At 45.8% G+C, this 480,410-nt stretch overlaps 5 protein-coding genes across 5 annotated transcripts; 3 read left to right on the top strand and 2 right to left on the bottom strand.

Moving 5' to 3' along the window:
• Positions 1-13,530: 13,530 nt before the first annotated feature.
• EMC7 (ER membrane protein complex subunit 7) lies at positions 13,531-24,958 on the top strand. The gene is made up of 5 exons (XM_054400477.1): positions 13,531-13,766; positions 17,157-17,276; positions 20,089-20,227; positions 21,205-21,285; positions 24,340-24,958. Exons 1-5 carry the CDS (start codon positions 13,531-13,533, stop codon positions 24,490-24,492), a joined length of 729 nt encoding a protein of 242 aa, XP_054256452.1. The 3' UTR covers positions 24,493-24,958.
• Positions 24,959-35,242: 10,284 nt separating this feature from the next.
• Positions 35,243-37,554, top strand: LOC128966813 (fibrinogen-like protein 1-like protein). The gene is made up of 2 exons (XM_054380671.1): positions 35,243-35,390; positions 36,854-37,554. Exons 1-2 carry the CDS (start codon positions 35,243-35,245, stop codon positions 37,552-37,554), a joined length of 849 nt encoding a protein of 282 aa, XP_054236646.1.
• Positions 37,555-43,657: 6,103 nt separating this feature from the next.
• On the bottom strand, positions 43,658-45,268 carry CHRM5 (cholinergic receptor muscarinic 5). The gene has a single exon (XM_054400476.1). It carries the CDS (start codon positions 45,266-45,268, stop codon positions 43,658-43,660), a length of 1,611 nt encoding a protein of 536 aa, XP_054256451.1.
• A 3,517-nt stretch (positions 45,269-48,785) lies between these two features.
• AVEN (apoptosis and caspase activation inhibitor) lies at positions 48,786-148,333 on the top strand. The gene is made up of 7 exons (XM_054400697.1): positions 48,786-48,988; positions 49,243-49,303; positions 75,060-75,234; positions 143,821-143,891; positions 144,346-144,441; positions 146,443-146,800; positions 147,869-148,333. Exons 1-7 carry the CDS (start codon positions 48,786-48,788, stop codon positions 147,985-147,987), a joined length of 1,083 nt encoding a protein of 360 aa, XP_054256672.1. The 3' UTR covers positions 147,988-148,333.
• Positions 148,334-148,445: 112 nt separating this feature from the next.
• RYR3 (ryanodine receptor 3) lies at positions 148,446-397,747 on the bottom strand. Its single transcript, XM_054400698.1, has 104 exons — positions 397,697-397,747; positions 340,202-340,321; positions 338,266-338,373; positions 336,165-336,239; positions 334,288-334,366; positions 328,422-328,534; positions 327,871-327,970; positions 324,321-324,414; positions 319,367-319,441; positions 317,838-317,994; positions 310,670-310,843; positions 305,041-305,162; positions 303,208-303,376; positions 301,215-301,350; positions 299,793-299,888; positions 298,413-298,531; positions 297,037-297,170; positions 296,162-296,403; positions 293,374-293,566; positions 290,081-290,297; positions 289,787-289,891; positions 288,166-288,269; positions 287,688-287,771; positions 285,460-285,619; positions 284,581-284,728; positions 282,184-282,389; positions 281,326-281,500; positions 279,434-279,642; positions 277,421-277,605; positions 275,928-275,964; positions 275,465-275,625; positions 274,822-274,987; positions 274,039-274,125; positions 272,845-273,071; positions 270,240-271,041; positions 269,130-269,330; positions 268,493-268,595; positions 263,629-263,766; positions 259,490-259,763; positions 256,895-257,009; positions 254,306-254,435; positions 252,530-252,633; positions 250,380-250,515; positions 244,825-245,005; positions 244,269-244,380; positions 242,050-242,170; positions 241,060-241,229; positions 240,139-240,359; positions 237,096-237,186; positions 234,931-235,071; positions 232,685-232,848; positions 231,163-231,241; positions 229,567-229,656; positions 227,319-227,468; positions 225,432-225,494; positions 224,351-224,426; positions 224,061-224,184; positions 220,621-220,736; positions 219,688-219,755; positions 218,841-218,962; positions 215,704-215,753; positions 214,953-215,013; positions 212,881-213,119; positions 211,616-211,697; positions 208,447-208,577; positions 207,283-207,603; positions 206,261-206,501; positions 203,050-203,137; positions 202,820-202,912; positions 198,223-198,237; positions 194,473-194,643; positions 193,559-193,618; positions 191,601-191,732; positions 186,179-186,291; positions 180,598-180,694; positions 178,943-179,052; positions 178,067-178,118; positions 177,145-177,198; positions 176,767-176,866; positions 176,124-176,203; positions 175,803-175,879; positions 174,776-174,849; positions 174,515-174,532; positions 173,935-174,015; positions 172,848-172,936; positions 171,735-171,863; positions 171,262-171,366; positions 170,156-170,237; positions 168,221-169,545; positions 165,875-165,930; positions 164,892-165,060; positions 164,145-164,231; positions 162,679-162,873; positions 161,922-162,052; positions 159,118-159,160; positions 158,422-158,549; positions 156,659-156,719; positions 155,464-155,610; positions 154,283-154,417; positions 152,254-152,410; positions 151,935-151,999; positions 151,730-151,830; positions 150,147-150,198; positions 148,446-149,373 (listed from the first exon to the last, which is right to left on the bottom strand). The coding sequence occupies exons 1-104, from the start codon at positions 397,745-397,747 to the stop codon at positions 149,278-149,280; spliced, it is 14,613 nt and encodes a 4,870-aa protein (XP_054256673.1). The 3' UTR covers positions 148,446-149,277.
• Positions 397,748-480,410: the final 82,663 nt, after the last annotated feature.

Raw genomic sequence — 480,410 nt, forward strand, 5'->3', positions numbered from 1 at the left:
GTTTTGTGCCCAGATTTCTGGTACAAAGGGAAATAGGTGGTTGAGAATACAAACCATGCAAATCCTGCTCCTGGTGTGCAGTGATTCCAGGTCTGGTACAATGCACATTCTTTGTGAGAGCAGTTGTGGGAGGAACTTTGTGTGGGTCTGCTGCTGCATTAGAGGAGGGGAGACAGAAGCAGTGTTTTGTAGCCTTGCTAAAACCCAGACAGCTGCAGTCAATTTCTGTCTGAGTCTGCCTTGCACACACAGCAATCCTTGTAGGCTGGAGGGGAGGTTTCATTGCAGTCACAGACTGAGCAAGTTTATGTTGGTAGTGCTCATCTTCTGCTTCTCAACACTTGGTGGATTCCAGCTTGGTTACATGACTTGGGGCTTGTCTTCAATCCTTGCATTTAGTTCCATCCTGTTTCCCAACCCCTGCCATGCATTCCATGGTCAGCACTTAAGGATGTGATTTCTTCTTTGAGATGAAATACACTGTGAGCATATATTGCTAGAAGTGGGGAGGAGAAAAATCCAAGCTGTAACACAGGGCTAGCTTTTCCAAATGTTCCTTTTGAAGCCATTCTGAGAACTTGAAAGCTTTGCAGAGATATTTTGTTAATACCTGCTATTTGAAGTGGACACTGATGGCTGCAAGTTTGAGTTTGAACTTGGTTGGAAAAAAAATAAAGTGTTTTCACTCTAAATAACCACAGCTGCAGTATTTGTTTTTTACATTGGTGTTTGTCTTTTCCTTGCTCACTAATGGACTCTGATCCTAACCTGCCATATGGGAGGCAAGAGCTGTAGCTCTGCCCCTTAAAGGGACAGAATAGAAATAATCACACAGACTTCAGCTGTGGCAGACAAGACAGGGTGAGGGAGCTGGGTGTGTTCAGCCTGGAGAAGAGAAGGCTCTGGGAGGACCTCAGAGCTGCCTGCCAATAGCTGAAGGGATCCTGCAGGAAGGCTGCAGAGGGACTTCTCATCAGGGTGTCCAGAGACAGGCCAAGGGGGAATGGTTTGAAGCTGAGGCAGAGCAGGGTTAGAGTGGAGCTGAGGAAGAAGTTCTTCAGTAGGAGGGTGCTGAGACTCTGGCACAGGCTGCCCAGGGAGGCTGTGGCTGCCTCCTCCCTGGGGGTGTTGAAGGCCAGGCTGGATGAGACCTTGAGCAGCTGAGTCTAGTTGAGAGGTGTCCCTGGGCATGGCAGTGGGGGTGGAGTAGATGAGCTCTGAGGTCATTCCAACCTGAGCCATTCTAGGATTTTTTTGAGTAGTTTGGTTTTGGTTGTGGTATTGGTGAGCACTGTGTGCATTGCAAAACAACTCAGATCTAAAGGTGAAGGTAATGTTACTCTCCAATGCTGCCTGCTCTTGGGGGTGTAGGTGTTGGAATCCATCTGCACCCTGGCATCATTCCTGAAGGTTACTTGCAGTGTCAAACAGCTCTTGTCATTCGGGGTTATGGCTCTTCTTCAAGCTCTATTTGAGCTTCACTTTGAAAAGGTCTGAATTAAGTTTGGGTTTTGCAGTTGCCACTTCAGTTTCAGATACTCCATGGATTGAAAGACTTGCTCAGGCACTACAGTTGTGTTCCAGCTTCAGAAACACAGTCAGCCACTGTCTACAGAGACAGCAGGCTTTCCTGTCACCTCTCTTGTCCATGACACAAACTCGTTTTCTGCAGGAGTTCAATCATTTTTGGAGGCACTGTTTCACAGGAGGATTATTGCCACATCCAAGAAGCCTGAGAAGTTGCACAAACAGCTGGTAGAGGAACGCAGATTTCCTCACTGCCACATTGTCTTATCACATGTGAATCAGTTCTGCTCTCACAGAGTCACAGAATGGTAGGGGCCAGAAGGGACCTCCAGGGATCATTCAGTCCAACCTCCCTGCCAGAGCAGGAGCACCCAGCATGGGTCACACAGGAACACATCCAGGTGGGTTTGGAAAGTCTTCAGAGAAGGAGACTTCAGAACCTCTCTGGGCAGTCTGCTCCAGGGCTCAGCACCCTCACAGGGAAAAAGTTTTCCCTCCTGTTCCCCTGGCACCTCCTCTGCTCCAGCTTGCCACCAGTGCCCCTTGTGCTGTCCTTGGCCATCCCTGAGCAGAGCCTGGCTCCAGCCCTGTACATCTATCCCCAGCAATGAGGACAGCCCTCAGGCTCCTCTGTTCCAAGCCCCAGCTCCCTCAGCCTGGCCTGACAGGAGATGTTCCACTGCCTGCAGCAGCTCTGGGGCTCCGTGCTGGATTGTCTCAAGCAGTTCCCTGAGGTCATTGTTGACCTGAGGGCCCAGAACTGGACACAATGTTGTTACCTGCTTAGCCCAGGTGAAGGTGGAATGCTGGATTGCTGGGGAGGTGAACAACTAACAACTTCTGGCTGTAAGGTGCTGTTTTCATGCTGAGGAAACTACTGCGGGGAGTGCAGAGAGGAACTGTTTGTTGTGTATTTGGTTTGGAGAGCAGAAGTCTTTTAATTCTCGCTGTCTGCTAATAGCCTCTTGTCTTGAAGCCGAAAGGTGCAGACATTGTTGTGTGCTTGTGAACAATAAGGTGAAGTTTCTGACTGAAAAGAAAAACCAAGCCTGTTGTGTTAGTTCATTGCTGTACAGGTAAAACTTTATTTTTTCACTTTAAATTAAAACTAGTTTTTAAAATTAGTTTTGTTTTTTGGTTTTTTTTTTTTTTTTGCAAGGTTCTGCCTATTATTAGGGAAGCAGTAAAGCAAAGCAGGACTAAAGAGTAGCTGGCACCTTCTGTTCTCTGCCTTGTGCTCTGATAAGTCCAAAAGATTCACATTGAAATCAGCCCAAAGGAGTGGGGGTCAGTTGGAAGCATTAATTGTGGAGCAGTTCTATGCCAGCAGCCAAAGTTAGCATAAGAATGATCTGGGTGTTGGTGGTGCAGCCCCTGGCCGCTGTAGCAACTGTCATTACATTTTCTTGGGAAGGACTTTTTGGTACTTTAAAATAGGCTGCTGAGGGAGGCTGTGGCTGTCTTCTCCCTGGGGTTGTTCAAGGCCAGGCTGGATGAGGCCCTGAGCAGCTGAGTCTAGCTGAGAGGTGTCCCTGGTGGGGAGGTTGGAGCAGATGAGCTCTGAGGTCCCTTCCAGCCTGAGCCATTCTGGGACTGTAAGCCTGTGACTTTGTGTGGGTTTTTTGGGAGGCACCACCACTCTCGGAGGCTTTCTGCTTGAGAGGAGTCATTTTGGAGATCAGGATTTTTAGATCTGCTGTTTGGATGGAAGGGTAATGCTGCAAGGGAGCCCTCTGAAAATATTTACTGGCTTCTGAGTGATGGCATCAAGAATCATGACAGGGGCTTGAGGGCTTAAACACAGGCAAACGTCTGAGGCCCATGGCTGCTGTGTGCCTGCCTGGCTGGCTGTTGCTGCCAGGAATTCACCTGCATAGAATTCATGCTGAGGGAGGGTTCTGTTTTGGATGTCCCCCAAGAAGGGTGCCTGTGACAGCTGGAGATTCAGCTTGGAAGGCAGAGGAAGCCTTTCCAGTCCTGTGTGCTGAATTCCACAGCAGGGAGGCACTTCAGAAGGGCAGGCTGGAGACAGAGAAGTCACATTTGCTCCCACTTGCTGCTCTTCCACCCCTCTGACATGCTGGAGCATATCTGCTTGGCTCAGCTCCCAGCTCCACACCCACCTTGTCACTCAGCCAAGTGAGAACAAAATGCCTTCATCTTTGGCACACCTGGTTTCTCAGGTGTGAGGTCTTGTATCTCAAGTCTTCCAGGTTCTCACTACAAACCAAATTACAGTTTAGTGCCATCACACTGGAAACTCAGAGGCTGCTGCTGTATGAGTAACTCAGGGCAGCTGTGGGTGCTGCCACCATCTTCACCCCCTTATCCCAACACTGGAGGAGCAGAAGGATCTGCACTGGAATGGCTGTGCCAGGCACCAGCTGCTCTATGGTGTGGACGTGTCCAGGTGGGTTTGGGACATGAATATCCACTAAGGACTGCAAACACAGGTCTGAATGCTTACATCTGGTGGACTGGGGACTAGAGAGAAGTCCTACTGTGGAGAGCTGAGTGGCTTTTGTTGGAGGGTTTTTTCTTACTCACCCCTCTTGCTCCCCACTCTGAGTACAGGCCTTTGAATTATCTTTTTTTTTTTTTTTTTTTTGCAAGCTTTACACCCTTTAGGGTTCTGTGACCCCACAGAAAATGATCAGGGAGCTGGGCAGTGAGGCCATGCCTTGTTCACAGCACTGTAGGCACCTGTATCCACTCACTGCTGTGAGCTCTCCTGCCTGCCCTAGAATTTTAGAACTCTGTCAGTTCATGATCCCTGCAGCCAAGGCTTCCCATGAGCTTCACATTCCCCACCAGCCCCTCCTTGCTGGTGAGAACAAGGTCCAGCACCACACCTCTCCTCCTTGGCTCCTGTATCCCTTGGAAAGGAAGTTATCCTCAATGCATTCCAGGAACCTTCTGGGTTGCTTATGGCCTAAATGAGAATTTATCCTCTGGTGACTCAGTCAGATCCAATTGAGATGGAGCAGTTCTCATACCAAAAATTCTGCTGATGTGGAGGCAGCTGCAAGACTTCCTCCATAAACTCACCAGATCTAAACTCACAACAGGCTTCTGTATTCAGAAGTCCCTTTAGCTACAGCCCTTGGTGTCCTTACTAATGCATTTTTTCTTGACAAAATGGTTCCTTTGCAGCATTTGACCTCGTGCTATTTTCCTTCCTTGACAGAGCAGGTTCTGTCCATTAGCCCTGCAGACCCTCTCCAAGATACTGCTGCCCACATTTCCTGCAGAGCCCTCAGCTTTTGCAGGCATTTATTGAGTTGTATTTTGGCTGGTAGATGTATTCAGACCCAGAACTGATTGTAATGGCCTGAAATTGTCTATTGACAGGTGCTTAGGAGCACTGTACCTGGTGGTCAAAGCATCATTAGCAGTAGCTTTGCAAGACTGTAATTGAATTTTACCATCTCAACAATGAGATGCTTTAGTGAGAGGAAGAACTCAGATCTGAGTCAGAACTCATCTGTGTCAGGTGGCTCCAACAAGCACAACCTTTTGCTCCCACATCCAGTACTGATAAAAAACGAAGGCAAGCAGTAACTGCTGCTTTAGATGATGAGTTTCAGTATTTCCTACCACAGCTGCTGTCTCCTATCTATTACTTTTTCTCTCATGGCATCACCAGCAGTCAGTTGTGCAGAGTTGTGGTGTGCATGGAGTGGCTGCAGCACTACTCCCTGATTTGCTGTTCCATGTGAGCTTCAGGCAGAGCATCACCTCTGCTAAGTGGCAGAATGGCTCAGGTTGGAAGGGACCTCAGAGCTCATCTGCTCCAACCTCCCCACCATGCCCAGGGACACCTCTCAGCTAGACTCAGCTGCTCAAGGCCTCATCCAGCCTGGCCTTCAACACCCCCAGGGAGGAGGCAGCCACAGCCTCCCTGGGCAGCCTGTGCCAGAGTCTCACCACCCTCCTACTGAAGAACTTCTTCCTCAGCTCCACTCTAACCCTGCTCTGCCTCAGCTTCAAACCATTCTCCCCTGTCCTGTCTCTAGACACCCTGATGAGAAGTCCCTCTGCAGCCTTCCTGCAGGATCCCTTCAGCTATTGGCAGGCAGCTCTGAGGTCCCCCCAGAGTCTTCTCTTCTCCAGGCTGCACACCCCCAGCTCCCTCAGCCTGTCCTCACAGCAGAGCTTCTCCAGCCCTTGGATCATCTTTGTGGCCTCCTCTGGACTCTCATCAGCTGCCTGCTGGGCTGCATGAGGGCACTGCTGGCTCCTGGGGAGCTGTCAGTAAGTAAAGCTGCTGCTGCCAGTGATGCCTGGAGTTCACCAGATGTCTTACAGAGCTTCCCAGGGGAACCTGCTGTCAAATTCAGTTACAAATAATGAAAGCAAGGAGCTAGAGGGGCAGAAGAGGCATTTGAAGGTGACTTATTCTACGGTTTTGGGTTTGGGTTTTGGGTTTGTTTTGCTTTGTTTTTTTGTTGGTGGTGGGATTGGGTATTTTGGGGGGTTTTTTGGTTGGTTGTTTTTTTGTTTGGATTGGTTTGGGATGGTTTTTTGGGGGGTTTGTTGTTTTAAAAAAAAACAACCAAACCAAACCGCCAAACCAACAACAACAAACAAACCCAGACCAAACTGCTATGAGAAATACCATAATGATCTCTTGTTATAGCTCAAAAAATTAAGGAGGAAAACCTTGTATATGTCTAAAGCTATGAATTATATGGCATGTACAGGACTTCATGCTGCTCTTGGAAAGGTTTTATATGATAAATCTTGGATTCTGAAGCTGAAAATGACTTAATTTTAAAAGTATGTATGAGGGTGATTAGACTCTGGCACAGGCTGCCCAGGGAGGCTGTGGCTGCCTCCTCCCTGGGGATGTTGAAGGCCAGGCTGGATGAGGCCTTGAGCAGCTGAGTCTAGTTGAGAAGTGTCCCTGGGCATGGAGGGGAGGTTGGAGCAGATGAGCTCTGAGGTTCCTTCCAGGCTGAGCAACTCTGGGATTGATTTAAGACCACAGTGCTGATCTGAGCAATGGCAAATCCTGCTTTGGGCTAAACTCTTGAAGTCAAGAAGCCAAAGGCAAGCAAGAAGCCCAGAACGCCTGAGAGTCCTCCTGCAGGCTCTTGTTTAGCTGCGGTGCAGGCCTGAGCCACACAGGAAATGCTGCTGCTGCCTGCAGAGCTGCTCCGCACCGGCCCCGGCCCCGGCCCCGGGGCAGCTGAGCCACACAGGAAAGGGCAGCAGCACAGCCGGGAACAGGCAGCTGAGCCACACGGGGAAGGGCAGCAGCACAGCCGGGAACAGGCAGCTGAGCCACACGGGGAAGAGCAGCAGCACAGCCGGGAACAGGCAGCTGAGCCACACAGGGAAGGGCAGCAGCACAGCCGGGAACAGGCAGCTGAGCCACACGGGGAAGGGCAGCAGCACAGCCGGGAACAGGCAGCTGAGCCACACGGGGAAGGGCAGCAGCACAGCCGGGAACAGGCAGCTGAGCCACACAGGAAAGGGCAGCAGCACAGCCGGGAACAGGCAGCTGAGCCACACAGGGAAGGGCAGCAGCACAGCCGGGAACAGGCAGCTGAGCCACACGGGGAAGGGCAGCAGCACAGCCGGGAACAGGCAGCTGAGCCACACGGGGAAGAGCAGCAGCACAGCCGGGAACAGGCAGCTGAGCCACACAGGGAAGGGCAGCAGCACAGCCGGGAACAGGCAGCTTAGCCACACGGGGAAGGGCAGCAGCACAGCCGGTTACAGGCAGCTGAGCCACACGGGGAAGAGCAGCAGCACAGCCGGGAACAGGCAGCTGAGCCACACGGGGAAGGGCAGCAGCACAGCCGGGAACAGGCAGCTGAGCCACACGGGGAAGGGCAGCAGCACAGCCGGGAACAGGCAGCTGAGCCACACGGGGAAGGGCAGCAGCACAGCCGGGAACAGGCAGCTGAGCCACACAGGGAAGGGCAGCAGCACAGCCGGGAACAGGCAGCTGAGCCACACGGGGAAGGGCAGCAGCACAGCCGGGAACAGGCAGCTGAGCCACACGGGGAAGGGCAGCAGCACAGCCGGCCACAGGCAGCTGAGCCACACGGGGAAGGGCAGCAGCACAGCCGGGAACAGGCAGCTGAGCCACACGGGGAAGGGCAGCAGCACAGCTGGGAACAGGCAGCTGAGCCACACGGGGAAGAGCAGCAGCACAGCTGGGAACAGGCAGCTGCTCTGCCCTCCATTAGAGGTAGATGATGTCTGCAGCTCACCACAGCCTTCCCCTGAGCTGATGCCAGGGCTGTTCCTAGCTCAGGCTGATCGAGACAAGCCTTGCTGAACCTCATTAGGTTCCTCCCTGGACAGACTGAGAGCTGGGCAGAGAGGAACCTACTGAGGGTCAAGAAGGAGAAGTGCAGAGTCCTGCACCTGGGAAGCAATAATCAACTGCAGCAGGACAGGCTGGGAGGGGATCTGCTGGAGAGCAGCCCCAAGGAGAAGGACCTGGGAGTGCTGGTGGATAACAAGTTCTGCATGGCACAGCAATGTGCCCTGGGGGCCAAGAAGGCCAAGGGGGTCCTGGGGGGCATTCAGAGGAGTGTGTCCAGCAGATCCAAGGAGGTTCTCCTTCCCTTCTCCTCTGCCCTGCTGAGACCTCACCTGGAATATTGCATCCAGTTCTAGGCTGCCCAGTTCAGGAGGGACAGGGATCTGCTGGAGAGAGTCCAAGGGAGGGCTGCAAGGATGCTGAAGGGACTGGAGCACTGCCTGGGGAGGAGAGGCTGAGAGCCCTGGGGCTGGTTAGTGTGGAGAGGAGAAGACTGAGAGGGATCTGATCAATGTCTATCAATAGCTGAGGGCTGGGGGTCAAGAGGGACAGGGACAGGCAAAGATTTCAGGGCAGAAGAACAAAAGCTGTGAGGACAGGCTGAGGGAGCTGGAGTTGTGCAGCCTAGAGAAGACCCCAAGGGGACCCCAGAGCTGCCTGCCAATAGCTGAAGGGATCCTGCAGGAAGGCTGCTCTGAGGTCCCTTCTGGTCTGAGCCATTCTGGGATTCCATGGTAGAGCATCCTACAAAGTCCTTGCAGCCACTTCACATTGCTCTGGCCTCCTGTCTCATGTGAACCAGTTCTGCACAGCATATGAACTCTGCCTTGAGCTTGCAATACAAACGGAAATGCTTTTTGTGGTGCTGTATTTACCAATAGTGCAGTAAAGGAAAAGAAGACTTCTGCATGTCCCCTTGTAGGGGATGTGATAATGCTGTGCTCTCTGGAGGCCACCTTGTGGCAGCATGGAAGTACAATCCAGATATAAAAAGCAACACAGCATTCAGATACATCCCAAGAGGTAAGGATTTGAGAGCAGCTGTAATTGGAGAGCAGATGTTGCAGTGATGTGTCATTCTGGCCTCACAGGGATGATTGCAGGTGGTGTCTGTACAGGCAACAACTTAGGAATCTGAGGATGTGTGTGGCACCATTCTCTGGGGCATTGCTTCTTGCATGGACAGCTTCAGGGATGCTGCAGCTCTGAAGCACTCTGCCTGCATGGTTTCAGCACAGCTGCTGCTTGACAGAGGCATAGGCACAACTTTTACAGTGAACAGGAGCAGTCACAGTAGGGTAAAACCAGCTTCCAGCATACAACAAAACCTCGGGGATGACATCTGTGTCTCAGCAATTTCCAGTGCTCACCTCGGGTGGAAGCAAACGAAGGGGTGATGAAGGTTGGTTCTCTGAGGCAGAAAAGCCTTCAGTGGTACATGGACGTGCTGGAGAGGCAGAGTTGCTCTGACAGCTACTGAGCTTACAGGGAATTAGGAGATTTTCTGCCCCAACATGCAGCAGTCCATCAGAGATGGAGTGTAGGATAATTATCTAGGGCACTTGATGAGCAATCTCTTGGAAGCAGACTGATGCTCTGGAGCAGGTCATGCAATGCCTGTAAGTTGAGCTAGAGCACCCCTGCTACCAGGACATGCTGAGGGAGCTGGGGGTGTGGAGCCTGGAGAAGAGAAGGCTCCAGGCAGACCTAAGAGCAGCCTGCCAGGACCTGAAGGGGCTCCAAGAAGGCTGCAGAGGGACTGTTCCCAAAGGCCTGCAGGGACAGGATGAGAGGCAATGGTTTGAAATGAGAGCAGAGCAGATTGAGACTGGATGTGAGGAACAAGTTCTGCACCAGGAGGCTGCTGGAACACTGCAGAAGGGTGCCCAGGGAGGTAGTTGAAGCTCCATCCCTGGAGCTATTCAAGGTGAGGCTGGATAAACCTCTGAGCAAGCTGATGTAGTGGAGGATGTCCCTGCTGACTGCAGGGGGTTGGACAGGTTGACAGTTGGAGGTTCCTCCAAACCCAAACCACTCTATGACTGTAAGTCAGGATGGCAGCCTGCCTACCTTTCTACCCCAAGTCAGAATTAGGACCCTCTCAGGGCAGCTTACATTCAGAACAGCACAGGGTCTGTCACTGAATCCAGGCTGCAAGCCTGAGTTGTTCAGTTGGTGTTCTGATGTTAAACATTTCCAGTGCAGCACTGTGGAATGCCAGGAGATGGCATCATGATTCCATGCTACAATCGATTGACTTTCAAAGGGAAAAAACCCCAACCAACCAAAAAAATCCAACCAACCCACCCCCTCACCCCCACACCTCACACCCCCCCAGACACAAAACCCAAGCAGACAAAAATCCCAACAACTGCCTTCTCCCAAAAGACCCTAACAACACCCCCAACACTGCTGGAGGAAATGAGCTGCAGATTTGTGTTCACTCTGTGTTTAATCACAGTAAAGCTCCTGGTGAAGCAGAGAACTCAGCAGCCACCTGCTTGTAGCCTTTCACAGTACCTGTATTCTGAATACTTCCTTCTACCTTCAGCTTGTGTGTTCTAGAAGATCTGCTTGCAGGGCTGAGCATTTTGATTCTTCTCACCTCTAATTAGTTTTTTTTAAAAAAAGAAAAAGATGTTGGTGTGAATATTCTGACACACATCTAATTCCCTTTTTCCTATCAGACAGGTTCCACTGGTTGGTTCCACTGAACACTTTGGAACCAGCATTGCTGCTCTTGTGTTACCTGCACCCCTAGACTGGGGACTGTCTCAAGGGCTACAGTAAGGTAATAGGTTGAAGCTGCTCCCTGCTTGTCTGCTGAAAGTCAACATGCATGAATCACACACAAAACAGACTGTGGGCTGCTGCTGTTTCTGCTCCTGTGCATGTGCAGTGCAGTAAAGCAGTATCAGTGTCAGGCTCATGCTTTCAAAGCAAAGATGTAAAGAGTGGCCCTGGTGCCTGCAGCTTTGTAGAAAGAGAAGCTCTCAGTGCACTTGCACTGCAACATTCAAAGGTGAATTTAATGCTTTGCTAGTGGTGAGCTATAAGAAAAGAAAAAATATAGCAAGTTTTGCTACCAATCCAACTGTGAAAATGATTCCACACAAAAATAAGTCCTGCTCTGTATTTTTGTGAACTCCTTTCAGCTGGAGCTGCAGATGGCAGTGTCAGCAGTGTGATGGCATTGCAGCACCCTCACTGCCTCTTTGTTCAACCCTTCAGGGGCTGCCAGCTCCCATCCATCTCACTGACAGCTCTGTAGCACCAGCTGAAATAACCCAGACCAAACTGAGGATGTGCTTGTGAGCAGGGCACAAATGTTAAGAGCCCTGCTGTTTTCTATGAAGCTGTTACTCAGGGAGAGAATCCATCAGGGAAGAGACTACTCTAAAACACAGAGGTCATCCTTGATTGTACTTTCAGGAGGCTGATGGAATTGTTTCAATTGAACTGAAGCTGTTCCTTGGCAGTTTTCTCTCTCTTCTGACGAGGGATTCACTTGAAACCAAGCTGCTGACACAACTTTGATAACTTTGAAATTCCCCCCAGAAGAACAGTCTGGGCAGCCTATTCCAGAGTCTCAGCACCCTCCTACTGAAGAACTTCTTCCTCAGCTCCACTCTAACCCTGCTCTGCCTCAGCTTCAAACCATTCCCCCTTGGCCTGTCTCTAGACACCCTGATGAGAAGTCCCTCTGCAGCCTTCCTGCAGGATCCCTTCAGCTATTGGCAGGCAGCTCTGAGGTCCCCCTGGAGTCTTCTCTTCTCCAGGCTGAACACCCCCAGCTCCCTCAGCCTGTCCTCACAGCAGAGATGCTCCAGCCCCTGGATCATCTTTGGACTCATTCCAACAGCTCTGTGTCCTTCTTATGACTTAAACCAAGCAACTGCATTATCTAAATTCTTTGGTTGAGTGAATCCTCAGAACTGCAGGGCACAGCCATTCTATGTGTTCCTACAGCATCCTAACAGTTTCTTGAAGGTATTTTAAAAACAGGAGCACTTTTACACCAACTGTCTATTAAAAAAAAAAGTCACTGTGAAGCTGTGGTGTTACACTGGAAGCAGCATTGTGTCTTTGGCTTTAACATCAATCCTGCTGTGCAGCAGTTTTATTGGAAAGTGCTTGCATGGAAAAAGCCACACTCAAAGTTACTCAGTCCAGAGAAGCTGCTTTCTGACACTGCTTGGTTCCAGCACTCTTAGGTTTCCAACCCCCAAACTGTTACAGTTTCTTGCTTTTGTGAGCTGGGGACAGATGAACGTCACTGCTAATCTCGGTTGTCTCCAAAGCAGACACCTCAGGAGTTCTGCCAGAGGAGTAATTCACATGATGCCACCCACAGGGGGTGATGTGGGAGTCGTGGCTGAGGGCCAGGCTCATCATCTCCCAACACATTCTTGCTTAATGAGTAAATGTTTGCGAAGTGGGCAGTAATTAACTCTGACCTAAGAGGTAGGAAGGACGTGAGTGTAGCCACAATGTGACAATGGAGGTGTAAGAGGACATGCTGGGCACAGGCAGGGCTAGGGGGATCTGTGACAGCCCTCCTCTAACCCTGTGCCTGCTTACTAACATCTGCTTTCCATAGTGGTTATTGTACTGTCCACAAGTTCCTAGTTACTCATCAGAAACAAGTTGCAGACAAGTTAAGTAATTGGTTAAAACACTTGATTTAATGAGCAATTTTATTATTTTTCTGGGGGTTTGGAGGTACCTTTTTCCTAGACAAAGCTTGTTATGCTTTGTATGATAACTTGCAATATTTAAACTTAAAATATCTTCTATATTCTTATGTAAATAATGACGAATGTTTCCAGGGAATAGACATATATTTCTCACACATCTATGTTCTTCAGGTTCACGTTTATTTCCTTCCACATTCAAGTAGTAAATTGTCTTATCCTCTGTCTTTACTCACACACTGAGAATCAAAGGAGCCCTCCCAACACCTACTCCTTTTCTGGTTTTGGAATAACCTAATTGTCGAAAAACTGTGAAGGGGGGCAGGTTCTCTAGGGTGCAAGCTAGCCCTGACAGAACGTTTTTAGCAACGCTGCTGCTTGTAGGGCCAATGACCACCGCAGGGGCTGCAAGATCACAGCGATCTCCGTGCCTGCCAGCCCTAGAGCAGCTCTGTCTCCACCTCCCCCTTCATCTCCAGTGCGGGGCAAGCGCCCCCGCGGCTAGTGCTGCGCGGGAGGGAAGGGGCAACCCTGCAGTCCGGGCTCTTGGATGCAGCGGCGGGCAGGGCTCCACCGTGCGCAGGCTTAGCCGGAGCTCCCTGCGGAGAGCTATGACCAGCCGCGGCTCGCCGCCTGCATGCTGGCAACCAGACGGATCCCCGCGGCTCCCCACACAGCAGAGCCGGCGGCGCCACTTCCGCCTCGCTCTCATTACCCCGCGCTCCTTACGTCACGCCACGACGCCCCTCTCACCTCCCTCTTATTAGCCGCGCGCCTTACGTCACCCCGCGCCGCCCTTTTCACCTCGCTCTTATTGGCCCGCGCTCCTTACCTCACCCCGCTACGCCCCCTTTGCCTCGCTCTTATTGGCCCACGCTTCTTACCTCACCCCGCGACGTCCGTTCGCCTCGCTCTTATTGGCCTGTACCCCTGACGTCACTCTGCGGCGCGCCCTCTCCCGCTCGCGTATGCCCGGCTCCCCGCGCGGAGACAGGCGGTCGGCCGGGGCCGGGAGGGCAGCGGCGCACGATGGCGGCGGCGCGCGGGGCCGCGTGCCTGCTGCTGCTCTGTCTTCTGGCGTCGTCGCTGCCCGACGGCGCCTGCGGCTCGGAGGCGGCTGGGACGGCCGAGTCGCCGGGCGGCGCCGGCTCCGGGGAGCGGTTTAAGATCGAGGGCCGGGCCGTGGTGCCCGGGATGAAACCGCAGGACTGGATCGCGGGGGCTCGGGTGCTGGTGGACGGGGAGGAGCACGTCGGCTTCTTGAAGTGAGCGACGGGTGGGGCGGGAGGGCTTGGTCCTGGCGGGGAAGCTGGCGGCCGTCGGCGGGCTGGGGCCGATGTCGCCCTGCGCTGCGGGTGCCGCCCGGAGGTGCCCTCCGCGCCTGCCCAGTGGCGGCCGGAAGATGGCGGCGCAGCTGTAGCTGGGCTGAGAACCGCAGTGCTGAGGAGAGGAACATCCCGCAGGCAGCTCTGGCCTTACTCCTACCCTTGCACCTCACCGCTAATGCGGTAGGAACGGCCAGGTTCAGAATGGGATCCTGCCGTGCTGTCGGTCTCGGCCTCCCGCATTCGTAACCGAATGGGTGACTGCGGCTGCGGGCCTTTAGGCCGTCGGAAAAATGGAACTCCCTTTTAATTAGAAAAAAACCCCAACCAACAGAAAAAAAAAACCACCCCTCAAACAAAACTGCCCCACAAAACAAACAAACAAAGCCCAACCAAACACGTTTGCTTTAAATCTGGAGTACAGGATTTGGTCTCAGCTTTTGTGGATGCACTCCTGTCTTTTTTAAGACCTAAGCTTAAGTATTTAACCGTTCTGGAGAAATGTTTGAGGTGTAGTTAACTCTTGCAGTGCGTGCCCAGAGCTTTGTACCAGTGTAAGCCACTGCAAGGGACATGGCTTCATTGCTTCTCCCAGGATCGTGCACATTCTTTGGAAGCTCTGAAGAATCACTCAGCCTCAGGAGGGAATGGCTACATTCATATCAGCGAAGGATCTGGAGATAATAAGCTACAGCAATTGTCTTCTGAATTAAGAGCTGATCTCATAGTTTGAAGTGTAGGAGCTTGTTTTAAAGTGAGGTTTATTATTTTTAATGTGGTGTAAGATGTTGCTTTTAACATCATGGCTAAAAATGAGAAGCTCTGTAGAGAGTGAAGGTAACACCACCTCCTAAATACCAATCGGTTTTAGTCATTGCAGTAAAAGGTGAACTGCATTTTGGCTCTGGGAGCTGTTGAGAGGTGAACACAAGAGGCTGGACTCTGCCAAACTTGCAGGATCTTGGCAGTGTAGGGACCTGCTAAGCCAGGTGTGGGAGCCTGGCATATTTAAGAGCTGATGTGATAAATACTATGGAGTTGGTGAGTTGGCAGTGTAGGTGTATGAAATATGAGGAAATACCTAAGAGAATACCTTGCTCATGACAGAGCTCTGGCCATAAAGCAAATTACAGCTTAATGCCAAGCAGTATTACAAGGTTATAAACACTTGTAGATGGACCTGGTGTGTTTTAACAGAAATACTTTAATAATGCTTGGGGGCTTTTATTCACTTGTAGTAAGCATAGTGCTGGAAGGCAGCACACCTGTTAGTAAGAAGTGGGTTTGAAGAAGTGTTTTCTGCCATAACTGGTATTTCAGGCACAGGAGAAAGGTGCTTCCCATCCAGGGGGAAACATTTAAACGTCTTTGGTATAGCAGAAGATCTGTCTGTCACCGTCTCCCAGGCAGGTTTTGATTGTATATTAGATGGATGCCATTCCAGTCATCAAAAAGAGGGAAATAATTCTATGACGTAGCAAAGTTACTTTCTGAGTATTTCAAATGGCATTTTTATAAATCTTACTGCTTTCTCTCTACTGTAAGAAAAATTCAGCTTTTTTTTTTTTTTTTAAATTCAAAAATGGCAATATTTGAGACCAGTATTACAAAGTGAGAATTTACTTTGTCATACAAATCTTTAGGGGAAAACAAAAAAGAAAAAACAAACCAAAAGCAACCTATTAATTGAATTTTCTCAATATAATGCTGTAAAGAATGAAAAAATAATAGGAAATGGCTGGGAAACACCCTTGCCTATTCGCAGTAGAAGGGGATGTAAGCATCCAGGGAGGTCATGGAAGCCTCATCCCTTGGAGGTTTTTAAGGCTAGGCTGGATGTGGCTCTGGGCAACCTGCTCTAGTGTGAGGTGTCCCTGGGCATGGCAGGGGGGTTGGGACTGTATGATCCTTGAGGTCCCTTCCAACCCTGACAGTTCTGTGATTCTATGATTGTTAGGGGCTTAAATCATCACAAGGCATTAGTCAACACCACCCACTCAGTATTTGCTGCTTCCTCCTGGAAGTTCCTTAAGTGATGTGCAGCTATGAGGGAGAACTTTTGTGAAGGACATAAGGACAAAATTCTTCTTGAGAGTTCACTTTTCAGAGGATTCATCTTCCTTGCTTTCTTGATGCAGGTTTCTGATGGACCAGGGATTTACAACGTTTTCTGCCCCCTTGGAACAATTTTTTTACCTTAACTTTGAGTCTTATTTCTAGGAGAGCTATCTTTGATATTAATTCTAAAAGGGAAGAGAATGCTAGCTCTTACTTTTAGGAGAGGTATCTTTTATTTTTAGGAGATACATATATTTTATGTTTAGGAGAGGTATCTTCTATTTTTTGGAGAGAGAGCTATTATTTTTTGGAGAGAGCTATTGTTTTTTTGAGTGATACCTTTTATTTTTAGGAGGGATTATCTCTTATTTTTAGGAGGGATATCTCTTATTTTTAGGAGAGATGTCTTTTCTATTTTGAGGATAGATGTCTTTTAAGGGGAGATCTTTTATATTATATTTAGGGGAAATACATTGTTTTTAGGAGAGATCTTTTATTTTCAGGGGAGATATCCTTTGTATTATTTTTATGGGAGCTATCTAAGAGGGTAGTGAACACTACATTCTATCTTTCTGGAAACTTCTGGAAGCATGTAGAAGGCAAGCTGCATGCTTCTGTAGTCTAATTTAGTGAGAACTGGTGCTGAAGCTTTCAAGTATCCTTTTACTAATGTTTTCAGTGAGTATTGAAGTTTCATACTTTAAAATAAAAGCAGTCTGTCTAAAAATCCCTTCTGTGTATATGTTCAGAGCTCTTAGTTTCCTTCATGTTGTGATAGAGCTTTCCAGCGTGGGCTAAGTCCTGAAGGGAGCAATTAAAAAGTAAAAAAAAAAAAACCAACTTCTTGTGCAGCAAAGGCACAAACTGCAATTTGGTGAATTTTAAGTCATCTCTAATATCCACCCACGCTCTGTAGGATGTCAGTTTGGGGTTTTTTCACTTCCAGCAGAAGTACTGAAGCAAAGTAAACTTCATTGGACATGTGCTGGGAAGAGGAAGGAAGGTGGAAGTTGATTCTGCCATCGAATTGATGAAATCTAACCACTTTAAGTCTTACTTTAGGCTGGTAACTGACTGCTCCAGGACAACAGTGATTGGTGATTCTGGTGATCTGAAGGGTGCTGAGCAGTTTAGATTTTCCTTTTGGTCCTTGTAGTGATGTGTATTTCTCCTATGCAATGATACTGTTGCATTCTTTCTTTAAAAGCAGTGCAGCCCTGTCTCGTCTGCTGGAGCGTACTGAGATGGAGTGGAACTTGCTGTGTTTTTCAGGACAGATGGCAGCTTTGTGGTTCATGATGTACCTTCAGGATCTTACGTGGTGGAAGTGATATCCCCTGCTCATAAATTCGAGCCTGTGCGAGTTGACATCACTTCCAAAGGCAAAATGAGGTGAGCCTGGGTTGCTTCTCTTGATCTGTTCAGTGGAAGTAGTGCCACCAGGACTGCAGACCTGCTGCTCCATTCCAGGCCTCTTAGCTTCTTTTAGCATCACTTCTAGGAGTATACTTCTTAAAATTCAAAGTCTAATTTACTTTTTTCCTCTCACATTTAAGGCCTTAAATAAGATGAAATTAATGAACTCCTTCTGTTTCTTTACTTCTGTTAGTTTCTTAGGCAGCTATCCCAAAATCTGGACTAAATCAGTTAACTGCTTTCTCTTTTGCCAATATTTTTTTTTTGCTTTCCCTTTTTTCCTTTTTTTTTTTTTTTTCTTTTTTTGGTAAATGTTGTGTCAGGTTTTGACACAATGAAATTCTAATGTCTTTCCAACTCTAAATTCTAAAGTATTACTGTTCCTTCTCCATAAGGTACTCCTTACAGTTACTGGCAAAAGCTAGTAGTTGCCAGCCTGCACTATTTCTGTAGCATTGTTTGCTTTATTTTTAATGTTACATTAGCACAGAATGTTAGGGGTTGGAAGGGACCTCCAGAGATCATCCAGTCCAACCCCCCTGCCAGAGCAGGAGCACCCAGGGCAGGTCACACAGGAACATATCCAGGTGGGGTTGGAAAGTCTCCAGAGAAGGAGACTCCACAACCTCTCTGGACAGCCTGCTCCAGGGCTCTGGCACCTTCACAGGGAAAAAGTTTTCCCTCCTGTTCCCCTGGCACCTCCTCTGCTCCAGCTTGCCCCCAGTGCCCTTTGTGCTGTCCTTGGCCATCCCTGAGCAGAGCCTGGCTCCAGCCCTGTACATCTTTATCCCCAGCAGTGAGGGCAGCCCTCAGGCTCCTCTGCTCCAAGCTCCAACCCCAGCTCCCTCAGCCTGGCCTCACAGGAGATGTTCCACTGCCTGCAGCAGCTCTGGGGCTCTGTGCTGGACTCTCAGGCGGCTGCTTGAGGTTCTTCTTGACCTGAAGGGCCCAGAACTGGACACAATATTCTAAATGTGGCCTCACCAGGGCAGAGTAGAGGGGGAGGAGAACTCTCTGGACCTAGTCACCACAGCCCTTCTAATCTACCCCAGGATGCCATTGGCCTTCTTGGCCACAGGGCACATTGCTGGCTCCTGGGCATCCTTCTGTCCACCAGGACCCCCAGGTCCCTTTCACCTTCACTGCTCTCCAACAGGTCAGTCTCCAACCTATCCCTAACACCTTCAGCTGCCCACCTGTAAGGGCACACTATCCAGAAATACAAATACATGGCTGATTCCCATTTACCATGGAGATGTTTGTAGCTCATTTCTCTCTACAGCCACATCTGCAGTGCCTTAGCTCCCAAGTTTGTCTTTTACAGTGTCTTACAAAAGCTGCTGTTAGTTTTTAGGACCACAAACATCAAGATAAACACTTCAGCAGTATTTTAGGGGGGGTAAAAAATAGAAATCCCAAACTAAAAACTGAAAAAAGAGTCTGTTGTTAATAATGATGGTGAGGATGATGATAGTAATAATAGCAGCAGCACAGTTTGAGCTTAGATTTTATTTTCCAAACTTTATGACTGTTTTTTCAAAACTTTATTAGGCAGTCCCATTGGCATCAGAATAAACACTTGGTGAAATGGTCCCAGGAGTGTGTTTAACCTCTCCTTTAGCACTGTGTTGGTGTCTGAGGGCTAGAGGTAACAGAAAACAGATAGGAAATGGCTATAGAGCAAAGTTCCAGTCGGCTTGGCATGTGCAGCAGCTAGAAACTAATGAGGAATAGAGTTGGGAGATGCAGAAATAAAATGTCATACATGGGGAAAATGGCAGCTAGGCTTTCCTGAGAGATGTTCTGCCTTTCAAAAAAGTACAGGAATGCTTAGGAAGAGCAACCAACATCTGGATAACTGTCCCTGAAAGTCTAAAGACAGGTAGATGTGGTGCCTAGTGAAATGGTTTGCTGGTGCAGGTGGCAGTGCTGGGTTGGTGCTTGGACTTGATGACCTTAAAGACCTTTCCCAACCTACGTAATTCTGTGATCTACTTGAAAAATCTCAGAAGCTCTGAAGAAAATACATAGTCATAAAGTAGGAGGGAAAGAGATTCTAGGGATAAATATTTGGTGAAAATTTCAGAAGAAATTATTTCTTTTGTAACAGGCAGAAGTCATCCTGGAGTTGGACAGGGTTGGTAAATGTTCATAAAGCATGAAAAATAGCTGGAGAGAGAGCTGGAGGAGAGTACAAAGTAACTGTCTAAAGAATACCTGTGAAGAGCTGTGGAAGGGCCTTATCAAGCCCCAGGTCCAGTATGGATAACTGCCAAGTAATGCACTTGGGGAAAAGGTGGCAGTAACTTCATATGGAAATAGTTGTTGCCCCAAGCAAACTCTGCTGAGGCTACACCACACTGCTCAAAACCCTGCCTGCTTTTAAAATATTGTGGCTAATCTTGCCTGTTACCAAGGGGAGCAAAAGAGTGTTGGAGAAGTCCCATTTGAACAAAGAGGTCTGCTGGCTCTGATGTGCAGGTCTGCTGGCTCTGATGTGCAGGTCTGCTGGCTCTGATGTGCAGGTCTGCTGGCTCTGATGTGCAGGTCTGCTGGCTCTGATGTGCAGGTCTGCTCTCCAGATCAGGTTCCTCAGCCTGCTGGAAATGAAGGTGAAGTATCAGTTGATTCCATAAAGTGTGCTGCTGAGAAGTTAGCTTCTGAAAGGGAAGCTTGGCTGGCAGTGCCCAGCAGGTAGCTGTGTCTGCTCTGGATAGGAGGCCATGTGTGTGGTGTTTGTTCTGAAGCTTGTGTCTCTGTTCCCAATGACTTCCATCTTGCTGCCCAGAGCCAGATACGTGAATTACATCAAAACCTCCGAAGTGGTCAGGCTGCCATACCCGCTCCAGATGAAATCTTCTGGGCCTCCTTCATACTTCATCAAGAGGGAGTCTTGGGGCTGGACAGATTTCCTCATGAATCCTATGGTACGTACCAGCAACACACAAAGGTTAGAGATGTGCCTCAGAATACCAGGAGTGAAACAGCTCAGCAAAGCTGTGCACACTTGGCTCTTCTGAGAGGATCTTTTGATCTCTTTGGGGTTGGTATGTTTAGAAAGTTTTGTATGACCTCTCCTCCCGTGCACAGAGCCATAGAATGGGATGGGTGGAAGGGAGCTTGAAGATCATCTAGTTCCAGTCACCTGCCATGGGCAGGGACACCTTCCACTAGCCCAGCCCAAGGCCTCATCCAGACTGGCCTGGAACACTTCCAGGGAGGAGGCATCCACACAACCTCTTTTATCTTTTAGCTGAGGATGTTTTTCAGCTATGTATAGGGAAAAAAAAAAAAACACCAGGCAGAGAATTTGAACCCAGTTGAGCTTGAATGGGACATTATTTATTTTTGGAGGAACATGTTACTGTGCTTCAAGTCTTCAGCTTCAGGTGCTGCAGAGGACATCAGTGTATCAGCCATTTTACCTCTGTACTTCCTGCATTTCTTGCTGCTTTGCTGGCAGAAACTGAGAGGCAAAATGCAGCTCTTCCCTGCAGTAATGATTCAAATGTGTGTTCTTTAAACAACAATTGAGGCTGAATTAAATCAGAAGCTTTGCAGTGACATAAATCTCCATCCACACCACTCAAGTATCCTCTGAAAGCGGCCCCTGGTCCATTTTCTTGGACAGCATGCTGGTGGTGTAGTGTGGTGATGAACAGGTGGCAAGATTGTAGTCTGGAGAGTTGGAAGAGGCCCCAAGCACTGGCTGCAGTCTGCTCTGTAAAGCACAGTGCTACTTCAGGAGCTCTTCCCTGACAGCTGAGTGACACTGCCTGCCTTACTGACTCCCAGTGCAGCAGTTCCAAAATCTGCCTGTTCAGCTGAAGGCTTCTTGTCACTATGTCTGAAAACATCTGGAGCAACACACAAGCTGAAGAAATATTTGCTGTTCTCTGTGTAGGTGATGATGATGGTTCTTCCATTACTGATATTTGTGCTGTTGCCCAAAGTTGTCAACACCAGTGATCCTGATATGAGACGGGTGAGTACCTTGGGGGAGGGAGAGAGAGCAAAGATTTCAGGTACAGAAAGGGAATAAAATTAAAAATGGACTTAACCTCCAGTTATAATTCTTCATGGACAGAGTTTATTCAGTTGATACAGTGCTGCTCTTTCAACAATGAGCATTTAATAGAGTCACAGAATGGCCTAGGTTGGAAGGGACCTCAGAGCTCATCTGCTGCAACCTCCCCACCATGCCCAGGGACACCTCTCAACCAGACTCAGCTGCTCAAGGCCTCATCCAGCCTGGCCCTGAACACTACCAGGCAGGAGGCAGCCACAGCCTCCCTGGGCAGCCTGTGCCAGAGTCTCAGCACCCTCCTACTGAAGAACTTCCTCAGCTCCACTGTAGCCCTGCTATGCCTCAGCTTCAAACCATTCCCCCTTGGCCTGTCTCTAGACACCCTGATGAGAAGTCCCTCTGCAGCCTTCCTGCAGGATCCCTTCAGCTATTGGCAGGCAGCTCTGAGGTCCCCCCAGAGTCTTCTCTTCTCCAGGCTGCACACCCCCAGCTCCCTCAGCCTGTCCTCACAGCAGAGCTGCTCCAGCCCTTGCATCATCCCTGTGACCTTCTCTGAGCTCCAGAGCTTTCTGTTTTCCTTCAGCTGGGGACACCAGAACTAGAGACAGGATTGAGGGTGGGGTCTCACAGGAATTTGCTGCTGAACAGCAGAGCACAAAATGCAATTGTTTAGCACAGCAGGAGGTGTTTCTGCAGAGCAGGAGAGCTTCTCAAAGGTTATTGTTTTATCAACTTTCAATTGATTTCTGCACTGTCTTTAAGCCTAGCACTTCATTTTTAGACCTCACTTAACTAGCATGAGGTGTGTTGAGAAGGGTCTGATGTGGGGTTCTCTTATCCACCAACCTAACCACAGAGTTGATTAGCCTGTTAAATGCAGATGTAAGATAACCCACAGAGTTGACTAGGCTGTTCCTGCAGGTGCTGCAGGGGAGTGTGTGATGTGGAGTCCTCATGTAGTCATTAAATGTTCTGTTTGTTGTCCTCCCATCATGCCAAATGACGAGTAGCAGAAGGCTAGGACAAAGTGGAGCTTCAAGGTGTTTGCTAAATCTTTTCTTAGCTTTAGAAGTATTCCTTGTCTGTCTGGGGGCTGCTTGTGGAGGGCTTGGTTAATTTAAACTCCTTTTCCTTTAAATGACCACTGTCTTAAGTAGTGCATTATAGGTATCTGAGTCCATTTTGGGGTGGGTTCTTTGTGCTTTTGTTGTTTTTATGGGGTTTTTATGTAATGCCTATAAAAATCCAGTCAGAGCTATGGAATGCTCTTTTGGCTTTCATTTGGGCTCAGAACAGGAGACAAAGATATGCTGGATACCCATGGCATCTTCTTCCAAAAAAGCTGAACTTTGGAAGTTGAACTTGTAGAAAACAACCTATTCTTTTCTTTTTTTCATTGATATGACAATGCTTACAGGGAATCCCAGAATGGCTCAGGTTGGAAGGGACCTCAGAGCTCCTCTGCTCCAACCTCCCCACCATGCCCAGGGACACCTCTCAGCTAGACTCAGCTGCTCAAGGCCTCATCCAACCTGGCCCTGAACACCCCCAGGGAGGAGGCAGCCACAGCCTCCCTGGGCAGCCTGTGCCAGAGTCTCAGCACCCTCCTGCTGAAGAACTTCTTCCTCAGCTCCACTCTAACCCTGCTCTGCCTCAGCTTCAAACCATTCCCCCTTGGCCTGTCTCTGGACACCCTGATGAGAAGTCCCTCTGCAGCCTTCCTGCAGGATCCCTTCAGCTATTGGCAGGCAGCTCTGAGGTCCCCCTGGAGTCTTCTCTTCTCCAGGCTGAACACCCCCAGCTCCCTCAGCCTGTCCTCACAGCAGAGCTGCTCCAGCCCTGGGATCATCTTTGTGGCCTCCTCTGGACTCTCTCCAGCAGCTCTGTGTCCTTCTCATGCTGGGGCACCAGAGCTGGAGGCAGGATTGGAGGTGAGGTCTGAGCAGAGCAGAGTCAAGGGGCAGAATCCCCTCTCCTGCCCTGCTGCCCACACTCCTCTGGCTGCAGCCCACCACACAGCTGCCTGCTGGGCTGCATGAGGGCACTGCTGGCTCCTGGGGAGCTGCTCAGCACCCAACACCCTCAAGTCTCTTTCTCCAGGGCTGCTCTCAACCCACTCTGCACCCAGCCTGGATTTGTGCTTGGGACTGACCCTATCCAGTTTCAGGCAGTTAATGGTTTAGTAGCTGTGCTGGTAGAGATGTGAACCACAGATGGAGTATAGGTGCAGTAGCTTCCATAAGGAAGCTTTTGCTTTGTTAGTTCCTTCAGAACAGTTCAAGCTGGATCATTCTGAATGGTAACTAGAAGGGCAAGGAGACAATCTCACAGTAAATTGGCAGTTATTCTGGGCATTATCCCATTGTGGATGTGCAGTTCAGCTGTTGGATGCATTGAGCTGCTTCAGGGTTTGTTTTATTCTATCCTAATGGGTTTGGGCTCATAGAACCACAGTGCAGAACTCTAAAGTTACAGCAAGCTTAGCTGGATTAAAATCACAGATTAAAATCCTGCCTTCCATGAAACAAAACTGAGCTGCTGTATACTTACAGCTTAATGTAGGCCATGAGTAGGGCACTAAAATGCTTAATCCCTCCAAACAGCTCCAAAACTTTCTGAGATTGAGGAGAAATAATACTCATTTTAAAATGCAAAAGGAGGGAAAATCTATGAGAACACAGATCTGAAAACCCAAACCAAAGCTTCAGTCTGGAAACAAAGGAAATAAGGAATGGCATTTTTTTGTCTTCTGGAAAATCCTCATGTATTTGATGGTTGGCTGGCCTGTAAGACTGCTTAAGACGTGGTTCCCTTTTGCCATCCTGCAGTGCTTTTAGCGTGGGGCTCTTCTCTCTGTGTGCAGCTGGGCATTGGCTGGGGGTGCATAACAACGTGTGCCAGTGTGTGCCCTGGGCAAGGTGGCACAGCTTCCTGGTGGGCTCTTTCAGCTGCTGCCTCCAAAACAGTTGTTGGGGAGCTACTGACATCAAGGTGATCTCATTTTGCACACAGGAAATGGAGCAGTCCATGAACATGCTGAATTCCAACCACGAGCTGCCGGATGTCTCCGAGTTCATGACAAGACTTTTCTCCTCAAAATCTTCAAGCAAGTCTGGTAGCAGCAGCAGTAAAGCAGGGAAGAGTAGTTCTGGAAAAAGGAGGTAGCTAAGCCTTCCTCCTAAGCCTGGTTTGCACATCTCTTTGTCACTCAGTACCACGTTCCCTTGTCTTGAGACAGCCACTACTGTCCCCTTAAATCAGGCACAGGCTCCAGGGTGTGCTGCAGCTGTGCTGTCCAGCTACTCTCAGTCTCCATAAGCTGGCTTGTACTTGACAGCAAGCAAAAGAGGGCCATGGCTTCAATCCTGTATCTGTACAGAGTTAGTGATGATGCTGAGTTCCCTGGGCTGTTCTGTAGAGCCTTATTACAGGTTATATACTAAACAGTAATGAGTGTCTTAATCATGAGACTGTATCAAAAAATTCAGCAATGACAGAAGTGGAGTTCAGTCTTGAGGTGACTTTAATGTTTTATATTTGCTGTTGAGTTCTGCAATGAACAAGTCATTTCAGAATGGGAGTGGTGGGTTTGCTGAGTTAAGCAGTTTGCTGTGTCATCTTGTCATATGTGTCACATATAAAAGAATTTTAACTTACATTGTTTGCTGCCTGTAAACTTCAGTTCAAGGACTTTCTGCTTTTCATTGCCCAGTTGCAGTCTGGTCTTTCTGCTGGAAACTCGTTGGGGTGGGAGGAAAGCAAAGCATCCTGCAGCAGAAAGCATTTTAAGCTCTTTCAAATGAATGATGAATCCAAGGTACACAGCATGATGAGCACTTAGCTTGGATCTTTCTAAGTCACTCAGACCACTTCTGCAGCTCTTGGTGTCTCACTGCTGTCTGTGTCATGCATTCATCTCAGCAGGGTGGCTGCAGGCCAGACACAGGAAGGTAAATCCCACTCTGCGTTTAAACTGTGTTCCAAAGATTGTGTCTCTCTCTAGCTATGCTAAGCCACTGGCCAGGCTTTGCTCTGGTAGTGCACCTGTGTGTCTCTACTGCAGTATCTTTCCAAGCTAGCCAGGAACTGCAGGCAAAAGTTAACAGAAAATAAAATAGTTTTGCAGTGGATGCATATATGTAAATAGAAACAACAGCAACACTTACAGACCCCATGAAAAACTCTCTGGAACCTCTTCTCCTGAGCATGGAGCTTTGCTGGTTTTACAGTTGTTAACTTCTTGGCTCACAGTATCCATGCAGTATGAGTAATGTGTATCTGATTCCAAAGTGGTATTGAACATGCCCCTAAGGGACTCCTGAAACAATACATTTGGATGCATTTGTCCTGCCAATGCAAACATCAGCAAGGCCAAGTGCCAGGCCCTTGAGGCACAACAACCCCAAGCAATGCTGCAGGCTTGGGGCAGTGTGGCTGGAAAGCTGCTGGCAGAAAGGGACCTGGGGGTGCTCATGGCCAAGCAGCTGAAGAGGAGCCAGCAGTGTGCCCAGGTGGCCAAGAAAGCCAAAGGCATCCTGGCTGGGATCAGCAATGCTGTGTCCAGCAGGAGCAGGGAGGGGACTGCCCCCTGGGACTCAGCTCCGGGGAGGTCACACCTGGAGTGTTGTGTCCAGTTTGGGGCACCTCAGTCCAAGAGAGATGTGGAGGTGCTGGAGCCAGGGCAGAGGAGGGCAAGGAAGCTGGGAAGGGCCTGGAGAAGAAATCTGATGAAGAGCAACTGAAGGAGCTGGGGATGGGTAGTGTGAAACAGAGGAGGCTGAGGGGAGACCTCATTGCTCTCTGCAACTACCTGAAAGGAGGTTGTGGAGAGGCTGCTGCTGGTCTCTTCTCACAGGTCATTAGTGACAGAACAAGAGGGAATGGCCTCAAGCTATGTCTGGGGAGGTTTAGACTGGACAACAGGAAAAACATTTCACAGACAGAGTGGTCAGGGATTGGAATGTGCTGCCCAGGGAGGTGGTGGAGTCCCCAAGCCTGGCTGTGTTTCAAGGTGGTTTGGATGTGGTGCTTGGGGCTATGGTTTAGGGGTGACCTTTGCAGAGTAGGGTTGTGGGTTGGACTTGGTGCTCCTGAGGGTCTCTTCCAACCTGAATGTTTCTGTGATGTTGTGGCCTTGGCTCAGAATACACACTCAGTAGTATGCTGTGCAACACAAGCTGCAAAAGAGTAACTACTTGTTCTTAGGGTTAAGCCAACATTTAACATGTTGAAGAAAAAGTAAACCTTTTTTTTATTTTTTAATCTTGGACAGTGAAAGATTTCAGTATTTGCAAAGTAAGCTGCACAGTTCTGGTCTGGTTTTTGTTTCATTTTAATGGTCTTTTAAGGTTTTTTTAAAATCTAGATATTAAGTAAAATCCATCCAATAGAAACAAGAGGGTATTTGGATATTCTTGCTGGAAGGATTTACTCAGTGTCACCACCACCCCAGAAACCTACCTGAGCACTCCCAGGACCAAACTTCTTGTTGCCTAATGCTACTCTTTCAATCCTGTACACCATTCCTCTCCTTTTCAGACACCTCTGAGATTTATACAGACTCACAGAGTCAACCAGGTTGGAAGAGACCTCCAAGACCGTCGAGTCCAACTGATCAGCCAACCCTAACTCATCAACCAGACCATGGCACTAAGTGCCTCATCCAGTCCCTTCTTAAACACCTCCAGGGACGTTGCTGTTTACAACTACCTGAAAGGACATTGTAGAGAGGCTGGTGCTGGTCTCTTCTCAGAGGTAATTAGTGATAGAACAAGAGGGAATGGCTTCAAGCTATGACTGGATAGGTTTAGACTGGACATGTGATCTGTAGAAGTAGATGTGGTCTGCTACTGAACTCATGCCAGTTACAATGGGACCAACTTTTTGTTCATTTAGAGCTGGAGTCTGTGTGTGTGTCTGAAGTGAGAGAAGAGGTTCTAGCCAGAGTGCCTTGGTCACTTCTAATGTGCCACTAGGCAAAGCTTATTTGATAGCTTTCGCAGAATCCCAGAATGGCTCAGCTTGGAAGGGACCTCAGAGCTCATCTGCTCCAACCTCCCCACCATGCCCAGGGACACCTCTCAGCTAGACTCAGCTGCTCATCCAGCCTGGCCTTGAGCACCCCCAGGGAGGAGGCAGCCACAGCTTTCCTGTTGCAGTTACTGGTGTAATGCAAGGCTGTTTTTCTGCAGAAAGTTGATGCTTGCTGTAGTTCAGTTTTAATCCCCTATTTTCAGCTTTTTAGTCGTCTTTCTTCCATGTTAGGTGTGAGCTCTCCACATTCCCAACAAAGATTAGCTTCCTTCTAGTGAGGCTGCTTGAGATAAGGTAAGACAGACAACTGAAGGAGCTGATATAGCAGCCATTAAAGGTGTACAGAATCTGCTTGGACTGTAGAGGGGTTGATTTCCTCAATGCCAGAAGGAGGAAGACTTCCTTCCTCAGCTTGGACTGGCTCATCCTGCTGCCTTCCTCCCACAGGTGTTGGGTACTTTCCAGGCTTTGTCATTCACTGGCTTAAGAGAAATCTGTCCATAGTTCTGCTGGATTCCTGTTATGTTGTAGAGGGTTGAATCAGCTCATAGAAGGATCGGAGAAATGCCAGAAGCAGAGGAAGGCAGTCAGGAGCAGGAACTCCTCTCTGTGTCTGGCAGTGAGTGCGATCCAGTGGGCTGAGTGCAGCTGAAGGGTTTGCAGGTGCAGAGCTCAGGTAGCCATGCCCTGAGGGAGAGGGCAGGTGGGCTTGTGGCAGGCTGTGTGCAAGGCAGAGGAGATGAATCTTGCTGAGCTCTGTTTCAACAGAAGATGGTTTGAAATAATTCTAGCAATTCCTTCATCAAAGCTGCTTCACTTCATACATAAGGCAGAAATGTGAATGTATAGGTGTCTCACCTCTCTGCTTCAACAAAATCCTTGGGGGTGCTCCTTTGGATGAAGTGGGGGTGCTGATGGCTCTGTAAATGGGGGGCGTTGCTTCAAAAGGAAAAGTTGGCTTAGGGTGAAAATGTGTATTTGTGAAGGGGACTTAAAACTCGTGCCTGGAGCTCTGCTGCAACTGTTGGGCTTTGTACAAATCACGATTCCTGCTCCAGTTAGTGTGGGAAGGATGAGAAGCTTGTCTTGGCTAATTGTAAGGATGAATGTATAACAAATACCAAGCACTCAAGCAGTGTGGCTGGGAGCTTGCTGAAGAAAACCCAGTGAGTAATCTCAAAGAGCACCTTTATTAAGCATTTAGATCTAGTTCTTTGTACATATTTTTTTAAAGCAACGCTTTTTAAGCCCCCACATGCCAAGAGTTCCAAAGCAATCTAGGCAATGTGAGTACATCTTCTTTGCCAGGTTAGTGAGAAGTGTATTCAGTCACTGAGGTGCATTTAAACACTTCCACGTGGCTCTCCCTGGACCTTTACCTGCAGGAGGCTTGTGTGTGCTAAGTAGCTCAGAGAGGACAGCTTGCTTTACAGTTTCATGGAAGGACCCTGCTGGAGGATGTCCCTGCTCACTGCAGGGGGCTTGGACGAGATGACTTTTGGAGGTTCCTTCCAACCCAAACCATTCTTCAAAGCTTTTGAGATTTTCAAGCAGACCACAGAATCCTGGAGGTTGGAGAAGACCTTTGAGATCATCAAGTCCAACCATTAACCCAGCACTTTTGGAGGTCCCTTCCAACCCAAACCATTCTTCAAAGCTTTTGAGATTTTCAAGCAGACCACAGAATCCTGGAGGTTGGAGAAGACCTTTGAGATCATCAAGTCCAACCATTAACCCAGCACTTTTGGAGGTCCCTTCCAACCCAAACCATTCTTCAAAGCTTTTGAGATTTTCAAGCAGACCACAGAATCCTGGAGGTTGAAGAAGACCTTTAAGATCATCAAGTCCAACCATTAACCCAGCACATTAACCCAGACCACCAGCAAACCATTTCACTAAGCACCACACCTGCCTATCTGTTGGAGACTTGTGTGATTCTGTCGCCCTGTTTTACAGGCTGAAGGTGGCAGCAGTATCTTAAGGTACTAAAGGATTTCACTTCCACTTTTAAGACACTATGTCTGACCTTAATCCTGCTGCTATTGACAGTTTATATTCCTGTAGCTTTTTGTTTCATTTGAAACTTAATCCTTTTAGGAAAATAACCAATATGAAGTACAAATAATGGGAATTCCTTGGTGGCAGTGCCTGGGTTTGTGCTGATGTCAGAGTGCAGTAGGGCTACCCAGCTGTGTATTATGTTTGTTTAATGAACTGAAGGAGAATAGAAGTGTTTCCATCTGCTGTTGATGGGCCTCCACTTGAGGGCAAATGCAGATTTACTGCAGAAAGGTTCAAAAAATAGACACATTTTGCACATCCTTGGGTAGGGCAAGTGTGAGATGCTTCTGTGGCTTAGGGGCATGGGCAGGTCCTGTTGAAGAGGCTTCAGTGTGATCTGTTGCTGGGTAAGTGGCACTGAGCCTGCTCAATGCCAGCAAGGTCTCATCAGCTGCTCAAGGCCTCATCCAGCCTGGCCTTCATCATCCCCAGGGAGGAGGCAGCCACAGCCTCCCTGGGCAGCCTGTGCCAGAGTCTCAGCACCCTCCTACTGAAGAACTTCTTCCACAGCTCCACTCTAACCCTGCTCTGCCTCAGCTTCAAACCATTCCCCCTTGGCCTGTCTCTAGACACCCTGATGAGAAGTCCCTCTGCAGCCTTCCTGGAGGATCCCTTCAGGTACTGCCAGGCAGCTCTCAGGTCCCCCTGGAGTCTTCTCCAGGCTGAACACCCCCAGCTCATCTTTGTGGACTCACTCCAACAGCACATGGGCTGTGGTAGCTCCACATGATAGGCAGATAGGCAATGATGAAAAGCTTCTGGCCTACACTATAGGAATGTTCTTTGGGCATGTGTGTGGCCTTGTACTGCTGTAGCACTTTCAGATGGTCCCCTCTGGGTCACTGTCATAAATGGCCTAGTTAGGAGAGGTCATCAAGCTAAGCAGACTGAAGCAAGGGTAAGTAAATGAGAGTTTAGACCATAACCCTGAGGTCTGTGGAGAACTGTCCTCGATTTCTGAGTTCTCTGGGTGGTTTCAGAATGAGTGACTGAAAGAGGCATTGCTGCTTTCTGCTCTCTGCAGCTTCCTAACACCACAGTTCCTTAAGACCTTTCAGCAGGCACTGAGCAGTCTGACTAATTCTTATGATGTGAGCTCAGCCTCTCTCCTGGGAACAGCTGTGGGCAAGGCAATGCCTTGTTTTGGTAGAAGTTCTTCTGATTCCACCCTATCCACCCCCTGTGCATTGTTCACCTTGCTCTCCAGTTTCTTAACAGGGGGATCAGGAAACAAAGTGATGCAGTTGGTGTGAGCCAGTGAGACCTGTGAGGGCCATCCCTGCCAGGAGGGGCTGCTTGCACAGGCAGCTGCACCCCCTCAGCACGGTAGGAAATGGCTGCCTTGGGTTGTTTGGTTCTTGGGGGTTTAATTTTTTGTTTTTCCTTGGTCTCATCATCAAAATGAGAATTTAATTTATTTAAAGCCTCCCTTATGTTCTGAAGCATGGGTTTCATGATCCTTCCAAGCATTTCTCATGCTGGTGGGTTGCTCTAGACACAAAGCTTCCTTTTTTTCTCCTTTTTCCTTTTTTTCTTTTTCAGCAATGCATCTTCAGCCGTGAGGTTGCTGGAGAGCAGGAGATGGCAGCGACTCTCTGGAAATGTGGTGGTTGCCATGACAATGCTCCCAGCTGCCTGTCCCATAGCAAAGAAGCATTTTCAGGCTCCTGTAGTACAAGGTTAGGCTCCAGTGTTTCAAACTGCAGAGTGTAGCTAATTGATGCAAGTCAAAGATCACAATATGGCTTACTGAAAATCTTTGGGCTGAATGAATCCAATATTGGTGCAGGTACTTAGCAAATACATTTTGTTACTTGGTTTTGATCTGATACTTGAGGTGAAACTGGTGCATTGAGATGTGTTGAAATCTGTGTAAGACCCAACCATACCCCTGTGAGGTAGTCCTTAAAGGGCTGAGGAAGAAGTTTTTCAGTAGGAGGGTGCTGAGACTCTGGCACAGGCTGCCCAGGGAGGCTGTGGCTGCCTCCTCCCTGGGATGTTGAAGGCCAGGCTGGATGAAGCCTTGAGCAGCTGAGTCTAGTTGAGAGGTGTCCCTGGGCATGGTGAGGAGGTTGGAGCAGATGAGCTCTGGGGTCTCTTCCAACCTGAGCCATTCTATGGTTCTGTGATTTTCAGTGCTGAAGCATTATTCTCCAAGCAGTTGCTGAAGAGCAGAGGTAAGTCAGGACTTGTGTTGTTTTTCATGCCCAGACACAGATGCCTTTCTGAGCATGAGTGAGCAAATGCTGCTGCCCTCCCTTCTCATTAAATGCTTCCCACTTCACTTCTGCTCTGCCAGCTCAGCTGAAGGTTTGGAAATCCACAGAGAGCCAAACAGCAAGAAAGTAACAAAAATTGGGAAGATGGGGGAGGAGATAAACAGTGATGGGAAGTGTAGGAATCAAAGGCACAAACCAAAGATGTACTCTGCTCTGTGTCAGGGTAACATGGGAGCTCTCAGTACGCATCACCAGAGTCAGTGCTGGTTTCTGGAGTGCAGAATACAGACAGTGGAAAGGTTCCTTCTCCTGCTCTGCCTTTGCATACAGGGACATCTGTGTCTCTTCAGGGCACTTTATAATTTCACAAGCTGCAATGCAGTATTCCATGGTCTAGCCAAGGTTTTTAAAGCCTGGTTCTAACCAGAAACCAAATACATCAAACACACAGATCCCAGAACTTCCCTGCAGTGTATTATGCTGAAAGCAGAGAATGTTCTGAGCTTCCCTGCTGCTGACCAGTGCTAGGGAACAGGCACTGTTCTGCCTCACTGTGTCCATCCCTCTGTATAATAAAGCCTTGCTGAGACTGTAAAAATGTGGTGACTCTTAAAGGTTGCAAGGAAATCTTCCCTCAGATGTTTGCTGTGTGTATTTAGTCACAAAACCTCCCCTGTGCTTTCACTGAGGAACAGAAGTTCTGCATAGTACAAATCCTCAAGGAGAGGACAGGACTTAAATTCTCCATCAGTTTTCATTGTGGCTTGTTGCAGGGATGGAATCTGGTCTAAGTGGGTTGCAGGCTGCATCCATGGCACAAAAACTTGAGTTGGCTCATCTCAGAAAGGGTATAGTATAGATTAGGCATCAGCCAGAGGCCATGCAAATAGATAGGCAGCAACAATTAACTCACCTAATTCCTTACAGCTTTGAACTGAATTCATAGGTCACAGAATCAGCCAGGTTGGAAGAGACCTCCAAGATCATCCAGCCCTAACTCATCAACCAGACCATGGCAGCAAGTGCCTCATCCAGTCTCTTAAACACCTCCAGGGGCACTGACCCCACCCCCTCCCTGGGACCATTGCTAATCCAGATAAACTAAACCAGAAACCCGCTGACCATCCTGTGGTGCTTTTGGCTTTCCCATTTTATAGCTCTAATTGCTTCTGATTCATTCACACTCGAAGCACCAACCACATTTATGGCTGGTAAGTCATTTTCTGAACTCAGATCCCTTTCTGGTTCTCCTTATTGATCAAGGAGGTTTAATTTAGTGACTAAGCTGTTTCAATCCTTATGGCAGAACTTTGTACTTTGTAATTCCAGTGTAGTATGGCAGACTGAAGTCCAGCAGAGGCAGCACAGTGTGAAACAAGATGCAGTTTTGCTGCACTGGAGATAGCATCTTGGGCCTGATCTCCTCACCTGGACTTAAGCAGCAGGCAAAGTACAGCTGTAGAGAGTGAGCTCACTCATTTTGCTTTGCCAAGCTTCTCCTGGAAGAGGTAAGATGCCTGCCTAGTGCTGTTTTCCTCTACTGCTTTCTTTATAATACCAAGGTCTAATGTGGAATGAAGTGGATCTGTAAATCAGTTCAATGTGTAAATGTGAGGGAAGAAAAAAGGCTGAGTCACTCAAAAATGCTGAAAGAAAACCAGAGATGTCAAAAGAAATAACTTTAGATCTAAGTGTAATGATGCTTGTGGATTAGCTTTTGACTTTAAGTATCTGATAAGGTAATAATTAATACTAGGAAAACAAGAAGCTTTCAGGGCAAAGGGAAATGTAGTCACAGTAGGACTGAAATGCTTCAAGGGAAGCTCTGTGCCAAACTTTCTGGAAGGCAGCTTTCCAGTTTGTTCCAATCCCAATGTCAAGAGCCCAGCTTTGCCTAAAATAGCAAATTGTTTGTTACTAGGAAGTCAGAATCATTACTGAATGCTTTTAGGTAGAGCAGAAAATTCTGGTTTGCTGCTTTTCTGTGTGATAGGGATAGAAATTAACTCTCAAAGCTGAACTTGATTACAGTGATTTATCTTGGGCACTTAAAAAAAATGTGTGTTGAATATTTTTTCACTCTGGATCTGCTGCTAAGTCATTAGCTTTGTAAGAGATGTGGCTCTGGTGCAGCAGAAACCACTCTGCAGAAGGTTGCTGGCCTCTGTAGACTCTGCTGATGCTGGCAGGAAATAAACTCAGGGCAAAGAGCTGTCTGCTGGATCTGTTTCTGCCTTTGTCAGAGCCACTGTGGGGAGCTCAGTCCTAAAAAATAGAATAACATAAATTTTAAAAGAGTTTGTCTAAAGTCTTAAGTAAATGTGTCCTTGGAGAGTATGGGAAACATTTATTACCCTGAATCCAGTCTGGGCTGTCTACAGAGAAATTCCTCTTCAGTCAGGCTGGGATTTGAGGATGCCAGGATTTAGTCAAGCCATATCCTAAGCCTTCTTGCTGCAGTGGATGGAGGGTTACCAGATATGCAGCCCCAAACAGGGGACAAAGGGAGGCTCAAAACTCTTTTTATTCAATATTCTAAACCCTTCTGGGTTTGGAAGAAGCTGAAGAAAACTTTTTTCTGCTTTTTTGACAATGGGCATTGTTCTTCTTTTTTTTTTCCTAACCTGATTTAAACCTGTGACCTGCTGTTGAAAGCTGGAGGTGGGATTTCGTCAAAGACGTGGTGTAGATGTGCTGAAGTGAGATCTGCAGTGCATGGAAGTCTTCCAGCACTCACAAGCCATGCCCTCAAGCACTGCTTGCACTACAGGCAGCCAGCAGAGCCACTCTCATTGCTTCTGCCAGTTCAGCCAGGAGTGCTTCCACCTCACTAACACTTTGGATTCAGTGAATAAGCAAAATTAAGTTTTCATGAATGTAAGATTTGCTTTTGCTTTGTCAATTACATCACATCCTGTGAGGACAGGCTGAGGGAGCTGGGGGTGTTCAGCCTGGAGAAGAGAAAGCTCCGGGGTGACCTTAGAGCTGCCTTCCAGTAACTGAAGGGATCCTGCAGGAAGGCTGCAGAGGGACTTCTCATCAGGGTGTCCAGAGACAGGCCAAGGGGAGAATGGTTTGAAGCTGAGGCAGAGCAGGGTTAGAGTGGAGCTGAGGAAGAAGTTCTTCAGTAGGAGGGTGCTGAGACACTGGCACAGGCTGCCCAGGGAGGCTGTGGCTGCCTCCTCTCTGGGGGTGTTGAAGGCCAGGCTGAATGAGGCCTTGAGCAGCTGAGTCTAGTTGAGAGGTGTCCCTGGGCATGGTAGGGAGGTTGGAGCAAATGAGCTCTGAGGTCCCTTCCAGCCTGAGCCATTCTAGGATCCTATGATTACTTTCTAGAGCCCTTCATTCCCCACAAAACTGCACTATGTTTCATTGCCCAGCATGGCACAGTGTGACAAGTGAGAGATGTTCTAAGAGTCAGACGAATAACCAGTCAGAAATAGGGGGTGAGGTGCCAGGGAAGATGGAAGAAGCCACTTGTGTCAGAGTCTAACTCTATTAAAGCTTCTTCAGGACTTTCATAAGGCACAACTCTTTGCATGTTCAATCCCAATCTGTGTTACAGCTCTGTGCTGCTGCAGGAGGACTGACTCAAAAGGAAGATGCTGCTGAGAAGCTCAGCAGGATTGGTCCTGCTCTTACTCTCTCATTGCACTGTGCCAGAGAGTGTTGCAGAGGAAGTGGCTTTGGCCAATGGGCACCTCCTCCCCCAGGGATCCAGCGTGAGGCTGAGCAACAGCAATGAGCAAGGTACTGATGGAGAGAGAGACTGGCTTGGCTGCATGTTGGGGGTTGCTTCAGTCCTCTATTGTGGCATTTCCATCCAGCTCATTGGGAAGTTAGCCCAGCAGAAAGACTGCAGAGTGAACACATTCTGCCCAAAGACCAGAACCTTTAAAACCTTCACTCAGCTGCCACCTAATTCAAGGGCAATGAACAGGTTTGGGGAAAAAATATTTGTGGCATTTTAAGATTATTCTTAGAATAATCATATCTAGATTACACCTGAGACCTCAGCACCTAAATCCCACTGGGATCTATAACTGAGCCATCCCTCTGCCTGCATAGCTTCTGAAGCCCAGCTGGGGAGGGTTTCCAACACACTGAGCAGAGCAGATCCCACCCAAAGAGGAGTGGATTGATTCCTTTTCCTCGTCTGACTGATGGCACTTCAGAGTTTATAAACTGTGCTGTAACAAGTAGCCTGAATGCCATCACCACATCCTGGTCAGCTCTATGTAGAAGGGAGTGCTTCCAGTTCCTGCACTTGCTTCTGAGTCCTGGGCAGGACACTGGCTGGCATCCTTCTCTGCACAAGGAACTGGCTGTGTATGAATTGCTGCATCCAGCAATGTGGATTTCAGTAAATGCTGTTGTGGCTTTTAGGAGCCTCACAGTCAGCTGTAAGCAGCAGAGCACAGTGCCTTAGTCTCAGAGATGCTTGATCCTAGACTAGAACAAGAAAGTACTTTATGGGCAAGTTGCATGAAATCCCCCCAGTATAAATACTTCAGCCTAACACATGGGGTGATCCTAATCCCTCCTTGCCATGCTTCTCACCCTCTGACTCTACCAGAGAAGCAATAAAGGGGAGAGGCATTTTCAGCTCTTTCTCTGCCATTGGTGTTCAGCTCTGCACAGCACTGTAGTTCTGTCTGCAAGCCTTAGCCTGGAGTTGGAGTGACAGGAACTGCTCCTAAGATAATTCTCCCATATCTGTTAGTTTTGTTTCAGCAAGAAATGTGCTCAGAATCTCTCCCTTTTCTGCGTGAACACGTGGCACGTTTGAATGCAGTGGTGTTTGAGAGGCCCAAAGTGTAAAGTGGTTAAAGAGAAATTGGGTAAGGCTTGCTCCAGTAATCAAACACAGTGCTCCAACACATGTCACAGGGAGTTGCAAGCTTGCTGCTTACTCAGCCTGGGAGAATACAGGAGGAGTAGCAGTGGTCTGTTCATCACTTCAGGCTTTTCAAACACACTCCTGTCCAAACTGCAACATCACACTGCTGGGGTGTGCTTTGGGGGACTCCTTAGCACATCCTGCCCTGAAACATTCCCCCTTTAGCTGAGTGGGTGCCCACCAGCTGGGATGCAGTCAGAGTCAGCTTCCAGTCAGAGAGCTCTGAAGGACGGAGCCAAACATCTAACATTTCCTACTGGACCAGAAATTGACTTGAAAACTCTTCCCTTTTTTTTTTTTCTTTCCTGCTCAGACTACCCAAGGGATTGTTTTGAGATCTTTCAGCGCTCCAGAGGCAATGCCAGAGATGGTCTTTATGTCATCCAGCCCAAGGAGGAGCCAATTGTTGTCTGCTGTAACATGCAGGATGGTGGCTGGACAGTAATCCAGCACATTACAGCCAACAGCACGCTGGACTTTGACAGGACCTGGCAGGACTACAAGCATGGCTTTGGCTCTGTCCATGAGAACCACTGGCTAGGGACTGAATACATGCACCAGCTAACCAGCAGCCCTGTGCACTATGTCCTGGGAGTGAAGCTTGTGACCCTCAGTGCTGAAGTCCTCTGGGGCCAGTATGAGCCCTTCCTTGTGGAGGCTGAGGAGTCTGAGTACCGCCTCAGGGTTGGGCTCTACAGGGGCAATGCCACAGATGCCTTGACCCAGGACACCATAGCTTATGTCCACGACAACCAGAAGTTCACCACCAAGGACAGAGACAACGACAACTACTTCCAGAACTGTGCCAAGCTGGAGCTGAATGGGGTTCCTGGGGGAGGCTGGTGGTACAATGCCTGTGCTGGTGCAAACCTGAACCGCAGGAACGCGATCTACTGGCAGCAGGACTGCAGCAAGCAGCACCTCTGCAAGTTTGCCTGGATGATGGTCAGACCCAGCCACCACAGCCTGGCACACCCAGCCAAGCCCTGCTCCTGTCCCAAGCTTGAACTGTAGATAAGCCACCTGCACTTTGAGAGGAACAAGGACTCTCTGTCCAGTGCCCACAGTGAGCTCACCCTGTGTGAGTAACCACGCTAATTAATCCTAATTGAGAACTGAATGGGGGCCTCTGCCAGGCTTGCTGATAGAAAGGCATCCAGGGCTGGACCGGGACACAGACAGCTACCAACCATACAAGTGAGAAGTCACTGGCAGAAAACTGAGGCCTCTATCAGAGGATGTTATGATTAATTTTGCAGGATTTTAGCCATCCTAAGAGTCAGGTCTGAAATGCAGGTTTTGATGTCTTTATGAGATCTACAGGAGCACACCTCAGAAGGTTCTGCTCCAGCAGCACTGGGCACTATTGACCTCCTGTGGCTGCACATCTTCACACCCCATGCAGGCAGGACATTCCCAGTCAGGCACCTCTGCATTTAGGAGATGCACACTGGAGGAGTTTGGGTACCATAAGGCAGCACCAGGCCTCTTCACCTGTAGTGAAAGGTACTTAATATAGAGAATTGGAATTGGCCTCATCGTCCACGGTTTCCTTCCCCCTTCACTGACTTTTTTCTTCTTCTCTACTTGTCAATGATCCCATACACAGTGAAGTGTTCAGCAGAGGCTTTTCTTCTTGTGAGAGTGTCCAGAGCCAATGGGATGTCAGCTTTCCCATCTGACGTTAGTGACCCAAAGCTTGCAGCTCCCCTGACTTTCTCCCCAAGCAGCTGTGTAAACACGTGCCTGAGGAGATCAAACTGATTTCACAGCTGTTTCCTTCCTGCTCTGGGCTTTTCTGAGTATGACTCCATTTTCTTTACCATCATTTGAACTGTTGCTTCTCCCTATTTTATGATGTCCTTCATCTTTCTCTTCTCGCAGTACCATTGTGAGACAAGAAGGCAGTGTTGGCTTTATGTCTCAGCTGCTAGCTTCAATTCTTCTGACACTCAGCCTTGACATTATTTAAACAGTGCCTTTTGTCTGATGATAAAATAGAGACAGAACCTTTAAACTTCCAGAGAAATTAAACTGGTTAGAAAATAAATAAACAAAAGAACTGCAGGGTTTATCACCTTGAAGATCTTATCTTCTTTTACAGCCACTTGGGTTACTTCACACATTTCCATATAACTGGGATAGCTGAAAGACAACTGAGGACTTTTAGTTGTTGCATGATATCAAGTGTCAGGACAATAATGAGAACATCTTGTGTGTGTTCTTAGCTCTTTTAATTACAGAGAGTCACCCAACAGATACTGGCAAACTCCTGATTTTTTAATTTAAAAATGGAATCTCATTGTTTCTATGAGAATTTCCGAGAGAATGAAATCTACTGGGTTTTGATTGGGGTTCTTTTGTTGGTGGTTTGGTTTGGGGTTTTTTGTTTTGTTGTTGAGAAGACCAAAAGTGCCAGGATTCCTGAAGAAGATAAATCAATTGGGAAGTGGAAAAGCCAACAAAGCATTTTTTATTTTTCACAATGGGCTGCAGCATTGTCAGGAAAAGATCCTGGCCAGTGGGTGAGGCCAATGCTCATCTACTTTTCTGCAGCTGATGTTTTTTTTTCCCCCTGAAATTGTGCTCAAAGACAGAAGTGTGATAGGGACAGAAATGGAGGGCAGCTGAACTGAGTTTGTGTCAGTGAGTCAGTTTGGTATGGTTTCTGCTGTGACTCTGTCAGGATGCCTCCAAAGCTTCAATGAGGATACAACAGAATCACCCCAGTGCTGCCAGCCTCCCACAGCTTTTGTTCCAACTCCTGCCAACACAGCTGGATTCTCACTCCTCTTCCAAAGTGTGTTTGGAATATCTTGAGATGGAAGTGCACTACTCCGAGCCAGCAGGCTGCACCTGATCCTCAAAGATAAGTAACCTGCTCTGCAGTCCAACCTTGGCCTGTTTTGGAGGGTTTGGGGTGAAAGAACTGTGGAAATAAACTGTGGAATGTCTTGGCAGCCAAAATCCAACTTCCTCATTTTGGAGGTGCTCTCTAGTATGAACTGGAGCCCTACAAACCCCTGCTGACACTGAATTCCAGGATGGGAATTGGAGGAAAATGGAATAATATTGCAGAGAATCATGGAATCATAGCAGGTTTTGGGTTGGAAAGGATCTCCAAATGTCAACCAGTCCAGCCCCCTGCACTCAGCAGGGACATCCTCCACCAGATCAGGTTGCTTAGAGCCTTGTCCAGCCTCACCTTCAATATCTCCAGGGATGGAGCCTCAACCACCTCCCTGGGCAACCTGTGCAGTGTTCCAGCAGCCTCCTGGTGCAGAACTTGTTCCTCACATCCAATCTCAATCTGCTCTGCTCTCATTTCAAACCATTGTCCCTCATGCTGTCCCTGCAGGCCTTTGGGAACAGTCCCTCTGCAGCCTTCTTGTAGCCCCTTCAGGTCCTGGCAGGCTGCTCTTAGGTCTCCCTGGAGCTTGTTAATTAACTATTGGTATTTTCTTTTTTTCTTTTCCCTTTCTTTTTCCTTTTTTTTTTCAATTTAATTAAACTAAATTCCTGTTTGTCTGTATCATTGTAAGTTTCATTTCAAGTTCTAATTTCAGACCATTGCCCCTTGTCCTGTCACTACAGGCCTTTGTAAAGAGTCAGTCCACGATGGGGGATGAAGTGATAGAAAGCAGCTCTGCAGAAAAGGAGTTGGAGGTGCTGGTGAGTGAGAAGCTGGACATGAGCCAGCATTGGGCACTTGCAGCACAGAAGGCCAAGGGCAGCCTAGGCTGCATCCAAAGCAGCGTGGCCAGAGATGGAGAGAGAGGATCCTGCCCCTCTGCTCTGCTCTGAGGAGACCTCACCTGCAGTGCTGCATCCAGCTCTGGAGCCCTCAGCACAGGAAGGACATGGACCTGATGGAGAGAGTCCAGAGGAGGTCATAAAAATGCTCAGGGGGTTGGAACACCTCTTCTAGGAACAGGCTGAGGGAGCTGGGGGTGTTCAGCCTGGAGAAGAGAAGGCTGCTGACCTAATAGCAACATTCCAGTACCTGAAGGGATCCTGCAGGAAGGCTGCAGAGGGACTTCTCATCAGGGTGTCCAGAGACAGGCCAAGGGGGAATGGTTTGAAGCTGAGGCAGAGCAGGGTTAGACTGGAGCTGAGGAAGTTCTTCAGTAGGAGGGTGCTGAGACTCTGGCACAGGCTGCCCAGGGAGGCTGTGGCTGCCTCCTGCCTGGGGGTGTTGAAGGCCAGGCTGGATGAGGCCTTGAGCAGCTGAGTCTGGTTGAGAGGTGTCCCTGGGCATGGTGGGGAGGTTGGAGCAGATGAGCTCTAAGGTCTCTTCCAATCTGAGCCATTCTAGGGCTCTATGAAATACAGATAACCAGATCACTCTACACTGTAAAAGTCTCACAGCAGTTTTTAAAGGTACAAAGTATAGTTTGTAAACAAAGCAGGATGAAGTTCTAAGTGATCCTCTACCAAGCATCACAGTTTCCATCTTGTGGTTGTGATTATTGTTGTAAAGAACAGGCAGCATCCAGAACAATCCAGCATCACACAGCTCTTTATGCAGCTCCAGCTATTTACAGTGTCCCCACGGCTGGCCATGTGTCACATGCTGAAGTGCCAGCAGCACAGTTCAAGCACACATTTCACAGTCACATTGAACCACCACTGTGTGTTCCTACACATTGCACGAGCACAGTGTCCATAAACAGTTACACAACACTCTTGTTCCACAGAAGCCAAGACCAGCAAAAAAAAGAATAACCAACCATTGATTTCAGGAGAAGCCAGGGTGCTACTTTAGCAACGACACAGCAGCTAGCTGGAAGTGTCACTACCTCAGAGGGCCACATTCATTTGCTAAGGATCAGATAACCCCACGACAGTCACCAACTTGTACACAGGTTCTGTACACAAGGGAAGCTCAGGGTAGCCATGGGAAGCTGATGGCAGGGTCTTCTCCAGGACCCAGCCTTTCCTTTGACAAGCAATCATTTTATGCACAACACCCCAACAGGCACAGCGTGGTGTGGTATGAAATCAGTCATGAGGATGTAGAGAACAAGTTGGTACATTACTGCACTGCTGATCTGTCACTGCCACAGTTGTCCCCTCTGGGGATAAAACATATTAATGACTTGTCCTGTGGTTATTGACATGGAGGGATTATTTATCTGTGGGGAAACATTTTGATGGGCTGATAGTTTAATAAATGATATTAACAGGTTCGCTGAGAGCCATGACTAATGCATTCCCTGAAATGTGCCACTGGGCTGTGTCACCACTGCAATGTAGGACTCAAGCATGTAGTAGATACCACATAAAGAATGGCCCAAAGTACTATCCCAGGGCATCTTCCCCCAGATGTTGAGGGAAAGGCTGGAACTGAATCTGCACTCTGTAGGTGGAGATCTTTTCCATTTATTCATCAACATTTGTTTACTTTAGGATTTCATTCCTATGACTCCTGCCACCACCAACTTTGTTTTCTCCTGGCCTTTTTTGAGCTTTCCTCTTTGTTCCCATCACAGGAGCCAGCTTTGTTCCAGTGGTCCTTTAAAGCAGCTCCTTGCTTTTGCACTCAGTCTGTGCTGCAGGACTCCTGCTGCTGTAACACAGACATCAGTCAAGGACAGGCAGTGCAACCTTGTCACAGAAGTGTCCTCACAAACCCAAACCTCAGCAAAACTCAGCTAGTGATCAGAGACTCGGCTCACTGTGAACAGGCCAGCACAGCCCAGGCCCAAGAGCCACAGCTCTCAGCCCCTGGTCTTGTAGCAGATACGGTTCTGCTGGACCAAAAGACAGTGACTGGAGGCACCTTACATTTGCCAACACCTGATGTTGTCTAGCATTTTTCAAGCTATTTAGAGATAAAAAGTGCTATGAAAGTGCAAAGTATCAGTTAGAGTTTTATAGAAATATTTCTAAATTACTTAAAAAATATTTCTTCTTTCAGAGATGCCAATATCAGATTATTTCTTCTTTCACTGGTTATGATAATTTCAGAAGATAGAGCTAAATGCACTGGGCATCAACACATCTTTTTTCTTGTTATGCATCATTTATGCATCTTGTTACGCAATAGTTCCTCTTTACTCTCATTTCCCCTTTGCTCTTGTGAGACCCCACCTCGAATATTGTGTCCAGTTCTGGTGTCCCCTGCATAAGAAGGGCACAGAACTGTTGGAATGAGTCCAGAGGAGGCCACAAAGATGATCCAAGGGCTGGAGCAGCTCTGCTGTGAGGACAGGCTGAGGGAGCTGGGGGTGTCCAGCCTTGGAGAAGAGAAGACTCCAGGGGGACCTTAGAACTGCCTTCCAGTACATGAAGGCATCCTACAGGAAGGCTGGAGAGGAACTTTTCATCAGGGTGTCTAGCAACAGGACAGAGGCATTGGGAAACAGATACATTTGGGTGTATCTGCTGACCATCACCACTTTTTACAGTGACTTGCAAGGTGGAACCAAGATTGAGACTTCTTCATACACAAAATACATCATCTGCTTTCCTCCACTATGAGCCCTTCCTGTGTCTCCAGAAATGTCACCCTTTGAAGTGGACATTCTCTCAGGATGGCATTCTCCTACAATTTGAGTGTTCATTTGGAGTATGGTGAATCTCTCTAGCCAGTTAGTACTGGACATCACAACATTTCCCTCTTTAAATAGTCCTTGTTTCATTCCAGCAGCAGGGGGAAAAGTCTCACAACAGTGGCACGAGTTCCATTGCTTGGTACCTTGAAAACTAAACAGACAACATGGCAGCAAGGAACCCCAGGAAGAACTGTTCTGCACTACAGGGAGCTAGACTGGATGGCCTGGCCTGGCCTGATGACTGGGTGAGCATCCCACTCTAATTTCTACTAGTTAAAAACTGACTCCACAGACTCTCAGGCTGAAAGAAAGGAGACCCCATAGACAGTAATTTTAATGCAGATCTGCTGCATAATCCAAGCCAGCCTGTGCTGCTCGCAGCAGCTGCTGACTCCTTTTTATCCCAAGCACTCCACTTTCATGCAAAATTTTTATGTCTCTGCAGATTTTTTTTTAACCCCTAAACAAACAGATCAAGAGCTTTGAAAAGACAGAATTACAGTCACTTTGCTAGGTCATGTCAAGACCTCTTTTCCCCTGATCCCCTGTTGTCACAGCAGTCATGGCAGTCTGCTATTGCCCTGCCAGTAGAGTTTCTCCTCCACCTTTTTCTTCTTCCACTGGCAGAAAAGCAGCATCTTAAAAGTCTTCCTGAAGGTTTTGTTACAGAGGGCATAGCACATGGGGTTAACAGTGCTGTTCACATAGCAGAGCCAATACCCAAGGTGCCAGAGCGTCGGGGGAATGCAGTCAGAGCAGAAGGTGGAGATCAACACCATGATGTTGTAGGGAGTCCAGGTGAGGATGAAGGCCAGCAGGATGGCGCTGAGAGTCTGCGCCGCTTTGCGCTCCTTCACCAGGACCATCCGCTTCCTCTTGGTGATCTGGCTGGTGATGTTGGGGTCCATGCTTTTGACGGAGGGCTCCTTGGACAGGGCAGCAGCACACGGAGTGATCTTCACCTTGCGGCAGCCGTTGTTGGCTTCCCGGCTGCCGTCGGCCTTCACCACCAGCCGGAACTTGTAGGCCACACACTTCTTACCTCTCTGTGCGTGGCCTTTGGCAGGTGACAGGAAGTATTTCTGGCTCTCAAAAGCATCTTCTTCAGGCTGGCCTTTGCCAACTGCAGCCACGCTCTCCTTAAACTCTTCCACCTCCCCCTTCGATGGGCTGGTGTAAGTTACTTGGAAAACTGCATCAGAGGCCAGTTTGTCCTCCTCCTCCTCCTCCTCCTCTTCCTCCTCCTCCTCAGAGGCGTAGCTGCTGCAGGTGGTTAGCTGCTCAGCCTTGGCCCACTCGTTGCACGTGCTCACTGCCTGGGACACCTTCACCGTGGCTGATGTGCTTCGACTGGATGAAGACCAGGAAGCCTGACACCTCTCTCTTTTGGCTAAGTTTTGCTGCTTGCAATTGAAACAAGACTTCAGGAAGGCTTTCTGAGGCTTTATCATCTCAAACTCTGCCACAGACTCGGAGCCCTGCAGCTCAGCGAGGTCCTTGGTGCGTTTCTCTGTCTCTTTGTAGATGCGACAGTAGAGAATGGTCATCACAGACACCGGGATGTAAAAAGCAGCAATTGCAGTGCCAAAGGTGATGATGGGCTCGTACAGAAACTGAATCTGGCACTCCTCAGGTGGCACTGTTCGCTCACCCACAAAGTACTGCCAGCACAGGATGACTGGTGCCCACAGCACAAAGGAGATCAGCCAAGCCAGCCCAATCATGATGCCGGCTCGCCGGGGCGTGCGTTTGGCCCTGTAGGTTAAAGGCCTGGTGATGGAGAAGTACCTGTCAAAGCTGATCACCAGCAGGTTCATCACCGAGGCGTTGCTAGCTACGTAGTCCAGTGCTAGCCACAGGTCACAGGCGAGGCTTCCGAGAGACCAATGGCCTATGAGGATGTAGGACGTGTAAAGGTTCATGGAGAATGTTCCAATGATGAGATCTGCGCAGGCGAGGCTGAGCAAGTAATAGTTGTTGACGGTTTTGAGCTGACTGTTAACCTTAAAGGAGATCATTACAAGAATATTTCCCACTATGGTTATTAAGCTTACGATTGCAGTCACGGTGGCAATAGTAATGACTTCCCAGAGGCTGTGCCCTTCCAGCTGCTTATGGTTGATGGATGAACTGTTTACAACAGTAGAATTGCTGAATAAATTTACTTCCATTCTCGTTCTGGGTGTACTGTCAGCAGGATCTTAGCACTGGGCCATGCTGCTTTTTGTACTAAAAAACATTCTTTTGGAGGCAGCTGTAAAGACAAAGGAAAAATAGAAAAAGAAAGCAGCTCATTAAATAGCAAAAACTTCCATTAGAGTTACCAAAACCCCTTTGGAAAACAATCTATCAGTGTATTTTTTGCTCTCTTCTTGCACTTTGATTGCTGTCCCTACCATTGTGCACAGAACTAAAGCCCACACACGTGCACTCCACAACAATGTGTGCTGGCAGCTTAAGGCACTCCTAAATGTAATCAAAACAACCATTGCTGCTTGAGCCAATCAATCACAGCAGCTCCTGTATTTTGAATATGTTAGGAGACACTCTACATATTCCTAAAGACAGACAGCTAAAGCTTTGCAGTGCAGTAAAGGCAGTGAGTCACTGTGTTGTTTCCTACACGACTATGCAGAAGACATATCAAGGTTTCAGCAATTATCTCTGGAAAATACAAAGTCACCAACAACAGAGAGTAAGAGGAAAGTTGCATGGGGAGATAGGAATTACACTGGCAGGGTGGCAGCTGGAAACAGGTGTTAGCTTTGGAGCAGCTGAGGGGGAATCTTTGAGTTAGGGAAGCAGGCAAGGCAAAGAAAATGCCTTTGAAAAAGTAAGTTAAGCAGGAAAGACTTTACTGGGAGATCTTGGGAGAGAAGAGACTGATTGGGTGAGGTGTGGGAGTGCAATTTGGCTAGTTTGGGCTGAGGACAGAAAGGATTCTATGAGTCTATGATAATATACGCCCTGACCACCAGTATACTTGGCTCTCTGCAGCTTTCAGAGCCAGCAGGAATTGCTGTCCTGACACAACTGTTCTTGAACTGAGCTGGGCAGGGAGATCACTGGCAATATGGTATAGAAACTAGAATCCATTTCTAAATAAAAAGTGCTCTTGCTATCGTCATGCAAAGCCTTCCCTCCCTAACGAGCTGATTTACTGTGATGCTTATAAAAATTGGCAGTAGCTGACCTGCTGATATGCAAAGACTTCTTCTTGGCATGTTGACCATTCCAGTCATCTCCTGGTATTCCGTCAGCTTTTGTCTAACAGCTCTATTAACCATTTGCAGTGGTACCTTTTTGCTCTCTCTTTGTGCATCGCTCAAGGCAATTCTGCCTGTGAATGGGACTTCTGTGTGCTATGGTAACATCGTTTATATTAATTGTCTGTCATCAGAGACAATAATAACAGGGAGTTCAGGAATAAATTCCCAAATGAAAACGCACATGTACACTATCATGACTTTGCTATCTGTCTCATTATAGTTGACACACGAGCTCCAGGCTTGTGAGTTATAATGATATTTCCTATTTGTTGCCAAATATTAGTGATTTTTTTTTCAATCTAGCTGTAAGTATGAATTAATGGGAGCTGTTAAAACTTGTACATCTCATCAGCTCGCAGTTATCTGCAGGCAGATTGTTCTTGTCACAGATTAATTGCACCACAGATGCAGGCACAGCTTGGGCTCACCAGCTTTTATTAACTCTGGTTCAGCACTGGGTCTGCCAGGCCCGTGGCTGGCTGCACAAGAAATCATTCAGATGCCTTTTGCAACCTGCTTGCCAGTGCTGTTCCCTCTTACTCTATTTATGTGCTTGTGTGGCACCGGAGTCACGCTAAGCTAATTTACTGATGTGCTGCACTCTGTGCCCCGGAACCAAGCCGCCCTTGGCACAGGTTCGGAGACACAACCGTCCATGAGTTTTGGCCATGTGTGACTGTTTTAATGTGTGTTGGCAGGTGCCAGCTGCTATGGCTGAGAGCCATCAGACATACCTGCAATTAGGGATTTGGGGAACTTCTCTGAAGGCAGCCTGAGTGCCCACCTGGTTCACACAGAACAGGACAAACCAGTCTAGCTCTACGGCACAAAGCTGTTCCTGTGCCCATGCTCTGCGTTCTCAGAGCAAGATGCTCCTCAAGAGGCTGCTCACATACACAGTGCAGGCTTGTGTGCAACACTGACAGATGAAGCTCAGTTGCTTTTTCCCTCATTTGCTACTGAAAGTTAACTTTGGATCCTGAACTTGGGGCACAACAACCCCATGCAACACTATAGGCCTGGGGAAGGGTGGCTGGGAAGCTGTCTGCTGGAAAAAGACCAAGTAACAAGCAATAGAAAAGGAAATGGCCTCACCAGGGGAGGTTTAGGTTGGATATTAGGAAAAATTTCTTCACTGAAAGAAACTGGCTGCCCAGGGGGATGGTGGAATCACCATCCCTGGACATGTAGATGTGGTCCTTAGGGACATGGCTTGGTGGTGGATTTGGCAGTGTAAGGTTTACTGGACTCAAAGATCCTAAGGGTCTAACTTGATGGATTCTGTGGTTTTGTATTTACTGTCACTTACTGGCATCATTATCCAGACTGCTAAGGTTACATTAACATGACTTTGCCCTTGCTAGAACTCACTATATGGATTTGAGAGGGATACTTTTTCTTCGCTGTTGTGCAGCCTGATTGAGTTGCAATATAGCAGCCAGGTTGTGGTGCTTCAGGATGTGGTTTAGTGGGGACCTGACAGTGTTAACAGTTGGATTCAAACCATCCTAGAGGTCTTTTCCGACCAACATGATTCTGATTTGCACGTGGTTGGTGAGACAGGAGTGCTGTTTTGGAAGCATTAAATGTGTTATGCTTGAAACGGAGGTGCAAAGCTATTTGATGTGCATTCGTGACACCGGCAAGGGTGCCTGTGGTGCCTGCCAGCAGCTCGCCTCAGACAGAGAGGGGCAGGCCTCGGGGCACCGCCGGGCAAGCCTGGCCCCTGGGGCTGTGCGGCGCAGGCAGGGGGAGTTGCCAGGATGCTGAGGGGACTGGAGCACTGCCCTATGGGGAGAGGCTGAGAGCCCTGGCGCTGTTCAGTCTGGAGAAGAGAAGACTGAGAGGGATCTGATCAATGTCTATCAATATCTGAAGGCTGGGGTCAAGAGGGAAGGGACAGGCTCTGCTCAGTTGCACCCTGGGATAGCACAAGAGGCAATGGAGAGAAACTCCAGCACAGGAGGTTCCACCTCAACACGAGGAGGAACTTCTTCACTGTGAGGGTTCAGAACACTGGAACAGGCTGCCCAGAGAGGTTGTGGAGTCTCCTTCTCTGGAGACTTTCAAGACCCTTCTGGATGCATTTCTGTGTGAGCTGTGCTGGATTCTATGGCCCTGCTCTGGCAGGGGGTTGGACTCGATGATCTCTGGAGGTCCGTTCCAACCCCTAACATGCTCTCATGCTCAGATCCCCGCCGCCAGGCTGGCTGGCCGCTGGGGCTGTGCAGCGCAGGCAGGGGGAGCTGCTGAGGACGCGGGCCACGCGCCGCCATTTCCCTCTCTCGGCCTCCGCGGGCGTCCCCTTTCCGGCAGTAGGCGGAGACCGGCGTGGGCACGGGCGGCGCGGGGGAAGGCTGCGGCCCGGCCATGCAGGCTGAGCGGGGCGGCAGCCGGCCGCGCAAAGAAGGGGGCCGGCATGGCCGCCGGCGGCCCGGCGGCGCCGAAAAGGCAGCTGAGCCGGTGGCTGAAGGAAGCGGCACGGACAGCCAAGGCCGCGGAGCAGGCGGGGGCCGGGGAAGAGGCGGCACTCACGGGCACCGAGGAGGCGGGGGCCGAGGCAGGCGAGAGCCGCGAGGTCGGCGGGCAGCGCCGCCACACACCGCCCCCCATCTCCGCCGGGTAAGCAGGAGCAGAGCCCGCCCTCCGCGGTAGCGGGGGGAGACGGGGCGGCCCTTGGGCGTCGGGCACAGCCCTTCGCTCTCCTGCTCCTCCCCGAGGTGGAGCCAGCCTAGCAGCGGCCCGCCGTGGCCCTTGGGCTTCGGGCACAGCCCTTCGCTCTCCTCCTCCTTCCCGAGGTGGAGCCAGCCGAGCAGCGGTCTCCCGCGGCCCTTGGGGTTGGGGTGCGACCCTTAGTTCTCCTGCTGCTTCCCGAGGTGGAGCCAGCCGGGCAGCGGTCTCCCACGGCCCCTCCGAGGGGCTGAGGTGGTGGGGAGGGTATGTGGGGCGTTCGGACTGGCAGCGTTACCTTGGCTTGGCAACTGCACTTCCCTTCCTTCCTTGGAACAGCAGCAGCCAGCAGCTGCGTGCTGCAGGGGGAACTGGAATTTTCTGGCCAAAATACGTTTATAATTCTGTGCTGAAAAACACAAAGCTGATTTCGAAAAGTGCATCTGAAAAATACATCTCTTTGCCCACAGAGATGAGGAATTGCTGGTCGGTTTTGGCAGAGCTGATGAGAAGTTTGAATGAAGGTGTGTCTTGTCCGTCCTGCGGGATTAGCAATGCAGACGTGGCATAGCTGCTCTTGCAGAAGTGGCATCCGTGTTGCTCTGGATACATGTACTTAACTTGAACACAGGTTAATGGCTGTGCTTTGACTAATGATGAAATGTTTTAGCAGTTTATAAGTAGCACAGACATGCCGAAGTTTGCCACAGCTACGCCTTCAATTTCCTGTAGAGATATTTGTATGCTTCCTAGTATTCACCACAGCATGAGATCAACACTGGACCTTTAAAAACAGTTTCCATTTATCAGTGCTCTGACACGACTCCATTCAGATTGCCTTGCTTCTGGTAGTGTTGTTGCAGTGTAGGAACCTGGGATGTCCCTGAACTGGCAAAAAGATGACAATGATGACCTAATACTGATTGGTTTTGGCAGCACAGGGAGCCCTAATGGAGATGGACCAGCTGCTGCCCTATTTGCAGCATTGCATAGATTAGATTCACTTTGACTTTTATGAAGCTGTGACTTCCATTTGGCCCAGCCAATGTTTTATCTGTATTAGAACTCTCACAGCTGCTGGTGGATTTTAAAAAAGTGTTAACTCTTCATCCCTCTTGTGGTTGTCTGGAGATGCATTTTAGCACTCAGGATGTGAGAGATAAAAGATGCAGTGGGATCAGTGCTGTTAGCTAGAGCACTGCTTGGCAATTTCACTTGTAAGTGATACAAATTGCTGAGTTCATTCTGATGTGTGCAGGCAGGTTTGGATTCTGGGTGTGAAACAATAATGCTCCCTTATCAGCCACAGAGGGAAATCCAGCAGTTGTGTTATCTAAGTAAACTTCTATCCTGGAATGATTTTTTTTTCCAAGTCATTCAGCCATTTGTTGCTAAGTTCAAATGCCTTTGTGTCTGTGTTCTCTCTGGTGGTGGTGAGCCAGCAGAACCCACTCTGTTATTTAAAAGGTACACTCAGGAAGGGAATTATGTTTTATGTATTAATTTTTGTCTAGATTGCTGTTTGATAAATTTCGGGAAGCAGGTAAAAAATCTGTATTGGGACAGCTTGCACTATCTTTTGCTTCATCACAGTGTCACTGACTCTGGCATGCTCTCCATCTTAGTCCAGTACAGTGTCTTGGTTTGGTTTTGGCCAGGGTTGGGTCTTTAGAAATGAAGCAATAACTAAGATTTCCCCAGAACTTTACTAAAGATTATTTAAGTGTAGTGCTCTTCCTGCACTGGAAGCTCCTGATATTGAGCACTGCATGGTCTCTTAGCACACCTGCCACAAATCTTGTAGCAGCTCGAATGGGACTGGCTTCCAAAAACCCAGCCATGGTGTCCACAGCTGTGCCAGTCTGCAGCTGCTGCTGTTTAGTGTAACCTCTGCACCAATCTCATTGTTTACCACAGGGAGGACCTCCTCCTTCTATCCTCTTCTGTCTTCTGTCTGCATGGCCAGACAAGTTCCCTTGTACTTTCTTTGGTGTGTGCTAGCCTGTGTTTTCTGAAAAGACTCAGCTCTTCCCAGGTAGGAGATAATCCCCTTTTGTTCCCAGTTAGTGTTCTCTCTTTTCAGCAGTGCCTTGTTTCACACAAGTGTGCCAGCTCAGGAAGAGTGGGTGTCGGCCCAGAGTAAGTGTTTGTGTGTGAGGAGATCTGGCTGTCTTTCAGCAACAGCCTTCAGATCTTCTCCAGTGGGGATATGTAAATTGCAAACCTGGAGGGCTGGATAATAACATGGGAAATGTGAGTGGTCTCACTACATCGCTCTTCTTGCTGCGTGCTTCTCTGAAATTCTCCTTTACTGTTTTTTCAAATGGGTTTTGAAATTCACTGGAGAAGGGAGGCTGAGCAGGCTGTAATTTTGTAATACCTCAGGTTTCCAAGGGCAATTCCAGCCCTTTTGCTTTCTGGGGTGAGAACTGTGGAGGATTATACCCTGCATTTCCACACTGCCAGTGTCAACTGGGCATTTTGGAGGAGTTTTCCTGATAGGTTGGGATCGTTCTAGCATTGCATAATCAAGATTTAGATGACCTGTTATTATTTCCTGAAAATAATTCTGTGTCCAGGCTCTTCTGTAGTTTTAAAGCTATGGCAAATTTACCATTGTGTCTGTTTATAACCCATTTGTTGATAAAACACTTGCTGCTGAGTTGGAAATTTAAGTAATTCTTGCTGGCTCTTTAGTCATTGCCTGAGAAGTTTGTCCTTTTTTGTGTCTTCAGTTACAAAAAGCTTTATTACAGAATCTACATTAAATTGTATTAAATAACTGTATTTGGGTTTCTTGACTGCTATGGAGAGAGCAGTAAAATGCAAACAAAGTTAGAGGTGAAGTGTGGTAATAAATCCAAACTGCATTAAAAACTCTTGCAAAAGCTGTACAGTTTTGACAGGGAAGTAGAATTTGGCATTAACTTGCACCATATTTTGGCAGCAATATTTCTAAGGCAGCTGCCTTCCTTTCGAACCACTGCTGAGGGCAGCTGCCTTCCTTTCATACCACTGCTGAGGGCAGCTGCCTTCCTTTCATACCACTGCTGAGGGCAGCTGCCTTCCTTTCATACCACTGCTGAGGGCAGCTGCCTTCCTTTCATACCATTGCTGAGGGCAGCTGCCTTCCTTTAGAACTACTGCTGAGGGCAGCTGCCTTCCTTTAGAACTACTGCTGAGGGCAGCTGCCTTCCTTTAGAACTACTGCTGAGGGCAGCTGCCTTCCTTTCTAACCACTGCTGAGGGCAGCTGCCTTCCTTTCATACCATTGCTGAGGGCAGCTGCCTTCCTTTCATACCACTACTGAGGGCAGCTGCCTTCCTTTAGAACTACTGCTGAGGGCAGCTGCCTTCCTTTAGAACTACTGCTGAGGGCAGCTGCCTTCCTTTAGAACTACTGCTGAGGGCAGCTGCCTTCCTTTCATACCACTGCTGAGGGCAGCTGCCTTCCTTTCATACCACTGCTGAGGGCAGCTGCCTTCCTTTCATACCACTGCTGAGGGCAGCTGCCTTCCTTTCATACCATTGCTGAGGGCAGCTGCCTTCCTTTCATACCACTGCTGAGGGCAGCTGCCTTCCTTTCATACCATTGCTGAGGGCAGCTGCCTTCCTTTAGAACTACTGCTGAGGGCAGCTGCCTTCCTTTAGAACTACTGCTGAGGGCAGCTGCCTTCCTTTCATACCACTGCTGAGGGCAGCTGCCTTCCTTTCATACCACTGCTGAGGGCAGCTGCCTTCCTTTCATACCACTGCTGAGGGCAGCTGCCTTCCTTTCTAACCACTGCTGAGGGCAGCTGCATTAATTTCTGGCATTCATTTCAAACCTGTGTTGGTTTCTTTCAGATTTGCTGGGTTTGGATATTTTAATTTGGTTGTTTCTAATCATGTGTTTGAAGCTACAGGAGGATGTTATTTTTGCCCTGTGCACCAGGGAGAGGAAAGTATAGTGGTGGCACGTTGAAGTCTCATTGTTCTGTGAACCAGTGGAGGCTGGACACCACTTTACCTGTTTTATACTGCTGTGATTGTACTCAGATTCCCTCGGGTTGGTAATGGGCAACCAACTGCGCTACTGGCAAAGCCCGAGAGACAGTGCTGGTTGAGTGAGTTCTCCCCTCCTCTGCTGGGTGCTAATGTAGGAGATCAGTGTTGTTCATGAATAATTGACTTGCCCATACGCTGCCTGGTAGGCCCAGCTGTGGATCAGAGTTATAGATGAAAGCTTTTATTCTTTCTCTCAGCAATTCAGGAGAGCGCTCCCTGAGGAACTCCCCAGCTCCTCTCTTAAAACAAGATGCTGCCTGTCTCAACCATGGAATTGGTTTGCAGAGCACAGAGAGAAGTGTTGTTACTCCTTGTGAAGAGGAGAGAAGCTCTTGCACTCACTAGGTCTTCCTGTAACTAGGGTGTGTGTCGATTTGCCTGGCGTGGTTACTGAGGTTCTGTGCACTCCCTCCCAAACGAACCCAACTCCCGTTATGCCCAGCTGCTATACCAAATGGCCAATTGCTTTGGAGATCTCTCATCTTGAATCATTTTCCATTGGGTTTGTCTACTCAGTTCATCTACTCTGCGTTAAACAAACCAAACAGGGTTACAAGTATTAATTTTTAGTAAAATTATGTGGAATTGATAGTTAAAGGTCCGCTTGAGATCGGCCCAATATTATCCTCCACTTCTGCCTTCTCTAACTTTCTTGGAATTCCTATTTTCTGTATTTGTAGCATTTTTAAATTGCTCTGTGAAATATACAAACAAAACCAACTTTATGAACTTGTGGACCTGGTGCTGGATTTTATTTTGATGATCCTTGCCCACTGCCTGTTGAGGAAAATTCCTGTCCTTTCTGTTTATTACATTTGCAATTCACTAAATGTTCTTTCAGCCATACCCTCCATGTGCATGTGCTGTTACTTCAGTGCAGTTGGAGCTGGCAGGTCTGTTTCACTGTTCCTGTGTTGGCTTTATTGGTACAGAGTGGAGGTTGACAGACCCATTTTAGTGCAAACTTTCTCCTTTATGGTTAGCTCCAAGATGGCATCGCCTTTATTTAGTGTTTATAATATCTTCATTCCTGTGGTCCATGTGCATGTAGGACTGATGTAAGAAAACATCTAATGCTGTCAGCATCACGTAAATTTGTCCTAATTAGTGTGAGCTAAACCTTCAAAGTCTAAGCAATTGCAAAAAGCCATCTGTTCACAGGCACAGGAACAAAACCTTGGGTTTTTCAAATACAGACACATTTGCTTTCCTTGAGAACACTGTAGCAGAGCTTGTGCAGATAAGGGTATCACAGATTTTTGGGTTTGGAACACAATAAATCTTTTGATGTTTTATGTAAATGTGCTCAAAAGCAACTAGGAAACAGCTTTGATTAATGTGCATCAATTTGTGAGCTGTACTTGATTACTAATGATGTGTGACGAGCTTCTCTTCTCAGGATTGTCTCTCCTAAGATGTGAAGAGGCACTAACTGATTATGAATGAAATGTGGATTATTTTACTCTGAGTGTGTTGATTTAGATTAAGCCTCTTGAAATGTTTGTGAACAAGTGGTTAGAAACTTCTTCAGGGTTGGGTCAGTGTCAAACTGCTGTCGATGAAATAGGCTTCTGCAAGCCTTGGCTCTGTGTCTGCTTGTGCACAGTGTTTCTATTAATAATTCAGATGAAGGAGTAAAATATACAGTGTTAAGATTTGCAGACGGGAGGTTGGAGCACAGAACAGCCTCAACAAATGGCAGAAACAGCCTGTAGCAGGGTGTAATTCAAGGTTAAATATAACAACTACATTTACACAGGAAAAATCTACAGAGGTATGTGACTGGTTAAGCTGCAGCTCTAAAGAAGGGAGCCACAGCTTCGTGGCTGAGAAAGTATCGATTAGCAGTGCAGTCACACTGAAAAACTGATTCTGCTTCTGCAAGATTTGGAGCAGCTGAGGCAAGTTCTGAGAGCAAGACTGAAGCAAGGTGTGAGGCTGAGAAGATGGGACACTTTGGGGAAGCCTGGGTAGCAATGTGGCACAAAGTGGAAAGGTTGATGCTAACAGATCTGTTTAGTCAGGACAAGAAAAAGAAAACACTATTAAAGAGGAGGAGGTTTCCTTTGGGCACTGAGAACAAAATTGTGACTGAAGGGGTTGACGGATTGTGTAATGCATTGTGTAGGAAGTAAATGGAGATCAGTACTGAAAACTATTGTCAAAGGTTTTGAGATTGTGGTGAAGGTTACTGAGGCTGCTCCGCAGAGCTGCTGTGTAACCACTTGTCAGAGCCTGATTTTCTTTTAGCCTTGTTTTCTTTCCTTTTTTCAAGGTTATCTTTGTAATGGAAAAAGATAAACACATTTTATCCAGCCAGAGTTAATTTATTCTTTTCAGCTTCAGGATAATAGTGAAACCTGCTTTTTCCAGCTCTGGGGTTTGCAATCTTTCATAATACCCCCTGAACGTTTAGTGTGGAATGGTTTAGGGAGGTTTATTGTGATTCCTTCATGATGTTTTACCAACTTCCCTGCTGGTTTAACTTGGGATGCCTGTACCGAAAGCTTTCCATTACACAGCTGAGCATACAGCATCATTGCTGCATAACAGCTTTGTGTCTGACTTTTAAAGTTGTGTTGGTGACTTCCTTGGGAAGAACTTGGGTATTTTTATAGTTTGGATGGCTGCACATTGCTGTCCTCACCTACATAAATGCTTTTGTTCCTCTTTTTCCCCTCAAGTCCTGGGGGCAGGAATTTGATAGCTTTCAAACCGGTTGCCCCCCAAATTTACTAGCTTAACCAAATCACTTTATAGCTCCGTATTTTGTTAGCTGTGTGAAACACACCTTTAAACCAGAACCTTAGTTAGAGTCAAATATCCTATAAAATGGAGTGGATTTTGTCCAGATGGGATGTCCAATGGTAACACCGTGAACAATGGTGAAGCTCTCCCAAGAGCTTCCCATCATAATTAAGTGAACATCTTGGAATTTAGGGAAACCCTAAGGCTACGGCTGTAAGAACATCCATCCATCTTCAACTGGGTTTTGGCTCTGCAGCCGTGCTGGTGGCCACCAGCAGATGGGGCAGGCGGCCCAGCCGCCACCCGGCGGGTCGCGCTGCCCGTGCAGAGAGGGAGCCGGCACTGGAGGCTGAGGTAAGGATACGTGCCCGGCGTGGGTGCGAAGGTTTTTCTCGTCCCCTGGTGATGTTTTCTGAGCGTACAATGGACCGTATGGCAATCACACATAGGTATGAGTTATTAGGACTTGCCACTGGGTATTCGTTGCAAACGTGACTCCAAAGGAAAGTTATTTGCAAGTAGGGAACACTTGGTAATTCTGAGCTAAAAAAAAAAAAATCTTATTGTGCTGCTGGGATGAGTGGCTGGTCCCAGAAAACATCAAACATCAGGTCCATCCAGTGAGACATAGGAGATATTTATGCCAAAGAGCACACAAATTGGTAGAAGTGATGAAATTTAAATAAAAAAGTGTTCCACAGAGTGCTGCTGCTGTTTCCCTCACAAAGCAGCTGGGTGGTGTCAGGACCCCAGTTAGGGGTTTCCAGCCAATCTAATGGTGCTGCACTGACTTTTCTGGCTCTCAGCAGGTTTCACTGTATTTTAAAGAAACAAAGAATTACTGGTTATTGATTCAGTGGTGATTTAGAGCCTTATAACAAGTACAGAGGAATATTTCTTAAAGGTTTTCATAATCAAAGGATTTCAAGTCAGTGTGATTTGGTGTTTTTATGGCAAGACATAGAGGGGATCCATTTCCCACTGTTCTTTTCCATGTATGTGATTCCTTTGTGCTTTTATGTGCTTGTGATTTTTCACTCTTTTTTCTTTTTTTTTAACTAAGGCTTTAAGTCTTCTGCGGGTGGACTTAATAATACATAGTGCTGGTGAAACCCATAAATCTGCTGAAGTGTGTGAGAACCTTGCCTCAAGTCCTGTTTCTATTCCTGCTTCACTTTTCCCAGAGGCTAACCATAGAGTTGCAGACTCTACAGGCTCTCTTTAACCCTGGAGTATCTTGCAGAGCGAGGAGTGGTGATCTGGGCCCACAGCTTTTCCTAGGCTACTGCTCTGTCACTGGCATGTTGTGAGATCTTGATGTTTGTCTTGATGATTGCTTGGCAAACTTAAGGGTTTGATTTTTCAATGTTATTTATTTATTTTCTATGGTTTTTCAGACTGCTACTCAAATTACTCAGGCCTTGAGCAACCTGTTCCAGTAGAAGGTGTCCCTGCCCATGGCAGGGGGGTTGGAACTAGATGAGTGTAATACTGGTGGACTCCAAGTGGTTTCCCTGCTGATGGAACAAACCACAGGGGAGGTTGTCTATCAGCTGTCTAGAAAGCTGAGCACTGTCTAGAGCTCACTGCTGCAAAATGGATGTAAAGTCCTCCTGCAGTTAATGTTCTGTAACACCTAGGGCTGGCAACCAGTGCAGACTCTTGCAGGCAAAGTTGTGATGTGCATAGGAAATCCTGGGACTATCCCAGCAAGTACAGCCCAGTATTCCTTTACCTTGCAGGTAATTTGGATGTTTGTACTTTCAGCCAGGTCAAAATCATTCTTAGCACTGTTTCCCAGTGGTGCTGAGATCATTGTGCAGCAACTCCTCCTTTTTAGAACGACACTCTAGATCAGTGGCAAAATGAAATGACATTTTAACTCCTTGGTTTTGTAATGGTGTTGGGTCTGCAGACAATGATTCTTTGCTACTTTATTGCATGTTAGGGAAGCACATTCTTTAAGGCTGTTTAGGAAAACATATCTTTCAGAGTATTTCCTCCCCACCCCTCTCCAAAACAGTCAGACATGAAGAGGAAGGAGTGTCTGAGATTTGCATGGTGATTCCCCAAATGTCTGCAGTGAGTGGCGTTCAGGTCTGATCAACAACTAACAAAGGGACTTTTGAGTGAATGCGAAGACATCAGTGGTCCAGCATCAGCTGGTGGGAGGTGTAAAACAGAACATTACTGTTCTTGAGCCTCTCAAGAGGCTGATAGTCACAGAATAAACATGGAGTTAAAGTGTTGGATAGGTTTGCATCTGTTTGGGTAGATTTATTTGAGCCTTGTTTAGTGATACGCTTTTCACAGATGTTCTCTCTAGATAGGAGTAATGTTGGGGGTTTCTTGTTTGGTTGGGTTTTGTGGGGTTTTGGGTTTTTTTTTGGCAGCTGTATAAGAAGCATAAGAACTTTTAAGGATATAGATTTTTCTTTTCATTATTTACATATTGTAACTGGCTACACATGACTAATTGTTTGAATGCCCTGTATGACAATTCATAAATCACTGTGTTTTGTTACTGAAGTAAGTAAGACAGCTTCTAGAAGCATACTTGGTGAGCATTGGAGCAGTGACAGTGTAAAACCTTCAAGAAGGGGTTTCTTTCTGTTGTGATTCTGGAGATGTTTTTCCCTTGAACTGCAGCATCATTGCTGCTATGCAAAGCATAAGTTTCAGAATAGGATGTCTCTCTGGGTTAGTTCTATCTTTAGCTAGCCCAAAGAGATGAGTTCCAGTATCCCAACTTTTATGAAATGTTCTTAGGATTTCATCCCTCTTTTCAAAAAATCTCATCCTGTACAATAAAGATTAAAAACTTTTTTTCCCCCCTTCATGCTACCTGTTCTCTCAGCTGCCCTTTCTGCTAATTAAGCTTCTCTTTAGCTTTGGTAGATCTCTCTAAAGGTCACCAATAGAGCAGACTAGTGAAGAGGATTACTCTTTGCAGGGATATTTTTTCTCTTTTTGTGAAAGAACCTCTCTTGAGGCTTTTCTTTCCTCAGTCTAAAGAAAAAAAACCCCAGCGTTAGCTTTTCCCTTTTCCCTCAAGTTGAAAAATGGTTTGTAATAGAAACTTGAACTCGTACTGCTAGAGCTATTGTGAGCCTTAAGGAAGCAAATTGTTTCTGTTAATGAGACACAATGCTTTGAAGTCACTGGAGGCCTACTTCAGATTCATCAGTAGGTGAACACGCCAATGCGAGAAGTCAGTGAGCACACAAATGTGTGTGACCTGACCTCATCCCTATTAACACCTGTGAAGAAATTATCTTCAACTCGCTCTGAGGATGGGATACATTTAACTTTTGGAGCACTACCTAATCTTACTAATGCTGTTGAAATATCACAAGTGTAGTACACAAGATATTCAATCTGAAGATTTTTGTGTTTGGTTTTGCATTTCATTAGGTATAGTCTGGGACAAAAATGAAACATATAAGCAAAAGTTTTTACAAATACCTATAGTGACTTGTCTGCACTGGCTGCCAAGGATTTCAGTGACTTTTACAAATGTTTGTTTTCTGCTGAATAATTGGAAGGGGATAAGATCTCATGTAAATTAAGTGAAACCCTCAAGAAGAAGTATAATGAAAAGTGGTTTAATTGTTTCCAGTGACACAGCAAAGCAGATTATTGTGCTCCTCAATAATAAATGTTTATTTTCCTGCCTCATTGTATTCTTTGTTAGTCACTGCAAATACTGTTTATGATGCAGAGAAAAATGTCTCTTACTGAAGTAATGTGTTATTTTGGCTGCTTCTCAAAGCAGAGCAAATCAGCCCTGTGTTCTGCCACTTCACATTAGAAGCTGCTTGTGCACAAGGTTCCAGAGCCATTAGCCCTGATGCTCTGGTGTGAAAGGGCAGCCAGTGGATCTGCAGAGCCTGTTTGAGAGGCAGAGTGCAGGATGGAAAGGTTCCAGTGTGCAGTGAGGAGTGAATGAGGGGTTTGAAGCATGGGAAGAAGTTCGAACTGCGGTCTGTTTGCTTCCCACTTTCAAATGCAAAGTGCAGTCAACTGGGTTTGTTTGTTTGTTTGTTTTCATTCTCCAGTAACCTGCCATGGGACTCTAAATGCTTTTGGAACTGAATTTCCCTCAGTTGCTTTACTTCAGTCCCTTTGTACTTTGTGTAAAAACATGATACCCTTACCATGACCCAACAGTCATTGCAATCTGGGGAGGTCCCCACTGACTGGGAAAGGGGACACATAACTCCCATTTTCAAAAAGGGAAAAAAGGATGAGCCAGGGAACTACAGGATGAGTCAGTCTCACCTCTGTGCCCAGTAAGATCATGGAGTAGATCCTCCTGGAGGCACTGCTGAGGCAGAAGAATAAGGAAGAGGTGATTGGGTACAATCAGCATGGCTACACCAAGGGCAGATCCTGTCTGACAAGCCTTCTGTGACAAGGTCACAACACTAATTGATGAAGGTCAAGCAACTGATGTCATTTACCTGGATGTGAGCAAAGCCTTTGACACTGTTCTGTACCACATCCTGGTCTCCAAGCTGGTGCAGTCTGGGGTTGATGGATGGAGCATTCAGTGGATGAAGAACTGGCTTGATGGCTGCACCCAAAGAGTGGCTGTCAATGGCTCCATGTCCCAGTGGAGGCCAGGGACAAGTGGAGGCTCTCAGGGACCAGTGCTGGGACCAGTCTTGTTCAGCATCTTTTTTGGTGACATGGACAGAGGCATTGAGTGCACCCTCAGCAAGTTTGCTGATGACACCAAGCTGTGTGGTGCAGCAGACAGCTGGAGGGAAGGGATCCATCCAGAGGGACCTGGACAGGCTGGAGAGGTGGGCACAAGCCAGCCTTAGGAGGTTCAAAAAGACCAAGTGCAGGGTCCTGCATCTGGGTCGAGGCAATCCCAAGCACAAACACAGGCTGGGCAAGGATTGGCTGGAAAGCAGCCCTGAGGAGAGGGACTTGGGGGTGCAGGGGGATGAGAAGCTCAACAGGAGCTGTCAGTGTGCACTTGCAGCCCAGAAAGCCAACCAGAGGGAGGTGATTCTCCCCCTCAGCTCCACTCTGCTGAGACCCCACCTGGAGAACTGCATCCAGTTCTGGAGCCCCTAGTACAGGAGAGAGCTGGAGGTACTGGAAAGTGTCCAGAGAAGGGCCACGAGGATGAGCAGAGGGCTGAAACTCCTCTCTTATGAAGACAGACTGAGAGAGTTGGGCAAAGAGAAGGCTCTGATGAGACCTTCTTGTGGCTTTCCAGTATCTGAAGGGGGCTACAAGAAAGCTGGGGAGGGACTTTTTAGGGTGTCAGGGAGTGACAGGACTGGGGGGAATGGAAAAAAAATAGAAATGGGTACATTCAGAATGAATATTAGGAAGAAGTTTTTTGCCATTAGGGTGGTGAGAGACTGACACAGGTTGCCCAGGGAGGTGGTGGAAGCCTCATCCCTGGAGGTTTTTGCAGCCAGGCTGGATGTGGCTGTGAGCAACCTGCTGTAGTGTGAGGTGTCCCTGCCCATGGCAGGGGGTTGGAACTGGATGAGCCTTGAGGTCCCTTCCAACCCTGACAATTCTGTGATTCCATGATTCTAGGCATTTCAGAGCATTGGGAGTTACTGTATTTTCATGGGGTGTGGGAGATGTGACTTGAGATGCATTTGTGCAGAGAAGGGAATCAAATTGATTTCCACTTTCTGGCTAAAATGCTGTCGTTATGCAGCAGCTGAATAAACAGGGATTGTGTTTATTTACACTCTCTCTCCAAGGTGCTTTGTTTTGCTATTTCACTCTCTTATGCCCCAGTCCCCATCTCTTCTTAGGTCGTTTCAGGGCAAACAGCTATTTTTGCTGGAGAAAGTTCTGTGTTTCTGTCACAAATGTACAGTGGTGATGGAGCTGGTAAGGGAGTTTGAATACTGCCTGCATTTCTTTTGCCCTGCAGCAGGTGATAGCTTTCAGAACAAGTGCATGACACACATTGGTGGTGGTATAAAATTCTGCTTCTGACTTACCTGAGTCAGGACAGAGTGATGTCTTTATGCCCTTTGTAATCTGTGTTGTGCTGATATTTTGATATATAGACAAAATCCTCAAGTATGTTCATCATTCATTCTTAAACTATTTTCTAGCAGCTGGGGACATCCTGCTCTAGGAGCTCCACTATTCCTACACCACCCTTGAGCTATACTGCTAAAGAGCTTGAAGACAGGGAGCAGGGTATGTTGCTGCCTTTTGTTTTGGAGGAGCATCAGAGAGAAACATTTTCCATCATACAGCTGTCTTTTGAACTACAGCACATGTGAATTCTACACAAATCTATCTCTAGGAAGCAAACCCACCACAAACCAGACCTTTAGCAGGGATTTGCTGCATAATGGGACAGTACTTTGCAGGGTGCCTGAGGGAACTCTGATTAGTTCCTCCTCTTTGCTGAGCTTGTGCTAGGAAGGAGATTACTGCCTTGCACAGAGAAAGTTGATAATGGAGGGCATGAGTGGCTGCTGGTTTTGAACTGTCAGGGAAAGTCTGCCATGATTATGAGACAGGTGTTGCAGTCTCTAAGTTTGGAAGCATGTCCTTGGAATTACATGTTTGCTCATTTCTGCTTTCCTGGCATCACTGTATTGACTTAGGGTTTGCAGACATCTATGGAAATGAAAAGGAGAAAAACAGCTTTGAGTGGCCTAAGACGAGGAAGAAGGGGCTTGGTGTCTATTTCTCAAGTGGGTGGTTAGTACTCTGTGTGTCTTTGCTGATTTCCTGCTGCCTAAAGAAAGAGATTATTTTTAGGATTGGTCTCAGAAATGCTGTTTAAAAGTCTGGGAGTTGAGGATGATATCTTTTTGCTGTAATGTTGCTGGTCATACCTGGTTGTTTTGTCTAGTGTGACCTGATTTTTTGATCAGTGTCATTCAATTTATATATATCCTGTTTGCTTGTTCCTTCATAGGTGGTTTTGCATTCAACTTTATAGCTACACAAATTTGTTTGCACGTTAGGCAATCTGCTTTCTATCCTTAATATCTTTTATATCATCTGTTGGACATCAGTTTACTCTCTGGCTCTGCACTGGTCCTCAGAATGATGCCTTTTTGACAGCCCTTTCTGAAAATGTCATCAGAAGAGGCTCTTTGTAAGTGCAGCCCTATGGCTTCATCATGCCACACCACCAATGTGATAAAGCAAGTTAATTTAAAAAATGCATAATAGCTGGATCTGCCACTTGGACACAAGGGCAGGAGAGATGTGAGGGGTTTCAGTAGAAGGTGAAATTAGAATTGGGAAAAGGCAGTATATTAGCAATGAAAGATGAAAAGTGTAGGGAATGAGCTGCTGACAGTGTTGCAAACAGAGCAGGGAGGAGAGCAGAATGCTGTCCCCTGTGATTTCTTTTGTAGTACCTTATAGGGCTTCCTATTGATAGTGCCTCCTTTCACAGCTTAATTTTTCACCATGTGAGTATTTGTTTGCAGTGTGCTGTTGTTATGTGATAATTGATCTGAAGACGTGACAGATGTTGAGTGTTTAAGATAGAATTTCCCACTGTGACCCAAAGATCAATACTTGTATCCTGAAACTCTCAGATGATGCATTGCATGTCCGGGTGACCATCCTAAAGCACTAACTGAAAAAGGAGACTGAAACCAGCTGCAAATGGTCTAAAGTTCTTGTTGGAAGTTTTACCAATCAGCATAAATATTTGTAGCAAAGGATCCTTCTGAAATGTTGAAAGATGTGAATCTGACAAGGCACACCTGTGCCTGCAGAAGGATTCCATGGAACAGGAATGGCAATGGAGAGTCAAATGTTTAGCGGAAAGAGAAAACAAACTCTGCTTTAGAAGAGGAAGTTTAACATTGCAGGAAGTTTAAGCCAAGGACACGGCTTACACTTAGCCAGGCTAGTGGAGAACTGCTGCCGGATATGAAGAGGGGACCTGCTTCCCAGATCCCTTGTTTCATGGCATGCTTCCAGCCTGTCTAACCACTGTTTGTGCTTCTCTGACATGAACTGATAGGAAGAACTTCAGCTGGCAGAGTGCTAGCAGTAGGAAATGGAAGAAAACTCTTGATTGTTTTCCTGCCATGCTATAGTTAGCTGTACAGTTTCAAAGGATACTCAGCTGGTTGGTGTCTTGCAGAATGTTTTTCTGCTTTAATGCTGTGCAAGTTGAAAAAAATACATCAGTGTGGGGAAATAACATTAATTATTTCCATGGTTTGAAATCCTGAGAAAAAAATAATGTGTTTGCTGATTTACAAAAGAGGTGCATTTAAAACCCTCTACACTTTTAACTTGGTGGTAAATATTATCAAGTTAAAGGTAGGAAATGGTTATTTTTTTAGTCAAGTGTAAAATGTTTTAGAGAACACTTAATTCTTAATATATCAGAGCTGAAATTTTTTGAAAGGTGGTTTGTTGGGGGTTTTTGTTTGGATGGTGGGTTTTGGGGGATTTGTGGAGTTGTTTTTCTTTCTTATTTTTCTAGTGACAAAAGCAATACTGTATTGAGATATTTTGCCTTGCATGAGAAACCCTGACGCTTCTTCGATATGTTGGTTTTGATCTTGGTAGAGAATTGCTGGATTTGTGTTCACAGAATCACAGAGAGTTAGGGGTTGGAAGGGATCTGGAAAGATCACCCACTCCAACCCCCCTGCCAGAGCAGGGTCACCCAGGGCAGGGTACAGGAACACATCCAGGTGGGGTTGAAAAGTCTCCAGAGAAGGAGACTCCACAACCTCTCTGGGCAGCCTGCTCCAGGGCTCTGGCACCCACACAGGGAAAAGGTTTTCCCTCCTGTTCCCCTGGCACCTCCTCTGCTCCAGCTTGCCCCCAGTGCCCCTTGTGCTGTCCTTGGCCACCCCTGAGCAGAGCCTGGCTCCAGCCCTGCACATCTTTATCCCCAGCAGTGAGGGCAGCCCTCAGGCTCCTCTGCTCCAAGCTCCAAGCCCCAGCTCCCTCAGCCTGGCCTCACAGGAGATGTTCCACTGCCTGCAGCAGCTCTGTGCCTCTGTGCTGGATTGTCTCAAGCAGTTCCCTGAGCTCCTTGAGCTGAGGGGCCCAGAACTGGACACAACATTCCAGATGTGGCCTCAGCAGGGCAGGAGAACATTTCTCAACCCACTAGCCACAGCCTTTGTAGTACACCTCTGGCCACAAGGACCCACTGCTGGCTCATGGGTGTCCTTCTATGCATCAGGACCCTCAGATTCCTTTCCCCAGAGCTGCTCCCCAGCAGCTCAGTCCTTACCCTATGCTGTTGGTTTTGCTCTCTCTGTGTGTATGGGATGCTGACTAAATATTAGACTTGTCTGTAGACCTGTTCTCCAAACTTTACTCTTTTGAGCAGACTCTCTTAAGTTTATGCAATGACCATTGAGGGTCAGAGTCAATACTCAAAATTTCCTCAGTTCTGCTGGTGGCTGCAGCTTTTTAAAACATGATTAGTCATAATTTACTTTATGATTGATCTCATTGCAGGAGTACAAAGCAGTTCCTAGCAGATCTCTTTCTTGAAAGGGGCTGTCTTACTGACTCCTGAAGATTAGCAAAATAGTAATATCTTCTTTAAAGTCTCTTCTTAACTCTTAAACTGAATATATGCCCTCAATAACTTTGATTCCTTGATGTTACAGAACTCCTCCTGTGGGTGTTTGACAAGTTGTTTGTTGTTAAAGCTGTTCATATAACTGCTTTTGCAATTTCAGAAGTGCTGGAATAGAACCACCAAATGGAACAGTAAGAATTGGGTGCATGATTGGAGGTTTTCAAGCCCTGAGTGAACAAAGCCCCAACCTGCTCATTCTGGTTTCAGTTCTGACCTCTTTTTGAGCAGGTAGAGGGACAAGGTGACCTCTTGCAATCCCTTTCAGATTGGATTAGTCTATAATTCTGTGACATTAACACATAAGAATTGAAGCAATTTCTGAAGACAGGCAGTCTGTAATGAAGCTCAGAATGTTTCTGTTTAGGAACAGCAGAGTTGGTAAGAACAAATAACTTTCTGCAGAACTTTTCCTTAACCTACCCAGAATACTAAAACTAAATGTATGTTACAGGTTAAGAGCTACCCAGAATACTAAATATCTGTTACAGGTTAAGGCAAATGTCTTAATTGTAAATAAGTTTTTCCAGAGAATTTGAGAGAGTCCGAGGGGTGGACTCTTCAAGGGGCTGAACTGAACAGAATAATAAGAGCTATCTTTATCCTATTCCATTGGCCTGTAAATGTTCCTATAGAGTCTGAAAACACAGTGTGTTTCTTTGGCTCTCTGCTGTTTTTTCCCTCTTTGTTGCCCTCTGAACTTTGCCTCTGCTTCTCTTGCACTGACTGATTGGGTTATAGCAGTGGTGCAGTGGGGAAGGTAAGGCAGCATGGCCTTCAGGCTGTGGTCTAGACAGAGGGGTCTGTAAGGGGGGGTTAGCTGGGTTATCGTCTAGTTTTATATGTAAATATATTTTTGTATATGTTTATTACCTTTTATGACTTTTTGTTTGTTTTTTTGTAAATAATAATTTCATTTTATTTGCAAATTCTGCATCCTGTGGTAATTTCCTCCCTGGGGTTAATTCCAAATTGTGTGGTGGTTGAAAACCAAACCACCACAGTATCACTTGGTCTTAGAATATGACATACAAGTTCACCTCAGTGGATGAATGTCTGTGCAATACATCCAGCCCCTGATTCGGGCAAAGTCAGCCTGGACACAGGAGCAGGCAGTAGTCTGGGGGAAAAGGCTATAAGCTTGCTGGCTGTCCTCTTAGTTTGTGAGGTTTTCTGGAAAGCTGTTATTCCTGTCAAGACAGGCTTCTGCTTTATGTCTGCACTCTTGGTTTTGATGAAGGTGAGAAGCACAGGCAGCTTTCTTAAGGAGCTGTCAGTCTGAAAGGAGTTCAGAGCTGGCAGGTTTTGTGCAGGTCCATGTGACAGTTGGATATAAATTCCTTGATGAGTTTGTGTAATTGCAGTAACTTTCATATGATTGTTTCCACTGCATTAAGGAAAACATACAGTTGGTCTTGTGTTGGTGGAAAGGCATTGGCTAGGCAAGTTTAGAAAATCAGAAGTCTCTTTATCTGTAGAGAGCAGCTGAACAAGGCTTCTTCCAGGCTCTTTGCTCACAGCATGACTCAGCCCTGGGGAAGGACTTGTGCAGTAAAGGCAGCTGCTTGGTTCCCTGTTGAGTTTCCCAGTTAGTGTAGAATGAGTGCTGAGTCTGTCATGACACTCTTCTCACAACAGACCCCAGCAAGCGCCCTTCACTTCAGACTTTTAATCTAAATGAGTAGAGCTAAATTCTAGCTGCTGGCTTTGTTGTCTTCAGAATCCTGGATCTAATGAGCAAAGTCTTGCAACAGGCAGTGTCCAAAAGAAATCCTTACTTGACAGGCTTTACCAAGTCCCCAAGTCCATTTGTCTTAGAGAAGAGAGCTTTTGAGACTTCCTCCTGTGAACATGCATTGCATGGTTATTAAGTTTATTTATCTTTGAGTCAACAGTCTGAAAACTGCTGTCTTGGGAAGCTGCAGTACAAATCTTCAGCAAGGTGTGGCAGAGGTTGGTTCATTTTGATGCAGCTTATGTGCTGGCAGGGCCAGAGGTATTTCTGAGAGGGCAGTGGGAAGTGAGCAGCAGAATCTGTGACATCTTCTCTAGTTCCTGGAAAGGTCTGCCATTGACAGCAGTGGTTACAAATCAAGTAACCAAGCTGTATCCCTCTGGGGCTACCCTTTTTTTTTTTTAATTTTTTTTTGTTCTGCCTCAGTAAGTCTAAGGAAGATATTTAGGTTCTAACAGAAGCTCTTGTTCCAATTCAGTGAGGCATAAGATTTGTACAAAATATGGCTGTAGCTTGTGGAAATAATATTAATGATCTGTGAGAAGATGAGCTGTGACTTGTAGCCTCCTGGTGCTTGCTCGTGTTACAGCTTTACTGAGTGCAAGGAGTATTTTTAGAGGTGGTTTTTTTCACTAAACTAGTACTGAGAAAATAGTCTCTTTCTTCTGCAATTCTTAATCAGCTGCAGTCATTCACATCTCACACAGTAAGTGGGTACTTGGAGGCAAAATAATGTGGGGGCCAAGATTTTATTTCCTTTTTCATTGTTAGTGTGGTGAGGCATGTGTCTGTGGTGTGTGTTGGCATGCTTCATGGCACCCTATCAGATAGAGGAGTATGGAGAGAATTATAGAATGGCTTGGGCTGGAAGAGACCTCCAGAGCTCATCCAGTCCAACGCCCCTGCACTCAGCAGGGACATCCTCCACCAGATCAGGTTGCTCACAGCCTTGTCCAGCCTCACCTTGATCAGTTCCAGGGATGGAGCCTCAACTCCCTCCCTGGGCAACCTGTTGCAGTGTTCCAGCAGCCTCCTGGTGCAGAATTTGTTCCTCACATCCAATCTCAATCTGCTCTGCTCTCATTTCAAACCATTGTCCCTGGTCCTGTCCCTGCAGGCCTTTGGGAACAGTCCCTCTGCAGCCTTCTTGGAGCCCCTTCAGGTCCTGGCAGGCTGCTATTAGGTCTGCCTGGAGCTTGTTAATTATTGTTTGGCAATTTTAAAATTAACTAATTGATTTAAAAAGTAAATTCCTATTCGTCTGTATCATTGCAAATTGCATTTCAAGTTCTGTCACTCTGTTCCAGCTCTGTCTAGACAGTTTCATAATGTTCTGTATTATTTCTTGTAGGCAAGAATATCTTGATTCTAAATACCTACGAACATGCATCAGGATCAACAAAATTGTACTAGTACCTTGTCTTCTGTAAAAATATCTGAAGGGGGCCTACAAGAAAGCTGGGGAGGGACTTTTTAGGATGTTGGGTAGTGATAGTAGTAGGGGGAATGGATCCAAGCAAGAGGAGGGGAGATATAGATAAGACCTTAGGAAGAAGTTCTTCACCATGAGGGTGGTGAGACACTGGCACAGGTTGTCCAGGGAGCCTCATCCCTGGAGGTTTTTGCAGCCAGGCTGGATGTGGCTGTGAGCAACCTGCTGTAGTGTGAGGTGTCCCTGCCCATGGCAGGGGGGTTGGAACTGGATGAGCCTTGAGGTTCCCTTCCAACCCTGATGATTCTATGAAACACATTTAAAACTGCAGTTCTGCTTTCATTTGCCATCATTCTGACTCAAGGTTGTGTTTGTCTTTACTACACCATCCAGTTTGCATTGTAGAAAGCCCACTGAATCTCCACCACTATAGACCAGAGAAAGTATTCCTCTGCTAACTTTAGATTTCATGTTAAGAAATCTCTAATTACTCACAAGAGAGAGAAGAGGAACATATGGGACATGTATCTGGGGCTGGCAATTAGGTAAATATGGAAAGTCAGAACAAATGTTTTACTAGATTGTTATACTATATATAACTATCATAAAGTCTAAGCCTATCAATCATTGTAATAGAGAAAATTAAGCTGTCAAGGGATTCTCCTGTACCTTTCTGGATTTAAGGTTAAAAAGTGCATTTAATGATCACTGTTAAAAAAAGAAAAAGATGTCTTTTGGAGATTGTGTTAGATCCATATTATGCTAAGTTTAAGAATCTCTACTGTTTGGTCACACCAGCAGTGACTTTGAACCATTCAATTAAAAGTGGGATGGTTTTCCAAGAACAATATAAGTCATTTCAGTGTAACTAAGTCTTTCCCATTTCCATTTCTGTCTGCCTAGAGGAACAGAGGAAACACTCAGGCGTTACTATCAGCCAAGCTACCTTACTTACTGTCACTCATACAAGCCTATGTGTGCAGAGTGTTATTCTGTGGAACAGTTTAAGGTGCAGAGATTGCCAAGTGCTTTGTTGCTTAGTTATATCTGGGGGGGTTGACCCTATGGCTTACAAGTTCCATCCATGTAAATTTGAGTGTAACAGGTGCTGCTCAAATTGGGATGAGGAGGATAGGTGAAATTGTCTCTGCACAACATCTGACATCTTCCTATTTGAAATACAAATGAGGAGGAGATAGATGCCTATGCATGATGCAGCTGATAGCCTAGGTCAGATTCAACCCAAAGGATATTTTAGTCTAGGTCAGATTCAACCCAAAGGATATTTTAGTCTAGGTCAGATTCAACCCAAAGCATATTTTCATTTTTTCCTGCTAGCCTTTTCCCCTGATGAGAATGGAAATTGGGACTGAGAAAGATAAACCTGAATGTTGTTGCACTTGGCGACAGCCTTAACAGCAGTTTCCAAGACGAGAAGAAGGAGTGTGAGGTGTCCCTGCCCATGGCAGGGGGGTTGGAACTAGATGATCCTTGTGGTCCCTTGCAACCTTGACTGATTCTAGGATTAAGGAATCAAAACAGAAGTTTACTCAAGGAATTGCTATGTACTGTTGCTGTTAGGGAGAGGAGCAAATGTTGGGAGTAAAGAGTGTTTAGCACGGCCCATGAACAGGCAGGTGTCCCTGCATGGCAGTGGCCAGCTGCTGTGGACTCATGTAGATATGTAAGGTGCCTGGGCTTTTGTAGCTGAGTATCCCCAGTGAGGAGTGGGAAGGGTTAAGGACTTGGGTATGGTTTTGAGAGGTGTAACATTCAAAGCAGTAACACAGCAGTTGCAATAACAAAGGGGAAGAGTAGCACTTGATAAACTTATCTGTAAAGAGTTGCTAAAGATCATACAGTCCTAGAATGGCTCAGGTTGCCAGGGACCTCAGAGCTCATCTCCTCCAATCTCCCTACCATGGGCAGGGACACCTCTCAGCTAGACTCAGCTGCTCAAGGCCTCAACTAGTGTGAGGTGTCCCGGCCCATGGTAGTGGGGTTGGAACTAGATGATCCTTGAGGTCCCTTCCAACCCTAGCAATTCTATGATTGTAGCTTGGCTACTCAAGGCCTCAACTTGGCTGCTCAAGATCTTAGGTGAATTGAAAAAGGTTGTTGCATAAATTTGGGAATAGTTTGATAGATGAACAAAAAACCTCCAACTGTTGTCATATATTCTACAAAGTGAGATTCTCAGGAACAAAATTGGGGGAAAGCCTACAAAAGAAATTAGAAAGGAAATCTAATAATGCATGATAGCTGCATGATGGGGCAGGGCAGGTGGTCCAAAGAAAGGCAAACTGAACATCTGTCATTGCTGTGTTCCTCTCAGTCATTGCACAGCACTGGAAGTACTGACAAAATTTAAATGTTTCAGACTCTTCCCACAGAGTTAATAGAACTGGACAGGAAGAGGGCTGTAAGCCTGAGCTCCCAGTGGCTTCCCAAGGGTCATAAATACAGTTTAAGAAAGCCTTCATGGAAGCTTTTAATGTGCTTTTGTTTCTTTGAAAGGGCTGTGAGCAATTCTTGTTGAGTGTTTGCGCACGTGTGCTTAGCGTGCTAGGGCTGACTGCACTTACAGTGAGGAGTGGCTGAGTAATTGGAGCAGGCTGTAAGAGGTCACTGCTGCACTTTCTCCAGCCTGTGCTTCAGCCTTGGTTTGATCCAGGCACTCTGGCTTCCAGGGAAATGCAAAAGGATGACCCTGGGGGAATGGTCTCTTCAGAACAATTCATTGTGACACCTTCATTCCTGCCTCCTGTGCATCACCAGGTTCTGTGTAAGAAAAGCCAACCGGGCAGGCTGCTTTCCTGTTCTCCAAACCATCCTCAACTCCCCATGCACAATTGGTGTGTAAAGGAGGGTGGAATAAAATGTTCTTTGTGGTGGTGGAGGCCTGCAGATTGGAGTCCTGTGTGCTGTGCATTTGCAGAGTCAAAGGCTCTGGTAAAGGATGCAAACACATTCTTTGGTGGGGGACCTTAACCCATGCAAGCTCCTCTGCAGGCAGCTTGGCTCTTCCATTCTTGGTCGAATGACTCTGAATTTAGTGTTTAGACAGAGCTCTGTATTTTTACTTTGGTTGTTTGTTCATCTGATATGCAAACCAGTCTGCAGCTTTCTGGGGGCTGTTCCTCCAGGCTTCTGCATACTTCCTCCCCTTTCAGAATCTGAGTGAAATGTGCAGATGGGATCCCATCTGAACCAGAGGCACAGCAGACAAATCCTGCACCACCTGTGGTATCACAGTGTGTTACAGCATGCAGCAATAACGTCTAGATCTAATTCAATACTGTTTTTCTTCTTACCTGAGTAATATGGTTTTAAAGGTTATATTTGAGTTGGCTTCTAGAATGTATTTCAGCTTGCATCATTTGCTATTTGAGGATGAGGCAGGAGGGAAGTTGTTTTATTTCATTCCACATAGGGCAGATGTTTGCTCTGTATTGATCAAGACTCATTTTCAGTAAGGTATGATGGCAGTGGTAGTGTGTAGTCTGGCTAGAGGCTAGAACAGGCAGCTAAGAGGATGGAGATTTCTTTGTGTTAAATATTCAAATGTGGTCATTTGCATTGCATCATGTAAAACTCTCTCTTTAGTATTTATTGGAAACGGAAGCAGGTTTGGACCTGAAGTTTCCTCCTTTCAAAAGCAAACCTGGGCAGGCTGCACAACTGCTTTTAACACCTGAGAGTTTGGGGTTTGTTTCTTAAAATTCAAGTTAACAATTTTACTTCTAAGAAACAAAATTTCCTTGAGGTGTGTTGTATGACACAGCTACTAACAGAATTGGAAACATAATTTAGTCCAGTTTAAGAGAAAGCATTTGAATTCATAGCAGTTTGCTGGAAGCTTGCTAAAATAAGAAGGTAAGGTGGTGATGCTCCTGTTTTGTTTATGGAGAGCTGCAGGAGTGTATCGAAGATCTCCAAAGGTCCCTTCCAACCCCTAGCAGCCTGTGATCCTGTATCCTTTAAAGAGGTCTGTAGTAGTAACTCTGAGTTATGTCATAGTTGCCTAAGGGGATTCTAATCTTATCTGAAAAACACACCCAAAGCACAGCCCAGGCCTGTCTGTGTGGTGCTGTTCTTGCTTTCACTTGTGAATTGTGTCAGCTCCAACACTAGGCTGCCTGGATTGGAGCAAGTGATTCCATTTGTAGAAGAGTAGGAGATAAAGAAGTTGATTCTTATCTTGATATAGGGAGATTGAGCCTTTTTCTAGGGAACCTGTAGTGCTGGCTCAGTCCCCAGTCCTGCAGGGGTTTGACTTTATCTCCTTGCTCTCTGATGATTTTATCATTCCTTCATGCTGTTCCTAACCAGATCTCTACAGCAGTGCTGAGAGAGGCTGGTTTATGAAATTAGAGACTTATTTTTCTTGGCAGTCATTAATCTAGTTCAGATTTTGCTACTTGTGTGACATATCTGGCAGGCATTTGTAAGCCATCAAACACAGGAGAATCTAATCCTCAGCATCAGGTTTTGCTTTCAGTGAACATCAGTGTGGAAGCCATGCAACAGTCTTTGCTGCAGCTTTGGGTCATTTGTAGTATATTTTCAGAGCTAAGGTGTGGGGATGCTCCACTCAGACTGCTACTTTTGACTTTTTTGGTCTTCTCTTTATGATGACCTACTTCACAGTGTTACAGTACCACAGTACATTGGAGGTAGGAAGGGAGCTCCAGAGATCATCCGGTCCAACCCCCCTGCCAAAGCAGCATCACCCAGGGGAGTCTACACAGGAATGCAACCAGGTAGGGTTGGAAAGTCTCCAGAGGAGACTCCAGAACTTCTCTGGGCAGCCTGCTCCAGGGCTCCATCACCCTCACTGTAAAGAAGTTTCTCCTCATGTTGAGGTGAAACCTTCTCTGTCCAAGCTTGAACCTGTTGTTCCTTGTCTTACTATTGCTCACCATCGAAAAGAGCTTGCCCCCCTCCACTTGACACCCATAATACACTTGATACCCATAATACTTGTACATAAATAGAGTATTTGGTTTGCAACAGGAATTTCTTTGGCATTGGTAGAAGTTTTTCTGTTGTGTACTTGGACACTGAAGGAATGTGAAAGTCTCGAGCAGTTTGTCCTTGTCTAGCTGAGCCAAAACATAACTACAAAAAGCTCTTCCTGATGGATTTCTAAAGTCAGTCTAAACCAGGTGTGGCATTGCTCTGTGGCCTTTCTTTAGCTAGGAAGTGATGAGAATGTATAGCTAATGAAGCCAAGGCCCTCCTTCATGCCAGTGCTTGCTGGGGAGCTGCAAAGGTGATTTTTGCTTATGGATATATAATCATTTGCTGAAAGGCAGCTTGCTTTTTAAATTACTGTATACTGAATGGGAATGGCTTCACACTTCACAGCAGAGCAGATAAACTTGAATTTGGCTGCTGTGGTGATGAGGAATGTACCTAGTGGAACGGTGAAATTGCATCTTGTGACCACAGTACTGTGGCTTGTGAAAGGAGGGGTGGAGTAAAGGAGAGCAGAGAGAGTGAAGCTTTTCAGCAGGAATGCTTGGGAGTGGGCATGGTGGGAATCTCTTCCTTCTGGACTTCTTTATTCCACTTCTCCAGAGCTTTAGACTGCTGCAGAAAGTGTTCTTGTACAGAACTGTTGTGGATGCTCCCAGCTCTCCTCTTGCAGGAAGCAAATCTTTCTGCTTGGGAGCTGATTGTCATTCTAGCTGAAGCCCAAGCTCTGGGAGAGGAGAGCTTTGTTGGCAGAGGATTCAAGGAAGGGGAGTTTTCTGTGGCTGTTGGGTACTTTTGGCAAATGCCTGCTCTGCTTGCATCTCAAGCTGACTCTGCAATGAGTTCTCCTTTGACCATAGAGCTTTGTAACGCTTTAGGCTAATAGCTTGACTGCCAGTAGTCTATTTAATGTTCCTGTGTGTATTTCTGTGAAATTACTTTCATGAAGGAAATAATTTTGATTAATTATTCCCTATTACTTGACTTAAAAGCCTATAGTTGGTTACAATGGAAATCCTTACATGGCTCACCTTTTGCAGGTGTTTTTCTGCAGTGTTTGTTATGTTCTTGTTTCCCTGTTCTGCTCTACAAACATAATTCCTTTCAGTTGTCCTTGGTGTCACTGCAACACTTGGGCAGAGATACTGTAATTAATTCTTAGTTTTGCTCCCACACATTGCTCTCAGTTCCAGGAAGGAAGCTGTTCATGAAGGGCTTCCAGAATAAGAGGGCAACCAGTGGAACCTGCATCAGTGTCACTGCTTGACCCCTGTAAGAAATGAAGCTTCACTAGGTGCTTTGATTGATACTCTTGATGAATTTCATACAATTCAGGAAGGTGGTGGCACCTGATCTAAAATTCGGACAGGCATCCAGGCTGGTTTGTCTTTCTGGGTTTTAATTCTGTGGTTGGAGGGCTTTTTTGTGTGAATGACTGTTTAAATGCAGAACAAAATGCTGCGGGGTTGCAATGGCTTAAACTCTCCATTTAAATGGCACAGGTAGAGGAGGACGAAGATACTGACTCGCAAGAGGAAGAAGAGAAGGAAGAGCAGAAAAGCTATTCAAGAAGAAAGATTTTGTCCAACTGGAGCCGCTATGAGGATACAGAAAGAGAAGGAGAACTTGAGGAACCACAAAGAGGAACAGACTTCAGTGTCCTGCTGAGCTCAGCAGGTCAGCATTTTCTACTCTACAGGGAATTGTTTACTTTTGCATTTTGAAATGTTGCTGCCTTTCTGGCTGTTGTCCTTGATGATGGAATGGGACCCTAGAATACCATTCCTGCTTGTCATTGATGTCTTTAGAAGTGTTCCAGGTCTCCCCTGGAGCACCCTTGTAGCATACAGGCTGCAGCACACTGTGGCAGGTGGGAGTAAAACAGGACTCCTGCCTTTCTAGCCTTCCCATGACACTGGGTATGGCTCTGAGGGGTCAGCAGCCAGCTACTCTGAGCCTGTTCTTACTGACAGTGAATTTCTTACTGAGCTTGGTCACTGGTTTGCTTTCCAGAGAACAAAAAAGGTTGCTGGTATGGCTAAAATCAGCAGAGCAGTCAACAACTGCTCACTGTTCTTTGCTTGGACAGAGTCCTCTAAGCAGCAGTGTACAGATGTGTGCATGAATAACAAGCATTAATCACCTTGAAAATAAGGATCGGGTGTTTTCCCTTCTTTAGAAGAGATAAGAGGAGGAGGAGGTAGAGGGACAGGCTATGCTAGATCCTTTTGTCTCTAGCTATGTATGAGCAGTATGGGCAGTTGCACAAAACCCAAGTTAGCTGAGGCTGTTTGAGGAGCTCTTGATGTGCCAGTGTGTTGGAACAGCATCAGTAAAAAGATGCAAACAGTGTATTACTGGGGGGGAGGTGAGGTGCATAACTAGGAAGCATTCAAGTCTAAATAAATGGATATTGAGCAGTTCTGAAATCTCTCAAGTCTAAATAACTGGATTTTTTCAGCTACAGCTTGGAGGGGGGTGTTAGAAATTAGCTACATTAAAGAAACAAGGACCAGAGCTTAATGTTGCTTGAATTAAGAATCACAGATTCACAGAATGTTAGGGGCCAGAAGGGACCTTGAAAGCTCATTCAGTCCAACCCCTCTGCAGAGCAGAATCACTTAGAGCAGGTCACACAGGAACACATTCAGGCAGGTTTTGAATATCTCCAGAAAGGAAGACTCCACAGCCCCCCTGGGCAGCCTGTTCCAGGGCTCTGTCACCCTCACAGTGAAAAACCTTTCCTCCTGTTTCCATGGAACTTCCTATGCCTCAACTTCCACCACTGCCCCTTGTGCTGTCATTGGGCATCACCCAGCAGAGCCTGGCTCCAGCCTCTGGGCACTCCCCCTGCACATCTTTATCAACAGCAATGAAGTCACCTCTCAGGCTCCTCTTCTCTGAGCTACAAAGCCCTCAGCTCCCTCAGGCTCTCCTCATAAAGAAGATGTTCCACTCCCCTAATCATCTTTGTGGCTCTGTGATGGAGACTCTCCATCAGCTCCCTGAGGTCCTTCTTGACCTGAGGGGCCCAGAACTGGACACAATACTCCAGATGTGGCCTCACCAGGACAGAGCAGCAGGGGAGGAGAACCTCTCTGGACCTACTAACCTCAGCCCTTCTAATCCACCCCAGGATGCCATTGGCCTTCTTGGCCACCAGAGCACATTGCTGCTTCGTGGTCAACCTCCCATCCATTAGGACCCCCAGGAGAGGGGCAGATGCTGGGTTGTTTACTGTATTTTTATCAGTAGTCGAGGGAAGTGGGACATTTTTTCTGAGAGAGGGTAGGGGAGAGTTTGTAGATATTTTCAAAGGCTGAGAAGTCTTTAGGGTATTTTATTTTATGTTTTTCACTGGCTTCTGAAGACACACATTTTGTTTTTTTTAGTTTTTTGCCTGTGCTTCTAGCTTGTCCCTGCCTCAAGCCAGTCTCCAGTGCAGCACTGATTCTGTCTTTTCAATCAAATGTTTAGGCCTGAGTAGTCCCAAACTGTCTCTGAGTGCAACTCTTTGCTGTCAGCCTTTACCTGCCTACTGATTCTTCCTATTCTCCCTTGATTTTTCTTCTTGTCTGTGTTTCCTATTTCTGGTGGTGGGACTTTTCTCAGTCTTTTGTTGTGAGCCAGCTCCCTTCCACATGTATTCACTGAAATCCAGCTGTGTCAGGTATCTTCTGTCCCTTGCTCAGTCCAGTTCTGCATTGTCCTGACTGGGATTCTCATTTGGCCTCGTTTTTCTCCATCCACTACCATGCTTTCTGTTCTGCTTAATTCCTTTCCTTGCCTAGTCAATCCCAGTTTATTCTTTCAAGCTTCCAGTTCTAGTTTCCACTCCAAGCTGTTTTTTACCATTTTCCCTCCACATGCTCTGTCGATAGACTTTAAATCCTACTCAGCTGCTCAACATGAAGTGACAGAGCACTGTTTTCAGTTATGGCAGGGACATCAGCAGAGGTGAGGCTGCAGAAATACGAAATGCAACAATTGCTGTTGCACCTAGTGCCTGGTAAAGGCAGACTTTTTGTCCAGTGAAAATCTGTCCCCTCGCTCTTCATCAGAGGTTAGAGGAAATTGAATTGCACATTAAGATGCCATGCAGTCCTGAGGATGGACTGGTAACTGGTTGTAAGGCCAGCAGATTTTGCCAAGAGGCACATACAAACTCTGCTTTCTAGAGGCTTATAGCTTGGCTCAGTCAGGTCAGATTGTTAATGATATGAGCAGAGCATACCTCATGCCAAAACCTTGCCCTGGCTGATTCCGGGCAGGAGTGTGCTCGCAGCTGTGCAGGAGGAAGAGCTTACAAGAGGTTTTTTTTTTCCCCAGGTCCTTTCATAGAAAACTGTTCCAGCCATTCTCTGATGTTGTTTAAAAGGTGGTGGTGAGGGGAAGGTGAGGAAATGCTCCCTGAAGCAGACAATTGACATGGAAAATTTCAGACTGACCAGTTGAAAAAGCAGCTGAAAATAGTCCTGAGTAGGAACTGCCAGGTGGCTTGAGAACAGCTGAGGTCAGTAGCCTGCCAGAGGTTTTTTGTTAGGGCTTATTATATTTGTGTGTAAAGTAGGGTGATAACTTTAGTGTTTCAGTCTATTTCCCTTTTTTAGCATTTTGTAATTATTTTTTTTCAGTTAGCCTCCAATATACCTAAGCAAACTTTCCTGGCTTCAATGTCTAGCCGATGCAAACTACAAGTGCATTGCAAAGCCTGCAGGGAATGTGTCTGGAATCAATTGAGTAAAAATGCTGTTGGAGCATAAAGAGCCAGAGAAGTGGAAGTGATAGGATAACTTCACTTTGCTAGAACAATCTTGCCATTTTTGGAGAGTTCTTCTCATTCTGTGGCTGACAAGGGTTAAGTCTTCCAAAATAGATTTAACTCCTTCATGAGGCTTTTGGCTGTGAATAGATGCTGTAAGTTTAGAAATCTTCTTTTACAATCTTGTTACAGAGTTGATCAAAATATGTTTGGGGGCCTGATCACCTTCCTTTCTATGTGGTAGGCATTGCCAGTGCATCCCTGCCTCAATACCAGTGCTGAGTCAGAGGATGTGGTGATTATCAAGATGATCCAGTACCTGAAGGGGCTACAAGGAGGCTGCAGAGGGACTGTTTGCAAAGGTCTGCAGGGACAGGATGAGGGACAATGGTTTCAAACTAGAGCAGAGCAGATTTAAATGGGATGTGAGGAACAAGTTCTTTACCATGAGGCTGCTGGACCACTTCAACAGGGAGGTAGCTGAGGCCCAACCCTGAAGATGTTCAAGGTCAGGCTGGACAAGGCTCTGAGCAACCTGATCAAGTGGAGGATGTCCCTGCTTGACTGCAGGGGGATTAGACTGAATGACCTTTGGAGGTCTCTTCCAACCCAAACCATTCTAGGATTCTATAAAAAAATATAATTTTGGATATGATTTTTTTTCCATTTGTATTTTTTGGCCCTCACTGAATAATTCTGATAGACTTGAAAGGTAAGAAAGAAAGGCACTGTGCAGTTCAAAGCAGGCTGGCAGAATGGGTTTGCTATTGTAAGATTCCATGGAATTGCTGTATGTACTCAGCACTTGAATGCAGTAGGAAATGCACAGGAAGTGGAGTGGGATGGTAATGAACAGTGAGTACAGCAGTTGTGAGGTAGCAGTTACTTTCTCTTCCCTAAGCCCTCTTGTTTTGGGTTTTTAGCCTCTTGCTTTTTGGCTGTTCCATTGCTGCATTTTTGTCCTTTTCATGGCTAATACATGGGTGAGAATGAGCAGTCCACAGAATGCCATTGGCTGGCTTGGAAAAGCTGAACAGATCAACTTGTGGAGCAAGCCTTGTGTTAAAAAGAGATAATTTTTTTTTTCCTTCAACTTTTCTATCTTCAGTCTGTACTGAGAGGGGCTTGAAAAAAATAGTAGAGTGAGGAGTAAATGAGTTTTCTTATTTTGCATGCTAATTCTGCTCAAATGAAAAGAATGGAAATAGCAGGGCAGGGTTCAGCTACTGAAACAGAATTATTTGAGTTTTAAAATTCCAGAGAATAACTGAAAATCAGTTTTCATTACAGAACTGCCTAACTCATTGTTGGATTACTAAATCTGTCTCAGGGGTCCCACTTATTTGTGCTATGTGATTGCCAGCATCTGCTGCTTTCCATTTTGTGTGTCTGTTGTGAAGTGATTTCTGTCCCTGTCTCCATAGAACCCTGTTTCTGCATCTCTGTACCCCTGAGACATCTAGGATGCTCAGTAATTGTTGTTTATCACTTCTGGAAGCATTATTACCCTGAGAAGGGAAAAGGAAGGATTTTTTAAATCCTGTTTTGCATGTCTTCATCACTGTGTGTAGAAGAGAGGTGTTTGCAACCAGTGCATTTCCCTTGGTCAGAAGTTCAGCAGCTGCAGACTTCATGTGCTTGGTGTTGACCAGGGGACCTAAATTTTGTGTAGAACATCCAGGTATTGGTTACTGCTTAATCCTGATCAACAGCTTTAAGATGTTGATACTAGGTTACTGGGCTTGAAAGGAAATCACTCTGCTGCAACTGAGGACTGGTAAGAAGTCCTCTGAGTATTCCTGGAACACATGCTCCCAACAAAAGCAGTGAAGGGAATGTGCTCTATTTGCATCTTTCTTCATGTGTTTTTTGTTTTGGTTTTTTTTGCTACCTCATTCCATGAAGGTTCTCAGGGCTTTCCTGACTTACTTTCTTCCAGCCCTATTCCAGAACATCAGAATTGTCCTTTTTCTGATGGTCATGTTTCCCATTTCCTATCTGTGGAGGCTCTTCATCCAAATGGTCTCATTTCCTCTTGCACAGCTTTTAGTTGTGACAGTTATGCCCTGGGCAGCCTGCAGTGTTGGACTTCTTGATAGATCTGACAGGCACTGCTGTCTCACATACCTGCAGGTGTCTGAAATCAGCAAAAATGCAGCTTCTCCCTCTCTCCTTCCTAGCCAAAGTAACTTTCTTAAACAAACAGGAAAAACCCAAACCTTCCACAATAAAGATTTGCAGTAGAATCACAGGACTTGGCATCAGTGGAAGCTGGTTCTCCATCTGCTCAGTGCTTCCTCATGAACTGTTTCTAACATTACAGAAATTCAGCTTTTTTGTTCTAATCAGACAAGCTGTCCTCTTTTTTCAGGCTGAACTAAAAATAGGAAGTGCCAGATTTGAAGTATTAATTCGAGTTCCTTGATAAATATATGTCCCTGTAGTAGGCAAACTGTGCTCCTTGTCTGTGTTTTCACATCCCAAGTTTGATCTAGAAGGGACCCCAACCTGTCTGCCTGCAGTATAATGTGAATGCATGCCTTGAATCCCTAGAAAGGTAGGGTAACATTTCTTAGTCGCATTTTAGCATTCTGATGTCTTAGAGCTATGTGACCATGTCACTGATAGCACTACAAAACTAATGCAAATAGAAAGCTCTTGAAGGCTTCAGTGCCTCAGAGTGATTTGTGTGCTTCACGATGGAGAATCAAACAGGGTAAGATTCACAGACTCAAAGGGTTCATAGTTATTCCCATTAAAATCAGTATGGGAAGATTTCTTCCTTTCTTAGTTTTTCGTACCTGGATTGCACTCACTCATTTGCCAGGTTCCAGATTTCTGGACTGGAAGTGCTTTCTGACCAACATCCTTCTCTGATCTTGGCCCTTCAGCTATATAGTGATGGTATGCCTGCTGAATTGTATTTCATAGAATCACAGCACAATCTGGGTTGGAAAGGACCTCCAAAGCTCATCCAGTCTAACCCCCCTCTCCACTAGAGCAAGTTGCTCACAGCCTTGTTCAGCCTGACCTTGAATACCTCCAGGGATGGGGCCTCAGCTACCTCCCTGGGAAACCTGTTGCAGTGTTCCAGCAGCCTCATGGTGCAGAACTTGTTTCAAACATCCAATCTAAATCTGCTCTGCTCTAGTTTGATACCATTGCCCCTTGTCCTATCACTGCAGGCCTTTGGAATCAGTGTAAATAGGTTTTGCTGATGAAATCACAGATCAGTAAGTTCAACTCTGGAACAACTTGTCCTTATTCCTCACTTGCTGTTGTCCGTCTACTCCTTGAATTTGTAGGCTTGAGAGCTCCACAAAAATTTCTGCTCTTCCAGTTCCCTTCGAATTTCCCTTTTACTCTATGTGCTTTGTGATTTTCCTTGTTGCTGTGTATTACTTTTGATGAATTTTAATCTTTTCTTTCAAATTCCTTTTTACTCTTCTTATTCTGAACCACTTAAATCAGCTGTGCTAGGTTGTAAGCTTTTTAGAGCAGGGACTTTCTTTTTGCTTGCCCAAAGTATTGGTTCTTTTCCAGTAATGACAGTAGTAGATACTACTTCTATGGTAATAGTAAAAGATGCTAACTGATTTAGAGGAACTGTGCTTGTTCTAATTGTAGGACTTTTGTTCCATCTTTCAGCAGCCTACATTAGAGAAAGAAATGAAAAATTGAATTTTTATCAAATTCTAGAAAGCCAGAATTTTTTTTGTTTGTTTATGGTTAAGGGTAAGACTATGAGATGCAGCAGATTGGTTTAATTGAAGAAGCCAGACTTCATTTGCTCCTCTGTTTCTCATAAGGGTAAATTTAGTCCTAATATCAGTTTACAAACAAAGAAACAGTGAAAGGAAGGCTCCCTTGTTCATTGATGGATGCTCCAAAGCAGTGAAGCAATCAGAGTGCATGGGAACTGCCATCAGAAGAGACAGGCAGAGCTGTTCTACCAGCAAGGTCCTCAGAAGTGTGTCTGCAGGAAGCAGTGCTTGGAGTGAAAGGAGGGCTGTGAAGTATGCAGTGCTCTGAAGGATGCAGATTCCATTTCTTCTTTAACTGCAGGAGCAACTTCTCTTCTTATCCCACTTGTGGTCCTGAAGTTCCTCCTGGTGGCTTGACCTACCCTAGTCCTCCTCTTCTCTTTTCAATGCTTTGTGAGTCACACTTATTCATTTTGTTCTCTCCCTGATCTCAGCCTGTTGCTGAAGAGTTCCCAGCTCCTCCGTTCAACTTCTGGTCTATGCTTTCTCTTGATCCTTCCCCTGCCCCACGTTTTTGAGTCTGGCCAAATCACAGGTTGGCTCCATCTGTTTTCTGTTCTTTTGCCTATTGTTCACTCTCAGCTCCCCTGGGAGAGGCATCTTTGACATTTCTGACTGTTGTACAGGAGGGAGGCTCTTCTGACCACTTAGGAAGACTTTGGTTTCTTTGGTTTTTCGATTGTTTGGGGGTTTGATTGTTTGTGGTTTGGATTGTTGGGTTTTTCATTATTGGGGGGTTTGTTTGGTTGGTTGGTTTTTGATTGTTTGGGGGTTTGGCTTGTTTGGGTTTTTGGTGGGTTTTTGATTGTTTGTGGTTTGGATTGTTTGGGTTTTTCATTATTGGGGGGTTGGTTGGTTTTTGATTGTTTGGGGGTTTGGATTGTTTGGTTGGTTTTTGATTGTGGTTTGGATTGTTTGGGTTTTTCATTATTGGGGGTTGGTTGGTTTTTGATTGTTTGGGGGTTTGGATTGTTTGGTTGGTTTTTGATTGTTTGTGGTTTGGATTGTTTGGGTTTTTCATTATTGGGGGGTTTGGTTGGTTGGTTTTTGATTGTGGGGTTTTGGATTGTTTGGTTGTTGGTTTTTGATTGTTTGTGGTTTGGATTGTTTGGGTTTTTCATTATTGGGGGGTTGGTTGGTTTTTGATTGGGGGTTTGGATTGTTTGGTTGGTTTTTGATTGTTTGTGGTTTGGATTGTTTGGGTTTTTCATTATTGGGGGGTTTGGTTGGTTTTTGATTGGGGGTTTGGATTGTTTGGTTGGTTTTTGATTGTTTGTGGTTTGGATTGTTTGGGTTTTTCATTATTGGGGTGGTTGGTTGTTTTGGTTTTTGATTGTTTGGGGTTTTGGATTGTTTGGGTTTGTTTGTTTGTTTTCCCAGAGGAGTTACTTTTTGTCTAGATTTGGGTAATTATCTCGAAGCATGCCAGAGGCCTTGCCAAAGTCTTTGTTTCAAAACAGAATTTATATTTACTGCCTGTTCCACCTTCAAGAGATGTCTCCTGTCCTCTTGTTGCCGTTCTTGCAAACCACGGTCTCTGCCTGTGTAAAAGTGTGAACTAGAAGCTCTTTGAGTAAAAAACATGCTTGAGGGAAGAGGGACAGAGTAGGGTGTGAGTGGGGAGGAATTATTTTTTTCCTTGCTACTGACTCATTTGCAACCTTTCCTGGAATGTGAATCAGATGACCTTCCTGTGATGGTAACACACTCATCAGCTGGGTTTATACAGTGTGGTGTTCCTGAATCTGATACAGATCATTTGGACTGTGAAACTGATCATACTCTCTCCATTTCTTCCTAAGCTGCTGCCTGCAAGCAGCCTGCTATAATGTGATGTTTTCTTGACTATGTGCCTGTGATTCAGCAGACAGAAAATGTATCACTGAGGAGCACAGATCAGCTAAATACAAAATGTAAGGGGACAAGATGGAAGAGCTAAGCGAGATGGAAGGGCTTTAATAACATGATATCGTTCTCCTGATTTGTGTCATAAATGTTTTGTGTCCTAAAGGCTAGAGACCATAATTGCAGATAGCTATAGCAAAGGCATTTGCATTTCAGTCACTTGGTTAACTTCCTGTGGTCAGAATGGGGATGTTGCAAAGCTGAGGATTTTAAATGGACGGTTCTGTGGTAACAGGAGGTAAACTGGGTTAGATTTCTCTGAGTAAATAAAGTGCTAGAAGTGCAAGAGTAGTAGGCCCAGAGAGAAAGTCTTTCAGGAAGAGATACCCTGTTTGTAGTCTTCATCATCACCTTTCTGATGCCCAGGGAAGTGCACCAAAGTGGCTGTAAGTGAAAGCAGCTCTTCTGCCCTGGCTCCTTTAGTGAGGGAGTCTGGGCAGAGTTTTCCCTCTAGATGCACTTTGTGTTTCTGCAGTTGTTAGAGAATGAAGTTCAGCACGACAGATGACAAATGTCAATTGGATTTACACCGTAAGGCTTGCTTTGGGCTACCTCTCTTCTTGACTGAAATCCTTAGATGCAGACGTAAGAGTGACACTGGCAAGGCAGAAGTTATGCTGAAGAGGCAAATGGCCTTCCAGGGCAAAGAGCAGGCCAAAAAGATGCTTTGAATTTTTTGTGTAGATATATTTCATAATGCAAGTTGCTGCCCTATCTGACTGATTGGAAGACAGACTTGTTCTGAAAGCCACTAACTGCATCTCACTTGACTCTCTTGATGTGTGTAGAGGGCTTTGTCATGACATGTCTGTGGGCCCAGGGGTTGAGGGGGAGCAAACTGACTGACTGGGAATTGAGGCAGCTTACCCAACCCAGCAACATTAGGGCAGTCTGACAACATTAGTGCTGTCTTTTGTTCATTACTCAGGGTTTGCACATAATACTACACTTCCTTTTGGGGGAAACTCATCAACTGACCTGGGAAGATAACCTTAAAACACAAGTAAAGTCCTTTCCAGAAGCCCTTAGGACCTTCAGCATTGCCAACTGCCACAGGTCTCTGCTGCTTACTTCAGAGACTTCTAACTTGATCTGTCTCCTGAAAAACCCACGAACCCTGCTCCTTGTCACTTTTTATTGCATGCAGGGAGCAAGTTGTAGGGGCTGGGTGATTATCCCAGAAGCCTTTCTTAAGGCTTAGAGCATTCACACTCTCTTCATCTCTCACTCTGTCTTGTGTCTTGGCCGTGGTTGATTTGTGTACATATTCCTTTTCTCCCCTTACCTTCCAAAGCAGGCTTTTCCTGTTTAGAAAAGCAATAACATCTTTCTTGCAGCTTTCTGGTGCCCTTTACAGGGCTCTGTTGCCCCTAGGACAAGACCTGCACTTCAGTAGTGGTTCTGTTTGATCTGTGTTTGCAAGGAACGCGGTGCCACTGGCACAACATTGTGAGTAGAAGGTGTTTGCATGTTCTCTTCCATCTCATGGTGTCACCTGTCACTTCAGATGGGGGTGGGTGCAAAAAATGACTTCTGTGCAGGTGGAGAAACTGACTTGTACCCCAGGTGACAAAATACTTTCATTTGCCCCAAAACAGGCTGGCTGACTCTGCTTTGTTTCAGCTACCTGAAGTGGACTTGTATTGGCTTCCCCTGCTCCCTCACATTAAATACCAAAGTCAACCCAATCTGTAGTTGCTACCAGTCACATTAGGGAATTGGCCTTGCTTGATGATATTTTTCATCTCTAATTAATTGTGTATGTAATTATTAATTGCCTTAGGCAACATCTCAGTCCCTGCTAAACCCTGAATTCTCAGGAAAGCAGCTATAATTTATTTTGGATTGTCATTTCCTTTTGTACATACTTAGAAGGAACCTAGTGGTATATGGCTCATGGAGATGTTGGGTAGCAGGTTGGACTTGATGATCTCACAAAAGTCTTTTCCAGCCTTGATTCTGTGTTTTGTTTCTTGCACATCCCTGCTTCTCTTGGCTTGGTTTTGATGTTGTTTGCTATGCAGCTGTGGAGTTCTTATCACTAACAACATAAGGAGTTTGAATTGCTTTGTATTTTGCTTTTCCTGTTGATAATAAATGCAGGTCACCCCCACCCCCTTTGCTGCAGAAATTCCTTTGAAAGACACAGCTGTGATACAGGTTTGACACATCACCACACATGGGCCTAGCTTCCTGACTGGACTGCAGGAGTAGTGCAGAGGAGTTGGCAGGAACATGGAATGGAACAGAAGTGAACCAGGGAAATAGTGGGGTTGATATTGGTAGTAGTAAGGGGAGAAGCAAGTGCTCCCTTTGCCGTGGTAGCATGCATGTCTCTTGGATTAAATTGGATTAAATCCAGATGCCTGCTGCTGATGTATCTTAATGCACATTTGCAGTTAGAATATTGACAGCAAGTCCATCTTGTAATGTAAATAAAAGACTGCAGTCTCTTGCTTGAAATGTTTTATTCTGTAACTCCACATGATTCCCTGACCCTTCCATTACCCTTTTTCTGTTGCTCTTTTCATAATGCCTGATTAAGTTTTTGCTCACTTTTATGTTTATATATCCTCTTTCTAGCCCCCAGATAACTCTTTTGCTCTGAGTTGTAGTTGTATATAAAAAAGGGGTAGAGGGAGAGAAAGGGGAGGCAGAAACCTCTGGGAAGAACGACCTAGTCACTCAACTGTGAGGCAACCAAATTAACTTGTAGAAATGTAAGCTTCAACCATCGCCTCATCCCTGGAACATACAAGCACACTTGTCAAAGAAAACTGAGCTTTGGAAACCTGTGGACAGTATCATTTAAGTAGAGACAAAACATTTGAAAGTCTCCCAGGTGTTTGAGTTGGTTATGTTATTGTTGTGTTAAAAAACCCAACCAACAACAAAACAACCACCACCTCCTTGTAATCCTTCTAGTGCCTGGACCTCAGAGTAGTTTATCTGTATCTGCTCAGCTGAACACTTTGCCTTTGGCTGTTCATTTAGGAATAGTAGAGTCCTATAATAGCTCTTGGGGCTGTCTTTTTGCAAACCTTTATATTTAAAGTGTTCTAACACGCTACCATTTTTTACTGCTGCATTGCTTATAGGAAACTGAAGAGGTGAACAGTGGAACCTTTCTGGGAAGCAAAATTGGAGTATGAATTACACCTATGTTTACAAACCTGCTTGGTAGAGGGAAAGAGTATTTGTGGTCTAAATTTTAGCATGAATAAAACCAACCTGATGGACACTTTTTAATTTCAAAAAAAACCCTCACAGTTGCAAGTGCTTTACAGTGGTGACAGATGCCACAGACAATGGGTTTTTTTTCAATATGTGTAGCCTAAAATAATCTGAGTTATATTCCTCAGATCTGTCAATCTCCCAGACTGATTGCAGATTGTAATAATTTCATTCAGCAAAGACTAGTGAAATAAATTTGGTTTTGCTACAGAAATACCTCCCTGAGCAAGCTACACTACATGAGAAAAAGCTGCTGTAAGGCACTTTGCAAGAGTGAGGCACTGAACAAGTGCACTGCAAATGCAATTTCGTGGCACTGGAATTCAGTCAAGAAAGGAAAGCACAGCAGATCAGGGGGAACGTGAGGTGGCCATTGTGTGTTCTGGTGGCAGTGTACACCTGTCATAGCAGTCAGAACGCTGTGGTGACCACATCATGGCGTTGGGGATGTTGTATCTCCTTTACCATAGCTAAAAGAGTTTTGAGCAGCTTGTTTTTTAACAGGAGTGTGTATGAGCCTTTAGGAAAATGAGCCTGGTGTTCTGTATCTGAGTTTTGACAGCTTGGCACTGTTAAACATCAGAATCAGTTCCCATTTCCTCCTCTTTTTGCAACACTTCAAAAGTATAGAATGTTAAGTATGTAGTGCTAGAATCACAGAAGGGTAGGGGTTGGAAGGGACCTCTGGAGATACCTAGTCCAACCTCCCCAGCAGAGCAGGTTCACCTGCAGCATGTTGCACAGGACAGTGTTCAGGCAGGCTTTGGATGACTCCAGAGATGGAGACTCTGCCACCTGTCTGGGCATCATGCTCCAGTGCTCCACCACCCTCAGTGATGCTTGGATGGAACTCCCCATGTTCAAGTTTGTGCCCATTACTACTTGTGCTATCACTGGGCACCACAAAAAAAGCCTGGCCTCACCCCCTTAAAGTGTTTAAAAGCATTGTTAAGGCTCTTCAGCCTTCCCCAAGCTAAAGGGCCCCGGGTCCCTCAGCCTTGCTTCAGAAGACAGCTGTTCTAGTCTCCTCAATCACCTTTGTAGCCCTTTGCAAAGCTATGCAGATATGTGAGCTGCAGAGAGACAAAGAGAGTGATGTGTTTGTTGCAAACAGGGAGAGGGGTCTTGAAAGCACAGAAACAGATGCAAGTAAGGCAAGGGTGAAAAAGATGTCCAGGGGATAGGCTGGACCTGTGGGCAGACTGGCCTTTTCTTCTTTGCACAAGATGAGCTTGCACACACTTGTAAGGGAGAAATGTATTCATTACATGGACATCCTGTTGTCCACCAGGACTCCTAGGTCTTTTTCTCCAGAGCTGCTTTCCAGCAGGCCAGCCCTCAACTTGTACTGCCCCATGGGGTTATTCCTCCCTAGGTGCAGGACCCTACACTTGCCCATGATGAACTCTGGATGATTACTCTCTGCCCAACTCTGCAGCCTGTCCAGGTCACACTGGATGGCAGCACAGCCTGACTGGGTGCCAGCCACCCCTCCCTCTTTATCAGCAAGCTGGCTTAGGGTCCACTCTGTCCCTTCATCCTCCAATGTGTGTATAAAAGCATAGAATTTTAGTAGTTAGCTGACACAGAATTTGCCATCATTTTGGTTTAGACACTAGAGGTGAAATACTAACAAGAAACATCTTTGTTTCTTCACTTTTTAACTTCCAAACCATGTGAAATAGAAAACATCATAAAAAGTAAGTTTCAGGGCTGGGACAAATTTAAGGAAGTGAAACTTTCTGCTGTTTCTCTCCCTGACTCAAATCCCTTGCAGATTTGAAGAGCAGACTGAGATCTCTCTAGTTGCTGCTGGTAGCTGGAAGGCTTTGCACAGCATAACCACTGAAACTTACTGAAACCATTTGTGCTTGGGAAAACTTTGCTGCATCACATGAGCAGTCTTAACCAGGACAGTTATGAACTAGCTCGAGGTTGAATTAGGGCCCATCTCCTCGTAGAGCTATGCTCAGAAGCTGCTGCCAGTCTTCATTTAAACAATTTCAGTGACAGAACATGCCCCTGAGCTCTTGGAATGTTGTTCCACTGGACCTTTGGATTGATCAGATGTGCATCTTAATTCCTCATAATTCTGTATAGCTGAGAAGTGCAGAGAGCTGCAGAAACCCACACAGATGACACAAAACTGGGTGCAGACAAAGTGGTGTACGTGGGGGGTGTGTGGGAAACAGTCCCTTAGCCCATTTAAGGACTTCTCAGGTGATTGTTGCTAATCGCTGCTTGAAAGCAAACAAACCCTAGAAATTAGGATGAGAGCAGAGAGCAAATCAAAAGACACACCATGGAGTTACTTCATGACCAGTGACACAGGCACATGGGGGAACTGTTTGTGATTTGGTCTTGGAGACTCCACAAAGAAACAGCAGCACTGAAGAGGCACAGCCAAGGGCAGCAAGACACTGACAGGAGCCAGCAGTGCAGGCAGCTGTGTGCTGGGCTGCAGCCAGAGGAGTGTGGACAGCAGGGCAGGAGAGGAGATTCTGCCCCTTGGCTCTGCTCTGCTCAGACCTCACCTCCAATCCTGCTTCCAGTTCTGGTGTCCCCAGCAGGAGAAGGACACAGAGCTGCTGGAGAGAGTCCAGAGGAGGACACAAAGATGATGCAAGGGCTGGAGCAGCTCTGCTGTGAGGACAGGCTGAGGGAGCTGGGGGTGTTCAGCCTGGAGAAGAGAAGACTCCAGGGGAACCTTAGAGCTGCCTGCCAATAGCTGAAGGGATCCTGCAGGAAGGCTGCAGAGGGAATGGTTTGGAGCTGAGGCGGAGCAGGGGTAGACTGGATCTTAGAAAATTCTTCAGTAGGAGGGTGCTGAGACTCTGGCACAGGCTGCCCAGGGAGGCTGTGGCTGCCTCCTCCCTGGGGGTGCTGAAGACCAGGCTGGATGAGGCCTTGAGCAGCTGAGTCGAGTTGAGAGGTGTCCCTGGGCATGGTGGGGAGGTTGGAGCAGATGAGCTCTGAGGTCCCTTCCAATGAAGCTGTTCTGTGATTCACATATGAGGTGTGGCTGAGGATGGTATGAGTAGAGTGGAACAGAGGTCTTCAGCCTCACAGGCAGGTGACTGGGTTTGAATGGTTTGTCGTAGCTGCCAGGGTGGGATATGGTGAATAAGAAAATCTTGTGGTTGTTTCTAACACAAGTGGCAGGGAGTACTGAGTGGAGCTGACTGGCAGCACATTTCAAACAAAGAGAGAAGGTAATTCATGATCAGATATGGAAGTCTGTTACAGGATCTCGTGGACATTTTATGCAGGTTCAAAAACCAACTGGAAAAATACTTTGATGATTATCTTATAAATAAGGCATCATCTCTGGCTGCAGAAATCTCTGAACTGCAAATAGCTAGAGGCTGTCAGAGTGCTTCTGAGGAAGCAACTCTCTGTGTGTGCTCTGTTCTCAGGCTTCCCTACACTTACTCTGTTGGGCACTGCTGGGCAGAATTTGGAGCTTTATGGAGTCCCTGATGTGATCTGGTGTGACTTTGCATGAATGATGTCCTTCTTTCTTCCCTGTCTGTAATCTGCAGAATTGATAAAGTAAAGCTTGAGATGGTGTCAGTTCAGAACTGTTGGAAAGTTTTCAGCCCCTGTCAAGGATTGACTTTTCTGTAATTTAAATATTTTCAGCAAGATCTCAGAGCCCATCACAATTTGATCTGTAGTAGGGGGGTAGCAAGCTGAATTCCACTGAAGCAGCAGTACTGCTCAGTTGGAGACACTATACAAATGGGTATTTTTAATGGCTCCTAATTGTAGGAGTATTGAAGCCCAAAGAATGCCTTTCCTGGACACTGAGAAAATGTCCTAACATGCACCAGGACAGGTTAGAGACTGCCCTGCTGGAAAGCAGCTCCACAGAGAAAGACCTTGGAGTGCTGGTGGGCAGCAAGTTCTGCATGGGACAGCAAAGTGCCCTTGTGGCCAAGAGAGCCAATGGGATCCTGGGGTGCAGCAAGAAAAGTGTCCAGCAGGGCTGGGGAAGTTCTTCTGCCTCTCTACTCTGCCCTGCTGAGACCACAGCTGAAATCCTGTGTCCAGTTTGGGGCTCCCCAGTTCAAGAGAGACAGAGACTTGCTGGAGAGAATCCAACAGAGAGCCAGGAGGATGATTTGGGGACTTGAGCATCTCCCCTGAAAAGAGAGCCTGAGAGCCCTGGGGCTGTTTAGTCTGGAGAAGAGAAGGCTGAGAGGGATCTGATCAATGTCTATCAATAGCTGAGGGGTGGGTGTCAGGTGGAGGAGCCCAGGCTCTTTTTGGGTGGTGCACAGTGATAAGACAAGGAACAATGGGATTAAGCTTGAACACAGAAGATTTCACCTCAATATGAAGAGAAACTTCTTTCCAGTGAGGGTGCCAGAGCCCTGGAACAGGCTGCCCAGGGGGGTTGTGGAGTCTCCTTCTCTGGAGACTTTCCAACCCCACCTGGATGTGTTCCTGTGCAGGCTGCACTAAGTGATGCTGCTCTGGCAGGGGGCTTGGACTGGATGATCTCTGGAGGTCCTTTCCAACCTCTGATACACTGTGAGACTGGATACTGTTAAAATGCTATCAAGTGTGTTAGGTAAATGCAGGCCCACATGCTTGACACCAGTCTTGGAAAAAAAGAATGGAAAAGCTGATACCAGATATGGTCAATGAAGATGTAAATCGTGGAGTCAGGTCTTGCTAAAAGTTGGTCAAGGACCAGCAGTATCAGAAAAAAAGAGAGGGCTGAGCTGAACAGATGTTAAGTGGAGGCTGTAGGGCTGTGGGGTTTGAGTTCTCAGGAGTCCAGGCTTACACCTGCTGGAATAAAGCTTCCTTCTGTGCTGGTGCTGCCTTCTCGTATCAGGCCACTTCCCAAAGCAGTTCATGTGTCACAAATGTACATAAGCCCTGGTGCTCTTAAGCCAGAGCTCATTTTCATAGGGGGCTGTACAGATGTTTTGCCAGACCTAGCTCTGCCTGTCTATTGCACGACAGAAGGATGTGAGTGTAACCAGTACTGGGCAGCTTGGCTTCCTGGAAGGTATCTCTGTATGTGTGGTTGGAAATAGTGCACAATGTTACTTGCAGGTATTTACAGTGCCTCGAGTTTGTTTACAGCTCCTCAAGTCTCCTGATGATTTTGTTCCTTGTCGCAATAACTCTTGGAGGTGGGGATTTATTAATTGAAGAGGCTTAAGAGAGATGTGAATGGGTGTGGTGAGTTTTGTGTCCATCTGTAGTTGTTTTCTGTGAGGTTCTGTAAGTGATATCTCTAAACAAAAGGGTAAAGTGTGGAAGTATCTCCTGTTTGACCTGGAACAGCATCATCTCAAGCAGACACGGGTGTGAGTGCAGAGGACAGACCAACAGCTGAGCAATGTGGATAGCGATGAGTCTGTACTGCTACTTACTGTTTCTCTTAACTGGTAACTGCCCAGAAGGGGCACTTTGGATTTTTGTCTCATTTGCATGATTTATACAAGGCTCATTAAAGCTCTGCTACACCACTTTGACCTTTGTCAGCTGCCGAATTAGTCGAGAAGGGAATCCTGTTTGCATGGACTCTGTGTCCCACTCTGCTGAGCAAGGTGTACTGTCTTCAGGCACTCCACTGTAGTTATTTTGTGGCATGGTTTACTCATTTCACATAGATGAGCATCTTAATACAGAGAGGAAATGAAAAGATATCCTTGTTGGGTGCTTAGTGATCCTGGAACGACTGATTATGATAGCATGGACAGGAAATCTGGGCTCGGTGCTTTCAGGTGGGGTGGCTTTACATAATGACACCTTTTGGAAAGCAGTCTGTGATAGACTTATTTCTGGCTGCTTTCGGAACTCAGTAATGAATTCTTGATGACTTACATGAAAAACTATTAATGAATGCAGCTCAAAAAAAAATAACTTACATTTTCTTTACAAAAGCGTTATCTGGATCCAATTCTCCTTCCTGCCCACAAGCTTTCCACTTGTTCTTAGTCCTCTCATTTTCAGCAGAGCTTACGAAGTCCTTAACTGCAATTCTCAGTTCAGGAACTTAACGAAACATGAAGTTTTGAGTAAGCTTTTTGAGAGTTTCACTGAAGAATAATAAGAGTTTTCTTAACTAGGTATGTTGGATAGCAGTTATGTTTGGATTTTGGCATGAATTTTCTGCTTAGTTTTTTTAAGCCATGATAAACAATACCTTTTACAAAAGAGGAGGCAAAAATGCTGGAAAAAAATAACTTTTCTGTCTTAGTAAATAGAAAAAAAGTGGTGTGAAAGCAATAAAAACAAAGATGTTACATGCAACATCCACAGGAAGAAAATGTTTCCAGTGTGAGAGCAGGAACTTGGAGACTCAAACTTTGAATTACAATTCTTGTTTTTCTCTCTAATGCTGAACTAGATTCAACAGGTGCAGATCTGCCTTGTGAAATCAGCTGACAGAAGTTGTGCTATACCTGCTGCTCGTTGCAGGTGTTACTGAGCTGTAGGAGGCTTGGATGGTTCCAGTTATGGAAGTGTTGAACTGGTGCTGTTGAAACTTTGAGCCATATTGGTTTGTATTGTACAGAGCCTGCTTCTTAACTCAGGTTTTCTCTGCTATGTTAGATGGAAGACAAAGTGTCAGGACATGCTGTATAAGAGCCCTGAGGAGGCAGGAAGAAATCTTACCAGACTGATGTAATAAGTGAAGTGAGGCATAGGAGGAAAAGACTGAGAGGTGTTTGATCGAGCAGCTGTGAAGAGAGCAGAAAAGGGGGAAATGTAGAGTGCTGGAACTTCAGCAACAGCATGGCTGAGTGGCAGGTCCACTAGCAGAAGTTCCCATCAATTTCTCATCAAATGCAGCAAATGGGAAAGTGGAAAAGGGTTAGAATAAGGGAAAGTACTTTGCCTGCGTTAAGCGGAAGGCTTAAGCAGGAATTTTCAGAGCATATGAACGGTTTAGAGAAGGTGCCCCTAGCCTGGATGTCAAGGGTGGGATATTGTAGCAATAATTTAAAATGGATGAATTCTTCTACAGTAATATTCATGAGATGACCCTGCTCCTGCAGAAGCTTTCCCACATCTCTTTCCTGGTAGGAATTCATTGGTTTTGGGAATGTGGTGTTGACTCGATATGAGACAAGGCTCAGCATAGCAGTGACTTAGGGTTTGCAGTCTGATGGCATCCTCTCAGTCTTTGGTGAGTACATTTAGTCTTCTGGCACTGTCTGTAGCTCATGAACCCTTTGTGTGGAAGGGAAGGGTTCAAAAGACATGTTTGTGAGTGGCAGATGAGTCTGTCTTTAGCAAGCAGCAGACAAGAGAGATTCTTCAGTAAATTAGCAAAACGTGAGAAAAAGGATTGCTGGATACATAGAGAAGACAGACTAAATAGAAATGAGGGAAGGGATGCAGAGAGGAGGGGGGAAATACTCAAAACAATGCTGGAAAATAAATACTGTCCTAGTAAATAGAAAAAATGTTGTGAAACCTGTGGAAACAAAGATGTAGCTTTTCCAAGCTAATATTGCATACAGAATGGGCCAGTGTGATAGTATCAAACGGTGTGTTAAGTGCTGTGTGACTGCTTGTGCTTTTTCAGTTCCAAGGGGCATGGGGGTTTGTGTGAGCACAGGTATCTTTCTCCAGGACTTGTAAGTGTAGCTTTCTGGCTAACAGGTCCTGTGTTCATTTTTCAAGCCCTGTTAGGTGCTAGAATCCCATTCTCAAGTGTTTTGCATATTCCTTCCAGGCAGGATTCATGTCTGTGTGGCTCATGTAGCGGATGCTCCAGAGCAGTGAAATCAGTGAGGAGGTGACCTGAGCTTCCTCCCTTTATATTTTCCTGAGGCACTGATGTCCAGCATTGTTACTAAAACTCTGGACACAGGACTTTGGGCTCTGTGAACATGGTGCTGCCTCCTTAGTGTGCTGTACTTTACCTTCCATAAATAACTAACCAACCCTTCTGGCTTGATTTAATAGCCTTTGCTATAAACAAGGCTTCATTTCCCTCTAATAAAAGATGACCTTTTGCATTTACTACTGTGGTGCAAAATGTTATTAGCTTTGCCAGATTAAATAGGTAATGAAGTGCAGTAAATGTTGTTGGGTTTTGGGCTTTGTTGGTGATATTAACAGAAGCATGGCTTTTTAGTCATTTATTTTTTCTTAAACAGCCATGCATGGAAATAGATATTCAAATGTTTAGAAACGTTCAGATCTTAGGAAATATTTCACTCCAGTATAAGTCGAGAGAGAAAGCAATTAGTGGTTTTCCAGAGAGAAAGCAATGATAGTTTTCCAGAGAGAAAGCAATTAATAATTTTCCTTTTGAATGACCCTTAATATCCTAAGAAAGCTGTTACTTGAACAGGAGAGGAAATCTAAGAACATGAAATATTTGTCACAGAAGGATTTAAACTTTTGTACCAGTATAATGAAATTTTAAATTCACTGAGTTAGTGCCCATACAGTAAAGTACAGATGGATAGGATAAACAATTAAAGCAGTATATGAGATAAAAACTTACCTAGGAGATATCTGCTGGAAGCTTTATCTGTTCTCTGTCAGTGTGCTGAGCCTCTCTCAGCAGACAGGAAGCTTTTTTCCCTTTGCACTGCATTGTGCACTCTTGTCCTGTGATTTCTTTTTCCACGGTGCCTCGTTGTTTGCTGCTGCTTCGCCTTCTGGTGTGGGTTGTTTCCAGTTTATTTCCAGGTATCTCCCATTGCTTCCACATTTAGCAGTTTTGCTTATTCTGCCCTAATCACGTAACAGAAAAGAACCTGGGAACTTTGCACCTTCCCCCTGGCTTCAAAAAGGAAAAAAAAAAAGGGCAAATGTACTGACCCCAGTTAATTCAAGTATCCTGCACTCCTTTAAAAAATCCAGCAAGATTCACTATCCAGTAAATCCCAGCTGTTTGCTGCTGCTTTTCCAATGCTGGAAAGTTATGTCCCTACACATTTTGGTAGCCTCCATGTCTCAGATTTTTATAGAAAATAGGCAGGATTAGTAGTCATTAGATCTTAACTTTTAACCCAGGCAACATTATCCTGTGAAGGATGATGAAAGTCTGCCTCTCAGCTCCTTATGCTTCTGCCAGACACAGATGTGAAATGCTGCTTTCGATCAGAGGGGAGAAAAAACCTCCCAAAGGGTGTAGTGTTTTGTCATGTCTCAGGACAGTGAGCACACATGGCATCAATGAGCTGCAGAGAGGAGCTATTCAAGGCAGCCACTGAGCTGACAGGATGACGCTTCCATACATAATAGAGCCATTAATTACTGCTGGTGATGGACAGCAGGATCTCCTAGAAGGGAAAAGCAGCAGATGATAGTGCTGGGTTTGATAGGTGCTCTGTGCTTGAACAGCTTGTCATGTAGAAACAAATCCAGGAAAAAACTGCTGCTGTGGGCTGTCATCAGCTAGAAGGACCAGAGGTGTTTTGCCGTGGTAGGTGTCACGCAGAGGGTTAAAAACTCCATTCAGGTGCAGGGCTATTCATAGCTTGTTATGGAAAGGATGAGCCCAAAGACTTGCTTTAAAAATCAGAGCTCGTGTTTTGCTTCATTTGGGGAGGCTGGCTGCAGCCTTGTGGGTTTTCACTTCTAATTTCATGTGCAGATGAAGCCTACACATTCAGGAGAGTTTTATCTTTTTGTTTCCTTTTTTTTTCCTTTTTCTTTTCCCTCCATTTTCTTTCCCCCCTACAGAAAGCAATATTAGTGCTTAAAAAAAAATGTTTTTCAAAGGACTGTGCATATGAAGAGGCTGTTCAAACTCATTACACACTTTGTATCAAACAAAGACTTCTGACTCACAAATCCACTGCTAATTAATTTAGAAATTTAAATTGTCTGATTTAATTAACTGCTCTCTTGAGGTTAATATGGAGGAAATAATATAGGTTGAAAAATTCACTTTATTGGACCAGAAGCCCTTCATAAATCTGTCCTAAAATATGATAGGTAAAATCTTCATTCACTGGACTGATGTTGTTAGGGACAACATATGCTGATTGTGGGGAAAATAAATGTAGCATATGGAACTTTTCCATAGAATGCAATTTTGGTTTTTTTGTCCCTTGGAGCCTTATTGAGTGAAAGTGTTCTTTTTAATTCCTTGACAAGAAAATGTTTGCAATCGATTTAATTTTGCTATCTGTATGCTGAAAGTGAAGAAGAGATAAGGTGATGAAAGAAAGAAAATACACTGTTTACTGCAGAACTGGAGTGAAACATGAACCAACCAAAAAGCTGGTGAAGGGAGAAGGGGCTGCTTCTACAGGTGCTTACTGGGAGTGGGAGAAACTCCTCTCCTCATTTGCCATAGTCTTGTTTCATTGAAACAGCAGAGCTGTCTTAACCTTACTCGTTATGAAATGATGGGGAGCATCTGGATAAAGCTTTTTTGGTTTATTCAGTCAATATGGATGAGCACAGTCATGCCTTTGAATAGCTTCTGGAACACCTTTGGCCTCTAGCTTTTGTGCTAACTCCAGACCAGACACAAGCCTAGTAGCATACAGTGGCTGTAACTTTAAATCTGAGTTGTCAATCTTGTCTCTTTAGATAAGGAGTTGAGTTGCCAAGGATACAATGGGTACATGATGTAAAGTCCATGCTGAAAGTACTGAAATGAGGCATACTTGCTGAAATGTTGTTAATGCTTTCTGGCTCATGATGTCTGTTCCCAAGAGCTTAATGCATATCCAGGTTTGGTAGCCTAACCTGAACTGAAAGCATTCTAATGTTACTGGGCTGGTTCATAGAGATGCTGATTCGGATGAAACCCTTCCAAAGGACTGGAATCTTACCAGCCACAGTCTTTGTGTACATAGCAATAAGATAACTACATACAGTTTACATTCTCAGATAATTCTTTCAGGAGACAAAGAGCAAACACTAGCCCCAGTCTGCTCCCCCTCCTTGCAGATCCCAGCACAGGCACTCGAATGTGTAGTCTGTGATTGCACCTGAAAGAAGTCCTGAAGCACAAAATAATGCAGGCTTTTTGTATGTATGTGTGTGCAAGAGCACACATACATATTTATGTTTTAAATCCCCTTATTCCCTGTCTTCAGAAGTAGATAAGCCAGGCTATTTGTGTGGGAGTGCCCAAAGTATTCTGCTGTCTTGAGGCTGCAGGCGAGGGTAGGCTTGGCTAAAGCAGCATGTTAAAGTTCAGGGGATGGCAGTAAGGCTGTCATCATGGTGTGCAGCCTGAGTCTAAGAATGCAGATGGTGGTGTCAAGAATTAAATTCTTAAGGACAGACAAGCCCGATGAGGAGAGGCTGAGGGAGCTGGGACTGTTTAGCCTGGAGAAGAGGAGGCTCAGGGCAGACCTCATTGCTGTCTACAACTACCTGAAGGGAGGTTGTAGCCAGGAGGGGTTTGGTCTCTTCTCCCAGGCAACCAGCACCAGAACAAGAGGACACAGTCTCAAGCTGTGCAGGGGAGGTTTAGGCTGGAGGTGAGGAGGAAGTTCTTCACAGAGAGAGTGGTTGGCCATTGGAGGGAGGTGGTGGAGTCACCATCCCTGGAGGTGTTCAAGAGGGGATTGGACATGGCACTTGGTGCCATGGTTTAGATAGGCATGAGGTGTAGGGTGAGAGGTTGGACTGGATGATCTTTGAGGTCTCTTCCAGCCTTCTTGATTCTATGATTCTATGATTCTAAATTGGTTAAAATGTTCAACTTTGGGGATAGCACAAAGACAACAAATTGTATTTTTAGAATGGGGTTCTGCAAATCTGTTTGGTCAAGCTACAGCAGGAATAAGCTTTATATGTAAGATGCTGAACTGAAGGGGTTCAATGACATCAGCATTGGAGAATGTTGCAGGTATGTCTGGAGAAGCAAAAGCTTTGAGCATGCACAGCTATAACCTGCCTTGTGGCTGGGTATCTGCTCTGTGTCAGGCAGTGTGTGGCATGTGAGTAGTTCTTGCAGAGGTTGATCACCTTCCACTCACAGAATGGGGCAATGAGGGCTTCCATGTCTGTAAATAATGGCACTTAAGATGAAGTTCCCATACTTCTACACCAGGAGTAGGGAATCAGAGGGGACTGTCTGTTTCTCACTGCTTCATTTCATCTGCTTCACAGACATGTTTTCTGCATTACTTTCTGATAACAGAAAAGTTAATTTGTGGTGAGGAAAACCATCCTGTTCATCTTGGACAGACTTCTGTTCCAGTTCCTTCTGGTTTTTGAGTGCTTAAATCATAGAATCATTTTGGTTAGAGAAGACTTTTAAGATCGAGTCCAACCACCCTCTCAACTCTGCCAAGTGCCTGTTATAGCCAAAAATGTCAAATTAGGTACTATGTAACTTTGGTTAATATCAACATTGCAACTTCAAAGCAGATCTGGGGTGAGTAATGCCCTTCCCTGTTTTAAAAAGACTGGTTTTGTAAAGTTGCCTAAGAAGTGAGCAGAGCAGTCAGCTTTCTTGGCAATTGTTCTCCATTTCCAGTGTGGGAGCACGGAAATGCCATTGCAGTCTTGGCCATATTTGCTATTTCACAGTCTCACAGTATATCAGAGGTTGGAAGGGACCTCAAGAGATCCTCAGGTCCAACCCTCCTGCCAGAGCAGCATCACTTAGTGCAGCCTGCATAAGAATGCATCCAGGTGGGGTTGGAAAGTCTCCAGAGAAGGAGACTCCACAACCTCTCTGGGCAGCCTGCTCCAGGGCTCTGGCACCCTCACTGGAAAGAAGTTTCTCCTCATGTTGAGCTGAAATCTTCTATGTTCAAGTTAGAACCCATTGTTCCTTGGCTTATCACTGTGAACCACCCCAAAGAGCCTGGCCCCCTCCACTTGACACCCACCCCTCAGCTATTGATAGACATTGATCAGATCCCTTTCAGCCTTCTCTTCTCCAGACTAAATAGCCCCAGGGCTCTCAGTCTCTCTTCAGAGGGGAGATGCTCAGGTCCCCTGAGCATCCTCATGGCTCTATTTGCAGTATCAAAGCTGATAGCTTTGCAGGTAATCTTCAACTGTGAGCCTGTGTTAGGTCATACATGACTGATAGTTATGGATTCATAGAATGGTTTAGGTTGGAAGGGACCTTAAAGATCATCCAGTTCCAACCCCCTGCCATGGGTAGGGACTCCTCCCACCAGTCCAGGTTGCTCAAGGCCTTGAACACCTCCAGGAAGGGGCCATCTACAGGGCAACCTGTCCCAGTGTCTCCCCACCCTCACTGTAAAGAGTTTCTTCCTAATCTCCAGTCTAAATCTGCCCTCCTCAAGCTTCAATCCATTCCCTCTCATCCTGTCACTACAAGCCCTTGTAAAAAGTCCCTTCCCAGCTTTCTTGTAGCCCCCTTCAGGGACTGGAAGGCCACTCTGAGGTCTCCCTGGAGCCTTCTCTTCTCCAAGTGTTTTCTTCAAGTGTTGATGAATCCAAAGATTCTTAAGTCTGAAAGGCCAAGTGTTACCCCAATGGTCTGAAACCCTGTCAAATATATCAGGGAAAACCATCTCTCTGATCAAACTGAGTGATCAGCACAGCCCTGTGTCAATAAAGTGTTTCAGCAGATGATAAAGGTCTGTGGTAACTACAAATGTTAATGCTGCAAATAAATCTGAAAGAAAAGTAAAAGAAGCCATTATGTTAGAGAATCCTAGAATGGTTTGGGTTGGAAGGGACCTCCAAAGGTCATCCACTCCTAACCCCTCTGCAGTCAGCAGGGACATCCTCCACCAGATCAGGTTGCTTAGAGCCTTGTCCAGCCTCACCTTGAACATCTCCAGGGATGGAGCCTCAACCACCTCCCTGGGCAATCTGTTGCAGTGTTCCAGCAGCCTCCTGGTGCAGAACTTGTTCCTAACATCCAATCTCAATCTGCTCTGCTCTCATTTCAAACCATTGTCCCTGGTCCTGTCCCTGCAGGCCTTTGGCAGCCTTCTTGTAGCCCCTTCAGGTCCTGGCAGGCTGCTCTTAGCTCTCCCTGGAGCCTTCTCTTCTCCCTCAGCTCCCTCAGCCTGTCCTCATAGCAGAGCTGCTCCAACCCCCTGAGCATTTTCGTGGCCTCCTCTGGAGCTGCTCCATCAGGTCCATGTCCTTCCTGTGTTGAGGACTCCAGAGCTGGATGCAGTGCTCCAGGTGAGGTCTCCCCAGAGCACAATGGCAGAATGCTTCTAAGCATGCTGCAATTTGAGAAGTTCTGGAGAGTTTACTTATCTAACAAATAGCTGTGCACATGGCAATCCCTGTTACTGGTCTTCTGAGTGTTGTCATTCAGCTTGTAGAAGTCTGATCACCTACTGCAAGTGAGGTGCTCACTGTAGTGGTTACTGTGCAGAGAAAAGGAGAGAATTGATCAGAATGTTGAAATTGCTGAGGAGCTAAGGTTCTGAAGAACACATCCTTCCTATTGTCTATTCTTTTGTTGCCTGTGAGTATTTCCTGCTTTTGTGAACAGAATTATTACCCTAATTACTCTTCAGTCTTATTATTTCTTCACTTTATCCTGGGTGTGTGTGTGTGAGGTGGGTTTTGTTTTGATCTCTTATCAATAATTATTTGTTACTGCAGATAAAAGAGTTCTGTTCTGTCAGTGGCATATGTGATTATCTTCCAGCTACATTAAATTCCTCTGCAAACCTGTAATTTGCAGTGCTCAATAGAGAATACATTGTAAAGTTCTTTAAACAAACAAACAAACAAAGGTCTATATAAAGGAAAACTGTTTTCAATGTTTAAATTTTTGCCATCTATAAGATAATTAATGCTGAGTAATTTCAAATTTCAAATCGTGACAACCTGAACCTTTAAAATGAGTTTGAATTTCACAGGGATATCTGCTAGCTCTCAGTGAAGAGAGATCCTTTAGCACTGCTGAAAATGAGGCAGTTCCTCATCAAATGGGTCTTCGTCTGTGCTGAAAACTGGCTTAGAATGCCAAACTCAAAGGAGAAATTGACTGAGGTAGCTCAGAGGAAAAGGAGTTTTTGTTACCTAGGAAATGAGTAAGTACTTAGCACAAGTCTTACCCTGTCAGACAGCTGAGGGCTTTTGTGTTTCCTGGATTTTAGTGATGGCAGTTCAGTTTAGACTTGAAACAAAGTGACTTTAATGGGAAATCCTTTGAGAAGAAAGGCAAAGAAGCTGTTTTGCACTTTCCTGCTGGAAGGTTGCTAGCAGATGCCTTGAATAGAACCCTGTGATAATGATGATTTCTTTCTAGAACTGTTGGTTGCTGCTAACATTTTGTTGGAAGGTTTATCCAGTGAAATTTTACTGGAATAATAATTGCAATGAAACTATAAAATGTTGTTGTTGTTTTTTTTTTTTTTTTTAGGAGAAAGGTAACTAATATACTGGCACAAGTTTGAAATGATGTCTTTTATATAATATACTTTGTGCATCTCTGTGTATTCAAAGGTGTGCCTTCCTGTGGGGCTTTCCCCCATTATTTTCATACTGGAAACACCTGAAGGTTTCTGCTTTTGTCTAATGCAGTGTTAGGGAGGACAAGCGTGGTGGGTTGACTTTTTCATAAATATTTCAGCTTCCATTTTATTTTTAACCACACTTTTATCAAAGGATCAGCACTGGTGGATGTGCTGTCAGTTTGACTTAGATTACAGCAGGGTGCTGTTACTAAACTCTTCAGATCAGTAATAATTAGGAAACTGTATGGAAGCTTGTGCAGTTGTGCACAGTTATTAACTTGTGATCTCAGGTGAACGTGTGCTCAGCAGATGCTGTCCAGATACCCTTCCATACACTCTATTTTTGTTGACTCTTGGTAGCTGCATGCATCATATGGATTATGTCCTTGGATTCCACTAGGGTGGAACCTCTCCCCCCTCCCCTGTGCTGAAGGGAAAGTTTTCAGTTAAATCTTTTATTGTCTGAGTAAGGAGTGATACCAGTGAGCACAAATTTGTGAGGAGTTTGGGGAGGGAGCTGTCAAAGGTTTGTAAGTTTTGCTTAGGTGCACTCTTTGGCTTTCTCTCCCAACTTGCTCATTCTGGTTGCCATAACAACTTGGTAATAGCGATGCATTTGCTCTGTAGTTAAGGTTGTGTCAGCACTTCCATTACAAGTTACTGTTTTCAAGGATTTGTAATCTATCCACAGGCTTAAAAATGCCATCCAGTAAGCCTGTGTAATTGGTTTGAATGTGATTTGGCTTACTGTAAGGCACCCACGTGTGGAGGGCTCTATTGTCTGATCTCTGGTGGCATAGCTTGTGGTTTCAAGTGTTTGGTGGGTTTTTTTCTTTTTTACTGAGAAGCAGCAAAATATTTTTAGTCTAAAACTAATTTTGACCGGTTCCCATCTGCCAGAGGCATGAGAGTCAACACATTCTCTTGCTCTGCCACAGTGCTCCCTCTGTAGTCAATGCATCCACTTCACCCCATCTGTTGCTGTTAGTGAATAGGTTAGAGTGAGCACCCACCCTGCTTTTCTGGGAAGCAGGAGAAGTAGAACCGTTTCAATAAGGCAATGTCATCTCTCCTTCAGAAATAAGCATCTGACACCTTCAACACTTTTGTAATTAGTTGATGTGAAATAAAGACCAGCTATGTTACAGGCTGGAGGATGTTTGAAAAGGGAAGGGGGAGCCTGTGAACAAAAGCTAGTATTGCAAGGGAGTCAGTTACTCGGTGTAGCTACAGTGCCTGTTGTAGACTTTGAGCAGGAGATTGTGCATCCTTTTAGTGCAGCCTTCTGAAACCTGGAGGTTGCTTACCCTGGAAACCCCCTCTATGCAATTCCACACTTTGCCAAAGATCTGCTTCATGCTCTCCAACTAGTGATTCCACTAGGAGCTTGAGAAAGGAATTGTTGAAGGACTTTCCTCCACCCAAATAGATTTTGTTTTGTTTTGTTTCTTTTTAAACACAGTAGTTTCAGGCAAATTTACAAGACACAGAACTTACTACCCTGATTAATTATGTATTGTATATTTCTGAGGATTTCTGGGGGGGTTGTCTGCCCTTTTTTCCCATTTTGTAACCTATCTTATTGCCAAATGTGCTGCAAGACACTTGTCCCTAAGCCACAATGATGCCTTTTTGTAGTAGAAGACAACACTACATTAAGCGGCTTTAGAAACCGCTCTGGTTTCATGACTCTCAAGTTAGAAGGGAACAAACTTTCTGCTTTTTAATCCATTTTTGGTTTGATTTTACTTTGAATGAAAGTCTTAGTTTACAGACAGTGACTTAAATTTGAGGCAAGTTCTTTTTTTAGTTCACCTGTGTAACTTCCTCAATGTAGCAACCAATAATGTAGACATTTGTTGGTGTGCTTCAGTTGATTGACATTTGAAAAACTTCAGCAGCATCTGACTTTAAAAGACTGACTTGATTTGATGTTAATGGTCTGCAGTAAGTGGAGGTATTCATTTCAGAGGCCGATTTCTTTGATTTTCTTTTTAAAGGAGAATCTGGTTTAAACTTTGAATGTATTAAATGTAATTAAATCATCCTATTTAGAAAGTCTTTGTTTAGGTGTATCCTACAGTGAAGAAGGATTGTGGCTACTCCTCAGCTGATAAAAACTAAGAGTTTTTGAAAAGCTCATTGATGCCTTTGGCACAGACCTGCTGTTTGGCTCTAGGCACGTGAAACAGCCTGGATTTCCTATGTCCAAGCACTTTACTGCCCTTTTATTGCTTAGTTTGTTTTCCCCCTCCCTTCCTGACTAACTGTATCCTTTTTCTATTATGGTTTTGATACCATCTTCACAACCTTTATTTTGGAGTGTTTTGGTTCCAACTGACTATTAAATTTTGAAGGCAAGAACCTATAAATGTTGGAAGAAAACCCACAACTTCTGAATAAAGAAATTATTTCTTTTAAAAAGCTACTTTTCCCAGGTTTTACAGAAGTCTGCACTTGTTATCCTATCATCTTCTGTTAGTTTTCTACTTCTTTTTCACTCCCCACACCCTGAATTTCTGTAGCTTTCAATTTCAGAAAGTTCTTTTATCTGGAGGATTAACTTTAAGCCTCAGCGTGATTGGTTCATTCACCTTAGTTGTTTTCTAGCTTCTATGTTCTGTTTTGATTATAATCTTGAAAGATTTGAACGGTCTTTTTTAAGCTTTTCAAAGTTTGCCTCTCTCTGACAAGTCAGGATTCATGGAAACCTTGCATCCTTTGCAGATTTACAGCTAACACAGATGCACAGATTGCACCAGGTTGGAAGGGACCCTCAAAGGTCATCTTGTCCAACCCTCTTATCAGAAGTGATAGGAAGTTACAGAGATGAGAAACTTCTTCTGAGTAAATACCTGAAGAGAATCTTAGCTTAATATTAGCTTGGTACTCTTCTTCAAAGTACACTGCAGAGCAAATATTGAGGAAAACTTTCCAAGGAATAGTTTAATGTTGCGGGCTGTGGGTAAGCTATAGGCTGGCTGCATTTATTTTGACATTTGTAGTGGAACTCTCTGTAGCTATGGAACTGACATTAATTCAAATCATGGAATCCTAGAATGGTCTGGGTTGGAAGGGACCTCCAAAGGTCATCTAGTCCAAACTCCTCTGCAGTCAGCAGGGACATGCTCAACTAGATCAGGTTGCCCAGAGCTCTGTCAAGCCTCACTTTGAATACCTCCAGGGATGGAACCTCAACTACCTCCCTGGGCAACCTGTTGCGCCACCGAGAGTGCCTATGGAAAGGCCAAAAGGTCAGAACAGAGGAGAAACTTCCCTGTGTCCCTGCATGACAGATTGTCTTGCAGTCTGAGTTGTGGGGTTAGTTGATAACTTGGCTCTTTTGCATTTTACTCAACACTTCAGTATTCCAGTAGGGAATTCTGGGAGTGGAGCTTTACCATCTTTGCCCACTCATGGAGGAGGGACCAGGATCCTGTCTCAGGAAAAGGAAAAAGCACCCCGCAACACCCCACACAGAATAGATGACTCTTCTATAGTGCTCTGTGAAAATAGTTTCCATAGGTTGTTGTGGTGGAGGTGTTTTTCTGCTGGGGATTTATTGGTGCAGAGGTGGGACCTAGAAAAACTAAGCAGAAGACCCTTAAAACCCTTTGTGACAGATTCCTTATTGTAACTGAATGCATGAAGTGTTTTAAAATGATTTCAGAGTGTTGAGGAAGATGGTGGGTTTGTGCCAGATGTATCCTTATGATTTTATGGATGCTGTGTTTGCAGGAACTAAGGGAAGAGAGGGGAAAATATAATGACTACTGTTTGCATCAAGTAACTGTCTCCACTTCAACATTTGAGTAAGCAAAAGGAGGACAAACTAACCTCTCTGCAATGCATTACTTACCTGTTTACACGCTGGGTGTTTGAACTCCACTCAGTTGCAAGTTTTTTGAATTGCATTTTTAAAGAGTTTGTAGATGAAGATGTCCTAGGAGAGAAGTGGCCTCTTGGTGAGTAGCACTGGGGTCATGCAAACTGCAGCCTCGAACATGTGTTTGGGCATGCAGCTCTGGTTTGCACTGAAACTGCAGGTCAGAAAGTGTTCCATAGACCTGCAGCTGCTGATTGGTGGCCACTGCTCCCCTCTGCATCTGGGCTGGGAATGTACAGTAGGAAAGAGGCAATGATTTCCTAGTTACCTAGTTAGTTAAATGGTACTTCAGGGTAATGCTCTCAATTTCCATTCAACTAGGGAATTATGGAAATATTAAGACTTTGTTTTTTTCATGATATGCTGTTTTGAATGACTCAGTGTGAGAATGCATTTGTCAGCTGGGTTATGCATCTCATGCTCTGTGCCTTAGCTCAGACTTCTTTTTAAGAAATCTTTATATTTTCTTTCACTTACACAAGTGTCAGTTCTCAGAGGGGAGCACAAGACTCCTGCCTGGTTTTTATCACATGATCTCCTGCCACGCTGCAAGCATGCTGGCAGTGAAAAGCCTGCTATCTAGTCCCCTTCTGCCAGCCTGCTTGTGAAGCAGAGAAGATTTGCAGACTAAAGTGGCATGGGCATCACGAGCTGGGTGACAGGCAGCAGGGCTCTGCAGAACTGAAGACCCCACTCAGGCCATATCTTGCAGTACCTTTAGGACACAGATGGGCATTGACTCAGGTGCACACAGCTGTGTGCCTGTGTTAGCACTGACCTGGATTGCCCATTCCCATTGTTTTGCCTCATGCCTGGACCTCCTGCACTTGATCCTGGCATGCACCTCCTGCACCTTCTAGACTTGATTGTGTATGGTTGAAAGAGCTGCTTTTTGGGAAAGCCTGTGATGGTGATTGCCACTCTAAACCAGAGCTGAACATTAGCATCCAACTCTTGCAAAACAATACATCTGGTCAGTTCAAATGTGTCTGATGGAGACATGGCCAACTGTGTGCTGAGATGAAATGGGAAGTTAAGCTGGATCCTGTCATCCTGAGCCTTTGAGTACCGTTGGAATTGCCAGATTTGCTTCCTGCTGGGTATTTCAATGGAGAAGGGATCCATGAGGCTCTATCCTCAGATGGTAGAGGGTTGTGTGTGTAGGTGACAGTTTAGTTGTTCTGTCCTTTGTCTTTCCAGGAGGTTTCTTTGAGCTGCCTTTTCAGGGTGCTGTGTCTTCCCACTCCCCTGCTTTTTACAACTTGAATGCAACTTTGGGGGGGGGGTTATTTCTCTTTCCTCTGGGAGCTGGGAAAAGTAGTTAGGGTATCATGAAACACAGTTTAACAGAGACACATAAAATTAAAAAATTAAATCTCAGAATGTCAAGGTTGACTGCTATCTGTTTCAGCTTTTTTTTTTGGCTGGAACAGGGAATGGAAAAGGACCAGCTGCTAGGAGGAAATGCGACCTAGGAAATCCCTGCATGCTCTGTCAGGAGTTTAGGAACAGATCAGAGGAAGGAGAGCAATTTCCTACACTCTATCAGCCAGTGAGACACTAGGAATATTTTGAGACTTTTTTGTCTGTTAGTTGAGACAGTTCAAAGGCATTTGAATGCTTTTGTATTTTTATTTTTTAAGTATCATTCATTAGATCCATAGAGAATTATTCATGCTTCAGAGACCTCCCTCTCCATCAGCCACTTTCTGATTATCTCAGTAACAAAACCTGCAAGAAAATACCTTAAATACCTTAAGAAAATGTCTTGAATATATTATGCCCAGCAGTGCTTTCTGCCTGGGAGGAAAGACATGCTGTTTGTTTAAATAATTACAGATTAAATTTACCTCCAACAGCCTAGGAGATGCTGCTATCTGTAGGAACACCTTGGTGAACAATCCTGGCTTTGAAGCCAGTCCAAGTGAGGATGGCTGGGTAGAAAATGTACCCTCTGTTAGGAAGCATGGCTTCTTTTGATCACTTCTGGAAGCAGAAGAGATGATGGATGTTTTCCTGGTGCAGCAGAAGGGAGTTGTAGAATTGGAATGAGAATCATTCATAATGTAATTTGGGCACGTTGCTTTACACATTTGATTTCCTTTCCAAGTCACTGTAATCCTCTCTGCAGACCATGCTGGACAACTTCAACATTTGTTGTATCATTGTGAGATAATCCACAAGCTGTATGCTCAAAAAAGTGAAATTGTACCTCAGTGAAAAAGTGGAGACAAAATGTCATGGCCATTTGGATGTCCTTTAGTGGATTTTGTGGAGCAAGCAAGCACCTTCTTTGGAGAGAACCATGCTTCAAAACAGCATTGCAGTAATCAAACATAGAAGGCTTGTCTCAGGTAAACCTTGATTTTGTATTGCTGATAGTGAATTTGAAATAATAATTTTGGGACTGAAATAGGAATTTCTCCGAATTTCAGAATTTATACTCCTATAAGACCTTGTAGTGGATATGAGGGCTGCTGCTTTAATGATGAGTGATGATATGTTTGTAGTAGAATGTAAAGAAGAAACTTCTTGAAAGCTGAAAGTGAATGCTAGCATGTACTTCTTGTCTTGAAGATGTTGAGGTGTTTTTATTTTAAAAACAAATTAAGATGTTAATTCAGCTTTGGTTTGTGACACTGCCTGGGTTTTGCTGGGACAGAGTCACAGCCCAGCTGTGCTCTGAAAGCTGCTAGCAGTTTTCAGTCTGCCAGGGAGCTGACTTGGAAAGTTTGCTGAGGAAGGGACCTCCTGCTTGGGCTCTTCTTCACTCTGCTCCATTTCCTTTTCCTAAGGACTGCCTTCACCTTTACTGTGACCTTTGCTGGGCTGAGTATAACTTTATAATATTGGCATTGGTATCAGTTTGGCTGCTTCATTAAATCCATTTTCATTTCAACCTGCAGCTCTTCTCTCCTGTTGTTGATTCCTCTGATGAGGAGGGGTCACTGAGTGATAAGGCAGCTGCTGGGGTTCAGCCCCAGGTATGGACTAAGTGTAGACAGGGACTCAGAAAGACAAGCTTTAGACAGAGGCAGAGATCACAGTCTCACAGTATATCAGAGGTTGGAAGGGACCTTCAGAGATCCTCAGGTCCAACCCCCCTGCCAGAGCAGCATCACTTAGTGCAGCCTGCACAGGAACACATCTAGGTGGGCTTGGAAAGTCTCCAGAGAAGGAGACTCCACAACCCCCCTGAGCAGCCTGCTCCAGGGCTCTGGCACCCTCACTGTAAAGAAGTTTCTCCTCATGTTGAGATGAAACCTTCTATGTTCAAGTTTGAACCCATTGTTCCTTTTCTTATTCCTGTGCACCCCCCAAAAGAGCCTGGCTCCCCACTTGACCCCCACCCCTCAGCTATTGATAGACCTTGATCAGATCCCTCTCAGTCTTCTCTTCTTCAGACTAAACAGCCCCAGGGCTCTCAGGCTCTCTTCACAGGGGAGATGCTCAAGTCCCCTAAGCATCCTCCTGGCTCTCTGTTGGGACTCTCTCCAGCAGGTCTCTGTCTCTCTTGAACTGGGGAGCCCAAACTGGACACAGGATTGCAGCTGTGGTCTCAGCAGGGCAGAGTAGAGAGGCAGAAGAACTTCCCCAGCCCTGCTGGACACTTCTCTTGCTGCACCCCAGGATCCCATTGGCTCTCTTGGCCACAAGGGCACATTGTTGTTCCATGCAGAACTTGCTGCCCACCAGAACTCCAAGGTCTTTCTCCATGGAGCTGCTCTCCAGCAGGGCAGCCTCTAACCTGTCCTGGTGTCTGCTGTTTTTTCTCCCAGGTGTAAGACTCTGCACTTGTCCTCATTAAACTTCATGAGGTTTGCCTGCAGCCAGCTCTCAGCCTGTCCAGGTCACGTTGGATGCAGCACAGCCTGAGGGGTGTCAGCCAACCCCCCCAGTTTTGTATCATCAGAACTTGCTGAGGGCACTCTCAATGCCCTCAGCCAGGTCGTTGATAAAGATATTGAACAAAACTGGACCCAGTACCGATCCCTAGGGACACCACTGGCCACAGGCCTCCAAGGTGACTCTGTGCCACTGATGACGACCCTCTGAGCTCTGTTGTGGAGCCAGTTTGCAATCCACCTCCCTGACAGCCATCTGTGCCACATCTCCTGAGCTTTTCTAGGAGGATCTTATGGGAGGCAGTATCAAAAAGCTTTACTGAAGTCAAGATACATGGCACCCACCGCTCTGCCCTCATCTACCCACTTGGTCATAACTTCATAGAAGGCTATCAGTCAGACAGGATCTCCCCTTGGTAAATCCATGTTGGCTACTCCTGATAACCTTCTGGTCTTCCATGTGGTTAGAGATGACCTCCAGGATGAGCTGCTCCATCATCTTTCCAGGGTGGCTTGCTGGTGGGAATCCTGTGAATGTGACTGTTTCCCAGATAGGGATTAATTAGCTATTTAATTTTATGATCATGTTCTTAAATAGAATAGATATAATGATGCCCCCAGTGGACTCTTCTACTGAAATCAGGTTTTAATTTTTTTAGATGAAGTTCATGTATGCCTTTTGTTAATAAAATTAGGAAATCAAATAATAGGAAGCTGTAATATTAAACATTTCTTCTGTAAGTATGACAGAGCCAATTCTTGCCTGGTGTAGCTGGTTGCATTTAACAGCAGTAATGCCCGTCTGCTTCTCAGGCTTTCTTGGCACCTTCAGTGCACTCCAAGTTATAAATGCTTCAAATGGTAACTGCAGGTTGGATAATTTTGGTTTACTGAAGCCCTTATTGGAACACACTGTTCTAACAAACTGTAACTAGACAGAAGATGTATTTATATTCTTTTGGGGGAGCTGAGCAGTGAATTTTCTCAACATTTATGATTAAATAATAAATCTCTTCCTTAGAAACTTTGGCACCCAACAGAGAAAGTGGGCTGTTGCAGAATGTATATATTACATTGTGAAATAATCTTCAACTGCAGCTGTGTCCTTAAAAATGAGATGTAGTCATTTATTGTCCAGGAGACATTGTAGTTTATTGTGATGAAAAAATCAGTTGAGGGAGGATTGTTGCCATAATTACGCTGCTCTTACCATTTCTACACTCCTGATCCATAATTTATTTTGGTGGAAACCCAAGGAAAATAATTTTGAGAGAGTGGGGACTGTGGGGGGAAAGGAGGGGGAAGGAGACATTTTAAAAGCCAGAACCCCAAACTACAGAAAGTCTGAATTTGGCCTGGTAAAAAGAAACTACTCAGCAGTTTGTAAACCATGCAGGTGTGTTCTTGAGTCTTTTGGGAGGAGTAGAAGGAAGGAGGTGAGCCTGGGGTCATCAAGGAACTAAGCAAGAGTCTGCTGTGACAAAAGCAGAGTGGAAGCTTGTGGAAGGCTCTAGAATAAGCACCACTAGAGATGCAGTTCTGTTGTAATGATCTCTGGTACAAGTTGGTTTTGAAGAAATATGGGCAAAGAAAATAAGGAAGGAATTGTTCTGCTGCTAAGCAAGTTGGTGGTAGGTAAAAGTAGGAAAAGGGAAGCTTTGAAGGTCTCTTCTTGCATCAATCCACAGTAATTAGATTCCCTCTGACTGGAAAATGAACACATTTGACAGCACTTGGAGTATTGGGGATGAGAGAGAAAAATTCTGGTTTACTTTGCCCTAGGCAACTACTTAATGACCACTCCTGGAGGTGAGAACTGTGATGAAGCATCCATTGGAACAGTCCAACCATTGGCATGTTGGAAAACAAGATGAAATGGGGATTGGACAGGAGGAGCTGTAGGGATGTTACAGGGTCACAGGATAGCTCAGGTTGTCTGAGTCCACAGGAGGTCTCTAGTTCAGCTCCTGAACAAGAACAATGTTGGCTGTGATCAGATGCAGTTGCTGTTGGAGGAGGCCACAAAGATGATTCAAGAGCTGGAGCAGCTCTGCTGTGAGGACAGGCTGAGGGAGCTGGGGGTGTTCAGCCTGAAGAGAAGACTCCAGGGGGACCTCAGAGCTTCTTTCTAGTACCTGAATGGATCCTGCAGGAAGGCTGCAGAGGGACTTTACATCAGGGTGTCTAGAGACAGGCTAAGGGGGAATGGTTTGAAGCTGAGGCAGAGCAGGGTTAGAGTGGAGCTGAGGAAGAAGTTCTTCAGTAGGAGGGTGCTGAGACTCTGGCACAGGCTGCCCAGGGAGGCTGTGGCTGCCTCCTCCCTGGGGGTGTTCAGGGCCAGGCTGGATGAGGCCTTGAGCAGCTGAGTCTAGCTGAGAGGTGTCCCTGGGCATGGTGGGAGGTTGGAGCAGATGAGCTCTGAGGTCCCTTCCAACCTGAGCCATTCTAGGGCTCTGTGAATGACGTTGGAGTAGGTGAGCCTGCTTGGGAAGGCAGAAAGTTCTGGGTGATCACAGGAAGCTTGTTCAAGTGCTGTGATTTCATAGTAGCCTGAGAAGCAGCTCTCCCATTTAATTTGTCACTATCAGTAGCTGTTGAAGATGACGTTGTGTGAGGTAATGAACGTGGCCCCACATACCATCAGCTGTAGAAATGAAAGCAGGGGAGAGAATATGAGCATGTGTGTCACCATTTCTCTTGCATTCCATTTCAATCTGTGCATCTTTCATTGCTGAAGTGTTGAAGTTCCGTTCTCATGCAAGGCTTGTTTACATTTCTCCCAGTCAATGATATTGTTTTCATCTCTTCTGCTCATTGTTATCTTGTTCCTAGCTGCTGTGCTTTGCCTGTGCTGTATAAAGTGTTACCACATTGCTGGCAGTTGAAAGTGAAGTGTCTGGTGCCCCTGGCAGGCATAGACATTACCACTTGTACTTCTTTGCTGTTTCTCTTCATGATCTGCCTTTTAAAGCTCTATTTCAGCATCAGATTGGTTGTTTTGTCACCTTATTAAATCATCTTTGAGTTCATAACCCCCAGTGTGGTGAGCAGGGTTGAAACTGTACCTGTGATTACAATAAAGAGTGTAAGTGTCATGGGGATCAAATGCAATTCAGTTGTGCTCTGGGCCTCAAGAGGACTCTCTAATTAGTGTGTGTTTATATTTTGATTACAAAGCAATAAATACTTTTGATTAGAGATCCTCAGTAGAAATTAGGAGCAATCCCTCTTGTCATTTGTGTCTAAGTGATAGGCGTTAGATTATTAACAGCAATATTTGTATCAAAGGTAGAATTTATGTGTGCTATGTAGGAGGGATGCTTCAGTGTGGTGGTTGGCTCTGAGGAAGCAGGAATCTGTCCTGGGAAGACTTCTCCTCCATCCATAGCCCAGACCAAACCCAGCTCGAAAGACATCTGTGCCGTGCCTCTGTGTGTATTTGGCAAGTGTGTGTGAGGTGTTCAATGGCCTCAGGCTGCACCAGGGCATGTTTGGGCTGGACATTAGGAAAAAAGTGCTGACAGGCATTAGTCAGACACTGGAACAGGCTGCCCGGGGAGGTGCTGAGTTACCAGCCCTGGATGTGTTTAAAGGTTGTTCAGATATGGTTTAGGGTGACCCTTGTAGAGTAGGGTTCAATGGTTGGACTTGACGATCCCAAAGGTCTTCTCCAACCTGTTTGATTCTGTGATTCTGTGTAGTGAGAACCAGGCTGCTGCTGCCTTCACGTCTTGATCACCATACGTGCATGAATGGCTGGCTTTAGCCCAGACAGCACCACCAAAATACAGCCAAGGGGATGTCACCATGAAGATGTATCCTACAGCTCATTCCTTTGCTGCCCACGTAAGCACGGCAAGATTTGTGCCCAAGTCTTGAAGAGCCTTCGGTTTTGAAGAGGCATTGCTAGCCAGGATTTCTGCTCTGCTTGTCTTCTCAGAAACTTTGCAGTATGCATAGATCTGAAAAAGTCCTCATTTTTGTCTTTAAAAGGGTCATTTAGATTAATATCCAAATATAATTTCTGCTTTCAGGGATTTAAGAAACTTCTGTATTTTTGCACTGATTCTTAAGAACTTCAAGGCTAAATGTCTAACTCCATAAGTATGCTGTGTGTGAATAATTACCTTGGCAGGAATCATGTTGCTGAGCATTTATTCACTATATATTTATGCTTGTTTAATGTTATATATATATATAACATTATATATATATATATATACATATATATATATACATGTATATATATATATATATATATATATATACATATATATATATATATATATATAGTGTGTGTGTATATATATATATATATATGTAACATTCTATATCTATATTAGACTGAGGTTAGAAAAAGCAAACGATTCTCAGCCAGTTCTAATATAGAAAATAAAAAGCTAACCAGGTAGGATAAGTTCAAGGTGCATTCTGTATATGTGCATCTGCTCATGCAGAGTTAGACATAGTACTTGTTTTATTTGGATCAAATATGGCATTAAGGCATCTACTGTGATGTGAGCTGAATCCAAGTTCAACCAGAGAATACAAGGGGGGGAAAAAAGGGTTCAGTGACTGCTTTCTGCTGCTTTCTGCTCCTCTCTTCTCTTGTAGCTGGTATCTATAGCTGGGTACAAATGAGAGACTGTTAGGGCTGTAAATATGCTTTTTCTCTCTGACATGTTTCCTGCTGGTTGCTTGGTTACCAATACTTTGCCACATACATGCAAGCTTGTTCTTCTGGCATCACACTTGGAGCTTTAATGAGAAGATGCATGATCAAAATTCAGCTTTTGATTTCTTTGCACCTTGCTAGTGAGGGTTATGTGACTTGTCTCCTAGGTCATTTGTGTTTTGGTTGGGGTGTTTTGGTTGGTTGTTTGGTAGTTTGGTGGGGTTTTTGGTTGGTGGTTTGTTTATTTTTTTATTTGGGTTTTTTTGTTTGTTGTAGGGTTGTTTGGGTTTTGTTTGTTTGTTTTAAATGTATGAAAATTAAGGAAAACCCTAGAAATGATGTGCTTGAAGGTGGGAAGCTCTGCAGAGGGATTGTGACAGGCCTGCATCAGTGGGCTGAGGTCCACTGGCTAAAGCTCAACAAGGCCAAGTGCCAGGTCCTGCACTTGGGTCACAACAACCTCATGCAGTGCTACAGGCTTGTCCCAGAGTGGCTGGAAACCTGCCTGGCAAAAAAGGACCTGGGATGGTGGCTGAGAGCTGGCTCAACAGGAGCCAGCATTGTGCTCAGGTGGCCAAGATGACCAGCAGCATCCTGGCCTGGATCAGAAGTACTGTGGCCAGCAGGAGCAGGGAAGTGATGGTGCCCCTGTACTCAGCACTGGTGAGGCCACACCTGAATATTGGGATCAGTTTTGGGCCCCTGACTACAAGAGCAGCATTGAAGCAGGAGCGCATGGAGCAGGTCCAGGGAAGGGAAACAAAGCTGTTGAAGGGCCTGGAGAACAGGACTGGTGAGGAGCAGCTGAGGGAACTGAGGTTGTTTGGTCTGAAGAAGAGGAGGCTGAAAGACCTTACTGCTTTCTGTACCTTCCTGAAAGCAAGTTGGAGTGAGGTGGGGGTTGGGCTCTTCTCCCTAGTAACCAACGCTGGGACAAGAGGAAATGTGTCAGGGGAGGTTTAGGTTGGAGATTAGGAAGAGTACTGCAAGAGTGGTCAGGTGATGGAACAGGCTGCCCAGGGAGGTGGGGGAGTCCCCATGCCTGGAGATGTTCAAAAAACATGTGGATGTGGCACTTTGGGACATGGCTTAGAGGGCATGGTGGTGTTGAGTTGATGGTTGGACTTGATGATCTTAGAGGTCTTTCCCAAGCTTAATGGTTCTGTGATCCATGTTGGAATAGTATCCATGTAGCCTTCAACAGCTATGTAAACTCATTTGCAGTTATTTCACAGTTGCATTCTTTTAAAGGTTTTAATGCAGATGTGTTTATGATGCTGCATCCAAAAATGAGTCCCACCTCGAGACTTTCCAAAAACACAGGACATACTGTTCTTTGCCCAGTTCAGTTTGCAAAGGTGTGCTCCCCCTCATCTTTCATCCTGGAGACGCTTAGTGATACTGAATTAATGGTAGGAGAAAAGTGAATGCAGGGAAAGAAAAAAAACCCCAATAACAACTTTAAGAAGATATTTTGAGTCTTCTTGCTAAATCTGCGAGATGCTGTAATCTTCATTGCACAGTGAAAAATTTGCATTTGTAAAGTGCTTGAAGAATTGTGCAGAAAAGGTCATTAATCATTTGAGGAGAAACAGAATATAAGGCATTTCTATTAAGTGCAGTTTCTAGTGCTTTCTTCAAGTTTCCTTTCCTTTTCCTTTTTATTTTTTTTTTTAACAGCTATAACAATTTGAAGTTTTCTTAGCCTAACCCTTCTACTGTTACTGTTCTTTATTGTGGTTACATATATTAGTCTAGAACCGTGAAAAACAATCTCTGCTGAGGGCATCCAGAGTGGAACACAATTCATCACGAGTATGAAACAACACATTTGTTTTCTTGAGTCTTCTCCTTTGGTGAGAAATGTGCGCATTCAAAACCACAAAGCATTGCAGATGTACAATTGGGTTAGGATTATGAACACACAGCAGCAAAGGTTACCTTGTTGTTCTTGAAGTGGCTTAGGAAAGCTAGGAAATCCTCTACAGTAAAATGAAGTAATGCTTAAACTCCAGCCTAGATTCTTTCTCAGTGCTCAGTGCAGGTAAAATGTGATTCTGGTTCCTTCTGTTTTTTCCCCCCTGATATTTTAGGCATCTGCTTTAATGTTAGCATTGAAAATGTTGCACTGAAAAACAAATTTAACACGGATAAATGACTAGGTTAAAGTTTGAAATGGAGGTAGTTAATTGTTTTCTGAGGTGCCTTCCTTTCTGGAAGATGATGATGTGTGCAGCAGATGAACTGTGCCAGGAGTCTGATCGCTTCTTTCTGAGCTACCAGCAGAATTCTGATTTTTGAATCCTTTTCCTTGATGAAGTGGTTTGGTACTAAAAAGTCGAAAGTTTCTACAAGAATTGGGAATATTTCCTCCAGTGTCACTTTCAATAGCCATTAGGGAATGGGAATGTGTCTTCAGGAATGGAGCTGGAGGCAGGTATTGATTTGGAGCTTTATAGCTATCTATACGTGCATTGACATTTGCTGTTCTTCAGCTGCTGTTCTTTATTCAATTGCTTTTAACTAATCCTATCCCAATATGCTCTTGGTATCATATTAGAGTTTAGGGGGAGTTTCTTCAAGGCAATGATGCATTTTGTCTGCACCATTCATTCAGCTAATTTAGAACTGTAAATGAACTAAGATGAGCCTGTTTATTAACAGCAACAAGATAAACCCCCCTCAGAGACAGGGGCTTGGGATGAACTGAGCTTTTGTTTAGAGTGCCTTACTTTGCAGTTCTTAGAGGTCTCAAAATGCTGTCTGCAGTGGTTTTCAACAGTGGAAGGCAGAATGTTGCTTTTAAAAGTGCCAGCTCAGGAGAGTGACAAGCAGCAGTCAGCCTAAAGGCAGAAGTGAACATAAAAGCTTCTTTCTTTCTTTCTTTTTTTCTTTCCTCCATCTCCTGAGCTGAGTTTCAGTGTTGTCGTTGGTGTTCAGGCAAACAGTCGACTGAGGTGGTGATCTTAATGAAATGGCAGAAACAGGAAATCCACATCGTAGTGCTGGTATTAATTTTGATGCTAGCTTTACCTTGAGGTTTGTGAAGGGGTTTGCATGTCTGATCAGGCAGTGACTGTATCCTGCCCACAGAACAAGCTCTGGCTGTGCCACTGTTATTTTTAAAATGTTTTCCTGGTGAGTCCGTCTGTGTTGCTCGCACTCCATGTTTTGTATGTGTCTAGCTGAGTATCAGTGACGTTCCCCTGGCTGTAGGTTTAGTTTTGTGTTCTGAAGATGGCTTATATGAGAGGCTCTTTTAAAGACTGCAGTAGAGAGATTTAAGCTGCAGGGCTGCAGAAGGGAGCGTTTAATTTCAACGTCAATGATGGTAATAGCGGAAATAATCAGTGCCGCTTCCTCTGCCCCCTTACAAGCTGAAGAGTCATCTATAGCACTAATTTGTTTATGGAATGCATCTTGCAAACTAATTTACTAGATGGAGTAATACATATAGAATCCTTTCAAGGGTGTTATAGATTAAAGGACAGATTCTGCCACCTTCACTCGTAGGAAGTTCTGCCAAATTCCACAAGCAGTCCTTTAGGGTTTAATAGGAGCCTGGTGGAAGGGGAGAATTCCACTGAAGCAGAACCTCCTCGTTTCCCTTGGGATTTACTTGTATGGCTTAGAGTCTTTGTACTGTTTTCTGCTCTCATGCAAGTAGCTGTGTGTAATTAAAGGAAGAGTGAGCTTTTTAGAAAATATGGTAAACTCGTTTTCTGGGATTACCTTTCAGCTTGCTTCCATCTTCTCTCTTTCTTCCCAGCAGATACTCTGTGTCTTCATTTACATGTAGAGGAATAGAGTGTGTGTGTCAAAAAGCCTTGACAGGAAGATCTGAAAGAGGTAAAAGGGTTATTAAACAGTCAGGTATGAACCATAAATCAGTCAAGTAAGGCAATAATAGCCCATTTTCTAGCCTTCCTCCCCATAATTTATTCATTATTTGGTCTATGATAACATCTGTATGCTTCATAGTAAGAGTCACTGGAAGATAAATTCCTTTTCCTGCAGACTTTATAAAGTGGGTGTTCAGAAATGCAATCTGTTCAAGTTCTGTCCAAAGTCAGTGGCAATGGGAAACAAAATGTGTAACAATTGAATTAGAAAGCAAATGGATATTAAGGTGTCAGAAAACATCAGTTGGGCTTCTGTGATTTCAATTAAAATTGTTGTGATGGTTATAGCCTTCCCACGCTCATATCTTAATGCTTCCATCTTGGAAAGTCATTAACGTGAATCAGAGTGAGCTGAAGACTCTGAAGTGAGCCCAAGACTTGACAGTGACAAGGAAATTTTTAATCATGCCATGAGCTAATACCCTGGTAACAAAAAGGATCTTTTCTGAAAGCTCTTCTTAGAGCCAGATTTGCCCAGGGGCAAGAGAACTAACTGCTCAGTTTGTTTTCTTCACAGTTTGTTTCTGCACATAGTTTGCCTCTGTGTGCTCTTGTCTCTCTCTGGACAGTTGTCAGCCCCTGCCGTTACTGCCTTCGATTTACAGATTTGCTGATTGCCCTGCTAGTTCTTGCCTTCTTGGGTTTTAATAAGAGAATGGGTTTTAATTGTTAGTGCTTTGAGAAACACAGTCAAGGGCTTGATGAGTGGTGGTCACAAACCTTCATGTGTTCAGAAGCTTCACCTGCTGTGATACTTACAGAATCATAGAATCAGTCAGGGTTGGAAGGGACCACAAGGATCATCCAGTTCCAACCCCCCTGCTATGGGCAGGGACACTGCACACTTAATTGAAATCTGCCAAATAGGTCAAAAGTCATGGCTAGGTGGACGAGTAGTATAGCTCATAAATCATGTTTCCCTAGGGATCATTCTTTTAAGTAATTAAATATGTCCCCAAATGAACTAGCTCAGGTGTTTTATGCATTTGGTGGGTTTCTTGCTGTTTCTTGCTGTTGCATTTTTATGTGGTGATTAAAGATGTTGCACTTCAGTTTTTGATCTGGTATTTGTCATGCCCCTTTAAAATCACGTCTTGCTGAAAGATCAATATCCTCTGAAAACATCTTTGTATGAACTGCTTATTGCTTCTTGAAATCAGTGTCAATTGTTTTGGCCACTTAAACTATGCCAAAGTATTTTAGGAATAGCAGGGAGTGTGGTCCTGACTCCCATCGTTAGCACAACAAACTGTTTCAGCCCTGGATGGAGTTAATTACAGCCAAAGATACTTTCATTTCAACTGGTAGGCATACTCCTCCTTTCTCTCATACCTCACTTGAGGCCTGGAATAATTTCAACTCTTGTATTTGTTCATAAAGTCCAAGTTGTTCTCTTTTTGGGAGGATAAATGTAGTCAGCTTATGGACAAGTATTGTTTACACTCATTAGCTAAAGATCATACATGAGCTGGGAAATCTGAGAGGAAAGAACTCACATGTTGGAATTTCTCTGCAAGGGTTTCAGTGCTGAGAGGACTCCACATTCCACAAGGCATCTGCATGCCATATCCTTGTTCTGTCTAAATGCGGGACTAACAGCAGCAAAACATTAAATATATCCTTGTAGGTATTTTGTCCTCTGAAGTGCTTAGTTAGATCTTTTTCTTTTTTACTGTTCTCGGTTCATCCAATGAAAATGTGGGCCTGAGGAGCAGGGAGGGAGACCATGATTTTATAAAAGGCTCCCAAAAGTGACCAAGCTGGAATTTTTCTGTCTGAACTAGACAGAGGTCTCTGATGATTTAAGAGAACAGAATTTGCTGGGAGCTTTTGTTGGTTTGATACAGGAGAAGGATGAGGACGCAGAAGTGAGGGATGCCTTAGTTGTTTTTTGGTTTTTTGGTTTTTTTTTTTTTGCTAGCACTAGTAACTCAAAATGCCAGGTTATGGCCAGCTTTTAATAAGTTAATTAGTAGGATTTGAATGTTATGAGAGGATAGACATGACACAGTCTATTGGTGGAGTAAAATGAAAAAAACAGACCACTCGGTTCAGTAAATTTCTGGCTTAAAATGCAAGCATTAGTTCCACTTCTAATCCAATGTTACTGTAAAATAATTAAAAATGTGTTCTATATTAATAAACATTGAAACACTTAATTCTAGACTTTTAATGCTCTGTTTTCAGGCTGTTGTGAAGTATGATAGAAATTAAGACGTGAGGAGGTTTACATATTCCTTGACATTTTCCTCTGCCCCCCGTTAGTAAATGAGATCATTGGTACTTAGTGTAATGATACCAAATGCTGGTGAGTACTAAGGGTAGCACCAGAGTGCAGGTGAAACCTGTAAACATCCTGATCTTTTTTTCCCCTTTTTTTGCCAGGATAGAACAAACTTGTTCTCATGTTCGGGGATAATTGACTGGTTAACTGTCCTTCCAGTCAGCCATTATATCACTTATGCAAACAGAAGCACTCAGTTCCTTTCACTGATTGCTGTGCTCTGCTGATGGAGTTGCTGTTAGCTCACTTTGTGATTAGCTGTGCAAGGAATAGCGAGGCTGAGAGCTCTTCACTTCAGATGACAGAGTGAAAATCCCAAAGGCTTGTTTGGCTTTGATTAGTTTGTTTGTTTGTTAGGCACAGAGTTTGAATCCTTTCCTCTCAGGTTGTGGTGTTTTTAAAAACCTCTTGATGTGTTTATACCTATATTGATGTGCTGACTCCAGTTACTGGCTGGGGTTTTTTTGGAGTAGATTTCTATTAGGGAGCAGCACAGGCTGCTGTCTGCCTTTCAGCTTCAGTTATTACCAAGCTTTGTCTCCACTTCTTGCATATTGGCAAATAGAGGCACATATATGCTGATTCCTGCTGTAAGCTTCATTCCTCTGAGAGACCTGTGTCAGTGCTGAGGAAAACACAAAATTATTCCTGTGGTTGAAAATTGAGTTGTTCCAGAGGGAGCACAGCCTTGACAATTGTGTTTGAGGATGCAGTTAGAACAGGGAGCCAAAGTGAGGTGTGCTATTTAGGAGTCCTACAGAGTCAGCCATCTAAGAAGAAGAAAGAAAAGGGTGGTTTGGAACTGGACAGCACAACTTCCACTGTTTTTTAGTGATGAAACAGAACTCTTTGTGGTATCTGTCCCGCAGCGGAGGCCCAGCAGGCTAACTGCATCCTGGGCTGCATCAAAAGCAGTGTGACCAGCACCATGAGTGAGGGGATTCTGCCCACCTGCTCTGCTTTGGTGAGACCTCACCTGGAGCACTGCATCCAGTTCTGGTGCCCCTCAGCATTAAGAGGGACATGGAACTGCTGGAGCTGGGTCAAGAGGGCCGGAGAACTTCCCCTGTGGGGACAGGCTGGGAGAGTTGGGGCTGGCTGAAAGCTCAGGGGAGACCTTAGAGCAGCCTTCCAGTACTACTAGAAAGGTGGGGAGGGACTTTGTACAGGGGCTTGCAGTGATAGGGCAAGAAGCAATGGATTAGAGCTTGGGGAGGGCAGATTTAAACTGGAGATTAGGCAGAAATTCTTTATAGTGAGGGTGGTGAGGCACTGAAACAGGCTGCTCAGGGAGGATGAGGTTGCCTGGAGGTGTTCAAGCCCAGGCTGAATGAGGCCTTGATCAACCTGGGCTAGTGGAATGTGTCCCTGCCCATAGCAGGGGTGGTGGAACTGGATGGTCTTGATCCCTTCCAACCCAAACCATTCTGTGATGATCCCTTCCAACCCAAACCATTCTGTGAATCTATGAAAGTGAGCTTCACATCTTTGCTTCTTGTTGGTTGGTTGGTTGGTTGTTTTTGACAAATGTGACTCACCTCCAGGCTTTGTTTTGTATGGATTAAAACTTAAAATTAATCCAGTGCTGTGTAGCCAGTTATGGCTGATTCCCTTGCTACTGAAGTTGGAGAGAGATATTCAGTCTCTCCAGAGGTTTTGTGTTGGATGTCAGTGAACACCTGTTTAGTTAGTGAAATGCTGTCTTTGAAGTCCTGACTATGGTCAATGAGACAACTGGACCTTTAGACATGGAGCAAGCTAGAGAAAAGGCACAGCTCCACATAACTGTCTGAAAATTGTCCATGTATATAGCTTGTGTCTTTTGTGTGGAGACTGAAAACCACAAAATAATAAAAATTCAGGGTAAAAGTTAATTTTAAGAGAGGGTCCTACCCAGTTACAGAAAGGCTGCTTAGCAAGTACTTTCTAGAGCTGCTGATACTGAGGAGCTGGTAGGGCTGGTAAAACAGGGTTTATTAGGTAGGCTTTAGAATCACAGAATCACACAGAATCACAGAATTATTGAGGCTGGAAAAGACCTCTGAGATCATCAGGCCCAGCCTATGACCCACCACCACCACATCAGCTAAACCATGCCACCAAGTGCCACATCCAAGCTTTCCTTAAACACCTCCAGTGATGGAGACTCCAGCACGTCCCTGGGCAGTCCATCCCAGTGCCTGATCAGCCTTGCTGTGAGGAACTGCTTCCTAATATCCAACCCAAACCTCCCCTGGCACAGCTTCAGGTCATGCCCTCTTGTCCTGCCACAAGCTGCCTGGGAGCAGAGCCTGACTCCCACCTGACTACAGCTTCCTTTTAGGTAGCTGTAGAGAGTGATGAGGTCCCCTCTGAGTCTCCTCTTCTCCAGGCTGAACACCCCCAGCTCCCTCAGCCTCTCCTCATCAGACTTTGCCTCCAGCCCCCTCCCCAGTCTGGTCGCTCTCCTCTGGACCTGCTCCAGCACCTCAATGTTCTTCCTGCAGTGAGGGTCCCAGAGCTGCACTCAGTGCTCAAGGTGAGGCCTCACCAGTGCTGAGGACAAGGCAGAACTGCATCCTTGGTGCTGCTGGCCACACTGTTCCTGATCCAGGCCAGGATGCCATTGGCCTTCTGTGCCAGCTGGGCACACTGCTGGCTCATGTTCAGCTGCTGCCAACCAGCACCCCCAGGTCCCTCTCTGCCAGCCTGTTATCCAGCCACTCACCCCCCAGTCTGTAGCCTGCATGGGGTTGTTGTGGCCAAAGTGTAGGAGCCTGCACTTGGCCATGTTGGATCTCGTACCACTGGCCTCAGCCCATTGACCCAGACTGTCCAGGTCCCTCTGCAGCATCCTCCTACCCTCCAGGAGATCCACACTGCCTCCCAACTTGGTGTCATCTGCAAATTTCCTAACAGGTGTCTTGATCCCCTCGCCCAGGTCATCGATAAAGGTGTTGAATAGAACTAAAAGCCCTGGAGCAGAGCACTGTGCTGCCAGCATGAGCACTGTGCTGCCAGCATGAGCACTTGACAGTGCCTGCAGCTGTAAGGAGCTCTGTCCATGCACAGCCATGCAACTGCTGCAGCACCAGCACTGCTCTTAAGCAGTTTAATTCACCTACAGAAGAACATGGTATTTTAATGAGGCCTTTGATTTTCCAGGTGTGGAATACTTGTGCTATGGAAGGAACACTTCAGGGTAAAGTGCTTTTAGAAAGTCTTCCTTCTAGCAGAAGAATCTGTCCCAGCCTACGCAGAGACTTAGAGTTGTGTAATAATTGCTTTCTCCCATGAGGCTCCATGGCACCGAAATAAGAACCAGCATGGTTAACCCTCATTAAAACAAATAGATTAATTTCTTACTGAAATGGAAGACCTCTTTTTAATCATTCAGCTTCATGCTATTTAGGCAAACGTTCAATTATTCAAAGGCTGCTGTAATTGAACGGACCAGCAAGGCTCTGCACTTCATTACATTCTATGAAATGCCATGGGGGTTTTTTGATACACAGCTTATTCAAACTACAGTTCTCAGACTATCTAAGCTTTCCTCTTATTGTTGGATGTCAATTTAAGTCTGAAATTTGACCCATAAACTTTGATAGCTAAAATACTTTTGCTGTGAAGTACTCATAAAAATAACAGTGCTTTCAGGAGTAGTCTTGTAACTTTGTGAGCAATGCTTCCCCTGAAGCAGAATTGCAGTCTGCTTCCTGACTGATGCAGATTAAGAGATGTGGGCATCTCAAAGCAAGAACAAATAGTGGGCTAGAGAATCCTAGAATGGCTTGGGCTGGAAGGGACCTCAGAGATCATCAGCTCCAACCTCCCCACTGTGTATTTACTACTCAGAGTGTCTGACCTCCAGGTGCTGGGAGCTGCTGGGCCACAGGGGTAAGGAGTCAAGGGTGACTGTAAGGTTAGTTGTCATTCTTAGCCCCTGAAGTTCAGATTTCTGTTCTGAAAGTTGTCTTTGCTTTGCCTGTCACCTCAGTGGCAATAGCAAGGGAAGTAAATTCTCTGATCCCTCCTTGAGTACATAGTACACTGAGGTGGACCCCCCTCCTCTAGCAGATACACTTGTTCTCAGTGTTCTAGCTAGATGGCAGACTCAAGTGATAGATTCTGCTCAGATGTCAGACCCCTCAGCAATAGAAATGGATGCTGCTGGAACTCCATTCCACTGGCATCTATTTAACAGTGAGAGATACTTTTCTGGTCGAGGAGAAGGCACCAATACTGTGTTAACTGACTGATGGAATGAAGAATGCCTGGAGAATTATTACATAACCTCCAGTCCTTTCTATTTCTGGGTGGGTAAATCATCTGTACCTGTAGCAGTCTTATTTGGGCTGCTGGTGGAATAAAACATTAGCTTGTCTTTTTAAAGTCTTGGTCATCAAATTTGTAGGAAGTTTATCAAATCACAGTGCCTCTTGCTCTCACAGAACACCAAAACTGAACAGTATCTGCTCAGAGCAGTAGCAGTTTAAAAATGTAGCAGTTTAAAAATTATCTGATGAACCTTTGCTGCAGGGATAGAGTCATAGAATGGTCTGAGTTGGAAGGGACCTCCAAATCCAACCCCCTCTGCAGTCAGCAGGAGCATCCTCAACTGGATCAGGTTTCCCACTGCCCGGTCAAACCTCACCTTGAATATTTGCAGGAATGGGGCCCCAACCACCTCCCTGGGCAACCTCTTCCAAGGTTCCACCACCCTCATAGTAAAGAACCTGTTCCTAATAGCCAATCTAAATCTACTCTTTTCTAGTTTGAAGCCATTGTCCCTCATCCTGTCACTGCAGGCTTTTGTAAACAGCCTCTCTCCATCCTTCTTGTAGGATCCCTTCAGGTATTGGCAGGCTGCTATCAGGTCTGCCTGAAGCCTCCTCTTCTCCAGGCTGAACAACCCCAGCTCCCTCAGCCTGTCCTCATAGCAGAAGTGCTCCATCCCCCTATATCAGATTTGTAGGACTACATTCTGGCAGTGTTTAAACCTACAAAGGAAGATTGTGCAGCTCAGATGGCAAATGTTCACCCAGTAAGCAGACTTTGTAACTGGATGCTTGGTCTTGGCTGAGTCATAATCCTCTACTGGAAAGCAAAGTACCTCTGGTGATTTTTTTCATGATGTAGAGAACACTACTGAGGCTCAAAGAGGTGAGCAATCCACAAAATGCTGTCTGTTTCCAGCTGTCCTTTTTCTGCTCTCTGGAATGTGTCTCCGTGACAAAGCATCCAGAAAGACAGCAAGCCTGTGTCATTGCTGGAGGCATGGGGCTTGTATCTGCTTATCTTAGAGGAGGAGACTTTATTACCTTCCTGCTTCCAAAGGAGAAAGGAGATGAACTCAGCTGAGGGAGCTGAATGATTTGAGCTGCTGTGTTGTACTCACATTAGTAACTTTTTTATTTCCATTACCAGCTCAAAAGCAGTAGCAAAGGTACCTCCTTTCCTACAGATCTAGCCAGCCAACTGTGGCAGTTTAGGCTGGGTGCCCCCTGCCACTGCTGCATGAGATACACCTCTGGTGTCCTGGGTGCCCACCCATAGGGGTGGACACAGGAAACGGCGTATTTCTACCCATAAATCCTGCGCCCTATAAAGCCATCTGCAGAGTCATCCTCTTCCTCTTTCTTCCCTCTCTGCTCCCATGGGAGATGTCCTCTCTTATCGGGTAATGCCGGGGGAGTATCTCAGGCCTCTTAGGCCTGACTACGCCTAATGCCAGGAGGAGAATGGAGGGGGGGGGGGGCAGTCTCAGACCTGGCCAGCCTGAGACTTGCCTAGCAGCGGGAGGGGGAGGAAAGAGCCCTGAGGGTTTGGGTAGACCCTCAAGTGGGAGAAGGGAAGGATTGGGAAGCCTGTGGGTACTATGTAAGGGACTCTGTATGCTTTAGGATGTTCTTTGCCACTATGCTGTGTAGTTTTTTTCTGTAGTTTCACCAATTGCTTTTCCATTTAAACTTTTCCATCACTCTCCAATCTGTTTGCATGTGTCATTCTCTTGTCCCTTTCGGGGCAAGAGATGTTCTGGCTGGTCTCAAACCAGTACACCAACATAAAGCTCCTAAGATCCTTACTTGCAATAGATTCTGTTCCTCTTGGAAGCAGTACAGGTGCTGCTTTGACCTTTCAGTAGCACTGGGAACACGTAGGAAGCCTATGCAGTGGTGATGGTCTGTGTGTGCTGCCAGGCTGGGCACTTGTTCATAGCTGAGGTCTGGCTTACCAAAGACATTGCAGAGAGTACAGTCCCTGGAGGTTTTTGCAGCCAGGCTGGATGGGGCTCTGGGCAACCTGATCTAGTGTGAGGTGTCCGTGCCCATGGCACGGGGCTTGGAACTGGATGATCCTTGAGGTCCCTTCCAACCCTGATGACTCTGTGATTCTGAGACCAGCAAATGCAGTCGTTGGTCTGGTACAAGAAGAGAAAAAGTATCAAAGGGAGTCTGCAAACAATACATAGCTAAAGGAGAGTGCTGCTTTTTTCCTTTTGAGTAGCATCTTATGAAGGGTGGCCCTGAAAAGACTGCACAGGAGACCTTTTTACTCTGTTTGCCCTCTAAACTGTGAGGGCTGCAGTTGTGGGCTCACAGAAGCATGAGCAAATGGACTGCTAATGGATGCCAGCCTGCACTGTGTAGTCCAGCTTGCAGTTCCCAGTCTGAACTCAGTCACCTTGCAGATGTGTAGCACCTCATGCAATAGCTTTTCCATTGTTTATTTATAGGTAGGGAAGCATTTAAATGGCTCTACAGCCCAGATGAGTGTGGGGAGGGCTTTTTGTGAAGAGAAAGCAAAACTCTCTGGAATTTTGGGAGACAGGCTTAGCATGGAGTCATGTTTCTGTGATGGAATCAGCTGATCCATGTTTTCCACCTTGAGCTACTGCTGTCAGGTAGCCTAGAATTACTTAACTCAAACTATGCCCAGTTATTAGATTTAGTATCCCTCCCCCCCTGAATTATCTGAATGAGAAAGATTTTATTGCACCATTTCTACTCAGCTTTTCTAACTGTAGAAATAAATACAAGGCAGGTAAGAGAGAATGTGATCAGTGTCACATTTGGACTTCACATTAGCAAATAGTCTCCATGTAGTCAGGGAACCTCTCTGGCAGTTTGTCTGCACCTGGCATGTGTGTGAGGTACAGCTTGGTGTTCTCCTGTTCCCCTCCAGAGGAGAGAACATCTCCCATTACACCAAAGTGATGCCAGCCATGTATCTGGCTCTTCTCCAGTGACAGCTCCTTCACATGTGCAGTTCTGCACCTTTTCCTGAAGGATGCTTTCCTTGTGGTCATGAGGAAAAAGTCTTTCTTGACCACAGTGAACTCATCTGCTGAGAGAAATTGGTGTTAACTGAATTACCGAGCTGTAGCTTTAGTTTTCTTCCCTGCTGTAGTGATGTCTGTTCTGTGGTGGTTACAAAGAGGTTTTGCCATTTTTATTCAGGATAAATAGTTTGGAAAAAGTTCTCTGATTTATTTTTTTTTTTTAGTTTTGTTTTAAGGGGTGTTACAAGCAGCCACCAGCCTCAGCAGCTCCTGAGGATTCCTTCTGCTCAGCTCAGAGACCCTGGGGTCGCTCCAGCTCAGGCCAGTGGAGGTGGCTGCTGCCTTCCCATTGCAGGTTGCACTAGGGAGGGTAATGCTGGCTTTACACTAGGCTGATGGCTTCAATCTTCTCCTTATTACCCTGTTTGGAAAGTCTCACAGTGCAGTGCAGACATAATAAACAGAGAGATTGCTCATGAATTCAGTAGGTGGCATTTCCCAAAATTTCCTGGTGTGCATTTTGACAGCCATAGAAAGAGAGCTCCTTTCTAAAATTATCAGTTGCCAAACTGTTTTGCATTCTGCTGAACTTCATCAATTCATCTGAGGCTGACAGTATTTTTCATCAGGGTATTTTAAATGGGAGTAATTGGTGGTGGTTGTGCCTTTGCTGTCTGTAGAAGCAGAGAGGTGCATGGCAGTGTTCAAGGATCTTTGTTTTCACTTATTGCCCTCCCCCCCCCGCTTTTTTTTTAGGTGCAATACTGACAAATTACTAATCTTGGATGTTGTGCTACTGCATGATGTAGTAAAAAACATTTCTAAAAGCACAGCATTCTGGTTTTTGATCACTAGGTCCAATAGAATGACAACCCATTGTGCCTTATTTCCTTGAGTCCTGTGCTAGGTTGTGCCCCACTACCATTTCTGAGGGAACAGGGACATTTAAGCTTCAATTTGAAATGTATTTGACCAGAAATATCTGATCTTCCCACTTTCTGCATGGCTTTGCTTTTCCCTCCAGTGGTTGCTGGTTCCATGGGACAGCAATGTGCCCTTGTGGCCAAGAGAGCCAGTGGGATCCTGGGGAGCAGCAAGAAAAGTGTGGCCAGCAGGGCTAGGGAGGTTCTGCTGCCCCTCTGCTCTGCCCTGCTGAGACCACAGCTGCAATCCTGTGTCCAGTCTGGGGCTCCCCAGTTCAAGAGAGACAGAGACCTGCTGGAGAGAGTCCAAGGGAGAGCCAGGAGGATGCTTAGGGGACTTGAGCATCTCCCCTGAAGAGAGCCTGAGAGCCCTGGGGCTGTTTAGTCTGGAGAAGAGAAGGCTGAGAGGGATCTGATCAATGTCTATCAATAGCTGAGGGGTGGGGGTCAAGTGGAGAGTGCCAGGCTCTTCTGGGTGGTTCACAGTGATAAGACAAGGAACAATGGAGACAAACTTAAGACAGAAGATTTCACCTCCACATGAGAAGAAACTTCTTTCCAGTGAGGGTGCCAGAGCCCTGGAGCAGGCTGCCCATGGGGGTTGTGGAGTCTCCTTCTCTGGAGACTTTCCCACCCCACCTGGATGCATTCCTGTGCAGACTCCCCTGGGTGCTGCTGCTCTGGCAGGGGGCTTGGACTGGATGATCTCTGGAGGAGGTCCCTTCCTCCCTTTACTGTTCTGTGATTCCCAGGTGAGTCAGCCATCAAAAGTGGCCAGTACCTTGAGCTCCTGCAGTGACTCAGCATGGGGTTGCTGTGGGCAAGGACACTGCAGCAGGCAGGGGTAGAGTAGTGCATCACTCACATCCCCATGAGAATAAAGCGCAAGGGAGCTTTGGCAGTTCAACTGTGCTTTTAATCAGACTTGCAGAGAACCCTAGATGCCCCCATAGGTAACTGAAAATGGAATTATTGCAGAAGTTGACTGCTCTGAACACATTAACTTGGTTGGTCAGTGGGTTGTGGAGTTCTGCAGAGGTACTGTCACAGTCTCACATTGTTGTGGTCACCTTTCACAGGTTCCCTGAAGGGTGGCAGTCCATAGGACTTGTGGTTGAACACCACTGATCTAGATTCTCTGAGCAGAGAAAGTAGGAATGGATCAAAATGTGGTTAGCTGAACTGCAATAACACCTTGGAAGTTCATTTTGGAATTGTTTTGTTAAGCTTAACTCTGGATTTGTTCATGTATCTAATGTGATTGCTGGATCATTCCAACCTTTGTGTTGTCAATTTTTGTTAATGAGTTGAACTTCTGCTCTGATCTGAGTGTTTTCTTGTGGCAAAGGACTCCTGGGGAGGCTCAGATACTAACTGCAGACACTGAAGGTACTCAGTCATGAGTTCTTTTGTGACTTGGAAAACATACTAAAAAAGTATTGTGGAAGGAATTAGACAGCAGGGGGGGACTGATGCTCCTGCAAACCTCTGCATGGTATTGCTGAGCTCCATTGTCCCTTGGAAATGGGAAGGTGCTCAATAGGTGTGCAAGCCTCTGGGAGAGTTTGTGGTTGTGATTCATCTGAAGATCTCTCAATGCAGGGCTCTGGCACCTGCACAGGGAAAAAGTTTTCCCTCCTGTTCTCATGGCACCTCCTCTGCTCCAGCTTGCCCCCAGTGCCCCTTGTGCTGTCCTTGGCCATCCCTGAGCAGAGCCTGGCTCCAGCCCTGCACATCTTTATCCCCAGCAATGAGGACAGCCCTCAGGCTCCTCTGCTCCAAGCTCCAAGCCCCAGCTCCCTCAGCCTGGCCTCACAGGAGATGTTCCACTGCCTGCAGCAGCTCTGGGGCTCTGTGTTGGACTCTCTCGAGCAGTTCCCTGAGGTCCTTCTTGACCTGAGGGCCCAGAACTGGACACAATACTCCAGATGTGGCCTCATCAGGGCAGAGTGGAGGGGCAGGAGAACCTCTCTCAATGTACTAATCACAGCCCTTCTAGTACACCCCAGGATGCCCTTGGCCTTCTTTGCCACAAGGGCACATTGCTGGCTCCTGGTAATCCTGTTGTTCTCCAGGCCCCAAGTCCCTTTCCCCCTACACCACTCTCCAACAGGTCAGTCCCAAACCTATCCTGGGCCATGGGGTTATGTCCCAGATGCCAGACTCTAACCTTGGCTTTGATGGATTTAATTTAGTTTCTCCCCACCTAGCTCTGCAGCCTGTCCAGGTCTGGCTGGCTGGCAGCACAGCCTTCAGGTGTGAGCTGTAGTTCCTGTTGCTGCCATAGCAGAACTTGTGTGAGAGGGCTGTGGGGCAGTTGCTGAGCACCAGGGCTACCCTACAGTGTGGAATGCTGGAGCCAAAGCAGCAAGCTGATGGGATCCACAGCTGGTGCTTGCTCTTGAGCTAACCCAGGCTTTGCTTACCTGGGGCACGTTTGTTAGAACAACCCTGGAGGTGCCTGGTACAAAAGATGAGCAGAAACTTAGATGTGGCTACACCTTGCTTTTTAACAGCACCCCAAGAGTCATTGGGTTTGCCCTTTTCACTTCACAGAAGGAATCTTAATTTCTTTTAATGCAGCTTGGGAATTTTTACTTTAACCAATTAATCTGTAGATTATCCAGGTAGAACCAAATCTGCCAGGTAGAAGACTACCAAATCTGCCAGGTAGAAGACTACCAAATCTGCCAGATACAGGATCACCAAACCTGCCTGCTGGAGGTGACAGTAACTTTTCTTTTTTACAGCATGTTCCTTGCCAAACAGCCAGGAGCTGTAGCTGCTGGGTTATTTTTCTCACAAGTGTGAGCTGGACCAACAATGCAGTGGGGTTCTAAGCTTTTGGTGTGCTTCTTGCTGGTATTTTGGATCTGAGGCAAACGCTTCTCAGCCTGTTGTTCATTTGAGGTGATGCTCAGAGCTCTCTACCAAACCCTTCCATTGCTGTCTTAGGAAGCCTGTGAGGAACTTGCACATGCAAAGAAATACTTCCCAAGCTTTGCATGTCTAAGGATTAGAGCTTTTCTGTATTTACTCTTGGCTAATTTTGGCCTTGCCATTTTATTAACAAATGAGAAGAAAATCCTCCTGCCTTGTTTCCTGAAGCTCCTTCTCCTCTCTTGTTTCATTGCATTAAACAAAAGCTCCTGCAGGCTTGTGTTGTATCTCACAGAACCCTCACAAGTGTAGGAGAGCCAAGCCCTGTACTCACTGCAGCAAACTGCTCCAATGTTTTGGGGCCTGCACTTTTATGTCTAATTTATGGATACTTCTGAGAGATAGTCCCCCAGACAGAGCAGAGAAAGGAACTTGGATGGTGCTGATTTGGCTGTGATGGTACAGAACGTCTTCAGCACGGCGACATAAACAGGGTGTATTGGTCAGATAATTGCCTGCTTTGCTCTAAGCTTTCTAGCAAGCACAGAAGAAGGAATGAAACTGTAGGGTTTTGTGGTTATGAGACTCTGAGGGTGCAAGGAGTGTCCAGGAACGTGTGTGTACCATCAGCAAAAGCTAAGACTGGTTTTAAGTGCTTGAAGTGTAAGCTTGAGTAGTCAGCTGTCAAAACTATTGTAAACTGCCATGATGCAGCTGCTGTGAAAACTGGAGGGAAGGGGGAGGGAGAAAGGGAAATTCTGCAGTCTGTGTGTCAGAGAACCCTGGAATGGCTTAGGTTGGAAGGGGCCTTAGAGGGGACCCTAGAGATCATCTACTCCAATCTGCTCATGCAGGCTTTTTGTCTTTAATTGTTTCAAGTCAGTGACTGTTATTAGGATAAAAATAACAAATTGCTTGAATTAGTTCTTAGCTTTGGTCACTTGTTTAACATTACTCATTACTGGCTTTTTTTTAATATATATATATGGAGAGAGATATATATGGAGAGAATATATTTTTAATATATTTTAATATATTTTTAATATATTTTTTTAATATATATATATGAAGAGAATTTTCTGGATGGAAGTACAATGTGGAATGAAGGCTGATTTTGTATCCTCTTGCTGTTGGTAGATCAGTAAAGATACTTCATGAATTGCAAGGTTTTCAGCTCAAATATTCTGGCAGCCTGCTCCCAGGAAGCAGTGGGTATGTATCCCAGTGCACATGTATGCAGTGCAGCTCCTCTTAGCTAAGCATGCCAGTTAGGAATGAACTTCTCTCAGATGGAAAGGTGCAAGAATAAAGCTGATCTAATAAACTGTGTGGCATGCTCACCTCCCAGGTACAGCACAGCAGTGGACTTGCATGCACTGCTTATGTGGGTAGAATAAACCTTGTGAGACCCCCACCTCCAATCCTGCCTCCAGCTCTGGGGTCCCCAGCAGGAGAAGGACACAGAGCTGCTGGAGTGAGTCCAGAGGAGGCCACAAAGATGATGCAAGGGCTGGAGCAGCTCTGCTGTGAGGACAGGCTGAGGGAGCTGGGGGTGTTCAGCCTGGAGAAGAGAAGGCTCCAGGGGGACCTCAGAGCTGCCTGCCAATAGCTGAAGGGATCCTGCAGGAAGGCTGCAGAGGGACTTCTCATCAGGGTGTCCAGAGACAGGCCAAGGGGGAATGGTTTGAAGCTGAGGCAGAGCAGGGTTAGAGTGGAGCTGAGGAAGAAGTTCTTCAGTAGGAGAGTGGTGAGACTCTGGCACAGGCTGCCCAGGGAGGCTGTGGCTGCCTCCTCCCTGGGGGTGCTGAAGGCCAGACTGGATGAGGCCTTGAGCAGCTGAGTCTAGCTGAGAGGTGTCCCTGGGCATGGTGGGGAGGTTGGAGAAGATGAGCTCTGAGGTCCCTTCCCACCTAGGCATTCCAAGATTCTATGAATAATCCAAATGAATTAGTAGGAATTTTGCTTAAATAGGATGAGGTAAAGATCTTAGACCCATGAGTGCCCTTCTGTGACTTACTACAATCTATGAAGGTGCCATTTGTTCTTTGCTGTAGCTAGCATGAGATGAGCTCTCCAAGCAACAGCAGAAGTTCTGTTGCCTTTTTGAAATATGTGTGTTTTACATAAACTTGAATTGGGAAGAACTTGCAGATTGCTAAGAACTGAGGAAGAGTTGTTGATAAAAAACCCAAACAAAACAACAAACCTCAGTAGTTAGCAGGTAGAGCATTCTGCCAAATTCAGACTTGCAACTGAGTGTTGAGTCTGAGCTGTGACAATCACTCCAGGTAGCCTTTGGCCAAACTGCAAACATTGATTGTTTTTCTGTTTATATTTGCATTTGGAAACATTGCAGAAGTTGGTCTTTGTGTGTAAATTACAAAAAGGGAAAACCTCCTGCATAATCTGCAGAGGTTCTCTCATCCATTATGGAACAGGGATTTTTTTTAACTTCTCACAAGATCAGAGGTCAGAAGAATGTTGGATTCCTCCCAGGCTGTGCTGTCTGAGGTATGAATGAAGAGCTGTGTTCCAACTGGAGCCTCAGACTCACTGCCTCTTAAACTCTAAGCTGTTCAGAAAAGCTCTCGTTTCCTCTTCAAAGTGGTGGTGTGAGCTCAGAGGTCCTGCCTGCCCCAGGGGCTCCAGGCAGTATCTTTGCCCAATAGAATCCATAGGGATGCATCCTTCTCCCTTCTCCAGCAAATCAGGGCTGGGTTTGGCCTCCCAGCTGCTTGAGTCTTGTTCCTCTCGTTTCATATTGTCCTGTTTTCATTCTGTCTCAGTTTCCATCACGTAAAAGCCAGAATCTGAGAGGAGTTCCTTATGGCAACAGATGGAAGCAGATTCCTCTGTCGAGTGCTGCAGTGTGATGCTGTGCAAGTCTTGCTCTGTGGGTTGGAACCTGGCTGTTTTGTCACTCCTTCCACTGATGAGTTTCAGCTGTGCTTCCTCCCGTGGACACAGGCTGTGCTCTTACATAGCCTTGGAGAATCACAGAATGGTAGGGGTTGGAAGGGACCTCCAGAGATGGAGTCCCAAAGCAGGATCAGGGGCTCTCATGAAGGGCCACCTCATCAGGTTTCTTAGCCTGTTGGTCTTCAGGGCTTGAAACCTCTACTCTTCATCTTCCCTTTCCCCCTGTTTAGTCCAGTCTTACAAAAACACATGAGTCCTCTCCCTTTCACCCAAGGCAGGGTTGTCTGTCTGTGTCCCTAGGGACAAACTTAATTTCCTGCTATGTCACAATGCTGCTGCCTGAAAGAGTGAACAACAACAACAACAACAACAACAAGTGAGCCCTTGGTGTGAGCATTTATACATCACCTGATACACTGAACTTCTCTCTCTTTCCCCCATCTTATTTTTTGAATGGTTCTGCCCAAACCCCAGCATGTTTTATGAATTTTATCCTTTGCCTAATCTAGAAAGCTGGTTGCAGTGACATTTAAAAATCATCATGTCACAAATTAGTGACCTGGGGGGAAAAAATTACTCTAGAAAATGTCATAAAGTGTCAGGGGAAATGTAAATATTTAAGATGACCAGCTTAAACTTAATGAAAGATTTGAGCTTAACCTATGGGGAGATCAGGAATGTCACACTTAAATATCAATTTATTGTTTATTCAGTGAGGAAAGTGAATAATGGAGGAGGTGGGGTTGGTGCTTAGGCATGGCCACATTGGGCAGCTGTATTTGGGTGGAACTGTAAAGGCACAGTTTTGTTCAGTGCTTTTTTGCTTTAATATTTTGCCTTTTTTTTTCCTCCCTGCATTCTAAGAGCTATGATCATTAACTATCTGTAAAAATTACACATGCAAAATAAAATGTGGCAAATGGAATGAGAAGGCAGAGAGTCAGCTTGATACTGTCCATACACTTGCCTGTGTGGTTGGGTGTTGCCTCTTCACAGACATTGGTCTGAAAGACTTCTCAGCTGCAGGTGAAAAGTAGCTGTGTGGATTGCCCACTTTTACTTTTTCCCTGCAGGAAAATGACTAATGGAGAGGAAGATAGAGCTCTGCAAGTTAAAAAAATAGCTCTTTGCTTTAATTTCCTGTTGGCTGCCTTGAATTAGACCCAAGGTCCATCTGAAGACACCTGAAGGAAGGCAGCTGAACCTGCTTTCTGGTGTGCTGCTCTCCCAGATACATTCTTGACTTGCAGCACTTCATGGCCCAGGGACATCCTGAGCCAGATGTGGATCTTTGCATTTACAAACAGTTATCTTGTATCCCTCCTGGCATCTGTGGAAACCTGTGGCATCTGCACCACCTGGGGTGCAGGGTGCTCTCTGTGGTGTTCTCCATTGCTTTTGTAATCATCCCAAAGAGTTTGTTTCTGTGAGTGCTGTGGAACACTGAGATTCTGCCTCTGAGTGGTGTTGGCCAGCTCTGAGCTTGCTTTGCAGGTAAGGTGAGAGCTGCAGCATTTTCATGTGTGCTAGTGAGTTCCATTGCCATTTTTAAATCTGCTTTCTCAGTTTGGGAGGTTCTGATGTTCCTTCATCTGCACTGCCCTGAGCAGCTCAGCAGCATCAGCAACCTTTGTTACTTCATTTTTCTCATCTTTTTTTCCCTCTTCTGTTTTAATTGAGTGGAGAGGTTAAAGAGCTAGGACTGCAGAGAACTGGGGTGGTTTCTCTTCAGGTGGAAATTGACAATTGACTTTCTTCCCTCCTACTTTTAGGCAACTATTTACTCATGCAAAATTTCCTCTTCTTTTTCTGCTCTGAAATCTTGAGTGGGAAAGGGAGTGGGCTTGTCAGTGAGAGCTTTTGGCAACACATCTAAATGATGTATATGAAGTAGCTGCTGCTCATGTGCATGGCTTTTTGCTTCTCTCAAGGAGCTGTCTAAGCTCATGCAGCAGAACTTCTCTTTTCAGGCAATGTGTTGACTCTTCCCTGAAAATTGTTTATCCACACAGCCATTGATTTTCTTGTAGTTTCTACTCACTTGTCCATCAAATGCCTCCAGCTGGTATTGCACTGTCCCCAGTCTGCCTGTCCCTGCTCCCAGTACTGCCCTCTGGACCTTCAGCTTTGGGAAGCTTTACAGACCTAAAGGCACTCCAGTTTCTCCTGGCTCCTTTCTTAGTCACCTGAGGTTCATGCAGAAGCTTCTGTGCTACTCTTCTTTTTTTTTCTGGACCTCTTCTAATCTTATCTGTTCTGTTTTCCTGTTTGGACTCTCATTAAACTCTGCTTTGAGTGTTTAGCTGTGGTGGGTTTGGATTTTTTGGAAGCCATTGTGTCCTTTGGCATTTCTTGGTTTCACATTGCTCCTCACTTGAGGAACAGGCATCTCACCTGGGTTAAATCAGTTCAGAATAGACACTCTCTGTTCCAGAAGCAGCACCAGTTCCTGAAGAGCCTTCCTTCCTACTCTTTTATCTGCCACAGGTTTTAAGTTCTGAGAGCACAGACTGCTAGAATGGTTTAGGTTGGAAGGGACCTGGCCATCATTTAGCCTTGATCAGCTGATCCTGCTGTTGGGCCAAATTCACTTTGACTTTTGAAGCTGTGGTGAGCATTACTGTATAGCTGGGAGGGAGTTAATGTAGAGTGTGATTCTGGTTACAAGTTTGCTTTTTGGTTTGCAGTGCAGGCTGCAAATCCTCTGCACAACAACATGTTTGCACAGAGCTCAAGAGCTTCCTACTGGGGTGGGGGTCAAGATGAGGGGGCCAGGCTCTTTTGGGTGATGCACAGTAATAAGACAAGGAACAATGGAGACAAACTTGAGCACAGAAGGTTTCACCTCAACATGAGGACAAACTTCTTTCCAGTGAGGGTGATGGAGACCTGGAGTAGGCTGCTCAGAGAGGTTGTGGTGTCTCTTTCTCTGGAGACTTTCCAAACCCACCTGGATGCATTCCTGTGTGGTCTACCCTGGGTGATGCTGCTCTGGCAAGGGGGTTGGACTGGATGATCTCTGGAGGTCCCTTCCAACCCCTAATGTTCTCTGGAATGAAGAATATAATTTAAAATATGTTCTTTGGGATGCCTTTTTTGCTGGTCAAGAGAATCCTTCTGCTGAGCTGTTGCATAAGCCTTCTGCCTTGCAAGACGTGGCAGCCAGCAGCAGAAGCAGGGGAAATGTAGGCTGAGCTAAAAGGGTTTGTGGTGAGGGTTTGCTGTCTGGAAATACCTCTTGTGTTCCTGGGAAAGAACAGACCCTGCAGGGCCTGCAGTACTACTGAACTCCGCAGCGTCTGACAGCAGCTGAGCTCTTGCAGAGCCCTTCGCTGCTGCTTCTGTTCTCACTCTCTGAACGCTGCTGCTCCTCATCTGTGCTCATGGCAAATTGCATAAGCAGCACATTGCAGCCTGAGTCACAGCAAAAGGAATGGTGACAGTGAGTGCCCTGCCACAGGAGTAGTGACAGTGAGTGCCCTGCCACAGGAGTAGTGACAGTGAGTGCCCTACCACAGGAGTAGTGACAGTGAGTGCCCTACCACAGGAGTAGTGACAGTGAGTGCCCTACCACAGGAGTAGTGACAGTGAGTGCCCTACCACAGGAGTAGTGACAGTGAGTGCCCTACCACAGGAGTAGTGACAGTGAGTGCCCTACCACAGGAGTAGTGACAGTGAGTGCCCTGCCACAGGAGTAGTGACAGTGAGTGCCCTGCCACAGGAGTAGTGACAGTGAGTGCCCTGCCACAGGAGTAGTGACAGTGAGTGCCCTACCACAGGAGTAGTGACAGTGAGTGCTCTACCACAGGAGTAGTGACAGTGAGTGCCCTGCCACAGGAGTAGTGACAGTGAGTGCCCTACCACAGGAGTAGTGACAGTGAGTGCCCTACCACAGGAGTAGTGACAGTGAGTGCTCTACCACAGGAGTAGTGACAGTGAGTGCCCTGCCACAGGAGTAGTGACAGTGAGTGCCCTACCACAGGAGTAGTGACAGTGAGTGCCCTACCACAGGAGTAGTGACAGTGAGTGCCCTACCACAGGAGTAGTGACAGTGAGTGCCCTACCACAGGAGTAGTGACAGTGAGTGCCCTACCACAGGAGTAGTGACAGTGAGTGCCCTACCACAGGAGTAGTGACAGTGAGTGCCCTACCACAGGAGTAGTGACAGTGAGTGCCCTGCCACAGGAGTAGTGACAGTGAGTGCCCTGCCACAGGAGTAGTGACAGTGAGTGCCCTACCACAGGAGTAGTGACAGTGAGTGCCCTACCACAGGAGTAGTGACAGTGAGTGCCCTACCACAGGAGTAGTGACAGTGAGTGCCCTACCACAGGAGTAGTGACAGTGAGTGCCCTACCACAGGAGTAGTGACAGTGAGTGCCCTACCACAGGAGTAGTGACAGTGAGTGCCCTACCACAGGAGTAGTGACAGTGAGTGCCCTGCCACAGGAGTAGTGACAGTGAGTGCCCTACCACAGGAGTAGTGACAGTGAGTGCCCTGCCACAGGAGTAGTGACAGTGAGTGCCCTACCACAGGAGTAGTGACAGTGAGTGCTCTACCACAGGAGTAGTGACAGTGAGTGCCCTACCACAGGAGTAGTGACAGTGAGTGCCCTACCACAGGAGTAGTGACAGTGAGTGCCCTACCACAGGAGTAGTGACAGTGAGTGCCCTACCACAGGAGTAGTGACAGTGAGTGCCCTACCACAGGAGTAGTGACAGTGAGTGCCCTACCACAGGAGTAGTGACAGTGAGTGCCCTACCACAGGAGTAGTGACAGTGAGTGCCCTGCCACAGGAGTAGTGACAGTGAGTGCCCTGCCACAGGAGTAGTGACAGTGAGTGCCCTACCACAGGAGTAGTGACAGTGAGTGCCCTACCACAGGAGTAGTGACAGTGAGTGCCCTACCACAGGAGTAGTGACAGTGAGTGCCCTGCCACAGGAGTAGTGACAGTGAGTGCCCTACCACAGGAGTAGTGACAGTGAGTGCCCTACCACAGGAGTAGTGACAGTGAGTGCCCTACCACAGGAGTAGTGACAGTGAGTGCCCTACCACAGGAGTAGTGACAGTGAGTGCCCTACCACAGGAGTAGTGACAGTGAGTGCCCTACCACAGGAGTAGTGACAGTGAGTGCCCTACCACAGGAGTAGTGACAGTGAGTGCCCTACCACAGGAGTAGTGACAGTGAGTGCCCTGCCACAGGAGTAGTGACAGTGAGTGCCCTACCACAGGAGTAGTGACAGTGAGTGCCCTACCACAGGAGTAGTGACAGTGAGTGCCCTGCCACAGGAGTAGTGACAGTGAGTGCCCTACCACAGGAGTAGTGACAGTGAGTGCCCTACCACAGGAGTAGTGACAGTGAGTGCCCTGCCACAGGAGTAGTGACAGTGAGTGCCCTACCACAGGAGTAGTGACAGTGAGTGCCCTGCCACAGGAGTAGTGACAGTGAGTGCCCTGCCACAGGAGTAGTGACAGTGAGTGCCCTACCACAGGAGTAGTGACAGTGAGTGCTCTACCACAGGAGTAGTGACAGTGAGTGCCCTGCCACAGGAGTAGTGACAGTGAGTGCCCTGCCACAGGAGTAGTGACAGTGAGTGCCCTACCACAGGAGTAGTGACAGTGAGTGCCCTGCCACAGGAGTAGTGACAGTGAGTGCCCTACCACAGGAGTAGTGACAGTGAGTGCCCTGCCACAGGAGTAGTGACAGTGAGTGCCCTACCACAGGAGTAGTGACAGTGAGTGCCCTACCACAGGAGTAGTGACAGTGAGTGCCCTGCCACAGGAGTAGTGACAGTGAGTGCCCTACCACAGGAGTAGTGACAGTGAGTGCCCTACCACAGGAGTAGTGACAGTGAGTGCCCTGCCACAGGAGTAGTGACAGTGAGTGCCCTACCACAGGAGTAGTGACAGTGAGTGCCCTACCACAGGAGTAGTGACAGTGAGTGCCCTACCACAGGAGTAGTGACAGTGAGTGCCCTACCACAGGAGTAGTGACAGTGAGTGCCCTACCACAGGAGTAGTGACAGTGAGTGCCCTACCACAGGAGTAGTGACAGTGAGTGCCCTACCACAGGAGTAGTGACAGTGAGTGCCCTACCACAGGAGTAGTGACAGTGAGTGCCCTACCACAGGAGTAGTGACAGTGAGTGCCCTACCACAGGAGTAGTGACAGTGAGTGCCCTACCACAGGAGTAGTGACAGTGAGTGCCCTACCACAGGAGTAGTGACAGTGAGTGCCCTGCCACAGGAGTAGTGACAGTGAGTGGTGTACGGAAGCAGAGACATGAAAAGGGCAGGAACAGAAGTTAGGGACGTTCCTAAAAGTTGGAAGTGCCATCTTTGGAAGCTTGCTGTTTTCCATTGCTCTCTCTCCGTGTTCAATCCTGCTGACGTGGGAATGTGACTGTGTCTGGATGAGCTGTTCATGGGGTGTGTGAAATTCCTCCTTCAAGGCCTTTGCGGAGCGTAGGTTCGTGTGGCTGTGCATCTCCTGTGGCAGGAGGGGCAAAGGAGAACTGTGCCTCTCCTAGGAAAGGAGACCTTCCCTGGTACTTACCCAGAGATCTTTCTGGAAAATGAGCATTAATTGCAGGTAGGCAATTAGTAGATGCAGCATACATTTATTTATTTGTTTCCTTTTATTGACTTATTGATATATAAAGCAGACTCTGTGGAAGCACTGGAGAAAAGTCATCTTTCCATCCTGATGATGTTCCAAAGCATCCAGTCTGGGCTTTTTCCTGTTGGATTCTTTTTTCTTTAGAAGAAGGCATGGCTTGGCTGGGTGAGAGTCCTTCCTGCAGGAGTCTGGTGTGCCCCACGAGCATACAGGACATGCAATGAATTAGAAGTGCACCTGAGGCATTACAAAAAGCCCAGGTGAATAAATGCTAGAAGATGGTTACACCTCCCTACTTTTCCCTGTGGTTTGGCAAAGCAATGTGCCAGTTCCTGTGCCATTTTGCTGCTCATTCACTGTTTGCTAAACAGAAGCTGGCTGCTGGTTGCACTGTTGAGTCAACTTGCTGTAAGGCTGCACCTCCCCTGCACTTTGGGACAGCAGACAATAGGAAAGCTGACAGCTTTGGGGACAGAACCTTTCATGTTCAGCTTTGGTACTCAGGCTTAAGGGCAGGAATCAGGAATTGCCCAAGGTGGGAGTTGCAGTTAGGCTATTGAGAGCCAAGTGGAACTGAGATGCATGGTTGTTGATAATGCCACTGAAACCTTGCTGTTAGGGATTGGGAAAGAAGGAGCTGTTGCCTCTCAACTAACTGTGGGACTAAATTCTATGACTTGGAGGTGGTCTGCAATTCTCAGAATCAGATTTCATTTCCCGTAGCTAATAATCCACAGATTTGTGTTTGTTGAGGTTTTTTTTTCTCCAGTACAGCTCTTTGTGCTCCAACTAGAAAATGTTGCACAGGCTGGACCAGCAGAACCTTTGCTCTCTTGTTAATGCTGCACCTTTGGCAATCCTCATCTTTTGTGTTTCCTCTGTCACAGACCTTGCCTATTGGTTTGAGTTCCTGGAATTCTTGTGGCTGTTCCTCAATGAATAAATATCTAGGGCTCTCCTTTGCATCCCAGCATATTGCATCTAAAAATCATTACCCAAGCCCCCCCTGTAGTCAGAGGAAGCTCTTAGTCTTGGAGGAAGGTGTTAGGAGGTTAGAAGATCCTGTAGCTGTGAGGAGAGGCTGAGAGAGCTGGGAGTGTTCAGCCTGGAGAAAAGAAGACTCTGGATGGACCTAAGAGCTGCCTTCCAGTACTTGAAGGAAGGCTGCAGAGGGACTTTTCCTCAGGGTGTCTAGAGACAGGCCAAGGGGGAATGGTTTGAAGCTGAGGCAGAGCAGGGTTAGAGTGGAGCTGAGGAAGAAGTTCTTCAGTAGGAGGGTGCTGAGACTCTGGCACAAGGCTGCCCAGGGAGGCTGTGGCTGCCTCCTCCCTGGGGGTGTTGAAGGCCAGGCTGGATGAGGCCTTGAGCAGCTGAGTGTAGCTGAGAGGTGTTCCTGGGCATGGTGGGGAGGTTGGAGCAGATGAGCTCTGAGGTCCCTTCCAGCCTGAGCCATTCTGTGGCTCTGTGAACTAAGGTTATGTGTGGAGCTTAATTAGCCCTGTTTTAAGTTCTCTTTGAAGTCATTTCTTTATGCTTATGAATTCGAGTTCAGGGTTCAGCACCTTTTTTTCTGCCATGCTGGAGTAGGGACTAGTTCAAGGAAGACATAGTCTGGAGGAGTTAGCTACCAGACAAACTGATTTTTAGGACATTGATAATCCTTTCAAGAGAGATTTGCTTGTTGGTAAGAGGTCTGTCTACAGTGCATTGAAATGCACTGTGTGAATATGTATATTCCTAGTGTGTTCTCCAAATTTGCCTTTCCAATGAAAATTTTCCTTGCTGAGTGGCTCCAAGCACCTCCGCACTCAGTTCGGAATTTATTGTGCCTTTTTTCAGTGCCATTTTGCAAATAAGAGATGAAAAGATTTTTCTACAGAACTTTGGCTTGGAAAAGTTTAATATTTTGAATGCCAATGCAGCTTTGTTGAAGGTTCACTGTTCATTAATTGAATTTTCTTCTGTAGGGTTGGGAACTTTGAAGAGAGCTTGTTGTTAGCAAAGATCAACTAAAATATTGGATTGCTTTCCTGCAGGAGATTTCTTTGCACAGTTCCAATTTGCTGACGAGAAAGAATGGGCCAGAGAAAGTGTCTGCCACAAGCAGGTAAGAGATTGGCCACTCCACAGAGCTTGTCTGGCTGATCACTTTGCTGACATAAAGGCAGCTTTGGTTTTCAGCAGTATTCAGGCAAAAACAGTCAAATGCCTATAGCAAGCCCTTTATGAGCATATTCACCTGCTTGCCTGGGAAACTTGTTCTGCTGCTTTCAAATCAGCAGTTCAGGTCCTCTGGCTGAAAGTCCACCTCCAAAAGGACTGTGAGACCAGCTAGATCTCACATTATGTGTATAGAGATCATTTTGGAATAAAAATGTTTTGTAGATGTGGAATTTAAATTTGTCAGTTCCTGGCTTCCATTATTCTGCACATTCTTGGAATACACAGAACAGGGGAATGTAATAACTAGAGTCATTATTAGTTCATCTTTTAATGCCAACCTACTGTGTGTTGAATTCCTCCTTTAATGCCAATGTACTGTGTGTTGAATTCTGTTTCAGTTCTCTGCACTTTCTGTTGATTGCCAGTCCTTGGCCCGGGCTCTTCAGGAACTGCCCCTGCACCTGAGGCTGAATGTCCCTGCTGAGCTTGTGCAGGTAATGCTGTGATTTGCAGGTGTTTGAAGTGCAGCAGTGCATGCAAGAGTGATGCCTTGAAACTTGATCTTCCAACACGAGTGGAATGTATTTTAGGAACAAAAGTGTCTCTAGAGAGCAGCAGGTAAATGGCAGGCACTGGGTGTCCCTCTCTCAGCACCTGGAGTTGAGTAAGGTGCTCTGATGTGCAGCACAGGAGATGGAAAGGCAGGCAGCAGAGTGCTTGACATGGAAGCACTGCACCGGTTCTGTGTTTGTTCTCTTGTCAGCAGCTGTTAGAAGCTTGCACAACCATTGTGAAAGTGCTTCCACATCCTTTGCTGTTCATTATTGTAACTCTGCTTTACCCTTCTGTATTGCACCTTTAGCCCATGAATCAGTTTGCATGTCTTAGAAGAAAATGTCACTTATGCTCTGTAGGGAGGAAAAAACCCAACACAACAGAGTTCTACCTCTACTCTGCCCTGCTGAGAGCACAGCTGCAGTACTGTGTCCTGTTTGGAGCTCCCCAGTTCAAGAGAGACAGAGACCTGCTGCAGAGAGTCCAACAGAGAGCCAGGAGGATGCTTAGGGGACTTGAGCATCTCCCCTCTGAAGAGAGGCTGAGAGCCCTGGGGCTGTTTAGTCTGGAGAAGAGAAGACTGAGAGGGATCTGATCAATGTCTATCAATAGCTTAGGGGTGGGTGTCAAGTGGAGGGGGCCAGGCTCTTTTGGGTGGTTCACAGTGATAAGACAAGGAACAGTGGGTTCTAACCTGAACATAGAAGATTTCAGCTCAACATGAGGAGAAACTTACTTCTTTACAGTGAGGGTGACAGACCCCTGGAGCAGGGGGGTTGTGGAGTCTCCTTCTCTGGAGACCTGTGCAGAGTACCCTGGGTGATCCTGCTGTGGCAGGGAGGTTGGACCTGGTGATCTCTTGAGGTCCCTTCCAACCTCTGATATACTGTGACACTGTGATTAGGAAATGTTTCTTCAGGCTGTGAAAAAGGAACTATTCCTGCAAGGGCAAATGAACCAATGAGGCTTAAATAGAAAACCAAAATTCCGAAAAGAAATCCATCTGCTCAAGCAAGCAAAAAGAAACTTGTTTGTTAGAAGTTCTACTTCTGTTTGGAGTTCACAGGCTCCTAGATTGACTTAGGCTGTAAGGGACCTCAGAGGTCATCTACTCCAACCCCATGCCATGAAGCTGCAGTGAAGTGCAACTCTGCCATTTCTTAAGGGACCTCAAAGCTGTCTGCAGAGAGAATGTCTAACAGACTGCAGAGAAATGCTGGTTCCAAATACAGTTTTCTTCTGAAGAGTCCTAGTCATGGTCTCTAACTTCTGCCAGTGTTATAAATTGCGTTGTGCCATTTGACCTCTGTCTTGTCACCCTTAGTGGTGGTGTGGCCATGGCCAGGCTGCAGTGTTACCAGCAGCAGGGCATCCTGATGGCAGCAGTATTCCACAGCTAGAGGATCAGTGGCCACTCCTTGCTCCACTGTTTGGTGGTGGTTTGGCATTTGGGTTCACTTCTCAAAACACACAGCAAGCTGCTCTTCTTTTTGCTGAATGATTTTCAGCAGCCTGTAGTAAGGTTTGCTTTCCAGGGTTTTGGAGGGAAGGCCCAAGCTGGGGTGTAAGGTTCTGAAGTCCAGTTCTGGCTAGAATCACTAAAACACTGAGAGCATTGATGTGGTTTCCTTACAGAAGAGCGCTTCACAAAGTCACTCTCCAGGGAGTAGCTGTGACACTATGGCACTTGCTGATCAAGCTGCAGTCTTACTCTGATGGAAGGGGCAAAGGGAATTTGTACCTGCAGCTGCTTCTCCGGAAGCAGCACCAAGGAAGCTGCTCTACTTTACTTCCAAATTCCATTCTGCTGGAATTCCTTGTGCCCTCTTAAGTGATGGGATGTAGGAAGCCTGAACACTACAAGCTACATTAAACAGATTAGTAGCTATGGAGTTAATCATCAAAGAGATGAAGTGCTGAAGGGCTCTCTTGTCTCTTAGGCATCAACCCCAGCAGAGCTCCCACAGATGAAATCTAAAGTTACTGACGACAGCAAGAGGAGAGAGCTTCTGTTCCAACGGCCTCCAGCTCCAAGTGACACAGCATTGGTCTCCCATTCCACTGTTGCTCCATCAGAGCCTGGAAGTAAAACTGGTCCTAGGGCAAGTGCAGCAGAAGCCCTTCAGAGAGCCCATGTGCTGTCAAAGCAAGAGACTGACCATGTGGATGAAGAACTGGATTTCCTCCTGACTCTGGATGCTCCTGTGGATACAGAAAAGGGACCTGTGCCAGGTGTGGTATCTGGCACCTCAGCTGAGAAAGAGCTGAAAGACCTGAGCATGGAGTGGAAGGAAAAGGGTAAGAAAGCTTCCTCTTCCCCCCAGCAGCCCCTTAGCTAACTGCCATTGCTCTGTGTTGGTGAAGGCAAGTCAGCAGCACTGCTGCCATCATCTCTGCCACGCAGCAGTGCACACAGCTTTGTGTTTAGCCAGGGCTGGGTGCTGACCCATTTGGTCCCCACTGGAGTTTCAGCATGGCCAGGTCGTTTGAAGCAGAAAGAAAAAATTCTTCTGCTGAACAGCACTTTTAAAAGAAACTAATTAATGTACTGCTAGAGATTGCTAGTAAGAGGAAGCTGAAGAGTTTATGGATCTCTACCAGCCCTTGTTCAGTGTGCTCAGGGTACACACCCCAGCTGTTTCTGACACCTTATGAATCCTACTTTCAAACTTTAGTAGCATGGATTTTTACAAAAGCAAGCTTTATGGCCTTTTCTACATTTAAACTCCTTCTTTTGTTTCATTCCTAGAAGTTAAATGACCCTTTGTTAGTCTTGCTGGCCATGGTTTCCTCCTCCTCCCCAGCCCACAATGCTGTAAAGCAGTTTTTAGCTTCTCTGATTTTTCGTGGGGGATTTTTTTTGCTGTCTGACAACTGAAGCTCAGGATGGCTGAAGCTGCAAGGTGTCCCACAAGCCAGCCAACCCTGATTACTGAAGCCACTCCTCACTGCAGTGGCAGTCCTGCTTTGACTCCAAAGCACACTGTAAAGCCCTTAGGCAAACAGTGCCAACAGAACCTGGAGCCATGCCCTGTTGTGCACTCCTGGTGTGCCCTCCTGCTCCTCTCCTGCAGGCAGCATTGGGAACAGGTGGCAGGGGGGCATCACTTACAATCTGCCTGTGCAGGGCAGGCCAAGCCATGCCCCCCCTTGAACCAGGGGGAAGCCACATTGCTCCTCTGGGCTTACTGAGCTGCCTGTTGGTCACTTTTGCTGCTGTCTCTGGCCTGTAGCTGTGCTGCAGGAGAGAGAGAGAGGTTGTGTTGGAATAGTTAGGTGTGCACTGGAATGGGCAGTGGCCCCTGACAAAGAGCTGCTGGGAAATGGGTTCCAGATTTTTCAGGTCTGTGCCTTTCACTTTTCCAGACCTTTTAAAACCAGCTATGCCTGAAGAGAAGAGTACAGCATTACAGCAGCAGCAGAAGGCATCTAAAACCATGACTGAGGAGGAGCTTGAGGACTGGCTGGACAGCATGATCTCCTGAAGCTCCACTTTTGGACAGCATGATCTCCTGAAGCTCCACTTTCAGATAGCATGATCTCCTGAGGCTCCACTTTTCTCATGAAGAATGGACTAGAGCAAACATTGAGCAGCAAGTGGACTCTTTCAGTTGGATCAGTGTCCCAAATGCCCAATTTTCTTTGCTGGCACCTAAAGTTCTGTGCAACCAAAATTCATTTAGATGAGACTGAAAGTTGTGTGTGACAAGATATTCTTAGAAGGGTCTAAAAGTTGTGATGAATTGAGGATTTTCTTTGCTAAAGAGGCAGGCTGCAGCCTGCTAAGAGAACACTCACTTCGGCTTGTGCTCACTCTGTGTAGTCCTGAAAATAAAGCAATGAACAAACAGTGGCCACGTGTCCTTGTAGTCACCATCCTCAGGCCACAGCTCCAGCAGGCAGGTAAAGGAGAAAGCCAAGCACAAAGGTAAGGTTTGGTTTCTGATACTTTATTGCAGTGGGCACTTTTTAGTAGAAGAAAAAAAAAATGCATAATCCTGGCAGCTTCTACTCACAGGTGACCATAGAGCATTTTGTTATGTGGGGCTAAGAGTTCAGTTCTGTTCCTTTTGATACAGTCTATGTCCTTTAACAGCAGCACCTAATAAGCTGTCATTGAAGGTAGTACAGAAACAAACTTCAAGTGCCATTTCCTAGAGAAAGACAAAAAAAGCAGTACAGATAATGGATCTGTTTGGCTACAACACTAACAAATAAAAACTTTGCATAGCTATGTCTGCAGAGGTTTTAAGGCACTTCATGTTCCAAGGTCACCAAAGTGTTTGAAAATGTTTTCTTTCTAACTCCTTAAAGCTTCTCAAGCTGGATCTTGAATACATTCACTAGCAAATACTGGGCTGGGAAAAACTAGACAGCAGTTAGGTAAAATATTTTTTTTATGAGGCATGGCCTCTGATGTTCAAGTTCTTAAACATTGTGCAATTAAGACACCTTTTAGCCCTTTCAGCTGTACTGCCAGACACCAGGTTAATGCTGTGGTTGGAGAGTTGCTCTCCTTGCAGACCACCTTTGAACAGAAAGGCTCCAGTGACTCTGGCGTGGTTCTTCTCATGAGAATTCCACCAAAAGACTTCTTTTGTGTGTGGTGAGTGCGGAAAGCCTATGAAATCCTGTCGGGTTTTATGTCTGTCCTGAAGTTTGAAGACATTTAAAGCAAACACAAGCTGTGACATTACACCATGAGAAGAAAAGAAGTGTTTTTGTGTACTGGATCTCAACAGTCCATGAGTCAATGACTCCTCCTGCGAGCGACCTTAGCCCAGCTGATCCTCATACTGCTTCCGGAAGCAGTCCCCCGCTGGGAAGAAGTCCCAGCACCTCTCCTGGTACATCTTCCACACAAAGGACTCCTGAAAATGGTGAAGAGCAGTTAGTGTAAGCAAGACTCACAGTTACTGTAAGCAGACACCTTGCAGGAGTGCTCTAGAGAAACTTCTAGCAGGGGCCAGGTGCTGTGCCTGTTTCCATGGAGCAGAGGCAGACAGCTGCTGGAAGGTGAAGCTCATCTTCGGGAGGGCTTTGCACAGCTGCTGCTCTGCACTGGTCTGCATTCAGTACTGATCACCTCTAGGTCACCTTAGAGACACTGTTGGCCATGTGAGTTATCAGTCTAGTGATAGCAAACTGGGGATAAAAAAGGTGCTTTGGTTTGCTTGGGAAAGGTACTTCTGTAGTGTTTGCAAAACAGCTTCTTTGGAAGTAAAAAGGACCTAAGGATCTTTATGTTCATCTAAGGGCTACCAAGACTGCACTTGCACACAAACTGCCATCTACCCACCTAGAGATACTTGGGCTGCACAGACAGTGGCTTAACTACTTACTCTTCAGGGAAGCAACTCCACCTGGTATACTGCAGGGTTTGGTTTGAGAGGTGACAGTAAGTTTATTGGTAACTAACTTGTGCCAAGAGTTCAGTGTGGGGTCTAACAGCACTGCTGCAGCCACCTCTCCCTTTTTTTAACCCTTCCTTTTCTTTCTCTCTCAGAAGACTCAGGGAGGGTAGCATCATCTCCACTCCTAGGTGGTACATCAGTTCCACCTGGTGGTACACAACTACCAGGCTGGAGAAGCTAGAAATGTTGCAAGACGACCTTAGGAATGAAAGAAGGAATTCCCTACTCACCTGGCCAGTGTGCTCTGTTTCATCCTTGTTAATGAGATACATTAAAAAGAACCTGAAACAAGCACATGAAGTGGGGATTAATGCAGGACATGAACCAGCTCTGCACAGCCCAACCTAGGCTGGGGTAGGTGAGGCAGATGATGCCAACCAGCAAAGTGCTGATCCTGCTAGGCAGCTACAGTGCTTGTGTGAAAGGAGAGAACTCAGTGCTCCAGCACTGCTGCTGTGGAACTGCCAAGAGATGTGAGAGCTGCAGAAGTGTTAATGTGCTCTAGCATTGCCCTTGTGTCAGGTGCCTGGAGCCATACCTGCCTGGGGCGGATGCCAGCTCCTATGCACAGGTGCTCCGACAGCTCACCTTGGAAGAAGTTACCATGGCTACCATGCAAGTGGTTAGAGTGTGGCAAATCCTCAGCTGCACCAAGCTTTCCAGAGCCTCATGCTGAGCCTGTCTGCCTGGCCCTGATTCCTCTGCTCACTGTAAAGTAGAGACCTGAGCAGTGTGGGAAGGCTGTGGAGCACTAACAGCTGTCTGGTTCTGTCACACAATCTGGTTGGTTGGAAAAGCCCTTTAAGAGCAGCAGCTCCAACCATTCTCTAATTCTACTGTCTGGTGCTAAATCATGTCCCTTAGCACCACATCTCTGCACTTTCTGAACTCCTCCATGGAGGGGAAATCCAACCATCTCCCTGGGGAGTCCAAAATCGTGTTTGAGAACCCTTTCAGTGAAGAATTTTCTTCTAATATCCAACCTAAACCTGTCCTGGTGGAACTTGAGGGCATTTCCTCTTATCCTATTGTTTGTTACTTGGGAGAAGAGCCCAACAGGCACCCACCTCACTATAACCTCCTTTCAGGTGTGTTACACAGCTCTTGGTTAGCCTCTTGTGGTGCACTGACCTTGGGGTTACCCTTGGCATGTGCTTGCACTGGAGAGAGGAGCAGGTGTGCTGACCTGGCCCTTGCCTAACTGAGGGGCAGCCTGCTTGGGAAGTCCTTCCCTGTAGATTCTCCCATTAAGGGAGTGGCTGTTTTGAATTTACTGTGAGCTGCAGGTTCCCATCTGTCAATGAAGCAATTCAACACAGTAAGAAAAGCTTCAGTTTTGCAGTGCTGCAGCTGCCACTCCAGGAGCCACACTGTTTTCTGTATTTAAAACAAACACAACAAGCTCAGATGCTGAGTTCCAAAGCCAGACTTGCATTAGTTACACCACCAGTGCTCATGTATTTGTCATTTTTGTATGAGTAATTAATGCACCAAATTCCCTTCTGCACTATTCTCTCTGCTCTGTGTTTACTAATGAAAGTAGAGGAGCCCTGGAGACTCTGGCAATGATCTTCACCTGTGCAAGGCTCTGGACAGCTGCTCTGTCACTAAAGAGCTGAGGGGGCAGACTAAGGTAGCTCATGTAAGGTGAACACTTTAAAGATCACCAGCAATGTGGAGTGGAGCTTGGGAGGCCAGAGGGAATGGAGATGTGCCTCAGTTCAGCAGAATTCTGCCTTGGGAACGTCAGCAGTGCATGCACCCAACCTGCTGTGGAGCTGACACCAGTGTTCCAGTAGTAAACTCTACTCACAGGTAGTTTGCCAAGTTGTGTTCTTGCAGGGTGTGTGTTTCAAAGCCATGTGGAGTGGTGTCAAAGTAGTCATTGCCGATGCCACAGATGAAGCACTTGGTCTGGAAGCACAAGGGGGGTAAAAGGAGTTGACCTCAGTCACCATGTGAACTGGTAAAGGCTGGATGAGTAAGGGTAATGGAGAAGGCAGAGTGCTTGCTCATACCTCCATATCTTCTCTCACTTGTTCTTGCTGGTCTCTTAGCTCCCCAAAAGCATCAATAATCAGACCTGTTTCAAACGGCAAAGTAGCAAGGCTTCAGTACGTGGCAATATTCATACCTCAGCTGCTGTCCCTAACCACTGCAACCCAACTAAGGTCCATTTCCTGTGCTTTGCCTTGTGTAAAATAGTTACTGTCTGAAGGAATCATTTTATCAGCTCAGAAATGAGGATTTATAGCAACGTTGTGAGTGTGCCTCACATACAGACTCAAATTCACTGCAGTGAATTCTAACAGGCCCTGCCAGGGTCAGTGACAGTACCTTGAATGATGGCCAGCAGGATGACTATGACAAAGAAGAAAAAGGTGATGTCAAAGACAATCCGATACATCTCGTAAGGGTCTCCAGCAGGATCCTCGATCTCATCTCCAATGCCACCACCAGCTCTCACCCCCACATACATGTGGAACAGGTAACACTGAAAGAGAGAGAGGAAAAGTGCAGCTGGGTTGCCAGGAGTCACTCTGCTTTTTGGTTTTTAAATGGTTCTGCTCTGCTCACTCATTCCCTTTGCAAGCTGCAGTAACCATTCCTCATGTATTACACACTGCACCAAAATGCTCCTCTTGGCTTAACTTGAGGGGATCACAGCTCACGTTTTAAGAGGAGCACTCAGCATCAGCTGTTAGCCTGGGTCTGATTTACAAATAAAATCCCCCCCAGCTAGTCTTAGTCTGTATTTGTTCCCATATTCTAAGGTTTGAACTTGCTCTGAGTAAGCAGAGGCCATTTTTTTAAAGATTTTCATGGAATTCAGAAGCGTTGGCAGGCAAACATCAGCATAAAACAAATCATGACACATTCCCTCCTGTATTTAGCTGGTTCCTGGATAATACAAATGTTGCAATATTAGATGTCTGATTTAGTAAATTATTTATGATCTGGGAACCAGCCTGGGGTCAGTTGGGTGCAGGAGAAACTGCTTTACAGAATTGTTGCTGTGTGTCCTGTTTCTTGAACATGAAAGGCTTCATGGAAAAATCTTTAGAATGTGGCTCTTTAAGCTAAATAGCAGAACAGAATCTTCTGCTGATGTTCCTGCATGAATCACCTACAGAACCTTGCAAACCACCTCCAGGCACACAGTGTGGTTTAAAACCAATGCAAATCTCAAAGGCCAGTGCTCTGAAGTCATATTAGGAAGCAGTGCTGGCATCAGCACCAAACCTGAGCACCCTGGCCTGACACAAGCACACACTGAACAGAACCACACCCAGCCATCTACACTGCAGCTTCCCTGCTGACCTGAGCTGCTGGCACCAGTGCAGCCATACTGGAAATGCACCTGGGAGTGATTCTTTTCCCTCAGTGGAGAGGTTTAAACTGTAATGGTTTCATGGGTCAAGTTACTCCTACACCTCTTTTCTGACCAGCCCACTCTCGTGCTCTGTATCCACTTCAATCATGCTGCTAGGGCACTGCTCATCATTTCTGACCTGTAGTTGGTGTTTGAGAGTTCTAGGATAGGGAAGATCATTTTGTGCAGCCTGGCACAGCTCTTTTCTGAGGGATTTTAGTCTGTCCCTGGCATTTAACAGAGGGCAGAGAGTGACTGTGCCATGGCAGAAATGAGCTGGCTGCAAACTCAGAATATCACATCTTTAGTGCCTGAATTTATGCTGGTTTCTGAGTAAGAAAATTGCCTTTTCATACCATCATGAGTAGCTGTAAAGTGTCTTTTAATATGACCTAAGGGCCATTCTGTGGCAACAGGTGGAAAGAAGAAGGTAACTCAGTCCCATTAGATTACCACCCATAGCAACTTGCCATTTCCCTCTGCTCACCTTTGACTTCTCCAAATCATGACTAACTTACTAATTGCAAGCAGTCTGGGAGCAGGTTTTTCTAACTATTGCTAATGACATCAGACACTTCATGGCACTCAAATCAGGACAGGAAGAGCTTCCACGCCTGCAAATATATTTAAGCCAGCCAGGTTTATTTGTGCTGTTTTTCTGCAGGGCTGACCAGCATGTCACAGAATTTCTTTCCCATACTTTAAGGGTTTGCCATTTGTAAATAACAAAACCAAAGTTGCAGCAAATCAGATGCCAGAGTGCTGAGGAGAAAATCCTCAGCATTTCTCTCTGCTGGTGAGTGTCACCTATCCACTGCTGAGTTTAGACCACCTCAGAGGCAATTTCAAGACCCTTCACATTTGCAGAACAACCTTTAGCAGGAAGAAGCGACCCAAGGAGAACAAAAACCTCCCTCCTTGCTTGTCGTGCATGCTCAGCACCATTTGCTAACTGAGGATGAAGGGTGGAGCAGGCAGTGCTGCTGTACTTACTGTCATCATGTCGTCACACTTCATGTCTGGTTCGTCTTCGTCTTCGCTTTTGTTGTAGAACTTGCGGAAGAAGTTGAAGGCCACCACCGTGTACAGGTAGACTACGACAGCCAGGAGTCCTACAGTCAGCACCAGCTGTGCAGGGAGACATGGCAAGAGAGCAGATTGCAATTCCATACTCTCAGAAAGCTCCCAGCTCAGTGTATTGCCTCAGGAGTGAAAAGGGATCCTCTTGTAACCTTCCCAGTAAGGAGACTACACAGTGGCTGGGATAGCTCTGAGCTCTCTGTGCTGCATGGCTCAGCAGGGAGCTGGGGCAAAAAGTTTTCAAAAACTAAGGGCAAAAAGTATCAAGAACCTGAAGCTGTGTCCATCTCTCTGAGCTATTTTCACTGAAGCAGTGTTTCACGGAATCACAGAATTGTCAGGGCTGGAAGGGACCTCAAGGCTCATCCAGTTCCAACCCCCCTGCCATGGGCAGGGACACCTCACACTACAGCAGGTTGCTCACAGCCACATCCAGCCTGGCTGCAAAAACCTCCAGGGATGAGGCTTCCACCACCTCCCTGGGCAACCTGTGCCAGTCTCTCACCACCCTCATGGGGAAGATTTTCTTCCTAAGGTCAAATCTGCCCTCCTCTAGCTTGGAACCATTCTCCCCACTCCTATCACTCCCTGACACCCTAAAAAGTCCCTCCCCAGCTTTCTTGTAGCCCTGCCCCGCTTCAGATACTGGAAGGCCACAAGAAGGTCTCCTCAGAGCCTTCTCTTCTCCAAACTCAACAACTCCAATTCTCTTTCAACAATTAGTTTTGGAGGTAGATTTTATTACTCTGAGCTTTGCCTGGCCAGGTGACACGTAATCCTATTCCCCCGGCACAATACCCACTCTGTAAGCACAATGTTGCCAAGAACTGAAATCCTCAGCACCCAGATCAGTGTCACTGCTGTGAGTTCTCTCTACCTATCACCAATCAGTTAATCACTGAGCACAGCTGGTTGGGTTCTGCTTCCTGTTCTTGTGTTTGTCTGTCGTGTACAAAACCTCTTTAGCTGTCAGCACTCTGTGGGGACAGGTGATCAGAATTTCACAGGATTTAACATGGTAACATGCTGCAGAGGATCTGTTCTTTGATCACAATCAGAATGGGATTGCATTCCAGTATTTCCTAGGCACTCACCTGTTTGCCATTGTGAGTGACTGAAGACAAAATGGTTCGTAGGGTCTTGAACCCCATGGCAATATCCAGCAGGTGAGCAGCAAAGAAGAAGTTGTTGTAGTGCCCCAGGATGGACATCGTCGTGTACCAAGCCAGGTAGAGAAAGGACTGCAGAGAAGTGCAAAGTGGCAGAAGGTGAGCAGGTGCTAATGAGCCTCACTGGCTGCAGAAGAACCCTTTCTTTAGTCACTCCAATTGTGAAACAAAGCCATCCTGTCAGGATGCAGCTGGAATCACAGGCTCCATGCAATACCTCTAGGTGATGTGTCAAAAAAGCCTCTCTGTCTCTTATCATCATCTCCACTGCTCAGTTAAGGGGTGTTTGTTGCTTACTTCTACTACTGCTATCTCTGATCTTTACATATTTCAATGCAGTCTCCAGCACTGATGTTATTAGCCTTGAAATGCCCTACTTTTAGAACTGTTTTGCTTAGGGAGCTCCTTACACAATAGCTTACATTTTAATACTGATTCTGGAAGAGAGAAGATTCATTTTACAGCTCTTGAGACACTTGACTCAAGTCTCAAACTAAATCAAGCAGTACCTTCAAAAGCCTAAGGTACAAAATCCAGCCTATTCTTTCCACCAGCAGCCCCTTTGATGTGACAGCTCCTGCTGAAGGACAATGGCTCAGTGTGCTTTTAGTGCACAATGCATTTATGCAGCTTCAGCTGATTCACTTTGGCCTTCCTGTTTGGGAGTGCACAAGGGGATGCAAAAAGAGGATTAGCAAACAAACAAAAAAGGAATTTTAATATAAGCTTGGGCCTTTCAAAGGAGAAGGTATGAAAGAAAAGAATTAACCAACCATGTCAAGGAGATGGTTCAACAATCAAAAAGGGAGAACTTTCTGGAGACTGCTTGGTTTCAGCAGCTTGGGTGGCTAGATTGCTTTCTGCAAAATAAATGACTGCACCATTAACTTCCTGAGCGCTGACACTGTGCTCATGGTGAGGAGCTGCCCTTCAGAATCCAAAAGAAATTCTAAGGCAAATGAAAGTTGCTACAAGGTATGTCAGGACAAAATTGTTTCAGGCTCTAGAATGCCTATATTGTGGCTCTATAGTGCAACATTATTTCAGTGTGTTTAAAATAAAGGCAGGTGGTGCAAGACACACAGCCATGCTTGGGGAAATGCCAGCATAGGATACTCACATTATCAGTGAAAACAACTCCCAGCTTCCAGATGTGGTACTTCGTGTCAATGGAGCTGAGCCTAGGAAAGAGAAGGCTGTGTAAATGCATCTGTGTCACCAGGGAGCACATACAACCACCCAGCCAGCCCAGGCACAGCACACTGTGTGCTGAAGGCAGTGAGGCACAGGCAGCTGTTTATTCCTTGGGTGATGCAGGTGTGCACTTCACAGAATCACAGAATGTTGGGGGTTGGAAGGGAACTTGAAAGCTCTCCCAGTCCAACCCCCCTGCCAGAGCAGGATCACCCATACCAGATCACATAGGAACGCATCCAGGTGGGTTTTGAGTATCTCCAGTATCTGGTGGTTTTAAGGCTATACCTTTAATTTTTTTTGAGTTTGAGCAGAAAAGTAAAAGAGTGTAAATAAATCACAACTGGATGTTAAGAAAGAAAAATAATGATTATTCTAAACATTTCCATTGGAGAGAGAGAAACCTTTAAGATTCAGGTCTCAAAACAGAAGTTCAGTGTTCTCTCTGAAGCATTCTAGCATAGGTGCTTCTGCCCTTCTCTTCTGGCTTTGCTTTGGAGGTAACACACCTGCACACTGACCTTGGCTAAGTTATAACAATATCTCTGCTTCTCTTGCCTCTTTCTTTTGGACTAAAAAGGAGGTGGGGAAGAGGCAGGGAACCAGTCTCCTGGTCTCCTTTCAGGGGGGCCAGGGAGTTTTGTGCTGTTTCTGTTAATTGTACATATTTGTAAATATTGTAAATAGTGTATATTTGTACATAGTCATTGCATTCCATTGTAGATTGTAGTTTTTGCTTGTAAAATACAGCCTCATTTGCTTCCAAGCTGAGCTAGTCTGGTGGTGTTAATGTGGGGAGGAGACTTCAACCCACCACACCAGAGAGGGACACTCCACAACCCCCTTGGGTAACCTGTTCCAGTGTTCTGTCACCCTCACAGTGAAAAATGTTTCCATGGAACTTCCTATGCCTCAGCTTCCACCATTGTCCTGTCCTTGGGCATCCATCCTCGGGGCACTCACCCTGCACATATTTACAAACACCAATGAGGTCACCCCTCAGGCTCCTCAGAGAGTGTTCATTAATTTTGAGCACCCAGACACAGGCTGTAAGCCACTGTTAAAAAAATGTAAATATGTGTTTGTTAAAAGTGTGCAATGTGGAGCTCTTGACTTCAAGAGATGTTTTCTGTCTAGTATAAAGTGTTGCCAAACTTACCAAGAGAGAAGGCAATACCTTCTGCAAGGTTTTAAATGCTAGCCATTAGCTGACTTGAAAACAGAAACCTTTCTTTCATGTGCCTTAGGTATCAAAGGAGCCAAATTCTTGTAGTAGCCTAAAACATTTGGCATTTGGATACTTCCAAATTCTGATTTTTTCCTCTGTGCCAGGCATCTGGCTAGTTGTTATCAATACTTCTTCTGTCCTTGGGGCCACAAACTAACCCTGTTGGGGCAGCTAAAGAACTCTTAAGTGCTGCCTTGATTATTTAAAGGAAGAGTGCCTGACTCTAGCAATCAGCATCACCTCAGTGATTATTTTTCTTGCTTTTATCTGACAACCATCAGCAGGTTTTAGAACAAACCCAAAGCTTTTTCATTTTACTTCCACGGAACGAAGGCTTCTCCATTTCAGTTTTCCATGCCAAGGAGCACATCCCCGCAGTTTCAGTATAAGGTCTATTTTATCTTTGATGCAGAAGTTGTTATACCAACATACAGTTTGTCTGTGGAACTCAGAGGTCCTACCATGACACAAGAGATGCTTCTTCTGGTTCACTCTCCTCCACTGGGCTGAAGTCCAGGGCGCTCTTGTCCAAGCCCAGGAGCTCTGCGATGCGCTCCGCTCCGTACAAGTCTCCGTACTTGTTAATAACCTAAGAACAGAAGAGAAGCTTTTGCTCGGAGAACGCCCTTGGTGACATTCACCCTGCTTTAAGACAACACTTCTCAGAGCCCTAAAAGCAATCATCAAGTGTCTGTCCCAATTAGAACTGGAGCAGTCAGACCCGGCCGGAAGGGGGCGGGGGGAGCATAAAAAGCGGGGCAGAAGCATTAGCGGCCATTACCTGCGAGCTTCTGTGCAATTTGCCGGCACTTCAAGTGGCATGGTTTGCTTTTTTTAGGGGGGTGAGGGGGCTTTGTATCCTAAAGGTGACAATGACTGTGAATTAGACCTGCACGGCTGAGTGACAGCGCAAAGTTGTTTCAAAAGCCTGGGTTTAGGAAGGAAACCTCAGCCTTCTGTTCTCCTCCCTCCTCCCACCTACGCTGCAGCTGCCTGCTCACAGAGACATTTACCACAACAATGGCTCCCAGAACACAAATTTCAGTTCTCAATTATTTGCATATTTATGTGCACCGAAGTGCAGTCCACACAGATACCCAAATTAACTGAGGAGGAGATGATTGCTGCGACTTACAAGCGAAATACAAAAAGCCTACCTTCCTTTTTACAAATTTGTCCCAGTAATTGTTAGGAAAGGACCTGCATAGATGAAGCAAAGATAGTTCAAGTTATTTAACTTGTTAGGGGAAAGGAGAAAACAGCCATAAGGAAAAAAACACCCTGCTCCTGTTCACTGCAGCCACCGGGGCAATGTCATTCTCTCACAAACTGCACTTGGAATTATGAGACCAATTTCTTTTCATGTGGACAACAGCTGCTATGAATCATAACTCCTTGCAGTTTCACCTTTTTCTCCCCCTTTTTCACAGCTGCTACAGGGGAGAGCAGGCTAAGTCCTGGCACCTAATGAGTCTAACACCTCACTAATAGCAGGGTAGGCACTGCAGTATCATTCATCTCCCATAAGAATCAATATGGACAATGATTTTCAGAGGGAAATAAGGGAGTCTGGTAGCATAAATCATTTTAAAATTCCCTGGATTACTTTTCAAACAGAGGATGAACACTTGGGAATCAGTGGACAGTTTACCAACATCAAGTTACCATTTAAAAAACACATTAAAAACCTCTGAACACTGCAAATGCATGGCAAGCCTGTCCTCAGGTGGATCTTAGTATTGTTACTGGACCAGGTGAAAAACATTTCTGATTTTAAACTTCAATAGACTTCATCTGAAGAGCATTGTGCATCATCTGTCTCTGAGCAGCCATGCTCAGGCTGCTCATTCAAAGCAAATGTATTGTGAATTCAAGAGAGAAAGAAATGAAGCTATCAATATTAAAGAGGTGTCAGGATTCCTTTACTGAAAACTCCCTTTTTTGAGATTAGCAAGCAACCAGGATGCTTCAATAAGCAACTGGCTTTATGCAGGGGAGATCTTATGACAGACACCAGGATGTGCATCAGCTGTGACCTACAAGAAAAGAGATTAGAGTTCTCTCATATCAGTGACATTTCCCTCATCTTCAACTTGAGATAAAAAACATTGTTCTTGGGCAGTCTTCTGCACTGCAGTGCCCAGGAGCTCCTCATCTGATGGCTTTGGTGTGTGTGATGTCTGTTTGGTGAATGCTAACTTGTAACAGGGGGAGGTTTTTCTCTCCCCATTCCCTCCATAGAACACGGAGTTGAGCAAATGCACAGGAAGGGACAGAAGGAAAAAAAGAGGTGCTTCAGCTAAAGGACAGTGCTGGTAAAAACACCCAAATGTTGACATCAGAAGAGTGAGTTTGCTGAGGGACAGACAAACTTCCCAACTACTGCTAAGTGTTCGACTGTGTTTGTCTAAATTGGAGTTCCGAATAAGATGACTCCAGCTAAAGGCGACTGGTTCCAGTGACTCAGGCCCTGTGTTCTGCTCCAATGCTCTGTGTTGTTTCTCTCCATCATCTCTCAGACTTTTCAGCAGAGCATGCCCCCAGTGTAGCCAGTTGGTGTCTCTCTCTTTTCCCACAAGCCTCTAACAGGATTTATCAAGGTACCTCTTTTGCCCATTTTTGTTTTGCCTTAGAGGAAGTGCATTTCAGTAGATACACAGCACTGGGTACCCTCCAGCAGTGCTTATCCTGATGGTGCAATCCCTGCATTGAACCCCCAGAGTCACTTCAGAGGAAATGATGAGTGGTGCCTGAATTAGCCTTTATCTTTTGTGCAGCTTGAGGAGACAGTGCAACAGGCTCAGCACAGGCTGTACAGCATGTTGTTGGGAGAAGCTGACAGTTTGCTGAGGATAAACTCCCTGCATGTCCAGCTCATTCACTACCCATCATTAAAGACCTGTTGGAAATTAAGCAAGCTCCCTAGCTACCTTCTGCTGTAACCTTACACTATCTGCCAGTCTGTGTTTCTACTGAAATGAAGAGCATTTCTTACACTGCAGGGGCTAGAAACCAAAGCATTCCAGAAGTTCTGATAGTTTAGACATTCTCATTGTGATGAAAGTACTAAAGGCACTATTATAATGTACAGAAATTGATGGTGACTGGAATTTTGGCTGTTTGGCAATATATTGTCCCTCTGGTGGATTCAGTTGACTCTTTTGGCTGTCTTGTTTATCAAATATTGTTTATCAAATATTTACTAACCACAGCTGCTTTGTGACTTTTCCAGCTTTCTGTCCCTCAGTTATGCCAAGACTGGGGCAAGGCAGGAATGTAAGCCTCAGCACACTGGTACCAAGCCATGCTCCTGGTTGCTTTGAAAGAGCAGACTGTGAAGCCCAGCCTGCAGACAAGGCATGGTACTGCATCTCTCTGTCTCACTCCTACAGACTGCTGCAGCTTACTGAGCTTTGCCTTTCTCTTGTCTACATTCCTGTCATTCACTCAGTAAGAGCAGGTGAGTCTCCTACAATCAGTATATGACTGCTACAGTGTTTGCTGATGCATACAACCTGGCAGCAAGTCCTGGCAGACCTGCTCAAACTCCAGGAGTGCTGCTTTATGCTGGATTTACTTCTCTTGTTATATACATTTTTTTTTTCTTAGCAAGAAGTGGGAAAGAAAGGCAAGAGAATGCTGCTGGACAATATCTGTGTGAAATGGAGTGACTGGAAAGCATGGCAGATCTCTTTCTCAAATTTTCTCACTAGTGGCTATGTGAAAGATCCTGGGGAGAGCTCTGGGGCTGGATGCACAACCCCCCCTAACGAGTGCTTATTAACTGAACTGATAATCCAGGAGTTCACATCAGAATCTACTAGTGGAGCACCCAATGCAAGTGGAAAAAAATGCCTTTTAGCTGAAGTAGGTGTCAGGTGCACAAGGAAGGTTCTAGAGCAGTGGCTTCAAGAGCTGTCCTGTTTACAGGCAGGTTCCATGCAGCATTTGGTGTACATACGGAGTGTTTATAACCAGGCGATCCCACTGCCCTTTGATGTCATCTTCAGAGGGCTGCTCCGTTATGTACAGCCCATCAAACTCCAGCTTCCTGGCTACCTCCTTTTCTCTCTTGAACACGACCAGAGGGACCTATGAAAATGACAGTGGACATCTTCGTCATGGTTTATGTCTTTTTAGAAACCAGGGTGCCTGCCTACACTGCTCAGAACTGCTCTTTGTAGTACGATGTATAACCCAACACCACCCCAGCACCCCCCAGAGACAGACCAATGCCTACCCAGTCCCTGAGGGTCAGCCCTTGGATGTCAAACCTTCCCTCCCAGTTTGTATTGCTGAGCCCATATGTTGTTACATGCTATAGAACATTCCTTTGGCCCCTTCAAGTGAGCTGTCACTGCTGTGCATTCTCCCACCTTCATAGCTCCTTCTCCACGTCCTGGCTGAGGGATGCACAGAGTGTGCAAGGAGAAAGGCTGCACACAGTGCCAGTGCACTTCAGCAGTGACCAAAAGGTGGGTGTGGTACCAACAGTGTTTTAACCACCAATCCAAACCATACACAACACTGCTGTGAAGAAATTTAACCCCATCCCTGCCAGATTGAGTGCACGTGGCAAACATCTACATTCTGAGCAGTGAGGATTTGTAAACAACTGCTTACAAATAGGCATTGCAGTACAGCTCCAAAAAATCACTCTGGGACAGAGCTGATGCTCTTTAACAAAAAACAGGTTAGTGCCAGGGCTCAGGACTTGCCTTCAAGCAATAGTATCCAACCACACAGACAAAGGAGATGATTGTATGAACCACTGCCAGTGCTCTGAGAGCAGGTGCCATGTAACCTGTGCTTTCTTCTAGAACAAAAAACACCATGCCATCCTCCTCTTCCTCTTCATCAAAGGAATTCCAGAGATTAGGTTCCTCTACTTCATCAAGTGGCTCTTCTGTCACCTGAGACAAATTCAAGCACAGTGAAATCAGACAATAACCTTTAAACTTCAGCATAGTGACAAATGGTGTTTGCAAAGCCTGCTCATGGGGAATGATGAACAGTCATGGCCTTCAGTTTGACAGCAGAATTCTCCTCATCACCTCAGGCCACTGAAAAGAGAATCTAAAAGCAGCAAGCACAGACACAGGACAGTTTACAAATCTCTCCTTTACTAGTGCCACAGCAAAACCAGAACAAGTAATGAGAAAGGCAAAAAGGCTTTCTTGGCAGAAGCAAGCACTTGCAGGGTTATCTGGTGTGACTTGAGTCAGGCTTTGCTTTGTAATCTGTCTTGTTCCTCATTGCTAGAGCCTAGAGGGAAGCAAAGCTCTCATGGTATGAACTTGTACATGGTCCACAAAGGTTTATTCCTTTGCTTAGTTTAAAGCTTACAAATGAATCCAGTATTTAATCAGTATGTCATAATACTCCAAGCCCTAAAGCTGGCACACTGCCCTAAGTTCTTCCAGCAACTCAAAACACCTGGCCTCTAAAATCAGAGCCCTGAGTGCCCTCCTTTTGACACCTTATCTGAAAGCTGATGTCCTGGTCAGCTCTGCTTGGCTCTCTCTGACACTTTCTTGGCTGTGCTTGCACTGCTAAGCTCTGGTCCTCACTTTGTGACAGAGCTGGCAGTTGGCTGACCCATGAGAGACAGTGAAAAGCAGAAGAGAGTGGGGAGAAAAGGACTGGCATAGACAAAAGCAGACCTCTGCTTAGATCCTTGAAGTCCATCTTCTCTAACCATATGGGATGGAAGGAGAGGTGAGAAGGAAGCCTTAGAGAGCTCTGATGGTCTTTCCCCTGGAATGCTGCACATTCATTCCACCCAATTTTCAAAAGCCTTTTGCATCTTGCCCTCCCCTGTCTCTGAGGCTGTAACTGTTGCAGGAATTGCTTTTCAAGGTATGAGAGAGCAGTCACTTCTTGACTGAATGTTCAGCCAGCTGCTTCTGGTATGTCTGAAGCTTTTGACTGTGAACAACACAACTAGAAAATGTAATACCAGAAAACACAAGATTCAGCAGCTTAGTGCAACTTGCACTTTGTATCTAGTACAAATTTCAATCACAGCAGTTAAATTACTATTTCAACTACCTCATCCCTAAATGCTTTCATTTGTGTTTGAAGGGCTTGCAATAATGGCTTTGTTAAACAAGCTTGAAACCAAGCATTAAGTATTTCTCTGGAAGGAAGCAAAAGCCATTTAATGAACAATGCATAAACTTACCTTGTAAAACAGAAGAATAAAGTTGATGGCAAATGCAACAAATAGAGCAAGAAACCTTAAGTTGTAAAAATTTCTTGCCAAGTAGTGCTGAAAGAAAAGGAAAACAACAAGAAGAAAACTAATTAGAGGTGCCTTGTAGCTAATATTAAGATTAGAGAAGCAGGCAGCAAGGTTTCTAAGAAAGTAAATATGGTGATTTCATACACCAGTTACAGTGAGCAAGGGCACTCCTTGGCAGCCTGTTCCCCCACTTCATGGTAAATGAGATCAAAAATAATGGGCTAAGAATTGCAGCAGGGAGACTGAAACAGAGTGTGAAGGAAAACTTTCTAGAAAGAAGTCTGGAAAAGAACTGCTAGAATGTGGGAATGAATGACTTGAAAAGGCTTCAGAGAATTCATCATTTGAGGTTTTTAAGAACAAAGAAAAACAAATCTTATAAAAAAGCAGAACTACAGATTCTGAAAGTTAGAGAATAGAAAACAGGGAGCCCCTAGGCAGGAGCTCAAGGAGTTAATGGGCCCTGTTAGCCCAGGTAAGGAGAAACTGCACACAGAAACACTTGGATGATCTTTTGAGGTCCCTTCCAACCCCTAACATTCTATGATTCATTTGAGATGTCACAAAAGTCACTGGATACAGGCAGTTGTTTGAAAACGCCTGTCAGTGTCCACTTCAGTGTCACACAGGTGTCTTGTATTGCATAGACAAAAAGCCAGTGACTGGAAGGCCTTCAGGACAGCTTACCAGCATTTTTGTTTGGTAGATTTCCAAAGCTTTGAAGAAGTTTGCCATAACAGCCTCTGGTTTCTCAATTTTCTGCCCATGCCTTCTCTTCTTTTTCTTTGTTTTCCCCTCTTCCAGCTGCTCAGACTGCACTTCCTTTGCCTTATCTTGTTTCTCACCATCTTCCATGCTAAAAGAGAGGTTATGTGAACACAAATACCTAACCAAACTTCTCTGTTGTAAACACCTTCATTTAGAAGGAATTCTTGTTCAGGAAGTCTGCCTTTCAAAGTTAGTTTTGACTGACACTGGGAGAAAATGGTTCTAAGTAAAAGCCTTGAGGTAGACAGCAAACCCAGAGTGGAAAAAGTGACCTTAGTTGCAAGAAGAGAGTTTCTGAGAGAGATCAAAAACATGAAACCAGATCAAAACCAAGGTAGGAGTTACTTTGCCAAGTGTAAAGTGGCTGATTCTGGCCCAAGCCGGTGATGTACAGATCTATGCAATAACAGCAACAGAAACATTTTGGGAGTTCATGTGTATTGCCTGAGCCTGGGGCTGAAGAGAAGAAGTAAAGCTTTGAGGATTTAGTGCCACAGCTGAATCAGAGCACCAAAAAATGATTTCATTCAGTCAAGGCAAGCAGTGTTGGTGCAGAGATGAACGAGGAATAACCAGAGGTTTGCTCCAAGGCTCACACCTTACATGAAGGTGGCAATCACTCCCCTGCACCACTGAGCTGCCTTTATGAGAAACAGATATCAAAATTGTACCTAGAAATAGGGGAATTTAGTTACTGACCTAAAAAAGAGTGAATTTGCATATATGTAAAAGAACATTGAGACATGGAGGTGTGAGGCCTGAGGACCACAGATTTATGTGTGTGCAGTTGTCAAGAGCCACAAAAATCAGATCACTAACAGACAAAGTCCTTGGAATAGGAAGCATTGCTTGGATTCTTTCTGACCACACCATTACCCAGGGATTGTGTAGAAGTAACTTACTCAGCCTTCTCAGCTCCTGCTTTTCTTTCTGCTTCAGCCTTTGCAATTTCAGACATCTGCAAAAAGTATTGGAACTGTCAGAGTGGATCCAGGCAAATACAATTTTGCTTCCTTTGGTTGCTGTTGGCTAAGAAACAAAATAATTCCCACAGTGTAGTTTTGGCATCACTCTGCATTTCTAAAGTGGTTAGACTTTTAAAAAGGGATAGGAAGAGGGCACTTCAGAGATCACTTGTTGACACCTAGCTCTCCTAAGGGTAGGTTGAGGGAAGAAGGAAAGCTCCCTCTCCAGCCCCATATCCTGTGCTCCCTGTTGTCTCCTTTCCAGGCTGAAGAGCAGTTCCTTACACATCATTTGCTCCATACCAAGTTTTGAGAACTTTCCGACTTTCACTGAACCTTTCTTGGGTTTACCACATCTTTTTGCAGGTGTGGAACCTGGTCTCCAGGACACAGGTATACTTTGGGTTCCTGGGGCATGGGAATATTTTGGGGTTCTCTGTCCCTTTCTCAACAATGCAAACGTTCAGTTTGTTTTTTGAGCAGTGTTGATTGGCATTTTCACTGAGCTGATACTTCTGATTTCATACCCAAGCAGGAACAACGAGCTCAAAATCCCACATTTTACATGTCAAATGAGAACTTTTCCTCCTAGATCCATCACATCCCTGAGTTTCATCTGCTCTGTTCAGGCAGCTTTGCAGGTAGCTCTTGGTTTGACTGCTGGGAATAACTCAGCAGACTGTCAGCTCACTGCCTACTCCTCCTCTTTTGTCAAGCCACAGATCCCTCTGGAACCTCACAGCTGAAATGAAATCCTAACAATCTTCCTCATGCACAAGTCCATAGGTGGTTTTGCAGTGTCTCTAGCTCTGTGGCAAGGTCATTGCCCTTATCTTTGTACAGCTGCCTCTGCAGCACACAGGAGGGAATGTCTGTTTCTAGCCACTGGTGTGTTCTGCTAGGGGAGATGCTCAGGAAGGACACTGTGGCTTCCTGAAGGGAACTACTGATTCTCACATTGCTCTTTCTTCTTGAGCTCCGCTTAGCAGTCAGATCCAGTGCTCTAAGTGGATTCACTTGAGCTGTTCATACACACGTGAGCAGCAATTTCTGTGCTAGAGAATTAGCACAAGCAGTACTTTGGTGTCTCACAGGATGATACATTAAAGGTAAAAGTTGGAGCAGTTGCAGAGCTGCCTTCACATGAATGACTCAGAGCATCTCTAGAAATTACTGAGCGGTTTTTTTCAACAGTTACAAACAAACCTGAGGGAAATGCAAAATCAAAACAAAGAATAATCAGATCTGAATTAAAATATTTCCTTCAACTATTGTGAAGGAAAATTCTAAACTATTTTCTAACTTGCTAAGATTCTTCAGTTCAAATAACATTTTTTAATGCCAACTACAGGACATTTATGGAAAACGAGAGAGGATTTTAAAAGACTGCCATTATTAAGTACACATAATTAATAAATTAGTACTGTAGAATGAATAAATATAAATAGAAAAAATCTAATTTGATCAAGGCAATAAACAAATCTTGGGGGAAAGCAATGTGAATTCAGAAGAAACAACTAAGAGGCCATGCAACAGAGCTTTCTCTTGACAGCATCTGGAAAACATTACAAAAAGGTGGATTGATGATGAGAGGAAAGATGTATTTGAATAAGTAGGAAGAGATCTGAAATCCAGAGTGAGACATAATGCCTTGTGAATATGAAAAATGCATTGGGGTTTTGACATTTAGCTCAATCCATTTTTAAACAGCACGATAAATGATATTTAGCTCAGCTGAATGAAACAAAATGCCATCAAAGGGAATAAAGGATGATTATGTGATAAACATTGAAGTAACAATCAATCCAGGCAAGATTGCTTCCAATAACAGGAAGAAAGGATCTGTGTGAGTGTGTGTGTGTGAGCAGCAAAGCACACGGAAGAAAGGCCATGAGGATAAGTTGTTGTTGATATTATGGAGAAAGCAGAGTTTGTAAAAGTAATGGAAGTGTACTGTGACAAACTGGGGTGTGCAGAGTGAGCAGGACTCTAAAGCACTGAAAGCAAAAGCTGTTAGCAATGTTTGCTTTGCATCAAGTCCACATGAGCACCACCACCAATTTCCTGCAGCGAAACCCAAACGCACTGAGCTGCATTCTTCTGCCACGGGAACTCTCCTGCTTGTTTGTAAAGAAGCAGAGATTCTAAGGCATGCCCTCACGTAGAGCTGAGTTATTAATCAGGAAGCTGGCAAACAAGGCAGTATTGAGAGCAGATTCAGTAACATATATGTGTCAGTGTTATTTTCTGCACAGAAATACAGCCCCACTCTGCTGCCCATACCTGTAACCCTTTCTTCTTACAGACTGTGTTCTCCAAGGACGACTGGAGGTCAGCGCCAAGGATTTCTGCGATATCTCCAAGCCCAGCATCATGGCCGTGTTTTGAGCCACCTTCTTTCTTTGTATGGATGCCAAAGATGTCTGAGAGGATGTCAGCTTCTCCCTTTTCACTCTTCACAAACTGCACAAGTTCAGCTCTGATGCTGTGCTCAGCACCTTCAGCTTTTTCTGCTTCCATGACGTCATCGTGGATTCCAAACTGTGTTGGGTCGGGCATGTCCCCTAATATTTTAGTAACTTTAATGTTTTTGGCTCCTTCAACGAGGCCCCCCCCAAACACGGTGCTCCAAAGAATCTGGAAAACTCCCCACACTATGCTAAAGAACAGCTGGAACATCCCTACAAAGAGGATCCAGAAGAAGGAGAAAAAGACTTTCACCAGCTCTTTGACCGTCATCTTCCGAACCTTCCTGTACTGTTTCCTCAGGTTCTTCACAGTGACCAGCTTGAAAAAGTTTGCAGCGTTCCTCTTCACTGCCACACAGGCCATGGCAAAAGCTGAAGCAGATTCCAGGGACTTGTCTTCTTCCTCATCAACTCCAATATCCACCAGATAGCAAGGCTCTGCTTCTTCCTCTTCCTCAGGCCTCTCAGCTGGGTCTGTCTCAGAGATCTGGGATGCTAACTGCATTTCAAAGATGGTGTCCTCACAGAAGTTCACAAAGAGTTCCATTTTCTCCTGCTCTCCACCTTCGTTTACCACATCAAAGATGAACTGCCTTTTGGATTCCTTCACCTGTGGCTTCTCCCACTGCATCCTGCTGGACTCACTGATTTCAAAGTAAACTCTTTCTATTTTCTTGGCCCCACCCATTATTTCAATGCGGCCGAGGTAGGGCTCAAAGTAGTTGAGGACACTTTCTGCAGGTTCCAGCAGGCTCTGGAGCCGCGAATCGTTGGGCATGTGCTCCGACAGGTTTGTTAGCAGCACTGCTACGTTGAACCCAATGTCCTTGGCTGGTTCGTGGAACCTTTCCACAAAATCCACATAGTTAAACATATCATTTTCATCAGCCTCTGCACAGGACAGCAGGAACTCGATCTCGGACTGGATGTATTGCTTCTGAGCCTCCATCGATTTCTGGAATTCCTTCTTTGAAATGATGCCCTTGCCGTCTGGGTCGTACTCTTTGAAAGCATCTGAGCTGGTCAGATCTTTTAACTTCAGGAACATATCAAAGAACTTCAAAATCATTTCTACGTTACTAGATGATTCCACAAGCGTGTCCACCATCTGCTTTCCAATGGTTCCATTGACAACGTTACCTGAACAGTGTGGTACAACAGCAAGTCACTTGCCAGCAACACATTAATGAATCTCACATTCATGCTGAGAACAGAACAGCCACCTGCTTCAGTCTTCACCACTTTTCTTTCAATAGCATAGAATCATAGAACAATCCCAGGAAGGAGGCAGCCACAGCCTCCCTGGGCAGCCTGTGCCAGAGTCTCACCACCCTCCTACTGAAGAACTTCTTCCTCAGCTCCACTCTAACCCTGCTCTGCCTCAGCTTCAAACCATTTCCCCTTGGCCTGTCTCTAGACATCCTGATGAAAAGTCCCTCTGCAACCTTCCTGCATGATCCCTTCAGCTATTGGCAGGCAGCTCTAAGGCTCCCTCAGAGTCTTCCCTTCTCCAGGCTGAAGACCCCCAGCTCCCTCACCCTGTCCTCACAGCAGAAGTGCTGCAGCCCTTGGACCATCTTTGTGGCAGCCTCTTTTTCATGTATGCTTCAGAATGAATATGAAATGTTGGTTGTTTTTTTCCCCTGGCACTACATAAAGGCAATTAACATTTTAGAAATATTAAGTTAATTCTTGTACTTTACATTATGAAGCTGAGATAAACCCAGACAAGAAGAAAACCAGGTCCAACCTTCAAGCAGTGACAACAGCATCACCACCATATCCTTGAGCAGATCGAGCAGTTCTTTAAGCAATTCAATCTGAGCAGAGTCCTGTAAAAACAAAAGCAGTATAAGGTTTTTTGCCTTTATTTTTCCAGAGAAAGACAAATACATTTGTGGGAAAGAAAGGACTATGCAGTATGGTCACCTAAATGTAGCTCAGGGTCTCCCACGACCCTTCATTGCCAGTTGATCCAGGTGACTATCAGAAGTCTTTCACAATATGAAGGTAAGTTACTAGAGCAGAGGTATCAGTATGCTAAAGATCAGCTTTAATAAAGCATTGAGGAGTGTAGATAAGAGGCAGAAGGAACTCACAAAACTGCTTCCTCCACAGATCTGGCAGTATCCATCTCAAAGAACCCATCCTTTCACAGGGAGTATTTAATGGCAGGGGTCATCACTACATGGTGAGTTTAACAAGGAATCGTGACTTCCATCAAGGACCTAAACACTGTTAGGCATCCTCAAGATTCTGATACACTTCTGGAGGCTGGGAAGAAACCTTGGAGGGCAGCAGACACCCCTCAAGAGTGAGGAACAGAGTGTCTGCATTGTTGCATTCAGTGCCCAGTGGCTAGAGTGTCCAGCTACATAAAACAGAAGTGCTTTGCCTGTTTCCCTCCTGCTCTGTGCCTGTGATGAATTAATTAACTGGACAAGCTGATTGACTCGGCACATTCCTGCCCTCCTTGATTCTTTTCTCTTGCCTGTCTTAGCTGTGGCATAGGAACCACACTTTTCATGCTGCTCCTGCTCTGGCAGATCATCAGTTTTTGGCAGCAGGGAGGAAAGGAGCAAACTGCCATCCTCAGCAGAGAAAGGTATCACTGAATTGGAAGCAGTGAGTCTGATATTAGAGAAGATAAGAACAGAGGTATGATTAATGCTGAAAGGAGTGACAGGAAGATACTAATCCTGAGATTCAGGCTTGAGCCACTTCATTACAACAGGCCCAGGCATCACCAGTGGGGATCTGCACAGCTTTCAACATTCTGCTTTACAGTCTTCCACAGTCACTGGACTGCCATTTCTAAACACATGCAAAGGAGGAGTGCTTGGGTGCTGAAAATACCTGGGAAAGCTTCATCTGCATATTGGCAAAGACATGAAGGAAGCCAACAACTGCATCCCACAGCCTGCTATGAGCCAGACTCTGTTGATTACCTATACAAGGGCCCTAAAAGATTAAGAAAAACAGATTTTTATTTATATAAAATGAAATCAAACAAAGCAAAGAAAACAATTTGCTTTCCTCAGATTTCGCCCTGAAACAAATAAGCAAATTTCAAGCTTCCCTGAAGCTACATGAGAAATCTTCCCAAGGTCTCTTTGGTATCTAGTGCACAAATAGTAGACCAAACCATGCTAAACATGCAGCCACTCACATGGTTTAGTATGAATTTTACACTGGGCCAGTCATTTCATGCAACTTTACCAAAATTAAGAAAAATAAAGCCCAATTATTTACAAGTTTATGGCAGGACATGACCAGGTCATGTAATCATAGAACTCCACTGTTAGTACCCTTGTGCAAATTTTGTTTACCTGGATATATTCTGTAAGGGAATTGAAGATTTGTTTGGTGACAGCCAGGGCTTTAGAGAAGTTTCGTTGTCCTGACTCATCAATGACATCCTTTCCTGAATAGTACCAATAGAAGTCACTGATTGATTCCTAAGGGAAAAACACAACCTTCTGTTTGCTGAGCCTGGGTTCTGTATGCAGCATTTACTGCCTGCATTTCTATCACCAACACTTGAGTCATCAGCAGAGGATATTCAGTAATTCCATCTCTTTCTATTTCTCATGACAACAGAATCATAGAAACATAGAATCCTAGAGGGGACCTCAGAGCTCATCTGCTCCAACCTCTTCACCATGCCCAGGGACACCTCTCAGCTAGACTCAGCTGCTCAAGGCCTCATCCAGCCTGGCCTTGAACCACCCCCAGGAAGGAGGCAGCCACAGCCTCCCTGGGCAGCCTGTGCCAGAGTCCCACAACCCCCAGGATGAAGAACTTCTTCCTCAGCTCCACTCTAACCCTGCTCTGCCTCAGCTTCAAACCATTCCCCCTTGGCCTGTCTCTGGACATCCTGATGAGAAGTCCCTCTGCAGCCTTCCTGCAGGATCCCTTCAGCTATTGGCAGGCAGGTCTGAGGTCCCCCTGGAGTCTTCTCTTCTCCAGGCTGCACACCCCCAGCTCCCTCAGCCTGTCCTCACAGCAGAGCTGCTCCAGCCCTTGCATCATCTTTGTGGCCTCCTCTGGACTCACTCCAGCAGCTCTGTGTCCTTCTCCTGCTGGGGACACCAGAGAAGGAGGCAGGATTGGAGGTGAGGTCTCAGCAGAGCAGGTTCAAGGGGCAGAATCCTCTCTCTTACCCTGCTGCCCACACTCCTTTTTGCATTTTAATCTAACTATGGTCCCTGCAGAAGAGAACAACTACATAAATTGTCAAACATCTGGTTTCACATAGAATTCTCATAGACATCTATTTTTTTTAAAGCAGAAGTTACATGAAATAAATTAAATCAGGATTCTTTATTTTATATATCCCTGAAGAGAGGATTTTTCACATTTGATTCCAGTAAGGTGTGGATTGATAAAGATAAGGGAAGGCCAATATTTTATACTTCCCTTTGGCTGTGTTTTTCCCTCACCTGAAGACGCAGCAGATAGTCAACTGTACTAATGATGATGTTGACAGTGGTGGTGTTGCCCATCTGAGTACGCAGGTAGTTCTGAAAGTCTGAAATAAGGAGTGGTTGGGGCTTGGTCAGCACAGGGAGGAATCAAAAACGCAAGGTTAATTCCATATGGAATCACAGAGCATTAGAGGTTGGAAGGGAGCTCCAGAGATCATCAAGTCTAACCCCCCTGCCAGAGCAGCATCACCCAGGGCAGGTCACACAGGAATGCACCCAGGTGGGTTTGGAAAGTCTCAAGAGGAGACTCCACAACCTCTCTGGGCAGCCTGCTCCAGGGCTCCAACACCCTCACTGTAAAGCAGTTTCTCCTCATGTTGAGCTGAAACCTTCTCTGTTCAAGTTTGAAATGGTATCACAGAATCACAGAATTTGTATCCATTGGTCTTTGGCTTATTCCTGTGCACCATCGAAAAGAGCCTGGCACCCTCCACCTGACCCCCACTCCTCAGCTATTGATAGACATTGATCAGATCCCCTCTCAGCCTTCTCTTCTCCAGACTAAACAGCTCCAGGGCTCTCAGTCTCTCTTTATAGGGGAGCTGTTCAAGTCCCCAAATCATCCTCATAGCTCTCCATTGGACTCTTTGTCTCTGTCTCTCTTGAACTGGGGAGCCCAAAACTGGACACAATATTCCAGGTGTGGTCTCAGCAGGACAGAGTAGAAGGGGAGCAGAACCTCCCTAGCCCTGCTGGCCACACTTTTCTTGATATTGTCATGGAGACAAGGAGGATCCATGCTTTTGACATACCCTGTTGGGTACAGATGCTTACGTGGTGGAAAGTGAACTCCAGTAGAGCACAAGGCAATGCCTCTGTACTGTTGTTATCTGTGTGACTTACAGCAGGCTTTACCACTAACCACTGGCACAAAACCTGAAATTGTATTAAGACTTAAAAATTCAACTTGAGCTCTGCATTTCTGCATTGCTGGTATGCCAGTGTCCCCTCAGGAAACTAAATGAGTCAGAGGTGAAATCAGTTGTACTCAGCTGTGTCTAAGCACAGCGTCATTTCCCCCCAAGGAATTCCCTTCACGTACCATTGTTATGCCCTTCACAGAGCAGCTGCAAAAATCTAAATAGATCTCGAGTAAATTCATCATGCTGCAACACTTTTTCACCTTTAAAATACATAAATACAATGATTATGTGACAACTGTTATGATGTAATATGCAGAACACAAACTTACAGCAACCTTTCAAACTGGAATTCTCGTAAGAACCAGTATTGTAAAAGCATTAAAGCAGGTTTAAAGGAACAGACTGATAATAATGAAAGGAAAAACTGAGACAGAAAAAGCAAAGCCAAATTATTTAGCACTTCAATGCATCCACAGTTAAAAAAAAAAAAGAAGAAAGAAAAAAAAAGGAAGAAAAAGAAAGAAAAGAAAGCAACAGGAGAAATATCTCCAAGTAAATGGTTAGTCAGAACTAAAATCATGCCTTAAATATGAATGACACTTCTTTAATAAGCATCAAACTGTTCATCCAAGCTGAACACACAACCTGCTGCAGACCATAAGGCTAAACCTATCTGGGGAGATGCAATGAAAGATTTCTCTGTGTATGTGCAGCACGTTTTGGCAACACCAGTATCAAGAACTGTAAACCCAGACATACCACGCTCACGAACGATGACTGTGGATCAAAGAAAAATAACAAGAATACAGGATAAGAATGTTAGAAGTTACAGTGGTTTGCTCAAAAATCATTGCTAAAGAGTTTGCAACTACAAAACATAGGCAGGACTCAAAGCCTGGAATTACTTATAGCAAGTTTATCAATAGAAACCTCAAGGCCCAGTAAGTAACAGGGTCTAGTTAAAGAAGGAAGTACAAAGGATGTTTTAAGCACTACTGGAATCAATTCCATTCCACTTACGAGTTCCTTCTTCAGTAACCATCCCCAGGCCTTCTGCTTTGTTTTGTCTCTCGAAGGCATTCAAGTCAAGAACACTTACATGGAAAAACAAACAGAACACAAACAGGGTGAGGTACACAGGGGAAGATCAGCTGCTTCTAGGACATCTCTGGAGGCCTTGACCAGCTAGTGTTGATCCACTGGGACATGCATTGCCAGAGAAGTCCTGCACAATACACTTACACAACTGGGAACCTCTCTGAAGGTCCCTTTTGAGCAAGTCCTCACTGAATGGTTCTATATTAAGTGAAGGAATGACAAGATAAATGTCATTTGATCAGGCTGCAGCTACTCTGCAGTAATTGCTGCTGTGTGGGTCACCATTCCTTCCACATTTTTCCTGTCTTCATACAGCTTCTGTGCCCAGTCTGCTCTTGTTGCTTAAAAAGCCTGAGAAAAGTTTGTAAGAGTAAGCAGAAACATCAAGTTTCCCATCTTCTTTATGGGAGTCCTCTGCCTTAAGTAACTGGAGTGAGATGGGAATGGACTGCTCCAGGCTTAGCAGCCAGGTGCCAGCTCTTCAGAAACCTGACACATAGGCAGGGGATTCAGCTGAAGACAGAGATTGTGTGACTCAGCAGAGATGTGCAGAACCCAAAAGCTTAGTAAAGCTCCACTGCCCTGTCTCTTCAGGAATGGCTTTTCTCCACACTTAGAACCACTCAGAAAACTTGGGGGATCTGGGACCAGGGAAGAAGCCATTAGATCTTACACTGAGGGATCTGGGACCAGAGAAGAAACCATTAGATCTTATATTGAGGGATCTGGGACCAGGGAAGAAGCCATTTGATCTTACCTTTCTGGCTCTCTAAACTAAGCCTCCAAAGGTTTCTTTTCTCCTTTGGAAGGGACGGATTACCATTATTATCCCTCTGAGTTCTTCAACCTGTGACTCCTCTAATTTCAATCTAACAAAGCCACCTGCACTGCACATAAGCCACTAACCTGACTAAAACTGAAATGGTAATCATGCAATTTATGCTTTTACCTGCAAGACTGCATTAAGTCAGAGAGACTTTGAAAAAATCCAGCATCCTTCTTCTCCTTGAGGTAGTCCAGCATTTTCTAGAGTGCATACATTGGGGGAGGGGGGAGGGAAGGAAATATTTGTATTAAAATTACATGAATTAACAACTGCCTGAATCAAATTCGAAATGTGTTTGCAGTAATATCAGTGTTACTGTAGCAGAAATAGCCGTTAACTTAAAATGCAATGCACTAAAATAAAGCTATAACAGAACACCAAAATACTCTGAATTACTTCCTTCCTTGACACAAGCAAGCCTCATAGTAGCTAGGAAACCATTACCTGTTGAACTATGGTGTTCCCACCATTGAGAATAGCAATACCAAGTTTTAGTGTTTCCACAACCATGGGTCCTGTTTGACCTGCCAAAACAAGGGTACAGCCATTCAAACTTGCAGTTAGGAACTATCTAAGCAGAAAAGCAGCCTAGAAATTTCACCCAGTACAGCTGCAAGTGACAATTATTTTGCCTGATTGTGTACCATGTAACAGTGGCCTGCCAGTACCTGAAGGGGCTACAAGAAAGCTGCAGAGGGACTGTTCCCAAAGGTCTGCAGGGACAGGACCAGGAGCAATGGTTTGAAATGAGAGCAGAGCAGATTGAGATTGGATGTGAGGAACAAGCTCTGCACCAGGAGGCTGATGGAACACTGGAACAGGTTGCCCAGGGAGGGAGTTCAGGCCCCATCCCTGGAGATATTCAAGGTGAGGCTGGATAGGGCTCTGGGCAACCTGATCTAGTGGAGGAAGTCCCTGCTGAGTGCAGGGGGGTTGGACTGGATGAGCTTTGGAGGTGCCTTCCAACCCAACCCATTCTATGCTATACACTCCATAGGTATAATGACATCATTCACTATATAAAGGTATCCCAGAATTCCTCTGATGAGTGATTTATGAACACTTTTAATGCTTCACAGAACATTACCTTTGCTGGCACTGATCATCTGAAGGACCATCTCAGCAGCTCCACGGTCGTGTAAGCGAGCTTGTTGATACAGAGTTCTCTGTTTTTCCATTTCTTTCTCCTGGGTTTGGAAACAGAAAATGAGAACAGAACACAGACTGGAAGTGACTCAGAAAAAAAAAAGGAAGGTGAGAAGTTTGAAGCTGCTGAAGGCCACCTGTTTCCATAATCCATGGGTTGTTTGCCTGCAGACTTCAGAACACATTGCCTTCCTTCCATGTGAATGAGCTGCTAAAGCAGCTCTCCACACAGTGTGGTACTCTTGCATTTGTTCTAGTGGACATATTTAAAATACTTGCACATAAGGCAATGAGAAAGAAATGCTATTTGAAGTCTCACCTCAAATGTCTTTTCTTTTTCTTCTTCTTCCTCCTCCTCTTCTTCCTGACAGCTCTTTTTATGTAAAAAAAAAAAAACAAACCAGAAATCACAAGATGCTGCTTATTATGAAAAACAGAATGCCTCACTGAACTAGAACATTTCTACCATTTAACTAGAATATTTCTACCAAAATGACCAAAGAAAAGTTTTCAATCAATAATTAAAGGCATTTAGAAGATTGAAAAGCCCTGCAATCACCAATATTGTGTATGAGCACTTCAGGGTATTCACCCAGCTGCACACACTTTCTGTACCTGCAGGCTGTGTGTTCTTGTGTCATCTCTATCTATAGCCATCAGACCTCACAGCCAAAGTCTCCTCACAAGTGTCAGCTGTAATCAATACGTTGCCAAAACTGATTGTCAGATTGGTTTTGACAGACTTCAAATATAAATCATGCAGTAATTACCCCCCGAAAATTAAAGGTAACACACATGTCAAGGCTGACCATGAGTTAATGTTGCTTAAATTTTGTAATTTTTTTTTTTTTTGGAATTTTGTAATATTATTTTGTAATATTATTTTCATGTAGGAAATATTTTGTAATATTATTTTCATGTAGGAAATGTCTCATTATTTATATATATAAATATAGTTATATGGAGTTGGTTATATAGAGGTTTATATATATATATAGTTACTTAGAGGTTTTTTATATATATAAAGATTTTTTATATATATACAGTTATATAGAGGTTTTATAGAGAGAGGTTTTTATATATATATATATAGTTATATATAACTCTGATGAGCATTAAAAAGATACAAATTACAAGTATCAAGCAAGTAAGAAAGAGAAGGAAAAGCTTTAAAAAGCAGCTAAAATTACTGGGAACTATCTGGGAAGAGTGAGGGATGGAGCTGTCGATGACCTACTTACCTTTGCCATCATGGCTGAGTAGGCAATGTATAAAGGATCATCTTCCAATTTGCTATAAAGAGTAAAAAAGATAAGATTATTTTATATGAAATGAAAATGTGTCAAAGTTCTACTACTATTTAAGTACTATTTCTGCTAGGGGGTATTTTATTGAAGTAGGTACAAGTCTACTTGCACCACTCTTCCTCATATTATAAATGGATTTTCTCCTATCAGGCTAAGTCTCCAAGTGTTTAATTAACCAATTTAGAGGTATATTTGGATGTCTCATGTTAGATGAGTCAGGATCCCTGGCTGTTGCAGGTGCAGTTCACTGTTATGGAGGTGGCTTACACTAACTGTAATGGTCAGCTGGCATGGTTGTGTTAGCTCTCCAGAAAAGGGGTGTGAAGTCCTGGAGCACTCCACTCACACCAAATACATTTGCTCATCTACAGTCCAAAGTCAAAACAACATCTGGCACTGAAAGAGATTCAAGCTCATCACCAATGAAACCTTCTCTGGCATACTGACTAGAAAGTACTGAATACCAGAGCAGCATCTGTACACACATCTGTCAGCAGCAGAGAGCAGGGCAGGGCCTGCTGAGTGAACCAGCTGTGCCTTAGGCTGGGTTTCCATGGGGATTCAGGCTCAGTTCTTTCTGTACTGAGTATTTACCAAGCTTTGAAAGTGACAAAAATAGTCAATATTTACTGAAAGGTAAAGGTCATAGGCTGTTTAATTACATAAAAACTAATGAGCTGAGAGGCAAAAAATGGTGTTCACCATCCACACTAATGAATTGCAGCTGTGCTAAATCACTCTGCAGTGTTACTAGAAATTCAGTTACTGTGTGCTGTTACTTAAGGTGCTTCCCAGCACAGCTCTTTTTACCTTCTTTCTGTGAGAGCACTGCGACTGAAGTAGAGGATGATCTGATGAAGTGGATCAGGCTGCTTTTTCTCAGTCTCTTCTTCTTCCTCTTCGTCTTTTTTTGGAGGTGTCTGTCTCAAGATTCATACCAGAATATACAAATTAAGCTTCACAAGTAAGAAAATATTCAAGTGATTAAGTTTAGGAAAGGATTTCAGTGATTTTATCCTGCCCAATTTGTATTAAATTCCAATATTCATCTTATTCAACAGCTTGCAGCACAACCCACACCATTATGTGCCTGCATGACTCTGATGGAGCTGGGGTATTTGATTGTTACTCATACTGGATAGCAAGAGTAGAAAGTTATCATCTGCAAGGTATTGAGAGTGAAACTGGGCAAACCTTAGAGAAACCTTATTCAGCAGAAATTCTGTGTTTCCAGTGGACCAGGATTGAAAGAAGGCCCCAGCTGAATTCCGTAGGAGGGCAACTTCTGGTAAATGGAACTGGTTTTAGTAATATCATCAGATACATCCTATTCAGACTACTGCTTACTACAAACCTTTCCTCCATCATGTCTAGGTAACCTTGATTCAACACAAGGAAAGAATGCTCTTGTCAGCTTCACGCATCTTCTGGCAGTTTGAAACATAAGAGCCAGCAGTGGCCAAAGAGCAGAGGCTCACCTTTACCTTACTTATGCTCTCAGCCCTTTGCAGGGGTGGCAGTTCTTGTAGAATCAGTTAATTATAGCAATAGTTGGAATTGCAGAACTTTGATTTGCTTTCCTAATAAATCTGATTAATGGCCTCATTCTTTCCTTTAGAAAGAAGCAACAAAGTCAAATACTGGGACAATATAGTTGGCCAGAGTAGGAGAAGAATGTATTGGCTGTCATTTTGAAAAAGCAGCAAGCTCCTAGGCCAGCAGGTCTTTAAAAAGCACAATGTGCCTGCTTTGCTTACACTGGAGCACCTCCTGATACATCTTCATGGGATCCATGAAGCCACATGTTTGTTTTCATGGTGTTTAGATACTATGGAAAGAGTCTAAAACATTTCCAAGGGGCCTAACTACAAAGAGGGAAGAGAAGAAGCAGTAGGCTGGCTGAATCAATACTCAGCAGCAAAGTGCTGGAGCTCACCAATCACTTTCCTCAAGTACATAGGTAAACAAAATTTTTGCTGAATATGGCCATATATAGTTGCTTCTCCTTCTGATGTATCAACAAGAGCAAAATTAATTTGTATCAAAGCATAAAATGTTAAAACTAAATGTTATGTGCCAAAAATAAATAAATAAACTAAAGGGGTAAGCAATCGTGTCAAGCTTTAAAAAACAAAAATAAATAAATAAAATATAGGAACATAGGAATCACCATCAAGACAAAACCAGTCTGACAGTTTATCTAATCCACTTCTCCTCCCAAGAGTAAGCAGCCCATGGTTTGTCTGAAGGCATAAATCATCACTTCAGTGCCTTTCAGTGTGCATCGCAGGACCACTGTCTGTTTGACCACAGCAGAAAGCAACCTTATGCCCTGGAGCATAAGGCTCAATATTGGGTAAGTTTATGCATACAGCACACACAAATTAAACACAGGTTGCAGTAGGTACATAAAATTCACACTGAAGTGGGCAGTGGAAAGCATGCCCAGTTGTGTCAGTACTTACAGCCAAATCCTGAACTAGTTTCTCCTCAAATGAATATTCCTCTGTTTCTATCCAATAGTTCTGATAGCCATGGAGGAAGAGGTTAATAGAGCGGTGCCTGGGGGGGTTGTGAAAGTGAGATCAAGAGGGGTAACGGAACAGAGTATAACAGCTCATGTGGTTAATGATTAGTAAGGATACACATTTGTACAATTCTGATCCTCTGATTGGTCAGTGACACCAAATGGAAACCACAGCTGACAGCCAGTGACACAACCTGCAGGTGCTTTACAACATCCTTACTGCTTGTTTTCTACACAGGAAGCATTCCTCTCCTGTTAGAGGCTTTGCTGGTACTCCTCAGAGAGGAAACTGCATGATTGGAGCCTTAATGTGAGCATGGGGAAAATGCACACTGGAACAGCCTGAGGACGAGGGGGTGGATTTACACCTACGAGATGGAAATCTAGCTTGCTAGATTTAGGACTCTGAGACAGCAGAAGGTGGCCAGCAACATCAAAATAATTGTCAAGTGCTTTCCAGCAAGTTATCTACAGACAACCATTGCCTTCTTCCACACAGAGAAGCCTAAGCTCAGCTTCTTTTTTGCAGTCCCAACCTGGGGCAGTATTCCATGTCTTCAAAGGTGCTGGATTAGAAATACACAAAATCTGCCCCAGAAAAGATCCAGCTTGAGACAACTCTTGGCCATATTAACTATTACTATGCAGCATTCATTAAACTTCCCACAGAACACACAGCTCACACCATCATGGCCCAACCATCTCATCTTTGTATTGCTTTCAGGGGGAATTTTGTTTTGGGGTGCACTGCCACAAAGGTTGTTCCACACAGTCTTTGCATTCCCTTTTATCCTGCCCCACCACCAAGAGCCACCCAGGTTGGCTGTACATGCTGGGACCCTGCACATGAGGGAACAGTGTGACACTTTAAAGCTGAGTGTCCTAACCATAAACAAAGAATCACAGAATCACATAGATGGATGGGAGGGGACCTTGGAAGCTCATCCAGTCCAACCCCCCTGCCAGAGCAGGACCTATACCAGATCACAGAGGAACACATCCAGGCAGGTCTTGAATATCTCCAGAGAGGGAGACTCCACAACCCCCCTGGGCAGCCTGTTCCAGGGCTCTGTCACCCTCACAGGGACAAGGTGTTTCCTCCTGTTTCCATGGAACTTCCTATGCCTCAGTTTCCATCATTGCCTCTTGTGCTGGCATTGGGCATCACCCAGCAGAGCCTGGCTCCAGCCTCTGGGCACTCACCCTGCACATCTTTATCACCATGAATGAGGTTATCTCTCAGGCTCCTCTTCTCCAAGCTACAGCTTGGAGCCCTCAGCTCCCTCAGGCTCTTCTCATAAGGAAGGGCAGGGTCCCAGAGCACTGGAACAGGCCACCCAAAGAGGTTGTGGAGTCTCTGTCTCTGGAGACTTTCCAGCCCCATCTGGATGTGTTCCTGTGTTACCTGTGCTGGATTCTGTGGTCCTGCTCTGGCAGGGGGGTTGCACCTGATGATCTCCAGAGGTCGCTTCCAATTCCTAACATCCTCTGATCCTTCTGATCCTATGATTCTGCTTCCCAACGAACTCAGCTAGCCTGGTGATTTATGTTGGGGGTAATTCTCCAATTTGTAGGGGGGGTAATTGCAACCCACCACAAACAGCTACTAAGCCAAGCTGCTGGCACTGCTGACATTCTGGTACCCGATTTCCCAAACTGACCAATCAGAATCCCCTAGGAAAATTGTACAAATTCATGTTTTATGGTAACATCAACTCATGGCTGGGAAGGAACAAGTGTGCGCATAAGCAAGAGGCTCTCCACAAGTTACATTACCGTTAACTTGAGTATAAGCCTGTCATACTGAGTTTTTTCGTGTACTTTTTCCAGCCAAACACGTTGGAAGGTGCTCAGGAAGAAATTGCTAATTTTGTGTCTGAAGAAAAGCATACAGGTTTTCATTGGAGAAAGGCACGAGTAACATTCAATAAAGTATTCTGAAAGAATGGATTTTGCAAACTGGGCATGAAAAAAAAATTGCCACATACAACTTTGCTGGACCTATGTGCACACAGAGGTGACAGACAAGAAGCCAAATTCTTTTACAAAGTCATTTCCTTAAGACATCAAACACAAAATACAAACATCTCAGGAAGAAAAAAATCTATCACACAAGACACTTTTCCAAAGCCATGCATGTACATTCACTAACCACAGAAGATGAAAGTTTAGTATTTCCTAATGTAACTTCCTTTTATTTTTTTTCCTTGAAAAATGTATTTTAAAATACAACTATTCCTTCTGTAGTTCCAGGCACTTCACAGAAAAGGGAGCACTTGGAATACTGAAGTGTTGAAATGAAATTAATTTTTCTGTGATTTAGCAAACATCTACCAAGAGGCATTGCAATTTCTGAAAGAACTTAATGCATAATTATCCTAAAAATTGATATATACAAGGATGTATTTTGAAGAAAATAACATAAAAATGAGAGTAAAATTAAACTATATCAAAAGCCACCTAGATCTCTAGAAAATTTTCAAAAGAGAGAGCTCATTAGAATTATAGAGTCATTATTCACTGAAGATAATTATTTTTCTAGGATAAATGGTGGGAAGGGCACCACCATCATGTTTGCTTATTGTCCTTTAAATTAATTGATTTCAGCCTCAAAATTAGAACTAACACTCCAAACATAATCTAAAACTAAAGCAAGGAATTGTACAAGATAAGGAGAGCTGTATTTGGTACTGCTTCAAAGGGATTTTCATAGCTCCCACAATTAATCACACTCCACCTGAAGTAATCTCCCTACAGTTCAGAGATCATAGAACAGCTCAGGTTGGAAGGGACCTCAGAGCTCATCTGCTCCAACCTCCCCACTATGCCCAAGGACACCTCTCAACTAGACTCAGCTGCTCAAGGTCTCATCCAGCCTGGCCCTGAACACCCCTTGAACGCAAGAGGCAGCCACAGCCTCCCTGGGCAGCCTATTCCAGAGTCCCTCCATCCTCCTGCTGAAGAACTTCTTCCTAAGCTCCAGTCTTAACACTATCAGTTTAAATGGTGGAGGAAGTTCTAGGTGCATAATAGTGTGAGAGCCTTTATCTTCCTGTCAGAATCCTACTTATCTACTCAAAATATGTGTCTATGAACTAACAAATGTTAATCCTTGGGTCTGCAGCTCTCAGTTTGCAATATGCCTGCTGATTGCAGGGGCTTGGACTAGATGACCTCTAAAGGTCTCTTCCAACCTGAATCTAACCCCAAAATGTTTGTTTGGGTTTTTTCACTTTTGCCTGTTTTGAAGTTCAGACACCACAATATTGTCTGAAATATTTTCATTCCTACAGTCTCCTAGACAAAGTAACTGGTAGGTCTGACTCACACTCATATTTAAATTAGGAGTAAACCCCACACAAAATCCACCCTAAAGTTTGAGAAGAGCCAGCATCAATCTTTTTATCACAGGAAAGGTTTTTATTAAAACCACAGATGATGTAAACATTCTACTTCAGTGAATATTATTCCATATATTCCTGAAAATGACAACACAGATTCATGACCCGTTTTGCCCCTTGGCAAGTGGTCCATCAACTTCAGGAAAAAAAATGTAATAAGACAAACAATTTTTACCAGCTGGGTGCTCATCTATATTTGAAACCTTTTAAGAATTTATAAATCCAGAATATGCTTGTTAAAACAATAAAATAAAAGCTCATTAAAATGTTCTGCTGAAATGGGTCTTCTTCAAAACACTTCCTCTTGTTTTACCAAACAAAATTCTTTAATCATAGAATAGCATAGGTTGGAAGGGCCCTCAGAGACCTACTCCAACCTCCCTACCATGGTCAGGGACACCTTTCAACTAGACTAGGCTGCACAAGACCTCAATTTGGCTGCTCAAGGTCTCACCCAACCTGGCCTTGAACACCCCCAGGCAGGAGGCAGCCACAGCCTCCCTGGGCAGCCTGTGCCAGAGTCTCACCACTCTCCTACTGAAGAACTTCTTCCTCAGCTCCACTCTAACCCTGCTCTGTCTCAGCTTCAAACCATTCCCCCTTGGCCTGTCTCTGGACACCCTGATTGAAAGTCCCTCTGCAGCCTTCCTGCAGGATCCCTTCAGCTATTGGCAGGCAGCTCTGAGGTCCCCCTGGAGTCTTCTCTTCTCCAGGCTGAGCACCCCCAGCTCCCTCAGCCTGTCCTCACAGCAGAGCTGCTCCAGCCCTTGCATCATCTTTGTGGCCTCCTCTGGACTCTCACCAGCAGCTCTGTGTCCTTCTCATGCTGGAGACACCAGAGCTGGAGGCAGGATTGGAGGTAAGGTCTGAGCAGAGCAGAGCCAAGGGGCAGAATCCCCTCTCCTGCCCTGCTGCCCACACTCCTCTGGCTGCTGCCCAGCACACAGCTGCCTGCTGGGCTGCATGAGGGCACTGCTGGTTCCTGGGGAGCTGCTCGTCAACCAACACCCTCAAGTCTCTTTCTCCAGAGCTGTTCTCATCCCAACTGAAGATGAAATGGTTGATACTAAACAGTTTGTTGTTATGTTGTACTTAAACCCTTTCATTTCTCTGGTTCTTTACAGATTGCCTGGTGGTAGCATGTTGGTTTACAGGAGTTACTGTAGCCTAGAAGTACTCCTTTTTGTAAAGGAAGGATGTGTGGCTTTTACAGCATATCAGCCTTTTTATTTGTCTGGTGCATATCTAATACTCTTTGGATGTTAGTGGCACAGCTACAGCCCTTTAGCTGTGATCAAGCAAGTAGATTGGCTTTAAAAAAATCATTGGAGAAATGCAACAGAGCTCTTCTTTTAAATACTTTGCAAACAATCTTGGAACAAGAATATTAAATGTGAAAGATGAAGAAGTGCAGAAGATGAGAAGCAATGTTAATTAAAGACATGGTTAGGCTGTAGCTGAATGAAAGGCAGGTTTGTTGAGAAGGACCAGAGCAAAGGAACTGACACCAATGATGCATGGGCTTAAAAAGCTGTTTAAGGCAGTAGATGGATGCAGGCACAGGACGCGCTTTCTCTCAGACTTTGTAGTATCTACATTCAACTGGAGTAAGAAGCAGAGCAACACACAGGTCCAAATGACCATTCTGCACTGCTCTGCCCCAACAGCTGCTTTAATGCATGTAACTTTCTGATGTAGCACCAAAGATTGCCTCAGACAAAGCTGAAGAGCATGAAGCATTCATGCAGTGGGAGAGGAAGAGCCACACAGAGAAAACACCACAAACACAGGAGGAGCAAAAGAGCAGCCAGAGGCAACAAAGGGACAGAAACAACTTCACAACAGTTCTCACAGATAACTTGAGGAACTGTATAGAGGGCAAAAAATGAAGCATTTTGATTTTGAAGCAGTGTCATTCCTACAGCCTTTTCCTCCCCTCCTCCAGGAGACAACTATTTTGTCCCTTTTGCTGTGGGGAGGAATTAATTGGTAACCAATTCTTAGGCCTCCTAACCAAAATGTCAGAGGCCTAACAATGAAGACACCTGTAGGTATAGACACAAAGTAGATCTGCTCTCAGAAAGGTAAGCCAAAGCAGCAGAGGTTGAAGTCCTTTACCTCGGCAGGTTGTACAAGGGTGCCATCCTGAAACACGCCACGACGGCTCGCTTGCGCTGCTTGGAGAGGAGCTTGTGCCAAACAGCCTTCTTGGAGCGCAGGGGTTGTTCAACCTAGGGGGAAATATCTCCCAGTACATACAGTGCAAGCTCTTCAACTTTTATTCCTCTTGTTTTGTTTTATCTGCTGTTTAATGTAGCTACAAAGTGGCACAGAATAGCCGAGGACCTTTAAGATCTTCGAGTCCCAGCCTTAGCCTAACACTGACAAGTCCTCAGCTAAACCATAGTCCTAAGGCCTACATCTAGAATCATAGAATCAGTCATGGTTGGATGGGACCATGGATCATCCAGTTCCAACCCCCCTGCCATGGGCAGGGACACCTCGCACTACAGCAGCATGGCCAGAGCCTCATCCAGCCTGGCCTCAAACACCTCCAGGGATGGAGCCTCAACCACCTCCCTGCACAACCCATTCCAGGCTCTCACCACTCTCATGGGGAAGAACTTCTTCCTCATGTCCAGCCAGAATCTCCCCACTTGCAGCTTTATTCCATTCTCCCCAGTCCTATCACTACCTGAGATCCTAAAAAGTCCCTCCCCAGCTTTCTTGTAGCTCCCTTCAGATACTGGAAGGCCACAAGAAGGTCACCTCAGAGCCTTCTCTTCTCCAGACTGAACAGCCCCAACTCTCTCAGTCTGTCCTCATAGGAGAGGTGCTCCAGCCCTCTGCTCATCCTGGTGGCCCTCCTCTGGACACCTTCCAGCATGTCCAGATCCCTCTTGCAATAGGGACTCCAGAACTGGACACAGAGCTCCAGGTGGGGTCTCACCAGAGCTGAGTAGAGGGGGAGAATCACCTCCCTTGACCTGCTGGCCACACTTCTCTTGATGCAGCCCAGGATCTGGTTGGCTTTCTGGGCTGCAAGTGCACATTGACAGCTCCTGTTGAGCTTCTCATCCACCAGCACCCCCAAATCCCCCTCCTCAGGGCTGCTTTCCAGCCACTCACTGCCTGCTCTACACAGCTCATCTACACAGCTTATCATAGAATCATAGAATCAGAGAATCAAGAAGGCTGGAAGAGACCTCAAAGATCATCCAGTCCAACCTGTCACCCTACACCTCATGACTATCTAAACCATGGCACCAAGTGCCATGTCCAATCCCCTCTTGAACACCTCCAGGGATGGTGACTCCCCCACCTCCCTGGGCAGCCCATTGCAATGGCCAACCACTCTCTCTGTGAAGAACTTTCTCCTCACCTCCAGCCTAAACCTCCCCTGGCGCAGCTTGAGACTGTGTCCTCTTGTTCTGCTGCTGGTTGCCTGGGAGAAGAGACCAACCCCCTCCTGGCTACAACCTCCCTTCAGGTAGTTGTAGACAGCAATGAGGTCTCCCCTGAGCCTCCTCTTCTCCAGGCTAAACAGTCCCAGCTCCCTCAGCCTCTCCTCATAGTGCTTGTGCTCAAGGCCTCTCCCCAGCCTCGTTGCCCTTCTCTGGACATGCTCCAGCAATTCAACATCTTTCCTAAACTGAGGGGCCCAGAACTGGACACAGTACTCAAGGTGTGGCCTAACCAGTGCTGTGTACAGGGGTACAATGACCTCCCTGCTCCTGCTGGCCAAACTATGCCTGATGCAGGCCAGGATGCCATTGGCTCTCTTGGCCACCTGGGCACATTGCTGGCTCATGTTCAGGCGGCTGTCAACCAGTACCCCCAGGTCCCTTTCCACCTGGCTGCTCTCAGCCACTCTGACCTCAGCCTGTAGCTCTGCATGGGGTTGTTGTGGCCAAAGTGGAGCACCTGGCACTTGGACTTGTTGAATGCCATCCTGTTGGAGTCTGCCCATCTGTCCAGCCTGTCAAGGTCCCTGTGCAGAGCCCTTCTACCTTCTAACAGATCAACACCTGCTCCCAGCTTGATGTCATCTACAAATTTACTGATGATGGACTCAATCCCCTCATCCAGATCATCAATAAAGATATTGAACAGGATGGGGCCCAGCACTGATCCCTGGGGGACACCACTAGTGACAGGCTGCCAGTTGGATGTGGCACCATTCACCACCACTCTCTGGGCTCGGCCCTCCAGCCAGTTCCTAACCCAGCAGAGTGCTGCTGTCCAAGCCACAGGCTGCCAGCTTGGCCAGGAGTTTGCTGTGGGGGACAGTGTCAAAGGCCTTGCTGAAGTCCAGGTAGACTACATCCACAGCCTTTCCCACGTCCACCAGGCGGGTCACCTGATCATAGAAGGAGATCAGGTTGGTGAGGCAGGACCTGCCCTTCCTAAATCCATGTTGGCTGGGCCTGATTCCTTGGCTATCCTTTAGGTATGCAGTGATTGCCCCCAAGACAATCTGCTCCATGATTTTCCCTGGCACTGAGGTCAGGCTGACAGGCCTGTAGTTCCCAGGTTCTTCTGTCCGTCCCTTCTTGTGGATGGGCGTCACATTGGCCAGTTTCCAGTCTTCTGGGACCTCTCCAGTGAGCCAGGACTGGTGGAAAATGATGGACAGAGGCTTGGCCAGCTCATCTGCCAGCTCTTTCAGCACCCTAGGATGAATCCCATCAGGTCCCATGGACTTGTGAATATCCAAGTGACTCAACAAGTCTCGAACTAATTCCACATGGATTTCAGGAGTACAACACTGCTCCTTGACCCCATCAACCAGCTCAGGAGGCCAGTTATCCTGAAGTCCTCCTGCCTTACTGTTGAAAACTGAGGCAAAGAAGGTATTTAGAATCTCAGCCTTCTCCTCATCCTTAGTCACAATGTTACCCTCCACGTCCAACAAAGAGTGGAGGCTCCTCTTGCCCCTCTTTTTAGCATTAATATATTTATAAAAATGCTTTTTGTTGTCCTTCACGGAAGCGGCCAGTTTAATTTCTAACTGTGCTTTTGCCTCTCTAATTTTTCTTCTACATGATCTAGCAACATCCTTAAACATATCACTAGTTGCCTCCCCCCCTTTCCAAAGGCAATAAACCCTCTTTTTTTCCCTTAAATCCTTCAGGAGCTGCTTGCTCATCCAGGCCGGTCGTCTTCCCCGCCGGCTCGTCTTACGGCATGTGGGAACTGCCAGTTCCTGTGCCTTTAGGAGCTCCTGTTTGAAGTAGGTCCAACCATCCTGGACCCCTTTCTTCTTAAGGGCTGTTACCCAGGGAACTTTCCGAATAAGTTGCCTGAACAACCTGAAGTTTGCCCTCCGAAAGTCCAAAGTGAGGGTTCTGTTACTGCTCCTCCCTATTTCCCTGCATATTGAAAACTCCACTATCTCATGGTCGCTGCACCCTAGACAGCCTCCAACCATCACATCTCCCACCAGCCCTTCTCTATTTGAGAACAGCAGATCAAGCAGAGCCTTACCCCTGGTAGGTTCACCTAAGAGCTGCATCAGGAAGTTGTCATCCATGCACTCTAGGAACCTTCTGGACTGTCTCCTCTCTGCTGAATTAAGTTCCCAGCAGATGTCTGGTAGGTTAAAGTCCCCCACAAGGACAAGGTCTGATGATCTTGAGACAGCTTCCAGCTGCTTATAGAATATCTCATCGGCCTCCTCGTCCGGGTTGGGTGGTCTATAACAGACTCCAACCAGGATGTCAGTTTTGTGTGGCCTCCCTCTGATTTTAACCCACAAGCATTCAACCCTTTCTTCTGCAACCTCAAGTTCTGAGGCATCAAAGGATTCCCTAATATACAGGGCCACCCCTCCTCGTCTTCTCCCTTGCCTGTCTCTCCTAAAGAGCTTATAACCCCCCAGTGCAGTACTCCAATTGTGAGAATCGTCCCACCACGTTTCTGTGATGGCAACTACATCATAGTTCTCCTGGTGAACCAAGAGTTCCAGTTCCAGTTATCTCCAGAGATGGGGACTCTATCACTTCCTGGGCAAGCTGTTCAAATGCCTGATAACCCTTTCAGTAAAGGATTTCTTTGTAACACCCAACCTAACCTTCCCTTGGCACAACCTGAGGCCATTTCCTCTTGTTCTGTCACTTGTTACTGGGTTGAGCAGGCCTCTTTCCAGGGAGCTATAGAGAGTGACAAGGTCTCCCCTCAGCCTCCTTTTCTGCAGCCTCTACGACCCCAGTTACCTCAGCCCCTCCTCCTAAGTCACATTCTCTAGACCCTTCACCAGCTTTGCTGCCCTTTGGAAATGCTCCAGCACCCCAATGTCTTTCTTCTGGTGAGGGGCACAAAACTGAACATAGAACTTGAGACGTGGCCTCACCATAGCCGAGTACAGCAGTTACAAACCCTCTCCTTGACCTGAAAAAATGTTATTTGGGGGTTTTAGTTCATTTGTTTGTTTGGTTGGTTTGTTTTAAAATAACTAAGAAAGAATACCAGGGGCCTTATATCTAGTGCCTCTCCATTTGTACAGAACACCTGGGATATTGCATCCAGTTCTAGACTCCTCAGTTCAAGAGGGACAGGGATATGCTGGAGAGAGGCCAAGGGAGGGCTCCAAGGATGCTGAAGGGACTGAAGCACTACCTGGGGAGGAAAGGCTGAGAGCCCTGGGGTTGGTTAGTGTGGAGAAGACTGAGAGGGGATTTAATAAATGTCTATCAATAGCTGAGGGCTGGAGGTCAAGAGGGAGGGGACAGGCTCTGCTCAGTTGCACCCTGGGATAGGACAAGGGGCAATGGATAGAAACTGCAGTACAGGAGGTTCCACCTCAGCATGAGGAGGAACTTCTTCACTGTGAGGGTGCCAGAGCACTGGAACAGGCTGCCCAGAGAGGTTGTGGAGTCTCCTTGTCTGGAGACTTTCCAGCCCCATCTGGATGTGTTCCTGTGTGACCTGTGCTGGAGTCTCTGGTCCTGCTCTGGCAGGGGTTGTTCTCGATGATCTTTGGAGGTCCCTTTCAACCCCTAACATTCTCTGATCCTGTGAACAGCTCAAGATGTCAGAGTATCTCACCTGTGGGACCCCTTGGTAAAGCTCCAACATGGTTCTTTTGCCTGTTTCTACCTATGTGCATAAAACCCTTCATTGTGAACACATTTCTGTGCTGCATGACTTGTAAATTCAACAGATTAACGTTATGTGGGACGAGAGCAAATGTCTTCTTGGTTTTAAATTGTGAACAGGCATCTGATTGCACAGCTGCTCCAGCATCCTCAGGTGCAGAAAGAAGAGTTTTCAGCTACTGCAAGCTGCTGATTTCTGCACTGTGCTTCTTGCAACCAAAGTTTTGTGGTGGCAGTTACACCCTGAGTTTTCTCTGGAGCTAAACTGAGGCACTTCAACAGATTCCATTTAAAACCTTGCATAAGTACACATCTGTAGGTGCCTGTGTGAGCATAGACATCCATGTACAAAAATGACTTTTATCCTGAAACTCACTGAAGTCAAAATGCAAGGAAAAATCTCCTGCTGCTTTAAAGCCCACTATAGACATTTAACTTTGTACCTGTTCCAGGTGATACAAAGCAGCTGATATCCTCTGCACACGTTCCACATTTCTCTCAGGGTCAGTAGGTTCATCACTCTTCAGAATGTCTTTGTACAGATTTAGCTGCCATTTCACAGCAGGATCATCAGACTGAAAACCAACACGTTTGGGACGTCAGCAGCTGAGCAAAGAGCTTGAATCTGACTTCCACCACAATTATCCTCATAGCGTAATAAAAAGATGTTACAGATAGCCCTACTTTATCTCTTCCCTTTTAGTCAAAATTAACACCTGCCAGCTGCTCACAAAAATGGCATTAGATTATGCATACAGTTGAGTAACTGACCTGAATTTTTAAGCAAGGTTCTGTATTTTCATTTCATTAAACCACATAAAGCCCCCTGGGAGTGCTGTATCCCATCTGACTGCACTAAAAACTAGGAAGCATATTTACTGCTGGGACTGAGTTTAACTCCCTGCAGGGCTCCTGTACAGTGAGAGGTTGTTTCATGGAGTCTACAAGAGCTGGAACTTCAGTAGGTAAAGACTTACAGCAAAAGGTTTGTGGTGGCTTTGCAAGACAGAAAGAGAAAAGCCCCAACATGTTAAAATTATTTAGTCTGTCCAATTTTAATTTATTTAAGCACAAATTTACAGTACCTAGACAGTCACCTCCTGTGACTGAGAAATGAGTTACTCCTATTATGTTCAAAGAGGGGAGGCAATGATCTAAATTATTATGATGAAGACTCCAGCTTGGTATCACCTTTGGCAGAACATAAATGTGCTTGCAGGACTTGGAAGTATTAAGATTACACAAGCTTTTCTTATTTTATCATAGTCACAAATCCATATACTCTTAGTAATATATTTAATCATTGGTGCAAGTTCAGTTCCAGAGGAGAAGCTGAAATCCTATTGTTTGATTTTCTTCCTGGATCAGGTTGATTCTCAGTAACTTTAGGTTTAAAACTACCACTATCTCAATTCTTCACTCTAATGCTGCAGCTCCTGTTCTGCAAGCGAGGGCAGCTGCTAGGATGCCTGCAGGGCGCACAATTCTTCAGCCAGTGAGTCAGATGTTGCCAAGAACAAAACAACCACCTTCCTAAGGAAAACACCCTGCAGAAGCCAGCCTCCTGACATGCTGGCACCTTTCACAGGGCAATGCCTTTAGCTTACATAAGGGTCTGTACTCTATTGGTGTGTCAGGTTACACCCAGCCCCAGAGGAGGATGGGCTGAAAACAACCTAGCCTCCGGGTGGATGAAGAAACCTGACTCCCAAAGTCTATTCCACTCCCCCTTCCTGTCCACCAAGCCTATTTAAGGGGAGCCATTCTCCTGCCCCTTCCTCTTGCTCCTGCCCCTCCCATGCCCGACAGACCCTTTGCTGTTCCTGCAAGCATGTGGTGGGGCCAGCTCCATGCTGCATCCAAACTCCTAAGGAGTGCATCCAAAGAGAATCCACATTAACATCAAGAGAATCCTACTGTCAGCTGGGCCTGGTTTTGTATTTTTTTTTGTTTACCCCTTTTCCTTCTACTTTTGTAACTTCCCTTTTACTCAAATGCCATACATATTTTGTTAAACTTAACTTTTTTACTTCCAAATTGATTCTAGACTATTTCTTTCATGGTATTACCTCTCTTTTTCTCCTGCCTAATTTGCTTTTCCCTACTGGGAAAAAAGGGAGAGAGGAGGCAATCTAAATCTGTTCCATTTGGGCTTTTGGACTCTGGGAGAGCTTAAACCATAACATCCTGAATTGGAGGCACAACACTACAGCAATTGCTGAAACTTGAAAACCTCAGCCAAAGCTACAGGCAAGCCATTATTGGCAGGAAAAAATATACAGAAGAGAAATGTTAAGTCAATTTTGCTAACAGCTTTTCATTTTTTTTTTATGATAAACAATTGAGTCCAGTGTGCTTTAAGAAGTTCAGATCAGCATGGTTAGGGCAGCTCTTAGATTACCTTTTCCTGCAGGTGTAAGTTGTTACGTAAATGCTCTTTGACTTCGTCGTCGGTGTCCCTCTGCAGAAAGGCAGAAAGAAGCATTTTTCAAATCAGTTTGTGACTCATCTCATGAGAACATGTGGAACACAGAACAGCTTTACTTGAATAAAGCAACTTCACCTCTGTTGTTTTCAAAGGGCTTAAGTTACCAGAGGGGCACAGAACAAAGGCTCTCTCTGATTTTACCACAAACCAAAGATTAAACACTGGTATTTCACTATTTCATAGAATCACACAATGGCTCAGGTTGGAAGTGACCTCAGTGCTCATCCACTCCAACCTCCCCACCACGCCCAGGGACACCTCTCAACTAGACTCAAGGCCTTGTCCTATTTCTAGACACCCTCTGAACCCAGCCTGGTGCAGAGGGTGTCTAGGAATACACCATCTGTGTATCCTGAATCCCTTGCAGGAGGCTTGCTCTGTGTGTAAGGTGTGTAGTTGTTCCTTCCCCTGCCTTTACCTTGCACTCTTCCTTGGTCTGGGGAGGCTGATCTCTGTCATCATCTTCAGAGGCTGCTTCTGGAAACTGACTGTGACTCAGTGATGTTCACCTGCAGTGCTGTTTTGGGGCAGCGGGAGTGGATGTGGCTGGGATTGCCCCGACCCAGATTCTGGACCTTACACTTTGATTTGTTGAACCTCATTTGGTCCAAATGAATATGCCTATGTGAAACTGTACACCACAGACATGGAAACTGCCACAGGAATCATAGCAGCTGGCTATAGACACCACTTTTTCTGGTGAGTGCACAGTTAACTGCTGGAGTTGGTTACAGTACATTGATGTATTTAATGCTATTGACTGCTTAGATGTCTATGCCTCAAAGATCAGTTTGTAAAGTAAAAACTATGGCAGAGAAGACACTTACATGGCTGTATCTAGTCTTGGCCAAAGAGATGAGCTCTTGATCTCCAGGAGTGCACATATTCAAACCAATAGGAAGCATCTTCTTCAGTGCAGCTACAATCAAGGATGTTTGTATGGAGTACAAATCCCCTCTACGTTTTGATTTCTTTCTCTCCTGATCTTGTCCTCCAGACTGTAATAAAAAAATCCAGAAAAGTAAAGGATTGTAAGTCTCTGATGACAAATTTTTCCCACATGCTCTTCCCCTCCCCTAAAGTTCCAAGGAAACTCTTCCTGATGTAGTGCAATTAAATCAGCATGCTGCCTCAGTGGCAGGCTGTACAGCCTTGAGAGGGAAATGTGCAGGAATGCTTTTGGTGCATGCCAAAGCAGACACTGCAGGGACAGGAAGGTTTTAATGGCAGTACATGCTTTTGTGTGCCTTCTACAGGGGAATCTAACTGTATTTTCTTGGTCTTACCTCTCAAATCAGCTAAAAGCTGAGTCAGTCTCAGGGCACACTTAGTTCTCAATGTTACAGAGACAAAATCAGGGCATTTACATTCTTTGTAGAAACTTAGTTACCCAGAGCCTGAATGGATGGGTGGATATGGTCTGATTTGTCTGCCCTGAAGAATGGCAGCATTTCAAAGGCTTTGAGTCAATGCACTAAGGTGCCAGTTAAATAGTGCTCCTGGGGAAAGCACTGCCTTAAAGCTTTGGGCAGCAGAGCTAACTCTGGGATGAAAAAGTGAGGTCTCTTGCATCTTTGGAGATCAGGAGTAACAGGAAAAGGAAAACAAAGGAGACAGAGAAGTGAACAGCACAACAGAGTAACATCTGCCCTAGCTTCTTACCACAGACACTGCAACAGGATTTCACACACAACTTTTCATTCATGACAGGGGGAACCAAAGTCTTTAGAACAGACCCAGAGATCTCATGAACATATGGTAAACAACAACAACAATAACATCAAACCAGGCCAGTTCTGAATTCTGTACCTAGAATAAACTCCTACTACACTCAAGGGGAGTTTGGCCTAAGATAAGATTTCAGGACTGGGCCTCCAGGCTTATGCAACACTACAAGACAGCAAATGCTTGCGTTTAACCCTCCACATCCTCTCCCCTCTGTCTATTAAGCTTTACTGACTACTGTTTTTTTATAACACATTGTGCATTAACACATGAGAATACAGCAGAATCCATTGCAATTTATTACCAGAGTCAGCACTGGGACCACAAAAAAAAAAAAAAAAAAGCAGCCACAGATATTCTGCTCTAGTAAATTTGGCAAGTTCTCCATTCTACAGGATCAGTCTCTGTGTGCACAGCTGGTGTGCAGCACTGGGCAGGTCAGAGGGAACACACAATGGATGTGGCTTCTTTTCCTAAGGAACTAGCAATTGCCAGAGTACTTTGCCTCAAAGCTTTGCTTTTGGCAGTGCCTTAGAAACAGCAGTGATGTAATGGCTAGATCACGACATTCTTTGTAGTGTACACTGACAGCAGACAGACAAATCCCACAATGTGTCACTGTATGCCAGTGGCGTCACCATGCAGATTCAATAAGGACTAGCGTGAGAGATATTAAAAATGAATAAATAAAAATTTAAAAACAAGGAAAATAAGGAGATACATTGGGTTGCCTTCTGCATCTTTGTGCTTGGGGACATTTTACACACCTGGTTTTCTTTATTGTCATTGGAGATTAATAATTTGGTCTGACCAAGAGAGGCAAATCTCAAAACCTGAACGTTTTTAAAGAATGAAAAGAAGATCCATTCTGCCTTTGCCATCATATTCTGCTGGCGGTGAATTCACAGCTCCTACTGATAAATGTGTAAGTAGAGTCACAGACAGAACCTAAACAACAATAAAACTCTCTCTCTTTGGTTCTAATACAAGTAAACAAAATATCATAATTTTATAGAATCACAGAACCCTAGAATGGCTTCGGTTGGAAGGGACCTCAGAGCTCATCTGCTCCAACCTCCCCACCATGCCCAGGGACACCTCTCAGCTACACTCAGCTGCTCAAGGCCTCATCCAGCCTGGCCCTGAACACCCCCAGGGTGGAGGCAGCCACAGCCTCCCTGGGCAGCCTGTGCCAGAGTCTCAGCACCCTCCTACTGAAGAACTTCTTCCTCAGCTCCACTCTAACCCTGCTCTGCCTCAGCTTCAAACCATTCCCCCTTGGCCTGTCTCTGGACACCCTGATGAGAAGTCCCTCTGCAGCCTTCCTGCAGGATCCCTTCAGCTATTGGCAGGCAGCTCTGAGGTCCCCCCAGAGTCTTCTCTTCTCCAGGCTGAACACCCCCAGCTCCCTCAGCCTGTCCTCATAGCAGAGCTGCTCCAGCCCTTGGATCATCTTTGTGGCCTCTTCTGGACTCACTCCAGCAGCTCTGTGTCCTCCTTTGCTGGAGGTGAGGTCTCAGCAGAGCAGAGTCCCTTCTCCTGCCCTGCTGCCCACACTCCTCTTGATGCAGCCCAAGATAGGATCTGACTTCTGGACTGTATGAATGCACTGTTAGCTCATATCTATTATTTCATATATAAAGAGTATTATATGTCTTTTACATCTATATCTATATATCTATGTATCTATTTCCTACATAATTAATGTGACTTTTTGTTCCCTAAATAATTAACTGTGCTAGAAGGACTTCAACTAGCATGATGATATAATCTGGTTCCTTAACAGCACCTATCATCTGGCCCGAGGATTTCCACACAGAAATGGACATTTCTTCAACAAACCTATAGAGAGAAAGAACTGCAGGTTCTCCAGGTGATTTATAATAATTAAATATACAATTGAAGAAAGGACTTATTTCTATTAAAAAAAAATATGTGCTGAAACTTATTAGGAGGATGGAATTGAAAGAATTCCTTTATATTTAAAAAAACGTGCTGAAAGTAGTTAGGATGATGGAATTAATGGTTTTAGTATTTCCAACTCTCCTTAAGCCTTCAGCTCTTACAATGAGACAATTCACTGAATCTTGCCTTATACACCTGGGGAACTTTGACAATTGCAAAGCATGAAATCAGGTCTCTTAACACAACTGCTCACTTCTTAGCTTGTGCTTCCAACTGAATTGATTAAACTCTCCACAGCACCAGGTTTGCTTCTCAGCACACAGGGTGAAGGGAAAGATGTCACACCTCACATCTTTAGTAAAGATCACTTTAATTTTGAAAAAAAAAAAGGTAGGATTTTGACTCTGGATCTTACTTAAAACTTTTTTTGTTTTGGTTCTAGCCTAATCTTCTCTTCATCCACAGACAGGGTATAGCTTAGGGCACAGGTTAGGGCACATTCCTCCTGTACAGTTTGCTTGAATATCATAAGCTAAACCCGTGTTTCTGATGACTCTACTTAGGCATTGCTTTCATGGCTGCTTCAATATATATATATAAAAATCAATACATACATATATATATATATATATAAAATCAATACAAATTCAATATAGATAGATCAAAATCAGAATGCAGAAAGACAGCAGAGGCAGAATGCACATCTAAAGTAACTAGAAAAGGTAAATTTACTACACATTTTAGCATTAAGTAACATATGGGAATGCCAAAGGGAATTTCAGCTGCTCTGGTCCAATGCTATCTCTTTAACTTGGGAACAATTTACAGTAGGTGGAACCTGGGCCTTCGACTTTGTGACGCCACTGCTATGATCAATGGAAGGAATGCTTGGAGCCTGATCACCTCTAAATCTAAAACAAAGACACATCATGCACTTTGACCTGTACCTTTACTTGCATGGCCTGTATGAAAGAAAAATAAAAGGAAAAAAAAAAACCAACATAAGTAAAAGAGATGAAAAGATGAGAATTTTACAAGTTAGTAATAAACTTACTCAGCTTTATCAGGACAACAAAAATAAGTTTGCAGCTAAACCAATACATTGTAAGTGCAAAATCAAATGAGATATTAGTGAAATAAACTTTATTCAGCTTAATCCTTATTAAATGATTGAACATCTGAATTTATCTGTTGCTACTCAGTACTATCATTTGTAGCTCTAGCACACAAGGAAGTACATCTAGTAAGCAAGCACATCAATATGTTAATTACTGCATCTTTTCCCTATATCCTTAAAACGAAGAAGTGGCTGGAACTCTGGACAGTCTGATAATAAAAAATGTTATTTTCATCAATATAGCTCTTCCTATCTCTTTTCTCCAGCAAAATATGATTGAGAAAAAGTATGTTTAGAAATGGCAATCAAAACATCACTGTGAAGATGTAGCATTTAATTTACAGATGTATTTTCCCATTGCACAGCTGATTATGGTCTTTGAAGACAGCCTGAGAGAAAACTTGACTTAAGCTCATATCTCAGCAGTGCTCGTTTTGAGAATGCTGTTAAAAATTCTGCTGTAGCTCTCAGACATGATTTTTCCACCCCTGTATATTATGTCATGTATGTGTTCCATAATCAACACTACATCATCATTGTGCCAGGCAGTCTTAAGTAGCTAACAACAAACCCAGGTAGTGCTGGTAAAACGGCCAAAGAGGCAACTATTACTCATTAGAATCATGGATCAGGCATGGGAAAATACTATTGTTGGTTAAAAATGAACAGAAAAACCTCAAATGCAAACAAGCCTCCCCTTCTTTGATGCTTCTAGCAGTAACTTTATTTTCTTGTGATACTTGAATTAGCCTCTAATTTGAGGCTGAAGCCAAGCTGTTATTAAAATCTGGGTTGATATGCTCCTGTATGTATATCACAGTAAAGAAAGCCAGCTGCAAGTCAAGTATGTCTGAAACACTAATCACCAAATTGTGTTCAGTTAGAATATTCAGTATCTTACTGAGGCAAAAAGAAATTTCAACTGCAAATTTCAACTGTGTGACACAAGGAGATGCTACACAGACCTGGCTCGGCAAGTAAGGAGAAGACATTGATCATAATTAATTTATTCAAGATGACCATCAAAGGAATCCACTCATGATTTACCATACTATATCCAAAGGAATTTAGTCTCTGCAATTGAAACAGTCTCAAAGAAAGGTAAAAATTCTTGCAGAGAATTCAAACATGAAATTCTCTGTTTCTCATACAGTTGCAAGTCCTATGTGTATTCCATATTACACACGGGTGCCAATCACAATGTTGTGGCATCATACAAACTTGGGTTTTATCAGTGCCTCAAATGCCTCTAAAGGTCAAATGTGGGGTTTTTAAAGAAATAGATTAAAAATATGAATAATGAAGGCCAGTCAAAGAAAACTTCAGTAGGATGTGCAAGTGTTTAGGAGCTGAGGTTATAGAGCCAGCCAGGCACTCATTTCCATGTCAAAAGTGCCACAGAAGAATTGACCAGGTCTGTATTGCACATTGGTTATGTAGATAGCAACAGTTATAGCTCATCTTCTACACCAATTAACTGCACAATAAAAGAGGACATCTTTGCATCTCAATCAAAATGGTACTTTTATCAAAAAATCTATGAAGGCTTCAGAGTAACAGGTGGGTGGAGTTGGATATGTTTAAACTCCATTTCCACAGTCTCTCCCAAATCTCTTATCTCAATGCAATCTAAGTTACCAGTCTCTCTCAGACTGAAAGGTCTCTAACTTACCATTCCCCTCCGAGCAATCTGCTGCCATTTTGTTTTAGAAAAGAAAAATCAAAACACTTGCTCAGCTGTTAATACATTGAGTTGAGAAAATATTAACAGAGTTAGTATGGTATCATCAAAATACAGTGAGTACTTAATCACTTCATCGCGTGTCAGGATGAGTCATTTGTGACCACTGCTCTTCACTAACGTGACCTGAATTCTTCAGCCTCAGCACAGTTCAGTTCTGCACATGGCAGGTAAAGATCTAGAACCTTTCACACATGACACACAACACCTTACACACCAGTACTGTCACAGTGTCTTGTATCTCAGTCTCTGCTGTAAGACATGCAGTTGGTCCTCTTTAAGAGACTCCCAACTGTTCTCTCTTGGGACTCTTAATAGCCACTGCTCATTTATACATTCTCCTGCTTGATAAACACTGGGTATGACTGCTTCCACCAAAAATACACAGAGGACCTACTGCAAAAGCAGAGAGTGCTACTCTTCTGTTAGCATATACACTCTCTGAGGGATGCTAAATGCAGAAATGATAAAAATAACGTTCCCCGATGCCACGTCCTCCAGTGATTATCCTCTGAGGATATAAGCACCAAACCTTTCAAGAAACACTGAAATTCAGTTACTTAAGAGAATTTCTTCTTCATTCTAAACTACACAGTCTTAAAAAAAAGAATAAAATTTAAATGTATGCTTTGCTGAAAGTACTCAGTTTAGAGCACTTAGATTGTATTTCATGAAATGTTATCAATCTCCTGCTTAGAAATCCTATCTTGAAAGCCAATACAACACCTCTCAGAGACTCCTCATGTACTGCAGCATGGTATTTAAATCCTTGTGAAACCAATGCCTGTCTAAATGATCAGCTGTTCTGCAATCACTCCTGCAGATACAGAGCCCTATCAATAAAAGTCAGTCATGAATAATACAATCTTCTATTTCTTCCTATGTTAGCAATATCCATGCACATAGATCTTGAACACTACGCTTTGATAGTAATATGCTTACAAAAATGATCTGCACATAAAAAAATTGTAATCTAACTGTAGTGTATATTCCTATGAAGAAAAGGCCAGGCACATATACATCTAGACCCCTCTTTATACACACAAAGATATTTATAAGGATAGATTATGTATAATCATAAATGTCTATTTCAATACCCACAAAAGACATTTGAAAATGGAATTTCAAAACTAAACTCTTTCAAATCTGGGTCACAGAGCTTGTTGGTGTCAAATTCCTGTCATTTTACGCAGATTGGAGCAGTAGGAGGGATACCCATTCATCATTTTGTAAAGGTTTCTTTTGTCATTCCTGCCATGGCAAACTGACTAGAATATGACAGTAACACTTCATATCAGATTTTAATATATTCTACCTGTCTATCTATCTCACATATACATCATACACTGTAGCAAGACGTTAGAGACAATTGAGATTAAATATGAATCACTTGATTCCAGAGCATTTTGGTTTGGGGTTATTTTTAACAGTACTCCTAATTCTTGGCTTATCAGGCCAATTCTAACATACAAATGTTGAAGTATATTTATTAAATGTATGTGTAGTGATTGCCTTATGATAAAAGTATGGAACTAGGTGTTAGACTGTTACTGTGCACTTGGTTGTCAAACAGCCTGGGCTCTTCAAGATCATTACACAGTTTCCAGGAGCTGTGTCTTGGAAACAAGAAAACACATTAGAAGCTTCTTTTTAGCCAAGTATGGAATTCTCTATGTAGTTTGAATTTCACATGAGAAGCTTCCTTTTATCCAAGTATGGAATTCTCTGTGCAGTTTGAATTGCTTTTCAGTTTCAGTCATGAACTAAAGAGAAGCAGAAAACCTGCTATTGTTGCCTGTAAACTTTCCAATCCCAGTTTTCAGAACTTTAAATACAGAACAGCAAAGGAGCAAAAGCTTTAAAAGAGAATGAAGAAACATAATGGCACGTTCTGACTGTCTGTTGACTAAAAGTGGATTTAGAGGAGTTAGGTTAGAGACCAAGTATAGGTAAATAGAAAAACAATGCCCCACCTCTTTTCAAAGTAGGGTTACTCCAAACACAAATAGGAATAAACCAAAGAGTTCTCTCCTACATTTTCCAACACTGATTTGGAATTTACTTCAACTGGCTTCAGCTGAGCAAGGCAATTTTCCTCAGCTAGTGTCAAAGCAGCGTTGTTTTACCTTATGTCACTATAGTATAGCTAACAAACGGACTGCCCAGCCACACTGCCAGCATCTTGTCGTATAGAAAATGAACACAAGGCAAAGGAACGTGGTCCTCCAGGAGAAACAAGCACAGGTGCATGTGTGGCATGCTGTGTGTGTGAGGAAAGACAGCTGACAGAATAATCCTGACTGATGGTCACAACAAAAAGGGCAGGCAAACCACCTTTCTCCATTTGCTTTTCTTAAATAGTCTAACCTTTTTTTTTGCTCAGAAAGATCAACAACTCCTAGTACACACTACACCCCCCATTCTTATGCATGTAACTTCTTCAAGTCACTACCTTTAATTTACTCTTGTGTCTCTGACTGCTTAGCAGGCATTTAGGAAGTACCTTTCAGGTCCATAGCCTGTATTTTGCACGCTAGTTGTCGTGTCTATCATCAAAAAAGTAAAACTAGTTTTGGTTTCTTCTACCACCACAGCAGCTGCAACTAAGTAGATTTTCAAAGCTTTCTTAGAACATACTAAACACATGCTGAAGATTTGACTGACCCCCAAATTTTCATTAACTTACTTTAGACATCTTGCTTTTGGTGTCTCCCGTTAAAAATGCCAAGTTGTTGATTTCATTCTGAATCACAAAGTTTTGTTCTTCTCTTTTGAAATTCTGAAGATTAAAAACAAACAAACAAACAAACCACCAAAACAACAAAACAAACAAACATCAGAAGTTTAATTTATCTGCATGTGCTCCATTTATATTTAAAGACAGAATGGAATGGAAAGTATTACATCTTCTCTTACATGTGATTTACACCACAGGATAAAAACTTCAGCGACCATTCGAAAGAGTTCATCAGAATCCGCATCTGGTTTCTTGAGCCAGTTTGCTCTAGTTACAAGAACAAGACACATTTCAAATAAGACATTTCAAATTAGACCACTAAATAGAACAATCTCTATTTAATAAAATATGGTTTCATTTGTATAGTTAATCCTGGAATTTCATGGTCATGGAATCACAGAATCAGCCAGGTTGGAAGAGACCTCCAAGACCATCGAGTCCAACTGATCAGCCAACCCTAACTCATCAACCAGACCATGGCACTAAGTGCCTCATCCAATCCCTTCTTAAACACCTCCAGGGATGCTGGCCCCACCACCTCTCTGGGCAGCCCATTCCAATTACCAATCTCTCTGTCTGTGAAGAACTTCTTTCTAAGATCAGCCTAAACTTCCCCCTGTACAGCTTGAGACTGTGTCCTCTTGTTCTGGTGCTGGTTGCCTGGGAGAAGAGACCAACCCCCACCTGGCTGCAACCTCCCTTCAGGTAGCTGTAGAGAGCAATGAGGTCTCCCCTGAGCCTCCTCTTCTCCAGGCTGAACACCCCCAGCTCCCTCAGCCTCTCCTCACAGGGCTGTGCTCCAGACCCCTCCCCAGCCTTGTTGCCCTTCTGTGGACACCTCCAGCATCTAAACATCTTTCTTGTGGCCCAGAACAGGACACAGTCCTCAAGGTGTGGTCTAACCAGTGCTGAGCACAGGGGCTGCTCCTGCTGACCACACTATTCCTGACCCAGGCCAGGATGCCATTGGCCTTCTTGGCCACCTGGGCACACTGCTGGATCATGTTCAGCCTACTGTAAACCAACCCCCCTAGGTGCCTTTCTGCCTGGCCACTCTCCAGCCACTCAATGATGTCCTGGTTTGAGCTGGTTGCTCCTAAGAAAACCACAAAGTAGACCTCCAGGAGGTACAGAGTGGTCCAGGAGGTGCACTGGAAAGTGTCATCTTTGTATTTCCTCCCATCAATCCTGTAGCTCTATAAATTTGGCTGCAAAGTGATTGTCTACCTCTTCCCTTTCTTCTCCCTGGATGCAGTGAGCTCCCTTCTCTGGTGTGAGGGGAGGATGGTTCCAGTCTCATCTGTGACCCTCAAGACCTGACTAATTTTTACTGCACAATCTTGGCCTGTGTAGGTCTAATGCTAGGACTAAGGGAAGGCAGTTTCAGGCCTGGCGAGCCTGAATCCAGCCTAGCAATGGGGGGGAAGAGTGAGCCCTGGGGTGTACACTGAACCCCAGGTGGGGAGAAAAGGAGCACTGGGGTTTTGGTGTGATTTGGTGGAGGTTTTTGTGTGAAGCTTTTTTTGCCTTAATGAGCTTCTGTATTAAACCCAGATCATGCATTCCTTTGTATTTTATATGCTTTGCTATGCTCACCACTACGCATTGTACGTTGTAGTATTGTAGCTTGTGAAGAGATTTTCCATTTAAACTTTCCAATACTCCAGTGCTGGGTATGAAGTGGTTTTCTTTTGCCCCAAGGGCATTAGAGCAATCTGTCCTGCTCTAAACCATGGCACATGAGGACCACTTCAAGTTTCCATGACCACAGTTAGACCATTTTTCATGGAGGTTTAGCCCATATCCAACAAAACTCTTAATTCCTGGTTACTCATTTCTGCCTGCCCCTCCCCTGCATGGTGCCAACACTTATTTCTGTGCCTATTCTGTAAAGCAAACTAGAAAAAGAGCAGGCTGAAAAGCAAAATTCATTCTCCAAACATTCCTCTAGTTATTTCTTTTTTCTCCACAATAAAACTTTGATATAAAACTTTAAGTGTTGATCCAAAAGATAATAGTGTCAGAGGGGAAGGAGGAAGAGCACAGGGAAATGAATGAGTGGGTAGAGCTATACGGATTGCCTGCTTCACCTCAGAGCTGCCTGCCAATAGCTGAAGGGATCCTCCAGAAAGGCTGCAGAGGAACTTCTTATCAGGGTGTCTAGAGACAGGCCAAGGGGGAATGGTTTGAAGCTGAGGCAGAGCAGGGTTAGAGTGGAGCTGAGGAAGAAGTTCTTCAGTAGGAGGGTGCTGAGACTCTGGCACAGGTTGCCCAGGGAGGCTGTGGCTGCCTCCTCCCAGGGGAGCATTCAAGGCCAGGCTGGATGAGGCCTTGAGCAGCTGAGTGTAGCTGAGAGGTGTCCCTGGGCATGGTGGTGAGGTTGGAGCAGATGAGATCTGAGGTCCCTTCCAACCGAAGACATTCCATGATTCTATGATTCAGTCCTGGGTCTGTTTGCAGAAGGATGCTCAGAAATCTTGGCCAAATGAACTAACTTGCAGCCCTCTGTCTCTAAATTACAATGCATGAATGTGCCCCTAGATAAGGGCATCTGACAGCAGCCCTCAGTTGCTAACGAACGCTCACTGACCCTTTGCAGGTGGATTTCTCCACAGCCCACTTAAAGCTGAGCTTTTTAAAACTTGGAAGTGTTTCCTTGCCAGCAAGGTCTGACATAGTGAAGACTTGTGTTCATTTAGAAAAAGCTAATAATTCTCAGTGTGAATTGGTTCCCAGCATAAATGATCACACATGCCATGAAAATGCTCCTAACTAGCCTAACATGTAGTAACACCTAAAAACCAGAAATGGGCATGACTGTGTGCAGAACAACCATGTTGCTAAAGACAGGACTGAGATACTGCAGACACTGAGGCATTACAGACACTTCAGGTGCTCTTCTCAAGAGCATCTTGGGGTCAGTGTTGTGGGACAAAAGGAGGGAGAAGAGTAGGCACAGAATAATCCTTCAGTCAACTTCTGGTAATTTCCAAGGCACTACAACACAAATGATGATCACCTTTGTGGTATCAGCTACAAATAGAATGATGCAATGGAGGTAATTTCCCCCCCCCACCCTTGCATTAAGAGTTAAGGAGTTTATCTGAGTTTTTAACTTTTGCATTTGTAATGTCCCTGGGCTGCAGTGGCACACAAAGCAAGGCTGCTCAGGACATGACTTCTCAGCTGTAACAGTGCAGTTCCAAAACTACCAACTAAGCCAAATGCCTCTGAGAAAAAAGCGTGAAAGTGTACAGCATTCTATAAATGCAGATTCTTAACATACTCAGGAGCTGAGTAGCATCGTGTTCTTTCGGATTATCTGGTCAGGGGCTCCAGTACATCAATTAATTAATTAACTAATCAACACGAGTCTACGGAATTATTTACCTGTTGTTGTCTACATAACGTATCAACATTGGATAGAAGGCATAAAGATCTCTACAGAGAACAGCAAACTCATCCAGAATCAGTAGCTCAGCTTCCTGGGTGTCAGCTTTACTGTCTGCTTTCAGTTGCTCCTCTTCCATCACAATCTTTATAGCTTTCTTCTTCAATTTCTCCAGCGTTGGGATAAAGTGAGTTTTGAGCAGGTCAGGCCTGGCTTTGCTGATGATGGGCTGAGCATAAACTATGTATAAAAAAAATTAGAGAACCGTCTGATTAATGCCCAACTGCTGGTTTTCATTCATATGAACTCTGCAGTTCTAGAAGACAAAAGTTCCATTCATGTATTTCTGCAGATCATAAAAGTATTACTAAAACAATGAACCCAGCTTTGTAACAACTGTGCTTATCAAGAGATTGAAAGCTAGATGCTGGGAATTCAGATGATAACTATTCCATCTTACACCAACTCCATTGCCATGCTTTTGGCAAGGGTGTGGGTTTTTTGCACACGATGTCTGAAAATGTTCAAAAGGCAGCATTCTGGAAGAATTCCTTTACCTCTTTTGCTTGGGGCAAGGTAAAATGTAGATGTAGGGTGTAGATCTAGTGTGTACAACCATTAGGAATAGAATGTAGACCACCTGATTTAAAAAAAAAAATATCCTTGCAAGAACCACACTAGAATGAAGGCTTGGGTTTGTTGGCCTGGTTTAAAGGGAGGTTTGTGTGAAGCTTTGGCTTAATGAACTTCTGTGTTAAGCCCAGACTATGGATTTTGGTGTGTTTTATATGCTTTGTGCTGTTGTATGGAGTTGTGAATTGTATTTCTATCGAAATTCTCCAATTCTATTCAATCCTTTGTGTGAACATTTTTTCTTTTGCCCCTTTTGGAAGAGGTAAAAGAGCAAATCTGTCTGGCTCTAAACGAAGACATTATATCATCACCAGGTAATGTGGTAAAGTACAGTGAAATAATCAAGCATTAACAGAAATAATTACTCTTTAAAAAGTATTTCCAGTACCTGCAATTCTTTTCATCCAAGATGCTTCATCTATTCCTAGGTTGTTGTTAATGATTTTCAGGATGTTTCCAAGAACAATGCTCAGGTGCTCAGATGTGATCCTTGTACAGCAAGGCCCAGCACTCTGAGGAACGCTCTCTGTCCCTCTCTCCCACCAGTAGGATAAATAGTTGCAGAGCATGGGCAAGATAACCTCAATTACATGAGGCATTTCTGTATACCTTGCCCCAGACTCTGCTAAATCATTGATCTCCTTTATTAAGCCATCCAGCTGAGGGATTTCTGGACACATCTCTTCTACTGTATCAGGCATACCTAGAACTGCAGGGAAGGGCAGAAAAGCAAGAGATTAGACATTGAAATGGGAGAGAACATCTACACTGATCTCTGTTTAAACCCTATATACAAACAACATTGGCACACAGGATTTTACTGTCCCCAGGGCAGGCCTGACTACGGTGAGGCTCTGGGTACAGACAGGTTTCTCATTTAATAAATGATGACTTTCTGCTGATGTGCACACAGCATAACAAATAGGAACAACAATAACAGGAACAGAATTGTAACACTTTGCTTTCATGCATGCTAAGGCACAACTTTGCCCTGATCAATAATCTAGAGAGATCTGCTTTAGTCTATCAGTTTTGCTTTTTAGCACACTGCATCTCCCCCCTTTATATACACTTGGACCAAGTGTTGCTGTTACAGAGCACAGAACATTAGGGGCTGGAAAGGATGCCCAGAGATCATCAGGTCCAACCCCTCTGCCATGGTTTCACCATAAGGTGTCCTCTGATGATCTGGTGGGCATCCCAGCTATGCAGAAGTCCAGAACTAAGAACTTTTGTCAGAACTTTGGTACATTCTGGGTATTGTTTCCACAAACATTTACAATTTTCCTTTCAATTTGCAAGAGATTAAATCCACCTCAGGGAAATGGAAATGAACAGCTCAAAATAATGGGTGAGATCAAAATTAAATTAGGTAGTTCCTGAACTCTGCACATCTATCTCCCAACAAGAATGCAAGGAGCTCTCAGATGCTTGGATCAGAAACTGAAGGATGCTTATTCAGCAGTTAACAGCCCACCATAATCAGTCATTGCAGCAAAATCAATCAGACAGGAGCAAAGAGCTTCAGCTTTGTTGTTAGAAAAGTACTTACTTGCTCTTTCTCTTGCACTTTTAGTGTTGAAGACAGACAATGGGTTGTAATGGTTGAGAGAAGGTTCGAGGAATGCTACTGGAATGGCTGCTGCAAGAGATGCTAAGCACTCTCCGAGTGCAGGACGCTGTCTGGATAGGAGAGACACCAAAATCACCTCTGAGGAAAAGTCATCACTAGGTTTGCAATGCCTAGCACACACTAGAAAACAGCCTTAGCATCTGTTGCTGACTTAGGTCATCTTTTTATCCCATTTCACAGTTTGGAAACGTTTGATTTCTCACCTGAATGAAATTAAAGTGGTGTAAGAAACAGGTTTTTTAAAGGCAAAGCAGCTGCACCAAAGTACTGGCTATTAAAGGTACACTGCTCCACAGAGCAGCAGTGCTGTGGAGCACCACTGCGACTTCAGCTATAGCAAATGTGCCTGGAATACACACAAAGAACAGATCACTAGCTACATCTTCTTACATCTTTGGGTTGCTTCAACAAATGCCTATTGTCAACACCAATTTATTTTGGCTACCTTGCTTTTTTTCAAGATTTCACTTCTTTACTGGATATTTATTTGTTTAGCTTCACACATTACACCATTTACACAGGGAAATGACGAGAAACGTTACTGCTGCTTACCAAGGACTGATTTCATGGCTTCATGGTACTCTGTCTGCTATGTTCTGAAAGAGCCAACTCTGCACTCCCCAACACAACCTTCTCATTTTCTCATTTGTCTGTTCTACACTAGCACTAAAACTCAGCATCTTGTTAAGTTGGAGGAAGCAACTGGTCCAGTGAAAAATAAACTTCACCACAAAAAAAAACCTAACCAAGCCAAATCAACAGCAAAAAAAAACCCCAGTCATGCTCATCATCTGGCTGCAAAAACACTGTTGCCAGAAAAAAAACAGAAAGGGGTGGAAATGCACAGATGAAGGTCCAAGAAATTCTGAAACAGTTCTTTTCTGCATAAGACCAGACCCACGCTGGCTTAAAAATAAGGTAAGGTACATTTTAAAGTTCTGAAGCAGTGTTTATGCAGGATGCCTTACAGAGTTTGTTACCCTTGACATACAGCTTGGGTAAAGGCAGCACACACGTCTCATCCTTTGAAATCCCACGGGGGTTTGGAATGGACATGGACCTGGTAGAGCAGGTCACAAAAATGATCAGAGGGATGAGACACCTCCCCTTTGAGGACAGGCTGAGAGAGCTGGGGTTGTGCAACCTGGAGAAGAGAAGTCTCTGAAGAGACCTCACAGTGGCCTTCCAGTACTTAAAGGGGCCCTACAGGAGAGATGGGGACAGACTTTTTGGCAGGGCCTGTAGTGACAGGACAAGAGATAACGGCTTTAAAATACAAGAAGATAGATTTAGACTGGATATAAGGATGACATTTTTTACAATGAAGGTGGTGGAACACTGGAACTCCTTGCCCAGAGAGGTGGTAGATGGTAAATTTCGATTTCACAGCTGGGTTGGAATGTGAAAAATATGCATCTATATACCCTCCAATGTTGTTTGCTGCAGGAAAACCAAAAGTTATTGGCACAAGCAATGGCAAATGGCCTCAAAGAACTGAAAAGCATCACAAAAAAAGGATTCTTGCTCGCTTGGATATTACAAGTGACATGATTGACATAATATTACTCTGTTTGCAGGGTGTATGCTCATTCAATCCCACCATTGTTTAGCTTGAATAACTGTTCAAGGCAGCTCAATCACTCACTTCTAAGTTTTGCTGAAGTACTGAGCAGCGTGTTTGAAATCTTGCCTCCCACCCAGACACTGATATCTGCCTACAGCCTTAATTTAAGAGCTTAGAGTCTAGTGAAAACCAAACTAAATGAAATGTGCAATTGGGAACCTCGCACACAGCCCTAGGAGGCTAATTAATATCCTTGGGTATCTCTGCTCTTACCACTCTTCCCCTCTAGGAAGACAACTGCAGTAGGAAAAAGTGATACTGGTAACATCAATTTTTAATGCAACTGCTCAGTGCTTACGGCTCTTGACAATCAATTGGAGGCCTGTACTGTGAGCCCTTTCACTTGAGAGGCACCTCAAACAGATTCACCTTTATCTCCCATGAGAAGAGTCTGACTGCTAGTCAGGGTAGGGCTAATGTACTGCTGCCTCAAAGATCATTTCAGATTCCCAAGCCCCGAGAGTGGAGCTCTGTAATTTAGTGCTGGGCGTATAAATGACTGCATATGGACACAGGAAAGCAAGCTGGTGTACACCTGCAGAGAGGAGGAGGAGGACAGAGACAAATCTATCCATCGAGACTGCTCTTGCATGTTGCATGAAAGAATCAGTGACTGAACTCTGGGAGGCAGGCAGTGGAGACCAGCATTCTTTATACTGGGCAAAGCATCTCTTAACCAGACTGGAGTTGTACTTCCTCCAGAGTAGTCTCTCTCTTAAGTCCTGTGGACCTTCAACTTTTCACTCTAAGAGATCATGAAGAGTGTCTGGCCTAAAGGTTTTAGAAGCACAGGGAAGGCTTACCATGACCTCAGCTCCTGTGTTGTGGTAGACCAGCAATCAGAGCCCTCTTTTCTCAAGTAGCATACAGGGATTGGAGCCTCTTAATGGAAGAGAATCCAGGGCTTGGAACCAGATGCTCAAAGGAATTGTAGACCCTACTCTTTTTTTAAATGCAAGCGGCTGATAAAGTGATTTCCTTTGAAGAGTTAAAGGCTGTCAAAATGCTCTACATATGCTCAGGAATTTATACCCAGCACAACTATTTTGAGAACTCTGTATAGATTCAGGTGTGAAACAGACACAGCCTACTTAGCACTCAGCCTACTTACCACACCAACATGCAGTAATCAGTCTTTGGGAACCTTAATGGCAACCCATGGGAAAATTTAGCTTTTCCCATGGAAAAAACTCCCTGCCATATGCACGCAGCATGAGTTTTCTGCTTTCATTTAGTTTTTGGTTGTGGGTTTGTTTGGGTTTTGGTTTGTGTTTTTGAGTGTGGAATGGAACTCTTTAAGATATCAGAATCACAGAACGTTAGAGCAGCTATAATTCTGAGAAAGTCTCTTTTAAACATGCTCATAGTGTTTCAGCTTCACCTTTTATACTGCTTGATTACCTAAATGACACACTCCTGAGGAAAAAAAAATACAGTTTACATGCCAAGTTTTTCATTCCATACCTTTCAACATAAATATTCTTTCCAGTCCCAAGGGAATAGAGGCTACAAAGAATTCTGTAGCATGAAACTTGTACATCACCCACTAGAGAAAAAGCAGAAGATGATGATCAGCATTTATTCAGCTAAAGACTACTTGATGAAAATGAAACATCTGTTTGACATAAACATGGCACTGAACACTGGTAGGCCCTCCACAGTCCAGTTGTGTCATTTGTCTTCAGCTGATACCTGCTCTGTCAGCTACATTCATCCCAGGAGCAGAAGAGATTCTAAGAGGTCAGCAGACTCTTATTAAGATTGCAGGTTATCATGAGTTGCAGAGGACAAATCTAAGCTGAAGCACACCACTCTGTGTTTAAGCACTAGGATCACCATCTAAAGGTTCCTCACCTTTTCCAAGAAAGGCCTTTCATGGCTATCAATCTTTTAATTATCTTCTGCTTTGGAACTGTGATCACTCAAATACAGACCAAATTTGGGAACAGCGTATTGCTGAATCTTGAGGAGGCATTACAGCATTTTTAAACTAATGGATGCTAAAAACAAGGAAAATTTAAATAAAAGTGGTTTTCAAATGCAAGGGAAAAAAAAAAAAAGAGGAATTGATAATTAATTTTCTCCTTTAATCTAATGAAGTAAAAAAAGGTAACAAAATACAGCATAACTTAATCTTCAACAGGAAACTACAGAGGATCATCTAATTTTCTACAGGAAACTAAGGGCATAATCAAATTTTCTATAGGGAACTATGAATTATAATTGAATTTTCTACAGGAAACTACAGAGGATCATTTAACTTTCTACAGGAAAGTAAGAGCATTATTTAATTTTCTATAGGAAATTACAGAGGACCATTTAATTTTCTACAGGAAACTACAGAACATCATTTAATTTCCTCTAGGAACCTATAGGAAACAAGCCCCAGGGGATGCATATTAGTGAGTATTACTTTTAAACATGCACTAAGCAATAAGCTACTATGCAGCTAACTGCAGATATGATATTGGGAATGTGTTAGAGTGTCACCCCTTGAATTCATGCAGTCACTGCTACAAAGCATTCCTTTCTGCTGTTACAACACAATCAGCAGAAAACTGAAAGACTCACAAAGTAAATCAATCCCAAACCGAAAGACTCACAAATTAATCCCAACCTGAAAGATTTACAAAGTAAATCAAGCCCAAACTGAAAGATTTACAAAGTAAATTAATCCCAAACTGAAAGATTTATAAAGTAAATAATCAATCCCAACCTGAAAGACTTACAAAGTAAATCGATGCCAAACTGGTGCTGTGAGATGTGTTCAAACATGGATGTCAGGATGGGGAGCAGCGCTACAGTGGTGTAGTTGATGTTCTGGGACACTCCCTTGATCTGTGTCCGGGAGTGAGTGAATTTCCCAAGTTTCAGGTTTTCTGAAGTTTTTTCCAGGTCTTCAGCTGCGTTTTCAAAAAAAGAACGTAACCCAGCTTTGACAAGCTCAGAGCCTGATTTCATTACAGTTCTGCAAAATAGTAAGGGAAAAATAGGAACTTTGCAGTGATCCTTAGTTTTCCTAAGGGAAAAACAACAACCTTCCGTCTGCTGAGCCAGGGGTCTGCATGCAGTGTTTACTGCCTGCATTTCTATCACCAACACCTGAGTCATCAGCAGAGGACATTCAGTATTTCCATTTCTATTTCTCATGACAACAGAATCATAGAAACATAGAATCCTAGAATGGCTCAGGTTGGAAGGGACCTCAGAGCTCATCTGCTCCAACCTCCCCACCATGCCCAGGGACACCTCTCACCCAGACTCAGCTGCTCAAGGTCTCATCCAGCCTGGCCTTCAACACCCCCAGGGAGGAGGCAGCCACAGCCTCCCTGGGCAGCCTGTGCCAGAGTCTCAGCACCCTCCTACTGAAGAACTTCTTCCTCAGCTCCACTCTAACCCTGCTCTACCTCAGCTTCAAACTATTCCCCCTTGGCCTGTCTCTAGACACCCTGATGAAAAGTCTCTCTCCAGTGTAGATGTTAGTTACATCCTACCAGGCTCTGCAAACAGCAGCATGTATGAGTGAACTTTACCTCAGCCAGTGACACCTACAGAGCAGTAAATGCAGGAACTGCTTTAAAGTATTTACTAGCAAACCACAACTAAAAATGTTCCTCAGACTTTTTCCTTCCAGTTTTTGTGATCTGCTTTCAGAGAGGATGACGACTTTTCTGCAAATGCCATAGATGGTGAGAACAGTCCTTTCTACAAAATGCTCAAGGGAAAAAACTCTTAATTCCTACATTTTTATGGAGGCTTGCAAGCCAGGATGCAAGCTTACCCATCCTCAAAAGAAACTAAGTCTATAAAAGGCATCTGCAGTACCAGCATCACAATTCCACTCCTTTTTGCATTCTTCTCCAAACCCTTAACTTAGCTTTCCATTAAGGGACTGGAGCTCTGCCTGGGGAGGAGAGGCTGAGAGCCCTGGGGCTGGTTAGTGTGGAGAGGAGAAGACTGAGAGGGATCTGATCAGTGTCTATCAATAGCTGGGGGTCAAGAGGGAGGGGACAGCCTCTGCTCAGCTGCACCCTGTGACAGGACAAGGGCCAATGGAGAGAAACTCCAGCACAGGAGGTTCCAGCTCAACATGAGGAGGAACTTCTTGACTGGGAGGGTCCCAGAGCACTGGAACAGGCTGCCCAGAGAGGTTGTGGAGTCTCCTTCTCTGGAGCCTTTCCAGCCCCATCTGGATGTGTTCCTGTGTGAGCTGTGCTGGATGCTCTGGTCCTGCTCTGGCAGGGGGGTTGGACTCGGTGATCTCTGGGGGTCCCTTCCAAGCCCTAACATCCTCTGATCCTGTGATTTCTGACAGTGAGTTCACTGCCAGGCTGCTGTATAACATAACCAGGCCAGAAATGGGCTCAGATTAAAACTAACCTGAGCTGTGTTTTAATCTACAGAAGTATTTCAATGGTTAACAGCAAAGGCAAATGTAACTATGCTCACACATTACTATCTTCTGCATACTCCTAATGCCTACTTTTCCAATATGCACTAAAATGCCTCAACATCTACACAAATCAATACTTGCAGTTCCAAAGTCTGTCATTTCTATTTCCTAGTGAAGTCTTCAAATGCCCTTGGAAGGGTGGGAAAAGTTTTCAGTTTTTCAATGACAGGCCTTGAACAGAAACATTTAGCTGAAACCCTTTACATGCAATCTACTGATATGGAAGTCAATCTATGAGTTAGTGACCCAGCTGATACCACTGATGAATGGAACAATCAGAGAAAGTGCTCCTGACAAGCTCTGTGACACCAGTGGAGTTTGCAGCTGGGAGAAATGGTGCAACCTTACCTGGTATCCAGAGACTGAGCTAAGATGTGCAAGCAGTTCACCATTGTAGCAGAATCACTCCCTGGTTAGAAACAGATAACATGAGAGCACAGTAAGGATAAAAAAAATGCAGCACAATCTAAAGAGCCAAGAAGTAATTTTGGAGATGCACAAGACATGAGGGAAGTCTCCCACCTTAGTCACAACAGGAAATTAGGGCTGGTTCTTGGGAGGGAAAATTAGGTCTGGTTCTGGTCCTAGAACGAACTTTCAATTTGTCAAATTCATTTCAACCCAGGAGCTCAAGAGAAGAGCTAGTGTCTAATTAGAGCTCATCTTCATCACTTGACCCTGCCACATTCTGAACTTTGCATCTTGTAGCACCTACATTTCTGTTATAATTTACTTACCAATACCTTTGAAAAAGCAAAGTTATTTCTCTCTACATCCCCCTGGCATTCTGAGAAACTAACCTATTGGATTTAACAGTTGGGTGACAGGAATCAACCCAGTCAGTGTCAGATGACTTCTCAAAAGCAAAGGGCATTTTCTAAAGGAGTCAGAAAATCCTAGAAGCTGCTCTTTCTTCCTGCTCCAACACCTCACACATTTTATTAACTGTTATCCTCAGAGCCATATCTAATGCATTCACTAATTGTATTGCAAGACCATTTGGCAGACCTTTGCCTCTGCTTTGTGAAAAGCTTCAGGTAGGAGAGCAGCAATGGTTAGACACAGCTAGAGCAATGGTCATACCTGAGATTTAACTTACCAAAAAGGGAGATCCTATGTCTAACAAGAGCAGCTAGTTTGCAGAAGAGGCTAAAGTAGGAAAGAACAGAAAGAGCACAAGAATGCAAGACAAAGATTAAAGACTGATTGAGAACAGGAGGTCAGGTGTAATGGGAACAGGAAAGAGAAAACACCACAGAGTTCCTGGGAAGTGCACTTGGAACCATCTGTCAAATTACTGCATTAAGCTGAATAACTTATTGAAGCTTCTGAATCTTCTCATTTTCTAAGCTTCATTACTTCAGAGATGACACAAAATTTGAAACTTTCTTTTGATTAGAGTGGTTTGCAACAACTGCATATTCAGGGAACTGCTTGAGAGCCCCAGAGCTGCTGCAGGCAGTGGAACATCTCCTGTGAGGCCAGGCTGAGGGAGCTGGGGCTTGGAGCTTGGAGCAGAGGAGCCTGAGGGCTGCCCTCATTGCTGGGGATAAAGATGTGCAGGGCTGGAGCCAGGTTCTGCTCAGGGATGCCCAAGGACAGCACAAGGGGCATTGGTGGCAAGCTGGAGCGGAGGAGCTGCCAGGGGAACAGGAGGGAAAACCTTTTCCCTGTGAGGGTGCCAGAGCCATGGAACAGGCTGCCCAGAGAGGTTGTGGAGTCTCCTTCTCTGGAGACTTTCCAACCCCACCTCGATGTGTTCCTGTGCCCTGGGTGACCCTGCTCTGGTAGGGGGGTTGGACTGGATGATCTCTGGAGGTCCCTTCCAACTCCTACCCTACCATTCTGTGTTTCTTTATGGCTATTACTTCCAAATAAGAACATTTTGCAGGAACAAAAGAAACTGAATGCCATTTTAGTTGTTTTCCTTGGCTTTCTGCAGGAGATGAACACTGCAAATCTTCACACTATTTAAAATGATTTGGGAGATATCCTTCGTAAATAAAGAAATCAATCTGTGTGTAGCCACTGCTGGTGGTAAGATGAATCTTGAAATACATACAGATGAGCAGAGCTGCTGGCAAGTGTGTCAGACACTTGAATATCAAACCTCTATTTCAAAATAACAGGGTAAGTAAGAGAGAAGAAAAATTACCCAAATATCTCCAGATTAAAGGGGCTACTTCACTTTCTAAAAACAGAGCTAGGCTGAGCTGCCTGTCATCAGGGCTGTACTTCACAAATGGAATCTGAACAGAAAAACATGAAGCAAAGATATCTGAGGTGTTGATAGGGTCTCTAAGTAACAATCAATTGCCACAGCTATCTTTACAATCGTAAGGAAATTCTACACTTCCTAAAAGATGAAAATGAGTCATTGTCACTTGTCTCAGTGAAGAACAAAGAATTATAAGATATTTCTGCATTTGTAACAGCAGATATGCAGCTGAGACACATAACTGCCTTCATGTGCCTCTGGAAAGGCATTTTGTACAACCCTAGCAAGCATCTTGCCAGCTTTATGAAGCTGACCTGACTGACTTTAGAGAGGAAAGAGGAGTGTTCAGAGAGGAAGCATCAACTTGAAATGAACTGAAATGACATCAGAGAATCCCAGAATCGCTCAGGTTGGAAGGGACCTCAGAGCTCATCTGCTCCAACCTCCCCACCATGCCCAGGGACACCTCTCAGCTAGACTCAGCTGCTCAAGGTCTCATCCAGCCTGGCCTTCAACACCCCCAGGGAGGAGGCAGCCACAGCCTCCCTGGGCAGCCTGTGCCAGAGTCTCACCACCCTCCTACTGAAGAACTTCTTCCTCAGCTCCACTCTAACCCTGCTCTGCCTCAGCTTCAAACCATTCCCCCTTGGCCTGTCTCTAGACACCCTGATGAGAAGTCCCTCTGCAGCCTTCCTGCAGGATCCCTTCAGCTACTGGGAGGCAACTCTGAGGTCCCCCTTGGTCCAGGCTGAACACCCCCAGCTCCCTCAGCCTGTCCTCACAGCAGAGCTGCTCCAGCCCTTGCATCATCTTTGTGGCCTCCTCTGGACTCACTCCAGCAGTTCTGTGTCCTTCTGTTGGAACAAAATTAGAGATAGATGGAAGAAAAGCTCTGTCCTCCTGAACCTGAGCTGCCTTTCACAACTGCTGCACTCTTATCTTACTGCACTGTCAGCTATGTTATATAAAATCATGCAAGGCAGAATCATAGGGACTCAAAGCTCACTTGAGAGATGAGAACAAAAGGGTAAGAATTACTGAGAGAAACACAAAGATATGTTGAAAGATAAACTGGAGAATGCAGTCTGTGAAGTTCAGTGCTAGGCTTGACCTTAAATAACAACAGTTAAGCAACCTTTGCTTTCAAATTTTATATCCATTGGAAAATGTAGTCAGCTCTGGTGAAGCTGACTTCTAGTGAAGGAAAGAAAGAGAAAGGTGAGAAACTGACAGCTGAAGTAAGAAATCAGGAGAGTAAAAGACAGCTTGAAAGAATCCAATAGGAAATTTCTCAAAGAAAATAACTGGCAGCACACCTTGAAGGTGGAGAAAGCTTGGCAGTAATAGTTCAAAACCAAAATAAATAGTTATTTCTAAACATGAATTGCAGAAAAATGAAACCTCAATTTTTGTAAAGGCAGCACATCATAAAGGAAAAAGCAGCTGCTCCTTTTTTAAAGGACCTGTGCTGGAATAACTTTGAGTCAAATGGCTGATTCCATCCAAACCTGAACCACTACAGACAGCTAAAGACTGTGAAATTCCAGCAGTTTTTGTGAGGGTGCAGAAGTAATATCATGTAGATAGGAGGGAGCCCATCATTAGCCCTAAAAAAGCTGCTTCATGCTATTGTCACGCCTTCTGATCTCTGAAAAATTGAATTTGAAATCATCTAAGTGACTCAACAGCTTCAACTAGAAGCTGTCAGCAATAATGAAACAGAAACCCACTGGAAACTAAGGTTCATTAGTTCCATTTCTCATAGAATAATTGATTGGGTGTGCTATAATCACCCACAAGTGTGCATCTTAACACTGGAATGGAATCTATTGTATACATAATTAGTATACACATGGTATTCATCCATTATAAACTAAGGAAGTGTACTCACAGTCATTCTGATACAGAACAAATGATTCCCTTTCTATTAGAAGTGAGCTTCTGAAGTTTTTCTTTAATCAGAGACCTTCAATTATCTCTACAGAACCCTCCTGTGTATATCTCAATTTTCTACTTACCTTGCTACCATTTCCTTTTCCTTATTTGATGCATATCCACTGCTGCTGAGGGTTTTTGTTGGAGATGACAGGAAGTAGAGGCAATGGTTTGTAAAGTACTGATCAACTAATGGTAAAAGAACCTAAGAAACACAAACACAAAAGGTAATTTTCACAGAGGGCTGTGGCACATGTAGCAACAATGTCCCAGGTGGTTAAAGTCCACACTTTAGAAGTTGTGCAGCAGTTGTATTCCCTCGTGTTGGACACAAAGCCATTGAAATTCAAACCCTAAGGCTTACAATCCTACTTAAAAGTTATGTAAATACTACAGAGAGTGACAGAATTCTCTCAGGTTTGGATCTAACACTGCAGGATTACTTTGCTCACATTCAATAGTGATAAATATCACTGAATTAAGAGCACTCTTCCTTTCCACTGTTTACCTAACTGTCTAGTACAGCTAGAAAGGGAGAGAGCTTTGAGGCTCTTCTTTGGTTTTTAAAGATCATAAAGGAAACCCTCAACGTTCCTTATTTCCTTACCAGGTACACAAAAGTGTAGTGCATCTTCCATGAGAATTATTAATTCCACATGATAAATGAGCTGCCTTTTAATTTCTGTGTTCTTTCTCAGGCAGAGATATTGAAACATTTTGAAAGATCTGAACCCAGCAGACGCACTGAAATATTTCTGAAGGTATTTTGAAAGGCCTGTTCTGAAAGAACTTTTAACAGATTACTTACCAGGGGAAAAAAAAAGGGAAAGCTGTCCTTGTGTTACCTGAAAAGCAGGCTAATTGCACACACTCCCATGTTCTGTACAGTGGAATGTAAAGGCACACAACTTGAAATATTACATCACTCACTTTGGCAAAGAATTTTATTTCTTGCTCATGTGGAGATTTTTCAGTTTTCCCACTGGTTACAATGGCTTCTACAAGGATACAAACAAGGCAGACACAAATAAATTGCTGTCTAATAATAAACAAGACAACCTCTCTCTGACATAGCCTTGCAAATGTGGCTTTGCCCAAACACAAATAAACCAGCAGGAACTAGCAAGTGATAATAAATGTCCAAGGAGTCAATCTGCAAATGAAAATCAGAGCTTAAGATTCTTAACTGCAATAATCCTAGAATAGCTTAGGTTGGAAGGAACCTCAGAGCTCATCTAACCCCAGCCTCCCCACCATGCCCAGGGACCCCTCTCAGCTAGACTCAGCTGCTCAAGGCCTCATCCAGCCTGGCCTTCAACACCCCCAGGGAGGAGGCAGCCACAGCCTTCCTGGGCAGCCTGTGCCAGAGTCTCAGCACCCTCCTACTGAAGAACTTCTTCCTCAGCTCCACTCTAACCCTGCTCTACCTCAGCTTCAAACCATTCTCTCTTGTTCTGCTGTTAGAGACCCTTACAAAAAGTCCCTCTGCAGCCTTCCTGGAGGATCCCTTCAGCTATTGGCAGGCAGCTCTGAGGTCCCCCCAGAGTCTTCTCTTCTCCAGGCTGAACACCCCCAGCTCCCTCAGCCTGTCCTCACAGCAGAGCTGCTCCAGCCCTTGGATCATCTTTGTGGCCTCCTCTGGACTCTCTCCAGCAGCTCTGTGTCCTTCTGCTGGGGACGCCAGAACTGGAGGTGAGGTCTGAGCAGAGTCAAGGGGCAGAATCCCCTCTCTTGCCCTGCTGCCCACACTCCTTTGGCTGCAGCTCAGGATATGATCATAGTGGTCACCAAGATTTAAACACCAATCCATGTATTTAAGTACCAAGTGTCTGATTGATTTTCAGGCTGAAACCTGCAGCTTACCCAAATGTGCAATGAACTCTTGAGCAGAATCAACATATTTTAGGATTTTCTTCAGAAACTTGAAGGCAAACCTCTTTTCCATGGAGGAAGCATCCAATTCCATGTCATTCAGCCCCCTGTTTCAGAAAGCATTAAGATCACTGGTACTGATGAGGACAGCAGTACAAATTCTGGCAGTCCTACAAGCATCCCATACCTTATTACGGTAATTTGCACAACAAGGAGAAAATTACCTTCCACAGCAGCTCTTAGTTATCAGCTGCACAGCAAGAATTGTTCAATTTCTTCACTTCAGAGCACCACAGTATGGCACAAATGAAGCCATGGGACATTGAAATCAAAAAGAGCAATGCACTGGCCACTCAATTTGCTGCTGGCAGATTTGAGTACCAAATGTTTAGGAAGTCAGCTATTAGAGCTTTCCACAATCAGCTGAAGTCCTAAACTTCATTTCATCAATTAGAAAACACCACCTGGCTAAAAGGGGTGCAGACACTAGAGAGGGATTGAAGTGAGTCAGAAGCAGGGAAGAAGTGAGGAACTGGGAGTTTGTGACATTGAGGAAAAGGCAAGGAAGGAGCGAGGAAGCAGGAAAGTTCTTGGACTCCTTGTGGTATGCAGGAGGTGATCATTTGTCCTAAGATTTCTTAGCACTGATGTAGGAGTGAATTAGGGAGAATATGTGGAACATTTAGACCAATAGTTGAAAAAACAGAAAAATCAAGTGAATCCAAGGAAAAATGTAATTATGTGGGAGAAGGCTGATGAAGCAGAAGTGCAAACAACAAAACTAGCTCATACTGAAAGGTATGTTCCAGACCATGTCAGAACAGGGCTAAGAGGAGAGGAATGGTCATAATCTGGAGGAACAGAGCAGGGAACCAAGGAATACATTCCAATCCCATTCACACATAAAAGGACTCCAACCTTCCATCCTACAGTTTCATTTGCAAAAATAATTACAAACAATTCTATTTGAGGAGTCCTATTTTCCATGCTTTTATAACCTCCTACTAACTGATACATCACATGTGTCATCCAGGGATTTCATACACATCAACAGCTAGGGCTGGCTGGCAGGCAGGCATCTCCTGCTGCCTCACTCTCACACAGGATAATGCAGCCAAGCATTTCTCTGTTTTTAAAGTGAGATCACTCCAGATATTCTCTTCTTGCATTTACAGCAAGCCACTGTTGCTCAGAGATTACATCTCCTTTCCAAAACACTGAAAGACATTGGTAGTTCTGATAGGTAATAATGGCAACATCAACAAAGGTGGTGAGGCCACACCTGCAGTATTGTGTTCAGTTTGGGGCACCTCAAGACAAGAGAGATGTGGAGGTGCTGGAGCCAGGGCAGAGGAGGGCAAGGAAGCTGGGAAGGGCCTGGAGAAGAAATGTCATGAAGAGCAACTGAAGGAGCTGGGGATGGTTACTGTGAAACAGAGGAGGCTGAGGGGAGACCTCATTGCTGTCTGCAACTACCTGAAAGGAGGTTGTGGAGAGGCTGCTGCTGGTCTCTTCTCACAGGTAATTAGTGATGGAACAAGAGGGAATGGCCTCAAGCTGTGACTGAGGAGGTTTAGACTGGGGAGGTTTAGACTGGAGATTAGGGAAATTTTTTTTCCAGCAAGAGTGGTCAAGGATTGGAATGTGCTGCCCAGGGAGGTGGTGGAGTCCCCAAGCCTGGCTGTGTTTCAAGGTGGTTTGGTTGTGGTGCCTGGGGTTTAGGGGTGAGCCTTGCAGAGTAGGATTCTCAGTGGTACTTGGTCTTTTCCAGCCTGAATGATTCTGTAATTCTGGGAAAACCTGTAGAGATTTGAAGCTGCTTTACAAAATGCCATCTTGTTTCTAACACATACTGGGCAAGGCCTAAGAGATTCATCTGTGTGTCATACACACCCAAAAGTGCTTCAAAAAAAAAAGAAAAAAGTTCTCCACACAGAGAGAGGAGTAAAACTCAAAACAGAGGCAGATGGTATATGCAAGGCAGGCATACTGTGCCACCCATACATTTCCAATTATACAGAACTGCCATGTTTTAATGATTAGCCTAAAGTCTTGAAGAATGACATTCTGGAAATGTGATAACTGCAACCAGTGCTTCAAAAGCTTTTCTATATACTTGAAAAGATGTACACATTCTTCTGAAGAAAACCCTGAGCAGAGGATAATCCTGATTCACCCTCAGAGAATCACAGAATCTATCTGCTTGGAAAAGATCCCCAAGCTCATCCAATCCAACCCCTCGCCTCAGCACTGCATGGTCACCACTAAACCATGTCCCTAAGCACCAGCTCCACAGCTGCTTGAACACCTCCAGGGGTGGTGACTGCAGCACTGCCCTGGGCAGACTATTCCAACGTCTGAGAAACTTTTCAGTGAAGAAATATTTCCTAACACCCAGTCTGAACCTCCCCTGGTGCAGCTTGGAACTATTTCCTCTGCTCCTGTCTCTTGACACCAAGGAGCAGAGGCTGTCCCCTCCTCACTCCAACCTCCCTTCAGGGAGCTGTAGAGAGCAATGAGGTCTCCCTCAGCCTCCTCTTCTCCAGCCTGAACACCCCCAGCTCCCTCAGCCCCTCCTCTAGCCCAGGGGCTCCAGGCCCTTCTCCAGCCTCGCTGCCCTTACTGCTTCACACAACTCAAACCCACACTTCTCTGAAGAGCTAGATTGAAAAGCACTTTCACCTGGATGTGTTTCAGTATCAGATCTCAGATTTATTTTCTGATGATCCACGCTGACACCACTTGCTGATATTTTGGATCATCTTCTCATTTAATTCCACTACTGTTGCATTCTCTATTTACTACAATCACACAGTGACTAAACCCATTATCTGTCTGTGCTGTTTCAGAAGTCTTTCTGAACATAAAAATCATGGAATCACAGACTTGGGGACCACAAGGCTCATCCAGTTTCAACCCCCCTGCCATGGGCAGGGACACCTCACACTACAGCAGGTTGCTCACAGCCACATCCAGCCTGGCTGCAAAAACCTCCAGGGATGAGGCTTCCACCACCTCCCTGGGCAACCTGTGCCAGGCTCTCACCAGCCTCATGGGGAAGAATTTCTTCCTAACATCCAATCTGAATCTACCCATTTCTAGTCTTGTTCCATTCCCCCCAGTCCTATCACTCCCTGACAGCCTAAAAAGTCCCTCCCCAGCTTTCTTGGAGCCCCCTTCAGATACTGGAAGGCCACAGGAAGGTCTCCTCGGAGCCTTCTCCTCTCCAGACTGCACAACCCCAACTCTCTCAGTCTGTTTCCAGAGCAGCTCCAGCCCTCTGCTGATCCTCGTGGACCTCCTCTGGACACCTTCCAGCACCTCCAGATCTCTCCTGTACTAGGGGCTCCAGAACAGGACACAGAGCTCCAGGTGGGGTCTGGATTTTGATGTGTGGAAGAGAGATCTCTGTTAAAAGAAGTGCAGCTTACCTAGATATGATAATGCCATTGACTTGAAGGAACTTGAACAGCTCCTGTGCCTTCTCCCGGTCCCGTGACTTCTCCTTGGCTGTCAGTGTGTCATAAGGTACCAATAAAGGGTGACTACCTCCACCTTGAGTAAGTTGAAAGCACTGTAAGTTTTCCTGCTGTGAGCTTTATTATGCTTCACATACAAGAAGAAACTGTTAAGTTTTGATTCTCTTATGTTGTCTTCTTCCAGATTGTTTCTTCTCTCTCATGTTTATTTTTTTGCTATGGGTCCCTGGATTCTGGCTTACCTTTGCTTTCCAACTCCATTTTCTTCTTTTTGGCCCATATGTTGTGATAATTTTCTGCCATTACCTCAACCATTCCCTACATTACCATTAGGAAAAAGAACACCAAGATGCAAAATTAAAAGGTGACAGTTACAAATTCAATATTTCTACCTAGTTTTACAATCTTGAGTAAAGCCTTGTGGTGAGGAAACACCACAGTGAGGATCACAGGATCAGAGGATGTTAGGGCTTGGAAGAGACCTCTGGAGATCATCACGAGCCCAACTCACCTGCCAGAGCAGGACCAGAGAATCCAGCACAGCTCACACAGGAACACATCCAGATGGGGCTGGAAAGTCTCCAGACAAGGAGACTCCACAACCTCTCTGGGCAGCCTGTTCCAGTGCTCTGGCAGCCTCACAGTGAAGAAGTTCCTCCTTATGTTGAGGTGGAACCTCCTGTGCTGCAGTTTCTCTCCATTGCCCCTTGTCCTATCCCAGGGTGCAACTGACCAGAGCCTGTCCCTGTCCCTTCCTTCCTGACTCCCACCCCTCAGCTATTGATAGACATTGATCAGATCCCTCTCAGTCTTCTCCTCTCCACACTAACCAGCCCCAGGGCTCTCAGCCTCTCCTCCCCAGGCACTGCTCCAGGCCCTTCAGCATCCTTGTAGCCAGCAGATCCCTGACATGCCTGAACTGGACACCCCAAAACTGGACACAATATTCCAGGTGGAGCCTCACCAGGGGAGAGCAGGGTGGGGGTAGAACCTCCCTCAATCTGCTGGAGACACTCCTCTGAACGCACCCCAGTGAGCTCTCATTCCTACACTCAACTCTGTGAACTTGGCACAAGCAGAGGGTGCACATCACATGCTGTTTACAGCTCCTTCCCTAGCTTCAGGATCACTTTTCCTAGGAACTCAGGAAGCAGCAATGAGATAAACACTTCAAGTGTCTCCTTTCAGCATGTGCCATGCACCTTTCTGCAAGCACACTCACAAACACACCCACAGAACCTGACAAAATTAGAGTAATTCATAATAAGAACCCAACTCTATTAATTCTTTTCAGCACAACACATGCAAACCACAAATACAAACCTGGAGCTCCCTAGAAAGCACCACATTAGACAGGTCAAGGGGTGCTGGGCTATATCCATTGCCCTGTGGGGGGAAGAAAAAGAAAAACCTCAACAAAACCAAATTACTTGTAGATAAAAGTATTTCAGATAAAAGAGTCAAATACTCAGCAACAACATCTCTGCTGTTGATCTGGTTGGAGTAAAACCATCCACATTTTAAAACTTGCTGGTAGAGCCTGCATTCACCTTTTGTTTGGCAATGTGCTGGAGGCACACAGGATAACTAACAGGACATATCTACTGAGGTGGAAATCAGAAGGTTGCTGCAGAGCCTTAGATCTGTTTGCAACAGATGGTAAGCTGCTAGAGCTATGCTGTTCAGCCCATGACAGACCAATCATGAGTCACACAGGAGGTGCCTTCAAAACATGACAGAACCAGTGTAGCAACAGCCTGAATGAACCAACCACGTGCTGAAGACAAGACATCACAAGAAGGAGTTAAAATAGGTCATTTTATCATGGAGTTTACTGAGTAGGAAAAAAGAAGATTGTGATGTATTTATGTAGTCTCAAAATGTTTGGAGTGTGCAACAAAGCCACTGGGCACATGTTAAATATGAAAGGTCACACAGAAAGCAGAGACTTCAGTCATGCACTGAATGTAAACGTGCTGAACTCCTCAATAATGCCTTTATCATGCAAGAGGAGATTTAGATTGGATGTGAGGAACAAGTTCTGATCCATGAGGGTGGTGGAACACTGCAACAGGTTGCCCAGGGAGGGAGTTGAGGCTCCATCCCTGGAGACACTCAAGGTGAGGCTGGACAGGGCTCTGAGCAACCTGATCTAGTGGAGGCTGTCCCTGCTGACTGCAGGGGGTTGGACTGGATGAGCTCTGGAGGTCTGTCCCAGCCCGACCCATTCTGTGACTATGGTCTTCTCTGGCAAGAAGGCCCAACAGCAGAACAGGTTCAACTGGCTGGAAGCAGAGAGTGAGGGTTACAAAATGCTGAGGTACTGTCTCATAACAGAGTGCTCAGAGGCCACTTTTGATAGGCTAAATTGCTGCTGGGCAATGAACCCAACACAGGCTTAAGGTGTCTGGCCACGATGCTCACAGCTCAGTGCTGGGGCCAGCCTATGCAAGCAATCAGCTCAGTCTTTGAACACTCCTTCCAGAACCACTCTGCCCAATTTGCTGCTCATTAATTCTCATTGTACTGAAGCATAAATGTGTGTTTAATTCACCCCAAGGGGTGCTATAACAGTCCCCCAACACTTGTCATAGTTTTAAACAGCTTTCCCCCTGTGTCCAGGTGGGGTTGGAAAGTCTCCAGAGAAGGAGACTCCACAACCTCTCTGGGCAGCCTGCTCCACGGCTCAGCACCCTCCCAGGGAAGAAGTTTTCCCTCCTGTTCCTGCAGCACCTCCTCTGCTCCAGCTTGCCCCCAGTGCCCCTTGTGCTGTCCTTGGACATCCCTGAGCAGAGCCTGGCTCCAGCCCTGCACATCTTTATCCCCAGCAATGAGGACAGCCCTCAGGCTCCTCTGCTCCAAGCCCCAGCTCCCTCAGCCTGGCCCCACAGGAGATGTTCCACTGCCTGCAGCAGCTTTGTGGCTCTGTCCTGGTCCTTCTTGAACTTAGGGACCCAGAACTGGACACAATATTCCAGATGTGGCCTCAGCAGGGCAGAGTAGAGGGGCAGGAGAACCTTTCTCAACCTGCTAATCACAGCCCTTTAGTTATAATTCAGTTTTTATCTGAGAGACATGACTCCTAACCTCAGAAGTCTTAGAAGTTTCTTTTCCTTAAAAGGAACACAAAACTACCACACTGAGGTATGATTTCTAAGTAAATTAACAAGCAAGCCCTGTGCTTTCTAAGTGTAAGCAATTCCACCCTACCTGGCTGGACTGAGAGATGTTGCGGAGCTTTTCATTTTCCCGCTGATGCATTACTGCTTCTCCACCTTCTCTGGTCCTTTCTAGGCTCCATCCCATGGCCAACATGGTTTTCAGTGATTCTCTGGCAGGCCAACGGTAAATTTCCTTTTCCTTTGAAGAAAATCATGTAAAACTTCTCTGTATTTGGCAAGTCACAAACACCCAATAAAAACCTTCTGTCCTTATTTACAAATTGCCACGTCGGACAGAATTTGTATGTTATATCTCAAGACATGATGTAATTCTTCCTACATGAGAAAGAAGCTTGAAAATACAAGTTTTGGGGGGTTGTTCTTGTGGCATTTGTTGCTGGGATGTATGTCACAAACTAACATCACTCAAACGAGCACAGGAGCAATAATGCAGTTTTCATATGAAACTTACTCACTGAATTTTCTAGTCCAAAATAGATTCAGAGAATGGCTCAGGTTGGAAGGGACCTCAGAGCTCATCTGCTCCAACCTCCCCACCATGCCCAGGGACACCTCTCAGCTAGACTCAGCTGCTCAAGGCCTCATCCAGCCTGGACTTCAACACCCCCAGGCAGGAGGCAGCCACAGCCTCCCTGGGCAGCCTGTGCCAGAGTCTCAGCACCCTCCTACTGAAGAACTTCTTCCTCAGCTCCACTCTAACCCTGCTCTGCCTCAGCTTCAAACCATTCCCCCTTGGCCTGTCTCTGGACACCCTGATGAGAAGTCCCTCTGCAGCCTTCCTGCAGGATCCCTTCAGCTATTGGCAGGCAGCTCTGAGGCCCCCCTGAGTCTTCTCCAGTCTGAACTGCAGGCCAGCTCCCTCAGCCTGTCCTCACAGCAGAGCTGCTCCAGCCCTTGCATCATCTTTGTGGCCTCCTCTGGACTCTCTCCAGCAGCTCTGTGTCCTTCTCCTGCTGGGGACACCAAAACTGGAGGCAGGATTGGAGGTGAGGTCTGAGCAGAGCTCAGGGGCAGAATCCCCTCTCCTGCCCTGCTGCCCACACCCCTCTGGCTGCAGCCCAGCACACAGCTGCCTGCTGGGCTACATGAGGGCACTGCTGGCTCCTGGGGAGCTGCTCAGCAACCAACACTCCCAAAGTCTCTTTCTCCAGAGCTGCTCTCAACCCGCTCTGCACCCAGCCTGGATTTGTGCCTGCAACAGGCTTGATAGCAGTTGAAGTGCTGAGAAGTTGGTCAGGCAAGTGTGCACCATCTGAAAGCAGCAGCACCCAAGGCCTTTCTCAGTCTCCCATAGAACTTGGGCAAGCTGCTCTGGCTCACAACTGCCAATAGCCTGCAGAGCAGGGCAGGCCTGTGGCTGTGTCCCAGCAACACCATGCCACCAGGACATGTACTAAACATAACAGTTTGTAAGGAAAGTGATAATTTTTAATGTCAAAATCTCTAATCCGAGACCATTCAGAAAATTCTCTTTTTTACTGCTTTAATAACAACAACCAACAATTCTTCACCTCCTCTTCAAAGATTTCAAAGCAATTCATGAACCTTGGGAAATTAAATCTTTTGAACCCCTCTTGCTTTTTTGTCATCTCAATTTTCTGAGCAGGAAAGGTGTGGTACAGAGGGACCAAATGTGACTGAGTCACCCAACAAACCACTGCAAAGTACCTAACAGAACTCAAATTCAGTTCACTGTTCTGACAACTGGAAGCCATTCCTGTCTGGTCAGGAAATGCAAACAAAACATGCTTTTCCCCTAATTGAGACACCACTTATGTTTTCTCATTTTCCTCTATTGTCTTCCTTGAAGACAAAATTGCCTTCAGATTCATTAATTACACTTTCACCTGAAACCTAGAAGTTGCTGCCAGTCATCTGTCATCCATGGAGGCCTGAACCCTGTGGGCTTGATACTCTGACTACAAATTGGTCCAGGTTCTTTACCATAGGAGTGGTGGAACACTGTGACAGGTTGCCCAGGGGAGGTAGTAGAGGCTCCATCCCTGGAGATATTCAAGATGAGGCTGGACAATGCTCTGGGCAACCTGATCTAGTGGAGGATGTCCCTGCTGGCTGCAGAGGGGGTTGGACTGGATGAGCTTTGGAGGTCCCTCCCAACCCAGGCCATTTACATCAGCATATTGGTGTTGCTACTCTGAACTGGAAGAATTTGAGTTTGTCTCTCTTCCTTTTAGAGAGTCTGTGTCAATCTGATTTTAAAAGGTACACCAATCAACCTGCTTTGTACTAATGCAGCTGAGATTTTCCTCTTTTACCTTTTCAGTTAGAGTTTTGAAAGGTCTTATCAATGGGTGAGTCTTCATATTTTCATCCAGTGAAACACCATATTTCCATCCAGTGTTAGTCTGAAAAAAACAGAAATGCCTTGAAATAAGAAGATGAGAAGAATACAGATGAGTAATGGCAAACTGGCCAGACAGGTCAGGCTGAACTGCTAACCTCATTGCTGCCACAGAAATTTCTGTTAAGAGAGCACACATCCAGCTGTGGATCCAGGGGAAAAGAACACAGAACACTGCCCTGACGGGCAGATGCCATCTTTGAGGACCAGATCATCTTTGAGGACCAGATCTCATGCCACCAGTTCTGAGCCTAATATACACTGGCCCCTTTCAAACAGACTGATGGATCAAGCTGGTGCTGGCTAAGGTGAAAAAAGTGTCTCTGTGTTTTTCTGGGAGGCTAAATGGAGCAGCACAGAGAATAAAATGATACATTAACAGATCAGGCACTAAACTTAATGACTCTTTTACCTTAATATTAACTGAGATTAATATGTGTATATTTAGATACCTTTCTCTACCAATTTGCAGACAGCCTCACACAACAGAATTGTTAGATTATACAATAGGCTGCCCACGGAGGCTGTGGCTGCCTCCTCCCTGGGGCTGTTCAAGGCCAGGCTGGATGAAGCTTTGAGCAGCTGGGTCTAGTTGAGAGGTGTCTCTGCCCATCGTGGGGAAGCTGGAGGAGATGAGCCCTGAGGTGCCTTCCAATCTAAGCCATTCTAGGATTAATTTGTTATTAATTGCAATAATAAATTACTTAACCCCACCTCTACTTTTTTCCTTGAATAAGAGGTTTAAAATTTACACTTAGATTGCACGAGTTACTCATATCCAAACACTCCCAACATAGTTACCAAAACCTGCAACTCCATCCAACTGCCTTTTGCTCAAATTTAACTTGAGAAGTCCTATTTATTGAAATATGTTTGCAAAATGTTACACTAAAAAGGCTTCAATTAAATGTTTCATTGGAACATTAAAAAGTCATTTAATAACTAATATACATTGTCTTGTCTTACAGCTATTTTGAAGTAGTGGAACAGAAACAAAACACAGTGACAGAGCACTTGGGAAATTATAGAGGACATCAGTACCTAACAGCCTTCCTAAAGCTAAAGAGGAAGAAAAGCTATAAAGAGAGGGGAAAGGGGAGAGGGGAAAAAAGGACATTAGCTTTTGCAGGTGCTCTGATCACAGAGCTGCTGCAGTAAAGTTGAATCTCTCATTCACAGTCACAAAACATCGTTGCCAGGCAAAATGAAGCCAATTTCTACATATTCTTACTTAAAGAAGAAACTAAAAGAAAGAAAAAAGCCCAAACCAAGTATCCCTCTCTCATTCCTGTGAAATTTTTGTCTTGCCAAATTCTGGCTGCTTTGAAAAAGTGACACATTTCAGTGCATGTTCTGGAGCAAATGGTTTGTTCCAGACATCCTTAAAGAAACAGCAGGCATCCTACAGAGGGCCTGTCAGCTAACCTGCCCAGCTTTTCTCTCAGTAGTCACCCCAGGTATTGGTCACCTGTCCTTTTCTGATAGTTGCCAGGCTTGAGAGGGTTCCTACCTTGTCAAAGGACCATTTATCATGGGAGTGTTCTGCATACTTGCTGACAATGTACTCCAACTTCTCTGGAAGCACGAGGCTGTGAAGAAAGGGCAGCACAGTCAGTCAACCTCAAGCTACTGCAGCCTGGCCTAGGAAGAAAATGTCAGTCTAAGAGAACACTAATCAAAATGCCTCACCTCCAGATGAAGGCAAGACATTTGGCTTTGCAACTGCATAACCTACTGATGCTTCTTTTACTGGGATAGGAATAGTATGGATGTTACACATTGCATAATGATGGAGGGATAAGACTTGAATAGCAAGAATCAACTAGCAGTCCTCACTTCTTGAATGGAAAAGTATTAGAAATCTCTATTTTGAAAGCACAGGTGTTCCAGGAAGGACAAGTCTCTATGAAATCATCACATGTGACCTGCTTCCATGTCTCAGGATCAGAGGATGTTAGGGATTGGAAAGGACCTCTGGAGATCTTCCAGTCCAACCCCCCTGCCAGAGCAGGACCAGAGAATCCAGCACAGGTCACACAGGAACACATCCAGATGGGGCTGGAAAGGCTCCAGAGAAGGAGACTCCACAACCTCTCTGGGCAGCCTGTTCCAGTGCTCTGGGACCCTCACAGTGAAGAAGTTCCTCCTGTGCTGCAGTTTCTCTCCATTGCCCCTTGTCCTATCCCAGGGTACAACTGAGCAGAGCCTGTCCCCTCCCTCTTGACCCCCAGCCCTCAGATATTTATAGACATTTATTAAATCCTCTCTCAGTCTTCTCCTCCACACTAACCAGCCCCAGGGCTCTCAGCCTCTCCTCCTCAGGCAGTGCTCCAGTCCCTTCAGCATCCTTGGAGCCCTGCCTTGGACTCTCTCCAGCAGATCCCTGTCCCTCCTGAACTTGGGAGCCTAGAACTGGATGCAATATTCCAGGTGTGGCCTCAGCAGGGCAGAGTAGAGGGGGAGGAGAACCTCCCTGGCTCTGCTGGACACACTCCTCTGAATGCCCCCCAGCACCCCATTGGCGTTCCTGGCCACCAGGGCACATTGCTGTTCTATGGATAAGAGGTTGCTACAGAGCAACTACCAAAATAAAGGTTTTATAGAGTTCAGGCAACAGGTCAATGGAATCACCAGACTTTGATGATCTTCTACCATTTGCTACAAGCAGACACTAAATAATGTCAGGAGTAAACATACTGCAGGTGCATATATCCCAAGCAGTTGAACTGTTGAGTCATAGGGCACACAATGAGTACAGAATTCACTATGCACTCTGAGACACAGTGTGGAAGTATTTAACATCTGGGAAGTATTTAACAATACTGAGAAGAATAGGTTTGGTATCTGGCAAACAGTCTATGGTGCAGTGTTTTGCAGGAGGAAGCAAAAATCCCTACACCACTTCTCAGAAGTACTAATAGCATGACAAAGTCAGCCAGCAGCCAACTCTCCCTCCAGAGAAAAACAACCTTCATAAGGAACGGCAGAAAAATATTTCAGGAAAGGAAATCAGTATCACTTATGTGACTTACTTGGCAGTGCTGACAGGTTTGGGATCAAAATTTCCCTCTGGATCCAGTGAAGTCTGCTTTTCCAAAGTGGCCTTCATTCGTGTATCTAAATAATCAGGGGGTAAGGCACCAGCTATAGCACTTAGACAAGGCAAAGCCATTCGAAAGAGCTCTGGATCATACTTCTGCAGGAGAGATAGGAACTGGTTGGAAAATTCAATAGAAAAACATGCAAAGATGTTAGTGACAACCAAGCAGCTGGATGGAAACATTAGAACATGCAAGCAGAGAATACAAAGCACATTTGAGAAATTCAGCACAGGGCAGAATTATTGCTGCATGACATCTCTCTGGCTTGGTATCAACTTTACACATTTCTAAGGCTGCTCAAATCAACCTCAGAGCATGCTGGCTCTTGTGTAAGTATAGACAGTAAGAGTCACTATGACCTACACTGGAAGGGCCAAGTGCTGCTTGGCTAATTGTAGAAGCACAATCATCTGTCAAAGCCTGTCTCAGCTCTACAAGGACTATCTCCTATCTTCACTGCAGAAGTCATTGCCATTTCTCCCTCTTTCCCCCTAATCTATTCCAGTTTAAATGGCGCTGGTTACATTAAATTGTGTTTTCCTACAGCACAGTCAGTTCATTATTTCCCCAAATTGTCCTGCTAAGAGGTTGAAGGAGCACATCTGCTCTTCTAAACAGCAGTTTTAGAATCCATTCCCTAGCTTTCATATTCCTCACCTGTAAAAGAGGCAGAAAGATACAACTCTCAAAGCTCTCCAGATGATACAGTGCAAGAGTTTGATGGGATCATAAGTATGCAATGAAGTTTGACTCAGTGCACAGGTAACCTGCTCTGATGTTACAACACAGGCACTAATCAAGCACTCATGGGGAAAAAAAAATCTTTTACACTGCAAAAATATTTCTTCACTGTTGTAAACAGGAAAACTCTATGCTCCTATAAACGTGAATTTGGTGTCAAGAAAATGCTGAAGAACAATTTTAAGGTCCACTGAAGATACTTGCTAATAAAATAGTATCTTTATATCATAGCAAGCAGAGTGCCTACGATTTTGAGGCTTTGCCTTCCTCTGTTTTGTTGCAGCACTCTTCAGTGTGTATTGCACAAAGCAAAGAAGTCAGATCCCAGGGTAAATTGCTTCCATTAACCTGCTGGAAGCCATGAAAAGACCACACCTGTAAATGTTTCAGTACAAGGCAGAAGAATGGATAGTGCCCCAGCTCAGCAGTTTTGCACTGCTCTTCTTTACTTGGAACAAAGTATTTACAGAAAGATGAAAATGCTATTACAGAGGTCCACCAGTGCTGGCAGGAACACCCCATCCTCTCATTTGTCTCCAAAAAGCTAAGCTGCACTAATTGCAAACATTTGTTTCGGGTCCTCTTGGCACTTTTTGTGCTTGTGAAAGCATTAAGAGGGTGGTAAATGGCACTAAAATTAAATGCAACAGAGGCTTAAAAAGCCATTCTGGAATAATGCAGAGATCATGCTCACTTCTATAGCACAAATCAAAATGCCTAGAGAACAGAGCATTGAAATCTGCTCCTTAGAACTAGAAGAAAGTGTCAGGGAGAGGCAATGAAAAAAAGTCATTATGGGTCCTGTAGTGAGAACCTGGTCAACCTGATGTCTGAGCACCACCAAGCACAGAACTATTCACTCAGTAAAGAATTTCTCCTATCAAAAGTGTAACTTATTTGGAGACAAACTAGGAGCCAGTGCTATAATCTCAAGATCACACTCTACAACAGGAAAAATAAAGATGTTTATTTCTAAGAAGGTTGCATCAGGTTCCTTAACCTGGGCAGTAACAAGAAAACTGACAAGAGAGAAGTGTGTTTGTGAAAACAGACAGCAGACTGCCTGTCCTTACACCAAAAAACTGACCAACAGATACAATCATCTCATCAATTCCATGTCAGCAAAAAGTATTTTAGTAGAACTAAGCTAGGAGAGAGGCCAACACTGACTTGTTAGTGCAGCAAGCAATCTGCCTCATTATTAGCATCACGCTGTTTGGGTACATCCAGACAAAGATTTGACATCAGAGCATCTCCCAATATTCAGCATTCAAAGTTTCATTAGAGAATTGCCTCCTTAAAAGCATTCATTGCCATCCCTCCCATATTAGCTGGAAGAATTGTTAAAACAGGAACTTTCCACACTTGGCAGGGCAAATTATCAGTGTAATGATTTGATAGGCATCCTACACTGTAATGCCAGCTACAGTCATTACCTTGTGAGACAAGGAATCAAATATTCCCCAGAAAAGTTTTTCAGTTAAATGCAATTCTTCTGCTGCTGCAATTCCACAGCTTCCCATTCCTGAAGGCAGACAATAATATTTCCAGCACTGCTCATAGTGATTTGTCAGAAGCTAGATTTTGAGAAAATAAAAATGCATGTAAAACACCGGGATTGACCAAATCAAACTGCTGAGTGCAGGCTGCATTGCCAGGAGCTCTTTAAGCAGTGGGGTGAGTACTATTCTTTATTTCACACAATCACAGAGTGCAGGGGTTGGAAGGGATCCCCCTGCCAGAGCAGGTCACACAGGAACACATCCAGGTGGGGTTGGAAAGTCTCCAGAGAAGGAGACTCCACAACCTCTCTGGGCAGCCTGCTCCAGGGCTCTGGCAGCCTCACAGGGCAAAAGGTTTTCCTTATGTTCATGTGGAACCTCCTCTGCTCCAGCTTGCACCCAGTGCCCCCAGTCCTTCAGCATCTTTGTGGCTCTGCACTGGACTCTCTCCAGCAGTTCCCTGAGGTCCTTCTTGAGTTGAGGGGCCCAGAACAGGACAGAATATTCCAGATGTGGCCTCACCATGGCAGAGTAGAGGGACAGGAAAACATCTCTAGACCTACTCACTACACCCTTTCTAATCTACCCCAAGTTGCCCTTGGCCTTCTTGGCCACAAGGGCACATTGCTGCCTCCTGGGCATCTTTCTGTCCACCAGGACCCCCAGGTCCCTTTCCCCAGAGCTGCTCTCCAACAGATCAGCCCCCAGTCTATACTGACCCATGGGGTTATTCCTCCCTAGGTGCAGGACCTTGCACTTGCCCTTGTTGAATTTTTTAAGGTTCCTCTCTGCTCAGCTCTCCAGCCTGCCCTGGTCACGCTGGCTGCAGCACTTTATTTCTAATGCCTTATAAAAATGGTCTTTTTACCTTCTTTTTCTTTTTTTTTTGGGACAGCAGCAGAACCCATGCTGTGGAAGCACAAAGCCTGTGTTACACTCAGCTGCTGCTGTGGCATTCTGAGCAATGACATCAAACAGCAAACTGATAAAACTTCAGGGCTGTCACCACCTGAATGCAGATTAGTTCATAGGATAAAAATAGAGGCAATGAAATGGGTATCAGACAGGACATGGGGAAAAGTTTTGCAAATTAAAATTGATTTTCCTTCTGTCCTTTGTAGCTGATGGCCTCAGTGTTATTCCAAACATTGCAAAAGACACCTGCAGGACACTGTGTGGAAAGAACTCTTGCACAGAGGAGCTGTAACATCCCCTTTTAAGAGTTAGCCTCTATGATTCGTGATGCAGTTGCCACATCAGTCCAAATTTACATTCATTACCTCTTTACAACTAAAAAGCCCCATCCCAGTGGAAATTCTACCATTTCTTTTAGCAGCAGACTAGAATCCTGGCACTTTAATTTTTCCTGGAATTTTGTGAGGAAGGGGAAAATCAGAGTGAAATCCCCAAACCAAGCACTCCCCCCTCTGCACCACGCTTTTGCTCCAAAATCGCTGATGGTCCAGAAACGTCTGACCCTGGCAGCTCTGCTTTAGAGTGGAGCAGGATTTCAGTTCTGCCATAAAAAGACCTGCAGACCTAAGGTCAGGCCCTCTTATCCCCCCAGGAACAGCAGCCACATCTGACAGGAAAAGTCAGAATGCAGGTAAGTTATCATCTCAAAGCTGTAATTCTCTATTTACATAACAAGGAGATGAGTAAGACTTCAGTCACTGATCACTCAAAAGTGAAAGGTGAATTCTGTTCCCTGAAGCCCACTTTCTGTGAGCATCACTCCAAATTAATTCCTGGATTATGCATCCTGCCACGAGTTATTATAGTTCATACAGCAGAAAAAGAAATATCAAGATTATGCTAAGATTTAGTTTGATAATTTCAAATATTCCCTTGCTGAAGCAGTAGGAAAAGTCACACAATCCATTTTTCATGTCCTAGACACTGCTTGCATTAGGCATGGTTGCACAGAAACTTTTATCATTATACTCAATTCAAAAGACTTTATGAAAAGAAGAACATTGTTTTCACTTCAGGAGTCATTTCACACTGCTCCCTCTTGTCCTGCTCTGCTTTTCAAGACATGACAACAGCAGATGGTGGTGAAGTCAGTTTGATGCATGTGCAGAAAGCAAAGCATTTACCTTGAGAGGCATTTTACAGTACTCATTGAGGAGGGGCACATCAAAAACCAGCCTTCTCAGCAGCTGCTGCAGCATGGAGGGACGTAAGTGGCTGCAATTTAAAAACCAGAAGTCATCAGTGAAATCCAAAGGGCTCAGTGAACAGGAAAGAAAAACTGAAATCCATTTACACATTGGTTTCAAATCACTAATTAAAGGTATTCTGCAAAGCCAACAGGAGGTGCTTACGGAATCTCACTGTACCTCAGCAACATCTTGAAGGATACAGCACATAAAGATCATAGAATCATCCAGGTTGGAAAAGACCCTTGAGATCATCAGGTCCAACCATGAACATTACTCTACCAAGTTCAGCACTAAACCACATTGCTAAGCTCCACATCTAAATGACCTTTAAACACCTCCAGGGATGGGGACTCCACCACCACAGCCTGTTCCAGAGGAACAGCTCTGCTGTGAGGACAGGCTGAGGGAGCTGGGGGTGTTCAGCCTGGAGAAGAGAAGACTCTGGGGGGACCTTAGAGCTGCCTGCCAATAGCTGAAGGGATCCTGCAGGAAGGCTGCAGAGGGACTTCTCATCAGGGTGTCTAGAGACAGGCCAAGAGGGAATGGTTTGAAGCTGAGGCAGAGCAGGGTTAGCGTGGAGCTGAGGAAGAAGTTCCTTCAGTAGGAGAGTGGTGAGACTCTGGCACAGGCTGCCCAGGGAGGCTGTGGCTGCCTCCTGCCTGGGGGTGTTTAAGGTCAGGCTGGATGAGACCTTGAGCAGCTGAGTGTAGCTGAGAGGTGTCCCTGCCTGTGGCAGGGAGGTTGGTGTAGATGATCTCTGAGGTCCCTTCCAATCTGAGCCATTCTAGGATTCTACCAGTGACCACCTGGGCTCTCTTAAGCAAAGAGACAATAGAAATGGTTGTGCCATGTGAGAGCAGAGAGGAGGGTGCTGGATTTTGTTCAGATTACACAGAGGGGACAACCCAAGCTAAAGAAACAGAATGGTTTCCAGTATGACACTAAAAAGCAATAAAACACTCCTAACCAAAACTGATCTGGGAAATACATTTTGATTATTCCTGAAAGGAAAAAAAGTATCACCTGGAACACTGAGTAAATTACACAACATTTGCTTTTGAGTTGTTGAATTTCAGTCATGTATAGACTCAAAAACAATGTAAAAAAAGCTCCTTTTATACCTCTCCCTCAATCATCACCTTTTCAGGTTCCAGTCTCCTGGTCTACTAAGCTGTTCCAAAGGAGCAAGATTATGTCTTACACTGATCCCCTTTATTAGGCTTTTCTGAGTCTTTTCCATTTCTACTCTGTCCTCTTCATGGCAGTGGTCCAGCGCTGTGCACAAACTGTGCACTGCAGCACTAATTTCACAGTCCACTGCACAGACAAGCAGCACTACAGCTGACGACAAAGATCAGGCATTATGATTCAGTTGGTAATTCTGTATTTCAACTCCTTCAGTGCTCAGTTTGGGGTTTGGATCTGTTTTAGGACTGGAAGACTTGAGGGGCTTTTCCCCCCACCTTTTTCCTTTAAACAAACAAATAAACCACAAAACAAACCAACCACACAAAGCACAACACACACACCCCCCTGCCCCCAGCAAAAGGGCCAAGGTTCTTCAAACCACACAACCAGAAATACAAACACAACAATCTCCTAAGTCCCCAACACACTATCAGGCTGCCAGAGCAGTTTTGTTGTTTGAGCAGTCACTAGGGGTTTGTTTTTACAAGCAATCAGAGCTTCTCTTGTGCACCATAAAGCTGATAGCAACATGACAACTTGAATAACACAGCACCTCTCATGCAAAAAAATGAAATCCGTTTTCTCTTGTGAATAAAGCTCAAGCTCATCATACACTCTGCTCAGTTACTTCATGTGCAAGCAAAATAATCTTAGTCCTACATAATACAGAATCACTGAATACATCTGGTTGGAAGAGACCTCAGATCTTCCAGTCCAACCTGCAACCCAGCACTGAAGGGTCAACACTAAACCATGCCCCTAACACATAAAGGAATTATTAAGATACACATAATACACAAACAAGAACAAAATAATCTTAGTTCTCCATTATATAGAATCACCAAATACATCTGGTTGGAAGAGACCTCAAAGATCTTCCTGCACCTGGGCTGGAACAATCCTCACTATCAATACAGACTGGGGGAGGAGGTGTTAGAAAGCAGCCCTGTGGGAAAGGATTTGGTGGTGCTGATAGATAAGAAACTGGCCAGGAGCAGGCGGTGTGAGCTTGTAGCTCAGAAGGCAAATCCCATCCTGGGCTGCATCCAAAGCAGCACTGCCAGCAGAGCCAGAGAGGTGATTCTGCCACTTTGCTCTGCTCCAGGGAGACCTCACCTGGAGCGCTGTGTGCAGGTCTGGAAGGACCTCAGTATAGGAAGGACATGAACCTGATGGAGAGGGTCCAGAGGAGGGCCACAAAAATGATCAGGTGGCTGGAGCAGCTTTGCTATGAGGACAGGCTGAGGGAGCTGGGGATGTTCAGCCTGGAGAAGAGAAGGCTCCAGGCAGACCTAATAGCAGCCTGCCAGGACCTACAGGAAGGATGGAGAGAGGCTGTTTGCAAGGGCCTATGGCGACAGGACGAGGGGCAATGGCTTCAAACTAGAGAAGGGCAGATTTAGCTTGGATATCAGGAAGAAGTTCTTCATTATGAGGGTGGTGGAACGCTGCCACAGGTTGCCCAGGGAGGTGGTTGAGGCTCCTTCCCTGGAAATATTCATGGTAAGACTCAAAGAGGTCCTGGGCAACCTGATCTAGTTGGGGATGTCCCTGCTGACTACAGGGAGGTCAGACTGGATGACCTCTGGAGGTGCCTTCCAGCCTGGACCATTCTATGATACTATGATTCCATGATACTGTGATTCCATGATTCTACGATTCCAGACCAATCTGCCACTCAGCACCGAAGGGTCAGCAGTAAACCACGTCTCTAATGCACAAAGAAAGGCATTCTTAAGGCACACATAGGAGCCAAAGGGCTCCATTCCCCCTGTCAGCCCCCACGTACTGGCAGATAGCAAGCAGGCATTCCTCGATGGTGTCTCGCTGTGCTTTCGTCAGGGAGCGCCCCTTGGACAGCCGATAGATGGTGTGCAGCATGGAGTCCACCAGGGAGGCGTGGTGCTCGGTGCCAGAGAAGAGGGGAGCACATCTTTTGAGCAATGGAAACACAGCTGAGCAAATATACCTGTTCAGTGCCAGAGCTGCCTCTGTGGTGCTCAGAGAAACCTGTGGGAAGCAGCAAATGATTGTTGGTATTGTATGCCAAACAGGTGATTACGTACTGAGTCTATCAAACATATTAAATATTCCTTAAGTCTCCTTAGCAGCTGGGTCCTGACATGATATCCCCAGTACAGACTGGGACAAAGGCTAGATTTTTTAACTTGGGAAAATCCATGCCATCCACTAATCTCCTGTCTCTTGCCCAACCGCATCCTGAACCAACACTAGCAAGAAGCATTTGTGCAGCTTCCATCTTAGGTTAGCAAAATCATGAAGCATTAAGCAGCACTTTTTGACTCAGTTTCTTCATATCCACATGAATTTTCAGTGTAATTCCTGGAAGCAGACATGAAATTGAAGTAAGGGTGAGGCCTGTTCCAGCATATCTAATGTACTTACTGTATAACTCAAGTAAGACTGGAATAAAAGCCTTCACATTACACAGTTACTTCATAAGGTGCTGCTGAATGCTTATGAGTAGGCTTATGCATGCTAAATGAAGTGTAACTGAATTGTTACTGTTTGTGATGGCAGTGAGTCTATGCTACCCCCTCACTTTTAAAAACAAAGAAACCAAACCAACAACAAAACCCAAAAAACTCAAACAGTTTTGAACTGAAATTCAGTTTCTTCCAGAGCCACTACATCCAGCCCCTGCATCTTGACTCCACATATATATATATATATATATGGAAATACTTACAGTGTCTAAAGAGGCAGAGGCTCTTAGATCTGGTAAAAACCCGACTTCCAGCAGGTGAAGGAGGAAGCTTTGGTCAGTAATCCCATAGACACGGTCTAAGAAGAGCACCATGGGTGCTTTGTGGTCAGGACAGAAGCTTGCAGACATGTCTGGCTCATTCACTGTGCCATCTGCACAGACACAGGATGCAGTTGTCAATGGCAGAGTAACAGCAACCAAGGAATACCAAGACAATCATGCACACCAGAACTACATTTAACCTGCAAAATCACATGGGCAGGGAAAATCCTGTTCTTGTCCAGTTTGTTCCTGTGCTGAAAAAGGATTCTGTTCATCACCTCCAAACCCCTATTATTTTGCAGTTTATTAATCTTTCTCTTTCACTTGAAAGCTACAGGATGATTGGTGTTCTGCTTGCTTCGTTGCAGAAAAGATGTCTATGGTAAAATTAATGATAAATATTACTGCAAATATGAAAATAACTATTAACTGCGGAGTCAAAGAAGGTTAAGAATTTTAATTTTTGTCTCATGCAAGCAGTAGAGAAAGCTGCACTTCCATGCAGACAACTCTAAGCTAATGCATTTGCAGAGAGGTTGTGGAGTCTCCTCTGGAGACATTTAAAACCTTCCTGGACGTGTTCACGTGTGACCTGCTCTAGGTGATCCTGCTCTGGGCTGGATGAGGTCTCTTCCAACCCATAACCTTCTGTGACTCTGTGAAATCAAAGACATGTCTAGATGATGCTCAGTTTGAAAGTGACACTACAAAGAGATCCTGAGGAGGCCATCACTGAAATCCTGGGAAGCCCTCAGCTGCAGGTGTAGCAGCGAGCAAGTCGGACAGCACGAAAGAGAAGATTCTTTTGTTCTGCAGCACGTTTCTGCTTGTACTCAACTACCAAAGCTCATCTATTTTATACCTGAAGGCTTATGTGGCAAAACACCTTTATAAAAAGGTGAACTGGTCTGAGAAAAGGATAGAAGTTACCTTTGTTAACTGTTGACAGCTTTAGTGGTATGCTTATAATACCAACCAAATCCTCAGTTGGCACCAGAGACCGAAGGATCGACCGGATTCGAATCGCTTCCCCTTTTCCACTTTGAATAAGCTGTTAGAAAAAGTTTCTCAAGTAAGAGATTTAGTACCAGGGGGCGTAAGAAACTTTTCCTGAAAATACTGATATTAATATGATTTTTTTCCCAAACATTGGAAAAAAAATGCACAGCAATTCAATGTATCCCAGCACTTGGAGATGTTAGTTTTCAGCTGCTCCTAGTTTTGACATCCTCAATTCACTCTCCTATTTAGAATTTCACAATATTAAAAACCCCTCATAACACACAAACCCCCCACATGGATAAGATTTGTAAACCAATAAAGTAATGACAATTTCTGAATCATATTCATTACAGTGCCAGGTTTGGATCCTGCCTAGTTACACTATGAACAGATTCAAACCTGCCTTATTTACCTTCATGTTTTTCTATTATTTCTATGCAGTAAAACTTTCAAAAGGCATTGCTGGGGTAGGCTGAGGACTGATCTGTTGGAGAGCAGCTCTGGGTGGACAGAAGGATGCCCATGAGCCAGCAATGTGCCATTGTGGCCAAGAAGGCCAATGGCATTCTGGGGTGTAGTAGAAGGGCTGTAGTTAGCAGGTCAAGAGAGGTTCTCCTGCCCCTCTACTCTTGCCCTTCTAAGGCCACATCTGGAACATTGTGTCCAGTTCTGGGTTCCTCAGGTCAAGAAGGACCTCAGAGTTGAAAGAGTGCAGCACAGAGCCGCAAAGCTGCTGCAGGCAGTGGAACATCTCCCTGTGAGGCCAGGCTGAGGGAGCTGGGGCTTGGAGCAGAGGAGCCTGAGGGCTGCCCTCATTGCTGGGGATAAAGATGTGCAGACTCCACATTGCATTAGTGCACAGAAAAGCAGCTCCTCTCTATCTCATTCCTATGAAAATTATTTGTCCAGCTGCCTAGAGGACAGGAAAAGGCCAGTTTCAGAAATGTCACTAAAATGGTGAACACTTTTTTAGCGGAACACTAAAAGCTCATCTTTGCTTTACAAAAATTACCAAAATTTTAGATAAGTAAAAAGCCATAAGGAATCAAAAGACCATGATTACAGTATCACAGTGTAGAGAAATGGCCAGAACATAAAAGGCCATGAGATGCACAAGCCAAGCTATACTGACTATAAACAGGCTGACTTGTCCTTGAGAGGCTGATAAGAGAAAGCTTGGCAGAGCAGTAAACAGGAGATGAAGCCAGGTGTTGGAACTGGAAGGCAGAAAACATTGCTGATACCATATTCCAATCAGCGTCCAGTAACGGGTGCGTGAGCAATGTATGTTAGCCAATTGCAGGTTAATGTTATCCTCATGGACAGCACATAATACTATAAAAGCCTGTGTCTTATAATAATAAAGGAGCAAGATTTTGAACTCAAATTGGGCCTGTGTCTTGACTCTGGCTGAGCAGGACTTCAACTCATATTGAGTCCGTGTCCTGACTCTGGACAATCTCCTACATCACAGTACATTAGAGCCAGAGCAGCATCGCCCGGGGTAGTCCACACAGGAATGCATCCAGGTGGGGTTGGAAAGTCTCCAGAGAAGGAGACTCCACAACCTCTCTGGGCAGCCTGCTCCAGGGCTCTGGCACACTCACTGCAAAGAAGTTTCTCCTCATGTTGAGCTGAAACCTTCTGTGTTTAAGTTTGTATCCACTGGTCCTTGTCTTATTACTGCGCACCACCCAAAAGAGCCTGGCTCCCTCCACTTTGACCCCCACCCCTCAGCTACTGATAGACATTGATCAGATCCCCTCTCAGCCTTCTCTTCTCCAGACTAAACAGCCCCAGGGCTCTCAGTCTCTCTTCACAGGGGAGATGCTCAAGTCCCCTAATCAATCTCCTGGCTCTCTTTTGGACTCTCCAGCAGGTCTCTGTCTCTCTTGAACTGGGGAGCCCCAAACTGAACACAGGATTGCAGCTGTGGTCTCAGCAGGGCAGAGCAGAGGAGGAGAAGAACCTCCCTAGCCCTGCTGTTTAGACCTGATTGTTTACAAACAGCTGGCAGGGAACACATCTGTAATGAAGTCCACCTCCTGAAGGGAAGAAGCCTTTGAACAGAGAAGAGTTTAGTTAGACAGCTGCAGTCCTGCCTACAGCTGCCCTGCCCCTCAGAGAAGGTGCCCGAAGGGACTCACATGCATTTCCGGAGCACAGCGCCCAAGCAGGTCGATGAGAGCTGAGTAAAAGGACATGATTGCATTGCCCATGTGCACAATTTCCTCCTCCTCCTCCTCCTCCTCCTCCTCACTAAAAGGTAAACAATACCAGTGAGCATTTTCCTTAATGCAGCTCTGGAGCTAGGCCTGTGATCCAGAGACTGTTAATCAGCTACAGGGTCTCCGCTAGCTCTGGATTTCCAGGGTGGATTTATGCCTACAGTCAGCAACTCAACAGCAGTATCAGACTTCATGTGAGCCTTCTGCCTTCCTCTTTTCACTTTACCTTAGCTCCATTCCACCACAGCCATTGCCTTCCCTTTGTCCTTCAGGCCTCTTCTGTAACTCCTGCTTCCACTTTTATGGAGCTCATGCTTTATGGATTCTTTATGCCAACTGCTTGTGAGTGCAAATCTTTACTGCTCTGCATTTGTGCAATGCCTTACACAACAGGGCCTGATATGCACATACTGCAAGCATCATTAAGCCAGCTACTAAATCATCCTTTGCCAAACAAGCATTCACCTTTACTTACCCTTCTCTTTTATATGTCTGGGAGGGAAGGTCACGAGCAGGATTCTCTGAGATCCTGATGGCTTCCTGCATAGCTGCCAGCAAACCATTTCCTCCTTCTCCCCTAAGGTCTGGTCCAAAGCACTCTGGCCGTCGAATCAGGAGCTTGACCACAACACTTGCATTTTCCTCAACACTTTCACCTAGAGACCAGAAAAAGCACTGTAAATACTTTCTCTGAAAGGTGTCCATAAGTCAAAAGACAATCAATCACATTTCCCCCTAAATGTTACAAAATATTAAAAAAAATAGTAATAATTCTGTCTCAAATAGGCAGCACTGAATGTGCTTCGTCAAAGCCATAGGGAGGCTTCCAAATGATGGTGAGGACTTGCCTAGCAAATTGTCACTGCACTCAGTCTAGAAAGGCTCACTTTAGAAAGTTCACTTGCTTTGTATGGCAAAGGCTACACTCACTGCTGTAAAAGCCAACCGGTCCCTAGGGCAAGAAGGCTGCAAAGGCAAGGGCAGGAAGGAAGTTTTGACTCCAGTCAAACACCCCCAGCCTCTCGCTCTCTCCTGCAGGACAGGAAGATCACAACTGTCTAGTAGCAAAAGCAGAAGCTATACATGCAGGCAAAAGACAAAGACAAATCCATTCACTGCTTCCCAGGCAGACACTCAGCCAGTTCCTAGAAAGCAAGGCCTCAGCACATATAATGACTGCTTGGGAGGACAAGGGCCATAACCAGAAGGCCGCCCTCTTCTTCCTCTTTTCCCTGAGCTTTTGTTGCTGAATGCAATGCTATGCTATGGGAATATCCCTTTGGTCAAAGTCAGTTCTGCTGTTTGTTTCTCTTCCCAACCTCTTCTCCATCCCAAACCTACTCAACAGGGAAGGAGGAAGGAGGCAGAGGGGGGCAAAGGAAAAGCAAAGAGAGAAGGCCTTGAGCCTGCACAAGCACTGCTCAGCAACAGCCAGAACATTGATGTGTTACCAGTAGTGCCCAAGCCATTAATGAGCAGCACAGCGCTATATAACTACATCCCAGCCAGACCTAGAAGAGGCATGAGAGTTATTTCATTTGTAATGGGCCAGCTGAAGCAAGGGATGTTGCTTAACATCACATCCTTCCTACTTCGCAAGTGGAAAACTCATCTCTGAGTCAAATCTTTTCAACAGAACTAAAGAATAACAAAGTGCACTTTGGGTTAAATATACCTGAAGTAAAAATCTCCTGGGTCTTTCTTCTGCATGTTTAAATACTCATTAGATCTTCTGTTTGCTGTTTAAAGGCTGCAATTGAACATTTCATCTTTTCTGTATGTTATCACATCAAAATCACTTTTATAGGTCATGACTCACCTGAAACAAGCCTGTTTGTAACAGCTTTGTGTGGGAAAATCTATGCATATTTGAAAAGGGAAAAGTGGACTTAACTATTGTATAAATTCAGTACAGGCAGACAGATTGTGATTTAGATGCTTGCTGAATTAGAGTCATTAGGAAAAAGAACCTTTATAGAAATAAACTTCTTGCACATAACTAAATGCTTTGTAGACTGCAGCTAGTGGCACATGCAAGCATGACTGGAATGGTAGTCAGGTCAACAGGTCAGCTCCTGGTTATATGCAGCTCTGGTTACCTTATGAGAATACTGATAACCTGCAGGAAGGTACCAAATTAAATGGGAAAACAAAATGCAGGAAAAGAAACAGGCCAGTCACTGAATTTTTGATGCCTGTATCTGTATTTCACACACAAGCTACAATCAAAGCAGATGACACCAAGTTAGGTGGAGACTTGTTCTACACCAGGGCAGGGAAGCTCTGCAGAGGGACTTGGGTAGATTGGATCCATGGCCAATATTACCAGAAGGAACTTCAACCAGGCCAAGTGCCAGGTCCTGCACTTGGGGCACAACAACTCCAAGCAATGCTGCAGGCTTGGGGCAGTGTGGCTGGAAAGCTGCTGGCAGAAAGGGACCTAGGGGTGCTGATGGCCAAGCAGCTGAAGAGGAGCCAGCAGTGTGCCCAGGTGGCCAAGAAAGCCAAAGGCATCCTGGCTGGGATCAGCAATGCTGTGTCCAGCAGGAGCAGGGAGGGGATTGTCCCCTGGGACTCAGCTCTGGGGAGGCCACACCTGGAGTATTGTGTCCAATTTTGGGCACCTCAGTCCAAGAGAGAAGTGGAGGTGCTGGAGCCAGGGCAGAGGAGGGCAAGGAAGCTGGGAAGGGCCTGGAGAAGAAATCTGATGAAGAGCAACTGAAGGAGCTGGGGATGGCTAGTGTGAAACAGAGGAGGCTGAGGGAAGACCTCATTGCTCTCTGCAACTACCTGAAAGGAGGTTGTGGAGAGGCTGCTGCTGGTCTCTTCTCACAGGTCATTAGTGACAGAACAAGAGGGAATGGTCCCAAGCTGCCACTGGGTAGGTTTAGACTGGACAGTAGGAAACATTTTTTCATGGCAAGAGTGGTCAGGGATTGGAATGTGCTGCCCAGGGAGGTGGTGGAGTCCCCAAGCCTGGCTGTGTTTCAAGGTGGTTTGGATGTGGTGCTTTGGGCTATGGTTTAGGGGTGAGTCTTGTAGAGTAGGGTTGTGGGTTGGACTTGGTGATCCTGAGGGTCTCTTCCAACCTGAACGTTTCTGTGATTCTGTGACACCAAACCAGTGCAGAAACAAGCAGCCAGTTTGTCTTGAACTGACTGTTGTAGCTTTAACAGCCAACAAAATCCAGGGTTAGAAACTGGTTTAGCTGCCAGCAGCCGGGATGGTACCAGGAAGTCAGAGTCAACAAAAGGCAGTGGTAGATGAGATACCTGGGAATGACTGCAGAAGCAGCTAAATACTGAAAAAATATCAGTCTGGTATTTTTCCCACTTAAGATATTAGTAAGATCTTGGTAGGGAGCACAGGATGAGGGGAAATGGCTTCAAGTTGTGCCTGGGGAGGTATTAGGAAAAAAATTCTTCCCTGAACGGATAGTCAAGCACTGGAACAGGCTGCCCAGGGAAGTGCTGGAGTCAGCATCCCTGGAGTGATTTAAAAGCCATGTGGATGTGGTGCTGAGGGCCATGGTTTAGAGAGGGATTTGGCAGTGTTAGGTTCATGGTTGGGCTCAATGACCTTAAAGGTTTCTTCTAACCAAAACAACTTTGTGATTCTATACTCTAGCTGCTGGCTTTGCACACATTCTGTTCCTCTTGTTGTTTCTTCTTTCTTTCTCCTTTTCATCCACCTTATTTTATTATTGCAGGGGAAAAGTGGGATTTCAAATCTGAAAGTCAACAGTTTTAGTTTCATTTGGTGAGAATCAAAGCTAATCTCCAAAGGAATTCCTCTACATACCTCCCTATAGATACAAAATGATCATCCAAACAGGCACCACATTCAGCTGCAGTCCCCAGATGCTCCTGAATTCTTGCAGCTGTTAAAAATTCATCTTAATTTAGGCAGTTTTCAACACACCAGTGAGGGTACTCTGAGGAGTGCAATTTAGAGTAAAAGGAAGCACTCACCAGCCAAAGCCTCTTGAGGTACTTTTAATTTAGAAGGTGTAGGAAAGAAACTCAAATTTAAGCACAAAGGTCAAATTAAACTTAAATGTTACTCTGCTGAAGTTGATAGAAGTTTATCCAGAACTATTTAGTCTACAACTTCAATTTACAGTTTCCTGTAGACTGCATTTGCCACTCAAATCTTATTCTGACCTTCCTTCCATGTCCCTTTTGATGGGATATCAAACTGCTGGAAAAAGGCTTTGGCTTGTCCCAAAGATTCATTGGCCAGAATCACAATTTATTCATGTCTTTACAAGTGTATGTTTGCGGCCTTTATCATCACAACCCAAATATTTTACTTATTTCTATTTGCAATTTTCACAGGATCAGAGGATGTTAGGGGTTGGAAGGGACCCCCAGAGATCATCAAGTCCAGCCCCTCTGCCAGAGTAGGACCAGAGAATCCAGCACAGGTCACACAGGAACACATCCAGATGGGGCTGGAAAGGCTCCAGAGAAGGAGACTCCACAACCTCTCTGGGCAGCCTGTTCCAGTGCTCTGGGACCCTCACAGTCAAGAAGTTCCTCCTCATGTTGAGGTGGAACCTCCTGTGCTGCAGTTTCTCTCTATTACCCCTTGTCCTATCACAGGGTGCAACTGAGCAGAGCCTGTCCCCTCCCTCTTGACCCCCACTCTCCAGACTAAACAGCCCCAGGGCTCTCAGCCTCTCTTCCCCAGGCACTTCTCCAGTCCCTTCACCATCCTTGTAGCCCTGCCTTGGACTCTCTCCAGCAGATCCCTGTCCCTCCTAAACTGGGGAGCCCAGAACTGGATGCAATATTCCAGGTGGGGCCTCACCAGGCAGAAGACACAGAGAAAGCACAGAGAAATTAGTAATCTGACAGACTGTCAGGAGAAGGCTCAAAATCCCAACCATCACTGAAACTAAAACTTAATTCTAGTGACTGGCAGTGAATCCAGCAAAGCTTCCTCTCCACACAAAAGAAACTATCACAGAATCATAGAATGGCTTGGGTGGGAAGGGACCTTAGAGATCATTCACTCAATCTAAGATCAAAGTGATCCAATTATCCAGAGGACTGCTTACATTCCTTTATAAAATCAGCAATGAAACCCACAGACTCTATGAACTCAATAACTTTGGTCTTACATCACAGCAGTTTGCCAAGTAAGGTTAGCAGCTCTGTAGCTACTGGTTTGTCAGCTAATGAACACACTCCAGGTTTGTTTACTGAGCTGACCCGGTTTCTTTCTGTTGCAGGTATTAATTGCTAATTTCACACCAAAGGAGAACAGCCACATTCTAAAAATCCAACTGTTAACAGTTCTTTCCCTTCAGGCTGTGCCACACTTCCCATACTGGCAGATCAGATGGATGGTTAAGCAGACAAGTGTTTGATCTCTTCTCTATTACTAGTTGGGTAACAAAAATTCACACGAACTGGAGGATGCCTTTTGTTTAGTGACATTCAGGTAATCTAAAGCTGTTTCATCATCTTTGTTTCACAAATTTCAGAAGGAGAATGCCCACAGAAGTACAATATGGTTATCAAAGGGAGATTGTTTGCTTAAGACATCAAATTTAGGGTACATAGGGTGCTTGACAAGCACTGATACCTCAGGACTATGTCCAGATGTGAGCTACTGGAAATGTGGAGTTTGAAATGCAAAACAGCTGAATTACAAACCTCTACATGCCCCAGTGCTACAGTGCTCATGAAAGGTCTAGAAACCAGTGCAGCCTGGGAATGCCTATAACCAGCATATGTGGTATATATAAATACCAGTCCACTCCCTGAAATAATTCCTCCTATCCTTGGCTCCCTTAGCAGACACTCCATGAAATGATGTAACTTGCAAAATGAGTGAGGGAAAGAAAAAGCAACTATGAAGATTCAAAACGACTCCAATGAGCAGCATCTAGCAGAAACCTTGACTTGTAAGGAGAACAGCATGCACTGACCTCTCTTCAGCCAGCAGCAGACTGTTATGGTTGGAGAAGCAATTGCAAGGCAAGCTTTGGCTGGGGTTGGGATGCCAAGGAATGCTACTCACTGTTAACAAAGACTGCAAATCTCAGGAAGGAGAGGTAGCGCTCCCCCTCGATGGGGTTCCATCCAATGTCTGGGTATCCTTTAGCCAGGAGCACTGGGCAGCTCTGGAGCCCACAGCCTGCCAGGTAGGTAACAACCTAGAGAAGCATTCCATTAGGCATGGCTTTAGAAACACAACCCTAAAAACAACTGTGAAGCAAAATGATCAAAGCCTTTGCTTTTTCATAACAAGGCTTTTACACCCTGGGTGTGTCACTGGAGAAACTGCCAACCCAGCTCATCATGGCAGCATTCAAGCACTCTTTGTTTATCAAGTTACCTAATTGTGTGGTGACACAAACAATGTGACAAGATGACCAGACGTGGAATGTGAAGAGGAGAAGAGAATCCTGTGGAATTCAGACCTTTTTTAGCAGTACTCCCATTAAAAAAACCCAAACCTATCTAACAACTTTACAAATCACATCAACAACCACGTCTGGCTAATTTGCTACAACAGCAAAATGATTATTGCATCAGGAGCTTATTTACTGCAGTCCCAACCTCAATAGCTATGCAAACAGTGACATTTCTCCAAAGACTGACAAACATCACTGAATAGTGGTTTTAAGAGTGTGAAACCAGGCAGATGATAATTTCTGGTTCTGCTCTCCTCAGGCTATTCTCCCATACTCAACAGAGGCTCCTTCTGTGTTAAGCCATAAAGGTGGTTAACTGTTCTAGTCCAGTTACATAAACCCCATCTTCCATCTTCTGTTCCCCAGTGATGTGCTAGCACATACCACTTCCTTTCCCTCCTGGCTGTGCACTCATCTTCCATCTCTTTTAACCTGTTCTCCTTCCTTTTTACACAAAGAGCTTCCATGCCAATTTTTTGTTGTATCTTTTCACCCACCATTTCTGGTCCATCCTGTCTCTCCTCACATTTCTCTTTTTAACTAACTGTTGCCAATGATTGAGATCCTGGGTTCAGCAGGAACTACCCTTAAAATTCTGTTCTAACTTCACAGAACTGTCAGGGTTCGAAGGGACCTCAGGGATCATCCAGTTCCAACCCCCTGCCATGGGCAGGGACACCTCACACTCCAGCAGGTTGCTCACAGCCACACCCAGCTTGGCTGCAAAAACCTCCAGGGATGAGGCTTCCACCACCTCCCTGGGCAACTTCTGCCAGTCCCTCACCACGCTCATGGAGAACAATTTCTTCCTAACATCCAATCTGAACCTACCCACTTCTAGTTTTGCTCCATTCCCTGCAGTCCTATCACTCCCTGACACCCTAAAAAGTCCCTCCCCAGCTTTCTTGTAGCCCCCTTCAGATACTGCAAGGCCACAGGAAGGTCTCCTGGGAGCCTTCTCCTCTCCAGACTGCACAACCCCAACTCTCTCAGTCTGTCTCCAGAGCAGAGCAGCTCCAGCCCTCTGCTCATCCTTGTGGCCGTTCTCTGGACACCTTCCAGCACCTCCAGATCCTTCCTGGAACAGAGGCTCCAGAACTGGACACAGAGCTCCAGATGTGGTCTCAGCAGAGTGGAGCAGAGGGGGAGAATCCCCTCCCTGCCCTGCTGGCCACACTTCTCTTGCTGCAGCCCAGGCTCTGCTTGGCTCTCTGGGCTGCAAGTGCTCACTGCTGGCTCCTGGTGAGCTTCTCATCCACCAGCACCCCCAAGGCCTTTTCTTCAGGGCTGCTCTTTCCTCTCCTCTTCCATTCTGTTAACTCTTACTTCCATCCCCAGTCTGTATGATTTTTTTTTTTATTAAGCCAAAAGGTGTGCCTCCTTTCTTCACATTCTCCTCTTAAATTTCAAATTCATTCCTCCCTAAACATTACTTCTTGATTTGCATTTCTGTCTTTTTCTCATCATCCTTTCCACCTGACAACCCCAGGGAAAGGATGCAGAAGAAAGCAAGAAATTTTTTTGCTGTTGTGATGGTTTGTTGTTGGTGGTGGGGGAATTTCAGCTCACACCGACACAGCTGTGATGCACACTATGAGGGAAAATACTGCTCAGTCAAATCTTACCTTGAGCTCAGAGCAGGGATTTCTGAGTTCATATAAAAAAAATCCTACTATGACCAACCTTGCCCCTTTCCCTTCTGGCACACATATGCTGTTTAATGAACAGGCAAACAGGTCAGTGATCACTTAACCTTATCGAGATCTGGCTCCTCCAATGCTAATGCAAGCTCATTGTTGTCCATGACCGAGGCTGCTGCAACGTCCAGCGGTGTCGAACCTCTCATCGAAGGAAACGCTGCGGGGGTGAACGGACAGGAATGAAACCCGGCCTGCAGTACCGGCAGGCGTGCGGCAGAGGGCAGCAGTCACACTGGCATCTATTAATAGTACCTCGCACGGCCGCTCTGCACCTGAGAGCGAGGGGAACGGCTCGGAGCAATGCTCAAATCCAGCCTGAAATGGTTTGCGATTTGGCATCCCTATCTATCAACATTCTCAACCACACAGGTTGTTACTGCAGACGAAGAAATCTGTATTAACAACGTAGCAAATCTGTGAAGCACCATACTCTTTCTTTAGCAGAGCAACCTTACCTCTGTCGTTCTGCACAACCCTCCCAGTTCCAGGTTTTCAAACACGCCTACCTTCAGCTAAAGAGACATTTTCAAGCTTTAGTGCTACCTACTCACTTTCTTCTAGTCATACCCCATTCCCTGTGCTTGATATGGGCAATTGCAAGTCACCAAGAACAGATGAAGCACTGTGAAATCACAAACTCCCTGCCTTGCTATGCCTTGTTTTTATAGCCAACTATCCACCCAAGACAATTTTCCTTGTGTTACAAAATCTAATGCACACAGATTAAAAAAACCCATTCATTCCAAGTGAAAAGAATCTTAAATTCATTAGTGGCCTAAACTTTAGAGGGAAGGAAAATGAAACTGGATGAACTAGGGAAGCACCACAGCAAGCACCAAAAAGGGTTAATTACATCTTAGATTCCCAACCACAACCATTATGAACAGGGAAAAAAATGTATGGATGTAATTTCACATTTTCCAAGCCATTAAAAAAAAAAAAAAACAAAACAAACAACACAAAGGAATCTCTTTCTAAGATAATTCACAGGCATGAGGCTGCAAGGAAAAGGAAGAAAACATTTATCACAGAATCATAGAATGGTCTGGGTTGGAAGGGACCTCTGAAGGTCATCTAGTCCACACCCCTCTGCAGTCAGCAGGGACATCCTCAACTAGATCAGGTTGCCCAGGACCCTGTGGAGCCTCACTTTGAATGTCTCTACCCTGGTGGAATATTGCATCCAGTTTTGGGCTCCCCAGTTCAAGAGGGATAGGGATCTGCTGGAGAGAGTCCAAGGAAAGACTATGAGGATGCTGAAGGGACTGGAGCACTGATGGTGAGGAGAGGCTGAGAGCTCTGGGAGTGTTCAGTCTGGAGAGGAGAAGACTGAGAGGGGATTTGATAAATGTTTATAAATATTTAAGGGCTGGGTGTCAAGAGGGATAGGGACAGGCTCTGCTCCATTACACCCTGTGATAGGACAAGGGGGAGTGGATAGAAACTCCAGCACAAGAGGTTCCACCTCAATAGGAGGAGGAACTTCTTGACTGTGAGGGTGCCAGAGCACTGGAACAGGCTGCCCAGAGAGGTTGTGGAGTCTCCTTCTCTGGAGACTTCCCAGCTCCATCTGGATGTGTTGCTGTGTGACCTGTGCTGGATTCTCTGGTCCTGCCCTGGCAGGGGGATCTCAAAGATCTTTGGTGGTCCCTTCCAACCCCTAACATCATCTGATCTGTGGTCTCCAGGGATGGGCCCCAACCACCTCCCTGGGCACCCAGCTGCAGCGTTCATTCATCTCATGCTTCCACTTGCTGTGTAAACTAGCTCTAGTCTGGTGACACCACAGTGGGGACATCTTGTTTTGCTGCTCCAGCTGTGTGACCTACCCAGGCCCACGCTGCTGTTCTCCAGGAGGTAGCTGAGGTGCTCAAACATGGCCTTCTGGTTCTGCCGGCTGATGCGGCAGAAGTAGCAGAGGAACCGGCAACAGCTTGCCACCATCTTGGGGAAAGCGATCTGCTGGAGGGCAAATGGGACAAAGGAGGCAGAGATGTTAATAACCAAACTGCTCCACTTCCCTGGCACTCCCCACAAGGTGATCAGCAGCTGGCAGTTGCTTTGTTTCTAACTGAAGGCCTGACCTGTGTCTCCTTTTAGCTTTCATACTCATTAGGGTGGTACTAAACTAAACTAAACTAAACTAGGCTACTAAACTAGAAAGGTTTACAACCCACTTTGCAGAGGACTACAAGGGACAAACAAGGAGGTAACAGTGGAGAGGGAATTCCCATGAAAGCAATCTGCAATTGCAGTTACACAAGAACTCTTGTCTTAGCACTGTGATTCTAACCAGCTGAATCCCCAGTCCAGCACCTTAGTTCTTGCTCCCCTGTGGCAATTAGAGCTTACAGAGTTCATGCAAAACACTGCTGCAAGGCTCCTACAGTGTCCAGGGCCTTTGCCTGATAAAACAAACCAATAAATTGCATTAACTGTCACAGAATGGCTCAGGTTGGAAGGGACCTCAGAGCTCATCTGCTCCAACCTCCCCACCATGCCCAGGGACACCTCTCAGCTAGACTCAGCTGCTCAAGGCCTCATCCAGCCTGGCCTTCAACACCCCCAGGAAGGAGGCAGCCACAGCCTCCCTGGGCAGCCTGTGCCAGAGTCTCAGCACCCTCCTACTGAAGAACTTCTTCCTCAGCTCCAACCAACCCAATGCTATTAAACCCAAACACAAACAAACCCCAAGGCTTTCCATGCTGTGCATTATGTGCAAGGATTTATCCTCTGGAACGAATTCCACCTGCACTGTTTGTAAGGGGATGGCTCCCAAGCTGCAGTTAGCCATACCACCTCCTGAGATGAGCAAGTGATGCCATTCTCACATTTTCCTGAAAGAAGCTACAAGAACAAGACCAAAAATGATAGCACAGATTTTTTTGATGCTTGCTTCAAGGTTTTTCTAGCAGCATTTCTACCATGCTAGAGCAAGTGCCAGATTCTGCTGCAGATCTGCATGCCAAGGAAACTTGACACCACTGTAGCTTTGTGACTCCTTAAATCAGTGATGGGTTCTGAATCACCAGTATCTGGAAGTTTCCACACTTAAGGAAGAAATGAGAAGTTTGGAACAGATCAAATACCAAATACATCCTCTATTTAGAATCACAGAATTGTCAGGGTTGGAAGGGACCTCAAGGCTCAGCCAGTTCCAACCCCCCTGCCATAGGCAGGGACACCTCACACTACAGCAGGTTGCTCACAGCCACATCCAGCCTGGCTGCAAAAACCTCCAGGGATGAGGCTTCCACCACCTCCCTGGGCAACCTGTGCCAGTCTCTCACCACCCTCATGGGGAGGAACTTCTTCCTAACATCCAATCTGAATCTACCCACTTCTAGTTTTGCTCCATTTCCCCCAGTCCTATCACTCCCTGACAGCCTAAAAAGTACCTCCCCAGCTTTCTTGTAGCCCCCTTAATTTCCCCATTCCCTAGCATTCTGTTGAATGCATATGTGTCAGTTTAAAGGCAGAGTAACTTTGGAGAAGCCTAACCGGACATAACTACTGATAAAAAATCAGAAGTGAAGCAGGCTTTTCTCTTTCTTCTCTTTGCTTATGCAGAATATTTCTGTCCTGGTGCCTCCCAGGTCATCTCAGATCCCAGTGCCTGGCCACTCATTCCTGTGCTGTATTTGGAATGATTTTACAGCTCGTTTTACTTCCTTGATGGTCAGATATCTGGAGAAGCTCCCCTAGTTGGAACTTGATGATCCTTGAGGTCCCTTCCCACCCTGACAATTCTATGAATCTGAAATACAGCACTGCCAGAAAATCATCCCTCACTGCAGGCATTTGCATTTCAGCATTCCCAATTAAGTTGGTGCTACTCTCTTATGAAAATCATTTGATTAGAAAGCTTTAAGCTGAAAAAGTCTATTTTCCCTAGCAGAACCACACCTCCCATAAACACAGGTAACCTATGTCATTTAAAATAAGAACACTGCCATTTAAAGGTCTGGTAAAAGACAAATGAAATACCTATAACCTCTCTCTCACTTCTTAAAAATCAAGTCCTAAAATCATAGAATGGTCTGGGTTGGAAGAGACCTCCAAAGCTCATCCAGTCCAACCCCCTGCAGTCAGCAGGGACATCCTCCACTAGATCAGGTTGCCCAGAGCCCTGTCCAGCCTCACCTTGAATATCTCCATGGCTGGGGCCTCAACCACCTCTCTGGGCAACCTGTTGCAGTGTTCCAGCACCTCATGATAAAGAATGCTGAGCTTCTCCCTCTGGTACTACAAAAACTGCTCTATTTTTAACATTAATCCACATTTCAAAATGGACAAGCAACATCTATCTTCCATGAGGGAGATCTATTTCTTCCTTGGATAGTTCTCCTTGAAGAACACAGTATACTTCCTGAAAGGGTCAAAATGCCAAAGCCACCAGAAAATGCCAGTGAAATTACCTGAGATTTATCTCCTCCAAGCACATTCACCATCACATCCATCACAGTCTCATGCATGCCCAAGACTCTCATTAGGTTAGGATGCTGGTAGAACACCTTGTTGTTCATTATATCCCTAGAAGGGAAGGAAAGGCAACAATGTGGTTTTAGGAAACACCATTTGAAGTTGAAGTCAATGCTGCATTAGTAGAGGTTTCAGGAAGTGTAGTCACATCATTTAAATTCTTAGCTTCCAGCATAAGACAGCTCCACACTTAGCAGATTGAAATGAGGTCAGGCCTCTAGATCTCCAAAATTCTGCAGAAGAATCTAAACTTCTTTCCAAATGCCATTTCTTCATCTTTAAAATGGCTCTTACCATCTGTGCTGTTTAAAGGAAAAAACCTTCCTCTGTGAGGATCTAAGTGGAAATGAATATATTCTGTTATGAGCAAGAGGAGAATGGAGAAATCTAAATGCAATCATGCCTCTGCAGTAACACTCCCTAATTAGTTTTCTCAGCTCACAAAGTAGAAGACAATGAATAGATTTAATATTCAGGGTTAGCTGGCAAGTGTCTTCCATCCATACTTCCAAAATCAAGACCATCTGTCAGAAGCTGTAAGCTGGCACACACAGCCCTCTCCAGGAGGTGCCTGCCATCCTCCCAACACTGCTTTCATAATCCAGACCACAGTTCCTGTGTTTCAACAGGGAATCCAGGGGCTGCTAAGGTTTTAGGTCAACCTGCTAAAAAGCAATGGCAAATAGCAGGCTTTGTGCCTGCTTTAAAGCAACACAGGAACCTGGCAATGGAACATGACTCAGGACAGCACCTCCAGCAATCTGCAGCAACTGCACAAACTCAGCATCAGGAACCAATGAGGGCATGCTGTGACCAACTAACCTAGGAGCTGTTCCCATGACCTGCTCTGTTCATAGGATCACACAGGATGTTAGGGGTTGGAAAGGACCCCTGGACGTCAAGTCCAAACCCCTGCCAGGGCAGGACCAGAGAATCCAGCAAAGGTCACACAGGAACACATCCAGATGGGGCTGGAAAGGCTCCAGAGAAGGAGACTCCACAACCTCTCTGGGCAGCCTGTTCCAGTGCTCTGGCACCCTCACAGTCAAGAAGTTCCTCCTCATGTTGAGGTGGAACCTCTTGTGCTGGAGTTTCTATCCACTGCCCCTTGTCCTATCCCAGGGTACAGCTGAGCAGAGCCTGTCCCTGTCCCCTTCCTCTTGACCCCCAGCCTTCAGATATTGATAGACATTGATCAGATCCCCTCTCAGTCTTCTCTCCACACTAACCAGCCCCAGGGCTCTCAGCCTCTCCTCCCCAGGCACTGCTCCAGTCCCTTCAGCATCCTGGCAGCCCTCCTCTGGACTCTCTCCAGCAGATCCCTGTCCCTCCTGAACTGGGGAACCCAGAACTGGATGCAGTATTCCAGGTGAGGTCTCAGCAGGGCAGAGCAGAGGGGGAGGAGAACCTCCCTGGCTCTGCTGCACACACTCCTCTGAATGCCCCCCAGGATCCTATTGGCTGCAGGGAGCTCAGCTCCAGTTCAGCTGCAAAGAGCAGGCTTTGCAGGTTTTACAAAAAGAATACAATTTTTACAATGAAATAGTAAAGAAAGTGGAAGCTCCTTACAGCTGTTACAAAGGTCACCAGACCATCATGTTCCCTCTTCTCAGAAATGCCATTTTAAGTAAATAGCTTTCTGTGAATTTTGTTGTTGTTCCTTCAGTATTAAATGGCCCCATCTGACAACTGTTCACAAGAGGAGTAACAGACATAGATCACAGAGCCTTCACAGGTATCTTGTGCTACAAGATCTTGACAGGCTTGAGCAGTGAGCCAGTGCCAACTGCATGAGGTTCCACACGTGCAAGGTCCTGCAGCTGGATAGGGCCAATGCCAGGCACAAATCCAGGCTGGGTGCAGAGTGGGTTGAGAGCAGTCCTGAAGAAAGAGACTTGGGAGTGTTGGTTGATGAGCAGCTCCCCAGGAGCCAGCAGTGCCCTCATGCAGCACAGCAGGCAGCTGTGTGCTGGGCTGCAGCCAGAGGAGTGTGGGCAGCAGGGCAGGAGAGGGGATTCTGCCCCTTGGCTCTGCTCTGTTCAGACCTCACCTCCAATCCTGCCTCCAGCTCTGGTGTCCCCAGCAGGAGAAGGACACAGAGCTGCTGGAGAGAGCACAGAGGAGGCCACAAAGATGATGCAAGGGCTGGAGCAGCTCTGCTGTGAGGACAGGCTGAGGGAGCTGGGGATGTTCAGCCTGGAGAAGAGAAGACTCTGGGGAATCAAAAAGTGAATCTTGACACTGGTCAAGATTAAGGTTATCTACTTTCTCCAGAGCTGCTAAAACCCATGCTTTGATGAAGCTCTAAGCATTAGGCTTAAAGGAGTCCATTTTCTTTAGAGGAAAAAATACCTTAGCTTCCAGAAATGTTGACATGTTTGATACAGCCAGAGAGATTAAATGGAAAGATCTGTGAGAAAGCAAACTTCAGGCAGCTATCTGCCTTTCAGTAATTTTCATCAAGGACCTAAAATGAAAAGGTGACAAGAAACTTCACCCAAACCATGCAGTACAATGTTGTTATTCCATACCCTAAGCCATTGATCATCAGCAGTTCTTCCTCTTTTCCCATCCTGACGCTGAGAAGGGAGCGAATCTGGCCCAGTGCTGCCAGCAGGTTGATGGTGTCCTGCACAGAGGCAGCACTGATGGTGTAGGCTTTCCTCAGAGCCTGCAGCAGCTCCCCGATGCTGTCGTACTGCCGGCGCAGCAGGGTGTACATGATCCGAACCAGCTCCGGGTCCTGGATCTCATCCTCCTGGGACCAGCGCACCATTGTCTGGGAGATCAGCTCCTTCAGGGTAGCTAAGAGAGCAAAACACATGAGAAGTTACTTAACAACAAGAAAATGGAAAAAACATGAATAATAGTCAAATATTAGACACCATGTGATGGTTTTTAATTTTTCTTCACAAAGTTCAAGCAGAGAAGGTGAAGGAATGCAAATAAATCACCTTTGGGTGTAAGACAGCAAAATAGTGATTGCTCTAAACACTTCCACTGGAGAGAGAAATGTTTAAGAACTACTACTCAAAATAGGGTTGGGGAGTTGGGGCAGTCTGAGTTCTCAGCTTGCTTGCTGGGCTGTCTGGCTGCTGCTGCTTCTTTTCTGGCTGAAGATAACAGACTCACCTTGACAAAGCTGAGTCTAGCAGCCTCTCTGCTTCTTGACTCTCTGCCTTCTGCCAGGGGGGTCTGGGGGGATTCCTTCCGGTTGTGGGGGAGGCCCCTTGGGGAAGGCCCCCTGGAGGAAGCAGAGGGGGCTTGTCTGTGCTTTTCTGTTGATTGTAGCTATTGGTAAATGTTGTGAATTGTGTCTGTTTGTACAGATTCATTGCACTGCATCACAGATTGTAGTTTTGCTTGTAAATACAGCTTTATTTGCTTCCAGACTGAGCCCCCCTGGTCATTGTCGGTGTGTGGGGGGATTTCAGCTCTCACACTGATACACACTGGCAGACCATGAGGCAGTTGCAAGAGAGCAGAACAACACAAGCAGACCGAAGAGGACTTTTCAATTGGAAGAAGAAGGTTTAGATCCATCAAGATAAGTGTCATGCTCTTGAGAGATGGAAAACATCTACTTGGTGAGACTCTGGAATGGAGAGCTTACAGCTGCCTCCTCCCTGGGGGTGTTGAAGGCCAGGCTGGATGAGGCCTTGAGCAGCTGAGTCTAGCTGAGAGGTGTGCCTGCCCATGGTGGTCCCTGAGGTCCCTTCCAACCTGAGCCATTCTGTGATTCTCTGATCCTTAGTGTCCCAGTCCACATGAGCATTGCTGGTGAGTAAAGCTTAGTTGATTCTGACTCTGAAATTGTCCTTGTAAGCTACATGATATATTGAAATTTTTCATTTCTCCATCCAGCTTTATAAGATGAGATGAAGCACAGCACAACCATTAGGAATGACTGAGATCTGATTTGATAATGCCAGAAAAAGAAAAAAAAAATCATGTACTTGACCATCATCAGCTTAGACTTGGAATAGAGGAATTGGTTATTGAGTTTTCAGTAAACAGTTCACTGGCTGACCAGGATGACCTCGATTACAGCAGAAATGTTGTTAGCTCAGCTTGCCAACCAATTTTGCCAGTGGGAAGGAGGAAATAAAAGCTGTTCTAGACTTCCCAAAGTGCCAGAAAGGAGGATGAGATAGTTGCCTGTTTAAGCCAAATATCCACTTCAGGGTCTAGCCAAGCTGGCTTGAGCAGCTTTTTCTGCTCACTTTCTTTGTTCAAATAAAGGATCTAGATCACCTTCACACAAATGATCTACTTGGGAACATCTCAGAACTGTATGGTGATGCAAACACACTAAGAAGTAGGAGAGGGAGCCCAGCAGGCAGCTGTGTGCTGGGTTGCATTCAAAGCAGTGTGACCAGCAGGTCAGAGGGAAGGGATTCTGCCCCTCTGCTCTGCCCTGGGGAGACCCCACCTGGAGTAGTCTGTCAAGCTCTGGTGCCCCAGCATAAGAGGGACATGGACCTGCTGGAGTGGGTCTAGAGGAGGGCCACAAAAATGATCAGAGGGCTTGGATTTAATGATCTCCTGAGGTCCCTTCAAACCCCTAACATCCTGAGATCCTGTGGAGAACCTCCCCTATGATGATAGGCTGAGAGGGTTGGAGCTGTTCAGCCTGGACAAGGGAAGGCTCCAGGGAACCCTTAGAGCAGCCTGCCAGTACCTGAAGGGGACTACAAGGAAAGCTGGGGAGAGACTTACTACAAGGGCTTGTAGTGACAGGATGCGAGGGAATGGATTGAAGCTTGAGGAGGGCAGATTTAGACTGGAGATTAGGAAGACATTCTTTACAGTGAGGGTGGGGAGACACTGGGACAGTTTGCCCAGGGAGGTTGTGGATGTCCCCTCCCTGGAGGTGTTCAAGGCCAGGTTGGATGAGGCCTTGAGCAACCTGGCTAGTGGTAGGTGTCCCTGCCCATGGCAGGGGGTTTGGAACTAAATGATCTGTAAGGTCCTTTCCAACCTAAACTACTCTATGAACCTATGACTCTATGAATTTGCTCTGCATTTGCCATCTGTTTGGGGAAAGTCACTGTCACTTGGTTAGATCTACACAATGTGCATTGTTGAAGCAGCTCTGTTGTATACATTTTGAAGTTCAATGACCTTGAAAACAAAATTTCTAAGCCCAGAGTTTAGGAAATCTACCTGAAAACTAAACACATTCCAGTCCTTGTTTCAATACATGTTGACTGTTGATAAAGCAGGCCAGGAACAATCACCTTTCCTCTGAAAATAATGCAAGTTCCCTTACTGCCAGCAAAGTCACCTCCTGACTCTCCCAAAGTTTTTCAAATGGCAGGAACTGCTGCCTCCAAATTCCAGCAGGGAAGTCGTTATAGCTACTGCATATCCACTGATTTTTCACTCAAAACAATTTCCCCTTTCAGGGCAATGAGGCAATCTCCTCTTCCTTGATTCTTGCACTGAAATCTTTCCTAAAATAACTGATCATTTCCATTTCCCCTAACTTTCCAGCTCAGTGATTGTCACTGGCTACATAAATACACTTCTGTCAGGAAGTCAATCATCTTACTGAAGCATGTAATTAATTACTCTACCTTCCTGCCTAGGTGGGGAAGGGGATAACCATGGAGCACCTGAAGAGGTCAACCCAAGGAAGAGTTAAGGCTTTTCCTCTGCAAACTGTTAGGTCTTCTGCTTCTTCCATTTCTGCAACATAACTATTCCTTGCACTGACTTGGTTATCAGGTGATTTTATGCACTTGAGTTAACCACCAGATATTTCTACATACAACTTCAGCATTGTCACAGGGTTTTGTACAATATTCCACAAGAAACACCTCAACACCAGGAGACACTTCTTCATGGTGAGGGTGGGCCCTGGAGCAGGCTGCCCAGAGAGGTTGTGGATTCTTCTCCTTTGGAGACATTCCAAACCCACCTGGGATGTGTTCCTGTCTGACTTGCCCTGGGTGATGCTGCTCTGGCAGGGGGGTTGGACTGGATGATCTCTGAAGGTCCCTTCCAACCCCTACCATTCTGTGATTTTCATGAAACAAAGAAATGAAAACCTAATTGCTTCCCTGATAACTGCTCTGTCTGTACAGAGGTTCCCATGTGTAAATGTAACAAACACTTCAGCCAAAATCCTTTAAAAAGCATTAGAGCTAAAAATCTCAGTAAGTAAGAATATAATTCTTTCAAGGCTGCTCTTGCAGATAATTGTGACACTGATCTGTTGTTTCCTCCCTCTATCCCTTTCTACCCTCTTTGGCTCTATCCTGAAACAAAAGTTTGCTACACTTGAGGAAAAAGATCTCCTTGCAATTCAGTTAAAAGATGAGAACAGATGAGAAAGAATCAAACATGATGACTCCAACATGATCTCATCATAGTCAGCAATAGTCCCATGTACTTTCTGACTGCTAATCAATCACAAGTGCACTGCAGAGCAACCAAACATTCTGTAACCAACATTTTAAAACCAAGCAACAACAAACGGTTGTTGCTCTGGTGAGACACCACCTGGAGCTCTGTGTCCAGTTCTGGAACCCCTAGTACAGGAAAGATCTGGAGGTGCTGGAAGGTGTCCAGAGAAGGGCCATGACGATGAGCAGAGGGCTGGAGCTGCTCTGCTCTGGAGACAGACTGAGAGAGTTGGGGTTGTTCAGAAAGAAAGAAAACTTACTAGGAGATTTCTCTTCTTCCTCTTTAGGTTCTACTTTTTCTGCTTTTGGTGGACCTTTGATCTTGTACATTAAGGAACGGAGTTTACCAGTCAAGGAGGAATCTTCTTCTTCCACTTCCTCCTCTTCAAGTGGAATACCTTAACAGATAATAAAACTGGTTAGAAATAAAACTTAATAACTGATGACTAACTACTTTGGTTTTTAAAACAATATCAAAATATATGCAGGAATCTTAACAAGCAAATCTCATACAGGGGAAAAAAAAAAAGAAGCAAGCTCAAACTCAACCACACAAACAACCCAAACCAATTCAAAGTAGAAAGGCCAACAGCTTTAACACACCAGCTACAGTAGCCCCCTCAGATGATACTCATTTCATTACACACACTTCTTATATCCATACTTATAGCATTATAGTTTTCAGTATTAAAGAGGTGACTTAAGATTCACTAAGGCAATGATTTCTGAGGGGTGGGTGTCAAGCAGAGAGGGCCAGGCTCTTTTCAGTGGTGCACTGTAAGAAGACAAGGACCAATGGAGACAAACTTGAACACAGAAGGTTTCACCTCAACATGAGGAGAAACTTCTTCACAGTGAGGGTGCCAGAGCCCTGGAACAGGCTGCCCAGAGAGGTTGTGGAGTCTCCTTCTCTGGAGACTTTCCAACCCCACCTGGATGTGTTCCTGTGCAGACTCCCCTGGGTGATGCTGCTTTGGCAGGGGGCTTGGACTGGATGATCTCTGGAGGTGCCTTCCTACCTCTACTGTACTGTGAGACTGTGATATTTAGCAGCCATATCCAAGTGTATCAACTGTACTGAACAGTGCAATAGGGCAGATGTGCAGAGGCTATCCTGGCAACAGCTGGTTTTCATGAAAACCTGTGCTGAGGTGGCTTGTCACTTTACAAGACGGTTTCATACATTTCCATTCACTCCATTGCTCCACAACCTTTCAAAACATTCTCAAACCTTTCACACCTCCTAGGGATGATCAGGTACCAGCTGTGCCATGTGCAGAAGCACAGAACATCCAAGCAGGCTCCCTTCAGATCAGAGCTAATTGTGCTGAGTAAGCTTTTGCTGTTGGCTGCTTGTGAAAGAGCAACTGAGACAAGGACTAGATTTCAGACAGAATGATGAAGAGAAGCAAGCTGGAGCACAGGGAAAGAATTAAACTGCAGAGACTACATCTGGTATTGCAAAAGAACCAAACAAAGGAAAAAAGTGAAATGAGCTAACAGGTTGGAGGAATCTTGCTACTGGCAGCTACCAAGGGGAAGGAGTTGACTGGGAGTGACTAAGGGACAAGGAAGAAAAAAAAATATCAGAGGTAGTGAGAGAGAATAAAATAAACAGAAATTTAAACTGGAGACCACATATGGAGTTTAAGGAATCAAAGAATGGTTTGGGTTGGAAGGGACTGCCTTAGGTCATCCAGTTCAACCCCCCTGCAGTCAGCAGGGACATCCCCAACTAGATCAGGTTGCTCAGAGCCTTGTTGAGCCTGACCTTGAATATCTCCAGGGATGGGGCCTCAACCACCTCTCTGGGCAACCTGTTCCAGTGTTCTACTACCCTCCTGGTGAAGAACTTGATCCTCACATCCAATCACAATCTGCTCTTCTCTCATTTCAAACCACTGTCCCTCATCCTGTCCCTGCAGGCCTTTGCAAACAGTCCCTCTGCAGCCTTCTTGTAGCCCCTTCAGGTACTGGAATGGGAAAAGTGAGACTGGGTGGGCACAGTGAAAAGTTAAGGATGAAGGAAGGCTACAGTTAGTCTGAAAAAAGGAAGAACAGGAAACATAGCAATAATGAGAGGAAAGAAAAAGCAGACAAGGCTGGTAATTGAACAAAAAAACCCAAAACAAAGGTCCTTGAAGTCAGGAGAGACAGTGGGAGAAGAACTCTTGAGAAGCTGCAATGGACAGGCAAGAAGAAATGTGCTGGAATGCTAAGGTAAGACAGTGTTGGACTGCAGGAGCTGGGGTCTCATTCAGTGCTCCAGAGCTTTCCTTATCCATCCTGGAGCCACTTACAGTTATGATCCATTCAGAAACAGACCACTGGTTCCTGGTTAATTGCTTAATTCCAATGGCAGGTCTGTGCACAGAAACAGATGAGCGCCAGCCCAGAGAAGTGTCAGTTTGATACTATGCAATAAAATCTGTTGTAAGTTTGGGAGGTTTTTTGTTTATAAGCAAGATTTTGCACACAAAAATTATGACACAGTGCTATTATTGGCTGACAAAATTAATGACTCACAGTTAGGGCATGCTAGGATTAAGACTGACTTACTTTAATTCAGACTATTTGCATGTATTCATTATGAAGCAGCCTTTAATTACTTGATTGCATACATATTTTTCCACTTAAATCAGAAAGTGTACTCAGTATTAAAAAGCTGATTCACTATTCCAAGCACAACTCATTCTCATTTGATCTGCAGCTGGGACTGCTCAGTGCTGATTTCCAGGGCTAAGCCAGGACACAGAATGAGGAGCACTTACCCACAGCAACCACCTATGACATATCTGTACAAAGCAAGGTGCATGGCTTGCTTTAGAATCCAGAGCATCCTCAAAGTGTTTGACTCATGAGATTGTGCTTTCCCTAGCTTCAATTCTCTCTCTCTTTCAACACACATATTTCAAAGGTAGGAAACACCACTTGTATCCTGAGCTCAATCTGTCCTGGGCTGCAGCAAGAGAAGTGTGGCCAGCAGGGCAGGGAGGGGATTCTCCCCCTCTGCTCCACTCTGCTGAGACCACATCTGGAGCTCTGTGTCCAGTTCTGGAGCCCCTAGTACAGGAAGGATCTGGAGGTGCTGGAAGGTGTCCAGAGAAGGGCCACAAGGATGAGCAGAGGGCTGGAGCTGCTCTGCTCTGGAAACAGACTGAGAGAGTTGGGATTGTACAGTCTGGAGAGGAGAAGCCTCCAAGGAGATCTTCTTGTGGCCTTCCAGTATCTGAAGGGGGCTACAAGAAAGCTGGGGAGGGACTTTTTAGGGTGTCAGGGAGTGATAGGACTGGGGGGAATGGAGCAAAACTAGAAATGGGGAGATTGAGATTGGATGTTAGGAAGAAATTCCTCCCCATGAGGGTGGTGAGAGACTGGCACAGGTTGCCCAGGGAGGTGGTGGAAGCCTCACCCCTGGAGGTTTTTGCAGCCAGGCTGGATGTGGCTGTGAGCAACCTGCTGTAGTGTGAGGTGTCCCTGGCCATGGCAGGGGGGTTGGAACTGGATGAGCCTTGAGGTCCCTTCCGACCCTGACAATTCTGTGATTCTAATTAAAGTACACCACTAAAAGGAAAAAAAAAAAACAACCCAGAAGATGAGGACAGATCAGGAGCCAACCCCATTCCAGCAAAAATAGTTATTTCCAGCTAAGCTGAGGGTGCCACCAACTACAGGACTAAGCAATGCACTGAGGAGTTAACATCAGCACATCTACCAAGTAGGTAGACCTGAAGCATCCTGTGTGTATCACTGTGAGCTGCAGAAGTATGGGGAATGTGCAGTACTTATTGGATAACTCAGGAAATACACTTGGGTATCATTGCAAATGGACTAATCATTTCATTATTGTCTTGATTGGACTAGAGCCTCAATAAACCAGCAAAAGATATTTGGCATCACATACAAAAATGTGATTCCTGAACCCACAGGGTTCCTGGTATAGCTCATCCTTGAGCATACCCTAAAGGAAATTCACAGTCAGTGACTGAGGCAACTCAAGCTGTGATCTGTAGTGCAACAGTGGTTTGTGAGGGTTGACCACCACAGTTCTGTGTACAGCAGGGAAGAGAGAGAGAACAGCAGCAGCAACACCACTCCTCTAGTGGTTTTTATTACATTTTCTACTGCTTTTTCACTATCTTTTACCTGCCTGTACATATACAGAAGCCTAGATAAATCCTTTAAGGTAATCTAGTCTTCTGGTTTGGGTCATATTTACTTTTAGTTTTTCTAATTAAATCTAAAATTATATATAAAGAGAATAAATCTGAACAACTTCCAAGGGCTGGAGCAGCTCTGCTGTGAGGACAGGCTGAGGGAGCTGGGACTCTTCAGCCTGGAGAAGAGAAGACCCTGGGGGGACCTCAGAGCTGCTTGCCAATAGCTGAAGGGATCCTGCAGGAAGGCTGCAGAGGGACTTCTCATCAGGGTGTCCAGAGACAGGCCAAGGGGGAATGGTTTGAAGCTGAGGCAGAGCAGGGTTAGAGTGGAGCTGAGGAAGTTCTTCATCATGGGGGTTGTGGGACTCTGGCACAGGCTGCCCAGGGAGGCTGTGGCTGCCTCCTCCCTGGGGGTGTTGAAGGCCAGGCTGGATGAGACCTTGAGCAGCTGAGTCTAGCTGAGAGGTGTCCCTGGGCGTGGAGGGTAGGTTGGAGCAGATGAGCTCTGAGGTCTCTTCCAACCTGAGCCATTCTATGAGAAGTGACCACGTGCAGGAGTCATTGTCCCTTCACCAGAAGCCAGCCTGTTGCAGAGTTTCACTCCTCCACATCTTACTCTTCTCCTGATTCTCTCTTCCAATTCTGGCATCTTGCCCATCAGCACTTTTCACTGAGAATTATTTTCATAACTTATTCATATTTTACATGGAAATGATGTGGCTCCTTCCAACCTGAGCCATTCTTGGATTCCATGATATTTGCTAGACACTTTCAAACAAGCTTAGGTTTCTCACACTATACTAATATGCATCAAATTCTGTCAGCAAAGTCAGCAGGTAGACAGTAACTCATCTAACAAAAAAACCTTACACTTATAATGTTTTTAACTGACCTTTTTTTTTTTTTTTACATGTAAAGTGTCAAAATGCCAAATAAAGAAGGGAAACAAAACCTTCTCACTCACCACAGTGAATCAGAAGATCATCATGAAATTCATATAACTCATCCCGAATCTCCTCTGGACAGGGACAATCCTCCCCCAGTTGAAAATTCAGCAACATATTAATCTTTAAGGGAATTAAACCACAGTTAAACACCAAGGCCTGAGACACATCCTGCTCTACAGCCATACTGCACCTGTTTGTAACCAAATTCATAACCAAACTGACACAAACCATACCCAGCTTAAAGCCAATACTAAGGCAATGGTACTTTGTGAGCTTCAGCTATAGGTGACAGTTACAAATAAAGGTGTTCCCTGCAAGCAGAAAAAACTATTTTCAACACATGGATGTCAGCATAATACTAACCTCATCCTAACCTCCAGCAACTAACATTATGAAATTATCATCAGCTTGCAGAACTGGATGGGCTGGGCAGCACAATCAATTTTTTTTCCCTATACTCTTGGGAAATTCTAAGTCAGCTTTGGTCCATAGCTTGAGTTCTGGAGTTCAGGTGTTAGCATTCAGTGATTTGGGTCACCTTAATTCATTTGATTTCCAGTTCAGTTTTGGCTCTCTCCCAGTTCCAGAAGTCAGAACTGCATTTTATCATCACAACCCCCTTAGGCTCAACCTTTTTCCTTTTTCCAGTGTTACCTGTTCTTGAGGAGGAGAGCGAAACTCCTTTGTCTTCTTGGCAGTGAGAGCAGCAGACATGTTCAAGGCCTGCATGAGCTCGTTGTACCTGTACTTCTGATTGTACTGCAGCTTGGACACGTAACGGTCTGCAAAGGACACGATGGCTTCCACCCTGTGCTGCAGCTCACAGTCACAGAAATAATTCAGTAAATGACACATCTAGGAGAGAAGGAACGGAATTAAGCTCAGCAGTTTAAGCAATCAGGAAAGAACTGCAGTGGACACTGTACAGTGCAACAGACTGGGAAAATGAGAGACTTTTCCTCCATATTATACTTTTAATACTGTTAAGATGACAAATGTATGCAGTTATTGTCTGACTGATAATAGATCACATTCAGTCTTTCACTCCACACTGCTTCCACAGCCTTGCACTCCATGCACTCAAAACATGTAGAAATCATAGAATGATAGAATAGTTTGGTTTGGAAGGGTGCTTTCAAGATCACCTAGTCCATCCCTCCACAAAGGTGACCCAAGGCTGGAACACCTCTGCTGTGAGGACAAGATTAGGGAGCTGGGGTGTGCAGCCTGGAGAAGACTCCAGGGGAACCTCAGAGCTGCCTTCCAGGACCTGAAGGGATCCTGCAGGAAGGCTGCAGAGGGACTTTCCATCAGGGTGTCTGGAGACAGGACAAGAGGGAATGGTTTGAAGCTGAAGGGGAGCAGGGTTAGAGTGGAGCTGAGGAAGAAGCTCTTCAGTAGGAGGGTGGTGAGACGCTGGCACAGGCTGCCCAGGGAGGCTGTGGCTGCCTCCTCCTTGGGCTGGATGAGGCCTTGAGCAGCTGAGTCTAGCTGAGAGGTGTCCCTGGGCATGGTGGGGAGATTGGAGCAGATGAGCTCTGAGGTCCCTTCCAACCTGAGCCATTCTAGGATTCTATTTTGAGTGTAGGTACAAGTAGAAAGAATTGCATCATCACCAAATTTGGTTCTTAATGGGAGGTTATAGGGCAAGGTGGAATAAATACCTTCAGGATTTCAAGTCTTACAAACTAGAGAACAGACCAACTGCATGATCTCTCTTTCATCCACAGCAGAACACATTAATCACTTATGTTAAATGGTCACCTGAAGCTTAACAGATTCTGGTAATCTTGTCTGCAACAAGCCCTTTGCAGGAGCTTTTGTTTCTTTTACTGCTTTCTCCCCAGCTTCTACAGCTTTTTCTTCAACCTGGGTCACAATTTCTTTCTCTGTCCTTTCTTCTGTTTCTTCCTTGTGGTCTCCAAACACGTTGGGGTCAATGAGGAGTAACACCTGCTTCACATCATCATCATCAAAAACCCTCATTATGAGCAGTGTTGCTATCAGTTTAAGAACAGGAACAAACTGGAATGCAACCTGTCCTCCCACAGGGTCTCGTATGTGGCTGCCACTACACTGCACTGCCTCTGTCAACATGCTTATGGCCTTGGATTTCAGTGTGTCCAGGGGGATCTCTGGGCTAGATGCCTGATGTTCTTCACTGGTCATAATAAAACATGGAGTAGAAAAATTAAAGCTTGGTTTCAGACACGTGCTGAGCCCTACTCCAGGTAGCCCATGCTTCTTGGTTTCATCAGGATATAATTTAATAGTGCGAGTTTCATCTGTTACTGGAATGATAAATTCATTGTTCATCATGAGCTTGGCTTGCTTGGCATGGTCCAAATGAATGCTGATGAGCAAGTCGTAGAATCCAGACCGCAGGAGCCCAGGTAAGTATTGGTTATCTATGGTATAAAAGAGCTGAGATACGTCCACGTGGCTACAAAGTGCATAAGCAACCCTAGTGTTACCCAGAGCACTAACACAGCTATAGAGTTTTAAAGTGTGGTAATGAAACTTCATCAAATCTTCTTGTTCACAGAGCTCCAAAATATCAACACATCTGTTAGGAAATAAAGAAAGAGAAGAGGCAGTTGAGTGAATGCTAGCTTTGATCAGGAAATGTTTTTAAATCTCTGCATGTTCAGGTCAGTTCCATTTTCACAGGCTCACAGAATACATCTGCTTGGAAGAGACCTCCAAGCTCATCCAGTCCAACCCTTGCCTCAGCACTGAAAGGTCACCACTAAACCATGTCCCTAAGCACCACAGCTGCTTGAAGACCTCCAGGGGTGGTGACTGCAGCACTGCCTTGGGCAGACCATTTCAATGGCTGAGAACCTTTTCAGTGAAGAAATATTTCCTAACACCCAGCCTGAATCTCCCCTGATGCAGCTTGGAACCATTTCCTCTGCTCCTATCACTTGCCACCATGGAAAAGAGGCTGCCCCCTCCTCACTCCAACCTCTCTTCAGGGAGCTGTAGAGAACAATGAGGTCTCCCTCAGCCTCCTCTTCTCCAGACTGAACACCCCCAGCTCCCTCAGCTGCTCCTCCCCAAACCAGGTCATAGAGCATTAAAATTTTGCATCTTGGTATTATCTACTTCCATGCCATTACTATCCTAGAGCAGATACCAGCAGACATTCTAAATGACTCCAGTGCAAACATTCTCCAAGGCAGCTTTAAACAATACCCAGAGATCAGCTGTGGTAGTTCTAGGCTGTACCTTGAAAATTTTCCACAGATCTTGAACAGAAAGTAGTAAAACGTAAATCAATTACCAACAGAAGGCAAAATAATGACAAGGTCTAAATAGTTCCACTGGTCTGACTACCAACAAAGCTAGTCTGTACAAACTGACTTTCTCTTTGTTGGCTTCCTTCACTCTGGCAGGTATTAGCCGCTGCGTCTGCTGGCTTTGCTGACCTTGAATGTGTTCTTCTTGTGGTTAAGTACTAACAAGCAACTCTCTACTCTTCTTTCTTTTTGTCCTGTCCTGTGTACAGCAGGGAGGGAAGGGAGCAGGAAGGGTGTGATGGTTTGAAACTGTCTCTTTAATTTTTCTTTGCAAAGTTCAAGCAGAGAAAGCGAAAGAGTGTAAATAAGTCACTATTGGGTGCAAGACAGCAAAACACTGATTGTTCTAAACACTTCCATTGGATAGATAGAAATGTTTAAGAACTATTACCCAAAACAAAGTGGGGCACTCCGCAGTCTGAAGTCGGGGCAGCTTGCTGGGCTGTCTGGCTGTTGTTTCTTCTTCTCTTCTGGCTGAAGATAACACACTGACCTTGGCGAGCTAAGTTAACTTTTGTGCTTTAGCTAACTCTGCTTTCTGCCAGGGAGTCTGGGGGGGAGGCCCCTGGGAGAGAGGCCCCTTGGGAAAGATCCCCTTTGGGGGGAAGCAAAGGGAGATTGGTTGTGCTGTTCTGTTGATTGTATATATTTGTGAATGTTGTGAATTTTGTATATTTGTACATATTCCTTGCATTTCATCATAGATTGTAGATTTTGCTTGTAAATACAGCTTTCATTTGCTTCCAGACTGAGCTATTGTTGGTGGGGGGGGGAATTTCAGCTCACACTGACACAAAGGGGAAGCTATTAGCAGCCCCCTGGTTTTGTCCAGCGGAGTTCTTGTGTTGTTTCCAACTTGTATATCTATGTAAATATTGTATGTTTTGTATATATGCATTGCATTCCCTCTTTCTAGGTTGTAGTTGTGCTTTTAAGCACAGCTTCATTTCCTTGCAACTGAGCTGGTCTGCCGATTTCATGTTGGGGGGAATTTTCAACCCACCACATCAGCTTTCCACACATTCTGCCCACATGAAGTCACTGTAGCTACTTCCAGCTGTACCTACCTGTTTTCCTCAGGGATGTGAAGAGCCATCATCTGCAGGGGCTCCAAGCACTGCACGACCCAGCCATGGCGCTCGCTGACGCGCTCAGTTTCCACTTTCAGGAAGCTGTTTGGCATCCTGCTCCACAGGACCGGGGTGATGGTTTGCACGTCAAGGCGAGGGGGACACTGAGGAACAGGATTTCTTTCCTCACTTTTGAAAATTGCTGCTGATAGAGGCATGGTGTTCTGGAACGAGGGAGTGCATGGAGATGACTGTTGTGACCTCTAACGCTGAATACAATTGCACAAGCAAGCTGAAGATTAAGCTAAAAACTCACATAAATGTCATTGCAATACACAAAGTCCCTTTAGAAAAGCCTCCGGGTATGGCAGTTTTAGGCTGATATCTGGGAAATTTTTCCACAGATTGAGTAGAAAGTGGTAGAATGTAAATAAATTACCATTGGGTGCAAAACAAAAATAATGATGAGGTCTAAAGAATCCCATTGGCCTGATAACTAACATAAACTTAGTTGGATACACTAACTTTGGATCTTTTCAGTTGCTTCACTCTAGCACATACCAGCTGGTGCTGCTGCTAGCTTGCTGACCTTGGCTGCATTCTTCTTGTGGCTAAGTACTAACAAACTACTCTCTGCTTTTCTCCTCTTTCTTTTTCCCTTGTCTGCGACAGGGAGAGGGAGAAGCTGTTGGTAACCCCCTGTTTTTGTCCAGTGGGGTCCTTGTGTTGTTTATAAATTGTAAATACCTGTAAATATTGTATATTTTGTACATATTCACTGCATTTCATATTTCTAGATTGTAGTTTTGCTTGTCAATACAGCCTCATTTGCTTCCATCTGAGCTGGTCTGGCAGTTTTATTTTGGGGGTAACTTCAACCCACCACATTCTTTAATTGGCTCCCAATGTGGGGTTTGAGCCTGCAACCCTGAGATAAAAGCCTCATACTCTACCCACCACACAAGGCTAAGGGTGTTCTCCCCAAATAACTTCAGTTTATTTTGACAAATGAAGTTTAGATTTCTTGAATAATTCACTTCACCATAATAATTACTTTTACAAAAGTAAATGCATAAATCAAATAGAAAGTTACACCTCGATTCAATCTTCCTAAACAAATGCAGCTAAGAAGGGCATTTCCCTGGAAGCAAACAGAACTAAAAGAACACCTTTACAGAAAACATTTTATACCTTTAATTTGCCAAGTTCAAACTGAACCAAATTAGTGCTTGTGGGCTGCACAAATGTCGCTGGAAAAAGCTTTGTGTTTGGTTCAACCTAGAAGAGAATAGAGATTAAAAAAAAATAAATTAAAGCATTTTAAAAGCAACAGGAATCTCCTCCCAGAACATCACAGAATCACAGAATGTTAGGGGTTGGAAGAGACCTTGAAAGATCATCCAGTCCAACCCCCCTGCCAGAGCAGCACCACCCAGCGCAGGTCACACAGGAACACATCCAGGTAGAGTTGGAAAGTCTGCAGAGAAGGAGACTCCACAACCTCTCTGGGTAGCCTGCTCTAGGGCTCTGGCACCCTCACAAAGAAATTAAAAAAAAAATTTCTTTCAGATGAGAAAAGAGCTCCAAAACAATAAAAGATGTAAAATAGTAAAAAATGACTGTACCTCAAATATCATTTTAATGTTATATTAATTTAAGTAACTATTGCCCTTATATGACAGAAAACCTTCAGTTGACAAAAAATGAGCACTGTAAATCCTGATCCTGAACCACAAAAACTGAGAGGTACAAAAGTATTTTTCTGACCATATCTAGCAAAGGTCTTTCCTCAGCATCTGAAACAACAGTAGGAAGTCAGGAAAATGTGGACTTGTGAAAGAGAGAGAGAAAAGGGAGAGTAAAACCAGAAAACCAAATGAAAGCCCATCAGTGTCACACAAATAGCGTTCAGGCAGATTTCTGAACAAGACAGAAGAGCCAAAGAAGCAGCTGATGAGCTCAGCCTGGTGATACCTGGTAACAAGTGCCCAGCTCTTTGCCATTGGCCGTGAAGGAGAGCATTCCAGTGGCCAGGTCTACAAAGCAGCCAATCTCCAGATCAACATTGCTGCGCCCTGACCTCTGGGAATTAGCAATCACATCTCCTCCCCACACCATGTAGCAATTGCTGCGCTTCACACTGCAAGGAAAGCAGGAAAACAAAGCACAGGTCACTCTGAGCTGGACTGAGTGCTTCCCAATGAAGCAACAGCAAATAGATCCCCAGACGTCAAAACAAACAATTCTATTATCCACACTGACCCAATATGGATGCTGAAGAATCACAGCACATTAGGGGTTGGAAGGGACCTGGAAACATCATCCAGTCCAACCCCCCTGCCAGGGCAGGATCACCTAGAGTAGCTCACACAGGAATGAGTGCAGGTGGGTCAAGAAGCATCACAAACCCCTCTTTTAAACAGAACATTAATGATGAATAGACTCACTTCATACCTTTGTATATATAAAGCAGCACAGAGCAGTCCTACTCTATAAGCAATTATCTTACTCATTTAAATTAATGGTTAAAATACCTTCGAGCTTCTGAATAATTCACTTTTGAACAACAGTTTTTAAAGCACTTGAATCTTTTAATAAGTGACAAATGAAACCATACCTCTCATGAACCCTGCCTCTCTCATCACCTAACGTCACTGTCACTGTGCAGTTTTTGTTTAGGTCGAAATTCTCACTGTAAAAGTGATAGTCTGGGGTTACCCAGCCAACCCAGACACAGGAGGGGTCTTGGCCAGCAAAGATCCGCAGGGAATAAAAATACTGAAAAGAGGAAAAGAAAAATATTAGTAATAGGAATCTAAATTATGTTATAAAGGAATAGTTAAATAGTGATTAACAAAACCTCCTTTACAGCAGACTTCATCAAAATTCAACAGTAATCCACATTATCTTCAGTAATTTCCAATGCTCATAAATGAAAAAAAAATCCAACTAGTGAGGATAATGCCTCAGGTCACACAACTCTGGCCATTACCAGAGCAAATCATTAAAAGGGCTTTCAACAGATCCATTTCTAATGAAATCTACCTCAAAATAGCAAGTATTTCATAGCATTTACTTACTGTAGTAGAAGGAGCAGCGATTTCTTGGCTGTGCTTTCTAAAGGTAAAGGAACAACAGTAAATTAGTTTGTTGCTTTAAAAAATAGTAAAAAAGAGTACTCATTATTAAGCTAAGTGCACTCAGAAGCTGCCTCATGCTTACTGGTTCCTGAATATGCAGGAGGAAATTAAGTATGCAGAGACAGTACAGGACACAAACACACAGCTAAAATAATTGATTGCAGTTAAGGCAGCAAAGAGACACATTTACAGCAATTAACTAAAGATGAGGGCAGTGCTGGAAAGTGCTGAACTCAGTGGTACCTTGTATCTTTAAAATTCTGCCCCACAGTCTTTTTTACTTTGCAGGGATTAGTAAATTTTCCCACAGCAATGAGCTGTTTTTACAATAATATAGATCAGCACTAATCCACTGGGCAAAAGAGCCTGAGCTGCTTTTATAGCCCAGCAGAAAATGCTTTGCAAATCCAAATGACTTGGAAGGAATGCAGCTGCTTAGGAATGAATAACTAAAAACTTTGTGATGCACCTTTCCAGAAACCTCTTCAGTCATAGAATCCTAGAATGGCTCAGGTTGGAAGAGACCTCAGAGCTCATCTGCTCCAACCTCCCCACCATGCCCAGGGACACCTCTCAGCTAGACTCAGCTGCTCAAGGCCTCATCCAGCCTGGCCTTCAACACCCCCAGGGAGGAGGCAGCCACAGCCTCCCTGGGCAGCCTGTGCCAGAGTCTCAGCACCCTCCTACTGAAGAACTTCTTCCTCAGCTCCACTCTAACCCTGCTCTGCCTCAGCTTCAAACCATTCCCCCTTGGCCTGTCTCTGGACACCCTGATGAGAAGTCCCTCTGCAGCCTTCCTGCAGGATCCCTTCAGCTATTGGCAGGCAGCTCTGAGGTCCCCCTGGAGTCTTCTCTTCTCCAGGCTGAACACCCCCAGCTCCCTCAGCCTGTCCTCACAGCAGAGCTGCTCCAGCCCTTGCATCATCTTTGTGGCCTCCTCTGGACTCTCTCCAGCAGCTCTGTGTCCTTCTCCTGCTGGGGACACCAGAGCTGGAGGCAGGATTGGAGGTGAGGTCTGAGCAGAGCAGAGCCAAGGGGCAGAATCCCCTCTCCTGCCCTGCTGCCCACACTCCTCTGGCTGCAGCCCAGCACACAGCTGCCTGCTGGGCTGCATGAGGGCACTGCTGGCTCCTGGGGAGCTGCTCAGCACCCAACACTCCCAAGTCTCTTTCTCCAGAGCTGCTCTCAACCCACTCTGCACCCAGCCTGGATTTGTGTCCTCTCTTATCTGGACAGAGCACCCTGCAGCAGAGTTCTGTGATAGACTTCCTCCAAGCACCAAGAACAAATAAACCTCAGTACCAGCATCCCATGCCAGCTAGGCACTCAGTGCAAGAGCCAGCCCGAGCCAAGCGTGAGCTTACAAGGACACAGCCCATCAGAACACCTTACAGTGAAACTGAGAGCATGAAAGAACTAAACCCAAGGCTAACCGTTTCTGGTAGGGATCAGATGAGGCATTTTCCACCCCCACACTGAAGCTGAATGATGAGTGGAACTCAATGGGCATGCTCAGCCGACAGTATATCATGTCTGAATTGCTGTTCTGTGTGCCAAAGGTTTTGTGAGTCACTTTTAACCGAGGAGGACTCTCAATGGTTCCATCAATCCTCCAGATCTGAGCACAGAAATGATAAGAAACAATTTTAAAACAGTACTGTTCCAAGGAAACCACAGAAAACCTGCATTCAGTAGCTAGAAGATGAGATTGAAACATTCAACAGTCAGAAGATGAGACTGAAAGAGTGAACTGAACACTTTTTAAATTAATTCATTTTGGAACTATGCAACTCTCTTCCCTGAATGGGAATCTAGCCTGAAGAGCAAGGAAAGCAAGAGATTCAATATAGCCTGACTGCTGTAAATACTTTCAAGTTGCTCCATACAGCATTTCAAAATAAATGAATGAATAAATGATATAAATAATGAAATTCTGTTACATTCATTCACTTTGAGTGCACAAGTCACTGAAAAATTGCTTTGCAAGAACCAGTCGTTTTCATCCACAGTGAGGGGAAATAAATATCAATTAGACTCCTTCAGATGGTCATTATGGACTCTGAGCTATTTTCCCTTGTGCTGAAAACTCAGTGATAAAACATCTCAAAACCTTTGAAGGCAGGAATACACAATCACAGAATGTCAGGGGTTGGAAGGGACCTCCAGAGATCATCAGGTCCATCCTCCCTGCCAGAGCAGGATCACATAGGGCAGGACACACAGGGACACATCCAGTAGGAAATGATCCTGATAAACTGAAGAAAATATTCAGTTGGAATTCAGTAAAGTGTGTTTTGTTTAAGGAGGAAATGTTCAAACCCAAGAATAATAAGCTACGCAACTAAATTGAAGTAAATGGCCTAAGGCTTATAGTAAAAAAGCTGAATTCAAAGGTATCATTGTGTAATATATTAATATGGAATACTTCCTACAAAGCATAGGACATATTGTTCTGCTCTAGAGTAGATCATGTAGGGAGCTGCCAAATTTGTATCACTGCTGCATGAAGGAAAGAGATTTCACTCTGTGACTCCACAGGTACACTTAAATAACTTCCAGTTAGAGGACTAAACCAGTCCCTGGGTAGCTCACAGTTAAATCACAGAAAACATCCAGTTGGAAGAGACCTCCAAGCTCACCCAGTCCAACTTTGGCTCAGCACTGAAGGGTCAACACTAAACCATGGCCCTAAGCACCAGGTCCACATTGCATTACTTCAAGTGATTCTGACTTCAGTTGAGTGATTTAGCCTGGAGAAGAGGAGGCTCAGGGGAGACCTCATTGCTGTCTACAACTACCTGAAGGGAGGTTGCAGCCAGCCTGGTCTCTTCTTCCAGGCAACCAGCAGCAGAACAAGAGGACACAGTCTCCAGCTGTGCAGGGGACCTTTAGGCTTGATCTTCGAATGAAGTTCTTCACAGACAGAGAGATTGCTCATTGGAATGGGCTGCCCAGGGAGGGAGGTGGTGGGGTCAGCATCCCTGGAGGTGTTTAAGAAGGGACTGGATGAGGCACTTAGTGCCATGGTCTGGTTGATGAGTTAGGGTTGGGTGATCAGTTGGACTTGATGATCTTGGAGGTCTCTTTCAACCTGGTTGATTCTGTGATTTTCAGATATTGAAGAAAAATACATAGTTACAAAAAAGAAGACCACAAATGTAAGATCACTTAGAAGCATTTCTAAGAATTCACAACTGCTGTGTTTCAAGTAGCTCATCACAACTACACAGAGCAGTGAGCCACGGAACAGAGCAGATAGGAGCATCCATCTGAATGTGCAATAAATGAAGCTGGAGATCGACAAGATCCTCTGGAATTATCTAAGAGCGACTTGAGAGATTTCTATGACAAACTACCTGCTGACAGTAAGTCTTAGTGAGGGTTTAATGCCTCAGCTGACTAAGTAAACAGCAGGTGAGCAGGCGCTGCCCAGCATGGAACCTTACTGCGATGTGAGGATGGTTCTTTGGCACGTTGACAAAGGTCGGCAAGCGTTTGCTAAACCACATAGCGACATCTCGGTTCATGTTGACGGCAAAGGGTTCAAATCCTTCTTGAAGGCCACACATTGTATAAAACTTGAAGGTACTGGCATCCATCCCCAGGTTCATGCGACCAATCTGAGACAGGCCCAGGGCACAGATCGGAACAAAACCTACGGGAACGACAGGACAGCGACAACAAAGCCAGCGGTCACTTATTTCGGGAGCGCCAGCAGTCTGGTTCAGATCCATCTAAGAGGAAATCAGCTCTAGCCCCTGCACATTGGTTATGCACATGAAGTGACAACAGTAGCAAAGCCTTAAAGCCACCTTCAGCACTGATGTCTAAGGACACCATAATTGCTCCCACCCCCCCGAGGATTTAGGCAATGAGTGGGCATCACGCACACTAGCCCGTTTCTTTAAACACTCCTTCAGCTTAACGATTGTTATTAGTAAGCAGCAGATTTGTGTCAAAGCCAGGCAAAAAATGGCAAGTCAAGAGGCAGTTTAGTGGACAATCAGATTTGAAAACACAAGCTTTGTCAAGTCATTTATTGGAAGCAAAACTTGCCCTCATATGATGAGTTGGACAGAGGAAGACAGCCTTGGCTGGATCAAAGCTAGTAACAAACATTAGCTGTGCTCTCTGAGGGCGCTGAAGTCTCAAAGGGGACTTTTGAGACAAGGTTCAGGTATCTCAATGCACTGTCATCAGCAGCTATAAATTTGTTGCCAGCCTTTACCCCTCCATCACTCATGATGGACAAATGCACATTTATTTAGTGCTGGCATGTTTTATGACTGAACCTTTGGTCTCTGTGTATCTGTAGCAAAGGGTGCATCTCCATCTCTCAAGAAAGAGAATTTGCAGTAACTTCAGGAGAAAGCCAACAGTTCAATGTCTAAGGGAAACATTTTCTCTCCTACACTTCAATTCTAAGCCTTCAGAAAAGCATTCTTCAGGTGGTCCCTCATGCTCTGTTGTTAGAAAAACTGTATCAATGGTCAGACCCAAAAAGGACAGTGAGGAATCACAAAGTCCTCTGGCAACTACTAACAGACATGAAGCTGCTACTGGTTGGAAGAGATATTCCTCCAAAGAAAATGTCAGCTAAAGAATAAAACAAAGCTGCTTGAAAATATTCCCTGCCTCATTCAATACAGTCACATAGACACTGCAGTTCAAAAAACCAAAGCCCCAAAACAAAAGAGGAGAAATGCAGAGAAGCTATGCATAGGACAGAGAAGAAGGAAAAAAACAAACAAAAAAAGGCCAAAATGAGACTCAATTTGTGTTGTAAAGATTTGTCTCCCACCACATGGCACTCATTTAGTTCTTCATAGACAAGCCCATTGTACATGGAAATTGTAGTGAGCTAACCAGTGATGACTTTTTCAGCTTCTGGGAAATTCTTAATGCTGGAGTTCAGTCCTGTGAGTAAGCCTTTGTAATGCTCAAGAAAAAATTACCCACCCTGATTACTAGACTACTACTTGTAGTTAAAGAAAAAAAGAAAAAAAAAGAAAAAAAAAAAGAAAATCAATGTGTGCCAGAGAAGTGCTCTTACAATCAATTTCCATGAAGCTATACATAGCACAGTTGGCAGGCTGACATCAGTGAAATATGATTTCTCAGCTTACTGAGCCATTCACAGGATCACTATGGTTGGAAAAGACCTTTAAGATCATTAAGGCCAACCCACTGTGGTTGGAAAAGACCTTTAAGAACATTAAGTCCAAATATTATCTAACACCTCTGCACCATACCCTCGAGCACCGTAGCTACACAGCTGGCAAAGAAATGATGACAAAGCAGCTTTGCTGGTATTGTAACAACAAAAAAAGAAAATTACCACTTTCTACTCCAAAGTCAGCAAATGCAAGTTCTGAACCTTTACTGGTTATAAGCAGCTCTCCATTCAGAGTAAAGATAATTGATTTGTCATCCAAGTTTATCATACAACCAACCACATCTCCTGGATGCCAGCTTCGTCCGAAGAATCCACTGCCTTGGTGCCAACGCTGGCCCTAAACAACAAAAGGAAGAAAATAAACACTCAGGCTAAAATCAAACCCAAACAACAATATAAAATAAAGTAAAACAAACAAACAGTTCACCTTCCAGGATCAAAAAGTAATTCGCAATAGGACTGATCATGGCTTTCAGGTAATTAATTCCATTATTATCTTAGTTTTTTGACACAGAGAAACTAAAGCACCCTAACTTCGGTCATAAGCAAACAGCAATGTAGACACTGGGTGATAACCACTGGTCACTGAATTCCACTTCTCACATGCATCCTTATGGTCTTTTAGGAGTCAAGTTTGGGAAGAAAAAATGTAGAGAAAGCAGAAAAGACAGAAAAGGGAAACTGGGACTGTGCTTCTCTTTCCAGACACCGTAAAAACTTTGTTTTATTTGTGTACAACAGAGCAAAAGTGAATGCTGTATTTTGTTTATGCTCACAACAGCCTTGACTCACTTTGGTACATCACGAGAAGATAGATACAAAGCAACACATCTTTGTTAGCAGAATTTCAGTGACCAGAACCAAAAAAGCAGACATTATCCAACATGAAACAGAGCTCAGAGCTCTCTCTGTACAAATAAAAAATATGGCAGTAGTTGATCTGGAGTATAGAGAGGAAAACTACCCTGTGGTTCTCTGCCTCACCCATTCATAGGTTGAAAAAGAGAAACATGTACTGACTTTGCTTCCTTCAAATACAAATGCTTGGTCATCACTTCCCAACTCAATGTCAGGTCGACAGCCTGGCCTGGCCCAGCCGACACGCATATCTCCACCTGTCACAGCTTCAAATTCAAAGTACCATTTTCCACACTTCACTGCATAAGACTGTTCTACTCTGAAAAATCTTATCTTGTCAATGCTGACTTTTTCCACTGTTTGGACAGCTGTGAAAGAAGCAGAGAACAAAAAAAAAACCAACAAATAAATCTTCACAGAATCACAGAATCAACCAGGTTGGAAGAGACCTCCAAGATCATCAAGTCCAACTGATCACCCAACCCTAACTCATCAACCAGACCATGGCACTAAGTGCCTCATCCAGTCCCTTCTTAAACACCTCCAGGGATGCTGACCCCACCACCTCCCTCCCTGGGCAGCCCATTCCAATTACCAATCTCTCTGTCTGTGAAGAACTTCTTTCTAAGATCAGCCTAAACTTCCCCCTGGTGCAGCTTGAGACTGTGTCCTCTTGTTCTGCTGCTAGTTGCCTGGGAGAAGAGACCAACCCCCACCTGGCTGCAACCTCCCTTCAGGTAGTTGTAGACAGCAGTGAGGTCTCCCCCAAGCCTCCTCTTCCCCAAGCTAAACACCCCCAGCTCCCTCAGCCCCTCCTCACAGGGCTGTGCTCCAGACCCCTCCCCAGCTTTGTTGCCCTTCTCTGGATATGTTCCAGCATCTCAATATCTTTCTTAAATTGAGAGGCCTAGAACTGGACACAGGACTCAAGGTGTGGCTTAACCAGTGCTGAGTACAGGGCAGAATGATTTCTATAATTAGATGAAACCAGAAATGCCATTGCTTTTCATCTGCCTCTAAACCCAGCCATTATCTACCATGGTGTGTTTAGCAGCCTTCAGGAGGAGCAATAATCAGCATACAGAGGCTAGCACATTGTAATGCCATACAGGATTCAATGTTTAGAACCAGAATATTTCAAAGTATCCCTCAGTGCAGAGCCTCAAGCACAAAACTGACTACAGGAAACCTCACAAGTGACAGATTGCTCCCTGCAATCCAACCCAATTCAACAGTGCAGCACTGCACTGCAACAATGCAGCACTGCAATGCAACAAAAGCCTTCCCTGCACAACATTTTTTTAAAAGATTAATCAAATAACTTTTAATTCAGTGTGGATTCTTTTGTGGAAAAAAGTTATAGTGTAGCGGAAGTATAAAGAAAAAATTCTAAATAAATTTCTGTTCCTGATTTCAATTTTAAAAAAAGAATTAATTATTGAACTTGCTGCACTTCTCTGAGTGGTTCTTAAGAACTGAGTTTCACCTGAAGTAGTCAAACCTAATTGATTTGCCAAGTAAAATAAATCCTTTCAAATTAACTCTGCATCATTTTCTTTCTTGCATTATTTCCATACAAAATTCACTATGTCCACTCACACTCCAGATTCTCCTCAATCAAAAAATCCTGTAAAGTATCACAGGATCATGGAATGTCAGGGGCTGGAAGGGACCGCCAGAGATCATTGAGTCCAAACCCCCATAGAATTATTTTATCATGGAGTACAACCAATCTTTCAAAATCTGAGTAATATACAAGTAATGTGTCCTGGGGGCCAAGAAGGCCAATGGGGTCCTGGAGGGCATTCAGAGGAGTGTGTGCAGCAGAGCCAGGGGGGTCCTCCTTCCCCTCTACTCTGCCCTGCTGAGACCTCACCTGGAATATTGCATCCAGTTCTGGGCTGCCCAGTTCAGGAGGGACAGGGATCTGCTAGAGAGAGTCCAAGGGAGGGCTCCAAGGATGCTGAAGGGACTGGAGCAGTGCCTGGGGAGGAGAGGCTGAGAGCCCTGGGGCTGGTTAGTGTGGAGAGGAGAAGGCTGAGAGGGATCTGGTCAATGTCTATCAATAGCTGAGGGCTGGGGGTCAGGAAGGGACAGGGACAGGCTCTGCTCAGTTGTGCCTGTGATAGGACAAGGAGCAATGGATAGAAACTCCAGCACAGGAGGTTCCACCTCAACATGAGGAGGAACTTCTTGACTGTGAGGGTCCCAGAGCACTGGAACAGGCTGCCCAGAGAGGTTGTGGAGTCTCCTTCTCTGGAGCCTTTCCAGTCCTGTCTGGATGTGTTCCTGTGTGACCTGTGCTGGATTCTCTGGTCCTGCCCTGGCAGGGGGTTGGACTCAATCACCTCCAGAGGTTCCTTCCAGCCCCTAACATCCTCTGATCCTGTGATGTACAAATTCTATTTGCACCCTGCATTAAAGTCTACTGCAAACCCACCCCATCACTAAGCCAGATGTTAGGACATTCATGTGATGCTTTCCCTGTCTGTTTCAGTGCTTTATGCTCTTTTCCCAGCAGTGAGGGCAAAGTCCACAATTCCTATTGCAGGTCCATACCTATCTCTTGGTCAGGTGGCTCAATGCTGTACCCATAGCCTGCAAATGTCCTGACAGCCTCCCTCAGGCTGTCTCTGTTGGATTTTTTGGTGCGTTCATCTAGCAGTGCATATGGCACCAGGCGAGGGTTCCGCTTGTTCTTCAGGTCCTAACGGGATGGGCAAGAAGAAGAAAACTCTTTGAAATATCACAAAGACCTTCTATAATGAAATAATGCCAACATTACAAGAGAGAAACAATGTGATGAGGAACAGTTCTAGGAACGTGAGCCCAGTGGATAGTAACCCTCAAGAGGGGAATGAACGAGAAGTATGGAAACATACCCTCATGCACCCTGCAGCTCCAACCCTGCAGCTCTGACAATCCATCAGATTTGCATGGGCCAGGCTTCTTCTCCTGCTCCACACCCTCTCCAACTATTCCAGACATGACATTCAGTATTCATCCACTTATTTAACACTCCCAAATGATGTTCTAGAAAACAAAATCTCATCTTCTTCACAGGATCACAGAATTGTCAGGGTTGGAAGTGACTTCAAGGCTCATCCAGTTCCAAGCCCCCTGCCATGGGCAGGGACACCTCACACTACAGCAGGTTGCTCACAGCCACCTCCAGCCTGGCTGCAAAAACCTCCAGGGATGAGGCTTCCACCACCTCCCTGGGCAACCTGTGTCAGTCTCTTACCACCCTAACTTCTTCCTAAGGTCTAATCTAAATCTCCCCTCCTCTAGGTTGGATCCATACCCCCAGTCCTATCATTACCCCACATCCTAAAAAGTCCCTCCCCAGCTTTCCTGTAGCCCCCTTCAGACACTGGAAGGCCACAATAAGGTCTCCTCCCCCTCACATGTTCCCAATGGATCTAAAGATGTCCTTACCTGCTGAATGCCATAGGTCCATCCTTGCTTTATTCTGTCTTTTGCCCAGACATTGTGTGCGTTTTCTGCCAGTTTGTCAACTAGAAATTCTTGAGCAGGTAACAATTTCACTTCAGAAAGGTCAAGAGGGGCAGGTTTATACCCATTTGACATCATGTAACTGTAAGCCAACAAGGGAAAACAGAGAGCCAAGGTACTTCACTGCTCTATGTGGTGTTCATAGGGTGAAGGTCAGGTACTCTCTCCACTGGCCAGTCTCCTCCATTCCCTGCATTGCATTTATCACTGACTACAATAAAAACTCTGTTCAAGCACAGAGACTCATTTTCCACCTACCTGCACCCTATCTAATGAAATGTGACCCAGATCTGTGCATCCCTAAACAGCTGCTCTGACAACACCCAAATAGTTCCTAAATGAATACTATTTTCTGTTACTTTAAGCATGGTCACTTTTCACACAGCAGCCTGTAAAGATTGTTAGCATTTTTCCAGCAGGAGAATACATTTTAACCATTGTTCTTCCCACTTCTTCATTCAAGTTGAGTTCAGTAGTTCCAGCTAGTGAGCTTAGTAGTTCTCTGGTAGTAGACACTACCCTCTCCCACCCTTCCACACAGAGAAAGGCTGCTCTGCTGTTTTAGACATAGGCAGACTTCCTCTTGCCCAGATCAGATGATTTCTGTTAGAATAATTCATGCAGAAAAGAATCACAGTCATAGAATTGTTTTGGTGGGAAGAGACCCCTCAGATCACCAAGTTGAGTCATTCACCCAAGCCCTCCCAGGTCACCAGTACACCACATCCCTGACCACCACACCTACACATCTTTTAAACCCCTCCAGGGATGGGGACTCCATCACCCTACTGGGCAGCCTAGGTCAGTGCTTGACAAACCTTTCTAACATTTTTCCTAATATCCCACCTAAATCTCCACTGCTGCAACTTGACACTACTTCCTCTGGTCACAAACTAAGTTTTGTTCTGTTATTGAAGAAAACAGTATCAAAACAGCATTATGACAGACTGCCTGCAGTATGTACCTTGAGAGAGGTTCCTTTTCCCTTTGTTTTTTTAACTAATGGCACCAACTGGGTGAAGATCAGCATCTACCACAGCACAGAATTATTTCTTTTACTGCTCTCTTTAAATTTGTTTCTCATAGATAAAGCTGTTCAAGGAGAGAAGACATCTTGTGGGTTGATAAACTGATGTTAAATGGCAAGTGTCCAAATCACTGTTTCTGTATTCAAGCTTTGCTGTTGGGCTGGGCTTTAATCTGTCCCAGGAGGGCTACAAAATCACTACAGTCAAGGCCACAACACAGATGTAATCCTTGATTAATCTTTGGGCTGATTACTATTGATGACTTAAAGATGACTAAATAAAAAAGATCAACTATTTTAGCTCTGACTTCTACAGTTTACAAAAAATAATTACAAGCAAAAAAACCTGATTACATTTTATGCAAAAATCTACATATGTCTATTTCCTAGATAGTTTTTAAATCTTATTTAAAGAAATGCATTAATAAGATCTCTAAAAATGTCTTGGGGAGGGGAAAATAGGAGATGGGAGGGGAATGGAGGGGAATGGAAGGGAAGGGAGGGGAGGTGCAAATCAAAACAGGAGTTATAGGTAAAATCATAAGAGGCATAGAATGGTTTGGATTGGAAGGGACCTCCAAAAAGTCATCCAGTCCAACCCCCCTGCAGTCAGCAGGGACATCCTCCTCCAGATCAGGTTGCTCACAGCCATGTCCAGCCTGACCTTGGGTATCTCCAGGGATGGGACCTCAGCCACTGCCCTGGGCAACCTGTTGCAGTGTTCCAACAGCCTTCTGGTGCAGAACTTGTTCCTCACATCCAATTGAATCTGCCTTTAAAGTGGTATAGTCCAGTTTACCATCATGTACATTCACTGTTCTTTGCTATATGACAGCAAAGCACTGAAACATTGCTCCTGACTTCAGAGCATCCATTCCAAAATCAAGTAAGAGAGATCTCTTCACATGTGGTCTAAGCATGTGACTATCTGTGTGTCTGTGAATCACACCACAAGGTGAAGTAATGCAGCAGTGACAGTCAGCTGTCAGCACAAGCACAGCAGCAGATGCTCTGTAAATCCATGCTGGGTGTGGGGCTCACAGCAAATGTTTAGTCAATGCCTTCTGTTTAATGAGCATCCTGTAGCTACAACTCCTAGTGACAGTTATCATGGGGTACCTACTTTTTAGGAAGTTTGACTTTTTTAAGATCTTCCTCAGCTGCTGGATGAGCATGAACAATGTGGCATCCAAGGGCCAAAAGGGTCCTGCCAACAGAAACAGAACAGCAGAGTGGAACAGACCATGACAGTGTTCACCCATTTGGTACATTGCTTTTGGGGTTAGTATAAATACACAGAGCTAATGAAACTGAAAAAAAAAACCCAAAACAATCCAGGAAAGTCATTCAATTGAATGAAATACTTTAACTTACCAAAAGCAATAAATAAAACATTCAGAGTCTAGCAAGTTACAAAGCTGTGGCTTTGTTACTCCATCAACAGGATTGATTTGGTGTTGAACTTTTAGCTCTGCAGAGCCAAGATTTTTCTAAACCACTCTGAAAGTGTTCCTGCAATGTTTTTGTATCTTACAACAGCACGAAGTGCTTGAAGAACAATTTTTTAAAACCCACTCTATTTAAATGTAATTAAAGCTCACTTGAGGGTTTCAGTTGACATCTGTAGATTGTAATTCTTCTCCGTCTCAGGTAATTTGGAGAACTCCACAAGACAAGGATGGTGCCTTTTGTTATCATCCCGTATCTGCAACAAAGCAGCAAAGAGTATTGAGAGCAGACGCAAGCTAGAAGCAGAGTCAAAAATCAGTTAATTCCTTGCAGTCATGAGGGCATTGTGAACAACAGCATTTCTCTCTGCTCAGTGAAGTTACTCAGCATTAGTGAAATGAACTTTTTCATTATTGATTTACAATACACACTCTAAGTACTTCTCCGTAAGCCATGAGGTCAGACAAAACAGAGCTGTTTCATGGGTTCTACATAAATACACAAGAAAGCAAACCTGGAAACTCAGTGAACATTTCTGCTGAATGCCTGAGCAATATATGCTGCACAGAGCACCATCTGATCTACTGCACACAATCTGAGTCACAATCTTACAGCTATCACTTGGTTCTCCTCCCCCTCTCCTCTGTCCTGCTGAGGCTGCATCTGGAATATTATGTCCAGTTCTGGGCCCCTCAGTCCACGAAGGACCTCAGGGAACTGCTTGAAAGAATCCAGTCCAGAGCCACAATAATGATGAAGGCAGTGGAGAGACTGAGGAAGCTGAGGGCTCTTGTAGCTTGGAGAGGAGGAGCCTGAGGGGAGACCTCATTCATGTTTACAAAGATGTAAAGGGTGAGTGCCAAGGCAAGAGGAGAAGACCTTCTTCTGGCCTTCCAATATCTGAAGGGGGCTACAAGAAAGCTGGGGAGGGACTTTTTAGGCTGTTGGGTAGTGCTAGGACTGGGGGCAATGGATCCATGCTAGAGGAGAGGAGGTTTAGATTAGGAAGAACTTCCCCATGAGGGTGGTGGGAGACTGACACAGGTTGCCCAGGGAGGTGGTGGAAGCCTCATCCCTGGAGGTTTTTGCAGCCAGGCTGGATGTGGCTGTGAGCAACCTGCTGTAGTGTGAGGTGTCCCTGCCCATGGCAGGGGGGTTGGAACTGGATGAGCCTTGAGGTTCCCTTCCAACCCTGATGATTCTATGAAACACATTTAAAACTGCAGTTCTGCTTTCATTTGCCATCATTCTGACTCAAGGTTGTGTTTGTCTTTACTACACCATCCAGTTTGCATTGTAGAAAGCCCACTGAATCTCCACCACTATAGACCAGAGAAAGTATTCCTCTGCTAACTTTAGATTTCATGTTAAGAAATCTCTAATTACTCACAAGAGAGAGAAGAGGAACACATGGGACATGTACCTAGGAAAACTCTATGATTTTATGATCGGTTTGATCCCCAACACGAGAGTAACCAAAGAGTTAACTGAGGGTTGCTCACACTCATATGATTCCCATGTTTCTCCATTACCATCCTTGTTCCAATGGTGAATTACTTCTAGTGCTAAAACGTGTCCATTATTTATATTCCACACTTGTCTGCTAGTCACCATGTGACATCATTGTCCCCTGCCAGCTTGCACGTTTACTTGTTGTTAGCAATGTACAGACCACCACTAAGTATTCCTTTCAACTTTCAAGTCCAGGTTTTTCTGGCAGCAGAATTAACCTAATACAGGTGACTGCACCCAGCCAGGTCATTCAAAACATACCTTGCCATATGTCCATCCCAGTTCTATTTTATTCATTCCCCACAGTTCATGAATATTTTCTGCTAGTTTGTCCCTGATCTTTTCAAGATGAAAGGGAAGAGCAATCTGAGAAAAGAGCACAGGAATTCCACACGTAAGCAGAGGTTGCAGTTACCACACTTTGCAGATCCATGATCATCTTGTTCAGTTAAATGATGAATTGCTAAGAAAGAGGCAAACTAGCTTAGGTTTGGTTTTTTTTTTTTCCATACTGTGAATTTTAGTTACAATCCCATTAATTCACATTTAACCTACCTGACTGGTATCTATTGGACAAGGGATAAAGGAAGCTTGGGAAAGAAACTGTGTTGTACCCAGCAAATCCCTCACTCCTTCAGAATCTCTCTTGTATTCTTTAACTGGTTCCAGCTTCATCTTCTCTTTTGGAAGCAATGCTTCATAGCAGGGAGCATAGCCAGCAGGAGGGAGAAATTTAAACTCTCCATGACGTCCACCCAGTAAGAAACGAACTCTGTGCAACAGTCAGTGAAGAAAAGATACTCTTCAATAGTCAGCACACACTAATATTATCAATATATCACATTTCTTTGAGTAGCAGTTACAAAAATGCAGGTAGAGTTCATGCTCTGGTCAACACCAAGCTTTCCTACTGTAGATGCTATCAATAACACCATCACTCACCCTCTATTATTTCCAAATGTGTCCTTGCCCAAGCAAAATTCATTGTTCAGATCAGCAGTGTATTAAACAAAACCCCAAAGGTTTCTTCCTTACAATCAGATGGTTGTAAGCTGTGAAGTATTTGATGCATTATAATGATTTTGAAACATGAACCTAATTTCAGTTGGACTGTTACCCTGAAAGGTAGGGACAAAGAGTTTGGTGGGAAACATTTGCTCACTTTTATCATACCAAGGCATTGCCAACTGCTCTCAGAACTGAAGAAGCAACTTTGCTTCTGAAGAGCAAGATGGAAGGCTGGATGTGAAGAAGGGAAAACCAAAATGAATTGGAATCTGTTAAACTGTTTTATGCTTGATAAATAAAGGGAAGATATGCACCGGGTAGGTACTGAAGTAGTGGATTCCCCTACACTGGTTAGATTTAAGGCTCAGCTGAGGGTGCTGAGCCATCTCATTTCAACTCCACTATCACCTAGATAGGTTGGACCAGATGATCCTTGGGGTCCCTTCCAATCTGGCACTCTTCTGTAAAAAAAAACATCCCCCAGGGACTACTTATCCCTGTTGAAAGTTTTACAGTTACTGAGTGCATTCATGCAAGCAGTTGGCATATGAACAAAACCCAAATCACCATGAACAAAACATAAATCAAGTCAACACAATTACATCAAAAGCTACAAGTGGGAATGAGTTTCAGAAGCATTAACTAGGACACCTAATAAACTCCTAAAGTTTTCTGTTTCTTCTCTGGTCTGCACGTTTTACATCAATTTAAATGTCTACCAGGAACAACAACAAAGAAAAGAATGTATCCAACTTCACACTTTGCTCCTCATGTAGGAAAAGCTCTAGAGGTGAACAACCACAGAAAGTTGTCAGGGTTGGAAGGGACCTAACAGATTATCCAGCAACTGTTTTATGCCTAGGAAATAGCCCACACCTTTGTTATGATGGGTGACCAGAGGAAGCCTTTATCACAACTTTTTACTTAGGTCTAGTATCTCTGGAAGGGTATCAGATGAATCTATTTCATTGACAGTAAACAGACATTAATAATATAAAAAGAGGAGAAAAATGAAGCATATGAGTTTGCTCAAACAGGATGTACATAGCCACAAGTCACTTGTGGAAAAATAAAGGATAAACGGGGAGAAAATGCCTACAGTAAAAAAAAATATCAGTGTGGGTGAGCAGGTGCTGACAAGGGCTTAGAGAGAAAAGCCTGATGATGGAATGAGGAAGCAGACCCAGTGTAAGGAACCAAGAAGTCACAAAAGCAAATAAACCACAACAGAAGCAGGAACATGAGAGTTTGTGCCCAGTGTTGAACACTCTCCTCCTGGAACCAGGACTGCCATGTAGTAACACTCCTCTGATGTTAACAGACACAGAAAATGACAAATAACCTGCTGCTGCCAACTGCTGCTACTGAGTACAAGGGAAAAGGCTCTCACAAATTCAACAACCATCAAATGAGAATGAAGGAAAAAATAATTACATCAGTTTAGGTAGATTTCTTGCAGAAAAAGAGTAATTAACACTTTCAAAAGCTCTTATACTAATGCAGGTACATAGTAGGGTCACTGCCAGAGAATAGATGAACATTGAATTATTAAAGTCTGCAGAGGGACTTTTCATGAGGGTGTCCAGAGACAGGCCAAGGGGGAATGGTTTGAAGCTGAGGCAGAGCAGGGTTAGACTTTGGAGTAGGTTTCCCAGGCAGGCTGTGGCTGCCTCCTCCCTGGGGGTGTTGAAGGCCAGACTGGATGAGGCCTTGAGCAGCTGAGTCTAGCTGAGAGGTGTCCCTGGGCATGGTGGGGAGGTTGGAGCAGATGAGCTCTGAGGTCCCTTCCAGCCTGAGCCATTCTATGAAAAATGACCACGTGCAGGAGTCACTGTCCTTTCACCAGTAGCCAGCCTTTTGCAGAGTTTCACTCCTCCCCAACATCTGACTCTGCTCCTGATTCTCTCTGCCCAGTCTGGTATCTTGCCCATTAGCACTTTTGCAATGAGAATTTTTTTTCATAACTAACTCATATTTTATATGGAAATGATACTCAGCCTAGAAAAGTCAGGAAAAGCTCAGCCTCACTGAAGAATTCTCCTTAATTATCTTCATATCTTTCCTTCCCTAAGCCTGTGGCCTGTCAATAGCTACAGCAATAAAGATGACCTGAAGAGAACATGTTCTAGCAGCAGTGCAAGAGGCAGGCTTTTGTTGTTGTGTCATCTTTGTGCTGTGAACACAGCTACTTCAGCCACTTTAGGAGACTGACTTTTAGAGATTTGCTGAATGAGTTAAAGATAAAATAATAATAGAAACTTGAAAATGCTAAGTTCAAATCTCAGGTGTTTTAGCTACAAAACAGGTAAGAAATGGGGAACATGAGCTTCTCCTCACCCCTTTGTGCTTCCTGCTGTGAGCATAGTATCAGTTTCTATGATCACTTAATTTTTTTTTAATTCCTACTGAGAAAGCCAGTGAGCATTTTAATTAGTGTCACATGTGCCTCTGATGTGCTTTATCCTCACTGATAATTGGAATGAGACAAAATTAATTTTCCCTAAGCCAGCGAATAGCCACATAAAAGAAGAAACTTCAGACACTGGCTTGGTCAAACTGCTAACAGGCTCCCATTTCACCCTTAAGTGAAATCATCATCTAACAAATCAGCACCTTCCTGCCTCCCTCTCAGCTGCTGGTTGGGCAGAACCAAGGCAACAAACCAAAACAAATTATACACAAATTTGAATAATACTTTGTGCAACAAGAAAACAACCTCAAAGGGAAGCTGTACTCACTGGACACCTGCTGATAAGCTTGCAACAGGGAAGAAGAACCTGAATAATATTTTGTGTGACAAGACAGCAGAGAAAACAAAATGAAAGTGAAGTTGTACTTACTTCACACCTGCTGATAAGCTCACAACAGGGAAGAAGAACCCTTCTGTGCTGAAGTTCTCAAACATCCCCTGCACAGGCTGTCCGTTAATGCGGAATGAAATGCTCGGGACCCCTAAGTCCAAGCAGCAGCTCACCACATCATCAGATGCTAATAAATGCTGATTGACAGATGCTACAGCTCTGGGTACTCGACCTAGGATAAAAAGTATTCAGTAATAAGAAGCTTTAAGCAGATTCTCACAGGTTTAAGCATGAAATGATTTCCTCTGAAGCAGCATCAGGTTTTGTGTTTGCAGTCACAAAGACATGATCTTGCCTTCATCTGTCCCCACAGCAGTTCTGCTTTTAGAGGCAGAGAGGGGATCAACATTCTTCAAACTGCTGTGTGGCAGAAAAGTTCACAAACTGAACAAATCACCTGTGGCCTCTGACGCTGTTTGCAAAGCAGCTGAAATCAGGAAGTTCACACTGTAGCCCAAGGCACTGTTAGCCCTCTTCATAGAGCTAGCACTGATACATCCAGGGCTGCTTCTCTTTAGCTCTTTATGAAATACCAGATTCACTTATCTGTGAAGATTCAGTGGTAAGACACTGAAACTGGATCCCCAAAGAAGTTGTGAATACCTCATCACTACAAGTGTTCACGGCTACCTTTGGACAGGGCTCTGAGCATGCTCGTGTGGTTGAAGATGTCCCTGCTCATGGCAGTGAGGTTGGAATTAAATGATCTCTAACAGACTCTTTTTAAACCATTATATGGTTCTATAAATCTACTGGAGCTGTGATTGTGACCAGTGCCCAGGTTTGCAGTGGCATAATGATACACGAGTTATCAAAAAAAGGGATCGGGAATTTAATGGGCCAGGTTACAGCCACACACTAAACAGGGGGAGCTTCATTTTTCCTACCTGGGAAGGGAGGGAACCTTACCACCATTCATTGGACTCAGTAATTATAATAACAATTAATTAGAGATATCTGAAGAAATCTAAATATACACATTTACAAATAACTGCAGTTGGTATAGAAATATATTTTGAGCCAAGGATTATCTCTTCAGAATTCCTTTCAAAACAATTCCCTTGAATGCACTGTACCTTAACTCTAAATCAAGTCTAATTAAGCAGTGAAGCACTGTGCTTGGAACTTCTTAAGAACAAGTCAACTGTCAGTACTCTGAATCTTCCCTTACTGCAGGAGATGATGAGCTGTAACAGACTTTCCAGCACTGTATTTCTGAGGGTCAGTTAATGTTTAATTGTATATTAATGATTTATTCATCCATTTAGAATGGTTATGCTACAGATGTCTCCCAGCCTACTCCCCCAAATCATTCATTTCTCTCATTTCATAATTGTTCAGGAACTGAACATTTTTTTTTCTGAGGAAAAAATAAAATTGGAAGTGTGCACACAGAGAGACATTTTATGTACAAAATCCTACGCTAGAATAATGCTAATGAAACTGAAAAGCCAAGCACACCCAAAGGAGGAAATGTTAGGATGAAGGCATAACCCTAAAGGCAGCATCTCTGTGGATGCTGTGGCTACAACACTTCATTGCATGGCCACACACTGTGATTTCCTGAGCAATTAAATAGTACTTCACCCCATAGGGCACTTCAAGGTACTAAGAAATAGAGAAAAAGGAATGATCTTTCTTGAAGAGCAGGCAGTAAACAAAGCACAAGTCACAAACAGAACCAATTAGGAGATAACCACCATTAGTACAACGTGTGCAAGAGAGATCTGGAAGGACAAAGAACATGCTGCTGCCTCACTAAAGGCTGCACACACAAGGGCTGAAATTGTTCTTTTTCTTTTCCTGCCAAACTTCTAAATGCTCATGGATGGCTGCAGACTCTAGAAAGAGAGCTGTTGGATTAAGGCAGATCTATGGAGTGTGCTAATGCTGATATTTTTCCTAAGTTTTTGGAAGGAATTTTAAAAGCCTTTTCACAGGAAACAGAAAGCTAAACTCCTGATTTAGCAAACTCTTACAAAATATCCTTTAAAATAAAATTCCCAACTCAACATTGGAACATTTCAAAGAGGTGGCTAAGCCTAGTTTAGAAAATAAGAGGAAAAAAATATTTATTCAAACAGCATAGAAGCTACAGTTTGATAATGCACCACAGAAATTTTTTTATGCCCTTCAAACACCTGAAGTTGGTAACAGTGCAGCAATTCTTATTTCTGACTGAGAAAAATGGTCTTCTCTCAAAGTATTTATCAACATTTCAATTCAATGGATTAAATTTATCAGACACAAGGTTAATAATGTCTTTTTTTTTTCCCCAACTGTAGATCCAAAGTGAAAAAATAATGGAAACAGAGATCCATACACAATGAATTTGTCTGAGATCAATAGAGCCATTCACTTTCAAACACACATAATCAAGTCAGTATTGATCTAGATGAAGAAAATGCCATTTTTGGATCAAAATCATGAAAACAGAAGGATCCTAAAAGCATAACTGATATAATTCAATACTGACTTTCAAGCGCCATCTGGATGTGTTCCTGTGCAACCTGTCTTGGATTCTATGGTCCTGCTCTGGCAGGGGGGCTGGACTCAAAGATCTCCAGAGAAATCTTCCAACCCCTAACATCCTCTGATCCTTCAATCCCGTGATCCTGTGACTAACTCTCAGACAAAAAGCCTGGTCTGAACTTGTGAACAACTTGTTGGTATGCTGGAATTCTGCCTGTAGCTCACTACAAACCAGCAAGCTATGTATGGACAGGTTCTGAATGCAAGGATAACTGGAAGTAAACAAAGTACTCACCAGACCACAGATGAAGGCCATCAAAACCATAAGAGTACAGGTCATCACCAACACCATTGCCTCCCCATCCTTCTCCACCTCCAGGGTAGGGGGCATAGCCTGAAGTGGATGCCCACCCAACTCGCAAATGGGTTGGCTCTGCCGTCAGGAAGGGATCAACCTGATCGATTATTAACTCGAAGTACCACTTCTTGTACTGTGCAGAACCCTCAGCAACACCCAGAAAGATGTTTGGCCTTATGCTAGGAAACAAAATGCAAGGCAGTCAGCGCCAACACCAACGCCAACATGTGAATCCCATTGCTGTAACTCACTTTGCAAACACACTGAAAGCAGAGGCTGGCATTTTGCTTTTTCATAAAAACCCAACCCATTTTATGACTTTAAACAGCTGCTCTAGAATCAGGTGTAGGATCCATGCTTTGAAAAACTAAGAGTCACAAGAGGAATAACAGGACAACATCCTAATATCAATGACACAAGAGTGAAGCTGCCAGGCAACCAAATTCCCCTTGGAACACCCAAATGCTTCACAGTATTTACATATTCTGTAAGGATGATTAGGTAAAGCCAAGCTTTGCTTTGAATGAGAAACCACCAACTTCTCTCTCCCCACTGCAGAACAGATTTTACTATCAATTAGTGATTTCTCTTGGAGCACAGCTCCCTTATTGATAGCAAAACCTGTTTATTTCAGAAGATAAACCATAAATACTTTAATCCTTCAATGCTTTACTACATAATCAATTCCTAAGGTGTGTCTCTCAATACTGAAAGCTGTGGGACACCTCTTAGGTTATGGTATTCTCACTCAGTAATTAAAGACATGTAGGTTCCATGCTTTTCTGCTGTCCCAATAAAACACGTCCCTGTACCTTGTCACATCATTGATCAAACGTGTCTGCAGGAGTAAGTCTCTTCTAGGCAGCAGATTGTCACAGATCAAATTTTGATTGGCACGAACTGCAACTCCATTACAGACACAGAGAGAGCAAAGCACATCCAGAACCTTAAAAAAAAATTGATCAGAAGAAAACCAGGTAAGGGGAGCTGCATACAGTGTTGTTATTCACTTGGTAGTTTAATTTGTATTCAGAACAGACCTAAAGGAATGTACCTCACAGTATCATTATTGTTTGCTAAATACTGTTCAAATATAGGTCCAGAAGAGGGCCACAAAGATGATCCATGGGTGGAAGATCTCTGCTATGAGGACAGGCAGAGGGAGCTGGGGGTGTTCAGCCTGGAGAAGAGAAGACTCCAGGGGGACCTCAGAGCTGCCTGCCGATAGCTGAAGGGATCCTGCAGGAAGGCTGCAGAAGGACTTCTCATCAGGGTGTCTAGAGACAGGCCAAGGGGGAATGGGTTGAAGCTGAGGCAGAGCAGGGTTAGAGTGGAGCTGAGGAAGAAGTTCTTCAGTAGGAGGGTGCTGAGACTCTGGCACAGGCTGCCCAGGGAGGCTGTGGCTGCCTCCTCCCTGGGGGTGTTGAAGGCCAGGCTGGATGAGACCTTGAGCAGCTGAGTCTAGTTGAGAGGTGTCCCTGGGCATGGTGGGGAGGTTGGAGCAGATGAACTCTGAGGTCCCTTCCAACCTTAGTCATCCTAGGTTCTATGATATGGACCAAGCACAGGCTATTTGAAACTGGGAAGCAGTTACAGATGACACAGTTTTTAAATCCCAGCAAAGCAATTTTGCAGATGGACTTCAAGGGTATTTTATTCATTGAGAGGCACTAGAATGATGATTTGCATCTAGATGAAGATGGTCAGAGGGCTGGAGTACCTGCCCTGTGGAAACAGGCTGTGAAGTTGAGCTGTTCATCCTGGAGAGGAGAAGGCTCCAGGGAGACCTTAGAGCAGCCTTTCAGTACCTGAAGGGGACCTACAAGAAAGCTGGAAAGGGACTTTTTACAAGAACTGGGAATGAATTGAAGCTTGAGGAGGGCAGATTTAGACTGCAGATTAGGAAGAAATTCTTTGCAGTGAGGGTGGTGAGACACTGGCACAGGTTGCCCAGGGAGGTCCTGGATGCCCCCTCCCTGGAGGGGCCAGGTTGGCCAGGTTGGATGAGGCCTTGAGCAACCTGGGCTCATGGATTGTGTCCCTGCCCATGACAAGGGGTTTGGAACTGGATGATCTGTAAGGTCCCTTCCACCCTAAACCACTGTATGGATGCATGAGCCTAGACATCTCTCTGGGTTTGAACAGCTCAGTGAAAGGTGCTGCCTGCAGCCTGGTTCACCACCCATACCTTGTAGTTGCGCCCATGCTTGTCCAGGAGGGAGATGATGGACTTGATGTGCTCCTCAGCTATCATATTTAAAGCTTCAGGGCTTTCAATCAAGATGCAGTGCAACACTTCCAAAATACCTGCATGAAGGCCATGGAAATCATCTTGTTATTAAATCACCTGTGCAAGTAACACAATCTCAAAGCTCAGTAAATAACCAAGCAGCTTTTCTCCAGCCTGAAAAGAGAATGCAAGCACTTAAAAAGTAGTGATATGAGTATGATGTGTTGGGTACAAACACATTATGAAGCTGCTCATTTTGGGTTTCTTTTGAAAATAACCAGAATTTTACAACTACTTGAGTGAAATGTAAGTTTAGCTCCTCCATTTCAATGACAGGCTTCAATAGGGAGCATTGTACAATATTTAAATACTTTTTCTCATAGCTGAAAACCCTTCTCTCTCTACAGAAATATCTGATTTCTACATGTGCCCATGAGCAGCTCTGCTTTTATTTGATAGCAATGGTCTTGATGGGTGACCCAATTCATTAGCTTACTGAAGTCATGCTCAGCACTGACTGAATGTGGTACTGCACACACCAAATGTAAGGCAATAAAACATGCTGCAAGAACACTGCTGCTGAAATGGAACACTTAGGTCACTTTAAAACATGCAGCATATCTGTGTGCACTTGCAGCCCAGAGAGCCAAGCAGAGCCTGGGCTGCAGCAAGAGAAGTGTGGCCAGCAGGGCCAGGGAGGGGATTCTCCCCCTCTGCTCCACTCTGCTGAGACCACACCTGGAGCACTGTGTCCAGTTCTGGAGCCTCTGTTCCAGGAAGGATCTGGAGGTGCTGGAAGGTGTCCAGAGAACGGCCAGGAGGATGAGCAGAGGGCTGGAGCACCTCTGCTCTGGACAGAAACTGAGAGAGTTGGGGTTGTGCAGTCTGGAGAGAAGGCTCTGAGGAGACCTTCCAGTCCAGCTGGGGAGGGACTTTTTAGGCTGTCAGGGAGTGATAGGAGTGGGGGGAATGGAGCAAAACTAGAAAAGGGGAGATTCAGATTGGATGTTAGGAAGAAATTCTTCCCCATGAGGGTGGTGAGAGCCTGGCACAGGTTGCCCAGGGAGGTGGTGGAAGCCTCATCCCTGGAGGTTTTTGCAGCCAGGCTGGATGTGGCTGTGAGCAACCTGCTGTAGTGTGAGGTGTCCCTGCCCATGGCAGGGGGGTTGGAACTGGATGCTCCTTGAGGTCCCTTCCAGCCCTGACAATTCTGTGATTCTGCAGTGCATACTGATTTCAATGAAACCTGCCAGTTCTAAACTGTCTTACATTACGAATGTCAGAGCAGTTCTGTATGGCATAGTGACAGTTATTTTACACTGGTAAAATGAGTCCTACCTGAGGAAGATTCTACTCTGTCCAATTTACTTATTAGCCAATCGAGGTTGCTGGAAAACTGAGTGCAATTGTTTCTGTTGCCATGAATGAGAGCAGCTGGAAAAAACCCACAAGATATCATTTTATAAGAGGAGATTTTCCTTTTCAACTCAATGATAACCATATATACTTTTTAACATCACTTTATAACAACTTCAGAAGATAATAAGCAGCCAAATCCTAAATCCAGGTGTTAAAGTAATAAAGAGCTGAGATATGCATTAATTGGACTGACAGCAACTGACAGCATTTCTAGAGCATGCAGATTTTGAAGCTGAGAGAGGTCTAGTGGATAAACAAGAATTGCAGCAAAAATGTTTTGTTTGTGTCCACCAGGGGAGGGAGGTTCTGCAGAGGGACTTGGGTAGATTGGATCCATGGCCAACTTTTCCAGGAGGAGCTTCAACCAGGCCAAGTGCCAGGTCCTGCACTTGGGGCACAACAACCCCAAGCAATGCTGCAGGCTTGGGACAGTGTGGCTGGAAAGCTGCTGGCAGAAAGGGACCTGGGGGTGCTGATGGCCAAGCAGCTGAAGAGGAGCCAGCAGTGTGCCCAGGTGGCCAAGAAAGCCAAAGGCATCCTGGCTGGGATCAGCAATGCTGTGTCCAGCAGGAGCAGGGAGGGGATTGTCCCCTGGGACTCAGCTCTGGGGAGGCCACACCTGGAGTGTTGTGTCCAGTTTGGGGCACCTCAGTCCAAGAGAGATGTGGAGGTGCTGGAGCCAGGGCAGAGGAGGGCAAGGAAGCTGGGAAGGGCCTGAAGAAGAAATCTGATGAAGAGCAACTGAAGGAGCTGGGGATGGTTAGTGTGAAACAGAGGAGGCTGAGGGGAGACCTCATTGCTCTCTGCAACTACCTGAAAGGAGGTTGTGGAGAGGCTGCTGCTGGTCTCTTCTCACAGGTCATTAGTGACAGAACAAGAGGGAATGGCCTCAAGCTGTGACTGGATAGGTTTAGACTGGACAGTAGGAAATATTTTTCCAGGGAAAAAGTGGTCAGGGATTGGAATGTGCTGCTCAGGGAGGTGGTGGAGTCCCCAGCCCTGGCTGTGTTTCAGGGTGGTTTGGCTGTGGTGCTTGGGGCTATGGTTTAGGGGTGAGCCTTGTAGAGCAGGGTTGTGGGTTGGACTTGGTGAGCCTGAGGGTCTCTTCCAACCTGAATACTTCTGTGATTCTGTGATTTTATTAGTTAAATTTATCAAGAGGGTGAAACATTCCTTTTTCTATTACCTCCTACCACCAAGTGGGAAGATCCTGTGCAGGAGTTGAAGATCAAGTGACAGACTGAAAAACACCAGGTATTCTTTGGTGGTGAAAGAGCAGGTAGAACAGAAAGAATACATATTATGGAGTTTTTTACATTAGTGGACTACTGAAGAACTTACCTAAGAGTTTGTAAAGGAGATTCAAAATTTCTTTCCATGCTGTCCCATGTTCTTCTCTTGTGAGTGCTGCAAAGTGAGCTGTGCTGTTGTAGTCGTTGAAGCGATCGATGCAATTCAAAACCAGGGCCAGCATTCCCTAAAGGTGCACAGCGGGGAGGAAAGCAAACTCTGAAGTAAAAAGTATTTGTTGTCCTTTCTGAAGATCTTGTCCCATATACATTTAAAAGTAGTATCACCTTAGATTAAAAAAAAACCCAACAAACTCTTATTCTGCTTACAGGAAGGTGAGGTTGATCTCTTCTACCTAGTCACAGGTGATAGGATGAGAGGAAATGGCCTGAAATTGTGATTAGGAAAAAGTTCTTTGCTTCAAGAGTGGTCAGGGATTGGCACAGGCTGCCCAGGGAGGTGCTGGAGTCCCCATCCCTGGAGGTGTTCCAGAAACATGTGGCCATGGCACATGGGGCCATGGTGGTGTGGGGCTGATGGCTGCACTCCATGATCCTAGAAGGCTTTTTCAGCCCAAACAATTCTATGATTCTAAGACTTGAGTGTGGATTTTTCAACATCCATTTTACAGAATGATTCTATGCTGCTCCTTATCTACCTAAGCATTACACAAAGGAATAATCAAAGCTGAAAAGACTTTTATAATTGTTGTGAACAGACTCTTTTACATAAAATCTTCCTCCTTTCTACACAAAGGACTTGTTGATTAGAAAAGGTGGAAATTTTACTATGCAATAAAGATCTGTTAAACAAAGAAGGTCAAATACGGTGGTAGTTATGACTTGTTTGATTGGAGACTAAATGGTTCTCCTCCCTCTCTGCTCTGCCCTGGTGAAGCCACACCTGGAATACTGCATCCAGTTGTGGCCTGCCCAGTTCAGGAGGGACAGGGATCTGCTGGAGAGAGGCCAAGGGAGGGCTCCAAGGATGCTGAAGGGACTGGAGCAGTGCCTGGGGAGGAGAGGCTGAGAGCCCTGGGGCTGGTTAGTGTGGAGAGGAGAAGGCTGAGAGGGATCTGATCAATGTCTATCAATAGCTGAGGGCTGGGGGTCAGGAAGGAAGGGACAGGGACAGGCTCTGCTCAGTTGTGCCCTGGGATAGGACAAGAGGCAGTGGAGAGAAACTCCAGCACAGGAGGTTCCACCTCAACATGAGGAGGAACTTCTTGACTGGGAGGGTGCCAGAGCACTGGAACAGGCTGCCCAGAGAGGTTGTGGAGTCTCCTTCTCTGGAGCCTTTCCAGCCCCATCTGGATGTGTTCCTGTGTGACCTGTGCTGGATTCCCTGGTCCTGCTCTGGCAGGGGGGTTGAACTGGAAGATCTCTGGAGGTCCCTTCCAACTCCTAACATCCTCTGATCCTGTACAAGCCTGCAAGCAATCCAGACATGTTTGAAAACACTGTACAACATATTTTCTATTTAGAGAGAAGTGTAATTATTCCATTTTTCATAGAGGTGGAATTCTACAATTATACAATACATATCCTTGTCTAAAAATAGCATTCTTCCAGTTTCTAGAGGGAAAACATTCCTGTTTCACACCCTGGTGGACAGCAAAGCCATCCAGAATTACATCTATCATAGATCAAAGTCATCTCTCATGGATCCAAGTCTTAGAATTCATTCAGGGTACTCAAAATGTATAACTTTGTAGAGAGAAAAAGAACTTTTTTGTCAAAATGGTTGCTTTTTAGTATCACATCTGTTTAAAGGTGCTTAGAAATGTTAAGACCACACTTTGTGAACTTTGTGATAGCTTTTGGCCTGTGACTAGTGTGGAAGTGAAAAATACATACCAGCATTACAGACTATTGCTTTTATATATATGTGTGTGTGTGTGTGTGTGTGTGTGTATCAGCTACACAACTTCACATTATAAACCACATGCATGCATCTGGATGACAGTGTTCAGGTTGTTCCCACTGGTTGTGACCCAGCACAGCTATAATTCAAATCATGGAACAATTCTTCTCTCTCTCTGTACCTCTTCTTTGAACAAGTTCTGTCTGTTTTTGAGTGACCGAAGCTTGCTTTGCTTATCTTCGTGTTCCAGGTCTTCTTTGGGAAGCTGGAAGTAAGTAATCAGATCTTCCAGAGTCTGAGCCATCTCCTCAACAGGCAGGGCAGTGGGGGACAGTGTCCTGTTGTTTCCACTGTGGAAAAGAACAGGGAGAAAGGCTGGCAGCGTTATTCATTTTCCCACCGCAACTTGCAGTCAGATGCAGCAGCCTAGTTTGTGTTGGTACATAAAGCTAAGTCTCTTATACACAGGAGAAAAGTAGATGAGCAACAGCTGATCTGAACTGAAAATCATTCCAGTGTCCAGCACCCAGAGCTTCCTCAGCTGGAATCACTGTTTCCCTTTCTGCACTGAGGTAATGATTTAAAGAGAAAATGATTTAAAAGACAATAATAAAAAATAACTGAAACAAGTCACAGATCCAATGGAATTCAGCAGGCAGGTGGAACAGAGATGAGAATCATGGAATGGTCTGGGTTGGAAGGGACCTCCAAAGCTCATCCAGTCCAACCCCCTGCAGTCAGCAGGGACATCCTCCACTAGATCAGGTTGCTCAGAGTCCTGTTGAAACTCACCTTGAGTATCTCCAGGGAAGGAGCCTCAACCACCTCCCTGGGCAACCTGTTGCAGTGTTCCACCACCCTCATGGTATACCAAAGTCCCTTCTTACAGTAACTGACTTTGTTTAGATACTTTTAATCCTATGGAAGATAGAAGTGCAATGTGCACATGGCCTAAACCAGCAGCAGTTTTTGAGGCTCCACACCCCAAGTTTTCTATACAAAGAACACAGAAATAACAGGGAACCCTAACTACTAATTAGGTCCTCTGCAGGTACTTTATTTAGGAAATAAAGAAGGGTGGAATTTCAAAAACATAAAGCATGTCAAGGACAATCCTCAGTGCAGTGATATCCCTTTCCTATCCCAGCATTGCTCAGTCTTCAGTGACAACCCAATTTATCAGGGACTGACTCACTATTATAAATAGTATAATCTAGGGGGAACTGACTGCTGGCAGAGGTGGCTCTGTTTTTATATCCTCAGAACAAGAAATAGAAAGTAGTTTAGAGTCCCTCATGATACCTAAGTAGTAATGTTTTAACTGCAGTGTCATATGGTGGGCTCTCTGGAAGCAAATTCTTAATTATAAACTCTTTCCTCTTCCTTTTTCCCCCCTACTGGGCAGTAACACAAGGATGACCACATGATCTTCAGTAGTGAAACCTGTGCCAAGCACCATGAAAAGCAATTTCTTTGGTACTCCATGCACTCTTACCAGTTCCATTGTGTATTCTTACATATCACACAATCACAGAATGTTAGAGGTTGAAAAGGACCTCCAGAGATCATCCAGCCCAAGCCCCTTGCCAGAGCAGGATCACAGAATCTAGTGCAGGTCACACAGGAACACATCCAGATGGGTTTTGAAAGAAGGAGACTCCACAACCTCTCTGGGCAGCCTCTTCCAGTGCTCGGTGACCCTCACAATGAAGAAGTTCCTCCTCATGTTGAGGTGGAACCTCCTGTGTTGGAGTTTCTATCCATTGCTTCTTGTCCTATCCCCTGTCCCCTCCCTCTTGACTCCCAGCCCTCAGCTATTGATAGGCATTGATCAGATCCCCTCTCAGTCTTCTCATCAAAATTACAACCTCAAGTCAGTACAAATAGATTGCTACTAAAGCTTCTAAATACTTGAAAGCGAGAAATAAAGATTCTGTCAGAGAAACTGTTATCATTTCAGCATACTCTCAACCCCCAAGCACCCCAAATGCAGCTGCAGGATGGTGACAGCTACCTGATGAACTGGCTGAACAAGCTCGTGGTGTTGCGAATGATTCGAGCGGCCTGGGATTCCTCATGCTGACACCTCTGTAAGGTTAGACCATCGTCCATGTGGCCTTCCTTGTGTAATATAACCTGTGGAAAAGCAGCAGCCATCAGAAGAGTTGCCAAAAAAAACCCACAAACCAAAAAAGCCTCGGTGCTTCTAAGTGTTTGGTAACGTACTTCAACACTGCACTCAAAGCAGCAATTGTCTGTATGCAGAGATGCTCCTCGTTAGGCACTTTATTGGAACACTGGCTTATTAATCAATTACGAAAGTGGGAGCCTCACATAGAAGTGATTCAGAGAAGACATTCTGATGCACCTTTCTTCTCCCACAACTGATTAAGCACAGATGCTTAGCAAGTATTTTCAAACTGGAACCCAACTGTCATTCTTCCTGTACCCTGGCTGTCAAGGAAAGAGATTCTTCACCATCCTCAGCACCACTCACTAAAGGATTCATGCATGACAAGACAACTGACAAGAAAGTCAAGCTGGAGTGACAAACATCCTAAAAATTACATTTATGAGATTCTTATGTCTCATTTCACAAATTATGCTGAAGTACTGTCAGAACCAGATGTGAGCATCATAAGGACTCTAAGCAATCACAGGGATCCTTTGGGAGGGTTTAGTATTTTTCCCTGTAAAATAAATATCCAATTTCACAACTTGGTCAGCAAAAGTTTTAGCTATCACAACAAGTCTTGGTCATATGGACGCTTTAAAATACTGCAGCACACTTGTAAGAATTAGATGTGGGCTATCCTGCCTTCTACTCTGCCCTGCTGAGACCACACCTGCAATCCTGTGTCCAGTCTGGGGCTCCCCAGCTCAGGAGAGACAGAGACCTGCTGGAGAGAGTCCAAGGGAGAGCCAGGAGGATGCTTAGGGGACTTGAGCATCTGCCCTGGGAAGAGAGACTGAGAGCCCTGGGGCTGTTTAGTCTGGAGAAGAGAAGGCTGTGAGGGGATCTGATCAATGTCTATCAATAGCTGAGGGGTGGGTGCCAATATGAAGGTGCCAGCTCTGTTTGGCAGTGCCCAGTGATAGGACAAGGAACAACAGGTACAGGCTAGAACACAGAAGGCTCCACCTCAACACAAGGACACTTCTGTATGGTGAGGGTGCCAGAGCCCTGGAGCAGGCTGCCCAGAGAGGTTGTGGAGTCTCCTTCTCTGGAGACTTTCCAAACCCACCTGGATGTGTCCCTGTGTGACCTGCCCTGGGTGCTCCTGCTCTGGCAGGGGGGTTGGACTGGATGATCTCAGGAAGTCCCTTTCAACCCCTAGCACTCTGTGATTGTCCAAGATGTAACCTATTGAATTCCCCACTGAAAAATCTGCTTTAGCTCTGAGATAGTAAAAATTTGCTGCCCAACTTCGCAGCTAGCTGAGTAATTCTCAAGGCACCAAATCGTTACACCAAAGAAACTGACAATGTTATCCAAGTTGTTAGTGCCACAAAAGGGAAGGTTATTTACCCACAGTGTGTGGTACATACTGGCTACAGGCATAACAAAGCACTGGGAAGAACTGGTTCACTCTGCTTGGCAGGATCCCAAGTACAGACATGCCCTGTGCCTTCCAACACACTAACACAACCCTCTGAGTTTATCTGGACCCCAGAATCCATGGAAATGTGACAGACACCTGGCAGATATTTTTGAATGAGTATCACAGTGCATTAGAGGTTGGAAGTGACCTCCAGAGATCATCCAGTCCAAGCCCCATGCCAGAGCAGCATCACCCAGGGGAGTCTGCACAGGAATGCATCCAGGTGGGGTCGGAAAGTCTCCAGAGAAGGAGACTCCACAACCTCTCTGGGCAGCCTGCTCCAGGGCTCTGGCACCCTCACTGTAAGGAAATTTCTCCTCATGTTGAGATGAAATCTTCTATGTTCAAGTTTGTATCAATTGTTCCTTGGCTTATTCCTGTGCACCACCAAAGAGAGCCTGGCCCCCTCCACTTGACCCCCACCCCTCAGCTATTGATAGACATTGATCAGATCCTCTCTCAGCCTTCTCTTCTCCAGACTAAACAGCCCCAGGGCTCTCAGACTCTCTTCCCAGGGCAGATGCTCAAGTCCCCTAAGCATCCTCCTGGCTCTCCCTTGGACTCTCTCCAGCAGGTCTCTGTCTCTCCTGAGCTGGGGAGCCCCAAACTGGACACAGGATTGCAGCTGTGGTCTCAGCAGGGCAGAGTAGATGGGCAGAAGAACTTCCTTAACCTTGCTTGCCACACTTTTCTTGATGCACCCCAGGATCCCAGGGACTCTCTTGGCACAGGGGCACATTGCTGTCCCATGCAGAACTTGCTGCCCACCAGGACTCCAAGTAATAGTATCTTAAAGGAGATTATCCAAGTAATATTATCTTAAAGGAGATTGGCTTACACATTGATCATCCTTCCTCTTTATTCAAGTATTTCTTTATAGAGATTCACACCACAAGTGACTTTGTTAGCTGAAATGTCAGCTGTTTCCATAGAGAAGGGTCCTCAGTCTCGTAACTGAACAATAAGAACCTGCTTGCTGCAGAGGGGGTTGGACTAGATGACCTTCAGAGGTCCCTTCCAACCCAGACCATTCTATGATCCTTCTCATCACAAAGCTGGTAAGAAAAGTTTTCAGGTCAGGCAGTGTCTCCTCAGGCCACTTGCATGCAGCTTCAGGTTCTGGAACTACAGGAATGGTACAAGACTGAAAACATTTGCCTGATAGAGCACCAAAGCTGCCCCCTGGCCAAGTAATTGCACCTTCCCCAGCATGCAGCAGGTGTGCACTCTTCTCCCTGTGTATGTAGTAGACCAGGGAAGAAGTCTTTTAGAAGGAGTAATCCTCCCTATTTCTTTGGCCAAAGAAAACTCACCCCAGAACCTCAACTGCATCATCCACACTGCTAGGGAAGTGCTGTTTAAAATTCCAGTCAGTAGACCATGGCCAGAAGCACTCAGTACTGCCCACTCCCATTCCTCCAATAAATCTCTTCTGATTACAGAGGAGCATTTGACACTGCCTTGCCTGTTGAGGTGCAGCAGGGCATTGGTACTGATCAACAGCCTGATCTGTGTCCAGGATATGAATCCAAAACATGCAGTGTGTTCCTGTGTTCTCTGAGCCCTACCCTTCTGCAGCTCTGCAGGACCTCACAGCTTGCAGAGAAGGAAACTCTCCAACTGAAGAGGTAAGCATCCCTTGCTGACGTGGGATGGGGAGGAGCATTTGATGGAATACTGCTGATGCATCATCACTCCCTGGCAAAGTCCTGGCCCCTTGGGTACCAAGCTGTCAGAGACAGACACACAACAGATTCCAACTCTGGCAGAACTGATGAAACAAAAGCCAGAACTTCTTACCTATTGGTGTCTTGCAAAGGCAGCATGCTAACTAGCCACATGAAACACCACCAAAGCCAACCAAGTCACATTTCTACTTGACATCTGAGCCTTTTAAAGCAGAAACATTCTCCCTGCTACAGACCTGCAGCAGCTGTCAGCTGGTACTGGCTGGGTTACAGGGACAAAAGCCAAAACAAAGCAACCTTTGCTCTCCATCTCCCTAGGGCTATTGAGGCACAGTAAAAAGTGAGGGTGTAGGATGCACACAGAGTAATGACTTCACTTTCACTGTAGGCAGATTAATTAGGTATGAAATTTAATGGGGTGTAGATATCTTAACTTGCTTACAAAATCATAGTCTAGTTCAATAGTTTGCATAGGATAGAAAACTGCCTTGTGGCTCCACAGGAATATCAATTACACAAAGCATGGCTTTGAGCTTTTCTTGGGTTTGAAGGCACTTAATAGGAGAGAATACTCCAGGTGTGAGGACAACAAAAGATTTGGAGTCTTTGAACATGAATGAAGCAGTTTGAAAGAAGAATAGAAGTGACAGGCAATCATGGAGCTTCTTTTCAGTCCCTTGCTGCTGAGTAGAAAACTGGGGGGAAAATACCCCACAACTAAACTTCACAGGAAGCTATTGCAAATTGTTCCATTGAGTACAGAGGCAGAATCTAGATGTGGCTGTTTCAAGAAGCAAAACTGGACCATCTGAAGAAACAGAACTCCATAGCCAGCACTGGCCTGGCAAAGGAAGAGGCCATCACTGTGTGACTGCAGTTCTCTTCAAGAAGACATCGAATGAGTGGCAGACAAAGAAGAATTTCTCTGAGCAGCCAAGTTGCTGGGAAGAAGTGAGGGGGCTGGGCACTCACTGCCAGTTTATGACCATGTGTGCTGCACAAACAAATGAGGTGTGCTGAGGACCTCATTCTTTGTTGTGTCATGGTGCTTGTGTTTGCTTATCCTCTTGTGAACATGCATACATACAAGGACAGAAGAACTGAACCTTCTGCTCACTAATGGACTCAGCTCACTTCATCATTTCCTAACAAGAGGTTCAAGATGCAAAAATCTGTTAAACCAGAATCACAGAAACATTCAGGTTGGAAAAGACCCTCAGTCCAACCAAGTCCAACCCACAACCCTACTCTACAAGGCTCACCCCTAAACTAGAGCCCCAAGCACCACATCCAAACCACCTTGAAACACAGCCAGGCTTGGGGACTTAACCACTTCCCTGGGCAGCACATTCCAATGCCTAACCACTTTTTCCCTGAAAAAATGTTTCCTACTGTCCAGTCTAAACCTACCCAGTCACAGCTTGAGGCCATTCCCTCTTGTTCTATCTCTAATGACCTGTGAGAAGAGACCAGCAGCAGCCTCTCCACAACCTCCTTTCAGGTAGTTGCAGAGAGCAATGAGGTCTCTCCTCAGCCTCCTCTGTTTCACACTACCTATCTCCAGCTCCTTCAGTTGCTCTTCAACAGATTTCTTCTCCAGGCCCTTCCCAGCTTCCTTGCCCTCCTCTGCCCTGGCTCCAGCACCTCCACATCTCTCTTGGACTGAAGTGCCCCAAACTGGACACGGTTGGTAGTCATACAGTTATGCAAAGCCAGTACTAAAATCCTTAATTCTGAATGAAATGTGAACATCAGTTGAAGAGATAAGAGGTCAGATGCCGTGCACCCTGAGGTAAGGTGAGAGAAAGATCTTCTCAATGCCACACCACAAGGAATATCTTGTCTGGAGTTTGTTTGTTAATAGCTCTTAAGAAACTTGTTGTGATTCTCTGATGATTTATTAAGTAACAAATTTAATTGCCTATTTCATACAATATACTTAGTTAAAAAAAATTAACCTAAGCCACCAGTGACTCTCAAGTCACTGACACAAGTTTCTGCCCCTAAAGAGTTAAATGCAGATTGTCCCAAAAGTGATTTGACCATTCCAATCAGGAATTTCCATATTTTACTGAAAAAACAAAAATGAAGCCCAAATGAATCACCTCTTCTGGAAAGAAAAACAGCTAAATAGAGTTCCTAGTGGCAAAGGTTCTCTTCAGCTCCATAGTTCTGTTAATATCCAGCTTGGTTTTCATGCTCACAACAAGACATTCACACCATTTTCAGTCAAACAGCACAAACCAGTTCAACTCACAATTGCCACACTTGGGCAATGGTAAAAAAAAAGGAAAGGTCACAACTGTTATGCAGTCAGCATTTACAAGCATTGAAGAAAGCCTTCAGACATTACCTTTCTCTTCAAGGGCCCTAACCGTGCTGATTTAGCATCTTGTGCTTTGTAAGTCAGCCATAAGGCACTGGCCACATGTTGGACAAAACAGACTGAATCCCCATACTTGATTTCTGGGACTCCCATTCCATCCATGTCACGTTTCAGACTAGAATCCTGCTTTTCCTTCAGCTCCTACAAAGAGAAAATAAAAGCTGTAATGTAATCTCTGTACTGGAACAGGATAAAGCATTGAACTCCATGCTGAAACACATCCCAATGTTCAACAAATAGAGTCATGGAATTCTTTGGGTTGGAAGGGACTTGAAAGACCACCCAGTTCCAAGCCCTTGGTCAGGACACCTTCCACTAGCCCAGGTTGCTCAAAGCCTCATCTAACCTGGCCTTGAATACCTTCAGGGAGGGGACATCCACAACCTCCCTGGGCAACCTGTTCCAGTGTCTCACACACATTAAGGTGTACAGAATCACAGAATTGTCAGAGTTGGAAGGGACCCCAGGATCATCCAGTTCCACCCCCCTGCCATGGGCAGGGACACCTCACACTGGATCAGGTTGCCCAGAGCCACTTTTTCCTGACATCCAATCTGAATCTCCCCATTTCTAGTTTTGCTCCATTCCCCCCAGTCCCCCCTGACACCCTAAAAAGTCCCTCCCCAGCTTTCTTGTAGCTCCCTTCAGATCCTGGAAGGCCACAAGAAGGTCTCCTCAGAGCCTTCTCCTCTCCAGACTGTACAACCCCAACTCTCTCAGGCTGTCTCCAGAGCAGAGTAGCTCCAGCCCTCTGCTCATCCATGTGGCCCTTCTCTGGACACCTTCCAGCACCTCCAGATCTTTCCTGGAACAGAGGCTCCAGAACTGGACACAGAGCTCCAGGTGTGGTCTCAGCAGAGTGGAGCAGAGGGGGAGAATCCCCTCCCTGGCCCTGCTGGCCACACTTCTCTTGCTGCAGCCCAGGCTCTGCTTGGCTCTCTGGACTGCAAGTGCTCACTGCTGGCTCCTGTTGAGCTTCTCCTCCCCCAGCACCCCCAAGGCCTTTTCTTCAGGGCTGCTCTCCAGCCAGTCCCTGCCCAGCCTGTATCAGTGCCTGGGTGCACCCTGAGCCAGCTGCAGGACCTTGTACATAAATTTAATTTCACATCATTCCTCGTTCTCTCCAATTAATTAGTCATTAATTAGTCAGATCCTAATGAAAGAATAATTCCAAACTGAACCATCATTTTCCCTGAAGCAAGAATAAACTAAGGTCCATTAGCAGGTAAAGATCTACAAAACCAAATCTTTAAATATTTAACCTAACCACTGATTGAGTTAGTGAGGTAACTGAAGTTTCAGCTTAAATCTGAAAAAGAAAAAAATGAGCAGAAAATTCTTTTGAAATGTAGTTAGAATATTTATGTGCTCCTAGATAGAACATAGAGATAAAACCTCACTTGGAATGATGCCTTTGTATTGCAACCACCAGCAAAGAAGAAAATATTCTTTTAAATAACTATATTTTGGATCTTACATGTATTTTACTTTTGCATTTCTCCAATCCTGCCTTCAGTTCTGGTATCCCCAGCAGGAGAAGGACACAGAGCTGCTGGAGAGAGTCCAGAGGAGGCCACAAAGATGATGCAAGGGCTGGAGCAGCTCTGCTGTGAGGACAGGCTGAGGGAGCTGGGGGTGTTCAGCCTGGCGAAGAGAAGACTCCAGGGGGACCTCAGAGCTGCCTGCCAATAGCTGAAGGGATCCTGCAGGAAGGCTGCAGAGGGACTTCTCATCAGGGTGTCCAGAGACAGGCCAAGGGGGAATGGTTTGAAGCTGAGGCAGAGCAGGGTTAGAGTGGAGCTGAGGAAGAAGTTCTTCAGTAGGAGGGTGGTGAGACTCTGGCACAGGCTGCCCAGGGAGGCTGTGGCTGCCTCCTGCCTGGGGGTGTTGAAGGCCAGGCTGGATGAGGCCTTGAGCAGCTGAGTCTAGCTGAGAGGTGTCCCTGGGCATGGTGGGGAGGTTGGAGCAGATGAGCTCTGAGGTCCCTTCCAGCCTAACCCATCCTAGGATTTTCATTTACTGTAATTGTAACTCTGCTAATCTTCCATTCCCATGGAGTTTAGCTGTCCATCTCAACACCAACTTCAGCTCTAACAGACAGCTTTATAATGCCAAGATAAAGCAGAATGAAATTACAAAATGTACCTTGGGAACACCATTACAATATGCAGACCATGTGGAAATCATCTCAAATCATATTTATGTGGGCTACAACACCACAGACAGACAAAGATGATCTCTTTCAGTACACATTTATGCTGAAGCCATTAAATGCAAAATAAAGTAAATCCACGAAGCCATTTACTTTCAGCAATTAATTAGCTGGCTTGCAAAGCACCCTGAAGAATGAAACATCTTTTCAACTGTTACATCTGCATTGAGGATCAATGAAGATTTCAGTGACAGCCTGCTAACAAGTGAACCTAATTAATGTATTGGTTAAAAAAAAAGAAAGACAGACCAATACTGATCCTTTTTGACTACACTACACACAAACTGTTGATGTCTCAGATTTCAAAAATCAAGCTGTAGAATTATTGGGGATGCCTGAAGGATGTTCTCCATTTCAGAAATGCAGCATAAATTCCTCCTTGTGGTGTTTTGACCTTTGTGCTCTTGTCCAGTGTCTCCAGGATTTCAGCCAAGTCATCTGACAGCAGATGGCAAAGAGAAGCTGGATTTCCTACCAGCTGAAAAGTGTAGTCAGGAAAAGATTATTGAGAGGAGAAGGGGATTAAAAAAACCCAAAGAGAGATTTCTCATCTAGATATTTGTCCAAAACTTAGCAGCAAAGTATCCAAACACCTTCTCCTTCAAAACCCTCTTCACAATCTATTCTAAGTTTAACTCCCTCAGGTCATGAATGAATCAGAACCAAAGAAACAAATCACACCACAGGTCTGGAAGATGGCAAGGAGAAACCAACAGTTAAAGGGATAAAAAAAGGGAAAAAAAAAAAAAAGAAGGAATGAAGAAAGTAACCCGAGGGTAAAGCTGTCAAAGCTGTCACTTGCACAAGTAGGGAGTATTAGAAGAAGGGCAAGATACAGAAAATGAGAGAATTCATGGAATCATAGATTCCTGTGTGATGGAAGGAAGATAAAGCACAGCAGTGTGAACAGGAAAAATTAACCAAGCTACCTTTGCAATACTTTTCAACCTTTTTCTTGTAAAAACACAGTAGGAAAAACTTCTTCACACATTAAGGGCTTGTTTACATTCCTCTAGGTATGCTGAGATCTTCATAAATCAGCTAATCAAAACTGTATCTTTTGCTGCTGCACACCTATTGCATTAAAGCATTACCACAGGCTGCCTCAAGCTACCAAAAGATAAAAGACCTCCAAAAATAAAAGCAGAGGAGTGACACTGACCTTACCTAGCTTGCCAGTGAGCATACTGCACCCTAGCAGGCAGGAAAAACAAGAAGGTTCTGCTTTCTCCTCCCACATAAAATAAGTAGGAAAAAAATAAGAGCAATGCTGTATTTGAAATGCTGTGCTCCCTGGGAAATGGGAATGGGAAAATAGGAACTTTAAAAGAAACACTGCCACTTCCACAGACAACTGCAGGCAAAGGACTCTCTAATACCTACAGGTTCAGCCCTCCCAAAAAAAGAATTAAACTTGATCATAGAATCACTGAATGGTTTGGGTTGGAAGGGATCTTTAAAGGCCATCTAGTCAACCCCCCCTGCAGTCAACAGGGACATCTTTAACTGGATCAGGTTGCTCAGTCCTGTCCAACCTGACTAGGAATGTTTCCACGGATGGAGCTTCTAACTCCACCCTGGGCAACCTGTTCCAGCTTTTCTCCACCTTCAGTGTAAAACATTTCTTTCTTCTATCTAGCCCAAATCTTCCCTCTTGTAGTTTAAAACCATCACTCCTTGGCCTGTGGCTAAAAGACTGTCACTACCTTTCCTAAAGGCCTCCTTTAAGTACTGAAAGACTGCTGCAAGTTTCCCCCCTAAGCCTGCTCCTGAACCAGATGGGAAGGGGGCACAGGCAGGGGGGATGCTGCATATGGATGATTGCTGCTAAACCATTACAACGTCCTCAGGCTGGGGTTGGTTAGCCTGGAGAAGAGAAGGCTGAGGGGAGGCCTCATTGCTCTCTACAATTCTCTTGAAAGGAGGCTGGAGTGAGGCTGGGGTTGGTCACTTTTCCCAAGTAACCAGCAATAGGATGAGAGTTTGCTGAGAGAGTGGTGAGAGGTTGGAAGAGGCTGCCAAGGAGGTGGTGGAGTCACCATCCCTGCTGGTGTTCAAGAAGCTGTAGACATGGTTTAGTAGCCATGGCTGCTGGCTTAGGGTTGGACTCGATGATCTTGAAAGTTTTCTCCAAACTTAGTGATTCTCTGATTCTAATGCCATGTTGAGACTCTAAGACAGCTACGTGCTGGCAGTAGTACTCAAATGATCTTGACTCTTTCTGCATAAGTCATGTGTGGCTTCTGAGCGTGTCAGAACATCCCCTGCTGCAGCTCCACCAATAACTCCTTCACTGCCATCATGGAAACAAATGATGAAATCTCAAAAGCCGATTCTGGGCTACAAACATTTTGAAAGAAGTATTTTTAAACATGCTGCTCCTCTTCTTCTTCACTATGCCTGTTCTCAAAGAAATTTATAAGCAGAATCAAGGCTCCGCTTCACAGAGTGCACTGAGCCAAGTACTGTGCTGGAATGAGAACATCCCATTTCAAAACAGGATTCCATCTGCTCTGGGGAAGGCTCTGTGCTCATAAGCACTACAGAACTGTTGCCTTCCAATATAAAGGCTCAGCAGCCTCACCAGCCTGCCATGGTTTCCCAGAACCACAGAATTGTCAGGGTTGGAAGGGACCTCAGGCATCACCCAGTTCCAACCCCCCTGCCATGGGCAGGGACACCTCACACCACAGCAGGCTGCTCACAGCCACATCCAGCCTGGCTGCAAGAACCTCCAGGGATGAGACTTCCACCACCTCCCTGATCAACCTCTGCCAGTGTCTCACCACCCTCATGCTGAAGAACTTCTTCTTAAGGTCTAATCTATATTCTCCCCCCCTCTAGCTTGGATCCACTCCCCCCAGTCCTATCACTCCCTGACACCCTCAAAAGTCCCTCCCCAGCTTTCTTGTAGCCCCCTTCAGATACTGGAAGGCCACAAGAAAGTCTCCTTGGATTCTTCTCTTCTCCAGACCGAACAACCCCAACTCTCTCAGCCTGTCCTCATAGGAGAGGAGCTCCAGACCCCTGATCATCCTCACATGGGAAATGGGAATAAATTACAGCAGAAATAAATGCCCCTGCACAGCAAATCCCCAATCTACACTGCCTAGCCTGTACACTGGAGAAGAATGAAAAGGATTTGGTGAGCACCTAGCAATCTAAGGAAATTTCCTGACAGTTTTCCAGTTATTTTGAGTTGCCAAAATAAAATTTCTCTGCAGACTGCATGTAGTCACATCAATAAAGTAAATATTGTTCTTCTGAACAAGTTGAAAACTTATTTGCTTTGTTATTCTAACAAAGACCTTTAATGAAGATTTTATCTAGGATAAAGATTCTTTTTTACTGCCCTTTAGGGACCACTCAGCATTTGGAGTTACAAGGAACAGTTAACTTCTCAGCTGTGGCAATCAGCATCATGAAAGAATGTAACAACTTTTCCTCATCTTCAGTGTAAAACTCTCTCACTCTCTGGGCAAAAGTTCTTACCGTGGCCCACCTCCACCATCACTCTCCATTCTCTCTCACTAGTGCACTTTTCCTCAGCTGGAAACAGTGCTGGGAACATGCAATTAGCACCTCACTGAGGAGCAGAGTTTGAAAACATGGTTTGGAGATCGCTGACTACATTCTCCTTGCAACTCACCCATTAAACACTGCAGAAAGAACTGCAAGGGCAGAGTCCTACCCCACTGAACTGAATCCCACTCAATTAAATGATGACAGATAGTACTGCAATGAGTAACATCACAATAATCTGGGTGAGGGATGGAGTGCACCCTCAGTAAGTTTGGAGGTGACACCAAGTTGGGCAGAAGTGCTGATCTGCTCCAAGGCAGGAAGGCTTTGCAGAGGAACCTGGCCAGGCTGGAGTGTTGGGACAAGCTCACTTGCATGAGGTTTAACAAGGCCAAGTTCTGGGTCCTGCACTTGGGTCACAACCATCCCATGCAACACTACCGGGCTTGGGGGAGAGTGGCTGGAAAGTTGTCCTGCAGAAAAAGGACCTGGGGGTGCTGGCTGACAGCTGGCTGGACATGAACCAGCAATGTGCCCAGGTGACCAAGAAAACCAAGAGCATCCTGGCCTGGATGAGCAATGGTGTGGCCAGCAACAGCAGGGGAGAGATTGTGCCCCTGTACTTGACACTGGTGAGGCTGCACCTTCAACACCGTGTTCAGTTTGGGGCCCCTCACCACAAGAAGAACATTTTGTTGTTGGAATGTGTCCAGAAGGGCAACAGAGCTGGTGAAAGGCCTGAAGAATAACACTTATGAGGAGCAGCTGAAGGGACTGGGATTGTTTAGTATGCAGAAGATGAGAATGAGAAGAGATCTCATTGCTCTCTACAGCTCTCTGAAAGGAGGTGGGGGTTGGTCTCTTCTCCATAGGATCAAGTGACAGAATGAAGGAAAATGGCCTGAAATTGTGCCAAGGGAGGTTTAGATTGGATATTAGGCAAAATTTTGGTACTGGAAGGGGGTCAGGCATTGGAAGAGGTTACTCAGGGAGGTGTGGAGTCGCCATCCCTGGAGGTATGCAAGAAGGTGTAGACTTGACACTTGGTTTAATGGCCATGGTGGTGTCAGGACAATGGTTCAACTTGATGACCTCACAGGTCTTTTCCAACCAAAGCAATTCTGTGATTCTATGATTAAAGCATTGATATTAAACCACTGTGTCTTGCATTTTATTAGCTTCCAATCTTGTTGGGTTTCAACCTGTTCACCTTTGTAGTTTTATCTGGAATTTATTCAGCATCCCCATTCTTCCTCAAGGAAACTTTTGTTTGATTCTTACCTTGGTCTTTAAATGCACAACCCTTGTCAATTGCTTTCATTTAGTGAGGTCATTGAACCAACTCAGACCTCATAGTCAAGTGCTCCACATTTAAGCCAACTTTGCATGGCTGCTACTTACCTTTGATGCTCTGAAACAAAAGGCAGTAGATGTTGTGTCTGACTTTTCCCTGTCTAACATTGCAAGTCCTTCATCTTCACTCAGAGCCAAGTACTTCCCTGTGGTGATATGTCGAAGACGGAAAGGCTCTCCCCATCTCATGTTACTTCCACTCCAGCTAAATGTAGGAGACATCAAAAATAATTTCAAAGTAAGCAGAACTAAGATTTCTACTCAAGACTTTAAAGGATGTTCAGAAAGCAGGAGGTGCTACGTACATTTTGCCTTTTGATTTCAATATGTGCATTAAAAACAGAGACAAAGCTGTTAACACATTTGCAAAGGGAAACTTGGAGAGCAGCACAGCTTTAATGTACTGGTTTCTATACCCTCTCTGTGGTGTCCATAAAAAACCAATCCTACATGTTTATGCAAAACACTGAGGTGGGCAATACCTCCTGTCATTCAGCTGGCTGCCTAAGCAAACTAATTGATCTTGAAGGAGGGCTCAGCAATCCAAAGAACTCTCCTACACCTCTGTCACCTAGGAGGGTCTGTGCTGGTTTTACACCAGACAGAATGTGAGGTTTGCCCCCCAAAAGCTAAATACCCACTACCTACTCAGAATTTGGCAGTTAAATGAACATAATATTTACAAAAGTAGATTAAATACAAAAGTAAACTAAATATGAAAGGTAATAAACCAAAGACATACACATACTTAGAACCAACAACAGCCCCAGCCCCCCCTGCACAAAGCCCAGAGGCTGCTGCCAGCTAACAAATATTATCTCTTCCTGTCCCTGCCACTGTTCTTACCATAACTCAAACAGAATGAGCAAGCAAAGCCAGAAGAGGAAAAAGGGGGGAAAGAAGCAAGAAGAGGGAAGAGCAAGCTGTGCTTCAGATTGTATAGAAACTTTGCAGACCAATGGAATGGGATAAAGATCTCTCTTATATTCTCTCTCTATATTCCCCTTGGAGATGTCCATTCCCCTGGACTCCCTCGAATTCTCTGGATAACTTTTATTTACAATTAGGACATTGGTCTTAAACCTGTCACAGGGTATGTCACTGGCAGTCACAAACACAGAGTTCAGAGGGGCAGCCAAGGTAAGACATCTGTGCCCTCAGGGTATGTATCGAAGTGGCACTGGCAGCAAGTTAACAGACAGCCAAGGAGAGAGCATCTAACAAAGGCAAAAAGCACCCATATTACTGTTCTGATTTCTATCCATGCTTCTAAAACCCCAAGTGAAACCCAGGAAAACGTTTTCTTTTGCTCAGAAACAATGCCCCAGGCAGACATATCTCATAGGCAACACAGCTTTTGAGACGGGACAGAGAGAAGGACACCCAAATGGACTAAAAGAAGTCTGCCAGCACTGAGAGTCGCTGCATGATTGTATCACACTGATTGCTGGTGACGAACATGCCAGCATACATCGTACAGAAGAACACATTCATGCTCTGCTCAAGGGGCCTGGGACAATCAAATTGCTGCTAACATAACAAAGGTTGCTAACAGAAGAGTCACAAAATAGCATTACCTTATCCGCAGGGGTTCTACTCTCCACAGCGACCGTGCCCGCACCCCAGCTCCTCCAGTTTCATACAGAACTTTCCTACTGTAAAGATTCAGAAGATCATCCTCTTGTGTTTGTCTTACACAGAATCACAGAATCTATCTGCTTGGAAGAGACCTCCAAGCTCATCCAGTCCACCCCTTGACCCAGCACTGCAGGGTCACCACTAAACCATGTCCCTAAGCACCAGCTCCACACACTGTTTGAACATCTCCAGGGATGGTGACTGCAGCACTGCCCTTGGCAGACTATTCCAATGCCTGAGAGCCCTTTCATTGAAGAGATATTTCCTAGCATCCAGCCTCAACCTCCCCTGGTGCAGCTTGGAACCATTCCCTCTGCTCCTGTCCCTTGCCATCAAGGAGCAGAGGCTGTCCCCTCCTCACTCCAACCTCCCTTCAGGGAGCTGTAGAGACCAGTGAGGTCTCCCTCAGCCTCCTCTTCTCCAGCCTGAACACCCCCAGCTCCCTGAGATGTTGTAGGTGATGTGCTCCAGGCCCTTTATGAGCTTTGTTGCCATTAATAACTTACTCCTCTGTGTAGGACTTGCCTCCTCTCTGCAAAATGGGTGGAGTTGAATGGACAGAAGCCTCCTACTCATCAGTGAGCAAAACACACACTCCAGTGTCCCAGGGGGACTTATCCATGAAGCTTCTCTTTCTTGGGAGCTCATCAAATAATTTGACATTAAAGTGGCTGAGAAACTTTTCTTGTTACTCCATAGGGAGTCTTCCTTCTCTGGAGACTTTCCAACCCCACCAGGATGCATTCCTGTGCAGACTCCCCTGGGTGATGCTGCTCTGGCAGGGGGGTTGGACTGGATGATCTCTGGAGGTCCCTTCTAACCTCTAATGTTCTGTGATTCATCATTCTTAAAGACAAGCAATTCATACAGTGCCCAAGAGGCTAATCTAAATTGCTGATGCTCAATATGTGAGTACAACACAAGTACACACCTGGCATACATGAATGGTTACCTGCATGAATACAGCATCAAAGACTTCATTCCCAGGATCACAGGATCAGAGGATGTTAGGGGTTGGAAGCGACCTCCAGAGATCTTCCAGTCCAACCCCCTGCCACAGCAGGACCAGAGAATCCAGCACAGGTCACACAGACACATATCTAGCCTCTGGAAAGGCTCCAGAGAATAAGACCTCTCTGGGCAGCCTGCTCCAGTGCTCTGGGACCCTCCCAGTCAAGAAGTTCCTTCCCAGGTTGAGATGGAACCTCCTGTGCTGGAGTTTCTCTCCATTGCTCCTTGTCCTATCCCAGGGCACAACTGAGCAGAGCCTGTCCCTGTCCCTCTTGACCCCCAGCCCTCAGCTATTCATAGACATTGATCAGATCCCTCTCAGTCTTCTCCTCTCCACACTAACCAGCCCCAGGGCTCTCAGCCTCTCCTCCCCAGGCACTGCTCCAGTCCCTTCAGCATCCTTGGAGCCCTCCCTTGGACTCTCTCTAGCAGATCCCTGTCCCTCCTGAACTGGGCAGCCCACAACTGGATGCAATATTCCAGGTGAGGTCTCAGCAGGGCAGAGCAGAGGGGGAGGAGAACCTCCCTGGCTCTGCTGCACACACTCCTCTGAATGCCCCCCAGGACCTCCTTGGCCCCCAGAGCACATTGCTGTGCCATGCAGAACTTGTTATCCACCAGCACTCCCAGGTCCTTCCCCATAGGGCTGGAGAATGACTAGAATGGCTTCTAACATTCTTATTAAAAGACAAAAATGTGGGTGATGATAAAACAAAACCTTGGTATGATAAAGCTCACAAATTCCTGTAGCAAATGCTCAGTGGACACTCAGAAAGCTGTTCACACAGTCAAGCAGTGCCAGAGGATGACACAACTGGTTCTTCTCCATTTGAGAGAGTGACATAGCAACATCTGTGTGTGAACAGTGAGCCTGGTCAGAACCTGGTCAGCCCTCCAGGTAGGCACCAATAAGAAAGTCACATCCTTGATAATTTTAATGTACTGCAGTACATCACTTGAGCAAGAGAGAAGGGTTCAACCCCAGGCAAAGTTTGAGTTGCACAAGATTCCCCAGATTCTTTGCAGAAGTGCAGGCACCTTGCAGCAGTTTACTGGGTTAATTTTCCTTTGAGCAACATGAGCAGCCAGCCTGTCTCATGCTTTCACACCTTTCTGGCAGAGGCTCTTTCTCTTCACATCTTTCTTACTGTCTAAAGGGAAGGTGGGTTGAACATTTCAGCAACATTATTTAATCCATGATTATCCAACAATGTTTTCATCAGTTTCTAATGATAAATTTTGTCATAGTTTTGCCAGAGGTAAGAACTATGATTACCAAGATGGAATTACCAAGGAAGGACATGGGCCTGATGGAGAAGATCCAGAGGAGGGGCACAAAAGTGATCAGGGGCTGGAGCAGCTCTGCTGTGAGGACAGGCTGAGGGAGCTGGGGGTGTTCAGCCTGGAGAAGAGAAGGCTCCAGGCAGACCTAAGAGCAGCCTGCCAGGACCTGAAGGAGGCTACAAGAAGGCTGCAGAGGGACTGTTCCCAAAGGCCTGCAGGGACAGGACAAGGGACAATGGTTTGAAATGAGAGCAGAGCAGATTGAGATTGGATGTGAGGAACAAGTTCTGCACCAGGAGGCTGATGGAATACTGCAACAGGTTGCCCAGGGAGGTGGTTGAGGCTCCATCCCTGGATGTATTCAAGGTCAGGATGGACAAGGCTCTGAGCAACCTGATCTAGTGGTCCCTGCTGACTGCAGGGGGCTGGACTGGATGACCTTTGGAGGTACCTTCCAGCCCAACCCATTCTAGGATTCTATGTACTACACGTCTTGCCCGCTTCAATAATGTTTTTAATACTCCAGGATCAAGATAAAAGAATGACAACACAAAGCCCTAGCATCAATTCATCTTCATTACTGGACTCTCAATGTGATCTTTTGAAGACCCTTCCAACCTGGTATGTTCCATGATTCTACTGAACACACAAGAACTGTCTGCAGTTGTTCTTTTCCACTTTCATCCTGGATACTCTTTGGTCCTATGCATCTTAGTGATGTTAATTCTGTCAGACTCTAATGACCACTTGATAGCTCAGCTCAAAATTAATAATTCATTTCCACTGTCATTGACCTCCTTCATCCCTCCTTGTGTCCCACAGAAGGTATCTAGATCCTAATACCTTTGCTGGTATTTTGATGCTAGGTGTGCACTTTACACACTGTGGTAGTTTTAGGCTGTGCCTTTAAAACTTCCTCACAGATCTTGAACAGAAAATTAGTAGAATGTAAATAAATTACTATTGGGTGTAAAAAGGAAAATAATGATAGTTCTAAACAACCCCATTGGAGAGATAAGGGACTTAAACTACTTGTACAAAACAATCTCTCTCTCTTCTTTGCTCTTGAAGACACTCACTTTGTGCTTCTGCTTGACCTTGGATGCATTGTTTTGGCTGAGTCTAACACAATCTCTCTCTGCTCCTTTCTCTTGTCCCTTTTTGTGTACGGGGGGATAAGTACAGGGGCATGAAGGGAGAAGCTATTAGCTTCCCTGGGTTTTTTGGCCAGGAGGGTCCTTGTGCTATTGATGAATTGTAAATACCTGCAAATACAGTAAATATTGACTCTTTGGTACATATTCATTGCATTCCATTGCAGGTTGTATCTTTGCTTGTAAATACAGCTTCCATTTGCTTTCAGCTGAGCTGGGCTGGCAAATTTAATGTTGGGGGGGGCAGAATTTCAACCCACCACTCACACTCAGTGCAAACGTTCTGTCTTTTTTTTTTCTGTACACAAAAGTGAAGTTCTCTGAGATTCAGTTGGGATTTTCTTCTGGCTTTGGAGATATATTTCACTCCATATAAAAATGTGGAAGCAGAAAACTCAGAGCTGAAAAGTTTACTTGATGTAACTGAATGTTACCTAAAGCATAACTCCTTTGCCCACCATGGGTATAGAAATGCTTCACTGAATATAATTTCTAATGCCTGGGGTTTTGTGTCTCAAAATGATTTAGCTTGCTGTGCCTTTCTCCATCAGCAAAATGCAAAGCTAAACTCAATTAATAAGAAACATGCTGCACAACCACTGCAGATTTATGTTTAATACAAAAATGATTTAGTCTAGCTAATATGATTTAATTGTCTGCAGGTTTTAATCAAATTTGACAGAGCAAGCACTTGAAGAGAGGTGCAGTGGATAGAAGAAATGAAAGCCATTGTAGCACTGAACTTTCAGGGAGTTTTTAGGGTTTCTTCTTTTAATTTATTATCTTCTCTGTTAATGTTTCCTTCTGTTTCTAGTAGCACAGATGAAAGGCAAGCCAAGGAGCACCTCTTCTATGCTGGAGCTCCTCTCCTATGAGGATAGACTGAGAGACTTGGGGTTGTGCAGTTTGGAGAGAAGACTGCTCCGAGGTGACCTTCTTGCGGCCTTCCGGTATCTGAAGGGGGCTACAAGAAAGCTGGGGAGGGACTTTTTAGGGTGTCTGGGAGAAACAGGACTGGGGGGAATGGATCCAAGGGGAGAATATAGATTAGACCATAGGAAGAAGTTCTTCCCCATGAGGGTGGTGAGAGACTGGAACAGGCTGCCCAGGGAGGTGGTGGAAGCCTTTTTGCAGCCAGGCTGGATGTGGCTGTGAGCAACCTGGCAGGGGGGTTGAAACTGGATGATCCTTGAGGTCCCTTCCAACCCTGACAATCCTGTGATTCTGTCACAGAAGAGGTTGAAATCTCAGTGGAAATCAACTGCTTGAATGTCAACCATGAAAGGACCCATGACTGATTTTCTGCTTAGTAGGTCTCAACTTCTTGTAACCATGTCACTGACTAATTGCTGCAAAAAGTGTTCAATCTCACCCCAAGTTCAACTGGCAATGCAGAATTTCTTTCTTGAGAGAAGGAAATGCATAAGCATGCCCCACCACTTACTTGTGCTGTGAATCATTCTGGTCTGTCGATGGAATTGTCAAGCACTCATCATGGCCATGGAACAAACGCACCACATGCCCTCCAAGGAGATACCCTGGAGAAGAAGCACATTTGCTCATTGGGTTCAACACTGACAGTAGAAAAACCACACCCTCCAAGAAAGGTGAAAACTGCAGACCACCTAGGGGGAATTTGTTTTCCAAATTTCCCCTCACAACCGAAGATCAGCAGACCTAGCATGGTGACAGGTTCTTGGGTATCTTTTGCAGATACAAATATTTCTTCTGGAAGTGAAGACAAAAAAAAAGCAATCTCTTAGCATTTAAAAATGAAATTAAGGTTCTGAGGCCAGAAAAGGAAATTGAAAACTTATTTCAAAGTTACTGCTTTGAAAATGGAATGCTTTAGGTAAGAGCCAAATCAAATGTACAGTCCCAGAGTTTCCTCCCCCTGGATAAAATGTAAATGTTCTCAGTGCAAAATAATTTGGTGAGTTCATCAATTTGTTCTGACATTTATGATTTGTGTCCAAATCAAAACTGCACAGCAGCAGCAGGAGACAGAGGACAGAAAAACACTTAGCAGCTCTGCAGATTATGTTTAATGGAAGCTAACTTTCCAACCCATTTAACACAAAGACTACAGGTCAAAAACAGGCACTCCACCTCACCAGGAGAATAAAAAACAGTGTAGGAGGAGAATGATTCATCAGACCCTTGGTCCAAACTGTTCTGACCTTGCAAGCAAAATTAATTCCTTTTAAAAGAACAAACACACATAAAGGAGGAAGGGTAAAAGGAAACTTCCACACTGTGCAGCCAATTTAGGATAAATTCTTAAATGAGGAAAACAGCAACTTGCAATTATCCTGTTGCAAATTAACACAAAGGTCACACTGAAGAAAGAAGGGCTGGGGGGAGGGGATAACCCATGAACAAAAACCAAAACCCAAACCCCTAACTTTCCTGATACTTCTGTTCCATCAGAAGTACTTCAAATATCACACAAAGTGTGCTGCCTGACCTCCAGCCCAATTTTAGCCTCAGGAAATCTCACTTGCCCCGTCTGCCGAGTCAGCTTGAGCTAGACTCCTAAGCCTTACAGCCATAGTCAGTCATTGATCACCTAAACCACTCTGAGAAGTGCCTACACAGCGAAAGCTGAGCCCAAAAAAGCAGCTTTAAAGACTGGTGCACCTCAGCCTAGGAAAGGCTGAGAGAACTGGGCTGTATGACCTAGACAAAAGAAAAGGCTCTGTGAGAAGCAAACTCATCCATGTAAAGAAGAAAGAGTCAGGGTTTCTTCAGCAGTGCCCAGTGACATGACCAGGGGCAATGGACACAAAATGAAATGCAGGAGGATTCATCTGAACATCAGGAAACACTTTTACATCATGAGGGTGCCCAAAGAGTGTCAGCAGGAAGTCTGCAGATGACACCGAGTTGGGTGGCAATGCTGGTCTACACCAGGGGAGGGAGGCTCTAACAGAGGGACTTGGGTAGATTGGATCCATGGCCAACATTAACAGGAGGAGCTTCAACCAGGTCAAGTGCCAGGTCCTGCACTTGGGGCACAACAACCCCAAGCAATGCTGCAGGCTTGGGGCAGTGGGGAAAGCTGCTGGCAAAAAGGGACCTGGACAAGCAGCTGAATAGGAGACCTCATTGCTCTCTACAGCTAGCTGAAAGGAGGTTGTGTAGAGGCTGCTGCTGGTCTCTTCTCACAGGTCATTAGTGACAGAACAAGAGGGAATGTCCTTAAGCTGCCACTGGGTAGGTGTAGACTGAAGATTAGGAAACATTTTTTCCCAGCAAGAGTGGTCAGGGATTGGAATGTGCTGCCCAGGGAGGTGGTGGAGTCCCCAAGCCTGGCTGCGTTTCAAGGTGGTTTGGCTGTGGTGCTTGGGGCTATGGTTTAGGGGTGAGCCTTGTAGAGTAGGATTGTGGGTTGGACTTGGTGATCCTGAGGGTCTCTTCCAACTTGATTGCCACAGAAAGCAATCAGGAGGCATTACAAGGGAAAATCTGTGTCCCATATGCTCTTAAAATGAAAAGCTACAAACACTCTGAGACAAGTGTCTGATGGGCCAGTGCACAGAACTGCTGTGGGGAGTGGAGTCGAAACACTTGGGGTTAGAAGCACCCAAGCACATGTCAGATCAGACTAGTGCCTGAGTTTTAGCACCAAGGTAGTACTTCTCTGAAGATATTATGGCTGATCCCAGGGAAGTGCAATGTCTCTTTCAGTTTCCTTAGAGCTTCAGTTTCTCCTGTGCTCCTGGTGAGGAGACTGGGGGGAAAGTCTGATGAGGAGAGGCTGAGGGAGCTGGGGGTGTTCAGCCTGGAGAAGAGGAGACTCAGAGGGGACCTCATCACTCTCTACAACTACCTAAAAGGAAGTTGTAGTCAGGGGGGGTCAGGTTCTGCTCCCAGGCAACTCATGACAGGACAAGAGGGCATGGCCTGAAGCTGTGCCAGGGGAGGTTTAGGTTGGATTTTAGGAAGCAGCTCCTCACAGCAAGGCTGATCAGGCACTGGGATGGACTGCCCAGGGAGGTGCTGGAGTCACCATCACTGGAGGTGTTTAAGGAAAGCTTGGATGTGGCACTTGGTGGCATGGTTTAGCTGACGTGGTGGTGTTGGGTCATAGGCTGGGCCTGATGATCTCAGAGGTCTTTTCCAGCCTCAATAATTATGTGATTAGTTTTAGGGCCAAGTGATACAAAATGATCCTGACTTGAAGACATTTGCCATTCCCAAACTTGGAGGGCTTCCACTCGAGAGAACAGCAGAAGTGCAGCACAATTTGCTATGCCAGTGCTGGTAACAGAGTGCCACTGCAGTGAGGAGCCTTTCCCTGCACAATAGGATGTTTCTCCAGCAGAATGAGGCAGTGCTTTTCCAACAGGGCTGTAAAGTGCAGTCAAGTACCCAGAAAGAAACCCTAGCCCCTTGGTGTGGGGTTTAGGGCTGATTAAGAGGATGTCTTTAGACAGCTCATTTTCACTGACTCATGACAGAGACAAGAAGGAATCATTGCTGTGAGATCCAGGAAGGACACTGAGCAAATAGCCTTGGACAACACAGCTAAGAGATCTGAACAGGAACTATGAGAAATGTGTTTTCCATTCTGCTTGTACCTTTCTCTCTCCTCTGTTATCTCTGGTACAAGGTGACTGAAAAGCCTGTGCAAAGATCTACATTTGTAGACTTATTTTGCAGCTCCCACTCCCTAAAACTGAGCTGAAGACAAACTCTTCTGTTGCTCTCCCAGTTTTCATCTCTCAAGCAGTTCTTTATGCTTTGCTAGTCTAAAGTTGCAGCACTTATCCAGCTGGTTTCCAGTTAATTCCCAGCTGATGTAGCTGGATTTTGGGGATTTGGGGGTTTTCCCTTCCATTCTTTTTCTCTCCCATGACCACCTGCTTTATTTTCATTCAGCATTTTTTGGTTTAGATGTTCTAAGGGTGTTTTTTTTCCACTCCTTGTGAAAAGAAACAAAAGGTCATTTACATTATATACATTTCTCAATAATAAATAAGATTACAAACCTTCTGTAATGCTGCTTCCTGAGCATGTAGGATGTACATTCCACAGTGTCTGCATAAAGGAGGCATCCACCTGAATACTTCCATTTGATATGGAGAGATGCTGAAGCAAGATGAGACAAACAGCAGACAGTGACTTCCACTTTTGGTGGCACTTAAAAACTTTTGGTATGTTAATTTCTCAGCAAGATAGAAATAGATCATAAATACATAAATATTTTTTTTAATTAAGAGTAATTTGCTTTTAAAATTAACTCTTTTGTAAATCTAATCAGCAGACTCCAGATTGCAGCTTAGAAATGGAGCAGCTGCAGAAACAAAAAACTTTGTAAGATGGAGAATGCTGAAGTACCCCTTGGGATAAATGCATGGAAACAGCCTTCTAGAAGGGGAAAATCCTTCCCTGAGAACAAAACATGTGCATGACACCAGGCCTTATTTTCTAGATTAGGAAAAAAAACTAATAAAAATTCATTCATAAGAAGGTCAACCATTTCCTCCAGCTCCTCACAGCAACTCCTTTGTGTTTGCAGGTGGGTACCAAGGCAGCGTACCAGGTATCGCTCAGAGGACACACTGACCAGGATGAGATCATCACCTATCCGAACCTTCTCTCCCTCTGACCTCTGCTTAGAAGCAGGATGGATTGTCCACCAGCAGGCCTCACCTGTAGGACGGAGATACTGCTTAGCAAGAGTACACAAAACAGCAAGTCCCAAGAAATTTCAGGATATCTTTACAGCACATGGAAGCGACATGACAAAGAGTTGTGTCTGAGGTCAACATCCACCTCATCAAACCACCTCGCTCCTCTTTGCAATCAGTTCCAAGTTTTTTCCTTTTTCCTTGAAACTTTTGGGCACTGAAGCTGATCTTTCAATGTTTTTAAAGAAGTTAACCACCTGCAAAATGCTGCTCAGAATCATAGAATCACTGAGGCTGGAAAACACCTTCAGGATTGAGTCCAACTCAACTGCCATGGCCACTAAACCATGTCCTGAAGCACCACAGCTGCAGCTTCTTGAACACCTCCAGGGACGGTGACTCCACCACCTCCCTGGGCAGCCTCTTCCAACCTCTCACCATTCTCTCACTAAAGAAGATTTTCCTAATGTCCAACCTAAACCTCCCCTGGCACAACTCCAACCCGTTCCTCTCCTCCTACTGCTGGTTGCTTGGGAAAAGAGACCAACATCAGCCTCACCCCAACCTCCTTTCAGGTAGCTCTAGAGAGCAATATGATCTCCCCTCAGCCTTCTCTTCTCCAGGCTAACCAACCCCAGCTCCCTCAGACACTCCTCCTATGATGCCCTCCAAACCCCTCCCCAGCCTCCTTGCTCTTCTCTGGACACCCTCCAGCACCTGAATATCTTTCCTATCCTATGGTGCCCAAAACTGAGCCCAGCACTCAAGTTGTGGCCTCACCAGGGCCGAGTACAAGGGCACCATCAGTGCCCTGCTCCTGCTGGACACACTGCTGTTGAGTGCCTCCTCAGCCTCCTCATCCTGGCTGGGTGGTCTGTAACAGACTCCCAACAGGAGATCTGCCTAGTTGACTTTTCCCTAGTCCCCACCCACAAGCACTCGACCTTACACCACCACTGCTGCTGAGTTCAACACAGTCCAAACATTCCCTCACATCCAGAGCCACTCCACCACCTCTCCCTCCCTGCCTGTCCCTTCTCAAGGGCTTACAGCCATTCACTGCAGTGCTCTGGCCATGGCAGCCATCCCACCACGTTTCTGTGATGGCAGCAACATCACAGCTGTCCTGCTGCACAGAAGCTTCCAGTTCCTCCTGCCTGCTGCTCATGCTGCATGCATTGGTACAGATGCATTTGGGCTGTGCCATCAATTTCACCCCCAATGTGGGCACACCACCCCTTGGCTCGTCTCCAGCGAGCTTGGGTGCATCCCCCGCCCCTTTTACACTCCTGTACTCAACCTGATGGCTCCCCCCCTGCCCAAACAGTAATGGGTAATAACCAGAGGGCCGTGCCAGCCTAGGGAGTTCCACAGTAACGCCTCTGACCCACGCAAGCAGCAGACTTCCCTGTGGGATGGATGTGATTGGCATACAGGGCTCTCTACTCCCTACAGAAGGGAATCACCTGCAACAACTGCTCTCCTGTTTTTCTTAGCAGCACAGTAGTCTTAACATGTGGGGCTGGCTGAGTCACCCCAGGCAGCCCCCCGGATGGATCTCCACCTGTTTCCTCCATAGCTTGGCCCTGCAGTTCCAGAGCCCCACACCTGCTGTGTAATGGCGACTGGGAAGGTGAGGGAGGCTTGGAAGGCAGATCCGACCACGGTAAGACCTCTGATATGGGTTGCCTATTATCCACATCCCCATCAGACTGGCAGCCTTCCAGCAGGGCCTCACAGCTATTGCTCAGAGGCTCCTCTGGAGGTGAAGAGGGCAAGGAGGCCATGCACTGTCTGCCAAGGCCATCAACTCACCCCCACTTACCCCTTCCATTTGGGCCTCTGTCTTCCACCTGACACAGGCAGGACACAGGTGCTCCCATTTCTGCAGCAGGAGGGCAGAGCCTCGCTCCACCACTCCATCTCCCTCTCACACTCCCTGATAGTCCTTATTCCCCTCAGCTGTGCACAGATCACAGCCAGCACAGGGGCTAGAGCTCTGCAGCCAGCCACTGCCAACCAAAGGCTTTGGCACTGCTTGCAGCCAGGCCCCTCCACACCTGCCTGTTTACCTGGGACCCCCGCCTGGGCCACCACATTTCTTTCACTAACAGCTCTTGCCCAAGTTGCAGCCATTAGGCTGTTGCTGCAAACTTCACCCAGGGTTGTTCCTGCTGCCGTGTGCCTGGCCCTGCAAACTGCACCCATCGCTGTCCCTGCAAACTGCACCCATCGCCGCTGCTGCTGGCCGTCTGCACGACCTTGCAAACTGCACCCATCGCTGCTGCTCTTGCCCATGTCCACGACCCTGCAAACTGCACCCATCGCTGCTGCTCCTGCCCGTGTGCACGACCCTGCAAACTGCACCCATCGCCGCTGCTCCTGCCCGTGTGCCTGTCCCCGCAAACTGCCGGCACCCCCGGAGAACTCACCAGCCCCGTCCTGTCAGACCTGGCGGGGTGCGGGGGCTGCGGCTCTGCCCACGGCTGTCCCGCAGGAGCGGCCGGCTCGGTGCGGTGCAGGGGGAGTGGTTCCGCTCGCCGCCTGTGTGCCAGCCTCGGGGGAGGTAAAAAACAACCACCCCGTGGGCTGGTTTCTGCTGCCCTGCCGAACTGCGGCGGGGACGGCTCGGTGCCGGAGGCCTATCCCTGCGGTCTGACTTCCCGCCAAGGCTCTCGCGGCCAGTAACAGCTGCTTCAGTCTTAATCATCTGCCTTTAGGTTTTGTTTTGCTTAATGTTCGCATTTAATTCACAATTTTTCGGTCTGATTTTCACGCTAAGCTCCGTTTACGTTGTAGAATACAGGATTTTAAAACAACCACTCCACAACTTCACAATATTTGCTGCACCACAAACAGCAGTCCTGGGAGCAGCTCCCTTAGCACTGCAGAACGGATGACTACAGGACAGGCAAGCCGAATAGTGACAACCACAGAGTATTTCTCATCCATTGAAGATAAAATCTCAGATTACTTTGCATACATATACCCCAGTTCTGGGAAGATCACCTAATTCCTCCCACCCTTCACACCTTTTAGGGCACTACAAAGTGGAAGAGAATTAAAGGCAACACATAAGCTAAAGCACACAAATCTGTTTGACCAACTAAGAAGCTTCATGTCAACATCTGTAAACAAAATTTGAAGGTTTTTAAACTCGTAACAAAGAAGACAATACTAAAAGTTACATCCCTAAGAACGCAAAGGCTAAATATTTAGAAGCAAATAAACATCCAGCAGCTTTTCATTCAGTACCCGCTAGGCAAAGAGTACCTCAGGCAGCTGAAATTGACTCAATAACCCATTAAATTGGCGGGGGAGCGGGGCAAGGGGAGGTGACCTTACGGTGTTCAGTTCATGAGGCTAGCAAGTGTGTAATAGTTCTCAAAATCCCCAGTGCACAAACACAGCTGAGCATTCCTTTCTGTGTTGCTTTTTATATTCTCTATGTGTACAAGGGCCCCCTTGTCTATGCACAGGTAAGTAAACACCAACTACAGGTGTGCAGGACAAAACCCCCTGGGAACAAGCAGACACATGCACAATAACTCTGAAAATATTTGGAGATAGAACACACAAATTGCTTTTATCAGTGTGCCGAAAGAAATTGATCTCCATCTGAGGCAGCAGCTGAAGATACAATCAAGGACAGGCTGCTAATGTCTCTCTCAAACCATCTTAAGTATGGCTAGGAGAGGGAAAGGCAAACTTCCTTCACTGGAGACAGAAGGTCATATAAATAATCAGCTACCTGAAAAGGAATTCTCAAAGAGCATGGCCAGCAAACATTTTTAACACCTACATTTGCAGTGCCTCTCCATCACCAGTCTAGTTTCATTTCAATTTATTTTCACAAACATGAAAAGCCAACAGAAAGCACAGGGTATTATTGACTGTGGCCTGGTCTGGGCCCCTCAGAGCCCAGTGCAGAGCCCAGAAGCTGCTGCAGGCAGTGGAACATCTCCCTGTGAGGCCAGGCACAGGGAGCTGGTGCTTGGAGTAGAGGAGCCTGAGGGCTGCTCTCATTGCTGGGGATAAAGATGTGCAGGGCAGTGTGGGGAGGACAGATCCAGGATCTGCTCAGGGATGTCCAAGGACAGCACAAAGGGCACTGGGGGCAAGCTGGAGCAGAGGAGATGCCAGGGGAACAGGAGGGAAAACTTTTTCCCTGTGAGGCTGCCAGAGCCCTGGAGCAGGCTGCCCAGAGAGGTTGTGGAGTCTCCTTCTCTGGAGACTTTCCAGCCCCACCTGGATGTGTTCCTGTGTGACCTGCCCTGGGTGCTCCTGCTCTGGCAGGGGGGTTGGACTGGGTGATCTCTGGAGATCCCTTCCAACCCCTGACACTGTGTGATTAATACAGCTGGCATTTATGTAAGTGTCACAGTAACAAGGTGTGTTTGCAGGCACTTAGATTTTTCCCTTCACAATAGATGTCTGGCCCGGGTCACTACAGGGTCACTGTTACCTCCTGGTGACCACTCACCTCTTTCAGGAACCCTTAATCCTATGCATACAGCAGCACAGAAACCCTCTTGTGGCTCTGTGCTGAGCTGTTTGTGAATTTCTTTACCACAGCTCCCAGTGGCATCTCAGAATTCATCTGTGATTTCATGGAAGCCCAAGTTTTTATTTTTCTTACTATATTTCTGTCAGCAGCACTGTCACTGGCAGTACTCCCAGAAATCTGTTAATTAGATTTTAAAGCTTTCTCATCATTTCGTGTTTGTGTCATATCTGTTCCTCTCTGTCCCATTATTATTTTGCTCTGGTTTATGGTTTTATTTTTCTTCATCTCTTTTAGCAAAGTGCTCATTACATTGTTTTTTTCCCCTGTTTTCCTCAATTACAAGTAGAATACTTCTTTTATGAGATGGTTGCAATGTATATTGTAAATGCACTGACCTATGGCTTGCCTCTAATGCTGTTCAAAGTGCCAAACCACACCAACAGAAAACAAATCAGCAAACTTATTTCACTCAAGGGAATCATTTCACTTTGACCATTAGCACCAGTGACCATTAGCACTGGCCATGCTCCTTGAGAAGTCCTTTTCAGGTAGCTGATTATTTACATGACCTTCTATTTTCAGTGAGGGAAATTTGTCTTTCACCTGTTGGAGCCATGCAATTGGAGGAACTCAGTTTAATTGCAAAGTATTCTCACATTCTTTCACAGTCAATTAAGTTACTGGAAGTCATCACTTTTGACAATCATCACTTCATTTTAGTCATCTTATTGATGGGTGTTCCAGGGCTGGAGCAGCTCTGCTATGAGGACAGGCTGAGGGAGCTGGGGGTGTTCAGCCTGGAGAAGAGAAGACTCTGGGGGGACCTCAGAGCTGCTTTCCAATAGCTGAAGGGATCCTGCAGGAAGGCTGCAGAGGGACTTCTCATCAGGGTGTCCAGAGACAGGCCAAGGGAGAATGGTTTGAAGCTGAGGCAGAGCAGGGTTAGAGTGGAGCTGAGGAAGAAGTTCTTCAGTAGGAGGGTGCTGAGACTCTGGCACAGGCTGCCCAGGGAGGCTGTGGCTGCCTCCTCCCTGGGGGTGTTGAAGGCCAGGCTGGATGAGGCCTTGAGCAGCTGAGTCTGGGTGAGAGGTGTCCCTGGGCATGGTGGGGAGGTTGGAGCAGATGAGCTCTGAGGTCCCTTCCAGCCTGAGCCATTCTGTGACTCTATGATTCTGTTTCTAATGAACAATCAAGAGGACACTGATAAGCTGTCAGTGCCACCAGCTACAATGTGTGAGGTGTTTCCCTTCAGAAGTCAGGGGCCATACCTGCTGCATTCTCTCGCAGTCCCACATCAAAGGCAAGTTTATCCGTCTGGGATCTCGAGGATGTTAAACAGGTCAAATACTGCAGCAGCACAGGGAAGTCATGAAAATAAAACCCAGACAGTATCCATTAACACACATGGCAAATGAACACATCCCCATCCCTCCATCACACTACCAGCCTGCACTCAGGGATCCTTTTAAAATGACTGCCTAGTGGGGGTTTTAATCATGCAAACGTGATCCTCTTTTTATCCAACTCCCTGACTTGAAATCAAAATCCCTTTCCACTTCAGCACACATTTCACTGGGCAGTTTAGCTCCTGCCTTCCAAAGTATCACATAGTTCATAAGATAGGAAAAGGAAGGATCCAAGGGCTGAAGCAGCTCTGCTGTGAGGACAGGCTGGGGGACTGGGGGTGTTCAGCCTGCAGAAGAGAAGACTTCTAGGGGGACCTTTAAGCTGCCTTCCAGTACCTGAAGGAATCCTACAGGAAGGCTGCAGAGGGACTTCTCATCAGGGTGTCTGGAGACAGGCCAAGGGGGAATGGTTTGAAGCTGAGGCAGAGCAGGGTTAGAGTGGAGCTGAGGAAGAAGCTCTTCAGTAGGAGGGTGGTGAGACTCTGGCACAGGCTGCCCAGGGAGGCTGTGGCTGCCTCCTCCCTGGGGGTGTTGAAGGCCAGGCTGGATGAGGCCTTGAGCAGCTGAGTCTAGCTGAGAGGTGTCCCTGGGCATGGTGGGGAGGCTGGGGCAGATGAGCTCCCTTCCCACCTAAGGCACTCTATGATTCTATGAGCTTTACTGTAAAATGTTTGCTTCATGAAAACACAGCAAACATACAAAAGGAAGCAATCCTATTTGCAACCCAGATGTGTCAAGGCTACCACAACTGGTGTGGTTCAGAAACATAAGACTTATGTAGAGTCTTCTAGGAGAGCAAAAGGGAGGGAAGATGTTTTCTTCACTTCTAGTTTCCTCAATGCCCTCTTAGGTATAATTGCATAAAAAGTCAAAGATCCCAAACAGTTAAAATTGTCCAATTGTACAATGTAGTGAAATAAAATCTATAACAAGTAGCCTGAAGACAGCACATCTATTGGCACAGTCTCTGGAAACTATGGGATGTTAAAAGAAAGACTTAATCTCAGAAAATATGATGAAAAAAAATAGCACCTATCAATAACAACTCCTTTGCAACAGCAGCAGCTAATGGAGGGAATTATCATTAAAGGGGATTCCTTAAGGACACAGAAATAATCCATGGCTAAAGGTGGATTGCAGTGTATTCAGGCTGGAGAAGAGAAGGCTCCAAGGAGACCTTCTTGTGGCCTTCCAATATCTGAAGGGGGCTACAAGAAACCTGGGGAGGGATTTTTTGGGGTGTTGGGTAGTGATAGCACTAGGGAGAATGGATCCAGGCTAGAGGAGGGGGGATTTAGATTAGACCTTAGGAAGAAGTTCTTTACCATGAGGGTGGTGAGAGACTGGCACAGGTTGCCCAGGGAGGTGGTGGAAGCCTCATCCCTGGAGGTTTTTGCAGCCAGGCTGGATGTGGCTGTGAGCAACCTGCTGTAGCATGAGGTGTCCCTGCCCATGGCAGGGGGGTTGGAACTGGATGAGTGTTGAGGTCCCTGACAATTTTGTGAAATATATTTCTGAGTGAAACAGTTGGAAGAGTCCAAACTGAAACCAGAAGGGCCACTTGCCTTCTGTTGTGACACTGTAAGCTATTCAAAATCATTTTATCTAGTGCAGAAGAGAACCTTTAGACACAACATTCTTCTACACGACATCACTATTGATTTTTTCTTAATTTCAGTAAGATGTTGCTGTGAGCCCCATGCTCCCCCCTGCAGGGAAGTGCTCTTTCTTTCACTCACCATTTCACTGAACGAATGTCGCAGTAGTATGGCATGGCCATATAGCAGGGTTCTGTGACCACCCCCTTGAGCTGCCTGCAGAACATGACAGAGAAAGAAGGTCAGAACTCCACTGCACTGCAAGGACTACAGGCAGAATCACACAACACCACCAAGGGCTGCTCCAGTTCAAGTAATAAATGCAAACAGTCAAGCCAGTCGAGAAATGCAACACAATCATCATCATCATCAAATATCTACTGCAACAGCCAAATGTCTGCCAAGGAACAGATGCTGTTCATGGTCACAGACTCTTACTGTGATCTGAGTTTTATGAGAGGCAAGGAAAAGCACAGCATTTTCCAATGTTTTAAGTTAAATATGATACTCCTTACCTTTCTTATAAACTTCTCAGAGGCATTAAAAAAGAATAAACAATAAAATAAGTAAATATGCACACACAAACTGAAGCCTGAATGAGGAGAGGCAGAATAATATTAGCAAGCCAGAATAATTGAAGCACAGACTGAGGAGGAATCCTTGCTAGAATTAATGGTCTCTTAAGCATTTGTGACATTCATTAAAGCAAATACATCCAAAGTCTCTACCAAGCACAGTTATTCATTTCGAATAGGGACATCTATGCAAGCTCAGGGTGAGGCAAAACTGGATTTTCCACTCTGAGAATTTAATTTTGAGCTCCTTGTGGTAATCAGAAGAAAAATAACTCCAGGGAAAGAATCATTACAACAAAGGTACCTTTGGAACAAGAGACAACAAACTTTATAGGCTTTCAAGTCTGCCTCTTAGTCATTTCCTGCATCTACCATCTTCTTTCATCATTATTTATACATAGCAGAGACACTAGATTCCTAATCTATTCTGATCTATTCAGCTGCTTTCCACTGAAACTAAGATTCTATCTATCTATCTATCTATCTATCTATCTATCTATCTATCTATCTATCTATCTATCTATCTATCTATTTAAGATCTTCAAACCCAGGTTTTATGAAGTACTTGGACAGACTAAACAGACTGAGAACTGGACAGAGAGGAACCTACTGAGGGTCAAGAAGGAGAAGTGCAGAGTCCTGCACCTGGGAAGCAATAATCAACTGCAGCAGGACAGGCTGGGAGGGGATCTGCTGGAGAGCAGCCCCAAGGAGAAGGACCTGGGAGTGCTGGTGGATAACAAGTTCTGCATGGCACAGCAATGTGCCCTGGGGGCCAAGAAGGCCAAGGGGGTCCTGGGGGGCATTCAGAGGAGTGTGTCCAGCAGAGCCAGGGAGGTTCTGGGCTGCCCAGTTCAGGAGGGGCAGGGATCTGCTGGAAAGAGTCCAAGGGAGGGCTCCAAGGATGCTGAAGGGACTGGAGCACTGCCTGGTGAGGAGAGGCTGAGAGCCCTGGAGCTGTTTAGTGTGGAGAGGAGAAGACTGAGAGGGATCTGATCAATGTCTATCAATATCTGAGGGCTGGGGGTCAAGAGGGACAGGGACAGGCTCTGCTCAGCTGCACCCTGTGACAGGACAAGGGACAATGGATGGAAACTCCAGCACAGGAGCTTCCACCTCAACCTGGGGAGGAACTTCTTCACTGTAAGGGTCCCAGAGCACTGGAACAGGCTACCCAGAGAGGTTGTGGAGTCTCCTTCTCTGGTAAGGAAAGGTAGTTCCAGAAACTCAAATAGCTGTTTCTGTTCCACAGCTGTGCCTCCTACCCTAATTACACTGAAGTAATTTAGTTACACATCTACAAAAGCAAATATTGCATTTTTGTATATGAACTGAAATGTGTCATTGATAGGATTCTCTCCTCAGGTTCATAAAAGCCAGATTCTGTCCAAGGGTTCTCTTATTCCTTTTCCAGTATCCAGTTCTGGACTGATGCTGATCAGTGATCTCTGAGAATTACATTCCTGGCTTGTCTAGGTGTTTCAAAAATCTAACTGCACCTGCTCCTCAGTGCTCAAGAGAAAGAATACAGTGACAGCAGTGGAACAGTAATGTCCCAGGAAGAAACAAGAATCTGGAGCACTTCTCCTAGAAAATCCTGGAGGAAGGAAAGAAAATGCCATATCCATATTCAGAAATGGAGTGTCCTTTGATGTGAATTCACTTACCCCTTCACTGGCATTATCCCCTGTGCTGGCCAGCATCTCCTGAAGGGCTCTGACAGACAGGGACTGTTCAAGCACAAAATTACAGATGCAAAGGTCTGGAGGAACATACTGTAAAAACAAATGAGAGAGTGTCAGAAGAGAGCATGAGTCCCGTACTTGTTAGCAAAGCCTGGGAAGACTTTAGATTATTTTATTGCTAGGAACATAACCATCCATATAACATCAAGCAGTCTGCCTTCCAATGAGCCAGACAAGTGAGCAAAACTCTTCACCCATTATTGCCTTTAATTGCACCTGGGAGGCAAACAAACCACAGTATTACTAAAAAAATGAATCAAGCTAACCAAAAACCCAGGCACCCTTCTGGTGTTTTGTGGCAGCTTTCAGATTTCTCAGCATCCATTTTATTAAGACATCTAGAGTGGGAATTCAACCATGCTGTCCTGGAAGTGTGTTGGGATTTCATTTAAAACCACCACCACCACCAAATCTTTATGATATCTTAAATTAAGAAACTAAACTGGAATTTTTATCTGGGAAGAAATATCCTAGCTGGTGAAAAAGTTCTCATCTATCTCCATCCCTGGAAGACTGCAACAGGTTGCCCAGGGAGGGATCTGAGGTTCCATCCTTGATGATATTCAAGGTCAGGCTGGACAGGGCTCTGGGCAGCCTGATCTAGTTGAGGATGTCTCTGCTGACTGCAGAGAGGGTTAGACTGGATGACCTCTGGAGGTCCCTTCCAACCCAACCCATTCTGTAATTCTGTGATTGCTGTTCAATATCTCCATCAATGATATCAACAGTGAGACTGAGGCACCCTCAGCAAGTGTGCAGATGACACCAAGCTGAGTGGTGCTGTTGGTAAGTCTGAAGGATGGGATGGGTGCCATCCAGAGGGACCTGGACAGGCTGCAGAGGTAGGCTGAGGAGAATCTCATGAGGCTCAGTAAGGCAAAGTGCAAGGTCCTGCACTTGGTATCTTTAAAATTTTTCAGCTACTTAATAATCCTGTTCCCTGAACTGTCAACTTTCTGATTAATCAACACAGTCAGCAGCACTTTTGGTCAGCAGCAACCCTTCCAGTCTGCAATACAGTTCAGAAGCAATCCAGCAGCTACCAGGTGATAATGCTTCTGAAATTATCCATCCAGTCTAGCAAGACATTATTTGAACCCATAGCAGTAACAGGAATAAGGTTTTCAGTGAACTTAAATCTTAATAACAGTCTGGAAACTTAATCCTGAAATTATGACGTTTCAGTCACAAGAGTTATTTTAGATCACAGAATCAGAACAGCTTAGGCTGGAAGAGATCTTAGAGATCATCTAATCCAACCTCCCTGCCAGGGATGCCTCTCAACCAGACCAAGTTACTCAAGGCCACATCCAGCCTGGCCTTGTGAACATCTCCAGGGAGGGGTTATCCACCACCTCTCTGGACAATCCATTCCAGAGTCTTGCCACCCTTCTAGTGAAGAATTTCTTCCTAAGATCCAATCTAAACCTATTCTCCTTCAATTTAAATCCATTTCCCCTTGTCCTGTCAGTGGACACTCTTGTAAAAATTCCCTCTGCAGCCTTCCTGTAGGATCCCTTCAAGTTTTGGAAGGCAGCTCTAAGGTCCCCTCAGAGTCTTTAGCCTATCCTCATAGCAGAGGTGTTCCAGAGAGACAGGTAAAGAATAATGATTTCAGTTCCAATAGTAATTTTAGATAGCTAAAGAACAGTGACCCCTGACTGTGAACTGGGACACCTCAGGGTATATTTAGAATCTCTAGGAAGTCTCATGTTGCAGTCACGGAAGGGAAAGAACAAAAAAAGAGAAAAGGTGTATTTAGCATGACACTGGAAAGCCAAATTCAATGTCTTCTCTGCAAAGAAGCAGGTTACCATTCCCAGCTCAGTGACACCACTTGAGAGGATCAGCTTCTTACTTTAGCTTCTGATGTTGGTTCCAAAAAGCACAGGCGATTCCCAAGCCCCTCCGCTGCCAAGCAAAACTTCCTTTGTTCCTTGTGGATGCTGGAGACACACTGCAGTACTACTTCATCATCCTGCCACAAAACAAGGCACAAGAGAAAGAGTCAGACACACACTGCAAGGCTAAAGAAGCCCTGGAGCACAGCACCTGCTGGAGAGGAGCCCATTTGAGGGCAGAGCTTATTCGAGGAGGGTGTGAGCAGATGTTTGTGTGTGGATTTATACTCCAGGCTGCATCAAAGGGACAGTCACTACAGACTGTCCCAAGGCTCTCACTACTGCTGTGTCCTTCTGCTGCTTCCACAGTGCCTTTCTAGGGTGCCATAAAAAACTCTGAACTACACTGCTGCTCAGTTTTACTCAGTGAAACCTGTTGGATCTTTACAGTAAAACCCTGTTCAATCTTTAGAGTAAAATCCTGTTCCTGGGATTTTCAAAAAGCCAGTAATCTAAAAATAAACAAAATATACTTAGTTAGCACAGTAAGACCTTAATCACAGAACCCTCTGAATCACAGAATGTTAGGGTTTGGAAGGGACCTCCAGAGATCATCCTGTCCAACCCCCAGCCAGAGCAGCACCACCCAGGGGAGTCTGCACAGGAATGCATCCAGGTGGGGTTGGAAAGTCTCCAGAGCAGGAGACTCCACAACCTCTCTGGGCAGCCTGCTCCAGGGCTCTGGCACCCTCACTGGAAAGAAGTTTCTCCTCATGTTGATCTGAAACCTTCTCTGTTCAAGTTTGTATCCATTGTTCCTTGCCTTCTTGTGCACCGCTGAAAAGAGCCTGGCCCCCTCCACTTAACCCCCACCCCTCAGCTATTGATAGACATTGATCAGATCCCCTCTCAGCCTTCTCTTCTCCAGACTAAACAGCCCCAGGGCTCTCAGTCTCCTCACAGCAGAGATGTTCAAGCCCCCTAAGCATCCTTGTAGCTCTCTGCTGAAGCCTCTCCAGCAGGTCCCTGTCTCCCTGGGACTGAGGAGCCCAATACATGGTCTCAACTGTTTTCAAATGATTATTCAACTAAGTTGTGAGAATTTGCTTCTCACAAGACCTATTCCAATAATAGGAACACTCTGGAAAAGTGGAAAAGTGCCATGGGCCAGTCCTAGTTATCCTAAAAGCTGTTTTACAAGCTGCTGCAGGACACAGCGCCAAAGGCACTCTCACTTGTGAAGTGCCAAGCCCTTGTTCACCTCTCAACATGTGATAACAAAGCTGATACAAGTGAGCCAAACCAGATTACTTTTAGTGTTCAACTGTTAAAGACAGAATTAAAAAATCACTTTCTTTTCCAAAGCCCCCCAAGGAAAAGACCCCTTGCAGACTGGCACATAGCAGGGGTTATTTTTATCCCTGTGTTTCACTGTGCACCAGAAGATGCTGCCTTAGTTCTTAAGGGGGTGGAAGGTGACAAAACCAGAGCCATGTGATATGGCAGTGTCCCATCCAGCTATGAAGGGACACTGGTGCCAATTCTTATTGTCAAAGCAGACCCACAACAGCTGCCTGTGCTGAGCTCAAAGATCACTTTAACAATGATGCTCTAAAAGCAGCTCTGCTTTTTCCAGCCCCCTGATGCAACTCCCATACTATGCCAGCAGCACAGCCACTGGCACTTGAACTGAAAGCTGGGAGTGACAAAGTGCTTTTCACCAGAGGCATTGCCAAACCTTTTCAAATGGGAGTGCAGAAGCAGCTTTCCCTCCTGTGTGATTCTGCAAGCATGTGAGAGTTACACAGCTTGCTTCTAGGTCTCACTTCACTGCCTGTTCTCTACTGCTAGAAAGCACAGCTAGGAAAGTCACAGATTGCTCTGGCTTGAAAGAGACTCTCGAAGGTCATCTTCTCCAACACCCCTGCACTGAGCAGGGACACCTCCAACTAGATCATAGAATCATAGAACTGTTAGGGTTGGAAGGGACCTCAAGGATCCTCCACTTCAAACCCCCCTGCCATAGGCAGGGACACCTCATACTAGATCAGGTTGCTCACAGCCACATCCAGCCTGGCTGCAAAAACCTCCAGGGATGAGGCTTCCACCACCTCCCTGGGCAGCCTGTGCCAGTCTCTCACCACCCTTGTGGTGCTGCTAAACACCCCAGGGATGGTGACTCCAGCACTGCCCTGGGCAGACCATTCCAATGTTTGAGAACCCTTTCAGTGAGGAAATACTTCCTAGCATCCAGCCTGAGCCTCCCCTGGCACAGCTTGGAACCATTTCCTCTGCTCCTGTTGCTTGTCACCAAGAAGAAGAAGATGTCCCCTCCTCATTCCCACCCCCCTTCAGGTAGTTGGAGAGGGAGAGGAATTTACAACATCCCCCCAGATATCCAATGAACCTTTTCATTTCTGCTCCAGTGTGTAGCACAGGATGTATTTGCCACATAGGATGAGCAACTTGCCAGTTTGCCAGAAGTGGCACAAATTGTGTGTGTGGAGCAGAGGTTAGCATCCAGGTGCTGGTGGACTGAGCATAAGGAATTAGTGGAATGTATAGAGTCTGCAACGAGCCAGTGAGTCACTGCTCTGATGACTCAGTATTACAGTCTAGTTGCTGAAGGAAGATCATTCTAGCTGAGGTCTGAAATCACTTTTCTGGCCTGAAGAAGCTAATAGAAAAGAGGTTTATGGAGCTGTTACCCTATAATGAGATTGCAGGCCATGTCTCTTAGCAGTATCTTCTTTTCTTGAGCCTTCTCTCACATAAGTTCTGTTATTCTAAACATCTTTCCCAGGTGAACTCATCTTCTTCTTCTCTTACTTTTAAAATACATGATGCCAGAGCTACTTCATCATAGAAGCATCACAGAGTGGCTCAGGTTGGAAGGGACCTCAGAGCTCATCTGCTCCAACCTCCCCACCATGGCCAGGGACACCTCATAAACTAGACTCAGCTGCTCAAGGTCTCATCCAGCCTGGCCCTGAACACCCCCAGGCAGGAGGCAGCCACAGCCTCCCTGGGCAGCCTGTGCCAGAGTCTCACCACCCTCCTACTGAAGAACTTCTTCCTCAGCTCCACTCTAACCCTGCTCTGCCTCAGCTTCAAACCATTCCCCCTTGGCCTGTCTCTAGACACCCTGATGAGAAGTCCTTCTGCAGCCTTCCTGCAGGATTCCCTTTATAGTATTGGAAAGCAGCCTTCATCTTCACTCTTCTTCTGCCAGATTTCATCCATTTACTTCAATATACCTTTTTTAGTATGACAAGAAGCCTGCCTGTCCAATGAGATGTGGAACCTCATGTAGTGAGTAAGCAATGGCAAGTTGTTCGTAAAGTTATATACAGACAATTCTCAAAAATAACCAAAAGCAAAGCAAGGGAGAAAAAAAAAAGAAAAGCAAAGAAACCAAAGTGTTCAACCCACACAACCTTCTTGAGATCCATTTTGTCAACAAGGAATTTAACAAATGTAAACGTTTTAAATGCAAACTTTCTCATCTAGCAGCTTGGACATCTCCATGTTTAGAAATTTAATTTGTTCTATTCCTTTTATTTTAGGTGGGGTTTGGGGAACATCAATAAAAGTGTGGCCAGCAGGCCCAGGGAGGTTCTGCTCCCCCTCTACTCTGCCTTGCTGAGACCACAGCTGCAATCCTGTGTCCAGTTTGGGACTCCCCAGTTCAAGAGAGACAGAGACCTGCTGGAGAGAGTCCAAGGGAGAGCCAGGAGGATGCTTAGGGGACTTGAGCATCTCCCCTGTGAACAGAGGTCTCTCAGCCTCTCCTCACCAGGCAGTGCTCCAGTCCCTTCATTTTCTCTTTATCCCTTGGACTCTCTCCAGCAGATCCCTGTCCCTCCTGAACTGGGGAGCCCAGAACTGGATGCAATATTCCAGGTGAGGTCTCAGCAGGGCAGAAGAGAAGGGGAGGACAACCTCCCTGGATCTGAATGCCCCCCCCCCCCCCCAGGACCCCCTTGGCCTTCTTGGCCCCCAGGGCACATTGCTGTGCCATGCAGAACTTGTTATCCACCAGCACTCCCAGGTCCTTCTCCTTGGGGCTGCTCTCCAGCAGATCCCCTCCCAGCCTGTCCTGCTGCAGTTGATTATTGCTTCCCAGGTGCAGGACTCTGCACTTCTCCTTCTTGACCCTCAGGAGGTTCCTGCCTGCCTCAGCTCTCCGCTTTGTCACTCATTCAGTATTTTCTGCTTTTAAGACAAACAAATAACCCAAGTACAACTTGGCTTTTTGCAGAAGTATGTTGAATATTCAACAATGTATTTAAGTGGAAGCTGTGATTGCTAGCCTCCAGCAGTACAGCATTAAGCAACATGCTACTTAATTTAAAAGAAGTTATTAATAAATCACAGTACAGTAGTCTTTAGCCCAGAGAGTATTTAGTGTTGGTCTTCAGCCTCAGGTTTCATAATGAAGTGATGGGGAACTTCAAGTGAGATTGCTGTGATGGAGCAATAAGCTAAAAGATAAATAAAATTGCTTTTAATTGCTCAGTGCTTGACTTGCTGCAAAGTAAGTCAATGATCAAAGTGAATCAATGTGTTGTAGGTATGACCTTGCTCCTACTCAGTTTACCAGCTTTTCACCTCAGAATTTGAGGTAAAGACATTCTTATTCTCCTTATTCATTTATTTTGCATATCCCAGAACTAAAAATTAGACTTTCTTAATAGTTTAAGTCTGTATAGAAGTTGTACTTTATAAACATGAGACAATGTGGCAGTTTAGGCTGGGTGCCCCCTGCCACTGCTGCATACAAAGAAGCACAAAATGATCCATGCACTCAATATCTATGTTCATATCTATAAAAGATGCAAGCTTTGCTGGAAAATGACAGCATGAAAATTGCATCCAGTTTTGGGCTCCCCAGTTCAAGAGGGACAGCAGGAAAGTGTAGATTGTTCCCCACTGATTCCATACCTGCCAAACGTTCATATTCTCTGTTAGATTTAGCACTGAAAATCAACTGAGAAAATTGACATTGCACTGAAAACTAAGCTGGTTTAGAAAATTAATCAGCTCATTAAGCCACCTGTGAGTTGTGCCAAGGACAAGCTGTGTGCTCAGAAAACTGTACATATAGAAACATAGCAACAGAATCACTCAGGTTGGAAAAGAGCCCTGAGAGCATCGGGTCCAGCCATGAGCCCTGCTCTGCCAAGGTCACCACCAAACCACATTGCTAAGCACCACATCTGAACAGCCTTTAAACACCTCCAGGGATGGGGACTCCACCACCTCAACCTGTTCCAGTGCCTGACCACTCTTACAGTGAAAAAGTTCTTCCTAATGTCCAACCTGAACCTCCCCTGGTACAGCTTGAGGCCATTCCCTCTTGTCCCATCACTCATGACCTGTGAGAAGAGACCAGCAGCAGCCTCTCTCTGTTGTCCTTTCAGGTAGCTGCAGAGGGTGATAAGGTCTCCCCTCAGCCTCCTCTTCCTCACACTAAACAGTCCCAGCTCCCTCAGCTGCTCTCCATCAGACTCATTCTCCAGGCCCCTCCCCAGCTCAGTTGCTCTTCTCTGCTCCCCCCCAGCCCCTCAATGTCCTTCTTGTACGGAGGTGCCCAAAGCTGACCCCAGCACTCCAGGTGTGGCCTCTCCAGTCTAGGAGGGATATTTTGCTTTTCTTTTACGCACAGCCGCACACAAATGTGCCCATGGGGGCTTGCACACAGATGACTAACTTTAATGTAAACTGATGCAGAGTTTTTTGGAAGTGCATCCTTCTGCAACCCTGTGGGAAAGCTTCATTTGATAATTCATCCTTTCTGTGAAGAAACCTGAATTACTTTTCTACAGAAAACACCTCTGTTAAACAAAGAAAGAGGGGTGTTTCTCTTTCTGTGTTAAGCCAAACAGGCATCAAGTTGATGCTCTTGATCTGATCACTGCCAGACTGTGGCATTGGCTGATTACAGACAGTGTTGCAAAGAAATGTGGGAAGGAAAAATCCAGAGCCACCTCACTCTGTGACAGAAAACATCCTACTCCTGTACCTTACTGTATCACAAAGCACAGGGTATAAGCAAACAAATATCTCCATTAGCATTTGAATGCTAGCTACAAACTGATCTTTTTCCACAGGGCTGTATTCCTTCCATGTTTGCTGGAGTAATCTCTGAGGTCAGGTAAAATTCACCAGGATGCCATCTCATGACAGTCACTGCATTCACCTCAACCAAAGAAGTAATTTCAAGCAGAGTTGACAATGTTCTACCCAAAGATGGATTTGATAAACTTGTGGTCGACCTTCACTTCCTTTTTGCCTTCTGATTGTTACTCATAGGGTAGTTCTCCCGGGGGTGGGAAAGCTGTAATTTGACAGTGAGTGTCTTTGAAGAGAAAGGACAAAGACAGGGACAATAACCCAAGAGAAATGCTCATTTCAGCATGGGAATGAAATGCAACACCACAATTGAAGCCAAATCAATACACATTGATAACCAAAGTGTGGTCATGGGGATATTGTTCCACACCATAACTTAATTCTGATGCTCCCAGGTGCAAATATATTGTCCTGACCCTTTGCAATCCTGTTTCTGATTACAGATTTCAAGAGGTACAGGACAAAAGCTAGACTTGTTGCCCAGCACTTTTCACCATGGAATGAGGTCTAGCTGTTTAAAACTGTTAAAGCTGTTTATAGCTGATTAAAACTATCTTTCATTCTAGCTATATGACCCTGAGAAGTCAGGGAAAGAGAAATGGGTTGGGTTGGAAGGGACCTCCAAAGGTCATCCAGTCCAACCCCCTTGCAGTCAACAAGGACATCCTCCACTAGATCAGGTTGCTCAAAGCCCTGTTGACCTTCATCTTGAATATCTCCAAGGATGAGGACTCAGCTGCCTCCCTGGGCAACCTGTTCCTGCATTGCAGTACCCTCATGGTGCAGAGCTTTTTCCTAAGCACTATGTATTCTACCCAGACTATGCAGCACTCTTAAATCAGCAGGACACCAAATGCTAAAATTTGTGAGGAATCAGATATTTTATTTTAGAAATTACACTGCAAATCCACTGAAATACAGAAAATAACTGTAAAAATAAATTACAAATGATCTCCATGAATATTCTATGAGGCACTTAAGTGCTATTTTTAAAAACTCTGAGAGCATCCTAGCCAGTTTTGATGGAAAAGGAAGATCACATAGCTGGGCAGACACAGGTAATATTCGTCATCAGGGGTTACACACTTGTTGGTTAGACCTTTCAACTTCTAAGCAGTGTTTTGCAAGGAGCAACTGCAAATCACCAGATGATAGTGAATTGCAGCATAAAATGAAATAAGTAGTCAAAGGACTTTTTCACTTGATCTGACAGTTTTTTTTTTCTGAGGGTGCTAAATTCACTTGCTGGAGTTGAATTTCACACCTTAACAATGCATATGAAATGCTGTGGCTCACATCCCTTGGTTTGCTACAGTAAAGAAGGGAAATGAAAGGGTAACTTAAATTAGCAAGCTGATGAAGCATACCAAGGCTTCCTAAATACTAGTATGAAAATAAAAATACTTACTTCTGCCTTTTTGTTGAACAAATGATCCATTTTAAAACCAAAACACTCCCTAACTGACTTAGTCTCCTAATTCTTTATGGCTAGCCAATCATTCCACTCATTCTGAAGTAGAAGCTTCATACACTACTACTTTGGAGGATTCATAGAATCACAGAATGCTAGGGCTTGGAAGGGACCTTGAAAGCTCATCCAGTCCAACTGCCCTGCCACAGCAGGGTCACCCAGGGCAGGTCACCCAGAAATGCATCCAGGTGGGTTTGGAAATTCTCCAGAGAAGGAGAATTCACAACCTCTCTGGGCAGCCTTTTTCTTCTCTGGAGACTTTCCAACCCCACCAGGATGCACTCCTGTGCAGACTACCCTGGGTGATCCTGCTCTGGCAGGGGGTTGGACTGGATGATCTCTGTAGATCCCTTCCAACTCCTAACATTGTGTGATCTCTGACCTGGTGTATGACATAGACTTTTTGCTTTGTCTGCTCTTTGTCAACTTCATTATTTATTTTTTTTTTTTACTAGTCATAAAAAGAACAATCAGGAAACTGAGTAGAACCTCAAAATGGGTTTTTAAGCCTCCGAAAACCCCAACCAATGACCCCAAGCCCACAACAAACACAAACAAAAAGCTATCACAGCCTCCTAAGCCTACAGGCTTAGCTGTAGTTCCTGTAAGTGCAACATAGTGGTGAGGTCCAGCATGTCCTTAGCAATGACTGCACATTGATCAGCAGACTCCAAAAATGACGGCAGATGCTCCTGGGATCCTGACATTTGCTGCATGCTGATTAGCTGCCAGAAGAAGCTTTCCCTTACTAAGCACACAGGGAAAGGTACTTGACTGAAAGGGTTATGCTAAGGAGCAGGGAGTCGTCACACTTGGTCTGTCAACATGGAGGTGGAGGAGCTGATGTCTCCTCCTTGAACATCATTTAAGAATGTACATAGGGAAAGACACTTTATTATGTATTCCAGGGCAGATTCTTTTGTGTATGCTTCTGTTCTCTTCCCTTCTTCAGACTGATGGGAGTAAGAGTAGGTAGTGTCTTTACAAAGGAAGAATTGTCTAAGAGGGGAGTTGGAAGAGAAAGGGAGGAACCAGACAGTTTACTCTATCTATGTGTATGTTAACAACAAAGGGTCCTTGGTACCTTATCTTTAACCTTGCTGTAAACCTGTCAGAAGATGAGAGACACTGAACACAGCCTGAACTGCTGAACTTTCAGGACAGAGTGCAGGCTGAAGAGACTCCTGAATATGAACTTCTCCACCCAGAGAAGTGAAGAACCTAATTGAAATGAACATAGGATGTATGAAGGAGGGGGGTGGCATGTGAAGGTGGACATGTAGTAGGCGTTCTGGGAAAGACTGCATCCTGAGTACCTTAGCCAGTGGGGAAAGGGAGAGGGGAATTCATGTCCAGGAATTTAGGATAAAAGGGGAGCTGCGTCTGCTGGGGATTGGAGAGACCCCACAGGGAACTGTCCTGTGGACTCTCCCTTTATTCAAGTAAAGTTTTGAAAGACTCCTCTGTCTCCGTTGTGAACAGGAACTTCTAAATCAGATTAATTCTTCCTTACAAGACCAAAATGAATCCAAGTTGTTCAGTTCACTGAAAGCCTTTATTTTCTACCATCTTCACAGAGTCACAGAATTCTCAGGGTCAGAAGGGACCTCAAGCCAGTAAAGCAAACATTTCCTGTTTACAAAACTCCTGTTTCACAGCAGTTACAACTCTGCCATTCTGCCAAGAGTATACAACCATTATGTACACCTCTTAAAATCACCTTATCCCCCATGCTATCCACAAACAATACTGAAAATCCAATTAAAAAAAAAATAGCTACTTTACTTATGTGATGGTTTAGAGGCTAGGTGCACAAAGTTGCAGACCTCTGGGAGGTCCAGAGTGTCCAGCAGGTGGACCAGGAGCTGTATTTCATTCCCACAATTCCTGCATCCCTATAAAACAGGCTGCAGAGTCAGTTTTCTTCCCCTTTCCCCCCCTCTCTCCTCCCAGGAGGATGCCCAGGCTGTTCTCTCTTGCAGGGGAGACCTGGTGTCAGCCTTGGCAATGCTGCCAGTTAGGCCTGGAGCTGCCAAGCTGAATTTTAGCTGTGTCACAATGGTGTGGAGGGTAGAGAGGCTTGGGGGGTGGGCATGAAGGCTTGGGTTTGTTGGCCTGGTTTAAAGGGAGGCTTGTGTGAAGCTTTGGCTAATGAGCTGCTGTGTTAAGCCCAGCCCATGGATTTTGGGGTCTTTTGTATGCTCAGTGCTGTTGTATGGAGTTGTGAATTGCATTTCCATCCAAACTCTCCAATTCTGTCCAATCCTTTGTGTCAGCATTTTTCTTGTGCCCCTTTTGGAAGAGGTAAAAGAGCAAACCTGCCTGGCTCTAAACTACAACACTTACCACATAAATTATTATTAGGTTTGCCAAGCACATACCCAAGCATCAAAGCAAAAGCTGAGTATCACAGCCAGCTTATGAACCAAAACAGGTTCATGAAAGGTTCAAGTTATGGTTTTGTCCCAGTTGGCACTGGATACCCTTAAGAACACCACAAAGCAGACCTCCAGGAGGTACAGAGTGGTCCAGGAGGTGCACTGGAAAGTGTCATCTTTGTATTTCCTCCCATCAATCCTGCAGCTCTATAAATTTGGCTGCAAAGTGATTGTCTACCTCTTCCCTTTCTCCTCCCTGGATGCAGTGAGCTCCCTTCTCTGGTGTGGGGGGAGGATGGTTCCAGTCTTATCTGTGTCCCTCAAGACCTGACTAATTTTTACTGCACAAATCTTGGCCTGCTCAGGTCTAATGCCAGGACTAAGGGAAGGCAGTTTCAGACCTGGCGAGCCTGAATCCAGCCTAGCAATGGGGGGGAAGAGTGAGCCCTGGGGTGTACACTGAACCCCAGGTGGGGAGAAAAGGAGCAACAGGGGTCTGTGGTTTGGTCCAGCTGAGGGCAGGTTTGGGGGGACTGGCATGTATCCTGGTACATGTAATAGGTGCTAAGGATTTACTACATTCTGTATTTTCTTGCATATTTTTGTGTACAATTTCTGTATTTCTCTCTTTATTTTACTTCCTTTGGGAGTAAAAGAATTTCTGCCTACTCTTTAAACTCAGACAGGTTTTCATCCCTGCAGTTTCAAAAGTTTATCCAGCCCCGCTGCAATGTGATAAAGTTAATTTTAGGAGCTGCACACAGAAGTGCATGCTGCACAACTATTTCTGTCACAGAATACAGACATCACTGTCATCCAGTTGAATGAGGAAGAGGTCACATGAATGTGTCGTCCTCAGGCTTTCCTTGGCTTTAAATGCCTATAAAGAACTCTCCTGGCAGGCAGCATCTGTTAATTTCTAAAACAATAGTCTACTTAGACACGACTGTCAGGCTGCAAATTATCCCCAAAACCACCAACAAATGAAGGAAACCACAACCCAGAGCGGATCTCAAATGGGGGGTGGTGGAAGTTTTATTTCCATGACTTGTTACCACTCAGTTTTCACATCTTCCTGTAAATGAAAAGCCTTTCTTTGTCTGGTGGTAACACACCAGGGCCTTTCTTTCCCTCAGTAAGCATCCCAGTTTCTCCCAATAAACACAGCCAGTTCACTGCAAATGGATCCTCACAATGACAGCAGTTATTTGATGAAAATTCACACACCACCATCTGACCCTTCTCAGGAGGTGTTAAAAATAGAGTTGGGGTTTCCATTGTCAGTTTACTCCTTCAGGAGAGGTTGGATCAAAGCCTGATCTTAATTCTGGAACATAGCTCCAGATCTTATATCAATCCATCAGCAAGGCAAAAGCAGCAAGTCATGGGACAGCAATATAAAATGGAGTCAATCCTTTTCACAAAATTAAATTAATAATAATAAAAAAAGAATAGAATCATGGAATCAGTCAGGGGTGGAAGGGACCACAAGGATCATCCAGTTCCAACCCCCCTGCCATGGGCAGGGACACCTCACACTACAGCAGGCTGGCCAGAGCCTCATCCAGCCTGGCTGCAAACACCTCCAGGGATGGAGCCTCAACCACCTCCCTGCACAACCCATTCCAGGCTCTCACCACTCTCATAGGGAAGAACTTCTTCCTTATGTCCAGCCTGAATCTCCCCACTTCCAGCTTCCCCCATTCCTATTCCCCCCCCAGTCCTATCACTACCTGAACACTTTGGAAAGGTGAAGTATTTCAGCATTAACCAATTTGCTTCTTTCTTTTTCCACCTGTAACTTCCAGGTTGCAGAGTTGCCCTTGAGGAATTGCTCTACTTTGCTGCCTTTTGTTTCACAACTTTCCCTGCCTCTGCCCTCTCCCAGCTCTTCATGGAAATGAGATAGCTTGAGATGGTGACAGCAAGGGAGCAGGCACACCAAATACTGAGATCAAAGGCAACATCCAAAATATTTATGTGACATCTGTCACAAAAGCTGAATACTAAATACTCTTTAAGATCACTCCTTTGATTTCAAACTGAAGGCAGGAGTCAAAGTAGCCTATTAGCAGAGCTAGGGGGGAAGCAGCCATGCAGACCAGCTTGATGCAAATGTGCCCTGCCCTAGCAGGCAGAGTCCTGTCTTGCTTTAAGAGATTGAGTGACTTGGAGTGCACATTTTAATTCTAGAATGGCATCAAGATACACTTTGTGCTGATCAGGGAGGGGAAATCAGCCAAGAAAGGTGTATCCTGCATAAGTACCTCATCATTATCTCCTGAATGTACCTGAGTGAGTCCCAAGTAAGGTCATGGAAATGGCTCCAGAGGGCTGGAGCACCACTCCTGTCAACAAAGGCTGACAGGGTTGAGGTTGTTCAGCCTGAACTATGTTCCAGAGAGACCTTACTGGGGCCTTTAAATATTTAAATGTGGCCTACCAGAAAGATGGGGACAAACCTTTTACCAAGGCCTGTAGCAACAGCACAGAGGGCAGCAATTTTAAACCAAAAGAGGGTAGATCTAAATGGAACACAGGGGAGAATTTTTCACAGTATCAACCAGGTTGGAAGAGACCTCCAAGATCATCAAGTCCAACTGATCACCCAACCCTATCTAATCTACTAGACCATGGCAGAGCATGCTTTAGGACAGTGAACTGCATGGAGAAAGCACTACTGCATCCCTGCATACTTGTGTGTGTTTTGTCTGTCTTCCCCACTTCTTTTACCTCTGCTGCAAGTGATAGACTGACAGCTAGCAACAACAAGATAATCTGTCCCATGTCCTAGGAACACAACATCCATCCATGACAACTGTCCTTCCATTTCAGCAACTAATTGGTAACTAGAGTTTGCAAGTAAGAAGAGTTTAAAAAAAAGGCATAATAAACTCAACCTGCAGGGTTTATCTTTTTGTTTTTACTGTTTAACAGATGATCAGAAATATTAATGAGCTAGCCAGGGTCTTGTCTCAATTACAGATGAACCAATTTAAAAACTTGGCACCTGACAGCAAGGAGGAGTCCAAATAGAAGCTGTCAGCCCTTTGGAATCTTAGTGCATGACCACTACCAGACTAGTGAAGATACCAGCAGCAGCAGCAGCAGATGTTTGGGTCATATCCATTTCACAGGCACTCAAGTGGGTGTGCACAGCATTTAGCACACTCTAATTCAGGTCTCCTCTATATTTTATATGTATTATCTCTAAACTATCACCTATTGGTATCTCAGCTCTTTATTTAACATCAGAGTTTGTAGAAGAATGTGATCTTTCCCTTTTTGGACTCCCAGGTTTTGCTAGGAAACATTAGAAGTGATTTTAACTCCTATGAATGTTTTTAAAGAACCCAGCACCACCTCAGGGTTTTTACAGAGTGTCTACACCAACTGTTGGCAGAGGGATACTGAGGGTGCAGCAAGGATACTGAGGGTGCAGCAAGAGGGACATTGAGGGTACAGCAAGAGGGACACTGAGGGTGCAGCAAGAGGGACACTGAGGGTGCAGCAAGAGGGATACTGAGGGTGCAGCAAGAGGGACACTGAGGGTGCAGCAAGAGGGACACTGAGGGTGCAGCAAGAGGGACACTGAGGGTGCAGCAAGAGGGATACTGAGGGTACAGCAAGAGGGATACTGAGGGTGCAGCAAGAGGGATACTGAGGGTGCAGCAAGAGGGATACTGAGGGTGCAGCAAGAGGGACACTGAGGGTGCAGCAAGAGGGACACTGAGGGTGCAGCAAGAGGGACACTGAGGGTGCAGCAAGAGGGACACTGAGGGTGCAGCAAGAGGGATACTGAGGGTGCAGCAAGAGGGACACTGAGGGTACAGCAAGAGGGACACTGAGGGTGCAGCAAGAGGGATACTGAGGGTACAGCAAGAGGGACACTGAGGGTGCAGCAAGAGGGACACTGAGGGTGCAGCAAGAGGGATACTGAGGGTGCAGCAAGAGGGACACTGAGGGTGCAGCAAGAGGGATACTGAGGGTGCAGCAAGAGGGATACTGAGGGTGCAGCAAGAGGGATACTGAGGGTACAGCAAGAGGGATACTGAGGGTGCAGCAAGAGGGATACTGAGGGTGCAGCAAGAGGGACACTGAGGGTGCAGCAAGAGGGATACTGAGGGTGCAGCAAGAGGGACACTGAGGGTGCAGCAAGAGGGATACTGAGGGTGCAGCAAGAGGGATACTGAGGGTACAGCAAGAGGGATACTGAGGGTGCAGCAAGAGGGATACTGAGGGTGCAGCAAGAGGGATACTGAGGGTACAGCAAGAGGGACACTGAGGGTGCAGCAAGAGGGACACTGAGGGTACAGCAAGAGGGACACTGAGGGTGCAGCAAGAGGGATACTGAGGGTGCAGCAAGAGGGACACTGAGGGTACAGCAAGAGGGACACTGAGGGTGCAGCAAGAGGGATACTGAGGGTACAGCAAGAGGGACACTGAGGGTGCAGCAAGAGGGATACTGAGGGTGCAGCAAGAGGGACACTGAGGGTACAGCAAGAGGGATACTGAGGGTACAGCAAGAGGGATACTGAGGGTGCAGCAAGAGGGACACTGAGGGTGCAGCAAGAGGGATACTGAGGGTACAGCAAGAGGGACACTGAGGGTGCAGCAAGAGGGACACTGAGGGTGCAGCAAGAGGGATACTGAGGGTGCAGCAAGAGGGACACTGAGGGTGCAGCAAGAGGGACACTGAGGGTGCAGCAAGAGGGACACTGAGGGTACAGCAAGAGGGATACTGAGGGTACAGCAAGAGGGACACTGAGGGTGCAGCAAGAGGGACACTGAGGGTGCAGCAAGAGGGACACTGAGGGTACAGCAAGAGGGACACTGAGGGTGCAGCAAGAGGGACACTGAGGGTACAGCAAGAGGGACACTGAGGGTGCAGCAAGAGGGACACTGAGGGTGCAGCAAGAGGGATACTGAGGGTGCAGCAAGAGGGATACTGAGGGTACAGCAAGAGGGACACTGAGGGTGCAGCAAGAGGGACACTGAGGGTGCAGCAAGAGGGACACTGAGGGTACAGCAAGAGGGACACTGAGGGTGCAGCAAGAGGGATACTGAGGGTACAGCAAGAGGGACACTGAGGGTGCAGCAAGAGGGACACTGAGGGTGCAGCAAGAGGGATACTGAGGGTACAGCAAGAGGGACACTGAGGGTGCAGCTTTGAAATGCAGAGATCTAGAATGGGCAAACTGTTGTTTGAGATTTTAGGGTCTCAAACTGGAAAAGGTTCTACAAAAAGATGTAACCAAGTAGCCCTTTGGTCAGTGGGGGTAGAAAGTTACAGGTTTTCTACATGAAGACAGGGGAAACATTTTTAAGTATTTTTTAAATAGTGTTCTGAGAGGAGATTTTCCAGTGGCAGTTACCTAAATTTAGGCCCTGTCCTTGTCATGTGGAGGCAGCAGGACCACCATAAAATGGGCAGCAGCATTTAAATACACACAGAGTGTCTGCACGACCCTGGGGTTTGCACCAGAACCAGAGCAGGTATTTGAACAACCAATAAATAGTTAAATTCTACTTATGCAGGTTTTAGGAGCTAGGAAAAAAAAAACAAAACCAAACCAACAAGACATGTGAGATGGAAAGCCACCGTATAAATAAAATGTTTTTGCCACGGACTCAGAACTGGGATGACCTCAACGGTGAGGCATGATAGGTCTGAGGCAAAAAATGCAGGGGGCACAGGCTCTAGGGTTACTTGGTGCCTGTTTTACCCCAGCTATTTCATACCTACATGAAAACAGTGACATGTTTGAAACGAAGTTTCACTCATGAAAGCTAAGGTTTAGATTAAATCCCAGGCTTCTTCCCCAAACGTCCTACAGACAAGAGGGAGACATGGCTGTGAGCACACAGCAAGGGAGCTGCCAGGCTTGCCTGGGTTGGTAGGGATGGAAAAGCTACCAAATGGTTCACATGTTTACAAAGAACCTTAGAATGGTTTGAGGTGAAAGGGACCCTGAAGATCATCCAGTTCCAACCCCCTTGCCATGGACAGGGACACCTCCTGCTGGGTATCAGGTTGCTCACACCCAACCTGACTGTGAAAAGTTCTAGGGTTGGAGCCTCCACAACCTCTTTGGGCAACTTTTTCAGTGCCTCACCACCCTTGGGGTGAGAAATTTCTTCCAAGTGTCTCATCTAAATCCAACTTCTTTCCATGTGAAGCTGTTACCCTTCATCCTGACACTACATGGCCTTGTAAAGAGTCCCTCTCCAGCTATCCTATAGACCCTCTTCAAACACTGGAGGGCTGCTATAAGGTCTCGCCAGAGCCTTCTCTTCTCTAGGCTGAACAACCCCAATTCTCTCAGTCTGTCTTCATAGGAGAGGTGCTCCAGATCTCTGATTATCTTTGTGGCCCTTCCCTGCACCCACTCTACCAGTTCCATGTCCTTCTTGAGCTGGGGGCATTGCTGGGTCATGTTGAGCTTCTCATCAACCAGAATCCCCAAGTCCTTCTCCTCAAGACTGCTCTCAAACCATTCTCCCCCCAGTCTGTGTATGTGCTTGGAATTGCCCCAACCCAGGTGCAGGACCTGTGCTTGGCTTTGCTGAACTTCATAGGGTCACTGCCCACCTCTCAAGCCTGCCAAGGTCCCTCTGGATGACATCCCTTCCCTCCTGTGTCATTGGCAAACCTGCTGGGGGGGCACCAATCCCTCTCTCCATGTTGCTGACAAAGATGTTGAACAGCACCAGTCCCAGGATCAACCCCTGAGGAGCACTGCCCATCACTGGTCTCACTTTGACATGGAGTCATTGGCTCTCAATTCTGAGGGCAACCATCAAGCCCATCCTTTATCCTATGAGTGGTCCACCCATCAAATCCAGGGCTTCCCAGGTTAGAGGCCAGGATGTGCTGGGGGACAGTGTGAAATGCTTTGCACCAGTCAAGGTAGATGACACCAGCTGCTCTTCCCTTGTCCCTGCTATGCTGTCACAGAAGGCCACCAAATTTATCAGGAATGATCTACCCTTGATGAAGCCACGCTGGTTGCCACCCAGCACCTACTTGGTCATGTGCCTGAGCAGACTTTTCAGGAGGACTGCTCCATGATCTCACAGGGGACAGAGGTGAGACTGGCTGCCCTGTAGTGCCCAAGGTCTTACTCTTCTCCCATTTAGAAACTGAGTTCTGTATTTACAGAGGGAGCATCACAAACACCAAGGAACAATTCTGAAGGATCTACCATAGCAGAGGCCTGCAGTGACAGGACAAGGGGCAGTGGCTTCAAACTAGAGAAGAGCAGAGTGAGACTGCATTCTGCTGCAGAGTGATTTGACAGAAACCTTCAGTTATTGTTACTCCTCATAGCAGCCTGCCAGCACCTGAAGGGGCTACAAGAAGGCTGCAGAGGGACTGTTCCCAAAGGCCTGCAGGGACAGGACCAGGGACAATGGTTTGAAACGAGAGCAGAGCAGATTGAGATTGGATGTGAGGAACAAGTTCTGCACCAGGAGGAACAAGTTCTGCACCGTGAGGCTGCTGAAACACTGCAACAGGTTGCCCAGGGAGGTAGTTGAGGCTCCATCCCTGGAGATATTCAAGGTGAGGCTGGACAGGGCTCTGAGCAACCTGATCTAGTGGAGGATGTCCCTGCTGACTGCAGGGGGTTGGACTGAATGAGTTTTGGAGGTGCCTTCCAGCCCAAACCATTCTATGATTGTATTATGAGACTGTAATGCCTTGAGATGCAGCTGCAGCTTGCATTCCTCAGCCCATGCTCTGCTGTGCTGATCCTGCAGTGGGTTTATCACACACCTGTTGGCTTGCCATGCTTTCCATCAGTAAAACCTTAAAAGACATGAGTCTAGGATGAATTACTCTCCTATTTCCATCAAAAATTCTGAAAAGCAAAAATTACTGTCATGTATATTTAAACTTAACTACCTGTTCCAATTCTAATTATGACTTGCAGGAAATTTATTTCAGAATTGAGCTCTCTGATAGTTTTTTTTTCCCTTGTAATTCTTTAAAACAAAAACCTCACTCTGCTTAGTAATCATCCACAGCTGTGACAGTATAAAAGGGAAAAGGCATCAGATACTGGCAAAATTCCAACAGAAAGCTTTCAGACAAGGTTTGAACAACACAGCAGGGATTTTAACAGCCCTGGTGCAAAACGTATGAAGAAGGACAGAAGAAAGTAGGGAAGATGACAGAAAGATAAAATGGTAAAATGGAAGCACATTCAGTGTCAAGTGTTTACACATACTACTCCAGCTGGACTAGACAAAGTGTAATACTCAAGGTTTAGGGAGAAAAGGCAGGGACAAAATATTGAAAGAGCATAAATGAAGCATACCCATCAGGTACATATCCACCAGCCAGCTGCATGGCAGTTTCTGCTGCAGAGTGATTTTACAGACACCATCAGTTCTTGTGACTCCTAATAGCAGCCTGCCAGCACCTGAAGGGGCTTCAAGAAGGCTGCAGAGGGACTGTTTGCAGGGACAGGACCAGGGGCAATGGTTTGAAATGAGAGCAGAGCAGATTGAGATTGGATGTGAGGAACAAGTTCTGCACCAGGAAGCTGCTGGAACACTGCAACAGATTGCCCAGGGAGGGAGTTGAGGCTCCATCCCTGGAGCTATTCAAGGTGAGGCTGGACAAGGCTCTGAGCAACCTGATCTGGTGGAGGATGTCCCTGCTGAGTGCAGGGGGATTGGACTGGATGACATTTTGGAGGCCCCTTCCAACCCAACCCATTCTGTGATCCTATATCTACAATTCTGCCAGCAGTAGTGTTTAATAGAAAGTGAGAAATCAACCAGAAGCCTCTAGCAAACTGAGTGGAAATTTGACCTAAGCCCATGTTCAGTCACAGGTGCCTTACATCAGCCATGCTCTCACTACCCTGGATCAGCCACCGCTGTTTCAGTGTTTCTCTGCATGCTGGCTGGAGGTTGAAGACCTCTTGGAACATCTCTTTCTCCTAAGAGAGGATTTTTAAGCAGAAGTGGACAACAGAAGGATAACCACACACATTAAAATTTCCAGCCTTGAATGTTTAAAATGTAATTGAAGGTGTAAAAGACATGTTATGCACCAAGATTACAGGACTGGTTAGCCCTGGCCTTGTTAGGTAAATACACAGTGCTTAAACCAAGTATTTAGACAGGGAGGCTTTTCACTTTTCATAGAATCATAGAATACTCTGGGTTGGAAGGGACCTCCAAAGGTCACCCAGTCCAACCCCCTCTGCAGCCAGCAGAGACATCCTCCACTAGATCAGAACCATAGAATCAACCAGGTTGGAAGAGACCTCCAAGACCATCAAGTCCAACTGATCAGCCAACCCTAACTCATCAACCAGACCATGGCACTAAGTGCCTCATCCAGTCCCTTCTTAAACACCTCCAGGGATGCTGACCCCACCACCTCCCTGGGCAGCCCATTCCAATGACCAATCTCTCTGTCTGTGAAGAACTTCTTTCTAAGATCAGCCTAAACTTCCCCCTGTACAGCTTGAGACTGTGTCCTCTTGTTCTGTTTCTGGTTGCCTGGGAGAAGAGACCAACCCCCACCTGGCTGCACCTCCCTTCAGGTAGCTGTAGAGAGCAATGAGGTCACCCCTGAGCCTCCTCTTCTCCAGGCTAAACACCCCCAGCTCCCTCAGCCTCTCCTCATAGGGCTTGTGTTGCCCAGAGCCCTGTCAAGCCTCACCTTGAATATCTCCAGGGTTGGGGCCCCAACCACCTCCCTGGGCACCCTGGCATTTACTCAACACTGTCAGCTGAGAGGTTGCAGGTGAGAAAAATCCACCAAGAAAGCAGAAATTTCAGATCACCACAGCAGGCTTCATGGTATCTTTAGTCATCTTCAGCAGCATGAAATCCCTTGAGTGTGGTTGTTAGGGTAAAACCCTAAGGATAAGCCTGAGTTAATTGTTAGGAATAATATTTCCTTCCCAGGGACAAGAAGCCAAATACTTGAACAATAAACACAGCAGAGAAATGCAGAATCAGTATGTGGGGTGGATGGTGAAACTGTGCAAAGCCCAATGAGAAGACAGACAGTTTTGACAATTAAGTGAAGGAAACAAATTGGCCTGGCTGCACTTCCATTCATCACAGAGGCTGCAAACACAGTAATAATCCTTAATGAATGTTTGCTGCAGTTTTAGAGGAGGCCTTGATAAAAAGCCTTTATTGCATAAATCTTTTTCTCCCAGTGTATTCCAAATCCTCTTCCCTATAAAAGCAGCTTTTGCAGTGAGGAAGTCAGTCAGCCCTTAAATCTACTGCATGATTAAAGGAGACAGTTGTGTCTCCCACCAAGACAGGAATAATAAGATTTCATTGCTCACACTTTGTGGGTCTCTACAGCTCATTAATGCAGTCAGACAATTATTACTTGTAGACACACTGTAAATAAATCATTTACACTTAACACTGTGGAAGAGGCAACTGCACCCTAAAGGCACCACTCACTAGGGACTCATATAGAATTGTCAGGGCTGGAAGGGGCCTCAAGGCTCATCCAGTTCCAACCCCCCTGCCATGGGCAGGGACACCTCACACTACAGCAGGTTGCTCACAGCCACATCCAGCCTGGATGCAAAAACCTCCAGGGATGAGGCTTCCACCACCTCCCTGGGCAACCTGTGCCAGTGTCTCACCACCCTCATGAGGAAGAACTTCATCCTAACATCCAATCTGAATCTACCCACTTCTAGTTTTGATCTATTCCCCCCAGTCCTGTCACTCCCTGACACCCTCAAAAGTCCCTCCCCAGCTTTCTTGTAGTCCCCTTCAGATACTGGAAGGCCACAAGAAGGTCTCCTCAGAGCCTTCTCCTCTCCAGACTGAACAACCCCAACTCTCTCCGTCTGTCCTCATAGGAGAGCAGCTCCAGCCCTCTGCTTATCCTCATCCATGCCAGAGCAGGGTCACCCAGGGCAGGTCACACAGGAACACATCCAGGTGGGGTTGGAAAGTCTCCAGAGAAGGAGACTCCACAACCTCTCTGGGCAGCCTGCTCCAGGGCTCTGGCACTCTCACAGGGAAAAGGTTTTCCCTCCTGTTCCCCTGGCACCTCCTCTGCTCCAGCTTGCCCCCAGTGCCCCTTGTGCTGTCCTTGGCCATCCCTGAGCAGAGCCTGGCTCCAGCCCTGCACATCTTTATCCCCAGCACTGAGGGCAGCCCTCAGGCTCCTCTGCTCCAAGCTCCAAGCCCCAGCTCCCTCAGCCTGGCCTCACAGGAGATGTTCCACTGCCTGCAGCAGCTCTGGGGCTCTGTGCTGGACTCTCTCAAGCAGTTCCCTGAGGTCCTTCTTGAACTGAGGATCCCAGAACTGGACACAACTTTCCAGATGTGGTCTCAGCAGGGTAGAGTCCTGGGGAAGAAGAACCTTTCAGGACCTACTCACCACCCCTCTTGTGGCCTTCTTGGCTACAAGGGCACATTGCTGGCTCATGGGCATCCTGTTGTCCACCAGGACCCCCAGGTCCCTTTCCCCAGGGCTGCTCTCCAACAGATCAGCCCCCAACCTACCCTGGTCCCTGGGGTTGTTCTTTCCCAGATACCAGACTCTACCCTTGTCCTTGTTGGATTTCATTCAATTTCTCCCCAGCCAGCTCTGCAGCCTGTCCAGGTCTGTCTGGATGGCAGCACAGCCTGAGGGGGTGTCAGCCACCCCTCCCAGCTTGGTGTCATCAGCAAACTTGCTGACAGTGCCCTCTGTGCCCTGGTTCAGGTGGTGATGATTATATTGGGTAGTATTGAATATACTGAACAATTGCCCTTTGATATGAAGGTGTTAAAAGAAAGCTTTCAAAGAGTTGAACCTACCTGGGTTAGCTCTCAGTTACCTTTTCCCACTCTCACCTCCATTCCTTGCATCATCTCTCACCTTAGCCTTTGTCATGTATTGATTTTCTTCACTCTTCATTTACCATCTTGTACCTGCTCCTCTCTGTTTGTGTATTCTGTCTGCCTGCTGCACCCCACACCTGGTGTTTCTATTTCAGTCAGAGGAGAGCTCTGGCTACTCCTGATGTGCATGGGCACACCAAATGCTACTGCTTAGAACTTCTCCGTCCCAGTGCAAGCAGACACATCTTGTTTGGTAATTTTATACCCAGCTCAGAAAAAAAATAGTAACCCAATTGTTCTACAGTATGCAGACAAGGGAGTAGCTGCAAACTCTAAATTGCATTTAGTTTGGTGCTTTGATACTTGCCAAAGCTCCCAGCCAGACCCAGCAGTGCATATGAACACTTCTGCACAACCTAACACATTTTAGAGGTATAAACACTTTGGGTTTGCAAGCAGAAGAAGCAGATCTACCTCTTACTAACCTGAACAAAAGTAACTGTGTGCTGTACTGGGCAGTGTCAGCAGGGCTCCATCCCTTGGGTTATCTGTTCTTTATCACAGAATCACAGAACTGTCAGGCTTGGAAAGGACCTCAGGGATCAGCCAGTTCCAACCCCCCTGCCATGGGCAGGGACACCTCACACTACAGCAGGTTGCTCACAGCCACATCCAGCCTGGCTGCAAAAACCTCCAGGGATGAGGCTTCCACCACCTCCCTGGGCAACCTGTGCCAGGCTCTCACCACCCTCATGGGGAAGAATTTCTTCCTAACATTCAATCTGAATCTCCTCACTTCTAGTTTTGCTCCATTCCCCCCACTCCTATCACTCCCTGACACCCTCAAAAGTCCCTCCCCAGCTTTCTTATAGCTCCCTTCAGATACTGGAAGGCCACAAGAAGGTCTCCCCAGAGCCTTCTCCTCTCCAGACTGCACAACCCCAACTCTCTCAGTCTTCTGTCTCCAGAGCAGAGCAGCTCCAGCCCTCTGCTCATCCTCCTGGCCCTTCTCTGGACACCTTCCAGCACCTCCAGATCCTTCCTGGAACAGAGGCTCCAGAACTGGACACAGCTCCAGGTGTGGTCTCAGCAGAGTGGAAGAATCCCCTCCCTGGCCCTGCTGACTACTCTTCATTATCACTTCCTGCTTAGCAGGATCTTCATTTCTGCCTCTCTTACTGCCCTAGCCCTGCATGGGAAGCACAGATGGGTGAATGTGATCTGTTTGGAAGAGGACAGCACCCTTCTTTTGTTTGAATCTCACAAGGTTAGGATCTATCTCCTTCCTCAATCTCACACTGCCACCTCCTACCCTATGGTTCTCTCTCCTTCTTTACCAAGATACTAGCTCCTGTCTCAGTACAGTCTGTGCTTCCAATTTCTTCCATCTAAAGAAACTTACAGAAAAAAAGATTAAATTCCATCTCAGTTTATCAGAAATTTGAAACACACACACACACAAAAACAAAGAAAAAATCCAACAAACCCAAACTCCCCCCAAAAAACTACAAACTCCAAAACCAACTAAACAAAAAAGCCCAACAAAAATACCTCAACACACAAACAAAACCAAACAACCCCCCGCCAAAAAACCCCTCCAAACCACCAACCAAACCCCCAAAACCAACTGAAAAAAAATGCCCAACAAAAATACCCCAACAGAGAAACAAAACCAAACAAAAAAACCCCAAACCAACCAACCAACCAAAAATACAAGTCTAAGAAAAAGGAGATAACAGAACCTGAGAAGCTGCAGAGCATAACATGATCAAACAGGACTGTGCTTAAGGAGTTATCTCACTAAATGACCAGGACAAGCAATGAGTTCAGCCAGATATGAAGGGCTTGCACCTCAGAGCTCTTTCACTCTAAGCATTTCCAGCACACAAAGAGTTGAACTAAAACTGACATCCCCTTTCCAGCCTAAGAAAACAGAATGCCTCCTAGCAGCTGTACAACAAACTAGACAGGATCCTTTACTTAATATGTGAAATCTTCAACCTGAGAAAGCTTCTGGATTATTGGCAAGATACTGCACCTTCAATTCTGAGGTAAGAGAAATCCTGTCCCTACCCAATGTCCTCACAGAAGAAGCTTCTCCACTGTTAGAGAGTATCACATGTATGGAGGGACAATAGGAAGAGTGTGTGCAGCAGAGCCAGGGAGGTTCTTCTCCCTCTCTGCTCTGCCCTGCTGAGACCTCACCTGGAATATTGCATCCAGTTCTGGGCTGCCCAGTTCAGGAGGGACAGGGATCTGCTGGAGAGAGTCCAAGGGAGGGCTGCAAGGATGCTGAAGGGACTGGAGCAGTGCCTGGGGAGGAGAGGCTGAGAGCCCTGGGGCTGGTTAGTGTGGAGAGGAGAAGACTGAGAGGGATCTGATCAATGTCTATCAATAGCTGAGGGCTGGGGGTGAAGAGGGAGGGGACAGGGACAGGCTCTGCTCAGCTGCACCCTGGGATAGGACAAGGGGCAGTGGATGGAAACTCCAGCACAGGAGGTTCCACCTCAACATGAGGAGGAACTTCTTCACTGTGAGGGTCCCAGAGCACTGGAACAGGCTGCCCAGAGAGGTTGTGGAGTCTCCTTCTCTGGAGCCTTTCCAGCCCCATCTGGATGTGTTCCTGTGTGACCTGTGCTGGATTCTCTGCTCCTGCTCTGGCAGGGGATTGGACTTGAAGATCTCCAGAGGTCCCTTCCAGCCCCTAACATCCTGTGTGCCTGTGATGCAGTACCTTGCTTACTGAAAAGTCTACTGAAATGGGAGAGAAAGCCTCAAAAACATCAAATCAGCTCAGTGAAAAAGCAGGATTAAATCCCAAAAACATAATTTACTTTGTTTTCATATAAAACAGTAAAAAGTAGAGGTTCTAAATTAGTTCTTCCTACTGTTTATCAGTATGCCCATTTAAAATTTAATTTATATAATAATTGAGGAAGCCTGCTATATTAAATTATATTATTAAATAATAATCCTATTATTACAAATTATTATTAATAAATAATAATATTATAAAGAGTCAATTACATTATTAAGTAATGATTGAGGAAGTCTCCAGTTCTGGTGTCCCCAGCATGAGAGTGACCCAGAGCTGCTGGAGCAAGCCCAGAGGAGGCCACAAAGATGATGCAAGGGCTGGAGCAGCTCTGCTGTGAGGACAGGCTGAGGGAGCTGGGGGTGTGCAGCCTGGAGAAGAGAAGACTCCAGGGGGACCTCAGAGCTGCCTGCCAATAGCTGAAGGGATCCTGCAGGAAGGCTGCAGAGGGACTTCTCATCAGGGTGTCCAGAGACAGGCCAAGGGGGAATGGTTTGAAGCTGAGGCAGAGCAGGGTTAGACTGGAGCTGAGGAAGAAGTTCTTCAGTAGGAGGGTGCTGAGACTCTGGCACAGGCTGCCCAGGGAGGCTGTGGCTGCCTCCTCCCTGGGGGTGTTGAAGGCCAGGCTGGATGAGGCCTTGAGCAGCTGAGTCTGGGTGAGAGGTGTCCCTGGGCATGGTGGGGAGGTTGGAGCAGATGAGCTCTGAGGTCACTTCCAGCCTGAGCCATTCTGTGACTCTATGAAGTGAATTACAGAAACAATTGCCTGGGGTTACAAGGTCACCACCAAACTAAGGATATGGAAATCTTTCTGTAGGTTCTATTAAGGCTGGGCACAGATCAACACATGAAATCAACACAAAGAAAATGCAGCTGTGAAGGGTGGAAGGTTGGCCCCAACCCCATGCTGCAAGCCTGGGAAAACTCCCCCACAGAGACTTGCTGATCTTTGCAGTTCCATGTCACAGGAGTTGGGACATCAGATTTCTTTTCACATGACTGCCTTGTCACTTGTTTAGCATCAAAAAACCTCTTTGATGGTTCTAGAGCATGCTGGAAGAGTGTTTTTGGAATAAAATAATTTCCGAATGACACAATAAGTCCAAATAAAACTGATTTTAAATTATTGCTCATTAATGCTTGAAGACAACAGTCTCTACATCCCTAGAGTCAGCTGTGACAGCTACCTCTGTCCTTTCCTGGTGATTAGATGTCACTTAGATAAATAACTGACATAAATAATTACATTAACTGGAGGTAATTTAGAACCATAATGAAAGACTGGCATTTAGGTCTGCTAAGCCCAAAGTTGCTTCAGAAATCTCACTGTATTTTTAATTAAACACCTGGAGTAGCTTCAGGGTGACCACACTGTTAGTAAAAGTACAACCTACAGTTCAAGTGCTCTTTACATCTCTCTAGGGAACATTATATGATCATTAAGATCACAGGATCACAGTACATTACAGGTTGGAAGGGAGTGCAAGCCCCCTGCCAGAGCAGCATCCCCCAGGGGAGTCTGCACAGGAATGCAGCCAGGTGGGGTTGGAAAGTCTCCAGAGCAGGAGACTCCACAACCTCTCTGGGCAGCCTGCTCCAGGGCTCCAACACCCTCACTGCAAAGAAGTTTCTCCTCATGTTGAGCTGAAATTTTCTGTGTTCCACTTTGTCTCCAGTGTTCCTTGTCTATCCCTGTGCACCACCCAAAAGAGCCTGGCCCCCTCCACTTGACCCCCACCCCTCAGCTATTGATAGACATTGATCAGATCCTCTCTCAGCCTTCTCTTCTCCAGACTAAACAGCCCCAGGGCTCTCAGTCTCTCTTCACAGGGGAGATGCTCAAGTCCCCTAAGCATCCTCCTGGCTCTCCCTTGGACTCTCTCCAGCAGGTCTCTGTCTCTCTTGAACTGGGGAGCCCAAAACTGGACACAGGATTGCAGCTGTGGTCTCAGCAGAGCAGAGTAGAGGAGGAGCAGAACCTCCCTAGCCCTGCTGGCCACACTTTTCTTGCTGCCCCCCAGGATCCCATTGGCTCTCTTGGCCACAAGGGCACTTTGCTGTCCCATGCAGAACTTGCTGCCCACCAGCACTCCAAGGTCTTTCTCCATGGAGCTGCTTTCCAGCAGGGCAGCCTCTAACCTGTCCTGGTGCCTGCTGTTATTCCTGCCCAGCTGCAGGACTCTGCACTTGTCCTTATTGCCCTTCATGAGGTTTGCCTGCAGCCAGCTCTCAGCCTGTCCAGCTCTCAGATAAATATTCACAGCTCATTTTTTTTTGCCTAAGCCCATTCTAAGCCCCACATCTGGAAAAGTTTCTATCTCTCAAATCTTCACACACCGAGATCAATCACCCATTCACACCTCCAGCAGCCTTCACAGGTTAGCCTTTAAATTAAAACCCTCCCTCACTTAAAAACCCCAAATATCTCTAAAGCATTTTGTCCCAAGGTAGGTGTTGCACCTGCTAACATATGCTGAGAATTCAGAGCACAGCCCATCTCTGACATCCTTTGCTTCCCCTCAGGGGTGTGATTAAACATCTCAGCCCCAGCACCTCGGAACTGAAGTGCCTGTTCTCAATACGAGCAACAAACAGCGGCCTGGGCTGGTTTGCATGTGAAGAGCCTGCTCCCCCCTTGGTCCAACAACCTTCTGGTTGTCTTCTTCCTTGCAGAGACACCTCACCATGTAATTTACTTAAATGTCTTTCACTTATCTAAGAGCACAAATTCAGTGATTTGATTGGCACTTTCCTGTTTATGCAGTTGAAGTGCTAACCTCACCTTTCAATTCCAATCCTTTTACTTCAGTAATGATTTTATTCTGAGTTTTTACTACCAAATCTCTCTTTTTTTCTTTTTTTTTTTTTTTTAATATTGGAACTGGCCAAGCATGGCAATGTTCTGCTCTTCCCTACCTCCTACCTTCTAAGTAATGTATTCCCTAGACTTCAGTCTCCTCTTGGCTTTCAAAACCAACTTTAAAAAAAAAAAAATAAAGCATAGATCTGATAATAAATATTCAAGGCAATGAATTTCCTGCTCAAGATAACAGTGATGTTTGCACTGCATTAGATTTTATCACGTTTGATGTTACAAGAGCTATCTCCCAGACAGCTGTGAAAGGTTATTGACTTTATGAATCAAGGCTGCCTTTGTGGTCTGAGATTCTAGCACAACATAATCAAATGTTGCTCCAAGGCTAAAAATTTTTGATATCATTACATGGAAAAACTAAAATAAAAAAATATTTTTAAAAAAGGGGGGGGGAGGGAAGCAGCTGACAAAGTACAAAGGGATCAAGTGAACTGAATTTTCTGTTCTGAATTAAGCTGTTGATGAATAGAGGTTGAGGTGAGAAGTGATATCACTTAGAATCATAGAATCAACCAGGTTGGAAGAGACCTCCAAGATCATGCAGTCCAACCTATCACCCAGTCCTATCCAATCAATCAGACCATGGCACCAAGTGCCTCACAGTCTTCTCTTGAACGTCTCCAGGGATGTCAACCCCACCACCTCCCTGGGCAGCCCATTCCAATGGCCAAGCTCTCTGTCTGTGAAGAACTTCTTTCTAAGATCAGCCTAAACTTCCCCCTGTACAGCTTGAGACTGTGTCCTCTTGTTCTGGTGCTGGGTGCCTGGGAGAAGAGACCAACCCCCACCTGGCTGCAACCTCCCTTCAGGTAGCTGTAGACAGCAATGAGGTCTCCCCTGAGCCTCCTCTTCTCCAGGCTGAACACCCCCAGCTCCCTCAGCCTCTCCTCACAGGGCTATGCTCCAGACCTCTCACCAGCTTCATTGCCCTTCTCTGGACACCTTCCAGTACCTCAACATCTCTCTTGAACTGAGGAGCCCAGAACTGGACACAGGACTCAAGGTGTGGCCTGACCAGTGCTGAGTATAGGGGAAAGAATAACCTCCCTTGTCCTGCTGGCCACACCATGCCTGATGCAGGCCAGGATGCCATTGGCTCTCCTGGCCACCTGGGCACACTGCTGGCTCATGTTCAGCTGCTGTCACCCAGCACCCCCAGGTCCCTCTCTGCCTGGCTGCTCTCAGCCACTCTGTCCCCAGCCTGTAGCACTGCATGGGGTTGTTGTGGCCAAAGTGTAGAACCCTGCACTCAGCCTTGTTCAATCTCATCCCATTGGCCTCTGCCCACCCATCCAGCCTGTCCAGGTCCCTCTGCAGAGCCCTCCTACCCTCCAACAGATCCACACCTGCTCCTAACTTGGTGTCATCTGCAAACTCACTGGTGATGGACTCAATCCCCCCATCCAGATCATCAATAAAGATATTGAACAGGATGGGGCCCAGCAGTGATCCCTGGGGGACACCACTAGTGCCTGCCTGCCAGCTGCCAGTGGCACCATTCACCACCACTCTCTGAAAATCACCTTGCAAACCACTTGCAAATCTGTAGTGGATTATGGGTCACCTGAGACAGAAGAATCCCCATCTAATTCCACTCCTCTTTATAGAAATGGAGATGTAGCTGGACAGAACTACTGAGTGCTTCAAATATTGTGAAAGAAAAACATTGAGCTAAGTTCCCTTATTTAAGCAGAATCTCTTAAAGACATGTTTGGGGTTTTTTAAAGGGAAATCATACTTAATGCTCTCCTCTTCTTCGAGGCTCTAGTAACCTTAGTTTTAAATAAAATCATACATTCAGAAACTGAAGAAAATCCTGCAATGAATCAGATGCTCATTTATCATTTATTCTGCTATCCTAATGTAGCAGGTAGCCAGTCTGGGACACAAAGAACAAGTCAAATTGTTAATACCCCAACAAAGAGAGGTAATCAAGCTGCTGGTCTCTGTTTTCTCCCTATATGCCGGAAACCATTCATACAATCACAGACTCATAGAATGGCTCAGGCTGGAAGGGACCTCAGAGCTCATCTGCTCCAACCTCCCCTCCATGCCCAGGGACACCTCTCAACTAGACTCAGCTGCTCAAGGCCACATCCAGCCTGGCCTTCAACACCCCCAGGGAGGAAGCAAATTATTACAGTAAGGCTTGATTCTGTGAACTTAATCTGCACATTTTTGGTCAGTGATGGCCACAGAGTATAAAAGTGAACAGAATTTACAAGTCAAAGGCTAAAAGTGCATCCACGTGTTCCTGGGCTGTCATTCTGGGCTGACAAACAGAAGTGAGAGGAGACTCCTGTTCTGCTCCTCAGTTAGCGCAGCACCTAGGACTTGAAATAGATTTGACTTTCCTCACCAGATGGTTGGGGCCATCATTCTAAGGGGCATTTCAGCTTATGTTTGCCCAGCTGAGAGCTTCAGCTGGGAGGGGGGTCGATGCTCCCTGCCAGTATTGTGTGTGCAGCATGGGACAAAGACAGCCAATAAGCCAAAGAAATAATGCCTGGGTTGAGGAAGGGTCAGGCCCACCAAAATGGCACATCCTCCAGAAATGCTGTGTCCAAAAACACACTGTCAGGGTTCAGACTTCCAGCTGAGACAGAGCTTTCTCTCACAGGCAGCTCACTGAAATCCACAAAAATATTGATCCTTAGGGTTTGGATCAAACCGTTTCAGAAGCAGCCAGGCCAGTGGGCTAGTGACTGACTTGTCTGATTTTCAGGGAGCACTTGTTCTGAGGTAACTACAAAACATTCACCAACCACCTTCCCCTTCCCTGCACACTCCACAAATTACCATATAATTACCCCACCTCCACCCCCCCAAAAAAAAGTAATTGATCTTAAAACATTCTTCTGGAAACTTCCTCCTAAATCTTAGCATATAAAGAGGCTAGTGACTTTATTTCTCATGCACTAGAGTGCAAAACCCTCAAATGTTTCTTATTAGAAAACTTATTTCCTCTAGCATCTTTAATTCTTTCTGAACAAGAGACTTCTAATGACACCTGAGAAAGAAATTTGCCACCTTTCACCTTCAGGATTTATGTTATGCCATGAAACAGAATGAAAGGCACACCTGTGCAGCTTATAGCTTCTCTCTGTCACAATTATTTCAGCATCATTTCACAGAATCACAGAAACATTCAGGTTGGAAAAGACCCACAACTCTACTCTAGAAGGCTCACCCCTAAACCAGAGCCCCAAGCACCACAGCCAAACCACCTTGAAACACAGCCAGGCTTGGGGACTCCACCACCTCCCTGGGCAGCACATTCCAATCCCTGACCACTCTTGATGGGAAAAAAATCTTCCAGTCTAAACCTACCCAGTGGTAGCTTGAGGCCATTCCCTCTTGTTCTATCACTAATGACCTGTGAGAAGAGACCAGCAGCAGCCTCTCCACAACCTCCTTTCAGGCAGTTGTAGAGAGCAATGAGGTCTCCCCTCACACACCCAGGGTTGGCAACTCAACCACCTCCCAAGAGAATATTTCCATACTCATTATACTTTGTTTCTCACTCCCTGAATTGAAAAGGTGGCAAAGGTACTGTTCCTGCAGATTGTGAGACTGCAGTCTGACTCATCACCTCAGCATTCCTTTGCCCTTACCCTGGTTTTCTCTGCCTGTTCAGGAGGGATCACAGGATCAGAGGATGTTAGGGGTTGGAAGGGACCTTTGAAGATCTTCCAGTCCAACCCCCTGCCAGAGCAAGACCAGAGAATCCAGCACAGGTCACACAGGAACACATCCAGATGGAGCTGGGAAGTCTCCAGAGAAGGAGACTCCACAACCTCTCTGAGCAGCCTGTTCCAGTGCTCTGGCACCCTCACAGTCAAGAAGTTCCTCCTCATGGTGAGGTGGAACCTCCTGTGCTGCAGTTTCTCTCCATTGCCCCTTGCCCTATCTCAGGGTGCAGCTGAGCAGAGCCTGTCCCTGTTCCCTCCCTCTTCACCCCCAGCCCTCAGCTATTGATAGACATTGATCAGATCCCTCTCAGCCTTCTCCTCCACACTAACCAGCCCCAGGGCTCTCAGCCTCTCCTCCCCAGGCACTGCTCCAGTCCCTTCAGCATCCTTGCAGCCCTCCCTTGGACTCTCTCCAGCAGATCCCTGTCCCTCCTGAACTGGGCAGCCCACAACTGGATGCAATATTCCAGGTGAGGTCTCAGCAGGGCAGAGTAGAGGGGGAGAAGAACCTCCCTGGCTCTGCTGCACACACTCCTCTGAATGCCCCCCAGGGAAACATGAACAATTCTTCTGAAGTGAGGACAGAGCCTTAAGCAGATCCACTGCAGCCACACCTGACAAAACCTCGCTTAGAGGAAGAGGAAGGAAGGAAAGGGAGACTGTTGAAAGGAGCCTGGAATAGATTCAATCATTAGAGAAGGAGGCTCCTCTACAGTGACAAGACTCCTTAAGAGTTAAACTGGATATGGTTACCATGGAGCTAAGACTCCCACAGAAAAAAAATGACAGCAGTCCAAAACGTGTTAGAGGCACACAGGCAGCCAGAGAAATGATGCTGCACCACTTGCAGGCTTTATTGGGTCACTTAAATTCTACCTGCAAGTGGAAGCTCAGGGGAGGGCTTTTTACAGGCCTTTACCTAATATTTCAGCCATAGCCTTTCTAATTTAGAAATCTTAGCCTGAATACTGCAGGTAAGTTTCTTGTGCAATGCAGGACTTCATCATATTAATAGAATTTCTTATCAACCACAAATAAACTGAGGGGCATCATTTAACTCTGGATGTAAGCGAAAAAAAGAGGAAGACAAAAAAAAAAACACAGAAAAAAGACAAAAGTTTTCTTCATTCTTTCCCCTTCTTTGTTAGGAACTGCATTAATTTTAGTAATATAAATGGAGTCTCATGCATGAAAGAATTAGAGCTAAAAAAATCTACCTCTCAGTGGCTGGGCAAGACACTGACTTGCATGCAAAGTGTCTTTTGCCTCAGACTTAATTAGTGCACACTCCAAGCAGAGAAAGCATGGCCAGCTCTAAAGCTGTGGCATGGTTCAGTTTTGTGGGAAAGTTTTAGCATCAGCTTTTCAATAATCTGCAGAAGTAAACTCTGATGCACTCATGGAGAGCACGGTACAGCAGGAAGCTGGAGTTCTGCCCTAATGACCTGACCCCAGCCTGTTGTGGCTCAGCTGCACTTTTCACTATATGTGCATCATGAGCACAAGTTATTGCCCCTTCAGGCTGCCCTTGCTCTCCACTGGACATGATGCAAACTATTTCACTGCCTGACAGAAGAAGGATGAGCATGCCAAAAGATTGCCCTGAGCCACCTGCAGGACCTTGCTCTTGGCCTTGTGAATTTAACAAGCTTCACATGGACCCACCCCTGGAGTCTGTCGAGGTCTCTCTGGAGAGCATCCCCTCCCTCCAGCTTGTCACCAGCAGCACACAGCTTGGTGTCAGCAGCAAAGGGCCCTCAGGCTGCACTCAGTCCCACTGTGCATGTCACCAATGAAAGATGTTCAACAGTGCCAGTCTCAATACTGACCCTTGTGGACCACCACTTGCCTCTGGTCTCCTCTCGCACATCAGACTGGGGGCCACAACTCTTTTGAGCACAACCATCCAGTCAACTCCTTATCCACCAAGTGGTCCATCAATCAGATCCACAACGCTCTAAGTTAGGGACAAAGTTACCCTGCAGGACAGTGTCAAATGCTTTGCACAAGTCCATGGAAAGCATCAAAAAGCCCAAACTGTTTTCCACTACTCAGACCCTCACAGAGGTGCTCCTTGGTACCCGCATCACTTACAGACAAGGTGAAGCACAAAGGAAAAGCAGTTGGCCTTGTGTTAAGCCAGTGAGGAGTCAGGACAGGCTCTCCTCCTCTCCTCAGCCCTGGGGGGCACCTTTCACTCCTCCAAGTCAGCAGTAGATACAGCAGTGGCAGAGTATTTGTGACTTCATCACATAGCCAGCCTGTGTCTCAGCTTTCTCCTGTCTGTGCTCTCAGAAGAACAGTTGGTGCCTACCTTGGGAAGTTTATACCTAGGGCTAAGTAACAGGAAAAAAAAGCTGCTGCAGAGGAATCCCAAAGCTATTTCTAGTCAGAGCAGCCATCAGCAGGGTGTAGGTACAGGATCCAGTGTCATCTGGAGTGTGATTAAGCAAAGGCTGAGGGCAGCCATGGAGAAGGGAGGCTGGCAGGACTGTGACTGCATTACCTGTGTGTGCAGCCCCTGCAGGCATCACTGCAGCAGCAGGTCCTGGTTCACCCCTGTGTCTGCAGCCCCTGCAGGCATCACTGCAGCAGCAGGTCCTGGTTCACCCCTGTGTCTGCAGCCCCTGCAGGCATCACTGCAGCAGCAGGTCCTGGTTCACCCCTGTGTCTGCAGCCCCTGCAGGCATCACTGCAGCAGCAGGTCCAGGTTCACCCCTGTGTCTGCAGCCCCTGCAGGCATCACTGCAGCAGCGGGTCCTGGTTCACCCCTGTGTCTGCAGCCCCTGCAGGCATCACTGCAGCAGCAGGTCCTGGTTCACCCCTGTGTCTGCAGCCCCTGCAGGCATCACTGCAGCAGCAGGTCCTGGTTCACCCCTGTGTCTGCAGCCCCTGCAGGCATCACTGCAGCAGCAGGTCCTGGTTCACCCCTGTGTCTGCAATGTCACCATGGAGCACACTCCAGAAACACCACGGACAAGGTTTCAGAGACAATGTTGGAGGACAAGGCCAGAGAGAAGCACCTTCCACTGCCACAGGCTTCAACATGGTTCACGGCTTGGTGCCCACCAGGTAGTCATCCTCACACACAGAGAGGAAAATGAGTGCTATGGCTTGCATTGTCTACAAGGAGCTTTGCCTGGAAGGGAAACTCTGAGCTGTGACTAGCAGTGTGGGTTGGATTCAATGCTCATCCTCTTGCTATGCAAATCACCATGTCAGGGCAGTGCCTGAAACAAGAGGGGGTGAGGACAAGCAGCATTTCCTGGTACCAGTCACATTGCCTTAGCTGCCTCCAGTGGTCACACCAGCACTACAACTGTCATCCAGGAGTTCCCTATAGCCCTGGTACCTCCCTGGACACCAGACTGATTCCACAACCTAGTAACCAATAGCAGCTCTGGAAGTGGTGTCTGATGAACCCCCAGACGTCGTGCAGGGCTGGGAGCATGGCAGCCTGGCTTCTCTGCCATGGGGTGGGAGGCTTTCCTTCCCCATCTCACAGGAGTCTGGTATCCTTGTTGAAGCAAGGTGCCCACTCACTCTGTTGCTTTCTGTCCCTAGCCAACAGCTGAGACTCCTTTTTAAAACTAGCTACTGCTAGTGCCTCACCTAGTGTCCGGGGTAGCAGGCAGAGGGGATAATGAGGTCAGGATTTAACACAGAGAAGCTTTTTCCCCACCCTGCACTGCTTTGTGTTTACCAGCAGTCACAAGGCTCTGACCTTCTTGTGGCCTTCCAGTATCTGAAGGGGGCTCCAAGAAACCTGCGGAGGGAGTTTTTAGGCTATCAGGTAGGGACAGGACTGGGGGAATGGAATAAAGCTGGAAGTGGGGAGATTCAAACTGGACGTGAGGAAGAAGTTCTTCACCATGAGGGTGGTGAGAGCCTGGAATGGGTTGTCCAGTCCAGGGAGATGGTTGAGGCCCCATCCCTGGAGGTGTTTAAGGCCAGGCTGGATGAGGCTCTGGCCAGCCTGATGTAGTGTGAGGTGTCCCTGCCCATGGCAGGGGGGTTGGAACTGGATGAGCCTTGTGGTCCCTTCCAACCCTGACTGATTCTATGATTCTATGATTCTATGATTCTATGAAAGGGTTGTGAGGCACTGGAACAGGCTGGCCAGGGAAGAGGTTGAGTCACCATCCCTGGAGGTATCTAAAAGGGATATGGTGTAGTGGTGGACTTGGCAGTGTTAGATTAACAGTTGGACTCTTTTCCAACCCAAATGATTCTATGATTCATCCCTTTGATGCTATAAGGAGAATGGATATTCCTGGAATTACTTCTTACTCAAGTAAAATTACATTTCCTATAAGCTAAAATGTGATACCCAGCAGAAATATAACCACCAGAAAAGAGAAAAAAAAAAAAAGAACACCCTTAAGGGTATCAAAAAGCAGCATGAAGTCCTCTTTAATGTCAATATATAGACCAGTAACTGCTTGGCACTTACAGAGACTGCACTGACACCAGACTCAAGTAACTCAGCATGAACAGGGAAAACACACTGCTGTGTACCTACCACCACCTGGCCAGGCAACACCTCAGCATGACCTGGGGTACCAAACAGGCCAGGAACTGTTCCCATTCAGCACAGAGGAGCCCACCCTGGGGAATCAGTTTAGCTATCTGCATGCAGGTTGTGTGCTTTCCCTTTTGCCTCACAACCAAGAGACTTTGCAGCCTTCAGAAAAGAGTTAAAAGCAGAGCTGTCTCTTTTTAGCTTGGCCTCTATGTTGAATTTGTACTCTTTAAAATACACCAATATGGCCTTGCTATGAAAGTTAAGCCCTTGTCCTCTTTCCCGGACAAGGAAGGAGGAAAGTATGTCACTGTCCATGAGGTGGCTGTCACCTACATTTAAGGGATACTCACTCAGCAGGAGTATAAATAAGAGATGACAAACTTGTGAGGCAACCAAAGATCCAGTCATATGAAAGAAGGCTGCACAAAGCTACGCTGACCAAACTCAGCTGACTTATTCCAGAAGAGTCAAACAGAAAGACTACAAAGTCTCAGGGAATTAAGAAGCCTGAAAGAGAACCCAGGAAGAACTTTGAGGAGGAGTGACAGGAGAATTTCAGTATTCTCTGCAAAATGTCTTCATCCACTTGTTACATTCCTTCTGTATTCAGGAAGATGTGGCCTTGCTCATCTTCCAATGAGGATTCCCCTTTGAAGCTTTTCCTTTTCACAGGCAATATCTCCTTATTGGTAATTCTCCATCAAGGGCAAGCAAACTCCTTTGTAGACTCCCACTTTTGGCAAGCCATGCATGTGAAAATTATTACAAAGCCTGCACGCCCTAATCATTTCTTCAGGCTTTTATGACCTCAGGCATTACCAGACAGGAGGAGAGCTGTTCTCACTCTGGTTTTCATAGCCTCAGGAAGAACCAAAGGGGGGATACACAGGAACTTGTGCTTCAGCCTCTCTGCTTCCAATCCTCCTCATGAATATTCACTGTTAATGCACATCCACAGTGACTGACTATAAAGTTCTTTGTCTCCCTAGTCAAGCCTAGCCCCATACAGCCTTTCTTTTTTCTCTCATTCCAGCATTACTGTCCTTCTTGTAATATTAAAAAAAAAATCATAATCCATCTTGGTGGGATAAGTGCTCTGGAGCCTTTTCCCTTCTCTTTCTTACCACATTAAATCATAGAAGGGCTTAGGTTGGAAGGGACCTCAGAGCTCCAACCTCCCTGCCATGGGCAGGGACACCTCACAACCAGACTCAGCTGCTCAAGGTCTCACCCAACCTGGCCTTAAACACCCCCAGGGAGGAGGCAGCCACAGCCTCACTGGGCAGCCTGTGCCAGAGTCTCAGCACCCTCCTACTGAAGAACTTCTTCCTCAGCTCCACTCTAACCCTGCTCTGCCTCAGCTTCAAACCATTCCCCCTTGGCCTGTCTCTAGACACCCTGATGAGAAGTCCCTCTGCAGCCTTCCTGCAGGATCCCTTCAGCTATTGGCAGGCAGCTCTGAGGTCCTCCTGGAGCCTTCTCTTCTCCAGGCTGAATACCCCCAGCTCCCTCAGCCTGTCCTCACAGCAGAGCTGCTCCAGCCCTGGGATCATCTTTGTGGCCTCCTCTGTGCTCTCTCCAGCAGCTCTGTGTCCTTCTCCTGCTGGGGACAGCAGAACTGGAGGCAGGATTGGAGGTGAGGTCTGAGCAGAGCAGAGCCAAGGGGCAGAATCCCCTCTCTTGCCCCCTGCCCACAATCCTCTGGCTGCAGCCTAGGACACGATTTGCCTTCTGAGCTGCACAGTGAACTATTTTACAACTCATCCCTCCTTTAGCTTCCATCCCTTCTCTCAAGCACATTTTCACCTCTGATAGATTTGTGGTATTAGTTCTAAATGCACAAAATATGCAATTTTGGGCTTCTTGTTTGCTTGTTTTGGTTGGGGAATCCTCCACCATCTCCCACAGATGGAATTCCCCTGCAGATAGAACCCACTCCTGCTCTAAAACCCATTTCATTCATGATTCACCTGAAATGGTTTAAGGGAAGTCTCTGAAGTTTGGCCATCATCAGACCACTGGACTGAGAAGTCCACTGGTTGTTCCACTTCAACATTAGCCTAAGCTGCAAATAAATCAAGTCAAGGCCTGCAGGCAGTGGTGCAAGCATAGCCAGCAGTCACAGGAACCATGCAAACTATGCATGTCCTGGACAGAAAGTGACCAGAGTGAAGTGCAGTGGCTCCACACATAGAAGGTTGTAACAGGAGAAGAAACAGCCTGGGAAGAAGCAGGTGCTGCCACGGCTTCAGCTCACTATTTTAGGACAGCAGCACATTGCCCAACATTGTCAAAGGGAACATTTCTGCAGACACTGGAACTCTTCACCTCCTGCACCCCTCCCAAAGTGTTTACAGGATGAGTGTGCAGTCACCCTACAAGTTCTGCATGGCACAGCAATGTGCCCTGGGGGCAAGAAGGCCAATGGGGTCTTGGGGGGCATTCAGAGGAGTGTGTCCAGCAGAGCCAGGGAGGTTCTCCTCCCCCCCTGTCTATCAATAGCTGAGGGCTGGGGGTCAAGAAGGAAGGGACAGGGACAGGCTCTGCTCAGCTGCACCCTGGGATAGGACAAGGGCCAATGGATGGAAACTGCAGCACAGGAGGTTCCACCTCAACAGGAGGAGGAACTTCTTGACTGGGAGGGTCCCAGAGCACTGGAACAGGCTGCCCAGAGAGGTTGTGGAGTCTCCTTCTGTGGAGACTTTCCAGCTCTGTCTGGATGTGTTCCTGTGTGACCTGTGCTGGATTCTCTGGTCCTGCTCTGGCAGGGGGGTTGGACTCAATCATCTCCAAAGGTCCCTTCCAATCCCTGACATCCTCTGATCCTGTGACCCTGCAGTCAAACCACTAATCCTGCATTTGGTTGGTATGAAAAAGTACAGAACCCACTACCACTTCATGGAACAAAAGAAAGGTTGGCTGTGCCACAAACCCTGACCAAGCAGGTGAATCTCTGCTTGAAAAAAATGAGAGACAAGTTACCCTTGAGACAGCAACTCAGCCACCAAAGAAAACAGCTCCTGGCCAGTGCCATGATCTGCTGGGCACTCAGCTCTGCTCCAAGCTCCCTACTTTTGCCATGGCCATACAATATAGCTACTCTTCAGGAGATAATAACCACAGCTTTGCCTCTGTTCTCTGCAGCTGCACTTGAGAGGCACAGTCATTCAGATGGCTTCTGTTGTACCAACTGCACTTGCTGCAAGGAATGATAGGGAGAGAAAGCAGAGCACACAGCAGTTAGTGCCTGAATCTGGTGTTTGCAGATAGCTAAATCACACAGGTAGCTGACAGGGCACTTCCCCACAACTGTGGGTGCTGGAGGTTTAAGGGGTGGACAGAAATCAGGAGGTTCAATATCATTAGCTAACGTTGACTGAAAGTACCCAGAGGTCAGGACAATCTGCCATCAGTCCACATTATCAGTGACTCCTGTTATCCCTGCCTGGTGTTTCAGATAAACAAACCAACAAACAAGAAATACAGATGTGAAAGACAAAAGCAGCAAATGGGTCAGGATAAGGTTAGATTGCAGGAAGAGAGGATGGAGCTAGGAAATGAAGCCTTTCGTTTCCTAACCAGCACTAGAAACATTCCATTTTACATCACAGATTAGCTATACAGAATATCACCACTTTGGGACATCATTTGGTTGGTTTCTTTTTTTTTTTTTTTCTTTAAGGTTTTTGTCCCCCATTTGTAAAGCTGTGGTGAATGCACTTCAGCTTTTAGAATGCTGTGAGTTATGATTCTAAATGGTCTTGGTGATGGCAAGGCTAAGAAAGGTCGTAGTGCCACTCTGACAGGCAAGTGGAGCCTCATCTGCAGGCCCTTATTTAGGCAATGATGTTATTTAAGCCTAAGGTCAACCTTGAGAGAAGCTGACTTGGGAAGAGCCTGGCTAATAAAAATAGATTAAGTCTTTCTAACAAAACCAAACTTCTGCCATGAAATAAAACTTACATGCTCAGAATGAGTCGAGAATCTTCCACCAAGCTTACTGGATTGGCAAGCCATTCACAGCAAGAACAGCTTCTGCTCCAGCTTCTCTCCAAAGGTGGTGTTTGTTCCAGTAACAAAGAACCAGTGGGGGCAACTTCAGAGCTTACTGCTCATGGTGTGGTATGACAGGAAATAGGAACTATCCTCTGGTTATCAGGAAAAGGTCATCAACGACAGCTTCTGGAACTTATCTGCAGCTAGGCCATCCACAATGACTCATCAAACTGTGGCATTTCAAAGCAAAACTGAGCAAGAAAAACATTTTCTCTTCTGGTAAAATCCCCTTCCTTAATAAGGTGAATTATTTAACCTTGTCAATATATTTTCAGCAGTGGAAAGTGTAAATGCAAGTGATAATCTGCTTTTTAACTCCTTAAGGGAACTCAGCTAACAACTTAGAGCTTAGAAAGTATTCTGCATGCTGGAAGAATAGTCTGGCTGTTCAAGCAAGGCTTACAAGGAATGGCTTTATCATAGAATCATAGAATCAGTCAGGGTTGGGAGGCACCACAAGGATCATCCAGTTCCAACCCCCTGCCATGGGCAGGGACACCTCACACTACATCAGGCTGGCCAGAGCCTCATCCAGCCTGGCTGCAAACACCTCCAGGGATGGGGCCTCAACCACCTCCCTGGGCAACCCATTCCAGGCTCTCACCACTCTCATGGGGAAGAACTTCTTCCTCACATCCAGCCTGAATCTCCCCACTTCCAGCTTTATTCCATTCCCCCCAGTCCTGTCCCTACCTGATAGCCTAAAAACTCCCTCCCCAAGAGCATACCAAGAGCTTTCAGAAATCACCCTTTCTTTATGTCTAGCTAGTTCAGAAGCTGCCCTCTGCAGCTATTAACATTGACAACCACATGAGCATACTAAATATGGTGCAAGAAGGAGATGGGGGTGCAAAACAAGTGCCTGCCACAACTCTGACCCTCAGTCTGATTTGTATGAGCAAAGCAAAGAAGTTCTCCACCAAGCCAGGCTGAGAAATTAAGTTCTTACTATTTCACCCATTAAAGTGAAGTGACAATGGGAGAATGTCTAATGGAGAGATACAAGGATGCTGAAGGGACTGGAGTATTGCCTGGGGAGGAGAGGCTGAGAGCCCTAGGGCTGCTTAGTGTGGAGAGGAGAAGGCTGAGAGGGATCAGATCAATGTCTATCAATAGCTGAGGGCTGGGGGTCAGGAAGGAAGGGACAGGGACAGGCTCTGCTCCATTACACCCTGGGATAGGACAAGGGACAATGGAGAGAAACTCCAGCACAGGAGGTTCCACCTCAACATGAGGAGGAACTTCTTGACTGGGAGGGTCCCAGAGCACTGGAACAGGCTGCCCAGAGAGGTTGTGGAGTCTCCTTCTCTGGAGCCTTTCCAGCCCCATCTGGATGTGTTCCTGTGTGACCTGTGCTGGATTCTCTGGTCCTGCTCTGGCAGGGGGTTGGACTCAATGGTCTTTGGAGGCCCCTTCCACACCCTAACATCCTCTGATCCTGTGAATGTTCACATCACCAGTGAAGAATACAACCCCACAGCCTGTACTCTGCTCCAGTAACACCACGGTGTTTACTTCTATGAAACCAACTTTGCTCAGTAAGTTTGTTTGTGCAATGCCACACAGAATCTTTGTTTCAAAACCATTAAGGTGGAAAAAATGTCCTATAATAGCTGCTGAGTTTTTCTTCTCTTCTAAAACGGAAGTTTCCATTAACACACTTCTATTACTGAGGGGGTTTTTGTGTGGTTTTATAGTGTATTTTATTATGTGTATACAAACCAACCAAATCTTCCCCCCTCTTTATAAAAATAAAAATATTAAAAGGATTTAAACAGCATAAGAAATACATCAGTACCATTATTAAACAAACAAAAAGACCCAACACATCAATACCTTTGGTGAGATAAAGAAAAAAAGTGGGAAAAAAGCTGTTCTGAGTTTGATAAATCACAAATTCAAGGATAATCCTTGAACCTAAATAGCCTCCATCCATATAACCTTACACAATAAGAGATGCAGTGTGGAGAGATCTGGGGGGGTGGGGTGAAATTTTGCGTTATTTCCATTTTATGGAAACAACATTGAAAAGGTTGTAGACATCCTGAGTAAAAATCACAAGACACAGAATAAACAAATCCTGGATGCCCCCAAAGATGAGTAACTGTCATTGCCAGGACCTGGGAACCAGAATGCTACTGACTGAGAGAATCTTGTTGAGGGGCTGCCAGAGCAGAAGGCTCACTAAAAGTGCTGGATTTCAGTTGAACAAGGCTGAAGTGCCACTTACTGTTATCAGCATCAATCCTCACTGCTTCCAGGGAGAATACTTACTCAATAGAATCCAGATGTGGAGCGTGAGTATTGAGGCACTACTCAGGGTTCCAGTGTGTAACCACTTTACCCACTCCCAGAACAGACTTAGGGTAAAAGTAAGGGTCACCTGAAGAAGCAGAGAAAGCTCTTGACACTTTTGAAAGCTTGGAGACCACATTTCCATCAAAAGTGCTGCTGGTCACCATCAGCCACTCCCTGTAACTTCCTTTACACCAGACAAATTAGAGCAGCCTGGAGAAGAGAAGGCTCTGAGGGGACCTCAGAGCTGCCTGCCAATAGCTGAAGGGATCCTGCAGGAAGGCTGCAGAGGGACTTCTCATCAGGGTGTCTAGAGACAGGCCAAGGGGGAATGGTTTGAAGCTGAGGCAGAGCAGGGTTAGAGTGGAGCTGAGGAAGAAGTTCTTCAGTAGGAGGGTGCTGAGACTCTGGCACAGGCTGCCCAGGGAGGCTGTGGCTGCCTCCTCCCTGGGGGTGTTGAAGGCCAGGCTGGATGAGGCCTTGAGCAGCTGAGTCTAGCTGAGAGGTGTCCCTGGGCATGGTGGGGAGGTTGGAGCAGATGAGCTCTGAGGTCCCTTCCAACCTGAGCCATTCTATGAACCTATGAACTATTTCCAGGCATGGCAATAAAGCAATTAAAATAAATTAAGATAATGAAGGCTGAGTTCCTCATCATTTCCCAGCTGTGGCTACACCGAAAGTACAAAGTCCATTCATTTGGATCTTCTGGAAAATGCAACAGAAATGAGTATGCACTTGAGAAGAAGATTATGCTGACCTCTAATACTGACAGGTTTGGGGGAATTCAGTTTTGGGGTTTTTTAAATCAAAATGTCAATTGACTAGGCACTGACTATGGACATTTCTATACATGATCAAACAGCTTCTGAATTCTATAGACTACTGACATTAAATATCTTGACTCTGTACCAGGTGTATGGGTCCTCTGGGCATTTTCCATAGACAGAAAATGAAGCAGTGAACTTCAGAGGGAGTCTTGGGAGATGGAAGTCATTTAGCCCTAAGCATTTTAGTGAATCATCTGAGGCACTTTAGGATATGCTCTAAGCTCGATGATCCTCGGGCTCCCTTTTGTACATGGCACTCTTGATGCAATTTGAAAGCATGTTCAGTCTTTGGTGTTTGAAATTCTGCATCTGCTGCTAAACAGCTGCTGAAGGGCTCTGAGTTGAAGCTGTGTTGTTTGCACAAATAATTTGTAAAGGTTTTTATGTAAGTTGCAGGTCTTTTGCATCACACCCTTATTGGAAAGAACTCAGGCTGTGGCAAGTGGGTCAAGGGAAGTTGGTTTTCTGGTACAAGGTATTAGGAGAACCTGATCAAGTGTTGGAGTAACTGAAGTGCTAAAAGGTTGACAGAGAAGTTTGCTGTGAGCTAAAGAAAGCTCAGACGTGTGCTGACTACTTGTCTGACCAAGGAACTAGCATTTGCTGACTTGGACAAGAGCCCAGCAGAAGCAACAAATCTGAAGTTACTACTGAATCTTTCACCTGATGTCACTACTGAATCTTTCACCTGATGTCACTACTGAATCTTTCACCTGAAGTCACTACTGAATCTTTCACCTGAAGTCACTACTGAATCTTTCACCTGAAGTCACTACTGAATCTTTCACCTGAAGTCACTACTGAATCTTTCACCTGATGTCACTACTGAATCTTTCACCTGAAGTCACTACTGAATCTTTCACCTGACGTCACTACTGAATCTTTCACCTGACGTCACTACTGAATCTTTCACCTGATGTCACTACTGAATCTTTCACCTGAAGTCACTACTGAATCTTTCACCTGAAGTCACTACTGAATCTTTCACCTGATGTCACTACTGAATCTTTCACCTGATGTCACTACTGAATCTTTCACCTGAAGTCACTACTGAATCTTTCACCTGAAGTCACTACTGAATCTTTCACCTGAAGTCACTACTGAATCTTTCACCTGAAGTCACTACTGAATCTTTCACCTGATGTCACTACTGAATCTTTCACCTGATGTCACTACTGAATCTTTCACCTGAAGTCACTACTGAATCTTTCACCTGATGTCACTACTGAATCTTTCACCTGATGTCACTACTGAATCTTTCACCTGATGTCACAATTGAATCTTTCACCTGAAGTCACTACTGAATCTTTCACCTGAAGTCACTACTGAATCTTTCACCTGATGTCACTACTGAATCTTTCACCTGAAGTCACTACTGAATCTTTCACCTGAAGTCACTACTGAATCTTTCACCTGATGTCACTACTGAATCTTTCACCTGATGTTACAATTGAATCTTTCACCTGAAGTCACTACTGAATCTTTCACCTGATGTCACTACTGAATCTTTCACCTGATGTTACAATTGAATCTTTCACCTGAAGTCACTACTGAATCTTTCACCTGATGTCACTACTGAATCTTTCACCTGAAGTCACTACTGAATCTTTCACCTGAAGTCACTACTGAATCTTTCACCTGAAGTCACTACTGAATCTTTCACCTGAAGTCACTACTGAATCTTTCACCTGATGTCACTACTGAATCTTTCACCTGATGTTACAATTGAATCTTTCACCTGATGTCACAATTGAATCTTTCACCTGATGTCACAATTGAATCTTTCACCTGATGTCACAATTGAATCTTTCACCTGATGTCACTACTGAATCTTTCACCTGAAGTCACTACTGAATCTTTCACCTGAAGTCACTACTGAATCTTTCACCTGATGTCACTACTGAATCTTTCACCTGATGTCACTACTGAATCTTTCACCTGAAGTCACTACTGAATCTTTCACCTGATGTCACTACTGAATCTTTCACCTGATGTTACAATTGAATCTTTCACCTGATGTCACAATTGAATCTTTCACCTGATGTCACAATTGAATCTTTCACCTGATGTCACTACTGAATCTTTCACCTGAAGTCACTACTGAATCTTTCACCTGAAGTCACTACTGAATCTTTCACCTGATGTCACTACTGAATCTTTCACCTGATGTCACTACTGAATCTTTCACCTGATGTCACTACTGAATCTTTCACCTGATGTCACAATTGAATCTTTCACCTGATGTCACAATTGAATCTTTCACCTGATGTCACTACTGAATCTTTCACCTGATGTTACAATTGAATCTTTCACCTGATGTCACAATTGAATCTTTCACCTGAAGTCACTACTGAATCTTTCACCTGAAGTCACTACTGAATCTTTCACCTGAAGTCACTACTGAATCTTTCACCTGATGTCACTACTGAATCTTTCACCTGAAGTCACTACTGAATCTTTCACCTGAAGTCACTACTGAATCTTTCACCTGATGTCACTACTGAATCTTTCACCTGATGTCACTACTGAATCTTTCACCTGATGTCACTACTGAATCTTTCACCTGATGTCACAATTGAATCTTTCACCTGATGTCACAATTGAATCTTTCACCTGATGTCACTACTGAATCTTTCACCTGATGTTACAATTGAATCTTTCACCTGATGTCACAATTGAATCTTTCACCTGAAGTCACTACTGAATCTTTCACCTGATGTCACAATTGAATCTTTCACCTGATGTCACTACTGAATCTTTCACCTGAAGTCACTACTGAATCTTTCACCTGAAGTCACTACTGAATCTTTCACCTGATGTCACTACTGAATCTTTCACCTGATGTCACTACTGAATCTTTCACCTGATGTCACTACTGAATCTTTCACCTGATGTCACAATTGAATCTTTCACCTGATGTCACAATTGAATCTTTCACCTGATGTCACTACTGAATCTTTCACCTGATGTTACAATTGAATCTTTCACCTGATGTCACAATTGAATCTTTCACCTGAAGTCACTACTGAATCTTTCACCTGATGTCACTACTGAATCTTTCACCTGATGTCACTACTGAATCTTTCACCTGAAGTCACTACTGAATCTTTCACCTGATGTCACTACTGAATCTTTCACCTGATGTCACTACTGAATCTTTCACCTGAAGTCACTACTGAATCTTTCACCTGATGTCACTACTGAATCTTTCACCTGAAGTCACTACTGAATCTTTCACCTGAAGTCACTACTGAATCTTTCACCTGAAGTCACTACTGAATCTTTCACCTGATGTCACTACTGAATCTTTCACCTGAAGTCACTACTGAATCTTTCACCTGAAGTCACTACTGAATCTTTCACCTGAAGTCACTACTGAATCTTTCACCTGATGTCACTACTGAATCTTTCACCTGAAGTCACTACTGAATCTTTCACCTGATGTCACTACTGAATCTTTCACCTGATGTCACTACTGAATCTTTCACCTGAAGTCACTACTGAATCTTTCACCTGAAGTCACTACTGAATCTTTCACCTGAAGTCACTACTGAATCTTTCACCTGATGTCACTACTGAATCTTTCACCTGAAGTCACTACTGAATCTTTCACCTGAAGTCACTCTCATCGCTGCCATTGCTTCTACCAACTGAAGCTGCCACTCATTACCATAGACATGATCTGCCAGGAGAAGGAACTGGGAAGGAGAGGTGACCTCATCACCAAACTGGCCATCAGCTCCTATTTACAGCTGAACCACATCTGTTAAGGCTGAGAATTGACTCACAGGAGGTGTGCAATGGCTGACAGCTATGCATCATGCTGCAAGAGAGATGCTACCAAAAGCAGATCCAGGAGAGGGGTGGGGGAGCAAACCAGTCAATAAGAATAACCATTTTCCTGTAGGGTTTTATACTGCCTATGCATGTCCTCATCCTGAACTACTGAGGATGGCACATATTTGCCAGTTGTGCTTCAGAACATTACTGTGATTTCCAGAAAACCAGTTTGCTAAAAGTTAGGCATAGTAAATATTCCAGAGGAAAATGTCCTCTGCTGCTAGAACAACACACACTTGTAATGCCTGGTACACAATTCCAATCTTCCAGCACCAAAAGCACTCCACCCTGCTAAGTCACAGACATAAGGAATGGTCTGGTGACTTTTTAATGACACTAAAGACGGAATCATAGAATGGTCTGGGTTGGAAGGGACCTCCAAAGGTCATCCAGTCCAACCCCCCGCACTCAGCAGGGACATCCTCCACTAAATCAGGTTGCTCACAGCCTTGTCCAGCCTCACCTTGAATAGCTCCAGGGAAGGAGCCTCAACCACCTCCCTGGGCAACCTGTTGCAGTGTTCCAGCAGCCTCGTGGTGCAGAACTTGTTCCTCACACCCAATCTCAATCTGCTCTGCTCTCATTTCAAGCCATTGTCCCTCATCCTGTCCCTGCAGGCCTTTAGGAACAGTCCCTCTGCAGCCTTCTTGTAGCCCTTCAGGTACTGCCAGGATGCTATTATGTCCCCCTAGAGCCTTCTCTTCTCCAGGCTGAACACCCCCAGTTCCCTCAGCTTGTCCTGGTAGCAGAGGTGTTCCAACCCCCTGGTCATCTTTGTGGCCCTCCTCTGGACCTGCTCCACCAGCTCCATGTCCTTCCCATATTGAGAATGTTAAATTTAAATTTCTACTTTGGAGAAGGAACCCAAAACAATCAATGGTGGCATACATTAATACCTCATGTTTTCTTTCTGAATCTTTTAAAGAGTGTTTGGTTTGGCTTTTTAAATTGAGATGATAATTTTACTGTCTCTAGAGCTGTGTGGCTATGTTTCTGCACTGTTATTATCTGCTTGGGGAAATGCTTGTTTCAGGGACAAAGTCAAGAAACAGGTGACTTGAAATTAGTGCCCTGCAATTGAATTCAACATATTCTAAATAACTCCATGCTGAATTTATTTTTTCTTCTCCTCCCTTCCCTCAACTCTGCTTTAATTTCTTGGAATCTGTATCGAATGCATCTGGCAGCACTCAGCTGTGTGGTCACACCACTGCCATGGGAACTGAGAAAGAAGGAACAGTCACAGCTGGATTTTAACATGAATCATACCCAGTCAGCATGGCAGAGGATTAGAAACAAGGCACAGAGATCAGGCAGTCCACTTGCTGCATTCTATTAAAATGTGGCAAGTCCAGTAGCAAACTCCCTGTTTATTGCTGAAGATATTAATCCACCTTCAGTTACAAAAAAAGCAGAGCTGGAGCAGAAAACAAATCCTCACAACAGCCACCAGTGGGGCTCAGGGGAAATCAGGAAATGTATGCCTGCAGCATTGATTTAGGATTAATGCATGCTCCCAAATCCATCCAAAAGGCTTTAAACTCACTAACATTCTAAGGTGACATTGAAAAGTTTGCTTGATTCTAGCAGATTTGCTGTTATTTTAGACCTGCATTGACACCAATACCCTCCCCCACCAAAAAACTCAAACACACACACACAAAAAATCAAATAAAAAGCCACAAACCCCCAGCTGACAAATCAGGAAAGGAAAAGAAACTGGCAAGGAGTTAGTTAGCTCTATCCTAGGAGTTAAATTGCTCATGACTAAATGCCATCATGCAGCACTCTGCACTGACAATACTGTAACACATGCACTGATTCCTGTCTGAAACAGCATTTCTTGTTTTTAAATTAACTGTTTAAAGGCACAGTAGTAAAGCATGATGCCTGAGCTCATGTAGAGCAATGGTGCTTTGTGTAGTTGGTGTAGATTGGCCAACACGAAGAAGTTTGTGAAAGTGCAACTCATAGAATCCAGCACAGGTCACACAGGAACACATCCAGACAGGGCTGGAAAGGCTCCAGAGAAGGAGACTCCACAACCTCTCTGGGCAGCCTGTTCCAGTGCTCCAGGACCCTTACAGTAAAGAAGTTCATCCTCATGTTGAGGTGGAACTTCCTGTGCTGGAGTTTCCATCCATTGCCCCTTGTCCTATCCCAGGGTGCAGCTGAGCAGAGCCTGTCCCTGTCCCTTCCTTCCTGACTCCCACCCCTCAGATATTCATAGATATTGATCAGATCCCCTCCCAGGCTGCTCCTCTCCACACTAACCAGCCCCACGGCTCTCAGCCTCTCCTCACCAGGCAGCACTCCAGTCCCTTCAGCATCCTTGCAGCCCGCCCTTGGACACTCTTAAGTAGATGGTCCTGCTCTGGCAGGGGGGTTGGACTAGAAGATTTCCAGAGGTCCCTCCCAACCCCTAACATGCTGTGAGCCTGTGAACTCCATATGCCATACAGGTACATCCTATGACATAGGGATAGATACATTTGTCATCCATACAGGTACTAGCATTGCACATCATACACCATGCAATGCTGTGCAGTGCAGCTCTGTACACTACTGCACCATGCAATCCTGTACAATGCATCTCTGACCTTTACTGCACCATGCAATATGGTACAATGCAGCTCTGTACACTACTGCACCATGCAATCCTGTACAACGCAGCTCTGACCATTACTGCACCATGCAGTGCTGTACAATGCTGCTCTGATCATTACTGCACCATGCAGTGCTGTGCAATGCTGCTCTGACCATTACTGCATCATGCAGTGCTGTGCAATGCTGCTCTGATCATTACTGCACCATGCAGTGCTGTGCAATGCTGCTCTGACCATTACTGCACCATGCAGTGCTGTGCAATGCTGCTCTGACCATTACTGCATCATGCAGTGCTGTGCAATGCTGCTCTGATCATTACTGCACCATGCAGTGCTGTGCAATGCTGCTCTGACCATTACTGCACCATGCAGTGCTGTGCAATGCTGCTCTGACCATTACTGCACCGTGCAGTGCTGTGCAATGCTGCTCTGACCATTACTGCACCATGCAGTGCTGTGCAATGCTGCTCTGACCATTACTGCACCATGCAGTGCTGTGCAATGCTGCTCTGACCATTACTCCTCACAGTAGGCACTGGGTATTCAGTCCAATCTCTAGATCCATGATAAGGAAGGTATCAGAGAAACAGACCCTTGAAGGTGCCATCTCCAACAGCAGCCTGTAGACAAGCCCTGCAGAGGTGTGCCCCTAACTCAACCACCTTCAATTTCAGAAAGAGAAATGAGCCTTCATCTCTGACTAATCATGCTGCAAGTCTTCCTTGCCTCGCTGTTATACCTGCCAAAGCTCATTTTGTCCTTTCTCCTCTGTTTCCCCTTTACCTGATACATTCTTTCAATAAACCATCACCTAGCAAATGCTGCAGGGTAGTTTTATTTTGCCCTCACGCACCAGCAAATCTACTTTCTAATTGTTTCTGTAACTATAGTGTAAAAATCACTACTTAACAACACGCTGGATATCATCTCACAGCCACCTCATAGCCTCCTTTTGCCTTCCTCTGATTTTAATTGCAAGGTTTGGCAGCATGAACATTCCACTCATTCTGTGTTTGCACCCCAAGCTGGGAAGAGAACTCAAGATCCTGTCTCAAAGAATGAGAAAGACCCAAAGTATACCACAACAAATCATTTGACGTTCTATGAAATGACAATGCAGTCCTGGCTGGATCACTTACCTCTCTTCCCAAGGCAGCTACGAAATCCCAACCATTAAATAAACCTCAAACACTTTTCATTGTATCAAACATACCAAATTGCTTCAGCATTTCCCTTTGCAGGTAAACATGGTGCAGTTTTCCCACAGAACTCTTCCTCATCAGGAGCCTGAAACACCCACTGAGGTCAGATGATTGCACTCCAAAGGCTCCGTTGTTACAAATGAATTGAACAACTCTGACACAGACACCAAGCCACTACTCCAGCGTGGCCAGAGTTAAAAATCAGACACATCACAGAGTCTGGAGCCAGGACTGTTGTCTTAATAGCAGGGCAGAGCATTTTCTTAAAAGTCTGTCTGGAAAAGGGTTTAGAATTAGCCTCAGAAGATCTTATTTCTGTCTCATCAGAAATAAACACTGACAGCATACTCCTGGAGATTGCAAATCTGTCTTATGTTACCCAGACCTTCAGCAGGGAAGGAGACCCAGACAAAGAACAAGCATGAGCTGAATCTTTTGCCTCTGGTGACAAACTGGGCAAGCCTATGCCCAAAGCTGAGAGCACCTGCAGGCAATAAAAGTGGTACAAATAAAGAGAGCAACATTATTTATAGAGAAGGATACCACAGGGTCTAAGAAACTGAACTCAGGAAAAATTCATATAACTAAGTAAGATTTCCATGGTAGAAACTGAAGGCTAATAAAGCAAAGAGAGTGGCTAGACTGGTGATAACCTGAAGTTTGAGAAGCAGAAAGAAATTAATTTGAAAGACTTTTTTCTTTATTAATTTATTTTTATGGAATGGAAGAGAGCTGGTAGGATTTTGGTTTGGTTGGGTTGTTATACAATTTTTGTTCCTCTTAGAAGACTTGGAAGTATGGACTGCTGTACAATTGTTTAAAATGGTGGCAATAGGATCAGAAGGTGGAGATTCAGTGCACAGAGATCACAGAAACGTTCAGGTTTGGTGACCCCCTCAGGGCCACCAAAATAAATAGATCAATAGACACAGAGACATAAGCATTATGTTCCTACCTCACTGGAACTCCTAATCCACACCAGCTCCCAGGCTCATAGAACAGAATACAGAACATTGCTCTTCCTTTCTTTTTACTCTCTGCCTAAAGGGAGTTGACTGACTAGTGGACAACTACTTGTCCTGGTTTTGAGCCACGAGCTGCCCCAGGCAAAAGGACAGAAAAGATATTTTACCCCTTCCCAAGGAGTAAAATAAAAGTGCTCCCGGGTGGAGTAGAAGTTTAAATGGAAGTTCTGTATACAATTATTCTATTTCCAAAAGGCATTCAGGCTGAAGGAAATACGTTCACAAATTAGGCTCAGTTCTTCACCTGGGCCAAAACCTTCCAGAGCCTTCCAGAAACCACCACTCAGCCTCAGGCCCAGGAGCAGGACAAATTTCCCCCCCTGACTAGCCCCAGGCCTACTGCAGACCTGGTGGCGTAGCTGAAAATTCTCTGCCAGCTAAGGCCAGGAGAAAAACCTCTCCCCCACAACCCACAAAGATAATAGCATGCAGGAGTCCCAAGGCAGAGAGAAGAGAGAGGGAGAAGTGGCTTAAATAGATACAGGAAAGCAGAACAGAATAACAGATTACAGTATCCTGGGACAAACTGCCAGTCCCCCTGGGACTCTCCAGCCTCTGGAGGCCTTTTCTTTGCTGCTACACCAATTAACTCCTGATTTCCCTTAACCTACAACACTACTTGATCGTGAATTGCAGCACAATTCGGTGACAAGAGACAAAATGTCCTAATTAATTTGAAAATAATCCCATGGAACACATTCAGCTGTTCAAGAAGCATGCAGAACCTGTGCCAGTTCCCTTAAAAAGGGGCTCTAGGAAAATTCCACTGATTTCATCTCACAAGGCACTCTTCAGCCTTTTGCACCTTGGGCTGTATTTAAATTTCTCTATCACCTTTATGTAATCTCATACACAACTCAGATCAATTTCCATATTTTCCCGGGTTTTAGTTAACCACTGCTAAAAACTTCTCCCTGGAAATATCTTCCATTACTGCCTGAAATTTGTCCAATATGTTTGTTTGGAAGCATTTATCTGGGTGAGCATTATGGAGCAGATTTTCTGTACTGTACTGGAAGAAGCCACAGAGATCTGTGCTACAGAATACCACCAAGAAGTTAGGAGCACAACTATTAAATTGGACTATAAAGGACTCATTATTTGAATGTTTCCACTTCACACATCCTTTGTTATGTCACTTAGGATATACCACTGAGGACATGGGTTTGATACAACAACAGGGACTGAAAGCATCTCAAGTACTCATTTTCTGCCACACGAAGCCTGGGTAGACTGAACTGCTTTAGTACAACTCCTGAAACAATAATAATAACTTTTAAAAAAGCATGAGATAATCACTTTTTGTACTTGGCAACAGTGAAAATTATTGAAAAAGAAAAATCTAACTCATATGATACCTGACAACTCCTATTGTAACACTAAGATAACTTCCCATCTCACCTGGGCCATCTGAACAGCTGAAGAGCTCAATTTCAAGGAATATAGACAGCAAAGTGCAACCACACATAAATGTGGATGAACCACACATAAATGTGGATGAACCACACATAAATGTGGATGAACCACCCAACTACCTTGATTCTGAGCAGCAATTTAACACACAAATGATCAAAACCACACTGCAAGCCCGTTGTGCCAATCCATGCACATGGACTAGATCTTGGGGAAAATTCAAATCCAAGTATTCTATTCTAGGTCTTTGTGACACCAGTACAAAGTATAACAGAGAACTACACTCGGTCTGTGACAGAAAACTAGGTCACTGAGAGAAGCTGTGGAACCAGTGAGAGTCAGAGAATCACAGGATCACAGGATCAGAGGATGTTAGGGGTTGGAAGGGACCTCAGCAGATGATTGAGTCCAACCCCCCGCCAGAGGAGGACCAGAGAATCCAGCACAGGTCACACAGGAACACATCCAGATGGGGCTGGAAAGTCTCCACAGAAAGAGACTCCACAACCTCTCTGGGCAGCCTGTTCCAGTGCTCTGGGACCCTCAATTGTGGAGGCCTTTGTCACTCAGAGAAATGAAGAATTTCTAAGCATTTGGGGAAGGAGTCAGGGACAGACCAAGGCACAGACACTTGAATGCCAAACACATCCACACACACTGCTCAGGGCCATAGCAAAGAAGGCAAAGCTTTCCTGACTGGTGTGTGATGAGCCCAGCTGGAGAACAAAACAGAAAATGTTTGTTTGTATTACAAGAAGTGAAAACACTTTGCACAGACATGATGAATTTCAGGGGAAATTGCAAAGCAATGCACCTATTAACTAATGATGCCATCATCATTTGGACTCCAAGGTGGCAAAACAGCTTTGACATTCTTCAGCACAAGCACGTTTATGAGGAGAGGCTGAGAGAGCTGAGGGCTCTGTAGCTTGGAGAGGAGGAGACTAAGGGGAGACCTCATTCATGTTGATAAAGACGCGCAGGGTGGAGCCAGGCTGTGCTGGGTGATGCCCAATGCCAGCACAAGGGGCAGTGGTGGAAACTGAGGCATAGGAAGTTCCATGGAAACAGAAGGAAACATTTTGTCACTGCGAGGGTGACAGAGCACTGGAACAAGCTGCCTGGGGGGTTGTGGAGTCTCCCTCTCTGGAGATATTCAAAACCTGCCTGGCTGTGTTCCTGTGTGACCTGCTCCAGGTGACCCTGTTCCGGCAGGGGGCTTGGGCTGGATGTGCTTTTGAAGTCCCTTCCAGCCCCTCACATTCTGTGATTCTGTGAACTGCCTCTGTGCTTTCAGTGGGGGTGTGACTTTTCTTCCCTCTCCAATCATGCTCCCTGTCAGCAAGCGTAGTCATAGGTGTTTTGATGGAGGAAGACAAAAGTGATCTGCTTCAAGGCATCACCCCATATTTGATTAATTTGGCAGCAGTAGCAATGACAAAGGAATGGGAGTAATTGCTCAAAGGAGGGCACTTTTCAGTTCGTCACAGGAGTAAAGTCCCAGTAGCTAGGAAAGGCTGAAATAAGAACACTTTACACTCACTCAACCACATTGCCAAGGGCAACAGGGATCCTTTTCTGTCCCTTGGGCAGAACAGCAGGGGTTACCCTGTGCTCTCACCTGATGCTGCAGAAACATCACTTCCATTAATTTCTCATGGATTCATACCTTACAAAGGGATAACAAAGAAATGAGAGGTGAAAGTCTCCTAAAGAAAAACAAAACAAGAGCAGGAAAGTAAGAGATAGCAGTTTGGCACCTCCCACACTTAAGTGCTGTGTTCCTCCCTTCCATACATGACACAGAGGCAGGCACTCATATACTGAATATCCACCTCACATCCTGATGGAAGCTACCACCTAGAAAACCAGAGAAACAATTCGAAACCTGGTAACAGAAACAAAACATCAAAGACTTCATAGCAAAGGCAGAGGAGCAGGGGAGCAGTGTAAGAAAGAAAAAAGAGTGTATTTACTTGTATTAAGCTGAGCTTAAATCAGAAAAAAATAAGACAGGAAACTACGCTGCCACTGCCACTTCCTTCACATACAATCATTGCTTATAAAGACTTTGCCCAAGATCTGAGTCTGCAACAGTGATGACAATGGAAGCATTCTTGTCCTGTCCTCTGCTCTCTAGAACCTGTTCTTAAGGTCTTTGTCATTCCCACTGCTGCCAGTTTAAACAAATATGACGAATGTCTCGGAACAGAAAGTGACAAGAAGAAGCTTTCCATTGAAGTTTATAAATATCGACACAAGTTTGCTGCTCCCTAGAAGCAAACAAAAGTAGCACTTATGCATTAGTGAGCTTCCAGCCCCTCTATGGCAGCAGAAAGCCTAAAAACATTGCACAAAACGAGGCTATCATTTAGATCCAGAAGAAAAGAGACATCCTACCCAACACAAAACCAGGAGACACAAAGGGAAAGTTTTCTTTTAAGAAAGCAAAGAATTATTTCTTGCAAGTCTAGTGAAATTAAAGGCTTGCCATCTCAGAAAATATCGTAGGACAATTAGAGCTCCAAAGGAGACCTAATTTTGTTTTGTGCTTCACTGAGAAAGAGTTATCTCTGAAAGCCTAAAACATCCTAGAACATTTCTGTCTACAGACTCAGAAAGAAGGATGTGGAGATGAACAATGTCAAAAGCAGATTCACCTACACAAGCCTGAGAAACATTCACTAGCAATTCAAATTCCCAGGAAACATTTTGACTTGGAGAGGATCCTGACTAAACAACAATTGTACTGGAAGGGCTCTAAACGGCTACGTTACTTCATTTTTGTAGGGACAGTGTTTAGGCCACAATGAAAGCTGTAAGTAGTAAGTACTAAAGGCTTACATCACTGTAGCACCCAGCACCTTCTTCTGTGTGTGAAAACAACTGATCCCTTCTCCACCAAGGTGAAGAAAGTTATAATGGAGAGGAGACAGAAGCAACTGCTGTGATTGTTCACTGCAAGGAGAAGCTTCGAGACGAAAATCTGCTCCATGTTTTTCCCTGCAAAAGATTTCCTGAGACTTGGTGAAAGGACCACTTTTGCATAGTCTCACTTTTGCTTTTTCCATTTTTGGCCCTCACCTTTGCTTTGCACTTAATTTCACTCATCAGAAGGAAGTGCAATGGAGTTCTACTAGCATGAGAACAGTTCAGAGCAGCAGAAATTGCCATCTCATGTAGCACACGCAGGCTGCCTATGAATAGGTAAAGCTACTCCACCACTGAGGAGGACTGTTCCGTTTAAGCAACACCTTAGAAAGTAAAAGGATGAAAGACATTCATTTTAAAGCTCTGGTCTCAGATAAAAGCACCTAGAAGCTGAGTAATCTACTAAACTGAGTAACACAGACACCTCCAAAGAGTGTAATGGGAAGGGGGGGGAGCTGTTGAAGAAGATCCTTCATTGTGATTATCCATTTCCCTCCCCCCATGAAATTCTCCCAGGCTTAGAAGTGCTGCTGGCACTTCGTCACATCGAAACAATTTACATAAGCAGCAGCAGCCATCGCCACTCTCCAACCTTTAATTCCCAGAAATCGGCCTTGGAATTCCCTACTTTGGGCACTTCAAATGTTTTATTTTAAAGGCTTACCCTTTGAAAGTTGTATCGGCCCTAGAGGAGGCTGCTTCTGCAACATTATTTGTGTTAAATGCGACGTAAAGAGAGCATGGGGAGAGTAGGGAACGCACACATCAGTAGCAGGTTTCTCATACTAGTTACACAACAACACACTCCCAGTCATGCAGGGTGAAAATAATGAAAGACAGCAGATGACACAGGGAAAGCAGCTGATCCTCACCCCAGAAACGAACGGGTGAAAACTAACTTGCTTCAAAGTCATAATTGGTTGTCGCATTAGGTTTGTGTGAAGCCTTAGCAAAGAATGGTGTGAGAGCTCTCTCTATAAAATCACACCAAGTGCAGGCTATTTCACTAATTAGCACCCCTGCCCAAAGAAATCCTTCTCTCCTTTCCAAACAACCCGCTTTTAAGCAGAGAAAAGGCTCCAAACGTTTGCTGAGCCCTGACTTCCAACATCTGTTGGCATTCCCTACACACGAGTGTGCTTCTGCGTGCATGTTTATCAGAAGAAGTCATCAAGGGCTTGCTCGGTTTATTCATCGTTTTAAGGCTGTCCTATTTGCAAAGCTTCTGTTAATGTCAGTGAAATCTAAGCCAGACAGAAGTTTCAGAGGTCAGATATTTGGCATGCTACATTTAGAAACCCAAGCACAAAGTTGACGAGGACGCTTCAAACACAGGGGATTACAGCGGAAATGGGGCTCCCTAGAGCAAACTGGCAGATTCAAGAACACGCTGAGACTGGCTGATGCTGCTAAAGCTCATATTCCTGCTTTATTTTCTTCCACTGGCTACATCAATTCTCCCACCCGGCAGAGCCCAGCACGGCAATAACACTTCATTTTTAATACGGCAGCAAAGGAATAGACAGCAGACAGAAAATCCTGTCCTGCACGACCTATTAAAAAACAAACAAAAAAAAAAAAGGCAGATACTCACAGTTCGTAGGAACTGTATTTCATCTTCCCCTCCTTCACCCCCTTCAGCCATGGCTCTTGAGGAGTCAGCTCTGCCGACTCTCCGATCGTCTCCACCGGCAGCTCGCTGCGCTCTAGGGCTGCTCTTCTCCTATCAGTATTAGCATATAGCTAATCCACAGCCATATAGGGAGCTCAGCTAACTCCACTGCACTGCAGACTGTCAGTCAACCCCCTCACTGCCAGAGCCAACTGCGCCGCTTCGTCAGCTCAGAGCTAGCAATTCTTTGCCTTTTCTCTACCCTAGAGGCAAACACCCCTACTGTTAAGGCATTGCAGGAAGTATTCTATGCATCACTAGGTGTTGATTTTTTGTTTTTTCCTCCCCCCCACAGATGCTGTTTGGTCAAAGCAGCAATAGCAGTGAAGTGTTTGTGAAAGCAGGGCTTGTATTTGCATTTTCACGGAGCAGGGTACCCAGTATTGCACTGAAATGCATTGAATCCAGCAACTTTGAACCTACTGATTTGTGCAGCCAAAGGATGTAAATCAGATGATCACAGGGCAAGCTGATTTTTGACAGCAGATATCTCCAGCTTGCTTACAATAACTTCCCCTTTCTTGCTTCTCTGCATAAGCAGCTGCAAATCTGATTTCCAAGATGACTTAATGATCTGTACCTGTTCTGTGTAGTTATTTGTCCTACCCTTTTCAATGATGTTTGCCCATATATCCTAAGGGCTGCAAAGGTTTGATTTATGCCTTCTCAGACCTGCACCTGAATTATGGATAAAGGGTGGTGCAAATTTACTTCAACACATATAAACTGCTGATGTTAAAATAAAACTTAAAATGCCTTGAAATTCTACTCCAATAATGGGGAAAAAAACCCTGTAATTCATGAAAATTGATCAACTCTAGGAAAAAAAAAATACTTAAGGGAGGAAAAGAGAAAGGCTGCAAAGAAACAGAAGAGCATTGAGGAGACTCTAGCCAGCCAGTGTATGATGGTGCATTTTGTGGTGAGGTTGCAACCCCAGCCTACCCATAGATTCCACCTCTGAGAAGCAGTACCCAGACTTTGTGCTGTCCATGTATCCATTGCTGCCCACCCTCACAGAGTGCTGTAAGCACACAGTCTGTTTGAACAGTAAAAACCTGTGCTTTTGTCTCACAAAGGAGAAATGCAGGCATGAGGGTAAAGGAAGAGCACAGCACCAAGTGCAGCACAGTGAAAATGGAAACTCTGTATTTATACACAACTGCCCTCTGAACTGGAACCCAAGGCTCACTGTCCTTCCCTCCTTAAAAACCCAACAGTATTCTGCTTGTTCATGAGTTAAAGCAAGCGTAGGCACCAGCCAAACAATGAGATGCCCACAGGTTTCTCTCCTTGAAGGGCAAAAGGCTTTGAAACATGCTTCAGTTCACTCCCTCTTAATACCCTGAGGAACTGCCCAAAAATTGAATGAGAATCCCATTGCTCAGCAACAGGCAGCTTCAGGCCAAAAGCAACTCAGTAGCCTCCAGCTGACACAGTCCTACCAGCTGGCCCTGCCAGCACAGCCACTCCTCTTCCCCCAGCCCACAGTTTTTGCTGGCTGCTGCGAGACAGAGGAAGGTGGCTTGTGCAAGACAAATGCAAGGTAGCAGGCAAACATTTCTCTGAAGTGACAGGTTGCTGAACATCTACTTTTGTGTTTGGCTTTTGTGATGTGTTTTTGCTCCAACCATCTCTGAATGAACTCCTCCTTACCTCTTTCCTCATCAATCCAAAGAAGAGAAGCCTAAGAGGTCTTCCTTCTGAAATATAGCTATTGCAGAGGATAATAAAATATCAGAGGAATGGGCAAAGCTTGCTTCAAGCCAAAGCATGACACTCAGTGTTTTACTGAAAGGCAGGTCGGGTAGAGAGGGCCAGTAATGCTGCATGTTTAGCAGTACATTTGCACACATACTGCATGGCAAAAGCCACACAGGTAAGGACAGCTTTCCTGCAATCAATCTGATTGCAACCTGATATCAATCACAGAAGCACAGAATCCTGCTTTGGTTGGAAAAGACCTCTAAAATCATCGAGTCCAACCCTCAAAGAGAGATCTTACCAAGGGTTTACATCCAGCCTTCACTTGACATACACCACACCACTTTATCTACTCAGCTAACAAAAGGAGAGCTGATTGTGGTGTGTGAGGAGACAGAACCACAGAGTCATGGAATTGTTTCATTTGGAAAGACCTCTAAGATCAGCTGGAATTGTTTCATTTGGAAAGACCTCTAAGATCAGCAAGTCCAAATGTCAACTTAACATCCCAGTGGCCATTAAATCATGTCCCCAGGTGCCATGTCCCCTTGCCACTCAAACACCTCCAGGGATGGGGACTCCACCACCTCCCTGGGCAGCCTGTTCCAATGCCTTGCAGCATTGAAATTCGCAGCAAAGAAATTTGTCCTCATATGCATTTGGCACAACTTGAGGCCATTTCCTCTTCTTCTGTCACCTGATACTAGGAAGAAGAGACCAACCCCTAATTAGCTCCAGCCTCCTTTCAGGGAGCTGCACAGAGCAATGAGGTCTCCCCTCATCCCCTGCTCTCCTGACCAAACACCCCCAGTTCCCTCTGCTGCTCCTCACCAGACCTGCTCTCCAGACCCCTGACCAGTTTTGTTGCCCTTCTCTGGAAGCACTCCAGCACCTCAATGTCTTTTTAGAATGTCCAACTATCAGCTTAACACCACTGTGGTCATTAAACCTTGTCCATGAAAACCTGAAACAACCTTTCATGCAGACCAAAGCACCTGGAAAATTGTAAAGGAGAAATACCCCAAAACCTGTTGAACCAAGTGCAAGTCATGACTCATAAAAAGCCCAAGTGCTCTGTTTCCTTAACAAAGAGAAATCAATGTCGTGTAGTACATGCCCTGGATGAGATTTATTTCAATTACTGCAGTCAGACTTCCAGGTACTAAGTTCTGAAATTGCAGAGGTGAGATGAATCCATCTGAACCAAACAGGAAGGGGTGGGAGGCAGAGGGAGGCAGTAACTTTTAAAGTCTTTTCTTCCTATATTGGAAAAGCCCAGGTGGCCAAGAAAGCCAAAGGCATCCTGGCTGGGATCAGCAATGCTGTGTCCAGCAGGAGCAGGGAGGGGATTGTCCCCTGGGACTCAGCTCTGGGGAGGTCACACCTGGAGTGTTGTGTCCAGTTTGGGGCACCTCAGTCCAAGAGAGATGTGGAGGTGCTGGAGCCAGGGCAGAGGAGGGCAAGGAAGCTGGGAAGGGCCTGGAGAAGAAATCTGATGAAGAGCAACTGAAGGAGCTGGGGATGGGTAGTGTGAAACAGAGGAGGCTGAGGGGAGACCTCATTGCTCTCTGCAACTACCTGAAAGGAGGTTGTGTAGAGGCTGCTGCTGGTCTCTTCTCACAGGTCATTAGTGACAGAACAAGAGGGAATGGCCTCAAGCTGTGACTGGGTAGGTTTAGACTGGACAGTAGGAAACATTTTTCCCATCAAGAGTGGTCAGGGATTGGAATGTGCTGCCCAGGGAGGTGGTGGAGTCCCCAAGCCTGGCTGTGTTTCAAGGTGGTTTGGATGTGGTGCTTGGGGCTATGGTTTAGGGGTGACGCCAAATCTAAAAGATCCTGAGGGTCTTTTCCAGCCTGAATGTTTCTGTGACTCTGTGATTCCATCAGAATGTTTCCTATAAAACTTAAAAAATTCAAAATATTGTATTTACATCAATCAATATAGGTAGGTATAGATAGCTAAGTCTGCAGCTTCTCATAAGGCACCTGCAGAGGTTACCAATATTTATTTATTCAAAGCCAGGACCTCACTCTGCACTTTTAAAGAGAAAAGGCAAAGCACATGGAAAAAGGAGTATTGGAAATACCTCCAGCATTATAACAGAGATCACATAAGACACCTTAAATTCTGGCTCTCATAAGACTTGACCAGCAGGTTTGTCTTTCTCTCTGAAAGCCCACCTGCTTCTCTTTGTTTGATACTCAGCTTTCCAAAGCAGCCTGGGAATTGTTCAGGGAAACAATTGCCTTCCCCGGGAAGCAAAACATTTTGGTTAGATTATATGATTTAAAAATTGCCAAGTGAACTGGAAAAGCATTTCCTAGTGCTGCTGTTCCTCAGAGTGGAGCTCTGCTTGGTATTTTGTCTTAGGTATTTAATGAGAAAAATACTCAGCTGGTACAGCACAACAAAATGTATAGTACCATAAAATTGTCAGCTCTGGAAAGGGATCATCCACTTCCTACCCCCCTGCCATGGGCAGGGACACCTCGTACTAGGTTAGAGGGAATGAAGCAAAACTAAAAGTGGTAGATTCAGATTGGATGTTAAGAAGTTCTTCCCCATGAGGGTGGTGAGAGAGGTTGCCCAGGGAGGTGGTGGAAGCCTCATCCCTGGAGGTTTTTGCAGCCAGGCTGGATGTGGCTGTGAGCAACCTGCTGTAGTGTGAGGTGTCCCTGCCCATGGCAGGGGGGTAGGAATTGGATGATCCTTGAGGTCCCTTCCAACCCTGACAATTCTATGATTCTAGGATTCAGGTGGACTGACTCTTCACATGAGTTCTCCAATCTAGGTTAGCTTTAGGCAGACTCAGTGCTGCTGCTGCCAACCAACAACTCTGAGTTTTCATGGTGGCAGTAGCCTGGCAATAAAGTAATAACCTGAATTTTACAAAAGGAACTAAAAAATCACCCTGCAGCAAAAGAAAACAATGATGAAAAAAGAAATATCTGGGTGCCTGACACCACCATTCTAAGAGGGATCAAACACCTAGCAGAAGGTCTTTACAACACCTATGATGGGAGGTAGATGTCTGTTGGCATTTTCAAAAGCCACATCAGTTATCTAAATGTCTCTTGGCTGGTATTCTCCACTGATAATTACAGGCCTGAAGTGATAAAATATAGATGCTGCTTGAAAATGATCAGGGGGTTGGAGCACCTCTGCTAAAAGGACAGGCTGAGAGAGCTGGGGGTGTTCAGCCTGGAGAAGAGAAGGCTCTGGGGAGTCTTGAAAGGGATTACAAGGATGGAGAGAGATTGTTTGCAAAGGACTGCAGGGACAAGACCAGGGGCAATGGCTTCAAACTAGAGAAGAGCAGATTTACATGGGGTGTTAGGAACAAGTTCTGCACCATGAGGCTGCTGGAGCACTGCAACAGGTTGCTCAGGGAGGTGGCTGAGGCCCCATTCCTGCAGATGTTCAAGGTGAGGCTGGACAAGGCTCTGAGCAACCTGATCTAGTGGAGGATGTCCCTGCTGACTGCAGAGGGGGTTGGACTGGATGAGCTTTGGAGGCCCCTTCCAACCCAGACCATTCTACGATGCTATGATTGGCTCTGCATTCTTTAGGCTCCACTCAAGTACAAAAATATGCATAAAAGTAGTCTTAAAAAGTCACTAAAAGACACACTGGGAAATGTAGACAAATGTCACAACAGGATTCAAATTAATTATATAAAGTATTTTGAGTCCAGGCATTAAGGCAGTCAGCTGCTTGCCCTGTTCACAAGCACCAAGCACTTAGGAAAGGTTAAAATTCCACTCACAGAAGAGAAAAACATTCCTGAGGATTTGCATTTAACAAGTTCTAGTTTGTTGGTTTGGGTTTATTTGATTGTTTAGGGCTGGGATTTTGTTTGTTGTATTTATTATTTAGTTAGTTCTGTTTTGTTTTGGGTTTGATTGTTTTGGGTTAGTTCTAAAGGAATTAAATTACATTTTATAGTGAAAATGCAGGATCCTAGTCAAGTTAAGTATAATCTTCATCAGAAGGGAGTTTTATTATCTCACACATTTCCAAGCTTCATCAACCTTCATTTTCCCCCTGTCCTTAAAAAAAAAAAATTACTTCTGTTGAGGCTTCCTGCATCCCCTGTGTCCATGCTTTCTTACATAGCACAAAGTTTCCTTTTGTTTTCCTTCCCTGTAAGGGTGCCAGAGACCTGGAGCAGCCTGTCCAGAGAGGTTGTGGAGTCTCCTTCTCTGGAGACTTTCCAAACCCCCCTGGATGTGCTCCTATGTGCCTTGCCCTGGGTGATGCTGCTCTGGCATGGGGGGTTGGACTGGATGAGCTGTGGAGGTCCCTTCCAACCCCTACCATTCTGTGATCTTAGATGCAATTCCTTCTGAATTCATAAAGAATGCTGTACAATAGTGTTCCAGAGTCCATGGCATACTATACCTACTGCTTTTAAGACCTAATTCAGTACCTTTCTGAGTAACTTCAACACTACTGGGGATTGCAGGACAGTCTCTGAGGGCAGACTGGAAGCTGATGCCCACCAGTCACAAGGCTCTGAGGTGACCTTCTTGTGGCCTTCCAGTATCTGAAGGGGGCTACAAGAAAGCTGGGGAGGGACTTTTTAGGCTATCAGGTAGGGACAGGACTGGGGGAATAGAATAAAGCTGGAAGTGGGGAGATTCAGGCTGGATGTGAGGAAGAAGTTCTTCCCCATGAGAGTGGTGAGAGCCTGGAATGGGTTGTGCAGGGAGGTAGTTGAGGCCCCATCCCTGGAGGTGTTTGCAGCCAGGCTGGATGAGGCTCTGGCCATGCTGCTGTAGCGTGAGGTGTCCCTGCCCATGGCAGGGGGGTTGGAACTGGATGATCCTTGTGGTCCCTTCCAACCCTGACTGATTCTATGATTCTAAGTTGATGTTAGGTTGCCATCTGCTGGTGTAAAGAAGCCTAACTGTCAGCAGAACCTCTCAGGCAACTTTCAAAGAATCCTAGGATGGTCTGGGTTGGAAGGGACCTCCAAAGCTCATCCAGCCCAAGCCCCTCTGCAGTCAGCAGGGACATCCTCCACTAGATCAGGTTGCTCAGAGTCCTGTCCAGCCTCACCTTGAAAACCTCCAGGGGTGGAACCCCAACTCCCTCCCTGGGCACTGTTCCAGTGTTCCACAACCCTCATGGTAAAGAACTTGTTCTTAACATCCATGCATAGCTGTCCAGGAGGGCTGTGGAGTTCTCCTCTCTGGAGGATGTGTTCCTGTGTGATCTGGTATAGATGTCCCTGCTCTGGCAGGGGGCTCGGACTGGATGAGATTTTGAGGTCCCTTTTAGCCCTTAACATTCTATGATTCCATTGTTGTTATTACTACTACTATTATTATTATTATTATTATTATTATTATTATTATTATTATTATTATTATTATTATTATTATTATTATTTCAGGGCATTCCTTTAGTGCTCATTTTGCCATTCCTTCTGGTGCCTTCAAACTTTCTCTTCTTTTTCGTTGCAAATCTCCACAAACTGATCAATCTGCCAGCTGGCCAGGTCACAAACTACCTGACCTGGCATTTGAGGGGGAAAATAGTAAATTAAAAAATAAATAAAAATCCAAGTAACATATTGTGGTAGTTTTAGGCTATACTTTAAAAATTTTCCACAGGTCTTGAACAGAACAGATATTGGCAGAGAAATTTCAGAGAATTCACCCTTGGGTCTCAGAATTACAAAGCCTTCCAGTAACATTCCCTAAACCAATTTTGTCTTTTATTCTATTTGTGTTTTTTTCTATGTCTGAACTTGTTCTGGACTTCCAGGCTCAGAAATCTTGACAGCCTTATTTCAAGAGAGCAACAAAAGGGGCTAAGCTGAAGGGTAGTCCAAGGAATGTTACTGAGTGGGAAGAAGATCTTTACAGCTGTACTTTGAAATGAGCTGTATGTAGGGCCTGTAAAACTTCCAGCTTTTCCTGCATGATGGGTTTTCCCCTCCTGAATTCCCAGTGCAACAAATCTCTAATTTTCGTCCACCAGAGGTCCCCTCCTGTACCTGTCTCCAGCTGTGTTTCCCTCATGCATACCAAAGGCTCAGGCTGCTGGCAACTTGTGTTCAACAAGTGCATGCAAGCCTTGAACTGCCTGTGCAGAGTTCCCATTCTTACTTCAAGTGTACAAAAAAAAAAAAAAAAACAACCAACCCAGCTACAGTATTTGATCTGTGGGAGTCTCTCACACAGGATCACAGATCAGAGGATGTTAGGGGTTGGAAGGGACCCCCAGAGATCATTGAGTCCAACCCCCCTGCCAGAGCAGGACCAGAGAATCCAGCACAGGTCACACAGGAACACATCCAGATGGGGCTGGAAAGTCTCCACAGAAAGAGACTCCACAACCTCTCTGGGCAGCCTGTTCCAGTGCTCTGGCACCCTCCCAATCAAGAAGTTCCTCCTCATGTTGAGGTGGAACCTCCTGTGCTGCAGTTTCCATCCATTGCCCCTTGTCCTATCCCAGGGTGCAACTGAGCCGAGTCTGTCCCTGTCCCTTCCTTCCTGACCCCCAGCCCTCAGCTATTGATAGACATTGATCAGATCCCTCTCAGCCTTCTCCTCCACACTAACCAGCCCCAGGGCTCTCAGCCTCTCCTCCCCAGGCACTGCTCCAGTCCCTTCAGCATCCTTGCAGCCCTCCCTTGGACTCTCTCCAGCACATTCCTGTCCCTCTTGAACTGGGGAACCCAGAACTGGGTGCAATATTCCAAGTGAGGCCTTGGGGGTGCTGGTGGAGGAGAAGCTCACCAGGAGCCAGCAGTGAGCACTTGCAGCCCAGAGAGCCAAGCAGAGCCTGGGCTGCAGCAAGAGAAGTGTGGCCAGCAGGGCAGGGAGGGGATTCTCCCCCTCTGCTCCACTCTGCTGAGACCACACCTGGAGCTCTGTGTCCAGTTCTGGAGCCTCTGTTCCAGGAAGGATCTGGAGGTGCTGGAAGATGTCCAGAGAAGGGCCACAAGGATGAGCAGAGGGCTGGAGCTGCTCTGCTCTGGAGACAGACTGAGAGAGTTGGGGTTGTGCAGTCTGGAGAGGAGAAGGCTCTGAGGAGACCTTCCTGTGGCCTTGCAGTATCTGAAGGGGGCTACAAGAAAGCTGGGGAGGGACTTTTTAGGGTGTCAGGTAGTGATAGGACTGGGGGTAATGGATGCAAGCTAGACAAGGGTGGATTTAGATCAGACCTTAGGAAGAAGTTCTTCCCCATGAGGGTGGTGAGAGACTGGCACAGGTTGCCCAGGGAGGTGGTGGAAGCCTCATCCCTGGAGGTTTTTGCAGCCAGGCTGGATGTGGCTGTGAGCAACCTGCTGTAGTGTGAGGTGTCCCTGCCCATGGCAGGGCGGTTGGAATTGGATGATTCTTGAGGTCCCTTCCAACCCTGACAATTCTTTGATTCCATGATTCTCCCATTCTTTCCCCTTAAAAAATAACTGTGGCTTTAACAAAATTTCCTAACTATTTAAATCCAGAATTGCTGTGCTTCTTTCACACTTTCCTTTGGTCCCACTGCACATCTTGTATGTATCTGAAAAGATTTCATGGAAGTGCTCCTTCACTTTTTAATGATTAAAACCCAGGAAGCCAAAAAAAGTCTCTCCCATAAAGGGACTTGGGCTGCACTGAGCACGTTTTGGTGCAGCAGAAGCTTATTGAGAAGTAGTTGCTGTGTACCTGAGACTGAAGCAGCCTTTCTCAGTTCTCCTGAATCACAAAATCACAGAATGTTAGGTGGTGGAGGGCACCTTGACAGATCATCCAGTCCCAGCCCCCTGCCAGAGCAGGGTCACCTAGAGCAGGTCACACAGGGACACATCCAGGTGGGTTTTGAATATCTCTAGAGAGGTGGACTCCACCATCACCCTGCGCAGCCTGTTCCAATCTGTGCCACCTCTTTTGTTCACTTGATTTGCTTTCAAATGGTTTTATTAATTTCCCACAGCTTCCACTAGGATATTTAGCAGCCAAATGAGAGGCTTTTGCCACAAGGTGTTCATCCATGCTTTTGTTTTCACCTGTAGCACAGACATCCAAAAAGTGTAAATCTTACTGGTGCTGCAGCCAGTGAAAACCTGCTGGAGATGCTTTAATTAACTTTTGTAACAAGATGCTGAAAGCACCAGAGATAACCTCTTGGGAGCATGTAGAAACCAACGATGCAATTAACTTTGCCAAATATTCCCAAGGTGCAGGAGTCGAAATCTGAAAGAAAGATGCTAAAAATGCAAAAAAGAAACCCAACAACAACTGAACCCAAACCACTTCTACCTTAATCTGCTACTTTGGATCAAGAGCTCCTCTAGAAATGTGTCATTTAACCTCTTGCATTCATACACTGGATGAGAGAAGGAGATAAATGATTGTGAGGGGATTTAATAAATATTTATCAATATCTGAGGGCTGGGGGTCCAGAGGAAGGGGACAGGCTCTGCTCCAATACACCCTGTGATAGGACAAGGGGCAGTGGATGGAAACTCCAGCACAGGAGGTTCCACCTCAACACGAGGAGGAACTTCTTCACTGGGAGGGTCCCAGAGCACTGGAACAGGCTGCCCAGAGAGGATTTCCAGCCCCATCTGGATGAAGCAGTGCTGAGCTACAGTCGGATCTTGGCCAATATCTTAATAGACCAGCATCACTCAGGCTCAGTTTCAACAAAGGAAACTGCTCAGAATTTATGTTAAGGCAAATAAAGAGACAGAAGAACAAAACAGGCCCATGAAATGTGACCTGTTTCAGTTAGTGCCCAATTTCACCTAGTGAGGTTAATCCCTCAGGGTCAGTGTATCTCAAGTCAGCCACAGAATGTTTTGTGATCCACCCTACTGGACAGTGGTGATTGTCAGAGGTCAGAAAAAAAAAAGGTCAGACATTGATATTTTTAAATGTTTTACAACAGCTTGAACAATACACAGGCAAAGGAAAGAGAGAGAGAGAGGGCTCCAAATTCCATTATTGCTTAATGGCTAGAAGCTAATCAGGCTGTTTTCCCCCAGGGACACCTTCCCTTATATCATCCCTGGTGACATTTGCACTCTGATCTGCATTTATTTTAATTCCAACACAAAATCACAGAAACATTCAGGTTGGAAGAGACCCTCAGCATCACCAAGTCCAACCCAGAGCCCTACTCTAAAGGCTCACCCCTAAACCAGAGCCCCAAGCACCACATCCAAACCACCTTGAAACACAGCCAGGCTTGGGGACTCCACCACCTCCCTGGGCAGCACATTCCAATCCCTGACCACTCTTGATGGGAAAAATGTTTCCTACTGTCCAGTCTAAACCTCCCCAGTCACAGCTTGAGGCCATTCCCTCTTGTTCTGTCACTAATGACCTGTGAGAAGAGACCAGCAGCAGCCTCTCCACAACCTCCTTTCAGGTAGTTGCAGAGAGCAATGAGGTCTCCCCTCAGCCTCCTCTGTTTCACACTACCCATCCCCAGCTCCTTCAGTTGCTCTTCATCAGATTTCTTCTCCAGGCCCTTCCCAGCTTCCTTGCCCTCCTCTGCCCTGGCTCCAGCACCTCCACATCTCTCTTGGACTGAGGTGCCCCAAACTGGACACAACACTCCAGGTGTGGCCTCCCCAGAGCTGAGTCCTAATTCTTTAAGCTTTTATGTCTGGTTTTAAATAAATTTATAATTATTTGGAAGTGAAATAACCTCACCTAATTTTACAGTGCTCTTAGCTAAATCAAGCAACTCAGAGAAAAAGCAAGCAAACAAACAAACCACAAACAACCCCAAGCAAAACCCAAAGCCAACAAAAAAACAGCAGCCAAGAGGTTGTTTCCTAAACAGTACAGACAAACTTTGCTTCCTCTCCCCCTGCCTGCTTTACTCAGTGCCTTTTTGGAGCTCCTGGGCTCTGTTCAAGGCAGCAGTTGATGTTTCAGTGCTGAAGGTATCTTTCCTCTCTCACATTTTCTAATCAGTTCTGTTTCTCTTCAGCTCACACAGTGCTCTTACATGACCCTTGAGGAAGCAGCTTATGAAGTATTTATTTATTATAAGAAGACATTAAGAAGTTCAGATCCCAGACTTCGTACACCATTACCTGTCCCTGGACTCCTTTAGCTTTGACAGCTTTGACAGCTGATCCTTGTTCTGCTTTCTAAAAGGGAGAACCTAACCTTCAGAGGATCTTATCAGGAGTTAAGAGCAAATAGAACTAACTGGGTTCACAGTGCTCTTGAGAGAGACTTTGGGTACTCTTGAGGTCTGAAAAGAGCATCATAGAACCCTAGAATTGCTCAGGTTAGAAGGGACCTCAGAGCTCATCTGCTCCAACCTCCCCACCATGCCCAGGGACACCTCTCAGCTAGACTCAGCTGCTCAAGGCCTCATCCAGCCTGGCCTTCAACACCCCCAGGGTGGAGGCAGCCACAGCCTCCCTGGGCAGCCTGTGCCAGAGTCTCAGCACCCTCCTACTGAAGAACTTCTTCCTCAGCTCCACTCTAACCCTGCTCTGCCTCAGCTTCAAACCATTCCCCCTTGGCCTGTCTCTAGACACCCTGATGAGAAGTCCCTCTGCAGCCTTCCTGCAGGATCCCTTCAGCTATTGGCAGGCAGCTCTGAGGTCCCCCTGGAGTCTTCTCTTCTCCAGGCTGAACACCCCCAGCTCCCTCAGCCTGTCCTCACAGCAGAGCTGCTCCAGCCCTTGGATCATCTTTGTGGCCTCTTCTGGACTCACTCCAGCAGCTCTGTGTCCTTCTGATGCTGGGGACACCAGAACTGGTGCCCTTGTGGCACTGGTGAAAGACATTGCTTTGGCTCTCCCCTCTTTTGCCAGGCTCTCAGGGAAAGTAGAATCACTGCAGCTGGCAGAGATCTCCTGCAGGCAGGGAGGCTTCACCTGAAGGGCTCAGGAGCAAGCTGGAAGCACTGTGCTAGGCACTGAGTGACAGGGGAGGTAAGTTGGAGGTCTCTGAAAACATTTCTTGGTCACGAGTCTGATTCTGGGTTTTTTTAATCATGCAGAAGTTTTTGAGGTTTTGTGGGTTTGTTGTTTCTTCCCACCCAAATGACTGTGTTTTAAATAACCTACTTGGGCTGTTAAATTGCCCTTCGCTTAGATACAACCCAGCCAAATCATCAGCCAGCTGGGGTTGAAACCTTCTATTTAACACAGAATTGTGTATGAACTGCTCTTAAAAAGGCTCCTTTCACCTAACTGTTCTTGTTCAGGCTTGCCCTGCCAACAACCCTGTTGTAAAACAAGTGTCATTGCCAAGAAGTACTTCATGATTTTTTCTGTGGATGTACCACAGGAAAGACATATTCCTGTTGTGAGCTCCTTCATTAGATGCAGAAAGTGTCTGGACACTGTGACATCTCAACACATTTCTACTCTGCACCAGCAAAGAAACTGTTTCCTTCTGCTAGCATAAAGCCTTTGTGTTCATGATTCATACAGACCTTCGTGTCCAGCAAACTGATTGCCAAGGGTCACTAAGAATGAAACCTTGTTAGTCTGGAGTGTCCTTTTACTAGGAAAGTGTCCCTTTTTTTCACTGAGAAAGTGTCTTTTACTAGGAAAGTGAAACAAACAAACAAACACCAAACCCAAAGATGACCAAGGTCACCAGAGCTGAGTCCCAGGGGACAATCCCCTCCCTGCTCCTGCTGGACACAGCATTGCTGATCCCAGCCAGGATGCCTTTGGCTTTCTTGGCCACCTGGGCACACTGCTGGCTCCTCTTCAGCTGCTTGGCCATCAGCACCCCCAGGTCCCTTTCTGCCAGCAGCTTCCAGCCACACTGCCCCAAGCCTTCAGCATTGCTTGGGGCTGTTGTGCCCCAAGTGCAGGCCCTGGCACTTGGCCTGGTTGAAGCTAAATACCTCTTCTTTCCTTCCTTGAGAAATAGCCTTTCTTCCCTTCTAACAAATGCTTCTAATTAAAAATAAAAACCAAACAAACCCAGAAACAAACCCCCAAACCAACAAAAAACCCCAAAGCAACAAACCACACACAAACCAACAACAAAAAAATTGAAATGAAAAATAATCCCAAGGGTAAACAGACTCTGACTTCACAAAGGAAGTTACAATGAAATTAATCAAACATTTGATTAATGTTATCTGTGCTTTATAAATAATAATAATTAAAAAAAACCCCACTAGCATTTCCAGCTGTCATTGCAAGTCCCAAACAAAGAAGAATTAATCCCAGCTGTGAATCAGTTCCAAAGCAATCAGTGCTTTAATGCTTCATGAAGCAGCAACAAACAAGGATCTGGTTTGCTGGTGGAAGCAAAGTTAACAACAAAACCCAGGCAATTAGGAAGCTGATGGTAGGCCATTGCTGACATGCATTATAAAATGCTGCTCGTTTCATAAATATTAGGAAAATACTTTCCAGTGCTATTGCTTTCTGCCTCCACCATTAATTATAGGTGGGGAAGAAAGGCAGCAGTTCAGTCAGGTTGGGGAGCTGTGTGATACCATTTAAAGCAGGATGGGGGTTTGAGAACATGCTGTGACTGAAGATAAAAGATGGAAAAGGAGAGCCAGTGGCAGATTTCTTCCTTAGTAAAGAGGGGTAAGGCTTCACCCAGGTATTAAACACTAACACTGTTTTAGTCACAGCTAAATACTGCAAATGGTCACCTTGTATGTGCTTAAGTCCTCAGTCACAGAATCACAGAGTGTTAGGGGTTGGAAGGGACCTTCAGAGGTCATCCACTCCAACTCCCCTGCCAGAGCAGCATCACCCAGGGCAGGTCCCACAGGAATGCATCCAGAAAGTCTCCAGAGCAGGAGACTCCACAACCTCTCTGGGCAGCCTGCTCCAGGGCTCTGGCACCCTCACTGTAAAGAAGTTTCTCCTCATGTTGAAGTGAAATCTTCTATGTTCAAGTTTGCATCCATTGTTCCCTGTCCTATCACTGGGCACCACCAAACAGAGCCTGGCACCATCATCCTCCACTTGACCCCCACCCCTCAGCTATTGATAGACATTGATCAGATCCCTCTCAGCCTTCTCTTCTCCAGACTAAACAGCCCCAGGACTCTCAGTCTCTCTTCACAGGGGAGATGCTCAAGTCCCCCAAGCATCCTCCTGGCTCTCCCTTGGACTCTCAGGCTCTCTTCATAGCAGAGGTGTTCCAGCCCCTTCATCATCCTAGTGGCTTTCCATTGGAGTCTCTCCAGCAGATCCCTGTCTCTTGAGCTGGGGAGCCCCAAACTGGACACAGGATTGCAGTACTAAGCACATTCAATTTTCTGGAAGACTGCAAAATAGTTGATATCGAATCAGTGAATGCTTCAGACATTTTGCAAGAGACCCAAAGGGATATTGGATGTTTTCCACCTTCATCTTGACACCCACCCCTCAGAAATTTATAGACATTCATAAGCCCCACTCCCCAAATGTTTTCTTTTTGGTATAGGGGAGAGAGCAAATGCAGGTCCCCCCTGCCACAAGTGATGCAGGCAAGTCCCCCACTGGGGGAAGTGGCAGGGGTCAGCACACCCAGCCAGTGACAGCCACACAGTGTTGGGCTGAGTGAGTTTAATGATCCCTTTTCAATAATAGCTGTGCAAGAAACTTGAATTTACAAAAACCTAGAAATTATCTTGTTGCTTCCTGGCCTCATATTCTGTACCCACCTCTCCTGCTGGGACTTTGACCTGAGATTGCTGATTTATGGCAGTAATGGGGAAAACATTATGAGAGCAGAATTGCTTCTCCTGAGCTTCCAGACAGCACAAGAGAGGAGACAAGAGACAGACTGCTAGCAATTATAACCTTCAGTCTGTGGTAACACCACCTGCCTGCTGCTGTTGTCACATGTGGAAGTTCTGCCAAGGCCATGGATCATTAGAAATATTTATATGAACAAGACGCTTCATTTCTACCTCCAGCAGACAATTTATTAACCATTCTGTCCACATTTCTACCTCCAGCAGACAGTTTATTAACCATTCTGCCCCACAACAAATGAAGGAATTAAAGATCCTTTCTCTGCAGACCTAGCTCCTTTCCATACCCCCTTCAGCAGATCATTTCAGTAACACATTGTGGTAGAGTAGCTACTTTCCAACAGCTTTATGGCCTGAGTAGAACCCCAGCTGCACTTGCTTCCTGCTTGGGTTAAGGCTGAGCTTCTGCAGCTAATTTTAATACATAAAACCCTAAATGACTGAAGGCCTGTACATTTGTGGTCACAGAGTTGTTCGGTCCTGTCAGCAGTGCTCCTAGAGTCAGATCTCTTGTGATTTGTATAGTAGAAGGCAATTGGAAGGTCCTTACACTTTCTGTACTTTCCCTGGTTTACTTTTCTCTTTAACATATGTGACAATGCTGTTAAGAGGTCTCACAACCCTCTGCCTGTCAGATGAAAACCAGACATCACAGAATCCCAGAATCCTAGAATGGTTTGGATTGGAAGGGACCTCCAAAACTCATCCAGTCCAACCCCCTCTGCAGTCAGCAGGGACATCCTCCACTAGATCAGGTTGCTCAGAGTCCTGTCCAGCCTGACCCTGAATATCTCCATGGATGGGCCCCAACCACCTCCCTGGACAACCTGTTGCAGTGTTCCAGCAGCCTCATGGTACAGAACTTGTTCCTCACATCCAATCTCAATCTGCTCTGCTCTCATTTCAAACCATTGCCCCTGGTCCTGTCCCTGCAAACAGTCCCTCTGCAGCCTTCTTGTAGCCCCGTCAGGTCCTGGCAGGCTGCTCTTAGGTCTGCCTGGAGCCTTCTCTTCTCCAGGCTGCACACCCCCAGCTCCCTCAGCCTGTCCTCAGAGCAGAGTTGCTCCAGTCCCTGATCACCTTCATGGCTTCCTCTGGACCCTCTCCATCAGGTCCATGTCCTTCCTGTGCTGAGGGCTCCAGAGCTGGATGCAGCACTGCAGGTGAGGTCTCCCCAGAGCAGAGCAGAGGGGCAGGATCCCCTCTCTCCATCTCTGGCCATGCTGCTTTGGATGCAGCCCAGGCTGTGCTTTGCCTTCTGTGCTGCAAGCTCACACTGCCTGCTCCTGTCCAGCTTCTCCCCCACCAGCACCCCCAAACCCTTTCCCTCAGTGCTGTTTCCCATCACCTCCGCCCCCAGTCTGTATTGACAGTGAGGATTGTTCTGGCCCAGGTGCAGAACCCTGCACTTGCTCTTATTGAAGCTCATAAGGTTCACCTGGGGCCACCTCTCCAGCCTGTCCAGGTCCCTGAGGATGCCATCCTGTCCCTCTGGCATATTGACAGCACCACTCAGGTTGGTGAGTCTCTTAAAGTGCAATAAATGCCATGATTTTTTCAGTGTTCCTCAGTGCCCATCAAGCAGGGTCTATCAGTGGTGTGCTATCAGCTATCCTCTCTGCTCTTTTCACTAATTACTGATAATATTATCTAAAATTCAGAACACCACCATGAGATTCACCACTTTTGCTAATCAGATTACAAATGACAACCCATAGATGATGCAAAGATAGAGCTCTGGAAATACCAAGAGATGAAAAGAGAAGGGTCAGTGATGTGAAGGAAAAAGGAGCAGTTTAAGCAGGTGAAAAGCTCAGCAGGCAGACACTGAGAGTTACAAGAGGGAGCAGGTGGCTTAATACATCTCAGAAACCCAGCAGAGTAGCTAAGAGCATTTTTATCTTCCTCTAATTAATGTAAAAGAGAACTCAACCTGCATTACCATATTGCATAAAATTAATTCCCTGCATATTCTGCTACATTAAAAAAAACTATTAAAAGAAGCATCAAATGAGGCTGTACTTCTAATGTGGGATAAAATAAAATAAAACAATTAAGTGCAACTTTGAATGAACATCTACAAATCTCAAATTCCAAAAGGCTGTATGCCCTATCATAGCCTTTTAAATACCATTTGGGGGTGGTTTGCATTCACTCAATTTGTTCTAACTTGTACTTATTCAATAAATAATTCAATGGCTTTAAACTGTACTGTCATAAAACACAGCTGCTTCTCTCTCTCTTTTTTTCCCCTTTTCCTATTATTTTGGTTTGTGGACACATTTCTCTGTCTTCATAAACCCAAGTAGTACTAATCATAGAACCACAGAATTGTCAGGGCTGGAAGGGACCTTAAGGATCATCCAGTTCCAACCCCCCTGCCATGGCCAGGGTCACCTCACACTACAGCAGGTTGCTCACAGCCACATCCAGCCTGGCTGCAAAAACCTCCAGGGATGAGGCTTCCACCACCTCCCTGGGCAACCTGTGCCAGGCTCTCACCACCCTCATGGGGAACAACTTCTTCCTGACATCCAATCTGAATCTCTCCACTTCTAGTTTTGCTCCATTCTCCCTGGTCCTATCACTCCCTGACACCCTATAAAGTCCCTCCCCAGCTTTCTTGTAGCCCTCTTCAGATACTGGAAGGCCACAAGAAGGTCTCCTTGGAGCCACCTTCTTTTCTCCAGACTGAACAGCCCCAGCTCTCTCAGCCTATCTCCAACTGTATTGAAATCATCCTGATAATGTTTTTCTGGACAACAGGTCCAGAAACATTGGGGCAATGCCAGATACCAATCCAGGCTGGGGGATGATGAGATTGAGAGCAGCCCTGCAGAAAAGGACTTGGGGATGCTGGTGTGTGAGAAGCTGGACAGGAGCCAACAGTGTGAGCTTGCAGCACAGAAGGCCAATTGTAGCATTTGACTGACAGAAAATGTTGTCAGTCAAGCAGTATCTAATGAAAGGTTCTAATAGTTAAAGAGTTCTTCTGGAAAGAACTTCTTTGACTTAAAAAACCCCAACAAACCTAAACCCACACTTTTTGCACTTCTTTAAATAAGAGTAATTTGTACAAAAGTGAAAAGGAAGCAAATACTACAGCAAAGCATGGTCTGCAATGGAGACTTACATTGAAATCTTGCAGCTTATTGGGACTTGATATTCTTCTTTCTCATTCAGACACAGACTGTCCTGCCCAGTCAGAACTTTAGGCAGCTTTTAAGTTAATGTTGTTGGAAAACATCCAGTATTTCTTTAGGTCTCTTGAGAAATGTCTGGAGCATTCACTGATCCAGCATCAAACATTTTGCATTCTCTCAGAAAATTGCATATGCTTAGTACTGCAATCCTGTGTCCAGCTTGGGGCTCCCCAGCTCAAGAGACAGGGATCTGCTGGAGAGACTCTGATGGAGAGCTATGAGGATGGTGAAGGGATTGGAACATCTCTGCTATGAAGAGAGCCTGAGACCCCTGGGGCTGTTTAGTCTGGAGAAGAGAAGGCTGAGAGAGGATCTGATCAATGTCTATCAATAGCTGAGGGGTGGGGGTCAGGATGAAGGTGCCAGCTCTGTTTGGTGGTGCCCAGTGACAGGACAAGGAACAACAGGGACAAGCTGGGACACTAGAGGCTCCACCTCAACAGAAGGAGACACTTCTGTGTGGTGAGGGTGCCAGAGCCCTGGAGCAGGCTGCCCAGAGAGGTTGTGAAGTCTCTATCTGGAGACTTTCCAAACTCACCTGAATGTGTTCTTGTGCAGCCTGCCCTGGGTGATGCTGCTCTGGCAGGGGGATTGGACTGGCTGATCTCTGGAGGTCCCTTCCTACCCCTACCAGGGCAGCAATTCCTGCCTGCAAAATGGCAAGCAGCTTGTTACAAGAAACAAGGGTCAGGATCATAGAACAGAACTGCTTGGAAGAGGCCTCCAAGATCACTCAGCTCTGAAGGGTCAACACTAAACCATGCCCCTAAGCACTGGTTCTGGGGCTCACCGTATCTCATAAAAGCCCTAGCAAGCAAGTCAGTCAGCTCTGACTGTTAGTTCCTGTGCCACATTTTCCATAAGCAAACCCCAAATAATCAACCAGTTGAAGTTAAATTGACATTTGAAACAGAGTCAGTCTGATGACTGATCAGCTGATTATCCTATGTGACACTGTGACCACTGTGTTAGGATCAATGTCAGCATTACAAAGCTTCCAACTGCTTAGAATGTGAAGGTAAAACAAGTAGCATTTCTGCCTCCAGTGCCCCTGCTCCATATGAGTCCTCTTCCTGGAATAACTGGCACCATCAACTGCTCTCCTCTCTCTTGCCTTACACTTGGCACAGCTCTGCTTTTTTTTGTAGACATTGTGCAGGCCAAGTCTGGCCAGAACCAGACAGCTACAAGAACTTCAAATAAGGTAAAGACAGAACTTAAAGACACACAGTCTTCAAATGCCTGAGGCATTTCATAGAATGGTTTGAGTTGGAAGGGACCTTCAAGACCATCTAGTTCCACCCCCCCTGCCATGGGCAGAGACATGTTCCACTAGACCAAGTTGCTCAAGGATTTATCCAACCTGGCCCCCCTCTAAGGAAGGGGCATCCACAACCTCCCTGGGACAACCTGTTCCAGAGTCTCACCACCCTCACTGCAAAGAATTTCTTCCTAGTAATTTTCCAGCAGGAGGGATGCAGGGGGCAGCCCCTTACCTGAACTGGGATTTTGTTTTGGTGAGATTATCTAAACAGGCTGTATCACACAGAATGGTAGTGGTTGGAAAGGACCTCCAGAGATCGTCCAGTCCAAGCCCTCTGACTGAGCAGGATCACCAGGGCAGGCTGCACAGGAACACATCCAGGTGGGTTTCAAACAGCACTGGGATGGACTGCCTAGGGAGGTGGTGGATCACTGGAGGTCTTTAAGAGAAGATTGGATTGGCACTTGGTGGCATGGTTTAGCTGATGTGGTGGTGTTAGGTCATAGGCTGGACTTGATGATCTCAGAGGTCTTTTCCAGCCTCAATAATTCTGTGATTCTGTGATTCTATGACAGGTAGGTGTCCTGAAGCAGGATCCAGTTTGCATAGATGTGGTGGGTTGAAATTACCCCCCTCAAAATAAAATTGCCAGACCAGCTCAGATCAGGATGGAAACAAATGAAGCTCTATTTACAAGCAAAGCTACACCTAGAAATATGAGATGCAATGAATAGGTGCCAAATGTACAAAAGTTACACATATTTACAACTTATAAACAACACAAGGACCCCCCTAGACAAAACCAGGGGGTTACCAAGAGCTTCCCCCTCTCCAGCCCTTTCCCCCCTGTACAAGGGAAAAGAGAAGAAGAGAAGAGCAGAGAGTAGTTTGTTAGTTGCTCAGCCACAACAGGAACGCAGCCAAGGCCAGCAACAGCCAAGCAAAAGCCACCAGGTAGGAGCAACTAGAGCCAAGAGCTGGGAAAGAGATGGAAGAGTGTATCCAACTAACTTTATGTTGTTTAGCAGACCAGTGGGATTATTTAGACCTTATCATTATTTTCCCTTTACTTCCAGTGGTAATTTATTTACATTCTACCACTGTCTACTCAAGATCTGTGGAAAATTCGCTGGGCATCAGCCCTAAACTGCCACAATAGAGATGTTGAATAGAAAAACCAAGAAGTTGTAACTAAAAGCTCAGTTATTGTCTACTGAAAGCTACTCAGCACACCAAACCACACCCAGGTAAAAGCAGCTAGGAAGCACTCCAGACTTCTGCCTCCAGTGTGCCACTCTGGCAGCTCTGTGCTTGATGTATATTGTTACAGTTTAATGTTTAAAAACTTGGGGGAGAAAACTGAGACTAAACTACTAACAAGAAGCTTGCTCAGCAGTTACACTGTCTCTCACAAATGCTTACTTAAGGGAAGGAAAACAAAAGCAAACTCTCAATGAACCAAAGCTTTCAACACAAACCAGCTGCTATAGATAAATAAAATGAATAGATAATTAAAATAATATATGTAGACAGTGAACCAATATAGAAATAAAATAAAATAAAGTAAATACAGAAAAAAGTAAATGCAGAAATAAAATAAAATGGATACAGAAAGAAAATACATAAATAAAATAAAGAGATAATTAAAATAAATATATGTAGAGAGTAAATCAATATAGAAATAAAATAAAATGAAGTAAATACAGAAATAAGTAAAAATAGAAATAAAATAAAATGGATACAGAAAGAAAATACATAAATAAAATAAAGAGATAATTAAAATAAATATATGTAGAGAGTAAATCAATATAGAAATAAAATAAAATTAAGTAAATACAGAAATAAATAAAAATAGAAATAAAATAAAATGGGTACATAAAAAATTAATAAACTAAATAAATAGATAATTAAAATAAATATATGCAGAGAGTAAATCAATATAGAAATAAAATGAAGTAAATACAGAAATAAGTAAAAATAGAAATAAATCAAAATGGGTACAGAAAGAAAATACATAAAGAAAATAGATAATTAAAATAAATATATGTAGAGAGTAAATTAATATGGAAATAAAAAATAAATACAGAAATAAGTAAAAATAGAAATAAAATAAAACAGGTACCATAATGAAAATACATAAAGAAAATAAATAGATAATTTTAAAAAATAAAAACAAATATGTAATGTATACAAATAGAATGAATACATAAATAACCTAAAATATATAAACTAAATATATAAATAAAACAAATTTATAGATAAAATACATAAAAATATGAATAAAATTAATATATAAATAAAACAAACATCTAAATAAAATAGAATATATAAATAAAATGAATACATAACTAAACTAAAATATATAAATTAAATACATAAATAAAACAAAAACTAAAATAAAATAGAATATATAAATAAAATGAATACATAACTAAACTAAAATATATAAATTAAATATATAAATAAAACAAAAACTAAAATAAAATAGAATATATAAATAAAATGAATACATAACTAAACTAAAATATATAAATTAAATACATAAATAAAATAAAACTCAAACTAAAATAAAATATATAAATAAAACAGACATATAAATAAAAATATATAAACTAAATATATATAAAACAAATTTATAGCTAAAATCCATAAATAAAATAAATATATAAAAACCCAAACATTAAATAAATCAATAAAACGAATATATAAATAAAATATATGAATAAAGTAAGTACATAAATAAAGTATAAACATAAATAAGATCAAACCTATAAATAAATACATAAACAAACCAAATATATAAATCAAAAGCAATGGATAAATAAAATAAATATATAAATCATATATATAAAACTATAATAAAATATACAAAGATATATCAATAAAATAAAGTAAAGCAAGCCACATTCTTTCCACTTCTATTAAAGGCTCGAAACACATTTTAACTGGATACAGTTTAGCAGCAGTAACAATTCAGCAGAAGTAATTAGATGCAAAATTAGACTTTCTTCAGGCTAGGAGTCTGAAGGCAGAGGTGGGGGAGAAGCAGTAAGGTACAGAGAAACAAAAAGGCAGTTGGAGCTTCCCTAAAAACATGAAGACAGCAGAGCCAGATACAAACAGGCAGGCAGTGAACCCAGGACCATAGAGTGGCTCCTGCAACCTCTCCAAAAGACCTGAACTCCAGTCCAACTATTTCTGGTTGCCCGGAGGTGCTTTGCAAACCTTAATTCAACTCTTACCTCGTGAGAATCTCACTTCCAGGCTTTGGAGAATCAAGGGAAGGCAGAGGTGCTTGTCTAGGGTCAGCAGCAGTCAGCGGGCAGGAGGAAAAATGGCCAATTCTCTGCATATTTTGCAGAGATGAACTCTTACTGCTTCCTGCACAAGGAAAAAGAAATAAAACAGTCCTGGCAGTGAGGAGCAGATCACAACCTAACACTTCTAGACCACAATTAGCTACTAAAATAGCACTGGGCACTGATCTAGTGTGAGGTGTCCCTGCCCATGGCAGGGGGTTGGAACTGGATGATCCTTGGGGTCCCTTCCAACCCTGACAATTCTGTGATTCCCTGTGAGGCCAGAAATTGTATTCTTTCTGACCAAAAAAAACTTTATTCCAAGCAAATTTCTCCTTATGTCTCTGTTTTGGCTGGTTGGGGTTTTTGTTTGCTTTGGGTTTTTTTGGTTGGTTGTTTTTTTTCTCCCAATTTATTCAGATTTCCAAAAGCAAAGGATTCACACGTTCAGCTGGTCTGCAAAGAGGATCAGTATTGAGGAGGGGGAAAGCAGAGATAACCTTGCATGACTTAATCACATCAGCTCCTTCACAATCTGCACCCTGGGATAGGACAAGGAGCAATGGATAGAAACTGCAGCACAGGAGGTTGCACCTCACCATGAGGAGGAACTTTTTGACTGTGAGGGACCCAGAGCACTGGCACAGGCTGCCCAGAGAGGTTGTGGAGTCTCTTTCTGTGGAGACTTTCCAGCCCCATCTGGATGTGTTCCTGTGTGACCTTTGCTGGATTCTCTGGTCCTGCTTTGGCAGGGGGGTTGGACTCAATGACTTTCAGAGGTCCCTTCCAACCCCTAACATCCTCTGATCCTCTAATCCTGACCATGTGAGTTTGCCATGTTTCTCATTGGAACTCTGAGGTTAGAACAAAAGCAGCTTTATTCACTGAAAGCTACTAAGAACTGGGACTCCAAGGAGAAAGACGTTGGAGCCCTGGTGGACAGCAAGTGGAACAGCAATGTGCTCTTGTGGCCAAGAGAGCATCCTGGGGGGCATTAAGAAAAATGTGGCCAGCAAGGCTAGGGAAGTTCTTCTCCCCCTCCACTGTGCTCTGCTGAGACCACACCTGGGATACTGTGTCCAGTTTTGGGCTCCCCAGTTCAAGAGAGACAGAGACCTGCTGGAATAGCTGGATGGGAGACAGCTTATGTGTCTGGAAGAAAGAAAGGGAGGAGTGGTGATGAGTTTCTGCTGTCCTAAGACTTTTTTTTTTTTTTTTTGCCTTAAGACCATTTCTGAGGGCAGCTTGTCTCCACAATCTTTCAGCCAGTGTAACTGATAGGTGTTTCATGTTGTTATATATCTTAGTGTTGCTCAGAAAGGATTTAATACCACCACCAACACTTTTCTAGCAATCTGACTGTTTTTTTTTACATGAGAAGTAGCCATGGCCTCCAGTAGCTGAAGGGATCCTGCAGAGGGTATGTAGAGACAGGCCAAGGGGGAATGGTTTGAAGCTGAGGCAGAGCAGGGTTAGAGTGGAGCTGAGGAAGAAGTTCTTCAGTAGGAGGGTGCTGAGACTCTGGCACAGGCTGCCAGGGAGGCTGTGGCTGCCTCCTCCCTGGGGGTGTTGAAGGCCAGGCTGGATGAGACCTTGAGCAGCTGAGTCTAGTTGAGAAGTGTCCCTGGGCATGGTGGGGAGGTTGGAGCAGATGAGCTCTGAGGTCCCTCCCAACCTGAGCCATTCTATGAGTCTATGATTCTATGCCAATTGGATTGATTTTTTATGGATTTGATGCTATGATAGCTCCTCTTAGCATGTAGTAAATGCCAGAACTGAACTCCTCCTTTAAAAATCTGACAGATCAATATTTTGCATTTAGAATCATTAGAGAAGGTTTGAAATGTCCATGTTAGCCTTCTCAGGCTGCAGCATGTGAACCAAGTGGCTTCTTTTCCCCAATATTATTCTTTTATTTTCATATTTCAATTGCCACACTTTCTTAATTTCCTTCTTGTACTCAGATCTGGCAGAGAATACTTCAGTGGCAATGAACTGATGAGATTGATCCTATTAAGGCCCTTTCCATTAGCAAAGTTTCAGAAACTTCAATACATCTTCATCTTCAGAGACGTCTTCCACATGAAACTGTCTGTAACATCTTCTCTGCTCTATGCAGCAGTCCTCATCATTTCCCTTTCCCCCAAAGATATTTTTCCCCTTACTCTCAGCAATTTGCTTTTTTTGTAGGATTCCCTTCCTGCTTGTCCAATATCTTGTCATTTAATAGCAAAAGTTGGCAGCACTGCACTTAACAGTTTTGAAAATGACAAGGATTCTTCTCTGTGCTCTTCTGGAGTTCCACATTTATTAATCAGCCAGAAAGCCATTTTGGCCAAAGTTACTTCATCATGTGGGTGAATTGAAAACAAACCAAAATGTTAGGTTGGGTGTCATTTGAAATGGGCAAATCCAAATTTCTCCTTAGGATAAAGTCTTTGATACTGGTGCATGACAAAAGAATTGTTAATGTAAACTCTAACAATTCTGTGTTAGCTGTTTTGGGGTCAAGAATTTAAGAATAAACCAAATCAACACACTGCAGTAAACCACTCTGCTCAAAAAAAAAAAAAAAAATCCATCCAATCTATTCCATGGATTGCATTGCTATGGGTTGCATTAAGAAAAGTGATTCCAGCAGGTCAAGAGAGGTTCTCCTCCCCCTCTACTTTGCCCTAGTGAGACTACATCTGGAGTACTGTGTCCAGAACTGGGCTCTCCAGTACTGGACAGGGGAATACCAGGAGGAGTCCAATGTAGACTACAAGGATGATGAAGGGATTGGAACCTCTGTGTGACAAGGAAAGGCTGAGACCTGGGGCTGTTGAGCCTGGAGAAAACTGAAAGGGGATCTCATGAATGTTTACAAATATCTGAAGGGCAGGGGGCAAGAAGGGGCCAGGCTCTTTTCAGTGGTGTCCTGTGACAGGATGAGTGGCAATGGACACAAGCTGGAAGACAGGAAGTTCCACCTCAACATGAGGAGACTCATCTGAATGGTGAGGGTGCCAGAGCCCTGGAGCAGGCTGCCCAGAGAGGCTGTGGAGTCTCCTTCTCTGGAGACTTTCCAAACCCAACTGGATGTGTTCCTGTGTGACCTGCCCTGGGTGCTCCTTCTCTGGCAGGGGGGTTGGACTCAATGAGGTCCATTCCAGCCCCTACCATTGTGTGATTCTATGTTGTTTGTATAAATCATGCTATTGCCTTTTGTTTTCTGTATGAAGATTTTTATCTATCAATCAGTTATGTCAGAATGTAACAGATCCTGTTAAGGACTCTGTAATTCACAACTAAATTTCATCATTCCATTTCTAAATTTAATCTCAGTATTATTGAGCAGAATCTCTGCTGAGTTTTAGCCACAAGAAGAAAACTGGCAAGGGGGACATAAAAGGGATCATGATCTCAAGGAGCAGTGGAGTGATGAAGCAAATGAGCACAGCTCCTACTGCTGTTCCAAGGCATGGGGTGGTGTGGACTAAAGAATACAAAATGGTGACACAAGGGGTACTTGAGGGGGGGCAGGATGAGGAACTGAAGAGTTCAGGACATATATATACTGTGCCAGAAACACATTCAAGCCATGTACCTAAACATGAAAGAAAAAAGAATTCTTTCGGGTTCAAACCCAGCCATGCAAATATGAGTAGACAACAACGTGCTGAATTATGAACCTGAATGTACTGAGAATTCAAAGTCTTTGAAAATTTGGAAGTTTAAACCCCTGTCACATTAAAGTGTCAGCTCTGATGTGCAATGTTAAGACAAGACAGTAAACATAGTAAGAGATGGAAACACCTGTTCAGGGAGGAGAATTTGCTACAGGCATGGAAAAAAAAGGGGAAAATGGAGCTGGGTTATCCAGGATGGTTGATTTGCTGCTTAGTTCTTCAAGTTCAAATAAACTGGTACAACTGCTTTGGCAGCAAGCTGTGGTACCTTTCTTACTCCCCTTTTTGCATCACCCAGTTCATGTTTTCCTTATGTACCCCTAGGAGATTACCCATGCATCTCTATGAATGTTTTTCTGACAACAGCACAGGAAAGTATTCGTCCTTTGAGACGCACAAAGACTCATAAACAGCTGACCAGCCCTTAGAACTCAGTTCAGACTTTGGTTTCCAGACATCAAAGTCAGTCAGTACCTTTCCAATTCAGACATTCCTTCTGAGGACACTTTTGATGATTAGCTGTGATTTCTAGTGATGCTTTCCTGAATCAACAAACAGCATGAACAGGAAGTTTTTACTCATTCCTTTTCTCCCATGAAGGTCTTCACTTGTTTGAGCCTTCCACACTCAGCTGAACTGAGATGTCATGGTTTGACATGGGTGCCTTTAAAAGCCGGAAAGTTACAGACCTTCAGAGGCTAGATAGGTCCAGGAGGTAGACCGGAAAGTGGAATTTTTGTTATTTCATTCCCAGAATGCCTGCATCTAGCCTTTATAAGGTGACAGCACAAGCTGTTCCTTCCCCTTTTCCCTCTCTCTCTCTCCTTCCCAATGCTGCTCCCTTATCTTTGCAATATAGGGAAGTGAGGCCTAGAGAGAACTTGGCAGGGGCCTGAAGTTAGCAAGCCCAATTTTAGCTGCATCACACAGGTTCAGTAGTGGGGGTGCAGAGTAGGGGGGGAGGAGGGAGTGTGTGCATTTGAGGCCTGGATTTTGGCCTGGTTTGGTGGAGGTTGGGGAAACTTTGGCTTAATGAGGTTCTTGGATAACAGTGGTCTATGGATTTCTTTGGATTTGATATGCTTTGCACTGTGGCCTATGGATTTCTTTGTATTTGATATGCTTTGCACTGTGGCCTATGGATTTCTTTGTATTTGATATGCTTTGCTCTGTAGCATGGTAGCACTTCCATTTAAACCTCCAATAATCTATATTTCTCTCCAATCCTGTGTGGAGTTTAACTACTTTGAGTTAGAGAACCTGCCTCGCTCCTTAAACTGAGCCATGAGATTAAACAAGTTATAATCATACTTGTTCCAGTCAACAGCTTGGGTTACTCACTAGAATTTAACAGTTTATAAAAGCTCCTGCAAGGTTTAAGCAACAGCTCTTGTTGCTTACCATCCACAAAGCCATACATGAGGGAGCTGAAACGGCAGCTCACAGTAAGGATTGCTTCATCTGAAGCAGGGTCAGTTTGCATACAAAATGTAGTGAGCAGCTTTCAACTGTAAGTAGTGTATCAGCTTAGCAAAGATGACTTCCAGCCTCTAATGTCCCTTTAAAACTGGAATGGTTTCAAGTTCCTTCCCAACTGCATTTCTGCAGAAGCCCTTCCCGCTTGCTCCATCCAAATCTATAGTGTTCTATATAGGGTAAATGAAGCAGAAGGCAGGTTGCATTTATCCTATGACAAGATGAAAAGCTGATTACGCAGATGAAGTGGAAACCTCTCAGAGATTAGGTTTTGCTCTCAGTGTGCCCTACATTGCAGCCTGACATAATCGTTTTGTGTTGGCTGCTTTTTGGTGAACTCTTGTCTGCACAGAAACCACGTGCTGGCAAAAAGAAAAAAACAACAAAAAACCACAAGGAAGTTCCTAACAAAGTAATTGTTAATCTTTGAAAATCCTAAAGCCTTTACTGCCTGCCAGCCTGACGTTCCCCGGTCTGCACACATATCTCAATAGGCAGAGCAGGAGGTAGGACAGGACCTGCACAGGACATCAGCTGATGGTTGGAAAATGTCAGGTAAAAAGGAGAGAAAACAAAACTTGCTGAGATTTCAAAAGGCAACAATGATGTGAGTGGCGTAAAATGATGGAAATCTGATGATCCTCATCGTTTCAAATGATTTCTGCTTAAGAAAGATCACACTTGGCTATGAAAGAATCTGCACAGTGAGCTAATAAGGAGTTTAATAGACCTGTAACATGTTAAAGAAGCTCAGCAGAACCAAAAGTGACGCTTCCAGGAGGCTGCAAGTTACAGGGAGAAAAGGCATTTCATTGCAGTGTTTCAGTGCTGAGCAGGGCCATAATCACTGGTGGGAACCCCAAGACTGTTTTTTGCCTCCACTTGTCTCTGTTGCTGGAAATATTTTAACCCTAATTCTGTTACTTCTGAGTCATGTCTGTTATTTTCACCTAAGTCAGTCATTCCCGCAGCTTTTTTTGCTTTGTTTTGAGTGCCTTCCAGAATGGAGAATTTTCAGTAAAGAGTAGCAGGAGGATTTCAGGCATTGGAATGTGCTGCCCAGGGAGGTGGTTGAGTCCCCAAGCCTGGATGTGTTTAAAGGTGGTTTGGGTGTGGTGCTTGGGGCTCTGGTTTAGGAGTGAGCCTTGCAGTGTAGGGTTGTGGGTTGGGCTTGGTGATGCTGAGGGTCTTTTCCAACCTGAATGTTTCTGTGACTCTGTGATTACATGTAGAAAAAAAAAAAGCATGTAGAGCAACAAACCAGGTCCTTCTCTTGCTCCAGCTGAAACCCTGTCCCTTGAAACAGCCAGGTAATTTATGAGGTCGTTTAGGGAATCAGCGTGTGTTGTGCTTTACCTCTTCGAGCGGTGTCGGTGTAAAGCGCAAGACTCCTTGTTCGCTGAGGCTGCATCTCGGGGTCGGCTCCGGTTTGTTCAAGGGCCGTGTGGCCGCTGCCGCGGTGAGCCAGGCGCCGGGCAGCGATGCTCCTGCCGGAGCAGCACCGGTCTGATGGGTTACGCAATGGCACTTCATCGCACACAAACGGGCTGGAGCCCCGACCTGTCAGTGTCCCGGAAAGCCGCACGTTGCCGGTGCTGCGCTGGCCGAATGACACAGCCCCAACCAGCAGGAGCGAACGGCACAGCCACGGCCCCTCCGGATGGCCCAAGGCACCTGCGGCCCCGGCCGCCCTTCCCTCAGCCGGGCCGCCGGGGTGGGGGTTGGTGTCACTGGTACAGGCGGGGGGTAGGTTACCGGGAGGAAAGCGGTCAGTGCCGGGGGTGGTGTCACCGGTGCGGAGTAGGAGGAGGGTCAGCGGGAGGGGGGCCGCCGGGGCGGGGCGAGGGTCAGCGGGAGAGAGGCGGCCGGCGCGAGGGCTCCGCCGGCGCGGGGCAGCTGCGCAGCGCCGGGATTGGTCGCGCGCGCCGCCAGTTCCCTCTTGCCACCTCCCCCGGCGGGAGGGACCGGCGGGACGCGCGCGCGGCCGGGGGCTCTCCGGCGCTGGGAAGGAGCCGAGAGGCGGAGGTAGGGGTCGGCCGCGGATGGCAGGGGGTGGCCGCAGCCACTCAGCGCCCTGAGTCCTCCCCCGCACCTAGAGCAGCGGCAGGAGCATCTGCGGCCGGGGCTCCGCTTCTCGCAAGGTAATAGAGACCCTTCGGTTTGCTTGCCTGCCGCTCTGCCCGGTCCCATGCAGCGGCTTCTGGCGCAGTCGAAGCGGATCAGAGCATAACCCCGCGGAGTCGGGACTGCAGCGAAGGGACCTGTTTAGCCCTCATTAGCATCCCGTCTGCTCTCTTGCTGCTTATAAATAGCTTCTGCGGGGTCACAGGAGCTGGCATCTCTCAGTTTCTCTTGCAGTCCTAACCCAGCCCGTCGCTTTCCTCCCTCCCCCTTTCCTGCCAGCTCTGTTCATGTTAAGTTGTAACCGGATTTCTTCCCCCTGCCCAAAACGACTCCTCAACCTCTATGTGCTTTTCCTCCCTGTCCGATGTGTGGGATGGGTGCAGCGAGTGAGATGGGAAGCGCAGACGGTTCTGATTCTGCAGCGTTTGATGGATGGCGATTCCTGCCTGCGCTCCGGAGGGCAGATGAGTGGGAAACACGTGATTCATATTTACAGGCTCAGACAATCTGTTACTCGGTGTTGCAAAGCTTAGGGGAGCCATCGCTGCAGATGAGGCTACTCCGCTCCTGCCCTCGCTTGAGATGCGCTTGTATCGAGACAGCTGCAGATGTCTTTTACGTGCAGGAAAAGGACGCGGAGTGATGTTCTGAAAGAACCCTTTTCTTGCTCTCTTGCACAGCCTCTTTTTTTTGTATTGATGCGACTGACAGGGATTTGCTCTGAGAACTGTCTGTAATGCTTCTGGCTGTCCCACAGCCTTGTCTTGTGACATTTGTTTTCCCCAAGGATGTAGCAGGGATCATAATGGGTCCTCACTTCCTTGCAGCTTCACAGAAAATTAACCAGCATTTAAAAATTGCTGAGGAATGAGAACTTTTGAAGATGCTCCTAATGTTAGTAATTTATTCCCTCTGCACTTTGAATCAATTGGTTGTGATGGCTTAATGATTATTTCACTTGGAGAAATGTCTTCTGCAAGTGTTGTCATTCAACTTTTATGTACCATTCTAAACTGCCTCTACAAGTAGCGTTACTACGAGGTTCAGGTAAATCACTTGGAAGTACCACAGTAATTTATTTCCATCTGCCCTTTAAATTAATTGTTTGTGTTGGCTTAATGATCATTTCACTTGGAGGAATGTCTTCTGCAAGTGTTGTCATTCAGCCCTCACGTACACATTTAAAACTGTTTCTCCAGTGAGGTTCAGGTAAATCACTTGGAGGTACCATTCTGAAAGCTTCACCTTTCAGGTGGCTGAGCCTGTGCTTGCAGGCTGCTTTTGCTAAATTTGAGCAGAAAGAGTTCAGCCAGTTTGGATTGAATGGAAGAGAGGAAGAAGAAATGCTTTTTGTGTTACTAAAACCCAGATACTGTCAACTCATAGCATCATTAACTTAATTTGAAGGACTGTAGACAGAATGTCTGGGGATGGAGAGTTGCAATTTGTTGTGTAGTGTCTTTTTGACAGGGGAAGTAGGTTGCACTCAAGTCACAACTGATCTCATTAAAAGTCAAGTGCCAGCAAGATGCATGTTCCCTTCTGGTCTTTTGCAGATCTAGAATCACAGAATGCCAGGGGTTGGAAGGCACCTCCAGAGATGATCCAGTCCAAACCCCCTGCCAGAGCAGGATCATGGTAGCCTGACTCAACCCTGGAACAAACTGAAACAAAGGAAAACGAGTGATAATCAGTGTGTTCAGAACTTTTGCATCAGTCTCCAAGTAAGAAACACCCCACAAATTACTCTACTAACAACATTTGGGGAAAAAATAAAAATCAAATACCTTTTGTTTTTCCTTAAAACTGCTTAAAAACTTTTCCTCCTCAAAAAAAAAAAAATCAATTATGGACTAGACACATGGCAGTGATCCATTGAGAAAAGCTGGTTGTTGCCCAGCCTTAATCTCTCAAAAATTAATTTCAATAAGCACCAGTTAAAAAAAAACCCCAAAAATAAAACCCCAAATTTTCACTGTAACACTGAAGAAAGCCCTAAGCTGCTATGAAAAAACAACCCCCATCAAACAAACAAACAAACAACCTCTCCCTTTCTCAAAAAAAAAAAAAAACAACAAAACCAAAACACTTGACTAAAGGAAGAAAAAGCTTGGAACTACAGTATGTGGTCCACTGACAGAAGAGAGAATTTTTTTAAGGGATCACAGAATCACAGAATGTTAGAGGTTGGAAGAGACTCCCCTGCCAGAGCAGCATCCCCCAGGGTAGTCTGTACAGGAACACATCCAGGTGGGTTTGGAAAGTCTCCAGAGAAGGAGACTCCACAGCCTCTCTGGGCAGCCTGCTCCAGTGCTCTGTCACTCTCGCTGTAAAGAAGTTTCTCCTCATGTTGAGCTGAAATTTTCTGTGTTCCACTTTGTCTCCAGTGTTCCTTGTCTATTCCTGTGCACCACCCAAAAGAGCCTGGCCCCCTCCACCTGACCCCCACCCCTCAGCTACTGATAGACATTGATCAGATCCCCTCTCAGCCTTCTCTTCTCCACACTAAACAGCCCCAGGGCTCTCAGTCTCTCTTCACAGGGGAGATGCTCAAGTCCCCTAAGCATCCTCCTGGCTCTCCCTTGGACTCTCTCCAGCAGGTCTCTGTCTCTCTTGAACTGGGGAGCCCCAAACTGGACACAGGATTGCAGCTGTGGTCTCAGCAGGGCAGAGTAGAGGAGGAGCAGAACCTCCATAGCCCTGCTGGCCACACTTTTCTTGATGCACCTCAGGATCCCATTGGCTCTTACACATGTGTACAGCTACATGGGCATAGGTAGCTTAATCCTGTAGTAAATAGTGAGCAATGGGTAAATGGTTCCTTAATATTTTTCAGCTGATTAGGATAAGATAGAGTAGAGGCGTAGGTAAAAGTTTTTAGCACTGCAGAGATTTCTTCACATAGGTAGTTCCTGAAAATTTGAAATGTTCTTTCAATTTCTGCTTTCAGTTTTCCTAGCTGTGAACAGATCCATCTGTCAAGCCTTCTTCCCTTCATTTAAAGCAAACTTCACTTTTTTTCTTTTTCCCCACAGAAGAAGATAGTGGCTCCTTGGAGGTTTTTGCAGCCAGGCTGGATGTGGCTCTGAGCAGCCTGATCTAGTGTGAGGTGTCCCTGCCCATGGCAGGAGGGTTGGAACTGGATGATCCTTGAGGTCTCTACCAAAACCTGGCAATTTTATGATTCTATGAGAAGGTGATGCTAAACTGGGGAAAACCTTGCCCTGAAAAGAAAAGCTGAGCAGCTAGACACTTGAAGACCTTCTCCTGTTATGGAAGCTCTAGGCAAATATCAAACAGAAATTGACAAATAGCTGCTTTGTGAAATAACGGCCAAAGTAATGAATGTCAGCTTTATACTGGCATTCAGCAGGATCTGAAAGTCTGGTGAAGAGCCAGTTGTGTCTGGGATGTGAACACCTGAAGTTTATTTCTCTGTTTATTTGCACTAGTATCTCCCTTTCTTTCTGCCTGAGGAAGAACATAATTATTTTTTCCTGCTTTGTATCAGAACCCCTCTTGATGATCTATGTGTGTGAAGAAGCATGGCAGCTTGGGCCTTGCCAATACTATTTACCAAGCTGATTCTTTCTGAAGGATCCTGCTTTAACTGGCATACAGAAAATGTTTGACAGTGGAACCAACCTTCTGCAAGTGACCTCAAATGACACTCTCCAAAGAGTGGTCAAGAGTAGGAAAAGGAAATTGAGAACAACTTTTGTTAAGGCTGTAGGATGGGATGATTTTCTGCTCTTTCCTATAACTTTTAAGAACTGGATCATAGAATCATTCAGGTTGCAGAAGAGCCTTGAGATCTTCAGGTCCAGCCATGAGCCCTGATCTACCAAGGTCACCACCAAACCACATTGCTAAGCACCACATCTGAACAGCCTTTAAACACCTCCAGGGATGGGGACTCCACCACCTCAACCTGTTCCAGTGCCTGACCACTCTTACAGTGAAAAAATTCTTCCTAATGTCCATCCTGAACCTCCCCTGGTGCAGCTTGAGGCCCTTCCCTCTTGTCCCATCACTCATGACCTGTGAGAAGAGACCAGCAGCAGCCTCTCTCTGTTGTCCTTTCAGGTAGCTGCAGAGGGTGATAAGGTCTCCCCTCAGCCTCCTCTTCCTCACACTAAACAGCCCCAGCTCCCTCAGCTGCTCTCCATCAGACATATTCTCCAGGCCCTTCACCAGCTCAGTTGCTCTTCTGAATGAGAAAAAAATTCAGTGTGCCTCTGTGTTTCTGTTTTCCAAACTTAGTTTGCATCCCTTTCTCCACCCAGGCTTCCTGGCATCTAAATGTTCATCAGCTTTTAATTTCACTTCAGCTATTTTGGCACAAAATAAATTACCTTCCAGCTTGATCTTGAATGACATTTAAAACAGATGAGCTGAATGTATATTCCATTAGCTTTTGGCATCATGAAGAACACCAAAAAGGCAGGAAAATGGCCACAATGGATATCTATCTATGTCAAATAGGTAGAGCACAATGGAATCTGAACCTTAACTGAGGGCACAGAGGGCACTGTCAGCAAGTTTGCTAATGACGCCAAGCTGGGACCAGGGGCTGATACAGCTGAAGGCTGTGCTGCCATTCAGCAGGAACTGGACAGGCTGGAGAGTTGGGTGAGGGGGAATGGAATGACATCTAACAAGGACAAGGGTAGAGTCCGGCATCTGGGAAAGAACAATCCCATATGTTGGGGATTGACCTGTTGGAGAGTAGCCCAGAGGAGAGGGACAGAAGGATGCCCATGAGCCAGCAATGTGCCCTTGTGGACAAGAAGGCCAAGGGCATCCTGGGGTGGATTAGAAGGGCTGTGGTGGCTCAAGAGAGGTTCTGCTGTCCCTCTATGCTAGTGAGGCTGCATCTGGAATATCATGTCTACTTCTGAGCCCCTCAGGTCGGAACTGCTCGAGAGAGTCCAGCACAGAGCCCCAGAGCTGCTGCAGGCAGTGGAACATCTCCTGTGAGGCCAGGCTGAGGGAGCTGGGGCTTGGAGCTTGGAGCAGAGGAGCCTGAGGGCTGCCCTCACTGCTGGGGATAAAGATGTGCAGGGCTGGAGCCAGGTTCTGCTCAGGGATGGCCAAGGACAGCACAAGGGTCACTGGGGGCAAGCTGGAGCAGAGGAGGTGCCAGGGGAACAGGAGGGAAAACCTTTTCCCTGTGAGAGTGCCAGAGCCCTGGAGCAGACTGTCCAGGGAGGTTGTGGAGTCTCCTCTGGAGACTTTCCAGCCCCACCTGGATGTCTTCCTGTGTGCCCTGCCCTGGGTGCTCCTGTTCTGGCAGGGGGTTGGACTGGATAAGCTTTGAGGTCCCTGCCAACCCCTAACTTTCTGTGATTCTGTGAGTATAAGCTATTTGTACTGGTGTATGTCTGCATTATTCCTCTATGCCCAGCCCCTCTGCTAATAATCCTATCTCCTTATTCCTGTTGCCGGTGTTGAACACTCACGTTTATTTGCACAGGCTGGGAGAGAGTAGGAGCAAAGACTGCATGAATATTGTAATGACCAAGCACAACAAATCAGTCTTTGGTTTTTTTTTTTTTGTTTTGTTTTGGGGATTTTGTGTTTGTTTTGTTTATGGTTTGGTTTTTTGTTTTTTTTTTTTTTTAATCTGAATGCATGCCTAATGATCTGCTTAGTTCAGACTTCACCTGTGACAGGAGATCCTGCAGAGCCCAGAGAGAGCTACCTGCACCAGGGAGTATGAGGGTGTTGATTTGTCTTTCTGCCAGGATCATTTGTAGAATCACAGAATCACAGAACTGTCAGGGTTGGAAGGGACCTCAAGGCTCATCCAGTCCCAACCCCCCTGCCATAGGCAGGGACACCTCACACTCCAGCAGGTTGCTCACAGCCACATCCAGCCTGGCTGCAAAAACCTCCAGGGATGAGGCTTCCACCACCTCCCTGGGCAACCTGTGCCAGTCTCTCACCACCCTCATGGGGAAAAACTTCTTCCTAACATCCAACCTGAATCTCCCCACTTCTCTTTTTGTTCCATTCCCACCACTTCTATTACTCCCTGACACCCTAAAAAGTCCCTCCCCAGCTTTCTTGTAGCCCCCTTCAGATCCTGGAAGGCCACAAGAAGGTCTCCTCAGAGCCTTCTCTTCTCCAGACTGCACAACCCCAACTCTCACAGTCTGTGTCCAGAGCAGAACAGCTCCAGCCCTCTGCTCATCCTCCTGGCCCTTCTCTGGACACCTTCCAGCACCTCCAGATACTTCTTGTACTAGGGGCTCCAGCACTGGAGCCTTATGCAGAATCACACCATCTTCCCCAGGTGAATGTTTGTGGGTTTTGCTTCCCTGGCAGTGTTTTCAGAGTGCAGATGCAGTGTGTATAGCAAGTCTCATCACTTCCATCCCAGAGCAGAGAAAGCAAGCCTAAAAAATGTGCTGCATGGATTCTTCTCCTAACTGTCCCCTACTTCTGCAGATCCTGCCATTTATTCCCTTTCCATGGGAAGTTTAACCTCTGATCATTAGTTTGGACATACAGAACTGCATTTAAAACCAAGCTACATGGTGATTCCCAGCAGGAGAAGGTCACAAAGGTGTTGGAGAAAGTCCAGAGGAGGCCACAAAGGTGATCCAAGGGCTGGAGCAGCTCTGCTGTGAGGACAGGCTGAGGGAGCTGGGGGTGTTCAGCCTGGAGAAGAGAAGACTCCAGGGGGACCTCAGAGCTGCTTTCCAATAGCTGAAGGGATCCTGCAGGAAGGCTGCAGAGGGACTTCTCATCAGGGTGTCCAGAGACAGGCCAAGGGGGAATGGTTTGAAGCTGAGGCAGAGCAGGGTTAGAGTGGAGCTGAGGAAGAAGTTCTTCAGTAGGAGGGTGCTGAGATTCTGGCTTAATATCTCCACAAGACCTTATTTGTTTTCTTGACTTCTGTCCTTAGAGAATTACATAAGATCTGTAAATCTCTAATATTGTGTTAAGAATTCTTGATATTGAAGTGCTCTCCATTTAGAGGCTGATCATGTCTTCCGTTTTAAATGGTACAACTGAAATCTTGAAGTCAGGTCTGCATTTATTACCTCCAGATTCAAGTTGCCCTGTTGCTGAAGCCAGGACCCCCTTGAGGGATCTACGCAACCTATTATAATCCTAAAGCAATTTGAGTTTAAAAATTTAAAAATGTTATTCTTGGTAGAAGGCCACCTGCCTGTTGACAGAAGAGTTCCAATTTACTAAGAATTTCATCCATGAAGTTCCAGGATAGGGCACAGAACAAGAAAAATCACAATAACATACAAGCAATAAACCATTTGCAAGACTTTGATGTTAATTGATTTGCACTTAAGACAGGTAAAACAAACTAAGCATTTTATATATATATACACACCCCCCAATATTTAATTTACTTATTTGTTTAACAAGACTGTGGGAAACCTGTAATCTGTCTTCTCAGGTGAATAGTAATTTAGTTTATAATTTTTGCTAGGTTGCAGTCAGAGGTCAAAACCATTTAGCTACCTACAAAATGCTGCTAGCAAGAAGTGGCACTGAGGAAGACAAATGCAGCAGGAGCTGTCTGCTTTGACATTTCTTTCTTTCAAGTGTTAATATGATCCCTACAGGTCATTGCATCCATTTTATAGAACCATAGAAGGGTTAGGCTGGAAGGGACCTCAGAGCTCATCTGCTCCAACCTCCCCACCATGCCCAGGGACACCTCTCAACTAGACTCAGCTGCTCAAGGCCTCATTCAACCTGGCCTTCAACACCCCCAGGGAGGAGGCAGCCACAGCCTCCCTGGGCAGCCTGTGCCAGAGTCTCACCACCCTCCTACTGAGGAACTTCTTCCTCAGCTCCAGTCTAACCCTGCTCTGCCTCAGCTTCAAACCATTCTCCCCTGTCCTGTCTCTAGACACCCTGATGAGAAGTCCCTCTGCAGCCTTCCTGCAGGATCCCTTCAGCTATTGGCAGGCAGCTCTGAGGTCCCCCTGGAGTCTTCTCTTCCCCAAGCTGAACACCCCCAGCTCCCTCAGCCTGTCAATTTCTGTTACTGCTGTTGGCTATCAATGCAAATTTAGTTTGTTTGTTTTACTTTTTGTGCTAATCTCATGTGTTTCTCTTGAATTCTAAAGATCACGTTTGAGGCATGTGAACAGAGGTATGGACAAGCTGGTTTAGTCTAGCAGGGCACCAGTCCTCTGTTTATTACTTGAAAAGTGACTATTAACCAGTACAGCTTTTCAGTAAGACCTCTGCATCCTGAGGCAAAAGCTCTTTCTTGTTGACTGTGATTAACTTTTACATCACTGCATGAGTTCAGCTGAACAGCAGCTACATGTCCCACTCTGCACACCCAGGAAATGCTCAGTTTTAAATTCTAAGATTTTTTTTTGTTGTGAGTACTTCCCTGAGATGCAGAAAGGCATGGGGGAGGATTATTTCTTTGAGTAAGGTATATATATATATATATATGGATATAGATATGACATGAATGCATATAATAAACCACACAGGCCCATCTAGTGCTGTTCTTGAGAAATAAACCCTGTCTTTATTTTTAGGAGAGCTGAAATAATTCTGACACTCGTTTTAATTTCCAAATTTGCCAAAACCCGTCCAAATATCACCACTGTTCTTTTTTTTCCCCATCTGCTCTGCACTCAAGAAGATCTGATAGGGTATAGCCTTTACAGCTGGTCTAAGGTGGCACAAGAGGTGATTGTCAGAGGTGGTCACATTTAAAAACCATCTGCACCTGGGGAGGAATAACCCCAGGCACCTCTGCAGCTTAGGAGCTGACCTGCTGGAGAGGAGCTACACAGAGAAGGACCTTGGAGTCCTGGTGGATAATAAGTTCTCCATGGGGCAGCGTGATGGTTTAAAACTGTCTTTTTAATTTTTCTTCATGAAGTTCAAGCAGAGAAAGTGAAAAAAGGTAAATAAGTCACTCTTGGGTGTAAGAAAGCAAAATGATCATTATTCTAAACACTTCCATTGGAGATGTAGAAATGTTTAAGAATCTCTACTCAAAACAGAGTTGGGGCAGTCTGAGTCTGACTCAGCTTGCTTGCTGTGCTTCTGTCTGGCAGCTTTTTCTTCTTTTCTGGCTGAAGATAACAGACTCACCTTGACAAGCTGAGTCTAGCAGCCTCTCTGCTTCTTGACTCTCTGCCTTCCGCCAGAGGGGTCTGGGGGGATTCTTTCTGGTTTGTGGGGGGAAGGCCCCCTGGAGGAAGCAGAGGGGGCTTGTCTGGTAAATGTTGTGAATTGTATCTATTTGTACAGATTCATTGCACTGCATCATAGATTGTAGATCTGGTTGTAAATACAGCTTTATTTGCTCCCAGACTGGGCTAGCCTGGTCATTGTTGGTGTGGGACAGGGATTTCAGCTCTCACACTGTTACAGGTAGCAATGTGCCCTGGTGCCCAGAAGGCCAATGGGATCCTGGGGTGCCCAGAAGGCTGAAGGAGATTCTCTTCCCCCTCTACTTGGCACTAGTTAGACCACATCTGGACTACTGTGTCCTGTTCTGGGTTCCCCAGTTTAAGAGTGACAGGGAACTACTGGGGACACTTCAATGGAGAGCTGTGAGGATGGTTAAGGGACTGGAGAATCTCTCTTGGAGGAAAGATTGAGAGCCCTGGGGCTCATTAGTCTGGAGAAGGCTGAGAGGGGACCTGATCAATGTCTGCATACACCAGAAGGGTGGCTGTCAGGAGGATGGAGCCAGGCTCTTTTCAGTGGTCCCCAGGGACAGGGTGAGGGGCAATGGATGTAAACTCACTCACAGGAAATTCCATCTCACCATGAGAAAAGACTTTTTTACTGTGAGGGTGCTGGAGCCCTGGAGCAGGCTGCCCAGAGAGGCTGTGGAGTCTCCTTCTCTGGAGAGATTCCAAACCCACCTGGATGTGTTCCTGTGTGACCTGCCCTAAGTGGTCCTCCTTTGGCAGGGGCATTGGACTCAGTCTCTGGAGGTCCCTTCCAATGCCTAACATTCTGCTATTTACTTGTTTTTTATTGGAAAAGAGCCTTTAGTTGCAATATTATTTAAGGGAGAGCTGTAAGCCCCCTTTCAGTAATGTCAATGATTCAGAGCTCAGATTAGGTGAGGGAAGCTGCTTGTGTTTTGGGATGGGCATAGCCTAGCAAACTGGTGTTGCAGAAGCAAGGGCTAGCTAGTTCTCTGCTTTACACCTGCAACCTTGGGTGTCTTCTCCCAGAATACTCTTGGAGGCATGATGCAAGTTATGTACTCTTCAGAAGTGAGCTGAGTTGTACCTGATGAGATCTCAGATGTCATTTGAGGATATTAAATTTGATCAGCATGCCTGGATCTGTAGCTGCTGGGTTTATAGTTTCCATGATGCTCTTTGCTTTCAGTCACTTAATCACATTTCAATGAGGAAATGCCATGCCAGTTGACATGAAACAGAGGATCTCATAAACCAATTCAGACTAATTTAACATTAAGGTTTCTTTCTAGATCAGGCTCTGAAATGCCTTTAATGCAGTCTGTCTTGTTCTGGGTTTGAAAAAGTCATTGCCTTGAATCACAGAATCACAGAATATTAGAGGTTGGAAGGGACCTCCAACCAGAGCAGGGTCACCCACGGTAGTCCACACAGGAATGCATCCAGGTGGGTTTTGAATGTCTCCAGCGAAGGAGACTCCACAACCTCCCTGGGTAGCCTGTTGAAAGATTTCTTCCTATTGCTTTTATTATTTTCTAAATCAAATGCATTGACAAATACTTTGCTGTGTTGCATCATCTTCCTTAAGTCACTGTTAAGCACATAGACTTCATCACCTTGGAAAGCAGCTCCAGGGAGAAAGACCTTGGAGTGCTGGTGGAGAGCAAGTTCTGCATGGGACAGCAATGTGCCCTTGTGGCCAAGAGAGCCAATGGGATCCTGGGATGGATCAAGAAAGGTGTGTCCAGCAGGGCTGGGGAGGTTCTGCTCCCCCTCTGCTCTGCCCTGCTGAGACCACAGCTGCAATCCTGTGTCCAGTTTGGGGCTCCCCAGTTCAAGAGAGACAGAGACCTGCTGGAGAGAGTCCAAGGGAGAGCCAGGAGGATGCTTAGGGGACTTGAGCATCTCCCCTGTGAAGAGAGCCTGAGAGCCCTGGGGCTGTTTAGTCTGGAGAAGAGAAGGCTGAGAGGGGATCTGATCAATGTCTATCAATAGCTGAGGGGTGGGTGTCAAGGGGAGGGGGCCAGGCTCTTTGGGGTGGTGCACAGCGGTAAGCCAAGGAACAACAGGTTCAAGCTTGAACATAGAAGTTTTCATCTCCACATGAGGAGAAACTTCTTTCCAGTGAGGGTGCCAGAGCCCTGGAGCAGGCTGCCCAAAGAGGTTGTCTAATCTAATTCTCCCCTCCTCTGGCTTGGATCTATTCCCCCCAGTCCTATCCTTATCTGACACCCTTAAAGGTCCCTCCCCAGCTTTCCTGTAGCCCTCTTCAGATACTGGAAGGCCACAATAAGATATCCTGGGAGCCTTCTCTTCTCCAGGCTGGCAAGGTACAGGCTTGAATGGTTCTTTTGCCTACATGTTAACAGCCAGCTCACTTCTAACAGAGAGATTGCAATAGGCTTCAGCATTAAAATTAAATTCTGTTGGAAATGGGAGTTTCAGTGAACATCTCATGATGTTATGGAACAGAAAATTCTGTTGGAGATGGGTGTGTCAGTGAACATCTCATGATGTTATGGAACAGAAAATTCTGTTGGAGATGGGTGTTTCAGTGAACGTTTCTGTGCTGGATTCTATGGCCCTGCTCTGGCAGGGGGCCAAGATCACCAGAGGTCCGTTCCAACCCCTAGTATTCTCTGATCCTGTGATCTCATGGTGTTATGGAACAGTATTGACTGAGAACCTGAGAGGCAGAGGGCTGATGTGTGCAAGAAGGGCTAATGATTCCCACTCTGACTCTCAGCAAGGTCACCCTTTTTATGTCAGACTTTTCAAGGTAGAAGGTTTATATTAGAAAACACCAAGAGAGGATTGTGCTTCTGCAGGCTTGTTATTTGTCATATTATATTTGCCATAATCAGGTCTGACAGGCTTCTCTTTATTTATTTTTTTTTTCTTTCCCAGCAGACAATATTATTGTTGAGGATTAGTCACATGCCTTGGGTCCATTCCCTGCCTCACCTGCTATGTCATGCAAGCTTTGAAGCACTTAGCACCTCATTTAAATGAGTGAGTAATTTGGCCCAGCATAATGGAAGGCACACACACTATCCTTCAATTGCACAAACCCATTATGGAGCTTTGTTACATCAGCTTCTACCTTCCAGAGGGAAAAGTCAGAGGATTCACTTACCAGGGCTGCCTAACGCTGGACAGGAGCAGGAAGCATTTCTGCAGCTGCTCTCAGGTGCGGGAGAAGTTAGAGATGGAGCTGAGAGAGCAGCCGTGTGACAGCTGGGGAGAGATTCTGTTCAAGCAAACTACCACCAAAGACATTCTCATGGAACTGTACAAACTGACTGCTGACAGGGAGAGACTCTGGAGATCACGACACGTTCCAGGCCTTAACAGGGGACAGCAGGAGGGAAGGCGGCAGGATGTTGCTGGAGTCCCAAAACTTACCGGTGAGGATTGCTCCAGCTTTACACATCAGCAGAAAACCTTTCTGGATTCCACAAATAAAGACAGTTTGAATCACAAAAAAATGAGGAAATTTAGGAGGAAAGAGAGCTCTGAGGAGTTCAGACACCGGAAAGGGGGGAAAAAGATAGACAAACAGCATCTTTCTGCGAGCGTGCTGGATATGCAACTGGAAAATAAGATGATCCCCACAAGATTCCCTACCAGGAGTTTTCCCAGTTCCTTCACTACCTCCAGATGGCTGACAGTAAAAGGTAAGGATGATTTCCCAGCAGGCAGTAGCATACGACCAGAAAGGTGGACGGGAGGAGGATATTTTCTTGACAGCCAGAAAGCTGTGAAGCTGGATGCTGACTTCCCGAGTTCCTGCTCGAAAGACAGCAAGGACGTGGCTGCGGTGCAACCGCTGGGCGATGGAGAATGCACTCCTGAAGTTACAAAGGTACCACAGAGTACTCCGGTAAAGGCATCTCAGGACAGTCTATCTAACAAACCCGAGGCATTAATAGAATCTGCAGCTGCTAAAAGCTTGATAAGTAGCAGGCATACGGAGCTGGCATGCAGTGAGAAACCAGGAGTCGCAGCTGTTGAGGTACAGGATTCAGAAGCTGCTATTAGAGTTGCCAAACCCCCAGCAGAACCTTTACCTGATTTCAATAGAGATGAAGAAACCGTTTCTCCTGTGGTCACAACAGGCCCTAAAGAACTTCTATCAAGAACTGCTGTATGCTCCAGAGCGGAGGCTGCTGGAGACTCTAAAGCCATTGCACTGCAGGAAGGGGAGCAGGACAGCTCTGGTTTGCAGGAGCAGGCAGGGAGAGTGCCCATTAGCGATGAGTCATGCAGCCTTGTGGGAGCAGTCAATAAAGCTCTTCTGAAAGTTATCCAGAGCGACAGTTTAGATGAAGCTGCAGAATGGAAGAGACTGCAACACGTTCCCAGAGCAGACAGAAACCTCTTGGGCTCAGTGCCTGAGAAGAGACCCACGGCGTCCCGGGGCAGCAGCAAGCACCTGGTTTTGAACCTGCCTGTAAATGAAAGTCCTGACCTTGCTCAGGCAAGTCATAAACTGGAAGAGAAAAGGCTGCCCTCACCCTCTCCAGCAGCAGCACGTGATGTGCTCAGCAGCTCACCCCCACTGCCCGGCACGCACAGACAGATGTCCCCCAGCCCTTCCCCGCTAGCCGCCAGGCTGCCCAGCCCGCAGCCGCACCACCGCATCCTCCCGCTGCCCGCGCAGCTCACCCACCACGACTCCATGTTCAGCAGCTATGGAGGTGCTGTCAACTTCTCCTTCAGTGACTGGGAGCCACACTTCTATCTGAAGCTCTCTGAACCTGCAGAGCTGGGATTCGCCAGCAGGCAGCCAGGCTCGCTTCAGAATGCGACTGCAGGGCGCAGCGAGAAGCGCCCTCTGCACGACAGAGCTCCTGCCCAGGCACAGCAGAATTCCTGCCCAGGTCAGTCGATGTTTCATACATTTTTAAAGTACCAGAATCGTCCAGCCTTGAAAGCATTGGAATGTGTTTTTAATAGTAGCCTTTAGTAGATAAAGAGGCTTTTTACAATGGATTTTTTGCTATAGAATTGAGCAAAAAGTTCATAGAATTCCTAGAATCCCAGGTTAGAAGGGACCTCAAGGATCATCCAGTCCAACCTTTCAGGGTTAAGGATATAGCTTAAAAGAGAAGCTGTTGAATTTTGTTAAACCCAAAGTTGTAGCAATGTAAGACTTCCTTTCAGATGTTATTGTGTGTGTGTGTGTGTGTGACAGCTTATCTTCAGCCCTCTCGTGTACTGAATTACATCCAAGTTAATTAAGTATTTTTCTACATGGGGTTTGTGTTCCTGCTTTTCCGATCCTGCTTTCTAGTCTGTCAAATATTATGGTAAAATTTGTTGTCCTCAAATGGTCTTTTCAGTTTGGTTGGACTGACAGACAGGCTGTTGCCTAGGCAAGGAAATGTACATTGCTTGAAGTGCAGGATTGGTGCTTTCACAGGATCAGAGGATGTTAGGGGTTGGAAGGGACCTACAAAGACCATTGAGTCCAACCTCCCTGCCAGAGCAGGACCAGAGAATCCAGCACAGGGCACACAGGAACACATCCAGATAGGGCTGGCAACTCTCCAGAGAAGGAGACTCCACAACCTCTCTGGGCAGCCTGTTCCAGGGCTCTGGGACCCTCACAGTCAAGAAGTTCCTCCTCATGTTGAGGTGGAACCTCCTGTGCTGCAGTTTCTATCCATTTCCCCTTGTCTTGAACCTTTGACCAGCTCCAAGAGCTTGATGTGAATTCTTTACTGACAAAAGGTTTGTTGGTAAAAGGGTTGCATGCAGGAGCCAGCTCCCAATGGATCTCAGGGTGGTGCATTGGTTTATTTAGAAATGCACAGGGAGAATATAACAATGCAGAAAGAGATGGCATGCTGAAGGGCTGTCCCTGACAGCTGCACCATCAGCATCTCTCCCTGTCATTTGCAGAGGGACTGTTCCCAAAGGCCTAGAGGGACAGGACGAGGGGCAGTGGTTTGGAATGAGAGTAGAGCAGATTCAGATTGGATGTGAGGAATAAGTTCTGCACCAGGAGGCTGCAAGAGGTTGTTCAGGGAGGTAGTTGTAGACCCCACTCATGGAGGTATTCAAGGTCAGGCTGGACAGGGCTCTGGGCAATCTGCTCTAGTGGAGGATGTCCCTGCTGACTGCTGACTGGGGTTGGACTGGATGAGCTTTGGAGGTCCCTTCCAACCCGGAGCATTCTGTGATTCTGTGATTTTTTTCCTCTAAGAAACAGGTGGGCTGGGTGTTCCTTAGACTGGTCTCTGTGTAGTATAGGGGTGCCTGCAGTGCAAAGTGACATGATTTCACTAGAAAAGGTGCTGGATTTCAACATTATCATACAAAATAGCATCATTTTCTATAGTCTCAAAGGGAATCTACAACAAAATATTGAACACCTCCCCACATTGATATCTGTATTTCTAAGTATTTACCTGGACAAGCCTCCTGTGTGATGCATCTTCTTACTCTTGCTTCCCTTTGGGTCTCTTGCTATACCTTTGGCTTATTCAGCTCACTAAAATGGCACAAAAATATTTATTTTAATTTTTTTGGGGAGGGGGTAGGTTAGGGGGTGGCAGAGGGCAGTCTGCCATTTTAGTTGCCTAAATTCATAGAAACATAGAATGGTCTGGGTTGGAAGGGACCTCCAAAGCTCATCCAGCCCAAGCCCCTCTGCAGTCAGCAGGGACATCCTCCACTAGATCAGGTTGTCCAAAGCCTTGTCCAGGCTGACCTTGAATATCTCCAGGGATGGGTCCCCAACCACCTCCCTGGGCAGCCTGTTGCAGTGTTCCACTACCCTCATAGTAAAGAACCTCTTCCTAACATCCCATCTCAATCTGCTCTTCCCTACTTTGAAGCCAGAAATCCTCAGGAGCATACTTCTTGTATCTCTGTAGAGGAAGTTCTTCCTACTCTCACATAAAACACAGGATGGTTTCATAGCCCTGGAGAAGCTGAGCTTGCTTTGGAAGTGATCTTCAGTATAGCTGAAAATATGTCTCTGGGAAGGAGTTTCAGAGACTTTTAAAAACCTGGCTGTGCTTCTCTCTCAAGTTGTTCACAGTGGTAGAAAATATTAGGGAGAAAGTTTTCAGAGATGTTATTGAATCAGTCTGAAATGGTGCTGCTGTGCTGCTGCTTTACTGAGGGTTGTCCAAAAGAGGAGGAAGATCACTGGTGGTATTAGCACTTATTGAAGTCAATTTCAGGGCAGTAAATCTTCAAACCAAAAATCTCTGGTTTATGACATAGCCTCTCTGACTTGGAGCAAGTCAACCAAGACATTCCAGGACAGTGACTGGTGACTGTGCTTTGAGCCAGCGTGAGACTGAGCTGGGTCATCCACCACAGTCTGCTTTCTGTCTTCAGCCTGGAGAAGAGAAGGCCCCAGGCAGACCTAATAGCAGCCTGCCAGTACCTGAAGGGGCTCCAAGAAGGCTGCAGAGGGACTGTTTGCAAAGGCCTGCAGGGACAGGATGAGGGACAGTGGTTTGAAATGAGAGCAGAGCAGATTGAGATTAGACGTTAGGTGTTCTGCACCAGGAGGGTGCTGGAACACTGGAAGAGGTTGCCCCAGGAGGTGGTTGGGGCCCCATCCCTGCAGATATTCAAGGTGAGGCTCCACAAGGCTCTGAGCAGCCTGATCTAGTGGAGGATGTCCCTGCTGACTGCAGAGGGGGTTGGACTGGGTGTCCTTTGGAGGTCTCTTCCAACCCAAACCATTTTATGACTCTATCTTAGGATTCCTGTTGAAAAAGAATGAAGAACCTAACAAGGTGGAATGGTGAAAGCAAGAAAGAGAAGTGGGAAGAATGATGTTACTCTACCCTCCCAGCCACTGAAGGTTGATGCTTTTTGGCTATCTCGTAGTTGTGAAAAAAGAACATACCCAAGGGCCCCAGAAATCCAAATTTAGCAGGACTGCAGAGAAACTGAAACTAACATGAAATAGAACTGAATGGCTGAGCCTAGGGCACTGAAATGGACAGGTCCTTCCCTCCTTACTCTCTTCCTTCTCCCAGCCTAGGTCTCCTTTCTCGGTATCCCTCGTTTTGTCTGGAAAAACTTTGGTGTTTTTATTGCCTTTTGGTAATTTGTGTCAGATCACTAAGCAAGTCAAAAACTTGAGTAGAATAAGCTGAAGGGTTCAGTAGTAGTCTGAGGAAGACCTTGGTGTGAACCCTTCAGCTCACTGTATGGTTAGAGTGAGGGAGGACACTCAAGCTTGCTGCTAAGAGGCAGAAAGGACAAGTGAGCAAGACCAGCCCTGATGGCAGCAGGGAATCTTTAGATCTCCAAAACACTGAGCTTCAGAGAATGGGTTGGGCTGGAAGGGACCTTCAAGGTCATCTAGTTCCAACCCACTGCCATGGGCAGGGACACTTCCCACTAGCCCAGGCTGCTCATCCAACCTGGCCTGGAACATCTCCAGGGGGGGAAGACCCACGGCCTCCCTGGGCATCTTGTTTCCAGTGTCTCCCCACCCTGACTGTCAAAACTTTCTTCCCCATCTCCAGTCTCAATCTCCCCTCTTCCAGCTCAAAGCCATTGCCCCTCATCCTTTCACTCTGAGCCCCTGTCAAAAGTCCCTCCCCAGCCCTCCTGAAGCCCCCTTCAGGTACTGGAAGGCTGCTCTAAGGTCACCTTTTGAACAGTTGCATCCCAAAACTGAAAGTCAGGAGGTTGCCTGGGACTGGCTAAAAGAGAGATTATTGGGACTGGGAGCTAAGTGGTGAATGAGGCTGGATGAGGATGTGAAGAGACTGTGATCTTTTGAGTGGGTAATATTACAGTGAAGTGGGGAGAACAAGGCAGTGAGGACAGCTGAGGAACTCCAGTGGGCTGGGTGGAGAGTATGGCATTAGCTGGGCTGGAGAGCAGGAGTGGAGAGTCAGAAAATGGGTGGAGGATGGCAGGTTAGAGATGAGAGGATAGAGTTGTGTGGGAAAATGTGCAAAAGGATCTGTAACCCTTAGAGTGCACATCATGGGGGTAAAGCTAATTGCCTTGCTGAGGATGGATGAAGCAGTGAGCAATGCCACAGGGAATTTTGGAGATGCAAGGAAGAGAAAGGAGGAAGGAAAAAAAAAAGGTAAAATGTTTTGGTTTAAAAGTCTTATTCCTTCTCATGTATTCTGGACATTACCATAGGTGATGCTATACCTGCTGCCTATTAGATAGATGCTTGCTGCTGCCAGTGAGAATTTTCTGGCAGCAGTTCCCTTTCCATTAGAATGAAAGGCAAATGAGCATTCTGGCAAGTTTGTGTGGCTGTCAGAAATGATGCACTGCCAGCTGCAAACACACCAGCTGCTAATGCCTGTCTCTGGGAGATCCATTTTATAGTCTCAAAATGGAATAAAAGTGCTTCCAACAGTGTGGACTTGTAGCCCAGAAGGCCAGTGGCATCCTAGGCTGCATCAAAAGCAATGTGACCAGCAAATTTGGACTTGATGATCTCTTGAGGTCCCTTCCAACCTCTAATGTACTGTGAAATGGGGAGAGGTGATTCTGCCGCTCTGCTCTGCTCTGGTGAGACCTCACCTGAGGCACTGTGTCCAGCTCTGCAGCCCTCAGCACAGGAAGGACATGGACCTGATGGAGAAGGTCCAGAGGAGGGCCCCAAAATGCTCAGGGGGTTGGAACAGCTCTGCTGTGAGGACAGGCTGGGGGAGCTGGGGGTGTTCAGCCTGGAGAAGAGAAGGCTCCAGGCAGACCTAAGAGCAGCCTGCCAGGACCTGAAGGGGCTCCAAGAAGGCTGCAGAGGGACCGTTTGTGATGGACGAGGAACAATGGTTTGAAATGAGATTGAGATTGGATGTGAGGAACAAGTTCTGCACCAGGAGGCTGCTGGAACACTGCAACAGGTTGCCCAGGGAGGCGCCATCCCTGGAGATATTCAGGGTCAGGCTGGACAGGACTCTGAGCAACCTGATCTAGTGGAGGATGTCCCTGCTGACTGCAGAGGGGGTTGGACTGGATGAGCTTTGGAGGTCCCTTCCAACCCAGAGCATTCTGTGATTTTATGATTTGAGGCCTTGAGCAGCTGAGTCTAGCTGAGAGGTACCCCTGTCTGTGGTGGGATTGTTGGAGTAGATGATCTCTAAGGTCCATCCATCCTGAGCCACTCTACTTCCAGCTATAAAGGGCTGTTCCCTATGATAAGGCTAAACACTTGAATGGTTACTGTTCTTAAATTGGTCTAAACCCACCAATCCTTGTATTTTAGACTTGAAAGTTTTTGAGGGATTGAAGAGCAGAAATGTTTTGATGAGAGTTTTATTTTGGTACTTCACTTGCTGGTGGCTGGGGAGCAGTTTCCTGACAGTTCAAACTGTGTTCTGCCAATTGTCCTTGGTTCATTCCTGTTTGCAGTGTAAACAGAGCTTACTACTTCCATGAACAAGAATACTCTGATTCCACAAATCCAGCAGGTCACTGTTCTTAGTTTATACTTCCAGCACTTAAGTAGCAGGTTGAAGTATCCATGGGAGAAAGCCTTAGGTTTGAAATATTTTTGGGTGTGTTATCAGCAACCAAAAAAGATTCATTTGTTGTAGTGCTGGAAGACTTGTAATTAAGAATGTTTTATAGAGGCAATGGTTTATCCTTGCTGCTGAAGGAAGGTAGCAAAGATAATGAATATAAAGTTACTGTTGAATTTTGTTGTCTTTTCCTGACTTCCCTAAGCCTTTGTGCTGAAAAGGGACAAAGTAAGTTAAGAGGAATTCACTAACCAGCCCTTGTGATGTGTTCCTGAGCCATGGGTTTGGAAAATGAAGTTTCATATAAACAAAACTCTGAAGGCTCTTCTAGCAGGAGACAGCTGGTATTAGATGGTTTTTGATGTTCCTTTTTATGAGGAAGGGAAGGGTTTATAAATATCTTCTGTAATTGAAGTGGTTCAGAGCATTGCTGCTTTGCATTTTAAAAGTGCCGTCCGGAGCAAGCCTGCACCTCAGGAGGGAAGTTTGCATCTAGACCACATGGGAACATGATGCAGAGTTTCTCACAGGTAATTCACATCAAAGTAGTGTCCCTGAGTGTGGTGCTTCACTGAAGCCAGCTTGGTCAAAGGGCATGTGCTTTGAAGGTGCTGTGGGGTGAAGGAGCTAAGAGTTAGGAGACCAGGGTAAGAACAGAATTACAGAAAAAAAGGAGAATTAATCAGAGGATTTCAGAATTGGTTGTGTTGGAAGGGACCCCTTGGGATCACAGCATCACAGAGTGTCAGGGGCTGGAAGGGACCTCCAAAGCTCATCCAGTCCAAGCCCCCTGCCCTGATCCCAGAGCAGGGTCACCTAGAGCAGGTCACACAGGAACACATCCAGGCAGGTTTTGAATATCTCCAGAGAGGGAGACTCCACAACTCCCCTGGGCAGCCTGTTCCAGTCTTCTGTCACCCTCACAGGGAAAACATTTTCCTCCTGTTTCCATGGAACTTTCTATGCCTCAACTTCCACCACTGCCCCTTGTGCTGGCATTGGGCATCACTCAGCAGAGCCTGGCTCCAGCCTCTGGGCACTCCCCCTGCACATCTTTATCAACAGCAATGAGGTCACCTCTCAGGCTCCTCCTCTCCAAGCTACAGAGCCCTCAGCTCCCTCAGGCTCTCCTCCTAAGGAAGATGTTCCACTCCCTCCAGCACTTTCGTAGCTCTGTGCTGGACTCTCTCAAGCAGTTCCCTGAGGTCCTTCTTGAACTGAGGGGCCCAGAATTGGGTGACATGTTCCAGATGTGGCCTCACCAAGGCAGAGGAGAGCAGGAGGAGAACCTCTCTGGACGTACTCACCACACTCCTAATCCCCCCGAGGATGCCCTTGGCCTTCTTGGCCACCAGAGCACATTGCTGGCTCAAGGTCAACCTCCCATCCACCAGGACCCCCAGGTCCTCTTCCCCTTCACTGCTCTCCAACAGCTCAGTCCCCAACCTCTCCTGCTCCATGGGGTTGTCCTTTCCCAGGTGCAAGACTCTCCCCTTGCCCTTGTAGTCCAACCTTCTGCTCCAGCAGGCTTACCTTGAGCAGGTTGCCCAGGCCCACCTCCAGCAGGGGTTTGAATTTGCCCGAGGATGGTGACTGCACAGCCTCTCTAGGCAGCCTGTAGCAGTGCTTGGTCGCTCTCCCAGCAGAAGAATGGTTTCTTGTGTCCAGGTGGAATTCCATACACTGTCACTCGTGCCCATGATGCTGTTAGCCTTTTTGCTTTTTAATGCATGGTTGCCTTGCTGGTTCATGTTGGACTTGCCAGCCACCAAGAGCCCAAGGTCCTTGTCTGCAAAGCTACTTTCCAGCTGACTGGACCCCAGCATGAACTGGTGCCTGGGGTTATTCCTCTCCAGGTGCAAGAATTCCTACTTCCCCTTGACCTTCATGATGTTCCTCTCAGCACATTGCTCCAGCATGGAGAGGTCCTCCCTTGGTGTGTCAACCACTCCTCAATTTTGTCTCATCAACAGACTTGTAAGAGGCCATTCTGGACAGGAGGTTCCACCTCAGCACGAGGAGGAACTTCTTCACTGTGAAGGTCACAGAGCACTGGAGCAGGCTGCTCAGAGAGGCTGTGGAGTCTCCTTCTCTGGAGACTCAATGATCTCTGGAGGTCCCTTCCAACCTCTAACATCTTGTGACCCCAGGTTGTGGAGTCTTCTTCTCTGACAACTTTCAAGATCCATCTGGATGTGTTCCTGTGTGACCTGTGCTGGATTCTCTGGTCCTGCTCTGGCAGGGGGGTTGGACTTGATCATCTCCTGAGGTCCCCTCCAACCCCTAACATCCTCTGATCCTGTCCCATTGTCTTGGCCAATAGTGAAGATGGTGAACAGTATTGGCTCCAGTGTTGAGTCCTGGCATCCACCACTCCTTTGCTGCCCAGTTTCAACCACTGGTCTCAGGAGGAATTAGTGCCACTGGTCACAACAGTCTGGGCCTGCTCATTCAGCCAGGGTTTAATCCATCTCAGTGTCAATTTACCTAAGCCCTGCTTTGGCAGCTTGTTCAGGGTGATGTTATGGGAGACAGTGCCAAAGGCCTTACTTAGTAAAGGTTGACAACGTGCACTGCTCTCACCTTGCCCACCAAGCTAATCATTGTACAGGACACTGAGGTTCACCAGGCATGATTTCCCCTTTGGAAATCCATGTTGACTCCTCCCAATCACCTTCTAGTCCCTCCTGTGTTTGAACATGCCTCCCAGGAGGATTTTCTCCATCACCTTCCCAGGGACTGAGGTGTGAGGGACTGGCCTGTAATTCCTTGGGTCTTTGCTCTTGCAGATCAGAGTGACATCTGCTTTCTTCCAGCCTTCAGGAACCTCTGCCTGTTTCCATGACCACTCAAAGATAATAAAAGAGTGGCCTCATAAAGCCAGCAGCCAGTTTCCAGGGCATATGTGAATGCAGCCTGTTTGGCCTCGTGGAATTCGGTGCATCCAGTTTGTTTAAATGCCACCTAACCTAGCCCTCCTCCAGCAGGGACAACTGATGTCTTCCTTGCTCCAGAGCTGCCCTCTCATCTCAGGAGCCTGGCATTCCTGAAGGCAGGTTTTACTGGTACAGACCAAGGGTGAGGAAGGTGTTGAGTACTTCGGCAGAAAGGGACCTGGGGGTGCTGGGTGACAGCAGCTGAACATGATCCAGCAGTGTGCCCAGGTGGCCAAGAAGGCCAATGGCATCCTGGCCTGGATCAGGAATAGTGTGGCCAGCAGGAGCAGGGAGGTTATTCTGCCCTGTGCTCAGCACTGGCTAGGCTACACCTTGAGTGCTGTGTCCAGTTCTGGGCTCCTCAGTTCAAGAAAGATGTTGAGATGCTGGAATGTGTCCACAGCAGGGCAACAAAGTTGGGGAGGGGTCTGGAGCACAGCCCTGTGAGGAGAGGCTGAGGGAGCTGGGGGTGTTTAGCCTGGAGAAGAGGAGGCTCAGGGGAGACCTCATTGCTGTCTACAACTACCTGAAGGGAGGTTGCAGCCAGGTGGGGGTTGGTCTCTTCTCCCAGGGACCAGCAGCAGAACAAGAGGACACAGTCTCAAGCTGTGCCAGGGGAAGTTTAGGCTGATCTTAGAAAGAAGTTCTTCACAGACAGAGAGATTGCCCTTGGAATGGGCTGCCCAGGGAGGTGGTGGGGTCAGCATCCCTGGAGGTGGTTAAGAAGGGACTGGATGAGGCACTTAGTGCCATAGTCTGGTTGACTGGATAGGGTTGGGTTGGACTTGATGATCTTGGAGGTCTCTTCCAACCTGGCTGAATCTGCAGTCTTCACCATGTCATTTGGCACGAGTTCCCTTCCTCCATTCATCAGTCATTTAGTTGAGGACTTTTCATGGTTTCCCAAAGTTGACCAGTCCTGTCACAGCTGTTCTACACAAAGAGCAAGCTCACAAGCACCTCAGACTTCTGAGCTTCTTATGATGGTGTTTGAGCAGAACCGGTGTCATGCAGTTCTGTGCACACTTGTGTGGTGACATCCATGAGGCTGTTTTTCCTCAGGGTTTATCCTGTGGGTGATCATCTCTGCAGAATTCTGTGGCTTGTCTCAGTGTTGCCAATACCAATCGTTTCTATTCCAAACTTGTTTCTTTTCTGCCCAACTTCTATGTGTCTCTAACATCCTATATGAATTGTGTAACCTAAAGACTCCTTCTGGCTAAAATGGAGGCAATTATTTCTGAGATCCTTCCCGTACTGATCTTCTGAAGCACAGGGAGACTTTGGTCTAAGATAGATGCCCTCTTGGATTTCTGTAGATCCTTCTATAGGCAGCTCCAGGCTGTATCCAAAATTTTCCAGCATGTCCTTTCCAGATATGCAATCCTAGGGAGCTGGCTGGTAGTGTGTCCACCTGAAATCATAGCCACTAGCTACCTCTTTAGTGGGTTTTATTTTCTAGTTATGTCCAGTGCAGTTACTCTCACAGAATGTTAGAGGTCAAAATGCACCTCAAAAGATCATCCCAAGCAAGGTCACCCAGGGCAGGGTACAGGAACACATCCAGGTGGGGTTGGAAAGTCTCCAGAGAAGGAGACTCCACAACCTCTCTGGGCAGCCTGTTCCAGGCTCTGGCACACTCAAAGGGAAAAGGTTTTCCCTCCTGTTCCCCTGGCACCTCCTCTGCTCCAGCTTGCCCCCAGTGCCCCTTGTGCTGTCCTTGGCCATCCCTGAGCAGAACCTGGCTCCAGCCCTGCACATCTTTATCCCCAGCACTGAGGGCAGCCCTCAGGCTCCTCTGCTCCAAGCCCCAGCTCCCTCAGCCTGGCCTCACAGGAGATGTTCCACTGCCTGCAGCAGCTCTGGGGCTCTGTGCTGGACTCTCTCAAGCAGTTCCCTGAGGCCCTTCTTGAACGGAGGGACCCAGAACTGGACACAATGTTCCAGATGCGGTCTCAGCAGGGCAGAGGAGAGGAGTCTATTACAGTTTCCTTCAAGAACATAGTTGCATGTTCTCTGTTCAGTCTGATGACATCATTAATGCTTCTTCCCAGTGAAGCCAGCGTATTTTTCACAGGAGCGCAAACAATGTAAAGCAGTGGTGACCTGAAACAGTTGAGTTTCGACAGTTTGAAATGAATTTGAGCTCAACATGAGCTACCAGTGTGCACTTGCAGCCCAGAAAGCCAACCAGAGAAGTGTGGCCAGCAGGGCAGGGAGGGGATTCTCCCCCTCTGCTCCATTCTGCTGTGACCCCACCTGGAGCTCTGTGTCCAGTTCTGGAGCCTCTGTTCCAGGAAGGATCTGGAGGTGCTGGAAGGTGTCCAGAGAAGGGCCTTGAGCAGAGGGCTGGAGCTGCTCTGCTCTGGAGACAGACTGAGAGAGTTGGGGTTGTGCAGTCTGGAGAGGAGAAGGCTCCCAGGAGACCTTCTTGTGGCCTTCCAGTATCTGAAGGGAGCTACAAGAAAGCTGGGGAGGGACTTTACAGGGTGTTAGGGAGTGATAGGAGTGGGGGAAATGGATGCAAGCTAGAGAAGGGCGGATTTAGATCAGACCTTAGGAAGAAATTCTTCCCCATGAGGGTGGTGAGAGACTGGCAGAGGTTGCCCAGGGAGGTGGTGGAAGCCTCATCCCTGGAGGTGTTTGCAGCCAGGCTGGATGTGGCTGTGAGCAACCTGCTGTGGTGTGAGGTGTCCCTGCCCATGGTAGGGGGCTTGGAACTGGATGATCCTTGAGGTCCTTCCAACCCTGACAATTCTGTGATTCTGTGAATGCATCCTGGAACCTGAAGGCAAAGGCTCTGAGCTCAAAAGCCCCTCTGAAGCCTGGCCCTGCTGGCTGCTGTGAACAACCAGCTGCTGTTCTAGCTGAGTGACTTCCCAGCACGACACACTCCAGCAGAAGTTATACTTTCATCTCTCTCTGCAACATGTGACTCTGCAGTCAAAGGCAATCAGTCAGGGGAAACCAAGTGAATTAAACTGGAATGGAAAAAACAGAGCCAGTTTAATGCTTTATGCTGGTCACAGATTAACAATTTGCTGTTTGGTGGGAAGGAGGAGAGGCCCCAAGGTTCAGCCTGGTTTACAGTTTGTGCAGTCAGGTTTGAGTTGCTGTCAGGAAATGGATTTTTTTTTTCAGCAGTAGATAAAGGAGTTAGGGACATAAAAGTGTGGGAATTGTCATGTAGTAAATATGTGTGGATTCTGTTGGCCACTTAAGTTGATAGAAATGCTTCAGCTGACATTCCTACTTGATGGCTCAAGATGATATATATATATATATAAGATGGGATCAAATCCAGGTGTTTACCTCTGTAAGTATAAATTAATAATCTATATGGCATTTATTAAAAGCTAGAAGAGCTACTCTTTGGTGTTTTGTCTCTGAAAAATGGACATTTGCCCCAAATCCAACTTGTAAAAGTGATGGGGGAAAAAAAAAAAAACAAAACCAAAACCAAACCTGCATATTCCCTGTGGGGAAAAAAAGTGCTTTAAAATCTGTGCTCTGAAAATGAATAATGACAGAATGTGTTTGTGGTACATCAGATTAGGAAACAATTTTGAATAGCATTTCCTTCTTTATAAGTCTATAATAACACAGCTAAGCAATACTTCTGAGTAGTGAATACTGTTTAGGAGTCACAGCATTTAAATGCTGCCCTCAGTGCCTTAATGATGGATTTAATTGTTTGTGTCAGAGGAATTTTTCTTTGGGATTAGATTCTGATTCCCCTTACATTTAGATTTCACTCCAAGTGTTTAGGATTTTACAGAGCATAGCCAAAAGAGCTCCTCAGAGTTGTGTGTTACACTGCTGGGATCAGTGAGGTGAAAATAGGACAGAGAAAAGCCACAAACTGTGGGATGTGTTTTACAGGCTGAAGTTTAAAGGCTGGTAACGAGGTAAGGAGGCACTGATACAGGCTGGGCAGGGACTGGCTGGAGAGCAGCCCTGAAGAAAAGGACCTTGGGGGTGCTGGGGGATGAGAAGCTCACCAGGAGCCAGCAGTGAGCACTTGCAGCCCAGAGAGCCAAGCAGAGCCTGGGCTGCAGCAAGAGAAGTGTGGCCAGCAGGGCAGGGAGGGGATTCTCCCCCTCTGCTCCACTCTGCTGAGACCACACCTGGAGCTCTGTGTCCAGTTCTGGAGCCTCTGTTCCAGGAAGGATCTGGAGGTGCTGGAAGGTGTCCAGAGAAGGGCCAGGAGGATGAGCAGAGGGCTGGAGCTGCTCTGCTCTGGAGACAGACTGAGAGAGTTGGGGTTGTGCAGTCTGGAGAGGAGAAGGCTCCCAGGAGATCTTACTGTGGCTTCCCAGTATCTGAAGGGGGCTACAAGAAAGCTGGGGAGGGACTTTTTAGGGTGTTGGGTAGTGAATGGATGCAAGCTAGAGGAGGGCAGATTTAGATAGGACTTCAGGAAGAAATTCTTCCCCATGAGGGTGTTAGAAAGTTGCCCAGGGAGGTGGTGGAAGCCTCATCCCTGGAGATGTTTGCAGCCAGGCTGGATGTGGCTGTGAACAACCTGCTGTAGTGTGAGGTGTCCCTGCTCATGGCAGGGGGCTTGGAACTGGCTGAGCCTTGAGGTCCTTTCCAACCCTGACCATTCTGTGATTCTGTGAAGGAAACAGAAATCCTTCAGTCCCTCACCTCAGTGACCTCCTGTGTGTGCTTGCAGTGTCCTGTCTAGGAATGGTTCTGCTGCCTTGTAATTTTTAATTTTTTTTTACATTTCTCTTGGAAGTGTTAAAATGGAAAATGGTCTTTTTGTGTTTTTCTTTACCCATGAGGTTTGCTGTTCCAGTGAAGGGGCACGTGGAACATTTTAGATTTTTGGATGCAATGAGGGTCTCTGAAATAGTCATCAGTGATCACAACTTACTGAATATAGGAACTTTCTAGTTAGGTTTGAGGGAGAAGTTGCAGAAAGGCTAAAACTGGGTGGGGTTTTGTTGGTTTTTTTCCCTCCCCATTCCTTTTACCCCTAACACTTCCCCTTTTTCATCAGCCAGGCTAGCAGCCCTGCCAGCCCCAGGAGGCCCTGCCAGCTAGAGGGGCAGTCTCAGTTACCAACCTAGCACCCTCAGCTCTTATTATCTGCTAATTACCAGGTGCTTCTGTGTGACCTAAGATGTTAGTTATGCTCACCCCAGAATTTCTTTACTCATATTTATATAATACAACAAACAGCTTTATAACAAACAGCTTGATTTCCATGCCCAGAGAAACAGCACTAGAGACAGAAGGCAGACTTGTCCAAAAGCTGCAGGGTTTTCTTGAGCTTATGATGTTAAATTAGGAGTATTGGTCAGCAGCAATAATCCTAAACTATTTGAGGCTGAAAAAACTATAGGACCATAGAATGGTTTGGGTTGGAAGGGACCTCCAAAGGTCATCCAGTCCAAGCCCCAGCAGTCAGCAGGGACATCCTCTACTAGATCAGGTTGCTGAGAGCCTTGTCCAGCCTTACCCTGAATATCCCCAGGGATGGGGCCTCTCAAGTACCTCCCAGGGCAACCTGTTGCTGTGTTCCGCCAGCCTCATAGTGAAGAACCAGAGCTGGATGCAGCATTCCAGGTGAGGTCTCCCCAGAGCAGAGCAGAGGGGAAGAATCCCCTCCCTCCATCTACTGGCGCCCATCTCATCCTTCAGACTTATCAGCAGCACCACTCAGCTTGGTGTCACCTGCACACCTCCTGAGGGTGCCTCAGTCTTGCTGTTGATATCACTGATGGAGATATTGAACAGCACTGGTCCCAGTGCAGACCCTTGAGAGACAGCACTTGTCACCCATCTCCATCTGGGCATGGAGCCCTTGACTGCTGCCCTTTGGATGTGATCATCCAACCAATTCCTTGCCCACTGGATCCATATCTTTCCAGGTGAGGGAGAAGGATGCTGTGAGGGACTCTGTATAGGACCCAAATATCTATTTCTGATGCTTTTGTACCCTAATCTCCTCTCCTTTGTGGGATATGGACCTAATAATTTTAGTCTTATGTCACTACAAGAGCTTACTCTGAGAGCCAGTGAAACTGTCCTTTCAAACATGAGCACTAAGGCAAATACCACCACAGCAGCTCCCAGCAACACCTTGCACCTTGCTTCCTTCTGAGCAATCTGGATTCCACTCCTGTGCTTATTTATGCCAATTATGCTTAACTATGCAAAACAATGGAAGGTGTTTGTCATCCAAAGCTGGAAGGGAAGATGGTAGCAGATCCTTCTGCTGCATTTTCTGCAGCAATCTCTTACTTTTCAGCCTTCAGTCTTCTACCTTCTCCTTTGATTTACAAACTCTGAGGCAGTGTTCCATTTCAGTATTTTTTCCCTGTATTTTTCCAAGTAATGGGGGAAAAAAATAATTCCTACTTTTGTTGCTTAGTTTGACAGTTTTAATCTGGCTTTGAGGTGTTTTTCTCCAGTCTATGGATTAGCAAAAGAGGCCAAGCCTAATGAGGCCAAAGAGCTGCATTTCTCATCTCACCAGGCACTGAATGCTTGTCTAATCCTTCTCACTTGTATTCAGTATCTTCACCAGTGACCTGGCTGAGAGGATTGAGAGTACCCTCAGCAAGTTCCTGATGATACCAAACTGGGGGTGGCTGACACCCCTCAGGCTGTGCTGCCATCCAACCAGAGCTGGACAGGCTGAGAGCTGGCTGCAGGCAAACCTCATGAAGGGCAATAAGGACAAGTGCAGAGTCCTGCAGCTGGGCAGGAATAACAACAGGCACCAGGACAGGTTAGAGGCTGCCCTGCTGGAAAGCAGCTCCATGAAGAAAGACCTTGGAGTGCTGGTGGACAGCAAGGGGCAGCAAAGTGCCCTTGTGGCCAAGAGAGCCAATGGGATCCTGGGGGACACCAAGAAAAGTGTGGCCAGCAGGGCTAGGGAGGTTCTGCTCCTCCTCTGCTCTGCCCTGCTGAGACCACAGCTGCAATCCTGTGTCCAGTTTGGGGCTCCCCAGTTCCAGAGAGACAGAGACCTGCTGGAGAGAGTCCAACAGAGAGCCAGGAGGATGCTTAGGGGACTTGAGCATCTCCCCTGTGAAGAGAGCCTGAGAGCCCTGGGGCTGTTTAGTCTGGAGAAGAGAAGGCTTGGATGGGATCTTATCTATCAATATCTGAGGGGTGGGTGTCAGGATGAAGGTGCCAGCTGTGTTTGGTGATGCCCAGTGACAGGACAAGGAACAACAGGGACAAGCTGGCACACAGGCGGCTCCACCTCAACAGGAGGAGACACTTCTGTATGGTGAGGGTCCCAGAGTCCTGGAGCAGGCTGCCCAGAGAGGTTGTGGAGTCTCCTTCTCTGGAGACTTTCCAACCCCACCTGGATGTGTCCTGTGTGACCTGCCCTGGGTGATGCTGCTTTTGGCAGGGGGGTTGGACTTGATCTCTGGAGGTCCCTTCCAACCCCTAACATTCTGTGATTCATCAAGCTGCTGAATAACATTTAAATTATATCAGTTTGCAACCCAGACAGAAGATTTGTTTCCGTTCTGTTCAGGTTTTGGTGGCCAGTAAGAAAATAAAGTCTAGAGGCTTTTGTCAAAGGTTATGGTTTGAAGCTATTCCATATTTCCAGGATGGCATGAACTTGGTAAGAGGTTAAGGAGATGCCTTTGTCATAGTGAGGTCCAGTGAGTTTACTTTCTTCTGTAATAGCTCCAAAATTAAATGTTGGGGGTTTTAATCCAGGACAGCCTTGGTTTTTTTTCAAATTAAATTCATTTGGGGTTTGGTTTTTTTTCTCCCACTCTCTTCCATACTTGTTTACTTTCAAGACCTACTCTATTTCTCCTCTGTGTAATTGTATTTCAGTTGGTGCAGATGCTTTCTGTGTGAGCAGTCATGTAGCATGTGCTTGCATTGCCTTCCTGGTCCCTGCCTTCCCACTTTGGTTTATGAGACTCACTGGGTGGCTGCCCAAGCAGTTCAAAGAGCAGCTTGGGCTTGGATAATTCCTGCATAGTTACAGTTGCTAAGATTTGCCTGCACACACTTTATACATCCATCAAAACCTTCACAGCAAGGCTGGCATTGCACAGGTGCTCTCACCCCACTGAGCTGCAGTCACCTGCAAGGACCTCAAGCTTTTCTTCATGTGGGTTAGGTGTGACTAGAGGCTCAAGGGAGTTTCCAGGCTATAAACAAGGCTGTGACATAGGCTGGACTTGAGACATTAATAATGTGGATGGTCAGTGAGGCAGAGCATAAAAGCAAGTTCCATTAGCTTTGCAAAATGAGTTGCAGCTCTGTCATCAGAGGGTTGGCTTCTCTTATGTGGAACCTTCATCAGAAGTGATGTTAAATGTGCAAATGTGGCTGCCAGCTGGGCGTTCCAGCAGGACAAATCAAAGGTGCCTTGGAATTCAGGTCTGCTTGAGCAGCTTTGGCTGCTCAAAACAACAGCTAATGATACTAATGTTTAAACAGCCAAGGCTTTGCATAGCATGGCAGTGTTTCCACCCATCCTCTTGGAGATGTGTTCCTGAAGGAGCTGCACTGCCTGCTGCTTTGCTTGCTTACTCACCACTCAGCCTTGCTACACTCCCACAGCTCCTTCAGCACTCTGCTGGCTTCCTTTCACCTCACCCTTTCGTGTGGCTTCTGCCTTCCTGGCTGTACCTTTTGAAAGAAGAATGCTCCTACTCTGCTGCTTTACAAGAAATTGCCACTTGTTTCAGTCCCTTGTAAGGTAATTTCACAGATGGAAAGAAGGAGTTCTGAATTACTGTTACCTATTCAATGAGATTTTTGAGATGGATGCAGAATGGACAAGTCTAGAGTACCTGGGACTGTCTGAAGCACAGATACAGAGCTGGCAAATCTGACCAGGAGTGATCCACACCTTTGTGGACTGCAGTATCATAAAGTCCTAGGATGGCTCAGCTTGGAAGGGACCTCAGAGCTCATCTGCTCCAACCTCCCCTCCATGCCCAGGGACACCTCTCAGCTAGACTCAGCTGCTCAAGGTCTCATCCAGCCTGGCCTTCAACACCCCCAGGGAGGAGGCAGCCACAGCCTCCCTGGGCAGCCTGTGCCAGAGTCTCAGCACCTTCCCTCCTACTGAAGAACTTCTTCCTCAGCTCCAGTCTAACATTCTTTTGGGCAGCATTTTGGGTAACATTCTTTTAAGCAACTGAACCCCAATAATTGTATTGTCAATGATATGACATCTTTTTAGTGCAGCAATGTGGTTCATGTCCATTGAGCCAAATTAAACAAAATTGGATTTATTCATTCAGAAAAAAAAAAAAAAAGGTGATTAAAAAATGCCTCTGCAGTTTGGTCTAGAATCTTATCATACTCTCTACAACTACTGCAAAGGAGGCTGGAGTGAGGTTGGTGTTGGTCTCTTCTCCCAAGTCACCAGAAATAGGATAAGAGGAAATGGGTTGAAATTGTGCCAGCAGAGGTTTAGGTTGGACATTAGGAAAAACTTCTTTCCTGAGAGAGTGGTCAGGGCTGGCCTCTGGAGGTCCCTTCCAACCCAAACAATTCTATGAATCTGCATAACAGATTTACTGTTACAAGAGAAAGAAAAGGAAGCTTTGCCTATCCTTTGCTTCCTTTGGCATCTACATGTTGAGGATGAATGAATGTTAAGATGGAAAGTGAACTTCTGTGTGCATCAGAAACATGAGCAATAACATTCTGCTGTCAGGTTCTTGTGGGGCTTGCTTTAGCGTGCTGCATCTTATCACTGTGCCTTGCAGCCCAGACACCCAACCAGAGCCTGGGCTGCAGCAAGAGAAGGTCAAGAGAGGGGATTCTCCTCCTCTGCTCCACTCTGCTGAGACCCCACCTGCAGCTGAGACCCCACCTGCAGCTCTCCAGTTCTGGAGCTTCTAGTACAGGACGGATCTGGAGGTGCTGGAAGGTGTCCAGAGAAGGGCCATGAGGATGAGCAGAGGGCTGGAGCTGCTCTGCTGTGAGGACAGACTGAGAGAGTTGGGGTTGTGCAGTCTGGAGAGGAGAAGGCTCTGAGGAGACCTTCCTGTGGCCTTCCAGTATCTGAAGGGGGCTCCAAGAAAGCTGGGAAGCAACTTTTTAGGTGTTGGGTAGAGATAGGACTGGGGGAATGGCTCCAGGCTAGAGGAGGGTAGATTCAGATTGGATGTTAGGAAGAAGTTGTTCCCCATGAGGGTGGTGAGAGACTGGCACAAGTTGCCCAGGGAGGTGGTGGAAGCCTCATCCCTGGAGGTTTTTGCAGCCAGGCTGGATGTGGCTGTGAGCAACCTGCTGTAGTGTGAGGTGTCCCTGCCCATGGCAGGGGGGTTGGAACTGGATGAGCCTTGAGGTCCCTTCCAGCCCTGACAATTCTGTACCCTTTGCAGGAGCAGCACTGGAGGCACTGGTGACTGGCAGCAGGGCTGACAGCAAGTGTGTGCTCAGGATGGATTTAAATAGGAATGCTTTCTGAAATTAAATTCTGCTAAGCTGTAATCTTATTTTTAAATGAATGCAAGAGTGGCAGCCTTGAGGTTGCTGGCTGGCAGTGCTGGCTGGTATTTATATCTCCTTCATTAGCATGCTGGGGAAAAAAATCTCATCTGACAAAAATCCATTTGGCTAATGATCCACACTTTCATTAGACTGGTTATTTTCAGGAGAATGCAGCTTCTTTTACTGTATTTTGTTTTGTATTTTCCTCAGTAATGTAACAGAAGTGCATGGAACAGTTGCAGAAATGAGTGGGAATGACAGGAATATTTTCAAGTGCATTAAGCTGACTGCTAGTTAGGTGCTTAGACACCTAAGGGTTTGTTGAGTTGTGCCAGAGCTGAGTGAGGCCAATGGAAAGGGCCAGGTTACAGAATGAGGAGGGTTTGCTTTTTGTTTCATAATGCAGCTCTTTGGGTTCAAGAAAGCCTTGCTCAAGCTCAGGCACTTGTGGCTTCTCCTGGTGGTTTGTGCAGTTCTTTTAATGTGCAAGAGTTACTAAACCTGCAAGTAGCATCTTGCAGCTGTTAGACAATCAGTGATGCACTGAGCCTGGAAAAAAAACAAACAAACAAACAAACCACAGCAAAAAAAATTCTTCACCAGAATAGAAGAAGCTGTCCCCAAACTTGCCTGGTTTTAACATGTAGATGTGTCAGAGCTGAGGCTGTGAAATGCTGCTTGTCAGTTCAGCACAGACTTGTTAAAGTAGGAATAAATGCAGACTGTATTTGAAAAGAAATGTAGGTGGTAACTACTGATACAAAGTTCTGGGTCCTTTTTACATTGCTTCTGATCAGCAGTTTTAAGACTGCTTTACTAATTAACCATAAATAGTCCTTTATTGAGCCTTCTGCAGGATAAAGGAAATGAGTGGTGCTGAGAGGTAACTGTTTGAGAAGAGCTGGAAGCCCTCCTCTGAGGACTTCTGAGACCTCCTCCATTGTATTGTGCTGCTTTCATTCCTTTCTTTTTCAGATTGGATGTTAGGAAGAAGCTCTTCCCCATGAGGGTGGTTAGAGACTGGCACAGGTTGCCCAGGGAGGTGGTGGAAGCCTCATCCCTGGAGGTTTTTGCAGCCAGGCTGGATGTGGCTGTGAGCAACCTGCTGTAGTGTGAGGTGTCCCTGCCCGTGGCAGGGGGGTTGGAACTGGATGATCCTTGAGGTCCCTTCCAGCCCTGACAATTCTGTGATTGTGTGAATCTAAGAGTGTGGAGACTGCTGAGTGCCTCTGAACTGTCTGCTGCTGCAGTTGCAGAGCTGCAGTTTTTACCAGTCTTGAACCCAATTTTTTTCACTTGTTAATTTCTGACAGCTTCTGTTGATGGTGAGGGACAGGCTAATGCCCTGCTACCTTCCACATTCAGGTGCAATGTGTTGACAGGAAAATTCCTCACCTCAGGATGGATTTTGCATTGCTTATATCCTGAGGAGTCTGCCCTCTCAGATGCATACAGCTGTTTAAGCTGTCTCATTACATAGTTTGCCAAGAAAATCCTTCTGAGTTGCACTTGTGGCACAGTAAAATCTTCTTAATTGGAATCCTTTCGCAGTCTGTTTCTTCTCCTAGTTCTCCATCACCTTTCTTTCACTGTCCTTTGCCTTGCAGCTCTCCCTCTCTTTTCTCTCATCTTAATCCCTGACCCTGCTCAGCTTTCAGCGAACTCCTCCATTTATTATTTCTTGTGCTTTGTCTCTCTCTTTGGCACCTTGGCTGGCTCAAAGGCTCTCGCTGCCTCCTTTCTCTCTGCTTTACTTTCACTTAACATCTCTCACTCCTTGTACATCAGATGTTTGGAGAATTTTCAGTGTTGGTTTGGAGACAAATAGTGTAGGATCTTCCCTATTTAAAAAAAAAATATTTTTCTCTGTCTCAGTCAGTAGCTGAGCCTGACCTGCAGTATGTGGTCTGACATATCTGTACTCTTTCTCTTCTCAAGGATGAGCAGAGGGCTGGAGCTCCTCTCCTATGAGGACAGGCTGAGAGAGTTGGGGTTGTTCAGTCTGGAGACGTGAAGGCTCTGAGGAGACCTTCTTGTGGCCTTCCAGTATCTGAAGGGGGCTACAAGAAAGCTGGGGAGGGACTTTTTAGGGTGTCAGGGAGTGACAGAACTGAGGGGAATGGAGCAAAACTACAAATGGGTAGATTCAGATTGGATGTTAGGAAGAAATTCTTCCCCATGAGGGTGGTAAGAGACTGGCACAGGTTGCCCAGGGAGGTGGTGGAAGCCTCATCCCTGGAAGTTTTTGCAGCCAGGCTGGATGTGGCTGTGAGCAACCTGCTGTAGTGTGAGGTGTCCCTGCCCATGGCAGGGGGGTTGGAACTGGATGATCCTTGAGGTGCCTTCCAACCCTGACAATTCTGAGATTCTGGGTCAGTTCTGGTGCACTGTGTTGTAGGGAAGGAGACTCCACAGATCTCACAGAGCTTTACGTAAGTGGCTTCTCAGAGTTGATTCTGGGCATTCACAGCACGCTGTCACTCTCACTCAAGAAAATGTGTGTGCCAAAGCAGTCTGGCCACTGCTGCTAATGAGGTTATAGAGTCCAGGAGACACCAGCTGTCAGATCCTCACTGTATCTCCTGGGTTCCTCTAGGCTGGTGACAAAACAGGGGTATTATCCTCTAAGGATCAAAAAAGGATATCCTTTATGTACCAAAAAAGGATGTTAGGAAGAAGTTTTGCACCATGAGGGTGGTGGAACACTGCAACAAGATGCCCAGGTTTGGGGCCTCATCCCTGGAGATATTCAAGGTGAGGCTGGACAGGGCTCTGAGCAACCTGATCTAGTAGAGGATGTCCTGCTGACAGGAGGGTTGGACTGGATGACCTCTGGAGGTCCCTTCCAACCCAACCCATTCTATGACCCTGGGCATCCAAAAGGGACATCCCCATAGGATCTAAAAAGAGATTTTCTCCCCAAAATCAACAGTTAGCATGGTGTGCTTCTGCACATAATCTTAACTGTTTTGTCTGTCATAGATGATAAGCAAGGCTGCTGCCCACTGCCTTTGTGTCCAGATTTGGCAGTATCTTTTGGGCTGCTGTGTGTCTTCCTGCTGGCTAACAGGCAAAAGAATGTCACATGCAACTCAGTGTCATTCCATGAGGAGGAGGAGGAATAGCACAGGCCTCCTCCTGTTAGCAGAGTGCAATTTCCCACTGCTGAATCATATCCAAGGTGGTCCAGATATAAATACCACAGTGTTAATTAATTTTCTTGCTGTTGGTAGTGTCCCTGTTATTCATAGGGTCTCTTCTTTTACTTGGTGCTCCTGGTGCCTTTGCGCATTTCCATCCATACATTCACTCCAATCTTAATGCTTGCAGGAAAAAATCTTTTATGTGCTAACATTTGTGCAAGGTAGAAGTGGCCTAAGTGATCCCTGCAAATAGACTCATCAATGCTGGGGAATCTTTTAGCAGGTTTCAACATTTTGGAAGTGTATTGTGAAAGAAATAGATAATTTAAAACCAATCTTAATACCTGTGCTATGCTTTTTCACTTATCTAATGCCCACCATGTCTGTGGTGATATTCACAGGATGTTAGGGGTTGGAAGAGACCTCTGGAGAGCATTGGAGTCCAACTTCCCTGCCAGAGCAGGACCAGAGAATCCAGCACAGGTCACACAGGAACACATCCAGATGGGGCTGGAAAGTCTCCAGAGAAGGAGACTCCACAACCTCTCTGGGCAGCCTGTTCCAGTGCTCTGGGACCCTCCCAGTCAAGAAGTTCCTCCTCATGTTGAGGTGGAACCTCCTGTGCTGCAGTTTCTATCCATTGCTCCTTGTCCTATCTCAGGGCACAACTGAGCAGAGCCTGTCCCTGTCCCTCTTGCCCCCCAGCCCTCAGCTATTGATAGACATTGATCAGATCCCTCTCAGTCTTCTCCTCTCCACACTAACCAGCCCCAGGGCTCTCAGCCTCTCCTCCCCAGGCAGGGCTCCAGTCCCTTCAGCAGCCTTGCAGCCCTCCCTTGGACTCTCTCCAGCAGATCCCTGTCCCTCCTGAACTGGGCAGCACACAACTGGATGCAATATTCCAGGTGAGGTCTCAGCAGGGCAGAGCAGAGGGGGAGGAGAACCTCCCTGGCTCTGCTGGCCACACTCCTCTGAATGCCCCCCAGGACCCCCTTGGCCTTCTTGGCCCCCAGGGCACCTTGCTGTGCCATGCAGAACTTGTTATCCACCAGCACTGTCTTTCTAATAGTCAACAGAAGAGTGAAAACCAGTGGCTAAGGGGAAAAATCCTCTAAAAGGCACATGAGAAAGGTGATGTAAACACTCTAAGTCTTTAAATAGCTTCTTCATTTTGTTTAACCTGCTGACATTCTGGTCAAAGGACTCTTGTAGCCTCTATTCTTATTTTATTTTTGCCTTTTGAACTTTTCATCTGGATTTCCTATATGCTTCTTCATTCAGCTTGTAGCAGTAGGCACAGATTTCTAAAGGCTATTGCCTGCAAGGTCAAATCTTGCTAGAAAAAAAAAAAAGGAATAAAAGGTTTAAAAATCCATCTCCTTCTCCATATTCCTCTAGAGCAGTGCAGTGTTAAGGCCACAGCTCAGATAAGCAGTTCGTAAACGGAGCCAATCAAACCCTCCCCAAAGTGGCAGGCAGCAGTTTTAGGATTAGGAATGCTTTGTTTTTCTGCAGCTGCTTTGAGTGCAATCTGTACCAACTATGGGAAGTGCTATGATGGTCTAGAAATGACTTCAGGTAAGGAAAGGAGCACTTGTAAACTGGTTTTGGAAAACAACCTTTGCTTCTCTTGGCTGAACAGCCCCAGCTCTCACAGCCTGGCCCATAGGGGAGGTTCTCCAGCCCTCTGATCATCTTTGTGGCCTCCTCTGGACCCATTCCACCAGTTCCATGTCCCCTCTTATGCTGGGGGCACCAGAACTGGATGCAGTGCTCCAGGTGGGATCTCATGAGAGCAGAGCAGAGGGGCAGAACCACCTCCCTTGTCCTTCTGGTCACACTGCTGTTGACAGAGCCCAGGACACAGCTGCCTTCTGGGCTGCCAGCAATGACTGGTAGCCAGAAGGTAGTGGAACACTGAAGCAGGTTGCCAGGGAAGCTGGCTGAGGCCCCATCCCTGGAGATATTCTAGGTGAGGCTGGACAGGGCTCTGGGCAACCTGATCCAGTGGAGGATGTCCCTGCTGAGTGCAGAGGGGTTGGACTGGGTGAGCTTTGGAGGTCCCTTCCAACCCAGACCATTCTGTGAGTGCCAGTTCATGTTGAGTTCTTCATCACCTGCCACCCCCTAAGTGCTCTAAGTGTAGTTCTGATGTTGACAGTGCTCAGCTCTGCTGCCAGAACAATGCTTTGATATAACCAACTTTGCCACTCGGGTGGTTGCAGTTTTGTGGTCCACTTGCTGAATAAATCTACTTGCTTCTGTATTGTGGGGGGTTGTTTCTAAAATCTAACCTCTCCCCAAACTTAAAGGTCCACAAAACTTGGCATTCTGAGACTGGTTCTAAATGGTGGACAAAGATTGAAATGGCATTTGCCTTCTTTTCACTCCTTCCAAGAGGCAAGCAGTGAAATGCAAGTATCTTAACATCAAGTTTTCTTTCCTCATGCTTCACATAGAGGAGTGTTTAAAACATTTAACCCAAGAGGCAATAGAATTCTACATGACAGAGGAGTCACCATACAAAAAGAGAGTAATAACCAGTTCAGGAGGGACAGGGATCTGCTGGAGAGAGTCCAAGGGAGGGCTCCAAGGATGCTGAAGGGACTGGAGCAGTGCCTGGGGAGGAGAGGCTGAGAGCCCTGGGGCTGGTTAGTGTGGAGAGAAGACTGAGAGGGATCTGATCAATGTCTATGAATAGCTGAGGGGTGGGGGTCAAGAGGGAGGGGACAGGGACAGGCTCTACTCAGTTGCACCCTGGGATAGGACAAGGAGCAATGGTTTGAAACTCCAGCACAGGAGGTTCCACCTCAACATGAGGAGGAACTTCTTGACTGTGTCACAGAGCACTGGAACAGGCTGCCCAGAGAGGTTGTGGAGTCTCCTTCTCTGGAGCCTTTCCAGCCCCATCTGGATGTGTTCCTGTGTGACCTGTGCTGGATTCTCTGGTCCTGCTCTGGCAGGGGGGTTGGACTGGAAGATCTTTGGAGGTCCCTTCCCACCTCTAACATTCTCTAATCCTGTGAATTTAACAAGAAATCTATTACATGTTACATGCCATGCCTGATTGCTGACTGAAGTGCTTCAAAGACTGTATTTGTCCAAACAAGAGAGGTGTGATTGCCTCAGAGTTCTGGAGGTTCAGCACAGGACTTGCAGGGTTGAGGGGGTCCTGGGTGTGCTGTTTATCATCACATCTGATGATAGGACTCTGCCTTTATCCTTGAGGTTCCAGTACCTCACACCTGCAAATTTAACAAGAGAAAAGTTGTTTTCTGACACTGGCAAAGTCCATGGGGTAAAACTTGCCAAGGAAGCATTAAATACTCAGTCCTCCTGCAAAGTTTCCTTTGCTGTCTTCCATTCCCCTGTGACAACAGAGGGCAGTAAATCTGTATTTGGGCAGTCTGCTTCCTCCAGGCTGTGTTCACAGGAGGCACTACCTAGCTGCTACAAACTGGAAAAGCTGGAAGACAGTTTGAGTAGCAACTGGACTTGGAAGCCTTTTTTCAGAGGGGAAAAATAATCAATACTTTATTGTCAACTCAGTTAGACCTAAATGATAAACCTAGCCTAAATGATAAACATATGGATTTTAAACCTTCCTAAATTCAGCCTGTGACAGAATGGATCCATCTGTGTGTGTTTGCATATATGTCATCTATATGCATATATAGAGATGACATCTCCTTTTTTAAACACACACACAGATATTTAAAAGCATTCATTATAAATTTCATCATAGAATCATCACAGGATGGCTCAGGTTGGAAGGGACCTCAGAGCTCATCTGCTCCAACCTCCCCATCATGCCCAGGGACACCTCTCACCCAGACTCAGCTGCTCAAGGTCTCATCCAGCCTGGCCTTCAACACCCCCAGGGAGGAGGCAGCCACAGCCTCCCTGGGCAGCCTGTGCCAGAGTCTCAGCACCCTCCTACTGAAGAACTTCTTCTTCAGCTCCACTCTAACCCTGCTCTGCCTCAGCTTCAAACCATTCCCCCTTGGCCTGTCTCTGGACACCCTGATGAGAAGTCCCTCTGCAGCCTTCCTGCAGGATCCCTTCAGGTCTTTATGTAGCAAATAAACCTAATTCATCACAGTCTTTGAAATTACAGAAGCAATCTAAATTGCCTCTTGGTGGCTTACAGTGGGTTTTCAGAGAAGTTTACTGGGTGAGGGTAAGTAGCAGGAAAATCCAACTTTCAGAGCTTGCAGAATGGTGAACTTAAGGGAAAAATATGGCCAAGTATTTCAGAATTTGCTTAAAGGAGAATAGTTAGGGAAATGTTGTCATGGAATGGCTCAGGTTGGAAGGGACCTGAGAGCTCATCTGCTCCAACCTCCCCACCATGCCCAGGGACACCTCTCAACTAGACTCAGCTGCTCAAGGCCTCATCCAGCCTGGCCTTCAACACCCCCAGGGAGGAGGCAGCACCCCCAGGGAGGAGATCTCTTTTCATATTCCACTGTTCATAGAATCATAGAATCAACCAGGTTGGAAGATCATGCAGTCCAACCTATCACCCAGTCCTATCCAATCAACCAGACCATGGCACCAAGTGCCTCATACAGTCTTCTCTTGAACGTCTCCAGGGATGGAGATTCCACCACCTCCCTGGGCAGCACATCCCAATGTCAAATCTCTCTCTGTGAAGAACTTCCTCCTCACATCCAGCCTGTACCTCCCCTGCACAACTTGAGACTGTGTCCCCTCCTTCTGCTGCTGGTTGCCTGGGAGAAGAGACCAACCCCCACCTGGCTACAACCTCCCCTCAGGTCCCTTAGCATAGAAGTGTTTGTATGCTGAGGGTGGGTGCAGAGCTCATGGAAGAATTGGGCCATCAGCTAGCTGGGCTGGACCTGATGATCTCAAGGGTCTTTTCCAACCTGAATGGTTCCATGATCTTCCTGGTGGAGAACAGAGGATTGGTAATGGACTTCTCCCAAACCTGCCAGCAGCAAAAATACCATGAATTAACATGACAGTGCATACAATTAAATGTCAGCAAAAGCTGAATCTCTGCAGCTGAGGGAGGTTCTTCATTTTTCCTGTAGCCCAGGAAGCATTTGGCAGGGCTGAGTGTTCTTAGCTGTGCCACAGTTAATTATGGGAAATAGCAGCTGCTGCAAGAAGCACTTCTGAATGTGACCTCTTCCTTCAGCTCTGTATCACTTGTGAATCGAAGGAACTAATGAGAGTAACCACACTATGGGTAAAATTCACTGCCAGATGGGACTTTTCTCTTTAGCAGGACCTGCCCTAGAACAGACATCTTGAAACAGAGGGAGCAGAGCTAAAAATAATTGATTCAAGCTGTGGAAGGAAGTTGTAGTCAAGCTTTGAAGTAGTGGAGGTAATGCTCAGTGGGGTGGGCAAGCAGTGAAGAGGTAATTACAAAACCAAAATGAATCAACAAAAGTTTGCCTAATCAATCTGGAGGACTTCTTTAGCTTAATTGTGGACTTAAGAGCCACCTTTGCAATGCCTCCCAAGCACATTCAGGAGGGCAGGTGGGAGTGCCTTGGCAGAGGAGGTGAAAGCTGAAGCACCTTCACCTGTGGGTCTGTGTATGTGGGAAAGAGAAGCAACTCATTTATTGCTTTCTGCTAGGTCTCTCCTACAAAGTGTAAGTACAAAAAGATTTTTTTTTATGGCTGAAAAACAAAAAAGCAAGTCCCAAATGTGTGCCCCCTTTGTGCCATTCTGGTTTGTTTTACACCAAGAGGAGAGCTTTAGGTGATGAGGGTGCTGGTGGGGTGTAGCAGGATTCCCTCAAGCTCTGGAGCTTTCTAGATGCAGGGCTTCTCTGCAGATGCATACTCTGACCTCATTTCATTTTAATTCCACATTCCAGCAGAGTCTGCTTTGAAGGATGACTCCCCTGAACAGCTGACTAATGTGGATGTGGCAAAGAAAGATGAAGACACTTGGATTTTGGATTGCAGATTGGAGCGCTCCAACTCATTTGCTCATTCAAACGAGAGAGAGAAGACCAACAGAAATGTGTTGCATTTGAGCCTGGATCTGAATGTGAGTAGGACTCTCTGCATGCTTTCCACCAACATTTATTGTATACATTTGCAGTGCTGGTATGTCTCAGCCCATGTTTCAAAAGAGCTGCAAAGTTCGTGTTCCAGATGGCCTGTGAGCCCATATGGCCTGTGTGCACCTCAGCCTGAGAGCAGCACATACAGAGTGCTCTTGATGTTGTGTACAGAGATGAAGATGCATCCTCTGTCCTTCCTAAAATCATCAGGGATGCTTAGTTGAAAGCAGGTGGAAGTGGATTGCCAGATCTAGCAACTCAGAGAGACAAGGAGGATAAGAATAGGTACCAGGAAGATCATGGAATCATTCAGGCTGGGAAAGAGCCTTGAGATCATCAGGTCCAGCCATGAGCCCTGCTCTGCCAAGGTCACCACCAAACCACATTGCAAAGTTCCACATCTGAACAGCCTTTAAACACCTCCAGGGATGGGGACTCCACCACCTCAGCCTGTTCCAGTGCCAGATGACCCTTGCAGTGAAAAAGTTCTTCCCAATGTCCAGCCTGAACCTCCCCTGCTGCAGCTTGAGGCCATTCCCTCTTGTCCCATCACTCATGACCTGTGAGAAGAGACCAGCAGCAGCCTCTCTCTGTTGTCCTTTCAGGCAGCTGTAGAGGGTGATAAGGTCTCCCCTCAGCCTCCTCTTCCTCACACTAAACAGTCCCAGCTCCCTCAGTTGCTCTCCATCAGACTCATTCTCCAGGCCCCTCCCCAGCTCAGTTGCTCTTCTCTGCTCCCCCCCAGCCCCTCAATGTCCTTCTTGTACTGAGGTGCCCAAAGCTGACCCCAGCACTCCAGGTGTGGCCTCCCCAGGTCCCAGGACAGAGGGACAATGCCTGCCCTGCTCCTGCTGGGCACACACTGCTGATCCAGGCCAGGATGCCTTTGGCTTTCCTTGCCCCCTGGGCACTCTGCTGGCTCATCTCCAGCCACTTGTCCATTAGCACCCCCAGGTCCCTTTCTGTAGCACAACTTTCATCAACACTGCCCCAAGCCTGGAGCGTTCATGGGGTTGTTGTAGCCCAAGTGCAGGAGCTGGCACTTGGACTTACTGAAGCACATCCCATTGACCTCTGCCCATTGATCTCTGTAGAGCCTCCCTACCCTTCAGCAGGTCACCAGTCCCACCTGATTTGGTGTCACCTGCAGATTTACTCATGGTGCACTCCAGCTCCTCCCCAAGAGCATTGATAAAGATGTTCCACAGCAGTGGTCCTAATGCTGAGCCCTGAGGAACACCACTTGGCCTGGTTGCCAGCTGGATGTAACTCCACTGAGCACCACTCTTTGGGCCCAGCTGTCCAGCTGGTGTTTGATGAGCTGAGCCTGTGCTCATCCAAGCCATGACCAGTTTTTTTCATGAGAATTCCATGGGAAACAGTGTCAGAGGCTTTATGCAAGTCCAGGTAAGACAATATACACAGCCTTTCCCTTATCCACCAGGTGGTCATCTTGTCAGAGAGGGAGATGAGGTTGTGCCACTGGTCACAGGGAACAGGTTGCCCAGGGAGGTGGTGGAAGCCTCATCCCTGGAGGTTTTTGCAGCCAGGCTGGATGTGGCTGTAAGCAGCCTGCTGTAGTGTGAGGTGTCCCTGCCCATGGCAGGGGGGTTGGAGCTGCATGATCCTTGAGGTCCCTTCCAACCCTGACAATTCTGTGACACAGACTGCTGGGAGCCATGCTGCTGCTTCTCAGGAATGACAGAATCACAGAATGGCTTAGGTTGGAAGAGACCTTAGAGGTCATCTACTCCAGCCTCTCTGCCATGGCACTGGAGTCAGACTGGCTGTGAATTTGACAAGAGAAGTTTCTAAGCTGAAGAATCAGATGGCAGCCTGAGCTGACCACAGTGTGAGACACTTGCTCAGCATGGGCCAGCCTGATCCAGCTGGCAATGCCCATATGTTCCTGTGATGAGCAGGAACCAGCCTACAGATCACAAAATCACTGAATGTTAGGGGTTGGAAAGAATCTCTAGAGACTGTCTGGTCCAACCCCCCTGCCAGAGCAGGAGCACCCAGGGCAGGTCACACAGGAACACATCCAGATGGGGCTGGAAAGTCTCCAGATAGAGACTCCACAACCTCTCTGGGCAGCCTGCTCCAGGGCTCTGGCACCCTCACCACACAGAAGTGTCTCCTTGTGTTGAGGTGGAGCCTCCTGTGTGCCAGCTTGTCCCTGTTGTTCCTTGTCCTGTCACTGTGCACCACCAAACACAGCTGGCACCTTCATCCCACCCCTCAGCTATTGATAGACATTGATCAGATCCCCTCTCAGCCTTCTCCAGGCTAAACAAGAGACAGAGACAGTTTTGGCAGGAATATTCACATTGGAAGGGGAAGGGAACAACATATAATAGATGAGGAAGGAAAGAGGCAGGAGTGGTTGAAAGAAGATTGTTTTAAGACTCAACTACCTCATAAGGTTGTGGCAAGAGCACCACAAATATGTGTAACAGTGACATCTCTTGGTAGAAATGCCAGAACTCCCTGAGTCCATTGAAAAGGCTTTGAATGATGCTTGCACTCCCTCTTGCTATGCTCTTGAGCTTGTTATAAAATTGATTTCTTGTCCTAACCCCCTTTTCCTGAAGTGATTGGTTAGAAAGCTCTTGCAGTGCTATGAAGGGATAGGTTTGTCCTTGCAATAAAGTGGTGGTGACGTCCTCCTGCCTGGGGGTGTTGAAGGCCAGGCTGGATGAGACCTTGAGCAGCTGAGGCTAGTTGAGAGGTGTCCCTGGGCATGGTGGGGAGGTTGGAGCAGATGAGCTCTGAGGTCCCTTCAAACCTGAGCCATTCTAGGACTGACCACTGCTCCAAACATGCTACAACAGGTAGAATCTAGTCTGCATATATGGAATTGTTGTATAGAGCAGGAGGAATTCCAAATTAAAAGCCATTTCAAACAATAATTTGCACAAAATAAGAGACATCTTCCAACAGCAAGCAGTTTGTTTCCATTTTTCTTACTTTTTTTGTTAAGCAACAACTTCTGTCTAAAAGTCCAAATCATTATGAAAAAGGGAATTATTTCATTTCCTTGTGGTCACCAAGGAACAATATTTATTCCACTGTTTCTAAGAGATGCAGAAGACAAGCCTCAATTTGTATCAAAAAAGGGTGCTCAGCGTGGGCTGATGGACGGTAACCAGGACACTTTGAGCCTCCAGTTCGCTCCATGTGAGTCACTTGAAAGCCTCTCAGCATAGAAGGTTGAGTGAATTACTTACAGATCTGTAAGACTATTTCTCTGCTTCAAGATGAGTCCAGTTGTGTGAGAAGGGATTGGAGGAGGACCTCCCAAAAGAATGGGAGTGAAAAGGCTGCTGCTGGTGCTGCCATCAGACCCCAATTGCTCTGCAGCACTGCTGTAAGAAAGATAATAGCCAAAAATAGAGAAGATCTAGAGAGATAATGACACTAAACAGAAATGCAGCTCCACCCTATTGCTTTTATGGCATTTTATCTCAGTTCAAAAAACCCCCAAAAACCCCAAACCCTAAATGGGATGTGAAAATGCAGCTAAAATAGCTATTGTTGTAACCATAAATGAACTCTTAATTCTGGTGAATTGTTTAGTGTGGCTAAGTGGATTTTATTTTCTAATTCTTTTTTAATTCATCTTTCTGAACTATCATATCATGGGAGAACAAAAAGCCTGTTGGAATGTAAAGAAGGTGAAAAGGTAGGGACTTAGAAGAGGAAAGCACAAGGGGAAGAGATTAAAAATTGATCTCCATTCTTTGTTACACTAAGTGCTGGCCTCTGTGCCTTAGTGCACAAAGATCTTACTCAGTTTACTTAGCTTACAGTGATCTTCTGTTCCCTGCCTTTGCTTCTTGGATGTCTGCTGGTTTTAATCAGGAGTGATGCCAACACTGCCACAGCAGTACCCTGGTTTTGTTTCACAGGATTCCTTTTTGTAAGGAGTCCTCCTTTTTTCCCAGGAGTCCCATGGAAAAGACAAGGGGTGATGGGGACAAGTTACTGCTGAGGACATTCCCTTTGGAGTCCAGAAGAAAGTTTGTCACCATGAGAACAGTCAGAGATTGGAATCTCTGAGGGCTGCCAGGATGATTGAGGGACTGGAGCACTGCCCTGTGAGGAGAGGCTGAGAGCCCTGGGGCTGTGCAGTCTGGAGAGGAGAAGACTGAGAGGGGATCTGATCAATGTCTATCAATAGCTGAGGGCTGGGGGTCCAGAGGGACAGGGACAGGCTCTGCTGAGTTGCACCCTGGGATGGGACAAGGGGCAATGGATAGAAACTGCAGCACAGGAGGTTCCACCTCAACATGAGGAGGAACTTCTTGACTGGGAGGGTCCCAGAGCACTGGAACAGGCTGCCCAGAGAGGTTGTGGAGTCTCCTTCTCTGGAGCCTTTCCAGCCCCATCTGGATGTGTTCCTGTGTGACCTGTGCTGGATTCTCTGCTCCTGCTCTGGCAGGAGTTAGACTCGATGATCTGTGGAGGTCTCTTCCAACCTTCAACATCTTGTGACTCCAGGGGAAGCAGTGAAGTCCCCAGTTTTAAGGCTCAGCTTGACAGGCTGCTGGGCCGCCTAACTTCAACTCCACTGTCACCTAGAAAGGTTGGAGCATCCTTGGGGTCCCATCCAACCTGGCACTTTTGGATGCTGCGTTTCACAGGCTTAGCTGTTCCCTAGGCTTATTGTGTGCAACATGCACACCTTCAGCATACTGCACTGCCTTGCTTTATGTGCTTTCTGCTCCACTCATTCTGGTAACTTTTGATAGGAACTATTTTAGCTGTGCTTCTGTTACTACATCCAAACTTAATTACTTACATTTGAAGGGATTGCATTGCTAACACCCAGCTCCTCAGACCTCAGGAGGATTGCTCACATAATGGTCAAGAGTGAGGTAACAGGGCTAAAACTAACGATGGAAATCCAGGACTTTCAGGTTTTCTGCCATCTTCTCTGCCTTTTTTCCTTTTTTAATTTTTTTTTATTTTTAGAGCATTGAAAGAGTTAAAATGCTAAGTATACAAGGAGATAAGCTGCAGGGGAGGCAGACAGAAGAAGCAGGAGAATGTTAAGATCATTATCAGTAGGGCTGGGGACAGGGCAGAGGGCAGGACTCTGGGCTGAGCTTCGGATCGCTTCCAACCCCTGAGCCACAGCCTGCTGCTTCATGTGCCCCTTCTGAAGCCTGGCACAGTTCCTGCATGTTTGGTTAGCAGATTCTTTGCAAGAAATTATGCAAATTTTCATTGGCTTAAATCTTTATGTGCTAAAAAAACCCCAACCAAACCAAACCAAGTTTTTTCTATACGATTCAGCTACTTTACCTCTTTATCTTTGTGCTCTCTTCACGTTTCTCCGGTTTGCTGTTAGAGTGATCTGAAGAGGAAATCTGAATAGACAGGGGATCAGAAAGCCTTGAACCCTGCAGTATGAGAGTGACAGAAATGAAATTACTTATTCTGCCTTTATTGTCTTGTTTCCTTCAAAGCTCCTTTAACAGCTGGTAGACACCTGAAGAACAGAAGTGGAGAGAGTTGTAGGTGTGACTTCTGTCTGTGATGAAATGTAGGTCACAAAGGGTGTGTGGAGTATTAAATGTGCTTTAAACAGTGAGCAGTGATTGTCCTTTTGTATTGTTAGAGCATGGCAAGTTGCTGTGACAGGTTTTGGGGGCTTTTCTGGGGCTCTGGAGAGTTGTCAGGGTTATGAAAGAAGCAGACTGGCAACATTATCAAAACTGATTTTCTTTTTTTTATTATTATTACTATTTTTTTCCTAGAGATTTTGGAGTTGTTTCTTCTTTCAGGTGCAGTATTGCAGCCTGTTCAGAGAGGCTTTCCTTATGAGCTAGATCCACCCAGCATTAAAACACTGCTGCCAACAAACTGGCTCCATCTCATTTGCACAGGACAATGGGATGGGTTCCTTCCCCTGCAAAAACGGGAAGGGCACATTCCCAGGGATGTGTTTTGCCCAGGAACAGTACCAGTGTGGATTTCATTAGCAGCTATCTAGCCCCTCAACAGGGAACTGTCCCCTGGGATGATATCCTCATACCTCAGCTATGAGGACAGGCTAAGGGAGCTGGGGTTATTCAGCCTGGAAAAGACTCTGAGGAAGGTCCCCTCAGAGCTGCCTTCCAATACCTGAAGGGATCCTACAGGAAGGCTGCAGAGGGAATTTTTACAAGAGTGTCCACTGACAGGACAAGGGGAAATGGATTTAAATTGAAGGAGAATAAGTTTAGATTGGATATTAGGAAGAAATTCTTCACTAGAAGGGTGGCAAGACTCTGGAATGGATTGTCCAGAGAGGTGGTGGATAACCCCTCCCTGGAGATGTTCACAGGGCCAGGCTGGATGTGGCCTTGAGTAACTTGGTCTGGTTGAGAGGCATCCCTGCCTGTGGCAAAGTGGTTGGATTAGATGATCTCTAAGGTCTCTTCTAGCCAGTTCTATGATTCTATGAAACTGTAAGAAATAAATCTTTACAACAGTGTTATTTGAGGTGAGGGTTTATGGTCTGACTGGGTGGTGACATTGAGAGACTGGCTGGTGTCCAGCTTTGGGACATTTCTCCAAGGGCAGAGACAGAGAAGAGTTCCTTTGTTCATCCCAGTGCTCAAAGAGCTTGAAAGGTTCTTCTCACTTCCTAGAGATCATTATCAAGAGAAGAGATCCCTAGAAAGCAGTATAATCTTCTGCAGGCTTGTGAGATTACTTCTGTGCTTATAACTTACATTTCTGCTTCTGGAGTTATAATTATTCAGTGTTCAACTCTTCAGTGTTCTGGCCTCTCGGTACAATGCCTCATAGAATCACAGAATAGCTCAGGCTGGAAGGGACCTTAGATCCCATCTCCTCCAACCTCCCCTCCATGGGCAGGGACACCTCTCAACTAGACTCAGCTGCCCAAGGCCTCATCCAGCCTGGCCTGCCTGAGGAGGCATCCACAGGGCAACCTGTTCCAGAGTCTCACCACCCTCCTACTGAAGAAATTCCTAAGATCCAATCTAACCCTACTCTCCTTCAGCTTCAAACCATTCCCCCTTGTCCTGTCTCTAGACACCCTGATGATAAGTCCCTCTGCAGCCTTCCTGCAGGATCCCTTCAGCTATTGGCAGGCAGCTCTGAGGTCCCCCTGGGGTCTTCTCCAGGCTGAACACCCCCAGCTCCCTCAGCCTGGCCTGACACTCACAGCACCATCCTTTGTCACTGCAGTTTGGTCACTGTCTCATAAATGTGTTGGGATGGTGTGTAGTAAATGATGGGTTTCCTGTTTTTAAGTCCCCTTTTTAACCCAAACTTTTCCTCTCTGCTGTGAAAATCATCAATATGCAGCTTGTGGCTGCTTTCAGTAACCTGCTTGTGTGCAGTGTTCCTAGGACTGAGGCAGCTTGGTGCACCTAGATTAGGAGAGTTTTATTCAAACTCTGGGTTGCCATTAATATAATCAGAGAGATAAATATTTTGGCAGTTTTGTCATAAAATGGAGTTTAGAATTGCTGTAGAGTTGCCTCCAAGAAGTCTCCTCTTAGAGGAAATCACCAGCACTGAGGCAGCTGCCTTCCACTTGGTTTGTTAAACCTGGGATTATAACAACACGTTGGTGCAGGGAGTCACAAAGATTGTCTCTCACAGGATCACAGGATGTCAGGGGTTGGAAGGGAGACATGGAGTCCACTCCCCCTGCCAGAGCAGGACCAGAGAATCCAGCACAGGTCACACAGGAACACATCCAGATGGGGCTGGAAAGGCTCCAGAGAAGGAGACTCCACAACCTCTCTGGGCAGCCTGTTCCAGTGCTCTGGGACCCTCCCAGTCAAGAAGTTCCTCCTCATGTTGAGGTGGAATCTCCTGTGCTGCAGTTTCTATCCATTGCCCCTTGTCCTTTCCACACATAGAGCTTCCTTTTCTGCTACTAGTAAATATCCAGCCTAGAAAAGCAAGGGAGCCATGAACTCTTGGTTGTTTCTGTCGTTGGCACCTGATGATCAGCATAGTGGAGAGGCAAGTCCTGAGTTTACTGCAGGCAGTAATGCAGAGGATGTTGTTTGGTGGTAATTAGCAGATAAAGCTGGGAATAATGATCCCAGGGCCCTTTGTCTGTAGGCATGCTCACAGCTCCATCGTTGACAAGGGGGTGTTAAGCTTCATCTGAGCCCTTAGTGTTACAATCTGATTTCCAGGAAACTTCCTGCAGGAGATACCAAGACTTTCGTTGTCGACTTTGTGATCTTTTGCAGTAGAGGGCAAAGGTAAACACAGGATTTTGTACAGCCTAAATGTTCAGAATTTAACCCCAAAATTAAATGTGTTGGGATACTCAGTGGTTGGTTGTTGGCTGTAATACTCAGTTTGTCAGTAAGCATTTTGTGGTACTTTGGGGCAGTGCTGTGCCCTGCAGCTGATTTGCCTGTGAAGGGCAGCGTTCCCCACCTTGCTTGTTTGTAGTTACTCATAAATTCATAAAATGGGTTTGGATTGGAAGGGACCTTAAATACCATCCAGTTCCAAACCTCCTGCCATAGGCAGGGACACCTCCCACCAGCCCAGATTGCCTCATCCAGCCTGGCCTTGAACACCTCCAGGGAGGGGACATCCACAACAACCTCCCTGGGCAAACTGTCCCAGTGTCTCCCCACCCTCACTGTAAAGAATTTCTTCCTAATCTCCAGTCTAAGTCTGCCCTCCTCAAGCTTCAATCCATTCCCTCTCACCCTATCACTACAAGCCCTTGTCAAAAGTCCCTTGCTTTCTTGTAGCCTAAATGTGTGACTGTGGAATGCCCCTCTAACTTGGGTACAAGAAAATAAGTCTCTTTGAATTTCCAAGGTGCCAGTGTGGAAATTTGACTACACAAACTTCTCCAGGGCCAGGGAATAATAAGAATATAAATTCCTGCAGATTTGCAGTCTCTGTAGTTTTAAAAGTAAAGGAACAAAAGCAAAGACTTTTGATTGGAACCTGTCCTAAAAGTTAGTGACTTTCTGAATATCAGAAGTGCTGGTGAGTATTTTGTTACCTTTATTTATATGTGAGTCATGGGGAAAAAAAAAAAAAAAGTATTGTCCCTGACAGCTTCTGTTAATATTGAATTGCAGTGTCTGGTGTTATACACCAGAGTGGTAGGTAGTAACTAAACCAAATCCTACACACACACCATTGCCAGGGTGAGGGGTCTGGAGCACAGCCCTGTGAGGAGAGCCTGAGGGAGCTGGGAGTGTTTAGCCTGGAGAAGAGGAGGCTCAGAGGAGACCTTACTGCTCTCTACAACTACCTGAAGGGAGGTTGTAGCCAGGTGGGGGGTTGGTCTCAAGCTGTGCAGGGGAGGTTTAGGTTGAATGTGAGTAAGAAATTCTTTGCAGAGAGATTTGCCATTGGAATGTGCTGTCCAGGGAGGTGGTGGAGTCACCATCCCTGGAAGTGTTTAAAATAAGACTGGGTGAGAAACTTAGTGCCACGGTTTAGTTGATTAGATGGTGTTGGGTGATAGGTTGGACTTGGTGATCTCAAAGGTCTTTTCCAACCTGTTTAATTCTGTGATTCTGTGATGGAGAGGTGAAAGGTGCAAAACACAAATGTCAGCAGAGGTTGTTGTGGTTTGAAAGAGCCCCAGCTGGGGTGCAGTGCTGACGGCCAGCCTGCCTGATTGCTAAACAGTTAACTTCGGCATTCCTGAGGGCTGGCTGTGCACCCTGCCCACCCAAAGAGCTCCCAGCCGCTGGGTGTGGCGCAAGGCTTTGATAAGTACCTGTGCTCAGTTCACGGCGCTGCGCAGAGTGAGGACGGCAGGAACATGAAACCAGTCCTGTCGGTTTTCGTTCCTGGCCCTGGAGGCTGAAATCTGCATTCCAGATGAAACCTGCAGCAAATCGGAAAGGAACCACTTTTTTTCTTTTTTTTTTTTTTCCCCCCTTCTCCCATTCTTTTCCTACTTTCTTCATCTCCAAGGGTGCTCACCCAAGCTTGCTCAGGCCGTCGGGGAACTGA

This window comes from Indicator indicator, chromosome 4 (assembly GCF_027791375.1).
Source record: "Indicator indicator isolate 239-I01 chromosome 4, UM_Iind_1.1, whole genome shotgun sequence".
In the NCBI taxonomy this organism is placed as follows: Eukaryota; Metazoa; Chordata; class Aves; order Piciformes; family Indicatoridae; genus Indicator; species Indicator indicator.

Coding starts and splice junctions, on each gene's coding strand:
- EMC7 (XM_054400477.1), top strand. CDS start 13,531: ATGGCGGCGGCGCGCGGGGCCGCGTGCCTGCTGCTGCTCTGTCTTCTG. Junction 13,767..17,156: donor GAGCACGTCGGCTTCTTGAA/GTGAGCGACGGG, acceptor TGTGTTTTTCAG/GACAGATGGCAGCTTTGTGG. Junction 21,286..24,339: donor GTGATCCTGATATGAGACGG/GTGAGTACCTTG, acceptor TTTTGCACACAG/GAAATGGAGCAGTCCATGAA.
- LOC128966813 (XM_054380671.1), top strand. CDS start 35,243: ATGCTGCTGAGAAGCTCAGCAGGATTGGTCCTGCTCTTACTCTCTCAT. Junction 35,391..36,853: donor GAGCAACAGCAATGAGCAAG/GTACTGATGGAG, acceptor TTTCCTGCTCAG/ACTACCCAAGGGATTGTTTT.
- CHRM5 (XM_054400476.1), bottom strand. CDS start 45,268: ATGGAAGTAAATTTATTCAGCAATTCTACTGTTGTAAACAGTTCATCC.
- AVEN (XM_054400697.1), top strand. CDS start 48,786: ATGGCCGCCGGCGGCCCGGCGGCGCCGAAAAGGCAGCTGAGCCGGTGG. Junction 48,989..49,242: donor CCGCCCCCCATCTCCGCCGG/GTAAGCAGGAGC, acceptor CTGCTTCCCGAG/GTGGAGCCAGCCGGGCAGCG. Junction 143,892..144,345: donor AAAGTGTCTGCCACAAGCAG/GTAAGAGATTGG, acceptor ATTCTGTTTCAG/TTCTCTGCACTTTCTGTTGA.
- RYR3 (XM_054400698.1), bottom strand. CDS start 397,747: ATGGCTGAAGGGGGTGAAGGAGGGGAAGATGAAATACAGTTCCTACGA. Junction 158,550..159,117: donor ACAAATTTGTAAAAAGGAAG/GTAGGCTTTTTG, acceptor TTCTGTTCTTAG/GTTATTAACAAGTACGGAGA. Junction 155,611..156,658: donor GAGTTGTTTTCACTGATAAT/GTGAGTATCCTA, acceptor ACTTCTCTGCAG/TCCTTTCTCTACCTGGCTTG.